General features: G+C 46.7%; 26 protein-coding genes, 3 long non-coding RNA genes and 2 other non-coding genes across 47 annotated transcripts; 13 read left to right on the forward strand and 18 right to left on the reverse strand.

The window, feature by feature from the left end:
- Positions 1–11,545: 11,545 nt before the first annotated feature.
- Positions 11,546–17,183, reverse strand: parietopsin. Its single transcript, XM_061823073.1, has 4 exons — positions 16,223–17,183; positions 14,594–14,922; positions 12,888–13,133; positions 11,546–12,122 (listed from the first exon to the last, which is right to left on the reverse strand). The coding sequence occupies exons 1-4, from the start codon at positions 16,545–16,547 to the stop codon at positions 11,967–11,969; spliced, it is 1,056 nt and encodes a 351-aa protein (XP_061679057.1). The 5' UTR covers positions 16,548–17,183; the 3' UTR covers positions 11,546–11,966.
- A 2,240-nt stretch (positions 17,184–19,423) lies between these two features.
- nt5dc3 (5'-nucleotidase domain containing 3) lies at positions 19,424–35,608 on the reverse strand. Its single transcript, XM_061823028.1, has 14 exons — positions 35,214–35,608; positions 34,451–34,635; positions 33,429–33,503; positions 33,300–33,355; positions 31,545–31,635; positions 31,352–31,489; positions 28,281–28,341; positions 28,057–28,159; positions 26,935–27,036; positions 26,769–26,850; positions 26,597–26,683; positions 22,671–22,811; positions 22,534–22,598; positions 19,424–21,704 (listed from the first exon to the last, which is right to left on the reverse strand). The coding sequence occupies exons 1-14, from the start codon at positions 35,440–35,442 to the stop codon at positions 21,458–21,460; spliced, it is 1,662 nt and encodes a 553-aa protein (XP_061679012.1). The 5' UTR covers positions 35,443–35,608; the 3' UTR covers positions 19,424–21,457.
- A 663-nt stretch (positions 35,609–36,271) lies between these two features.
- Positions 36,272–37,275, forward strand: LOC133502348 (signal peptidase complex subunit 3-like). The gene has a single exon (XM_061823034.1). It carries the CDS (start codon positions 36,414–36,416, stop codon positions 36,966–36,968), a length of 555 nt encoding a protein of 184 aa, XP_061679018.1. The 5' UTR covers positions 36,272–36,413; the 3' UTR covers positions 36,969–37,275.
- Positions 37,276–37,588: 313 nt separating this feature from the next.
- LOC133502347 (endoplasmin) lies at positions 37,589–57,342 on the forward strand. 2 transcript variants are annotated; one of them, XM_061823033.1, is made up of 28 exons: positions 37,589–37,765; positions 38,137–38,239; positions 39,076–39,217; positions 39,303–39,419; positions 39,499–39,830; positions 39,920–40,031; positions 40,418–40,552; positions 40,624–40,740; positions 41,192–41,329; positions 41,499–41,576; positions 41,660–41,725; positions 42,909–43,178; positions 43,244–43,489; positions 44,276–44,412; positions 44,486–44,564; positions 45,069–45,224; positions 45,317–45,427; positions 46,661–47,012; positions 49,416–49,451; positions 50,586–50,638; positions 51,117–51,206; positions 51,615–51,721; positions 53,040–53,193; positions 53,371–53,472; positions 53,545–53,619; positions 54,730–54,798; positions 55,625–55,760; positions 56,799–57,342. In XM_061823033.1, the coding sequence occupies exons 1-28, from the start codon at positions 37,717–37,719 to the stop codon at positions 56,930–56,932; spliced, it is 3,696 nt and encodes a 1,231-aa protein (XP_061679017.1). In that variant the 5' UTR covers positions 37,589–37,716; the 3' UTR covers positions 56,933–57,342. The 2 variants fall into 2 exon arrangements, with proteins under 2 accessions (XP_061679017.1, XP_061679016.1); XM_061823032.1 differs by lacking the exons at positions 37,589–37,765; positions 38,137–38,239; positions 39,076–39,217; ... (12 more) ...; positions 45,069–45,224; positions 45,317–45,427 and adding an exon at positions 46,186–46,553 and having other exon boundaries at positions 46,649–47,012.
- Positions 57,343–58,852: 1,510 nt separating this feature from the next.
- On the forward strand, positions 58,853–67,082 carry hbp1 (HMG-box transcription factor 1). 2 transcript variants are annotated; one of them, XM_061823029.1, is made up of 11 exons: positions 58,853–58,975; positions 60,389–60,536; positions 61,078–61,261; positions 61,408–61,528; positions 61,613–61,727; positions 63,257–63,384; positions 63,585–63,741; positions 63,820–63,964; positions 65,165–65,458; positions 65,525–65,666; positions 66,465–67,082. In XM_061823029.1, the coding sequence occupies exons 2-11, from the start codon at positions 60,464–60,466 to the stop codon at positions 66,480–66,482; spliced, it is 1,377 nt and encodes a 458-aa protein (XP_061679013.1). In that variant the 5' UTR covers positions 58,853–58,975; positions 60,389–60,463; the 3' UTR covers positions 66,483–67,082. The 2 variants fall into 2 exon arrangements, with proteins under 2 accessions (XP_061679013.1, XP_061679014.1); XM_061823030.1 differs by lacking the exon at positions 58,853–58,975 and adding an exon at positions 59,007–59,098.
- Positions 67,083–92,034: 24,952 nt separating this feature from the next.
- On the reverse strand, positions 92,035–132,906 carry LOC133502349 (uncharacterized). Its single transcript, XR_009795458.1, has 5 exons — positions 132,538–132,906; positions 125,107–125,207; positions 95,642–95,805; positions 93,335–95,569; positions 92,035–93,232 (listed from the first exon to the last, which is right to left on the reverse strand). It is a non-coding gene; the product is annotated as an uncharacterized LOC133502349 (long non-coding RNA).
- On the forward strand, positions 117,823–121,848 carry LOC133502301 (G-protein coupled receptor 22-like). Its single transcript, XM_061822951.1, has 2 exons — positions 117,823–118,298; positions 120,525–121,848. Exon 2 carries the CDS (start codon positions 120,529–120,531, stop codon positions 121,846–121,848), a length of 1,320 nt encoding a protein of 439 aa, XP_061678935.1. The 5' UTR covers positions 117,823–118,298; positions 120,525–120,528.
- trnad-guc (transfer RNA aspartic acid (anticodon GUC)) lies at positions 131,803–131,874 on the reverse strand. Its single transcript has one exon. It is a non-coding gene; the product is annotated as a tRNA-Asp (tRNA).
- Positions 132,907–133,597: 691 nt separating the features above from the next.
- ankrd34c (ankyrin repeat domain 34C) lies at positions 133,598–136,568 on the reverse strand. Its single transcript, XM_061822772.1, has 2 exons — positions 136,140–136,568; positions 133,598–135,690 (listed from the first exon to the last, which is right to left on the reverse strand). Exons 1-2 carry the CDS (start codon positions 136,288–136,290, stop codon positions 134,051–134,053), a joined length of 1,791 nt encoding a protein of 596 aa, XP_061678756.1. The 5' UTR covers positions 136,291–136,568; the 3' UTR covers positions 133,598–134,050.
- A 20,293-nt stretch (positions 136,569–156,861) lies between these two features.
- On the forward strand, positions 156,862–166,589 carry LOC133502324 (ubiquitin-conjugating enzyme E2 H-like). 3 transcript variants are annotated; one of them, XM_061822993.1, is made up of 8 exons: positions 156,862–157,293; positions 157,375–157,457; positions 161,046–161,122; positions 161,200–161,274; positions 161,348–161,387; positions 162,766–162,818; positions 162,893–163,021; positions 163,576–166,589. In XM_061822993.1, exons 2-8 carry the CDS (start codon positions 157,405–157,407, stop codon positions 163,698–163,700), a joined length of 552 nt encoding a protein of 183 aa, XP_061678977.1. In that variant the 5' UTR covers positions 156,862–157,293; positions 157,375–157,404; the 3' UTR covers positions 163,701–166,589. The 3 variants fall into 3 exon arrangements, 2 of the variants coding, with proteins under 2 accessions (XP_061678977.1, XP_061678976.1); XR_009795439.1 differs by having other exon boundaries at positions 156,863–157,457; positions 163,576–165,174; positions 165,268–166,589; XM_061822992.1 differs by having other exon boundaries at positions 156,863–157,457.
- A 3,762-nt stretch (positions 166,590–170,351) lies between these two features.
- On the reverse strand, positions 170,352–177,272 carry LOC133502219 (S-adenosylhomocysteine hydrolase-like protein 1). 3 transcript variants are annotated; one of them, XM_061822767.1, is made up of 15 exons: positions 176,230–177,272; positions 176,046–176,146; positions 175,015–175,117; positions 174,801–174,895; positions 173,553–173,659; positions 173,318–173,434; positions 173,189–173,252; positions 172,361–172,449; positions 172,198–172,268; positions 171,786–171,880; positions 171,281–171,379; positions 171,136–171,204; positions 170,686–170,764; positions 170,493–170,613; positions 170,352–170,431 (listed from the first exon to the last, which is right to left on the reverse strand). In XM_061822767.1, exons 1-15 carry the CDS (start codon positions 176,483–176,485, stop codon positions 170,425–170,427), a joined length of 1,473 nt encoding a protein of 490 aa, XP_061678751.1. In that variant the 5' UTR covers positions 176,486–177,272; the 3' UTR covers positions 170,352–170,424. The 3 variants fall into 3 exon arrangements, with proteins under 3 accessions (XP_061678751.1, XP_061678753.1, XP_061678752.1); XM_061822768.1 differs by lacking the exon at positions 170,352–170,431 and having other exon boundaries at positions 170,489–170,613; XM_061822769.1 differs by lacking the exons at positions 171,136–171,204; positions 171,281–171,379.
- trnal-cag (transfer RNA leucine (anticodon CAG)) lies at positions 174,144–174,226 on the forward strand. The gene has a single exon. It is a non-coding gene; the product is annotated as a tRNA-Leu (tRNA).
- On the forward strand, positions 176,262–178,695 carry LOC133502220 (uncharacterized). Its single transcript, XR_009795403.1, has 2 exons — positions 176,262–176,400; positions 177,803–178,695. It is a non-coding gene; the product is annotated as an uncharacterized LOC133502220 (long non-coding RNA).
- A 3,768-nt stretch (positions 178,696–182,463) lies between these two features.
- LOC133502646 (uncharacterized) lies at positions 182,464–193,225 on the forward strand. Its single transcript, XR_009795520.1, has 3 exons — positions 182,464–182,761; positions 182,876–182,918; positions 193,131–193,225. It is a non-coding gene; the product is annotated as an uncharacterized LOC133502646 (long non-coding RNA).
- Positions 183,667–196,616, reverse strand: LOC133502645 (muscarinic acetylcholine receptor M2-like). Of its 2 annotated transcripts, none has more exons than XM_061823674.1 (5): positions 196,574–196,616; positions 189,663–189,792; positions 187,558–187,754; positions 186,037–186,924; positions 183,667–185,550 (listed from the first exon to the last, which is right to left on the reverse strand). In XM_061823674.1, exons 3-5 carry the CDS (start codon positions 187,708–187,710, stop codon positions 185,239–185,241), a joined length of 1,353 nt encoding a protein of 450 aa, XP_061679658.1. In that variant the 5' UTR covers positions 187,711–187,754; positions 189,663–189,792; positions 196,574–196,616; the 3' UTR covers positions 183,667–185,238. The 2 variants fall into 2 exon arrangements, with proteins under 2 accessions (XP_061679658.1, XP_061679660.1); XM_061823676.1 differs by lacking the exon at positions 196,574–196,616 and adding an exon at positions 196,548–196,570 and having other exon boundaries at positions 189,632–189,792.
- A 10,156-nt stretch (positions 196,617–206,772) lies between these two features.
- On the forward strand, positions 206,773–221,127 carry LOC133502001 (guanine nucleotide-binding protein G(i) subunit alpha-1). The gene is made up of 9 exons (XM_061822242.1): positions 206,773–207,258; positions 214,166–214,208; positions 214,741–214,882; positions 216,619–216,776; positions 216,894–217,022; positions 217,458–217,587; positions 217,730–217,883; positions 219,250–219,442; positions 220,061–221,127. Exons 1-8 carry the CDS (start codon positions 207,141–207,143, stop codon positions 219,438–219,440), a joined length of 1,065 nt encoding a protein of 354 aa, XP_061678226.1. The 5' UTR covers positions 206,773–207,140; the 3' UTR covers positions 219,441–219,442; positions 220,061–221,127.
- Positions 221,128–225,948: 4,821 nt separating this feature from the next.
- On the forward strand, positions 225,949–314,136 carry LOC133502599 (membrane-associated guanylate kinase, WW and PDZ domain-containing protein 2-like). Of its 3 annotated transcripts, none has more exons than XM_061823588.1 (22): positions 225,949–227,003; positions 245,069–245,185; positions 264,140–264,259; positions 268,775–268,999; positions 271,954–272,182; positions 275,202–275,281; positions 287,098–287,155; positions 287,997–288,118; positions 289,552–289,734; positions 293,266–293,771; positions 295,018–295,186; positions 298,924–298,955; positions 299,618–299,810; positions 301,176–301,291; positions 302,216–302,408; positions 302,902–303,105; positions 303,726–303,911; positions 304,007–304,298; positions 306,328–306,547; positions 307,126–307,284; positions 308,058–308,196; positions 311,315–314,136. In XM_061823588.1, exons 1-22 carry the CDS (start codon positions 226,706–226,708, stop codon positions 311,947–311,949), a joined length of 4,476 nt encoding a protein of 1,491 aa, XP_061679572.1. In that variant the 5' UTR covers positions 225,949–226,705; the 3' UTR covers positions 311,950–314,136. The 3 variants fall into 3 exon arrangements, with proteins under 3 accessions (XP_061679572.1, XP_061679574.1, XP_061679573.1); XM_061823590.1 differs by having other exon boundaries at positions 306,394–306,547; XM_061823589.1 differs by having other exon boundaries at positions 225,950–227,003; positions 301,176–301,267.
- ergic2 (ERGIC and golgi 2) lies at positions 312,504–323,599 on the reverse strand. The gene is made up of 13 exons (XM_061823591.1): positions 323,165–323,599; positions 322,913–323,021; positions 322,760–322,806; positions 321,902–321,969; positions 321,371–321,411; positions 319,944–320,045; positions 319,089–319,181; positions 318,865–318,920; positions 318,684–318,782; positions 318,503–318,600; positions 318,249–318,411; positions 316,504–316,583; positions 312,504–316,428 (listed from the first exon to the last, which is right to left on the reverse strand). Exons 1-13 carry the CDS (start codon positions 323,268–323,270, stop codon positions 316,345–316,347), a joined length of 1,146 nt encoding a protein of 381 aa, XP_061679575.1. The 5' UTR covers positions 323,271–323,599; the 3' UTR covers positions 312,504–316,344.
- Positions 323,600–323,864: 265 nt separating this feature from the next.
- kxd1 (KxDL motif containing 1) lies at positions 323,865–327,945 on the reverse strand. Of its 2 annotated transcripts, none has more exons than XM_061823593.1 (5): positions 327,835–327,945; positions 327,092–327,257; positions 326,833–326,985; positions 326,575–326,621; positions 323,865–325,420 (listed from the first exon to the last, which is right to left on the reverse strand). In XM_061823593.1, the coding sequence occupies exons 2-5, from the start codon at positions 327,187–327,189 to the stop codon at positions 325,167–325,169; spliced, it is 552 nt and encodes a 183-aa protein (XP_061679577.1). In that variant the 5' UTR covers positions 327,190–327,257; positions 327,835–327,945; the 3' UTR covers positions 323,865–325,166. The 2 variants fall into 2 exon arrangements, with proteins under 2 accessions (XP_061679577.1, XP_061679576.1); XM_061823592.1 differs by having other exon boundaries at positions 327,799–327,924.
- A 1,044-nt stretch (positions 327,946–328,989) lies between these two features.
- Positions 328,990–340,426, reverse strand: sinhcaf (SIN3-HDAC complex associated factor). 2 transcript variants are annotated; one of them, XM_061822132.1, is made up of 6 exons: positions 340,292–340,426; positions 335,636–335,763; positions 335,440–335,539; positions 334,245–334,368; positions 333,980–334,130; positions 328,990–332,964 (listed from the first exon to the last, which is right to left on the reverse strand). In XM_061822132.1, the coding sequence occupies exons 2-6, from the start codon at positions 335,761–335,763 to the stop codon at positions 332,634–332,636; spliced, it is 834 nt and encodes a 277-aa protein (XP_061678116.1). In that variant the 5' UTR covers positions 340,292–340,426; the 3' UTR covers positions 328,990–332,633. The 2 variants fall into 2 exon arrangements, with proteins under 2 accessions (XP_061678116.1, XP_061678117.1); XM_061822133.1 differs by lacking the exon at positions 340,292–340,426 and adding an exon at positions 339,862–339,954.
- A 614-nt stretch (positions 340,427–341,040) lies between these two features.
- On the reverse strand, positions 341,041–369,901 carry LOC133501929 (DENN domain-containing protein 5B-like). Of its 2 annotated transcripts, none has more exons than XM_061822129.1 (21): positions 369,615–369,901; positions 361,689–361,798; positions 360,397–361,096; positions 359,627–359,814; positions 357,653–358,147; positions 355,994–356,225; positions 354,608–354,758; positions 353,288–353,381; positions 353,085–353,204; positions 351,616–351,768; positions 351,454–351,532; positions 351,283–351,349; positions 350,554–350,682; positions 350,353–350,474; positions 350,069–350,214; positions 348,266–348,384; positions 347,265–347,449; positions 347,094–347,176; positions 346,857–346,983; positions 345,682–345,856; positions 341,041–344,437 (listed from the first exon to the last, which is right to left on the reverse strand). In XM_061822129.1, the coding sequence occupies exons 1-21, from the start codon at positions 369,721–369,723 to the stop codon at positions 344,254–344,256; spliced, it is 3,768 nt and encodes a 1,255-aa protein (XP_061678113.1). In that variant the 5' UTR covers positions 369,724–369,901; the 3' UTR covers positions 341,041–344,253. The 2 variants fall into 2 exon arrangements, with proteins under 2 accessions (XP_061678113.1, XP_061678114.1); XM_061822130.1 differs by lacking the exon at positions 369,615–369,901 and adding an exon at positions 365,018–365,066.
- Positions 369,902–371,806: 1,905 nt separating this feature from the next.
- armc10 (armadillo repeat containing 10) lies at positions 371,807–376,627 on the reverse strand. The gene is made up of 7 exons (XM_061823646.1): positions 376,117–376,627; positions 375,280–375,425; positions 375,060–375,194; positions 373,882–374,058; positions 373,729–373,800; positions 372,918–373,148; positions 371,807–372,208 (listed from the first exon to the last, which is right to left on the reverse strand). The coding sequence occupies exons 1-7, from the start codon at positions 376,379–376,381 to the stop codon at positions 372,113–372,115; spliced, it is 1,122 nt and encodes a 373-aa protein (XP_061679630.1). The 5' UTR covers positions 376,382–376,627; the 3' UTR covers positions 371,807–372,112.
- A 4,347-nt stretch (positions 376,628–380,974) lies between these two features.
- fbxl13 (F-box and leucine-rich repeat protein 13) lies at positions 380,975–410,206 on the forward strand. Of its 3 annotated transcripts, XM_061823248.1 has the most exons (21): positions 380,975–381,473; positions 381,564–381,670; positions 382,377–382,467; positions 382,548–382,615; positions 387,493–387,647; positions 387,725–387,834; positions 389,099–389,194; positions 390,331–390,426; positions 391,225–391,360; positions 400,341–400,393; positions 401,512–401,612; positions 403,927–404,056; positions 404,410–404,508; positions 405,875–405,995; positions 407,693–407,855; positions 408,704–408,823; positions 408,897–409,020; positions 409,109–409,189; positions 409,384–409,518; positions 409,804–409,967; positions 410,070–410,206. In XM_061823248.1, the coding sequence occupies exons 1-21, from the start codon at positions 381,405–381,407 to the stop codon at positions 410,146–410,148; spliced, it is 2,298 nt and encodes a 765-aa protein (XP_061679232.1). In that variant the 5' UTR covers positions 380,975–381,404; the 3' UTR covers positions 410,149–410,206. The 3 variants fall into 3 exon arrangements, with proteins under 3 accessions (XP_061679232.1, XP_061679234.1, XP_061679233.1); XM_061823250.1 differs by lacking the exon at positions 404,410–404,508; XM_061823249.1 differs by lacking the exon at positions 389,099–389,194.
- LOC133502451 (uncharacterized) lies at positions 382,881–386,253 on the reverse strand. The gene is made up of 3 exons (XM_061823251.1): positions 386,120–386,253; positions 385,974–386,029; positions 382,881–384,739 (listed from the first exon to the last, which is right to left on the reverse strand). Exons 1-3 carry the CDS (start codon positions 386,134–386,136, stop codon positions 383,208–383,210), a joined length of 1,605 nt encoding a protein of 534 aa, XP_061679235.1. The 5' UTR covers positions 386,137–386,253; the 3' UTR covers positions 382,881–383,207.
- Positions 391,369–404,136, reverse strand: LOC133502452 (leucine-rich repeat-containing protein 17-like). Its single transcript, XM_061823253.1, has 7 exons — positions 403,997–404,136; positions 399,587–399,778; positions 398,201–398,671; positions 397,233–397,447; positions 396,291–396,446; positions 394,403–394,544; positions 391,369–393,023 (listed from the first exon to the last, which is right to left on the reverse strand). The coding sequence occupies exons 2-7, from the start codon at positions 399,706–399,708 to the stop codon at positions 392,741–392,743; spliced, it is 1,389 nt and encodes a 462-aa protein (XP_061679237.1). The 5' UTR covers positions 399,709–399,778; positions 403,997–404,136; the 3' UTR covers positions 391,369–392,740.
- A 416-nt stretch (positions 410,207–410,622) lies between the features above and the next one.
- fam185a (family with sequence similarity 185 member A) lies at positions 410,623–416,402 on the reverse strand. The gene is made up of 8 exons (XM_061823254.1): positions 415,855–416,402; positions 414,759–414,868; positions 414,535–414,624; positions 413,367–413,505; positions 411,651–411,692; positions 411,471–411,566; positions 410,856–410,990; positions 410,623–410,763 (listed from the first exon to the last, which is right to left on the reverse strand). Exons 1-8 carry the CDS (start codon positions 416,261–416,263, stop codon positions 410,651–410,653), a joined length of 1,134 nt encoding a protein of 377 aa, XP_061679238.1. The 5' UTR covers positions 416,264–416,402; the 3' UTR covers positions 410,623–410,650.
- Positions 416,403–417,637: 1,235 nt separating this feature from the next.
- Positions 417,638–438,975, reverse strand: LOC133502448 (uncharacterized). Its single transcript, XM_061823246.1, has 4 exons — positions 438,847–438,975; positions 433,396–433,564; positions 420,288–422,928; positions 417,638–419,025 (listed from the first exon to the last, which is right to left on the reverse strand). The coding sequence occupies exons 1-4, from the start codon at positions 438,858–438,860 to the stop codon at positions 418,301–418,303; spliced, it is 3,549 nt and encodes a 1,182-aa protein (XP_061679230.1). The 5' UTR covers positions 438,861–438,975; the 3' UTR covers positions 417,638–418,300.
- LOC133502449 (lysine-specific demethylase RSBN1L-like) lies at positions 428,682–442,831 on the forward strand. Its single transcript, XM_061823247.1, has 8 exons — positions 428,682–429,409; positions 429,673–429,804; positions 430,819–431,471; positions 438,817–438,954; positions 439,143–439,285; positions 439,469–439,636; positions 440,215–440,326; positions 440,605–442,831. The coding sequence occupies exons 1-8, from the start codon at positions 428,929–428,931 to the stop codon at positions 441,715–441,717; spliced, it is 2,940 nt and encodes a 979-aa protein (XP_061679231.1). The 5' UTR covers positions 428,682–428,928; the 3' UTR covers positions 441,718–442,831.
- A 2,070-nt stretch (positions 442,832–444,901) lies between these two features.
- On the reverse strand, positions 444,902–445,994 carry LOC133502454 (transmembrane protein 60-like). Its single transcript, XM_061823255.1, has 2 exons — positions 445,860–445,994; positions 444,902–445,409 (listed from the first exon to the last, which is right to left on the reverse strand). Exon 2 carries the CDS (start codon positions 445,407–445,409, stop codon positions 445,008–445,010), a length of 402 nt encoding a protein of 133 aa, XP_061679239.1. The 5' UTR covers positions 445,860–445,994; the 3' UTR covers positions 444,902–445,007.
- A 918-nt stretch (positions 445,995–446,912) lies between these two features.
- Positions 446,913–460,185, reverse strand: LOC133501820 (proline-rich protein 5-like). Of its 2 annotated transcripts, XM_061821853.1 has the most exons (12): positions 460,126–460,185; positions 458,815–459,139; positions 456,472–456,605; positions 455,486–455,611; positions 454,816–454,896; positions 454,123–454,171; positions 453,110–453,167; positions 452,543–452,634; positions 451,511–451,651; positions 451,227–451,362; positions 450,461–450,742; positions 446,913–449,460 (listed from the first exon to the last, which is right to left on the reverse strand). In XM_061821853.1, exons 2-12 carry the CDS (start codon positions 458,848–458,850, stop codon positions 449,159–449,161), a joined length of 1,437 nt encoding a protein of 478 aa, XP_061677837.1. In that variant the 5' UTR covers positions 458,851–459,139; positions 460,126–460,185; the 3' UTR covers positions 446,913–449,158. The 2 variants fall into 2 exon arrangements, with proteins under 2 accessions (XP_061677837.1, XP_061677839.1); XM_061821855.1 differs by lacking the exons at positions 456,472–456,605; positions 458,815–459,139; positions 460,126–460,185 and having other exon boundaries at positions 455,486–455,616.
- On the forward strand, positions 459,372–467,301 carry rad52 (RAD52 homolog, DNA repair protein). Of its 2 annotated transcripts, none has more exons than XM_061821858.1 (10): positions 459,372–459,570; positions 460,617–460,718; positions 461,160–461,253; positions 461,340–461,407; positions 462,244–462,362; positions 462,443–462,518; positions 462,603–462,802; positions 463,638–463,822; positions 465,293–465,481; positions 465,573–467,301. In XM_061821858.1, exons 3-10 carry the CDS (start codon positions 461,205–461,207, stop codon positions 465,632–465,634), a joined length of 948 nt encoding a protein of 315 aa, XP_061677842.1. In that variant the 5' UTR covers positions 459,372–459,570; positions 460,617–460,718; positions 461,160–461,204; the 3' UTR covers positions 465,635–467,301. The 2 variants fall into 2 exon arrangements, with proteins under 2 accessions (XP_061677842.1, XP_061677841.1); XM_061821857.1 differs by lacking the exon at positions 459,372–459,570 and adding an exon at positions 460,287–460,477.
- Positions 467,302–468,376: the final 1,075 nt, after the last annotated feature.

A 468,376-nucleotide genomic window follows, 5' to 3' on the forward strand; every position in this document is an offset into this window, starting at 1 on the left:
CTGCAGTGGTACTACTGTTTTCACAAGTGCCGCGTCCTACATCGCGGTCGGGTCCGGAACGCGTCCCCCGCGACCGGTGAGCCGAGGTACCGCCGCGTTCCATCTCGTCAGAGCCCTGAAATTCGCAGTGCCGTACGTTCGCGGCTCCCTGGAGCGGAAACTCGTCGTGACCGACACGATCTTGCAAATCCGCATCCCGACACCTTTCCGGGGCAAAATGCGCGAAACGTGAAACTCGCCCGAGCTGCCGCGATCCACTCGAGCGGGCCGCCTTTACTTTGTAAGCGCTCGGAAAGAGTTGGGGAAAGTTCCGTTTGGGAAATGTCCTGAATTTCTGAAGCGGCTCTGGATAGATTTCACTGTGTTTGAGACCCATTTTGTACATTTTTCATATTGTAAATATCTCCTGGAGTTGATGGATGGGGACGCTGCATTCTCTCATTTCTAGATTTCGTTCGGTTTGGACAGTGGTTGGCGTTCTGGTTCTGTCCGTGGACTGGTTGGATCAAGGATTTGCATGCTGTCATTTGCAAAATTCTGTTCTATTAAAGTTTGTCTCTGCTTCGTGCCGGCGGGCTGCCTCGTCTGTCAACGGCATCCGCGCGATGAGGCCGGCGGCCCCGTTCTGATGTCGGATTCCGCAACACTTTTTGCCTCTGATGAAATCCGAGACTCTCGCCATTGAGTCGCTACGTAGATCTCCCGCCCCCACAAAAAAAAAAAAAAAAAAGGACATCATTTGAAATGTGAATATAAATTAAATTAATCCATCCATCCATTATCTACCGATTTTCCAGGTCGGGTCGCGCGCAGGGGAAGTAGCTTCAGCAAGGATGCCCAGACTTCCCTTTCCCCAGCCACTTCTTCCAGCTCTTCCGGAGGGATCCTGAGGCGTTCCCAAGCCAGCTGAGAGACATAGTCTCTCCAGGGTGTCCTTGGGTCTCTTTCCGGTGGGACAGACCTGGAACACCTCACCAGGGAGGCGTCCGAATCAGATGCCCCAGCCACCTCATTTGGCGCCTGTCAATGCGGAGGAGCAGTGGCTTGACACCGAGGCCCTCCCAGATGACCGAGCTTCTCACCCTATCGCTAAGGGAGAGCCCGGACACCCTGCGGGTCGCGGGGGAAGTAGCTTCAGCAAGGATGCCCAGACTTCCCTTTCCCCAGCCACTTCTTCCAGCTCTTCCGGAGGGATCCCGAGGCATTCCCAAGCCAGCTGAGAGACGTAGTCTCTCCAGGGTGTCCTTGGGTCTCTTTCCGGTGGGACAGACCTGGAACACCTCACCAGGGAGTCGTCCGAATCAGATGCCCCAGCCACCTCATTTGGCGCCTCTCAATGCGGAGGAGCAGTGGCTTGACACCGAGGCCCTCCCAGATGACCGAGCTTCTCACCCTATCGCTAAGGGAGAGCCCGGACACCCTGCGGGTCGCGGGGGAAGTAGCTTCAGCAAGGATGCCCAGACTTCCCTTTCCCCAGCCACTTCTTCCAGCTCTTCCGGAGGGATCCTGAGGCGTTCCCAAGCCAGCTGAGAGACATAGTCTCTCCAGGGTGTCCTTGGGTCTCTTTCCGGTGGGACAGACCTGGAACACCTCACCAGGGAGTCGTCCGAATCAGATGCCCCAGCCACCTCATTTGCCGCCTCTCAATGCGGAGGAGCAGTGGCTTGACACCGAGGCCCTCCCAGATGACCGAGCTTCTCACCCTATCGCTCAGGGAGAGCCCGGACACCCTGCGGGTCGCGGGGGAAGTAGCTTCAGCAAGGATGCCCAGACTTCCCTTTCCCCAGCCACTTCTTCCAGCTCTTCCGGAGGGATCCTGAGGCGTTCCCAAGCCAGCTGAGAGACGTAGTCTCTCCAGGGTGTCCTTGGGTCTCTTTCCGGTGGGACAGACCTGGAACACCTCACCAGGGAGTCGTCCGAATCAGATGCCCCAGCCACCTCATTTGGCGCCTCTCAATGCGGAGGAGCAGTGGCTTGACACCGAGGCCCTCCCAGATGACCGAGCTTCTCACCCTATCGCTAAGGGAGAGCCCGGACACCCTGCGGGTCGCGGGGGAAGTAGCTTCAGCAAGGATGCCCAGACTTCCCTTTCCCCAGCCACTTCTTCCAGCTCTTCCGGAGGGATCCTGAGGCGTTCCCAAGCCAGCTGAGAGACATAGTCTCTCCAGGGTGTCCTTGGGTCTCTTTCCGGTGGGACAGACCTGGAACACCTCACCAGGGAGGCGTCCGAATCAGATGCCCCAGCCACCTCATTTGGCGCCTCTCAATGCGGAGGAGCAACGGCTCGACACCGAGCCCCTCCCTGATGACCGAGCTTCTCACCCGTTCTCTAAAGGAGAGCCCGGACACACTGCGGAGGAAACTCATTTGGGCAGCTTCCGTCCAGGATCTTGTCCTTTCGGTCACGCCCCACAGCTCATGCCCATAAGTGAGTGGAGGAACGTAGATCGACTGGTAAATTGAGAGATGGGCCTTCCGACTTAGCTCACACAATGCAGACGCCCCACCGACCCGTCTGTCGATGTCCCGCTCCATTCTTCCCTCGCTCGTGAACAAGACCCCCAAGATACTTGAACTCCTTCACTGAAAATTAATTGCACATCAAATTGAAATAAAAATAACCCGAGTACCAAAATAGAGTAAAAAAAAAAAAAAAAAAAAAAGAGCGTTTTAAAAGATTCACTGCAAATGATAAAAAAAAAAAAAAACAGATGAATCGATGCACTTAAAAATGAAATAAAATTGATTTCTTTTCTTTTCAAAACTTGGAAGACGCAATTCAGTCATTCTTTCAGGTACCGCTAGAGGGCGCCGCCGTGCCAAAGTCTGAGGGTGGCTGCCATAGGTTAACAAAACAATAAAACAATTTCCCAAAGCCTTTTAAAAGTGCGCGGTTACTTGGTTGGAGCGCCAATCGCGCACACGGTCCAGTCGGCGAGGCGGGCAGAATGAATCCTGCCCCCCCAAAGACGGTCGCGTCTTCCCCGTGGTCGGATCTTTTTTTGCAGTGAAACTTCCCATTTTGCTCTGATTTTTGTGGGACCGCATCAACGTTGACCCGGCTCCGCTCTCCACTTTCGGGTTTATTGTTGTTGTTGTTATAGACGGGATTGAATCATACGAGGAGGATAAAAATGGCCTTCGTGATGATATACGGCATCCATCAACATTTTTGGATTCCAACAACACAAGTGGAAACTTCCTCTCGTGTCTGGAGGAAGACGAGTCCAATTAGCAATCTTAATATTATACATAACAAGGTGAAATCAAACAAGGCCTGAGGATGAGCAGGTTAAATAAGGAAAAATAATGATGATGATGATAATAATTAGGTGGGACTAGAGGACATGTTTGGACGTGAGCGACCCAGCAGGAGTTGCCGGCCTCAACGTCTCGGCAGGTTTGTCGTCGTCGTCGTCGTCGTTTCGGCCTCGGCGCAAGCGGCGCCGCGTGTGAAATCGTATTAAACGAGCGCCTCGCTCCAAAACGGCGCAAGCGGGACCAACTTCCACGTCCGCTACGACAAACATCAGCGGCGGGGGCCGCGGGACGCCATCTTGTTTTTGAGCCGACGAAACTCGGCGGCGTACGTGAGGGGGTTGCTCAGTGACGTCGCGCAGGCGATGGACACCGACAGGATCTCCACTTCCTGCACGATGCCCGCACGCCAACTGCAACACAGAAAAGGGCCACGTCCCAGTCGATTGGTCGCCTGCCTCGGTTTCAGTTGCGTCTCTTGCGCCAACGCGGGCCAGAACTTGGAAGGCACGCGCGAGCGGAAGACCCACAACGGACAAAAGTCACGTTCAATATGTTTGCCTCCAAAATGAGGAGGGAAAACAAACTTAGCGTAGCTCGCGCGTGTCTTTGTATTTGTACACCAAGGAGGATGGATGGATGGATGGATGGATGGATGGATGGATGGATGGATGGATGGATGGATGGATGGAGGGGAAATGGCCACATGGACCCATGAAGGAAACAACAGAAGGGTGGATGGATGGATGAACAGAAGTGGAAAGAATGGACGGGTGGGGCGGGGCGCTGGATCAGCTGGTTAGAGTTTTGGCCTCACAGTCCTGAGGACCCGGGTTTGATCCCCGACCCGCCCTTTTGGAGTTTCCATGTTCTCCCCGAGCCTGCGTGGCTTTCGTGCGGGTGGGCACTCCGGTTGCCTCCCACATCCCAAAAACATGCAACATTAAGCGGACACTCTAAATTGCCCCTAGGTGTGATTGTGAGCGCGATTGGTCCTTTGTCTCCATGTGCCCTGCGATTGGGCTGGCTACCAGTTCAGGGTTTACCCCGCCTCCTGCCCGGTACGAGCTGGGATAGGCTCCGGCACTCCCCGCGACCCTCATGAGGATAAGCGGTGAAGAAAATGGATGGATGGATGGATGGATTCAACGGATAGACGGACAGATAGATGATTGGATGAATAGCAGGAGAGGACGAAATGGTGGATGGATAGAAAAAGGATGAGCTGCTGTACAAAGGGATGGATGGAACAGAAAAGGAAGGAAAGAAGGAAGGAAGGAAGGAAGGAAGGAAGGAGGACGGAAGGAAGGAAGGACTGAAGGAAGGAAGCGAGGAAGGAAAGAAGGACAGAAGGAAGGAAGGAAGGAAGGAAGGAAGGAAGGAAGGGAGGACAGAAGGAAGGAAGGGAGGAAGGAAAGAAGGAAGGAAGGAAGGAAGGACGGAAGGACAGAAGGAAGGAAGGGAGGAAGGAAGGAAGGAAGGAAGGAAGGGAGGAAGGAAAGAAGGAAGGAAGGATTGAAGGAAGGAAGGAAGGGAGGAAGGAGGAAGGAAGGAAGGAAGGAAGGAAGGACGGACGGAAGGAAGGAAGGAAGGAGGAAGGAAGGAAGGGAGGAAGGAAGGAAGGAAGGAAGACGGAAGGACGGAAGGACGGAAGGAAGGACAGAAGGAAGGAAGGAAGGAAGGAAGGAAGGAAGGAAGGACGGAAGGAAGGAAGGAAGGAAGGAAGGAAGGAAGGGCAAAAATGACGTGTTTGCTCCCGTCCCGCCGCGCAATCCAGTTGAGGACGAGGGTGGTGACGAGCAGGAAGGTGAGGATGACGCAAGCAGCCCGCTTGGCCATCTTGCTCTCCTGCCTCTCGCGGTTTCTCCACCCGGCGGCGGCGGCAGCACGCAGACCGCCGTCCGTGGACGTCGGGCGCCTCGGGAGGCCCGACGGGATCGGCCGAACGGACGTCGAGGCGCTTTGTCGCTTTGGGTCCGGGAGGCGCTCCGGCGAACGTCGGTGCGGCGGAGGTTCCGACGGCGGACGGATCGGTTGCGGCTTCCGAGTGTCCGCCGAGGGCTTTCTGGGCGTCGGCTTGAGGTCCAGCTTCAAGATGGCCCGCCTTTGACCCGTTCTCGTTTCTGATGGAAAATGCACACGTGCATAAATTCCTTTCTATCCATTCGTACGTCACCGTAATTCTCACATATGTGACTCGCTGAATTTCCCCGAAGTGATCCATTTGTACGGCCCGACGATGCCTGGTACCGTGTCGAGAACTCTGCGTTTTTGCACGAAATCCTACAGGAAGACGCGCCAGTCGTGCTTTGACTCGTCGACACGCAAGTCAAGCAAAGGTCAAAGGGCGCCGGGGAACTTTCAAAACGTTTGAACTACGCCAGCGCTCATAAACATCAGACGCGCGCTGAATAGGAAGAGGGGATGAAGATGAACAGACGAAGGCCGGGGGGAAGGAGGACAAGAGCGGCCCACCTGGAAGTCGCACCGGAGCGGGTCCGGCGAGCAGCGCCGGACAGCCGCAGACGCAGCGGAGGACGTCGGCGTGCGGGCGCCATCACCGGGACGAGGAGGACGTTGACAGGATCGCGCAGTCGGCCGCCAGGAAGGCGCTCCGGACGTGCGCGCTGCAGTTTCCGGAAGGCTCCATTTGGGACTCGGCCGCCGCTCGGCATTCGCCAAAGAAGAAGCGGGCGGGGACGCTCACCCGCCACGCCGACGTTTCCGCCCCCCTTTTTTCCGTTGTCGTCCCCGACGGCGCCGTCAGTCCGCCGCGCGCGTCAATTAAATCCACGGGAGGGGAAGGTGAGGGGGGGAAAAAAAAAAAAAAAAAAAAAAAGTCTGCCAATTGAAAAGCGCTCGCGTGGCTGTTTAATCTCAATTTCTTTTTTCTACTTCCTACACTGAAAAAAAAAAAAAAAAAATTGCCAAATATCATAAAAGGATGTGGTGGAGATACTGCGTGTACAAATCAAGTATACGGCTTCTACTTTAATGCCAAACCACCTGGACCGTATATTTGCCCTTCTGGTTGATTTGCAGTCGTCACTTCATTTTCCTCCATTTCGGCTCGTACACTTTTACAAGCAGTCTTGTAAACTAATAAGGAAGATGTGAAAGAGCGCGTCGATAATTCATACGCAAGCCAGTAAGTGTAGCGGTATTAACTTGCCATAAAAGTTGACTGAAGAGTTCAGTCATTCAGTGTGGCAAGGCAGGATGGACGGCCAGAGGGCGGGAGAAATTGGTGAAGGGCGGACAGACGAATGGATGGAGGGAAAACGGACAGATGGACAGAAAAAAAAAAAACAAAACCAAAAGATTGGAATCGAATTGTCACTGATGGAGACAAAACGGTTCACCTCCTTCCATCAATCGGCGGCGGACGGGAGTGATCACATCGCTGGTGAATACTTGGACGGGTTCTGTCCCGTCAGCTTCTCTCGTTTGCCATCCAGAATTTCTTCCAGACCAGATCCGATTCCGACTCCCTCGCTTAGCGAGCCGCTACAACGGGTTGGCGCCGATGCACTCGACGTGATCAACAGCAGAAGACGAGGGCCCGGTTGTCTTTACGTACGTGCGGGATTTTGGGCTCCACGGACCCCCGAGTGGGTGAAAAACGCCTTTCCAGGGGGGGGTCCGTGATGTGAAGATGACACAACAAAATCGTCTGGAAGCCAATCGTGAATCGGTGCTGAACCACGTTTTGACTTATTGTGCAAAAATAAAAAGCAAGAGCGCGTCGGCCACAAAAACGGAGCATTTCTTTGGAGCAGAACGGCACGGCTGGGTCCAGCGCAACATCATGATTGGCGAAAGTTGAGCTTTTGATGAAGGACTCACACTGGGGGTCCGGGCCCAGGTGGACTTTGGGAACCGGCGCACTAGATTGACCACCACGTCCTACCTCGTGCGGAGGTCGGAACGTGTCAATTATCATTTACGTGAAAGGGACTCGCTCCAAATCCTGTTTGGCGGATTACGCCCGGTTGGTATCAGTCGGTGTTGAGGTTCTCGCTCGGATCCGATTAGAAGTGAGCTCATTAGAGGGAGGGGCAGCCAAAGTTGGATGTTTTGGAGACAAGGTGAGCTCGAGAGAGCAGACTTGACTTGGATGGATGGTTTGGACGCGTCCGGGGGCGAGAGAGTCTGAGGGTGGAGTTGCGGGGGCGAAAGAGCGAGAGAGAGAGAGAGAGAGAGAGAGAAAGAGAGAGAGAAAGAGAGAGAGAGAGAGAGAGAGAGAGAGAGAGAGAGCAAAGAAAAGGTGGACGGATGTCGTGAGGGAGGACAGGAGAACGGTTGGGGTTGGAGAGGAGGATGCGCGAGACAGGCCGAGATGGGGGGAGGAGGAGGAGAAGAAGAAGAAGAAGGAGAAGGGGGAGAAAAAGGAGGAGGAGAAGGAGAAGGAAAAGGAGAAGAGGGGGGGAAGAGAAGAAGAAGGAGAAGGGGGAGAAAAAGGAGGAGGAGAAGGAGAAGGAGAGGAGAAGGAGAAGAAGGAGAAGAGAAGGAAAAGGAGAAGAGGGAGAAGGAGGAGAAGAAGAAGGAGAAGGAAGGAGAAGGAAAAGGAGAAGAGGAGAGGAGAAGAAGGAGAAGAGAAGAAGGAGAAGAGGGAGGAGAAGGAGAAGGAAAAGGAGAAGGAGAAGAGAAGGAAAAGGAGAAGAGGGAGGAGAAGAAGGAGAAGGAGAAGGAGAGGAGAAGAAGAAGAGGGAGCAGGAGAAGAAGGAGAAGGAGAAGGAAAAGGAGAAGAGGGAGAAGGAGGAGAAAAAGGAGAAGGTGAAGGAGAAGAAGGAGAGGGAGAAGGAGAAGAAGGAGAAGGAAAAGGAGAAGAGGGAGGAGAAGAAGGAGAAGGAGAAGGAAAAGGAGAAGAGGGAGGAGAAGGAAAAGGAGAAGAAGAAGAAGAGGAAGGGGAAGAAGAAGAAGAAGAGGGAGCAGGAGAAGAAGGAGACGGGGAAAGTCACGGTGTCCCACAGGGATCTATACTTGGACCAGTATTGTTCAGTCTGTGGATGATTTCCTTAAGCGGTATGATTAGAATGCGCAGTTCATTTCCAAGGTTGCCCAGAAGATAAGACACCTTTTTTTTTTTTAGAAGTGAAAACAAACGAAATCACGCAGCTTGGATAGATGGACGGATGATGAGAGAAAAAAAAAAAAAATGAATGAATGGGAAGATGGAAGGAAGAGTCCGTGGCTAGACTCGACAACTGTCCCAAAAAACCAGCCGGCGCTCATAAAGTCGGCTTTGAACGGCCCAACGGGAAGACGTCGAGGGCCCGTCGTCACGGCGGTCCCCTTTGGCCGTCCAAAGGTGAGAACCGCGGCCAGACGGGACTCGTACAACGGGGGCGTTACGCCATAACGTCGCGTAATCCCGTTTGCCGGGAAAAGGGTGAAATGCTCTTAGCTTCAAAACGCGGATCGTAACCACTCGACGGCAAATCTGGGATTACGTCGACACAATGCACTCTTTCCTCTTAGCCCTGCCCGGAATATTGCAAGAAACACGTTAGTCTCAAAAGTCCAAAGACCTGACAAAGCGGGCAACGATGCCATAGACCCGGCTCGCGTTCCGATCGGAAACGGGTCGGAAGCGCAGTCCGGAGAAAAAGGCTCCACGTAAACGCCGAACCCAAATCGAAGCGAATTCGGCTTTCACACGTGCGGAAGATTCTTTTCCTCCAAAGTGATCAAAAGTCGAGAAATTCCGTCGGAATCGTCAGCCTGCGTTCTGTCAAAACAAAGCGACGGACCGAGATCGGGGTTTTTTTTTTTAGGAATTTCAAAAAATAATAAAATAAAATAAATTTGCAACTGGCGTGCCAAACGCTCGACTGACCTCCATCTCCATGAATTTGGTGATCGATCGGCGCGTCACCGCCCGAATCCGTTCGATCGGCCGGACGCCGTCAAACACGGCCTAGCGGTTCCGTCGGCTGGGTCACGTGACGCAAATCTCCGAAAAGCGTCGGTTCAAACGCACGCAGCCTGCGGACGGAACCAGCCCATTTCATTGGCAAAAAATTCAATCTCATATTTCACCTGGGGCGGCACGGTTCGATCAGCTGGTACAGCCTCGGCCTCACAGTGCTGAGGACCCGGGTTCAATCTGTGTGGCGTTTACATGTTCTCCCTGCGCCTACGTGGGTTTTCTCCAGGCGCTCCAGTTTCCTCCCACATCCCCGAAACATTAATTGGACCCTCGAAATTGCCCATAGGCGGGATTGTGAGTGCGATTTTGTCGTCTGTCTCGATGTGTCCTGCGATTGGCTGCCAACCACTTCGGGGTGTACCCCGCCTCCTGCCCGTTGACAGCTGGGATTGGCTCCAGCACTTGCGTGACTCTTGTGAGGATAAGCGGCGAAGAAAATGCATGGATGGATATTCCCTCTGGCGAGAATACGTAGGTGCAAAATATGAGTATGAGAAATATGGTGAGATCCAGCAGTACAGCACGAGGAGGGGGAAATTATTATCGTGATTTTTTTCTAATCTACAGTATGTATCTATTTGAATTCAGTGTCATTTGTGCCTTCTCGTGTGCGGATTCGGGCGACATTTGCGCTCGATACGTCTGAAAGCGGCCCAGACACTTGACCGAGTCGGGATTATTGTCGGCGCGCTTCTCTCAAGTGTCTAATCCGCCGCCGCCGCCGCCGCCGCCGCGGAAACGTCAGCCCGGACGCTTCGATTTCAAGTCGGCGCCGCTTCCTCTTTCGGCGCTCTGCCTCGTTTTTTGATTTTCGGGAAAAAACCGGCAAGTCACGTCATAAACGAGCGCAAACACAGCACGACTGTATTTGACATTTACTTTGAAAGTCAAAGAGGATTTGGAAAATGGACGTCTACAAATACATATTTTATTCATGTACACATGGAGCAATACAAAACTGAGTTGCAATGGATTAAAAACTACACGGAAATCGTACTCAAAGGCCACAACATTAAGAACGCCTGCGCAATCGAATATACACGATACATATATTTCATAATGCTTATGCTACATGTTGACTGACACTGTCAGATTATTGATTAGGCCCGCTTAAAGTCACGATTTACTCCTACCATCCGTCAAATGAAATCAGTGGTACAGCATTTGGGTTTGGGACAGTGAGAGGAGAAATACATATTTTCCATCCATCTGTAAATCCTACATAGCTTGACGATTGACAATAAAGCGTAGCGTAGCAAAGACACCACCCCAAAGCCCAGTAGCGCCCCCTGGAAAGTTGGGGACGAGCATTTTTTCCAATCAACACGAAAAGGGGAGAACACAATCGATCAATCATATCGATGCGCCAATAAGGCTCCACGACCCACGTATGAAATTGAACAGGTAGTCGGCCATTTTGCTCCGGAGGGGCCATTTCTATTGGATGGAAACGTGAAGAAATGTAATGACCCCACGACGGTACCGAGACTCGCGAGTCGGTCGATTGTGTTTTGCGTTGTGTTGCGAGCAATATTTTAGTTATGAGGCGAACTTTGGATACGCCGGCGTTCTAGTAGAGTTAAAAAAAAAACAAAAAATGGAGTCACCGAGACGCAAGAAACGTTCCAAAACCCAAATACAAAACGAGAACACTTTCTAAAAGCTGCTGTTGTAGGCCACAACTCACGCCGGGACGCTCACACCAGGCTAACTTGCTGACCTGACTCCACTTCTGATGTCACTCACTAGGCCACGCCTCTTAAAGGCATACATCCAACGCACAGATACTACAGTATGTACGGTAACTACACATTATTAACCCATTCATGGGCAGGGTGGCCATTTTTTGCCATATTGAGACAAAAGTCTCCTAACAGGCCACGATCAAGGAAATAACTTTTATGGTTAAGTTATATGATAACTTTCCTAATTTATAATCTCGTCCTAAAAATCTACCTGCTAATTCAGATTGATGAGTTACTGTATCCTCTCCTGACACCAAATTATGGCTTCAGATTAAAACACTTAAATATTTTGATGTGTGAAAATCATGATGTCCCAAAAATGGTTATGTTATCATGTGGTATTTAGTTTTTAATTTTGACATTTTTAATCCAAATACAGACTGTATTAAAAACACCATCCAAGTGTTCTTTTGGGGGGGTCTGGGATTGAGTTCTTACTGGACTTTTGATTTTTTTTCCAGGAACTGCGTCTTGGGTATTTATTTTTATGATTACTTTCTATTTAAAAAAAAAAAAATATGTACTTTCTCTTCTCCTTTTTTGCCTTATTATACAAGTCTCTGGAATTCTACTTAAGAAAAGTGAGGGTACTTTTGCCACCGCGGCCCATAGGATATCTCTCGTATATATATATGTATTTGTATGTATTTATACTGTGTATATACATATAGATATATAAGTGAATTGGTAACTTGGAAGTCAAGGTCGCAGTGTGTTGCGACGATGGCGTCGGCCTACCTGGAGAGCGTTTTTTTGGGTTTTTTTTTTTTTTTTCCCCCCCCTCCGTGTCGTGATGGGCGAGGTGCGGGTGTACCTAATGAAGCGGCCCACACGGCGCCGATGACGACGGGCCAAACCAAGTGAGGAAAACGACACTCGGCCGGTCTTGGGAGCGCTCGAGCGCGGAGCAGGAGGACGACCCCTCGCTTCCTTTGTCGTCCTCCCGCTGGCCGGCTGTCAAGCCCCCCCCGTGCGGACCCCCGGTCTGTGGGTGAGTGTGTCGTGTCGGGAGGGGTCCGGTCGGGGGTCCATCACAGAGGCAGCACCTTCCCGTGCCTGTTGATCCTGCCGCAGGCGCCGCCCTTGCCCCTCCCGCCCAGGGGTCGCATGCCGACGCTGACGACGGCGGCCGTCCCGCGGGGGACGTAGCGGCCGCAGGACAGCATCTCCAGGGTGGCGTCTCGAAACTGAAATCATACGTGTACATATTTGCGCTCTCATTCAACGGAATTTTTCGTTTTCATTGGGAAAAAAAACGTTGAGCCAAAAACCGAAACAAAACAATGACGGAAAAATGCATCACGAAGTGCTTTCCATTACTTAAAATATTAAAAGAAATGATAGTCACCAATCGTTAACGAAAGACGTTTTCCGTTTATGAGTAAAATTGCATTCGCGGCTACGCCAACTTATGGAGCTACCGCTTCAGAACAATTTCCATATTTTTGAAATGTCGTCAAGAACGGCTGCTGCAGTCATTCTGTTTGTATCTCTCAAATCGCAATCATCGCAATTTAATTGTTCAAGATTTTTTGATTTATTTTTTTATTTTTATATATTTTCCGGGTCCGTTTTTGCTGCTGAAACGACCTGAGCAAATTTCCCCATTGTGTACTAACAAAGGTTGGAGCAGATTATAAAGATGATTCATAGTCATGAGTAATCTTAATCTTAATTTGATTTAAAATTTTAATTTCAATAAATTTTTTTCTTTCTTTCATTTCATTTTAATTATTTTGTTCTTTTTTTTTCTTGAATGTAATCTTAATTCATTTAAATTACAGGGTGATTTTCCCAAGCGACGTCGCAGCGTTTCGGCTTCCCGTGTAGCGTTCGCGTACATTGCAGTATTTTCCCCTATAAAACGCATCCAAAATATGAAAATGTGCGCCGGAAGGAATTGGACTCCGGACCCTACGGCGAGCCGGCCAGGGCGCAAGTGTCGCTCTTGCCTGCTTGTTGGACAGGAAGTAGATGATGGGGTTGTACACGGGGCTGGTCTTGGCGAAGTACATGGGCATGGTGGCCAGCAGGGGCGGGATGCGCAGGTCCGGGTCCAGCACCACCGCCGCGGACAGCGCCGTGTACGGCAGCCAGCAGGCGAAGAAGGCCGCCGTCATGGCCAGGACCATCGCCACGGCGCGGTCCGTCTCCTTCTGCAGGGAACGCCCCACCTGCTGCTCCACGCTCTTGTTCAACTGAGAAGGAAAATCAACAGGGGGAACCCTCAGGGGGCGCAGGCACCAAAAAAAAAACAAAAAACAAAAAGTGGTCAAAAGTACTTTTTGAGCCGAGAACCGAGTTGAATTCGTTCGGCCGCCACTCACTTTCATCGCCGATCATCCTTTCACGGCCAGGATAAAGAACGTATGCCCGAGGGTTGCTATATTGTCTGTCTCCGTGTGTTACGCAACTGTTTGTGTTCACGTATCCATCCATCCATCCATCCATTTTCTTAGCCGCTTATCCTCACCAGGGTCGCGGGGAGTGCCGGAGCCTATCCCAGCTGTCAGGGTACACCCTGAACTGGTCGCCAGCCAATCGCAGGCCACATCGAGACAAGCATCCGCACTCACGACCAATCGCACCTACGGGCAATTTAGAGTGTCCAATTAATGTTTTTGGGGATGTGGGAGGAAAGCGGAGTGCCCACCCGGAGAAAAGCCACGCAGGCACGGGGAGAACATGCAAACTCCACATAGGCGGGGCTGGGATTTGAACCCTTGTCCTCGGAGCCGTGCCGCTGTTCAAGTATTTGTCATTGTTTCGATTGTTTATGAGCATGAAACGAAGCAGACGTTCCTCAGGAAACGCTATGCGCTTGTAAAGCCCGGCCTCCTTACTTGTCGTAAGCCTCACCCAGCACATTTGTAAAGGAAATACCATTTGGTACATACATTGAAACATGAGATGTTTACAAAGAAAGAGGGTAGCGCCGTCGCGCTAAGGCTAGCGCCACTGCACTAACAAGGCCAGTTAAAACATAGCGGTCAAAATCACTCAGACACAGCAGTAACATGCTAGCGCAGCGCTAACACGGCAGAACCGGTAAAAGTCACTTCCTCGGCACATATATGCCACGGTCTCACTCTTGACTTATCCGCTCGAGTGCCCCTTTTGCGGCCGTTGGGAAAAAAAATGCACAAATAGGCCGCATCACCGCATAAACCGCAGGGTTGAAAGCGTCGGCTGCAAATGACGGTATCTTTGTTTGTTTTTGAAGTCAGGTCGCTCGTATCTCAAGGCACTAACGAATATTTAACTGAAAGCTTTTTTTCCCCCTCCTGCCTGTATTTCAGTTGATGTAAACCACTACTTCTTTTTCTTACTTGTTTGTTGCTTCCTCATCTGTTGTTGACTAAGATTGCCCACTCATGCGCTTGAGAAGTATCTGCACCATTTGCACAATTGACACTGTTCCACATTACTGTCCTACATTTTATACCGCATACATTTATTGACGTTGCTCTATTAGATGTTTCCAACTTCTAGAAATTGCTAGCAAACTAGCTAGCAACCAATGGCACATTACGAGGAACCTTTTGCTTTTATTTCTCGATGTCTCAAAAGTATTCGCTGTCGTCGTCGTACTGGTGTGTCTACCGCTCCCTGGTGAGGTTTTGGCATATTTTTGGAGAACAAGATGATTGCAAAGTACCTTCCGCATGGACGCCAGAACTTTGCAGTAGCAGTAGACGATGACGGCCACCGGGAAGACGAAGCACACGAGCGTGTAGAAGACGAGATAGGTGTAGTTGCTCCACGATCGCTCCTCCCAGGCCAGCGAGCAGGACGTCTGCACGCCCTCGGGCCGGTACCCGCTCCACCCCAACAGCGGCGCCACGGCCCAGAACAGGCAGAAGAGCCAGACGGCCAGGAGCCCCGTGACGCTGCGCCGCATGCTCAGCGCGTGGGCGGCGCGGGGCTCGCACACCACGTTGTAGCGCTCGTACGCCAGCAGGGTCAACGTGCACAGCGACACCAGGCCTCCGGGGGGGGGGGGGGGGTCAGATGGCATTATTTGGGCGAATCCAGTCCCATTTTTTCCATTTTTTTTTTTTTTATCCTTTTTACCCCCCCCTCCCTCCCTCCCCACTTCATTCAAATGTTCACGTATCTGAACTTTTGCCAGCGTTCATTTTTCCTCTTGTACATTTCACCAAAACATCTTTGTGACTATTAACAAAAACAAACCCCCCCCCAAAAAATACCACGAATCCATTGTTTTGTCTGGGAGGGGGCTGCATTTTTAATGAATGTTTTGGAAATCATACGACGTAGTCAAAGAGAAACGAAGCGGCTTTATGAAGCGTAACTATGGTTCCTGTCATTGGACGGCCGGCTGGTGACTTTGCGCGTGAGCGTCTGGCTGTGAGTAGTGGCCTCCAGCAACACCTAATGCATGGCTGTCAAACTCAATTTTTATCGCGGGCCACATCCTAGTTATGGTTTCTGTCAGAGGGCTATTATGACTGAAACCATGAAAATATTTCATTGAGTTTAGTTTTGGAATCAGAAATCAAGGGGAATGGAGTTTCTCAACTACTGTTGATTTTTGGCGACACAAAAACGCTGGCAATATCTCAACGTCATCATTTACGATATGACAATTTGAAATTTTGTTTCGGATTTTACCCCCCCCCCAAAAAAAAAAAAAAATCAAATCATGGAAGTTGATACACATGATTTGCCTTCGCGGGCCACAGAAAATCATGTGGCGGGCCGCTTCTGGCCCCCGGGCCTTCAGTTGGACACCCGTGACCTCACGCATCGTTTGCATGACGTAATATGAGCGTTCATCTGACATGTCACGCTGTGGCAAACCCTAACACGACAAGCTGAAAGAAACTAAATTTTTTTAAGCGTCCATACTTGGAATCTACCAAATTTAGATCATATTCATAAGCGATATGCCTCAAATTTATAAGCTGCATTCAAAATTCAATACAGTGCAACGTGAATGGACCATGTTGACATTTTTAACGTCCCCTAGATGGCTATTGTACCAATTTAAATAAAATGGTATGTCTTGATGTCTACATTTAATGTTCTATTGCAATTTAGGTCACTTTTCATATCTATACAGCAACAATGTATGCAGGTATATTAAATTTTTCACGTCCTCCTATGTAGAACGTTTGCATTTAACCCCTCAAATGTGCACAATCGACACGTTTTTTTTTTTTTAATGTTTAAGCATAAGCAACTGCGACGGAGCGCGTCTCGATCTCATTTGACGTCAAAAATAGATTTAATATTCAACGATACGCGAGGCTCAGTCACTCACCGAAGTAGTTGACGGCGAAGCCCTGGAAGACGCAGGCGGCGCGTCCCAAGAAGAAGGAGCCGTGGTAGTTGGTGACGGTGACCACCAGCGAGCCGCACAGGCCGATCATCAGGTCGGACACGGCCAGGCTCAGGATGAAGACGTTCATGGGGTGCAGCAGGCCGGGGTTCCTCAGGGACACGGCGATCACCGTGCCGTTGTTGAACACCGTCAGCACCGTGTTGACCAACATCAGGAAGGCCAGGACGCTGTAGCCCGCGCGGGGGAAGACGGTGGGCGCCTCCGCCTCCGCCTCCGTGCCGTTGCCGTCGCCGTCGCCGTCCATGGCCGCCGCACTGGCCCAAAGTGGCTCGGCCGCGCCGTCTTATCTTCCGCCCGACGTGACCGATTGGATCCTAAACGGGATTTGGACGGGGATTCCTCGCCGGAAAAGCTGCAGCGATAATGCTAATTGCAAACTCGAAAGGATTTCAACGATAAGAGCGCGGAAAAGCGGATTTGACATCCAGTGCGTCGCGGGAAGAAAAAAAAAATGCTTTCCGACCTGGGATTGGCGTCGGGACGGGCCGCGGAGTCTGATTTTGGACACCCTTTCCGCCGTGTCTTTGGCGCTCAATCGTCATCCGTTTTCTGAGCCCCTTATCCTCACGAGGGTCGCGGGACCGCTGGAGCCGGTCACCTTGAACTGGTCGCCAGCCGATCGCACGTGGAGACAAACGACCAATCGCGCTCGCAATTTAGGGCGGGAAGAAAAAAAAAATGCTTTCCGACCTGGGATTGGCGTCGGGACGGGCCGCGGAGTCTGATTTTGGACACCCTTTCCGCCGTGTCTTTGGCGCTCAATCGTCATCCGTTTTCTGAGCCCCTTATCCTCACGAGGGTCGCGGGACCGCTGGAGCCGGTCACCTTGAACTGGTCGCCAGCCGATCGCACGTGGAGACAAACGACCAATCGCGCTCGCAATTTAGGGCGGGAAGAAAAAAAAAATGCTTTCCGACCTGGGATTGGCGTCGGGACGGGCCGCAGAGTCTGATTTTGGACACCCTTTCCGCCGTGTCTTTGGCGCTCAATCGTCATCCGTTTTCTGAGCCCCTTATCCTCACGAGGGTCGCGGGACCGCTGGAGCCGGTCACCTTGAACTGGTCGCCAGCCGATCGCACGTGGAGACAAACGACCAATCGCGCTCGCAATTTAAGGCGGGAAGAAAAAAAAAAATGCTTTCCGACCTGGGATTGGCGTCGGGACGGGCCGCGGAGTCTGATTTTGGACACCCTTTCCGCCGTGTCTTTGGCGCTCAATCGTCATCCGTTTTCTGAGCCCCTTATCCTCATGAGGGTCGCGGGACCGCTGGAGCCGGTCACCTTGAACTGGTCGCCAGCCGATCGCACGTGGAGACAAACGACCAATCGCGCTCGCAATTTAGGGTGTCCAATTAACGTTGCGGGAGGAAAGCGGAGTGCCCACCCGGAGAAAAGCCGCACAGGCGGGGCCGGGCTCCAACCCGGGTCCGCAGAAATGTGAGCCCAATGCTTTGCAGCTCAGCCACCGTGCCGCCTCGTCACGAAAACGACACAAAATTGGCACGCGTAGCAGCACAACCTTTTGAAATGTTTTCCCTCCATTCCATAACTGGCGTCGATATGTGTGTCATAAGCGGTTAAATGATTTTCACTTTCACCACAGTTTGATTTTGTAGTTATTTTGGAGCAAAAGTATATTTCAAAAAATATATATACACATTCGGTCACGTTGTCATGAGTCACCGGGGCCGCACGTTGGCCCAAGCCGGGGACCCTGAAATGGCCCCCGAATCACACTTTGAACCACCCTCACGAGCCGGTTACAAATGATCCTGCTCAAAATGTAACTGTGGTGCAGCCTCCTGAAAGTAATAAGTTACATTTTAATGATTTGGAAGAAGGCATCAAAATGATCTTTAGAAGATGATTCCAACTCATTCCTTCATCTCCTAAAAAAAAAAAAAAAAAAAAAAAAACACATATTTGTCCACATGAGCAAAAATATGTCATGTTGAAGATGACCGCAGGGAAGTGATCATCAATAAATCTCTGCTTTTGAGACAATATTTCAAATGTAATCGTGTGAATTTCAACTAAAGTCGTTGAATTCCAGCAAAGGAATGCATTACAGTGACAGTTACATTTTCTAAATAAATGAAACTATTTTATTGACTTCAATTCAAGTTCCATTTAATGAGTTACACCGTTTATAAGACACTCATTAAATTTGAAGTAGCGAAAAAAAAATGTAAACCAAATTTCCAGATGGAGCAAAAATAACCTTGCCAGGGGAATTTCATTTGACCTTTGATCCAACTTCTGAAGTGCGAAAATTACAGTCCACGTTTTAGTACAGGGGTGCCCAGACTTTTTTTTTTTTTTTTTTACCCCAAGATCTACTTTTCAAGCAGCCAGCCTCTCTCGAGCTACTGACGAGGGTGATGACGATGCTCCCAAACCGTTTTAAGGTTACGTTGCCTCCAATATTTCAAATACACAATTAGCTTTTTGTGTGTACTGTATTGTGTGTGTGCTTTCATCCTGGATCAGGCTGTCCCATGCTGGAATTGGAAATTGACACACCATCTCATCCTGCACTTTCTACTTTGGCTTGAGACCAGACCTTTCCCACTCGGAAAAAGAGAAAATCTCGTCCGGTTCAACCACTTTTTCTCCGACTATTCACATACTCCGACAGTCACTGCATCTTAAAACTTTTTTTACTTTCTCCATTAATATCGAAAGTCAACATAAGCAGCATGTCTCGCTCGTCTTTGCTCTGCGTCGCCCAGACCGTGTTGCTAGCTAAAGCGGCGCATCGATGGACTGCGTAAGTACGGTAACGTTTTTAATTATGAGTGTACGTCTTTAAGAGCGGGGATGGGAGGCGGTTGTAAGGTAAACTACGAAAAGGGGAGTTTGGCGGAGCAGCGGTCGTTGTTAGCGAAAGTTCCGTGCGCCGCCTAAAAGAAACCAGCGGCTTCTTCTTTTCATTTTTGACAGTACGGATGTGAATTGTGCCATCGCTCATTCATTCCCATTACTAAATGTCACAAACTGAATAGAATAAATTTGCATTGGATTCGATTTGATTTTTTGGCGCGCAACGCAGAACATCTGCAAAGAGGCTGCACAGGCGGTGCACAATTGCGCACGCGTGTACTTTAGAGGGAACGTCGGCTGACTTTGTCTTTTTTATTCATTTCATTTTGTCATTGAGTACTTTGTGCACAACTTGCTGTTGTCAAACAAGGAGCGGCAACAAACCCAAGCGAGACATTTGGCGCTCCATTTATGAGGACACTTTTCAGCGACATATCTGGCGAAATGGAAGTTGATTTTCACACGTGAAACTGCAGTATTTCTACACAAACAATTAAAATGTCAGTTTTCCTTGACAAAAAAAAAAAGTCCCCTTTAAATACATTTATAGTCATCACAAAAAAAAAAATAACAGCTAACAACTTTAATCTACAACATGACAAATAAAAAAAAAAAAAAAAAGAAAGAGTCCCTTTTTTGTGTCCCCCAAGATATACTGAAAAATTCAAGCATATTGATGACATCTAATCAAATACTTTCGGCAAAAGTAAACGGCGGACTTCACAAGACCTCGTCGGGCCGCTTTGAAGACAATAAAAAAACCGAAATATGACGAAAGCGCTCAGCAACTCGGGACGGTCCAGTCACGACTCGTGGAAAGCGCGATTAACACCCGCAGCCGTTAGCAGAAAGTCATCACGTGATCGTTAAGGCGGCCTGCCATGTAAAATGCTGCGTGTGAATATTACGGCGATGACATAGCAATAAACGAGTACATCCACCACTAGGGGGCGTCGTTTGACACAGCCACGGTGTTGCCGTCGCAGCCTTGATTTCAAAATAAAACTGGCAGACAGAAATGTTTACAGGGGTGGCCAAAGTTTGGTGCTCGAGGGCCGCATTTGACCTTTTAAGACGGAAATATGAGCCCAATCGTTCGCGCATCGAGTCAAGTTGGCAAAAAGAAAGAAAGACAAAATGTCGGTGAAAAACAATAACAACAACGATATCGTTTCAAAGGTTCCATTGGATTTCAGTCGAATTTAGAAAGCAACAATCATAATAATATTAAATGCATCATTGTATCATTTTTAATTCATCTGCTGCGTGGGTGTGAAAGTCAAGGCCCTCGGGCCAAATCCAGCCAGTCGCATCATTTTATGTGGACCGCAAAAGCAAATTATTTGAACTTTCGACGTGTCAAATCGTAATATTTAAAAAAAAATAGAGATATTGCAAGGTCCAAACCCCCCCCCCCCCCATTTCCAAACCTGTCATTACACTAACTTGATGGGAGGGCGCAGCATGGGCGGGGGGGGCTTAACATAGTAACCTTGTTTATCGTTAAAGGGCGCTGAAATCCAACGCCTAACCTCAGAAATATCTTTCATATTTCATGCGGACCGACGGCGCATGTCAAACATTCAACAAAACGCAATGGAAAATATCAGTGCGCCCCAACTTTTGTCATAAAATCAGATAACCAAGAGATGAATAAATAAATGTATTTGTCTAATCAATAAGTGGACACAATTGATCCTACTGCTAGTCTAAAGACAGATATCATTTGTAATATTTTCATACTGTGATTTGACTTTTGTCCTTTTAAAGGTGACGCAGTCGTGCTGGGGCGGCGCCCGAGCGCCCCCTGTTGACCAGCCACCAGCGAACGCGGAAACGAGGCCATGAAATATTTCTATGGTTTACAAAAAAAAACTAAAAATCATAATAACGTTCTACGACATAACCGACAACTAATTACAGGATCAAGGATGAAAAAAGTTAATAAAAATATTTTAAAAATAATTTGGGGGAAACAATGCACCAAACTTATGACTGCATTTATTAAATAATTCGATTTTACATAATCAAGGCACGTAGGTTTTACTTTTTGAAAGTAAAATTCCAATTATTTTTAAAAACTTTTCTTCATTTGTATTTTTTCGTTAAGTCTGTAATCTTTGCTGGAGTAGATGGACGTGTTTTGGCCAAAAATGTAGGATTGTTTTTTTTTTTTGTTTTAAACGAATAAAGGAGGTAATAAATGATGAGTGGGCCAAAGACGGAGAGATGCGGGATCCCTCGCGGGCCGCACTTTGCCCACCCCCAGCCGGGCATCTGAACGCTTAAAAGGCGACAAAAACGGACTTGAAACGATTTGTTTTGCGACAGCTCAGAACACACCTTCGCCTCTCTTGAACGACTCAGCGTGGGGCTGCCCTTGCCCGAAGGGGGACTCGTGCTGCAGCGGCGTCCGCCGCGGGAAGAAAGTGTGCTGGAAGTCGTAGTTGAGCAGGCAGCTGACGGACGCCATGTAGACGTCGGCGAAGCGCGAGAGTCGGCGCGAGAAGTACGTCGGGTTGTGGTACGTGCGGAAAAGGCTGCCGAACTGGGGGTTGAACATCCGCTTGGTGTGCGGCCTGCGCACAAACACCACACGAGATCCACGTGAAGAACATTCCGCCAATGTTGACCCTTGTTTGCGTGGCGAAGGTCGCAGCGTGGCCTTTAACCTCTACGACTCGAGTTAAGATCAAAATAAAACGTCTTCAAGAGGGGGCGGGTGTGTTAACATTTCAAATTTTGCAGAGAAAAATTCTGATACTCTGGACTGAAAATTTGGCATTCTATTAAGCCTGTTGCAAATTTGCAAGCCCCTGCCCGGAAAGGGTTCAAAACAGTGAGGTTGCAAAAGTGCGCACACCCTCAAACCGGCTGGGTCCAGAATCAACCAATCACGCTGAAATGAGACATGTGATTAACACCACGTTGAGGAAATTCTTCAGTGCCCGAATCATGACAAAATTCAGCAGACGGTCCGGCGCTCGTGCGGTCCGACGTGACTACAAAAACGTCAGGAAAAGCCTACTAGAGCATTTCAAGTTCGTTTGGAGTTCATTGAGAGGTGTGCGTTTACTCCCTCTTAACACGAGTTTCAATGTGATTGTTGAATTCTTTTTTAAAATATCAAATATTATGTATCATTTTTGGGAACGTCTGTGGCAGTCCCAAAGGGCAGGAAAACGTTGTTGCTTCCCACTATCATCTGTTGTGACACTTGAGTAGTTACATTTTTTGTGAACAACACACGTGCCAATGCCGCAGTGTAGCGCCAACTACTGGCGAGGAGGACTTTAAACCAGTCCACATTTTTGGACTTTAGTATCTGTGGTGGGTACCTGGAGCCTTCACGAGTACCCGACACCTTGAAATAGTTCCAGTATCGATACAGGACGAAGCCCCCCTTACCTCATGGCTTCCCGTTCTCGTGTCCACTCCTCCACCACGGCCTGAGAGGCGGGATCCCGGTGAACCTGCGTGTTAGCGGGAGGTCACGACCTTGGCCGGCGCACCACGCGCGAGGAAGCCGAGCCGTTACCGCTGACCTGGTTCTGCTCAATCAGGCCCGTCAGCGCCTGCATCCAAGTCATGGTGTGCACGTACTCCTCCGTGTTCATGATCTTGATTTCCTTCCTCAGCTCGGGGATGATGGCGCCCGTCCTCCAGCCGTGCTTCAGGGTTAAATCCTGAATCGGGGGAGATCTCGGTGAGAACTGGCAACTTCAGAATCCTGTTCATTACGCGGGTGCCGAGGGGGGAGCGGTAGAAGGGTTTGCCCTCATTTTTTAGGTCAACTTCGGGGGTGCGCATTGTACATTGGTAGAAGGGTTTTCCTGATTTTTTTTTTAAGGTCAACTTTGGGGGTGTGCGTTGTACATTGGTAGGAGGGTTTTCCTGATTTTTCTTAGGTCAATTTTGGGGGTGCTCATTGTACATTTGTACAAGGGTTTTCCAGGTTTTTTTAGGTCAACTTTGGGGGTGCGCATTGTACATTGGTAGAAGGGTTTTCCTGATTTTTTTTAAGGTCAACTTCGGGGATGCGCGTTGTTCATTGGTAGAAGGGTTTTCCTGATTTTTTTTTAGGTCAACTTTGGGGGTGTGCGTTGTACATTGGCAGAAGGGTTTTCCTGATTTTGTTAGGTCAACTTTGGGGGTGCGCATTGTACATTGGTAGAAGGGTTTTCCTGATTTTTTTTTAAGGTCAACTTTGGGGGTGTGCGTTGTACATTGGTAGGAGGGTTTTCCTGATTTTTTTAGGTCAACTTTGGGGGTGGGCATTGTACATTGGTAGAAGGGTTTTCCTGATTTTTTTTTAAGGTCAACTTTGGGGGTGCGCGTTGTACATTGGTAGAAGGGTTTTCCTGATTTTGTTAGGTCAACTTTGGGGGTGCGGATTGTACATTGGTAGAAGGGTTTTCCTGATTTTTCTTAGGTCAATTTTGGGGGTGCTCATTGTACATTTGTACAAGGGTTTTCCAGTTTTTTTTAGGTCAACTTTGGGGGTGGGCATTGTACATTGGTAGAAGGGTTTTCCTGATTTTTTTTTTAAGGTCAACTTTGGGGGTGTGCGTTGTACATTGGCAGAAGGGTTTTCCTGATTTTGTTAGGTCAACTTTGGGGGTGCGCATTGTACATTGGTAGAAGGGTTTTCCTTATTTTTTTTAGGTCAATTTTGGGGGTGCTCATTGTACATTTGTACAAGGGTTTTCCAGGTTTTTTTAGGTCAACTTCGGGGGTGCGCATTGTACATTGGTAGAAGGGTTTTCCTGATTTTTTTTTTTTTTAGGTCAACTTCGTGGGTGCGCATTGTACATTGGTAGAAGGGTTTTCCTCATTTTTTTAGGTCAACTTTGGGGGTGCGCGTTATACTTCGGGACGCATTATACTCGAGAAATTACGGTACATAAATTTGGATTATAAACTCCTCCACGGGGCACAGTTGCATACAGTTACATTGCCTTTCTGGAAAATCTTGTTGTCTACGATTGAGCCGTGATAGTTGAAGATATTAAGAGGTGGTTTAAGTCCCTGCTGGAGTTCAGTGTAGCAAATGGAAGGCTCACCATCGCGCACAAGACGACGCTTTAACAAAATTACTCGAAGAGAGATCCTGCAGCCTCATGAAGCGCTTTCACGCAGATTGTTTCCATTTTGGTGAGCTGAAGTTTTTCCCCGCAGCGGAACTCGGAGATGCGCAGAAACTTGCAGCAACGCTAAAATATGTCCACCGAGGCGGGAGGCGTGTACTGTATATGCGCAGGCACGCACGGAGGACGCTCCATCTTCGGAAATAAGCAAGGCGACGCGGTTGACAGCTGGCCGCCAGCCACCGGCGGCGAGGCATTGTGCCAGAGATGTTAACTCGGCCTTTCATTAACATCACTTAGAGCTGATCACGCGCTCGTTCTCATATTAATAACGCCGTTGTGGCTGCAAAACTAATGACGGCCACTTTAGCTCAAAGACAGCCGCTGGCCGTGCGCCAGCACGAAGGTTTGGATAAACCGCAAAGGCGATCGCGGCTGCAGCCTGCGTGTGGCTTGGTGGACGGCGAGCCCCCGTTTAAGGCGGGGTCACGTTCCAGACCCGCCCATCGTGGAGGCCAACACGTTGGACAAAGCGTGTATCGTAGTTGTCTGCGCCTTTAAGGGGCGGGCCCCGGCAGGGCGGCGTGGGCCGTCAGCGAATCTGCACGTGAGCTGTGGCCGACGACAGCTTCGGCAAAGGCCTGCCCAATGTCTGTTCGCCCGGCACCTCACAACTACAAACAAGGCTACTACAGGAACAATGAGTGAATTGAGGCGCTTCATTCGGACGAAAGCAGAGCTCTTGTGGCATCCTTTGTACCAAAGGAACTATGTTGACAATGTCGCCTTGAGTAGCGCTTTTCTGCCATCTTATGGTATCTTTGTGCCAAGGAACTATGGCTGTGCGAATTGAGGAGCTTCATTTTTGCAAAATAAGTGCTTTGCCACAACTTAGTGGCATCTTTGCCCAAATGACTCTGAGGAAGAGAGTTGAAGAGCTTCGGTTTGGGGAAAAAGTACTGCTTTGAAACATTGAGTATTTTTGTGCTAAGGAACTATGTTGAGATAAGTTGATGAGTTTCATTTTGATAAATGCAGTCCAGTGGGCCAAAGTCTTGTGGCTTGTATTAACAATTGCAGAACTTTTTTTTTTTTTTTTTTTGGGGGGGGGGGCGTTATTTGCAGATTTTCACAATTCTATCGACCGTGAATGTGAAAACCGATAAAAATATGATCATATATATATATGAAAGAAGAGCACGAGTTAAATAGTAAGTATTTAAGTCGGAGTTTTGCCAGTTTGTTGCCTCGAGCTAGTGAGTTGCGTTCACTGCCAGCAGGAATCTCCACCACCGAGAGAAAGCGCAGTGTGATCCATCCTTGTCACAGCCCTTCTGTGCCACCATAGTCGAGTCTTAGTCTTAGTTCACGTTTCCAAGTTCGCCTCCAAGTCATCAGACATCGCTTGATGTTTTTGGACTAGCGTTGTTGTGTTTTCGCCTTCTCGGACCGCTTGCACCGTGTATGACCTCAGCTTTGAATAAAACTACCCCTAACATCATGCCCTCGTCTCGGGGTCCTGCACTTGGGTCCAGCCCCGCACATTTGCTTCATGACAGCGAGGGCGTGTGAATGATGAAGACGACACACACACACACACACACGGCAGGGAAAGTCGAATCACAGCGGCTGACGTGCAAGCCGATCCAGCACCAATTTAGCGGTGCAGGTTCTTTCTCCGTCAAAACCGCTCCGTACGGTTGTGTAAAAGCGAAGAGATGCTGTCTGTCTGTCATTTAGCCAAAATGTCAAATCGGCGCCACCTTCGGTATGGCTGATTGTTGCGTCAACGTGCCCTCTGGTGGCCGCAGGCAGCGTCACTTTATGTCACTTTCATGAGCAATCGTGACATATTTATCAAATCATCCCCTTGCGGAAGTAGGGAAATGTGTGTATTTATTTATTGAAAGCAGAAGTTTACTGTGCAAAAATAAATTTTTTCCCCCCCACACTAAAATCAAATCAAATCACACTAAACGTGTCCTGTTTCAGGTCAGTCGGGATCACTAAAATTCTTTAATTTTGTTAAATGCCACAATAATGAGAGAGGAGATTTCTTAGAGAAATCCACATTATTTCAGTTTATTTTTATATTATTTTCTTCATGTTCTGTATTATTGTCTTTTCTCCTCCACCCGGAATACGAAAAAATCTTGAACTATTTAACAGGAAGCCGGGATGCAATATAGCAATACTGACACACACATTTTCTTTACCCCTTTTTGAAAACCACAAATAGAACTGCATCTTACTGAGAACACGTGGATGCATATGTCTACTATGCTGCCCCCAAGCGGCCAAGAAGCAGCAGCTCAATGTCCGTTGAAATGAAGAACGAAGAACAAAAAAAGAAAAAAGAAAAAAAAGTGTCATTTGCTGCTTACTGCCAAGTCGCTGTAGATGTGATCGCCAAAGTAGAGCACTTTGGATCCTCTCCAGCCGGTCAGTCTCAGGAACTCGTACAGATTTCCCTTCGGGTGATGAAAAAGGCGATGGATTATTTCCCAAAGGCGTCCCGAGACGTCCGTTTCTTTTGAACGTCTCCGCCGCGAGCACCTGTTTGTAGATCTGCCCTTTGTCCAACTTGTGAATTCTGTCCCACAGCAGCGCGCCTTTGTCCGTCACGCGCCTGAAAGGCCTGCGGGCGCAAACAAAATCCCCCCCCCAAAAAAAAATCTGCGCACATTTATGCAAACAATCACGGGGACACGGACACGCTTACTTTCGCTTGTCGTTGAAGAAACCGGGTTTTTCGGCCTGCACGATGACCACGTCAAACAGGTCCCTCCAGTCCGTCCCCACGATGTAGTTCATGCCTCGGTCCCTAAGGAGGCCCACAAACCCCGAAGCGTTACCGCGGAAATTGAAAGCTCGGCATGTGCTGCTGCAAGTGTGACGGGGGCTTCGGGGGGTTATAAGAGTGAATTACAAACGTATCCGCCGCTATAAACTGCACTGTGCTGTAGATATGGATACACCGGGGGTGTCAAACATACGGCCCGTGGGCCGGAACCGGCCCGCACGGAGGTTCAATCGGGCCCACTGGATATTTTAAAAGAAAAAATATTTTTAATAAGATGCAATTCATCGATTATTTGCAGTCTGTCACTGAGAGAGACCCAACACAGCAGACGCGCCATCCGCTACTTGTTATGACTTTGTTTTAACCATTCAATTTCAACAATATTTTTGTGCTTCTTCACACCCAAACAAAGGGAAAGAGATGATATTTTGGTGATTTATAGCAGAGTATGGTTAACATTTTAATGGTCCGGCCCACGTGACATCTACCGAGGCCGTATGTGGCCCACAACGGGAAATGAGTTTGACCCCCCCTGGTGTACGCGCTTATAGGTAGCCTATTACATCCATCCATTTTCTTTGCCGCCCATCCTCACAAGGGTCGCGGGTAGCGCCGGAGCCTATCCCAGCTGTCGACAGGCAGGAGGCGGGGTGCACCCTGAACTGGTCGCCAGCCAATCCCAGGGCACCTGGAGACAAACAGCCGCACTCACAATCACACCTAGGGGCAATTTACGGTGTTCAATTAATGATAAATGCTTTTGGGATGTGGGAGGAAACCGGCGTGCCCACCCGGAGAAAAGCCACGCAGGCATCGGGGAGAGCATGCGAACTCCACACAGGCAGATCTGGGATCGAACCTGGGACCTCAGAACTCTTTACGTGCCGCCTTCGCCTAGTACAGTAATGTTCTATTACGTGTTCACGTTACCGTTTGGTTGTTATGTTTTAAAGGCCGGTAGATAACATTTGGTCAACACGTTACAGGTTAAGTTTTTAATATCGGGTTAGGTTAATTCCAGAAGTGTCCGACGCGTCTCACACAAAGTCGAAGGGGCTGTTGGTGATGAGGAACATTTTCTTCCCGTCCTCCGACAACTTCTTCAACACGGCTTGGCTCTGCTCGCCGTAGCAAATATATTTTCCTGCAAACACGAAAATATGAAAGATTCTAACAATGTTTGTTGGGCTCGCTGGGAAATGCAAGGTTCTGTTAAAAATAAATAAATAAATAATAATAATAATAATTTAGGTTGTTTTTTTTACCAATATCTGCCTCCACCGCTCGGTACATAATGCCCTTGACGTGAACGTCTCTGATGGCTTCCTGTCGGGGGGGAGTCAAAATTTTGAGAGTCTGAGTGCAGACGTTTTGTGTTAGCATTCAGCTGAGGGCGCAACACGCTTTGGTGCCGAAACACCAAAGAAAGTGCAAACGAGGAGGAGGAGGAGGAGGGGGAGGGGGAGGGGGAGGATGAAGAAAGGCGGGCGACTTCAAAGCTTTCGTGGCGTTGGCCAAAAAGCTTTTTGAAAGACGGCCGGCTCCTCTGGAAATGCCGCTCGGACGTCGGAGGGAAGAAAAAAAAAAAAAAAAAAAAAAAGAGAAGTAAATGCAAACGTTCCATTTTGGAGCTTGGAAAGGCAAAGTTCGGCACTGGTACCAAACACGACGGAAACTCATGACGTTCGCAAAACGGACGCCGGGGCGGTTAATATTTTACATTTTGGTCGACAGCAGAGGGCGACATTGCCCAATATGGCCGCCCCCTGCGATTGATGAATTTATCGGTTTAATTCTTATTTCACAAAAGCAATGTCAAAATACACGGACGACATTTTCTTGCAAAAAAAAAAATCAAAATCAAACATTTATTTCCCCTTTCAGTGCGATTTGATTTCCTCCTAATCAATCTGCTCTGAAAACAGGTGGGGCCGACAATCATAAATGTTCAATATTCACAATCTTCCTCTACTATTCATTTTTGTTCTTCTTTATTTTGCGCCGATCAGCCTCGCGACCGCGAAAGAAATTTGCTTCGGGGGGAGGAGACCGGCGATTGCGGGCGGGGGATTCATCCAAGCGTCCCCTCGAGTGCACCACGTGCAGTTTCACGGGGGGTCTCCCATGTTTTCAAAGATGTTTTTAAAAAAAAAAAAAAAAACGATATGTATTCGCAGCCTGCTTCGGTAGATGAATAGAAAGGCAGCTAGCTTTGCGCTAACACGTCGCCGCCATTTGCTTTTATGATTTTTGCACCATTTCACTAATGTATTTATAAAGACGGACGGATTTGTTGTGGTTGGGAAAGAGAAACAGTCAAGACGGCGTCCTTGAAAAGTCCTGACAGCTTTTAATGACAGCCATCCGTCAAAAGATGACGGCGCGTCACGCGCAATAATCGGGATGGCCGTGACAGCCAGCCCCCCCGCTTCGGAAGGACCAATGGCGACGGTCGGTGATCGCCGGCGCCGCAGCTGTCCGAAGGAACGAGAACGCGTTTAGAATTACACGGAACGGCTAAAATTAGGAAGCCGTCGGCTGCTCGGCGGGTCACGCGCACGACACTTGTGTGAATGTTTGGAACGTGCACAGGCGACCGATCGCAGCGGCACATTTATCCAGTGCAGAAACATGTTGAGCGCACGCGACCGCAAGAGCAATTCATATTCAGTGTCATGAATATTTTTTTTTATCAGCGGCGTGGAGAGGAACGTTAAAATCCTTGCAGCGAAATTTTAGAAGTAATCAACATCCACCACAAATCGCTTGTAATTGCACAGAGAAGCCACAAGATGGCAGCAAAGCGTATAAGTTTGTGGCCTGACTAAATGGAGCTCCTCTGCTCAGCTCAACTTAGTTGCCGGGCACCGGGATGCCACCAGAGGGCAGCAAAGCAATATTTTGGATGAGGCTTCGGCCTGACAACGACAAAAGTAAACTGGTGAGTTTTAAGGGAAGCCGCAAACGGTGGATATGGAGGCCTTCGCCTTAAAACGTTACGATGATGAACTCAATTTAGTTTTCAAAGCCCCAATTATTTGACTTCAAACTTGCCTTCCAAGTCATTTGTCTCAACTTTTCAGCTCCATTTTAATCGAATCAGGGATTCGTTATGACGTTCTGCATTAATTTAGGACTCTTGTACCGTCATTTCCGGCCTACAAGCCGCGACTTTTCCCCCCCACGCTTTCAACCCTGCAGTTTATGCGGTGATGCGGCTAATTTGTGCATTTTTTTTTGTAACGCCCGCAAGGGGGCACTCGAGCGGAAAAGGTAAGAGTGTGACCGCTGGAATATATGTGCAGAGGAAGTGACTTTTACAGGTCCGGACCTTTCAGCGCTGCACTCGCATGTTACTGTCATGTCTCAGTGATTTTTACCAGTATTTTTTGTTTAACCGCCCGTTAGCATTAGCGTGGCACTAGTGTTAGCGTTAGCGCGGCGGTGCTAGCGTTAAACTCTCTGTGTACCGTCTTTCTTTATAAATATCTCGTGTTTCAATGTGGGCACTTGCGGCGTATGTATGTGCCAAATGGTATTTCCTTTACAAATGTGCTGGGAGAGGCTTTCTGTTTGTTTTTTGTTTTTTTAAACCGGCCCTTTAAGCGCAACACTAACATTAGCATTAGCGTGGCGGCACTAGCATTCAACTCTCTGTGTTTTTACACTGCTGCGGCGTATGTATGTACCAAATGGTATTTCCTTTACAAATGTACTGGGTGAGGGGCGCTCTGTAGGCCGGGAATTACGGTACATTGTACAATTTTGCATCTGGTACATTTGAAATTCATTTACCGTATTTTCCGCATTGTAAGAAGCACCATCAATGAATGGCCCATTTCAAAACTTTTTTTTCATACATAAGGCGCACCGCATGATAAGGCGCATCGAACAGACGCTACAGCAGAGGCCGAGGTTACGTTTTGCATCCATTAGATGGCGCTGCACTACAGGCGCACCAATCAAAATGAAAGGCTTTTTGGTGCGCCTTAATACGGTATACACGGTATCTAAGAGACTCCATTTGTTCTTGCAGGTTACTGTCGTTCTCGCAATGATTTCTTGTACATGGCAGTCTTGTTTTCAAACCAAAAATAATACACCCGATGACAGTTAGCGTTAACGCGGCGTATTCATTTGCAGTTGCTGTTTCTACTTGCATTAGGCCTTAGTTGATATTCGGCATCCCACTTGGAGCTTTTGTATCTCGGAACGTTGTGAAATCTTTTTCAAATCCCTCAACGTGAACAACAAACGATCACTGATCGATATTACCGGCAGCAACGGAAGGCCCCGAAGTCGCATTTCTCTTCCGAGTGCGTAAGAGAAGTTTCACCTTGACGTCTTTGTACAAGTGCACAGGCTCGTAGTCGATATTGTGCTTCATGAAGAAGTCGTTGACGCACGACAAGAGGTTCATCTCCGGCAGCGAGAAAATGTCCATGAACTGCTTCATGGCGTGACCGTGAGAACTCTGCGGGAGAAAGAAGATAGCGTTTGCGGGCTTCGGCGGGACGGACCGCTTGTACCTTGCCGTAGAAGTCGCTCATGATCTCCAGCGGGACGTGGCAGCCGTCGTACATGGCGATGACTTCCTCGTCCGGGACTGGGTGAAGACCCCTGGAGACGTTTCAAAAAAAAAAAAAAGTGAATCCATTTCAAGGACAGTCACGGAAAAATAATAATTACACAAAGTAAAAAAATAGATACACAGAATAAATCCAATAAATCCAATGCTACAAAATAATAATTCAGGGCTCCGATTTCCCTATAACTTGTCCAGATTTTTTTTTTTTTTTTTTGGACAGTAAATCCATTTCAAATACAGTCACGTAAATACTACTTAGTTGAGATAATGTGGCATAATATTCCTAGAGTAAAAAAATAACAATTACACAAAGTAAAAAAATAGATAAACAGAATAAATCCAATGCTACAAAATAATAATTCAGGGCTCTGATTTCCCTATAACTTGTCCAGATTTTTTTTTTTTTTTGGACAGTAAATCCATTTCAAATACAGTCACGTAAATACTACTTAGTTGAGATAATGTGGCATAATATTTCTAGAGTAAAAAAATAACAATTACACAAAGTAAAAAAATAGATAAACAGAATAAATCCAATGCTACAAAATAATAATTCAGGGCTCTGATTTCCCTATAACTTGTCCAGATTTTTTTTTTTTTTTTGGACAGTAAATCCATTTCAAACACAGTCACGTAAATACTACTTAGTTGAGATAATGTGGCATAATATTTCTAGAGTAAAAAAATAATAATTACACAAAGTAAAAAAATAGATACACAGAATAAATCCAATAAATACAATGCTACAAAATAATAATTCAGGGCTCTGATTTCCCTATAACTTGTCCAGATTTTTTGTTTTTTTTTTGGACAGTAAATCCATTTCAAATACAGTCACGTAAATACTACTTAGTTGAGATAATGTGGCATAATATTTCTAGAGTAAAAAAATAACAATTACACAAAGTAAAAAAATAGATACACAGAATAAATCCAATAAATCCAATGCTACAAAATAATAATTCAGGGCTCTGGTTTCCCTATAATTTGTCCAGATTTTTTTTTTTTTTGGACAGAACCCAATAGAAACTGAAAATCGGTGCAATCACATCCCCAAACAAATAAAATTAAATCTCAATAATTATCTGGTTTTTATTAAACATTAAATTCATTGACTTATTAAATGCCATTTGTTATTTCTGGGGCTAATAGACCATTTCAATTTTTTTATTGTAAGATGTTAGTATGCTCAGAGGACCTGAAGTGGGAGACAGACATCAAGTCCATCCTCAAAAAAGCCCAGCAAAGGATGAACTTCCTGCGGCTTCTGAGGAAGCACGGCACGGCCTGCCGCGACAACTGCTGAGACAGTTCTGCACAGCGGTCATCCGATCAGTACTGCGTACCTCCACCACAAAACAGGACAACCAAACCGGCTGAAAGGACTGAACTGTACCCCCGCTTTTCCATTTTCCGTGCTCGACGATGCAGATTTACGAGTGCGATGGCCGGCGGGCGTCGAATCACATTGACAGCAAATCCAAAAACAAACACACAAAAAACTGCCCAATTTGAAGAGCCATAGTTTCAAACGGATTGTTCTGTGCTGAGGTGATATGACGGCGAAAGTCAAACAAACTACTTTTTACTTGAAGCACTTTATCCGTAATTCTGGCACATTAAAACCCACGAAAAATGACGCACTGGCATCCAAAACGGTCAACCGCCCCGACCTGAAACTGTGTCCTGCCCATACCTGTAAACGGTCCCCAGCTGGATGTAGTGGAAGGCGTCGATCTTCATCAGCAGCGCCTGTCACGACACATTCGCTATTCGGGCGTTCGTCTTCGGTAAGCGACGGCGGCGGAAAGTCGAGAGGCCAAACCTTCTGAACGTCATAGTGAAGGCCCCTGACGGCGAAATTGGGAATATACTCGTAATCCCGCAGGCCCTCTGGATACTGAAACAAAAAAACAAACAAAAAAAAATCAGCTTTTTACGACAAAAGAAATAAGAAAAAGTAGCACCCATAAATAATACCGGAAAAGTGAAAATGAACGCTTAACCTGCTCATAGCATCGCAGATTATTAGCATTAAGATGGCAAACTTTTGTTCGACAAATTGACATCTTTTGCTCGATGAATGGAGTGGTAAAAATATACCGTAAATTCCGGCCTATAAACCACGACTTTTTTCACATGCTGCGGTTAATGCTCTGACGTGCCTAATTTGTGCATTTTTAATAACGGCCGCAAGGGGGCACTCGAGCGGAAAAGGCAAGAGTGAAACCGGTGGAACGTATGTGCCGAGGAAGTGACTTTTACCGGTCTTAGCGCTGTGCTAGCGTGTTACTGTTATGTCGCACTGATTTTTATCAGTATTTTTTTTTTTTTTTTTTACCGGCCCTGTTAGCGTTAGCATAGCGCTAGCGTTAGCACGGCGGTGCTAACATTAAACTCTCTGTGTACAGTCTTTGTAAATATCTCAATCTGGGTTTCAATGTGGGCACTTGCGGCTTTTACACAGCTACCAAATGGTATTTCCTTTACAAATGTACCGGGTGAGGCTTTCAACCAGGTGCGCTCTGGAGGCCGGGAATTACGGTACATTTAATTCTCATTTGTAGTATGCGTCGCCGCTTTTGGTGCATGCTTAAGTTGCAGTCGTTTGAAGGTTTACAATTACCGTAAGATCGCCCGTCTATGGTGTTTCACGTTAGCTTCAAGCTTGTAGGGTTTAATTAGACACAATTATACGATTTGGTTCAACATTTAGGCGTTTCAAATAATAGAACATTTTTAAAATAAAGTTTGAACGTTGTCGTAAGGGTCGATTTTCAGGTGCTCCGCGCTGGGATTCGTGTCAAAGCGTCCCGTTTTTGGAGAGGACGGAGGACGCGGCCCCACCCTGTGCTTGCTGATGAGGATGTCTCGAGCGATGTCGAAGATGAGCGTGTGCAGCTGACGGGAGTAGAAGGCCAGCGTGTAGTCGTAGTCGAAGCCGTACACCTCCGTGTCCCGCAGGCTCATCTCGTTGTTGGCGAAGATGCTGTCGGGGTCCACGGAGGCGCTGGAGACGGACGGCATGACGTCTGACGGCAGACGCGTGACAACCATGTTAGCTTTAGATGAAAAGCGCTGCTCATGAAGTATAAACATTGGACCAAGGTGCTATAAGATGACAAAAAAACACTACTGTTAACAAATTTAAACGCATCAACTCACTTCAACATAGTTCCGTGCCACCAAGACGGTGCCTAAGCACTACTTTTGCGTAAATGAAGCTCTTCAACTCATTTCAATGTAGTCCCTTGACACCAAGATGGTACAGTATAGCACTACTTTTTTTTTTTTTTCAGTGGAGCTCCTCAACAGACTGCCATGAAGTTCCTTAGCACCAAGTGACAAAAAGGGGTGTATTACTGCATCCCGAGTACGCATGTGGTTGTTGTTTCATTTGCATTAAGAGAACTTTAAGAAAACCTTCTCCGCTGAAAGGTGTTCCTGTGCACAAAAGATTGAGGCTAAATTTTAAAAAAGTGTGATTACAAAAACAACCACATTGGTTTCAGCTTTGGCGCAGTCCTCTATTTCCTTGCACAACTGCTTTGTGCAAATATTAAAGGCTTCAATAAACATCATGAATGAGAGAAAATGAGAAACGTCCTACCTTGAGTGTGTTTTTTCGTGTGGTTGTAAAGAGACCACAAGCTCTCTGCAGAGCTGCTCCTGCTGCTGCTGCTGCTGCTGAGGGTCCGACTCCGACCCCAGGCACACTGACGGGAAAGCAGCTCGCCTCGCCCGCGGGACAACCAACCCAAACGGTGGCGAGCCTTCGAGACGTGACCGCAGAGCAAGTTGGCATTCCCCGGCGTCAGGAGACGCGACAGGGGCGCCATTGTTGTTGATGGGCAGCACAAATAGCTCCGCTGGAATTGAACTCGCAGTGGATGACAAGCCAGCACGCGAATGAACACCCCGACCGCTGTCAAGACGTCACTTCCGTATTTGGCTGCACCGCAGCCAGGTCACCGACGCGCTTCGAGCACGAGTACAAATGATAGTCGACAAAACTTTAGTCCTACTTTAATAACCGCCCCATACAAAAAAAAAATAGTATCTTTAATGCATAAATCAAAAATGAAAACAATATCTAATAATATAAAATGTCTAAAGGTCACCTAAAATGTCATGTGTACGTCACCTCCGTGCTTGACAACGCGCTCCGGGCACGAGCACAAATAAAAGTGAACAAAAATGTGATCGTCTTTTAATGAGCTCGCCCATTTTAAATGACAAAATGTATCATACAAAAATGAAAAGGATATCGATAAAATGTCTAAAAGTTACCCAATTCTCACGTGTTCGTCACTTCCGTGCTTGACGACGCGCTCCGGGCACGAGCACAAATCAAAGTGAACAAAAAAATTATCATCTTTTAATGAGCTCGCCCATAGATAAAAACTATTTTTCAAATGACAAATTGTATAATACAAAAATGAAAAGGATCTCGACAAAATGTCTAAAAGTCACCCAACTCTCATGTGTTCGTCACTTCCGTGCATGACGACGCGCTCCGAGCATGAGCACAAATCAAAGTGAACAAAAGTGTGATCATCTTTTAATGAGCTCACCCACAGAGGGAAAACTATTTTTAAATGGCAAAATGTGTAATACAAAAATGAAAAGGATATCGATGAGATGTCGAAAAGTGGCCTAAACGTCACGATTACGTCAGTTCCGTGTTTTGTCGAGCCCACAACCAATCAGTCATCCACTTCCGGGTGTGAGGATTCCGGTAACGCGCGATGCTCGTTTGTCTTATTTCTGGTGTTGCTTTTCCTCTTTTTGCGCCATTTTAACTCAAAACATGGAAAGCATTTGGTCAAGAGCTAGCGCCATTGTCCACTTCTTTTTGGTCGCCATGGCGGCCGTGACTTTGGGCTGTTTCCTCACGACGGCGTTTAAAGACGAAAGCGTCCCGGTGGACGTTCGCGTGTCCAAAGTTCTGCTGAGGCGCGTCGACGACCTGACGGAACCCGGACGGCGCCGCGACTTGGCCTCCGTCACTTTTGACCTGTCGGCTGATTTGCAGCCCATGTTTGACTGGAACGTCAAGCAGCTCTTTCTGTATCTGACAGCCGAGTACGCGACGAAGAGGAACGCTTTGAACCAGGTGGTCCTCTGGGACGACATCGTCCTGCGGGGCGAGGACGAGCGCGTGCAGCTCCGAGGCGCCAAGTCCAAGTATTTCTTCTTCGACGATGGCGACGGTCTCCTCGGCAACCACAACATCACGCTGACGCTGTCCTGGAACGTCGTCCCCAACGCCGGAGGACTGCCGCTCGTGGCCGGCGGCGGACGCGTCACGCTCCCCTTTCCCGAGCATTACGAGACCGCCCAAAAATATGAAATGCTTCTTTAGACTTTTGGCGTTGAAATAAAACCTTCGTGTCTCGTGTGGATTCATTCATTTGGAGAGAAGTACTTTTTTGACCTGATGAAAATTAAAACGAACTTTTGCAACAGGAAATAAGACACGAACATGCTTTGATTTGATTTCATCTTTTGCTTTTTTTTTGAGGCAATTTGAAACGTTTCCGGGCGTCTCGTGAAATTTGATCTGATGGAGATATGAAATTGATTCGCTAGCCTTCATTATGTACGCATTGGATGTTTGTTTATGATTTGAGTAGTTTGCCCCAGGAAAATGAAACGTGGGCGACCTGGAAGTCGATTTATTAGCTAGGTGTTTAGTGTTAAATTTAAATTTGATGGGTTATGGTTATTATCACCAAATTGACTTAAGTATCCGATATCGGATCCGCATACAATGAACCACGTGTTGCATAATAAGGGAATCAAAGCTAAACGTGTATTAATGTGTGATTTTCGGCCAATGGTGGCCGGCCACGATTTGAGGCCGTCGACTTATGTTGACGACGCCGATTGGCCGGCGTCGCGGCGTCGCCTGCGCCGCGATTGGTCCGAGGTGGTGCGTGGTGCGCCGCCATTGGTCGCTGGCGTGACATTTATGTGCGCTGCCTTTCCGAACGCGCTTCATTGTCAAGCCTGCGCGGTGCCGAGCGAGTCTTGCGTGTGTTGTTTCGCTTTTTTTTTTTTTTTACGTCCGTCCTGCAGCGGAACTTTTCCAATTAAGCTTTCCAGTCACAATGAAGCGGGCGTGGGCTTTAGGACTGCTCATCGGGCTGTTGGCCTTCGGTGAGTGCTCTCAAGGCAACTTAGCCGCTATGCTAGGCTACATTAGCACTTGGGTTATCTTCTCGCAACTGCAGTTGCGCCGTTTATTATACTTTATATAAATCTCTTTTATTTGGTGCGCTGCTATATAGATCGCATTTATTGTCGCCACTTTGCGTCCTCTGATTTGTAACCTGGCTTTACCTGCATGTAACTTGATTTTTACAAATTTGCCTCCCCCTTTGAATTTGACAGCGCAAATGTGATTTTTGGGCTCCTCGTAACTGGAACAATTTGAATGCAGTACTTCTTGCGCGTGATCCATCGTGAACCCTAAACAGTTCTCACAAAGTAGGGTTTGTACTCAATGGGCGACTCTCCATCGATTTCAGCTGCTGTGAAGGCCGACGACGAAGTGGACGTGGACGGCACCGTGGACGAGGATCTGGGCAAAAGCCGGGACGGGTCCAAGACCGACGACGAAGTCGTTCAGAGGTTTGTGTGCCTGGGAAGAGAACATGCTTGCTATGTTGCACGACTGAATATCGTCAACTCACCACCCATGTGTGTCTCAACCCGTGTCTATTTGAACTTTAAGTCTCTTAAAATCAGAATTTAGTATACGAATGTTTTGCTCTAGCTATGTCAGTGTTTAGAGCACTGGTTTGGTAAACCAGGGGTTGTGGCTTCATGTCCCACTGGGGCCTCCGCTCCCTGAGAAGGGTTGCGTCTGGGTCAGGAAGGGCATCCGGCGTAAAAATTGTGCCAAACATATACGTGCGTTCATCTGAGATGACACGATGTGGCGCCCCCCCCCCCCCCAAGGGACAAGCCGAAAGAAACTTACTATGTCAGTTGACTTACAATGACAATCTCAGCAGTTAAATGTCGCTCCACTAGATGGCAGAAGGGTCTTAATTAACCTTTGTCCTCGAGAATCATATTTCATAACCCTTCGGAACAGATTTTGGGAGGGGGGGGAAATGCACCAGAAGTGTGAGGATGCTGCCGCGTAGCTTGACTTGGTGATGGAAGGATTATGATTTTATTTTTTTTTAAATGCTCATGTTGAATGACACATGAGTTGGTCACTTTGTGTACCTTTTATTAATCGATTCAATTTCTGCTCTGGAATTTTGTGTCATGACGTTTGTCACGCTGCTTTCTGCCAATAAAAGGCAAATTGTTGACAATTTAAAAGATGGCCGGCTGGGCCTTTTGACCGAGGTCGACGTGACCACGCGTCGTCTCGAAGTTTTGGAGAAATCCGCCGATCGACGTGTGCGTCGTCGCGATTGTGACGTCTCACCTGCTCAGTTTTCCCGCTGCAGGGAGGAGGAAGCCATCCAGCTGGATGGACTCAACGCAGCCCAAATCAAGGAACTGCGGGAAAAGTCCGAGAAGCACGTCTTTCAGGCCGAGGTCAACCGCATGATGAAGCTGATCATCAATTCCCTGTACAAGAACAAGGAAGTGAGCGAGGGTTTTCATATTTGCGGGGGGGGGGGGCTACGCAGGGTTAAGGGTTGCGACTAAAGGTGGCAATTTTGTGTTTCAGATCTTCCTCAGGGAGCTGATCTCCAACGCGTCGGACGCCCTGGATAAGATCCGCTTGTTGTCGCTCACCGACGACTCCGCGCTGGCCTCCAACGAGGAGCTGACCATCAAAATCAAAGTGCGTAGCGGCCGTCGGCGCCACCGACGCCGACCAAGTGAATCTCGAGCGAAAGGCGTCTTGTTTTCTCGCGCTGCAGTCGGACAAGGAGAAGAACATGCTCCACATCACGGACACGGGCATCGGCATGACCAAGGAGGAGCTGGTGAAGAACCTGGGCACCATCGCCAAGTCGGGCACCAGCGAGTTCCTCAACAAGATGACGGAGATGCAGTCGGAAGACCAGTCCACCTCGGAGCTGATCGGCCAGTTCGGCGTCGGCTTCTACTCGGCCTTCCTGGTGGCCGACAAGGTCGTCGTCACCTCCAAGCACAACAACGGCACGCAGCACATCTGGGAGTCGGACTCCAACCGCTTCTCCGTCATCGAGGACCCCCGCGGGGACACGCTGGGCCGCGGGACCACCATCACGTAGGTTCCGGCGCTCAACCCCTCACGCGATAACCGTATCTCTCCCCCGCCCCCGTGCAGAAAATCCACTTTTAAAATCCATCCTGCAGGCTGGTGATGAAAGAGGAGGCGTCGGACTACTTGGAGCTGGAGACCATCAAGAACCTCGTCAGGAAGTACTCGCAGTTCATCAACTTCCCCATTTACGTTTGGGCCAGCAAGGTGACTCTTTCCGCGCGTTCGTCGTGCCGTACGCCATAAAACTGACGCATCCAAAGCACCGACGGCGGCTTTTGTCACACTGACTGACAGCAGTAACAAAATGTGGCAAAAATAACTTTTTTTTTTTTTTTTTTTTTAAACATGCTTTGAAATGTATGATCTCATTTACACTTGTATTCAATTCAAATGAGTATTTTATTATTATTTATTTAAACAATGAAGAGTTCCTCGGTGTTAATTTCGTCAAAGGAACAAGAAATGTTGCATTTTTTGGCCTGTATCAATGCACGTTTCCCTATCATGATCTTGTGGTCTTTTTTTTTTTTTTTTTTTTTTTGTCTCAACTTAAGAGTTGAAATTGACTTTGTTGTCGTTGTCCACGTCAGACCGAGACCGTGGAGGAGCCCGTCGACGAAGACGCCGAGCCGACCGAGGAGCCGGACAAAGAAACCTCAGAGGACGAGGCTGAGGTGGAAGAAGAAGAGGAGGAAGAGGACAAGGATAAGCCCAAAACCAAAAAGGTTACCAAAAACTATATTGGGCGAAAGCTGGACCCTTTATTCATTACAATTTTTGTTCCCTTCTAAACCAGGTCGAGAAGACCGTGTGGGACTGGGAGCTGATGAACGACATCAAGCCCATCTGGCAGAGGCCGGCCAAGGAGGTTGAGGCCGACGAGTACAACGCTTTCTACAAGACCTTCTCCAAGGTGAGGAAAGCGGCGAGGAGTCCGGGACCCGGTGTGACGGTCTGAGCGCTCCCCCCCGTGCTGAAAAGTCTCCTTGTGATGCATCACGTAGCAGACGCTTACTGGGAAATCCCCCGGTCTCGTAGTTCCCCTTCTTCGACATGGAAAGGACCTGACATACGTTATATTCAAACCTTAAAAACAATATTGCTAAAAAGATACACTCGTATATGTACGGTCACAGTGTTCGTCTTTCTGAGACGTCCATAGCGAACTTGGAACACTCGGTGACAAGTTGAAGCACGGATGGGGATGTTTACAAAATATACGCACGCACGCACGTGCGTATTAATCACAAGGAGACTTTTCAGCACTCGGACCGTCACCGCGGCGCATCTCTGAAGTCGGCCTTTGCCAGGAGACTGTTTAAAAAAAAAAAAAAAAAAACCCCCGTCCCCTGCGCTCCCCGCAGGACAGCGACGACCCTCTGGCTCACATCCACTTCACGGCGGAGGGCGAGGTCACCTTCAAGTCCATCCTGTTCGTTCCCACCGCCGCCCCCCGCGGCCTCTTCGACGAGTACGGATCCAAGAAGAACGACTACATCAAGGTGAGAAGAGGGAAGCCCGCAAATGTAATAAACTCCCATATCGCGCCTCCCCAAAACTCACCAGCTACATGCAGCTGTAGCATTTTAATAGCTTTTTTTTTTTTTTTTTCATTTTGAATACAAAAATTGAAATCAGCATCTTAATACGGGATAATAATTGTGGTCACAGCTTTTCGTCAGGAGGGTTTTCATCACTGACGACTTCAACGACATGATGCCCAAATATCTCAACTTTGTCAAGGGTGTGGTGAGTACAGTTTATTTATTTTTTTTAATTTTGCAATATGAATTGCATTGACCCCCCCCCCCCCCCCCTCCAATTATCATCAGGTTGATTCTGATGACCTGCCTCTGAACGTGTCCCGAGAGACTCTCCAGCAGCACAAACTGCTTAAGGTGTGTTCAGCTCATTATTTTCACCCCCCCCCCCCCAAAAAAAAGTTTTGAGATTAGTCCACTAATACTCTGATATATGTGGCATTTTTTTTTTTAAATCATACGTACCATTGTAAAACATGGTAATAAATTAGAATAAGGTAAAAAGCATTTTATTTCAAAGAATTAAGTGAAACTTTTTTTTTTAAAAGCTTGCTTTGAATGCCAAATTATAAACATTTTTTTTAAATTCAGGAATATTGTTTAATGGCTGAGTTTCACTGTTTGAATTGAACTACTAAAAAAATTTCTGCCAGTCCAATTTATGAAATGCACTAGTCTGTGACATAAAATGCCCCGTTTTAGTGATCTGAACTGTGCATATTTAATTTTTATAAATCGTGTCTCATATAAACATGTACTTGAAATAGGGGAGGGGTTATGTACACTAAAAATACAGTGAAGCCTCAGTTCTTGACCACAATCCATTCCAGAAAACGCTTCGATAAGTAATTTGTTCGAAAACCGAATCGATGTTTCTCATTACAATAAACGAAAAAAGAAATAATGCGTTGCAAGCCTAAAAAATGTGGCTTTTTAAAGCATTTTTTTTTTAGTTTTTCCTGATACTAAACTGCATAGTAGAAATGCATGTATAGTTTAAATACTTTATATAATAAAATAATTTAAGAAATATATATATTTTTTTGCTTAAAATGTACACTTTAGTAGTAGGATAGGCTGGGAGTGCATTGCTGTATCTGTAGCGACTCGACCCCTGGCCTTGTAAACATTTTTTTTTTATTGACAAAAGTACAAGAATAACTAAACAAGCAACTTGCCTTCTTTGGAGCCGTGATTGGGGGTCCATACGGTCGTCCTCCATCAGAAGAAAAACAGTCACTACCGGGACACGTCTGCGTGATACACGATAGCAAAAGTGCGGTGTTTTTTTTTTTTTTTGGGACAATAACAAAACACGTTGTGGGTGGGTCAGCTGCTTGCGCCGGGTTTTTTCGGCCGTGTTTGAGTACCGATTTTCGTTCGAAAACAGACGTGAAAAAATCTCAATTTTCGTTTGAAAACGTGGACGTTGGAGAACCGAGGCTGTACTGTAGTCCATTTTTCTTATGTGGATGTTTGAAAAGTCACAGAAAGACATAAGCTCGTTTATCCCCCCCCCCCCCCTCCTGAAAAAAATCAGGTGATCCGCAAGAAGCTGGTGCGCAAAACTCTGGACATGATCAAGAAGATCGCCGAGGAGGAGTACAACGACAAGTTCTGGAAGGAGTTCGGCACCAACATCAAGCTGGGCGTCATCGAGGACCACTCCAACCGCACCCGTCTGGCCAAGCTGCTGCGTTTCAACACGTCCAACAGCGACACGGTGCTGGCCAGCCTGGAGCAGTACGTGGAGCGCATGAAGGAAAAGCAGGACAAGATCTACTTCATGGCCGGCACCAACAGGAAGGAGGTAAGAAGAAGAAGAAGAAGGAAAGACACGAGATCACGGGAACCACTGCTAATGTTTGCGTCCAGGCCGAGGCGTCTCCCTTCGTGGAGCGGCTGCTGAAGAAGGGCTACGAGGTCATCTACCTGACGGAGCCCGTGGACGAGTACTGCATCCAGGCGCTGCCCGAGTTCGACGGCAAGCGCTTCCAGAACGTGGCCAAGGAGGGCGTCAAGTTCGACGAGAGCGACAAAGCCAAAGAGAAGCGCGAGGAGCAGGAGAAGGAGTACGAACCGCTCACCACCTGGCTCAAGGACAAGGCGCTCAAGGACAAGGTCAAAAGAAAAAAAAAAAAATGGTTTTCCTCATCGCTTTTGTACGGCGGCGCAGTACTGAGACTGACCTGTGAGGGGCAGCGCGCGCCAAAGCATTGGAAAAATTCTGGCAATTTTTCACACGCTGTAACAGGAGTGGACAGACGCACTGGGGCTACTGTATTAGTTAAAAAGAAAAAAAATAGTAATAATGTACAAATGGGGTATAGCGTTGGGCTCGCAGTTCTGAGTACCCGGGTTCGATCCCGGCCCCGCCTGTGTGAAGTTTGCGTGTTCTCCCCGTGCCTGCGTGGGTTTTTTTTCTGGCCGCTCCGGTTTCCCCGCCACATCCCAAAAACGTGCGACATTCATCGGAGACTCTAAATTGCCCCTCGGCGTGATTGGTCGTTTGTCTCCATGTGCCCTGCGATCGGCTGGCGACCAGTTCAGGGTGCCCGTTGACAGCTGGGATAGGCTCCAGCACTCCCTGCGACCCTTGTGAGGATAAGTGGCTAAGAAAATCCATGTGCAGATGGGTGGGGGTGGATTTCTTGGATTATTTGTAATTCATTTACAACAAATTAATGCAATTTAAAAACATACAGCATATGTAATTTTTTTTTTTTTTATGTAGTGCATGTCTTATTTTTCAGATGTCTGCAACAATGATAATACAATTATTTATCCTGTAAATGAGTTGGATTAAAGGGAGTGGCCCAAAATTGGTGAAATTTGGCTCATACGCATGCTGACGGCGGTGTTTTAATTTATTTAAATTTTTTTTTTTTCTTATATGTGCGCATGCAGATCGAGAAGGCGGTCCTGTCCCAGAGGTTGACCAACTCACCCTGCGCGCTGGTGGCCAGCCAGTACGGCTGGTCGGGGAACATGGAGAGGATCATGAAGGCGCAGGCGTACCAGACGGGAAAAGACATTTCCACAAAGTGAGTTTGCAAAAAAAAAAAAAAATCATAAAAACGAGCGTGCGTCACCAACGTCGCTGCCTTTTGTTTGCAGTTACTACGCCAGCCAGAAGAAAACGTTGGAAATCAACCCCAAGCATCCCCTCATCAAGCAGATGCTCAAGCGCGTCAATGTAAGTGCCGGTGACTCAAAACTTTTGAGGTCGCCCTGAACAGGAAAATTGCAATTGAAGTCGTAAATTCCGGTCGTCCTCGGCTGACTCGATTTTAGTTGGCGAAATTCCCGGCCTGCAGAGCGCACCTGGTTACGAGCCTCACAGAGTTCATTTGGTACATGCAGAAGTCGAGATTTACAAAGGACGAGAGGACAGAGTTTAATGCTAGCGCTAGCACCGCGCTAACCCTGACAGGGCGGATTAATAAAGTCAAACTTCCGTGACATGCCAGTAATGCAGCAGCAACACGCTAACGGGGCCGGTAAGAGTCACTTCCTCGGCACATGTATTCCACCGGTCTCATTCTTACCTTTTTTTTTTTTTTTTTTTTTTTTTCCACTTGAGTGCCCCCTTGCGGCTGCAGAGTTAAAAATCATGGCTTGTAGGGCGGAAATGACGGTAGTTGAAATTTTGGGAAAAGTTGCCACCTGAATGATATTCACCACGTTTCTGCGGGCGCAGGACGACGCGGAGGACCTGACCGCGTCCGACCTGGCCACCGTCCTCTTCGAGACGGCCACCCTGCGCTCGGGCTACCAGCTGGCCGACACGAAGGCGTACGGCGACAGGATAGAACGCATGCTGAGGCTCAGCATGAACATACCGCTGGAGGAGCAGGTCAGCCGCATAAAAAGAAAAAAAAAAAAAAAAAATATGCATCAGCAAAATGGCCTTTATTAACTGTATTGGCTCATCCTTTGCGACTTGAGGTGGAAGAGGATCCCGAGGAAGAACCCGAAGAGGCGGCTGACGCGGAGGAAGCCGACGATACGGAAGAAGACGACGATACCGAGGAGGCTGGCGACGACGACGAGGACGAGGTCGTGGACCCGAAACCAGAAGCGGTTGGGAGGCGCCGCATTTGAGCGACGGGCCCCGCGTTGGCGCTCTGCTTGATTGTTTTGTTTTTGCTCGTAGGAAAAAATGGCCACCAAAATCGAGCTGTGAGAGGCCAGTTGAAGAGCACTTGGAACAACAAACTGGGGAGCAGCGAACGGCGCCCCCGTGTGGTTCACGTTGAACGGTTTTTTTTTTTTTTTTTTTTTTTTTTTTTAAGGAGTGCTTGGGGTGGGGTGGGTCTTTTTTTTTTTTTTTTTTTTTTTTTTTTTTTTTACACATTCCTCATGCCTGTAAATTTGTTAATATTTAACTGTGTTGATGGAAAGATATTGTCTCTTGAATAAATGTTACCTGGGAAAAGGAAATGTTTTTTTTTTTTTTTTTTTTTTAATTTAAAAACAGGCTTGCACCAAACACTTGCAAATGAAAGCAAGATTTGTGTAATTTTAAATATCCTATTGTGGCTGTCTCAATGAAAGCGGGAAAAGCATAAATCCATTTTTTTTTAAATACTGATGTGCAAAATATATTCAATTTAAATTGACCTCTATGGCTTTCAAAGAAGGAAAAAGGACAAATCAGATTTTGTGACTTGGTTTTATACTGATATGCAAAATATCTACAATGGATTTAGTCTGCACACCTTTTGATGAAACGAGTTTCTGTCATACAAATTTTATGAATGTAAAAACTCCTTTTGGTTACCCATCAGTTGCATAAAAAATGAGTTTCAAAAGTGCCTTGATAACGTGACTTTGGAATTGACCAATCACATTGAAAGTCATGCTCCCTGTCAAAATTCTACAGATGATTTCATAAATGTGTTCCTTATTCGAGGCGAAATGTCGGACCGGACGGAAACACGACCACTATAACGACCGCACATAATTCTTCACTTTTTCGTTCCATGAAGAAGAGGAAGACTGTAATGTCGTTCCGCGTACGCAATCATTGGATGGGGGGTTGCCATGGAAACCTGGGTCACATGCGTGGGTTTCCTGTGCGGCCATCATCATCATCATCATGATCAGAGGAAGAGGATGGTGACGATGATGCTGGGAGCCAAGAGGCGTTTTCACCTGCAAAAGGCGCATCTTTGACATCCAGGTGTCATTTTTTTTTTTTCATTTTATTTTAAACCCCCCCCCCCAACGTTCGTTTGTTCTCCTTCCCCCCCCCCCCCCCCCCCCCCCCCCGAGCAGGCAGGCAGGCAGGCCGGCCGGGCAGGAATGAGTATCGAAATCCCCGCGGGCCTGACGGAGCTGTTGCAGCGCTTTACCGTGGAAGTGCTGCGGAACCAGCCGGGGGACCTGCTCGATTTCGCCCTGCAGTACTTCAGCCGCCTCCACGAGCGTCGCGACGGCCGCCGGGATCGGGATGAGGACGAGGACGACGGGGAGCAGCCGCCGCCGCCGCCGTCGCACGGACAACCGAGAGGCGGCGGGGGCGGCACCGGCACCGGCACCGGAAAGGCGGTCAATTTCCTCGACGAGGCCGTGCACATCGACTCCGAGAACGGAGAAGACGACGACGACGACGACGATGACGACGACGAAGATTTTCAAGGTACGCGCCGGAATGCTCGGAACGGTCGCTGCGCCAAGTGTGCGATCCATTTTGCGAAAACGCGTCAAGTGGAATCGTCCGAACGGAGCAAAATGTTGCATTTGTCCTTCCTGTGGGGTTAGTGTGGAGGGGGGGGGGGGTCATGTTGCAAAAAGAAAAGGAACAAGCAAAAAAAAAATGGGGGTGGGGGGGGGGTTGCCTGCACAATGATGCGGCACGCGACAGCTGACTTGTGCAAAAATGATGCGTCGATGTTGGGATTGTGCTCGTGTTTGCAGCTCATTGCGAATGCGACGAGGTGGCGGAAGTAGCATAGCATCCTTAGCTCGTTGGACAATCCTCATGGGCTGCTGCTGCTGCTGCTGCATTCGTTCCCCACTAAATGCGCTCCAACACATTAGAAGAATTATTATTTTGTGGGGCCAATATTAACATTTCGCTTTGGGGGTATTTTTTGTCGATATTGTTTGATTGTTTGGTTGCTATTTTACATTTGTCCTGTTGTGCTGCACGGCCTCGCAGAAGGTCGACAATCTGCATGCCTTTGTGCTTGGAACAGTTTTGCTCTGGAGTTTGAAATAGTCGCCCGTCTTATTTTGCAATCTTTGAATGATTATGACAAAAAATGGACACTGGGGACTCCGATGTGAAAACCGCAGCAGAACAATCGTGAGACAGTGTGGCCATTTGCACACAAGTAGCATTGCAGCAGAAAAGGGGCTGGACGGGATGATGTTGGGAAATGAGCAAGGCACTAGCGGTGCACTGGGATTCCCTTTTTAGTGTCTGAACAGCTGTCTGTGTTGTTGTTGTCGTCGGTGATCCCAGCACAAGCAGTCCAAGTCCACCTTGTGCGTCTGGAGCTCGTCGTGCTGGCGTACAGAGGAAGGGGGGGGGCCGGGGGGCAGCCCTGGGGGACGCCGCCCAAACCTATACGTTGTGTATATAGAGCTCGTGCACCTACGTCACCGAAGTCACGTGACTGGCCATATTGACAGTCAAACAAAGCATTGTTGCAAGTTAATTCCGTCGCGATGTCGTAGCACGACTTGTTCGATGCTGTTCAACATTTCGAAGGTGATAAACAAAAGTAGGCGGAAAAATGACAGACACTTGGCATAGAGGACCCATATTTAATGCCCAGGTCGAGGTTTTTCGCCGATAAGAAAGTGGACCGTTAACCCGCTTGCGCTTGTCTTAGCGAACTTGATCTGGTGAGGAAGTCACGGAAGAGTTTGAAAGCGTAGAAAAGTCTGGACGCGTACGAAGACTTCCTTGCTGGATCTGTTCTCAATCAGGAATAAAGCCCACATAGTGATGGAGCCACTCCCATTTTTTCAATACTAATACCAATATTTCAATAAATGAGCCCGCATTCATTACGTATGATTGAAAGTCGGCTCAACCGTCCACGAAGCGTGTTGCGGCCACACGTTAAACTTTGGTAAACTCCGTGACAGATGTTTTTTTTTTTTTCTTTTCTTTTTTTTTTTAAAAATATGCATTGTTCTCAAATGAGTCCAATGTGTATTTAAAAGTATGAAAATAAACCACTGGGACAGGCTTCAGCCACCGTACACAGAGGCGTGTTGCAGCCACACGTTTACCTACGTAAACCTCACTGTGACCGATGGTTTATTTTCTTTTTTTTTAAATACCCATTGGACTAATTTGAGAACAATGCATATTAGAGAAGAAAAAGTCTGCCGAAGTTTAACGTGCGGCCGCAACACGCTTCCGTGTACGTTGGAGCCGACTCCCTGTGTTTTTTTTTTTTAACGGGTTGTTCTCAAATGACCCAGTTTGGCGTTATAAATACTTCTTGGGAATTTGAGATTGAGAAAAATAATTCTTGCCCGAAGTGAAGTGATGGCTACACAGTCGTGTGTGTATTTTGGTCGGGCACCATCCGACGCTGGTGTTCCACAGAAGGAGCTCTTTGAATATGTGTCTCGTCTGTTGTGATAGGCAACGGCACAACAGGCCTCGGGCATTGTGAATATTCTGCTCCGGCTCTTTTTGACCTGCAATATGGCGGCGTGAAAACGGCAACGTCACGTGCACGAGCTCTACATATACTGTATAGCCATCCCACGGTATAAAAGCAGGTTTTTTTTCCAACGTTATTTTGGACTAAAGCTGAGCCACAGGCTCCGAATATTCAAAGCAGGTGTGAATATGATGCATTATCTGGTTCTCCAAGCGCGCATGAAAAATCACTTTGTCAATCGTCGTCGTCGTGCGCGTTTTTGTCATTCAAATGCGATCGCACGCTTGAAAGCGCGGCGGCCTCGTTGAGCTCCCGCTCGGCTGGCTGAGTAATGCAAATGAGGTCCGGCGTTGCTACCGACGTCATTTCGCCCCAGATTGACCTGAACGTGTCTTTTGTTTGTCTTTTTCCAGCGCCGATCATAAACAGATTCATCAGAAGAGCGTCAGGTGAGTTCAAGTCTGTGGGGATTTGTTCCCCGTTTCCAACACAACAAGTGCAAAACATGGCCGACTATTTCATTTACGCATCGCGAGTCTTCCATCCGAGGAATTTGGGTGTTGTCCGATTTTGAGCCGCAACCTCAGCGATCGATCAAGTTCGATCCGACATCGTCCGTCGCAACCTCAGCGAGGAAATTGAAAATTCCGGATACGAAATGCAAAAATAGGCGCTGGACTCGCAGCTCTCAAATTCCACCGAACGTAAACATCCCGCATCTTGGTTTGAAAGTGGCCCGATAAGAGCTGCTCTCCCATTGGAGCGTCTTCCCGGCATCCCATTGGCTAGGAGAGACGTCCATCTTTACCCATGATGCTTTTCGATTCCCTCGGACACTCAAGCGTCACCACATGCTAGCGCTTTCACAAACTGTCACACGCTAAGTCTAACTTTTTCCTTTGTTTTTTGCGACTTTATTCATCTTTCTTTACTAAAAGCCCCGGGAAACTTGAGTGGAATTAAGTTGTGAGCGCGAGCACGTTCGCTCGTATGTATGTTTTCTCTCGGCTGTCAAATGTTTACCTCCTCCTTTGTCCCCCACGATTCCTTTCGCATTGTCGCCCAATGTCAAAGGTCAATGAACATCATTTTTATTATTCTTTGTATTATGTACTAAGTTTATTTTTGGTGGGGAGGCTCTTGGAACAGATTGGCCTATTTACATGTAAAATGCGCTTCTACTTACAGAACAATCAGGTTACAAATCGACTTCCGGACCTTTGCGTCAATCAAATGGCCCTTGTGCTTCTCCTTTTGATGTGCCGGCCTTAGTTAACCGGCGGCAGTGTGAGACTGATGTTTCTTACAGTACCTTGGCTCATCAGTACGGCGCTAATATGAGTCTGATTTGACAGCAATTGCGTGACCACTTTAGAGCGCCTCGTTGTTGTGGTGCACAAAAGCCCTGCGATGACTTGACCTGAGCCATATTTATGATTACAAAAAGTCCAAATAAATTGCCCTTTGAACACTTTTGTCCACAATCAAGCTTGAATTTTGGCCCTCGAATGGTTTTGAGCTTTTTGTGTGGCGCTGCACTTTACCGACGCGTTGCTTCTTCTTTTAATGTTTGTGGTGTTCAGTGTGCGCCGAAGCCTTCAATCCGGATGAAGATGACGAGGATAAAGAGCCGAGGGTAATCATCATCATCATCATCGCTTCATAACATACCGTAATTCCCGGCCTACAGAGCGCACCTGGTTATAAACCTCACCGAGTACATTTGTAACGGAAATACCGTTTGGTACATACGTACGCCGCACCCGTGCGAAAGCTGCAAGTGCCCACGTTGAAACATGAGCTATTTACAAAGAGCTAAAGCTAAACAGGGCCGGTTAAAATAAAACTTACCGGTAAATTTCACTGAGACACGCCAGTAACGCAGAAGCAACACGCTAACGCTAGCGCAGCGCTAACAGGGCCGGTAAAAATCCCTTCCTCCGCACATATATTCCACCATTCTCATTTTTACCTTTTCCGCACGAGTGCCCCCTTGCGGCCGTTAGAAAAAAAATGCACAAAAAGTCGCGGCTTGTAGGCCAGAAATGACGGTAAATCCTTTTTCGCCGTTTTCGTTCTTCTTTTTGATTGTCACGTATGTCCCTAACGCGAAGGCACAGGTCGCCCACCCCAAAACGGACGAGCAGCGACAGCGATTGCAGCAAGCGTGTCGGGACATTCTCCTTTTCAAGAATTTGGATCCCGTGAGTACATTTTTACTCTATAAAAATGCAAACTAACAGTTGAGGCTGTCCCGCATCTGGAGAGGTTCACAGTCAAAACTGATCTGGTAACGTGACAAAGACTCGGCAAATCCTGGACCGAACACGACTGCCGAATTGGGCCGGGAACAAGTTTGGCCCGGGCCGACCGATCAGATGACGGCACGGCGTTCTGCCCCCCAGTGAGGATCAATTTGAAATGGCAGTAGTTGAAGTTGAGCTCACTGAGTGGAGAAGCCGGAATCTGATTGGGCCAAGCAAAAACACGTTCGACGATTCGACCGGTTCACCGAATTGAAATTTGGAATCGCAGCTTGGCAAACGTCTCCGTGCGCTTCTGAAAGTGATTCGGCCTCACCGCTAAATTAGAGTCGTCTGTCCCCCTCCCAGGAAGAGATGTCACAAGTGCTGGACGCCATGTTTGAGAAGTTCTGCACCCAAGGGGAACGCGTCATCGACCAGGATGACGACGGCGACAACTTTTACGTGATTGAGAGGTAAAAACGAAGCCTGCACTCCGTGCGCGGCTGGACATTTCCCAGAAATGGGAAACTGTGACGGCGACCTGTCCCGTTTATCCTTTGGGATGCGTTCCAGAATCACCCGCGTTAGCTGAAAGTCCGCGATAAGAGACCAGATAACCCCCCCCCCCACACCTTTTTTTTTTTTTCTTTTTTTTTTACAAAAATAAAAATTTTTTTTGCCTCTCCTGCAGGCTTTAAACACGATCTTTTTTAGGCCCCAATTTCCAGGTTATCATAAAACATCACTTTGAGGAAAAGACTCCAAATAAGAGCAAAGGCAGGATGCTTAAAAAAAAAAAAATGTTCAGCCAAATCGTTTAACGTCTTCAAAAGAAATTCCACTAACTTAATGCTAACACGACGGGAAATTAGCGTAGCTATCACTCTCATCCAAGACCTTCACACGACGACTACTTTACCACACATGGAGCAGCAACACAAACAAACAATACTAACAGGAGTATAAACATTTTCGTTCATAATTTTACCCATCTGACGTGCATTTAAAATTATTAATACATGTTTTTTTTTTTTTTGTGAGAGGCAAAGTGTATTTGCTTCAAGCTTTTTGTCACTCCCATGTGCTGTTTACCGTAAAATGAAGCTCAAGAAAATTCAATGTTGCACGATTAAATATCAAAATGCGGCCTTAATGTGCGAAACAACGTAGACAAACTTACGGAAATTAGCATCCATCCGCAATTGCCAACAGTTCAGTAGGGGACCTTCTCGGACTCTTCTTCTTGCTTTTAATTATGCTGCATCTCTTCCACGAGAGCTCAGTACTGCCCGGCATGTTGTGGCCCAACTTGGTACTACACAGGAGTGAAAAATATACTGTTAATAGACATCCATACGTTTTCTCAGCCGCTTATACTCACAAGGGTCGCCGTGGAGTGCTGGCAACGGGCGGGAGGCGGGGTACACCCTGAACTGGTCACCAGCCAATCGCAGGCCACATTGAGACAAACAGCCACACTCACAATCACACCTAGGGGCAATTTAGAGAGTCCAATTAACGTTGCGTGTTTTTGGGATGTGGGAGGAAACCGGAGTGCCCACCCGGAGGAAAACCACGCAGGGACGGGGAGAACATGCAAACTCCAAACAGGCCGGGCCGGGCCGGGATTTGAACCACGGTCCTCAGAACTGTGAGGCCGACGCTTTACCAGCTGATCCACCGTGCCGCCCTGCTGTTAATAAACATTCTCCCCCCAAAAAAAATGTTTAGGAGTCACTAACGATAAACCGCAATATTTTGTCCTCGTCTGATCTTTTTTTTCCTCTTCAGGGGGACCTACAACGTTTTCGTCCGGGCGGACGGTGCCGAGAAGCTGGTGGGTTGCTACGACGACCGCGGCAGCTTCGGCGAACTGGCGCTGATGTACAACACGCCCAGGGCGGCCACCATCGTCGCCACCTCGCCCGGAGCCCTCTGGTGCCTGGTGAGGTCGCTCCGCCCACCCGTTTCGTTTGTCCGTCGACTCGGCTCGGGACTTGTGAACCCGCAACCGGTCGCCAGCCGATCGCAGGGCACATCGAGACAAACGACCGCGGAGTGCCCCGGAGAAAAGGGATTTGAACCCTCGTCCTCAGAACTTCTTTGATCCCCCCCCCCCAAGGATCGTCTGACGTTCCGGAGGATCATCGTGAAGAACAACGCCAAGAAGAGGAAGCTGTACGAGGCCTTCATCGAAACGCTGCCGCTGCTCACGTCGCTGGAGGTCAGCGACGCCGTCTGCGGCGCCGGCACGCTCGCGGGCGCACCTCAAGGATCTGTTTTGTGCCATCCGCAGCTTTCCGAGAGGATGAAGGTGGTGGACGTCATATCGACGAAGACGTACCGCGACTCGCAGCAGATTATTGCGCAGGTGACATTCAGTGCGTCGGCGTACAAATATGTCTTGTGATTCATTTAGCATATCTTCAAATTGCTCCGTTAAAATGTATCCATTCCCATTTTTAATGTACTTTTAACCATTCATACGTGAGGAAAAATTGTGGTTTTATCTGCGATTGGCTGGCAACCGGTTCACGGTGTACCCCGCCGTCGGCAGCTTGGATAGGCTCCAGCACTCCCCGCGACCCTTGTGCGGATGAGCGGCTAAGAAGATGAATGTAGTTTATTGTAATAAAGAAAATCCATCCATTTTACATTAGCAGTTGACATTTTTTTTTTGTAATCGAATCAGTGATTAATTCACGATGAGAATGACTCGCTGACGGATCCTGGATGCGAAATTAGGGAGTAATAAAATGTTTTTAATTACTTTATTCATACGAGGGGTTGCGTCAGGAGTAAAAACTGTGAGATGTCACGCAGGGGCGACCCCTAACGGGACAAGCCGAAAGAAACTTGCTATTCATAGTTAAACTGCACATAAACCTCAAATTAAGATGCCTACAAAGTATAAAACACAGCAAAACCTTGACAATGAAATTGCATACAGAGGATATGATCTTAAAAAAAAAAAAAAAAAAGCACCAGAAGACACTCACGTATTATCTACTGACAACCCAGACTAAACTTGACTCCTCCCCAACATACAAAGCTTGTCTCTCGGTCGGGATGGATCACTTCAACAGATTTCCTTGGACCAACTACTGGAAAGTACCACTTGACTATTTAGACGGGGCTCTGGTGCCATCTTGTGGCCCATTTCGGAATGAGCATTAAAAAAAAAAACTACGGTTAGGTAATATGATAACGTGGTGGGAATCGGTTTCATTGGCTTTCACGTCGTATGTGAATAGTCAACTACAAAGACTGCATATTACTTTGGCGTTAAAATTGACATCTTCATCACTCACAACTTGAGGTATGAATGAGAAATATGACCAATGACAATTTATTTCAGGAAATGGCGACCGTTTTTTTTAAGATTCCGACTTTTTATTGTCATTGAATTGAATTGTTATTGAACATGAGGGAGGGGGTAAAAAAAAAAAAATGTATTACCATGACCTTGTTTTGTTGCCAGGGGGACTTGGCGGATTGTTTCTACATTGTGGAGTCGGGGCAAGTTCGCATCACCATCAAGAGAAGCCGGGTAAGGTCGACCGAGAGGGGGCGGGAATCACTACACCTCAAAGACACGTGCGCAAGCGTCGTATTATTACTGGAATATGTCAAAAACAACAACAACTTTATCAGAAGAATCAAATCACGTTTTTGTTTTTTTTTTAAACAACAGGTATATTGTTACACAAATAACGTCCTATTTTTTCCCTAGACATAAAGGGGATATATAAGGGGATATATATATATATATATTTTTTTTTTTTTTTAAACGTATGCATGCAGAAAAAAAGACAGAATATGACCCTGATCAAAATGCATTTTTCAAGTGTTTTCCCCTTTTAGCACATCATAATATCACACTTTTATTTCAGGAAATGGCGACCGTTTTTTTTAAGATTCCGACTTTTTATTGTGGCAGACTGTTTAAAATTCGACTCATTTTTGCAAAATTGTTTTTCGTATTCTTGTGACGCTTTTCTGGACGAAAGAGACGACTTTTCAGCTCTCGCTTACACGTCGTCGGCATCGTTGGCGAAGTCGCTTTTTGAAAATGTTTTTTTTTTAAAAAAAAAACAAGTCCAGGTGGCAGATTCTACACAGACATGAAAATGAAGCACAATTTTTTTATCGAGAACGCTGAGATGGCCGATGATGCGTCGATGCTAACGACACTAGTTGCCATTCTATTGGGGGGGTCCTCGGCTTCAAATTTCTCGCGTTTTCGACATCATTGGCCAACTAAAAAGGATTCCGATTGCGGGAAAAAGAGTCCCCCCCCCCCCCCCATGTCGTTCTCCGGTGCCGAAAGGTTTGCCAATGCTTCTGTTTGCCGCGTGTTCGTCGTCGTTTTCCAGACGAAAAAGGAGCCGGACGACGAGGAAGTGGAAATCGCCAGGTGCGCCCGGGGGCAATATTTCGGGGAGTTGGCGCTGGTCACGAACAAGCCCAGAGCCGCGTCCGCCTACGCCGTGGGGAGCGTCAAATGTTTGGGTAAAAAAACCTCACCCGGATCACTTCATTATTATTATTATTTTTATTTTTTTTTGCGCTCTTTAGAAGAGCATCAAGTTGTGAGCGTGAACGCTAACGAAATCATTTTGCGGGGTTTGAGCTCCGACGACGCACAGATGTGCGCTTCGCATAAATGTGATGATCAAATTTGAACTTGTTTTAATAACAAATACAAGACGTGCATTTTGTGTAGTCGTGTCTCCTTGTTGCATGTTGAGATTGACACAAAATTTCATCCGGGAGTGACAATAATAATAAGGACTTTTTTTTTCCCCCTTTTTTTTGAATAACGTGAACTACGATGCCCCTCGCAACGTAGTTCACGTCCATTTTCCAAGCTGCTTATCCTCACGAGGGTGGCGGGACCACTGGAACCTATCACAGCTAACGTTGGGCGTGTTTTTCTATTTCTATTTTGCAACTGAGTGCTATTTTGCTTTATTTAAAAAAAAAAAAAAAAAATCAATGGTGCATCTTTTTTGGGGAGAGGGGGCTGGAACAGATTAATGGTAATTTCATTCATTTCAATGGGGCACATTGATTTCATTTGGTCCGTGTCACGGAGCAAATTCAAACCAAAAATCGGCACATGAGGTTTTCAAAATAGAGCCCGGGGGCCATTTGCGGCTCGACGTCCAATTTTTGGTGGCCGGCGGCATATACAGATGTAATATTTCTGTGTGTGTGTGTGTGTGTGTGTGTAGGTTGGGTGGGGGAGGTTTTGACGCCGCCGACAATTTCTAGAAATCTGATTAGTAATAATTTGGTTTTATAACTGCTGTGACTGGCTTACGACAGATTCAAAATATTGTGGTGCCCTTGCGTGCCTTTCGCCCCACATTAGCCGGCCAGCGCTCCGGCAACCCTTTTGAGGATAAGCGGCGAGGAAAATGAATGGATGGATTTGTTCAGGGCAGGGGCAGAACTATTTGTCATGGGATGCAGGGAAGCGGGCCGCCCCAAAAATCCCAAAGCTTTGGTCGGCACTGAGCGTCTCCTTTTTGTCGTCCTGGTCAGTGATGGACGTCAAAGCCTTCGAGCGACTTCTGGGCCCCTGCATGGACATCATGAAAAGGAACATTGCCAATTATGAGGAGCAGCTCCTGGCGTTGTTCGGAAGCGGCGCCGAGATGGAGAAGCGCTGCGCCTGAGAGCCTCAGCCCGGACGGAAAACAGAAAAAAAAAACAAACAAAACCACGGAACAGCTTTTCTTACAGGACGATCGTGACCGCACTTTGGTGTTTTGCAGAGTTGCTTGGAGATCCTTTTTCCATTCAGTCGCCCTTGACGTGTACATTCGAGTACTGAAAAAACAAAAAACAAAAACGGGATGTACCTGATTGGCATTTTTACAGAATACTTCTTTTCTTTTGCAAAACGGCTTTTGAAGGCTTACCAAGGCAGCGTTGTGCCATTTCATAGCAAGTCCGATTCATCACTTAAGTTGCCCTAATATCGATAGTCATGCGCCGCCATCTTTCATGCATTTGTTGTTTTTTGGTGCAATAAAAGTAAAACTTTTTTTTTGTGGGTGTGTCAGTGAAGCTTTTTTTTTTTTTTTTTTAAAATAATTTTGCTTCTGTCTACCTCGACCAACAACAAAAATGTTTGTCAACATGACCGCCAACGAACAGAAAGTGAAAGTTTGAAGTCATCCGAACGTCGTCAGCTCAAAATAGGAAAAAGCAAATTTTGAAATCATTTTTTTTTTCCTGTCCCCGTGTGCAGGTGCAGTAAAACCGTTTTCTTGAACACAAACACGCTCCACTAAGCCCCGATGATGACTGTATGTTTCACTTCTCATGTCAATAAAAAAACCCAAACTTTTGTATTTCATTGTTTCGTGTGGTTTCCGAGCCCGTTCGAAGCTCAAAACAAAACTTTGGAAACTTTGTGATTTGGGGACAAAAATTGAATTTGTGTAAAGAGGTTTTTTTTTTTTTTTTTTGTCAAATATTGTCAACAACACACAATTGCAAAATATGGCACGTAAAACGGTGAGCCGACAATTGTCGCGATTGAGGAATATAAAGTCGACGAAAACCCTCGAAAAAAAAAAAGATAATTAGCGGGATTATTCTATTTAGGATGTTGCTGAAAAACAACGTTTCGAGGTTACTAATGGCAGCAACTGGAGAGAAAGGTAGAGAAATCGCTTGGGGGGGGGTGTATCAAAGTATTTTCAAGATAATCTACTTTTTAATATCTGACAAGAACTACAATAAAAAGGTGCAAAACCTGACCAAACAAATATCGCCAACAATATGAAAAAATATTGCAAAATTGTGCAGAAAAACACATTAAAAAATCACAAAAAAAAACCAAAAATGACCAACCTGAAAAAGAACTGACGGCAATCGTGTACATCTTGGACAAAATCTGATTAAATATGGGGGGAAAATATGACATCAATAAAAGAAAAAATTGAAAGGAATCAAGCAAAGAAAGAAAAAGGTCTGATGACAAATCAGGGAAAATAGCAACAAAAATGCACAAAACTTGGCCACAAAAATATGGAAAAAACCCAAAGACACCTAAAAAAAAATTTTTTTTTAATTGGAGAAAAATTTAATCAAAGGACAAAATCTGAGAAAAAAATGACAAATATCTGCACCCACCAACCCCCCCCCCCCCACCTCCCTAAAAAACATAATAAATTGGACAAACCTGCCAAAACTCAAAAGGTGGTGATGGTCACGTGACAGGAGCCCAGTTGCTCTTTTCGCTTCATACTCGCTACTTTTTCATTTTTAGATTGAAGGTCTTCTGCGTTCTTTCCTACAATCCGACCAAGAAGTTCATTCATACATATTTTTTTTGCGTTGAACTCGTACTTCTTGCAAGTCCGTATGTATTTGCATCTCTTAACCAGTGATTGGATACGCTCTAAAGTCGTGTACTGTACTTGCAAAATTGCTGATTAAAATTAAAAACAAGCGACTGGTTCTTGTTCGTGTTATTTCCAGTCAGCTGTTTGGGGGCGGTAACAGGCGTGGACTTCCATCCAATCACACGTCGGTCAACAAATCCCGACCCGCCCTTCACGTTTTTTTCTCCCCAACCGCAGCGGCCAATGGAATCGACCCGCGCGAGTGACTGACAGCGCGGCGATCCAATGGGACGCGCGTATTTTGAGCACCTCCCCGAGCAACCCGAGTGAACGCCACAGAGTTTGTCGATGGCGACAGCGCTGGTAAGTCAACGTTTCCCTACTTTTCCTCTCTTTCCCCGCGAACAAATAAAGCACGAAAGTGACCTGCGACGGGACAAACGCTCGGATTGCGCCTTTCTATCCCCGCCGAGATAAGTTATTGAGGTTGTCAAACGGTTGTTGAACGTCGAACGCTAACTCGACCGACGTTTTTTTTCTTCCCTCCCTATACTTCTCGGTTGTTGTTGTTGGTTTTTTTTTTTTTTTTATGTCGCTGACAGCGATCGTTCGGAACCGCTTGAAATGTCGCGTCCCGATGTCATTCATTCCGATCAAGTGGGCCAGCCTCAGAGGGCGACAAACGCCGAGGTTGCGTCATGCCTCAACTTGTTGACATTCTTTTGTTTACAGTGGAGGGGGGGGGGGAGAGACAAGGCAGACAAGGCAGACGTCAAAGAAGCACACTTTTGCTTTCGTACCGCGACGACAAAAATACTTGAGGTCCCGGGGGTGTTTTGGGTCACGTCTGCGTGTGTGGCAAAGTCGCGAGTGTTGAAAACGACACTTTGGCAGCCGTTTGTCGACGAGGCTGCGCAGTTAGGAATGAATGAGCCCTGGTGCGCATGCGCAACAGAACCTCGCCAACTTATAAACAAGGCCTTGCGCGCACGCGGTCACGTGGCAGCCCCCCCGCCGCAAAAAGACAAAAGAATTCTTACGGGGCATCATTTTTTTGTTTTTGTTTTGCAAACGAACGCACCCTCCAAAGTCCACTTCAAGGCTGCACAAATGTGCGATGGGCCCGAGATTTTTTTTTTTTTCTTGGGAGGGGGGGGGGGCGACACACCGGAAGACAACGAATGTCTAGAAAATATTCCGACTTCAAAGACATGCAACATGTGATCTCGCAAATATACATTCTCATAATCAGTCCCCGAAGCCTGAAGACTTTTCATTTAGAAAATAACTTTTTGTCCTGGAAAAAAATATGACTTTATTCTGAAAAAGTTTTGATTTAAAAATAAAAAAAAACAACTTTACCTGAGACATTACAAGTCATACTAAAATGAAAATGTTCTCAAAAGCAACTCTTTTCAAAAACGAATTCTCGCAATGGCATGAAATGATGTTGATCTTGAAATATATATATATTTTTTTGAATGGAGAATGTATGACTTATCACAAAAATCTGACTGACAACTTGTATTTTTTTTTTTTCCATGTGGCCCAAACAAAACAATGCTGAGCTCTTTTAAAGGGAACAGAAGTTATTTGTCATAGCAAAATATACAAACCAATATATTAGAAACACCCCATCCAAGCAGCTTATCCTCACAAGGGTCGCGGCTAACTTTGGGCTAAAAGCGGTGGCGGTCGACCCCAGGCTACTTTCACGGAAGTCCGGTGTGTTTGTTTACAATTTTGTCCACGTCTTTATTTTCTAACCGAATCCAGGTAATGTGACGATGATTAAGACGACGAAGTCGGCGGACTGAGTTCACGCGAATCCTGCGAGTTGAAAAGGCCAAAATGGACGAGCTGTACGACCCGCTCAAGTGCAACGAGGACGCGGCGTCCTCGCCCGGCTGCCACGCGGACTTCGGTAACCGAGCCGTCGCGTCGGGACGATATGATACGCGATTGACCACGTAAAGAGAATCAAACATTGGATAATGCAGCGAAACACAAAAAACTTTTGAGAAAAGTCTGGTAGCTTAATGCTAACATAAAAGATGAAATCAAACATTTAGCATTTTACACCAAAGCAAGCAAGTTTCTTTCGGCTTGTCCCTTTCGGGGTCGCCACAGCGTGTCATCTCAGATGAACGAACGCACATATCTGTTTGGCACAATTTTTACGCCGGATGCCCTTCCTGACGCAACCCTTCTCAGGGAATGGAGGCCCCAGTGGGATACGAACCCACACCAAACCATGTAATTCTTTTCCCCAAACAAACGTATACTAGTTTGACATTTCGCTATAAGGCTAACACGCCGTAGACAAGCACAGATGTCAATGGAAACCTCGCCGCAACTGCTACGTGACCACACACGGGGCAGCAACACATGCAAACCAGGCAGGCGTACGACGAGTGTAAACGTGAATGCTTTTTTTTTGTTTTGTTTTTTTGCCACGCCCGCAGATGACATGCCGGAGCTGCAGGCGGCGGAAGAGGACCGGCGGTCGCCGGGCCTGTTCCAGGTGGGGGCCGGCGTGTCGCACCAGGAGCCGAGCGGCCGGGCCGACACCAACTGGCTGGCCGAGCTGGCCAACATCGCCACCAGTCTCCAGAGTCCGCTGCTGCTCAAGGACGCGCCGCTCAAGAGGTTCACTTTACCTTTCTGGCAAAATTTTTGTCTTTTCTTCGTTTTAGTTTCCTTTTTGTCCAAATTTGGTATTTTGGAGGCTTAACTTTTTGTCGAAGGACGCTTTCAACTTGCGGTCTCTGTTGCGCTCTTTCCTCGAAGCGCAGATCGTCTCCGGTCCGGATCTTCGGCACCAGCAACAGTCTGCATTCGTACGCCCGCCCCCCCCTGGCCGGCAGCGCGCCCACCCCCTCCAGAGGTCACCTCCGGGAGCGCAGACGCGTCCGGGTAACGAGCGCGCCTCTCTGGGCCGGGCCGGGCCGGGCCGGCGGTTAAGCCGAGCAGTCGTTAACGGTGGCTTGTCTGGGGCAGGCCAGCAGCGAGTCCGAGTCCGGCGTCTTCTCCATGTCGTCGTCCTTTTCCGACGACGAAGACATGGCCTGGTCCCGCTCGTGGCCGTCCACGGCCTGGCACTGCTTCCTGAAAGGTGGGTGGCTCGTCTTCCTTTGCGGGGAACCCGATTCCGAAGTAGGCCCCGTCACCAAGATGGCGTCCGGTCACCAAAGTGCTCCTTTTCTTACTTGTCGGGGGGGTTTTTTTTTTGTGCCAGGCTTTTGACATTTTTTTTTTTTTTTGGGCCCTATTTTTGTAAATTTGTGTCATTTTGTTCTGTTATTCTGTTTTCTTCCCCATTTCCGTTTCTGCCAAATTTTGTCTATTGCCTTTCCCAATTTTGCCAGATTTTTTTTTTGGTCAGGATTTGGAAAGTCTGGTTAATTTCGGTTTTCTTCTTCTTCTTCTCCCGTTTTTTGGATGGTGTCAGGTATTTTTTTTTTATTTTTTTTTGTCAAGTTGATCCATTTTGTCCAAAGTAGTTGTGACCTGTTTGTCCAGTCCGAGACTTTAGTTGAAGATTTTGTCCGTTTTTTTCATGCTTTTCTTCATCTTTTTTGTCATATTTTTACCAGATCCCCACGGTTAGTCACTATTTCTCAAATTTCCTCTCCCTTTTTTTCCTCAATTGCAAAGTGTTTGTGACGTTTTTTTTTTTTTTTGGGCCCTATTTTTGTAAATTTGTGTCATTTTGTTCTGTTATTCTGTTTTCTTCCCCATTTCCGTTTCTGCCAAATTTTGTCTATTGCCTTTCCCAATTTTGCCAGATTTTTTTTTTGGTCAGGATTTGGAAAGTCTGGTTAATTTCGGTTTTCTTCTTCTTCTTCTCCCGTTTTTTGGATGGTGTCAGGTATTTTTTTTTTATTTTTTTTTTGTCAAGTTGATCCATTTTGTCCAAAGTAGTTGTGACCTGTTTGTCCAGTCCGAGACTTTAGTTGAAGATTTTGTCCGTTTTTTTCATGCTTTTCCTCATCTTTTTTGTCATATTTTTACCAGATCCCCACGGTTAGTCACTATTTCTCAAATTTCCTCTCCCTTTTTTTCCTCAATTGCAAAGTGTTTGTGACGTTTTTTTTTTTTTTGGGCCCTATTTTTGTAATTTTGTGTCATTTTGTTCTGTTATTCTGTTTTCTTCCCCATTTCCGTTTCTTCCCAATTTTGCCAGATTTTTTTTGGTCAGGATTTGGAAAGTCTGGTTAATTTCGGTTTTCTTCTTCTTCTTCTCCCGTTTTTTGGATGGTGTCAGGTATTTTTTTTTTGTCAAGTTGATCCATTTTGTCCAACGTAGTTGTGACCTGTTTGTCCAGTCCGAGACTTTAGTTGAAGATTTTGTCCGTTTTTTTTCATGCTTTTCTTCATCTTTTTTGTCATATTTTTACCAGATCCCCACGGTTAGTCACTATTTCTCAAATTTCCTCTCCCTTTTTTTCCTAAATTGCAAAGTGTTTGTGATGTTTTTTTTTTTTTTTTTTTTTTTTCTGGAACCGATATATCGTGAGGATCCCCGCCCCCCTCCCCCCACTGTATTTGAGACTCGGTGTATTTTGAAGTCCATCCCCCCCCCCATCACTTTAAACATGTGCGCCTTTCTCTCCGCAATGCAACGACGGCGACGTGTTGCAGGAACTCGTCTCCGCTTCCATCGCGGCCCAAACGTGGAGTGGCAGGAGGCCGACGAGCTCGGTGATTCTGATGAAGATTCTGACGATGACAGCGTGATGCCGCCGTCCTCTTCCTCTTCCTCTCTTAAGGTTGGCCCCCCTCCCGCTCAGATTCTGCCACAGTAGGGCTCTCGAGACCCGCTCCCTTTTTTTTGTGGTAGCTCGGAAGCGCCTTTTGCATTTTCATTTTTGTTCCTTCTTTGGGTCGTATTTGCGTCATTTCTCTTTTCAGTTTTGTGGTCTCCGAGTTGCGCAGTCGCGTTGATTTTGTCCTTTTCTCGCAATTTTAGAGATTTGGCCGCGAGGGGCTGAAGCTGATAAGCCACGAAGAGACGTTGTCTTACGGCCAGGCGGTCCTGAAACTCACCTTTGACCCCGGCTCCCCCGACGACGGCCTTTTAAGCGCCGAATGCCGACTGGACCATCCCTTTTTCGTCCGAAGTAAAGGTACTACAGGACCCCGCGGGCGGCCAGAAAAAGTCCGGAACGCGTTTTGGTAACTGATCGTCGCGTCTGCGCTGTCAGGGTGGGCCTCCTTTTACCCGAGCCTGACCGTGGTGCATCATGGGATTCCGTGCTACGAGATGCAGCTGGGCGACACGTGCCTGCCGCCAAACCACCCCGATGCCATTAAATGCGACGATTCCGTGGTTTTTGATACATTTCGAAGGTACGCACCTGCGCAATTTGCACGTTGCCGACACACGACGCCCCCGACGGCCCCCCACGTGTCGCCCGATCGACGTGTCTGTCGTGACGGGACACGCAAAAAAAGTCTTGAGGAGCCGTTTGTGAACGTGAACAGGAAAATTCCTGGGCAGCGGCAAAGGGGAATGAGCCAAAAGAAACCCACGTACGAGGTCGGTGGAGAGTCATGTGGGATTTGAATATTTAATATTTCATAACAATAGAAATGGGAGGTTTGAATAAAATGTCATAAATAGTATCATGTCTCATCCTGATTATGAGGTGGATAATTAATGTGAAAACCAATGGCACGGGGCTACTTCCCACTTCCTGTTTGCCAAATATGGACGCGATTGCACTGCGCAGTCTCCGTCGTCCTTACTGCCCGTTGCAGTCGCCTGAAGTTAGCTGGGATAGCGTTGCCGCGACCCTTGTGAGGATAAGCGGCTTGGAAAATGGAAACGCAGCGCACTAATTTGCGTATTTACGTGTTGCCATTCATACAGCAGAAGAAGTCGTGGCTTCCTGTGAGGAGGCCACTTACAGCATAGCAGACTTCCGGCTAAATCAAATCCACCTCGCTTCAACGTGCCACCAGATGGCGCCAAAGATAAGCTTGTTGCTTTGGCCTGGGGGCAAAAGGGAGGTTGCGCCAAGATATATATAATATATCAATACTGCACAGCAAATATTACGTGCATAGTTTTTGATATTTTTGTTATTAGTGCTGTCTCTTGAGAGTTTTCTCACGTAGGACACGTCATGGCTCGATAGTCCAAAGGTTGGGAAACAGCACTTGAGGGCACGATGGAAGCGCCGCTGCTAAGTGAGAAAAAAATGACGGCTGGAGCTCTTGAATATTTTTACCGCATCAATTAATAGGCTCAAAACAGATCGGACATTATCAAGGAACGCATGAGAGGTACTAGTTGTGTCCATTTAGGGCCGCTATCCCGATGTTCTACTGTAGTATCTGTGACTTTGAGCGTGTATGGCTTTAAAAGGCGACAGCTAGCCTGGACCGCGACAAGGGCCTCGGCGAACGAAAGTGCAGAAGTTTTTCAAATTCAAACTTGCATCTATCCGTTTTCTGCCGTCAGCGCCGCGCAAAAGTCCAAATCTGGCCCGATTAGGAAATGCCGCGATAGCTCACCAGTGTCAAATGTGAATTTGTGGCTGGCAGCTACGACTTCACCCCGCTGGACTCGTCCGCCGTGTACGTCCTGAGCAGCATGGCCCGCCAGCGCCGGACCTCCCTGTCCGGCTGCGGCGCCGCCAGTCCGGACTGCGACAAACTGGAGCGCTCCGACTCCCCGCTGTTGGCGGGCGGCAGGTCGGGCAGGGGGCAGCCCCCGGCAGGGGGCGGGGGCGGGGGCGCCTCGCCCGCCAAATGCAAGCGGCCCATGAACGCCTTCATGCTCTTCGCCAAGAAGTACCGAGTGGAGTACACGCAGATGTATCCGGGGAAGGACAACAGGTGAGCGGATTTGCTACCGATCGTGCGAGTAGCTCAAAGTCTTGAGCGTGGCGACTGCTTTTCCAGGGCCATTAGCGTCATCCTGGGCGACAAGTGGAAGAAAATGAAGAGCGAGGAACGGCGCCTGTACACCATGGAGGCCAAAGCGCTGGCCGAGGAGCAGAAGCGCCTCAATCCCGACTGCTGGAAGCGCAAAAGAACCAACTCGGTAAGTCCGGGTCACGGATTTAGCGGGGCCGGTCCAATCTGGGCAAGGAGGGAAAATCGCCACTCAATAACATTGGACCGCGTGGAAATGGACCTTGAAAGAAACCAAAATTCAATGGAGACTGTGTTGCTCCTTTTGCCCACCTGGGGGCAGCAAAATGGAGACGTCCATCCATCCATTCATTCATTCATTCATTCATTTTCCAAGACGCTTATATGAAAATTTAGTAAGTTGCAGGACCAGGAAGATTAAAAAATGGATCAATCGTCGCTTGCTTGCTGATTTCTTTTCAAAATGTTTCAAATTTGTGGGAAACACTTCCTGGTGGTTTATCGCCACTTAGTCAACATTTTCCCAAGTTAAAAAACAAAAATCAACCAAACGCAATTACAATGGCGATACAACTCTCTCCCTCTCTGCGTACTTTTGCGTTTCATGGCTCACAACCGAGACCCCGGGTTCAAATCCCGGCCCCGCCTGTGTGGAGTTTGCGCGTCGTCTCCGGGCTTCTTCGGGTTTCCTCCCACATCCCCGAAAACACTAAATTGTGACGTGCCCTGCGATGGGCCGGCGACCAGTTGAGGGCGTAACCCTCCCCAGGATAGACTCTGGCGCGCTGCTACCCTTGTGAGGATAAGCGTCTCAGAAAATGGATGGGTGGCAAATAAAGTAAAAAAAAAAAAAAAAAAAAAAAATCAAGCACGCGGTCAACTCGGGCCAGTTGACGTCTGTCGGCTTGTTTTGTGTCTCGGACTGGTGAATGTCTGACGCCGACTTCCTGTCACGTGATCTCAACAGGGTTCCCAGCAGCCTTAAAGACGTGCGCGGCCGCCTCGCCGGATTTGCTCTCCCGTGACCGTCACCAGCTTTTGTTACCTTTATACGGAAGGAGAAAAGCCCCCCCACTAAGGAAGTGCGTGTATTTTCTTCCTCTATCGCGAATGCAAAGGCCTTTGTATTCCTCTTTTGGTAGGAAACGAGCCTGTGGTGCTACGTATGCTTCAGTGCAGCAAAAAAAAAATCAAACACAACTATTTGGAATTGCATCGAAGGCGATTTTTGATGTTTTTCGTGTCTCGCACACAAATGCAGACTAACTTTTTCTTCCGACTTTTTTGCCGCGCGTCGATCCGTGATCAGTTTACACTCAAGCCACCGAGCACTTCGGGCCGTTTTGCTGCCAGTGTTCATTCCTATTGCACTTTATATCACGATATAAGTATGTAATCTTGAACTATACAGCCTTTGTATTCGAGTGCAGGAAAGTCATTTGTGTAGCGCAGCCGCACGGCCGCGTTCTCGCTTTCAGGTCGCAGCGATGTTCATAATGTACAGGTTTCACAGCCCGGAATTGCACAGAATATACACTTGTATCATACTATAAATAATGTTTTTGTTTTGTTTTTTTTAAACTTGGATGGTCTCTGCTGTGTGTTTTGTGCTTTTCTTCTCTTTTTGTTCTGTTTGCCAGTCGCCATTTGGCCCGTTAGATACGCCGCAGTGGGCAAAACCAAAAAAAGCTTCATGCCTCCAAGCGAATTATAATTTTAAAGTGTCCTTTTTGTTGTTGTTGTTGTGAAATTCAAAAGCGTCTGTGGCAACAAAGTGTGACCAGCAAGCGTACCTACAAGCATGGAGATGAACACGGGAAGAGTTCAGACGCAAAAGCAGATATATCCATTTTTGGTGTTTCCGTAGATTCTTTGATTTATATATGATATGAATTTAAATGCATCTAATTTTAATTTATATATTGTAGGAATTTAAATGTATATAATTTCAATTGTAATTATTGGGTATATAAATATATAGTTTGAATGTATACATTATATAACTAAATGTATATAATTTAAATTTATATATTATATAAATTTAAATGTATATAATTTTAATTTATATATTGTAGAAATTTAAATGTGTATAATTAACATTTTAATTATTGTTTGTGAATATATATAGAAATGTATATCATTTTAATTTATATATTATATTAATCAAAGATCGAGTGATGAGACTAAAATTTGAAATTGAGGGTGTTATGTACAATGTGGTTAGCGGCTATGCACCACAGGTAGGATGTGACCTAGAGTTGAAAGAGAAATTCTGGAAGGAACTAGATGAAGTAGTTCTGAGCATCCCAGACAGCGAGAGAGTTGTGATTGGTGCAGATTGTAATGGACATATTGGTAAAGGAAACAGGGGCGATGAAGAAGTGATGGGCAAGTACGGCATCCAGGAAAGGAACTTTGAAGGGCAGATGGTGGTGGACTTTGCAAAAAGGATGGAGATGGCTGTAGTGAACACTTATTTCCAGAAGAGGGAGGAGCACATAGTGACCTACAAGAGCGGAGGTAGAACCACGCAGGTAGATTATATTTTGTGCAGACGATGTAATCTGAAGGAGGTTACTGACTGTAAAGTAGTGGTAGGGGAGAGTGTAGCTCGACAGCATAGGATGGTAGTATGTAGGATGATTCTGGTGGTGGGTAGGAAGATGAAGAAGACAAAGGTAGAGCAGAGAACCATGTGGTGGAAGCTGAGAAAGGAAGAATGTCGTGCGGCCTTCCGGAAAGAGGTGAGACAGGCTCTCGATGGACAACCGAAGCTCCCGGAAGACTGGACGACGACAGCCAAGGTGATCAGAGAGACAGGCAGGAGAGTACTTGGTGTGTCATCTGGTAGGAAAGGGGAGAAGGAGACTTGGTGGTGGAACCCCAAAATACAGGGAGTCATACAAGGAAAGAGATTAGCGAAGAAGAAGTGGGATACTGAGAGGACTGAGGAGAGGCGAAAGGAGTACATCGAGATGCGACGTAGGGCAAAGGTAGAGGTGGCAAAGGCTAAACAAGAGGCACATGAAGACATGTACACCAGGTTGGACACGAAAGAAGGAGAAAAGGATCTCTACAGGTTGGCCAGACAGAGGGAAAGAGATGGGAAGGATGTGCAGCAGGTCAGGGTGATTAAGGACAGAGATGGAAATGTGTTGACTGGTGCCGGTAGTGTGCTAAATAGATGGAAAGAATACTTTGAGAAGTCGATGAATGAAGAAAATGAGAGAGAAGGAAGAGTTGAAGAGGCAAGAGTGAAGGACCAGGAAGTGGAAACGATTACTAAGGGGGAAGTCAGAAAGGCACTACAAAGGATGAAAAATGGAAAGGCAGTTGGTCCTGATGACATACCGGTAGAGGTATGGAAGCAATTTGGAGAGATGGCTGTGGAGTTTTTGACCAACTTATTCAACAGAATACTAGCGGGCGAAAAGATGCCTGAAGAATGGAGGAAAAGTGTTCTAGTTCCCATTTTTAAGAACAAAGGGGATGTTCAGAGCTGTGGGAACTATCGAGGAATAAAGTTGATGAGTCACACAATGAAGTTATGGGAAAGAGTAGTGGAGGCTAGACTCAGGACAGAAATAAGTATCTGCGAGCAACAGTACGGTTTCATGCCTAGAAAGAGTACCACAGATGCATTATTTGCCTTGAGGATGCGTGTGGAAAAGTACAGAGAAGGTCAGAAGGAGCTACATTGCGTCTTTGTGGATCTAGAGAAAGCCTATGACAGAGTACCAAGAGAGGAACTGTGGTACTGCATGCGTAAGTCTGGTGTGGCAGAGAAGTATGTTAAAATAGTACAGGACACGTGTGATGGCAGCAGAACAATGGTGAGGTGTGCCTTAGGTGTGACAGAGGAATTTAAGGTGGAGGTGGGACTGCATTAGGGATCAGCTCTGAGCCCCTTCCTGTTTGCAGTGGTAATGGATAGGCTGACACATGAGGTTAGACTGGAATCCCCTTGGACCATGATGTTCGCAGATGATATTGTCATATGCAGTGAAAGCAGGGAGCACGCAGAGGAACAATTGGAAAGATGGAGACATGCACTGGAAAGGAGAGGAATGAAGATTAGCCGAAGTAAAACAGAATATATGTGCGTGAATGAGAAAAGTGGAGGGGGAAGAGTGAGGCTACAGGGAGAAGAGATAGCGAGGGTGGACGACTTCAAATACTTGGGGTCAACAATACGGAGCAATGGAGAGTGTGGTCAGGAAGTGAAGAAACGGGTCCGAGCAGGTTGGAACAGCTGGCGAAAGGTGTCTGGTGTGTTATGTGACAGAAGAGTCTCCGCTAGGATGAAGGGCAAAGTTTACAAAACAGCGGTGAGGTCGGCCACGATGTGCGGATTAGAGACGGTGGCACTGAAGAAACAACAGGAAGCTGAACTGGAGGTGGCAGAAATGAAGATGTTGAGGTTCTCACTCGGAGTGAGCAGGTTGGATAGGATTAGAAATGAGCTCATTAGAGGGACAGCCAAAGCTGGATGTTTTGGAGACGAGGTTCGAGAGAGCAGACTTCGATGGTTTGGACATGTTCAGAGGCGAGAGAGTGAATGTATTGGTAGAAGGGTGCTGAGGATGGAGCTGTCAAGGAAGAGAGAGCGAGAGGAAGACCAAAGAGAAGGTTGATGGATGTGGTGAGGGAAGACATGAGGGCGGTTGGGGTGTTGAGAGAGGAAGACGCAGGAGAAGGTTCGGCTTAGATGGCAAAAGATGACGCGCTGTGGCGACCCCTAACGGGACAAGCCGAAAGGAAAAGAAGAAGAAGAAGAATCAAAGAATCCACACAAAACAAAAATGGATGTATCTGCTTTTGCGTCTGAACTCTTCACATGATCATATTCCACTGCTATTGTTTTTGTACATTATATACAATTACACATACAAAAATACGTCACACTCACGAAATGTACAAGATTGTGGTTACTGACATGTTACGTGACGTGTTAACGGCCATTCGGATGACGTAAAATGCTGATGAGACATCGTCCCAAAAAATGTAATTTTCATTATTGACACGTTTAGCAAATTGAAATCCGTTCTAACAGGTTTTGCTCCGATGGGCCCTTTGAAGGACCGAAAAAATGCTGTATTTATTGAAGTTATTGATATGTTTTGCCCGTTCAAGTTGGCCGTCAGAAACACAGATAGAAAAATCTGATTGAACTAAAAAAATACATTTTTTTTTTAAATCACCCAAATACTGGAACTGGAAGCTAAGCTGCCAAGAGAAAGACTACGAAATGACGCAGCACATCATCATCATAAGATCAATACCATCAATCATCACTCTGCACCCAATCGCAAGTTACCAATTTGCCAGCTTTCATTTCAGTTCCGAAAATAGCGACGGGCGAGAGGGCGAGAGTCATTGCTCCGCACGTCTTATGAAAATCGACAATCATCAATACCGCGTGCACAAATCTAATTATAGTCCATGTCGGAAACTCAGCGCTCCCGAATGAACCCGCTTGGATACCTGATGGACTATTTGAGGTGTTGCCCCGCTGGCCACCTCGTTGGGGGCGTCCATTTATTTGCCATGGAAGAGAAAAATGAAAACGAGGGTCGTGATTGCGCTGTTAAAATAAATCACAGGACACAAAAATGAGACAATGACTTCACGCAAACTTTCATTAGCTGCAATCTTGGGAGGGTCGATCTAGTCCTTTTTAAATATTCACATGGAACCACTTGGTATCGCTCTCTTCATGAAAGAAACCCCCAACAGTGGTCACAAAAACAACTGCAATCTGACCCAAAATAAAAAAAAAAAAAAAAACACAATCATACGTAAAAATATCCACGTTAACGTAGCAAGCTGAAGAAATCCCTTCAACTCAAAGTCATTTCTGTGCTACGGCGTTTCACATAATAAAGTCGAACGTTAGCATGAAGCTAACACACTGCTGGAATGGAATTGTTGCCATGAGAACAAATTTTAGTTTGAAAATACACGTTTTGGTGTTTTGTTTTCTGAATCGGTTTCAAAGTAAACTACTTTGCCTGACAAATGAAAAGCTTGATGCAAGCGCTAAGGAATACTTTCTAGATGTAATAAGTTTGAGTGTGCTTAAAAGCGTGCTGGAGGGTTTTGTGTTTAATTTTTTTTTTTTTTTTTTCTTCCCCCAAATGAATTTTTCATTCGCGCGCCAGATAAAACATTTTGAACCTACGACGCCAGTGAACGGTCACAATGTGCTGGTGAAAAATTCCAACTTTTTATTTCTTCTACGTCCACGCCAACGCTCGGTCATCCCGGTGGTGTTTTTCTTCATTTTCCGAGATGCCAACTATTCCCACCAATCGCGGACGTGGGGAAAAAAAAAATCCCCCGACGGGTCCGTGGAGTCCGAAAGCTTAACTAGGCCACGTTTTGCTACTGGCTCGCGTGTAAATATGCCGCAAACTATATTTAGCATCCGCGCTGGCCTTCTCATTAGCGATGCAGTAACGAGACTCTTTGCCCCCGCGACGACGGCACTGAATGACGTCGGCGTTTTGCAAATTCATTTATCGAAGCGTGCGCTCGTCGGTGGCGCCTGACTTGACCTTTGCAGTTGGTTAAGATCCCCGCGAGGGACGGGATCGCCGCCGCCGAGGGGGGGAAATTGGATGAGATGATGGGGCAATCTTGCGTTGACACGGAAAATAAGGCCTCCTTGTCTTTGTTTTTGGAATGAGACGAATTGAATTGTGGGAAATCCATCGGTGAAGCAGGGGCCCCTGAAATGGAGATTCGAACCCAGAATCTGTCAACGGTGCAGCTCCTGTTCACCCTGTTCACAAAGAGCGGCGGCAGTAGGACGGGCTAACGGTTAGTCCGTCTTGCTTCCCATTTCCGAGTTTCTGGATTGGAATCGGATCTCCGGCCTTCCCGTGTGGAGGTCGTCTGTTCTCCCCGGCGCTTACGTGGCGGTGAAGGATTTGGACCGGACGGTACGGTGGCGCAGCCGTCGAGCGTCGGCCTCACGCGACTGAATGTCTCACTGAAAGAAAAGGGAGGTCGTCTGCCGCCCGATGCCGACGGGACGCCTTCCTCCAAACGATGCCTGGCAAACGCTGATGCGGGCCGCGAAATGACTGCCGAGGAACGTGCGGGAGGCGGGCGACGTCGCCCGCTGCTGCGCCGCAGAGACGCAGCAAAGAGAACGACGCCGAAACATCCAGAAGTAAAAAGGAGTGAGTAGAATGAGAAGAAGAATCCGCCCGAGGACCAGCAAACCTCCTTCATGAAAGGAATTGAGTGAGGAATTTTCTGTGTCTCAGATCTGAGATGCAGCTGCAAGATTTGTCAGAATCCGAATCAACTTTCATGGCCAAGTGTGTAAAAACACTCGAGGAATTTTTCTCCGGCAGTCGGTGCTGTCCTGGTACGACGTTCAGAACAAACAATACGCGGACCATCTGCGGAGTTTGACAGCCGGACGCCAACGAGGTGCAGTCGTTCGTGTAGAGCGAGAAGAGTAGAGGGCAGAGGACACAACCTTGGGGTGCCCCCGCCCCGCGTTGCTCGTGCGGGTGGATGAGGTGGCGTCCCCCGGCCTCCCCCGAAGTTGTGCGGGCACTCGGATGTCCCCGCGACGCAGCAGTGTGAAATGCGGACACACACAAAACATGAAGTTTGGCGTGAGCCGAAGCCCGCAGGTCACGTGACGGGACGCCCCCTTCAAATCTTTCCCCCCGCTGTCGTCGGACGACCATTTCCCGCTCTCTGGCTTCTCTCCGATATTTCTCACGATAACGTTTGACTTGTGCTAAGCGTTTTCGTGGAGGAAGTCGGAAGAAATGAAATGTGTTTAGATCAAACTCCTTCACCACTGCACAAGAGAGATTCATAAGCAAGAATTGCACTCCATCCATCTGTGTCAGGACTATCTCCAAATATTGACTTGATTCATATTTAGTGAAAGATTTTTTTTTATAATCAGTCCACATCTTAAGCCGGTCGACTGTTTGCCGGTCTACAAAAACACTCGTGTCATCAGAAATATATATACAGTATACCGACGTTACTGTACCACGGTGAGAAAAATGGCCCACGCTGCAACGAAGCAACTGAGTGAACACCAATAGTACAGCAACCACCTGTAGACAGGCAACGTAACAGTACTCGCAGTCATATAGACTTTGCATAAACCCATGAATATTAGTGGTGTACTGACAGGTCCGGAGAGCCGTTAGACATTGTGAATCCCACTAAATGAACATCATCACTACACAATACAAGCAGCTCACTGATGGTGCAGTGGTACACACGGCTGACTTTGGTGCAGGCAGCGCAGGGTCAATTCCCGCTCAGCGAGGGTGTCGATTTATGACCGGCGACCAGTTCAGGGTATACTCCGCCTTGCGCCCAATTTTAGCTGGGCTATGCACCGGCTCTGCCGCAACACTTGTGAGGCTAAGCAGCTCGGGCAACACAACAAGAGGCAATCTCATCATTTGTTTTCAATCCACAGCAGAAATTCCAAACCGCAATTTTTTTGCCCCCCATAATGACGATAATGATGAGCACGACAGTATTTGTTATTATTCATATTATTATTTGTTTTGCGGTCTTCGAGGTCTCCTCTCAGGTTGGAGCAGATGGCAAAGCACGACTGAATAAACTCTCGCTAACAAAATTTGCACTTTGCCGTGACAGCTGGATCGCACAGAAACGAGAGCGTGATAAAAGCGTCGCGTTCCGACAGTAGCGGGCCCGGCCGGATCCGGGGGGGGGGGTTCTGACTCACTTCCCGGGCGGCTGATTTCGTATCAAAGCGCGAGACGTTTTTCATCAGCTGCTTAGCGAGGCGCTTGATGAAGAAGTCGAAGCGAGCGTATTTTATTCATCAGTCGGAGTCGTCGGAGATTTGCAAACATTAGGGAGCGTCGGAACCGGGAGCGGATTTGGGTTCGGAAACGCCGGAAGGACCGGAAGAACCTTGTGAGGAGGCTGTTGCGGATCCGCTCAAGGCAACATTCCTGTACAATCGTGTACTGCGATTGTGCCTTTACAGAGGAAACGATGAACAACTCGTTATGGTGGTTCTGACTGATGTTTTGGATTCCTTGAATTATAAACTTCATTCACCCCAGAATTAAACAAATATTTCTCAAATTGTCATTTCTCATAGAAAGGAAAGTAAATGAAATTCCATTCATTTGTTTGTTAAAGCCCCCTAGGAAAAAAATATATATGTATTTTTTAGGACCCCAAACGCAGCACGACATCCAGTAATATTCAACAGAATGTATCGTGCGTCATGATAGTTGGCCACACCTTCTGATGTGTGCACATTGGCCACCAGGGGCCAGTATATTACATGTCAAAATACTCCACAGATATTAATGATGAAACAAAGTCGGAGTAATATTAGTCGTTTGTCTTGCTCTTGTTTGTCTTTGGGTATAAATTGTTTAAATATACTGCGATGACGATGCTAGGACCCTTTTTGCAAACAAAATGTTGCATCTCGAGGAGTTCATATCACATAACAAATAATAATAGTAATAATAATAATGTCAGGATATTCAGGTAGTTCTGAAATGTTGCTGTTTAATGAGGTAAAGATGCTATATTGGGCTAAATCATTTGTGTTTCTGCTACAGTATATTGAATATATTGAATTGGTTCCCCCACCCGCAGTAAACAGGCAAGAGTTCTGCAACTTGGGTGTAGTACCACACCGTGCCACCGTATTGCAGGCAGCACTGAGCGCTACTGGAAGAGATGAAGAGGCAGAGAAGGTAGCGCCAGTAGTAATTGTTGTTCCCCCCAGGCAGAGAAAATGTACTCCTGCGAGTATTGTAAACAAGTTGCACTTGTGTGCTTAGCTGGTTCAGTTCGCCCATCTGTGGTGTTTCAGACTGGATGTTAGCGTTTAAGCTAGTATTATTTCTTAGTAGGAAAAGAATCCAAAAAAATCTTTGGAAAAATACGCTGCAGTAAGTTTGTGTTTTAAAAGCTATTCGACAAATATTTGAATCTTTTGCTTCCTCCAGATTGAAAGGCGCGAGCTGAGATCAAAAGCCGGTACAGAGTCAGCTCAGAATCGGGGCCGGATCCGCAGCCCGTCAAGTCGAAGGTGAAAGCAATTCTGGAAAATCTCTGTCGGGTCAGCGTGGCAAAGATGCGCAAACAAACGTCATTTCCTGCGTTTACGCCATCGCGCGCGTCCACAACACAATTAGCCATTCATTAGCCCGAAGCTGCCGGTTAATGAGACGTCCAGACGGGCACGCGACTTCAGTCATGCGTTAGATTCATATTTTACCCTCCACGTGGCCTCGCGCGTTCTCGACAAGAAAACCAGGAGCCGTTTCTGACAAGATCATTTGGTCCTCGTCGCTTTGTCATACGAGGACACGCACGAGCAACAAAGACGTGATGCGGCGGTCCAGTCTTCGTGGGACTCCATATAGCGGAAATGACGCGGGCGACGAACTGCGAAGGCCGTCGACATGATCCGATTGGACACAACATCGACCATCCACTTGAATGTCGAGGACGCGGTACAGTCAGGGGAGATCAAACTGTTGGGAATGAGTCAATGCAGTTTAGCGCGCGACTTGATGGCAAAATCTAAAAATGATCAGCAACTACTAGTGCAAAGGGTAAGTGTTGTAGTGGCAGTCAATAAACATATGTGTCAAAGAAAGTGGTCGGGTGGGGGAGGGGGCTTTCGTTTCGATCCCAAGGACGTACGTCACAAGCTCAGATTCGGATCGGAGCCGCTTATCTTTTAGTAACTCGAGGAGGCGTCGCTGAAAAGCTTCCGGCCCGCCGCCGCTTTAATCTGACCCGTGCGCAACGGACATCCGCCGCCGGTCGACGAGCTCTCGCCGCTTTAAGCCCGTCAAATCGCGGCCGAGTTCTTTGTCCCAATCGTTTATCTGTGGGCCACAGGACTACGCTACACTTTGCTATTATCGTTATTAGATGAAAAATTCTAACCAAAAAGGTTCCCACAAAAGACTTGTGCTCGCCGACAGTGACGTGCAAAGGGCAGGGGGCGCCCGCGTGGGGGTAGGTGGGATACACCGCTGCACATTGATCGCTGACGATTGTTTACTTCAAAATTGAAAAAATTCAATCCGATTGAAGTTTGCTGTCAAACTACACATGGACCACACGAGCACGCGGCTACGCCTTAATGAAGTCCACTTAGCTGAATGCCAACAACAACAGCAACGCAAAACACCAGAGACGGGCTAACAAATAGCCTCAGCGCTACAACGCTTATTTGAACACAAATGGTGGAGCAAGACACATAGACAATCAATCTGACAACACCAACCTGCATTTATCCTCTGCACAAAATGATTAATGTTACTGTATCTTAGTGGGGAGCTGTAAAAATCGACTCCGCCTCCACGTATGCATTAAACGAGGCGTGCCCACCAGAATAGGCACCACCGTCATCATATACATAAAATCTTGAATGCAGAAGTCATATTTAAAGACGTTCGGACTGAGGACTAGCTATGCATAAAATGAGGTGTGCTATAAAAAGGATCCATTTTCAAATTGCGGCCTGGGTGTCGCAATACTTTTGGCCGGACCGAATGCATCCATTGCAAGCGATGGAAATTGATTGATAAACGGGAGTCCACCGCGATGAACTCTGGCAGATGTCATCGTTCAAGCGTCGTCGCCCTCTTAAATTATTGCTCACCGTTTTGACGGTATCGGCCGTTTTTCTCCTTTCAAGCTCGAATATTGTGTGTCACGGTTATTAAATATCTTCCCGCGGGCAGTGATTTAATTTTACGGCAAGGAAACGCGAAGCGAGGACTCATCATCGATTGGGACAAATGCGGACGGGCCGGCCCCGGAAACCGTGACGTTAGAATTAATATTACAATACAAGACATAAGCGGATATTTTGAAATTCATTCTAGATAAAAATGTACTTTGCGTTTAAGCAATTTTGTACGCGAAGCGGCGTTATCCTCATCAAGGTTCGTGAAACCGAGCGACTGATTGATCAGCGCCTTTGAGGCCGCTTAAAGTTATAAAGGATATTCTTGAATGATTATTCGTTCCATAAATTCATGATGATTCAGTTCCCGTTTTGGTCTGTGACTAAAAAACGTTGATTATTGTTTCCCGAAGGAAAAGCGGATGATTTGGCAGTCCGCGTTCGTGGCGGCTGACAGGAATGCGACAACGGGCTGAAATCAGACTATTTGAATAAAATAATGAATGAATAACAAAAAAAAATGCAGACGTGCTCATTTTGGGCCGTATGATCAGGACAAATTCATTTTAAGCGATCATGTTATGAAACATAATTGAATCAGAATCAGCTTTAGTGGCCAAGTGTGTAAAGACACACAAGGAATTGTTCTGCGGCAGTCGGATGTTCAAAACAAAGAACAACGAACGAGAGACATTTTCTGCTTCCAGGAAGTCTTCAGATGTCAAATCTTCTTCATTTAAAGAGGGAAGACATACAGGAAGTGTGTCACAGTCCCACGGCGTGTTAAGTTCCCGTTCCAGACCGGTGCAATGATAAGCGTGCAAAGGGAGCAGTTGAAAGTGACCAATTGCGCGAAAGTCTACAAAATAAATGACGAAGACTAACATTGACTGGACCAGAAGGATGCACAAGGCAGAAAAAAAACAGTCGGTCCGCTGATCAAGAACTTGATGACTTCATCGCCAGAGGGGAAAAAACTGTTGGAACGCTTGAACTACTTTGGACTTTCATTGATCTGTAGCGCTTTCCCGACGGAAGGAGCAGGAAGAGCCGGTGGCCAGGATGTGAGGGGTCCGAAAGGATGCCGCCCGCTCTGGATCTAATTCGCATTGCGTGCCAGTCCTCGATAGTGGGTCGAGCGGTGCCGGCAATCCGGTCAGCGGTTTTGATTGCCCGTCGCAGTCTGAGTTTGTCCTTTATAGTGGCGGCCCCAAAAGCAGACTGTGATGGACGTACACAGTACTGATCGGATGACCGCCGTGTCGAACTGTCTCGGCGGCTCCCGTGATGCCTCAGAAGACGCAAGAAGTTCTTCCTTTGCTGGGATTTTTTCGAGGATGGAGTTGATGTTGGTCTCCCACTTCAGGTCCTCTGAGACTCTAATTCCCCAGAACTTGAAGCTGTCGACGGTTGACACACATAATTGTAGCCCAAATTGGTGGGGTGGAGGGAGCCCAAATTTCTTGAACCGTGGCTTTGGCTGCTCACAATAAAAGGCCACTTTCAAATGTGCACTTGCAGGTAGTTGAAAGGTACAAAAAAACAACAAGAATGAAAATTGATTTCCCCAAAAAGTCATCTTTCATTTTCCACCACTGCTGAGGAGAATGAAACCCAAGTTGGAGCGGATTGGCCCGAAAAATATCAGCAAAATCAGAGCGAGAGCGAGACAAGACCGCACAAATCCGCAGGGAGCAAAATGACAAAAACACTTGAAAATAGATACAGGCAGAAAATAAAAGTGAGGAAAAACGCCGCGCCAAGAGACGGCGAGCGCGACCAGGCTCGAAATATGACAAAAGAGTCGATAATTAGCAGGTGTGAAGCATGCGCCGCGCTCGTTATCACCTGCGGGTATTTGCGGACCGAGCCGGCGTGTGAGGGAAATACGTTAGCGAAAAAAAAAAACATGCGGCTTGCCGCCTCGGAAGCTGCGGGGCTGCTCGTGCTTTCCTAATTGATTCGATGTTGTTACTACGCAACACGATGGCGCGGGCTGCCTTTTTGGTCCAATTTAAGATGTGCCGTCTTCATTTGATCGTTAAAAAAAAAAAACTTTGGAAATTGTTGGTTAATCCGAGAGAAAAGGATGAAAAATTGGAATTGCAACTTTTGGGGTGTCAAACCGTTCACAAAGGGTGCCAGCGATACGCAGCAAACGAGGAAAATGTCAACATTTGGTGAAAGCGGGTTCCTTTCTAGTGACTTAACGTTTGAACAACCAGAACAACAACACATTTTTTTTTGATGATTGTCAGGGAAAGCCGACTAGAACATCTGAATGTCCTTTGGGGTTAATCAGAAGTACTTGAAATGGTGGCAGACGTGTTCTGACTCACTTTTAACGTGAATTTGAATGTGCTTGACTAATTCTAAAAGCAACCACACCCGAGGTTAGAAGAGGGTGTGTACACTTGTGCAAACAAGGTATTTCTAATCCCCGTCTCGAAATATAGTTTTTTGGTTTTTTTTTTTTTTAAATAAGTGAGTTGTAAAGATTATATGACACAATGGCGAAAAAAGTTTCGAAAGTGCTGATCTTGGTCTCATATTTGTATAATAACACAAGGGGTGTGTAGACTATTTATAGCCAGTTTTTTCGTTTTAAATTCACACATTTGATTGATAAAATCATGACTTCTCATTATTTCATTCCATTGTTGTTTTGTTTGTAATTAGTTTTATTCTAATGAAATCCAGTAAAACTTTATTTTTGTACTACGTCAACCAATTATTTGATGAGAACGACAAAAAAGTACGAAATTTATTATTAATGCATTTTAAGGGGAAAACGAGAAGTAATGCGAGAAGTGTGAATATTGATGAAGTTGTTTGTGTATCAAATTAAAGAAGAGTGGGCGTATCTTTTTCCCACCGCGACGAGTTTGGGATTGGCGTCACATCGCACATTTTGAGTGGAAACTCGTCAGTCGGCCACTAAAAGAGAGGAGTGGAAAAATGTTAAGGGGCCAGGACTGCAGCGGGAGAAGGACGCCGATCTGCGGCCCCCGCGGACCACGCGAGCGCGCTCGGGCCCGAGTTCATCTGGGGACGCAGAACCGGGAGGGATCCGGGACGGGTGAAAATCACCCGATAATTCATGCCCATTATAATTGTAAAAAAAAAAAAAACACACACCACACCACACCACACCAGCGCGGAGAGCAAATAAAATTGTGTCCATCCAGAAATTGTGAGCACAATTATCCTTCCAAAAGCTCTCCCTGTACTACAATACATTTGAGACTTACAGAGACAGACCAAAGTTGCGCCACCCGTCATCATTTTTCACAAAGGATTCAGCATTCACGCCGAATGCCACATTGTCTGTCTACGCGAGTTGCTCCACCATGTTTGTTGAAGGGCGAAAAGAGCGCCCCTCTCAATCAAGCCGATGAGACGTCAACCCCGCGGACTTGCCGCTCAGCACCTTTGCCCACTTCAACCGGTGAAATTTTAGATGGCCTCGATATTCCAAACTTTACACCCCTTTTTCGCTGCAATGATGTCGTCTCCGCTAGCACGAAGCGGACGAGCAGCGTGGGAACAAACGTCGGGATTCCCGAGAAGCGAGGAGTCCCGAGTCGGCCGGGCGGAAAAGAGAAACGGCCCCCGTTTTGTCTTGGGGGGTTTTGGAATATGAAGCGATAACAACCCTCCTTTTGTCTGCCGCACGCATTTTGTCGACGCAGCGGCGGATTGCGGCGTTGTCGCTGTCGCGTAGCAGCCGTGATTTCATCATTGCAAATTTAAACAGCGGCGACGGCACAAAGGAGGCCACAAAAGTTCTCCACAACAATCACAGAAGGACAAAGAAACTTAAATCCAGACGCCACACATTTCATTCGGTATCTTTTTGGGGAGAAAATACAAATAAAAAGGAACAAAATCATTTTGAATATGATTCATACGAGTTCATTCAAACAAAAGGTTCACCAGCAAAGGTATTGGAACAAACTGCCAGAGCACAAATAGCCATACGATTACTGTATAATCACTAGAAATGTAATAAATATATTACTTGAGCATGGCGACTTATTTGTGGAGCATTTATTACACTATTGTTTTTCATGACACACATTTTAATTGTACTGTATTATAGTCCATTACAAGTCCATTTTGCGAGCCGCTTATTCTCACGAGGGTGGTGACAGCGCCGCAGCCAATCGCAGGGCACGTGGAGACAAGCAAGTCTCCAATAAATGATGAGGGGTTAGGGTTAATTTAATGAGGCTTACCCTAATTAAAAAACGGACAGTGGTGAGCAGGGAGTGTAGCTAAGGCGGGGTTTTTGTCAGTGAGTGTTTTATATTTTGGGTGCACTTAATGAAGTGTGTATTGAGTGCATTACACAAATTACTACAAACCTTATCTTCATTAGACAAATAAGCACAATTTATTGTATTTTTTTTTTTTTTGTCAGCGGACACTCCAATGTGCTTTCACCTTTCTCCTCTCTCCATCATTGTTTCTATTTCCAGTTGCAGCAATTACAATCAAGAGATAATTATAATGAAGAAAGTCATTATCGCGTCCTCTTGACGTCCTCACTTTAAATATCATCATATGATACAATTTAAGGATTTGCATTGAGTCTAAAAATAAAGCAGAAACGACAGGGAAAAAAATGCTCGCTTTTAGCCTGGCATAATTACAACTATGACTGACAACAAACAATATAAAGTCAGATCTATCAACATTGATTTTTTTTTTTTTTAATGTATGAATATTGATGATACGGGTATCTTTATTATTAAAAAATTGGGTGGAGAAATTTACAATATACTTGTATACTTAACCCTTACGCAGGTCAGATGGTATCCAATAAAGATCGGATGACACGGTTTGAAATATTTACTAGTGCATCATCAAAGACTAATACTCGAGTTAGGACTTGAAAATTTGAATGATCAAGAAAAAAAATATGACCGCATCATCTATATATTTCAACCTTCCAAGTTTCAATCTATTTATCTGAAAAATTCCATCCGTGAGTGTCTGGTCGTGAGCTGTGGCCGAAAGCAGCTTCTGGTTTGGCGTGGGTTCGTGTTCCTTTTGTATTTTACCGTTTTCCAAACGTTCAGACAAGACGACGCCTACCCATGTGGTCGCCTCGATATGGGGCTCACTAGTATTGTCTATGTCTATGTTTTTGTTTTGTTTTTTTGGTCGCCTCTGGACTCAGATACACGAGGGAAAACTCGCTAACCATCAGGGAGTCTTCCCGGAACTTTTTTTTTTTTTTTCAAACAACTCTTGCACGTTCGCTGAGTTCCCCCCCCCCCCCCCCGACTTATTTTGAGATCAAAGTCGTAAATTGGGAGGAGACAAATTTGATTGTGTGAAGTGTTCAGTCATGCGAAAGGTGGTGGCGGCGGCGGCGGCTGCCGGGCCCCCGTCCGCCCCTCCAGGATGTGAATGCTTCGAAGGTTTCACCTCCGTCCTCGTCGCTCTCAAAGACACAACAAGGGCAACAACAGCGCATCAATCCCGTGCGCCCCCCCCCCCCCCATACATAACGCCTCCTGACCTCCTGTGCCCCCCCGTCACGCGCGACATAATTCAAAAGCCGCGTTTTAATTGGATCTGAACAGACGTGCTCGTTATGCAAGACCGCCGTTGAACTAACGATTGCCACTCGTTTGTTTAACGTGAAGACAAAAAGCTGCGCCCGACAAGTGTGAGTCGCACTGTGTGATAGGCAATATACCCCGTTCATTGTGGGGATAGGGAGAAATCCAGAATGCAAAGGAATATCCATCCATCCATTTTCTTAGCCACTTATCCTCACAAGGGTTGCGGGGAGTACTGAAGGCTAACCCGTTTATCACCAGGCAGAAGGAACGGTACACCCTGAATTGGTTGCCGGCTAATCGCAGGGCACCTACGGCCAATTCAGAGTATCCAATGAATGTTGCATGTTTTTGGGATGTGGGAGGAAACCGGAGTGCCCGCCCGGAGAAAAGCCGCGCAGGCACAGGGTGAACATGCAAACACCACACAGGCGGGGCCGGGATCGAACCCTGGACAATGCTTTACAGCTGCACCACCGTGCCGCCAAGAAGGAATATTATATGATGTATATTTTAAGCCTCCACCATGCTTGGACCACATGATTCAAAAACACTTGTTGACGTATTCTTTAGCTCTCGTTCTCAGCCGTTCACAATCAACAAATGGGAAACTATCATCTCGCATCACTGATGAGGAAACCGAAGACGACGACGACGACGACTCTCTTGCAAAGTTCTTTAAATTAGAGGCAAAGTGTGCTTGCTTGTGTTTTTTGCACTCGCAGCAGACATTTACTGTCAAAAAAAAAAAAAAAAAAGGGGGAAATACACCTCTGCGTACTGCATACTGAAACACCAAAATGGGATCATTGGCAAACAAAACTGTGCTAGCTCAATGCTAGCATAACGCAAAACCCCACGAGCTTAGGGCTAACGGAAATTTTCCTACACGTTAAAGTAATTCTGACAAACAGGCCAGCAAGGCATACTTAAATACAGCACTCAGTAATAGTCGCGGGCGTATTGTTCACCGTCTCTGCTGTGTGGAAAAAAACGATTGTTACTAGTTGGGGACCTTCTCTGCCTTTCGTGTTCTCCGTTACCGTTGCTGCATCCCTTCCAGTAGAGCTCAGGGCTCAACATGGTCACGCTCTCAAGACTCCCAAGTCTAAATTATAACAACGACTACGGCTTGAAAATGGGGACATTTTGCCACTTTAAATTTAGTTTTCATACTTTTGATGCACTCCTGCTTCCTCGATGGCGTAAATAGCTGCGTCCGCGTGTTCCTGCGCCGATTGAAAAAGCACAAACTGCATTCCCGTTTGCCCAAATTGCCCACAAAAGCAAGAAAAAAATAAATAAACGGTTTGAAAAGCAGCCGGTAATAAGCGAAGGACGGCCAGGATGTTCCGAATGGGAGGCTTCGTTTTCTGTAATTGGTCTTGGTCGTCATCGGGCCGACAGGATGTGTGCTAATCAGCGACCGGGACGTCGTGTTCCAACGTGGACCGCAGTGACGACGCCATCGCTTCTTCCATTCATTCGCTGGAGGAGACGAGAGCCAGTGGTGGCAAGCGCAAAGATTTTGCTACTGGACTGAAGTGCATTTTTCCACTCCGTGTATTTCACTCACGTACTTTTGCCACCTCCTGATTGTACGGCAGCAGCGACAGATTTGGAGAAGCTGGCTGAGATCTTTTCGGTGCTCTTCTCCTGAATTACCAAAACATTTTCTGAGCTGCTAATCCTCACAAAGGTCACGGGGAGTGCCGGAGCCTATCCCAGCTGTCAACGGGCAGGAGGCGGGGTACACCCCAAACTGGTCGCCAGCCAATCGCAGGCCACACGGAGACAGTCAACAGCCGCACTCACAATCACACCTATGGGCAATTTAGAGTCTACAATCAATGCAAGCCTGTTTTGGGGATGTGGGAGGAAAGCAAGAGTGGCCACCCGAAGAAAAGCCGCACAGGCAACGGGCAGTACATGCAAACTCCACAGCGGCGGGGCCGGGATTTGAACTCTGGTCCTCACAACTGAGAGGCCAACGCTCTGACCAGCTGCGCCACCGTAATGTAGCCAAATGACAGTCAAAAACTTTTGCACATTTCAGTGTCTTTCCCTGACTTAAGAACAGAAGTTGAATCTGTTTTCGTTTGCCAACTAATTGCTTCTTGTTATGTTGATCGCGTCTTTTTAATTTTTCATTTTGTTTTTTTTTTTCCCTGCAGTTCTTCTCAAACAAAAAGTGGGAGTACCCCGCCCACATCTGTTAAGTGATCATTTCATGTGCTGTGTCACGTTGTACCCAAACTGGGTCAAAGGACGACGTATCGATTCATGAATTGCTAACGAGGTGTTTGGCTCCGTCGCTACGGGAAGCGCGCTATTGAGCCACTAATGGTCGCCGGAGGTGTCGTCAAAGGCGTCACGTCAAATCGCAAGAGACGAGCAGAGAGGAGGCGGGTGTCAGGTGAGCGCCGTGATCAATAAGCTTTTATTGTTTCGTCAGGCTCCGAGCGAGAGGAACTAATACACGCCCAACGCCGATCAATACGCACAACAGCTGCAAAGCCGCTCGAGCTTTTGGTTGCCATCCAGCTCAAGGTCCGCGTACTCGTACCATCCTTGGGTGTGATCTACTAACCGGGCCCATGTATGTCAAACACGATAAATTGTGACGCAGAATCTTTCGGATTTCCGGGAGGTGTCGATGCAAAGAAATGAATTCAGCACCCGCGATGTGATTTGTGGAACCTGAGACGAAGTCCTCTGGCCGCTTTGGCATCTGTAAATAGCGCAGAGAAAACACGTGATGAGGCCGATTGAAACTTTTGGGAAGGAGATTGGGAATCCTCGCAATGTCTTTTTGCAAAAGGACGGCGCTGGTTTCCGCCTTGGAACGCTGCCTTAGCTGTTGAGTCACGAACGCCGACGTCACACCTGACACAAGTGCCTGGACTGCGACGCTTCCTGTGCGGTCGACCACACCGGCGTTCAAGCCCGGTCGTGTTTTCGGAGACGAGTGCTCGGACTGCTGAGTCAGCGGCAAGCAACCTCTCTTCAAGGATTGATTAACGTAGATCTGCACTGCCGAGCTCGCCTATCCTGTGATACCGGATTGATCAGTGGTAGGCTCTGGACTAAATCCCGACATTTGTCGTCCCATCGAGTCGTCTCCTTTGTCTAATCAGCAATGAGTCTTGTCTGCAAGCTTTTCCGGTCAGTTTTTCTTTTGCTCTTGTATTGAGTTACTTGTTTTTGCTCTCAGTTATTTCTTGTTGCTGTTGTGTTTGGGTTTTTTGGGCTGCTATGTTTTGCACTTCGGGGCCACCGTCAATGTCGACGACCAGGAATCTCGAAAAGAGTGTTTCGTTTCAGAAATCGAAATTGAAAGTCGCACAGGACCAAGTGAAACACAATGCGCCAACACAGACTGAAAGAAAGCAGGTGACTGAATACAAGACAACGAGGAATATCTGGACAAGGCGTGAGCTGAATGGTCGAGACAAGAAACGGGGCTGACGAGAACAGGTGAGAGTGAAAACTGAACGAGAAGAGAAAAATGCGACGTGACAGCAAACCAAAAACGAAATCCAATCACAACAAAGTCGACAGACGATCATAGTTCCTTCTCGTGGAGGTCATGCTAGTAGGCCAAAAGTGGCACGGGTACTGGCAGGGATGAGAATGCCAAATGAGAAAAAAGTCTGAAAAGCAGCTGGGGGTCTGGGGGCCGCAGAAGCCCCCCGAAGCTAAGCCATTTTAGCAATTTGTTAGCCCCAAAACCATTCATTTCAACACTGAATTTAACTGTATTTGTGGAAAAAATGCCCCTTGTTTGGTGCGCTACCAGTACAGCAAAAATTGTTTCTTTTCTTCAACGCTTGAATTATTGTACTTATTTAAAGCACATTACATATAAGAGTTTCACCATTTGCCAAACTTGAGAATGAATTTTCAATCTTTCACTGTTTAATATGGATACAGCATTATATTTTCTTTTTGATATGCAGTCAGTGATTCATTGAGATGAAGCACAAGTTTTTAGAACAATCTGAATAAAAATGACCTTACCACACGTGCTTTATCCATATTTCTCTTCAAGAATGTAATCAATTCAAAGTTTTTAGCATTTCAATGAATAGTTTATAGACAATTGAAGAATGGTCATTTTGGTCTGAAAAAGTCGGAAATCTGCCGATCGGCGGAAAATTCTCATCCCCGTATTGGGGGGAAAAAAGTCACCGGGAGCCTGAATTGTCTTAACAATCGGGACAACGAGCGTACCATCAGACGAGCAACGTCAACGTTCGAAGGGCCTCGCATCGGGCGTCTCTTTACTGACGTCTGCCCACTTTGTGAGCAAAGTCAACGCGAACAGTTCAACAAGAAGAAGAGCGAGTGATAATTGTCAAGGTGAGGCTTTTCCAGGGCCACTGTCGATAAGAGCTGGAGGGGGACACCCGGGCCAAGAAGAGGAGGCCGACTACGCTGACGGAATGATAATGCACCTCGGAGGAGGGATATCGGAAAGGAGATTGAAGCTGGCGAAGAGAGCGAGAGAATTGTGGGTGGATGCTGCGGAGGATTCAGAGCCTTGGAACAAAACAAAAAACAAAAAAAAAAAAAAAAAAAAACAGAAAGGCTTTTTTTCATGCCATTTTACTTTTTCACCAAAAAAAAAAACTAAAAGCTTTGATGCTATCCAGAAACCTTTTATCTTATCTTTACCTCCTTTAGTACAAATGAAAATAGTCCCACCTCTTCCCATCTACACTCACTCACGAACGAACGACACTGCATCCACACTTACGTACTTTTCAAATGTTGGGGATCAAAGTCAAAGTCATCAAAAACAAACCTTGAAGGCAAGTAAACACACCGGGAAATCGTATTCAAATACGCGGTGACTTCGCAGAGCATAAACAATATACACCGTATATGCATATTTTTCTGTTCTGTTTCTTGCGTCGTTCACTGCCACCACAGATCGCTCGTGTCTTCAAATTCTTGCTTGCACATTGCGCAAACGGCGCCGAGTTGGAGACGCCTCAACCGAGATGAGAACACCGCAGGACAAGGTTGCAAGGACAATGAGAAGCGACCGGGCTGAACATCAAAAAACACGTCACTTGTTGGAAGAAAAAAAAAAAAAAAAAGCCACCCGCTGCTCAAAAGATCAACAGCATGAATTAGTACGCCAAACACACGTTGTTTCCATTAACAGCCCAAAAAAAAAAAGAAAACAGGTACACTACCTGTGGAGACTCAATTCCAAAGCCATCAGTCACCAGCAGAAGCGAGGCCTAATTGCTTCCCTCCGGGGGATTCTTGGGACGACATCCGTCACGCTCGCATTTCTGCACCTCGCTGCTCGACTGCAGCCGCCGTTTGTACGACGTTTTCGTGCAATCGCGTGTCTGGGACGGAGCGTGATGAACGATTACAGCATTCCTAGTTATCGTGGATTTAAAAATCAGGCTGTCGCGTGATCTCTGATGCGCTTTAAACGGGTCGTATTGTGGAACGGCCTTGGCCTTGGCCTTGGCATTGTTTGTGTGACCGCGATAATAATTTCACTCTTATTTTTTGATTCTATTCCATACAAATGGAACGCACGGATGCAGCTCGGCGTGGCGACCAAACCGGCACCAGCGGCTCAGTTATTGAAGAAGAAGAAGCCGGCAACTCGCTCGCCACGACACGTTGACCATCGCCACTTCAAACGTACGCTGCGGTCATCTGCTTCAAATCGGCGCCGAGCCGCGCTGGGTCTTTTCCCGATGCGCCGTCAAGATAATCGTTAATGTGCAGAGCAAAAGTAAAACGTTGTCTGGAAATCAAATACAAACTGTAGATGAAGTGCAGAGAACTGAAATCTACTCGTGCGCAGTAATGAGAGTATCCGTACTTTGTTGCTTCCCACTCGATAAGCGCTCCCAAAAAATGGACGCTTCACCCCAGCACTTTTTTTTTAGGCCTTCAAAACTCGGCCGAGGATGAGAAAGCTTTAAAACATCAAACGTGGACGCCCCTCAATTCGCCGCGCTTTCTAGTCGAGTCTCGTCTAGACGCGAGCTGTCGGGCCTTTGAGACGATGACGTCAGCGAAATGAAAGTAATCTGCTCAAAGTGGGTCAGATTCACGTCGCGCCGCGGCTACAATAATATTAGGATTTTAATTCCCATAGATAATAGACGTTGCTCTTTTCTGTGGGGAAAAAAAAAAACCCAAAAACTCACCGCCGGACAGAATGAGATCCGTGCTCGAGCGTCGCAATTCATTAGTTTAAAGGCAAATTGAAATCTGATTGTGTTCGTAACACTTTCACGTTGTCTACGGTGTACTTGACAATGCAATATTTGGTCCGTCTATCCTTTTTCGATAGCGCTTGTCCTCGTTGGGCTCATTCATATATTTTGTTATTCTCACTCTTCAGCACAAGAAAAAAAGGTGACCTGAATAAAGCGCGCTATGAATATATTTGACGGACTTACCCTTGTGAGAAGAGCTGCTGCTCTCATAAAACACAACAAGTACAGTAGTTCACTGTGCCAAAGTTGAACTGCTTGAATTGTAAAACACTGCCAGCTGCCATTTTGTTCTTTCACGGATTGTTTCACGGATCTTCTGGGTCCGAAAGGCTTTGCAGCCAAAACCTGCCCAGTTCCACCTCGGCCAATCGCGTGTCCGGCCCGACAAGACACAACTGTTGTTTGATTAGCTAATTAGTACGAGTATTAGTTTGATCGTTATCGTGGATCGCGTTACTCCATTTGAATCACATTTGTGCGAGGTAGCAATCAACCAATCAAAACGCACTCGAGCTTTCATTCACTCAAATGAAAATGAAAATGTATGCTAGCCAAGGGCTACCACGCTAACCTCAGGCCATAAACATACACTATGTCAAGTTTCCCAACAGTACTTCACTAAAAGTATGATTCATAATGCGCCCGTGGATGCAAAAGCGAAGCTTGTGGCCAAAATGAGTGCCGAGCTGCGTTCGTTGAAATCAGTCGCAGCCAGCGAGCCTCTTTTAGAATATGATAGCTACGCTGTCGTTTTGACAGTTTTCTCAGCCGTGTCCACTCCCTTGAGCAACTCGCTTTGTTCGGCTTTAAAAATCAAACCGCACTCGTGCTCGTTAACGTAGCACACACAGGAAGTCAGCTGTTTCCGGGTTGTACATGTGCGATTTTCAATAGTTGCCTTCCATACGTGGAAAAACTCAAATCTTCCTACCTTTTTGAAATGAAAGGAAAAGCAGTTCATCCGTTGTGAAACTTGTGAGTCAAGGAAGGCGCTCGTATCTCAAGGCCCAAGCGGACAGAGCAAGATGCCTTGCGTTTATGCTTGCTAGCCACGCTAATTGAACTTGCCTTACCTGGTGAAGAACCAAACGCCGTTACCCAAGGACGCCAACAAAATAATTTGAGCCCGATTCCTCGTCGTCGAATCTCCTCATCTGTTAGATAAACGCAACACTGTTGTACTCATTAAATGTCTAAGAAATTTTTGGCAGTACAGTAGTGCTTTTTACTTTGTAAAACTGGCGAGCGTAGCCCTTTTGAAAACTGCAACACAACATTGAAGAGACAATAATAATAATTTGTCTGACTGAAATTTTATGCAGAAGCTCCACAGTTCGGAACTGGTACATCCTCAGTTATTGAGTTACTTCAGGAACAAGAAAAGCCACAAGAAAACTTGTTTTTCTTGAATTGTGTCTCAAAGAACGGCCACAATGTTCAGTCCACTACGTGAAAAGGCAAAAGGTCATTGCGCAGAAGGTCTCAATTGCTGCGAATAACTTGGAAATGGTGCATGAAAGTTTTGTTGTCGATGCTTTCAAAGTCAATCAAAACGAGAACAAAATGTGGGAGTCTTTTGTCAAAGTGTGTTGCTCTGCGAGGGTCCTTTGACACAAATTCCGATCAGACTTTTGGCTCTCGTGTGCCACAATTGGGAGACGCGTCATCAGATGTCTTCGTTGGGTCCATTTCCTTCTTTCTCTTTTGGGGTTTTAGCACGTCGATAAATCTTCTTGGGATTCGTGCTCACAATCTGGCAACGGCTAGCTTCTCTCTCACTAGCATCGAACACAAAGTCGAAAAGATGACAAGACCGTCAGCTTCTCTCCTCCGGTCCGGGTCACGAGACGCGAGCGCTGCATTGTGTTGCGGAGAGAAAAACAACGGTGACAAATGACAATACGACACGGGTGTAACCTGACCGTTGCGCTTCTGTTTCAGGCATGAAGTTGCTTCCCAACAATGAGGAACAAGAGGAGAGACGCTGATACAAATTCAATTCCATGGCCTTCGACCTTTCTTTTTTCATCAATTTTCTTGCCATTTGCCACCCTCCACAAATGACTTTTTTCTTTGTTTTCCTGGTTGTCGAATTCAGTTCCTTCGTAGATGAATTGTGTTGACGCTGGTGAACAGCTTCAAGACTAGAGAATTGCAATTTGGATGCGGAAGTCCTGTGGAACTTTTGGAATTCCTGGAATGCAGGATGTAGGACTTGAAAATGGAGTTTTGGAATCAGCGAGGAAATGTGGAAGGAGGAGGCAAAACATTTCGAGCGGGGACATTTTTGTAGATACTGCAGTATCTGTGACTTGACGCGGGAGTCGTAAGGTGGGGTTCACCATCCTGTGCGTTGAGTCCCTGGGCGTCCGCTATGGACTTCTCGGGACCGGTATCAATCGGACATTTATCTACGTATCGGCTTGGCTTCCATCAAGTCCTTGACCATTACAATCGGTCCTAACTTGCGGTGCTAGGCTATGCTATATTAGCTAACGATGGTTCCGATACTTTTTTGTCGACACGTTGCCGTCCGTCTGTTCGAAGTGTGGAATGACCCCAAATTTGGAACATTCTCGGTCGATTCAGTCGGAGTCAAAGCCGCCCACAAAAAAAGTGGAGGGAACAAAAATCCAAATGGACGTTAAGGTGCAGAAAGCGGCAGGTGTGATGAAGGAAGTCAAAATCTCAAGCGAGTGCTTTGGCTGCTCGTATTGTGATGGACATCTGACGTGCGACCACCAACTGCTCCACTTTTTCATCTTCTTCTCAGTTTCCTTCCCGTCCGCCCACATCGTCCTGGCGAGACGGCTTGATGGAGACATGCATTATTCATCCACGTGTCCTTTCTGTCATTGCGGATGCGTTCGCGGGGCGCGAAGAGCCCGACTACAATCGATCAATCGCGGTGGGACGTGCGACACAATGGGATATGTTAATTGGACGTCAGCAGATGCAAATGGAAAACGGGCCACGGTGCGTTTACTTTAAGTCCGGCTGGATCCGTTTGCAGGAGAGGCACAAAACCGGCCCTGTCGCGCACGACGACATTTGATTGCGATTTCTTGCTTCTCTCTATTCACGACGTGAGCTACCAGAGACAACCTATTAACCGTTTTATCTTTCAACCAGAACACTCTCATCCTCTCTAAGCATACCCCAAGAATTTCGAGCAATCACGACTAACAGAAATATTTAGAATTGTCAAAGTTAATAGAGAGGCGTCCGACGATGCTGACGATCCATTTTATCCGATAGCTCCGTTCTGTCAAAGACCCGCAGTTCACTTTCATGCCACGTTTGTTCGGTGGTTTGCCGAGACATCTTCCCGTGACGGGACTGCGATAGATTGTTTGAACCACAAACATTGAACCACTTGCTCAGTATTTTATTATGTAGACTCTTACATACATTCTTAGTAAGAAAGGGAAATGGCCCAATCTGAAGGGGAACCGTTGGTGAGAATGCATTTCTTTGTGTGAATTCTGGACTGTGTCTAGACACGAATCTCATTTTGGACTTTGGGAGATTTATGATACAATCATTTTTGTGGCATATTGATGTGTTATCATAGCCGTGTGTTCTTTTGACAAGATGGAAAGAGGTTTCCGAGCTGATGGTGGTCACACATTGAGGAGACGGTGTTGCTGTACAGCTGCTGGTACACAAATCTGGACCTGTCAAAGGCCCGCAAATGGACCCCCAACCTGTCAGCAAATGTTTACCCGCTGATGACCTTGCTTATCTTTCAACACCTTGAACTGGTCGCCAGTCAACCACAAGGCCCGTCCATAGAGGACTGTGCAGCTTGCATCTTCTCGAAGACGTTGAAGCCTGTTCAGCAGCAAGGAGCTGAACACCAAAATTGAGCCATGAATCGTCCTTTCTGTGACTCCTCCAGTCTCTCTGTATATTTGCTGCAGTCTCGTCATAACCCAACGTGACACTCTAAGCTGAGTGGCCACTTGTTGCTGGTCAGGTGTTCTTCAGGTCGTCCCGGTCTCACGATGTCAAAATGTCAACGGCATGATGAAGAGGACCGTTTAAACACCGACAGCAACCGAATCCGGCTTGGTCGATTTCTGGCTCAAAGACCCGTTGTGAATCTTGCGAATCGGACCTTATTCCGCAGAGTTCTTCCTTCGCTGGCGAGGCGACGCAGCAGCCTTCGCCGGTGAGCCCGACGCCGTCCGACGCGCACGCACGCCTGTCATACGTACGCAGATCTTTTGTTACGTTATGAGAGACTGATTACGCGGTCCGCCCCAAACTATTTTTTTTTTTTTTTTGTAGCCGTATACGCGCCTACCTGTCATTTGGAACCCACGAAGCTCTCGTCCTCTGCACCCGTGCAATCCATTTTTCGCGACGAAGCGGGTCTCTTGCAAACTTATGAAGGGTAAATCCATCCTCCGTTGTCCAGCAATGCAACGAGCCGGCATTCTGGCTAACGCGGAGGAACAACGAGCGACCTCCCTGGAGGTAAAAGTAATAGAAACAAACGAGTCCACTTGACCATGTATGTCACTTCCTGCTTCTTCTCGAAAACAAGTCCCTTGAGAGGATTTTCATGGTGGGAGTTACAAAAAGGCTCAGACGTCAAAATCATGTTTTGTGGTGAAAAAAACGCACCGGTCCATGTCGGCTGCCGTTGTTTCATCAATGACATACGAAAAAGTGGCCCTCTAACAGTTTCACACACGCATTGAAAAGTTACAAGGAGGTCAAAGCAAGTTCACCTGGAAAGAAACTGCACACCGACATCTTTGACACAGTTCGCTTGTTGGCTCTTGTTACAATTCCCCACCTCATGAAGTATCCAATGTAAATGTAAACAGAATTGATCATAATTATTGAAGCCTCTTGCTGGGGACATCGCTAATAAAAAGTCAGATATCGGCGCCGCGGGGTCCTAACGTTCCCCTCGCAGCCGCTGATTAACACACGACCGCGCTGCATTAAATATAAACATGCCATTATTTATTGAAGACCCTGTGAAAGCTATTAGGCAGCACTAAGGTTTTCAGCCAGAAAATTGCTTCGCTTCATATTCTGCCGCATACTAAAGACGGAACTTGATAGAAAACTGGATGATGGGGGGAGGGGGAGGGGGAGGGTGTCTGTGGCCAAATGTCATTATGAATTTCAAACAAAAGGACCACGGCTGCCAAATTGGGCCTTTTAAACCCCTCGTATGTTCCCTATTCATCCCAAAGTCAATTTTGTGGCTAATGGCTTCATTACTGCCGTCAAGCTTGAGAGGGCCGCCGCTGATAAAAGTCGCACAAGAGTTAAGCGCTTGAGCCACTCAAGCAGACGTTCCTTCTTCTTCTTCTTCTTCTTCTGTTTCGGGAATGTCACGGTCGAGCCTTTTTGTCCCGAAACGGGTTGACGCCGATGTCGACCGAGAAGGGGCAGTTTCGGAAAGGCCGCAGTGTTACCTTCGCTGCTCTTTTTGGCTCCGCGGAAAACGGTTTCGGCGAAAGGTCCGCGGCGGCGCGCTGGCTCGGTGCCGCATACTAACGGCCGCTGACTGTTTTTCCCTTCGCGGCCTTGTCGCTCTGCATTCCAGTTATGTTCTCATGCTGTCACGCCGCAAACGAGAGTGCAGCATCGCGACAGCAGAAGTCCCCGCTTGGTTTCATCGTTCTCCGGTGAAACATTTTCTCCAACCAAACAAACAACCGCGCTACTTGACTGTTTGACATCGTGGACGGAAGAAGAATATCAACCCAAAACTTTGGTTTTCTGCCTTTCTGACCTTCCGAGTGCTCGTATGTGGCACAAGGCTTTGTTCTTTTAGACTCTTGTTTGCAAAATCTGCGCAGGAGAGCACTTCTTTGCTGAGCCCATCGAGATGCAGATTAGAACGGGTATGCCTTGGGCTGCTCACAATAAAAGGCCACTCGACTACATTGGACACCTGCCAGGGAGACAGAAAACCAGCCTGACCGACTTGGCCTAACTCAGCGCAACGCATCTCCACCGCGTAGAGTTCACCTGGTCGTCGATCGTGGCACTCGGGGATGTTGGCCTGCTCCTCTTCAGCGGCTGTGCCAAGTTGCCCGATATTGGCATGTATACGCTGTCGTATCACGGGTGACGTTCTGCGTGCATGCTGGTCGTGCAAGAACTGGGACGTTTTCAACTGAGTACGGCTCCTCGCAATATGCAGCTACACGTTCATTATAATCCAAAGTGGTTATCATCGGCAAATGTGAATACCTGCCCACTCAAGTCGGTGACAACGAGGAACCGAACTCAGGTCGAGAACCCGTTGAGGACGATGAGCGTGCAAACGGATTTCACTGAGGTGAAAATGCTTTGCTTATCCAAGTGGTTTGTTGCAACCGCCGTCTGAGTGGCTGGTATCAGATGCTGGATGCGAAGGTTCTGAGGTGCTCTGGTGCCATGTGGTCTGTGGTTAGGGTTAGGAAGACTGGCTAGAACTGACGTTCTAGCAGATTCTCTGCAACTCCTTTGAAGATTCAGTCATTCAAGTCGCGAGCAGCAGCTTCAGTGACATTTGCGACGTCTGTGGGATCTGCAAAATAATCATCAGCGTCTTGACACGCCACACCTGAGAAAAAGTCCGAGATCTTGGAGTTCCTATTACCGTTCAACGCGTCTCCATGCAGCCTCTTGCTTTGCCCTCAACAAAACCACAATCAGGATGCAGGTCGGTACGTTGATTTCAGCCTGCCGATGTCCCTCGCATTTTGGAAATTGTCTGCGATTGGCCGGCGGCCAGTTGTTCCCCCGCCTCTCACCTAAAGCCAACTGAGAAAGGCTCCAGGTCAACTATGACCCGGTTGAGGACAAGCGCGCCGTAAAATGGATGGATGGATGGATGGATGGATGGATGGAAAATTGTGTGTACAGTTCCCCCGCTTTAGCAGCCTGCCAAAGACGGATCTATCATGTGCTGTGCGCCTTGGCAGTCTGGCTTTCATCTTGCGCTCATGTAATATTCACCACGAGGCTCACAGTTGATCCTAATGAAGTATGAGAGCTAAATAATCCTCTTTTGTTCCGTGTATGATTAATCTTTTTGTTTCTCCGCCCGCCTGTTCTCCTGCGTACGGTTAAATGGCAGACTACTAAGAATGAGTCCAAGTGGCGCTAAAGAGCACTTGAAATGGTCTGGACGAGCAAATGGCGGACAAGGCGGTTTTGGTGCGTTTGCAGACGATTTGTCACGGGGTGCTGTCGGGTCCAGTGTAAGTGAGCAGCCTCGCCGCTCCGTATTGATTTTCTACTAGATCCAAAGAAGAGAGATGGACTTAATATTGTCTGCTGCCAGCTGAGCTGAAGAGACGAACGCGTATTTATGTCGGCTGCAAACGCACAGAGAAATTTCAGCTTGAGAGGAGGTGAGAAGAGTTTCAATCAATAATGTTGACACTTATCTTTATCTACCTCTCTGGCAAAGTAAACTGTGCTTCCAGTAGAGGTTAAGTGCTTTTTAAGGAGGTCCATTTAAATGATTACTTTCTTATAAGTGAGCGCCGCTTTTTCCCAATTTGGCATAGCAACCATCATCTAGTACCGTCAATAGCAGAGGTGCTAAAAGTAGTCACACGCTACTCGCGTGGAAGTACAGACATTCTGGTCAAAGTCGTTCCGCTTCAACTCAAGTTCTGAAGTAGATGTGTGCAGACTCTTAAATGCATTTAAGGACCGATATAAAATGTAAAAATCAATTTTGACTGTCATTGGAGGTTGAAAAAAGTATAACGCGGAGTCGAGATTTTAGAGATCTGGTTTCAAATCTAGGAGTGATGTACAGACACCTAAATAAAAAAAAAACCCAATTTCCTGTAACTTGTAAGTTTGACAATCCAGAGAAGAATGCGCTGAGGCCACTCGTCTTCTCAACTCTCAACCTTCAATCAATTACCATTATGACCGTCAAACAACTGTATACAGTGTATCTTCTGTGCCAAAATATAGCTGCTTAAAGCCAATGGATCGCCACAGCGGTTTTCCACAGCGTGACAACAAGGCGCTCTAAAGCGTCCTCGCCAGCACAAAGCCTCTGTCTACACGCTGACCGTCACGTTGGGCGTTTGTCATGGGCAGGCAAATGCAGGACTCCCAGGCAAAGGCATGATGTTGAGGGTGGAGAAGTCATACACATGTAAGCGGTTTAAAAGATGCACAGGCACGAAAACGCGAGGCTAGAGGCAAGGTGCAAAAATGTGAAACGAGGTCCGATGACTATGAGGCAAAACTTGAAAGCATGAACAAAAACAAGGCTTGGCTATGATGGCACAGACACTACTAAACGCTTGCGTACTCACGCATTATACAGCGGTGTCCAACACACACTAACACAGTGCAAGGAACTGGCCAATACCGATGCCACATTCAATTAGCGTCCAATGCAAAGCAGCTGTGTGAGAGCTGTCGGAGGCGGTACCGCCCGGGGGCAGTGGTTGGGCCGAGCCCCCGACAACTTTGAAAACATGATTTTTTTTTTTACATTGCACTTGTGCTTTCTTTCATATGCGCACACCTGTGGCCAACAATGAGGCGCTCTATAGCAGCCACAGCAGCGCAGAATCCGAAGGGAAGATTCATTTTCAGGGTGTTGGCACAGCAGGGCGGACGGGATAACTCATGGTAAATCCTCAAGTGCATAACGGGTCACTGTTTTAGTCATGCATCCCAAAAATCTGGAAAACAGGAAATGCTGAAAAACAATTTGAATGTGTTTTCAGTAATTATCTTCACGCATAATGTATTTCAAAACAAATTGTGGAGTTCTTTCGTATAATTTGTTACTTACCACCACTGATAATTGGACCAATAATTTGTGAATAATATCAACATTGGAGCCAAACGCGAGGTAAACAGTTCAACGAGACATCACGCATACCTCTCGTTCCGTTGCGGCGGCAGCTGACATTTTGCCTGTTTATGAGGCAAAGAGTAGGCAGGCAAACGGAACGCGAGGTGTGCGCAAAGCCGTGCAAAACAAGAGAAAGCTGTCACTTTGAAGCCAACATAAAGGAGGAGAGGCACCCGAAATAACGGCAACGTTTGCGTCCGACGTCTTTTCAGGGTCGCGCGGGGAGGTCAGCTTATTTCCGTAAACGGAGCGGATCCGTCTGCGCTTCAGGTGCTGGAAATCAATGCACAAATAATCACGCGGATGGATCGTCGCGCCTCACCAAGAGCTTTTCGCCTTGTACAAATATGCTACGACGTCAAAATGCTTGAGCTGTAGGACTCCAATATAATGTTCGTGCTCCTTTGCTACGTTCGTGGATTTTTATCTAATTGTCGTCACATGTTTTTGTTTTGTCAAAATAAAGGCAACTCTGAATTTTGCGTAGTAGTACCACGTTATGCCACAGCAGGTCGCCTCATTAACAAAGAGAAGAAGAGGCAGGCAACTACACCACTCGTAATACTGTACTCGTTATTCCCACAGAGCACAGAATATAAAACCAAGACCGCGTATGAAAAATGCTAACTTTACTGCAGTGCTCAAATTCGCTGAAAGTGACCCGTATACTATCAACATCCATAAAAGGAGATTGAAGGTCTGTGGTCAGCATTTTCAGTGAAAGGCAAACACGTCCAAGATGATTAGAATGCAAGGCACACCTCTATTGGCTTCCTTTAATAATTCACTTGTTTCTTTTTAAGGGAGGCGTGTCCCCAGCCAGCCACTGCGGCACAAGCTTGGCACATCATTAAGCATCTCTCGACACCGGCGCTGGGTTTCGTGTAAATATCGGCTGTGAGGGCAGACCGCGCAGCCTTTGCCGCCCTCCTGGGGACGCCACATTTGCATCTGACAAAAATAAGCCCGCAATAGTGTTACCGTGTCGGTCCCGGCAGAATGGAAATGATGTTGATTTTGAATATCGAGCCGCGCGGTAACTTGGAACGGCGCGTTCCTTCGCGCTGATGATTGAGTGCACGCGTTGCAAGCGAACAGGACCTTCCGCCTTGTGCCACCGCGTCAACTAGACTTAACCAATAGGCCTTGTTCCACGTGAAAACTTGTAAGCTTGGCTTGCCCGCCCGATCTTTCAAATCATCTGCGTTAATTTAAGACAACGCTGAAGGTTAGCTGCGTCCAAAGGGTTCAATCAAGCCGCTGATTGCGGCCCGAAGACCGTGAATACGTGTCGACGCTCTAATCGTAACTGTTGGCTGAATAATCGCCATCATTTGCATAATATCTCGGTATCTGTATGAAGGTAGGGATCATCTCGGTGACTTTTTCCACTCGTGTCTTTTTTTAGAACGTTCAATCAGTCCTTCCATGAATCAGGGCAAAACCCCGAATTCTCCTTGACTTTTCTGGCTCATGACGATAACGCCGAGCCCGTGTTTCTTATCGCGGCGGATGTGTGTGGCATCGATGATTCCGGTGGACGCTCACGTGACTCGGAACGATTTCAAAGAGCGGCCGCCGCTGAACTCAAAGGGTGAAACGAAACCAATCGCTGAACTGGGTTTGACATTCCTAGAAAACATTTCATGGTTGGTTGGTTTTGTTTCTTTGTCCAGCACGCATCACGCCAGCGTCAGGTTTTAGGGAATTATTAGCCTTCCTGTTCGAACTAGCAGTTTCCACAGGGAAAGGAGTAGTAGTACCTTGAGATACAAGTGCCTTGACTTACAAGTTTATTGAGAAGCCAACCGTGCTTCAGACTTGCTCCGCTCGAGGCTGCCAGCAAACTTCCCTACATCCCACAACCATCGATTGACATTGATTTCCTGGCAGTGGAAGGACAATGTCACCGGGGTGGCTCTAGCGCACAATAAAGCTGTTTTGCTAAATGCCACAGAAGAACAAAGAAAGATAAAGCATTAGCTACAGTCGGGTTTTGCCCTCGCATTTTTCGTGTTTGCGGGTTATGCGGAGAGCAATTAGGCGTTTTCAAACCGCTCACAAAATTTGAATGTAGCCTCATTTCAGGACCCCACCCTGCCCGCAGGCCGCAGGCCGCCGCCGCCGCCTCAGAGAACACGGTTAGCCGCAAGCGTGCAACGTTACACGAAATGTCACCTGCTTGATGTATTTTTGGGAATGTGCAGTCAATTAAAAATATCGGAGAGGTGATCAACTTGGCTGATGACTCGGTAAGTACAATGACACAATGCGGTGGTTTTGTTAAAGCTTGGCCATGAGAGGACACGTAAACGACACAGACGACTGTTTGCGATCTTTAACCTGTGTCTGAAATAGAGAGTCAGTTCCTACTTTTGAAGTCAATGTACATAATCAGAATATTTGAGTACAGACAGGTACTGCTCTTCAGCTATTAAGAACTGCTACTACAGCAACCAAAATGAAATTAAGAAAATGTCTACATGCCAATTCTTGAGTGAGCGTGAGCAGCAGTGGCGGACTTTACCGAGTGCTGAGTTCTGGCACCAGTGCAGGATCTTTGCCAGCGATAACATTCAATTTATGCAAAGCACAATTTGGGATTTTTCTTCACAGAAATCTGCAATAAATCACTTGGAAAAAACAAAAAAGTTGCGTCGTCAATCTACTGCAGATTGTTTCACGTTTTGAATCGAACGACTGAAATGTGATATTCAAATTTATTGAGCTGCACCTGCAATTGTCTTTTGTCAAACAGTGTGCAGAGATAATAAATTGCTGTGCGCTCACATCCTGGCTGTTTTCACCAATATTATGTTGGGACGCTGCGAAAAGATGGGAGATGCCTCCGCTCGGCGTTTTATTATAAATGGAAAAATGTGCACCACCTGCTACAGCGCGGCCGGCGCCAACCGAGATTGGATGCCAACACGCGCGCGCACACACACAAGCCTGCTCTTTGGAGCGTGTAGGCACACAAATTCCCAAGCACTTGTAGAGTTTATAAAAACGTGCTGCATCTCAGCCCACTGCAGGATCACCAGAGGGGGCGATTGGAAAAAAAAAACAACAAAAAAAAAAAAAATAAGAGCGAGCATGTGGACAAGGTGCACCGTGAAAGATAGTTGCAGAACATCAGCGGCGGGCGACGAACAGACGGGCGTGACCAGAGCCTCGGCGGGGACTTAGTCCAACATTTGACAGCACCGCGGGAACGTCCCAATTACAGAAAACCGCAACATCCGTCACGTCGCGATGCGGGCGGTGTTCGACATCTCCTGCCTCCGCCGTATCGTGGCGCTCCACCGGTGGGACGACAAAACGGCTTACGTTTAACCTTGGAAGTGCTGCGGACTGGCCATGTCGTCAGAACGCCAATAAATTAGCCACACAAAATCGTACGGTGAACTCGAAGAAGGGAAGGTGGCCCGCACGAGCTGAAAACCTTCACTGAAGAAATGTGGAATTGCATCCGAGCAGCTGGAGACGGTCGCGAGCGACTGCCGAAAAGCGGCCCGGCGCACGTGAGGCAAACCGCGATACGCATGTACTGTAGCACTGCTGAGGAACGCAGAATCTGTCGACGCACTCCACCGCGTGGGCCCAGGCACCTTCCACGCTTAGGCGACGTCACTTTTCCGCACCTTTGCTCTCAAAAGCGGGTCCACCTCACAAATTGGTCTGTTGAGCCATCCGACAACTCACAAGTCCGAAAACCTGGAACGGGCTCAAAGTGCTTCTCACGAAGCGCCGCGGCGTGACTAACGGCGATGTTGAATAACTGTCACTCGAGCTTTAAACTTCATGACGGAGAAGCAAAGTCGAATCATCGACTACGCGAAATCAAAACAAAGTATTTCCTCACAGTTGTTGGAGTTAGTTGTATCCCCGTGAGCTCGCTGTACTGCTAATGTCGTGATGTTGGTCGGTGTATGCCGCGACATGAATAAAGCTCTCGTTAGCTCAGACTGGTTATCTGTGCTTTTTGCCAATCACAAATATTGAGTTCTACGTCCCGCTCTGGTTCTTTGCCGCCAGTCCTGTGGTCCCGCTGGTATAAATCTTCTAAAGACTAAACAGCCACAGCTAGCGAGGCTAAACAACTACGACCACCTCCGACTGCGTTTGCGGACATTTCGCTGCCCCGCAGAGCGGTACGGTCTGGCGGATGAACAAAGGTCGGACCATCGGAAATGAACGCAGGCACCGCGTGAAAAGAAAAGATTCTTCAGAGTAAAGGAATACAATTACATGGAACAAACGAGAACTTTGATCTCGCTGGCCCCGGCTGCTCACAACTAAACTGTAGGATTTGATTGCATTAACAATCGGAGGCAGCAAAAGCGCAGTTGTTGTTGAGCGTGATCGAGAAACTCGGAGAAAGAGTAGGCGTGACTTTCCCAGCCTCTTGAAAGTGACACCTTGTTGTTATGCAGACAGATGGCCTGATCTCACTCCTTTTTTTTTTTTTTTTTTTCTCCTCGACCAACTCAGAGTGCGCACGTAACGTTGTACCGACAGGACCGCGGCGCTCGCCATCTGCTCGTCGTCTTTGGTGCCCGAGCGTGCGTTTCCCGCTCGGAAATCGCAGGTAGTCTCTCGGCTTGACGTCATATTCTCGTCGATCCGCTGTGTTCATCTCCACGCAGTGTATCGGGGAAATCGGGCCGCTTTAGTCCTCATAATAAAATTGTTATTTTCATCCTCCTTCTGAAATCTTCACAGATTCTTGAGGAAAAAAAAAATGTCTTTAAATTGCAGGTTTGGGTTGCTAATTGCAGCCTGCGAATTTCCGAGCGAGGTCCTCGCAAGAAAATCCAATTTTTAACGATCACCCGAGCAAGCCCAAGAAATTACAGTCACTTTACGGAGTGGAACCAAAATGCAATCAGTTTGTTGAATGACGCGAGCCGCCGCTAAACAGCCCGTCGATGTGGTTCCAGAAGAATATCACTTCAGCATCTGTCGTCTGCACGCCCACGTTGGGAGAACATCCCCAATGTCGCCAGACGTCTGCGTGTAACAGGCGTGACGCCGTCGCTGAACGGCAACCGCGCATCACCGTCGGAGCGTCCTCGTACCCGTTTGAACTCAGATGCGTTCACGGCCTAATTGCGGTTCATTGTTGGCTCCCCCGCTGCGTTGTGTTTTTAACTTTGCCCGTTTTTGCATTTCACGCTTGCTTACGATAAAGCCGCAGCCGTCGATGGACTCTTCAGCCGATTACTGAATGCGGGAGAAGGGCGCAGCAAACACAATGAGCACACTCATCGCTAACCGCAAAGCGTGCGGGAGCGAGTCGCCGACCGTCATCCCTTGGGAATCGTCCAGCTCATTGCCGTTGCTCTGGGTGAAGGTTGAGTGTAACCGCGTCCACCTTTTGACAGCGGAGAGCAGTTTTCGCATTTCAGCGCGTCCACTTCCGCCAAATGACATTTTGTCGACGCGTAAGAGTGCCTGTGAGCATCATCCGTGCTAAAAGAGAGACTCATTACCAGCAGAGAAAATATCAATGTCATCGGAAACAATGGCCCCAAAAACTCCACTAAAAGATTGAATACGATCTGAATAATTAGGAGCTTGCTTCAAATGAGTGCTGCGTTCCTCGGCGTTCGACGGCAGGATGCAATCTGGGCACACGCGTCGGGATGTACGTGCAAACACCAAAACTGTGAGTCAGCCGCCGTGTCATCGGCGTCGATTGTACCGAACCACTTCGTAACAGTTCACTTTCAAGGTGACTCGGCGTACGCGGCCCGGAAAGTGCGAATGGCGTCGAAAAGTCAATCACCTCCGCCTGCCGCGGGATCTCACAGCGTGCGCCTCCAAATTGAAGAGAGGCCACGTCAATACTGGATCGGCTGCCTTTGGCATTGGGAGGTAGGAAAACTCGGAAGATCAGCCATCTGCAGTTCGATTAGCTTCCTTCAACATGCACAGCAGAGCAAGATTAAAAACGATAATAAGAGGTATAGAAAGCATATCAATCAAAAAAATAAAGGCAAATATTTGATAATGTGGGGGCGCAGTGGAACAACTGCTTAGAGCGTTGGCCACACAGTTGTGAGGACCGGGGTTGAAATGCCCGCGTGGCTTTTCTCCGGGCGGGCACTCCAATTTCCTCCCTCATCCCCAAAAACACGCAACATTCATTGAAGGCCCCAAAGTGAGATTGTGAGTCCGAATGGCCGTTTGTTCCTATGTGCCCAGCGATTGGCCAGCGAGCAGTCCGGCTTGTATCCTCGTGAGGATAAGCAGCTCGGCTAACGGATGGATGTATGATATAATGTGACCCAAATATTGCCACAATTCCACAATGTGTCTCCTTCAATGACGTGACTTTGAGCTTTGAATGGAAAAGTTGTTTGTTGTTCCTGGCTGCAGAACACATAGACGACGGCGAGCGCTATATTTAGCCGGCATATGATTGGCATCATCCCCCCCGTTCCGACTGCGACGCTGACATCAAAACACGCTGCTCACATTTTGAGGCTCCGCACGCTTCCATGACTGAAGTTGAAAGGGGAGGAGCCGCGTACTTTACGATTTTACTGCACTCGATTTTTTTCAGACTTCTGTACTTGAGTATTTCTTTTAGATGTGCAGCTAAAACCCACTTCCGTTTTGTGTTCCAAAATCTCCGTCTCCTCTCAATAAATACATAAAAGCTGGATTTTTGTTGTTGCTCAGATCAAAATTGGAAAAACAGACCGCAGGAAGTTTGATTTGAATATTTAATTGTTCCTGACGTTATCATAACGAGCAACAGTAATCACATAAACAAAATTAAACCTGGTCCTGTGCCCAATTTTTCTCTTCTTTTTCTTTTTAATTGTATTCTTTTGAGCCAAAAAATTGGAATATGAAAATCTGGCATTTTTCTTTACATTTAAAAACATTTTTTTGTTCTTCAATCGTGAATTGAAAATCGTTGATGCACCGATTTATTTTATGTGCGAAAATATTTTTTCCCCCTCAAAATGTTTTTCTTTTCCGCTGAACGTATAAATAATTTTTCTTTTGTACTTAAGTACATTTCAGTCCGTCCGTCAGTACTTTGTCAAATGATACTGAAACAATTTTATTTAGTCTTTTTTGCATTTTTTTTTTTTTTTTTTAGTCTTTGTCGTCGCCCTCATTACTGCGGCATTATTTTGGTGATCCTGACTGACCTGAAACAGGAGACGTTTATTTAGTCAGGTTTGACTTCAGATTGTGAGACAAAAAACACAAATTGTGTGTTTTTGCACTTTGGCTGTAAACGTCTGGCCTCAACGGTACCTATACATTTTTTTTTTAATCATTATTATATACCAGCGTGTGAGTACATTTCTTTTCTACTGCACGTCAGGGGCGCCGTGACGGCTCCCAGCTGGTGGCGCACACCAAGCAGACAAAGGTGTTGATCTTTGTGGCAACTTCCCTTAATAACGAAGCGCCGGGAGAGGAGGAGGACGGTCTCGCCCCAGCTGTCAGCGCGGCGGCGGCCGCTTCCCATTAGCGGCGGACCGCCGACGGGAGCGGCGAGGCAGGTAGCGCTGAATAATTGCACAATGTATGTTTGCTTGGATGCTACACAAGAAAGGAGGACAAAAAATGGGGAAAGGAGACGCAGCAGGTGGGAGAAACAAAAACGGTTTTCATCAGAGGCGCCCCCCCGCCCCCCCACAAACACACACATACGCACACATTTTTGAAGTGCCTCTATTTTAGGCAAAGTGCCCCCCCCCCCGTCGACCAAATGTTCTCAAGTTCATTCATGCTAATTTGAGGTGTGCATCCATTTTTGCTTCGTATACAATTGGCTGGGACATGATGATGAACTTGTTGCTGCCCTTTTGCCCAGGTCACAATTCCAAACGAGAACTTCGTTCTCATCTAGTCTTTCACCTGTTTAAATAAAGTCTGCTACCCCCCCCCCCCCCACTTATAAGTAAAACCACCACACTGGAAGCTGGAGAGGAGTTTTGAACCCTGCACCTCGTATACTATACAATGCACTACTGGACTGTGCTGCTTGGAGCGAGTTATCGAAAGAAATGTTTTTTTCAAAAAATTGTGAATGCTGGTTCAGGATCGAGATATATTAGTCAAGTTAGTGTCTTTTTTTTTTCCAGGTGTCAAGAAATGAAGCATTATGCTTGCACATGGCAAAGGAAGCACCCACGCACTTTGAAATGGTCCGAGTGGCACACGTGCTGCAGTGTCCCAATTAAAGGGCGTCGCACACATCATTGCCAGCTTTGTAGCCCCCCCCCCACGCCCCGTACTGTACTTGCCGTGCGACAGCACAAAAGGGCATTTTCATTTCAGTTTAAAGGTCACAAGACGTCTTTTTCTTGAGCCCATAAGTCTCATTACTTACGGATTCAAACGAGTATCATCCCCTTATATTTACAACATGGAATGCATTTTTTTCACAAATAATCTTTTGAACTACACGATGTAAATGCATTTTGGCCTTCGTCTTTACTTAAAGTAGACATCGAGATTTTTGGGGAAAAATTGAGAGAAACCCACACATGATGAGGGGGGGAAAAAAAAACGGATCATCTGTTATTGTGCGGCGTGCGGGGTGCACTCGAGATGATCAAATGCACGAGTGGCAAGATGGTCAACATTGAACAGGCGCAACGTTTATGATTGTCGGATCCGGAGGAAAAATTCACTCCCTACAAAACAGGATAATCGCTGAGTATCATCTGATAATCAGGCATTTGCTGACTTTGGGGGTGATCAAATTCAGCCCGATTGTTAGGACGAAGAGTAGATTTATGTCGCTCAATTTATCTGGACACAATTGTAAAGTTCAGCTTTACAGATGCCACATGGAAGAGGGACGTATTGTGGTAATGAAATGGTGCCGTCAGATGTCCCGGCAAACATAATTACGCACACCTCTTCGTTTCGCTCAAAGCAGTGGAGGAAACTTGACCTTAAGCATTTTGTCGACAAAATTCGCATTTACCGCAGCTTGACGGTGGATCTCTGCTTATTGTGAGGAAACGATCCAGACACGCACCATCGGTGACCGCGTAAAAACACTTTTTTGGAATAGTTTTGCCCCCTCCTACATTTTTAGAACACGTCGAAAAATTAAAACACGCTTCAAATGATTACAATATACTTATCAGCGTACGGTGATGCCTTGAAAAACACAAAGCACACAGAAAGGAAATTCCTTTTTAAACGTGTTTTAAAATATTTTTTGCCATTTGGTCCCACATGAACAGCAAAGGGGGAAAATGTGATGCTACCCTTCCGCTGGGAAGAAACCAATGTGAATTGATGATGGCTGCGTGTTGTGAAGTTTGCTGGCGCCATCGAGAAATGGGGCTAGTATTGCTAGTTGGGGCACCTTCCCCGCCTCTTTTCCCCGCTGTTAAGTATGCTCCACGCCCGGCATGCTGTGGCACAATCTGGTACTGCACGTAAGGTGAGCGACTCTCAAATGTAAAAATGGTCGTATCGTGGGGGCTTGAACGAAGAACCGCAATACACTAAGGGGAAAACTGTACAAGGGGAAGCAACAGGTCATCAAAGGCAATTAATTTGTTCTCATATGAACTGAGGTAGTTAATAATTAGCAGACTCTGTTCTCTGGGTTTGGACCCATGAAAGAGTTGGTGAAGGAGAGCAGCTGCACATTTTCCAGGAACGAGAATTCCCAACGGGGTCCAAAAGGAGACATCTAACGCTGATGGCCGAGCGCCCTGAGGGAGGCGCGTACTCCCCACGCCGTGACGAGCAGCGAACAAGTGTACTACTACTGCGTTGCGTTGCTTTGCGTGTGTGTGTTTGTGCGGTCGTTGTCGCCGTGCTACGTGAGTGTCGTGTCCCGAGCGTGCTGCCTTACGTTCCCACGCTTCGCTTGACACGGCTAACAAAAACAGATGTGGCGGCCGTGACAGGAAGTCGAGCACTTCTGAGATGCCTTTGGTCTCGGACGCCGCGGGGTCACTGCGGAGCAGTCAGCGACATACAGTACATTTATGATCTCAACTCTAATATTCCTTCCGTGCAACTAATTTTTTCTTTTTTCCCCTCCAAGTCTATGCTAACGATATGGTAGCGTTTCTCAATGGCGGTATTGGGGAGTAACTAAATACATGTAACTAGATTATGTCATTTCAATACAAAACTGTCTTCATTTTAATATGTAAATAGGGTTATGAACGTGTAAGGTATGTCGTCCTTGACAACCAAGGTACCGAATTGAACGCACGGGCCTCCACGACTGTGCAGCAGAAAAAAAATGGGAGGTGGAAATTATTCTCTCTTTGTTGATGGTGTGTGGGTGTGTTGAGATTTAAGGGTGGGGGTGGGGGTGGGGGTGTTACAGACACTAACCTTGGGTGTCAGGGTTAATAGATGACTTCACTCGGCCCTGCTTGATGTCGCTCACCTCACTGACATGCAATAGTGTTCAAACTATAACTCATAGCACAATCTCGAGCTCAAGCGACCAGATCATCAACCGAGACTGCGGCGTACGCTGGCAAATGTCAAGGACCGACTCCATTCTCTGATACCAATCCATTGGACTAACAAACCAGTCGTCCATTCACGATAAATCAAAGCGTGTGTGTTGGTTCATTCGGGATCTGTACAATTCATTCGGACATTTTTACCAGGATGCACAGGCAAAAAAAATGAAGGCGTGGCCCGAGGATGTGGAGCCCCCTCCTCCCAAAAGCCAATCAAGTCCTTGGAAGAAGAATAACAAACAGAGTTTTCCAAGAGGGCCTTGGCGGAGGCGAGTGAGAGGCCTTGGAAGTCAGGAGTCAAATGAGTTACAACGATGTCGGCAAAGAGAGGCCGGTTCATCGGACTTGCGGACCAACGAGGAGCGGGTGCAAGAGGAAGAGCAGGGGGTCGAAAGTTGAACCTTGGGGGACAACACCTCAGGGAAGCCAAGTAGCGTGAGGTGGCCAAATGAATTCATACTACTCCGGAAAGAAACATCATGTGTGAATCGAATCTAGTCATTAGCTATCATGATTAAAGGTGAACACTCAAAAGCGGTGATTTACTTCCTATTGGTAGTCCCCTTTTTTAATTGTATCTGAATTAGAAAATGTGTATGACTTAAAGTTATGAAGAAAATGTTTCCATCTCTGGGGAAGAGTAAGATTTAAAAAAAATAATAATAATAATAATAAATAAATCCTGGGCATCCATTTTAATCAACATGCGAGTAATGGCTCTGGGAATACAGTCATGACTAATGAAGTAAATTGCACAAGTGAGTCAAGTGCACTTGTGCAACTTCTGTGCGCAGTAATTCTCAAAAGATAAGATCTAGATTTGGATGCATTATCATTTTTTAAATGATATTCAAATGTGTGGGAAAATGTACTAATAAAATTCACCAATGCGGAGCTCGATGTTGGTTCTTGGAAGTCTCCGAGTGATGTAAAAATACACGGAAAACGGCATCACCAAATCAATAATCCAGTTATCTTGTGCCAAAGCAGTGTCCCAAATTTATGATACACGATTGCAGTGTAACTGCACAATAATTTCATCAGCGCAGTACTGGCAGCGTTGCGACGCCATCTGTCCCGTGTTTGTTCTTCGGTCCAAGACGAGAGAAGGCATTTTTATTTTCAAGATGGAAGACAAACGGACGTCATGAATGTTGGAATGTTCCAGACTCACCCGCAATCGGTGAATAGCTGCTCTAGAGATAGAGATCATAATCTTACGCCTCCCGCGTACTTTGAACACACTTAAAAGACACCTTCTAAAGTAGTTCTTAGTGCCTGTTCTCCAGCTATCTGTCGAGGGATGCATAACAGCACTCACTCGGATGAATGAAATGAAACAAACATTAATTTCCCCAAAATAAGAGGCGACGCAGACTCTGGAAAACTCTGGATCTGAACGATAACCAGCGACATAACGGATGAAAGCGTGGAATATTCGATGAGCAGCGCTCGTCGACGGGGACAACAAGACAAGACTCTCGTTTGTCGTTTGCGGCTCGCTGAGCGACAGCGAAAACTTGACCGGGCCGACACATTGCCGCTCGTTGTTTGCCGGTGCTCGCGTGAGCCAGGGCGGACGTTTCACTTGATGTGAGCGCGTCTTTGTTGCGGGCCAGCGGTGTCGGCGCCTCTCTGGAACGGATTTTCCTGGCCGAGAGCCCGTTTGTGCGACCGCCGAAAGCCGACTCGATGGGTTGTGGATGAGGCGGCGCCTCGGAGCCTTGGACTACTCGCGGCGGCAGCGTGATAAGACTCAAGGCCACGAAAGCTGTCGGCTGACACCTTTGAGGTCTCGATAGTTGATAGCTTTCAGCTCAATGTCAACGTATACAAGGTGGAAGTGACAAAGTACAAATACTTCACTTCAGTGGTGCACTTGAGAAGATTTTTGGACTTTGATGACTGTTGGCTTTTTACACTAACTTCCTCCATTTGAAGAGCGATACCTGCACTTTCTACTCCTTACTTTGTCAAAAAGGAACCGTGACTTCTTAACCTCAGCGGATGACAATCCCGCGGTGAAAAAAATAAAACGTGAACTTTAGGAGAGAGAAAAAAAATGTTGAAATCTTCCTGAATTGATGGAGCTTTCAGCTCGCTTTCTAACAAGCCCGTTTTTACGTTTCCGGCTCGGTCTTTTCCAGTGCGGAAAAAAATTTCGCGTTTACAGGACGAGACGTCCTTGAAGGCACCGAGCGGCAAATCGTGGAGGAATAATTTAAAGTGTGCTTCGTCTCGCCATCCCAGATGTAAAGTTGTAAGCTAATATTCTTCAGATTTGACAAACTTGACCCGATTGTGGCTCGCTTTTGGAGAATGTGATGAAAAATATTTCTTGTAGTGACCCATGCGCTCACCTTACCCCAAAACCTTTGTTAACTTCATGATAGTTGTGGGACATATTTTGATTTTCCTCACCAAAGTGATTTATGAATACAGCTTTGGATGCCCCATGGAAAAATAAGGACACGTACTGAAGGTTCTGCTCCATCTTGTTCAAAGTGAAGCCACTTGGGAATGACGGCGCTGTATGGCGGCGACATGAATGTTTCTTCTGTGATTTAGGATGCATTTCATCTTCGCACATCAATCCTTGCAGGAGCTGCGAACGCTTATTTTTTTTCCCCTTCTTTTCTTTAGTCTCAAACTGAAAATGAAACCCCCGCTCACAAAGCGTGAATCCAAAACAAAAATTAGAGCACAGCAAAAATGCGCTCGGCCACTATTTTTCACACCTCTAATGACATGTAAGTCGTGAGGTATTTACCAAGGGCGGCACGGTGACTCAACGGGAAAGCATTGGCCTTAGAGTTCGGAGGTTCCGGGTTCAAATCCCGGACCCGCTTGTGTGAAGTTTGCATGTTTTCCCCGTGCCTGCGTGGGTTTTCTCCGGGTGGGCACTCCGCTTTCCTCCCACATCCCAAAAACATGAATTGGACACTCTAAATTGGTGTGATTGTGAGTGCGACTGTTTGTCTCCATGTGCCCTGCGATTGGCTGGCGACCAGTTCAGGGTGTACACTGTCTTCTACCCGTTGACAGCTGGGATAGGCTCCAGCACTCCTCCGACCCTTGTGAGGATAAGCGACTAAGAAGATGGATGAATGGATGGTATTTCCCAAGTACACCAGTTGGGAGATCTTTGCTTGTGCATTCCTACATTCAATACCGGCGTGAGCCTCCACCCGTCTCATGATTCAATTTCATGATTTGTTCTCCTCGGGGGAAAAAAAAAAAACGCAGTCAAGTACTGACTTCCTTTTTATTTTGACCTTAAAATAAATTAAACTATGACAATAAAAATCATGTACGTATTAGCTCTTCTGTGAAGAATATGACCACAAATCATCGGCTATCAAGGTCGGGTGTTATTTTCTTTCTTTTCGCTAAGATTCTAAACATTCATCCATCCATTTTCTCACCCGCTTATCCTCACAAGGGTCGCGGGAGTGGCAGGAGGCGGGGCACACCCTCAATCGGTTGCCGGCCAATCTTTACAGCCATTGCAAAGAGACTCCCATCAATTCTTGGCTGCACTGGCCGTGCGTTTTCCAGGTTCACTGTTAGGACTTTAAAAAAAAAAAAACAACTTGACGATTTCTTACGTTTCCGACATTTGGAATGTTTGTGTGACAGAAATGAGTTTATGCTGCCATTCCTGTTTGTAAAATCCTAAATGTGTCCAGACGTCCGTTTTTTTTTTCAAGTCTGACATGCATTAAATCTGTGATTCCCAACCAGTGTGCTGTGAGAAATGATCAAATTTTATGTATCTTCGTTCATCTATATGTGACAGCGGTGTGGAAACAGAACAAATACACACCTTTTTATTAGACGGCAGAAAGTGCATAATAAACTTTTTGACATTATTGTTGGTTTGTGTGCGGCGAGATTTTTCAAATGTAAGATATGTGCCTTTTCTCGATGAAGGGTTATCGGTGAAACCAGAGGACGGACACCATAATTCTAATACCGTTAATGTGCCTGAGCGATCCGAATGACATCACAAAACAGGACAATTTATTTTTGAAGAAGCCACTTGATCAATCGTGGCCTCGTGCAGTTGCCGAGGCAATCCGGAGCCGAAATGCCGTTCCAGCGGAGGCCACGAGGCCCGCGCGGAGGGTTCCTCCGCGGACCACCCGCAGTACAAAAACGCTTGTCAGTTTGTTTTTAGTTTGCCCAGCCGGACTCGGAGCTCACGCGTATCCCCGGAGGGAGTCGCGCCACAAGCTCGCTCACAGCGGCCTAAAAGGTTTGCATCCACGTGATAGGCAACACAAATGCTCACACTTGGCAAGTGACAGCTACATGAAGCATTTCCATGTCTGCTGCTGCTGCTGAGTGGAAGAGAAGGAACAAAAAAACAAAAACTGCGGCTGGTGGATATCACTCAGTCAGTGGAGAAAAAGCTGAATTAAATATTAACGGCCATGCAATATTAACGGCATTCTTCTATTTCACGCTGACGCTTCTTGGGAATGTCGCGTTTCAGCACCAGTATTTAAAAGTCAAACGGGGTACACCCTTGCTGACGATCGGGCCCAATATGAGCATTTTTTTCCCCCTTTGCGATCAAAGTCAGCGAAGGTCCAATGTGAGCGGATTCATTCATGTCAACGTTTGAAATCTTGTAGAGAACAATGATCCGTAATAACCATAACAAAGGTGGTGTACTGACCCTGACCAAATGAACAACTACCACACCAATGTAATATTACCCGAATGAACATAAATCACTGTTACTCTCCCGTATGGAAGTAGTTCAATGTTTGAAATCTTATTTTACTGATCTTCCTTTTTTTCTTCAAGAAACATATTTTACTACCAATTCATTAAAAAGCAATGGTCAAAACAACCATCGTGATGCAGTAATAATAAGAACACGGCAGTCAGTTTTGCTCAAGGGTTCGTCAACCAATGCTGTTCAAACAACGTTGAAGCCGTCACAATCAGGTCATCATTGGCTGAGGGGATTGTGAACCGGGGGTCGCGGGTTCAAACCCCCCGGTAGACAGCCAGGGCCTCTGAAAGTGTGCTGTGTCCAATCCGGTACTACGCCAATACAACTTATGACCCAGAAATAAGTGAAAAGATCACAACTAATCACTCTGACATAGCGTTAGTTAGTGTGATGACGATTTGTTTTCCTCCTCATTTGTAGGTCTGTCACGTTATCAAAAAATCTTGACGTAGGTGCGGGCAATGTTTTAGCCTTTGGAAAAGAGCGTGTTTAAAACAAAAGCGGTCGCCTGACAGCGACAAGAAACTCAGTCAGGTCTTGAAATGAGTGGATGGCTTGACGGTTACTGTTTTGCAGTTGACTGGACAAAGTGCTGCACGTGCCACACGACAGCAGGGAACGCAAGGCCGAGGCTCTCCGTCCGTCCGTCTGTCTGTCATGACGTTCATCAATCTAAATCGAGTGTCAAGCTCCATTTTGTGCAAAGTCAAGGTCCGGCCATTTGCTTGTCTCAATGCCGCAAAAAGTCGGCGCCGGTGATTTGTGCAATCCTCGAGACCGCAGATCAAACATTTCTCGCATATTCTCAGAGCGAGCTTCCAGTATGAATAATCCGAAAGCAAACATTTTGCGTTGGCTGTAAAAGTCACGACGGAGAGGAGGTTGACTTTGTCAGTGCCTTAGAGCAACGTGATGGGGGTTTTTTTTTTTTTTTTTGTTTGTTTTCCCGCCCACTCCGTGTTTTGCTTGACAGGCGCAAGAAAATGGAGCCAGAAAGTCCCTCAACGTAAACAACCACATTTAAAACTCTCCGCAACAATGTTTGCTAGCATTTTCATCAAATGAAAGGTTGCTTTGCCATTACTAATCGCCGCCGATCTTAGATAAAACGTGACTTATAGTATGGAGGATGGCCACTGTGCTGTTGCTATGGCAACGCCCCCATCACCAACTTGTACGAGCAGCCTTAAAATATGACTGGACGATCCAGGCACCTAAACTCTGTCAGAGCAACGGTACATTCTAATAAAGGTTATTGTATCAATTTATTACCAGCTGTTCTCTTTGTTTTTTTTTTTGCATTGTTTCCAGTATAGGCGGCGTGGTGGGTGGCTGCCAACTTCCACAAGTAGTACTTGTCTGTAATGATTTGCGCTTATGAATACATGTAATAATTACTCTGCCTGAGGAATATGATGTCTTTTGCTTACATTTTCCTGTTTTTGACATATTGGACAAAAATATTGATCGTGAACTGCTTTGGATGATGTCACTTGCGCTCCAAATTGCAGTACTGTTTTTTTTTTTTTTTACGTTACGTCTCATTCGGGTCGCTGGTGATCTGGAGGCCATCCCGGTTGGCTTCAGGGCGACAGGTAGGCCACATCCAGGACTGCCTACCAGGCAGTCGCAGCTGGAGTTCCCACCGTATTGCAACTACGGGAGCCGCGGACACCTGATGCTTGTTGTTACAGTTTATCATGGCGGCCCTGTAGGCTGTCGTTCCATAATTGCATGCGACAAATGAGCCTGGACGACAGAATGGCGGGTGGTCAATTTAATTGAAAGCATCAATCTGAGCCTCAGTCTCCTATTTTGGGACTTTTGTCCATCTATCTATCTATCCATCTATGTTCTGCAGCTACGAGTGGGCTTAGTAATAATCCTTTATCGTTTTATCTTCCTCTCAAGGCAAGGATTTAGTTTGGACACCACCCCCCCCCCCCCCCAGCTTTTAAACCTGCAGTTTAAAAACAAATATGAAAACGATTGCTTTCACATTGTCCTCATTACAGCAGCGTCACGTAGTCGTCTCGTCTTTGCTTCATTTGAAGTCATCAAAATCATGTTTAACCTGCTGCCTGGCAGGAAGGTTTTTTTTTGCCAGACTGCAGTTAAGCGCCAGTATGAGAAGGAAGCTCCAGCGTGTAATACAGACATCAGGTTATTGTAACCTCCGAAATGAATAAGTGTAAAGCTTTACCATCCTCCAAAGGATCGTCTGAATCAAGCGTTAGTTCATCTTGCGTTCAAGCGCAGTCTTACGGAGACTTTCCCAGACTTTGCGCTAACACCCGCTATAGAAGTTTTACGATTTCATCAGCGGCCGTAGTGGAAGGCCGTCCGCTCCGGGAACAAGACGAGAACAGATCCTGTTTCGAGAAACTTGTTGTGGATCGTGTAACTTCAAGCGCCGTGATGACCAAAAAGCTTCCCGAGTTCGCACTGAAATGCAGCCGAGGTGAGAAAAAAAATGTACTTGCCAAGCGGCAATTTTGCAACGCTTGTTCCGACGTCAAACCCCGAGGAAATTATATTGACAAAAACTGCAAAGCCAAAGCTGTCAAATTCTAATGGCGTCCCATCTGTCTGGATACATAAAAAGCACACAAATAAACAACTGATGCCTGAAAAATGGACTTGAGTACTATAACAAAGTATTGTATTAAGTATCCAACATTGGATGCAGTCTTATTGTAGGTTCAGCCATCCCTCCAAGCATCCATTTTCTGAGCTGCTTATCCTCACAAGGGTCGCGGGAGTGCCGGCTATCATCGGGCAGGAGGCGAGGTTCACCCTGAACTGGTTGCCAGCCAATCGCAGGGCACATGGAGGCAGACAACATTTGTACTCACAATCACAGCTCGGGCCAATGTTAATGTCGCGTGTTTTTAGGATGTGGGAGGAAACCGGTGTGCCCGGAGGAAACCCAGGCAGGCATGTGGATAACAATCAAACTCCACATAGGCTGGGATTTGAACCCCGGTCCTCAGAACTGTGAACAGAAAACACAGAAACCTTTTTTTCCTTAAAAACGCGGGGGGCTCACTTGGCATGGTGCACTTCGCCAGATTGCGTGAGAACAAAAGGAAATACCTCTCGTGGGGAAAGCGCAAGGGGTTAAACCCATTACAGCAGACCAATCAGGAATGGGGGGAGCACTGCAAACCTCTGCAGTAAAAGAGAGAGGGAGGGATGGAGAGGGAGGCTGGGAGCATAGCGGAGATAGAGATACGAGTGCCATGGTTTGCTCTCCCATCCAGACAGCGGAGGGAGGACGAGGTGTATTCACGCACTCAGCTGCCTGAGTGGAAGAGAGAGCGGAAGACAAGAAGCACACCGCGGACTAAACTCCCTTGCGGTCTCCTGTCAGACTCAAGGAGGAAAAAGAACTGTTGGATTACAGCAAGCGACCAACCAAAATTGTCACCGGAGAGCCCAGGGTGGAGAACCGGGGGCAAGCCGGAGCGTCCGCGTTTACCCGGCACGGTGAGCTCGGCTGCGTTTGGACCGGGAACTCGCAACTCTTTCATTTACGGCCACAGGAGCAACACGACAACTGGACAAGAACAGTTGTGTCTTTCGCAGCATGTAACTTCTGCAGTCTTTCAATGTAATCTCAAGTACGAAAGGCTGTCGGCTTTTTTAAGAGCTTGTTTGCATGCTACATATATACCGAAAAGATTCAAAGCCCACTGGAAGAATCAACAATTGAACTAAAGAAAAATCAAAGGACTTCAAAATCAAGGGTAGGTAGATGTTTACAGAACCCTAACCCCCCCCCACCCATGGTAGGTGATTTGTTGCATAAAGTGATAACTTGGCAGTGGTCTCGTAATTTTTGCCAGGTCTGTACAGATTTTCGTGGCAATTCCATGGTGTAGTCTACCTTTCACCCCAAAGCCAGCTAAACAGGATCAGCTGATGAGATCATAGTCTGGTCTGTCACAACATTGGCAGAATATTGGACACGTTCCTTACGAGGGTGGGGGGGGGGGGGATTATATGGATCATATAGCGTGTCATGGGAGGAGCCGTCCACGACCGCTTGCCAAGTTTGCCGAGGAATCGCGCTCAGCCAGGCCGCCTGCCCTACATAATGACAAATTGCGCAAGCGTTTCATCACCGGCGCTGTAAAAGTGTCAAAGAATCATTTCACACCAGCGCTTTTCTGAGAGATGATTTGCGTGGCAAAATTTAGACGTAAATTGTCCTTGGTGATGTGAAGCACTGGGAGGATTTGCGTTGATGAAAATGTCAAGTGCACCAGGCATGACATGCAGGAACACGATAAGACACGCGAGGCTCACTGTGATGCACGTTAGACCTTCCTAGTTGCTCCTCTCCTGGAGGGATGGATTTATTTTCCACCGACACATCCCCCACTCGTATTGCTGCTCCTCCTCCTCCTCATTCTCCCACATTTACTCACTCTTTCTCCTTCCTCAGGTCGCCTCGAGACGCAGGATTGAAGGACAGGGAGAAAAATCCCCTTTCCGCTGAACTCCCGGGATGACCTTCCCCGTACCAATCCCTCCACCCTCAGAGAAATTCTGCTATCGCAAAAGTCACGGTGGTCACACGCCATGCCGATAGGACTCTCCGCTAATCTGCTCCACTCACGCAATCTCCCGTCATTGAAGGTTCAAGCATGTTGAGGGGCCGACGGGAGACCTGTGCCGGATATGCCAGTCCGACGCCTCTGGAATCCCGCGTGCCGATAGAAGAGGAGAACAGCAAAGGCCTCCGTTAGTGCTCCAGGGGGGAGGCGCGGAACAGGATGCGCTGGCTTCGTAAGCACCGATGACGGACACGGTGGAAGATGATCAACGCAACTGATTGACTGACACCCCCTTGGAATACGACCTTGTGGATATAACTTTGGATCTTGACATGAGCAGGTGGCGTACGCTTGTTTGTATGTCTCTCCTGGATGGGGATCTCATGCAGTTGGACCACAAAAGGAGGGGATTCTGACCGCCTAAACCCTCCTCCAGCCAGTCCGAGAGAAGTCAAAGGACTGTAGCTTGTTCTTCAGCCCCGCGCCCGGACAGATGCACCACTGCTAAGGAAAAGTCCGGCACGCCAGCTATGTTTGGACGCGATGCTCAAGCTGACGGATCCCGTACAGACTCACTGGCCTGATCTCACCACCCTGCTACTCGTGTAGTGCTGGAGGGAAGGGTAAATACAACCGGAACCGCATTTTAAGATACTTCCCTGGCACCTGAAGCCTCATTCACATTTATTTCTCCGGGGAAAATTATGGCCGATGATAGATCACAAGAGTATGAAATCAATCTTGACGACGAGTTTCCACAACCTCCCTACCTACCATTTTAGTTATGTTTATGATTAGCTCTCTTTTCGTGTTCATATCTTTTAAAAGTGTCAGTCACTTATGAAAGCATCTTGCGTGACTCTACGATGGCAGCCAGTCAAGTGTTGCAAATGGCAGAAACAAATTTGCCCATTTCGGTCCATTCGTGACCAAGTAGAGCTAAAGTGCGGTGACAGTGTTGTGTTTTTTGACCGATGCTGGGCAACGCGTACGACACCTCCACTCAACACTTACAGAGCGTGTAAAATACTGCATCTTGACACGTTTAAAATGCCATTGAATTTTCCGATGAATTGATAGCAGGGCAGCGTTGAGCTTGACGTTCATCCAGTTTGTTTGACTAACTAAATGTACCATAATGAAATTACCGCAATAAAATTAGACAACATCTTCATCCTCGAAATGATCAGCAAAATTTGACGTTATGCTCCACCTACAGTAGACAATGTAGACGAAAAAGCTTTGGAAATTAGCGTCAGCCATCGAGCTAGGACCGTCTTTGCCAAGCTTTGCCGATCCAAGGAACAAAATTCACATTAGAAAAAAAAAAATCTTATCCTCACTACCAAACAAAACCGTCTCAAAAAGTCGAAACAGTTTCACGATGTATCTCCAGCCATCTTTGTAGAAAGAGCATTCAATTTTTCTGATGATCTCTGTCATTGGTAGTTGAACAAAACTCCAATATTTGTAGTGAATACATCATTTGCAGCGTACGTAAGTGAAACAGGATCATTTCGGGTTTGGATTCACTGGTCTTGGATAGCTTACGGCTCATTTGGGTGAATTGCGTAGATGGAGTTCTCCCGATATGGTGGGCATGGGTCCGTATGACTTTTTCTTAGATCCTGTTCCATGTCCACCTAATTTTGTGTATTTTTTTTTATTTTTTTTTTTTACTTTCCCAAGTGTACTACTGAGTGAGAGGCTTTGACGCCACGCTCACCCAACATTAGGTGGCGTAGGCCAAAAGAACATTTTTGTTGTTTGTTCAGGACATCGGTGTGCTGTGAGAGATCGTTAAGCTAGTCAGCATTTTCGGTTTGAGCTCCAGTAATGTGGAGTGTTTGGAAATTAGAACAGCTACCTTGCTCTTGATTTAAGACTTATTTCTATTGTTGTTAAACGATAACCACGACTAATCTGCCACAAGTAGTCTCTTGGCCTACATAATATGAATGAAAATTTTGGCCTGTTTTACTGTCACTTCCCCTCCATTTTTGAGTGGTGGTGTGGCACGTGATTTTTCTACCGTAGCGCTACGTACCCACTGGATGCAAAAGATCCTGTCGCTTCACGTCAATCGCTCGAGTTTGATCGCGCGACACATTGGGAAGCATTGAGCGAGCAGGCTCTCCACCAGCGCTGCGAACTAATTGTACTCCTCTGCCGCAGTTTAAATGAAGTTAAACTCAATAAAACACACACACACACATCAAAACGGATTTTAAATATTCATTAGCACCCATTCTCACTCTCTTGGTATCAGGAAATGGGTGGCTGTTGTATAACATCACTTTGAGGAAAGGAAAAGAAGATTAGCTCGCTCACACAGTTCTCCCAAAAGGAGGCAAAGTGTTCTTCCTTCAAACTGCTTAAGTGGCACTCCTGCTTGACGTTTACAGAAAAACTGACAGAAGCGCATTACAGATTGTACTTTTATACAGCTAAATAATCAATCAAATGATTTCCTTTCATCAGTCAAACGTTGGCGAGCTAAATGCTAACATAATGTGAAATGACGAGAAATGAGCGACGACATTATGATCATTATGAACCTTCTGCTACCCAAACAAACATGGAGCAGCAGCACAAACAGAGCGCACAGCGATATTTCACAACATGTATTCTCTCTGCTCTGTGCGAAATGTGACCGTGACTCAAGTTTAGTTGGGGGCCTTCTTTGCGTCTATTTCTTATCGTTCGTTATTCTGCACCTCTTCCAGTAGACTGCAGTGCTGCCCAACGTGGTTCACAACTTTCAATTGTAGGATTAAAAATGTTGAGTTTGCTGAGAAGTGTTTATGATGCAGAAACACATCAAGGTTCTTTCTTTTCCTGGCACGCAGGATAATGCATATCATCCCCTGGCTGAAGGAAGAAGCCAGCATGAGCAACGTCACAGTCACCGACAACACCGAGCCCCTCACCCGCACCATGAACCCGGCGCCCCCCAGCCCTTACAGCTACCCCGTCAGCTTCCAGGTGTCCATCACGGGATTCCTCATGCTGGAGATCCTCCTGGGCCTGAGCTCCAACCTGACCGTGCTGGCCCTCTACTGTATGAAGTCCAACCTGATCAGCTCGGTCAGCAACATGGTGACCATGAACCTCCACGTTGTGGACGTGCTGGTGTGCCTCTGCTGCATCCCACTCACCATTGTGGTGGTCCTGCTCTCCCTAGAGGGGGACACGGCCCTGGTGTGCTGCTTCCACGAAGCGTGCGTGTCCTTCGCCAGCGTGGCCACGGCCGCCAACGTGCTCGCCATCACCCTGGACCGCTACGACATCTCGGTCAAGCCGGCCAACCGCGTGCTGACCATGCGCCGTGCCCTCTCGCTCATGGCGGGCATATGGGTGCTATCTTTGGTCAGCTTTCTGGTGCCCTTTTTCGAGGTTGGCTTCTTCGCGCAGGGCCACGCCGAACTCAACCAGACCCTCGTGGAGAATGTGGTCCATTCCAACCAGTACTACACGGAACTCGGGCTCTATTACCACCTGTTGGCTCAGATTCCCATTTTCTTCTTCACCGCCGTGGTAATGCTCATTACCTACTCCAAAATTCTCCAGGCCCTTAATATTCGTATCGGCACGCGCTTCCACGCCTCTCAGAAGAAGAAGGCCCGCAGAAAAAAGCGGACGTCCATGACAGCGATGACGCCGCAGCAGGAGGCCACAGACGCGTCCCAGAGCAGCGGCAGCCGCAACCCGACCACGCTGGGCATGCGGACGTCCGTGTCCGTCATCATCGCCTTGCGCAGGGCGGTGAAGCGCCACCGGGAGAGGCGGGAACGGCAGAAACGCGTCTTCAGGATGTCCCTCCTGATCGTGTCCACCTTCCTGCTGTGTTGGACGCCCATCACGGTGCTCAACACCGTCATCCTCACCCTGGGCCCCAGCGACCTGATGGTCAAGCTGAGACTGGGCTTCCTGGTCATGGCCTATGGGACCACCATCTTTCACCCGCTCCTGTACGCCTTCACCAGGCAGAAGTTCCAGAAAGTCCTGAAGAGCAAGATGAAGAAGAGGGTGGTGTCCATCGTCGAGGCCGATCCCACCCCCAACAACGCCATCATCCACAACTCCTGGATTGACCCAAAGAGGAACAAAAAGGTGACGTTTGAGGACAAGGACGCCCAGCAGAAATGTCTTTCTTCAGAGGACGTGGAGTGAAAATGACCTTGGTCACCAATTTAAAAGGGAAAATGTTTATCCAAGGACGTCGCGTAATTTGTAAATAACATGTACAACAGGAAAAAAAAAAAAAAATAGATAATTTATGACTATTTATTGACTACAACTGTAAGTTTCATAGATGGGACATACAGTATACTGTACTGTAGGTATTGCATGGCTTTTTGTAATTTACAGCACATTGTGTCCATACATGGTACGTGTACAACTTAGCCAAGGAAGTAGGAATTATGTATATGTGTATTTATAATAATAAATTTGCTCTCCACTCACCTAAGCTGGGGGAACATTTCCCGTTGTCGCCCAAACCTCCAAGTCAAGTGTTTGTGACTCACTAACAACTGTGAGATTATGAGCGTCATACTGCAGCATAAGGAAGGAAACGAAGGTGGGCCGTTGACATTCGGGTACCAAAAAAAATGTTTGACATTCACTTCATGGACCTCGGACTCCTCTGCGGAAAATCCTCAATCGCCTCATTTTGATGAGGCCACGACACGGAGACTAAACGCCACTTGAGTGACAGTACACTACAAACCCCGGGACACTGCGAGCAATTGCAGCGGAACCTCTAAGGTCGAATGCCGTAAGTTGTTACCTTGGGAACAATGGATCTAGACACCATCCTTCCCAGTGTCAAAAGGGCAACATCACCACTACTTTTTCCACAATTTCAACTGAGCTCAGGATTCGTCACCCTTTCGCTAACCACCTGACCAATCAGTATTGCACGTTGCAAAGGAAAATAATTGGTTTCATGTGTTACACGGGTCATCTAGTATGTAAATTGCCCGAGTGTCATGCAAAAGCGGGCGGAACTGTGGAACATCTCGCTGTTTATTTTTGAGAGGGATCCAACCAGGGTCAAGTATCTGCATACAAAATAGCCAAGAAAATGAATTTCCCATATGTGTCCCGAGAAAAGCAAAAGGCCCAATACTTTTGTCCACATTTGCGTTTCCGCAACTGGTAGTCTGCTTCCGAATACGGGACCGCTAATCAGTCCCTGGCGAAACGGACTCCCGGCTCCCATTCCGTCCCGGCAAACGTGGATAGAACAAACATTCTAGCTAATGAATGTTTACCCACTAACGACACAGAGAGGAACAATTCAAAGTGTTTGTGTTTTTACCAGAATACTATTCCAAGCAGCTCTACTCATTTCCTGGGCCTAATAAATGATTCCTTAAGAAGGCGACGCACACACCAGCAATCGGGGAGAATTTGAGCGTTTAACCTCTAAAACTCAGCAAAAGCACGATTATCGGTTGTCTCGGAGATTAGCCCCCGTGATAAAGTGCAAAAACGCAAAATCTTACCTTGGGGATTTGCCTTATTTTTAGTGAAGACATCTATCTTATTGTGCTTTTTGAACACAGTTTTGATTTTTGTCTATGTTTTCAGCTCGACAAACGTCCTTCATTTTATTTGAAGTTAAGTCATTTCATATTTGTTCCATTGGCAGATTTTTTTGACTAGCGTTGGTTGGTGAGAAGTCCTTTTCGCCTCCGTATACTTTTCGTTAAGAAACTTTGTTACGTACGTTACGTAGCCTAGCAAGCTAGTGCTAGCGCTCATGCTGGCGCTTGCATGTAAACATTCTTCCGTTCTATCGAGTCATGCTCTAAGGTTTCGTGAGGGGAAGTAATTTCATTTCAATAAAGTAAGTGTCATGTAATTATAGCACATGAGCATCCGTTATTTCTGTCTTGCTGAAATGTCCATTTGACCTGACGGATTAGAATAAATATATGAGCTAATATAAGCTAATATAGCTGAGGAAATGGATGGATCTGACTAAAGCAGAGATTTCCGACATTTATGGAGCCAACGTAGATATTTTACAGTTAAAAATCTCATAGCACACCAACAAACAAGAATGTCACAAAACATAGATACATGAATTTACTTCCAACCCTCTAATCATCACCGTCACGACAGATACATTATTTACTGAATTTTTGCGTACACGAGACTGGACAGTAAGTGAACAACTCATTTGAACAAACATGACTCCATCTTGTGACTGAATCGGTGACCGCTTGTCGTTTTTTTTTTTTTTTTTTTTTTTGTAAATTCGCTGATCGGCGATCAGCCCCCAAAATCCTGATGTTGTAAATCTTAACACCATTTGACCAAGCGTTAGGCAATGACGACACGGCGGCCGCGGCAGATCTCAGCGGTACGTGCAGAGTTGCGCTGCTTCATTTGCATGTTAGATTCCCTCTTCTGTGAGCCCTCGGGGGCTCGCTTCAATACAAGGACTAAAGATGACGCTCTCGAAGGGGACGACGTACACAATACATGCACACTGACGCCGCCATATCTATGTCAGTAATGAGCTTATTACATCTTTCCCGGGCTCCAGCTGCACAGACAAATTGGAGAGCTCTTTAGATCATCACAGCCATTACACGACCTCCTTCAGATATGCACGTCACGCGGATGTGTGATTTCAAGCAGCTTTATATTAACAACACAAATAACGCACTCACATATTTTCAACATAACGAATCACAAATACGCGATGAAAACGCCAAAGTTGCGGAAATGTTTCCAGCGCTCCAGTGGCTCTTCCAAAAATTCTAATTTTAAGCAGTCACGTTAGCACACACCGTGAAAGGATCTATAATAAAAGTTTCTCTTCCGACTAAAATATCCCGCCATCTTGGCTTGCCCTAAAATAAGGTTTCAAAGCCGCCAGTTGTCTTTTCTGTCGCCGCGTGCATTTAAAACCCCTCGTAAAAACATCACATTTTGTGTTGAAGGAAAGAAATAGTTTTATATTGCGAGCGCTACAACAAGCAAATGTCACTGCTTTCGACAGACAACCTTAGCAGTCACTTTGTATAAATTTAGCGCGTGGCTCTTAACCCGTTTTATGTTCTATTTGCATCTGTCAAGGTCAGCGAGGTTGTCCAAAATGGATCCAAACCGCACGTTTGTGCACGTGTCAATCATCGTGTACACGTGCCGCATAACATGGCAATCAACCTCACGTCAATCACTTGACCTTGCCGTGTGCCTTTCTTTTTTTTTTTATTCCCACGTCTGGACACTGACGGTGGCTTCCCGTCACATGTATTCTATCTTGCCTTGGCTCTCGGTCAAAGGCCCGATGACTCCGAGCAGAGATGCCATCTCTTCTCTCTCCGGTGCGGACACATCATAAAAGCCTGACAAAATCGCATTACTCTCCCCGTGCGCCGCAATCGAATTAACGCGGCCAACGCTCACCTGTAACTCTGCTGTCGGGAGAGGAGCACAAAGCCGATTGGACCTCCGCCGCCGACTCGGCGAGAGCTTTTCCGGCCCCGGAAGAATTACCAAACGTGAACCTGTAATCAAAACCAAAAGGAATCGCTGCTTCAGTACTCTTCAGCTGTACAAGTACGACCTCGGTTCTCGACCACAATCCGTTCCAGAAGGCGGTTCGAGAAGTGATGTGTTCGAAATCCGAATCGATAGTTCCCATTACAATTCATGGAAAGTGAAATAATGCGTTCCAAGCTTTAAAAAAAATTGGCTTTTTAAAGCATTTTAGCTTTCCCTGATAAAAAAAAAAAATGCATTGTAGAAATACATGTATAGTTTAAATACTTTATGAAATTAATGAAATAATTTAAGAAATTATTTATATTTTTCTTAAAATGTATGCTTTAGTTGCAGAGTAGGCTAGGCTACGAGTGCATTGCCGTATATGTAGCGACTCGGCCCCCGGCCTTTTTCTTTATTGACAAAAGTGCTGAATATCTTTTAAAAAAAAACAATAATGAGGGACGGGGGGAAGCAAAGAAAATCCGTTTTTTATTTTTACAAAAAGTAACATACACAAACATAAACTCGTAACTCAGATTAATGAAATCTTTGAAAAAAAGAAAAAAAAAATGCAGAAATGCTAATGCAACAGAGCATTATTAAAGTTCACACGAAAAAAAGTCCAACCATCAAATCTCTTCGGTGGGGGCGACTCTCCCCCCTGGAAGTTCTTTTCTTTTCCCAAAGAACTTTTCTAGTGTTATTTCGTTGGAGCCATGATTGGGGGGTTAATAGACCTCAATAGGAAGAAAAACAATGAGTCAATGTAGCTACTGGGACACGACTGCGTACAGAGGCTGCGTTATACACAATAACAAAGCGCGTCGTGGTTCGGATGGTCGGGTTATGTTATTTCCGGGGTTTGTCGGGGGTGTTCGAGTACCGATTTTCGTTCGAAATCTGAAGCAAAAAAAATCTCGAAATTTTCGTTCGAAAAGCGATTTGTTCGAGAACGGGGACGTTCGAGAACCGAGGACTCACTGTATTTCACTTTTTTTTTTTAATATGGAGTAATAATTGTGCATTTGAACTTTGAGAACTCTTTTGAAAGTTTTATCTAGTCGCAATTATTAGTTCACGTACATTGTAAACATTTGATTTGATGTTTATAGATAAACATACCTATAAAGGTCAAATTGAACAGAAAAATGTCTTGTAAATGGATGAACAGCAGGCAAAAACAAAGTAGACAAAAATCCTGTCACTATTAAAGCTCTGCGGGGTGAAACAATCGCGCGCTTGTGTCATGAAAACAAGCCACTGACAGAGAACGAAAAAGTCACAACAATTACGCAACATTTACTCGCTGTGTGCTGCATCCTGTCGGTATGCAAATATATTTTTATACCGTACAGCACAAGTAAACTCGATGTACTGTACATGATTGAAAGAAATTGCAAAAAACATTTGAAAACAAAGCAAAGAAAAATGGAAAAGCATGAGAAAAAGGAATAGGGGAAAAAAATTAAAGCAAGTTTGAGCATAACAATTTGAATTCCAATGGAGCATTCACTAATATTAAAGTGTCATAAACGTATTCCCATATTAGAGTTATGTGGTATAACAATCCTACATTTGTGTCACAAAAACAATCTGTTTTTTTTTTTTACACAGTTGAAAATTAACAATTCAACTTTTGTTTTCAGCCACGTGTCCCCAATTATTAAGGCTACAATATCTGTAAACATATTTTTTGGTCAAGTATGTGAACAACACACAAGGAATTTATTTTTCTGGTAGTTGGAGTCGTCCTGGTACAAAATACATGTTGAGTACGACAGCAGACGGACAAGTCTAGCATGTACAGTAATTGGAATGCCCGTGGACCCTTGTGAGGATAAGCGGCTTGGATAACGGACGGATGGATAAGAACGATTGCAGGGCAATGACCATTGCGCAAAGTGTGCCAAGACTTCAAGCTTAAAGCGACGAGTCGTGCGATGTGGTGCGTGAAATAAATGTCACAATCTCATCAGCATTCAAATCGGATTTGTTTTTCCCCAAATAAAATTTCATCGGGCTTAAGATGCCGAAAGGGAAGGTGCACTATCTTGAGACGCCATTGGACTGCTCTATTGTAGGGAAGAAAAAAAAAAAAAAAGGAAAAAAGCTAACAAAAGACAAAAGGGCAAGCACTCAATTTACAGCGGAAATGATTTTTCCAGCGGGTTTTAAACGAGAGCTAGGAAAACAAAATTGATGTCTCCGAGCTTCTATCGTACGTTTGATGGCCTCCGATTTTACATTAGGAAGGTGCACGCACGCGTGGCCGTGACGTACTTTGTGTAAAAATAGCTGCCGCTCCATTGGCACGTTCGAAGAACGAAGTCCTCCTCCGGGTGGACTTACGGGACGAATGACTCCCCTCCCCAGTGTCACCATTGGGAACTTTGGCCTTTCAGTCCAACGAACCGACTCATTTTTGCAAATCCACTTTTTCTACTACATATTTAGGATGGAATATTGGCTGTGTGGGGCCTCTGTAAACATCTGAAATAGGAATGAAAATCCTCCACATATTCCCGAGTCCCAGAATTTTTTCAGCCAGAAGTACCAAAATTAGGACATCCCAATTTGTCGATCTTACCGACGTCACTTGCGAAGATCTTTCTCGTCCGGAACTCGCGCCGTCAACGTAACGTGTTCTAGCGCGTTATACTTGAGCGCAATCCAAGAAATTCTCGGTTAACGTTTTTACTTTCCTTCATGTCACAAGGATACAAAGCAACGACCAGTAGTGACCGTGGGACAGCGTCTGCCGGAACAAATGGACCTCGATGATCAGATGATACCTTTGAGTGTGCTGCAAAATGGATTAGGAAGGCGGCAGCGTCGGTGCAACGTGGCGTCGGGAGGAACGACGAGTACGTCATCATGTGACTGAAACGGACCAATCACGATCCATCCAACCGTCCCCTTTTCCATGCCACTCGCCAGGCTGGCTGGCTGGCTGGCTGTCTTCCTCCGTCCAGCGAGTGGATGCGTAACATCGGGCTGCATCTCAGTAGCGAGTGGATGCGCATTCTGACCGGCATTTAGTTCAAACTTTTTCCGCGTTGCTCGGTAGGCTGGCTCTCATCATCTCGCCGGCTCCATCTCATCTCCTTCCTGAGCGCTGCTGTGGCTGGACATTCCCATGATGTTTACACTTGCGTATAATTGTTTGAGCAGATGAACGCGGCGCCTTCAAGCATCTGGAAATTGCACCCAAGGATGAGCCATACTTGTGGCAGTCTGCAATTTTTTTTGTCTAATTTCCACGTTGATTTTTTTTAGATGATTTCAAACAAGGGAGGAGAGTGTTTGAAGTGTGGCCTTAAATACACCCTCAGCTGTGCTCTCAATTAACTCACATGCTGTCAGTTAACCTATCAGGAGCTTCCCGAGCCATGACCTCATCATCCGGGCTTCCCCATGTTCTGTTTTTGTGAATGCAATCCTTTGACCTCAAAGAAAGTAAGAAAACTTTCTCTCTTGTGGCATTTAATAAGAGTAAATAATCTTGGTAAATCCTAACTCACCTGAAATAGGAGTGGTTTGATCAGATTTGAGTTCAGAGTGAGACAAAAAATGAAACGTGTGTTTTTTTGCACTGCGTACGTAAACTTCTGACTTCAACTGTAAGCAATCGTCCGGCGAGTGTCCACGTTCTGGCTCCTATCTTCTTGCCTGTGAGGTTGCGCTGCGGCTAGCTGCTAGCTTATACAGAGCCCAAATTGATGGGAGGGGGGGGGGGTTAAGCACTTGAAAACACAAAAGTATTTTCGCTGGAAATTGGCTTTATATCTTTTCCCGGCCTAGCTGATCATGTCGTGTCTCTTTGTCCGGCATGTGTGCTGCTACTGCAAAAGAACATGAAGACGGCGCCAGAAGGTTTGAAAATGATCCCACTTGCGATCTGGGCACACTTTTCACCGGCTCTGGTTTGCTAGCAATGTAATCGCTGGCAGGTTGCCAGGTCGTTGTCCCCCCCTCCCCCATCGCCACCCCCCCCCCCATCCCTCTCGTGTTTGCGGCGCAGTTGTTCATTAGTGCTCGCTTAGCTTGTTTGAAATTAATGGAAGTTTTATGACCTACTAATTATGTTTGGAAACACACACAGTACACCCTTGAGTACGATGGCCTCGGAGGTACAAAACGCTCTCCAGTGAGTGTCTTGTGAGAAGTGATAGCAAAAGAGCTCACACACACTGTACTTTCGTAGAAGTGAAAATACGTCAAAATGAGAAGATCTATTTACATAAAAACGCAAAGCAGAAGTACTGCTTGAAGTGCTTGAATGAAAAAAATAAAAATGAAATATACCATACCCAATACTTCATTTCTCCCTGGTACAACGTAAGGTAGGGAAGGGGGTCGGGGAGGTCTGCTCTGCTCTGCATTCATGATTTCTGAAATCAGGCCAAATGTGGATAAGCAAATTGCGGGATGTGTTACCTATTCCACTTTTACCTTTATTTCCTTTTTTGTTTTTTGTTTTTATGACATCGTGTTGTCATCGAATTTCTGTGAAGTTGAGAAATTATCTATCCATTCATTTTCTGAGCCAAGGGTAGCAGGAGTGCTGGAGCCAATGCCAGCTATCATCGGGCGGGAGGCACACCCGCAACTGGTCGCCGGCCACATGGAGACACACAACAGTCGCACTCACAATCACACCGACGGGGCTATGTGGAGTCTGCATGATTTTGGGATGGAGTGCGGGGAGAAAACCCGCACAGGCACGCGGAAAACAGTGTGGGATTTCAACCCAAGTCTGCAGAACTGTGAGGCCAACGCTCTACAGGTACTCCACCGTGCCGCATTTGAAACAACATAGCTGACAAAAGTGTTGGACACAGCAGTGAGGTTAAAACACAACACAAAAAAAATACTATACAGACACACAAAAATAAACATTTCATCCCAAAAACTATAACGATAAAATGATACAGCAACATGGCGAAAAAATACAACTCAACATCGCATACTTTTAAATGTCAAAAAGACAAAGTGCATTTGACAGTACAGAAGTGAGTTGAGGAGCTTCATGACGAGAAAAGTCACTGTTTGCTGCCATCTCGTGGCATCTAAAAGAGAGCGCAGTAGTGCGTTAACCTTTTGTGGGGCCTTCAATTGTAGATGTTCACTTTATCGCACGATAGCATGCTAGTTTTTGGACCCGCTGGAGCCCGGTTTGAGAAGCGCTGTCATCACCAACGTTTTGGCAGCCATTCGCCAGTGACGGCCGCACAACTTCTGCCACGCTTTTTCACTCCCGCCGCCGCAGGCGTGGCTGAAAAGCAATCGACGGCGGCCGTGAACAGTTTGCAGCGCCGCACTCTCGAGAGACCAAAAGCTATCTGCCTCTTTCAGGCGCGGATACAAACCAGGCAAAAATAGCATTTGATTGAAAAAGGACGAGCTCGTGAATTCCCGCCGTCCCTTCTGCCGGTACTGCTTGGCTTGAAGGACGAAGCGGTCCATTGGCGGGCCCGCCCGTCCATTTGGCGGCCGGGCCTTCGGTGCGGATTTTATCCGACTTAATCCACCTCTTAATACCGCCGCGATCACGACGTTGCACTTTTTGAAATCAATTCGGTACTACGCTAATACACAACTGCTGCACGCAGCTGCGCCACGTCTATCATCTAGAGTGGATCCAAATCAGTTTTCATATACTGTAGTGTATATTTCTGAGCAGCCTAAACTGGTTGTGTTGCACGTTTCACAATCATTTATTCTCAGCACGTTCATCAATTTACAAAATTTGGATTGAGGTGACATTTCCCTCTGGTGGTCACTAGGGCTTGTTACACATAAATATAAGGTGGGCCGCAAAAAATGTCATACACACTTTCAACAACTGTAAACTTGATGTTTGTTGTAATTCCAATAATTTTTAACATGTAAAAGAATTTACAAATATCATTATTTAAAGTGTGTATACATTTTTTGGGGACACCCTGCATTTCAATTAAATTGTGGGAGAAAGTCACAGTTAACATGTGAATTTTTGAAGATGCTTATCCTCACAAGCGTCGCGGGAGTGCTGGTGCATAGAATATTATCAATAATAATGTAAAATGTGTTGTCCAGTTCAGGGAGGGTGTACCCCGCCAACTGCCCGACGATAGCTGGGATAGGACCCTTTTGAGGATATGCAGACCGGAAAATGAATGAATAAATGCATGAATGTTGTCGGTGGTTAACACGCCTTTACAACATCGCACGGACATGGAGGTCAGGGCCTCTGGATCGGCAGATGAGGGTGGTGCCCCCCCACAAAGCGAAGCAAATGTATTTATATAGCGCATTTCATACACAAGGTAACTCAATGTGATTTACATGACTAAAAGGATTTGAATACAAAGAGATAAAAAAATTTAAAACGGGGGGGAAAAAAAACATAAGAGGAATGACAACAAAATATATATACAAAAAAATAAAAGTCAAATTAAAAACAGAGGGTGAATCGCGTTCCTCGGCGTCCATGGGAGTGCTGCAGAGGAGGGTCGAATCTCAGACTCGGGAGGAGCGATGTCAACCGCTGTGAGGATATGCGGCTAAGAAAATGGATGGATGGATTTATAAATATATATGTCGGTTTTTGTCACTCGGGAAAAAAAAAATGAACTCCCCGTCGGGGAATCGAACCCCGGTCTTCCGCGTGACAGGCGGAGATACTGTCCACTATACTAACGAGGAATGGGTACCGGCTTCCCGTGTTGCACACCCAATAATGTTTTCCTAGCGGTTAAAATGTTCACATTTGATCAATTTGGACCACAATAACTTTGATATTACGCAATGTAACGTAATTGTAGTAAACCATAAGCGAGTGAAACTGAAAAAAGCGCAAATATGAAACTCATGGTCACAGCGTAGTTTCGCCCACCAGATGTCACTAAATAATCATAAATATTACACTGCTGAAGTCATTAACTAGCGCTGCATCTCATGTAGATTTTCATGAATCGATTTATCGGCCGTTTACGTTTTTGATAAATCGGATTTAAGAAATACAATTCATGTCGCTTTTCTTAAAAGGATGGTTTTAAATTGACAGTGCGTAAACGAGTTGTTGTATGTACATCGCAGAGATATTAAAATAATACATTATGAACAATACTTGCTTGAGTAAGGTACCTTTCACGTACTTTAAATACTAAGCAGGCGACAAAATGTTATGTCGCCTAGCAAGCTGGCGCTAGCGCGTGTATATAACTGAATCGTGCTCTAAATGCATGCTGAAGTAATTTAATTACAATAAAGATACAAGGCACATATTTTACAATTAAAAATCGCACAACACACCAGCAAACGAAAATATCACAAAAAGTAGACACGTTAATTGCCGCGTGTACTTACTGCCATTTTGTTCCACACCCAAGAGTCACGCTTGAAGCTTTTTAGTTCAATTCCTCAAAACGAGTGCAACTTTTTCGACCTTGTAGTGCTTATTTAGACTCCGTTTGGAAGTTTTTGTAGAGCTAAACACAAAATAAGGAATTCCATACTTTGTGTATTTTAGTCAATCATTGACCGAGACTCCATACGCCAAACCAGCACCTGACAAAAGTTACCGTTTAAAATACACGGGACTTTCAAATAATGAATATCCAAACGTAAGCACGGTAGTAACATTAACTCAGTGTTTAAAGTAACATAATATTCGCGGGAACATAATTCATGCTACTCTGCCAAAAGCGAATAATTTTTTTAATATGGTTCGATCGCGGTTTTTTCTGGTCCAATTCAGTTGTGTTATCGACATGCGTGCACCACGCTGCCCCCCACAGGCCGCGGCGCGCACTGCAGGAACAGCTCACCAACACACGGCACACACATTTGAAGTACGAATTTATTAAGGCGGTGAAAATGTTGATTGGCATAAGCGTGAAATGACATCTGATCACAAAGTTATCACCCATTTGCCTTTAATGAAATTGAAATATTACATGTGCTGTGAAGAAGCGTGAGCGTTAACACTGCTACAACGGCAACAATCGATCTCGCTTTTTCTTCTCGTGAGGCGATGAAGTACCACAAAATACATCTTTCCATCTGCTTTTTTTTAAGCCCCATCATTCACTGCTGGTGACGCCAACAATATTGATTCAACGAAACACATTTTGGTTACAATTTTATTTGTTCGGAATTGTTTGGAATACATCAAATGTATCGCTCAACCGTTTCCACCGGAGTTTTTATCTTGAAGGCACTTTGCACAGTTTTGCTACAAACAGTCAAACTTTGTCATCGACGCTACATCTCGACTCATCACTAAATCCAAAGCGAGCCCGCCGTCAAGTGCTAATTACATATGCACAAAGTGCAACCAAGTGGCCTTTTGGCTACAAAGGGACCGAGAATGGTTCCTGCGAGTTCCGTCACCACGTGGGAGAGATCCTCTTTTACGTCACAACCCGTCGTTTACATTCAAAACGGTAAAACATTGAAAGCAGACATGGCGTCGAAAGAGACACGAGGGGGAAATCTAGCAGCGGTGGGAGCGAGTCATTGAGTAAGCCTCAAGTCTTTGCGCTCCAGTCCCGAGTCCCATCGCAAGCGCGAGACCTTGAAGGAGGAGTTGCGACTGGATTCTGGACTTGCCTGTCTTCACTCCGAGTTGCGGCCGAGTCACAAGTCCGTGGTTTGGAAAGTCAAAATGTAGGTGCTGGGACTGGACTGGGGACTTGCCTGACTCGACTTAGGACTTGACTCAGCTCTTGAGGGCAAAGACTCGGGACCGCATGAGTCCCGCCGCTGAAGCCTACCTATATTGCTCAGGTGTAAGTTCATTTTTCCAGCTGGTTATTCACCATCTACGCGCCTGAACCCACGGACGCACTCCAAATGCTGCATAAACTCCTCCGAGTCACTAATGAGCGAGCTCCTCAAAGTCAGACAGCTGCTTCATCTGCTCCACTTGCATAGAATGTCTCCTCACAAGTTTCTTCTTGCACTTCAAGCCGCCTCTCTTTGGTGTGTTGGGTGCTGCCGGCGCTAAGGATCGAATGCCGCTGGCCAAGGGCGAGGACGGCTTGCTACTGGCGCCGATGTCAGGGATGGGAGGGTTGGGGTTGACATTGAGAGGGGGCAGGTGGCCCGGCCTGGTGTGGGAGATGTGATCCAGGAGCAGGGTGCCCGAACCTCGCCTCTCCAGGAGGCCCGGCGGACGGCGGCGGATGGCGCCGGGCGAGGATGTGCTGGCGTTACTGTCGAGGGACTCTCTGGAACTGGTCAGCACGGCCAGAGGGGAAGTGTTCAATTTCCTTCGCTCCACCGGCACCTTCGGGGAGTCCAGCAGGACCGAGTCAGAGTAGAGCTGGGAGTCAGAGTCGTAGTGGTCGGTCCCGAGTCGCCTCTTGAACACGGCGTCTCTGAGACCGGGGTGCCCGCCGGCGCCGCCCTCTTGCTCGGCGGGCACGGTGCTGCGTCGGGCCAAAGGCTGGTGCTGCCCGAGAGATCTCTCGTAGGCCGCTTTGGAGGCGGGAGGGCCCGACAGCGAGCTCGTCATTTTGCAGCCCTGCTCCAGCACCGACGGGAAAACGCTCTCTTTGCCGTCCACGCTGTTCTGTCGGGACAACGCGGCCCTCTTGCTCAGGGTCAGGCCGTTCACACCCGCCGCCACGTCCTCGTCCGAGCTGGCCTTCTTGCCGTCGTCGTGGCCGCCGGCCCGCTCGGCCAGCACGGAGGGCGCGATCAGCCCCCACGGCTCCGACTGCAGACGCTTGAGCTGAGGCAAACGCGCTCGTTTGTGGCTGGCGGGGCGCCGCGTGGGCGAGGCGGGCCCGTTGGCCAGTTTGTTGGCCGAGCAGGACGTTTTCAGCTTCGTCTGGAAGCTGAAGACGGTGTTTTGTTTCTCTTGCTCGGTCGTGAGAGACGCAGCGAGGTGGATGTCAGAAGGTGAGGTGCAGTATGCTGGAGAGGACTTGTCCAGCACCTCTGACGGAGACGGCGGAACATTGAGGTACTGCTTGGTGGTTTTGGTGCCAGACGGCGACTTATCGGTGGTGATTATGATCACCTCTTTGCCTTTGGCTTTGCAAGCATCCAGGAGCAGCTTCAGGGTTTGCTTTTCATCCGCGTTGATGGCGTAAACCAGCGCGGAGGCCCCGCCCCTGTCCTCCAGGCTGGGATCGGCGCCGTTGCTCAGCAGGTGGCCCACCACCTCGTGTCCCGCCTGGTGGATGCAGGCGTGCATCAGGGCGGTCCGGCCTCCTTTGTCTTGTATGTTGGGGTCGGCCTGGTTGTCCAGCAAATATTTGACCAGTTTGGACTTGCTGACGCTCTGCTGGTCGCCGTGCGTCGACATGCAGGCCACCATGAGGGGCGTCTCGCCTCGTTCGTTGCTCTCGTTGATGTACGCGCCGCCCTCCAGGAGGAGTCTGGTCAGCCTCAAGCGTCGGAGCCACACCGCCTTCAGGAGGGAGTTCCCGTCCGTGCGCAGCTCCAGAATGTCCGCCATCACCTTGACAATCGCAGCTTTTCTCTGTGTAGATTTCACACCTTGCAGCACTTTAAGGAGAAAACAACAACATTCAAAGTACACGTTGCAAATGTTGTCCTGCTAAAGGACCAGCAGCAGGTGGCAGTCTTTCACAACGCTGCGATGATGAAAGCTTGTTGCCATAAATGATACAAAATAAAAAACTTCAGGCTTTGCATTGCGCTTTTCCTTGAAATGTTGGTCTCAGCGAGAATCATAAACGCAACCGGAGTCATAATGCAGATTCATCTGAAGCCATCAGTGGAATAGCAGTATAAATAATCATCAAGGTGAAATTAAACCAGTGAATGCTTCTTGGAGAAGTTGGCACCCAACGTCTATTTTTAGGGCCAATCTTGTTTTGTTAAGCAACCACTGAGCGTTTATTGCCTGGCGGACTATAAACACAGGAAGGAAACAAATTGATTTGGATGCTGCCGGGGCGCCGATTGCTTGGCTCGCAATAGGTTCGGCTTACCTGGTCCGAAGTCAGCCTTTCCATGCTCACAAGCTGCGTCTTTGCAGCCACGGCAGCAGCAGGATGGAGACCCGAGGAGATAATGGCTCCTCGGTTCCAAAGACAAACTTGACGCCTTTTCGGTGTTGCTGTTGTTGTTGTTTTTGCCCATTTGCGAGGCGTCCACGCCTCACCTGGGTTTCGCCGAACCTGCGCGATGGGAGAGCGGGACGCACGTGAGCGCACCGCAGCGCTGCTTTTTTTTTTTTTTTTTTTTTTTTGGTCCTCCAGTCGCGTGAGTCCGGACGACGAAGGACCCTTTGGATTGTTCTCGGCGCGCACTCAAGGAGCACAACCTGAAGACGCTGCGGGTTATAAATAACTTACTTTCTGAGCCTGCTGAATGAAACGTGTGCGCTGTTGACGTCAGAGCGCACCAAAAATAAACGTGCGTCCGACGAGAACCTCCGTGCGCGGCGCCGCGCGTCCGCGGCGCGCACGCGCACGCGCAGAGGCACTGTTGACATGGAAATGTTCAGTGCGGCTTTTATTCTAGACGTGAAAAGTGGGATTTGTAAATGCATCAAATGGACACGATGACCGGTAGTTTGTGCGTTCACGTGATGTGACAAATAAAAATGTACCGTTATTCTCCTGTGTGTGTGTGTGTGTGTGTGTGTGTGTGTGTTTTGTTGTAAATATTGCAGCATTCTGCCTCCACATCTTTTTATAACAACGCTCGAAAGCTCTTTATTGTCATTAGTGCAGTGGAATAATCAAACGCTTCAATTGCAGTATCACGGAACCCCTTAAAGGACGTGGGACTATTTTTAGCAGTGCCGGGCGAGTATACCAAATGGGGTACTCGCGAAGGCTGCCGATACCAGCCACAGAAAGAAAGAAACAAAACTACCGCTAGCACTACAATGCAGTAGTTTGAGACATCTTCATACCATCACGCGTGTCAGAAAAAAAAACTATATAAATAAAGGATGTTGTTCACATTTGTGTCAATCGAAATGTATATCAAAACCACCTGCGATATCTCTATTCGCCATTGGTGAGCGGTTCTTTGTACTGGTATCGATTTTGGGGGGGGGGGGGGGGAGTGGTTATAGAACACCTCTTCATTTTTAGAACTGCTGCGTTGAAGGTTGAGAGCGACGGTCAGCAGAAGAATCGCTCGCTTAAGGTTTCAATAAGAATGAGACATCTTAAATGTGCGTGTTGGATTGGATCGCAATTTCTTTCATTCCCTCCAAAATGCTCCTCTTGGATTTATTTTTACTTACTAAGGATGAAGAGTAGCGGAAAGGTGTGAAGATTTCTGCTGTGCAGCAGTATCTGCTGGTCGGTTTTGCTTATCGCTAATTTCAATACTGTGCACTTCCAAAACAGCGTCTTTTGAAACATTAACTCTTATTTTAATGCTCTTTTTATAAATCAAACTGTAGTCATTTCAAATATGAAAATGAAAAACCTAAAAGTTGTCGAATGTGGAGATTGAGTGAAATATTTCACAGGTGCACAATAGCAACAAACTACCGTTACATTTAGCATATGCAATTACTAAGTGTAATCGTAATGTACACTTTAGTACTGATGAAAAATACATTTTCGACAATTTGACATACAAGAAAACAAACGACTGGGGTTGAAAAGTATCCATAAACGGTATGCATAACAGCAATACAAAATATGCATGCGAGGCCTCGCCCAAAAGTCGGCCGGGACCGGCTCCGGCTCGCACGTGAAGCGCCATGGAAAAGTGGTTGGATTGACTTGGCCTGACGGCTGCTGGATTGCAGTTCGGGATCCTGGATGCTACCTTGACACCGACCAGGAACCGAATGTAGTTCCCATCAGTCATCTTTTACCGGCCTTTCAAAGGTGGGCGCAAATATTTCCCGCCGTGCATGTGTTTACCGCGCAATTAAAGAGGCCAAAAACTTGTAGCAGCCATCACAGCCGCGGCGCCTAATAGGGGCATTTCTATTTTTAGGTTGCTATGAGACAGCACAGACAGAGGCGGTTTCTAACGAGAACGGTGATGTTCTCAGCCCCTGCGAGGAACAGGTAAATCACACACATTCCACCGGGACTGCAAGGCTTTCGTGGCATTTGCTTTTTGCGTTTTGTTTTGTGTTGTCGCGTTTGTACGGGGGTGGGGGGTGAAGCCCCACCCACACCCGCCACCGCCATCTCCCCACATTGAATCATCAGTCCTCTGACCTCTGGCCTTCCTCTCCGAGACTGGAACTAATCACTTTATTAGCCGTCCAAACAAACGCTCGACGTCTTCGGTGGCGCGATCGCTAACGGCGGCAACGATTTCTCACCTGCGGTTGCCTTCTCGGTCCTCGGGGACGACCGCGTTTGTTCTTTCAAAAAAACGTGTCCTTTGCGTGCCGGGCGGTCACTGGAAACACCGTTGGAATGTTTCCGTGGGAACTTCGACCCGAAGCAAATGTAAAGGTGTCAATTGCGCAAATCTTAACCCAACTAGTTCCAAACACGCCAGAGTTGAAAATGTTGTGGTTTTTTTTGAAATTGCTGAACGTGTTTGTCAGTTTTCAAATACATTTTCGCTCAGCAGAGGCGTGAAAAGGCAAGGACGGCTCATCCAGATCTCAGTTGTTACAGACTAAGAATTTTCAATTGGCATCTTGTCCCGTCACAATTTTTAGCTGAAATCAAGATGGGGTGGGGACGTGTTTTTCAAAACATCCGTGATAGTGTGGATTTGGCCACCCAGCCCCCCCCCCCCCCAAAAAAAATGGTGGCACACTATTGTCTTATGACAATCCCAAATAATTTTGAGATTTCAACTGATGCATAACAAACAAAGAAGACGCGGTGCATCAGCAAGAATGCACGTTTGGTGACTTTTCTTTGAGGAATTTGTTTGATTTTTTTTCTTATCAGGTGTGAATTGCACTAATATCCATCCATCCATCCATCCATCCATCCATCCATCCATCCATTTTCTACCGGTTTTCCGGATCAGGTCACGGGGGAAGTAGCTTGAGCAGGGATACCCAGACTTCCCTTTCCCCAGCCACTTCTTCCGGAGGCGTTCCCGAGACAGCCGAGAAGACGTAGTCTCTCCGGCGTGTCCTGGGTCGTCCCCGGGGTCTCTTTCCGGTGGGACGCGCCCCGGAACACCTCACCGGGGAGGCCCCAGCAGCCACCTCATCTGGATCCTCTCAATGCGGAGGAGCAGCGGCTCGACACTTGAGCCCCCCCCCGGGTGACCGAGCTTCTCGCCCGTTCTCTAAGGGAGAGGCCGGCCGGACACCCTGTGGAGGAAACTCATTTGTATCCGGGATCTTGTTCTTTCGATCACGACCTGCAGCTCGTGCCCATAGGTAAGGGTGAGGAACGCAGATTTTGACTGGTAAATTGAAAGCTTCGCCTCAATTTTTCCCCAATGCACATCAGTACGACCCCGTCCCATTACGGACCGACACACAAAGACAAATGTCTTCCGCCGACGGTTTTGGCTAACTGAGCGAGAATTCTTGCGATGCACTGAAATCGCGGCCTTGTTATCGACGGATTACCGAGCAGGTCCCGGCGCAGCCGACACGTCGATCGAAGCGCGATCTTTGACCCACATACGCCCGCTTTAGTCTGCGGTATCCTAAAAGTGGCAAATAAATAATGAAAGCGGCAAAAAAAAAGCGACTTCCACACCCCCCCCACCCCCACCCCCCCGGGGAGCAGTTTCCATTTTCAGTTATCTTGCATCGCAGCTGCTGCTCCTCTCCCCATCATTTCTAAATATAACTCCCGTCTTCGCTCGGATTTGAGATATTCTCCGGCTCAACAGGCTACGAGAATATTTCAGGGGAGAAGAAGAAAGAGAAAGTTCCTGGCAGTGTTCCGACAATGATCGGGATTTCTTGTCCACCTTCCGAGAGAAGAGAAGAGCCGTGTCGAATGTGAGTGGCCGCCCATGCTAAATTCTCGCTTTGACATTAAGTGGGAGATGGGTGGTGGGGGGGGGGGGGGGGGTCGATCACAACAATGACACCCAACCTTTTCAGAAAGGCGGACTATTTATAGACCTTAACTCTTCCGTTTCCGCTCTACTTGCTCAAATCCAGCTGAGGAAGAATCAAGAGCAAAATCTCACTTCTTACTGGAAAGATTTGTGATGATTTCTTTGCAACCGATTTGAATTGAATAGACCACAAAGACAAGATATTTAATGTTGAAATGGATTGGTTTGTTTCGATTATGGGATGTCGTCAATCACAGCCAGCCGTGGGCGGGCCTGGGAAGCATTTTTGGACTCTTTGGTGATTACGGGCTATCCAAATAAACTCGATGACGGTGAAATATTCTCTCATTGTGGCGGCACGATGGACGACTGGTTAGCGCATCCGCCTCGCAGTTCTGACGTCTGGGTATATAAGGAACATCTCCGAAAGGTGACGTCGAGGTTCAGCGCTTTGCTCACAACTATTGACGTGGACTGTCGTGCTGTTGTGTTTTTGTTTAGATTATATTTGGTTTTGTCCCACGTTTGGTCTCATTTTTTTTCCTGTATCCCATGGCCCTATCTTTGTGTCCACCAATCAGCTCCCTCCAGCCACTCACGTCTGGTGTCTCGCAAGCTTGCTCGTACAGTTTTTTGTTCCCTGTTTTCTGTCCGTACATTGGTGGTGGTGTTCGCCGTGTTAGCTGTTAGCTTCGTCCTCTTGTGTTTCCTTTTGTGGTGAGTTTATTCCTTGGGTCTATCACTTATAACTTTGCTTTTTCTGGAGTTAGATTTTCTTCCTTTCTCATTTTGAGTCTTTTGTTCTGGCTCCCCTCTCCCTTGCACTCGGGTCCCCTCCATTCAGTCTCAACATCACAAAAACCTGCAGTCACTAATAAAACTGAAAGGCGCCATGTTTGACCAAACCGTTTTTTTTGCGAGTGTTTGGGATGCAATATTGGTTCTATGGTGCCTCAGTAAATTTTAATGGAACCCATCCACGCATTCCTTCATTCCAGACGTTTTTCGGCCTGAAATGAGAACATTCGAAAATCTCGATCTTATCGCCGCCTGCCCTCTCGGCTCCCGAGCCAGCTCTATCGATATAACAAACACGTGCGCTCCAATAAGAGGAAGGGGGCAGTCCTAGCCAAATATGGACAAAGCGGATACAAGACTGGGTCAAACACAAGTAACGGTCAAAAGGGCCTTTTTTGGACATGAGAAAACTAAAGTGTTTTTTTTAGGGTTAGGCTCTTTTATCCCAAGTGCGTGTTCAAGAGTCACACCATGGATGGTTCTGCATATGAAGGGTTAGAAGGGAAGGAAATGGTACTTGTGGTAGTGGCTGCTTCAGAGGGATAAAAGAAAAGTATTTATAGGAATCTGAAAAAAAAGACTCATCTCGCTCACTCTATTGGGGACCTGACATGAATGATTGGACCTAGACCGGTGTCATAAAACAGAACAGCAAGCTTTTTATATCGCATCCACTCCAGTGGAAAAAAAACATAGAGGAGGTGGATGCTCCACAGCTTTGGCAGCTTTTTTTGTGTCGCGGCGTTTGGTGTCTGCGCGATCGTATCAAGCCAACGTTTGGGCTGCGACGGCGCTGAACTGGCACGAACCTTCGCTGCAGCTTTCTTTCCTTCCCTTCTCAAATGTCGTTCAGTTCCTCATCGGCTCATGAGGAGAAAAAGTGACACACGACCTGATCGGTTTCTCACGCTTGTCAAGCGGGTCCGTTGTCCCCCCCCCCTTGCTTTTGTCGTTGTTGTCGTCACGCTCCAAGCAAACAGCGGCCAAGAGGCGAGCGTCGTTCAGAAGCATCATTCGCCCGAGCATTTTCCCTGGTGATCGTCGTGAGTGTCGGCTGTATCCAAGGAGATTTGCGCACATCCGCCGTGTCTTGGAGTTTCGTAGTCATTTTGCAGGGCGCTGTTTGTTTTCCGCTCCGAGGGAGACGGCACCGGTTCACTTGCAACTCGCAACAACTACAAGAATAAATAATAAATAAGTCAGGAAATTGGGAAATAGGATGTTTTTGTTTAGTTTTGTCCAAAAATGCAACATGTTACTAACAAGGGATGACATCTTTTTTACACATTGAGCGTAAGTACTGTTTGCCGATAATTGATAATGCCATTACGTCGAGGAAATTGGATGAAAATACCTGATTTGGAGTAAATATTCTTCAAAAACAAATTCTTATTCAACATGATACGTTTCAGTCAAACGTCGCACTTTTCTCGACACACGATCAAATATTGTTCGGCTTGGGTTTGAACTCGAACCCGAAAGTCCCAGCGTCAGGCTGCACCTTCGCACCTGTCACTGCGTCTGCATAACGACGCAACCGTCCTCGGAGAAGGCGATAAAAGTCCGCTTTAATTAAGACTGACATTTAGGCATTAATGTCATTACTATGTTGTTTGCGGTCTTGCGCGATGGCGCTGCCTCACACTGAGGGCCGTGTCCAAATTTGTCATTTTTTTCAATCACATGTGAGTACCTGAGCAAGCGTCCGCTGAGTGTCGGTGTGTATTCTGTAATGATGTGCAACGGCGATGCGAAAGCCTCCCCCGGCATCATGAGCAGCAGACACTTGGCCTTAAATAGGTGTGCGGTTATTCATCCCAAGGATGTTCAGAGGGCTAATGCCATTCACAGGCGGAAGCAACCTTTCCCGACGGGGGCGCCGCGAAAGTTCGGGCCTGCCGCGGCCTACGCGGCCGACGTTCTGCCAGCGAGTGAGAGAAGTTTGCCGCCCCTGCGACGCTGACGTCTTTGACGCCGTGAGACGAGCTGACCAAAATACGCCTCCTCTGCGGCACGAGGTGGGGGAGCCAGGGAGGCGGCGGAGCTATTTCTGTGCCCGTGTGTGTTTTGTCGGCGGCGCCGGCTGACGTCAAATCGCTCGTGTCCGTCCACGAGGATGTCGGCGCTCATCTGGAGAATCGGACGTGACGGGACCGAAGGGGGATGAGTCCGTCCTCGGCGCGGTGAGTCGTCATTGGGCGATAACAATAGACGTGCGGGTTCACATCTGTGGACACGAAGCAGGCAGGGGACCTGACACCTTTACGCTCGGGAATGTCAAACGTGCTTCCTCGGCTCCATCCATTATTGAACATCCCCGGAGTTTTCATGGGCCCTGCCTGCAACTTGTAAAATCCAATAGAAGAGTAGCATCCGAAATGACGGCAACGCAAGCAGACTAAGGCTCGGTTTTGAATTCATTTGGGCTCAGGAGCCATTTTGTCACAATATCAGCAAACCTACAAAACTTGTCGACAGAGGAACCAGGAAACGCAGAGCGCAAAGGAGTTTTGCCACACCGAAGACTCAAACTCAGCTCTGAGATCGTTCAGAAGCTCCAAAATTTCAATACTATGCAGAAGACGATATATGATGAAGAGTTTTGCCTCCGGCATTTCGGACAAACTTTCCTACTCACCTCATTCACCTCTCCGGACCATTTCAAATCTTCTCCTACCCTAACATACTGCAATTTCCGTCCTATAAGCCGCAACCTTTTTCACACGCGGTCAACCCTGCGGCTAACGCGGTGATGCGGCTAATTTGTGCATTTTTTTCTAACGTCCGCAAGGGGCCACTCGAGCGGAAAAGGTAAGAGTGAGACCTGTGGAATATATGTGCCGAGGATGTGACTTTTACCGGTATGTTCGGTTCACTCGCGTTACCGCTGAGCTAGCGTGTTGCTGCTGTGTTACTGCAGAGTCTAAGTGATTTTTACCGCGATGTTTTTTTTTTTTTAACCTGCTCTGTTCGTGTTACCATGTTGCTGCTATGCTAAGCTAAGCTAAGGTATTAAAACTTTGAAAACTCTTTCCGTGTACTGTCTTTCTTTGTAAATATCTCGTGTTTCAAAGTGGGCACTTGCAGCTTTTATACTGGTGCGGCTTGGTATTTTCTTGACAAATGTACTGGGTGAGGTTTAGAATCCGGTGAGCTCTGTAGGCCGGAAATTACTTTAACGTGGTAGAGTGCCACATTCCCCGCAGAAAACTCACACAAGCGCATGCAAACTCCACACACGAGTGACGATTTGAACCACCAACCTCAGAACTGTGAGGCGGACAAGCTCATCTCTAATGGACCGGGTTGCCTGCCATGGCAAATGCTAAAAGCAACCAAATGTGAGAATGTGCAGTACGAAAAAAAAATCTGCTTCTTATTTAGTCTTTCCGCTGCATTGAACTGTTCATCAAGGCTTTGCACCAACAACAACAACAACAAAAAAAAGCCTTGATTGCACTTCTCACATTTTGAGTCATGTTCTACTGGGCTGTCTGTCTTCGGGGGGGGTTGCCGCCACGCAGCAGCGAACAAACGCAAATCGGTATAAGAATTAGCAGCTGCTCCGCTACATGGAACGTACAAAAACGCCCGAGAGATCGGCTTTCCGTCTGCGTTGACTTGGAGCTTTTGGACTGAAACGCAGTTTTCAATCGAGTCGGGACACAAATGGACGATTTGTGCAAGTGTCACCAGCCACAAAGGAGCTACTAGAGGCTGCCGCTGCGCCAAAAGCAATCCGCAGTTCAGGAATAACAATTGTATTGATTTGCACGCATTTCTGTGTATTTTAGCAAAGTCATCATTTATCTCGGTGAAAGAATGACATTTAGGGTCTTTTTTAAAAATAGCTGCTTAATATCAAAAGGAGACAGATTTGACCTGAACATTTTGGAAACGTGAAGAGTTTTATGTCATTCAAGAATCAGATTTAGACCATGGTCAGACTTTTGTGGGGGGTCTTTTGAGTCACGTTCCCAAGTCGGCACCCTTTGATGCCACAAAATCATCACCGATGGTCGTGTCACTTGATTTCAACTGTGTTCAGGTTACATGAACTCAAAGAGAACCTCTTCCGTCGAGACTTCAGTAACGGCGGTCTCTCAACCGGTCCGGTTGGCGTAACACCGCTTGGCGGCAGATCTCTCCGCCACAACCTGCATTTTAATCTCGATTCCAGTCTCCATAGCGTTCCAGCTCGGGAACCTAGCCGCTAGCCTATTGGCTGACGGGAAGGGAGGTAAAGACTTAATTAAAAGGTACAGCGTTCGACTGCAGCGACGGAAATTTCATCCGAGGGGCTCGGGAGGCCACGTGCGGCGTTCCCCCGGGCCAGACAGGCGCGCTGCTACCTGACTGAGGACACGCTGATGAGAAGCCGAGCGCTGCGCGTCCCGCCGGGAGGACGCCTCCCCGAGAAGACGTGCCGGCCTGGGATTCCGTCTAACCGCAACGGCGCGTTCGCTTCCGACGTCCAGCTGGACTCGCTTGAAAAAGAAATAGCGCGAGTGCGCCCAAATGACGACGGCTGAGATTTTGCTGGTTTGTATTTGTACTCGACGGTCGTGAACACGTTAGTTAGAGCTCACGCCTGGCGACTGACCATCGCTGCGACGGAGAAGCCGACCACTCAAACGCTTTTGACGGGTCGCCGATTTTGTTGAACCGCAGACAACACGACGTTGTAGTCAAGGACAAAGCAGATTGCGATGGCCGCCGTCGCCATCGGCCATGAAAGCTGATTCTGATCATAATCATCCTGGTTTAAATCCTGGAAAAAAAAATACGCATACGACTCCGAGGGAGCGGCTAAGTCCTAAACTCGACGGGACACCGCTAGCTTTGTTTCGGGGTCCAAGCGGGTTCATTTCTTGTCATAATGTTGCGTTTGTGTAACTCACACCAGAGAACATGCGCGTTGACATCATCCAAAAATGCGCACCTTCATGAATTGATCCCCCTATTGATGATTATGTAGTTGGAATAATGCAGCTTGAATAATCAAGATGGTGGATCCACTGAAAATCAGAAAAGGCGGATAAGTCATTCAAAAATGTTGAAAGAAAACAAACGAGCACCCGGGTCAAGCGACACTTTTAGGCACGGTGAGTGATTTTGGGGGAATGACGGGAATCGGCTCACCTCGCCGGGCTCGCCGATCAATAAGCTCTTTACGCACGCAGCGGCCGGAGAAAAATCATTAGCATTCATCGGGCGTCGCTTTCTGCCGACTCGATCAATACGACGGGCAAGATCCGCTTTTGCTTTGGTCTCTTTCGGTTGCCCCCAAGTCCACCTTGGTGCGTTGGCTGAAAAATCGCGACTGCAACTGTTTCGTTTTTAACAGCAAAAGACGACAAAACTCGCAACATTCACTCGTCTGCACGAATTAGGCAGAAGTTGCCTCTGTCGCTGTTGGCTGTCTGTACGTGTTTATTACCGAGTTTGTGTAAAAAAAAAATAAATATCAGCGTTATGTGAAGCTAAAGCCCACTTGGAATCTAATGCTAATTCCGGCTAGCTTCTCAATTAGCTTTTCACCCGGCCGGCCATTTCTAAAACAATCATGGCTGTCTTGAATTAAATCATACAACGCATGCGATTCTTTTTTGTTTCTCCTTTAGTTAAACCGCAAACTCCATCCAGGGTGTCATTAAACACTTTAAATTGCACTCGGGGAGTGCGGAGACCGTCATTGTGCGTATGACTCACACTGTGCACGTCATTTTTAGTGACACATTATCATATCGGTAGTAAAAATATACCCCGGATTGTGAGAATTATGCCGTTCCGTTCAGCGGTTCTTTCGGATGATTTTGTCACTTTGTGACATTTAAAATGCCAGACAATGGAATAAAACTCTTGTTTTCACCCGATCTCGATCATCTGAAAATCCCGCGATCGGGTTTTCGATCGATTTGATCGGGGCCGCACGGTTGCGCGATGCTCGTGTTGTACCGTCCGTGTCGTTCCAATGACTTATGTTCCACTAATAAGAGTAACGCCCGATAGCGCTTCTTTCTGTCTTGACAAATTTGCTTGGAAATGTTGCCCCCAACTATGTCAAAGCATTGTTTATGTCTTAATTTGGTGCTTCTGCCTCCGTCAGAATCTCGAACATGAAAGGTGTCTTGCACTTTTGCCCAAGGAAATGCGGCAGGTTTTTAATGCAGCTCATTTCCTCCCGACGGGCTCTGTGCACTAGTACCGCAATTTCAAACAAACGCAACCGTCTACTCTCACGGGGGGTGAGTGGGTACACCTGCGTGCGTCTTGTTAAGGATGATTAATGCGACTCCCAATCCGGCACACCCATCCGAGAGAGCTCGAGACACGGCTGAAACGGAATAGGGTCGTTCCGATGTAGGAAATAGAAATAAAAACTACGACGCGCTCGCGGCAGAATCTGCAGCTCATTAAAATGTACGGGGAGCAAATGGCTAATATAACCAACGCGGGGCAGCAATGCAATCCGCAAATTAATATGTACAGTGGAACCTCTAAAGCCAAAAAGCACTTTGGAACTCTATGGTTGGGGGCGCGGGGTCCAGTGTTCAAATCGCCGTCATGTGACAGCGGCGGATCATGTGAAACTTAAAAAAAAAAAAAAAAAAAAAAAGTGTCACCATCGTGCTCAGTTTTTATCACTGTTAAGGTCATGTTATCTTTTTGTGGGCGTGGGGGGAGGGGGGGGGCAGCCATTCCACCCATGGAAACGATTAATATGGCCACACCCCAGGAAACATTCACCTAAGCCAGAAACTATGGAAGTAAATATGAGGTCAGAAAACAAACAGCCTGCCAATCGCAGTTACGCGTTCTTAGTATGCGACGTCACGTGACTAAGAAAGCGCAACTGCGACTGGCTGGCTGTTGGGTTCTGACCTGTAGTAACCCCACCTTCTTAACGCTGAATTTCGACGGGGAATTTCAGACAGCGAATTGTCGCCGATTGGATCTTAGGAGACTGAAAATATTGCCTTTGAATTCTAAAGGTTGAATTTTATTTATGTGGTGAATTTGTTAACATTGAAAAGTTAAACTGAAATACGGATATTGGAAATGTGATCACTTTGAAATAATGTGAATTTTACAACATAGAATTTTCAGTGGGATTTATAATTGAAATTCTAGAGTTGCATATTTACTTCCATAAGAAACCACCACAAAAAAAAAAAAAACAAAGCTGTACCTTGACTTACAAGTGCTCCAACTTACAACTTTTTCCTCTCACTTGTTTGATTTTTCCCTTTGTGTGGCCAAAATTTGACCAATGAATGATTCCACTGCTTGAATGCAGTAAAAAAAAAAAAAAAAGTCACAGCCATTGATGCACTTTCAACCGTTTATCGAATGGCACAACTCGGTCACCCGGAGCTAATTTAACGTGTAGGTCAGGGAGGCCATGCAGGAAGTGGAAATTTTTTTGCTATTCGCATCGGCTTTAGCGAGGGTTAACCGGAACACAATTGGGGGAAAAAAAAAAACACATAAGCCTGTGACTGACATTCTCGGACTGACTTTTTTTCTCCCATGTCAAAAACACGACACAACAAGATCTCAGCGTCACTTGGCAGCGAGGAGACATTTTAAGAAATTGGAGCCGAGGTGTCGAAAGCACGCCGCTCGTCCGGCGACTTTGCCTGGATCAATGCCATCGGCAGTGCGCCGCCAGGTGTGTGGACGCAAAATAAAGGATGCCGACCCCGAAGACGTGGCTTCAGAAGAGCTGGAACGGCAGACGTTTATCCCGAAAGAAAGTCATTAAGTGCTGTCGGTCCGCCGGGAGGCGAGTCAGCCCCGAGCGGCACCATAAGAGCGAGGCGGCACTCCGCCCGTGCCCGACCGACCGCCACGTGCGTGCGGCCGAGACAACCAGCAAGCGCAAGCGAAACTCGGCTTGCGCTTTGCGCCGCCATCTCATGGCGTGCTGCACTTCCGGGTGGCAAACTCTCCCGTTCTGCCACAAGAAAGGAAGCCCTTCCAATCCCTTCCGCCGAGCCCAAGCGGGAGTGAAAGCGGACTAAATGGCGTAAACGATGACCTTAGCCCGAAATGTGGTTCACGGGGAGTTGAAAGGCCGACTCTTATGCGAATATTTCAACAGGAAGTTGATTCAGAAATCGATGTGATGAATTCTTCGACATCGAGCCACTGGCCAGTTGACTTTCCTGCTGCTCAGATTGCTCGTTTGAAGATGAAATAAAGAGACGTTAGCTAGCAGGATAGCCTGCCAACACGCCAACAAGCATTTCCTACATACTTGTAGGCAGTCTTATGATCATCTAAGTACGCAACCATTGAATGTTCTCCCACCGGATGTCGGAATTTACAAATATTCTGTTGCAATTCAGGCGGCACGGTGGTGCAGCTGTAGAGAATTGGCCTCACAGTTCTGGAGACCAGAGTTCAAATCCTGGCCCCGCCTGCGAGGGTTTTCTCCGGGTGGGCACTCCGGTTTCCCCCCACATCCCAGAGACATGCAACATTAACTGGAGACTCTAAATTGCCCCAAGGTGTGATTGTGAGTGCAACTGTTGAGTCTCTGGGATTGGCTGGCGACCAGGTCAGGGTATACCCCGCCTCCTGCCCGATGACAGCTGGGATTGGCTCCAGCACTCCCGTGACCCTAGTGAGGATGAGCGGCTCAGAAAATGGATGAATGGATGTTGTCATTCACACAACAGATTCCACTGTATGACCCCAACTTGCTAAAATTGTGTTTTCTTTACGTGTGTTTCACACGACAGTCCAATACACGAATAGAATGTATTCATACAAATATGATTGAGCATCGTCACGGCAATGCATCCGTTACACGCGTGCAATCGTTTCATCACCGGGTCTTGCACTATGTGGGTGTGGTGAGGGACCTCCTTGGACATGCTGACGAGATTAGCACCATAAATTAGGACCCCGTTAAACAATACGCAGAGCAGCCTGGGGTGTTTTAATTTCTTGTTTTTTGCACGCCATATTTTAATAAAGATACCAGAAAGAAGTAACAAACAGATTAGTCACAGCATTGACGGGACACACAACATGTTTTGCTTAAACCAATGCAAATGTGCCCATCTGTGTAAAATAACAGATATGAATTAAAAACAATGGAAGCGTGCTAGGAATGCGCTCATGACTCTACGGCAGGGCTCGGCAACCTTTTTGAGGCTGAGGGCTACTTCGCGAGCACCGATCGTACCAAGGGCTACGTGGCCTGTTTGCGGCAAATTTCAGACTAGGTCAATTACACCTACGTCAAATGTTTTTGCTTTAATTTATTGTAGTAAATGACATTACAGGTATTTTCAAACTATATGGTCCTCGCGGGCTTCCATCCGCCCGCCGGCACCGCGTTGGTGACCCCTGCTCTGCGGTATAAGTGGGAATGAAAACAAATGATTTGACCTTCATGACGACAGTGAATTTAAGTCAGTAGCCTTCATACTTATTAGTGCCTGCTATACTTTTGTGCTACTCTACTTTTGAAAAATTGATTTTAATGTAAAGTGTTTGATTTTCTCGGGGCTGACGTGCATTTTGTTAAGAATGTGGGAGGAGGCCAAAGTACACGCAGAAAAGTCACACGAGTAGATCGTTGAGTTAGAATTTGTGAAAGACGTTTCTGTGACACAAAACGCGTTTCGGATAGCGTTAGCGCGCGGAGGCTTCCCTCACTGCGTGTCCTCGGCCTGACTTATTGTTATTGTTTACATTCGGCGGCTGCCGCAGACGCCCTGTTAGCTCTTTGCCGGAGTCGCTGTCACGGCCGAAGCCTCACCGCGTGAAGATGCCGCCGGCAGATTGTTCACCTTCCCGCCATTTGTCGGCAGGAAGCAGAGGAAAACAAATCAAAGCCGGCGTCGGGCGACCGCTCGGGACCACGCTCTCCCAAAAAACTCCATTTGTTACCGGGGAGCAAATTGACCGAGGCGGGAGGCGGAGATGGCTCGGCGGATATTGTCGTTCGCACGTGCGTCCTCCGTGCGAATTGCCCCGGAGGTGTCCCGGCCTGCCTCCCTTTCTTTGTCGCCGCAACTTCCTCCCGTGACGGAGATTGTGACGCGAGAGCTGCTGGCAATGAGCGTCAGCGGACGCTCTGCCGCACGTCAAGCCGTGGTAACCGCTGCGCTCGAGACCGACTCCGTGGATACGAACCGGCCTCAACGAGCGCGCCCGTCGGTCAGCCTGCCGCAGGGTCGGGTCAGTCGTGTGGAAGTCGATTAGCGGCACCAGGATTTGAATTTGAAATGTAAAGTGATCACATTTTCAATAGTTGCTACAATTCGCTGCCGAAAATTCACCGTCTTTCATCGAGCAAATCGCAGTTACGCTTTCTTGGTCACGTGACGTCACAGCGGGACTACGATTGGCCGGTTGTTCGCTTCTGACCTGAAGTAACCCTGCCTGGTGGCACAGACGTTGAATTTCAGACAGCGAATTGTGGCCGGTTGAATTTCGAACAGCGAATCGTAGCAACTATTGAAAATGTGATCACTGTTCATTTCAAATTCATATCCCGGTGGCACATATTTACTTCCATACCCACCGCACGTCTTTTGCGATTGGGAGGATCCTTTGCAAATTGCCAAAAATCTTCTTACTGCTCTTACAGTATGTGGGCCAAGTGGGTGCCAGTAAGTCACAAAAAAAAACTAGAATCCGGAAAACTAAGAAAAAAATCATTTCAGGAAGTGGAAGGAGGTGTGGTTGTTTTCGTCGTTAACCAATCACATTCGAAGCAAAACGTAAACATTTTGAAATCTCCCAAACACGTGGCAAAATGGTAAAAGTTAAAACAAAGGTTGAACTTTTCTGCCGTGATTCCAAACGGAGGGCGACTCGTTGGATCAGCTGGTAAACCGTTGGCCTCACATTTCTGCGGACCCGGGTTCGATCCCGGCCCCGCTTGTGTGGAGTTTGCATGGGTTTTCTCCGGTTTCCTCCCACATTTCAAAAACATGCAACATTAAGTGGACACTCCAAAATTGCCCCTGGGTGTGATTGTGAGTGTGATTGGTTGTTTGTCTCCGTGTGCCCTGCGATTGGCCGGCGACCAGTTCAGGGTGCAGCCCGCCTCCTTCCCGTTGACAGCCGGGATAGCCTCCAGCACTCCCTGTGACCCTCGTGAGGATAAGCGGCAAGGAAAATGGATCCATGGATTCCAAACGCTACATTTGGGCCGAGCGTTACCCACAGAAGGCCACACCCACACGGGCCCATCGTCTTTTGAGGAGGTTTTTCTGCAGCACAAACTGGGGTTTGATTAGGTTTTCATATTGTTTTTTTTTTTTCAAGTTTCATAAAGATTCGGGTTTCTGCTTGACCGTAAAACAAATGTCAGGAAAAATCAACTAGAACATCTCAATTTTATTTGGGTTAACCACAGGCGCTTTTTGATCGCAGCCACAATCCGCGCTCTAGGGTGTGCAAACTTGCGCAAGCACGTTCTCTCGGTTGTCTGTTTTGACTTGAGCTCAGTTTTGCTTTTTAAATAACTTGTCAAATATTACACTTCCTGACGTATCATTCAGTTTCTCCGCGTAACGGAGACTTTTTTTTTTTTTTTTTTTTTTTTTTTTTAGCTCAGATGTGATTACAAAAATCCCTTTTAACACATTTCACACCATTTAAAAAAAATGTCATGATAATCTCAAAAGTCATTTGATAATTGGATTTTTGAAGACGTGATGCCGCAAAGATTTTAGTGGCTGGTATACGTTTCAACATGTCAAGTTGTTTCATACAAAATATCAAACGCACAATGTACCGTGTCATAATTCACCAGCATCAAATGTCAATATCGTTGGCATTTGATGAAACGCAATATTTCTGTCAGCACTGCATAACGATCAATATAAATGCTCAGTCACGAGTGCGCATTTGCTTTGACTGCGGTTGTTTCCACCAAGGTCACACTGCACTTAGTTTGATGCATTTGGAAGGTGTCAATTATCGCTTTATTGACACACTTTACTGAGGAACTGTTTATTATTTTTATTTGGGAAAAAAATGAAACCCCACACACAGATGTTAGTAGTGCAAAATTGCAATCTATCAGCTATTATTCATAAAGAGCTCGCTAGTTGGTGCAGAAACTGATTTCTTTGCGATGATTCCACCCCCCCGGTCACGATTATAACGAATCTTACAAAAGTGAGTTCAGGATTCACATTTTTACAAATATTTTACATGTTTTCATTGGACAAAACTGAAGAAATGAGACTTTGGTACAACGTAAAGTAGTCGGTGAGCGGCTTGTATAAACGTGTGAAAACCTAATCGACAAAAACACCTGACATATCCCGATATCCATCCATTCGTCCATTTTCTTTGGCGCTTATCCTCACGAGGGTCGCGGGGATCGCTGGAACCTCTCTCAGCCGTCAACGGGCAGGAGGCGGGGTACACCCTGAATTGGTCGCCACCCAATCGCAGGGCACATCGAGACAAACAGCCACACCCGCAATCACACCTTGGGGCAATTTAAAGTGTCCAATTAATGTTGCATCTTTTTGGGGATGTGGGAGGAAAGCGGAGTGCCCACCGGGAGAAAACCCACCCAGGCACGGGGAGAACATGCAAACTCCACACAGGTTGGTCCGGGATCGAACCAGGGACCTCAGAACTGTGAGGCCTACGCCCCCCCCCCCAACACAATCAATCCATTTATTTATTTATTTCATTTGTTAATTTGGGAGGATGCTGCTAATTTGTTTATATTTGTAAGCAGGTTGGAACGCATAATTCGGCCAATTGACTACTCTAAATTCCAAAAGCATAGTTAAAATATGGATAATTAGAGAATGTTTACATTTCATTCGTAGATCGAGAGCGACGGACTCGACGTCATTTTGTGACACGACCGACGACATTTTGGCCTGACTTTATCGGGAGTAAGGGGCGCCTGAAGAAGACACCTTTGAGTCGAAACGTTGCGCCAGGGGCTTACTCTGGAGGGGATTCGACCATTACTTACAATTGAATATATCGAAATTTGGAGGTCGGTCGGAAACTAAAATGGAAGGAGGTAGGCACGCATAATTGGATATTCAAAATTGGAATATGTAGGGAAGTGAACAACAAAGGCAACCAAATGAAAGTGTATTGATCGGGTAACCTAATTTGGGGATTGCGTGGGACGTCGGACCGTGCATTTCTTCGACCGTCACTCTCGCCTAAACCTTTCCGCGATTTCGTCGTATCGTGCAGCTCCATTTTGGTACCTTTTTTGCATGAAATCCAGCCAAACTTCCTCGGAAAAGTGAAGAAGCGACGTGCGCTTCTCGCACGTGATGGCCTCACGCGAGAAGAGTCGCGCAGTAAACAACTCGTCTCGCGGCGGGGGAGCTCCGCAACGGTGACGGTGGGCGGGCCGCCGATGGCGCCGATCCGTCGCTCTTCTTTCTCCCTTCTCGTTCCTTCCTCGCAAAAGGCGAGCGGGCCGTTTTTCCCGCATTCTTAAACGGCGCACGTACGATCCGTCCCATCTTTATTTACAAACAGAGGAGCCGATCGTGCGTCGTGACGGGTGTCAAAATAAATTAGCGGAGGATATTAAAAGGAGCGGCTGAGCGACGCTATCGGCCGATAACGCGGCGCCCTTTCCGCTCCCGCGGGAGAAGCTCGCCAAGCCGCCTTCCTTCACCTCTGTCTTGATATTGTGTCGTCATGGTGATGGCTTTTCGTCTTTTGTGTCTAATTAAAGACGGAGCTTCGGATCTATTGACGATCCCGGATCACAGACCGACTCCCCGCCACGGCTCCGTCTGTGTCGTCATCAAACGGCCCGTCTTTAATTAGACGCGCGTGGGCGTGGGATTATTTGACCAAAAAAAAATGGCGAGTTTACCGTTCCAACTTTGAGGGGGACATTTGGAATATGACCTTCGTCGCAAGAGTTAACACCTTATTTTCTCGCCGCTTTGGACGTGTGAAAACTTGACGCGCCCCGCTGCGTGTCAGCAATCAAAAATCATGATCCAGATTAAAACACATAGTTTCCATAGTTACCGGGGGGGGGGGCGGATGGGAAAAGGATGCGGCGCAGCTTTCGAGCGGCTTGTCACGCCGTGAAAACTTCCAAGGCTCCTCTCGCCGTAGGAGCGACATTATGTAACCGTGACACGCCGCCTCATCCGCACGCTCGCAATTAACAGCAACTTTTAGCCTTTATTAGAAATTCTCATCATTCCGGGGTGTCCTTCAAAATAATAATAATAATAATAACCTCCTTCTGGTGTGTCGCTACACCGTCCCTTTCAAAATGCGATGCAAATGTAAACAGGGTCATAATTGGCTCCAAAGTCCAAATTATGCCATCACGATGGCAGCCCGGGCGAAAAGAAAGACTTCAAAGCGGCGTCATTGTTTTGTGTCGTCGCTTGATTATCCCCAAATAGGGCGAGCGAGTCGCATCCTCTCAAAGTGAAAAAAAAAAAAAAAAAAAAAAAGGAAGTTCATATCACGTATGATTACTCGCATCCAGCTCATTTTCCCACAAATAATTCCCTTGTAATTGTTTTTTTTTTTTTCCCCTTTCCAAGACGGATGGCGAATCCCAGCACCCTTCTGATGTTAAGTAGTATAACGAAGGCTATTCTTGGAAAATTGAACAAGCCATATCGTATCTCATCCGTTCTTCACCCCCCAAGCAAATCAAGCAGGATGAATCCAAAAGGTCCTCAAGTTGACGCGTGAGGATGCTCGACGCGCAGGTTGATGACCCCCCGCCCAGAAGGGTCGACTTTGGGTGACCTTGCGGGTTTGACGTGGTTTGATGGCGCCATAATCCTTTTATGATGATTTTTTTTAATGCCTAAAATCCTCAAAAGGAGCTTTGCGTGGCTCGCTGACGTGGACTTTGCTGTAATCCGCCGCTTCTGCTCAGCGAAGACCACAAGCAAGAAATCGTGGGGCAGGACAAAGTAGGAGGACAGCACCCTCTTGTGGCTAATCAGGCTGCTGCAGTCGTCACATCATGAGATTATGATAAAACATTCATGTATTTCTGTTTATCTCTGTATTTACCGACGAGTTATCATGCATCACTATATGTAAAAAAAAAAATGGTTTAAACGTTACTCTTTAAGTAAATGCTCTAATAATATCATTTCTGTACAGGTATCTGGACTTTGGGATTTATGGTTTGAGTAGTTATATCCATCAATTTTCTTCGCCGCTTATCCTCACAAGGTTCTGGAGCCTATCCCAGCTGTCATAGGGCAGGAGGCGGGGTAACACCCTGAACTGGTCGCCAGCCGATCGCAGGCCACACGGAGACAGGCAACAGTCGCACTCGCTATCACACCGACGGACAATTTAGTGTGTCCAATCAATGTTGTGGGTGGAAACCGGAGTGCCCACCTGGAAAAAAAACCCACGCAGGCTCGGCGAGAACATGCAATCTCCGCACATGCGGGGCCGGCATCGAACCTGGGACCTCGGAACTGTCAGGCCAAAGCTTTCAAGTTGCCGCCTACTTGAATCTCTCTCTCTCTCTCCTCTCTCTCTCTCTCTCTCTCTCTCTCTCTCTCTCTCTCTCTCTCTCTCCTCTCTCTCTCTCTCTCTCTCTCTCTCTCTCTCTCTCTCTCTCTCTCTCTCTCTCTCTCCTCTCTCTCTCTCTCATATATATATATGTATATATATTGTCCTGGTAGGGGTCGCCACAGCGTGTCATCTTTTTCCATCCAAGCCTATCTCGTTCATCTTATAAATTAAAATGAAAAAAAAAAAATATATATATATATATATATATAAAATTGGAGAAACTGGTGATCATTCATTCACTCAAATTGCTGTAAAAAAAAAAATCCAAAAGTTGTTTTGATTTGATTTTTCTTTCCCGTCCGTATCACGTGGTGTGGAAAAGTACGGTGGCCGAGGGGGGGAACACGAGCACCAAAGAGCCCGTGACCCCAAACGCGAAAATTGTGACACCGTACCTGGTCCACATTTAGGGCAAGGTAGAAACAAGAGCAACAGCGTGAACGTGTTCACTATTCGGCAGGACAGTGGCCAAACTCCAAAGCCAAACACTTTCGACAATAAAAACGTGATAATGGGTTGGCGTCATGGTGGTTGTAAATGACACGACTAGTTTTGAAAGGTCGCGTTAAACGAAGCGCTGCGACGCATTGCGTGTCCGTGTGTTGCATTTCTCGAGGCCGACTCCTCCCCCGACTGGATGGAGCTTGATGTGTTCGGACGACGACGACGACGACGAGCACGCAACTCGCAGTAGCGCTACAAATATTACTTGCACCCTCCCACCCCAAAAAAAAAAAAAAAAAAAAAAAGAGACAAAGTGGACGATGACAGAACCGGCCTTTTGTTTATGGAGCCCGTAGCAAGGCTGACGATTCAGTCCCGCAGGTTTTGTGGCTATTTCCACGGCGGAAAACCCAGCACCGCCGCAGTATTAATATTATTATTATTATTTTTTTTTTTTTTTAGCTCACTTGTGAAAGGAATACACATCCAAAAATGTCGTCCCCAAGTCCTGGCAAGAGGCGAATGGACACCGACGTGGTGAAACTGTATCCTTTCTCACAATGTTAATAAGATTTACGACTCATTGGATTTTAAAAAAAAAAAAAAAAAAAAAGTGAAATACTTTTTGTTTTTGCCAGGTGTTGTTTTGGATGCTTATTGTGCTCTTTGACAATAATGGGATGTTGGGAAAAGTAGCTCCGCACTTGTGTGTCAATGACACTGATGTAACACAAATGTACATTTTAATCACGAAGGTATAATTTTGTGAATTATCGTCATTTTTGTACACGTTCGTTGCTATTTCCTCCGGCTCGGCTAGCCACTTAGCATCGCTAACTGCTTACATACTGTACATTATCGGCTAAGTCCGAGTTAGCTTCGGGTTGTTGTCAAGCTAGAAAAACACGCAAACCAAAGAAACGTGTCGTCGTCTGGTTCTGTTTAACTACTGCTTGCTGCCCGGGGGTCGACTTTGAGGATGTTTTTGGGGCTATTTTCATGTCTTGCAAACACTTGCATTTTGTCACGGGTTCCGCGAACGCCCGCTAGCTCAAAGACAACAAATGGGGGGGCTATGCTAACAAATGTTCACGGTTGTGTGAGCCCGTCGATATCTTGGATGACGATTTAGTTGCCCCTCTTTTCTTCCATTGATTTGTAAACGATGAATATGTTTACGGAAAGAGGTCACAGCAGATTTTTACATTGTGACTTTTCATCCTGAATTTGATACGCCCCACAATGTTTCTGATGTTTACTTTATGGGTGGGGAGGGGTGTGACAAGAGATTTTTACACGACGTATGTGTCCATTTTTTTCCGCGCTAAGGTGAATTTATAAGTTGTGGTGGTTTTTTTTTAATTATTTTATTTTTTTGGTCAGGCAACGTGAGCTCAATTGTTTTGTTTTTGTCCTGCAGCGAGTCGCCCGCGCTCTGATTGGTCAGCCTGTTACCATCCGGAACATGGCAGAGGGCGGGGCTTCACGCACATCGAATTCACAGCTGACGAGAGGAACAACAACAACGTGTCGGAACGGCCCCCACTAAGATGGGGCTTTTTGGGGGGGTTTTTTTGCGTTTGGGCCTCCACAACTCAGTGGTTGCGGGTCAGGGTTTGCCAAGTCTTTATTCCCGCCTTCCGAAAACATCCACGTTCAGTTTATGGCAAACTAAATTGTCCATAAGTGTGATTGTGACTGAGTGTGTTTTTCTATGGAACTCGTGCACGTGACATCACAATTTTCACGCCTCCATATTGCAGGTCAAAAAGAGCCGCTCGACAGTGTGGGGGACGTTATATTCGCAATGCCCGAGACTCGTTGTGCTCTTGGTTGTTACAACAGATTCAAAGAGGTCATTCTATAGAATACCAGCTGAAAAGACCAGGAAAGTTCGATTGATTTCGGCAATTAAACACGACCAAATACACACGCCTATGTAGCAATCACTTCATTTCAAGTAGGAATTATTCTTCTCAATCTCAATTTACCAAGAAGTATTTCTAATGCCAAATTGGCTCATTTGAGAACAATGCAACAACAAAGAACAAAGAGAGGGACTCGTCTCCAACATACACGGAAGCGTGTTGCGGCCACACATTAAACTTCGGTAAACCCGCTCCCTGACAGGCGTTTTGTTTTTTTTAATATAGAAGATTGGTATTTGTATTGAAAAAAATCTGAATGGCTCCATCCCTATGTGGGATTTATTCTTGATTTGAGAACAGATTCGGGTACGGAGTATTTGTATGCGTCCAGATGTTTCTACGCTTTCAAAGTCTTGCGTGTAAATCTCGACGACTTGCTCACCAGTAGATCCAGTTGTCCAAGACAAGCGCAAGCAGGGTAATAGTCCACAAGAGAACATTAATGCCCATTTACAATATATCTCATACTATTCATTATTCTGGGCTCCCAAAAATATCAGTAATGCTGAAATATTCATACAGTTTTCTAGCTTGTGAAATCAAAAATGTTTCTATTTTTTCCCCACTCTTCAGTAGTTAAAGTAGTACTGAGCAGTCATCTTTGTTAAAAATATGATGTGTGTCCTGCCGGTGTGTATTTTGCCACGTCATTATGTATTGTTGAAATGGTGCAAAGTGGAGGTTTGAAGATAAGCGATTTTATTCGGCGCGGTGTGATCATGACACATGACGAAGCCGCCGCCTCCCGTTCACGTTCCGCCCCGCGTGCTGTACCAAAGATATTTTGCTCTCCGCGCGCCGGGCGACATTAACGCACGAGACGAATGCGGCTCGAATGATAACAGAGCAGATGCGCGCTCGTGACTGCGCTATCGCTCGTCACACTCAAAAGGGGGCCGTCCAACCGTTTTCTGTACCGCGTCGCAGGCGTGCTAGAGCCCGTCCCAGCTGAGTCCGGGCGAGAGCCGGGGGTGCACTCTGAACTGGTCGGCGGCCAGCCGGAGTCCGCATACAAACAAAACAACCATTCGCACGCACATCAGCACCTTTTGGCTATTTCGAGTCTTCGATCAACCTACCGCGTAGATGTGCTAACCAGTCCTGTCCTACCTGTGCTGCAAAGGGGACACAACCATGGGAAATGTCATTTTTACCAGGCCGGACAAAACCGTTTCATGTTGACCTGCCAAGTCCTGAAAACACGCACGAGATGTTCTACACTTTGACTTATTTCCATAATAACTGTCACAACAGGTTTTTCCACCCCTAATGGCGTTAGCTTAACTAGGCCACGATCAGAACCTGCAGGGTAAGCAGAGGTGCGGTGAGGTTTTTGGGACGCATAGATTAGCATCATGGCTGGGTTGCACGTGACGTCACGCTCGTTCATCCGGGTACTTGACCGCCATTGTTGCAGACAGTCAGTCAGCTGTCCATCGACTCCATGCCAGATTTTTGTCCCGTCCACGGAAGTGGAAATCGCGAAAACGGAGACACTGGGAAGCGATTTTTTCCGCGTTCCGAAGATTAGATTGCGTGAAGGAGAAGATACAATGGAGTTATCGAAAAAAACGGCACCAAAAGTGGCTTGCAAATATACGACGTGCGGATCTGAATGGCGCTCGAGTACACTTTTGAAAGTCTGTTGTGATCATTTTGTCAGCGGTAAGCGTGTGCATTTCTAGTGTCCGGATATTCTACTTCAGGGAAGTCTTTCAGTCTTTCCTTCGAAAGTCCGTCGTTGCGGAGAGTACACGGATCGATATCTTCACAGTTTGATCTTCTGTACATATCTAGCTCTCGGGACATCATCGAGTGTATTAAAGTAGGCAGAAAACTTGCTTACGCGTGGGTCTGTGGACGTTGCCGTGGTGATGTCGTCTGCGACGCCGAGCTTGTCTGTAGTAATGGCGGCCAGTATCACATGACTCCAAACCAAGAATGTTACTCCAACTGTACACCGAGCGATTGGGCTGGACCAGACTGGACCGTCGTGCGGTCTGCGGGGTTGGGCGACAGGTTTTCGTAGGCGGCTGACTGTCAGACACTAGTTTTGCTCCCGTTCAAGATTTTAAACATTCATCCGTAAAAACGAAATCACAAGCGAACGACACTCGAAGGTCACAGATGCATGCAGAAGGGAAACGGTTAGCTTCTGGCTCGCCGTCCCGTTTCTGCTGGCGCATTTCCTCAACCGGACGTCAGCATCGAGAGCAAGCACGAGGTCACCATCCTGAGTGGACTCAACGAGTTCGTGGTCAAGTTCCACGGACCCGCCGGATGTAAGATCCTCCGAAATCTCAACCTCGTGTTTTTGTGTGTTTTGGCTTGCGTTGGACTCCGTTTTGTGTCGTTCCAGCACCTTACGAAGGAGGCGTGTGGAAGGTCAGAGTGGATCTACCAGACAAGTACCCCTTCAAATCTCCGTCAATAGGTCTGGATTGTTTTGGCTGTAATTCTGACTCTCCACTATTTAAAAATCACACTTTTTTTTTTTTTTTTAACAGGTTTCATGAACAAAATATTTCATCCCAACATTGATGAAGCGTAAGTCATTTTTGATTGTCCTTTGACTGTTGACCCTTTGGTGGTCCTCACTTTACAAGCCGGTTGTAAAGTTCCGTTGGCTGTTTATGAAGTCTTAAGTGCAGTAAACGTTTCCACCCGCTACGTTGTGGCTTATCATTCGCACCCCCGTTCTAAACCTCAAAACTGCCAGGACAGTCGTAAAATGAGGTTCGTCTGTACTTTGTAACCTTTGTCAAGCGTTCTATGAGACTAATGAAAGTTTGTTGACGGCCTGTTACGAGACCTTTTTTCAGTTTTCACCTTAATTTGTACTTTTTCACCTTTTTAGTCATTTTTCTGTTCCTCGTCCGAACGCGTTTCGGACTGCTTCTGGCAATTTTGACTGTCATGTACTTTGGCCGAGAGTATCAGCATTTTTTTTTTGTTCCGCACACCTTCGCCGCCAGCCAGTTTCCCGACTGCTCCATCACCTTTGTCCTTATTTTACACTTTTCACGTCGTTTTGGGCCTTTGCCACTATTCACGCCTTCACGCTGTGGTATATTATTGAGCGCAGAATATCAGTAATGTTGGATGAAAAGCCGGAGCCGATTGACATCAATTCAGCGCAGAATGCATCCCTAGAGTTGACGCTCAGATAAAGTGAAGTGAGAGAGCTCGAATCAGTACACGCGAGAAATTTTGTGTGTATGTTATCTGTTGGCAAAACTGCAATTGCTCATACATTCAAACGCAGCTTGTGGCAAACGCCGGCGACGTCATTACGGGCCGCGATCGTGAAATGACGATTTTAGCATCTCGGCCACGTCGGAGACGTCAGTTCAGTGAACAACTGCACACAACACGCGCAACAAGAGGGAATTAAACTACCGTGACTTTTTTTCACGGCCGCAAGGGGGCACTCAAGTGGAAAAGGTAGTGAGGCCGGTGGAATATATGTGCCGAGGAAGTGACTTTTACAGGTCCAGCCCTGTTAGCGATGCGCTAGCGTGTTACTGCCATGATTTTTTGCCGGTATGTTGTTGTTGTTTTTTTTTTTTTTTTTTTTTTTACCAGCGTTGGCACGGTGGCGCTAGCTTTAGTGCACTGGCGCTAGCGTTAAACTCTCCGTTTCAATGTAGGTTTCAATATGGGGACTTGCGGCTTTTCCACAGCTGCGGCGTATGTACGTACCAAATGGTATTTCCTTGACAAATGTACTGGGTGAGGCTTCTAACCAGGTGCGCTCTGTAGGTCGGGAATTACGGTAAATGGCAATTGTAAAACGGGAGCCCTCGTCACTGAGAAAAGAGTCCAAAGTTATTTTAAAGTCGTAGCCGTGGCAGTTGCGGAAGTTCTCTGGAATTCCAGTTGATATTATTGCGACCGAGAATGTGATTGTGACTTGTCCTCGCAGGTCGGGAACAGTATGCTTGGATGTCATTAATCAGACGTGGACGGCGCTCTACGGTACGTCAGCGGCGCTCCGCTCGTGCGCTGTGTTACGCGTTAAAACGTCTCTCTCGTCTCCATTTTTGGTCCAGACCTGACCAACATCTTTGAGTCCTTCCTGCCCCAGCTCCTGGCCTACCCCAACCCCATCGATCCTCTGAACGGGGACGCCGCCGCGATGTACCTTCACCGGCCGGAGGATTACAAGCACAAGATCAAAGGTCTCACATGACAACAGATGCTTCGGTTTTCACGAGTTTCAATCTGTTGTCCAAAACTTCTTCTTTCCGTTTTTTTTTTTTTTTGGGACACACTGAGCGCTGCCACATTTCTCAACTGAACCGTACAAAAATAGCCACTTTTTCTTCCGCATTTTCATAAATATTCAAGCGAATGAGACGTTCAAAAACTGTTCCCGTTGCAAATTCAGACAAAAAATGTTACATTCCCCAAATCTTCACATTTTTCACGATTCCATTTTTTTCCAACGACCGGAGATATTTGACATGCGCTTGACTGATTCAGAGCGTTTTAACTTCAAGTTGTCCCTTCAGGAAAACCTTCCTACGTCCCCCGAATTAAAAGAGATTTTATATTTCCTCCCGGGAATGTTCGGGGTGTCCACGTCGCCCCTCGCTCGCTCACTCGCCGTTCGGTTTCAGTCAGCAACTTTCGTTTTGATGCGATGGTTTGAGAGCGGACCTAAGACTTTAAATGTGGCGCAGTTTCCATCTTGAATCCTACTCCCTAACGGCCACTTGTCTTTCTTCGTCAGAGTACATCCAGAAGTACGCCACAGAGGAGGCGCTAAAGGAGCAGGAGGAGGGCGGCGGGGACTCCTCCTCTGAGAGCTCCATGTCGGACTTTTCCGAGGACGAGGCTCAGGACATGGAGTTGTAGTTCTTATTTAAGACGGACTTATTTTTTTTACAGCAAGATTTTTATGGTTGCTCGCACCCGCCTCCTACCCCCCGGGCTCCAGGTTTTAGCGTCGGGAGTCCAGACTGAGAAGGCTGGAAGAAACCGTGGCGGATTTACCTTTTCCTCTTCAGGACCTGCAGACACAGTGAAAAAGTTCACCCCAAAAAGCTGCAGTCTGAGTGTTTGAATGTAATCTTGGCCATCGGCGGGAGTCCCAGGAGACGCTCTCCGTTCTCCCGACGTGCCGTTCCTCCTCTCCGTTTTAGGAAAGTCATTGTCATTCTCTTGAGTGTCTTTTTGTGTATTGGTGTGGCATGACGCAGAGTTCAAGTGGTGTGAGGTTTGTGGTGGGGGTGGGGAGGACACCCGGCCAGGCCTGGCCGCGCCGGGGACTTCGGGTCTCATGAGAATTTTGTTGGATTTTGTATTTATTGTTTTGTTTTGTTTTTTTTTTTTTTTTTATTTAAAAAAAGAAACATTTACGCAGTTAGCTAGCTAGTTGGCAAGCTCACTGGTTAATTTGATCACAAAACAGTCAAAGTTCACTAGTATGTCGTTATCAAACAAGCTTGCAACTTGGCTAGCAAGCTAGCTGGTTATTTTCGTGGCTGAAGTAAGATGGCTACCTTATTAGCGAGATAGTTGTTTGGTTGGGTTGCAAATTGACGCTGTATTTTGCCCGTCACCAAGCTAGCGATCAATTCATTTTGTTAGCAAGCTAGCTAACTGGTTGGGAAATTTATGTTCACCTTTTGTCAGAAAGCGAACCGCATTAGTTTGATTAGGTAGTTAGTTACTAGTTATCTAGCTAACTTGTTAGTTTGTCAGATAGCAAAGTAGATGAGCAAGCTTGTTGGTCAGTTCAGTATGTAGTCGTCAGCAAGCTAGCAGGTGGACAGCTAATCAGGTAGAACTCCAGCTCACTTATGGTTGGCAAACCTATCGCTGGTTGGTTAGCAAGCTAGTTAGTTTGAGCAGGATTTTCGCAAAGTTACCTTCCTTGTTTCCATTTTTAAAAATCCATCTCCCTTAAACCATTTTTTAAATTTGAAATTGTATTAACAAAATAGAGCCATAACTATTTCTTGAGTAATATGCTGAAAAACATTTGAAATGATATCAACATATTAGATTCATGTAGCAATTCTAGCATGTACTGGTTAGCTTGTCATCCATTTTGAGAATGCATTGAATGAGGCATTATTATTATTGGTTTTTTTTTTTTTGGGGGGGGGGGGGTACAGTTTCCATTTCAATTCTCATGAGAGCCGGCGGGGCCGAGGGGTTCCGTGGGTCCGTGTTTCGTCGTTGCCAATTGCTCGTACCCGACCGTGCTCGTTGTTTGACTTGCGTAGGGATAGCTTTTGTTTCTTTTCTTGCAGGTGGTGAATCCTAACGTCGGTTTTATATAACACACTTGTACATGTTTGGGTTCCCGTGAAGACGACGAGAAGTAGGACTTGACTCTTGTTTCAATCACATCTTATATGCAAATTGCAAAATGTTACGTTGTCCAACTGAAGTGCTCTTTTATTTCCCCCACCAGGCAGTCAACATTCCAACAATCCTTCTTTTGGTCACTTATTTTTATTTTTCTAAAGGCTCGTTGTTGCTGCAGGACCACAAGTCATGTAGAATCTCACTCGGAAAAAGTTACTTTACGCTAAAATTAATTTCAGCGCGTGACGTGCGAGTGTGTGGCGTACTCCAAACGACCAACGTGGTAACAACAACGATAGGGCCACCGATTATCGCCACGGTTGCCGTGTCTGTAGATCGGCCAAACTTGGTTTCTACCGCAAAAAATTTTTATTTCAATTTTTTTTTTAAATGGTAAATACTAATCAGCAACCTTTTTCCGAGCATAGGACTTTTTAACACACCCCACAAGATAATCTCTCAGGATAATCTTTTTTTTTTTTTTTTTTTTTTTGCAGCAACGTCCGATAATGCTGACTTTGATCAGAAGAGGTGAAAAATTTGGCCTAATTACCCGTATTTGTGTACCTATCAGTAGTTGAAGAATTGCTCTCAGTAAGACCTGACTCATCAGTGTATTTTTCTAAACACGTACATATTTTATACCTACTGTTTTTTTTTTCCTTTTTTTTAAAACTTCTTTGTTCCAGATACGTGATATTACATTTTTTTTGTTGTTGTTTGAAAAAAAATGGAGTTAAGTGTGCTTATGTTGTAACCTCCACGGAATAAACAAAAAAAAAAATAGATATATATAAATATATATATAATCATACCGTCTGTCGGTGTCATTTTCTCGATTTTTAGATTTGCAAACGAGTATTTTGACAACAAGGTGTCCTCGGTTTGCGGCGGTCCGGACATAAAATGTTGTGTTAAAGCCGTACCTAAGTTTGTCAAAAATTTGATTGGGAAAAAAAAAAAAAAACAAACGTTTTACGCAGTTAGTAGCTTGTCTGAAAGTTAGCTAACAAGTACCAATAGTTCACAAGAAAGCTACTTAGCTAAGCTAAAGTTTTAGCTATCAAGTATTTTATTGGACTGATGCAAATGTGTAGGATATGTAATTATGTGGTGGAGATACTTTAACTATTCATCCCGTGGGGGAAATTAAATTAAATAAAACGCGGTCGTAAGGTGAGCACCCCATGTAGTGTTTTTTAGACTGCTGAGCCTCGTGTGTCCGCTGGAGGGCGCCTCAGTTTGCCTTACAGAGCACAATCTTGAAATACACTCATGTTAAATCGTAGGTAGTGTTAAATCAATATTAAATCTCATCTTGTATGCCTGCAATGGTTATTTTTAAAGTGCCTTCACCAAGAAATGCATTTTTTTCATTTCGTGAGTTTTGAATTCATTTCATTCCAACCACTTTTCAAGCCACTCAATGTCACCATTAAACAAACGTGTTTTTAACAAATGTTGACATTCCAATAAAAGTGTGAAAACATCATCATCAAAATGGCAACTGATATGGACAATGTCGGTGAGGATGGATCAATGACTCCCATCGTACATTTCGACTGAAGTAAAAGCATGAAATGTTGGCGTGAGTCGTCGTGGAGAGCCAATTTCCGGGTGTCTGCACTTTCTCTCCTGTGTCGCGCATCCTGCAGACGGAAGCGCAAAAGACTCGACGATTTGCTTTTATTTCTTTTTTTTTTTTGGCAACTTTGGGAGCGTTCGGAACCCGAACCGAGTGGGAGGCCCACCACTTCTCTCTCTCTCTCTCTCTCTCTGTCTTTGTTTTTTTTAAGCCCCCCCACCCACCCCGCCCCGACTCTGCCCGCCAGTCGTCACCGACAGCAGGTGAGTGTGAGCCCCGGGGGAGGAAGCGCGACGAGCGACGAGCGACGAACGGGGAGGGTGCGGGTCCCTAACCCGGGAGGACGGAGCCCAGGAGCCGGGCTGCGGCGCTTCCGCCACAGCCGCCGATCTTGGTAAGCTTCCTTTTGCGCAACCAAGGTGGAGTAAAGATGAGATGAAGTGGCGCAACTCGTGATTCAATTCATAAAGTTAGACACGAGTGATGTGAATTGTGCCGGATTCAATATTTTCATCCACTTTCCTCTTTTATGCACAGTTGGATCATTTCTTTTTTTCGTCTTCACATCGCACTCGTTCACCGATCAAATTTTAGCGTTGGATTGACTCGTCTTGTGACATTTTTGTCTGTTGATGTGTTTTTCAAATGTAACCTTGGGAATCTCTGCACTAGTAGACCACGCCGATTGGAAAGCGTTAAACGTGGTAGTCCGCCGAAAGTCCATGCACGAGTACACTCTTTGCAGTCATAATTCAGCACACTAGTAGAGTGTACGAGTAAAATAAAAACATACTAATAATCTGCACACTACTTGGACTACTAGTGAAGTGCGAGCTATTAATCAGTTACTCGTTGTACTAGTAGCACACGGTTGTCAATGTTGCGCAGTTTTTTCCTCACCGTGTCATTGTCCTACTAGCACCCCAAAGTTGTTCTACTAGTCAGGACAAATAGCATACTAGTGCTACTCTTTGTCTTCACTATTAGCAGAACTCAACACATAAGTTGAATGACTTATTAGTACAGTATCGCGTTTCGTTTTGTTTTGTTCTTTCCCCCCACTACTAGTGATACTTTTGGTCAATAGTATGTAATTGAACATGACGAGCAAACCACTGCGTTGCACTAGTAACAGTGTTAGCCCCAACTAGTTGCCACGTTCCACGCACTAGTAACCTCCTTGAATCTACAAGCAACAGTTATAAATTACTAGTAATTTATAGTTGTACATAATACTAATCGAGACGTTTACTCTGTCAATGTAGTTGGTTACAGTTACAAGTTACTCTGTTCAACATGTAATAGGAGTGTAACTATTTTGATGACTTTCTTAAAATTCATGAAATGACTCATGACATTTAATTACATTTTGATGACTTTTCTTAATTTTAAATGAATGCTCTCTTTGATGTTTCCCCTAAAAAGTGAATTCAAACAGTTTGGCATCTACATCAACTAAAAACAAAACATGAAGAAATGTAAATACATCATAAACAATACATCAGGATGCGGAAAATATGATTCCGCGTTGACCGAATGACGAACGTGCACAACTTAGGCGACGGCGCTTCACACAACAAACCGGATGAGTTTGTTGCACGTTCAATCAAAGGTCCAAGATTTGACGACGAAATTATTCAAAAGTCATTTTTCTTTCGCGTTCAAAAATGGAACTTTTCCAAAATGTCAGACGCGAATATGTTCCGCCATCAGGTGGAGCTTCGAGCTTATATTTGGAGAACTCTGTCGCGCCGGAGACTGCGGCACGTGAGCAGAGAGGAGCAATGGCGAGCGTCGGCTCCGGTAGGGGGAAGTGATTCGAAAAAATGAAATCATAATTGGAATCATGTAACCTTTTTAAAAGCCATTGCACATTTTCCACTGTGCAGAAATGACAAGACACAAAGAGTGTACGAGTACCTTAAGGTACCGAGTATCCAAAATATCGAAAAAACGTTGAAAGGGTTGTCCACAGTCGTGGAAGGTGAAGGCAACGCGCGTTCGTTATCGAAATATGACGTGTAAAAGGTGCAGGACGAGTGCAGTAGCGCAAGGAAAAAGCGCCGGCGCGGATTACGGATCCTTGCGCTGGTCTAAAATGCCCAGCGGCTAATTGCTTCCCCACAGGAAAATCCTCAGATCACGATGAAGACTTTTGAGAAATCCGCTCATGGTGGTGTCGTATTTGTCCTCTTTTAAGATCACGTCAGATGTGAAGATGCGGCCAGTTCAAATTTGTTATTTTTTTTTTTTTAGGCTCACGTGGGACCGCTAGCCGATCCCAGCTGATTGGACGTCTTGCCGGCCAATCAGAGGGCACATCCAGACGCTCGTGTTTTACCATTCATTGTCATGTTACAGTCGGACTTTTTTGGACAATTTATTCTGCTGCGCAAATGTGAAGATGCCGATCCTTTTTAAAATAACGTGGTTTTTTTTTTTTTTGGTTAATGTTTCAAGATCCACTCTAACCCCGATTAGGAGGACTTGAGTCCGTTTGATTCCCCTCTCCGATGAAGAGTTACAAAGACGCCAGGACTCATCGTCGTCACGATTATCACTCAGCATAAATCGGCGGCGAGACGTCGTGGCCCCTCTCGAGCTTTTTCGCTTTATCGATCTGGCCCGGAAACGGCGAGACGAGACCGGGCTTTGGGAGCCATTTGGAGCGTCTCAAGAATCACTTAGCGCATCATTTCCCCGCAGACGCAATCAATGGGAGGCAGGAATGATCCTCGCGGCACAACAAACGCATGACTGATGTCGAATCCTCGCGTATTTCCGGGCGACGTTTTTTGGACCAACTCTCCTCGTCTTCTGTGTATGGCACCGGTATATTCACTGCGGCGGCAGGCGGTCAGTGAATTACCGAGCGGGCCGTCGACAGAGTCGAGGCAGCGCCTCCCGCCGTCTCCGCCGTCTGAGATCGAGCGGTGGCGACATCTGATCCGCTTTGCCCATTTTGGCACGAGCACATTTTTGCTTTGTGTCTCTCTTGGCTTGAGCAGTCATGTACGGTGCCAGAACAGGACAAGATGGACCTTCGTCGGCGCAGTCGTGTTCTTTTCACGAGAGGTGACGGCGATGACGAACTGCGAGGCCGATCCAGAGACCGGGGCCGGGTGTCTGAGGGGTCGCGACGGGCAACTGTGACTTTGCGCTGGGCCCGCGTGGTCCCGTGGCTCTCTTGCGGTCTTTGGCAATACTAGGACTCACTCTGGTGGGTTGGAACCATCCGGTGGTTCTAGACTTGCCCAAAAAAATCAACGGGGCGATCGCGACAGAGCTTCACGAAGTTTTGGCTTTGTGGACGATCCAAAGAATTGCAGTCAAGGCCAATGAGCGCGAGGATTTGACTACCGCAGGACGCTACTCGCACGTCTTTCTAAGGAACCGCTCGGTAAACCAGTCGGCGAGGGAGTCAATCGGCCGCTAAGTCAGTCGGTCAACAAATAAGTCACTTACTGAATTGTGTTAGGGGGGGACACGGAGAAACCAGATCGAGTTGAGACTTGCAACTTATTTATTGTTTATCTCTTCGTGGGTGCGTGGCGCTAAATGTACAGAGTGAAATAAATCTTCACGTGCCAGTCAGCAGTCAATAGGTTTGCAGTAGTAGCTTTTGATTCAATATTCAGAATCATAACAGAAAGAGGAAGTCCTCGGGGTCCGGCGGGGTCAATACCTGCAACAAAAGAGCTTTTAGTGTGTCGTAAAGACGTCACGTTTTTATGCGTGAATGTCACCTGTAATAATTGGGCTTGAAGGGTCCGTGCTTGCTGATGCCCAAATATTTGGTCTGCTCGTCCGTCAGCTCGCTGAGGTGAGCGCCGAAGGCGGGAAGGTGAAGACCGGCCACGTATTCGTCTGTCACCATAAATATTCACAGCTAGCGAATTTGCGTCAAAAATAACCATCAATAATCGTGCTGCGACTTGCCCATCTTCTTCGGCAGCAGGTACACGTCCTGTTGGTATCGTCCTTCCGGGGCGTTGTGCAGCTCGATGAGGGCCAGAGCCTGAACACGACCGAGCGACGGTCACAACGGCGCCGCCCGCCAACTTACCGACCAATCTTTGGCAAAGCTACTTCAGAATTGTCAACTTGCAAACAAACAAACAAAACCGGCTTGAATACTTCTGCAAATGCTAATTTTCATGAGCCCGTCTTTGGCACTCTGCGTTATATGTTAGCATTAAGCTAGCCGACGCGCGTTTTTTTTTTTTGGTTTTTTTTTTGGGTCCGTGCTTCGAGTGATGACACCTGGAAACTGTTTTAAAATATGAATAATTCATACTACGTCTCCTTTTATCAACCCGGAGTTCCAAAAGAAACTCTTGGACCGTCAGCACGAAGTTGATTTTGTCCAGACGAGAACGCAAACCAAACCTGAGTGGCGGCAGTGACGGAGAGGACGAGGGGGGGGACGGTGGAGCAGCTCAGATTCAGCAGACCCCCCTGGGTGGGAATCAAGACAACGGACGCCATTGGTCACTTGAAACGGGGACGGACGGCAGACTGATTAACGCGTCACCTCAGCCAGCAGAACGATCCTCCTCCCGTCGGGCCAGACGACGTGGTCCACCTGAGGCCTGACGCGTTCCCAGCGCAGCTCGGCGGTGCGGAGGCTCGCCTGACCGACGGCAACCGCAACGACGTCGGTCATAGTCGTCGATAAATAATAACCGCGCGGCCAATTAAAATTTGCTACACTATTCAATTTAAACTACATTCCATTAAATAAACTAAGGATTTAAAAACATGAAATAGAATTTTAATGAATTAAAATTGAATGAAAGAAAATTAAAAACCTCAATTCTCGTATTTAAATGTCATTCATTTGTTCTCAAGAGTCGATTGTCTACATTTTGTGGTATTTCTCTCGCCTAAAGCGCTACCAGTTTGTTGACGTTAAGATTACATTTTTTTCGTCCAATCAATTTCCGGCAGCGTAATCTGCCCTGGGCTCATAAATCGGCCCGATCGGACTTGAATCGCAATCGGCGACGGAAGCGGCGCCTCTCGGCCAAACATTTTACCAGGTCTATCTCTGTGTTGGCGTGTCCCATGTTGCAGACGATGCAGCCGTTCTTCATCGCGTCCAGATGTTGCCGACCCACCACGTGTTTATTACCTGCGTGGAAAAACAAGCAGCGCGCAATTTCTCACGTGGAGACGAAATGCCGAAGGTTTTGAGGAGAAGCGCTTCACAGAGCGGAAGGACGGCTACGCGCCATTCATGAAGTCTACGTGAAGTGTTCTGGAGGATGTGCTTGTGGTGCGAAGAGACCGGCAAAACAATCGCACACCTGCTTACGTGGACCCCCGAGTACACGTTCAGAGTCTGCCTACTTGTGCTTTTGCCAGAGTAACTTTTTCCACAAGTATCTGTACTCGTAATCAAGTTGAGAGAGTGAGTACTTTAGCCAGATCTGGCTGCGACGCGTGTACCTGTGCAGGTGATGACCACGTCAACCAGCCGGACCACCTCGCCGGTCTGGACCACTCTGAAGCCGTCCATGCTGTGGAAAAAAAAAAAAAAAAAAAAGGCGGCGGAGGCGTCCGATTCATTCGGGAATTGTAAGCGTGCCCCGCGTTCCGCAGTTTGGCGTACCAGGCCTGGAGGGCGCAGATGGGGTCCACTTCTGTCACGTACACGACGGCCCCCAACGCTTTGAGGGCGGCGCTGCAACCTTTGCCCACCTGGAGGGAGCCAGAACCCTTCTCAGTGCTAGCTGAGCGAGAGAACATCGGAGGTGCCGCGGAATCTTCTCCAGGATTTGGGTTTTTTTGTTTTTTGTTTTTTTTGCAAAAAGGGACTCATGAACGAGCTTCAGAATCTCCTCATCAATCCACTATCGATTCACATTGGCTTCATCGGAGTGAATGCGCATGACAATATTTGTTGGGTTTTGTGGTTTTTTTTTTTTTTTTCTATATTTATTTTGTGTAGGTCACAAAAAAGTGAATGCCGAGAAGTGGATCATGTCCATTGAATTTAAGTATAAAATCAGAGAAATATATTAGCCAGCAATGGGGGACAAATGTAAAAAAAATGAAAAAACGCTGGAAAAGTGAAGTGAAAAAAAATGTCTTCAAAATATTGCAAAAACTACAGTAATTCTTTACATTCAACTTTATTATGTCATTCTGTTTCTTCTCTGAAATACAATACTGTAAAATGCATTTTTTCTTAAAAAAAAAACAAATTTTTTCGCTGTCCGTTGGTGTGCGGGAACGAATGAGTGGCGTTTCCATTCATTTCAATGAGAATAGTTGATTTGAGATACAAATTATTTGCGTTCCAATTGCAGTCATGGAAAGAATTTAACTGGGAGTCAAATATTTCGGTTTTGTTTTGCAGCACAATTCAACGCTCATCCACATAACCGAGCCAACCCGCTTTTGGCGCAAAGGTTGGGAAACGCCGGCCGGTACTGACCTCGCCGTAGCCGCACACCAGAACCCGCTTGCCGCCAAACATGACGTCCGTGGTTCTCTTCAACCTGAAAAAGCAACACACTCGTCTGTGTCAGTGTGCATTTGTGCGTTTGTTTGTGCGAGCGCTCACCCATCCAATATGGACTCCTTGCAACAGTACAAATTGTCGAACTTCTGCTTGATCACCGAGTCGTTGACGTTAATGGCGGGAACGCACAAGTTGCCCGCCTTGGCCAGCTGGTACAAACTGCGGCAAACACGGGACGGCGCCAATGTCACAGCGCCGCCTTGTTTGAGGCAATTCTCAACAGTTCCAGAGGGGGCGTCGGCGAGCGGCCCTCGGAGAACAGCGCGGGTCGACTCACCGGTAAACCCCCGTGACGCTTTCTTCCACGATGCCTCGTATTTTTTTGAACAGGTTCGGGTACTTCCTGTAGATCCAGTGGGTCAGGTCGCCGCCGTCGTCCAGAATCTGAACACAGAGGCGAGACGGGGACTTTTCCCTTTAGCGTCAGCTAAGCTAGCGAAAGCGCTCAAATTCCAGCTAAAGTGATTAAAGCACATGGCGCTTCATCCTTCCTCTAAATGGCCGATTTTCACGCCAATGTTTTTGTACAGTCTGTATTTAGATTTGCAAAGTTTTATTTGTATTTTTTATTTACCCCCAAAACGTTCTGTCTATTGCTGCAGACTTTCAGCAAGGTACCGCAGAGTACCCGAATGGGATTCTTTGGCTTGTACGCGCCGGAGAAGCGCTTTTGGGTACTATTTAACAATCATCTGCAGCATTATCCAGCGGGACTAAATCCGCTCCGTTAAACCCCGTAAAACCCCAAACTCGAAATGATGTGAGATAAAATCGGGGGTAGAAATGTTGACCTTTCTGAAGAAGCCGAACCAGGACCTGTTGCCCACTACGAACCGTTTTGTTTCACAAACACACCACCCCTGCCCAAGTCAGGATGGCCGAGCGGTCTAAGGCGCTGCGTTCAGGTCGCAGTCTCCCCTGGAGGCGTGGGTTCGAATCCCACTTCTGACAAACACCTTTTGGCACGTGTACTTGACCGGGTGGAATTTTAGTGGCATTAATCTAATTTTTTTTTTTTTTTGCTATTTCACGAAACGTCTGCCTAAAATAAAAAAAATAAAAATAAAACGGCTTATCGAAATAAAGACGCAAAGTGTTGACATTCAGTGGTACAACATTTGGATATTCTGGTTAAATGAATATATTGTTGAGGAAAAAAAAGGTTCAACATTGCTGCGCAACGTCAACCGAGTGAATGCCACCGAAAGAACGTCCGTTATAAGAACGTCATGTTCGCGACGATGGCCACCAGGAGGCGGTAGAAAGCAGTGACTGAGTCACTCGGGATAGAAATACTGTACTTACTGTAGTGTATATGTGAAGTTAAATTACAATCTAAAAGCATTATTATGAGCATTTATTGTATAGTTATGAATTAATTACGATTAACCCCGCATTTTGCATTATAACACAAGGATATTTTCCAATACATATATATTGATATAGATAGTCCTCAGTACACAGTCCACAAGTACTTTGGAATTACAGAATAGCAGTTCCCAAACGTAAAGAGCGTGTCACGTACCAGATCGGGTTGCCAGATATCAGCGCCGACGCAACGGTCGATGCACCACCAGAAGTCGTCTTCCGACTCCCCGCGCCAAGCGAACACGGAGATCCCTGAGTGGGCATTCGCAGGAAATAGCAGTGTGAGGTAAACAGGAAGTGCTGGGAAACAGCACAAACAATAAAACAAAAGCAAACGGGGAAAAATGATTTCTCTCGGGTGGTGGTCGCACCTCCCTTGGCAAGCGCCGCGGCGACGGCATTCTGGGTGGAGAAGATGTTGCACGCGGCCCAGCGGCACTGAGCTCCCAGCGCCGACAAAGTCTCCACGAGAACCTGAAACACACACGAGGAGTTTTTGGAATGCAGGTGGAACGCTAAGTCCAGCTTTCTCTCTCCCTTCTTTGATTGTGTTTTTATTGTCTTCAGGTCCAGTTCGTGCAGTTTTTCCGATTTTTTTTTTTTTTTTAAATTTGTTCCCAGTGGCTAGGCTAGCACCCATAGCATTCGTCGCTAGTGGGATCGTGGACCGGCGTCGGGTCCTTGAAGTTCTCCCGGCCTAGATCCGCGCGGCTTGCGCAGATCCACGCAACACAGACGCTTAAGGGGAGTTAACTGTTGCCGACTTGCCAACTAACGAAGAGCTCGCTGGACCATCAAATTGGGTCAGCGCTTGCCTGGCTCTGATTTGTTCTGTAAACAGCAGCCCCCCCCCCCCCCCCACACACACACACACACACACAGAACAGAAACACGGCAAAGTTAATCGTGAAATGGACGTCGCCGCGGTCTTTTTGATCCACTTGAGCACACAAATGTATTTGATTGACAGCTGGAGGACTCGTCTTCATCGTGTTGAACGGATCAGGCAGGCCCAAAGGCTCGCAGCTCAAGGGTGGTCTTATTTTGTTGTCATTTCAGAGCTTACATATACGGTGATTATTGCATTCATTCAAATTAGGCAGGCTTCTTCTGTGGTTCTTCTCCGTTCCAAGACATTTTTGGGGGGGACTTTTTCGGGGCATTTATAATTCCAGTAAGAGCTATGTTAATTTCAATTATCCCACCTGTGGCGTTTCAGGTTACATGTTAGCATCAGGCACTTAGATAGATGAAGCGTTTCGTTGACATCATAGTTTAATTTGTTCCGTGTCCAAGATCATGAGTCACTTTGTTCTTACGGTAGTGCCTCCTATTTCGCTTTTTATTGTTTTTGTCATCTTTTCTTCCTACCGTGCGTCGGCTCAACAAGACTCCCGCTTACCGCCGTCTGCGCGGTGACGTGCGTGCAGCCGACCACTTTGGCCCCCGCCAGAGGTTTCTCCCCTCCCGCTTTCTTCCTCAGGACCATCAAAGCGGGCATCTCTGAGCGCAGAGCACCAACGTCGTCAAAGTGCAAAACGCCAATTGTGAGCGTGAGCGCGTTCGGGTCGGCGTCTTCTCCTCACCTCGCTCTGCGACGCAGATTTCCCGACGTCCGAAATCAGCCTGCTGGATGTTTTTAACACAAAATTCCAAGGCGGCCTCGGACGTCTTCTCGGCTTTGTTTCTCGGTGTGGTTTCGTCCTCGGAGCTGGTACTGCCCACTACACGACGCGGTACGGTAAAGTCCACAAAAAGTAAGTTCGCATTTGTACGCAACAGATGATGAGTGTGAATAATTACGTCAATATTCAAGAGCCATTTTCCTTTCGCTAGCTGCATTATATCGATTGCCGTACTGTAGATTTAAACGTTGGACTGAAATGTTGACTTTCTACAGCATCGTTTGCATTTTAAATAGTTCGCTAATTGAAAAGTTGGCCACCTCGTTCAAGCTAACCAAACAAACTAGGCAGTTGCACTTCGAGAATAAGCTACAACAACGGCAGATAGACAAAAAGGTGCTAGTATGCTAACTATTAGCATGTTCCTTTGATTCGTCTGTAGCATTATCATCCATTTTCTTAGCTGCTTATCCTTACAAGGGTCGCAGGATTTGTGGATCCTATCCCAGCTGTCTTTGGGCAATAAATGAAGGGCCCCTGAACTGGTCGCCAACCAATCGCAGGGGACATAGAAACAAACGACCGTTCGCACTCGTAATCACACCGACGGGCAATTTGGAGTCAAGAGTCAACCGAACGCCTGTATTGGAGATGTGGGAGGAAAGCGGAGCGCCTGGAGAAACTGATGGAGCTCACGGGAAGAACGTGCAAACTCCACACAGTCGGGTCTGGGATTTGAACCCCAGTTCTCAGAACTGTAAAGGAGTCGGCCAAATTCTACGGACAGTTGGGTAAGAAAGAAAGGAGAAAACGGCTTGTAGCACTACGTACGTCTTTGACTGTGCTTTGCACTAAGATCTGTAAGTCCGTGGTATTCAGAACAAGTTGCGGTTTTGATGATTTGGGCCCTACGGTATGTCTCGCTCAGGTTCATTCCCACAAGTTCTCTCCTGGAGCTGATTAGCTTTGTAAAATAATAATAATAATCATGACAGGGGCTTCACATTTGGGTTTTTACGTGGCCCTCAGCTGAAAAATGTTCCTCGCTCGAGGAAACGTGACGATGCTTGAAATGTTGCGTCCCGCACCTGAGCTGAAACCGTCGGCGGACGACTGCGAGATGGAGCGAGACGGCGAGTGCGGGACGGCCTTGGCGGAACGCTTGTTGAATTCTTGTTTCTGCTCCGTCAGCAGGATTTGCTGTGGGACCAAAAGACAACAACAGCATAACACTCTTTAACACAATAACACACCCGTTTTCTAAATCCGTAGTTGAAGTCGCGAGAACGTACATTTTTTTGACATTTCCGCAAATGTGTCACACGCACACAAAATGCGAGGATTAAATCACCGTGTACATGCGTGTGCCGCAAGATGGCGGCTAAGCAAAATTTCTATATTAGACAAGGTTTTGGCCTCGGCACAAAAGCAGAAACTACCAAGAGGAGTTTTCATTTCCTTCAAACAACAGTAGAGAGGTTGCATTCCCGTTCTGCAAAAAATAGCAAATGTAGAGGTGTTTATTTTTCTCCAGGCGTTCAAGACAGCACACCACCAACGCAACAAAATCTCTGCCGAGAATCCGCTAACAAATGAGATCTGTTGTAGTACCACAACTGACCTGCGAGAGGCAGCATGGTGATACAGAGCATCCAATCGTTAAGAAGACACAATGAAGAAGAACAACAACAAAATAGAAGAAGCTAAGCTAACCCTTTTTTTTTTTTTTAAATAAAGGTTGAGGTTATAGATTTTCTTTGTACAAGGTGGTGGAGTATTTGTTAGTGTGAATTTTATTTTATTTTATTTTGGAGGGATTTATATTTAAATGTGTTTTGTTAATTTGTGAAAAGAAATATGTTTGTCATTTTATTGTTGTAACCAGTCTTTGAGAAGGACAGGAAGGGATTAAGAGAGAAAGAGAGAGAAAGAAAAGCTGGAGAAGTGCGAAGTATGATTGGCGGTTTGAAGAAAAGAAAAGTTAAGGTCCGACATTTAGCAAAATTGATCAACGTGTTCGGCAAGGGCTTTGTCTTGTTCAATTACGGTAGGGTGTCGTTTGAGTGGACTACTCAAATCACGTCGTAACGTGGTGGAGTTAGCCGCTAATACGGAGGCGTGGACCTTTGCTAGCGACAAGCTAACGCCAGCTAGCGAGGCCTGCATTGGAGCGCCGGGAAAAAAATCTTCGCAACGGATCAGAATGTGAGGACTTGGATGATCTGGACCAGTGGACGCAACCCTCGACGTTGGTTGCAGGGACACAGTTTCTTTTGTTTTGCCGGCTATTTTCATATTTGTACAGGACCTTCAGTTCGCCTAGCTTAGCTTATACGTGCATTGTGTACCTGTTCAGAGTGTTTTGTATACATATTTCATTTCCATCCTTTATTCTGTTATTAAATGTTCAGACTTTTTGTTCCATAACCAGGTCTAATATTTGACTATCTGCAAGACAGTTAAAAAAAAAAAAAAAGTGGGGAGTTTATACGGTAGTGTGGTGATTTAAATTAGGATACCCTTAACTCAAAAGCGGAAATATTATTTCAGAGACCTTTTGAGAGGAAATAAGTGCACAAGAGTGAAGTTGCGATAAAAGTTTGGAGTAATTAGCATGAAGTTAATTGATTAGTTTTGATTTGAAGAAAGAACTCAGGTTAGTCACCTCTCGTCAAAGTATTAGATACATGAGAGGCGCGACAAGTACACTCACTTTTCAACAATTTTCTGTGATATTTTCTTTTGTTTGTTTATTATGGAAGGTTGACCAATTAACTTTTTTTCTTGTATGCGAGAATTATGCGACACTAATAATGTAACAAGACAGAAAGCTATTTTTTCATGCAAATTTGTCGTCCACTACACTGAACTCAAATCTCTTTTATAACTTTGATCAGAAGTAATTATCGATGAGATCGTAATTTATACTGTACATACATTCAGTCCAAACCCCAAAATCTTCAAAGGCAACACTTTTCCCGTTCGATCATCAGTGGCGAAGTTCATCCCCAGATTTAAACCCCACTGAGCACGCGTTTCACCACAGACCAAATTTTAAAACGTGATCGCTAGACTGCAAACGTAATGGAGAACAAAATAAGTCATCACGGCGCTTTCTACTGACTTTATCGTCACAAACGGTGTCAGATTGCTCTCAAAAAAAGACGGCATCGTAATCTGAGTAGTCGAAACCATTTTCACGAGTTCAACGCAATAAGACGAGGAACTGAATCGTGCAATCTCGTCACAAAAGAAGTCAAAATTTGGTTGAAAAGCAACCAACACCAGTGAAGGGTGGCCGGGGGCACTTTTTCCTTGGAAATGATTCCCACGGAATCCATTTGCCCCGACGCGGCTTCTGTTTTCTTTGTTTGGCAACACTTCAGTCGAGTGGATTAATATTCAACGCGCGCTGTCGGTCAATTTGATGATCGCATTTCAAAAGCCGACAAATCGCTTTTCAAGTTCAAGCCGACGAGGGGAAGAACTCAAAGACAAAAAGCGTGTCGCCATCTGGATTTCAGAAGCCTGGAAACAGAGACTCATCTGGAAAACGGGAAAAAGGATCATTTGGGTTGTTTCATTACAGCTTCCCAGGAGAAAAACGCACGCACGCACGCACAAAAAAACAAAAACAAAAAACGAGCTCTACCTTTATGCGGACGGACTGCACCGAATCTCGGTCCTTGGCTTTGGTCCCGTTCACCAGACTGTAAACTTTCTTCATGCCGACGCTGCCGTATGGACCGCTAAGCGCGAGGCGAGGGCGCAAAACTCACCGAGCGACTGGACACGCCTTACTAAACGCTCAAAGGTGTCTTTGTAGCCGGCCGGACTGCTGAGAACCAAATCTCAATGCTTGGTGTCGAGTTACTCACAATGGAAGATGGCGAAATTTCTAATCGGCGCTGGAAAGAGATCATGTCAAAAAAAAAAAAAAAACGTATCGTTTAACCCTTGAACACATGGAAACATAGGTAAGCAGAGCTGCACTGACTTTTGTTGGATGTACAAATTACTCCTGGCTATTGATAAGTGGCATATTTGAGTTGTTGATAGTGTTTGTGTGGTGGAGGGCAGTGGGGGGGCGGGGGGGGGGTATATATTGATATTTGATCATTCGGCCAGGCGCCACATACACACAGTGTAGTCGGTGAAGTGCCGCCTGCATGGACAAAAATGCTTCTTTCGCCCACGTATCGATGCCCGTCGAGTGGGGTGCATTTCAGCAAGAGTATCAATCATAATAAGAGCTTTAAAAAAAAAAAAAAAAAAAAGACTCACAAATCATAAGACCCATAAGAACTTTTTAAGAATATTAGAATGTGCAGGTGTACCTAATGAAGTGTCCCATCTATGTCGGCGACTCCTGCTGCCCGTGTACAAAAAACAACAATAACCAAAAAAAAAAAAAAAAAAGAATCATTGACAGCTTGACTAAATGCAGAGGCACGCGTCTCGCATACTTTCCAAGTTGTGTCCACCTGGAAGTTTAAGCGGCCGCACACGTTTTGGCTTACGCGCAGATTTTCAATTCTTTCACTCTTTACTGTATTGTGGATGATTATTTCTACCCGATGGCAGGATTTCTCATTAAGGACAAATCCGTATCTAAAACACACAAAAAAATGTTCTAATTAAACCACTCGGCTTCTCCTTTTTAATCTTGAAAACAGCTTTGCCGGGATTGGTTCCTGGCAGTATCGTTATGCCCTCACATGTGGCCAAGGAGCCTTTCAGAAGTTCGCTTGTACCTCAGATTTCGCCTCGCTGTACAAAAGTGAGAGCTCTTAACTCCAAAAATTCTTACATTGGGGCGCTCATAAATCCAAATAGTGTGTTTAATCTAAATGACTGATCACGTTTACCTGGAGTCGGACTGTCTGTAAATAGCGGATTTTGTATTTCGCAAAGGCTATCTCCGTTCAGTGACAGGGGGCCTGAGAATGAGCCCTGTGGGACACCTCAAGACAATCGGGGGCTCGAAACCCGGCCACACAAAAGCCAAACAAGTAAACCCAAAACCGTTGTGGTCTTTGTGTGTGTGTGTGTGTGCGTGTGGCCTCGCTCACCACGTCGGTCTTGAGAGCCTCGGCGACGACCTCCCCCGTCCCGGACTCTTGTCCGCCTCTGTCCCGACACTCGGGGGCGGCCCGCCGGCTCTCGGCCGCCTTCAGCATCCGCAGCAGATCGGGGCCGGTCTTGGCCGCCCGCTCCTCCGCGGCGCTTTCGTCCTCCGCTCGGTCGGGCGCGTCCGGGGGCGCCCCGGAGGGCCTCGTCCGCTGCTTTTCCTCTGCCATACGAGTTCCCTTCGCAACCCGCTCGGTTCTTGCTCGAGTGGACGTAACGCCTCGGAGCTGCCTGTACCCTGAGGGATGTTTGGACTCCAAACAGCAGCATTTGTCGAAATGTTAAGTAGCGGCTAATTAGTCCCAGCGGACGTGTGTACACGCTAAACACGCCTTGTTGCCACACAGAGAACTGAATACCACGTGCAACTCGGTGGGAAGTAACCGAGTAAAAGTACCCTTACTGTGATTACATCAATTGAATGATACTTGAGCGGATCTTTGACTTCGGAGCTTTCAAATCCGAGCCTGTCCTGAGTAGTTACGAGTACTCGATTGTGCGCGTGAAGATTGCAGCTTGCAGTCGTTTGGCAGATCATCAACAATTTGTCAAAAAACAGGATTTAAGCGTTTTGTTTAACATCAAAACTAAACGTAAACGCAAGAGAATGACACTTTTTGCATCGTAACATCCACAAACTTGAGTTCCGCTTGCTTAATGAGGACAAACAATCCAAAACGCCATAGACGGGCTGATGAAACGAGCGTTGACCAATAAGGTATTTTTCTCTTTTGTGCAGCTCATTTGTGATCATCTTGTTTCACGATCAAATCTGTGTAATATTTTTTTTTTTTTTACCACACACACCAGAAAGAGAGCGTTGAATGAATGCATGAAATCATGATGCACATGTGATAATTTCATTCCCTCCTATTAAATTGTGCCATTGCTGTTTGCTTAGTCACAGGGGCATGAGCAAGGCGTGGCCACTGCCATGAGGGGCGTGGCCAGGACGTTGCTCTGGGCGGGGACACCTGTCACCGCTCACAGCTGTTTCACATTCGGACTGTTATTAGACGGCCATTTAGGTTGGAGTTTTTGTCATTTGCCAGTTTGTTGCCTTGCGTTACTGAGTTGCATTCGCTGCCTGTGGGACTCTCCGCTTTTGCGCGTAAGCTAGAGTAACCCTCATCACAACGATTCTTTGCTCTTTTGTTTGAACCTGTCCTGTTGAGTTTGTTAGTTTGCCCCGTAGTCATCGTACCTTGCTGCACGCCTTTTGGATCCCGCCTAGCCTAGCGTTTCCGTGCCTCTGCCTTGTCGGACCGCTACACCGCGTACGACCCAATTTCCGGAATAAACCGCATTGAACATGATGCCTCTGCCTCGAAGTCCTGCATTTGGGTCTGACCCCGCACCGGAGGTTCGTGACACTCACAAAAAAATACTGTTGATTACGTTGTTTCTTTTTCTTATTCTTGTTTTCTGTTCTGTTTTTTTTTTTTTTTTTTTGGGGGGGGGGGGTCCTCTGGAACAGATTCCGATTCTGGTCCTGATTAAATGTGGAAAGATGTTTTGAGGTGAGATTATTATTTTTTTTAAATTACAATTTAAACATGGCCCTGAACAGATTTTCTCATAAATCAAGGTACTGCTGTACTTAATTAATACACTTAAGTGGATTTTTCTGGTATATTTAATGTACTTGTACGTATGCTTCAGATATCCGTGAAGGTGCTCGCGGGCATTTCGGCGGACTTTGTTGCGTTGTCAACCTCGCGCAGCACAAAAGGAGCAGCCATGTTGACTCTCATTATGTTACCGGAACTTTCTCCAAATATTCCTTTTCATCATTCTCCATGCACGACGGCACACCACTGAGATGTCAAAATGATCGATATTTTGACTTGAGAATCAATTTCAGGGCACAAAGATCTCGTGTCCGAGGTAGCAATAATTCATAATTGTTGTGCCTTGTATTAAGAATGAGCTTTTAGTTGAGAAATGAACCTGCAATTGTGAGGAACTTGTTTTTTTTTTCCCCCAGTAGAGGGCGAAATAGTCCCATAGTGTCACGAGGACTTTTGGTATATACTGAAGGCAATACATATTTTCCAGTAATTGTCACTTACTTTTTTTTTTTTTTTTAACCCTTTCCGGTCAGGGGTTGCAAATTTTGCAACATGTTTAATATCATTTTCTGAAAGTATCAGATTTTTTTTTTCTCTGCAAAATTTTATTTGGTCCAGAGATGCTTAAATTACATAAAATGCTGCATCTGTGCATTATTTCAGTAAACGCACCATAACATTTATTTTCATGCCAGGTTTTATTGTATATGTTTTACATGAGGAGGTAAAAGCGCTGTACAGACACGAATAAATATTCCATTTGGACTACTTTCACTACCGGCACTCAACATACAGTAAACTTGCACACGCACATAAACATGGTGTAAAAACATTTCATAAACACAATTTGTCCTAATCCATAGTTTCCGGTTATTTACATACACGTGACACAATGATGAGTACCACTTTGTGTGGTTGCCTTTTAAAGCAGACACACTTACACACATTTTTGTTTAAACAGCAATTTTCCTTTTTTTTTTAAATTTTGTATTTATTTTTTTTTACAGTATCCAAGCAAGTCTGAATCAAGAGTTGCACGACTTGAGTGTAGTAACACATTGAGACGCGACATAAGGGGCAGCGCTGACCTTTACTGGGGGAAAAAAATGACATGTAATGAAAAGCAGAGGAAGAAACGGGCCCCAATTTAGCTCCAGTAGTAGTTGTCGGTACCAAGGAGGCCCCATCGCTCACTGGTTCGAGGGGTTGTGAGTTCGGATCTCACCGGGGTCTCCGCTCCCCAAGAGGGGTTGCGTCAGGAAGGGCATCCGGCGTGACAACTCCGCTGAGATTTCACGCTGCGGCGACCCCGAACGGGACAAGCCGAAAGAGACTACCAGAGTTCAGAGAGTAACCAGTACCTTTGTGAGTATTGTTGTATGATGTGTCGTGTGCGTGGCTGGAAAGCGTTGGCCTCACCGTTCTGAGGACCCCGGCTTCCATGCCGGCCATCCCTGTGTGGAGTTTGCATGTTCTCCCCGTGCCTGTGTGGCTTTTCTCCGGGTGGGCACTCCCAAAATGAATCGGACACTAAAATTGCCCCGTCGGTGTGATTGTGAGCGCGGCTGTTTGTCTCCATGGCGACCAGTTCGGGGTGTAGCCCGCCTCCTGGCCGTTGACAGCTGGGATTGGCTCCAGCACTCCCGCGACCCTCGTCAGGATAAGCGGCTCAGAAGAAAGGATGGTGTTGCGCGATGAAGCCGCAGTTGTTTGGACGTTTTTAATGACCGTCCATCCATCCGTTTTCTGTGTGATGTCAGTCTTGAGTGTGTCTTGTCACTTGATAGTTGCTCACATGCGTGGGCATTACCGGTCCTTACCTGCTCCATTTTTTTATTTTTTATTTTTTTTTTTCGTGGTTCATTTCACCCCAAGCAGTAGCAACATTCAAAGCTTAGCAACGGCTCATAACTTGAAAAATTCCCAAATCGGGGCATGCGTAAGTCCAGCTACCGAAGTACTTGTATTTAATTGATGATTGCTCACTTTTAGTTGGATTGTCTGGAAATAGCAGCGCTTGTATTTACGATACATGCGTAGCAGATCTCCCAACGAAGAAAGGGGTCCTTGGTAGTGAGCCCTGCGGGACACCTAAAGAGATTGCACAGGGCTTGGCTCGGACTGGGAAATACTATGCAACTAGACCAGGCTCTAACCCGGGAAAACTCGTAGGGTGTATGTGACGCTGTCGTTGAACATCAAAAGAAATGTATGCAACATTCCAGCATGGCGTTGCCGTTTGGAGCACTCGGTCCGCACGGCAGAAGCTTCACCGCGTCGCTCGTATGTTCTTGTACTGGCAGAGCAGCAGATGCTTGAAGGTGTTCTTGAAGGTGGTGTTGCACAGGGCGTAGCAGGCCGGGTTGATGGTGCTGTTGATGTAGCACAGCCAGTAGCCGATGGTCCAAAGGGTGTTGGGGATGCAGACGGAGCAGAAGGTGTTGATCAGCACCATCACGTTGTACGGCGTCCACGTCACCACGAAGGCCACCAGGATGGCCATGATGGTGCGCGTCACCTTCTTCTCCCGCGACGACGTGCTCTTCTTGCGCCACTTGGCCACCGCGCTCTGCCTCGTCACCTGCGCCAAAGCAACTCTTAGACGGGAACACGAACTTTCGTGGCTGACCGCTTCCGTCTGCGAAACGACCCGTTCTCAACGAAACGGGGTTACTTCGATGGATCCAAACGCCACTTCCACTTGTATTCTCCCGCAGAGAAATGAAAGAGGGAGAATTTGACAACATTTCTCAGCATTCAAGAGGGTTAAAAGATTGGTTCTCGTGATATTTTCAATGCTTTGGTATTGAATAACTCGGAAAATGAACATTACCGATTGTGGGCACAGATCAGTTTATGTCCAGTGTTTGGACATAAAAGGTTTCCGCCCAGAAGCAAATAAAACCAAAGTATTCTTATTACTGATGTCATTTTTCGTAGAGCACATCGTCGGAGTACGCCGAGCCGCGCCCGACTGAAATATTTGCGATTAGTGGGAAACAAGGAAGTGAGAGTTGACCTCTCCCGACGGTGATCACGCCTTGTGCGGGACTTTGAGGTTGTTTACCTTGAGCATGGTCCTTGTGGCTTGACAGTCCGTCAAGGAACCTCCCCTGGACGACGGCTCTGTTTGGTTCATCCTTCTTACCGCGTTCAGTCCCCTCAGCACTGAAACGGGGAGCTCGTTCTCTGTCGACGTGGAGGGTTGGACGCTGTCCGCCTCCGCTTCCGGCTGCTCGGCTTTGTCTTCCTTGCAAGGCGTACTTCCGTTCTGCTGCTGCTGCTGCTGCTGCTGCAGCGCTTCCTTCTCCTTGCTCAGCACAGCCTCCCTGAGCTGCTCCCTCATCTTCTGAATGCAACTGTTCTGGATCTGGTTCTCACCCGCGTCCTCTTGACTGTGAGAGTGAGCTTCGCCGATACTGGTCCCGGACGGCTTCCGGCTGTCCCTCTGGACGCGGCTACGGCTGGCCCTGGAGATGCGCCAGTAGAGGTAGATCATGATGGCCACGGGCAGGTAGAACGCCGCCATGGCCGTGCCGAACGTGACCGCCGGGTTGGAGAAGAACTGGATGTAGCACTCCCCCGGCGGCACGGTTCTCCCGCCCACGATGAATTGCCAGAACAAAATGGCCGGCGCCCACAGGACGAAGGACAGCACCCAGGCGGCGGCGATCATCAGACCGGCCATCTTGGTGGTCCGGCGCGCCGGGTAGCTCAGCGGTTTGGTGACGCAGAAGTATCGGTCGAAGCTGATGATCAGGAGGTTCATGACCGAGGCGTTGCTGACCACGTAGTCCACCGCCAGCCACAGGTCGCACACCACCGCTCCCAAGGGCCAGTAGCCAATCACGATGTAGACGGTGTACAGGTTCATGGAGCCGACGCCGATAATCAGGTCCGCGCAGGCCAGGCTGAACAGGAAGTAGTTGTTGACAGTCTGCAGGTTCCTGTTTACCTTTGGAGAAACCGCATGGAGACGGCTGTCAGATGCTAATCTTTTTTTGCGTGATGTACGTTTACTCCCTCGGATTAGATTACGGAGCCGGACATTTGCTCTCTAATCGCTTCACCGATGTGCGAGACCTCGTGAAAGAAAGGCTATGGGTAGAAATGAAAACAAAATGTGAAATGGATTCCCGAAGTGATCATTTGATCGAGGGAGAACAATTGAGAAAACGAGGACAATGGAGTGAACGACGCTTTCGGCCTTCTTCTCGACTGCCGAAGTTTGAATGTCACTGGAAAGTGAGACTGGCCGGAATTTAAATTTCCACAGGTATATCGATTCAAAAATAGACAGCGGCCAAGGTTTGTCATCTGCACCTTGAATGCCGCGGCAGATTTTTTTTTTGGGGCGCATTTCAAAATCTGGCCAGGCATTCACGTTTTGTCATCCATCCTGTTCTTTCCAGGGTGGGAACATGAGCATCAAATCTTCGGGAATCCTGTTGGAACGTCTGACTGTATTATCATTAGCTGGCTTGTCAGTCATTAGTCGCATAGCCTTTTTTTTTTTGGGGGGGGGGGGGGGCGGCCCAAACAGTTTTTGAGTTTGCAAACCCATCGGCCACGTTCACATCAAACCAACCTTTATGGAGAGCATGACCAAAATGTTTCCCACGACGGTGATCAGACTGAGGGACCCCGCCACCAGAACGATGAGCACAATTTCCGCGGCGGCGTAAGGACTGGCCGAGAAGATGCCGGGCTCGCCCCCGCTGCTGGTATTCACCGTTTCCATAGTTTCCGCTCGCAGACACGTCAGGCTGCGGTCATACAGTATGACTGCACATACGGAAAAACGAGGGCAAAAGTAAAAAATAAAGGACTGATACCCGACCTGAAGATCAGCTTCAGTTCCTGTAACCAAGTGCAGTATATGCGCTTTATTACTTTGCACCACTGAAGGTCATCAATGCAAACCGATGTCTGACACTTAGCAGGTGGTTTTGTTTTTTTTTTTTTTTTTACAGTTTTAGCTTGCGCTGAGTACGTGTGAACAGTGACCAGGTGAGCAAATAAAGGCTTCGGCAGCTGTGTTTGAAAACGTAGAGCGCTCTCCTATCAGGAACGCACACGACCGCGCAGCGGTCAGTACAGTCCGTCATTTTCAAATCGGACTGCCAAGATGTAATTATTAAATGGCGATGTGCAGATGACTTATTCGCTGCATTAGGAGCCGCGTTTCCCAAAAGCCTCCATTTTGCGCCGAAATAACTCAATCTTGCCGTTTGCTCAAGGGCTTCCTCCCGAGGCTCGGACGCGACCGGCGAGACGCATTTAGGACATCTCGCAGGCTCATTTTCAAGACAGTCGGTCTTCATTTTGGGGTCTCGGAGGCATCACGTGAGCGGATTACTTCTCGGAAATGAAAATCACGGCAACAAGAGTGCATTTTTCAGATGTGAAACCACGATTAGGCCGAGGGAAGAACTTAATGTCTCATAACGGTGACGAATCGGGGCCGGGTCGTGTGACAGGACATCACCGCAAATCAAAGTTGTCCCCCCGGGAAGCGTCTCCGTTAAAGCGCCGTCGTTAACTGACCTGGAAAGCGGAGACCTGACTGGATAAGAGCTGACATCTCGGATGGCACCTCATAGCGGCGAGCCACCTCGCCTTTAAATTCCCTTCGCCTCCTGCTTCGGAAGTACAAAATACTCCGATGTGTTTTTCAAGGGCCACGTTACTGTATGGCTGCGGCTCGGACTTGAGTATCAACTGCACTTTCAAGCGCTTTTGGTCTTTCCGTGTCCCCGCAGTATATTGCGATGTTTTAATACTTGAACAGTTCGCACGTACAAACACTTCTGTGTTGAAAATTATAGCAACATCTATGCTAATTTCTCCGGGTCCATTTTTGCATTTTACTACAAGATGGCAGACGAAATCACACGAATAGGCTGAAAATAACGACACCAAACTATGCAATTTTTGTTTTAGTCTGCTCTACGGTAAACTTCAACCGGGAGTGACAAACATGCTAACGCATGGATGCTTTATTTTTGTGTGTACGATTTGTTGTACTCGTTACAGCAGGGCCGGCCAATTCATTTCCCAAGGCAAGCGGAGGAGAAACGCCGGCGTGCTGACGTGCGCTGCGATCGATGCTATCTTCTTACGCATCTGTGGATGATATGTCAAATAGATGCAAGATAAATTCTAAACAAGCGCTAAAATGACGCATTTTGTTACGTCATCATTTCGAATAAATCCCCTTGCTCAGACCAGCAAACTATAACAAAGCCGTTGTATTCCATCCATTTTCTTTGCCGCTTATCCTCACGAGGGTCACGGGGAGGGCTGTCAACGGGCAAGAGGCGGGGTACACCCTTAACTGGTCGCCAGCCAATCGCTGGGCACATCGAGACAAACGACCAATCGTGCTCGCAGTCACACCGACTTTCGAGGGTCCACTCAATGTTGCACGTTTTTGGGATGCGGGAGGAAACCGGAGTGCCCACCCGGAGAAAAGCCACGCAGGCAGGCACGGGGAGAACACGCAAACTCCGCGCAGGCGGGGCCGGGATCGAACCCGGCCGGGACCTCAGAACAGCGAAGCCGCCGTTTTCCAGCGTAGACACCGTTCACCGTTGTCATGCGTTTCAGACAATTTAATCACACACACAACAATAACTAACAGAAAATAGAAGTTCATAGACCGTGTAGTCCAGCCAAAAGATGCGTAGTCACCAAAGTCGAAGGAATGTTCGTTCCATCGAAAGTCCAAGTGAGGCGCACGTTCCGGAACGGTCCAAAACTACGTCGGGCGGAAGGCGGCGGCGGCGGTCGTACGAATCCCCAGTCGACCCTCCTCCTTGTCCTGAAATAGCACAAAAGGGCCGCATCATAATAATACCTCATTAAAGTCTGTAAGGAAAATAAAGAGAATAAAGAATAAAAATAGACACGCAACGTGTGTAACCCTCTCCCCCTTATGAAGAAACGCGGCAACACAGACAATGCAGAAAAAGATGACGCATCAAACGGCAAAACTTGACACTCTGGAAAGTGCATCGGCGCCAACATTTGTCTCAAGATTGAATTCTCGCGAGCGCCACCTCATAATTTTGTGAGGGGAAAAAGTCGAGGGATTCTGACGAGCAAAGACTTCAATGGGAAATGTTGTTCGTACCGAGTCCACTTGAAAATGCTGCAAAGCCAGTAAAAGACTCACAGTCTGCTTTTCAATGGTCGAATCATTTCTTTGGTGTTCATCAAACCTTTTGGAAAAGTAGCACACCGGATGATCGAGCACCTGAGTCCTCCTCTTGCATCAGGACCACAACTGGACCTGCACCGACATCGCTTGCATCGATTTGCAACTTCTCAAAGTTTGGTGCCCTCGCTTTGACTTTTCCCATCCCGCCGAAATCCAACTTTTCCCCGAAAAGGTCAGCTAGCGGAAACACGACGACAGAGAATAGCCTGCCGTGCCCGAGAATCTCGTGAGCTCTCTCTGACGCTGTGGAACTGGGGAAAGGTGCGATAGCCTCCACCTTTAGCACCAAAACCGGGTCGTGCTTGGGCCCTTCCAAAGATTGAGAGTCAGTTTCCCTGCCGAGGGCCTCTCGAAGAACTCCCGAATCCTAAACGATGACGTCATCCACGTAGGCTTGGACGCCTTCCGGACCCAAGGTCGCGTTGTTGCCGGGGGACCCTCCGAGCCGAACGGCATCACTTTGTACTGACGCGGTCCGTCGGATGTAGGCGATGTCTCAGTCTTCTTAGCGCGGTTGACAAAATCCTAATCGGAATTTTGCTCGACAGAAAGGGCCGAATACACGTCCCGGGCTTTTCCCTTTAAGACTGTTTTTGACAGCGTAGTCCAGGACTCTTTAGGCCACTTGAGGTTTTCAGCGACTTCCTCAAGTCGGAGGAAGTACTTGTCAAGTTCTTTCTCATCGAACGGAGCGACCATTTCGGCACGCCGTGTAATATCAAAAGACGAAGAACTAACGTAATCAGAGGATATTTCCAGTTTTTCAAGTTCAATCCCTTCTTTCCGTCATCTCTGAAGTTGTCATTCCAAAACGTCTGAAGGTTCCTCTTCTACCAAGGCCAAAACATCAGGAACCAAAATGTTCTCATCCATGTCATGACTCGGAACAATTTTCAAACTGTGGAATCTCCTCACGGCAGCTTTGGCATCAAGCAGGTTGCAAAAGATCGGACTCGCGCAAAGCACGGACTGATTCAAGGGCGAGGGGACCTCACATCAAGTTTAAACTCCGTTTTGCTGGCGTCACAGTGGAAGTTCCAAATATGCAAAAAAAAAAAAAAAATATATATATATATATATCTCAAGCTTTTAAAAAGATGTCAAATGAATTCAATCCCGGACGAGCCCCCACCTTTCGTTACGTGTGAATTTAGAATTTTTGTTTTAGTCTTCTCGACGGTAAACTTCAACTGGGAGTGACAAACATCGTCACGCATGGATGCTTTTTTTTTTTGGGGGGGGGGCAACGATTATTGCACACGTTGCAGCAGGGGCGGGAAATTCATTTTCCAAGGCAAGCAGGATGAGAAACGCCAGCATGCTGACCTGCGCTGCGATCGACGCTATTTTCCTTTGCATCTATGGATTCTATGTAAAATAGATGGCGAGATTATAAACGAGCACCAAAGTGGCACGTAGACACTTTCAAGGAGTGTCGCAGAGTCGGCAACGGGAGTTGTAGCTCTTGCAGCGTCGCTTTCAAAATACACGGGCTGAATATTTGATTTTGCCCACGTTTGCTCGACGGCTTTTTGTCCGACGGTTGCAATTTGTGAGTGACAGCCGATGTTAGATGTTCCCTCCCCAGGGCGGATTTCGAGCGCTCTCTATCTGTATCCCTCTGTGATAAATGAGCGTATGCTGTCATTTTCTCCACGGGCGGGAGTGGTTTTTTTTCTTTTCGTGTTTTTCAGCCTTGAAATGGTTCTGCTCAGTGAATTCAAATGTTTCCTGCTAATGCCACCCACGCCAAACAGCCAAACACTTGCAGCTTTGTATAAAAGCGTCCGCTCGGAGATCCCTAATACATTGTACATTTAAAATCCATCCATCCATCCATTTTCTACTGCTTTTCCGGGTTGGCGACCCAGACTTCCCTTTCCCCAGCCACTTCTTCCAGCTCTCCCGGAGGCATCCCGAGGCGTTCCCAAGCCAGCCGAGAAGACTTGGTCTCTCCAGCGTGTCCTGGGTCGGAGTCTCTTTCCGGTGGGACAAGCCCGGAACACCTCACCGGTGAGGCGTCCGGATCAGATGCCCCAGCCACCTCATTTGGCTCCTCTCAATGCGGAGGTGCAGTGGCTTGACACCGAGGCCCTCCCAGATGACCGAGCTTCTCACCCGATCGCTAAGGGAGAGCCCGGACACCCTGCGGGTCGCGGGGGAAGTAGCTTCAGCAGGGATACCCGGACTTCCCTTTCCCCAGCCACTTCTTCCAGCTCTTCCGGAGGCATCCCGAGGGGTTCCCGGGCCGGCTGAAAAGAGGTAGTCTCTCCAGCATGTCCTGGGTCGTCCTCGGTGTCTCTTTCCTGTGGGACATGCCCGGAACACTTCACCGGTGAGGCATCCGGATCAGATGCCCCAGCAGCCACCTCATCTGGCTCCTCTCAATGCGGAGGAGCAACGGCTCGACACTGACCGAGCTTCTCACTCTCGTTCTCTAAGGCAAAAACAACCCTTTCAATGCAAGAAGAATTGATGTGATAGCGTTTAAAAACCAATAAGTAGGCTGCCAAATATCTCCAACTTAACAATATGATGACGTGATTTACATAATGTGAATGATAAAATGATGGTAAAGACACCCAAGAATCATTGTGTGCTGGTCCGGTCCCGCAAGCGACTTCGCCAGGCCACGAGATAAGATCGCGGCGCACCTGGGAGATCTTTCCTTCCTGCTCTTCGAGGCCAGTGAAACCTCGTTACCGCATCGCTAACTCCATCGCGTCCTCGTCCCAGACCCTTTTCTGCGGCAAGACCGCTTCCAAGTGATCTGCATCCGCGCCCGATAACCTGCTCTCTGCTCCAGGTCGATGTACAGATACCACGTGAGCGGGTTTTTCAGTCCGAACGGGGCTGGTCCAATTTTTCAGCGTTATGGTGCCGTAACGGATCTGCTTGGAATGCTGGAATCATATCATCTCTTCTTTATTTTGTTACAGCGGAGCAAGGGGAATACGTTATGGACCCGCCCGCCCGCCCGCCCGCAATGGCTGAAAATCAGCAATCTGAAGGGACCGTAAAAAAAACACCTAACACACACATTGTAAATGTATCTGAACATGAAAATGATTGCAAGCTTAAAATGTATGGAAAATATTGGCTGCATTGTGGATCAGTATCTTTTGCCGAGTTGTGGGTCTGGTACGTGGCCCTTTAAGTGGAAACTTTCCTGATTACAGAATCACAGAAAACATCATCACGATACAAAAACGCAATATCGTGGCATGCAAATCTGCCACCAAATCGATTTTGATATAATAATGTGACAAAATCAAAAGAGAAGCAAGTTCTTCTGGGTCCAAGTTAGCCGGATCAAGTTTTGCTCGGACAACGGGAAAATGTTGACATGGTGGATGCCCGGTCTGAAATCTGATTGGTTAAAAAAAAAAAACTTCTAAGGAGAATTCTGAAGGCCGAGGCCAGATTTCATTTGCCTGGCAACACATCAAGACTGAAATCTGATTGGACAGAAAATTCTGACATACGGTACAAGTACCGGAAGCCGCGTTGCCAAGAGAAATGCGGAGAAAACGGCTCTCAAGCCATTTTTTTCTGAACTTCGAAAAGGTTTTGAAATCGTCTTTGATTTGCATTCGATGCAACACAAACAAGCGTGTCGACCTTTGCGAGCCTCGAATTGCTATTGAGGGCGATTTATCGGATGGGAACAGAAATATTGGAACTATTCGAACCAGCAGAGGAAACGGGCTAAAGCAGCGAGATGCTGCACACGCATTAGCGTATCCAGTACACGAAGAGTCCCAGATATGGAAAAAAATGCCAGGTCCGAGGTCAATGATTAGCGGGGGAGATAAAAAACAAACAAACCCAAAAGCAGCAGCTTGTTTACAGAGACCGGAGTGTGTGAGAGTGTGCACCTTACGGCAGACTACACAACTTCATCAAAAGACACGTTTAATGAGTGCGGGGATCGGATTTTTTTGATCGTACGCTCTTCAAATATGTATACACAAATGTTGCTCTCAATCTTTCCAAACAGGATCTTGTCTGTAAATGCGAGCAACAAATTAACCAAACGCCGACTTTAGATCAGGTGTTAAACTCAAGGCCCGGGGGACCTAATCTGGCCCGCCACATCGTCTTTTGTGGCCCACTTTGCGTTTTTTAGAGACTCGAGCAGCTTTCTTTTAAAGTTCCTCTCCAGAGCCGACTGAGCAGTGTTTTACTAACTTGGAGACAAACCCGTGGATTAGTAGGATATTGACTTCATGTGGCTGTTAAAATTCAGGTCTCTGTCCGGTATTGCCCGTGGTTTGATTTTTACATTTTAGGGTAAAGAGATTCTTTCTCGTTGTTTACAGTTTGTGCGCTAAAGATAATTGGATCAGTTTTGTCCGAGTTCAGCTGGGAAAAGTGAGTTTTTCATTCGTATATTGATTGAAGCATGTTCAGACTGAAACAAAAGAGGTCCCAAGATTGACCCCTGGGAAATCCCACGAGCCATAACCTCAATTTCAATGACCAATGTCAACAAAGTACGTATTGGAACTGTACATCGTACACGTTCTGTAATCAGTCATCTCAATTTTACTAATATACAAAATACATTTTGCATTGAAATACCCTTCATTTGTTCCAGTCCTCCCCTCCCCAAAAATGTAATTAATAAAGAAAAATAGCACTGTGTTTTATGAAACGTAAAAAAAAGATGAAGTTGAAGGGGTTTTGTCACAAGATGGCGAGGATGTCCTGGACCTTCAGAATCGGTCGCATTGGATGACATCATTTCAAGTATATTAACAATCAGATTCCATATTTACCCTCACGCGGTGAGAGTGCTGACCGTTGATGATGGCGTCGGCATTTTTCAGTCCTCTGATTCGTTGGTCAGAGCAAAACTTGTACTAGTCCAGCCGCCTACGATGGTGAGTGTGATGTACTTTGTTCAAATATTTTGTTTTTGTCACGTTTTTAGAACGGCGCCAGATGATCCTCCTCACATGTATTTGCCAAAGTGTATTTGAGCTCAGTTTGTCGCCGTTCTGACGAGTTGCAAATTTCACATCTGCCCGAGTTGGGACCACACGCGCGACGGCGCAAAATGGTGGAGGCCGTTGGCGGTCAAGCAAAAGCGGCAGAGCGAGAGGCAGCTTGCGGAGGAAAACCAGCAGCAGTCATTAAGAGACGTAACTTTATTTAAGTCCTCTAATTTCCTGCACGCCACTCGGGAGATTCCTCGGATGCGCAACGAGGGAAAGCCGCGGCCGGGAATCCTCCGGTGGCTCCGGCTCAGTACGCAAAAGAATCGAACAACAGCTTCGCTTCGTTGGAAATCATTCATTTGCAAGAGTCGATGGGGGGGGGGGGGGGGGAATCACCTCACTGTTCACTATCTTGTCACGTTGCTGCCAAGGAACTATGTTGAAGTGGAGGAGCTTCCTTTAGTCAGTCCATAGCCCTGTCTAATGGAAGAGTAGTGATTTTTTTCCACCAATTTCAGACCAACTTTTACATTTTAGGGTCAAGAGATTCAAGGTTTCTCTTTATTTACGTGTGCTATAGACAATTGTATCAGTTTTGTCTGAGTTCAGCCGGGAAAAGAAGTTTTTCATTCATGGATTGGTTAAAGTATGTCCAGACAGAAACGATAGAGGTCCCAAGATTGACCCCTGGGAAATCCCAGTGTGTGAATCAGTCGGTCCTGCCCTGGTACGACATTCGTGTCGTCCATCGGCAATTATAATTTAATTTTTTTCGAGGAGCGTCGACTACTCGCGGATTTTTGGTCTTCACGACACGCCTTCTTGGGCTCACTGTACCGCTTTCCTCGCGACTATCGATTGATCGACTGCTTTCCAAGATGGATTGTGGGGATTTGTGGAGCACACAATGTTTCCCCATCTTCATTGGCACCCTGTTGAACATTAGAAAAATCTGCCAGCATACCTAAAAAAAAATGTCCCAAAAAGTCGGAATGCTCAATTTACTCACTCAGTGAAAGTGGTTGTGAACGGCAACAGATGGATGCGCATTTATTGTACCTTCTGCCATCTGGCAGGAAGAACATCCATTTGTTCTGCCTGCCACTCAACTTGTCGCCGTTGATAAATGAACCAAGATGAAATTGAATAATTCCACACGCCCCCCCTGAAGATTTCTCACGTCAAACTAGAGCGCCACCGCACCCCACTTTGGAATGACTGATCAGTGCAAGCGAGGCATTAAAAATATCGCTCCGGAACATACGAAGACGGATTTCCGCCAGGTGACCAAACGCGGTCGGTGACTGAAGTGATTCGAATTGGATCGTCATTTGTCACAGAAAACATTCATCCGATAACGCATCATCCTGATCGTCGTATTATTTGTGTGTGGGGGTAAAGAGGTGCCCTTACCTGCAAGTTTTGTTGAGGAATCTCACCTGAAATGCACGCGGTGACGTGGACGAGCGCTCTTCGTGTGCAACCATCTTACGTGTCACCTTTGTGGACACGCTTGGATGCGAGCGCAAACTAACTGGACGTCGCTCCTCCTCTCAATGTGTGTGTGTGTGTGTGCCTGATAGACGGTGAAAAGGGAGGAGAGACCGGGGGGGGGGGGGGGGGGGATCTACAGGAGCTTTTAGTGACTGTCGCGTTGCAAGCCTGCGGCCACAGTGGCAAATTTGAATAAACAAGAAGCAAGACGGGCGGCGAGGGCCCCGGTCCGTCTTTTCCGCCGCACGGAATCAAATAGAAAATGCTCAGGGGCAATTAAAAGGCCGGACGGGAAATCAAACGTAAAAGAAAAGGAGCGTCCGCCCAGCTGTAGTGCGTCGCCGCGGGACGGTAACCTTTAAAACTCTGTTGTTTGACCTTTTCAGCGAAGCCGTGACGCGGCGCGGCTCCAGCTGCTGGATGACCTTCCTTTGATGGAATTATCACAAAGAAGAATGGCCGCGCTTTTCGCGCCGTGTCGGGTAAAGACGCCGTTTGATGGAAGAGCCGCCGCCTCCCTCCAATTGTCTGCAGCGACCCGTCGTGACCGAGGGCAAAGTCTGACCCCGGTCCCGAGTAGCGCGTTTGTCGTCAACGCCGATCGATGGGAATTTGCCGAAAGTTGATGAAACGCTCCCGTTAGGCGAAACTATCGTCACACGCGGCTTTATTAAATGCTCGGTTTCCTAGTCGCAGACTTTTCAATTACATTTTTATTGGCTTGATTAATTACCATACAGCGTTTCGTGTCGATTTGTGTCCCTTTGTGTAACTGGACGCAAAGGTACCACTGGACGGTTAGCGCTATTTTTATTTCAGCTACTAAAACAGAAGGCAGCAGCACCAACGATCATGTGTTGGAGACGGAGAAAAATGGGGAACAAAAAAAACCCTTTGACCAACAATTATGCCATGATAAAAGCGCAAAATGAAATGTATAATTCATGATCAAACATACGGTCTTGTTTGGATCCTGCAGGCCGTGAGCAGCAATTACGCCTGTTAGCGCTCGGGGCCGGTGAAGGTCATTGCCGGGCCAAGCGTTTGGGACCGGGGCCTTTAGTGGGGACGTAGCGACGTTATCCATCTCGTCGTGCTGCCGCTGTCGCGTGGCAATTATACAAATCATCAATACCAAGTATTGGATTTTTGGTGTCGATTCTTCCAAAAAAAAAAAGGCCTTCAAGCTGTTGAACGAAGTTGAGATAAAATGTCGCCTTTGGCTTGTGCAAAACTGAGACAAATCAGTCAAGCTAACGCACAACGCAAAACTAGCATTGAACAATGCAGCAGTCCAAGACAGAAGTTTTTATACACATTTGCTTTTTTTCTCTAAGTGACGTCAAATCAGACTAAAAGTCTCCTTTTCAGGTCAGGTTTTGTCTTCCTTTAGGAGTCACGGCTTCGTTCTCGACGAGTGGCCTTTCAGAGCGTGCCGCTGCAAGGTAATGACCCTTTCCTGGCAGTTTTAGTCAGCATCTTTACAAGGTCTTTAGTTCTGGAGTTGATTCGCACATTTCACACCAGAACACGTTCCTCTTTGGGACAGAGCCTGTCTCCTTCCTGAGCGGTGTGATGGCTGGACATTCCCATGATCTTTATACTTGCGTAGATGAATGTGGCATCTTCAGGCATCTGGAAATTGCACCCGAGGATGAGCCATACTTGTGGAGCTCCAGGATTCTTTCTCTGATTTCCTGGACGATTTCTTTTGGTTTTTAGCATGATTTCAAATGCGGGAAGCAGAGTGTTTGAGGTGTAGCCTTAAATAAGTGTGCCGTCAATTTTACTCACATGTTGTCAGTTAACCTATCAGGAGCTTTGAGCGCCATGACCTCATTATCGAGGCTTCTCCATGCTCTGTAAAGACATACTGTAGTCCTTTTTGTCTATGCAAAGTTTTGACCACGAAGAAAATAATGTGAAATTATTCAAGAAATTCTCTTTATTATGGCATTTAAAAAATTAAATAATTATGGTGATCCTGACTGACCTAAAACGGTTGAGGTTTATTTTTTTTTTTTACTTTAGACAGTGAGAAAAAAAAATTAAATGTGTTTTTGCAGAGTGTATCAAAATGTCTGGCTTCAACTATTTATATGTGGGAAAAATAACAACACCAATATGCATATATTATTCATCCTCTGCGAAAAAAAAATTGATATTTCTGCAGTTTACTGAGCACTTGTGACCATCCATGTTTATTTTTATACTGCCCTCTGGTGGCCAGTGGTGTACAACAGAAACCGATTCTGTAAATTCTATTTATTAATTTAATTAATGTTTGTTTTGAAAAAAGTACTTAAAGTGCAATTTTTCCCATTAAAACTTAAATGTTTTTGTTGGTTGAAACAGATTTTCCATTCATTTCAGAGAGTTGACAAGCGTGGTCACGGAATGAATTCAACGTCCACGTCTGTCTGGAACAAGTTTTGCTCAGACCAACGAATCAAATGACGGAAAAATGCTCACATCATTGAGGGAAGAATTTGCAATCTGACTTGGTTTCATAAACGGCCCCATTAAAAAATGTAGTTGAAGTTGCACAAGCCAGTTTTAGTGATTCAGGTGGACGGTCTCGCTCGCATGTTTTTTTTTTGGAATTATGTTTGCGTGGAGGAGCGCGGAAGTTGACCTCGCTCGGAAGGTCAACCCATATAGCGCGCCGGGATGAAAAGGAACTGTGAATAGAAGGACTGATAAAAGGATGCGACGCTTTAGGGCACCGAGATGTAGGATGGGACGGCGCCACGAGCGATAAAAGCCATCGCCGCTTAACACGCGCATGCCCATTCATTTCCTTATCTCCAAAGTTTCTTTCATTTTGTCACTCATAAATGTTTTTCTTTTTCCTTCCCCGTTGACGTCAGAGCAAGGGAAGAGTCCCGGGAAAACATCATTTCGTGCAAAACCCGGCAGGACGGGCGACATCCTCGTTTGCCCTCCGCCGCGCAAAAGTCAGCAAAGACTGGACGCTAACAATGACGAAAGCTCTCTCTTCTTTTCATTATTTCAAGCCATGCCCCGAGCTCCCTTTTTTTTTTTTTTTTTTTTTTTTCCATTCCTTTTTTTTTTTCATTTTTAGGGGGAACGAGGTCATTTAGCCGGGGCAGCTTTCTGAATGGAGCCAAGCACAATGGAAGCGGCGGCAGCGACGTTTTAGCTGACAAACTCGCTAGTGCGTGCAGAAATCCAAATAAGCTAACCCTGACGTCCCAGAAACGGAGAAAGAGAAACAACTTTCAGGTTTTACATGCTCTCTTTCTCATCTCAGGGCGAGTGTGAACGCAGAGAATTAATTATGTTCCAAACACGGATGTGGTTGGTCGCGGGTTTCAAACTCGCGGCCCAGGGCTATATCGGGACCGCCACATCATTTAATGTGGCCCACGAAAGCAAATAGCTGAAAGCAACTTGGTAGTTTTAAATACACAAAGTGCCATTCTATTAGTTTTACCTTGAATTTGTCGGTAAACTTCAACTGGGAGTGGCAGAAAACAGCTCGAAGCCTCCTTTTTCAGGGATTGCTCGCAAATTTGATCTGGCAAAATGCTGCTCGTTGGGACGAGCGCGCGTGCAGCGCTCATATTTCAAGGCTGTGCTCGCACATCAAACCTCCCCCCAAAAAATCGGTCAAATGACGACACGTATCCGGGAAAACTTGTAAATCGAGTCACTCGTATCAGTATTGTGTAACGCTTGCACTCGCTCTCTGCCTGTCAACAATTGGAAACGTCGCATTGCGTCACTTTGAGCGAGGGAAATTCGTCATCGTCGCTTGGGATTTGTCGTGAAGGGTTGAGATTTGGTCCAACTACTGGCACCATCTCGCAATAGCATCGATTATCGTGCCGATGATTTATTACACGTTAGCTTAGCATCACAAAATCTGTGCCAGTGACTAATGTTCATTTTATATAAACCCCTTCGTTGTCCGCCTGAACAGAGAACTTTGTTGCTGGACTCCCAAATTGTTATCAAATCTAAAGCAAGGAACGGATGGCAAGAGTCGGGATTAATTTGACCAACTTTCTAATGATCTAATTATTAATGCTCCAAGGGATTATCCTGTGCGATTATCCTCTGATGTGGTGTGCAGTACGGTACGAGTGATTTTTCATTCTCAATTTGCATTGGAAATGGAAAACCACATCCAAATGTTAAACCTGTTTAATATTTACAATCATGAAGCCTTTTGTGTGTGGTAGGACACAAATAAAGGTGATGTTTTCATAGAATATTTCTCAAAAGTCCTTCACCACAGTGATGATAAAAAAGAAGAAGAGTAGAAGGAAAATCTGGTGACCAGATGAGCTCAGAGTTAAGCTAACTTCTTGTTCTTCTCCGTGGGATTTTGCAGCAGTCTGGATGCCCTGCAGCATGGTGCTGCCACCCACTGGTCAGTATTGGTACAATGACATCATTTGCTCCTGATTGTCGGTGGAATTCCCCAAATATGATTTTTTTTTTTTTTTTTTCCCCCAGCAACCAAATGTGAGCCTCTCACTCTACTTTTCTCAGCACAACATCTGCTTCGCAAACGACGTCGCTAATTTTTTTCCACGCTTCGTTTCAAAACATCCACAGACTGAAAAGAATATCGAGATCGAGCATTCGCATTTTCTCAGTTTTTGGTGGCGCGGGAGATTCGGCCCAATTGCAACTTCCTTTCTGAAAATAAATGTGGAACTTTTGTTTGAAAATGTTGCGCAGTTAACCATCAAAGTATGCCTCCAACCTGGAAAAAAAAAAAAAAAAAAGTTCATCTTCCCTGAAATGATGTTTGGGCAATCGCGCACCCACCACGGCAGAATTATGTCTAAAAGTTTCCTGGGTTCTGTTTTTGCGGACACGCCAACTGACTCCAAGAGCAAAGAAACTGTAAAATTGTTCACCGTTTTCAACCCTGATGTCATATACTTTAGTCACCGGTGTTTTTTTTGTTTTGTTTTTTTTTAATTCAGTCAGTTTTGGCAGACTTGTTCTCACAAGCTTCTTCTCTGTGGTGAGTTACATTTATAAAAACTTCTTGTGGGGTCCATTTAGCTTCACAATTCCGAGGTAGGTCCCGGGTTCAATCCTGTGCCTGCGTGGGTTTCCTCCGGGCACTCCGCTTTCGTCCCACGTTCCAAAAACATGCAACATTAATTGGACACTGTAAATTGCCCCTAGGTGTGATTGTGAGTCAGGCTGTTTGTCTCTATGTGCCCTGCGATTGGCCGCCTCCTGCCCGTTTAGGGCTGGGATAGGCTCCAGCGTTCCCCGCGACCCTCGTGAGGATAAGCGGCGAAGAAAATTGATAGATGGAAGAACATCCCACTGGCCTCAAATCAACTGTTGCATATCACAATGATGTGGAGGACACACAAACTGTCCATTCGCATCATCAGATAATATTGCACTAATTCACTGACACACAAAATGTAAACACCCAGTTAACACATATTGCAACAATTTTCTTTACCCTTACATAAAATCAATTGTCGGCCTGTATGTGTGTGTGTGTGTGTGTGTGTATGATATATGTAAAGTAATTCAGGATAAAGTGATATAACCTTATTGACGAATAACTGAAGCCGAATCAATTATTTTTCGAAATTGTTTGAAATTTCAAGCTTCTAGCAGAATGAACATTCGCTTTTACAACTCTGCTGCCACCCAGAGGACTAATGCGTCACTACACGTCTTTGAGGAGTCTTTTCCTTGGAGGACCAAAAGTGGCCAAATGAAATCAATGGGGGGGGGGGGGGGGGGGGCGCACAGTGGAACAACTGGTTAGAGCGTTGGCCTCGCAGTTCCGAAGACCAGGGTTCAAATCCCGCCCCCGCCGTTTTGGAGTTTGCACGTTCTCCCCGTGCCTTTGTGGGTTTCCTCCCACATCCCAAAAACAAAACACCCATTCATTGGATGCTTTCAATTGCCCGTAGGTGTGATTGTGAGTGTGACTGTTTGTCTCCATGTGCCCTGCGATTGGCTGGCGACCGGTTCAGTGTGTAACCTGCCTCCTGCCCGATGATGGCTGGGATAGCCTCCGGCGCTCCCGCAAACCCTCGTGAGGATAAGCGGCTCAGAAAATGGATGGATGAAATTTAAAAAAAAAAATTCATAATCCAAACAACACTTGGTGTTATGGATTATTTATTTATTTATGTTCGGTTTGAAATATCTCAATAGATAATGAATTACTTAATAATTGCAACATTTTTCAAGATTATTTCAATATTACTTCCGTCACTACTTATTTTCTTAGTTCTTCCATATTTTTTTCCACTTGCTTTACTCATTTACTTGGTTTCGGAAGCGTGTGAAAAGGATAATGAACATAATGAATCAGTAATAACGAGATGTTATGCAGCAGTGCGTGACGCTCGGGGCAATTTAGAGTTTTAAATAATGAACACACGCACAAACGCCGGCCGCGCAGCGCCAGCGAGCATCAAAGTGCTCAAAGGATCCGACCTCCATTTCCACTCGGCGGGGTCTTGTGAGGCCGGAAGGATTCAAAACATTTCTGGTTGCCTGGAAGTGCCGTAACACGCTTTTGTCACGGCGACACGAGCACAACCGCATCCCTCCGCTGTAGGAAAGTGAATGTGTTCTTTGTGAGGACGACAAAAACGGGCCTTTTGAGTTCCCCTTTTGCCCTCCTGGCTCACTCGCGACAAAAAAGAATGCGGCGAAATGATGATACGTCTCCGTTTGCATGATACAGGAGACGCCTGCCATGGAAATTGCACGCAAAGCAAACAGGCGAATTCTGACCGCATTTCAAATCTTTGCCATCCCATTTAGAGCCCAAGAATATTACCGAGCCACCGTCCATCCATCCACTTTCTTTGCTGCTTATCCTCACGAGGGTCACGGGAGTGCCGGAGCCTATCCCCGCTGTCAACGGGCAGGAGGCGCGGTACACCCTGAACTGGTCGCCGGCCAGTCGCAGGGCACAGGAAGACAGGGTACAGTCGCACTTACAATCACACCTACGGGCAATTTAGAGTGTCCAATTGATGTTGCATGTTTTTGGGATGTGGGAGGAAAACGGAGATCCCGGAGAAAAGCCACGCAGGCACGGGGAGAACATGCAAACTCCACACAAGTGGGTCCGGGATTGAACCTGGGACCTCCGAACTGCGAGGCCAACGCTTTACCAGCTGACCCACTATACCACCTTGCTGGGCCACTTTAGGGCAAAACAGGACATTCAAACACATTGGACCAGTTATGTGATTTTGATTTGTTTTGTTTGATTGACATCTTTTTGTCGAGTCTATAGGCGGTGGCCTCACAGTTCTGAGGTCCCGGCTTCCATCCCGGATCCGCCCGTGTGGAGTTTGCATGTTCTCCCCGTGCTTGCGTGGCTTTTCTCTGGGTGGGCACTCCGATTTCCTCCCACATTCCCAAAAACATGCAACATTAATTGGACGTTAATGAATTTTATTCATTAATTTTACCCCGCCTCTTAGCCGTTGACAGCCGGGATAGGCTCGAGCACTCCCCGCGACCCTTGTGAGGATAAACGGCTGAGAAAATGGATGGCTAGTCTATTACATGTTTAAATGTACTTCAATCCAAACACAAACGCGCGCCAAAAAAAAAATGGAAATGTCTCTCTTCTTTGTCATAAAGCGTTTGCACGTGTTGTTCTTGTCATTTACACTTGACAACAGGATTGAAGTTTAGAATTCATTTTCAGTATAAATTACCCAGATTATGAGTTCATAGCATTGAAAATTTTGAGCGTATCTCACACTTTTTACAAGTTGATAAATATAAATAAATAAATATCTTGATTGATAAATAAGCTCTAATTACGACTTGAGGCATATTCATATTTACCCGTTAACAATGACATAATTTAAGGCAACTCCAAATGTAATTTTTATTTCATGCTAACTCAAAACATTTCAAAACTTAACTGAAATATTTTTGTGTCATTTATTACAAAATAATTTTGGGGTTGATTAGGGTTTACAGTGCACAACGCACCACACACCGCAGCTGAGCCACATTTAAAGGGAATGAGAGAAGCTCCTTTGATTGGCGGCGGTCGGAATCGGCCGTAAACGGCGCAGCTCGGCCACGCGCGGATCTGCGGTGAGCCACGAGATTACCACGCACTCGAGCGCACGGTTGCGCCGCCCGCCGCGTTAGATTTATGCCGTTAATGTCAACATCGGTCTATTCATTCAAACATTTAGTCATTCACAAAGAAACGCTTATCCACAATATATGTACACACACGATGTTCACTTCAATCTAGCCTTTCATAGATTCACTGAAAAAGCTCTTATGTGACTAAGTTGATTTTTGTGGTTTACCTTCTGACAATTGCACATTTGACACATGGTGTCATTTGCGCACACCCACTGCGGCGCTGTTGTGACGACGTCCGTCTTTGTTTACGAGTTGCTTTCGTTCATTTCAGGTGTTGTCACTTCCCAGGGATTGCATCACAGTCATCTGACACCCATTTGAATGGCTGGATGTGGTCACGCAGAAAACGCGACCGCAGGGCGGCGCCGCGATTGGCCGACATCAGCACATCCTTTCATCCGGGAAAAAAACAGGCCTTCGCTATTCATTCTGGGTTTTGCTTGACTTTACTTTTGAACAGTGGGGGGAAGTAACAATGTACAAACTTTTTTTTTCCCCTCACAGTACCGATTACATTTTTCAGGTATTTGTGCTTTGCTCGAGTTTCTTCTTTGCTCATTACTTTTTTTTTTTTTTTTTTACTTCCAGTTAATGGACTGCAGCTGTGATCTCGATAAATGAAGGTCTCGGGTTCTAATAAGAAGAGGGACAGTAGCGACTTGTAAGTCAATTAACAAGTTTTCAAAAAAGTAAATAGGTGAAAGTTTTTTTTTTCTACAAAAAACTTTGATTCTCTTGAGTATCTACAATTGTTCCCTTGAATACACAAGAATTGATTGATTGGTCACAGCTTCTCCATCTATTTGGTTGTTCTTTCTCAGCCGTGGTGGTTTCCTCAAAATCATATTAGAGGTTAAAGTTGAGGCCAGAGTGGTCAGATTTTTTTTTTTTTGTGCAGATCATTTTTCTCATGTTCGATACTGTGAGCTCTCACTGAAAGTTTTGACAACTCTTCAAAATTGATATAGTTTTAAAATTGCCAAGTGGGTAATATCAGCATCACTTTTACCAGTATTTTTTTGACACAAGTATCCGTATTGCTGGAGTCGAGAGTGTGAGTTATTTTACCCGTCATATTTTCACCTGTAAGACGTCCACGAGGATGTCTTCTCTGATTTCCTCCGCACTGAAAGCATGTCCATCCGTCTGTCTGTCGTGAGATGACATGCAAAGGCGCTAGTGAGCATTTGCAGCTCACGACAAAGGCCAACCATGCAAATGTGGCACCGGCGTCTTCACCCAACATTCCGGCTAAATTTGCTTAAACTATGGCGTGATTGTCATGAGTTCCTGAGTCATGTTTAGCAACTTGCTCGTAAAATCCTGCTTGGGTGAGCTTAAAAACAAAACATTCTTACTGTATTCTGAACAAATTTGTGATTGAAACATTAAAATTGGATTTTATTATATTGTACAAAACAATTTGTCAGCAGGGGGGTTCATTCTCTGTGAGTGCCCCTCCAGACGTCACACATGCCAATTTCCCCAATGCCCATGAGCATAACAAGGACATGAGTGTCAGAAAAAACTGATGGATGGATTGTAGCAACTACAACACACACACACACACACACAAAAGTTTCATAATGTATCATAATGGCCGCATGAGTGTGATTGAGTACATCCCTATATTTCTACAAACTACAATCACAATAAGCATGAATGAAATTTTGACAGTGCCACTTTAATACAAGCATTTTTATCTCAGCAAATGTAAAAAGGATTTTGCAAAATTCTTGTATGAGGTCTTACTTGACAGTGCAGATGTCCAAAAAGGAATTTCTAATTAGACAAAATTAAAAAAAAAAAACATGTAGGAATACAGATTTGTGTGTTTTGACATCATGTTCCCCTTCCCCTGCAATTATTTAAAGATTAAATGAAATCACAGCAGTTTCAACCAAATCTTGAACTTCACTACGCACGCATTTATTTTTTTTAAACGGAGCTTGGCGCATGCGCAAAACACCTCGAGTCGAGCCCAAACCCGGAAAAGAAGAATTTCCTCAGCAAATGAGGCAGACTTCCATTTTATATTCCATTTTTTTTTTTTTTAGAGGGACAAAACAGTCGTTCCGAATTCGATTCGTCAAGTAAACAATAAAACGTTTTTTTTTTTTACGTGTTTTCGCTGCGAAGTCAGCGGTCGGAAGAGGGGGGCGGGCTTCAACCCGCAACTGGAAACCCACCCTAACTCCTCCGCCCCATTATTGCTGGATGCTAGCTCGGTGGTAGCCGTTGCATGTCGTATTGCGCTCCCAATCCAAAGTTGTTTCGTCCGGTGTTACCCCAAAAAAAATATCCTACGCGGGGGGATATCCGACTGCGAAAAAATATTTTTTTTTTAAAAAAGAGAAAATGGGATGTACTCTGAGCACGGACGACAAGGCGGCGCAGGAGCGGAGCAAGATGATCGACCGGAATCTCCGGGACGACGGAGAGAAAGCTGCCCGGGAGGTGAAGCTGTTGCTGCTCGGTGAGAGAAAGATGGATGGATGGATGGATGGATGGGTGGGTGGGGGAGTCTCGGTACCGTCCCCAAGCCCCGCACGACAACACAACACACTTTCGGCCGTGTTCATCACACCAAATCACGCCACGTCTAAACGCCGCATCCACGCTTCGCTCGAACTTTTGGTGTCACAACAAGTGGAGACATTTTGTGGTCAATGCTGGGGCTTCGTCGCGCAGATAGCTCGAAAAGTTCGACTGTTGTGTCCCCCCTCAACTAACTCCCGTGTAACAGTCGGGAAAATGCTCCAACTTGATCTGCCTATGAGGATTATCGCCACTTTAGCCAGCTGCTGCCGCCCAACGCGTTAAGTCGCTAAGCTAATTTAGCAATTAGCTTCTTAACGTTAGCCACTCTACTAGCGTCGCTAGCACCGGATTTAGTTAGCGAACTGAGATTTTTTTTTTGTTTGTTTTGTTTTTTGTTTCATCGGGGAGGGCACAAAACCTTCCCAGCCCTCCTATTATTTTCAACTCCGGCGATTTAAACGCGTTATTAATTACCCTGGCATAACCACGGTCTCCAATCAATTGTAATCAGTTGACTTTAGCAATATTCCTGTTTGGTCGCAGACTCGTACGGAAATAAACCTTATCACACTTGTGGTGGCCTTTTGCTCAAATCGCGGAACTTTTTGGTGGTAAATTCCCCTTTATTACTGTTACATATCTGTTAGTTCTCACGTCTGAGTAATTCCATCGCCCGTAGGGAGCTGACGAGGTGAATGGGTTTCCAGAGTCAATTTGCCGCTGTGTTTGGTGTCCGTGGGAAATTCAGGACAAAATATGAATGGCTTCAGGGGAAATTTAGAAAATGTGATTTGAAGATGGGGATGCAGGCCCGCCTCACACACTTGAGGTGCTTTTGCTATTCTCGGTACTCCGGCTTGCTCCCACATTCCCCAAAACATTCATATTTGGAACGTTGAAGGCGCGAGTGATTTCCGTAGGTGTGAATGGGAAAATGAACACTCGTTTGTCTTGGTGTGCCCTGCGATTGACCGTCGACCAATCGAGGGTGTACCGACGTCGGATGGAGTCAGGCAACACGACGGCCGCAGACCGTGTGAGGGACGGACAGATGGATGGTGGATGGATTTAAAGACGTTTGCCGTGCAGCCATTATTTAAAACAACCCAACCACATGTATATCCAGCAGCCATGTGTACTGACAGTATTTGTAGACATTTATTTATCCATCCATCCAGATTAGGGTCTTTAGACCAGGTTCTCATTTGCAATCCCAAAATGGATGCTGGGAGCAAAATAAAATCCAGTTCAATTAAAGACATGGGCAACAAATCATACAACGTGATTAACTTTATACATAAAACTCTCAAAATGTTAATAAACTGTGGCTGCTTTCACCCAACGCTTAACAATTATGACATGTCTCCTTTGACCAGTATGATGGCGCCGGGATCTTTGACGTTATCCCGACCATCAAGTCCTATTTGAGTTACTATGTAGGTAAACTGGTTTGAAATGTTTGTTTATCTTTGTGTGTTGTTTGTCTCCAAAAGTATGTTGCGGTTTCACTTAATCACATTTGGGCTCATGCACATCCCACACGTTGCGCTAACAAGGAACAGTGTTACGATGACAATTGTAAGACAGCCGGTATCAAACTCGGGGTCCATGTATAAAGTGACGTGGATTTTTTTTATTTTTTTTTTGTCATTGCTAATCCAAATTAGTTGTCTCCCACCCTTTATTTTTATTTTATTTTTTTGTGGTGTAAATTTGAGCTTTTTGACCCAGCAAAGTCATTCTCAAGTCTCTTATCTCCTTAAAATTGTTTGTTCCAGAGTCTTAGAAATTTTAACACCAAATTGACTCACTGGTACTTGATTAATAACTTGCCAATATGAATTCATCCAGTGCATGAATTGCACAAAATTCTGCTTTACATGTAGTGATGCAACGTTTTCGTCATTAAACGTTGCTGTAAAATTCAAAGATTGAAGTAATTGTCAATTGGGATGTCGCGGTCTTGATTGACTGATTTTTCATTTTTATTTTCCCCTGGTCCTGGGCACCGCTTGATTATCAGCCGATACCGACCGAGTCCAATCCGATGCCTCTGCAAAAAGTTTGCATGTGCATTTCCGCCTCCCCTGACTGCCAGGGCTCGTACGCAAAAGCCCGTGTAACGATCTCCTTTCTCTGCATGCAAGCTTTCTGGGTAAAAGTTGTCGTTTATTGTGAATTTGACGTTCAGTTTTTGTCGCTGCTTCGGGTTGGTTCCCTTTCGCTTGCTTTCTGTGAGCATGTGAAGTTCCGGGAACCAGCATCACGTAACACGACAGCCGATAGCAAAATACTCCTTTCACTGGTATTTGCACCTAGAAGTGATATTTTACAACATGACTCTTTTCTTTTTTCTTTTTTTTTTTTTTTTTTAAAGATGAAAATGACATTTTTGGCCCAGATTTTTCAATCACTTTACTTAATGAGGGCACAGACTTTGCCAATCCTCCAAATAAAGGACATACAGAAGAGTAGAAATGCCAAATCAAATGAATGGAATATTACGAGATTTTTCTATAAATATATACATGGTATGAGTAATATGTAGACTTCAAAAGTTAAGTAATGAATATGTTATGCGGATTCCAATTACGGTACATTATTAGCAGCATGTTTACAATTGAATGTCAGCAGTGGATTCAAAATAAAATATATTTTAAACATCTCAGGAAGATACAGTGCAACCACTGTAATCCATAAAATTGTCATTTAGAACCGAGCATTATTTTTCTTTATTTTTATTTTATTTTGTCTTTATTATTTAATGCAGCTCTAATAATAATTCTTATTCATCCAGCTCATTGAATCCATATCAGCAGTGTTGTTTTTGGTCGTTTCAGAAGCCGTTTTGCCTCCCACCCGAGCGGGCTTCATCAATTTATGCAAAAAACAAAGAAAAAAAAAAACAAAGAAAAGACGAGCCGTCTTCAAATCCAAGCGGCTCAGTCCAGTTGTGATCGCGACGCTCTCAGAGTGTATTTGATGCGTGTCATATGATTGCTCCGGTCAACCTAACGTGACGCTTCATGATTTTTATCCACAATGTTTTGTTGCTCGATGCAGGCGGCCAACGCCTACCGTCTCGATCAGAAACGAATGTATACGACGTTGCGTAGCAACCCGTGCCGTAAGACTGACAGCGATGCGAATGTGCGGCAGTTGGGCTGCCGACAGAAAGCCGGCACACGCCCGCGACTGCGCGCTCGCTCGGGTCTTAAATTGACCACGTTTGTGTCCTGTAGGCCAACGCGCACCTCGATTTCCCCCGCGCTTGTACGTGTGTGTGTGGGTGGGCGAAGCGACATCGATTATGATGTTCTTTTGCCTGTTTTTTTAGGTAGTGTTCGGACACGTTGCGTACAATGCATCTCCAGTCTCTCCGAGAAGCCTTGACGGTAACAAACGGCTGACAAATTGCTACTCTTTGTGTTATTCAGAAAGAATGACGTAGCAGAAAACAAACATCATGTTCCTCCTCATTTATTGGACATGGATTATTAAAATTTGTAAAGGTTTTTAATAATCACTTATTCAATTAATTATTTAAAGGCCTTGTTTAACCAAAAATTGGATTTTCAGCCTCTATAGTTAAATAATGAAAAAGGACATTTGCAAAAGTCTTTTTTTTTTTTTTTTTAATTCTTTGGAAACCAAATCAGTCTTTGTCGATTTTCTGACATTACGAACCAAACCAGTAATTGAATAATAATTCTGTTCATCTCCACTGTCAATTTGAAATAATTTCCTTTTTTTAATAAAGGATGGAAATGAGGAAAAAAAAAACCCAAGATAATCAGATTAATAAATTTTAAAATACTCGTCAGTCGTGGCCCTCTTTCTGTCCTCGTATGTAGCATATTCGTCAACAATTGATGGATTTAGACCACGTCATGCATTCTGGACATATTTTCAAACTGCGCGTTAATGGCTCCACTTACATTGTCAGCCCATACGTATTAGATTTGTCTTTACATTTGGAAGAAGTCCATTTCCAATCCCTTTCCTCTTTCCTTTGATACGATGCATATCGCTGTTTTGCCACTTAAGTAAAAAAAAAGATCTCTCTCTCTCTCTCTCTCTCTCTCTCTCTCTCCTCTCTCTCTCTCTCTCTCTTTCTCTCTCTCTCTCTCTCTATATATATATATATTGTCGCTTAAACCATTAGTTTTACTTTACTTTACATTACAGCATTTGGAGACGATTAGCGACTGTTAAAAAAAACAATCATCAATTCGATCCCCAAAATGAGCAGCAATGACTATCCATATCTTTGGTCGCATAAAAGGGCTGCACATATTTAGCCATAAATGCTCTCATTGTCTGGGTTATTTATCTGAATTGCCGGGGTGGCTTTTTAAAGCATTCTCGACAAACGTTTGTCGTTTCACAGGCGTTCCCTTTTCAAATTGACCCCTCCGTACAGGGCACTTAACCACGCCTCCCGAAGTGACGTCACGCCGCGTGCGCTGACGTAAGACAAACAATTCGTAAAAAATGGCAAATACAATACAATACATTCTTAACTGAGACAGACGCCATGCTTCTGATTTCGTTCAATCGTTCACACGTAGCAATGTTATGCTAGCGGAGAACGTCTCATTCATTTATACGAGACGTGCATTGAAAATCAAATATAGGGCATATCTTCGTGCAAACGCAGTCTGGTTAAGCTTCGGCCGCGAGCCGGCAAGAAAGCGACACGTTTGTGTAGTCCGATCATCGCTAAATATCGCTCAACAAAGAATAAGTGTGGCAATCGTTCACACGTAGCAATGTTATGCTAGCGAAGAACGTCTCATTCATTTATACGAGACGTGTATTGAAAATCAAATATAGGGCATATCTTTGTGCACACAGTCTGGTTAAGCTTCGGCCGGGAGCCGGCAAGAATAAATATCTCTCACTAAATATCTCTCAACGAAGAATAAGTGTGTCAATCGTTCACACGCAGCAGTGTTATGCTAGCGAAGAACTTCAAATTCATTTATACGAGACGTGTATTGAAAATCAAATATAGGGCATACCTTGGTGCAATCATATGTGTTCCGGTTGATATTAGATGGATTGAGTTGACGATGCGGTCTTCCACAAAGTTTGATCCATCGAAGGCATTTTTCGTACCGGGTCTTCGCTTTTGGAAAGGGTACGAATCGAAGTCCCACCGACTCGGCTTTCAGGATACCCGTCGTCACTATTACAAAGACCGTGACTACACCTCTTGACCATATTTTTTGTTAAATAACCCAAATACGCGATAAAACGCCAACAGAAGCTATACAGGACCATGCAATGTTGTCAGAGAAAATGGCGGCAGCAAAAAGGGGCGTGGTTTATGCAGATCTCTGGCCTGTGATTGGTCAGTGACGCGGATTGCGCAATATCCACGGAGGGGTCAATTGCTCGACCGTAACATTGTTCCGTATCACGATGCTCACGCCGGCCATGCCGGGTCGTATTCCTTGCGTTTCCTTTCAAGTACGAGACTTTTCAAGCAACATTTGCAGAATGCCCGTCGTCGTCGTATTTAATTGTGAAACCTGAAATTAAATGACGCAGGCGATGTGAATGAAGGCAGCGACGCTTCTTATTGTCATCTCTCCGCTCCACAAGTGCTGGACGTGTTGTTGATTTTACGCCCAAAGTCAGCCGGGATTGGCCCCCCCCCCGGCTCCCTGCGACCCCAATGAGGGTAAGAGGTATAAGAAGATTGGATGGATGGATGGATGGATGGGAACATTTTTGCAGGCGTACGTCTGTCTGTTCACCGTGTGTGGCGCCCAACTAGCGAACGGGTCTCCTCACCTGGGACCCCGGGAGTCCCCACCGAGGGAAGGTAATTAAAATGTTGTCTTCTCAGCAGTAAACGCGTGCGGATCTCACCGGGAGTTGTCGATCCCTGTAGTTGTTGTTCCTCGCCGGATGGAACTGGCAGGCATGCGCTTCAAAAACTTGCATTTTTGTCTCTGTGGCATCTAAAGTTCAAAACGAGACCCCGCACGCGACAAAGGGGGAAAAATTGTCACATGCGCTCCGTGCTCTTAAAGTGTGGCGTACTTTTAGGGGACCAGTGGAGCACACCCAACGCATAACTGACAATCCGCAGTCTGCCAGAGTAGCAAGACTGCGTTTAACGTTAACGATTGATAGCTTGGCATGCGCTGCGGCACCCCTGCGACCCTTGTGAGGATGAGCAGCTCAGAAAATGGATGGATTGTCGGCCTTGACGTTTTCCAAAACGATTGGAAAGAAAAGTCACACTGTCGGGTCTCCGCTCAGGATCATCTTTCTGAAGTTTTCTCACAATCTGGCCTTCGCTTGCTTAATTTGACGGAAAGGGGTAAAAAAGTCCGAAAGCGCCATCTCAGCCTGATCATGTTCCTCACTTTACATGCAAGTCCGGCTCGTATTAAATTTTAACCCCAGGGACGCCTGAGCCGCGTGTAATCTCATTGACGCCGGGACGGACTTGATTAATCCAATTGCGCCGAGGACGGGCTCAACTGCCGACTGTTTTGCGGCTTCGACAAGATCCTGTCAGCGTGTGGCCCGACAAACGGCAGATTGAGAGGAACCGAGCTCCGTTTGCACGTTTGGCGTATGATGTGAGTGCGTTACCATTATAGCGCAGCGGGATAGAAAATGGAAAATAGGACGGCCATCTGAAGGCTCGCATTTAAAGATCCGACATGTTCTCTGAGGTGCCATCTGGGTAGTCCCACCCCCAGATAAAAAAATAAAATAAAATTGCCCACCAACCAAAAGAATTTCTCGCCCCACCAAATGTCAATTTGCCGTGTCTTTTTTCTGCCGTGATGTCATCGCCGTGTTTGTCTCTTTTTCAGGTGCTGGCGAGTCTGGGAAGAGTACGATTGTTAAACAGATGAAGTAAGTCAAAAACGCAACAAAACTTTGCAAAATGGACCATGATAGAATCATTTCAAAACTGTCTTACAAGCATTGTGTTTTTTTTTTCCTATTCAAAATTTTGACCCTGAGAAACAGATCATGATGTTTGGTTTATTTCAAAACTTGTTTAACGCTTAAAAAGAAGTCACCACAACTGATCTGTGTGGACGTCCTTTTGCTGGCGTCAAAACGCCAAATTGTTTTTTGGGGCGTGCGAAAGCTAATCACTTGCATCAACTTCTAATCGTCAACATAAATAATGAACTTAAAAAAAATCACTTTTTTTTTATTAGTCCCCCCCCCCTCCCTTTTTTCATTATCTTTGACGTTTAATTTCACAATCGATCCCCCATCATCGATTAACCAGCGGTTTGGTTTCACAGTCGTTCACGAGTGCAACTAACTAGAATGTGGCCGGCGGGGAAAGAAAATATGAATTTGGCACAGTGGCCTGTTAGAGCGGGGTCGGCACAACTAAGGTCCGCGCGCTAAGCCTCTCGTCATGTGGCAGGATCATCCACGAAGCGGGCTACTCAGAGGAGGAATGTAAGCAGTACAAGGCGGTCGTCTACAGCAACACCATCCAGTCCATCATTGCCATCATCAGAGCCATGGGACGCCTCAAGATCGACTTTGCCGACTCGGCCAGAGCGGTGAGTGTCGCACAAAGTTACCCTTCGATAAAATGAACTCATGTATACGGTGTGGCCCGTTTATATCAGGGGATACATTCCCCATCCACGCACAATCTTTTTGAGTCTCCTCTATTTGGCTATTTGGACCTCCGTCTCGCGACCGGCGGTCATTAGCCGACTCTTTCTGGCTCCGTTTCTATTTCTAAACTTGCCATTTAGCCCACGAGGAGCATCGCCTGTAGGTATGAGCACATAATGCTGCGTTAAGAAATCAAAGAGGGCGCGCGAGTCCTCGCTCTCATTTCCAAAACAAATTTCCTCACTGGACAAGTAGGGGGGATTAATTTGTTCAGCGCCCTCCTAAAAACCCGACGAGCTCCAGGCCATGTTTTAATTACACGTGTCATACCAGCAGGGATGGGAATCAAGAACTTCTCAGTAATTTGACTCACGATTCTGCTCAATGATCCGCTTATCCTCACAAGGGTCACGGGCGGGGTGCAGCCAATTCCAGCTGTTGTCGGGCAGGAGCTGCGTTACACCCCGAAACGGTCGCCAGCCAATCGCAGGGCACGCGGAGACAGATAAACAGTCAGATAAACTCGGAATCACACCATGTCCAATTAGTGTGGGAGGAAACCGGAGTGCCTCGCAGAACAAACAAACTCCACACAGGCGGGGCCAGGATTTGAACCCCGGTCCTCAGAACTGTGAGACCAATGCTCTAGCGCGGCACCACCGTGCCGCGCGCCACTACTTAACTGTAGTTAAGTAGGCCGCTTAAAGGTCCTCGTGCTGCGTTGTGAGAGCGCGAGAGAGACAGAAGAGCGAGGAGGAGAAGGCCTCGGCGGGGGGTTGGCGCACTCCCCCTCGACCCTCCCGAATGACTCTGCAGGTGGACATTTCTAAGAAAGTGGATTTCTATCATTGTGCGGGAGGTATCTTGCAGAATCGGCTCAAATCTCTTTTTATTTGCTGGACAATTCCTTGTTTTGCCTTTGAATTGGTTTTATATCAAGATGAGTACCAAAGGAGCTCTCTAAAGAGTCCCAAATGTTAGGAGGCGAAGTTAAAGGAAGAGTCGGTGTCCCGGGAGGAATGATCGAAATGAGCTCTGCTTTTGACCGCTCTCAGTCTCCTAGTTTAAAGTTGTCGTATCAGTTGTCCTCAAAATCCCAAATATTTCATTTTGTCTGGTCCGGTAGGGTAGACGTCAAAAACTTCCCAAGTCACTCTGATGTTCTGATAGGTCCACAAAAACAATAAGATTTTTCCTTTTGGTGGATTATGACAAATATAATCTTGGGTATCCAGAATTTTCAGTCCAAAGTTGAAGAAGAGTTGAAGGGAGAAAAATTTTTGGTACAGTTTTTTTTTTTTTTTTTTGCAAGAATCACGAAAGTTGCCACAATATTTTCCTTCGCGGGCCACATAAAAATCATGCGGTGGGCCGGACGTGGACCCCGGGCCTAGAGTTTGACACCTGTGGGTGTAGACCATTAATTATGGCCATTGGAAGTGTGTCCTAATTAATGAGCAAAATAATTTGTGTCTGTAGCCATTCGCGGCCTTTGGCCTGCGAAGTATGCAAGTGAGGCTGAGACTATTTTGACTCTTTTAACGTCCCCGTTGTGACGCGTGACGACCGGCAAGATTTTCCACCCTTTTGACTTTTTGGTGTTTATATGAAACGCGACGCCGGCTTGGCTCTCGGCCTCTCCGTAGCGACCTAAATGGGACTTTTGTTGACTCAGGACGACGCGCGGCAGCTGTTCGTGTTGGCCGGCTCGGCCGAGGAGGGCTTCATGACCGGCGAGCTGGCCGGGGTCATCCAGCGGCTGTGGAAGGACGGAGGAGTGCAGGCGTGCTTCGGCCGCTCCCGAGAGTACCAGCTCAACGACTCGGCGGCGTAGTGAGTAGTCCTGTCGCCATCCTCCAGAGGGAGGGTGTGACTCTTTTCAATTCGTTCACTCTTCCGCTTCTCTTCTGTCTCCCGTCCTCGTCCCCCCCCCCCAAAAAAAAAAAAAAGCTATCTGAATGACCTGGACAGGATATCACACGGGGCTTACGTGCCCACCCAGCAAGATGTGCTGAGGACCCGAGTGAAGACCACTGGCATCGTGGAGACGCACTTCACCTTCAAGGATCTGCATTTCAAGTCAGTTTGCCCTTTTCAGGTCTTCTCCTCCATTTAACGCGGTTCAACACATCAAGGAGACGTATCGTGCGGTCCCCCCCCGCGTTCTAGTCCCACCCACAATATCAAATGCGGGTGGGGGGAGCCAAACATTTTTATCCCTCCCACACACTTTAAACGTTTATAAACATATTAAAATAACCACATTGTAATTGAACACTTGTGAATATGTGAGAATGTGGATGTGAGCTGTGGCGCACAGCAGCAGATTATGCCCATTGTTTGCCTTTTACTATTCTTGCAGCAGTCAAAACTGCATTACAGTTGGTGAGCGTATGGCAGAAATTTCAATAGTGCAGGAGAACACGATGTATTGGTCACGGATTGAATTCAACTTGGAAGTCGAGGTACGGCTGTTCGTTTATTGAAACGCCCGGCCGGGTCTGATGCCTTCAGAATGTTTGACGTGGGTGGCCAGAGGTCGGAGAGGAAGAAGTGGATCCACTGCTTCGAGGGCGTCACAGCCATCATCTTCTGCGTGGCCCTCAGCGACTACGACCTCGTGCTGGCCGAGGACGAGGAGATGGTGAGAGCGCCGCAATTTCCAGATGACCTTCCAATTTGACCGTCTGTCAATTTTGAATGCACATTGTTGAATGCTTCTTGTCGTCATCAACATTTGAGGTTCATTTTTGTGATGACCGCTGCGCGTCGGTGCTCTTTGGCAGAACCGAATGCACGAGAGCATGAAGCTGTTTGACTCCATCTGCAACAACAAGTGGTTCACGGACACCTCCATCATCCTCTTCCTCAACAAGAAGGACCTGTTTGAGGAGAAGATCAAAAAGAGCCCCCTCACGATCTGCTACCCAGAATACGCAGGTGAATAAAATAATATTTGAGCAATCCTGTGCGAGGTACGCTCCGATCAGTACCGTAGCGTATGTTCCGGACGACAGCGTGCACTGGCTCATAAGCCGTGACCGTGTGTGTGTGTGTGTGTGTCCCCCCACGTAACTGGTACGTTGCGAAATTATTAGATATTCACACACAGACTTTGTGTTTATTTACACAGCTTGTTGACTGCAACGTGGCTGTGAAATGGCTCAAACAGAAAAGTCTGTTTTTATCCGCCGGTTCACTAAGACGTCGTCCTCGGTATTGGCGTCGAATAGCCTCGGAAAGTCTCCGTCTTACTCCATTTCGTTCTCTCCGTCGCTCTCAATGTCATTTTCGTCTCGAGTTAACGCTGAAGTTGTGCTGCTCTTCTCGCGTAGCCGTCCGGCCTTTCTAAATCTGCTGCCGATTGTTGATTCTTCCACACTGTTCCACACTTTGAAGAATGGGAAGACCTTCAGATGCGACCAATTTTTGTGAAAGATTTTTTTAAATTCATTGAATTAAAAAAAAAAAAAAAAAGAAGTTATATATCTAACCCTGACCCTTGTGCTGCGGCCTGCTTTGAGGGCACGGAAACTAGTCGCCGTCTTCTTCTACACACGCTAGCCAGCTTTGTCGTCTTCTACGTGCAGTTGAGGTTGATGATTCTTCTTTTTTTTTTTTACACACACTGAAGGTAAAGTCGTCTTCTCCACATTGGAGGCGTCGGCGCGTGCCCAAACCCGAATCCGAACCCGAGCGCATTATCGGGAACGGCCACGTTTTAACAGCTTCATTCCAACAAGTTTTTGTTTTAAAGTCGTATTCGCTAGTGACAAAAAATATATCTATTTTAGCCGTATTTTTAAGCCATCCATCTTCTACCGCTTTTCCGACTTGGGTCGCAGGGGAAGTAGCTTCAGCAGGGATAGCCGGACTTCCCTTTCCCCAGCCACTTCTTCCAGGCCTTCCGGAGGCGTTCCCGAGACAGCCGAGAAGACGTAGTCTCTCCGGCGTGTCCTGGGTCGTCCCCGGTGTCTCTTTCCGGTGGGACGCGCCCCGGAACACCTCACCGGGGAGGCCCCAGCAGCCGCCTCATCTGGATCCTCTCAATGCGGAGGAGCAACGGCTCGACACTGACCGAGCTTCTCGCCCGTTCTCTAAGGGAGAGGCCGGACACCCTGCGGAGGAAACTCATTTCAGAACGTAGATCGACTGGCCGTTGGTAGCTGCCCCAAAAACGTGGAAATGTGGACTGGAACCAGTCCGCGTATAGGAATACGAGATAACGAAATCGTATTTCTGCTCGAGATTTTGATACTGCAGCGGTCAAAAATGAATCCGCATCCGACGTTGTCGCCGCCCGCAGGCTCCAACACCTACGAGGAAGCGGCGGCCTACATCCAGTGTCAGTTTGAAGACCTGAACAAGAGGAAGGACACCAAGGAGATCTACACCCACTTCACCTGCGCCACCGACACCAAGAATGTCCAGTTCGTGTTTGACGCCGTCACCGACGTCATCATCAAAAACAACCTGAAGGACTGCGGCCTTTTCTGAAGGTGAACGTGTGCCGTTCGTGTCGCGCGTTAACGAGGGGGGCCGCGCTGAAAAAAAGTCAGCCAAGTCGGTGGGAAAAAGTATCAAATCATATTTTACAGCAAATAAAATGCACAGAAAGGGGGGAAAAAATAAAAGAGGACTTTTTTGTCGTCTTAAAAACATACGACAATTTCTCAAATATACACAATTTTATTCTCTTATTACTATAATCTGAAAATGTATAGTCTTTAAAATAGGTGGGTTTTTTTTTTTATTCAGAACTATTGTCCAAAAAAAGTAAAATAAGAATTTTTAATTCAGATATAAAACTTATCCCCCCCCCCCAAAAAAAAAAAATTACTTTGTCCTTGTCATATGAAATTCTCATCTTTTATATTCATCTTGCAACTCTGCTCCTTTTTCTCTTGAAAGAATAACGGCTTTTTGTTCCAGTAATAACTGAATATAAAAAAATTGTATATGATTTAATAATAGAGCATTCTAAAGATTCTGACTTTCGAATTTTGACACCTTCAAATGATGTTTAATGTGAAATGTGCTTTTTTCGGCGTGTCCCTCGTCCTCGTCGGCACCGCCTAACTCGGCGCGCGCGCTCATGTTGTCGTTATTGTGTGCAGGCGGCCCGGCCCGGCCCGGCCCAGGCGGTCCCTCCCGCCCGGTGACTTTATTCAACGAGCGTCTGGTCTTCACAGGCCCCCGGTGACAAATGTCACTTTTATCATCTTATTAACTTATGTTCATCTCTCAAAGGTTTTAATGGCGGCGTGTAGACGAGAAACATTTTGTGTAAAATATTTGTACAACTGTCAGTGGCAGTGTTTTTGTTTTTTTTTTTTTTTCAGCCTTTTTCAAAAATGTGCTCCTTTTCGCTTAGTGTGTGTGTGTGTGTGTGTGTGTGTATGTATACATATTTATACATATATATATATATACATACATATACACACATTCGATCTCCTGACTTTGTTTTGCTCACTTCTGAAAGAACGTGTTGATGTTGACTTTCAGCATGTCTTAGTTTCCTCGGCTGTTAGTTCGTTTCACGTGTTCGCCGTTGTCGCCACCCGAATTGTTTTCCGTTTGTTTTGTTACTTTTATTGTTTGTTTGTTTTTTTTTCCCCTCCTTGGACACACCAAGTACGACCAACTCGCTCCACAGGCCAAATCCCCCCCCCCCCCCTTTCTGAGATACTGTGAGAGCCATTCGAACCTTTTCAGCCGGTTTGCATGTGCGCTCGAGACCAAAAGCCTGTGAATGTGTTTTTCTTTGCGTGTGCGAGTGAGAAAGAGAGAAAATGCACAATATCAAAACAAAGGGACTTAATTCGTCTTGGTGTCACCCTCCTCTTTCAAAGTTGTATTTTTCTAAGCCACCAAAAAAGAAGCTAACCACGACGAGCAACATTCCCAGTGAAGGAAGGAAGGAAGCTTTGTAAGGAAGGATGTCGTCGTCGTCGGGCGCAACAAGCAGAAGCGCCCTGACGACGACGTGCGGCGTACACGGACCAGATATCGGCGACGGTTTCGCGTTACATATCCCCCGACCTCCCCCCGATCCCGACCCCGACCCCGCGGTTGTAGATTTGCCATCGGATGGGGACTCATCTGTGGACTAACCTCCCATGATTTTTTTGGGCTAATAAAAGAGCTGCTGTGTTGAAACCATGGCAACTTATGCAACAGAGCGCCGAGTTATTTTTGTGGTCAACAAAACATTGAGCTGTTGAGTAATATTTACAAGGGAGAACTGGAAAAAAGTCAAATCAGGTGACTCGTGCCGCATTCAGGACTGCTGGGAAGTCAGAAATGTCCCACTTTTAAAACGTTTCCCAAGTGTACTACAGAATGGTCTCGTCTTCATGGGGGGGGGGGGGGTCTGCAAGACTGAGCCAACAAGTTGTTTTTAACAAGATCAAATTCATGTACTGTATGTCAAACTCTCAGAATAGAAAATGTATTTGTAGCTTTTAAAAAGAGAACCCGAGTTTTTGGGGACAAGCGGATGGAAAAAATGCAGAAAAACATTTTACTGATGGCCACCCCAAAAAAAAAAAAAAAAAAAATTGCAAATGCTTCCGACATTCGAAAAGGTGCTAATTAAAAATCAACGTTGTACTTTTCAAATGTTACATTTTAATGGTTGCCTCATCGTTTTTAAACAGGTGCAAACTTTTTTCACTGTAAAGAATTTTGAGCGCAAGCAAAATAAGTTGGCAACCCGTCTTTAGAATTCGGACAAATTTCCGTATTTTCCGCACTATAAGACGCCCCTTCAACGAATGGCCTATTTTCAAACTTTTTCCACAAATAAGCCGCATAGAAAAGACCCTGCAGCAGAGGCTGTGGTCGTGTTATGCGTCCGTTAGATGGCGCTGCACTCAAGGCTCGATACTGTTCCATCTATAAGGCGCACCGTCTGCTTTTGAGACAATTAAAGGCTTTGAGGTGGGGCTTATAGTGTGGAAAATATGGATTTAAGTTCTGCACTCCACATCTTCATTAAGAAAGCAGAAAAAAAGTTAGCAAGTACTGCAAATATATTTGTGAAATGGTTAAGGGAGTTTTGTGGACGGTTTGGGGGGCTCTGCTCAGGATTCTGCACAAGTCTCCAAGAACACCTCAAGAAGTCACCCAAAATTTAAGTGCATATTGCGCCCCTGGTTGTCGTGGTAACGGGCACAATTTATCCCCCCTGAAAAATGAAATTCCGTTTTGACTGAAGAGTGCTTAAGCTCTTTTCTTAAGACACGTAGCAATGCTTTGAAATTGCTTGGGCGAATGTATTCTGTCTCGATCCGGCGTCCTGAGGAACTCCATTTCGTCATCCGAGTTCAATTATGATGACATATTTCTTCTTTTTTTTTTTTTTTTTAATAATGAAACCCCAAATGAGTTTGTCCTTAATTACGCACAAATGAGCTTTGATAACTAACCGACGCCCGTTGATTAAACGACCATTTTGTCATTCCGCTTCATGATCTTCACGGCGTTCTGCAGTCGATGAGAATTCATATTTCCGTTGCATTTCCCGATCCGCGCGTCGCAAGTTGTCCGACAGGGAAATGATGGGAAGGAACGTTTGGCGCGCTGAGGTTAAGTCCCCTCGTGTCGAAGCGCAGGGATCAGGCAAGAGAAGGGGCCTCTATTTTTAGGCCCCATTGTGTGATGTGTAAAGCGAAGTGCGCAGACGTTATGCAAATCCCTTCCTTCCTGCGAAAACGCGCACCTACGACGCCTCATCAAAGCCAGCGTGTGCACCCAAAGAGGAAGGAAAGAAGAAGAAAAAGATGCTCTTCAAGCGAGCTGAATACTTTTGCCATTTTGGGACCAAAAAAAACCCAAAACACTGCAAAAGCATTTTTTGAAAAAAAAAAAAGAGTCAAACGCACAAATACGAAATGAGCGCGCTGGCGAGAAGCTGCTGTAGGCCACGACTCACGCTCACGCACCAACTGAACCAGATTCCGACGGTCACTTGGCCACGCCCCTTAAAGTGCCACTGACACGTAAAGCATGATTTTTTTGTATGTTTTTAATGAAAAAAAAAAAAAAAAAGGGCAGCCGGAATGGACCCATCCGTTTTTTCACAACATGTCATGATGTCAAATATGGATTATTTTGTATTGTAGGATTCGTTTTGGAGAAGAAGCAGGAAGTGACGCTGGCGGCTTTGTGTGTTTCTACCAGTTTTACCGGCGGGAAAGTACCTTTTTTTTTCCTGCGTGTTAGCCAAAATGCCGGCTCGTTGTATTGCCGGATGTTGCTCGAACGCTCGGGAGGATGGATTCACTCTTCACGCGTTTCCAAAAGACCCGGTTCGTCGTGAAAAATGGATTGCACGGGTGCCACGGACGAGAGCTTTGTGGGTTCCAAATGACAGGTAGGTGTGTATAGAGTTACTAAAAAAAATAATAATGGTGGGTGGGGGTGGGGGGGGGGCAGCGGCAGCGTTGTTCATTTGTCGGCGTTGTTTATCACCGGCGCGGAGGTGGATCGGGCAGGGTCCTTGAGAGTACGCTACTTACTGTCATATATATATATATACACTGTCGGGGAGCCTGTTGTTAGTCAGAACTGATCCGCATATCATGTAAATACGGCTCGAAACGATAGGGTAATATTGCCCCGGTCACTTCACTCGATTGTGAGACGTTCTCTTCTTGGAAAAAGTCGCAAATCTCCGTCGTTCGTCTCCCACCGACTGCACCAGTGCGGTGCCTGCTGATGACGTTGCGTGCAATATGGCCGCAAGTTTGTGCATGAATCGCAACTCTCCAACCATTTTTTTGTCTTCGTATAGACATTGAAGTGAGTAATATTAGATGTAGTTTTCATAACATTTCTTGTAAAATGTATATAGGCATGTCGGCGGCACTTTAAGGGCACGCGATCGTGACTACTGCACTTTGTACGGTGACTAATCTTTTTCATAAAGCTTTTATACAATACAAAGGGTAGTAAGGAAGTACTCGTACTTCCGTTGGTCTCGCCGTTTAGTGCGCGTGTGCGTTACATCGCTAGTCCGCAACAAAGACTGCGAGCGGCTCCAAATTTAGACGCGCTCCGACAGCTGATTGCTTTTCATCTCCCTCCGTCGCTCGTGCGGCCGCCGCAAGAAAGCAGCCCGGTCGTGGTCTCCCGAGACTTCAGATCCGCGAGCCTCCGATTGCCACGCCGGCATTGTACTTTGTTTGCCCCTCGACGTTGCTTTTCAGCCTTCGATTTTCCAATATTTGTGTACACATTTGACTATTGTATTTGGGGGCACGGTGGATCCCCTGGAAAGCGTTGGCCTCGCAGTTCTCAGGTCCTGGGTTCGATCCTGGGCCTGCCTGCGTGGCTTTTCTCCGGGTGGGCACTCCAGTTTCCTGCCACATCCTAAAAACATGCAGCATTAATTGGACACTCTAAATTGCCCCGAGGTGGGATTGTGAGTATGTCCCGTGCGATTGTCTGGCGACCAGTTCAGGGTGTACCCCACCCGCCTCCTGCCCGTCGACAGCTGGGATAGCACTCCCCGCGACCCTCGTGAGGATAAGCGGCAAAAAAAAAAAAACAAAAAAACGGACTGACGGCTGTTATATTGCATCCCGCTCAAATGAATGGCGCAGCGTCGACATCCACCGGTACAGATTTTGATCGCATTTTCACTCGTGAGCGCAGCACTTCCTAACTTAAGTTGCGGACAATTCGACTTTGTTGATCCGTGTCGTGCTTTGGGGCAGATGACAGCCGCAAAACACAAATGCCGGCTGCACCCACGTCACCAAATTCAACGATGTGATCCAAAATGTGTCTTTTTTTTTTTAATGGCGCTGTCAGATATACATTGAAAAATGTTCTTTTTTTTTTTTACGCTTGCCGTGGTGCAATGCGCTCGCCTCGCGTGATGACATCACTGATTCTGTTTCAGTTGACTTTGATATATTAAATATCAGACACTCGGCAGATTTTCACGTCTTTCCTTCTTGCCTTCCGCTCGTTTGTCGGCGCCGGACCGGACCGGATCGCACGTTTACAGAATTGTCTCCGACTGTAAAGATTCTGCGGCGCCGGAGCAAACCGTTGACGTGTCCTTGGCGGCCTCGCGGAGGCGAAAGATTCTGACGGTTTTCCGCCGTTTGAACGTCGACCGAGTGGAATCGAAAATGTGACGCTGAGCGCGGATGACGCGTCAGCGTGTCTTTCTGTCACATTGAGGCCGCAAATCACTTTTAATGCACACGTGCCGCCTTTGGGGCTGCGGTTCTTTTGATTCGGGGTGACTTCTAAGCCTGGAACACACACCCACCACCACCACCACCGTCGTCGTCATCAACATTTCACGCAATACTGCGAGAGTGCATTGAAAGCGTGACTATTGTTACATATTTGGGCAATAAAGCCGATTCGGATTGTGATGACTTTCCCTTGAAACTCATCTCAAATCCACTGGACACTTGAAAATGTCCCGATAACCGTAGAAGCGGAAATGCAGCTTCGCAAGAAAGTGAGGTACAAAACTTTTGCCAGATTTAATTCAAGCATGCAGCGGATACTTCTTGAGGTACACTGAAACATGCGACGCAGGGAAAGCGGAATTTTCACCCCTTCTTGATACATTTTTCCCCTTCATTTCAAGGAAATTTGTGTCGTCAAAAAAACTAAACAAAAACATTTTTAATACATTCAGTGTTCAGTAATTAGGATTAAATGCAATTTTTTTCAAAACGAAACAAGATCCGTTCAGGGCGGAACAGTGGGTAAGGTGGGAAGGCATTGGCCTCACAGCTCTGAGGACCCGGGTTCGAACCCCCGGACCCACCTGTGTGGACTTTGCATGTACTCCCCGTGCCTGAGTGGGTTTTCTCCGGGTGGGCACCCCGGTTTCCTCCCACATCCCAAAATCATGCAACAACATTCATTGGACACTCTAAATTGGCCCAAGGTGTGGTTGTGAGCGATTGGCTGGCGACCAGTTCAGGGTGTACCCCGCCTCCTGCCTATTGACAGCTGGGATAGGCTCCGGTGCACCCCGCCACCCTTGTGAGGATAAGCGGCAAAAGAAAATGAACGAATGAAAAAGATCCGTTTGTGCACATTTGGCCCTTCAAGAATATATGATTTCATGTTTTTATTGATATATGTAAATGTTCCGGGTATCCCTTTGAATTGGTTTGCGCACTTTTCGACTTCAGATTATATTTAGGAGGGGGTCAGATTTGGGGTGATGATGATGGGATCGGAAGAATGACATTTTTCCAAAAATATTGATAAAAGCAGTCATTGAGAAGGACGACTACTCCAACTCTATCAGCGGCCATTACCGCTACATTTTTAATTGTTGTTTTGACGGCAGCCATTTTTGTTTTTTTTTTTTTTGGAAGAAAATCCCAAAGTGAAGGCCCCGTCGGCCGCGGTGCGTTCACGGGCTTGAGGAGGTGGGGGTGGGGAGGTTCCGCGACGCCCCCTCCCTTCCCGAAGCACAAGCATTCCCCCCCCCCCCCCCGCGCCTCCCCTTTCTTCGGCTTTCACATCCGGGTTAGGCGCCGCTGTTTGTCTGCTGCGTTCGTGCGTCTGGACGGCGGAACCGTTTTCGCTCCCCCACCCCGTCCAGAAGGACGCGCCGCGGCCTCTCTCGCCCCGACTCGGCGCCTCGCAGAGCGGCCGCAGCTCCCGGCGCGAGTCGGCGATGTCGCCCAGCTGCGGCGGGGCGGGCACGAGGCGCCGGCGGTGCTGAAAGCGGGCAGCGCGCGCGGCCTCTCGCGTCGCCCCTCGCGACCATGTCGAAAAGCCTCAAGAAGAAGAACCACTGGACCAACAAAGTCCACGAAGCCGTCGTCTGCCGCGGCAAGGACGGCGAGCTGGGCTTGGAGCTGAAGGGGGGCGCCGAGCTGGGCCAGTTCCCCTACTTGGGCGAGGTGAAGGCGGGCAAGGGGCTCGTGCAGAGCGGCAAACTGGCCGAGGATGAGCTGCTCCTGGAGGTCAACGACATGCCCGTGGCCGGCCTCACCGGCCGGGACGTGCTGGCCGTCATCAAGCACTGCAAGGACCCGGTCCGCTTCAAATGTGTCAAGCAAGGTGAGCCGGCTGCTTCCGTTTCCACATGATTCTTCCGACGATCTCAGTTTTTTTTTTGCCTTTTCTTTCCTGTTCCGACGCTGGGCCTGTTCGGCGTGGAGCTTTCAGAACCGGAACCAGCGGCGGTTGTAGCCCGGAGGGGGGCGTGTCCGCGTCCGGCGACTTCGGTGGCCCCGCTCGGGATGTTTTGGGTGGAGGACGCGGCGGGAGGGGGGCTGCTGCAAACGTCGAGCTGCCCCCCCCCCCCCCACTATAATTCTTAATCGGGGAGGGGGGGGGGGAGCCCAAATGTGACACCAGAACGGCAAAAAAAGTCGTTGGGGAGGGATGGACAGACGCAAGGATCCGTGAGGAAAAGGACAAATTGCGATGGATAAATTCAAACTGCACACAAAATTGCATGACGGGCTTTTTATGTGTTCAGTTGTCAACTTTCCAAAAAGCGAACAGCGTACGTGCGCATTTCCAAAAGTACGGAACAGGCAGAATTTTATGGACCCAACCAAATGTGGAACAGAATCAAAAACAAAAGGAGGAGAAGGAAGTTCTCACATTTGAGGAAATCACCCGGTTTTTATCCATCCATCCGTTTTCTTTTGCCGCTCATCCTCACGGGGAGAGCCGGAGCCTATCCCGGCTGTCAGCCGGCAGGAGGCGGGTGGGGTACACCCCGAACTGGTCGCCAGCCAATCGCAGGGCACATTCGAGACAAACTCACAAATCACACCAACGGGCAATTAATCTTGCAGTTTTTTGGGGAAGTGGGAGGAAACCCACGTAGGCGCGGGGAGAACATGCAATCGGGATCGAACCAGGGTCCTCAGAACTGTGAGGCCAACGTTTTACCAGCTGATGCACTGCGCCGCCTCCTATTTTTTTATCAATATCATAAATGTCGTAGGCCCAGGGGAGGTTTTCTTTGCACGGACGCCTGCTTGACAGAGAGATCAATAAATAGGTGTGACGATAGTTGGACAGATCAATGGATGGATGATTGATCGATAAATGGGTGGACAGAAAAACGGGAGGATGCGTCTCCCGAGATGTTCTGAATGAGTTTCAGGTCGGAACCGTTTGGAATGTTTTGCTCAACGTGGAAAGCAAAATTGAAAATCGTTAGAAGTTTGAATTTATGGTTTCGAAATGGCGAAAGTCAACAAATAATGAAATGGTTTTGGGGGCTGAGCATCATCGTCCTCGGTCTTGCCGCCATCCAAGCGGGACCCCGAGTCCGACGTGGCGGCGGCGGAGACGGGTCGTCTCGTGCGGCACGAAAGCGCCGCTCATCCCTGCGACGTCTTGTTTTGCGGGACGCGAGAAAAAGCCCAAATCGAAACGCTCGGGCCGGTTATTTTTGGATTTGCGTCCGCGAGCTGTTTGCGCCGCTCGCCTCCGTCTGATTGATGACGGAGCGAGCGAACCCCCGCGCACCCGAGGGGTGAAATGCTAATGGCCGTCTGTCTCGCACACGTCTATTTTCTCCTCCCTCCCTCCTTCTCTCGTTTATTTGGCGGACCTCCTGACGCTTTCTGCGGCGTGTTCTGGTTCTCGATGCTCTTTTTCAACGGCGCCACGACTCCGACATGGATGGCACCAACTCTCGTTTCATTAGGTACACCTGGCTGAGCTAAAACACGGTTGGGGGGGTCGTCGGTTTTGCAACGGTGTTTGTTCTCGTCCTAGAACATTCAGTACTTGTTTGAGCCCAAAACGTCCGCCATCATGTTTTGACTGTGAAAAGGCACAATCATGTCCTAACCTCAATTTGTACCCAAGTCAAAACGTGATCGTGACGCAGAATCATCGGTCGATACGGCCCAATAGCGGGCCGCAGCCCTTTGGGCCCGCTGCTAGCCGGCGGCCAGCTCGAGCTAGCCTGGGGGGTCTCGGCGTTGGGTTCCCGACTGTTCCAGTGTCAAAAGCGGTCAAATTGTTTTGGGGGGCCCGAGGCAGCAACCCGGGTCGCACCGTCCCGCTGCATCGTCTCCGGGCGAGGGTCAGTCGCCGTCCGTAATTCGGTTCCGGTTGCCCGGCTCCGTGGCTTTCATCCCCGCCGCTCGGTGTGGCTTAAACCTAAAAGCTGCAAGAAATTTTAGCCCTCGGGAGTTTTTAACTTCCAATCAGAGGCCGTCAACCCCCCAAAAAGGTTCCCGGACCTTTTGAAAGTACGAGCCCCTGAACGCCTCTTGCTATAAACGGCAAAAACCCATGAATAATTGACCCCCTCTTAAAAAAAGGGGGGGGGGTGTGAACTTGTCTGTAGATGCTACAAGATGGCAGCAAAGCGCTGCAAACCGAGAGCATCGTAAACGCGTCGACGCCGCGCGGAAAATCATGAACCGATTTCACGTAAACAGCTGTGTTCAACCGTTCAATTATTCAACACAAACGAAGCAACTTCAATGAGGTTCATCAATAACGCTCGCGGGCACGTTATCCTAAATAACCGCAGCGCAGACTCGACGGGCGATTAGTAGCGCCATCAGGAGAGAAGCAGGAACATACTTCTCCTTTTGACTGTCCACGGGGGGAGGGGGGTTCAAAGACCGCCAACAAAACAAGGACATCTCAGTTGCTGTCCAAAAACACCATCAGTGAATTCAAACTTGCAAGAAAAAAAAAACACCCAGATTCCGTTGAATGGTGGAAAATGCTTTTCTTTTGCCCGAACATAAATACTGTAATTTCCGGCCTACGGAGTGCACCTGGTTATAAGCCTCACCAAGTACATTTGTAAAGGAAATCCCGTTTGGTACATACAAAAGCCGCACCTGTGGAAAAGCCGCAAGTTCCCACATTGAAACGTAAAAGAAAGACGGTACACAGAAAAGTTTTCAAAGTTTTAATACCTTAGTTTAGCTTATCATAGCAACAACACGTTAGCACAAACAGGGGTGGTTAAAAAAAAAACAAACATACCGGTAAAAAACCTCAGCCACGGCAGCTACACAGTAGCAACGCGGTAGCACAGCACTAACTAAATAAAAACAGACCTAAATCGCTGAGACACGGCAGTAACACAGCAGTAACATGTAGCGTGATGCTAATGCTAGCGCAGAGCTAACAGGGCCGGTAAATAAAAAAAAAAAACATACCGGTAAAAATCACGGAGACATGGCAGTAACACTACTGTGATGCTAACAGGGCTGGTTGGGAAAAAAAACCCCATAATGTTAAAATCACGGCGACACTGCAGTAACACAGCAGCAACACGCTAGCATGGCGCTAACGCTAGTGCGGCACTAACAGGGCCGGTTAAAAAAAACATACCGGTAAAAATCACGGAGACATGGCAGTACCACAGCAGCAACACGCTAGTGTGGCACTAACGCTAGCGCAACGGTAACAGGGCCAGTTGAAAAAAAAAAAAAAAGAACATAATGGTAAAAATCGTGGAGACGCGGCAGTAACACAGCAGCAACAAGCAGGCACAGCGCTAATGCTAGCGCAGCACTAACAGGGCCAGACCGGTAAAAGTCACATCCTCGGCACATATATTCCACCGGTGTCACTCTTACCTTTTCCGCTCGAGTGCCCCCTTGCGGCCGTTATTAAAAATGCACAAATGAGCTGCGTTACCGCATAATCCGCAGGGTGGAAAGCGTGTGGAAAAAGTCGGAACTCTCAGGCCGGAAATTACCATATGTGAATAAACGAGTTTGTGTAACGCAGTATACATTAAACAAATGGCGAAGTGCGGATGTGCAGGCGCGTCGCAGGAGTTGCTGTGGTCCAAACGGTCCGCTCGAGGCTCCTTCAAAAGTTCAGAATCCCGGAGTGAAGGTTCTGTTGCGTACGATGCAGTCAAAAGTACAACGAGAATAACAAACATGCCGATGAAATAATACCTCAGGCAAAAAGATCTTATTGAGCCAAAACTTTGCCGTTTTGGCAGTTCCAGGATTTTAATATCACCCCCCTGCATAATTTTTTTTGTGTGTTGCCAGGACGATAGTGGAGGTGCCCTTGAGCAAGGCAATTAGCTCGCGCGTTTTTGTCGTGTCGTGCGTGTAACACAAGCTTATGCGGACGAGTGGAAACGAAGTTTTTCCCCTTCGGCGATTGAGATTAGGATGCTAAATATCAAACCAATCAAATTGAAGCTTAAGGGAGGGAAGCCACGTTTGCGGAACTTCTTTGGGACCGACACACGGATTGCACTTGCGCGCGCCCACCCGTAGGGCTGCAGATCGTCAAATAAAGACAATCAAATAAGAAAAAGTCAACGCACAAGGTACACAATTCACATACCACCGAGGCTAAGTTCAAGTAAGGGTCGGAGCCCCTGTGAAGATGGAAGAAAAAGAGATTCAAACCTGGCAGGAGTTGAAGTTGAGGGTTGTGTCCACTTGTCCAGCGTACTCTAAATCCTCAAGGTCCTCGTTTTTGTGGTCCTTTGTAGGCCTCGCTAGCGTTAGCACGTCGCTAGCTTTAGCTCGTTGCTAGCGTTAGCTCATCACTAGCATTAGCTTGTCACTATCGTTAGCTCGATAGTCGAGGTGAGGTTTGGATTTTGGGGATGTAAAAGTGGCTCAAGGGAGGTCCCGGATCCCCACCCTCCACCAGAGCCGTCAAAGCAAATGAATGGTACAACAAGTCTTTCAAATGTAGGCCTCGCTGTCGTTAGCTCGTCGCTATTGTTAGCTCGTTGCTAGCGTTAGCCCATCACTTGCATTAGCTTGTCAGTATCGTTAGCTCGATAGTCGAGGTGAGGTTTGTTGGATTTTGAGGATGTAAAAGCAGCTCAATGGAGCGCCCGCATCCACCCTGCACATCAAAAGACATCAAAACAAATGAATGGTACGAGTTTTTTCAATGGAGGGAAAAAAAAAACCAACAACCTGGCACGTGAACAGGGGTGTGTAGACTTTTTCTCTGCGCCGTACTAAGACAAGTTCGTTCGCCTCTCGGTTCTGCCGTCGATGATCACATTTGCATCTTTTTCTGTGTACGCCGATGGGGCAGCAAAGACTCTTTTGCGCCGTAATCATGTCCTTAATCATCCATCCATCTTCTTAGCCGCCTATCCTCACGAGGGTTGCGGGAGCGCTGGAGCCGACCCAGCTGTCGACGGACGGGAGGCAGGGCACACCCTGAACTGGTCACCAGTCACTCACTTAGCGGGAATCGATCCCACGCTGCCCGCACCAAAGTCAGGCATGTGCACCGCTACACCGTCAGCGACTTAGTCATTCATCAATCTTCAATCAATCAATCAATCAATCAATCTTAGTACATTGAGAAATTTTCGTACGCGCACAAGTGAGAAAAAAAAGAATACTGACAAGTATACATAAATGCACTTTCTATTTTTGCCTTTTTTTGGGGGGGGTGGGTGGGGGGGGGCGAGTTTGTACTTCACGTCATCATCCACAGTGGCCGAATATTTTGACAAGTACAGATGTGTTTTTCAAAAAGTAAAAAAAAAAAAAACATGATATATTCAAGTCAAGTACAGATTCGTGTCCTTATCAATTTGGAAGTGGGCGTGTGGGGGTTGGATAGCAGTGATTTATCTGATATGAATTTCTTGATATGAAGTCTTTTCATTTATCTGGAAAAAAAACCACCAAAAAAAAAAGACCCCCGACGGCCACCTGCGTCGCCTTCTTTGGTCACAAATAGCCTCAGCGGCCCAAATCACACGGCGCCTATTTTGGGGTTTTCGGAACGTCCCGCGTCGCCTTTGGTGCCGCTCGACCGTCGTGCAGTGAAGCGGCCTCGTCCGTCTGGCTTGCGCTTTTCAATACGTGCTGTAAAAACAAAAAACCAAAAACGAACGTTTGCACATCAAAGAGATGAAATGATTTCACACTGCCAGACGTTTTTCCCACTCTTTGTCCTCATTTTGGATTTCGTGATTATTTGGAGGCACCAAAACGGTTGCGTTCTTCTTCGTCTCGCGCCCCCGTTTTACTCAAAAGGGAAATTGCGGTGTATCCAATTGATCAGGTCTTATCTTGAAAACGGGATGTCAATCCTCTCCCATGTAATGGTGTTTTGAGAACAATTCCGAATTTTCACGGCCGCCGCCATTTTGGCGAGTCACATGACGTACGTGCGCGGATGTGACGTCACAGGCGCAGTAACAAAGGCGAGCTTATGTTTCAGAAAGAATCGGATTGATCCTCATCTGGTTGATGGGGAAAGATACATACAGAATCGAACCCGTGGCTGTAAACAATGTTGAATATTCGCATGGTTCTACGGACGGGAATGACGCGGAATCTGAGCTCTGATAAGCATAAATCCGATTGTTTGCCGACGCAAGCGAGCCTTTGTCGCCGCGCCTGTTACGTCGCGTCCGCCCACGTAGGTCATGTGACTCGCGCCCCTGAAAATTCCCAATTGTCGATGAAAAATCTTCTCAAAACACCATTAAATGAGAGAAGGTTAACGTCCCATTTTCAAGATGGAGTAGATATGACGTGATTTATTGGATACGTTGTTGATCCAAACAATTTCCCTTGAAATTTCAAATCGGCCCTTTTTTCAGACGAGCGCCACGCGAACCGATTTGCTCCTTTTTAGGGCTAATATTTCTTTTTAATGCGTATTTTCCCGCATCAAAAAAAGTCAAGTGTGATTTCCTCCAACAACGTTCGCCGTTGTCGACTTCTCGCCAAATTTTCGCGCGCTTTGGCTGAAAATCCACTGACGGAGAAGTGAGGCTCTCCTCCCTTTTTTTTTTCGAGCATATTGTCCATATTTCTTCACTGATTTTCAACACTTTTTTGGGGGGGAGCTCGCTGAAAATCCACCAAATCCATCAAGCCATTAATTCCGCAAAGTCTTCACGTCCATCTGAAGCGACTACGTCAAGCTTTTCTCCCGCTTTGGGAGTCTTCGTCGTTTCCCATTTGCGGTCAAAATCAGTGAAATTGAAGCGGATATTTCAAAAACGTGGAGCACATTTAGTTTTTTTCCAGCCTCACCAAAGCGCTTCCTTCCTTCCTTCCTTCCTTTCTTCCTTCCGTCTTTTCTTTTGCCCGCACGTCGCGCCTCCATTTTGTTTAGTGCGCATTTTGGTGTCAAAGTCGCCGTCCAGGGGACGCGATTGACGCACTTCAGGACGTCAAAAAGGGAAACGGAATCGCCAAGACGTTTTGCCGGCGGAGCGGACCCGGTCCCAAATATAGGAAATTAACAGGAAAAACAAAAGACGCATTTTCTTTCCCAGCGAGAGGCGCACAGACAACTGCTTGGGCCAAGTTTTTGCAAGTCATTGAGGTTCCGCGGGGACGGCGGCGCTCCACCGGGCGGGAGATGCTCGGCGACGCCGCGTCGAAAGCGGCACGTCACCCAAACAACGGTAGATTGCCGCAGCAGCCCTGCCAAATTTATCTCCCGAGTTGAGACATCAAGGGAGGGGCGGGAGACTTTTTATTGGCCGGCCGCTCCCAAAACAACACCCCCCCCCCCCCCCCGTTTTAATCGCCGAGTCCGGCCGGCCGCGGTCTCCTGTCGTCCTAACGGCTCGGCGGTCGTAAACGAGCGTCCGGTCTCGATTACGCCGCCGTCCGTCCGGAACGACGCGGACGAGCGTCATCGTGACGGTCGTCTGGTGGGCGAGGATCAATATTAAGACCGTCATTAACTATTAATAATGGACCCCGGCTACGTGCTGTAATAGCGCCATTAGGAGTACGGCCAGAATATTGTTCACCCGCGGCCGACGAACACAAAGCGTGCGCACATAATTTGAACGCACGCCCACATGCGGCGCCCACGCCGGCTTTCCAGGGCACGGAACGCAAATGCGACGCTGTCGAACGAGGACGCGGACAGAAGTAGGCGAGGTCAAGCGGGTTTGGGCCTAAATGTTCCACCTATTTACATCGCACAGCCTTTTGTCTCTCACGTCGGCAAAAGTATGGAAGTATTATTCTAAATTATAAACGGCTAGCGCCCCACGTCCACTTTGCGCGTTTGGTTTTCGCCCGGGGAAGCCGCCGAGTTGCGACTCTTCCCACCGCTGCGGACATTTCGGGTTGTCAACTGGAATTCAACCCTTTGCTGCCGCGACGTCTACGTTCGTCAAGTACCCTTTTGAACGAGTTGGTGTCGCTGCAGTGACTAACAGATCCCTGTAGAAGGCGCTGTTGGATCGCTTTAGATTTGAGAGCAAAGCTTTTGCTGCAAGACAAAGATCGTCAAAAGGCATCCTTGTTGTTTTGTTGTTGGAAGTGTCACAAAAGCGAATCAAAGTCACAAATCTTGTCCTTTGCCGTGTGTGTCGCGGTTCTGATGCGGCTCACGAAAGGACGACAAAAGTCAGAAGCTCAAAAAGGTGAAACTCGTTAGCTTGTGTGCTCACCGTCACGGAACAAAATATTGACGTTTTGGGCTTTGCAAGCTGCTACCAGGACCAAACCCTAACCCAAGACCTAACCCTAAACTCACACATTGCAAAAATATGCGCGTTAGATCCTTTGAAGACTTTGCGAGTGTGAATTCTCGTCGTTCCGATTTTGTGTCAGCCGGGATGGGCTTCAGCTCATCCGCCAGGCTAACGAGAAAATCGAATTCATCAGTTCGGCATTTAGTTTTTGCCTTTGGACGCGGGATCGTCTTGGTACGAGTGGCGTGCCGAGTTGTAACTCCTGTCCTCAACTTTGTTTTTGCTCCCCGTCGTCATCTTGCACTGCCGATTTCATCACGCGGGAACAAAACACCGTTGTGGCCAACACGACCGTTTAGTCGACCAGAAAAATGGATCGGTCCGGTCGGTCTGGATCAAAGCTCAGCGTCTTCAGCAGGTTTGCAACAGCGAGACTGGAAGAGTCACATCAACGCCGATGCACTTGGAGATTGTCAGGGAATCAACACTTGTAGGCGTATTTTGCTATCGTTGCACTTGTGCTCGGCCGCTTCCAAGACGACCGCCGACTTTCATTATTCCGCCACGTTTTCACGACGACGGCCAAATTCCGATGAGGACACCGGAGGCGCTTCCTAGTCGTAATGAACGTGATCATGTAGTAAAACGACAACGACGACTAGCGCCTCTCCACTTTTCAACCACAGACGGTACTGAAGGAGGTGTTTTGACGGAAAACGGTCCGGCCGACCTCAAACGTGCGTTTTATACGTGTGCGAGTGGCAAGTTTGCATGCGAGCGGATCCAAGTTAGCGACGGGCCGAAGTTGCGCGACCCACGACGGCGTCCCCAAGTGGGACAAAAGTCGGTTTGCGGATCGCTCTTCCTGATGAGCGTCTCCGCAGACAAAACGCGAGGTCGTCACGTGACCTCAAAGTAGCGGCTGCGAAAACCAAAAAAAAATCCCCAACCCGATGTCACGCTGCCTTAAATGGAGGAGTGGCATCTCTGCTGTTGCCACGGCAACTCTGGATTACCCCCGTCGGACCAGCCGGCGTACGTTTGTTTTGGTCTTGCGTTAGCATCAGCGCTCACGAGAAAGCTAAAGCTATCGGAACGCGAGGTGGCCCGACGCGGTACCAGTGGCACGCCGCTTTACGACGCGGCGGTTTTGTCCATTCAGTGACGTTATGGCCAAATTCGCATAGCAACTGTTAGCAAAACGGAACAAAAAGAAGGCGCTAGCGACTGTCGAGGAGGAGCGGCTGAGGTTTATAAAATAAGCCGGACTTCCTCCGAAAATGCAATTGAGGGGAAAAAAAAAAAAGTGACTGACTAAAATGCTCCGTGTTAAATGAGGAGAATATGCAAATCCTCTGGGAGGGGGGTCGGGTTCACGTCGGGTTCACCTGTGCCGTTTTGCGCTGCAGACGGAAGGTGGAAGACGCACCCTCGACGGCATCGAGAACGGTTGTGCCGCTCTTGAATCCGGCCGCGGCGTCGAACTTAAGCGCGCTCGCGTATTCATGTCATTGTCGCCGTTGAAGTTCACCAACGTGCACTACATCAGACTGAGCTGCTGTTTTTTTTTTTTTAATAGAGATCAAATCAAGATGAAATTAGCCTCCTCGAAATGCTGTATGAAAATCACTTCCCATTGCGGTCGATCATTGGAGTCAAACATACGGGCCGCGGGCCAGAACCGGCCCATCAGGGTGTCCGGTCTGACCCGTGGAGACGGAGAACACATTCACCACTTTTTTGTTTTTTTTTCCCATAAAAGTACCTTTTGTTTGCCAATTTTGCACACTGCGAACATTGAGATGACATCGATGGACTTGCGAAGTGAAGTTTCAGGAGCTCACAAGTCGAAAAACCGGGCGCCGTGTTGACACTGTGGGAATAAATTCCTCCTGGAAAAAAAGGTTTTTAAAACATTGAATATTGCAAAAGTTCGCCCAAAAGCTTCACTTCAAAAGTGTTGAGGTTCAAATCCCGGCCCTCCCCGTGTGGTTTGCGTGTTCTCCCCGTGCCTGCGTGGATTTTCTCCAGGTGGGCACTCCGCTTTCCTCCCACATCCCAAAATAATGCATTCATTCTAGATATTAAATTGCCCCAAGGTGTGATTGTGTGTGCGAACGGTTGTTTGTCGCTGTGTACCCTGCGATTGGCTGGCAACCGGTTGAGGGCGTGCTTTGATAGCTGCGGTAGGCTGCGGCACTCCCGCGACCCTCGTGAGGATGAGCGGCTCAGAAAAAGGATGGATTCGCAACAAAATTTGATAATAATGACTAAATGTGTATTTGTTCCGAGAGCCAAAAGTAGCTTGACTCCATTTCTAATATGGTTTTATCTCCGTCATCTCGCTAGCCAGCGTACGCTAACAGTACGACCGTCGCCATCTTTCTATCATTTGTTCTATTTTGTCTGCTCTACGATTTTTTCCCCCTCAGCTAGCTGCGTTCAGCGTACTTGGCAACGATGGTAGCCATCTCCCTTGTGTGGTTTCCATATTCAATCTGACTTTTGCTGTCGAAAGACGTCCACGAAGAGTTCAGCAAGTGTCCGCGTGGCCACTCGGCTTCCGTCAAGTGCCGAGTAAACAAATCAACTTGCTTTGTTGCTCGGCAACAGACGGGCGCAATGTTGACCTGTCGGCCAAACGCGGCCCCGTGATGTCACGTGAGGCTTTGGCTGCCGGTTGCTAACGGTTACACATTGGCTGCGCTTTTGTTTTGTTTAGTTTTTTCTTTGCTGTTCTGGCAACGACGCATTCGAACTACTGCCGTTAGCGCGTTAAGAAAAAAAACAAAACAAGCAAATGTGAGGCTGATGCAAGATGGAATCAATGGCAGACATTTAAAAGAAGCAGCACGGCGGGTAATGAGTTTAGCAGCGTGTGCCTCATGGGCAGGTTCAGGGTTTGAATCCCGCTCGGGGGCTCTCCTGCGTGGATCTTGGGGGGGGGTTCCGCTTGTGCCTGCGTTCGCCTGTTCTCTTTCTTCCACTTTCTAAAAACAATCTCAACTGTCTCCAAACATGAATGTGTGTGGGAATGCGGTTTTATTTTTTTGTGGGCTTGGTGTACTTTTCCTGGACTGTTCACAGGACAAAAACAATTTCAAATCACGTGATGTGAAATCTCATTTGCGGTTTGTCGATGGGCTTGCAACATAAGAAAAAAAAATACTTTTAAATAAACGGAATTTTTTTTTCAAGATTCTTCAAGTACAGCGCTAACAGGGCTGGTAAAAAAAACCAAAAAAAAAAACCGATACGATTGTTAGTGGGAGTGCATTTTTTATTTTTTTATTATTTTTTATTATTATTTTTTGATTTGTTTTGTGGGCTTGGTGAACTTTTCCTGGACTATTCACAGGACAAAAACAATTTCAAATCACGTGATGTGAAATCTCATTTGCGGTTTGTCGATGAGTTCGCAACCTAAGAAAAAAAATACTTTCAGATGAACTTAGAATGTTTAATTGCTTTCTTACATTTTTTTTCAAGATTCTTCAAGCCCAGTGCTAACAGGGCCGGTTAAAAAAATGTCTACAGATATGAATATTAAGTGGGAATGCGTTTTTTTATTTTGTATTAAATTTTATTATTATTATATTTAGTTTTTTTTTTTGTTTTGTTTTGTGAGGTTAGTGTACTTTTCCTGGACTATTCCAGACAAAAACAATTTCAAAGCACATGATGTGAAATATCATTTGCGGTTTGTTGATCAGCTCGCAACCCAAGAAAAAATATACTTTTAAATAAACTTAAAATGTTTAATTGCTTTATTACATTTTTTTTTCAAGATTCTTCAAGCAGAGCGCTAACAGGGCTGGTTAAAAAAAAAAAGATAACCGTAAAAATCACTGACACACGGCAGTAACACAACAGCAGCAACACGCTAGCACAGTGCTAAAACTAGCGCAGGGCTAGCAGGGCCAGTTAAAAAAAACAAAAACAAAAAACATAGCGGTAAAAATCACTTCCTCGGCACTTATATTCCACCGGTCTCACTCTTACCTTTTCTGCCCCCTTGAGGGAGTTAGGGAAAAAAAATACAGAAGTGAGCCGCATCACCGCATAAGCCGCTCGGTTGAAAGCGTGTGGAAAAAAAGTTGCGGCTTAAAGGCCGGAAATCACGGTAATCGGTTTCGATCGCAAAGCTGAGAGAAGAATAGTGTCAAATTGTATTGAACTTGCCGTTTTAAAAAATTATCATATTGAAGATCGCACCGGCGATTCGTTTTTGTCATTGTTGGGGAAAAAAAAAAAAAAAAAGTCGTGTTAGGGTTGTAGCGCACGTGCACGATGAAGGCAGGAAGTGAAAGTTGTGCCACGATGTCATCAAATCAGCCCTCGTTGACGTGAATGTGTCGACACGGCAGCGGACGATCGTCTGATCCGAAGCCCGACGCACGGTACCTCGTAGCCCAGTCTTGGGCCTTCCTCCTTCAGGCATCCATCGTGGTCTGGACTGAGGGTTGCGGATTATGTGCTGCGGGCATTTTGCACGTGAAGCCAGTGAGTTGCGTGCAGGACCTCGTCTTCCAGTTGCCGATCTGGTGGAATAAGATCGTCCTTCAATCATCACGTCAACTGTCTGTTTGAAATGAAAAAAATGAGCGGCCACGATTTCCATTTCGGGCCTCGAGCGGAGGCCCGCCTGCTTTTTTGTTTGTTTGCGTCCGTGCCACCGACGCGGTCTGGCCGGGCGCTCCGGCGAGCGAGCGACAGGAGAGCCCGCCGCCGTCCGCCTTGACGGACGACTTTGTGATGGATTGCGGCCGTCGTCTGTTCCGCGCCGTAAAACCGGCAACGTAACGCAACGCGGACGGAGGCGCCCCGAGTGCTCGTTCCGGCGTTTCCCTCGCTGGCGTTTGTTTATGTCTTTATTTTTCGAGCGCGTCGGCGCTGGAGGCGTCCTGGCCGGCGTCTGCAGCTGCGAGCTCGTCCTCACCGGCTGAAATGTTGTCTTTTTTTTTCGTGCTCCATTGGGTGACGTCTAACACGAGGTCGCGCGGGGGGAGCGTATGGCGGGCGCGACGCTGAGCATTTGAGGAACGTCTGGGCTCATTCGCACGCAGAGATAGAAAGTAGCTTTATGGCACACGCCAACATTTATGGCTTCCCGCTGGGAGACGTCTCATTGAAAGCACCTTTCCCCCCGCGCGGAACGCTCTTCGCACTTTGATGCTAAAGTAAAGTAGCGATTACGTTTGTGTATAGCAGCCCGAGTGTTTAGCATTTCTTCCTCACGGTTCTGATGTTCTGGGCTCGTATCTCAAGTGTGGACTTTGTGCGGCTTTTCTCTGGGAACGCTGGATTCCTTCCTACTACGTAGCCCGAAACACGCATTTTAGGTTGATTGGAGACTGAATTGTCCATAGATGTGCCCTTTGACAGGGTTTCTGGTTCCGCTTCTCCGCCAGTGTTTGATTTAACAAGCTACAGCCCGTTGTAAAAGACGGGATACGGCGGTAGCGGAATATGCGTCGTGTAGCGTTACCGCTGAGGGATGGCAAGATTCTACGCCAACAGTCCGACTTGGTGCAATGGGGAAAAAGACAGAACTTGCAGTCTGATCCAAGACGAACAGGATGGTGTCAATATCTTCACTTACGAGTGGCCAAACGTACGATGTTTTACAGTATTCGATGGTGGATGGATTTATTTAGTCGTTTATCCGTCTTTTGTGGTTTGTGTTATGCGCGAAACTAAGCTCCGCATATCTGCCTCATCCTTGGGTGCAATTTCCAGATGCTTGAAGGTGCCATGTTCGTCTGTTCAAAGTATTACACTGTACACAATTAAAAACGTCGTGGCAATGTCCAGCCACCACAGCGCTGAGGAAGAAGACTGACTCTGTGTCCCAGAGATGAACCTGTTTTGGTCCGAAATGTGCCAATCAAGCCCAGAACAAGAACTAAAGACGTTGTGAGGATGCTGGATGAAGCTGGTAAGAAAGTGCCCTTGTCCTGCACTGAGAATGACGACAGATTACAGTTTGCAAAAAGATGTGAAGACAAAGATCTCAACCTCTGGAGACATGTCCTGCAGTCTGATGAAATTCAAGTGGAACCGTTTGGCCATAATGACCAACGTTACATCTGGAGGATGAAGGAGGAAGATTGTAGGCATGAGAACACCAACATGGAGGTGGGAACATCATGCGGGGCTGTTTTGCTGCAGCGGGAACTGGACCTCGTCATGAACAAAGACAATTTCTCAGCCAGGAATCAAAAACTTGGGTGCAAACGGGTCTTCCAAATGAACAACGACCCGAAGCACGCGGCCGGGATGGTCCAAAAATGGCTCGAGGATCACAAAGTCGACGTCTTGGAGGACCTGATCTGAAAAGACGTGTGCGAGCAAGGCAACCGACAAACCCGAGTCAGTTCCAGCAGTCCGGTCAGGAGGACTGGGCCAGGATTCCAGCTGAGTACTGTCAGAATTTTGTGGACCCAAGTCATGCACTTCAAAGGAAATGTTACTCCGCACTCAGGAAATGCACGTCGTTATTTGACCTCGAAGAAAAGAAGATAAAATTCTGTCAGTCATGATTGTGACATTGAACAAAATGAAATCATTTCAGTGGTCCTGACTGAGCTGGAACAGGAGAGGCTTCGTCTGGTTTGACTTCAGACAGTGAGACGAAAATATAAAAATGTATCTTTTTGCACAGCGCTCACGCTAATTTGATCATTTTAATTTTTTTTTTTTTTTTTTTTTTTTGGAAAATTGTCCTACATTTAACTGCATTGTCCAAACTGATCATGAAATTGCGGTGCAGTACCAGCCCTGGCCGACAGGCGGTGCTGCCGCACCGCGGCATCCCTCCGAAGCGGTCCGGTTCGGCTCGCCGGCCTCCCGCGGGCGCATCTCCTTCTCTCTCTCTTCCGCTGCCTCCCCCGTCGCTCCTCTCCTCTCTCCGCATCCCCCGCCTTCCCCTTCCGTCGCCGGGATTGAATTTGGCTGCGGCCGGCTGCCGAGCGCTCCAACGGCGGGAGGAGGACAAAAAAGACGAAGAAGAAGAAGACGGAGAAGAGGATGTGCGGCCGGCGAGGGGAGAGGACGTCAGGGCTGCTTTGTGGATTGATGCCGGGAATCTTTTTGGATTGCAACATCTGGGCCGGATGCAGATGAGGTGCACGGACGGACTGCGCCGCCTTTCGTGTCTCGCGATGCCTTCGTCTGTCTGTGTCTGCGTGACGAGGTCGTTTTCGGGGTGTGCTGAGCAAGCCGTGCGACCGTCTTGAGGTTGATTTCAGCCTGCCCGCTTCTCCTTTTCTTCCCCTTTGCCAGCAAAACAAATATTTAGCCGGCTCAGTGGCGGAGTGGTTAACGCGCCCGCTCGCTCGCTGCCTCCCACCGGTCTCGTTCGGGGGTTGGAGTCTCGGCCTCCTTTGCGGACTTGTTGTGTTCCGCTTGGATTCCAAATCGTGCATGTTGGCGGAAGTGAGGACTGCCAATTGTCTGTAGGTGCGAACGCTTGCTTGTCTACGTGCCGTGCGATTGGCTGGCGACCAGTCCAGGGCAGTGGACCCCAAAACTCAGCTGGGATAGGCTCCGGTTCGTTTCTCAGTAAAATCCTCGTTTCTTGAACGTCCCCGTTTTCGAACAAAAATGTTTTGCTTCTGTTTTCGAATGAAAATCGGTACTCGAACGCCCCCGACAAAAACCCGGAAATAGCGTCGTGCGCGGCGCGAGCAGTTGACCCGCCCTTGATCCGTTTTGTTACTGTCAATTCAAACGCGGCCCCGGGGGGGGGGGGAAAAAAACAAAACAGGAAATGACATAACGCGTGAGGTGCAACAAGCGCACTTTTGTTAAGAAAAAAAGTTCGCTACACTCCCAGCATAGCGTACTCTAGTACAAAAGCATACATTTTAAGCCAAAAATGAATACATTATTATATAAAGTATTTAAACTATACATGTGTTTCTATACTATGCACTTTATTATAAGGAAAAGCTAAAAAATTTTTAGGCTTGAAACACATTGTTTCTTTTTCCATTCATTGTCATGGGAAACATCGATTCGGTTTTTGAACAAATCACTTCTCGAACCGTTTTCTGGAACGGATTGTGGTCGATCACTGTGTGTATATATTTCTATTTTTTCATTTTCGATTGCAATAGTGCTTTTTCAAAGTTGCCCCACTGTCGAGAGGTTCTGGGTTAGAATCTTTCTGCTGTGTGGAGTTTGCGTCCCTTGTTCCAAAAACACGCGTCAGCCTCACCAAAGACACTGAATTGTCCCAAAAACGTATGTGAATGATTGTCAATGTTTTGTGCCCGATTAAGAGTTGTGACGTTTGAGGTTCAAATCTCTTTCGTTTCTCCAATTGTTCTGCTTTCCCAAATGAAATTCCAAAACATGGATATTTGCTCCATGACAGACTTGGAATTGTCCGGAGGTGTGAAAATCTTAAGTCCCATGACAGATTTTCGTGAGGATAAGCCACTTAGAAAGCGGACGGTCGGACTGCAACGGCCACTTCAAAGTGAGGACAAGCCAGCAGGAATGAAAATTGGGAAAAAAAGCGGAAGACGGGTTCCAGAAAAGTTGCGCTTTTTTTGTCTTGGAAAAACAAAATATCCCCGATACGAAATCTGGTCGGGAAATTCAAATTTGAGCCAAAGTTGAGGAGTTGGAAACCGGAAAAAGATGGCGGCCACCCGTCCGAGAAGGTTTTTCGGTCCGGAAATCACAAACATTTCACTTGTTTGTGAGCCGAGACGAGAAACCCGAACCTGGTCGGGTGACGGCAATCGCGGTGTTTAAAGTCGGTGTGACGGAATGTCGTTTTCGGTGTTGTGCAAACACGTCCCGCCCCGCGTTCGTGTGGTGCTTCTGCGGGGAACGAAGGGGGCGGAGTTAGAAGACGTCCCGGCAAAACTCAACGCTCGATTGATCCGTCTGGGAAAAGGCGTGTCCCGAGACGACTCCCCCCCCACGCTGCCACCAACACGCCGTCGTCTTTTGCGGGACGTTCCGTCCTGGACGGCCGTGTTCTTTGTCATGGCAAGCGCTGACTTGGCGCTTCCGCGGGGGACGGCGACGCGTGGCAACCTTTGTTGTGGTGGAAGGCTTTTTGCTAGATTGTGCGCCTGAGCCCCCAGTCCAAGTGTGTACTTTTGTGCACCGCTTTTGGACACTACCAAAAAGTGTTTTTTTTTTTTTTGTTTTTTTTTTTCCATGCGTTTTATTCTCTACAGCAAAGTCTGAATTTTGAGTCTGCGGTGTAGTACCGCCTTCTGCCACAACATGTCAGGCAGAACTGAGGTCTACTTGAAGAGATGCAGCGTAATTCACAGCGAGAAGAAGCAGCAGCCTGCGATTGCTGCTTTTGGTGCGCTGATTTCCATTCGCCCGTCTCTGGCATGTCACACGATACACATTTTGTGTTTGAAATGTACGACGCCGATTTGTCTTTAGTTTTATCGGTTTATCTTTTTTTTTTTTCAGTCAGCGCCAAATGGGAACAACAAAGAAAAACCGCTTGAAGCAAGCGAGCTTAAGCGCAAAACTGTGCGAGGAGAGGTAGAACCTTCTTTTCCTGCGAGTGATGTCATACGCCACGTGTCACTTGTTGAGCGCGATAGAACGAGAACGGGCCGAGGGAATACGTCTTGCGACGTGCGGAAAGCATCCGGGACGCGTCGAAGCGCCGCCGCGAACGCGCGCGCCCCCGAGCCACGTGGCCACTTGTGAGCCTCGTCCGCTCGTCTTTGCTTTCCAGGGGGCGTCGTTGACAAGGACCTGCGGCACTACCTCAACCTGCGCTTCTCCAAAGGCTCCGTGGACCACGACCACCAGCAGATCATCCGAGACAACCTGTACCTGCGCACCGTCCCCTGTGAGTCCTCCCGGCATCCTCGCCGCCGTCTGTGCAATCGTCTCTTTTATGGGCTTTTTATCGCTCGCTTAGCCGGAGCGACCCCCCCCCCCCCCACCCCCACCTGCCCATTTCATTCCTTTTGCCTCTGTTTGAGTTTCCTGCTTGCCGCCCTCAGGATGTGTTGCGCCCCCCCCCCCCCCCCCACGTTACACACAGGCTCTTTCTCTCCGTCGCTCGCCGCCTCGCTCGCTTTCCTTCGCCGTCGTCCGGCTGCCGAGCTTTCAGCCCCAGGTTTCCACGGCAACCAGCCTCTTGTCTCGAGGCTTGTGTTGCGGTGACTTCCCACCCCCCACCCCTTTTTTTTTTTTTTTTTTTTTTTTTTTAGCACATCCACATCTACATCTCCACACATTGACACAAAAAAACATCACCGGGTTGGTTCCACGCTCCCAACGGCTCTTTTGCCATACACACAACCCCCCACCGACCCCCCCCCCGGTGGCCGCGTTGTAGACGTGCAGAATTTTGTGCGTGCGCGTCTGTTTTTTTTTTTTTTTAAAATGTCATCGGTGTCAGCGCGCAGCAGTTTGCGCATCAGCTCCGAGGCTGGAGCGGGTCCCCGGCATGACGCCGCAGAGCGCTAAACAAACGGCCTGGCGTGTGCCGACGTGCCCATGTGCAAGCGCTCTCGTGGGATTTTTGATCGGATTACGTATTGCGCGCGTTCCTTGTCTTTCTGTCACGTTCGCGTCGCGACGATCTGCGACTTGCTTGAGTCGAAAGACTCAAATTGGGTCGAAGGCAAGCTGAAGAGTTTGAAGTCGTCTCGGCAAAGCTCGGTGTCGTCTTTTGGCGTTACGCCGTCGGCGAGTTCATCATTTTGCAAAAAAAAACATCATTTTATAGGAAAGGTTTCATTTCACAACATATGTCTGGAATTTTGCAAGAAAAAAAAACATCTGGATTTTTTGTTGAATAAAATCCAGACTTTCACAAAAAAAAAATGGTAATATTACGAGCATAAAGTACAGGGCAATTATCTTAATGTCACAAGAAAAACTTATAATTACTATGGGCAAGAATCAAGTCAAAATTTTATTGGCAATAAATATATATTTTTAAGGAAAATAACGCAAACTTTGGTCAACGTCAGTTTTTTTTTCATCAACTCTTTTTTTTAAAAATTGTATGAAAAGAAATTTTACGGGCGTTGTAATTTTACAAAAATGGTCGTTGTTTTCGTTTTGAGTACTTTTATGATATCAAAATTTTACAAGAAGAAAATAAGTGTCATGAGAATTAAAGTCATGATTTAACAGTAGTTAAATAAGGCTCTTATGGGAAAATAATCCATCATTTTGGATTGGATAATATTGTAATAAAAAGAGTAGGAAGTCCTACTTTTGCAAAAATAAAATCTTTTTTTACAGCAATAGTAAAAAAGATAATAATTATAAAAAATATTATCAATTAAAACAAGAATTAGCAACAGTAAGTATGAGAATAACAAACAAACGGGTTGGTAATTTTTAAAATTAAAAATACACAACAATTGACAAAAATAAAATTAACTGCTGAATGTCAACATATACATATCATGTAAAATGAAATATACATTCGAAAAAAAAAAAAGTCACTGAATAATAAATATACTTGTAAAAATTGAAAATGACAAAGTTCAATGAGTTTTGTTTTTGTTGTTGTTGTTTACCGTCATCGTACGGCGGGAGCATCATTTGCGGTTTTTGGACTCGGTTTTGGTTGTCTTGACGATCGCCGTCCCTGCTGCGCTCGCCTCGGCCTCCGGGGGCAGCGTCGTGCACGCAATGACATTCAAATTTGCTGGAAGAAAGAAAGTAGAAGAAGTCATCATGACATTTGAATGTATGTATTACATTTTGTATTTGTATGTGGTCGTACTTTGTTTGTGTACCAAGGTTGATTATTTTGACAGCTATAAGTGTTCGGAATTTGTTGCAAATGTAAGTTTTGGTCAGTGGTGTTTTTCATTTTTGGTGCGTTCACTTTGAGTTGGTGCTTCTTGGGACGGAAACGAAGGCTCTGACGTCTTTGAACATTCAACAGGAGTAATTTTGTCTTTTTTCATACGAGTTCACTCTTTCCGTGAACTTCAACGGAACTGTCAATAAACGACTTCAAGTAGTATTTAGCCTTTTACCCCTTGCTAGCTACGATGTTAGCAGCTTAGCCCGTCCACAACGGATGTATGAGAGGGCCCGAATCCAATTTGAGATCCAGTCCGATCCCGTACTTATTTTTATTTTTATATCCCAACATCGCCACGTTTTTGACAACGTTTAAAGTGGCCGTGACTGGCGTCAAAGTGGTAATCGTGCGCTGATCGGCGGGAAGGAGAGCGCGACGGGGCCCCTTTGTCGCCGCTTGAATTCATATTTCTACTTTACGTGTGTTCGGCGGTGTAAGATTGATGCGGCCGGCCAATTTAAGAGACAATACCATCTGTTTGAAAATGCTACACCTGTTAATCCGACAGAGGGTGAGCGACACGTGGACACTTTAATGAGATGCGATACAAAAGCATCGGCGCAAAAAAAAAAAAACAAAAAAACAACCAACAGATGCCAAAGAATATGAGGTCGTTAACACGTTCAGCATGTGCCGCTGGGCCTTTTGAGGCATTTCGCAAGCGTCGCAATACAGTAAACTGAACCCCTGCTTATTATACCTTTCAGACCCTCCCCTGGGGGGAATCCCATGAAGTGGAGAGACAATATTTCAAAAATTAAAATCATTTTTCCCTCGCCACCTTTATTTTTTTTTTACTTTGTTGTAAAAAATGTCAATTAAAAGATTCTCTGTTTATTAAACTTGCTAAAGTTCATTTTAGTGTTTGAAGATAATTTTCGGAAAACATGCAAAGACTGAGATGTACTACCAAATAAAGCTTTAAATAGTTTTTGGGCAGGTGTGGCAAAAATGGCACCCAGTGCCGCACTTGGGGGTCTACCTTGGTAATCTAGTGCCATCCATTTTGCACCAACATGAACGGCACGCGCTCACATTTGACAAATGTACGGGTGTGGTCAGTCATGCCCGCGGATATAAAGTTGCCGGTGTGTGTGTGTTCTCTTTGTAATTATGAGTGTACCCCTTTAAGAGCGGAGGAGGGCGGTGTCAGGTAAACTAGGAAGTAGAAGTAGGCCGAGCAGCTGCCCGTTGTCGATCGTGTGCTTCCGTGTTTTTTTAAAAAAAAAAAAAAAAAGACGTTAGACTGTGGTTCACTGCGCTGGATCGGTTTTCATGTGCGCTGAGAGTGTGTGACAAGTGCGCAAGTGCGCAGTGGCGGAGCTTAGAGGGAACATTGGTCAAGACTACACCAAATAAGCAACGTCTTTCAATAACTATGTATTTCTACTCATAACAAATTTTACGTGTGTGATTTTTTTGTGAGTGACTGGAACGGCACGCACTCTATTTGATATCGTGAGCCGCAAAAAATAATGTCGGGCCCGTCGCTAGCACCCGGGGCTTAAGTTTGACACCCGTGACATAGAGATAGATAGAGAGCGAGGGAGGGAGAGAGAGAAAGCGAGAGATAGAGAGATAGATAGATAGAGAGCGAGGGGGAGAGAGAGAGAGAGAGAAAGCGATAGATAGATAGATAGATAGATAGATAGATAGATAGAGAGAGAGGGAGAGAGAGAGTGAGTGAGAGAGAAAGCGAGAGATAGATAGATAGATAGATAGATAGATAGAGCGAGGGGGAGAGAGAGAGAGAGAAAGCGATAGATAGATAGATAAATAGAGAGTGAGGGAGAGAGAGAGTGAGTGAGAGAGAGAAAGCGAGAGTTAGATAGAGAGAGAGATAGACAGAGTGAGTACGAGAAAGGAATAGAGAGAGAGAGAGAGAGAGAGCGAGGGAGAGAGAGAAAGCGAGAGATAGAGAGTGAGTGAGAGAGAGAAAGGGAGAGATAGAGAGAGAGATATAGATAGATAGAGAGTGAGGGGGAGAGAGAGAGAGAGAGAGAAAGCGATAGAGAAAGCGATAGATAGATAGATAGATAGATAGATAGATAGATAGATAGATAGATAGATAGATAGATAGATAGATAGATATAGATAGATAGATAGATAGATAGATAGATAGATAGAACAAGCATCTGATTCCTGAACTTGTGCGTTGGCCGTCCATTTTTGCGTTTTCCTTGTGACTTTATCGGCGACGACGAAGGGCAAATTTCAAGTCAGCCGACTTCAGTGCCACCGTGAAACCCGTTTTATTTTATTTTAGGTATTTATTTTTTGGGGGCGTCACTTTTCAATTTAAAACAAAACCAAAACATCTTGCAAGACAAGCTCGCGGGGGTCCAGCGATAAAGTCCAAAAGAAGATAAAAGATTAAATTAATTTCTCACATTAGACAATTGGTCTACCATTGTAATAATAATACAAATTTAAAAAAAGAACCATTGTCAGTGCTACCTTAACTTTAGGTTTATGTATTCATTTGTATGATCCAGCTCAAAACAAATCTCAACATCTGTAAAATGGAGGTAGAAAAAAAACAAAAAAAAAACATCTGCTTGTGTCAAAAGCTGAAAGTGACGCACAAACAGGAACCGGCAGGATGTCGGCCGCCGCTTGGCCGAAATGTGCCGGGATGGACGCCAGCTCGCTTGGCGCATCAATGGGGAAAACGCGCGAGAAAACATTTGCGGCGTGACGTCACGCATGCGTGGTGCCGTTGGCGCTGCCCGTCATGTGACGTCCCCCCCGGCGCCTTTTGTTGACAAACATCTGCTCGAAACCGGACGACCGCCTCCTTGGTGCCGTTTGTTGAACGTGCCGCTCAACCTTCACGTGCGAAGGGGCGGCGGCGAGGCCCTGCGGGCTCGCTTCGCCGTGATAGATGTGAGCAGTTTGCGAGAATCCGTTTGTTTTGTTTTGTCCCTCCCGCGTCCGCACTGCTCCGACCGGCGCGCCGTCACCGCGCGTCTGTCAGCTTGACGAGCAGACGCCATTCTGCATCACAACATGCTGTCGCGCCGAAGGACGTGGGAGGAATTGTGTGTCTGGGTGTGTACTTCAAATGCTGCGAGCCATCCAGTACTTCCTGTTACATCACACGACTCGGTTTCGGGACGTACCCGTACGTCATCCTTTTTTGTCCCCGCTCGACGCGTAGATGCGCGCGTTCCCGCCGACAGATCCGATTCACGGTTTTAATGGGGAAAGTTTACTTCCGGTCTGTTCGGCAAAAAGGAACATTCGGATATCACACTGAAATTGGATTTGAATTCAGCCTCTTCATTCCTGCCGGGGTGGTTTTGGGCCTCTAAACCGGTTCTAATTGCAATGCGAGACTCCACGTAAACCCGGTTAGGATTGCTGCATCTTAACGAGTCAACTTGCAGCGATAGTGACTCTCTTCTGACTTTGTCTGCGTAACTTAATCGTACTGCAAAAAGGCCAAGCCACGCACATATGCCACAAGAAACTGCACAAAAATCTACAATTATTTACTGTGTTTTTGTGAAGCACAACATACTGTAGAATGCTGTTTTGGCTGTTAAAAATATATTACATTTCTTTTTGTTGAGGTTTTTAGGGAGGCTGGAACGGATTAATGACATTTTCATTCATTTCGATGGGGAAGAATGATTTGAGATGTGAATTTTTTGGGTTGCATGATGAATTAAACTCCAGGCACTACTGCATGCGTTAGCTTATGCTCAATCGAGGTAGGAAAAAAGTGCTAGTCAAGAATGATTTTTTTTTTTTTTTTTTTTTTTTTAAGGGGTTTGAAGAAACGGCAATCAGGTGTTGAGCGTCCGGGGAGACGATCGTGCAGGAAAAAAGCAATGGCGGCACAGGTTGAGATGAAAGGATGAGTAAAGTGCAGATGTGTGGAAGAGCAAAGAAAATGCGAGGGAGCCTCGTACGGCGGTCCCCTGGAGAAGCAAACCCGCGTTTGGGAATCGGTAAAAGCTCTATAAATAGGCGCAATAGCGAGCTTCACGTTCCCCCTCCGTCGACAGCCGATAAATACACGGGGCCTTGTCGCTTCACATCTGGACGCAGCCCTCGCTGCCCGTCCCCACCCCACCCCCCACCGCCAACTGCCGTGGAGAAGTCGAAAGCCGGCTGCGGGGACGAAGTCGCGGCCTGGCCGCTGGCGCCGTCAAGTCAAAGCGACGATCGCGCGGCGAGGGCGAACGACACCTTGAACGCGCAACGCCGGCGGGGGGGTTATTTAGAAACCTGCCGGAAAGCGCTTTCCACTTGGTGTTTACCAAACGGCTCCCACGTGCGGCGTCGCTAAGCAGCTCAAATAGCTCTAAATAAACACAAAGTGTCAAAATGTTGTTTGGAACGTGTTGCTCTTCATGACTAAAACGCCGGTGGCTAGAATGCACATTGTATGAATAATTACTGTATGCGCAAATACCGTGACTCAACGGGGACACAAAGCACAGTGACGACTTCACTTACGGCTTGAATTCCTCCCGCGACCGAGCTACTAATGGCTGAATTCAATTGACAGCGATGGAAGAAGAGAGATTTTTGCGACACGGGCGACGCCAACGTTGACTTTTCCTCGTCCGTCTGTCCTCACCTTGCGTCCGGCGACATCCAAAATTGTTTGTCACCGTGAACGCGAAACCCGTTTCACTCCCAAAAATGGATTTCAGAACAGCAAAAACCCATTTGGAACAGTCTGCAGGAAAACCTTCCGGAGACACCCGATAATCGGCCCCATCCCGTCCTAAATATGATTAAGAGAGACGCAAAATGTTCTTCTGTTGTATGTTTGGGGGCACTAGTAAAACAAGGCGCTAGTGAATTTCTATGCTAATAAGAAGTCAATTTGCCATAACGTGTGAATGCCTCGATGCGTTTTTTTTTTTCCTGCGCTGATTATTTTTTTTTTGCGTGTTTACTTTTAATGGGCTGAGGTGCGAGAGACGATCTCGGGGGGGGGGGTGTTGGACTCCTTCATCGGCCGAGTCTCGTCCAAGATGGCCGACACGCATTGATGTGTCCGTGCGCTCCGAATGACGCTCGGTGTCGTCATTGGCGCTTTGTGCATGAAAGAAAATTGCCGTGGGAATTTTCTGGAATATTGAAGGTAACGGAATTTTTTTTTTTGCACGCTGTGGTAATTCGTCTTCGGCACCCCCAACTGCTGTCAATTGTTACTAGCGTGTAATAAAGTTGACAGATGACAAAATATGAAGATGTGAAATACGTTCCCAGTATTGTACAGCATTCATAAAAACAACTGTTTATGTATACTGGCCATGCTTCTGTTAATGATTCACAAGTCAGGTTGTGATTAAAATTTCATGTCCAACTAAGCTGAAAAATGTAAAATAAGTCAAATGTAATTATTGACAACGGTGAAAGAGTTCCAGTTACATAAATGTGTGGGGAAAAGTCTCCCCCCCCCCCCCCCCGTCCAGGTTATGAAATGAGTGGTTCCAACCTGGAACTCCCATGAAGTCACGACGCACTTTAGTGGACATCAAACCGAGCTAATTATTATGATTTTCAAATAGAAGCAAATGTCGGCTATATTTTAAAGCGAGTTATCGAGGAACTCTTCCCGCCTGGTTCCTTAATAATTTGCCCTGAAGTACAAATGCAGTAGCTCCATGTACGAAAAAATATAATAATAAATAAAGGATTGAAATTAAGTAGCAAAATAATGACGTAAATATACATCATATAAAATATTGTACTTGTTTTTTTTTTTTTTTTTGTAAATGCTTATAAAATAGCATTAAAACACAGTAAAAATTAACATTGATGCCAGTGGTAAATGATTGTTTGTTGTGGTCCTTCTGCACCACCGATGTCGCGGTATAGTCCAGTACCAATGTGTTGGGTAACGTGAGGGCGCTATAAAAAAAAAATGTAAATAGTATTTATTTCAGAGCCCCTGGTTAAGGCAGCTGCTCAACGGGTCGGGGGGGTGGGTGGGGGGGCGTTGATCCGTCCAGTTTCCATCGTCGTCAAATTCTTTGTTCGTCCGGCGGTGTCAGATGTTAAATAAGTTCCCATCGAGGCGGAAATACCGTGAAAAGTCTCGCCATGCTCCTTTGTGGACTGGTGCAAGTGAAGTTCGTCCGTCTGCAAAGGCTCACGAGGACACCCCCCCCCCCCCCTCAACCCCTTCACCGGGAATGAGGGCGACCCCTCTCCGCCTGCACCTCGTTGCGTGGCGCTTTGAGGACGCTGAGAAATTTAGAGGAAAACGCCAAATTTGTCGCCGATCCTCCAGAGGATGTCTTGGTGAACTGCGTCAAAGACTTTTGTGAGGTCTCGGAAGTCTCCTGTTTTGTTCCCTGCTTTTCTCTTTGATTTAACAGTCGAGGAAAAACTAATTTGCATCCTTCTTCGGTTCTTTTTGAAGCAAGGCTTTCCCTGGGATGGACGTCCTCGGTTAGAGGGGCAAGTCCAGCCGAGATAACCGCCAGAAACACTTTTTCACCGCGCTCTGGTGCCACCATCTTTACACCTTGGTGGCAATCTTTCACTTTGCCAAATGTTGTAGATCGGCGGTTCCCAAAGTGGGGTCCACGGCCCCCCAGGGGGTGAAAAACGTCTTTCCAGGGGGAGAGTAATCAGAAAATATTTTTCTGAAGAAAAGAACAACGTACAAGTGTGAGGCGGGGTTTTTAACTCTTATCAAATGTGAAGACGAAAAAAAACCAAATCGCCTGCAAGCGAATCGCGACGTGAGAATTGCCCTTTCCCGTGTTGAACCACGTTTTGATTCATTGTGCAAAAATGAAAAGCGAGAGCACGCGAGCCACTAGAATGGAGTCTTTCTTTGTACCAGAACGGCATAGCTGTGTCCAGCGCTACATTATTGGCGAAAGTTGAGGTTGGGGGTCCGACTTTGGGATGAAAAGAAATAGCTGGTGCGAGGCAGAAGGAGGCCGTGTCCCTTCTTGAAAATTCCGTCGGGGTCGGGGGTCGGGGGGGAGGTCTGGGAACGCAATCGGCGCTGATGGCTGCAAAGTGACTTTTGGGAGTTGAAACGCTCATTTTCTGTTTGTCCTTGAATAATTGAAGTCCATCTGCAAATCTTCCGGGTACGATTTTATCTTTTCTTGCCTAGTTGCAGGCGTTGTTGGTGTCTACGAAACTCGATCTTTTGGGCTTTTCGAGGTTCTTCTCTTCCTTTGGGCTTGTCCCGTACGGTCATGTTTTTCCATCTCAGCTTATCTCGTGCATCTTCCTCTCGAGTGATCCATTTGTGAACCTCTGGTCTGATGTTTTTTGTTTTTTTTTTTTTGTAACGGGAGAGAAGTTGGAAGGCAAGGCAGCATCCAGTACCGGCGCTTGATATCCAGCTGCTTCTTGTTAAACCGATCTTGATGTTGCGTCTGAGTAAAAACGATGGTTCGGGTGGCAGCTCGGTATCCAGTTGCCGACGCTTTTTATGCTGCGGTTGGTCGTTATACTTCAAGTTTATTGTCATTCAAGTATGTCGTTGTTTTACGGTAATGCCAAACACACTCACTGATTGCGGGTGAGACGCTTCTTGTGTGGCGGTTACATTTTCCTGCTTTATTTTGGGTCCGGTCGGTCCGGCTTTCAGCCCCGTGCAAGACCCTCGTTATGCAGACGTCCTTTTGGTCTTGCGGTCGTGTGGAAAAATATTCCACCGGTGCCGGCACTCGCAACCGAGATGTTTCGTATTCGTTCTTCATCTGAAAGACGGTGTCGGTGAAGTCTAGTCTCGAAAAAGAAGTTGAGTTGAGGAAAAAGTTCAAAGTGCAGAGAGATGAATCGCACGCCGTCGCCGTTTCCATTCCCAGTTCCGTGACTTCCGATTATCTCCGTCCTTAGATTGGGATCATTGCCGACTCGGGCATTGAAGTCACCCACGAGGGCTCGTTTGTCGGACTCGGTGACTCCGGCTGGGGCCGCATCAAAGGACTCATCCGAGGCATCTTTTGATGTTGCTCTCTGCATAAACACGCACACACACACACACACACACACCATACCGAGGTCTTTGTGCGTCTGTATCGGAAGACGTTTGAGCATTTCTTCAATAGAAGCCACTTGATAAGAAGTCAATTTTCAATAAATGCTCAAATGGCTTCCCGTGCGTCATCAGGACCGTCGTCCCGGCGCCGCCGCCGCCGACGTCCCCGCGCACCACTCACTCATCGCTGCCGACCGGTAAAGACGATTTTCACCTAATCAGTCTTGATTTCCGTCAACTCAGGAAACCCCAGAGAGGAGGGCTGGGGGGGGGGCCGTGATCAATGTCACCCTGAACCGGAGCTGGGAAGGTTCAAGTTTTGTTTGTGTGCTTTTAATCTGGATACAATTAAACGAAGCCCAAGGTTGTCTCATTGAACCAATAAATTCTGCATGCGCCGATTGGTCGGATCAAGTGGGACCACCTCAAGGGTTTGATTTTTATCATTTGATTACCTCAACCAAGGAGGGTTGTTCACTGTTCACTCTTTTTGTTTGGTACAACACTTGTCCGCCATTTGTCACCGTATTTACCCCAAAAAGTGACAAGATATGGAGAGCGCATTTCATTTTTCGGGAGTCTTTCAAGGTCCACCGCGCACAAAAAGCAAATCTCGTGCAAAATGTCATGTTTTTGTTCCTTTTCATTTCTAGGACCTGGATTCAAATCCATTTTTGTTGTTGTTGAGGAATCTCTTCTTGAACAATAGTATTTTGATTTAGCTGTCTCTATATTCCATGACAAATATTCCTCCCACACTCTTTAACAAATGGAACTTCTTCAAACTCACTTTTTTAACACATCGTTAAAGTATTTGAGCACAAAAACGTGCAATTATCAACGTCTAGAAAATGGGCAATAATCAAGAAATTAAATTAAAAAAAAAAAAAAAAAAAACATTTGTTTTCGATACGTTTAAGCCTTAAACTCTCCTTTTGTTGGAGGTGGAAGTCCGACCGCCATCCAAGCGAAACGTTGCATATTTTCCCGATTGCTGCATGCGCATTTGTCCCGTTTGATAAGCAAGAGCGCAACATGCCGCAGACTCTTTCCAAGCATCTTTAGATCCGAGATAAATGAAGACGACAAGGCCGTATACTGTATTGCTTCGCTCCCTCCTTTCGCGTAATGCGCGTTGACAGGAGGCGCTTCCCTTTTAGTGGCGAACGCGACGTCCCCATAAAAACTTTGATGAGTATCTGTGCTCTGCAAAGATGTTCCCGAGGCCCACTCGGTTGTTTTCCACCTGCGGCCCGTAAAACAAGAGACCGTCTTGTCCTTTTCAGCCTGCTCGCCGGTCGCCCTTGCGCGCGTGCCGATGTTCCAGCCCCGTTCGAGCGTTTTTCCTCCCTTCCGATCAAACTCGGCGAAGGGCCGATTGTCGACGCCTCAGAATGATTATTGTGTGGTGTGCGTCGTGCTAACAATTTCTTTTCTCCTCCCTGATTTGCTTGCAAAATGGTCAGCGCTGGCGATCGTAAATGTTAAACAGCTTCAGTAATTTGATATTTTCCGAGTTGCTCCATATTTTTTTCACTTCTCTAGCAATCAAAGCTTCTTCAGACCCCCCCAAAAAAAAAAGAACCCTAGTGGGATCGCTCACAAGTCGATGAGCTGCTCTAGTCCGTCGTCGTTGGGACCGTTTTCGCCATGTTATTTGGGGGAATTCAACTGTCGACCTGATGGTTAGCTTGGTGTTTTCTTTTCCTCTTTGTATTTTCTGTCAGTCCAGTCTGGAGTAATGATTGTTGGTCAAGTCACGATTGTTCGTAGAGATATTTCGTTTTGGCTCTTGTGGTGGGCTCTGTTGGTCATCTTGAGTTCGCTCCACAGTATGGGCCCGATTTACTGGTTATCAATTTTTCAAATTTAGTTTTTGTACCTGCAAAATCGGTGCAGAATTTGACCTGCTAATCGGCTGTCAAACCCGCTAATTTGGCTCACAGTTCATTTTGCGTGCGGAAGTTATGCAGATAAATGAATTTCGCATGCGAATGTGATCACTAAAGCTGAGGTGAATTCTCTTGACTGATTTTGCGTCTTTGAAACGCCGCACGATAAAGAGGATGCGCAAAGTGAGAGTTGAGCGATTAAACCCGATCTTTTACGCTTGTATGAACATTTTTTCAACTGCCGGAAACAAAATGTTGTTCATCCAGAAATGTAATTGAATGATGTGATCTTTCTCACCGGTGATTAGAAGGAATCGTGCCAGATCGCGTCTTAGAAAGCTCGTTGTCAACACAATTTCATTCTGTTTGAGTTTTTTCAGCGCACAATTGGTGCCGGCCTCTCCCGGAGCAGTTTTTAAGTGTGCCCAACCCAAATTTTGGCTGCAATGTTGCCCCGGAAGGGCGGATACTGTACATCCAACACTCTGGATGTGTTCAGTCAAAGAAAATGTGACTATTGTGCACTCGTGTTGCGCCATAAAAGTGATCCGAATGATGGCTTTGTCTTCAGCGCCTCATTTGGCTTTGTTTGGCAGACCCGCTCGCAATTCCGTGGCCTCAAGACTTCATTTTCATTCTTCGTCTTTACCAAACTTGTCAAAGTGGAAACCATTGAAGTCCTACTGTACCCAAAGCGCAAAACACACGACGGTCGGCCGTTTTTTTTTTTGGCTGTTATCCGAGATCTTGAGCAAGTCGGGCCTTAGGAGAGCCCAAAGAACGCAATTTTGCTCGTCACGCCTGTGGGGGGCCGCCACTTTTGAACAACCTAACTTGGTATGTATTCCGTTTTGCAGAGATGAAGTGATCACCGGTGCTCCATGTTGTCGACGACAACATGCTTTTAGCTCTTGGCTCCAAGCTGCGTATCGACCGGCCGGCTCTGGCTGACAGTACCCGCAGCGGTCGGCCGTTCCCCGACCCCGAGTGTCATCCATACCGGAGGGCCGACGCCCGGCAAGCCGCGGTTAACCGCCCCCCCCCCCCCCCTCCCTCCCCCACCGTCGACCTCTCAGCCGCCACCTGAGTGAACGCTGCCGACTCGAACGCGATAATGTGAATGACTCCGAGCTAACCGCTCCGCTGAAGGCGTCGGCGTAATTGATTGATGCAGGGAGCAGCGCCGAGAAAGAGACCTGCAGTGACTGAAAATATCACCGCTGGAGCCAGTTGTGACTTTATATGGATTCAATTACGATTATGAGAACAACAGCAGTCGCTGCTCTGACTCTCTGATTTAAAACCCTCCAGGAATAAAAATTGGAGCTGTATATTTTCAGTAAATTTAATCTTTTTTTTTTTTTTTTTTTTTTGTAATTAGTGAAACTGTTAATGAGACGCCGAGGACATTAAGAGGGACTATGACATGGGCTCTTATAGTCCCCCCTGCGGGACACCGGAAGACCATGTAGACGGATAGGCTTAACGCGAGCTTTGAATGCATGAATCTAGTTTCAAGACTGACGTTGGCTACCTCTTGGAACGCAGCTAAAGCTTCCACGCATGCCAACCGTCGGGCCAAATTTGGGCGTTCCTTCTCTTTTCTGATGAAAGTCAGCGAAGGCCTGATTGTTGGATGTCTCTCCAAGATTATCATGAGCGATTGTCCTATTCTCTAGGGTGTGTTATGAGTGCCCCCCCCCCCCCCTTTCGATCTGCTCGGGAAATGGTTGTGGCTGACAATGGCAAAATTAATCCGTTCAATTTCTATGATCAAAGTAAGCATCGAAATTAACCTCAGCTGTGAACCTACATTGTGGGAAGGGTTAATAGTGATACTTTTTTCCCCCGGTGTACTCGTACGCGCGTTCGGTAGTTGCGGTGGCAAATTCTCGTGCGCATGCTCAACACTCAGCTCCAAACCTCAAGATTGTGAAGTGAAATTGAACGAAAGCCAGTTATGAGGCCACATGCGTCGAATTTTTGTTGGCTCGGCAGAACGGGGGAAAAATTGGCATCCGGTCTGTGCGGTTGACAATGGTGCATTAGTTTTGCAAATTGAATGCCTGCCGTGCACTGTATTAAATATAAAACGGTGGCTGTCCTTGCCCACACACAAGAGCATTAGCGTAAGTAGCAGGACGAAAGTATGTCGTAAAAAGAAAATGCAGCTTTATCCTCTCAAGCTAGGCCGCCACCGTCTCGGACCCTTCGCAAGGCTGCGTGTCACAAATTCCGTTTTTGGATGCAGCTCGTGCATCTATCTCGTTGCTACGGAATTAGCGCGTTGCCAAGCAGTGGCGTGTTGTCGTGGCAGCAGACGCTCCTGTCGGACTGCCGCCGCGCCGCGCCGCAAATCCGCTTTGGAGTGCAAATGAGGAAGTGCGCGTGCTCGCGCAATCGATGATTTCCTTTTGCTGCGGACCTGCCGTCACGCGTCACATCTGCCGGCCCGGGGTGGACGGACAGCTTTTGTTTGGGTAGTTGGGCTCGTAATCGTATGGAGCCGTGAATTTCATACACGGTTTTCAGTGGGGGCTTACCCTAATCAATGCGCCTCCAAATGACGCAACTATCATGCTGCAGTTGAAGAGACATGAGGCAAAAACGGCAGAAAAACATCATCTGGGACGGGTCACGATCACTCTTTATTGAATAACTGGACAAGAATGTGTGCGGATCACACCTCGGCGAAGCAAAGTTGACCACTCGCGAGTTTTGCTCTGACCAACCACTTGATGGACAGAGAAATGGTCGACTGGATCACAGTTGCTCCGACAAATTCCTTTTGTGTTGTCACAACCTTGGCCGTTAAAGCTGATTCGATTGCAAAAAAACTTTTTCTGTCCCCGACTGCAGTTCAGTCGCGGTTCGAGAACCTTTGAATGGTCGTCGCGCAGCTCCAACGCCTGGAAACGACGAACACGATCCATGGCGATCGCCATCATGATCGCCTGCTTGAAACCTTTCAACGACTTCCCCGCAACAAAAACCAAAGTTTCCCCAAAACCTGGACTCGAACCAACTTTGCTGCTCACAATCAGATACACGCTGATACTTTGCCCGCAGCAGCTCCGAAAATGCCCAAACAACTGATATGTTTTGACCACCTTCCCCCTGCACCTTTTCTTATGCTAATCAGTCCATCGATCGTCTATTTTTAGAACACCCCCCCTTCCCGCGTCGCTCGCGGATTCCGCCGCTCGCCAGCTTCCTGTCTTAATTATACAAACATTCCTCATGCGTGAAGATTTCTCGGCGTGGAAGAAGCAGAGGCGCCGGGAGCCGAACCGACGGCGCTCTGGGTCTTCGGTCTTCAGCTGGCCCCCTCCATTATTCAGCAAAGGTCTTTGTCCTGCCCCAAATCTGCCGTTCCTGCAGCATGTCAGCTATTTTGGCTCCACTTCCAAATGGAATTTCCGTGTTCGGTTTCTGCGCGGCGTCTTCCTCCCACCAGTTTTCATTTGGTCCACGCAGCTTCGGGGCTTATTATGCGGCTCACCAGGCCTTAGCGTGCAGCCGCTCCAGCGGTGGGGAAGCAGCCAAGTGCAAATACTCGCCGGCCGGTGGATTACTTTGCAAATGTACTTGGTTACAATTCGATGGCTTTCTCAGAGAAATACGTTGGATTACATTTTCAAGACTTAATTAAGAATGAATGCATCAAAACGGGAGCCTTGGTTGCTCCAAGAACCAAACAAAATATGATGAAATGTAAATTCACAGTAAAATCTTTTTTTTTTTTTGCATAATCTGTGTACAGCATCTAGAAAACAAACATACCACACCATGCTGACCCAATGAAAAACGGGGAGAATTCCACTATATAATATGACAAACCAGGTAAGTAAATGTTCCATAGAAAAACCCAAATTATTGTTATTAAATTATTATGAAGATTTAATCATGCCTGTGCACAGCGTTACAATTCAAACTGCATCATATTGCAGTGGTTTACATGAATGTCATTACTTGGAAAAAGAAGTAAATGTGTAAATTTGTAGGTGGTACTTTGTGTCAAACAATTACGAGACTCCTTGCGTTAGCTTCAGTTAGTATTCCGGCACGTTCCGCATCCTGCGGTGCGGGCAGCAGAATAATCCGATCGTGATGGTCCAAAGCGACGGCCGTGCCCAGAAGCGCGTAACCCTCACGATACATTTTTCGGTTTACCTTCATGCGCTCGACTCCGTTGCGCCGATATTCCAGCCGCCGTCGAGACGGCAAAAGAATGAAACTGAGGCCTGGTTTGAATTTTTTTTTTTTTTTTTTTTTTTTTGTCGTTGACTGTAAATTTTCTGTAGCGAAAGTCGCACAAACATTGGTTAGAACTCAATAGAGATGCTAAACATGCTAACGGCTTCAGTGTGATCTGATTGGTCCAAATGAATTTCAACACGCAAAACATTCACACAATCCCTCTTGAATCTTGTGTTCTTCTGTTTTCCTTTTTTTGTACACATTTTATTCTTTTGTACATTTATTTGATGCTTGCCCTTTTGCCGTTTGTGCTTTCTCTTATGCATGTGAATTTGGTCCAATGCACAATCGTCGTTCATGGTGGATACGGACAAAAGTTTGAGATGATTGTAACCGGGCAACGTACGAGAATAACTTTGGCTCGATGACGTGACGTCCCGGTACTTTTGTCCCCACGAAAGTGAAAGACGCGCTCGCGTATTTTGTCGCCATACGTGCGGGTGAGAGTTGCCTGCTCGGTGGGCGGAAGAGTCGCGATGGAAGACGCACAGTTTGATCTTTCTCTCGCGTGCCTCAAGAAGGTACACATACTTCTTTTCAAACGGAGCCGCTTGAAGCAAAAGCGTGTCACAAAAAAATTAATCTTCCAGAAAAGTACAAGTACACTTCGAGCACGACCTACGAGTGACCCCCGACTGATGAGGATTTTGCGTTGTGAGACATCGCTCTATTCTGTTTTATTTTATTTGATTTGTCTGCCGGTGTTAGCACGCATTATGATCACAGTAAAATAATAATCAGTTTGGCAGGTTGCGAACAATTTTTCAAAAGGTATTTCCTTGGAGCTGCTTATTGCCACTCCTAGCTCTCTTTTACTTGAAACATGAGAATAACCGTTGTGTGTGTGTGTGTGTGTGTGTGTGCGTGTGTTTTAACCAAAGCACCTTAAAAACGAACCAAGCAAAAGCAAAACATTTGTTTGTAAAGTCGACTCATCCCAGAAGAGTTTTGCTAACCACCAGCATCCAATTCGTGATTGGATGAAAGCACTTGCAAAAATATTTGAAATTAGGTTTCAAAACGGTGACAAATCGAGACATTCTTTCATCTTGCGGACGCTGTGGGCGTGTCGCCGAACGCTCAGAAAAGCCCGCCTCCTGCAATTTTCCGCTGCCGATCCAAAACGTGCCTCCTTTCTTACGGCGCCGAAGTCGACGGAGGAAAATTCCAAGCCGCAGACGCTCCCGCGGGCTGCAAAGAGGCAGCCTGTGAGCCCCGGCGGGTTAGCTAGTTAGCATCTAGCATTGATATAGTTATACACCTTTAAACAATGTATGATCCTTTGAAAAAATAATGCCTGCATATTATTGCAGCCGAGCCGCAGCGCGTTTCATCAGTCGCGTATCGGACTAGCTAACCAAGGCGTGCTCACCAGGCCTGAGCTAGTACAACGACCAATCAATGATCATGATACACAATTCTTTACAATCTCTGAAGTTGAGTTATTTTTTTGAATAAAGTGCAATACTTTGCTATCTCTCTCGATCAAAAACGTGAGCTGACATATTTTTGGGGCGCTGAAACGACTTCATAGCTTTACCAATTATTTCAATGGGGGAGATTATTAGAAACGAGAATGTTTTGAGTTAAATTCAATTTGTAAGTCAAGGCAGCACCGTACCGGAAAACTGTCCAGTAAAAAAAAAAAAAAAAAAAGTCTTTATTTTGCTACTTTGTTGCTTTCCGCCAGTGACGGGCAGGACGACATCACGTTTACTCCCCTGACACGCGTACGCAAACATCAAGGATGTTACGCCGTCGGAATCGCTTTGCTTTGGCGGCGCGGGCCCCGGCTTCTGAAAATCCGGCCCGGGCGACTTCCCTTTTCTGCGCTTTCATGCGGACTTCACTGGGCTCAAAGTGGACTTGGCCGAAGCGCAAACACGAGCACCTCATGAAGCCCAAAGGTGCCATTAAGGCCCATCACAGAGCCCCGCCGATGGAGCTTTCCCCGGCGTTGGCAGCCTCTTAATTGCTCCAAGCCCGAATGCCTTCACATTACCGTTGTGTGCACAATATGTGCTGCGTCAGGAGCTTCCAGTTATGCCTGATTTAAAAAAAAAAAAAAAAAAAGGGGGGGGGGCCCTATTAATGGAGTCTTTACAGCGTTCCCTCGCTACACCGCAGATTTTGATTTGAGTTTTACCGTTAACGGGCAAGTGCAAAAATGTAGTTGCGCGGCTTCAGTGGATTATCATGTTGCGGCAAAACGTGCTGGGCGGCACTGAGGTCTACCGGACGAGATGCGGCGTAGCTAAGAGCAGGAATAGTGCTTGTCCGCGCAGACGAGAGACTACGTATGTGCCCGGTCCAGACGGAAAAGCTTCGAATTAGCCCAGCGTCCGTGTTTAGTTCAAAGACGTGCTCGTTAGCTTCACCGAAGGCTCTCGACGCTTCCCTGGTGTGATTGGTTGTTGTCCGAGGCGTACGCCGCCTCTCGATGTGATGGGCTCCAGCTCACGACTCAAATTTAAGGACAAGTGGTATAGAAAATGGGTGGAGTCTGCAAATTCTTTATTCGCCCAGCTGTGGCATTTGGTCTCGCATGTTAGCGTTGAGCTAACTTTTTGGGTTTTTTTTTTTTTTTTTTTTTGCGTTTACATGTTCATGAGTCCCCGTCTTCGATGCCGTGTATCTTCACTTGGGTCTTATTTGGAGAACCACTAAGCAATGCGTCAAAAAAGTGTTTTTTCCAACATTTCAATGGCGTTTGTCACCGGCAAGCGTGCGAACGCACGGGTTTGCCGTTAGCACGTGAATACTTGTGAGCGGTTCTTGTCGAGAGGCTCCCGTGACCCGCCCGTCCAATTTCTCCTCCTCTGTGTCGCCGGCCAGGTACGACCAGGCAGCCCAAGGAGGGCGAAGTGCCGGGGGTGGACTACAACTTCGTGACCGTGGAACGTTTTATGGAATTGGAGCAAAGCGGAGCCTTGCTCGAGAGCGGAACCTATGAAGGTGAGTCACTTTCCCCGTCATGCGCTTTTGTCTCTTTCAAGGTCGAGATAATGTTTTCCATTTTACGTTTTGTAATTTGCTTAAGTGAGTTAGTTTTTTTTTTTTTTCATGCCGCGATGTCAAATCTGGGCCGCATTGTTTTTTCTCACAGGGGCTGTGAAAGCATATAAATGTATAATCGCGTCATCAAATTGTCGCGACCGGGCGGAATCCTCCAAAAATCACTACATTTCAGGAAATTAAAAACAATCCATCATGCTTGAGTTGAAATTGGTGTGGAAGGACCGAATATTGCTGCCATATACGTATGTACTGTTGTGTAGTAACGTGATCGTAACACCACTCCAGAGGTTCAAAGGTCTTATGGCCATGAGCGATGGAATAAATGAATAAGAGTGATGACTAATCAATGTAATAAGCGCAAACGAATGCTTGTGGATTCTTTCTGCACCAAAGCCTTACATCTATTCATTTTTGACAAAACAGGCTGATTCAAATGTGTCTCGCTAAACTCTTTTCACTTGTTATTGTTTAAACAAATTGATCCCGACATAACCGCACAAAGGCTCCCGCGGTCAGAGAAAGAGGCGGAGTCTTACGACGCTTCTCAGACTGTCCAAAAGAGTTAAGAGAAATTTCCTCAATGTGTAAAACTGAGAGGACGTGGAGGAAAGGCAACGTTAGCCATTTGTGACATTTCCTGTGCAAATGTTTGCCACGTTGGCGTTTCTGCCATTTGTTTGTTTCAAGCTACTACTGTGACGCCATCTGACGGGGGGAAAAGACGCACATTTTTTAAATGTGGGGTTGTGTAAAAGCTAGCTTCAAAAGCTTTCCAGGTTGAAATTTCGTCCCACTTTTCTCCGGCCACGCCGTAAGAAATTCTCTGTGTGATTATTGAGTTTTTTTTTTTTTTTTTGTTTTTTTTAAATCATAGTATTATTATTGGTGTTGTTTTATGTTTTCATTTCCCCAATTTCGTCACGACAGTAACGGCCTTGACTGCAGGCTCTTTTATTTGTGTTCAATCTTTCTGTAGAGCGGTTAAGTGTCGATGCGGTTGTTTTTCAAAGCGCGCTCAATTTTACTCCACGCGAGTCGAAGTGTCGCCGCGCGTTTGCTCGCCGATCGGAACTCGGCCTCCTTGCCCCAAACGCGGAAGCGCTTGCGAGCACGGAGTCCGTTTTTTTGGGATAATTTGTTTGATGATAAAAACGATACTTTGTTCTTATCATTTGCTCCAAAAACAAAGCTTGGAATATGAATGCGAAGAGAGCTTTTCCATTTTTGGACCAGATTTTCCGCAAATACCATGAAGTCGATTTGCTCTGGCGCGCCACCTGAAAAATGGCCGCCACACTTTGAGAGCTGCTGTGGAGGGAGCGAGGGGGGGGGGGGGCGAGGCAGGGGGGGTTGGGATCCTTCAGCTGACTTCCATCAGATCAGTTCTCACTCAGCGAAAGTTGTCAGCGAATAAATGCGTGGACATGTTCGGCTTGTGCTGTCCTTCTGTGTCATTTCATTTGCTTTGCTGCGAGGTAGAAATGTACAAATGGGGGTGGCGCTTGCTGGTTCATTTGCCCAGTAGCTTTGTGGGCACGTGCGGGCGCCACTCGAGGGGCGTGTCCTCTGCAGGAACGTCAAAGGCCTTCAAGAAAAAAAATTCAACAAGCCCGCTTTCGTAATCAGAATGGAAAAGAAATCTGCATCCATTTGATCAAATACTGTGGTTACCGTGGCAACCATGGGCGGAACCCGTGCGTGGGGACGAGGGGGGCGGGGCTGTGGTTCTGAGTGGGGATGGGCTTGGAGGTGTTTGGGGGGGCATGAAGATGATTTAAAAAAAAAAAAAAAAAAAAAAAGCCTTTTCCTTGGTGAGGATCCGAATTGGTGTGTGGCGTGTGGACACATCGACACAAACAAATGAAACTTGTACATGAAGTGATCATTATGATATAATTTGACTAAGTTGTGGGGGGTTCCCAAGGAATACTAGAGCACAAGCTCCCCTGCAAAAATACAAGAGATTTTTGGTAGCATGTTGTTTTGCAACAAAATAGATTGTAATACAGAGACTGAAGTCATAGTTTTACAAAGGGGAAAGTCCAGAATTATATTTGTATGCATTGAAATTGGAAGTTAAAAACATGAATATAGTTTAAGTTGTACAGTATTTCCTCAAGAAAAATCATGTTTTATGGGGGGTTGTTATAGATCAGTGGTCATCAATCCATCCATGACGTGAGCTGCTCATCCTCACGAGTGTCACATTATCATCGGGCAAGAGGTGGGGTACGCCCTCAACTGGTCGCCAGCTAATTGCAGGGCACATGGAAGCAAACAACCATTCGCACCTACGGGCAGTTTAGAGTCTCCTATGAATGTTGCAAGTTTTTGGGATGCGGGAGGAAAGCGGAGTGCCCACCCGCAGAAAAGCCACGCACGGGGTGAACGTGCATACTCCACACAGGCGGGGCTGGGATTTGAACCCTGACCCTCAGAATGCTGAGGGGGATGCCTTAGCCAGTCAATCGTCGTGGGGCTGAGATCAATGATATTATAATTCATTTTAATTTTGATACTGGACATTAAGAGTAGACTGAGTTTTGATCTTGGTCATGTAACAAATTAATCAAAGTTAAAGTGACACTAATTTTATACATGCCATTTTCCCACAAATTTGTCAAATGCTTGAAGGACATTATGTGACATAGCATGAGGTACACCCGTGCAAGTATATTTACATAAAAAACTGCATATTTAAGGTAATGCCATCTTTTGATCGATAATCACAGAGCTCTTCTTCACTGGTAGGAAAACATTCTTCCCCTCACGCGACAATTTCTGTGTCAAACAAGAAGAGGCGGCGAAATGAGAAAATCTCCTTTGAAGCCGAGCGCAGGAACGGCGGCGAAGAATTGAACGATAACACACCTGACCCCCCACCCCGTCGCCATCTCGGCCTCAATCGGATAAACACGCTGAAAATCCAATTTGGCTCCGAGTGGAAGACAATGGGCGCGCTCCTTTGCTTCCTTGCATGCGAGCATCCAAACAAGGGCTGAGAAGTGGGCCAGAAATTCCAAAAGAGGGCCAAAGGAACACTTTGGATGATCAGCTGCGAAGTCCGCTTATCGCGGAGGATCAAGACCCAGCAGCAGTCGGTGAAAAACCACCATGGAGAAAACATTTCACGACCCTCACTCACACATTAAAAGCCAATTTTGAAAGTATTCCTTAGCACCTCTTCGGACTCCTCGAGATTACGACACCGCATACAATGTCAAAATGCCATAGACGGGCTAACAGAAAATAACGGTAATTATCAAAAAATAACCGCCACTTAAATCCAGACACATACTTACTTACGAGTGTGTCGACTTGACGTTCTTCGAGATACGAGCCATCGCTTCACCGCTTTCTTGCTTTGAGCTGTGAGCAAAAATTTGAGATGCAAGCTCACGCCCAGAAGGATTTTGTCGTTTGAATAGTTTTGGGGGAAAAAGGAAAAGTGGCTTATTGCGACTCCAAATTGAAGGTCATACTAAACATAAAGAGAATTATCCATCCATTTTTTTAGCTGCTTATCCTCACGAGTGTCGCGCTGGAGCATATCCCAGCTGTCAACAAGCAGGAGGTGGGGTACACCCAGCCAATTGCAGGCCACATAGAGATAAACAATTTAGAGTGTCCAATTAATGTTGCACATTTTTTGGATGTGGGAGGAAACCAGAGTACCCGGGGAAAACCCACACGGGCACAGGGAGAACATGCAAACTCCACACAGGCGGGGCCGGGATTGATCCCGGGTCCTCAGAACTGTGAGGCCGACGCTTTACCACCGTGCCGCCCAAAGAGAATTATACATTGTGTATTTGAATCTACTTAACAGCTTGGGAAATTCTGCAGCATCATGCTAACACACAATGGAAAATGCCATAAACGGGCGAGTGACAAGTGTGCAGTGCGATAAATCTTAAAGCAATGGATATTTGAACACAAATGGTGGTGCAACATACGTTCATCGAACATTTATCCACTTGAGTTGGACAGATCATAGGTCAGCTGTCACGATGATTTCTTCTTCTTCTTCTTCTTCTTTTGTAAATGAGTCTGTATATTGGCCTTTTTTTTCCATTTTACAAAAATCTGCGCTCCAGACAGGGGCGTGTTGAAATTTTCATACTCACTTTAGCCTTTACAGGTAAACTAAATTTGACCTGTGAACTTTGGAATGCACTTTGAACTGTTCACCGATTTAGAACGGTTTGAAAAGTCCAACAAAGACCCGAACGGCAAAATTCGCAACATTTTTTTTTTTTTTTTTTTGCTTTGCATTTTCCGAGCGGGTCCCATAAAGTCGTCGATCGCGACGGCAAAAATGGAATTTCGCTTTAGAGAAAGTGAAGTCTGCACAATGCTTGATAAGAAATGATATACATAAATTCAATTAAAAGAATGAATAAAAGCTGCTGGATTGGGCATAAACGGATGCGGTGTTGGTTTCCTCATCAGATAACTTCTACGGCACCCCCAAGCCGCCAGCAGAACCGTCCCCGGCGGCCCCCCCCCTTAATGTGAGCGAGGCCCTGCTGCCCGGAGCCCGGCCCAGCGCCCAGGGCAAGAGGAAGAGGAACCAGTCGGTCAGCAACATGGAGCAGCGAGCCAGCCTGGAGCCGCCCGAGGAGGAGGAGGAGGAGAGCCCCGTCGTCAATGGCAACGGAGTGGCCATCACGCCAGGTAGGCCGAGAAGCGAGTCGCACGTGACGACGGCGATGACGCGCGTACACTCACCAAAAGCCTTTAAACACCTTTGACTTTCTTCCCTTTGACGCCCTTTTAGCGGTTTTGTGCTGAAAATGCCCAGAATGCCCTTTTCACGCTCTTGCTCTAGCTGCTCTTTTATGGATGCCGTTTGGGATCACTTCAAATCAAATATGAATGAGATCTGAGATGTAAATAAGATTTGCTCGGGCTGTTGTGACGAATTCAGATACGGGGGGGGAAAAAAAACTTTGCTCCGATTGGTCCTCGGCGACAGCCGAGCGTTCGTAGCGACGTCGCGTTCGTATCCGTCCTCGTGGCGTTTTGCGATGGATCCTTGTGATTGTTGACCCACTGAAAATAAACGTGAGCTGAAGGGGGCTCTCGGGTGGAGATTTTGTTGAAATGATTTTCGGCTGGACTCAAACTCCGCTCCCGTTAGCTTGAAGCCTTGCTTGGTCCCCTCGCCTGTGGTCTTGAATATAATGCGACAAAATAAGAATTGACTTTCCCTCTTCAGCCCGTCCATAAATCTGCCCCTCACCCCCCGAGCGCTCCTCGCCTGCGTTAAAGCGCCGGCTCCATAAACGTATCTAAGGCCGGCGGCGTCAAAGGCACCTTGACGGCTTCTCCGTTATCGCCGTCGCGTCTTCTTCTCCTCTTTCGTTTGACCTCCTCGTGCCGAACTGGCTCAGTTTCGCCTCCTCGTGTGTTGCGCTATTTTTGATTCTGCGTCTGGCCTTTGACGGAACCCACCTCCAGTGATCCCTGTGCGCGACCCCCCCCCCCCCCCCCATGCCGAATGCATCCAGTACAGTATAGAATCGCATTTGGGGGGGTTGCGATGAAACAAAATAGCGCTTATGCAGCAGGAATTGATTTACTTGCGCCCAATTTCATGCATTCAATCAAAGGACCGTCGCGTCATCATGATCACGACTGACATCATTTCAAATTCATTTAAAAAAAAAAAAAAAAATTAATATTATCGTCTGTCGGATAACATCACTTTAAGAAAATGAAGAGAAGACTCGCACTTCTTTTTAAACTGGCTACTAAAACAAAGTGCGCATGAACCAAGACGTTCTCCGCTAGCTTAATGCTAACGTATCATGTGACGTTATCATCCGGGGTAAAATTTCCAAGAAGTGCCACAAGAACACGTGTGGCGCAGACGCAAGCAAATCATCTTTCTGCTCTGGGGGAAACGTGCCTGTTACTGCAGTTTAGTTGGGGATCTTCTCTTCTTCTTCTCTTCTTCTTCTTCTTCTTCTTCTGCTCCTTTTCCTTCTTTTTTTTTTTTTAACGTGTACTACTTTTTCTAGCTTTTTAACAGGAGTTGAACCGGTTGTCGTATTTTTACGGCGAAATATCGTTCGAGAAGCAGTCTCGACGTCGGGGGGGGGGGGGGGGGGGTCCTCGTGGCGTCTGTTGTCCCTCTCCAAAATCCTTCCCTTGTGTTTGTGACTCACTCCCCGACCCTTTGCCGCGCTGAGTGCTCCTCGTGTTGGCCGTCCTCAGAACCCCCCTCGCCCTCGCCCTCGCCACCCCCCCACCCCCCCGGCATTGACTCATCGTGCATGCCGCGTGTAGTGTGCAGGTTTGCGCCTCTCTCTGTGTGTGCGTACAACACAAATATATGATTTTGATTTACCGCAAATGAAAGAAATCCCATCTTGGCCATCTCTAGAAATGAGAATATTACATCAACAATGAAGAAGCAATCCAAATGATTTTTATCGTTGGCCTCTGAATGGATTTTTACCAAGTGTTAAATGAATCGAGTGAAAAAAATGGACCTTTCTACCATTTTGTAATGTATTACTTCTGTTTGATGTCACTTCAACTATATCTGATATCGTCTATTGTGCTATGATTTGGGCTGTGGGACTGTTCCTTTAACCCAGGGCTGCTCAATACATCCATCGCGATCGACCGGGCAGTCTTGGTGGATCGCGGGACGACGTGCCAAAAAAAAAAAAAAAAAAAAAAGACGTCTGCCAAAGTTCCCTCTAAACTGCGCAATTGTGCACCGCCGATGCAGTTTCTTCGCAGATATTCTGCGTTGCGCGCATAAAAAAAAAATAAAATCCACTGCAAATTCTGAAAGTATAACATCCAGCTATCCAGTTTGTGGCATTTTCTAATGTGAATGAATGAGTGATGGCACAATTCATATACGTACTAAAAATGAAAAGAAGAAGCCGCTGGTTTCTTTTAGGCAGCGCACGGAACTTTCGCTAACAACGACCGCTGCTCCGCCAAACTCTCTTTTTCGTAGTTTACCTGACAACCGCCTCCCATCCCCGCTCTCATACTTAGAAAGGTTACAGTACTTACGCAGCCCGTAAATATGTTTTTATAATGACAGCGTCCACCAGCGCTGCTTTATTTAGCGAGCCAGAGCAAAGACGAGCGAGACATGCTGCTTGAGCTTACTTTCGTATTTGAAATGTTGGAGGCAACATAACCTTAAAACGCTTTGGGAGCTTCATCATCATCATCACCCGTCGTTGGTAGCCTGCGAGAAGCTGACTGCTTGAAAAGTAGATCTTGGGGTAAACAAAAGTCTGGGCACCCCTACTTTAACCAACCAGTTTTCAAATTCTTCCTCGATGACGTCAGCGTTTTTCCATCCTCTGATCGGCTTTCTAGCCGATTTGAAGTCGGGAAAGTCAATCAGTACATTTTACAATCAGCTTCACGGGTTATGTAAATGTTTTGGGCATTATTAGATCAGCGGCGATTCTGAAATTGTGCCTCGTATTATTGCGAGGTGATGGCGGTGGTAAAAACGGGTCGTTTAGATCAGGTTGGGTCCACCTGAAGGTCAGAAATACTTGGCCAGCCATAAACGGACACGACTCCTCCTTTTTGCGTTCCGGGCCGCAGGGGCGACATCTAATCCCCGAAACGTTCTTCCCGTCCAGAGTCCAGCGAGCACGAGGACAAGAGCACGGACGCGTCCGGGGAGGTCGCCGTGGAAACCTGCAGCCAGGCGGCAGCCGCCAGCGAGGCCCCCGCCGAGGCGGAGGACGCGCCCAAATCCCCGGACGAGTCCCCCGACAAAGTCCCGGACGTGGACGAGGAGGAGCTGGGGCCCCTCCCCGACAACTGGGAGATGGCGTACACGGAGAAGGGCGAGGTCTACTTCATCGAGTAAGGAAAAACACGCGCTTTGCCTTTTCAGCCATCATTTGTCGAGGTACACTGCCTTACATTAAAATGACACAGAAATGGTCAAATACATTAAAAATAAAAAGAATGAACGGGGATGCATTCCAATCCATTGATGTGTTGAGGATGTTTTAAAAGTCCGGTCATCCTCGCCTCCACCCCTTTTTCGTTTTATTTATTGATTCTATTTTTACTTTCTAAACAGTTAGCATTCGGGATTAGCGTTAGCGTGTCAGCGATCACGATTTCAGGTAAAAAAAGAAAAAAAACGCTAACGAGCATCATGATGTATGCATATTGCACATCTAATAATATCTTGCAAAAAACTGTCGTTTTTGGCTTTTTTTTTTTTTTTTGCGTCTGTCCGTCACAAAATGGACACGGGCCAAACGGTTCCAGATGACGCAAATTGCTTCCTTGTGGCACAAATATGCATTTATTAATAGTTTTTATTGCCTCGAGGCAGAACATTTTGCATTGACCGATTTTTGCCGTCGGCTAATCCGAGTTAGTCGATTTTTAAAAAATTTTTATTTCTGTTTTTTTTTCCCCAGCCCCCAACCCAGTCCACAAAATATGCATTTGACACAATAATGCAGTCAAACCCGAAATGCGCACGTTTGGGGAGTTCGGGAGCTCGAAATCCACCAAAAGCGTTTTGGCAGGCGGAAGCTGAAATCATTTTCATTCAAGTCGCTGGAGGAGTAGAAGGAAAAAAAAAAACATACAATAAAAACATGCCGCAGGATTAAGTAGTCAAAGTGTCAAACTTTCTGTCCGAGAAGCTTAGCGAGTCTCACATGAGGAAATTGGTGAGGAAGAAGTCAAAAAAAAAAAAAAAACTTTACAGAGCCGAGCTGAGTTCGTCCCCCTGTGAGACGAATAAAAGAGGTGGTGCAAAAAAAGATGAGCGGCCGAAGCCGTCGAGCGTCTGCTGCCACCCCCCCATCCCACTCATAACAGTTGCCGTGGCAACCGGCAGTTTGAACTTTTGGATTGTCGCGATAAACACGAAGACGCTTTTCAAAGAAGAATCCGCAGTTGGCCGGACTTCGTGCAAATGTCGTGTGCGTATTTGCGTGGACGTTTCTCGGGTTTGTACGTGAAACCACCAACGTACGCTGACGCGCCAATCGCATGCAAATAACTTGACGAGCATCGACACGATTATAAGCCTCACCCAGTACATTTTATAAACGAATAAAGGAAATCCCGTTTGGTCCATTCATAAGCCGCACCTGTGCAAAAGCCGCAAGTGCCCACATTGAAACACGAGATATTTACAAAGAAACACAGATACACAGAAAGAGTTTTCAGAGTTTTATTACCTTAGCTTAGCTTGACATAGCAACAACACGGTCGCACGAACACAGGTGGGTTAAAAAAATAAAACCATACCGGTAAAAAAAAAACAAAAACAGCCGCGGCGGCTACACAGTAGCAGCACGGTAGCACAGCACTAACAGAGGCGGTTAAAAAAAAACAAAACTAACACAGCAGGAACACGCTAATGCAGCGCTAATGGTAGCGCAGCGCTAACATGGCCGGTTAAAAAAAAAACATACCGGTAAAAAAAAACAGCCACGGCAGCTACACAGTAGCAGCATGGTAGCACAGCACTAACAGAGCCAGTTAAAAAAAACATACCTAAAGTGGGAGAAACACGCTAGCACGGCGCTAATGCTAGCGCGGCGCTTAACAGGGTTAGGGTTAAAAAAAAAAACATACCGGTAAAAATCACTGAGACATGGCAGTAACACAGCAGGAACACGCTAGTGCAGCGCTAATGGTAGCGCAGCGCTAACATGGCCGGTTAAAAAAAAAACATACCGGTAAAAAAAAACAGCCACGGCAGCTACACAGTAGCAGCATGGTAGCACAGCACTAACAGAGCCAGTTAAAAAAAACATACCTAAAGTGGGAGAAACACGCTAGCACGGCTCTATTGCTAGCGCGGCGCTAACAGGGTTAGGGTTAAAAAAAAACATGCCGGTAAAAATCACTGAGACATGGCAGTAACACAGCAGCAACACGCTAGCACAGTGCTAACAGTGACAGTTAAAAAAAAACATACCGGTAAAAATCACTGTGACGCAGCAGTAACACAGGAGCAACACGCTAGTACAGCGCTAGTGCAGTGCTAACAGGGCCGGTTAAAAAAAAAAAAAACAAAAAAACATACCGGTAAAAGTGACTTCCTCAGCAAATATATTCCACTGGTCTCACGCTTACCATTTCCGCTCGAGTGCCCCCCTTGCACAAATGCACAAATTAGCCGCATCTCCACATAAGCCGCAGGGTTGAAAGCGTGTGGAAAAAAGTTGCGGTTTATGGCCAGCAATTACAATACATAAATGATACTCAAGGTTGCACAGCGTTTGGCCTGAGCAGCCAAATTGAAATGAGGTGAACCTCCACTTTGCTTATTTGGACTCTTGTCCCGGTTCTGGTTTGAGGACACGACAGAGCTGAGGCAAAACAGGAGGACAGCAGTCTCAACAAAATACGATTTCATTTTCAAAAAACGGCAAACAAGGCACCTGGAGAAAAGTAAAGTCAACAAAGTAACAAAGAAACACGCAGCTGAGCCCCAAAACCCGAAACAAAAGATTAGCGGCAGCACGAGGAACCAAAAATGACATCAACGCACCGACTAGAAACTCATTCGGAGCGCACGTGTTCAGAATCTGCTGTCGGCCACAGCTCACGCGCAGACTCTCACGCGGCAAGCTGCAAAAGTCACACAGATGCTGCACTACATATCATATTTGCGACGTATTTTGTGCTCGCAGTTACTTCAGTATTCAAATACAGTACTTTTATTTAACGAGTTTAAATGTGTCTGAACCGTGTGGGAGGGCTCAAATGTAATCTTGTACACCTTGACGTGTGAATACTTCTGCCGCCCGCGTTTGCCGTTTTTCCGCCACCTTGCCGCTTTATTGGACGTCGGGGTCGCTGATGGAACGATCGTCTCTCTCTCTGTTCGTCTCGTGCGCAGTCACAACACCAAGACCACGTCCTGGCTGGACCCTCGGCTGGCCAAGAAGGCGAAGCCGCCGGAAGAATGCAAGGAGGACGGTGAGTGGCGCCGTTACAACTTTGCAACTCTTCCGTTCGGACTTTTGTTGTTTTAGCAGAGTTGAGCTGCCGGTTTGTTGTTTTTTCCTTTCTTCCTTTCATCTCACTCACCGCTTCCTGCTTGTCGATTTAGCGCCGCGGTACGGAAAGGTTCCGTTTGTGCGGGAGCCTCCCGGCCGCGCTCGGAATCTCGCTTGTGATTCTTTTCTTTTTAGTAGTCGCAATGCAAACGCGGTTTGGAAACAGATTTTCGCGAGGGGAACAACTCTTCTCGCAGCAGTCCGATTTAAGTGTGCCGTCCTTGTGCTTTGCCGTTTTGTATTTTTTATTTGATTTGATTTTTTTCCCCCCGGCTTCCTCGCACGGTAAATACATAAAAACGGGGCTACCTTGACTGCCGATTGCCCCGAATAATGAGTTTTAAAATTTTAAGAGCTACAAGCCGGTCGCTCGGTGTGGTTTTTTTTTTTTTTCTTCCTGTTGTGAGGAAAAAAACTTAAGGTAAAAGCAAAACTGAGATACTTTGCCATTTGATTTGCAAGTGCAAAAATATGCAGCGATGAAGGTAACGTCGTCACATTCGGGGAAGGGAAGGTCGCATGCGCCGTGGCGCTTTCACGACAGTGAAGCACGCAAATTCTGAAGACGTTTGCACGGAGCTGCTGCAGGCCACGACTCTCGCCAACTCGCGAGGCCGCGCCCCTTCAGGGCACACGAATACTAGCGTACGTGCAGTAATTCTAATTCATTTAAAAAAGAAAAATGATGAAGATGATTTGATTTGTGGTCAAGCGTTGGCCTCACAGTTCTGAGGACCCAGGCTCGATCCCGCCCCCGCCTGTGCGGCGTTTGCATGTTCTCCCCGTCCCTGCGTAGGTTTCCTCCGGCTACACCGTTTTCCTCCCACATCCCAAAAACCTGCAACATTAATTGGAGACTCCAAATTGCCCGTAGGTGCGATTGTCAGTGCGGCTGTTTGTCTTCGTGTGGCCTGCGACCAGTTCAGGGTGTGCCCCGCCTCCTGCCCGCCGACGGCTGGGATAGGCTCCCCGCGACCCTTGTGAGGATCAGCGGCAAGGAAAATCGATGGATGGATGGATTTGACTTATTGCAATCATGTCCCAATATTATTTATAATACAAACATTAGTTTACTTTGTACTTTTGTATTTTACAGTACATGCGCATTTGAAGATTTGAACCTGGAACCATGTACGACCTGGCCAATCATCGTTTGATGATCATTAAAACAAACAAAAAAAAAAAGTGGCCCACCCTGACTTTTCAGCTTCAAACGCAACCTTGCGAATGTGTTTTGGGGAATTGAAAGCAACGCAGAAAGAGAAAAGGGAAAAGATCCACAACCCGCACAGCTGGCAGACAATTTGACATCGCCGATGATGTCGTAACCTCCACAGACTCAATCGATTCCTTTTTCCTGCAGCTCCCCGTCGCCTGTTTATTTTCCCGTCGTTCCGCCGAAATGTGCCCAGAATCCCAAGTACGGCCGGCGCTGGACCGCGCAGAACCGCAATCCTGCCGTACGGTTGTCACGGCCGACGTTCCTCCTCCATCGCCTCAACGGGAACCCAATTGGCGACGGCTTCTCTTTATTTTCCCGCCTCGCGCCGATGCTGACAAAGTTCCGCGCGTCTCCGTTAACGGCTTCTCAAATCGGCGCCGGCGTTGTCTTTGACCGACAAGGCCGCGCCGCTCGCCGCCGTTTCATTTGCGTCTGTCAGTCAGCGGGACCTCGCGAGCAAGGAGGAAGGGGAGAAGAAGAAAAAAAATCAAACGCACCCCCTGTAATCTAACATAAGTGAGTTAAATGAGAGCATGTTTAGAGGCTTAACCGCTCCATTTCCCAATGACGGCCGCCTCGTCAGTCTGAGGAAATCGATGGTGACGCTCGACCCGCTACAACCTTGGTGAGGAGACGGAATGTGTTACGGTAACCAGGAGAAGGGCCACGGATTTGGTGTCTTGGCCGGCCAATTTCATCCTCCCCGTCAGACCGCAACTATCGTGTCGTCGTTATAGAGCTCGTGCACGTGACGCCATATTGCAGGTCAAAAAGAGCTGCTGGACAGTGTCGGGGACATTGAACCGGAGCAGAATGTTCACAATGCCCGAGACTTGTTGTGCTGTTGGTTGTCACAACAGACGAGACAGATACTCAAAGAGATCATTCTATGGAATAGCAGACGAAAAGACCAGAAAATATGGATGGATTTCGGCAATTAAACGTGATGGATGGTGGCCGACCGAATCCACACGACTGTGTAGCGATTGCTTCATTTCAGGAAGGAAGTATTCTTCTCAATCTCAAATTCCCAAGAAGTATTTGTAATGCCAAGTTGGCTCATTTGAGAACAGTGCGTTTAAAAAAAAACAAACACACAGGGAGTCGTCTCCAACGTACACGGAAGCGTGTTGCGGCCACACGCTAATCTTCGGGAGACTTTTTTTTTTTTTTTTTCTAATATGCATTGTTCTCAAATGAGTCCAATGCATATTTAAAGAAAGAAAATATACCGTTGGTCGCAGTGACGTTTATGTCTATTAACGCGTGGCCGCAACACGCTTCCGTGTACAGTGGCTGAAGCCTATCCCAGCAGTTTATTTTCTTTTTTTAAATACGCGTTGGACTCATTTGAGAACAATGCATATTTAAAAAACACAGAGAAGTTTACCGAAGTTTAACGTGTGGCCGCAATGTGCTTCCGTGTATGGGGGAGCCGACTTTTTTTATAGTTAATTAATGCAAGTTTGTATAAAACCAATGGTCATTTATTGAAATATTGCTATTTGTATTGAAAAAATGTGAGTGGCTCCATCTCTATGTGGGATTTCTTCTTGATTGAGAACAGATCCAGGGATGAAGTATTCATTTGCGTCCAGACTTTTCTAGGCTTTCAAACTCTTCCGTGTAAATCTCGCCAACTTCCTCGCCAGATCCGTGTGTGGATCCGCTTGGACAAGGCAGTCCAATTTCTCGTCGGCGAAAACATCGACTCGGGCAGTAAATATGGGTCCTCTATGCCGAGTGTCTCATTTTTCCACGTAGCTTCGTTTATTATCATCTTCTAAATGTTTAACGGCATCAGACAAAACTCTGCTTTGCTAGACCGACACTTCCGGCCAGTCACATGACTTCGGTGACGTGGGTGCACGAGCTATAGAAGCCGTCAACGCGATACAGAAACCCAATATAACCCCAAGAAAAGCTTGCACCGAGATCATCTACAGCAGATCCAGATTAATAATGATCCAATGATGTAACCAAAAGACAATTAAAAAAAAAAGTGTTGCTTCGTGCTGGCGATGGCGTTTCGGCCAACGGAGAAGCCCCCCCCCTCGCCCCCGCCCGGCACCCGCCGCCGACTGGAACACTCGGTGTGCGCCTCGCCGGCCGTGCAAAGTCTGCCCGCCAGTGTACTCCTGAACTGTAGTCTGGCTCGGTGTCGTATCTGGGGAAGGGAGCGCCGCAACTGCCAAAAAAAGCAAACAAACATTTATGACGCTCCGGGATGAGAGAGCGAGAGAGAGAGAGAGAGAGAGGATCTTCCGGCGGGTGGGTGGGGTGGGGGGGGGGCCAGGAAACGTTCAAGCAGCCGCGAGAGGAATACGCGGCACGCGCGCTCCGGCCCGGCGTGGCCCGGCTCGTGTTGTTCCGTCACGGCTCTCTTTCGCCGCATGTTCAGCGGCGGTGTCATTAATAATGCACAGATTTGCCACAAACCGATGCATAATTAAACTTTTACAAGCAAAGGATGGTCGCAGGTAGCAGGTAGATGGATTCATCTTCTAGAAACCGGCCATTTTGAAATGGATTTGCCAAAAAATGTATGTTTTATTTGTTTATTTTAGGTGCTGCTCGTGACACGGGCGGGCTTATTATGCAAATGAGCCCCACTGCTACAGAAACATTTTCCCAAAATAGACAAAATACTTTTTCTTGAATTTCACGTTGGGTTCCAGAGGCCCAACTATTTGTAGACGAGCGAATGAAAAGTCAATTACCCGTCCGTCCCTTTGAATGTTTTTGCCAGGTGTTGAATAATTCATAACCGCGACGTCGGCGCGCCTCCGTTTGGGGAAAACCGCACGACATCGCTACCGAGCGGCGAGCCACGACGACGCAAAGTCAATCTCGTCCTTGTGTTGGCTCGCGTTATCGCGCGCGAAGTTTGGGCCGATAAAATATGGATGCGGACGAGGAGAGCGAATGAAACTGTGCACGAACATCTTGACGAGGCGCTTTGCGAACTCGCCTTTTGTCTTGAATTCCTCACCGGCGGCGAAGACACACACACGGGGGAAAAAAAAAAATCACTCTTGGAAGTTGCACTTTTGTCTCTTGTATCGCTGCTCCCTTTATGCCACAGATTTCTTTTTGTCTTTTTGTTTTTTTTTTGTGTCACTGTAACCTCGTTCCCGATTGTCTTTTCTCAGGCTTCCCGTGTCGCGTTCAGGGTGACTTGAGGAGACGCTCGTTTTGCAACCTGCACGCGTTTGAGCGAAAGCGTAGCCCACGCGCGTGTTGTGCGCCTGCCATTCGCACGTATACATACTGTATGTATTTATCCATCGTATATTTATACGCGTATACTTGTTGTGGCAGACTGTCGGCGTTCAAAGGCTCATCAAGCGTTTCCTTTTGACGGGCGACACAGGCTCATCTCCCCTCTCGGCGTTTGAAACGACAGCGCGCTCGTTGCCGCGAATTGCGCCTTTGATAAGGCCCCCAATCCCCGCGCAGACGTCAGCGCGACCTCACGTCCCGGATTAGCGACGCTGAGGCCGCCGCGTCAGCGTTCTGCGTGTGACCGAGTCAGGGGGAGGAGAGGAGGAAACTGATAAGTTCAACCCGGAGAGGGGGAAGAGGGGAAGGCCGACCTCGTCGACGGCGCCGCGGTCGCACTTGGGCTCCAAGCGACCAGTCGACGACGGTTATAGAGCTCGTGCACCTACGTCGTCAAATCGCGTCACTGGCCAGAAGTGCCGGTCAAACAAAGCCTTCTTCAAGGCTAAGTCGGTTGGAGACGACGCGAAAATACATCTTTTAGCGCGACGCCCAGAGTTTTGTCCGATACCGTTAAACATTTAGAAGGTGATAATAAACGAAGGTGCGTGGAAAAATGAGACGTGGCACTTGGCATAGAGGACCCATATTTAATGGCCAAGTCGATGTTTTCGCCGATAACAAATTGGACTGTTAGTCCGCTTGCGCTTGTTTTGGACAACTGGATCTACACGTGGATCTGGTGAGCCGAGATTTACACGGAAGGGTTTGAAAAGTCTGGACGCGTACAAATACTTGGTTGCTGGATCTGTTCTCAACGGGGACACGGCTGGTGAACGCGGAAAGCGTGTTCGGCTACACGTTAACCTTTGCCGAAATCCATCGATCTTTTCAGCTAGTATTCAATACAAACACCAATATTTTCATAAATGACCCCTGGTTTTACACAAATTCCCATTCATTAACTCTGATTGGGGAGGGTGGGGGAAAGAGGACAGGCGAGTCGGCTCGTCCATACCGTTTCCCGAGAAATATTTATAATGCCGAGTTGGCTCATTTGAGAACAATACGTTGAAAAAAAACCCAGCCAAATTTCTTGTCAATGAAAGCCGATTATCACAGTGAATTGGTGAACTCCCTAAATATGGCACTTTATGGTTCTGCGCCCATCTTATACAGATCGAAGCCAAAATCGAAGCAGAGCTGCAGTGTTTGCGCAGATTAGCGTTAGCATCGAGAAGTTTTACTCCTTAAGTGCATCGACAGAATTCAAAGGGAACAAAGACAAAAGGAGCAATTGAGCAATTTGGGGAAAAAGCAGATGAAGTGAGTGATGCAACTCGGAGGTAACATTATGACATAGTTAAGTCACTCATGATTGGACATACTATATTTATTCATCAAGAAGATTGAGCTGCAACTGGACTTGCGTAGGAAATTTGACGACATACCGTGGCCAAAGTATTCCAAATATCATCTACATACTGTCCGAGTTTCACTTCCCAATATGACACACTGCAGGAGGTGAAATATCATAACCGCCTCCGACTGTTCTCTGGAGAACACTACAATTATTTTCTCACACGCTCGTCGTTCTCCGCCCATCTTTTCGTCCCAAAACAGCGCCGAGTGTCTTCTGCTGATGGAAAAAATGGTTTGAAATAGTTTGGCGCATTATTGAGCCTCCGGGGAACGCGCCATTATACTTGACGTCAGCCCCGCTTTGATGGCAAACATGTCCTTGGTGTACCTTCAAGGGAAAATCAAGGTGACGCTCTTGGAAGGAAGGACACTAGTCGATATTCTCCTCGTTTACTTGCACCCTACTTGTTGTATTGGACTAAATATTGTGAAGTTTGAAGAGCTAAGTATTGTACCCGTGTATAGTACTGTACCTGGAGTTTAGCTAGCTAGCAAAGAGAGCGATCATACAGAATTTTCCCGCTGTCGAACGTGTTCCTGGTTGCTCGTCAGTGGCAAAAGATGTTGTTGTGCGGGAGACAAGATGAACAATCCCAATGACGCACTTAATTCAAGAGAGATACAAATGCGTAGCGTTAGCAACGCACCCGAGAGCAAACGTACGATGAGTGAGTGATTTCCTTTTCATAAACACAGACGTGGGAAAACGCGCACACGCGGGCACGTTGTGTATTTCTGCAGTAGGAAATAGACAAGACCGAGCGCAAAGCTTGGAGACTGGGGGTTGCCATGGAAACTGTCTCCTGCTCACTTTTTTTTTTTTTTTTTTGGGGGGGGGGGGGGAACGGGCTGATGTTAAGAGGCGGCTCGCGGACGAGGTGGGCGGGAATCCGAGGCGGGTCGGGCGTCGGAACGCCTGCGGGATGAGGGAGGTCGCCCGAGGTTGCCGCCGTGCGCACGTCATCGCGCGCACCACAAAAAAAAAAAAAAAGAGAGAAAAAATCGCCGTCGTTGTAATTACATTACAGCGTGAGGGGATGAAGCCGCAGTAATTGTCAAAATAATAGGCTTGGGGAATTGGGATGGTCCGGGCGTATGTGGGGGGGGGGGGGGGGTTCCTGCCTCCCTGCCTGCCTGCCGATTTGTGTGTCCTTGACTGTGCGTGTATTTGTTTGTCATTGTTTTTGTGTGTAGGTGTTGCCGTGTGTCCGAGTGTGCGTTTCCATGCGTGTGTTCTCATGTATCTATTTGTGTGGGTGTGTAATGTCCACATGTGTGTGTGTGTGTGGGGGGGGGGGGTGGCTGTTTGTGTGTCGACGTGTATGTGTGTTTTGTGTGTACGCTTATGTTGTTCTGTGTTTGTTTGTATGTCTGCGTGTGTATCTTTTATGCATTTTGTCGTGTGTTTTTTTTTGTGTGCAAGTATTGCCTTGTGTGCCTCCAGATGTGTGTGTGTGTGTGTGTGTGTGTGTGTGTAGTAGGGATGGTCATGCAGCAATACTAGGTATCGGTATCTGGCCAATACCGGCCATACTGTACACAGTATTTGGTAGTCGCGAAGACTTCCCTGATTCTTGAGGCCCAAAAAAATCCGACATCGCTTTGGACCTCCTCGCCAGTAGTTGGCGCTACATCGCGGCGCTTTGGCTCATCACTGAATTTTTACGGGCATCAGAAAGAATGGAAGGTGGTGTCACAATTATATCGCATTGAATTGTTATGTAGCAAAAAGTGCTAATGCTATCAGTACTCTGTATCAGTATCGGTGAGTACTCGAGTGAATACTTGTTGAACACGCAGAGTTCGGGAGTCTTGATGGTCTTTCAAGGCCGTTGCGTTCAGAAGCAAATGTTCCTTTAATCGCGGGAATTTGACTCGCTTGCATAATTTACATGTTCAATTATTTATCACTTGAGTCTTTAAACTTAGCAAATGGGTGAAATATGGAATGTTTTAATCATAAAGTTCAGACATGATGTCACAGAGTACTACATGATGCCTGCCCGTAGTGCAAATCTTTTTTTATTGTTTTGCTTCCTGTACGCGTGATATCTATTTATGTATTTATTTATTTGTCCAAACTCTGTACGTTGCCACGGCAATCAGCGTCTTCACAGTCCGTGATGCTGATCCATCTTACTTCATTTCTCTGACCAGTGGTCCACTTTCTTTAAGCAATTTGATGTCAAATTTGCGCCTGACTGATGAATTTTCTCTCCTCTGATTGGTCGGTCAGAGCAAAACTTTCTCAGCATCCGCATCATCTTTATGTCAGAAACATCCAAGGAATTTGTCTCGGGTGGATTTTGTGAATATGATTCTTTTGTAAAGGTTGCAGACACAATTTGGACGTATTCAATTTCACTAAGGTTCCCTTGGAATGTTTCGTCTTCTTCGTACAGATGAAATTTTCTTTGTGTGTGTGTGTGTGTGTGGGGGGGGGGGGGGCGTGGCTTCAAAATATCCCAACTCTGAATGTATTTTTTCATGTGTCTTGGAGGGCAAAAAAAAAAAAAACATTTGGTGAGTCAGTCCCAAACACAAGACTCTACAAACTCACTCTATAGCGCCTCCAGCTGCATATTTACTCGTAAACTTGAATACCTCCACAAATAAATAAGTAAAATAAAGCAAAATCCCATCGGCAGATTAATCTTATTGCAGATGCACATACAAAGTCCATTAAGAAATAAGTTAATAAGGAAAGAGTCAATTAAAGAATGTCCAAAGTTTTTTTCACATAAAAAAAGAAGAAGAAGTGTAAAGCAGAACTGTGTTGCACAACAGCACGTCGGCAGCCGACTCAACTTTCAATCGGTGGCGTCCTCGTCACTCCCCGCCCGAAAGAAGCCATCCACGCACTCGGTCATGTACAACATTGCGATGGCTGACACCAAATGAGCAAGAGCATCACCACGCACGGGCCTTTTGTTCGTTAATAATCCAAAATACATTTTTATACGCTTACTTGTCTAATCAACGGGATCATCTGGAGCATCATTTTCCCTTCTCGCTTTGTTTTCATCTCATTGATGCAGATTTGAGTGTCGCCCAAACGCCAAAGAATTTTTTTTTTTTTTTTTGCCTTTTCAAGGCACATTTTGGGGCCGGAGCGCAAGCGTTGTGGAAATTGACGGGTTCCGCTTTATTACGAGGGAGGAAAAGAAAGTGGAAAGAGAAATGTCTGACGGATGCTCATCACAAGTGCTGAATTGGTAGCGTATGCTTGTGCGGCGGCGGCGGCGAAGCTCGAGCAGATGGGCTGTGGGAGCGGATGGATATGTTAACTTGCGCGTAAAAGCGCAAGGTCAATTCCCTCGTTGTAGTCGTCAGCGCGCCGAGTGAGCGCCTGACCAAAAAAAACATTTGAAAAAAAAAAACCCCAAAACATCCAGAACGCTGCATACGGCCGCAGACCGCCGAGGAGGGATGGCTGAAGATCCGCAATGGAGCCAGCCCTCATACAGATATGATATTAGCAATAAAACCTAAATGTGGGACAGTTTGCGTTGGAGGACCTTTAAGAAAAAAACTCGTTGTTGTTGTTGATTTGTCGTCATTTAATGCTGGTAACTGACAAACGGTCCTTGCAGAAGTGACCATTCAACATTGTACAGTGCGACCTCTACTTACAAAATTAATCCGTTCCGGAAGTCGTTTTCTAACTTGGAATCTTTCGTGAGTAGAAACTAATTTTACGTGGGAATAGTCTCATCCGGGCCCACGGTGAAAAAAGATGAATAAATACGCAAACAAGTTCGACAGTACGTGTGCGTGCAAGCATATGACAATCAATTCGGTGACGTAGATACAGGATGTGCGTCACGGGTAACGTGTGACGTCCCCAAAAAAATTGAAAAGATTGACCTTGCTCCTCGCCAAATGGAGGGCTGTGGTACTACGTGCTAGCCAGTAGGGGGTGCTGCTCTATTGCGCCATATTTTGTTCCTTTTGTATCCTGAATTTGCTGCGTAACTGGAGCGAACATTTTGCCACCTGAATTTTCGTTAGTAGAGACGTTTGTATGTAGAGGTATGACTGTGTATTGAAGCCGCTCGCGACTTGAACTTTTGTCTTGCTTGTGTACTGTAAAAAGGTTAAAAATCTGCCATAACGCAGGTCGGCGCCCAACCGAACGCGTTAGGCGAGAGCGCTTCAGTCCTGTCTTGTTGGCGAGAAGAGAAAAGCAGGACAAACGCCGTTTTTAAGCATTTGCGCCGCACTTTGACCCGCTCGACCCAACGGCAGTAAAAATGGGGGGGAACGGCAGAAGGGGAAGGACGGCGGCCGGGACGAGAAGCGGCCGGAGGGCCCCAAACGAAACGACGCGCTCGCTACGTTTTTCTCTGGCCGAGGACGACTTGTGCGGCTTTAGAGTGAATTACTTAACGGCCTTAATTGAGTGTTAATTTTTCATACATTATTACACCGGGGGTCTGCGGATCCTCCAATTAAGGTTTTCCCCAAGCGAAGGCCTTTATTAGCTCGGAAAATTGCCCATCATCCTTCAGTCCGCAGTTCACGGGCCTCGGAAACTGTCGCCGTGGCGCTACCGGGATATGAATAAATGCAAATATTTCACAAAAGTACAATTCCGGGTTTGCATTTTTTACCCGAACGATGATTGGAGCGAGCACAACCGCCAGCGTCCATTAATGTGCGTGGGTGGATATTTTCCAAAACTTCTTCTTCTTTTCCTTTCGGCTTGTCCCGTTAGGGGTCGCCACAGCGTGTCATCTTTTGCCATCTAAGCCGAACCTTCTCCTGCGTCTTCCTCTCTCAACACCCCAACTGCCCTCATGTCTTCCCTCACCACATCCATAAACCTTCTCTTTGGTCTTCCTCTCGCGGGAAGTCTTCAATATTTGAAAATTTGGTTTTCTTGAATGTATTGCATGAAGTTATAGATGCACATGCACACAGGATTTTTTTTTTTGTGTGCGTGTCCATTAATATATGTCATCAATAAACGACATCCATCCATTCATTCATAAGGTGATTGTGATCAAAAAGCGAACTCGCATTGCAAACGAAAAGGTCTTCAAGACACAACGTGCAAAATGAAGGATTTATAAATAACTTGCGACAGAAAACAAAGGTGCCTTCATTTACGAGTTGAATTTGTTGTGTTGCCAAGGTTGACACTCAAGTCAATCAATAAAAAAAAAAAAAAAAATCAATAAAAGAGAAGGTAAAGAAGTAAACGGCTTTCGTAAATGGTGATTACTTTGTATGCTGTAGTATTCGTGTGCCTTTAAGGGGTGTGGCAAGTAAATGACGATGTGGGGCGCTGGCTGGGTTGCGCGTGAGCATCTGGGTGTGAGTTGTGACCAACAGCAGCTCCTTTACAAGTGGCCCAAGGTTTGTTTCTGTTTTGCTTTGTCTTGTCAGCAAAACGTTTACGGCGAGTTTCAGAAAAAAAAAAAAAAAAGCAATCAAGCTTTTGCAAGGGCCTCTTTCCGTTTCTATTTATGTACATCCTCTTCTCTTTCTGATTTATTATTTGTATACAACACAGCGCTTTGGATGGTGTTCTGGAGGTTGGAATGAACTCATGACATTTGAATTCATTTCAGTGGGGAGGAGGAGCATTTATTTAATATGCAGAAGTTGGCAGTTTATCAATTTGTCGTGAATAATCCTCATTTTCAGAAATTAGGTAAGAGCACAACGACTGTTTTTCGCCCAATCGCAGCTGAAGTAGCAAAGCGAAGTCGTTTTCTTGTCCAGAAAAAAATGATGGTGAGCGTTGTGGCCCGGTGACCTTGGATGCGTGTTGCCTCCCTGTCGTGGTTCCAATTTTTTTGTATTTATGTTTTTAATTCTGCTGACTCCTTTTCATTTCCCCGGCGTGTTTCCCCGCACATCAGAGCTGCCCTACGGCTGGGAGAAGATCGACGACCCCATCTACGGCAGCTACTACGTGGAGTAAGTCTCGCATCGACGAAAGTCACGAGTTTGAAGATCACATCAAGGGCAATTTATTTCACTTGCCTCCATTTAAACACTACTAGCGTGACGCTAGCTTTGTTGTCGGTGCGACTGAGCAAAATAGCTTTTTTGTTGGCCTCGCAGTTCTGAGGACCCGGGTTCGATCCCGATCCCCCACCTGTGTGGAGTTTGCATGCTCTCCCCGTGCCTGCGTGGGTTTCCTCCGGGTGGGCACTCCGGTTTCCTCCCACCTCCCCAAAACACGCAACGTTAATTGGACACTCTAAATTGCCCATAGGTGTGATTGTGAGTGCGGCTGTTTGTCTCAATGTGGCCTCCGATTGGCTGGCGACCAGTTGGGGGTGTACCCCGCCCGCCCCCTGCCTGTTGACAGCTTGGATAGGCTCCGGCACTCCCCGCGACCCTCGTGAGGATAAGCGGCTAAGAAAACGATGGATGTATGTTTTTTTTGTAGCGAATCGAGACTTATTGAGTCAAGCGGGGCCAATTCAGTCTGTTCACGTTCCCGCAGCCGTTAGCGTCGTCGTCGTTTTTTGTGGAAGGGTTGCGTCAGGAAGGGCATCCGGCGTAAAAATTGTGCCAAAACATATGTGCGTTCATCTGAGATGACACGCTGTGGCGACCCCGAAAGGGACAAGCCGAAAGAAACTTACTATACGATGCATAAAGCGAAATGTGATTCCTAAAACTGTAAAAGTTATGTTATTGTGAAGGCTACACATCTTTCCAGTTATTTCAAATCCAGAGGGGGAAAAAAAAAAAAAAAAAAAAATCTCTCTTTGGCTATTTTGTGCTAACGGTCCGTGTTCTTCCGCAGCCACATCAATCGCAGGACCCAGTTTGAGAATCCCGTCCTGGAAGCAAAGCGGCGGCTGGAGCAGCAGCGGCAGATCCAGAGTCAGGGCCTCTCCGCTCTCCCGCTGCCGACCATCTACAGAGGTACGCCGCGAGCTCGTCGGCGAGTGTTGCGCGCGCGCGCGAACCCGGCGGGAAGCCGATCGCAGGGCGGACGGAGAAAAACGAACAGTCGCACTCGCAACCACGCTTGGGGGCGATTTAGAGGCTGCGCGTTTTTGGGATGTGGGAGGAAAGCGGAGTGCCCGGGAGAACACGCAAAGTCCACACAGGCGAGGCTGGGATTTGAACACCGGTCCTCGGGACTGCGAGGCCAACGCTCTCAGCAGTCGCTCCGCCGTGCTGCCTATTGAAGATGTTTCACGCCGGCTGGCGAACTCATTCAGCGCCGTCTCCGTTCGAGTGGAAAACGCCTCCGTTTTCAGTCGCCCGGCTCGTCTCTGGTTGGTAAACCGCTCCCAGAGCCCTCTAGGTGGCGGCGTTGGTTCGCTTCAGATTGGAGATCAGCACACGTTTTGAGCAGAAGACAAAGATGAGGCGGTGGAGCTCGGCTTGCCGCGTCGATTGTGATGGAGAGAAAATCAGGTTTGGCCACTTGACACTGGAAGACGATGAAAAAAGATGAATCAGATTCTACGTGGAGTAAGTGCGTAACTGAGTTGGTCTTTCTCTCTTCTTCTGTAAATACTGAAACTGATTTTGTCATCCAAAGTTGTGTATTTTTATTGTTTTATAGTTGGATGTGTCACGAAGGCAACGAATACTTTCTTCACAGCTTTTTGTTATTTTTCAAGCAAGCCCACCCGACATTCCCCTGCTGATTACAAAAGCGTTTTGTGTGTGTACACGTTTGGTCCCTCAAAACGCTTTCAAACGCAATATGGGCAAGTCTGCTGGTTTACAAATCAATTATTAAATGAAAGCGCTTCTGCAGCACAGTTTTTATATATATATATTTTTTTTGGGGGGGGGGGCTACATTCTCCTTGCCTGGGGCCCCCAGGGGGGGACAAGAAGCGCTTCTGTCACCAGGCACACCTGGCCACAACAACAACAACAACAACCCCCAGGGGGCGCACCCATTGGAAAGATGAAGCGGGGGGGGTTGGGGTCCGATGAAACGCGGAACGTCCTCAACAACAAAGAAAAGTCCAGTTGCCCCCTTTCGACCCCAAGAAGTGCATCGAGCAGGTGCACGTCGATTTTTCACGCTTCCGCGTCCAGTCGGCTGAGACGGGGCGGAGAAAGTATTCGCCGGGCCAGATGCGCAATGTCGCGGTGGGGGTGGGGGGGGGGGGTGCGCTAGACGACTAAGAACACGATCACCCCGAAGGCCTTCGAGATAAGGACGTTCCAAAATGAGCCCCCGATGACTCACAAAATCTGCCGCAATTTTTCTTCTCACGCACGCGACCGGCACAAATTGCGCTGGTAGCTCTCGCGCGCAGCGACAATTACGGTGCCGTGAACCTTTTTTGGTGTGTGTCGTTCCCCCCCCCCCCCCCCCCCCCCCCGCAGAGAAGCCGCCGTTCACGAGGGACCCCACCCAGTTGAAGGGCACCTTTCTCTCCACGGGCCTGCAAAAGAGCAACATGGGATTCGGCTTCACGATAATCGGCGGCGACGAGCCCGACGAGTTCCTGCAAGTCAAGAGCGTCATTCCGGACGGGCCGGCCGCTCAGGACGGAAAGATGGACACGGGTAACTCCGAAATCTCACATGTCCCCAACCGAGGTGAAAATAAAGGTCTTACCTCGCCAAATTTAAAAAAAAAACGCTGAACGCAAAGATGGCCGCTGCTTCCTCTAGCGCCTTTCTTGTGGCTGCACGTTACGACCACACGTTTGCGCCAAGGAAAGACGACGTTACACTGTAATTACCGTCATTTCGACTTTTTTCCACGCGCTTCCAACCCTGCGGTTTATGCGGTGATGCGGCTAATTTGTGCATTTTTTCTAACAGCCGCAAGGGGGCACTGGAGCGGAAAAGGTAAGAGTGTGACCGGTGGAATATATGTGCAGAGGAAGTGACTTTTACCGGTCCGGCCCTGTTAGCGCCGCGCTAGCGTGTTACTGCCGTGTCTCAGGGATTTTTACCGGTATGTTTTTTTATAACCGTTCCTGTTAGTGCGGCGGTGCTAGCCTTCGCGTTAGCGCTGCGGCGCTTGCGTTAAACCGTCTTTCTTTGTAAATATCTCGTGTTTTAATGTGGGTGCAGCGGCGCTAGCGTTAGCACTGTGCTAGCGTGTTGCTGCTTTGTTACTGGCATGTTTACCAGTAAGTTTTTTGTTATTTTTTCGCTGCACTTGTGTTAGCATTAGGGCCGTGCCGGTGCTAGCGCTAAACCCTTTCTGTGTACCGTCTTTCTTTGTGAATATCTCATGTTTCAATGTGGGCACTCGCGCGTTTTACACAGGTGCTGCTTATGTATGTACCAAATGGTATTTCCTTTCCAAATGTACTGGGTGAGTTTTATGATCCGGTGCACTGCGTAGGCCGGGAATTGCAGTACAAATTCATTTTACGTCGCTCACCGGGTGCCTGCTTGTTCTGTTTGTTTGTTGTTGTTTGTTTTTTATGTTTATTGAGCTGTAATGTGCAACCTTCGTCTCCTTTTCACTCGGGTTGCGCACTTGCAGGGTTTGATCATTCCACAAACTCGGAATGGGCCCTTCCATTTCAATGTGGCTTTTTTTTTTTCCCCTTTTTACTACTTTATTCAACTAATGAAGCCCCCCCCCTCACCCCCTTCCTCTGTATCTGTTGCCAGCAGCTTGTTAACTTTTGAATCTTTTTTTTTTTTTTTTTAACGCTCCTGTGAGTCAAGTAGAGTTCATAAAGTGAAATGATCTCAAAAGCTGATATGATGGATGTAAAAGCCATTCTGGGCGACGGACGTCAGCGAGGTCACGGAGGGGTGAGAAATTTGTGTTTAAAAAAAAAAAAAAAAAGTTCTGCTTTTGCAAAGATAAGGTTCTGTCCTCGGGATCTGCACTTGTGTTCGTGAGCTCTACTAAGACGATCATAAAGCAGTCGATGTTTTTGTTGACTTCTCAAGTGAACGACGTCGTAGCAAGTCGCAGCTAAACTGTGACGTTAGCGTAGCTTAGCCGTCCGTCTTTGTGGGTTTTCTAATGGCGGCTGATGCGAGTTATGGCGGCAACTTCGACTTGCAAACGGAATAGTCTTCCTTGAGATATGCGAGATTCAAACCGTTGGTTTTATTTTTGTCATTTGATTTTTTTTTTGTCGGAGATACGAGTGCTGTAAAGTTACAGTGAACTCAACTCACTAAATAATAAATATTAGTTTATCATAGTTCTTTAAAAAAAGAGCTTGAAGCCGTTTATTGACGCACTCATTTAAAATTTGCAATCAAACTAAACACAACACAAAGACAATTTCCCATTGTGTATTAATGCTAACGCATCATGCGAAATGCCACAGACGGGCTAACGGACAGCATTGCTGTGGCGGTGTAGCGACGGTTGAAGTAGTTTGAAGTCAGCCGATACGATCATAGTCGCAGGCACAAGTTGTTTATCCTCTGCGAAGAATGATGACCGTTCCTGTGACTCACTGAGGAGTTGGAATTTTGTGTATTTTACTGCCCCCGGGTGGTCAGGGGGCGCACTGCAGAAAGAGCAGAGCAGTTCAATTCCATTGAATGAAAGCCCCGAAAATGTTCACCTTAAAGTCCTTTGAAATTTGGCCACCGTTTAATGTAATGGGATGCAAATCTTTTAGGCGACAAATGGTCGTCTTCACGTCACGTGACCCGGGCGCGCGGTGGGGGGGGGGGGTGGGCGATGATGACGACGTCGGCGGAGGTCTGAGCGCTCGTGGCTGTTTGCGCTTTGCACTCCCGTGAACTGGCGAGCTGGCCTCCCGCCCGGCCCCCCTCCCTCTTTCTACCTCCCTCTCTGCTCGTTTAAGCCTCCATCCTGCGTTCGTCTTTCACGTGCATGTCGTCGTCTCTTTTCTGGCCTCCGTCGGGCTCCTCCTCTGATTTTTTTCGGGGGTCTCGGTGACTCGCACTTGATTGTCTCGCAGCCTTTGCATGTCATCTGTCACTTTTCAGCCTCAGTGCGTTTTTTTTCCCCCTCTCTCTCTCTCTCTCTCTCTCTCCCTCTTTGCGCTTCTTGGCTTCATCCCTCCTTTTCCCCCTCCCCAACTCGCCCGCTCCCTCTTTCCCTCCGTTTTTTGTTTTCTTCCCTTCTCGGCAACTTTGCGCTTTTCCCCTCTGTGACATTGGCGGATTCGCTCGTGGACACAAAGCGACTCGCAGCATTCGCTGGCCTATTTGAGCCGAGCGCCGTTGCTCTCGGGGATCGCGCGTGATGATGCATGTGACGTGCGTGTTTGCGTTTTATCTGTAAACGTGCGCGACCGCGGCCTCCCGTGGATTGCAGCCGAGGATTGGAAGCGGGCGCGTTCGTCACGGGATTGCAACTCGAACGCAGAAATGCAGAAATGTGCGCACCTAAAACCGCTGCGGAGGCCATCAAGCGTTGCCTTGATGAAGTATTCCCCCCCCCCCCCACACACACACACACACACCCTGGACCTCAGCGCCATTTTTATTCCCCTTTTCAACCTCCGTAGGGACGAGCTCAATCAAGTTCGAGTCCCGAGACCGCGTTCGAGTCCCGAGACCGCGTGCGCCTCGTTCTTTGTGTAGCGATGCTATCCGTTAAGCGCTCGCTTTGGCCACGCTTGGCATTTTTATTTTTCCCCAACAGAATTCGTAAGATGGGTTCCAGTCTTGAGTGATGAAAAGGCAAAACACATTTATTTGATTTGGAGTGGGATTCAAATGAAGAGCACAAAACAACAAAAACGAAAATGATGATCCCTTTCGGTCCCCTTTGCCGTCCCATTTTCCCCCCAAAACATTTAACAAGTTGCGGCGAGTTGTGAGCACAATTTGGACAAGGAAGCAATTTCACGCCATATTTTTAGTTTCCGAGAGGGCGTTTGTTGACTTGCTGACGCCATTTGAGTTGAAAAAGTGAAAGCCGAAGCTGCTGACTGTGGGAAGATTGTCGACATTTTGGGAAATGCTATCGTTTTATTATCTTTTTATGAGATTGCAGTACATTATTGTCGTGTCGAGCGAGTGGTGCGCTGGTGTGCAGAAATTGGTCACAATAAGAACAAATGTGGATTTTTTTTTCTTTTTTTTTTTTTTTTTTGGGGTTCATCTCGTATCCCCCCCCCCCCCCACATTCAGGTGACGTGATCGTGTACGTGAACGACATCTGCGTGCTGGGCACGACGCACGCCGACGTCGTCAAGCTCTTCCAGTCGGTGCCCATCGGTCAAAGCGTCACCCTGGTGCTGTGCAGGGGCTACCCCCTGCCCTTCGACCCCGAGGACCCCAACGCGGCGGCAGGCAGCTCCGTGACGCCCATCGGGATGGAGCGGCGCCCCCTGGTGGTGAACGGCCGCGGGGGCTACGATCCTTACCTGGAGTATCTTTCCCTGAGCTCCCAGCTGCCCGGTCAGGCCCTGGCGCAGGCCCACCCGGGCGACACGCACCTGGACGGCTCCTCGCTCCCGCCCGCCACACCCGGCTCGGCGTCGGCGCTCTCGCCGCACGAGGACAACCCGCCCGCGGCGGGCGTCGCCGGGGCCGCGCCGCAAGCTGCCGAGCTGCTGACGGTTACCATGGTGAAAGGGGCGGAGGGCTTCGGCTTCACCATTGCCGACAGTCCCACCGGCCAGCGCGTCAAACAGGTCAAGTGCGACCCGATTTTATTTGGTGCTGGGGAGGAAGTTCGCTCAGTTGGGACCACCGTGTCACAGAAATCAGCAACGACGTCGGGGGTGGGGGTTCTGCTACGAAACGTATTCGTGAGCGCCGACCGCTAAAGATGCGTTTGGGCGGTCCGATCCGGTTTTTGAAATCTGATTCTCATCGTTCACGGTCTGAAGGCCGCGGGCGGATGACGGCCAGGGGAAAAGCGTAGCCTGTTGGGAATCAATTCCAACAACTTCACCAAGCAAATGTTTCATTTTCCGCCGAAGAGGACGACTTCCCGGGAAACGAAACGAAACGAAGCTCAAGCGTCGTCGTAAGAGCAGGTTATGCAAATTCAATTGGTTGCAAGATGAGTCAAAGCGAAGGAGCTTCGCCCGCTCCATGAATTTCTCGGCATTGAACTCGCCGCACTTTTCTCGCTTTTTCCGTCTGCGGATTGAAATCGTGTGGCAATGATGCTGCTTTTCACACCGCGGCGAATATCATTTGTCAATAAAATGAAAGCCTTTGAAATCAGAAACCGGAATTGGATCTTGCTTTGGAACGCCAATCCCTTCATTTTTGAGGGGCGGGTCGGTCCCGGGCGACCGATCGCAGGGCACGTCAAGACAAACGTTCATGTGAACAATTTTGTCCGCAATCGACCACACTCCAGGAATGTGTGCGCGCCTGACGAAAATCATTCACACTCCACACGGAAAGAGGTGAGATTCGAACCCGAAATGGCTCGACTGTGCTCACCGGCGGTCACGCCACCGCGCCCCCTCCATCCTAAATGTGTCGTCGTTTCACACCACGCGTCCGTTCTCGAGCGTGACTCAAAACCGCAGCGGTTTAGATTTTGAAAAGAAAAAAATCATGGGCAGCACGTTGCGCTAGTGGGAAACATTCGTGCCTCACAGCCAAGAGAAGTGGGTTCAAGTTTCTGTTGGAGTGTTGCCGTGCGATGTTTGCCGGTTTTCCGCAGGTTCCCTCCCAGAAACATCAGTAAAACGCCCTGTTGGGAACGGTTGGGGAAAAAAAAAAAAGCAATGGCTTTTTGTTTTTTGCATGAACATAAATGAAACAAAGTAAAATGCAAAGCAAAATTAGCCCGTGGTCAGCATTTAAAACAATAAAAAAAGCCAATTAAAGCTTGGTTGACAATGCAAATTTGGTTCCCCACCCAAAACGTGATCCAAAGTGTATATAACGGGCTTTCTTTCCTTTGGACTCTGGCAGGTTCTGGATCCGGGCTCGCAGGCGGCGTCGGGCCTGATCGAGGGCGACCTGATCCTGGAGGTGAACCAGCAGCCGGTGGCGGCGGCGGGCCACGGACGGGTGGTGGAGATGCTGAAAGAGTGTCCCGTCGGCGCCGAAGCCACGTTGCTCGTTCAGAGAGCGCCACCAGGTGGGCATTGTCCCACCATCCTCTTTTGTCGCCGCGGGACGAGATTCTCAAAATGTGACAAAAGCTGTCGAAACGTTTTCCAAAGTCGGATGACGGCTTCCGGAAAGATTCATCTTCTGCGATATGGCCTGTTGGAAATGTGCCCAAAAAAAAAAAAAAAAATACAAATTTTATCAAGCTACGACTCGGCTGGCGAGTTTCCGTTCAAAATATCCAGAAATCTATAAACTCAGTGGCCAAGTACTGCTCGGGTAAAAGTCCAGAAAGTAAAAGGTCAAGCCGGTACTTGAGGGGCCCGAGTCGTCGAGACCTCTGACTGAGGACTGTTGGACCCGCAGGCCCGTGTAGCATTCAAAGGTCAGAAATTTTGTCGCCACGAGGCCTTCGGTCGCATTTCGCTACCGACTGCGACTCGGCAAGGAGACCAGAACAGAACAGAAAAAGGACACAAGACGTTTTTTTTGCGCTTGGGTCGCGCGCCGATGAGCAAAAACTAATTTTGCGACCTGTCACGCCCGCTCTGACGGTTTTTCCCTTTTTCTGTGACAACGTTTCAAGTCGTACGGCGCCAAAACCTTTCCGATCGTTTCAGTCGTTTGCGCGCCATGAATTCCTTTTGGATCTCAGACGAGTGGATTTTGTTGATGCGAATCGTTTCACATCCGCCAGCGACTTTTGAGCGTTTTGAAGCTGCTTGTTTATTTTCATCCCCCCCGTGACAACGTACCAGTTCGTGTGCTTGTTCCCGATCTGCTAGCGCGGCAAAAAGGACGTTTGCGTTTATATTTAATTAGCGGCAAAGGCGCTATCGCTCTCTTTCTCTGTCGCTTTCTTGCAAGTTTAATGACATGAATTGAAGTGTCAAAGGAATCGAAAATGCACAAATGACAAAAGCGGCGCTGACGGGCGCTCGGCCCGCCATTTTTAGCGACCGGCGTCGTTGGCGAACGTGACTCGAGCTGTCGTCGCGATGTCGCGTGGCGAGCGCGTGGCGGCGGTGAAGCGTTCCCGCGACACTCACCGCGGCCCGCTTCCGGTGAAGCTGAGGAATCGAACCCACAGCCTGACAACTGTGAAGCGGATGCGCTAAACACGATGCAGCCGCGTTTTGTTGCCAACGCCGGCACAGCCTCTTTTTATTTTATTTTTTTTTTTTTCCCTCATTTGAGTAGCAAACGGTCTCGTGCGAAGTACCTGAAAGCAGCACTTCCATTAAAGTCAATTGCATCCAACACAAGGCCGCCAGGGAAAAATGTTCCGCTGGTTCTGATCCAAATTTGGAGGGTTTGGCTTCTGACGAGGGTCTGCGACGTCCTCACGAATGCGCGCAAACAGCACGAACGGAGGAGGCCGTGAACGTGCCCCCCCCCCCCCCCCATCGGCGTTATCGTCAAACAAGGGAAGAGAACGAGCCCACGGGGGCCATCAGTGTGACACGCCGGCAAGTGTCGCGACGCCATTGTTGCAATGAAAAGGAGGACAAGGTCCTTGAAAACGGGCTTCATGGGGGGGGGGGGGTCAATTCACAAATGCCAAATTATGTAAAGGCTAAAAAGCAACGATTTCATTGAAAGTGATTTTTTTTTTTTTTTTTTGTGGACGACGGAATCAAAATGTATCGAATTGCACTTCAATGAAAAACTTGAAAATATTTCTAGTCAGCTTTAAAAACTGCTCCAGTTCATGTGCGTTGTTTTGTTTTGTTTGCAAGCGCGAGATTCCCTTCAAGTGGTTTCTGTGTGGCGGCTGAAAAAGTGCATCAAATGTCGCTTGAAGACGAAAACTTGGATGTATTTTTCTTTTTTTTTTTTTTTACATACAAGCAAGGCCAGTGTTTTTGTTTTTTAATTTGTTGATTTTTTTTTTTTTTCAAATGAAATTGGCCTCCTTCAGTCCTGGTAGCAGCGTTTGTTTCGTCCCATTCCTCCATTTTGACGTCGGCGTCATCGATGTAGCAGAAAATGGTCCGCTGACACAAGATTGCGATGAGAGTGCGACTGAAAATGCCGTCGTTTCTGAAATGAATTCATGAATTCATTGCGATAAATGCGTTCAAGTCACACACGCAGTGACTAAAATTGATTTGGCTTCCCCTGTTGTGGAATTTTTCAGTTGCGCACCGAGCTGGTACATGGCGCGCAGAGCAGTTCTCGGACCTGCAACCGTGTGCGCGCGTTTTGGGGGGGATTACTTTGGCTTTCCCGTTCCGGGTCCGGACGTCGAAGCGGGCGGTGTCCGGGGTTCGGCGTGCTCGCCGCGCGGCGTTTTGGAGTTCTCCGCCGGGGCCTCGTTTAAAATTCAGCCGCGTGTCCGCCGCATATGCTGATGAATTGGATTTGAATTTCAATGGAGCCTAAATGGCTTCGTCGCTCCATCATAATGCCAGAAGACAATTCCCGCGTTGGGGCAACTCATTTCCTTTTCCCGTCACATTAGGGAAAATTCCTTTGGGGCCTTCTGCCTTCCCTGGGGTCGATAAAACTCCCCATTCATCACTTGCACTCAGTTGGTCAGTACATATTATGGTGCCTTAATTCACGGATTTTATTCGTGGTGATCATAAACTAAATTTGGAAAAACCTCAAAAATATTGTAATGAATGAAAATGCCACGGTAATCCCCCCCCCAGCGGCCTTTGCCTCTGACCACGGCTTCTCCCTGCGCACGTTTGTTTGCCTGTATGGGTTCCGCTTTGAATATCAGAAACTTTGAATTTTTCCCGCGTACGTGACTCGTTCGTCACACTGCCTGTTGATTACGGAGCATTGCACGCTTTGGCTCAGGATCGAATTGGCAATCTTCAAAGTCTCGCCATCTCCACGGTGGAGTTAACCGCTCACCAGTCGATATTGCAATACACGTGTTTGCGGTGACGGGGTTCCGAACCCGTTGATGATGGTCCGTTTGCCCGTCGCTCGCTTCAATTGAACGACGTCGCTTTGTCGTCGTGCCCCCACTCGCTCCCCCACGCACGCAAAATCTAATTCGCACTGATAACTGTTTGCGTGCGTTGTCTGTGCGCCTTCGCCCGCCGATAACGACGACCAATGCAAGAGCGCCGAGCATTTTGGAGCCTTCCGCAAACCGAGTCGAAAAACGGGAATGGCAAATTCTCCCCCCCCCCCCCCCCCCCTCCCCGCTCGCCGTTTTAAGCCGTCCCCTGCACAACTGGTGGAAATTACTAAAGAAGAAAATCTGGAACAGAAAATGACATGGTCTCACGATGCTGGAAGTGTCGTCTTGTCAAATTCAGATTTGTAAATGCCCCCCCCCTCCCCCAATTATGCAAACTATAATTATTTTCATCTGATTTTTTAGGTCTTTTTTTGTATGAAATCGTGAATTTATTTTTATTGAATAATTTTGTAGTAAAATGACAAAAAATCTTAATTAATTTTTGCAAGAGTTCTTTGACTGTTCAAGACCCCCCCGAATAATGTTCTGTGACCGTCTAAGGCAGCGCAGCCATTGAAAAAATTGACTCTCTTCGCATTTTCTTTCACCAAAAATGACCACCACCCGGAGAAAAAAAACCTGCTTTTTGTGAGAACGTGTCGGTTTTGGGGCTTCTGTCACACCTCAAATGACCAAACCGCAAAAAGGACGACGTGAAAATAATCCTCACTTTACAAACGAGCGTTCAGCGCTGCCATCTACTGGGACGTGTTTGTCTTGACCTCGCGGCGACGTTTGGGTTTAATTTGAGTCATCTTGTTTGTGTCTGTTTCCCTCCTTAGGCCACATCTCCCCGTGGAAGGCCGCAAAGCAGGTACGGCTCGACTTAACACTCCTTGCAACCCTTGTGAGGATAAGCGGCTAAGAAAACGGGTGGAATAGGGTCGGAATGCGCAGTTGTCCGTAATGAAGTGTTTGCAAAATTTCCGGCACGAGGGCTGGCTCGATATGACAAATTTCATCTTTTTCGTCTCGTCCGCTGCTTAAACAACCGCCGCGCCAATCAATTGGAATGAAACAATAAATCTTTACAATAATCATCAGGGGTGAAATGCGCCATCGATCGGGCGTCAACCGCCCGACGGTGACGATCAACAAACGGCAAAACGTCGATACGAAGATCATCGTTTGTCGCTCTCGGTGGAAATTCAGCAGCTCAAGTGATGAAAGCTTCCTTCTTTTCTTTTTCTTGTGCTTCCAGCCGATTCAAGCATTTATTTCGTTTAAAGAAAAATATTCAGGATACATATAGAGATAAAAAAATACAGGATGCAGTCGCCCAACACAGCTCGATTATGTTTAACAAAAAAAAAGTCGGTTTTATTCCCCACGATAACTCGCATGATTAGATGAGATAGTGTAAGAATCGACCGACGCGGCAAATAAATACTTTTACCGCCGGACTCCGAGATAACGCCGAGGCTCGGCGGTCCGGCCCGCCGCGGTTCTCTCCACTGGTCTCCATTTTGTCTGCAGCTAGCCGAGCAGTGGGACCCGCACGGCAGCCCCCGGGCCAACCCGTCGGGTCCCGTCCTGCCCCCGGGGACCCCCTTCCCCAACCAGCCCCAGCACCGCACGTCCGTGCCGGACTCCACCGAAGGCTTCGACCTGAACAAGCCGGATCCGTACGACCTTTACGAGAAGTCCAGGGCCATCTACGAGAGCCGACGTGAGTTCGCTCGGGTCGCTGGCGCCGGGCCCTTCCGCCGTTGGGCTATTTAGGCGCAATTTTTTGTTTCATTTTTAGTTACGTTTTGGGGAAATACGCCTTCCACTCCCCCACCCCAAAATAATATACCTTCAATGCTACACTTTTTTTATAGGATATATTTTGGACACGCATTTTGCCGTTCGGGCTCAGCCATGTTAAATACTCGGGCACCAAATTTCAAAAGTATAAATCCGGTTCAATTAAATGCGATAATTTCAATTTTATTTGAGTACCGTAATTCCCGGCCTACAGAGCGCACCGAATTATAAACCCAGTAAATTTATAAAGGAAATACCATTTGGTACATACATAAGCCACACCCGTGTAAAAGCCGCGAGTGCCCAGACTGCATACAGAAAGACTTTTCAAAGTTTTAATACTAATTAGCTTAGCTTAACGTAGCAACAACACGGTAGCACGAAGAGGGCTGGTTTAAAAAAAAAAAAAACATACCGGTAAAAAAAAAAAAAAAAAAAAAGCAGCCACGGCAGCTACACAGGAGCAACACGGTAGGACAGCACTAACAGAAAAAAAAAAGCATACCTAAATCACTTGAGACGCAGTAACAAAGCACGCTAACATGAGCACGGAGCTAACAGTGCTGGTTAAAAAAAAAAAAAACATACTGGTAAAAATCACTGAGCTGCAACAGTAACACAGCAACAACATGCTAGCACAGCGCTAACGCAAGCACAGCACTAAGAAGGCCGATTTAAAAAAAAAAAAAAAAAACACATACTGCTAAAAGTCACTTCCTCGTCACAAATATTCCACTGGTCTCACTCTTACCTTTTCCATTCGAGAGCCCCCTTGCGGCCGTTAGGAAAAAAATGAACAAATTAGCTGCATTACCGCATAAACCGCAGAAAAAAGTCACGGCTCACAGGCCAGAAATTACGGTACTAATTTTAGTTTGGGAATTTATTTAATTGTAGTTCCAGTTTTGCAATTAAATTAGTTCTTTTTACTGGAAAGTACATGCTAGCTGTGTTAGCTGTTATGCTAACAGGTCAAACGGAAACATTGATATCAATATGACATCATTTCGGCTGAGTCGTGTAGTTTTCTCTTTGGGTTGTCCTTGAGATGCCTGAAAAGGTTTTTAAAGATTACAATTTGAAAGTCTGTGGGGGAGGGGGCAAAGGTTAAAACGATTACAAGAAAAAGCTGACTGAAAACATATTTGATGGGTCAATTGCTCATCAAGAGGCGATCTGGTATTTTCCATAAGATGGCGGAGCCACTTTTACGATGGTCACGTTCGGATTGTTTGAGATTTGACGTTCGTCGCCGCCAGCTCTAACGCCGCCGTGTGTGCGTCAGGTCCGGAGTACGAAGAGGTGGAGGTGCACCTGCTGAGGGAGAAGACGGGCTTCGGCTTCCGCATCCTGGGGGGAGACGAGGCCGTGCAGGCTGTGAGTCCGGACGCCCGTGACAAGGCTCGTATGGGACGGGCTGGACCTCACGCTCGCGCTCGCGCGAAGCGTCGCACGCGCACTCGCCGGCCACCGCAGCCAACATCGTTTCGTTCGGTCGTCGTCCGCCTCAATTTCGTTCTGGCCGCCGATGAGAAGAACTACGGTCGGAAATGGGTGCCCCGCCTATTTCTCAAATTTGTTGTCAGTATAATTTGCATGAGAAATGATCAAAATGCAAACTTGGGAATATTTCTCTGACATCTTTTTGAAGGCGGACGTTTTGACGAGGGTGCCTAATAAAGTGGCCGGCGAGGAAGCTCAAATTACCACGCACACAAGTACTGATTTAGCTAAAATGAAAAATCCCATTATGGGCAATTGACGTTCCATGTTTTTGTATCCATCTTTTTTTCCCGTCGCGTCGTCAAACGAGCAGTTTGAAAATTGCGGCGAGCCCACTTTGACGGAGTAACGCGTCGAAAGTTCTCAAAAGTTTTCATTTGGTGATCTTCGAGCGCAACTCGCTCGTCTCGGTTTTCCGAGGACGTCCCCGTCTCGGCCTTTCTGTGGGCCTTCCGGTCTTTCGGTCCCTCTGCCCGCGACCCGCGGATGACCCCGTGACCCCCGTAAACGCCGTCGTTGCGACGTCGGCGAGCTTCTCCCGTTGCGACGGAGACGCAGAGAGACTGGAAGAGTCACGGAAAGCCCAAATCCTGAACGAGTCGTGTAAACCGTAAAACTCAAGTTTTGTCAGAAAAACGCTAAAAATAAAAAAAAATCGACTTCACTATCGTGACAATATTTGCACATTTGGTTACTTCCCACCCACCGCTGCCTCCCGTACTAAAAACGCGCCTTGCTAACAGGCACAGCGGCGGCGGCGCGCGGCGTGCCACGGACATGCGAAGCGCGCCGTCCCTAACGGCGCCTTTTGTCTCCAAACAGATCGTGATCGGCGCCATCATCGAGAACACCCCCGCCGAGCGCGACGGCCGACTGCGGCCGGGCGACGAGCTCATCTCGGTGGATAAAAACGTGGTCGCCGGCAAGCCGCACAAGTACGTCATCGACTTGATGCACGCCGCCGCGCGCAACGGCCAAGTCAGCTTGACCGTCAGGAGGAGGCTGCACATGCCCGGTGAGGATGGGGGGGGGGGGCTAGTAAGGTTCTCAAAGTAGGCTGCGGGGCCCCGTAGCGAACAGGTGTCAAACTCGAGGGCCGGGGGCCAGATCCGGCCCGCCACGTGAATATAAGTGGCCCTCACAGTGTCAATTTCCATGATTCTTTTAAAAATCTGGACTCAAATGTCCAATTGTCATATGTCATAAATGATAAAGTTGAGATATTACAAACATTTCTGCAAAACACATTACCCCTTCATTTGCAATTCCAAAACTAGTTCATAAATTGATGATGTGAATACGATGAGACAAGTAAATATTTGTATTGTCTCGCAGTCATAACGGCCCGTGAGAAAAATGAGTTTGGCACCCCTGGCGTAGCGGACAATAACCTTCGCTGTCCGCCATCCCAGCCGTTGAACTTCATCTTCGTCGTTCCGCCGTCACGTGTCTCGGTCAAGCTCCACGTATTTATTACCGCCTACGTCGTCGTCGCCCCCCCCCCCCAGGCGAAGGGTGCCCCGTAAACGGCCGCAGCCCCAGCTTGGTGTCCACTCAGCACAGCTCGCCGCGCAACGACGGCGCCGCCGCCGCCGCCTCGGAGGGCTCGACCCTGCACACCTGCGACGTGCTCATTCGCCGCAAGGAGAACGAAGGCTTCGGCTTCGTCATCATCAGCTCCCTCAACAGGCCGGAGAACGCCGCCGTCATCAGTGAGTTCTTCGGCCATCTGGCGACCCGTTGGCAGTCCGTTACGTGAACCAGGACAAAACACGGAGAGTTGTTGGAAAGTATCACTAAATGTTTTTTTTAAGGGTAAACAACCGCATTAGTGACAACCACGCCACGTTAGCATGAATGTAAGCTAGCAACAATCTTAGCAAACTTAACTTAACTTAGAAAATGACAAAGAGGCGTGAAAGTTAATATTAATAGTAATTTGGCAAACTTTGACGAGCACGAGTTGACGTGCTGGTTCCGATTCTGAACATGCAGTCGGCCAGCTCGGGCCCGGCGCTGGAACCTAACACCCCGTTTTGCTCTTCTCTTCTTGAAGTAACATAGATAAAAATAGATGCTACTGCAGCATCGAGAGTCAATGAGTCAAGATTTATGTGTTATCAATATTTTGAAATAATGTGGTGACCAGGATCTGTCGCGGGTCAGCGCCGCATCCTACTCACTTACCTTACCTTAACTTAACTTGACGACCTTCCCACGCAACCGATCCAACCTACGTGGCGACCTTCTAGACTCGATATCTGAAGTGTGTACGACGGGACTTTTTGAGTTTCCCCGTCCCAAAACCGTACTTGCTCGGTCTTCTGCTCAGCCGTGCCCCACAAAATCGGACGCATCATCGAGGGCAGCCCCGCCGACCGCTGCGGCAAACTGAAAGTGGGCGACCGGATCCTGGCGGTGAACGGCCAGTCCATCATCAGCATGCCGCACGCCGACATCGTCAAGCTCATCAAGGACGCCGGCCTCGCCGTCACCTTGCACATCATACCGGAGGAAGGCAAGCGCGCCGCTTCCGGAACTGCGGACGTAGTCCGGTCTCGTCGTCGGGGAGGGGGCGAGTGAGTGAACCGGTCCTACCTTCGCCCCCAACAGGCTCCCAGTCCGGGCCCGGCTCGGAAAAGCAGAGCCCCATGACCCAGAAACACGGCGGCCAGCCCGGCCCCGGAGCCCCGGCGAGCCAAGGCGGCGCTCAGGCGGCCCCGCAGCCGGGTCAGACGGGCCAGGCCTCCTCCGTCCAGCCCGCTCAGGCGCCGGCTCAGACCGGCCAAATCCTCGTTTGTCCTCCGGCGCCGGCGACGTCGCACCCGCCGCCGGCCGCGACGCAGCAGAGCCCCGTCGGCCATCCGTCTGGACTCCCGCCGCAAGTCTACCTGCACGACGGAAGGTAGGACGGCCAAACGGAACCGGCCAGGCTGGATGGATGGATGGATGGATGGATGGATGGATGGATACAGCAGGTGGACGATGGAAGCGTACTAGTGCAGGAGTCTCGAAGGATTTTCCGTTTCCATCCGAGCGGGCTTTGTAAAGCGACATCTGAAAGTGTGCCGGCGTGCCCCCCGTAGTAAGTTCCCGACTTTCTCTTTGCCGGCTTCCACCGCTCGGCTCATCCCGTCGGTGACGCTGAATAATTCACCCGGCGGCGTCGCTTGGATAATGCACGAATCCCAGCAGTCGGTGGCAGTTTTGTGTGTGTGTGTGTGTGTGTGTGTGTGGCGTCGCACTCCGACCCAGCTGTGACTTTCCACCCGTTTTACGAGCGAGAGCTTGATGAAACTGTGACCCACACTTCACTCGGCCTCCGTGTCAGAGAGGAGCACTGAAAACTCTGTTCCTCCACCTTTTTTCCATTCGAGTGATTATTATATCAAAACTCGAGTCGTTTTTAAAAACGTCCGCCGAGTTTACAGTAATAATAGAAATGTGGAGCGACGGGGCATGCAAACCATAAATAGCATTCCACAATGCTCACACCTTACATTTTTATGGAATCACATAAAGCTGTTGATTTCAGTCAAACATACTTGCAACATCAAAGAGGAGAATTTTGCTACGCTCTCTTGATATTCAGACTGGAATATCAAACTACCGTAATTTCCGGCCCACAGAGCGCACCTGGTTATAAAACTCACCCAGTACATTTGTGAAGGAAATACCTTTTGGTACATACATAAGCTGCAGCCGTGTAAAAGCCGCAAGTGCCCACATTGAAACACGAGATATTTACAAAGAAAGACGGTACACAGAGAATTTAACGCAAGCGCCGCCACGCTAACGCTAGCGCTCCCACGCTAACGCTAGTGCCACTGCACCCACATTGAAACACGAGATATTTACAAAGAAAGACGATACGCAGAGAATTTAACGCAAGCGCCGCCACGCTAACGCTAGCGCTCCCACGCTAACGCTAGTGCCACTGCACCCACATTGAAACACGAGATATTTTCAAAGAAAGACGATACGCAGAGAATTTAACGCAAGCGCCGACACGCTAACACTAACGCTAGGGCCGCTGCACCCACGTTGAAACACGAGATATTTACAAAGAAAGACGGTACACAGAGAATTTAACGCAAGCGCCGCCACGCTAACGCTAGCGCTCCCACGCTAACGCTAGTGCCACTGCACCCACATTGAAACACGAGATATTTTCAAAGAAAGACGATACGCAGAGAATTTAACGCAAGCGCCGCCACGCTAACACTAACGCTAGGGCCGCTGCACCCACGTTGAAACACGAGATATTTACAAAGAAAGACGGTACACAGAGAATTCAACGCAAGCGCCGCCACGCTAACACTAACACTAGCGCTCCCACGCTAACGCTAGTGCCACTGCACCCACATTGAAACGAGATATTTTCAAAGAAAGACGGTACGCGGAGAATTTAACGCAAGCGCCGCCACGCTAACACTAACGCTAGGGCCGCTGCACCCACGTTGAAACACGAGATATTTACAAAGAAAGACGGTACACAGAGAATTCAACGCAAGTGCCGCCACGCTAACGCTAGCACCGCCACAGCAACGGTAACGCTGGCGCCGCCACACTAACAGGTTCGGTTAAAAAAAAAAAAAAACTGAGACACGGCAGTAACACGCTAGCACAACGCTAACAGGGCCGAACCGGTAAAAGTCACTTCCTCGGCACATATATTCCACCGGTCACACTCTGCTCGAGTGCCCCCTTGCGGCCGTTAGAATAAATGCACAAATTAGCCGCATCACCGCATAAACTGCAGGGTGGAAAGCGTGGGGGGGAAAAGTCGCGGCTTATAGGCCGGAAACGACGGTAATAAAGTGAAGCCACGTCCGTAACGCTTCCACGGGATCGGTCGAGCAGGACGTCGCGGCGCCGGCCCGCCACGCAAACAAAACTTTCTCCGATTGTGTTGCTTTTTCCCCTCCTCACAGGTCAGAGGTTAAAGCCAGACAGGATGTGAAACCTGACTTCCGCCATCCTCCGTTCACTGATTACAGGCAACCCCCCGTAGACTACCGGCACCCGCCGGTGACCGATTACCGGCAGCCCCCGACGCTGGACTACCGGCACCCGCCCGGCCTGCTGGACTTCAGACAGCACACGGCGGCCGCGCAGTTCCCCCTGGGGCTCGCCGCGGAGTTTCGGGCGCAGGTACGCCGCCTCGCTTAGCAAAAGTCGACGCACCTTTTTGTCCTTTGACATCACCAACGTGAATTCGGCTGCGCTTTCTTTTAGCAATAACTGTGCCTTGATTGTACATATTTTTTTCTCGATTTGTGATTTTTACCTCATGTTCTTCTATTTTTTTTTTATTCTATTTTATTCACGCAAACACCTTGTGGAGAAGCGCTCGTTATTTTGTTGTATGCATATCTGTCGTGTAATGACGACAAAGGCTCACATCTCTTTTGTCTGGATCGCATGATACATTTCTGTTTTTTTTTTTTTTTTACCAAAAATTAAAAAAAATCTCCACAGCATCGGAACGCTGAACCTTAAGGGGAACCAGCGACTGTAATTTGCAATTCCCTCCACGTGACGATTGAGGTTTAAAAAAATGATTTATCGTGCCCTCCTTTCATCTATCGTGGCATTTGGACAAGGGTGTGTAGACTTTTACTATCCACAACTCGCGCACCGCTTTCCCCGCACGACGACCCTACGACGCGTTCCACTTGCTGTGCTGTCGGCGATGCGTTTTTTTGTTTTTTTTTTGTGTGTGTTTTTAGATTCCGCCTTTGCAGGACTTTGATTACTTCACAGTGGAACTGGAGAAAAGCTCCAAAGGTTTCGGTTTCAGCATCCGGGGGGGCCGAGAGTACAAGATGGACCTGTTTGTGCTGCGCCTCGCCGAGGACGGGCCCGCCGTACGCAACGGCAGGATGAGGGTGAGCTCAAATATGTCAGGTGGAACTCGCTTGCAGTACATTCACACGCAGTAAAGCGTCGGTTCTCGAACGTCCCCCCTTTTCGAACAAATCGGTTTTCGAAAGAAAATCTCGAGATTTTTTTGCTTCTGTTTTCGAACGAAAATCGGTACTCGAGCGCACGCGACAAAAACCCGGAAATAACATAATGCGCGCAGCCAGACCAGCTGACCCACGACACGTTTTGTTATTATCAATTCGATCTCCCCCGCGACCAGCGGACTTTTGTTCTTGTGTATAACGCAGACGCGTCCCGGTCGTGACTGTTGTTTTTCTTCTTACGGATTACGACCGCGTCAACCCCCAATCGTGGCTCCAAAGTAGGCAAGTTGCTTGTTTCAAGTTATTCTGCACGTTTGTTCGTAAAAAGAAGTTTACAAGGCCGGGGGGCCGAGTCGCGACAGATACGGCAGTGCGCTCCCAGCCTAGCGTACTCTACGACTAAAGCATACATTTTCAGCAAAAAATCAATCTATTCCTTAAATTATTTTAGTATATAAAGTATTTAACCTATGCGTACGTTTCTGCTATCTAGTTTAATGTCAGGAAAAACTTTTAAAAAAGCTTTTTTTAGGCTCGGAACGCATGACTTCTTTTTCCATTCATTGTAATGGGAAACATCGATTCGGTTTTCGAACAAATCACTTCTCGAAGCGTTTCCTGGAACGAGAACCGAGGCATCACTGTGCAGATACACGTAGTACGCATTGAGTCTGCGTGCGTGCGGTCTTCAGGTCGGGGACCAAATCATCGAGATCAACGGCGACAGCACCCGGGACATGACCCACGCGCGGGCCATCGAGCTGATCAAGGCGGGGGGCCGCAGGGTCCGACTGCTGCTGAAGAGGGGCACGGGCCAGGTGCCCGAATACGGTGGGCCTTCCTCCCGCTTCTCACCCTCTGGTGACTCTCGCTCACTTTTACACTACTCGCAAAATGCTTTGACTTTTGGGGTCTGGCGGGGGAAAGTTCAGCACTACGACGCGACCTTTGCAGGTGAACTTCATTTGACCTTAACTTTTGAATGTTTCAATACTTTTTGCATCGTTTGCGCTCCTCTAACACGAAACTGAACAGTAACATTTTGTTTTGATTTATGAACATTTCCAAGTCTTTCTGTGACTCCTCCAGTCTCTCTTTCTTTGTCGTAAAATATTCAACCAAACAACCGAATTGTGTCCAATGCTAGCTTAATGCTAACCTTTCGTGGGAAAAGCCTCGTATGAGCTGACGTATTTGCATCAATGGCGCAGCAATTAAAGTCGTAAATACCGTAATTCCCGGCCTACAGAGCGCACCTGGTTACAATTTGGAAAGGAAATACCATTTGGTACATACGTACGCCGCAAGTGCCGACATTGAAACACGAGATATTTGCAAAGAAAGACGGTACGCAGAGAGTTTAACGCTAGCGTGGTGCTAATGCTAGTGCTAACGCTAGCGCCGAGCTCAAGTGTTAACAGGGGCAGTTAAAATAAAACTCATCGGTAAATATCGCTGAGACACGCCAGTAACACAGGAGCAACACGCTAGCGCAGCGCTAACAGGGCCGGTAAAAGTCACTTCCACGGCACATATTCCACCGGTCTCATTCTTACCCTTTCCTCTCCTTGGGGCCGTTAGGAAAAAAATGCACAAATTAGCCGCATCACCGCATAAACCGCAGTTTTGAAAGCGTGTGAAAAAAGTCGCGGCTTGTAGGCCGGAAATGACGGCAAATTCAACGTTGAGTTCAGGAAATGGGAGGCGCAACCGTGAAAAGACGACGCTCGCGGAAGAAGTTCGCCAGACGGAAAAGAGCATTTCAACGGCAAAATGTCGATTGGTCCAACCAAACTCTTGCCGGTGAAATGCTAATAAAGAGTGCAAAATGTCATAGACGGGCTAACGGAATTCAGATTCAACGTTAGGACGAATAGAAACCTTTGGAAAATGGAAAAAAAAAAAAAAAAAACGCTGGCGAGGAGCGGCAACACGTACGTCCCGTTTGGGTTGGGAGAGACTGGAAGAGTCGCAGAAAGGTGCGGCGCCCTCCCCTGGAAATGTTCACGGGTCAAACAAAAGCGCAAGTTGCGCAAGAATGACAGAACCCTTCGAGTGTTTTTGGGCGCTGAGCAATCCTCCCTTTTTTGCGAGTAGCGTATCGACGCTTTGTAGTACTCCAGACACACATTAACAAGTGTATTAACCTCCGCGGGCTTCGACTGCCATTAATTGTCTGTGTGTGTGTAACATGTTTACGATTGGCGTATTCGGCTTTTACTTGCCTTCCCTCAGGAATGGTACCTTCCAACCTGTCCATGTGCATGAAAGGTGACACACTAAGCTCCCCCTATTTCTTCCTAATGGGCCACTCTAAAGACACGGTTTGTGCAAAACTGCATGTCTTCTCTTCTTCTTCTTCTTCTTCTTCTCTTCTTGTTGCCGTGCGTGTGCGTGTGTTAATGCACGGACAATCAGTTGTATGTGTGCGTTTTGTGTATGGTGAACGTGGCCGAAACGTTGTACGATATACGCGGAAAATCTCATACAGACAATCGTGTAGAGCTCGTCCAACGTGACGTCACCGAAGTCACGTGACTGGCCGGAAGTGACGGTCAAACAAGGCATTCTTAAAACGCACCGACCCCGCCCACAGTTTTGTCCGATACCGTTGAGCATTTAGAAGGTGATAATAGACGAAGGTAGGTGTAAATATGAGCGACTCTTGGCATAGAGGGCCCATATTTAATGCCCAAGTCGATGTTTTCGCCGATAAGAAAGTGGACCGTTAACCGCCTTGCGCTTGTCTTGGCCAACTGGATCTACGCACGGATCTGAAGAGGAAGTCATCCAGATTTACACAGAAAGGTTCAAAAGTGTAGAAATGTCTGGACGCGTACAAATACTTCCTTGCTGGATCTGTTCTCAATCAAGAATAAATCCCACGTAATGATGGAACCACTCACTTTTTTCAATACGAATACCAATATTACAATAAATAACCCCTGATTTTACACCAAGTTGTATTCATTACCTATGAGGGGAAAAAAAGAGAGGACGGAGACGGCTCCTCCGTGCACGGAAGCGCGTTGTGGCTACACATTAATCTACGTTAACATCTGTGTGACTGATGATTTATTTTCGTTTTGTAAATACACATTGGACTCATTTGAGAACAATGCTCATAAAAAAAAAAAGTCTGTCGGAGAGAGGTTTACCGAAGATTAATGTGTGGCCGCAACACGCTTCCGTGTACATTGCTGTCTTTTTTGTTGTTGTTGTTGTTGTTGTTTTTTACGCATTGTGAGACAAATGAGACAATTTGGCATTATAAATTCTTCTTGGTAATTTCAGATTGAGAATAATAATTCCTACCAGCATCCATCCCGTTTAATTGTCAAAATCCGTCGATATTTTCTGGTATTCCATACATAGAATGACCTCCTTGAAGATCTGTCTCGTCTGTTGTGACAACCAACAGCACAACAAGTCTCGGGTATTGTAAATATTCTGCTCCGGTTCAATGTCCCCCGCACCGTCGAGCGCCTCTTTTTGACCTGCAATATGGCGCCGTGAAAAATGGTGACGTCACGTGCGCGAGCTCTATAGCGTCGCTTTGAGAACAGGAACGCTTCCTTCGAGCTGTTTTTCACTTCCAGGTGACGTTGCGCGTCGTACCGGTACGCAAAATGAGAGAGAATTTGAAACCCAAACGTTGAAGCAAAGCACGCGCACTCATTTCACATCTTCTTGACGCCGTTGTTGGGCAAACAGAAATGAGCTTTGATTCTAAACGAGTTCTGCTATTACGCACATGCTGCAGCTTCACGTACGAGGCCAACATGGAGCATGTATTTTTTCATTTCTTTGCCGTTGTTTTGTTATTTGCGGCGCCTGGAATGCAGTGTGACTCAAACCCGATAAAAAAAACGATCGCTTGGAAATGCGCGACGTCGCGACTGAGCCGTCCGTAGCCGTCGCCTCACGCTCTCTCTCCGGTCTTCGACAGACTGTGTCGGCCCCTGGGATTCCCTTCCTACAATCCACGCTTCCCTGCCGGAAGTGACCCCGGAAGCCCAACAGAGTCCATCGCCCGCATCCCGTCCGGCCGCTTCCCTGGATTCCCCTCATTCGCTCCCTCTCGAGGCCGCGGCGGACAAAGCTCCACAGGCGACGACGGACCACAGCCCCTCGGCTCGAGGGGCCGCGGGCGGCAGGTCCACCCAGCAGAAGGCCGCGATCCGGGGGAAAGGGGGGGAGGCCGAGCGCGGGCCTCGGGTTTTGCCCGCCAAAGCCATCCTGGGGAGGCAGAGGGACGCTTGCTCCCCCCGCTTTGACAGAAAGGGGGCGGGCACCCAGGCGGTGGGCGCTCTCTGGCCGTGGGACCCCTACCTGAGCGTCACTCCTGACGGAGCCCCTCTGGCTGCTGGGGGCGGGGAAAGGCTGCTGAGCAGGGGGCTTTACCCCAGAGAGGAGGAGCGTCCCGGGGGCCACTCCAGCCTCTGCTGCCCCTATAAGAGCGCCGAGGAACCCCCCGCCAGGAGAGCCGCCTCCGCCGCCACCTCCCCGGGGCCCTGGAACATCCCCGGGCCGGATAATCTGCCTGCCACCCTGAGGTCCTGGACCTCCACTGTCAGCAGGTAGACGGGATCACTTTTCCCTCCTTCATCCGCCCCTCAACTCATTTGCGAGAGGATTATGACACCCGCCACCTTAAAAAAGATGATCAACGCTCACAAGTTGTTGTTGGAACGCAGCGTGAGGAGCCCCGAGATGCAGACAGAAGAACTTCTAGAACGCGTTTCCCAACCATTATGGGCTATTTGCAGTGGATAAGACCGCGCCCCTGACAATAATCCCCCCCCCCCCGCCTCTATAAATAGATTCAAGTGTAAAATATACAAGAAACCACTTTGGTATCATCCCAAACTGAAATGGCTCCAGTGGTTAGGAATCACGGTTCTACCGGTCCGTCCCGCGTTGCTCCTCACATGCCTAACAAAATATATCATATACTGTACTGTAAATGTAAAGATGTCAAAAAAAAATGTGTACATTTGTTGTTGTAAACAAGCAGATGACAAGAGGACCGGAAAAACATTAGATCCCGGACCGACTACATATCGAAGACACGGCCGCAAAATGGCCGCCCCTTGCATGGGATTTCCCGGAACGTGAACGAGGACAACTTGGTTCTCTTTTTCTTTTTTTTTTTTTTATAAACTAGCGACTGCAGATGAAGAAAAAGAAATCCCACTAGTACACCGAGTTCTGTACGCAGGCATCCGTCAACCGTTGTGCAGTGTCGTCATATTTATGGGAAGCCATTTCAGCTATTATACCCCACCACCATATCCTTGATATGCGACGCAAAGGATCTATGTACTAGTATGCTCTTTGTCCTCACTAGCATCTTAAAGGTGCCATTTTTTTTTTTTTTTACCCAAAAACTGTTTTCTATTATTGGGGACGTAAAATTGACTCCATGGTCCCACGGTGAGATTGTGACACATGAATTGCAATCAAAATAAAGTAAAAAAAAAATGCATTTTTCTTCCCATAATCGGCTCATCCGAACTTCTCAAGCTTATCTAGGTCACTAGCAAAGATCTACGCCTTCCTTTCCGCAACATCGCAAACGAGTACTCCGACCAATCAGAGTGTTTGCCAAATATGGTCAAAGCGGATACAAAACTGGGTCAAACAGAAGCAGCTGTCGGGGGGGGGGGGGGGGACTTTTCTGGACACTCGTAACAAAACAAGGTGTTTTGTTTTGTTTTGTTTTGGGTTTATTTTTCACATGAAACTGACACTTTTATACTCAGTCCACCAAAGTCCATGTTAGAGACTCTCGAAAATATGGGACCTTTTAGCCGCATATCAAGGACATGAAAATCCTCAAACGCCTTTCCAAACATCTTCATTAAGTGCTCTAAAAACAAGGTGGGGAAAAAAAGAAAAGAAAAACCGCTTCATCGCTCCAGTCCAGTCCTAAAAGCCTTTTAACTGTGCTACGTGTACCACATCACTGTGGGAGGGGGGCATCAGTATGAGGAAGACGAGGAGGAGGCCGAGTGCCTTGCTCAAAACCAACGCATGGGGGGCAGCAGGTGGCGCCCCTCAACGGTTGGTCTGTAGCATCGCTGCTGGTCATAATCATAATCGGAGATGCAAAAGTACGATAGGTAGCAGGTCAAAGTCTATGTCAGAATTCATAAAAAAATGATAAGCGTGCCAAAAAGTATTTGAAAAGGGTCCGAAGTAAATCATGACTGTCAACAAAGTAGTTTTTATAGTAATATTGTCATATTTATAGTCATTGGGCACACTATCAACTGAATATTAATGTTGCCATGATTAGCTAAAAATAACATTTAACCCCCCCCCCCCCTCCCCCTTCACAGTACCACAACACAAAGAGAGAAAGTGTTGCGCTAACAAGCAGGTTTTGCTTTTTTAAATTTATTGTTGTCACACAAAAGTGACAAGAATATGCCGGATCCGGTTCAAGTTCAACTGTGATATGAAAAAAAGAAAACTGGACTTAATGATTCAATTTGAAAAAATGCATTAGACAAAGTTAAGGAAAAAATACCTCAATTTTATATATAAAAAAAAAAAAAAAAAAAACGACAACTGTACTTAATTCTTTCATGTATTACACGATCCCAAGATTGAAACACTAACACTGGGCCAGTTCTCCTAATTATGCAAAATAATTCAAAATGCGCTGCAACATATTTTGGGGACATATTTCCAACCGCTTAACCTGGAAACCGACCGTTTCCATTTTTGAAATGGCAGCATAATTTTTTAATCGCCTTTGTTGAGTTTTTTTTCCTCAACATTTCGTCACAACCCAAAAGCAGAAAAAACCCAGCCGCGTTTTTTGCGTTTTTTTTTCCCTCAACAAGGTTGTTCGTTTACGTGTGGAGCAACTTCAAATGTCATTTTGGCAAAACGTAAAACATTCGTACGGTCACACCAGCGATGGCCTGACCCTACGGAGATACCAATTACGATTCCAGTTCCAGTTACAATTTTGACATGTTCTCTAGTTTATGAAACTTTTTTTTTTTAATTGGCTCCAAACCCCAAAATTATTTAACTTTGTGAGAGAGTATTAGAACCGCTCTAAGTTCTGTGTCGTCGCTGTCGTGCGTGAACTAATTAAATAAAAAAACATTTTTTGGGGGGGTATTAACTATATCTCAAATCATCTCTCCCCATTCAAATGAATGGAAATGCCATTACCCCCATAAAAAACTAAATATTTGTACAGTTTTTAATAACGAAAGTAGTGTAATATCATGCTTTATAAGAACGTACATAGAAAGTAAAGAATCAAAACGGATTGTGGATCCTGTTTTCTTCACGGGACTTCCTTGTTGTGGTCCAACTGTGCCATCAGGTGGCAGTGCAATACAGTCATGTAGACTTAAAAGAGTTTCACAACTACTGTAAGTCACTCAGTAAGCTCCAGGAACATTTTTAACCGATATATGCCCGTACGTTTTGTTACATCTGTCTGTCTACTTGTTGCACCACCGTTTGTTCAATATACATTTGTTAAAGCGTTACAACAACAGAACGTAAGATGCTATTGGTTAGCCTATCTATGGCGTTTTTGCTTTGTCAGCATTAACTTTTAAATGTTAACTGTTTTAAATGCACGTGTGATTAATTTTCTTTGATACTTCAACTCGGAGAGGCATCACACACCTTCCAGGAGGTGTCAAACTTGAGGCTCAGGGGCCAGATCCGGCTCACCGCCACATTTTACACGGCCCGTGAAAGAAAATCTCGTCAACGTCCGTGAGCCTTGCTAAAATCTGTAGCAAAATATTTCGATTATCATGCAGTAAATGTTGAGACATTGCAAAAGCATTTTTTTTTTGTTAGCAAAGCCCTTTTTACAGTAACTTGAACAATAACAACCTATTATCCTGACATCTGATCTGAAAACTATTTACCCATCAATTTGTGTAATAATAAAGCATTTTTTAACTACCCCTTGCGGGAAAAGCGTAACTACAGTGTGGCTTGTGACAAAAAGAAAAGTTTGACACTCCTGCGCGTAAAGTTTTGATATTATGACGAATTTTTCCTAAAATATTCTCGCAAGTCAAAGCCAAAAAGTCGCCAAAGACTGACACGTATGTTGTAAAAAAAAATATATATATATATATAATAATAATACAGACACACATGATGACTGATTTGTTTTGTGAAAAAAAAAAAAATGTGAAATTTGGACTTTTGGCTGACAGCGACTCTTAATATCAACGCAAGTCTCACACTGACTTCAAACTGATGGACATCTTGAGGAGTATTTTTAATTATGAAGGTTTGAAATGAAGTCCATAATCAGACGTTGTCCATCTTCGCTCACGCACCCGTCCTGCCTGCTGTGATTCATTTTGTATCCGGCATAAAAAATTAAAAAAAAAAAAAAAAAAAAGGTCCTAACTCTTTGTGAAGAACGACGACACATCCCCGTCATGTTTACTTGTGTAGTATTAACCGAGTACTCTTCACCTTGTACAGCTGTATTCCTACAAATATCGTTTACTGTATCCTTGATACTGTAGTTTCAAAGACATGAACAACTATTTTTATGAAATGCGACAGTACGGATAGATTACATTTTGCTAAGAAAAAAAACACCCCCTGAAAAAAAAAACTTGTTTACTGAAAGATATTGTGAAATATTGTCAAATGAACTCTGGACATGTTGTGTGGGACGCTAGGACTTGATCGTGTACGACGGAAAAGGCGAGGAGGAATTGAGTGGTGGGATTTTATTTAATAAACATTTACACATAGGCACCTTTTGTGTGGCTCTTTTTTTTATGGTTACAATTTAATGTTTGGCTTTAGTGTGATCTTTTTTTTTCTACCAGCTGCTCCATAAAATAGAGCAAAATATTGATTTTTTTTTTTTTTTTTTGCAAAGTCTTTCCTGGCCCGTGAGCATTTATTTGATATCCCAGTCGTGGGCTGAATTCTCACCGAAAAGTGCAAACGAGCGACGCGATGTCAGCCGACCGTCTGAGTGAAATCGGTGTCAGCAGGGGGCGCCACATGCTCCTTTGCCTGCTGCGGATTCGCCGGGTTTTCCTCCTGGGGTGACGACAACGGGGGCAAAAATGAAGATGACGAGGGAAAGAAAGCCAAAGTCGTGTTTGAGACGAGCACCTTGACGGTTTTGTAGATTCCCATTTGGAGGCGACAGCAGACCACGTCCACGAGGAAGCCCACCGCGCTGTGCACCATCCCTGCGGTACAAAGTACACACTACACTGCACAAGCGACCTCAGGAGTCGTACTTTCATACGCGCTTCGTTCACTCAATACGTTTTCTTTACGAGCGACTTTCAGCGCGGAGAAAAAGACATTTCAGAGTAGAGTCACCGATGGTGTAGCGGTACACACGCCTGCCTTTGGTGCGGGCAGCGTGGGATCGATTCCCGCTCAGTGATGGTGTCAATATCTGCCCTGCGACCGGTTCGGGGTCTCCAACTTTCCCCCCGAAGCTAGCTGGGATAGGCTCTGGCTCTCCCGTGACCCTTGTGAGCATAAGCGGCTTGGATGATGGATGGATGGATGGCATTTCATAGTATTATCATGTATTAAAGATTATCACTATCGTCATGATGCACTCAAGATTTTCAAGGATTTTGTTTCTGTATAGTTTCATCAACAATCACTTTTTTTTCATAAAATGAATGTTACATGGTTTGAAAAGATGAAAATGTTACAGTAAAGTTCCACATAATTACACATACTATAGATAGCGTTTGAAATATTAAATTGCAACTTGGTTAAATTCACAATATGGTTTGAAATTCATAAAATTTGTTACCAGATTTTCGAAAACACTGAAGTCACAATTTACTGCTGGACGACTGGTTACCACATCTGCCTTACAGTTCTAAGGATACGGGTTCAAATCCGATCCTACCTGCGTGGATTTGTATATATGAAATGAATTTAATACACAAACTACTAACATGCATTTTTTTAAAGAAAATCACTACGTAGTAAAATGAAATATTTTAAAATACTGTATTTACACCAATTAGTTACCAAACACTTTATCTGAAACAATTATATTCAAATTTAAAAATACCTACACATTGATTTTGATGACATTTTTTAAAATATATAAAATTTTGCTTCGCTTGCTTGCTTGCTGCCAGTCAAAGTGCCCTGGCGATGGTTGTTTCTAAAATTTATGAAATATATCGTAGAATGGACGGTATTTTGAAAGGTTTTTACTACTTTTGCACGCATTTGTCACACTTAAATCTTTCGCATCAAACAAATTTTAATATTGGTCACAGACAAAACGCAAAATGCAGTTTTTAAATGGAGCTTTTTATTAAGAGAGAACCAAAAATGTAAATCTACATGGCCCTGTGTGAAAAAGTGATTGCCCTGCCTTTCTGTGGTTTATCATACCAGAGTTTGACTTCTCGAGCCAAACGTGTTCTCAATTAAGAAATCACTTCAATAGAACAAAAGATGCTTTAAAAGATGGACGTTAGGCCAACGTGTAAAAGAAATTCTGGAACAAGCAAGTCAGCTGTAAGAATTTGGAATAGCTTGCAAAGCCATTCCTAAAGCTTTGGGACTCCAGCAAACCACAGTGAGAGCCAGCCAAATTACCCCTTAAGCGCAGCGACTGGCACAAACAGTTAGTAAATGGAAGTGGGGGGAATCACTTTTTCACACGAGACCAAGTAGATTTGGATTTTTTTTCTTCCTTAATAATAAAAAACTCCACTTACCATTTTGTATTTACTTATATTGCCTTTTATTCCATTTTAAATTGCTTTATGACAGGAAACGCGTGGGGGCGGGGGGAGATCAGGAAGCGTGCAAACACTTTCACTTCACCAAAGTAGAAACGTTTTGAAGTTGCGGCACGAGCGAGTGACCTGTGGTGGAGAAGATGCCTCCGACGATGCCACACAGACGCACCAGAAACTTCCATAGCGGCATGTGCTGCTCGCTCACTTTCACCATCAGAGAGCTGATGTCGTACTTCATGAAGATTCCCGAGATGCCGTGGCTGCCCGCCGCGTGGTTGATGGCGCGTTCCTACACGGGGGGGGGGGACAAAACACACACAGCTCGTGAGACCCTCCTGACTGGGCCGGCGAGCCTCCGAAAGGAAAACCGGGCCGCGTACCCGCTCGGTGACCGAGTACTGATGCGTGTCGGCCGCCACTTTGTACGTGTTCAGTTTGGTGGGGACGATGGTGATGAAGTACTGAAACATGTGATTGGCTGAGGAAAACATGCACAAAGGCGCGTCACGTGAGAGTCGGTCAAAGCACACGTTCAGAACAAGCGAGGAAAACGTCCGTTACAGTCGCCGGTGACTTTTTCTGTGCCGTCCAAGGTGCTGATGACGCCCGGGATGTCTTCTCCGAACGATAAGTGGTCGATGCGGTGGGAAAAGTTAAAACCTGCAAAACGCGCGCAATAATAAAAATCATCAAAGTGGATTTGATGAACAAAAAAAAAAAAAATGAAGGTTAATCAACTCACTGTCATGGCTGACAAGAGCTGCTAGGTGGGCGTGGCCTCGTGGATGAGGGATGGACCTGTGACCCAAAAAAAAAAACTATTCAATATGTTAATGTCGTCGTATATCAAATCAAATCGGTTCTCTGCATTATGATTATCGGGGTTGCCGGCAGTCTGTACAGCACGTGTTGAGTGTGCGCCTTTAAGGGGCGTGGCCCAGCAAGTTAGCGCGCACGCATACGTACTTTCCAACTGTGATGTGGAAGTTCCCGGCCACCTTGTTGACGTACAAATGTCCGTGAATGCGGCAGGCGGTTAGAGACGTGCTGCTGTCCGTGCTGAAGAAAAAAAACGAAAATAAAACAAAATACACTGGCAAACCTTCCAATGTATCAACACAGAGCAGTGATTCACTTATCAGGTTGTCAATAAAAAGGTGTATAAAACCAAAGACATTCATTTATAAAATGGCAATTACATTTTGAAATCAATGTATCAACTTGCCGATCGCAGTCAACCAAAACGCACGTAAAATTTCACACAGGCAAAAAACACCTTTTTGGCTTTTGAGGCTAGCATGTGTAAGCTTTTGTTTTGTTTTCTTCCTTTCCACACACGATTAAAAAGTGTCAGCTCCTCTTGCGTCTCGCTGTTTTTTCCAGTTTTTGATCTCTTTGCTATTTCCCGCCTTTGCAAGTGGGCGAGGGGGCGCCGCCGCACACACATCATCACTCACCACCATCAAGCAATCCATTTGTAGACTAAAATCAACATTCATGTTTGTCAAACGCAACTATTTGATTAAAATGCAAACAATTTTTGACGCCTCCCAGTATTTAGATTTGAGGGAGATAGCGGATTGTGGTTTTTCAACAACCCCCAGGGCCTGCACGCCTGTGAACTCTGCCTAGCAACAAGTGATGCATTAGTGTGACAAGCAAATTCTATTGGATTGATGCTCCGGCTAAATAGTTTATTATAAAAAGTTTGACCTTTACTTCTAATATGACAGACGGGACTGGAGCATCCCTAAATGTCCTGCTCAGGCGTATTCGGACTGATTTGCCGTGACCGAACAGATAAGTGCGTGCGTTGCGCACCTTCGGGACTGCGCAGGCGGAGATCCTTTCACGGCGGTCTTGAAGATCAAGTCCTGCAGCGAGTGCTCCACTCGCAGACGCTCCTGGATGTGAAGAAGAGTCCTGTGAAAGAAAACCGGATGGCCCCGCCGTTAAGTATGTCGTTGAGTTGAATTGGCTCTGTGACCATCCTGGCAACTCGATTCACGATTGTAATACACATTGTAGCACTGGATTGTTGGAAATTACATAAAAAAAAAAAAAAAGGAATAAAAAAATGAACTGTTGTATGTATTGCAGTGTTTGTGTGTGCCTTTAAGGGGCGAGGCCGAGTGTATGACATCAGGGGCAGAAAGTCTTTTGACCAGTTACGTTTCCGTGCGAGTGTGTGGACGTGAGCTGGGGCCTACAGCAGCTCCTTGCGAGTGTTCTCGGTTTGCATTTGTTGCGTTCAATAAATGGCTGAAAGCGCATCAGCAGGTCTTCTTGCCCACATGCGACGGCATCACGGTACCGTTTATGTCCACTTCCCTCACATTTTGACAAACAAACCAAAAGAAATCAAGCAAGCCACGGTTCTCAACTCAAACAACTCATAAAATGGTACACTTGTAAGTCAAGGTACTACTACCGTAATTTCTGGCCTATAAACCGCAACTTTTTTCCACACGCGTTCAACCCTGCGGTTTATGCGGTGATGCGGCTAATTTGTGCATTTTTTTTCTAACAGTTGCAAGGGGGCACCCGGCCGGTGGAATATATGCGCCGAGGAAGTGACTTTTACCGCCCTGCTAGCACTGCTGTGTCTCAGCGATCTTTACCGGTATTTTTTTTTTTTTTAAACTGACACTGTTAGCGCTGTGCTAGTGTGTTGCTGCTGTTACTTCCAAGTCTCAGTGATTTTTACCGGTATGTTGTTTTTTTTTTTTTTAACCGGCTCTGTTAGCGCCGTGCTTGCGATAGCAGCCGCGCTACTATGTTTTTGCTGCATCTCAGAGAATTAGATATCTTTTTTTTTTAACTGGCTCTGTTAGTGCTGTGCTACCATGTTGCTACTGTGTAGCTGCCGTGGGTGTTTTTTTCTTACCGGTATGTTTCGGGTTTTTTTAACCAGCCCTGTTTGTGCTACCGTGTTGTTGTAAACCCTATGTTAAGATAAGCTAAGGTATTAAAACTTTGAAAACTCTTTCTGTTTACCATCTTTCTTTGTAAATATCTTGTGTTTCAATGTGGGCACTTGCGGCTTTTCCACAGGTGCGGCTTATGTACCAAGTGGTATTTCCTTCACAAATGTACGAGGTGAGGCATATAATCCGGTGCGCTCTGTAAAACGGAAATTACGGTATTTTACTACTAAATCCAGAGTCCTGGGAAGTTTTGTCATCCATTTTTTTTTTCATGTTTATGCCACCAGTAGGATGCTGAATGACATCACGACGTCAACTTACATGTGCCATATTTTTTGCTGTGGCGACAGTTCAAAGTTGACCTAAAATATAGGAATGGACAAAAAAAAAAAATTTTTTTTAAAAAGATATATTACAGCATTCCATCGGTGACAATTTTTATTCATAAATATAAATGTGGGGATAATAGGTTCATTTCTTCAGGGATGAACTTGATCTTCACTGTTCACCTTGCAGCTAAAGTGCACGACAAACTCATTTCAATTCAAGAAGAAAAATGCAAAATTAAATTGGATTTTCTTTTTTAATGTGCAAATAGGTGAACCTGCACATGCTGAAAAGTGTACACTGTAGATGCCAAAAGTTGACAGCGAAAGGTTCCTAAAACATCAAGACCATGAACACAACGATGAACCCACGTCCCACAGATTCAGTACTTGTGTCATTTAACATCAACTACATTCACATGACACTCATCAATAATGTCAGGTATGGATCTACGCAAAATAAAAAGGAATTAAATTTACAGTGCCGTGATGCTGATCGAAAAAAATCCAACCTAAAGAAACTCACCGGCTGGTATTTTAGCCCATCGGAAGCAACCATGGTCTCTGCCAGATCCAGAACATCGGCGCCAATGTCTGCAATTTTAAAAACGTGACATATTCCATAAAGTGTACAAAAACACAGACAAAACATTAGGTAGACCGGAGTTCTAATAGGACAATTTACAATGGCGTCGCACGGTTTTACGGGTTCGGCAAGTCACCTCAATGAACATCACCACTTGTACTGACACTTCACTCGCTAAACTACAAGAAAATCATCAAGTGCATCACGGGAAATTATTGGATTTCACTCAATTGTTGTAAAAAAAACGATAAAAAAAATACAAATAGTGCATCATTGTTAAACTATGACCAAGATTTACATTTAAATGTTCTTTTACTAGATGGGAGAAGCTATACGAGTGATTAGCGTATCTTATGTTTATGAATCGGTTTTGTAGTGTACGTTGAGGTATTCTTCTCATGTAAATTATGACACAAAATTATGTACCTTGTCTCAATAAAGCTTGGGAAACCCTTTGACAAAATGGTCATTTATTGATCAACTGGAAAGTGTTGCCCTCCCAGTTCTGAGGACCTGGGTTCAATCCCAGCGTCGCCTGTGTGGAGTTTGCATGTTCTCCCCGTGCCTGCGTGACTTTTCTCCGGTTTCCTCCCACATCCCAAAAATCATGCAACATTTAATTGGACACTCTAAATTGCCCCGAGGTGCGACTGCTTGTTTGTCTCCATGTGCCCCGCGACTGGCTGACAACCAGTTCAGGCTGCCCGTTGACAGCTGGGATGGACTCCAAAACTCCCGCGACCCTTGTGAGGATAAGCAGCTAAGAAAATGGACGGACGATTGATTATGATGACTTACGCTGGCATCTCATGGCGACGGTGATGTCGATGTTTATCCTCAGTTTGCTGCAACAGAAATGACAGCAGCTTCGATACAATTTTTTTTTTTTTTGGGGGGGGGTGAATAAGAATAATAAGAATAAGAAATGTCACTAGTTCCTGTTGTCGCTACCTGCTGAAGTCTTTATCGACCTCGTACTCGTATTTCATCCACGTGTCCCTGTAGACAAAAAATTCCAAGAAGGCGAGCGCGGCCATGGCGCTGAACGCAATCAGGGACACTGGAAGGAGCGAGAAACGACAAAAAAAGGGTTTACATTAAAAATTAAAACAAAACAAAACCATATATACACACACACACCAAAGCGTGTTGAAGGTGGACGTGGCTTGATGCGCCCACCCCGCGACCCCCTCCCCGACTTACCTGTGCCGCCGCTGGCTGACGACTCCACGTAGCTCTCGGGGACTTTGGGGAAGGCGTCCAGTTCCTTGACCAGCGTCAACGCTTTCTTTTTGTTCAGTCTCCTCATCTTGGCGGAACTTCGGCACTGAATGAATGTCGTCAGATGACTTTTGCCTGTTTTTTTTTTTTTTTGTTGTTGTTTGGTCAAGTTGACGTGCTGACGTTTAGCAACATGACAGCTGCTAGCTTGCTAGGCTAGCCGGCTAAAGAGAATATAGACATGGTTTTGGTGGAAAATGGTCGACTGTTATAGGATTGAGGGCTTTCAGCGAGGTACACCATAAAAATCGAATTCAAAATGAATCGTAAAATTAAAAATGAGGAGCAGGAAATGGAGGAGAGCGTACCGGTAGTTGGGAATCCGGTTTTGAGACGAAAAAGGAAAACGTTTTGACGTGGCGCCCTCGGGTGGACACTAAAAGAACTACAAGTGGGGGAAAAGCATACGACGTTTCCGAGTTACGAACAGCGACAGAGGCGTAAGAATTTCGTCACGCGTCTCAAGGAAGCACGCTACTTATTAGTTTTAGATTTATGGCCAAGAAGTGTTTTAACACCGCCCCCCCCCTCCCGAAAAAAAAAAAATCCCATCATTATAATTAATTCCTGTATATTCCATTGCCATATTTTGTTATTTGAACCCGGAATTGGGGCCATCCAACATACTGCAAATATTTTTAATATTAATGTTCATCATCCGTTAAAAAGTGTGAGAAAAATCTTACTCCTCTAGTTTACTGTAAATAAAGTCCATAAAATCCTTCTCAATGATTACCAATCACTGTAAATCAGACCAATGTTGTAACTCTGAAAACAATAAACAATGAATAGTTTAGCATTTCTACGGTTTTGATGAGTATACAACATGCAGAAATTTAGTTTATTGTAGTTTGGAGATTGAAGCTCATTGTGATCAATGAAAATAATGGATCAATTCCCGTGTGTAGCCGTTGTACTGCAAAGTGTAACATATAATGGAGACACAATTACACACAGCTTCACAGCCTGCTCGGCTTACGATAATACTCCATAATTTTTGGCAATTCAATCTTGATTTATGTGAACGGTCCCTTCTGAAGTTCAAGTCAAGAGAAATGAAGAGGTTGGATGTGTCCTTCCCTTGTCTGCCTTGAGGTTCTGGGTTTGAATCTCACCTCCGCTCTTCCTTTGGGGGACTTTTTTTTTTTTTTTTTAAATGAAGATTGAATCATCTTTAGGTGTGAATTAATGTATTATAAGTGTAAATGTTTGCTTGTCTATATGTATATTCATGACTTGCAAATGACTCATGACCGGTCCAGGGTGCGTCCCCCAAAGTCAGCAGCAGCCCTTTTACATCCCTTTTGGGTGGAAAGCGGACATAGGTAAACATGCTGAAGACATAAGTGTTTTTTTACAGCCATCTATTAAATTATGTCAACAGCCAAGTGGTTAATGCGCTACAGTTGCTACTTGACTCACAAATTTAATTCATTGTGACCAAATTTTTGACTTCTCAAATCCAAAACCATTTATCATCCCGCCAGACCCTCCCCATAAAAACTCTGTAACGTCTTAAATAAAGTATAAAATCTATTCAAATCTTTTTTGCGGGGATGCCGTAAATCGTGGCGTTACATGAAAAATTTTGTAATTGCCTATTTGTGCCATGAGATGGCAGCAGAATCACTTGCATTAGAGAAGGCTATGGCCTGATAGCTGACAAAGCATCCCTCAATTCAACATCAAAGCGAGAAAAATGCAAGGGTTAGGTCTTATTCATGTGTGTGCCTTTAAGGGGTGTGGCCTATGAGTGACATCAGGGTTTGAAGTCGGGTAAAGACCTGTGTCAGCGTCTGAGCGTGAGACGTGGACCACAGCAACTCCTTGCAAATGTTGCCATTTTGTGTTTGCCTCGTTCAGCAAATGTCAAAAAAGTGCATCGGTGAGGGTGCCACGCCTTGTCCACATATGAGGGGCGGAGCTATTCGGCAGGCACCGAGTCCGGGCCCTCATCCTGCAGGCCGGCCGTGCGATGGACGTCGGAGCCGGGCGTGTCGGGCGGTTCTTGCGAGAGCTCCTCGGAGGATTTGCTTTGGGCGGGGGAGACCACGTCGGGACTGGAGTCGTAGCAGTCCGAGCTCTGTGCTGAGGCGGCGGCGGCGGCGGTAGCGACGCTCGGCGGCGCCGGGTCCAAGTCGTCGTCGTCGTCCTCCGGGATGTGTGACTCGTGGATGTCTGCGAAAGGAAGAAATAATTTTTTTTTTTTTTTTTAGAGAAAGGAAAGGCCCGACACAAGTCTGCCATGACAGACGGACAATCATGTTGTTGTCGACACAGTCAGATATGTCGGCCCATTTAAGGCCTTGTTGATAACAGAATCAGTACCAGAGCGTCAGACAATTATCCGCGCAAGAAGCGTCAACACGAACCAGCGAGAGTTTGGCTTTATCATCTGGGGAAGGAATGCGTGAGTTTCCTTGTTTCTCCCCTCCGTGAATGGTGGATTAAGACAAAAAAAAAAAAACAAATCCGAGCATTTCCTGATTTGCTAGCCGTGCGTTACGAAGCATTGCACCACTTCAGCCAAAGGAAGTTATCTTCAAAGCCTGACCCGCTCAACTGTGAACTGCACAGCAATTTATTCATAAAATGCTTTTTAACTTTTCCGGTGGATCCGTGTTTTGCACTTTACTTGCAAGCGAACAGGTGAGACATAAACACCGTATGGTGAAAGTAATTTTACTCACTTCACAACAATCAACAATTTGGCAGGTGGAATTAGCAAAATAATTTTTCAAAAAAAAAAAAAAAAAGAGGCTTCAAGCAGTTTAATGCCACTCGAAATTCCATTTACGGTAGAACTAAAGGTAAAAGAAAGACAATTACGCTTTGTATGTTTCAAACCACTGCAGACACTCTGGTCGCTTGAAGCTAATACATAATTGGAAACCCCATAGACGGGCTAACAGGATTAGCATCAATGCTGTGGTGTTAAAACCTTTAAACTACAGAGGGTTGAATAGAAACATTGAATCAACAGATGGAGACAGATAATATAACAATGAAGCATGTATTCCTTATCCTCTGCAAAGAAAAACTAATATTGCAGCAGGAATGAGGAGTCGAACCAGGTTTGTATCATACTGCCCCCGAATGGTCAGGGTGGACACAGCATGATGCCCACCGAATTGAAGCAAAAACATTTTATTTACAGTTTCAGTTCATTTTTTTAGACATTTATGGCCTACAAATTTATTTCATACAAATATTAATTGTGATTATTGACATTAGGTGGAGGTTAGCCATTTGGGATGTGTCACATCCATATTTGTAAACCAAGGACGCCCGATATTGATTTATGACGTAAAAACAAAAAAATGTTGACTTACTACTGAAAGCATCTGGGTACTGCTTGCCAATCTTTCCTTTTAGTGTCCTGAGGAGAGAAGATATTTTAATATCTCTAATGTTTAAATCGGGAATACACAAAGAGGCCACATACACAAAAAAATGGAAGAAAGAGGAAAAGCAAAGTGCATGATAAGGAATTATTTATTTATTTTTATTTTTTTTTTTACTTTTTCCTCTGAGGCCATGTTTATCTTATTAACTTTATGTCATATTAAAATTTGTGCCCAGCGGCCTACCTGATCCGTCGGAAGACGCTGTCTAAATCTTTCTTCATCTCGATGAGAGTGCGAGTGTGGAGCAAGAAGCGCTCGTTCATCTGCTGCAGTCGCACGTTGGAGAGCCCGTTGAAGTTGATCAGCATCTCGTTGGTCTTCTCAAAGCGGTCCAACCTGATAGCGGACGTATTTCGTTGAGGCGCGCACAAAATTACCACTTTTCAAAATGAATATTCAATAAAACATGAACGACAACAAAAATATTGTGATCGCGACGTACATGTGTCTCTGAGCCTGGATGATGGCGTTGACGTCCTCGGCGTTGACCATGCTCAGCATCCTGCTGCAGAACACGCCGGAGGCGGTGGGCTCCACCATGGTGAAGCGTCAGATGCCGAGCGGTTCCAAATAGCAATCAAATGTTAGCGCAAAACCTCACGCTTATGCTGGAAAGGCGTTAAAAATAAATAAATAAATAAAAATCTCAGGAAAATATCTTAATTTTATTTAGGATTAATCAGAGGCACTTGAAATGGTAGCGAGAGTGTGATGATTTTGTTGCTTATTTTCACTTCCGATGTAAAAAAAAAAAAAAAGTTACGTTTTTATTAATTGCATTGTACACTTTTATAGGTCACAGTAGTCATGATTGGAATAAAAGATTTGAAATGATTTAACTTATTGGTATTTTGTATGTCACAAAAACCTGGCAGAGTAAACATAGATCTGTATATAACTGCAGATGGATAGAACAGTAGGTTACATAGGAACGCATATTTATATTTATACACTTATTTAATAAGAAACGTAGTCCTGACAAAAGGCCATGATGTTAATTAATTCCGTCAACCTTTGTCGATTTATTTTCATTTGTTCCGCTGCTAAATTAAAGGAAAGCTAACTTAACTAACAATGTCAAAATAACAACCGAAGCATAAAAAAAAATATATATATATATATATATATATATATATCTACCGGGAGTACCTCGGAAGATGGATATGCATTAATAAATGTCCGTACTTGCAGCTCGACCGTTGCCCAGCTAGCCACCTGCTAAATCATAACAAAGTACTTCCCGGTTCAGCTACTTCCTTGTCACGAGCAGGGTATGTCCGGTGGTGTCTCTTTTTTATATCATCCCCTTTCTTTATTGGAAACCCGGTATAAAAGCAACATTCCGCCATTACGTAAAACTCAAATGTTGCGTAGTTGTAAAAAAAAATCGAAAGAAAATGTTGACATATATTTGATAACCATATTAAAACAAGACGATAGTAATCCGACACCAATACCTTAATAAAAGAGAAGTAGACATTTGAAAAATATGGCCCTATAGTCGATAGAGTTCCGTTTCCACGGCCGTGACGTAATTCGAATTTGGACGTAAATCTTTCACTCACCAACGCATTAAGTACGTAAACTATTTATTGTCATTATTGTACTTCTCAAATTACCCGTCCTTGTAAATACGTCACTGGAGCAGACTAAAATTATACGGGGTGATCGTTACTTGATCCCCTTGATGTATTTTCAATATTATAGTTTATTGATTAGGGTAACTGATTTTCAGTCAAAATTGTCAAAAAGAACACAAAAGTTCAACGTTGCGCATTTCATTGAGTGAAATTCAGTCATTGATTTTATCCCGTATACCTTTTCTGATCATTTAAACGGTGTTTTAATAAAAACTGAGATTCTTTGCGTTAATCTAATCTCAGCACTTGTTCAATTTTATTATTTTCTTTTTATTTTTGCTTAACATTGGTCCTCGTGGCGGCACGGTGATACAGCTGAAAAGCGTTGGCCTCACAGTTCTCAGGACTGTGGTTCAAATCCCGGCCCGGCCTGTTTGGAGTTTGCATGTTCTCCCCGTGCCTGCGTAGCTTTTCTCCGGGAGGGCACTCCGGTTTCCTCCCACATCCCAAAAACATCCATTAATCGGAGACTCGAAATTGCGACTGTTGTCTGTCTCCGTGTGCCCTGGGATTGGCCGGCGACCAGTTCAGGGTGAACCCCGCCTCCTGCGACACTTGTGAGGAAAGGCAGCTAACAAAATGGATGGATTGGTCCTCGTCAGTGCAAAATGTCAGGCCTCATATATCGCACATACCAGAAAATACCACGACATGCAAGATGGGTATTTGCGATTAAAAGACAAGACACACAACGTTCCCATAAAACTCACAAAATTACTTTTATTAAGGGACAAGTAAAAAAAGTACATGATGTATCAAAAAATACAAAAGCGCTTCATCTAACGTGTAAGCGAAATCAATGCATAGCAACAGTACATGCAAAGTCTAGCGTGGGGGATCCTACTGATCGTCGCCTAAGCTACGGGGCTCAAAAACGGAAGGCGTGAAACTCTACCAGCTGCTCAGTCTACGGCGACACACATCGAAAAGTCGTGACGGCGGGTAATAAATTAGGTCGCCCGCGATGCCAATGACGAGGAAATAAATAGAGAACACTTCACAAGTATGGACAACTGAGTCATTTGATGCCGCGCAAATCTCGCAGGAGAGTTTGCGTTAAAAACATAAACAAAAAAAAAAAAAAAGAGAAAAGCTGGAAAGAATTCATAGCAAGTATCACGACTCGAGAAGCAGGAAAATAAATATGAAATAAATAAATAACCAAACCCCCATCAGGGCCCACCGAGTCTGGCAATATTTACAGTACACAACCTGCCCGCTGCTTCCCAACTACAAGGTGAAATTTCATATTAGTGTTTATTATCTTTTTTTTTTTTTTTTAGAAGAATACCACGAACATACAAATGACCCCGAACAATCACGAATATCCATACAAAACCTGCATTGCTTTTGACGTGGGGGGTTGGGGGGGCAGTGCGAGGAATTTTAATGTGCTTTGGCTTCCGCTTGATGAATAAAGTCATCTCGTACGCTCACTTGTTTAGATATTAAGTAAAAAATAAGATTAGAAAAAAGAAAGAAAAAAAAAAGACAAATGCAAGGCAGCCTCGGATCATGCTGCTCAAAGGCATCTCTAATATTCCTGCACAATAATCGAATTATTACGCAAGTGAGCTGTGGGAAAAGTCGACAAAAGAAATACCCCCAAAATATGTTGTTTTTTTTTTTAAATAAAATACACCTCTCTCTCAAAGAGGTTTTACAAAATACAAATTGTCAAGGAAGTACCTAATAAGCACACAAGTGAGGATCGCGACATAAAGAAGAACATTGGCATAGAATTCCAGCTTACATATGAAAGTCATTTGCAACATTCATTCCATACGCTTCACCACTTGAAGGCCCGTCTACCAGTACACTCTTTTCGATCAACTAGTAAGACAAGCCATGGCACTGGTGGAACGGCAACAGATTTTCCGCTACTAGTGCCACTTTTGGCCCATGAGAATGATCTCAAACTGAAAGTCAGTGTACAACTGTCGACTCGCTTGGTAGTTCGCAGTGTTAGCTAGTAGTGCGCTGACGTCAACAACAAACGCGGTTTTGGCTCACTAGTAACACGCTGCGGTACTACTAGACTCCCAAAGTTGCCCTACAAGTGTTGCACAATAGCGGAAAAAACATCACTAGTCTTGTCTTACTAGTGACGACAAAGCATGTCCTAGTACACGGGAGCTTGAACTAGATATCATGGGCAAGGGATCAATGTTCCAACAGCTTTCCATAAGCTTCTAGAAAGTTACTTTCATATCATATACTGACCGGGAGTGACTGATATTGATAATATTGCTGAATGACTTTGAAGCTGGTTCGTTGTTTTCGCTGTCGGGTTTTGTGTTGTTGTTGTTGTTACGCAAAGACTTTTTTTTTTTTTTTTTCACCACTTTTCTCGGGTTTGTCTTTCTGTTTACATACAAAAATAAGATCAGAAAATTTGATCCAAAAAAAAAAAAAAAAAAAAAACAATTTCCCCCAAAAAGTTAAGATTTACATTTTCTATAAGGCCATGCAATTTATTCGACTCATGCAACAGATCGTCGGCGGGGGGGGGGGGTCTTTTGGATGAGTGGGCACGAAAATGCACAACGTGTTGTTGAGGCCACAATAAATAATTGCCACCGTCATTATTATTATTATTATTATTTTCTGTCTCCCTCTCCCTCGTTCCTCATATCCCATCCGGAAGGAAGACGGCAAGTGCGGGTAAGGCTGGTGCATTTGCTGTTGAAGCTGTGAATCGGCGCGCTGTCAAGAGTGGCGGCCCGGCGCTTGTGAGCGCGTTACGCGAATCCCGTCCGCAAAACGCAAGCAACCCCAAACTGGGGCGGGAACCAGCAGAGTTCGTCCGTCGGCCGGCGGTTTCGGACGAGCCCTTTGAGCATTTAAAACGTTAACTTCGATGTCCACTTTAAAGCCGTCCTACTACGGCACGCGCATTATCCGCACTAGTAATACGATCTGGGGCACTAGCAACTTTTTTCCCCACAACTAGTGAAGCAAACTGCACAAGTTGACAGTGACATATTGTGTATTACCAGTGTGCAAAATGGTGGTGGGGGCGAATTAATATTACCATTAAGACTCAGTCGTTCTACTAGTGCACTGAATTGTCCTACAAAGCGCGTACAACAGTATTTTAAACTAGCGATCAAAGATAATGAATAAATGCTCAAACGGTTTTCTATATCTGTCATCGTAAAACACTGAGTGGGGTGGAAAATAAAAGTATATGAAACAAAAACAAAACAAAAAAAAAAAAATCTCTCAACTGTCAATGATCCATGATTACAGAGGATATTGAATGCAAAAGAAAATAAAAATAATGGAAGCTTGATAAGAAGCGTGTCCGTCATCTCAATGCACGACCGTGAGGTCGACGCCCCAAATGTCGGTTGAAGAAACTTAAAAAGTAGCACCGGTGTGTGGCGGAAGAAAAACGGGGGGATGGGGGGGGGGGTCGTCTGTATTGCATCATGGAATCAAAAAGTCAAAGTCCAGCATGTACGGTAAGACAAAAAAAAAAAAAAAAACGAAAAGACGAGATGATGGTCCATTTGTCGGGAAGGGGAGAGGATGAAACGGGACAGGATGAAAAACGGGAGTCCGTACGGTGACCGTCTTAGTGCGGTGATTCCCAACCCGTTTGCAAAATTTCCAGATTTCCTTTCTGGCGGGGAGAAACTTTCCAAAGGAATTGACAGGCATTATACTGCCCCCCCCCCCCCCCGGTGGTCGAGTCTCTCTCTCTCTCTCTCTCACACACACACACACACACACACACACACACACACACACACACACACCAAAAGGTGCAGCAACGAATGCTTCATAATATGCAAACTGCTTAATTCTTTACTTTAATTGTATTGTTTGTGTCTTTTTGTAAAGTACGTGAAATAAAATGTCATTTTCACAGAACAAAAAAAGTCTCTTTTGAAGGAGGCTGGAACGAATTAATGGCATTTGCATTCATTTCAAAGGGGAAAGACGATTTGAGATCGTCCCTGAAGCGTGGTCCCGGAATGCCTAAAATTCACATCGCAAGGCATCCGTCGCCGGGTTTCCGATGGAAAGTTTCCCGCTTGGAATAGTTCTGAAATCCCAATGGATATTTAACGGAAATGTTCCGCCATTTTGCAATCGTGTAGAAATGATCCAATTTCGCTGAAACTGTAGCTTCATTATTTACGAGTTGCTCTCGCTCTGCCGGCAACAGACGACGACAGGCGCGAGAGTGACGGCAGAAGGTAGAAAATGAAACTTTTGGTTGGGAATCAGCGCTGGAACGTAACAAACAAAAAACTTCAGCGTGGTGACGGAAACATTTTCAGCTGCTTTTAAACGCAAGTGCTGGCAGGAGGACGACGGAGACTTTTTGCCACTTTACCAGCCTCCTTCTGACGTCGTCACCACGCTGACACGTATCTGCGCCGCCGTCTCCTTCGCCGGCTCTTCCTCCGGCGGGGACGCCACCCGACCGACGGGAGCGCCGCCCTCAACTTCCAACTCTTCCTCCTCCACCTCTTCGTCGTCGTCCTCCTCTTCGTCGTCCTCCTCCTCCTCCTCCTCCTCCTCGAGCTGCTGCTGCTGCTCCTGCTGCTGCTGCTGCTGCTGCTGCTGCTGCTTTTTGCGACAGCACGGTTTGAACAGGTGGGGGTCGATGAGCACCTCCCCGAAGCGACCCTTGTAGATGATTCCGCAGCACACCTTTTGTCTGGAACGAACATGGAAACGATCAATAAACACAATCTTTTGGGAAATCGATCAATCGAAAGTTGTACAGCGAAGCCCTGCGCGTTTGCAAATTCGCTGATTTTACTCTCTTTGGAACCTTTTCTCCGATATTCCCATACTTTTGGGTGAATTTGCCATTTTTGTGCCCAGGCCAAAGCGATAAAGTGGCGCCACCTTGTGGCATCACGCTGTCGTCATTCCCGGCGTTTTGAATCTGGGTTTGCGATGTCCTGTCCTCGTGAAAAAGGAAGATAACGAGCGAGTACCATTGATGAGCGTCACGCGAAGGCGAATTGTTCGCGTCCGTCCGTTTCATCTAGTGTGCAGGTGTCAAACCCAAGGCCCGGGGCCCAGATTTGGCCCACCACATGATTTTATGTGGCCTGCGAAGCCACATCTAGAGTGTCAATTTCCATGATTCTTGTAAAAATCTGTACCAAAATTGTCATATATCATAAATGATAATGCTGAGATATTACAAGCATTTTTGTGTTACCAAACATGAATAGTTGAAAAAAAAACACACTACCTTTGATTTCTGATTCCAAAACTAGTTCATAAATTGATGATGTGAATACGATGAGGTGATTAAATATTTTTGTTCCACAGTCATAACGGCCCTCTGAGGGAAACCGGAACAACAACGTGGCCTGTGAAAAAAAAAAAACGAGTTTGACACCCCTGAACTAGTGTGTAACGTCGCTTCCGTCACATGATTGTGTAGCTTCTAGATGCACGCGGTGATGATGCTTTGCGATTCGCTAAGTGCTTTGCCGCCACCTTGTGGCAATTACAAATCCCTTTCGGGCGCTCCACCGATACAACCTGAACCTGCCGCGGAGAGTGGAAATCTGCAAAATGGTTTATTGCCCATTTGGGGGGGGGGGGGGGGGGTCATTTTCGCATTTGAACGGGGAGGTCAATAAGGCAAAAATGTCTGTGCGCGTACCACCTGCTTTCACTAGCGCTAAGTACGTACGTACGTACGTACGTACCTCTTCCAGTAGGTGAGATCCAGGAAGGAGAAGACGGGCGAGGGGCCCGACCCTCGGCTGAGTTCCGTGTCGGAGCCGTCGTCGGACAAGTTGCTGTAGCTGGGAGACTGAGCCGGCGACGCGCTGGACGTGGTGCTGTGGGCGTCCGAATCTGATGTGGGGGGGAGACAGCGACAGGGCAACGCGTTACCGACAACAACTTGACCTTGACGTCCGCCCGTCCGTCCTTGAACGGCAAAATGCGACGAAAATGTCCAAACTTAACTGTTTCTTTTGAGCTCTTTCTGCAGCCTGTTGATCTGGCTCGGTCGGGCTTTCTTGGCGACGGACTTGATCTTCTTGGGCCGAGAGGTCAATTTTAGACTGGGGCCGCCTCGCGCATCGACCACCTGCAAGGACCACAAGTCGATCACATCTTTTTCAACCGTGTTCCTCTGCCCCCTACTAGTGATCTTTGTCAGCCATCGTTCTTGCGCACAAGTCTGAATTTAGAATTTGGCGTCGTCGTTGGTGTAGTACCGTGTTGTGCCACAACATGCTGGGCGTGCTGCGCTCTACTGGGAGAGTTGAAGGTCAATCATGAAGCACCAAAGAAGAGGCAGTAAGTGTTCCCTCCCACCCCGAGAGCAGAGAATAAATGCCAACGACTCACGTTGGATGCCGTTTTTATACAGTCCGTTGCTGCTCTGCGTGGAGTCGAGCAGCAGTTGTCCCAACATTCACGGCTATGCTCATTCCCCTTCGCCCCTCTTTGTCATTTTGCGTTGTGTTACGAGTTGAGCGTGCAGACTTTGATTAGATTCAATAATCCGATCTGGCTGAAATTTGTTTTCTGTCAACTTCAACTGGAGGCGACAAACAACTTGAAGCGAGCATTCTTTGGATCTTTTGTGGAGAATCATGGCAGTGACAATTTTTGTTTCATATTTGTAAAGTGATGTTATACAACATTCTCCGATTTCATGATAACGGGAGAGTGCGATCAGGCACTAAAAGTGTGTTTTAATGGGTTTAATTTTCTTTTAATAATGTCAAGTGTTTTTTAAGTGTGTGGAAAGGATAAAAATCCATCCATCCATCCATTTTCTCAGACGCTTATCCTCACGAGGAGTGTTGGCGCCTATCCCAGCTGTCGACGGGCAGGAGGCGGGGTACACCCTGAACTGGTCGCCAGCCAATCGCAGGGCACATGGAGACAAACAGTCACACTCGCAATCACACCTAGTGGCAATTTGAGAGTGTCCAATTAATGTTGCACGTTTTTGGGATGCGGGAGGAAAGCGGAGTGCCCACCCGAAGAAAAGCCACACAGGCGGGGCCGGGATTGAACCCAGGACCTGCGAGGCCAACGCTTTCCAGCAGACCCACCGTGCCGCCAAAGGACATACATTTTTTTTTTTTCCCCCATATTGACAGCCCTTCACGTGCGTGTAACATGATAAACAATCATTCGGACTCACATGATTCCAGTTCTTCTTGGTTCCCACAGGCAGCTTTTTCCATCGCTTCACCAGGAGGACACAAGCGTTGCAGATCTCCCCGGATCGAGTTTCGCTCAATCTGAAAGACGAGTTCTCGTTAGGCGTGGGGGGGGGAGGGAGGGGGGGGGCCACCCTGCGGTCATCTTTCACGCCGGTCCCGCCGCTCTGCGCTTACCCAAAGCAGCTCCTGAAGTCTTTCTCGTAGCGCTTGCTGTCGGTGAAGCGCGAGCTGGACGACTTTGCGCGGCAGATGCAGCAGCCTTCCAAACTCCGGTACATTTTCGGCTTGTGAAAGCCAAACATCTGCGAGCCCAGAAAAACCCAATCAGAACGCTTTGCGGCCCGTCAATGCCGGCCGCCATTGAAATACACACGCTTGTGACACGTACACAGCTGGGTCTGCCTTAAAAAAAAAAACATCCACTGCAGCTGTCAACTACAGGACAGTGCAGCGCGCTAAAATGCAAGATAGAAAAAGTTAATTGATTTCAGCAGTAAATAATAAATGATACACCCATTACTATTGGAAAACACTTTGCAGTTTTTCACCTATAGGTGACTTTTGGTAATGTTCAAATTCCTTGAGATGTCGGATTTTGTACGCTGTTTTCCCATAACGCACCATAATTATGGGAAAATCTGTGTTCATTGCTATTAGTTCTTTTATGGCATTTTGTCAAAATTAGCGGAGTGATCACAAACAATTTTGAGCTGCCTTTTTTTTTTTTTAGATGAGAGTGTGATGAGACAAGTTCCTCTGGGAGTGACAAATAACTTGAAGCAAGCACACTTGACCTCTTTTTTTGGAGAACTGCAAGTCTTTTTTGTTTCCTCAAAGACACTTATACTTGTGCTGAGCAATACTTGAAAAAAAAATGATCATTAAGTTTAAATGTAGGCGGCACGGTGGATCAGCTGGTAAACTGTTGGCCTCACTGTTCTGAGGACCCGGTTTGGACCCTGGCCCCACCTGTGTGGAGTTTGCATGTTCTCTGTGCGCCTACGTGGGTTTTCTCCGGGCGGTTTCCTCCCAGATCAAAAAAAAAAAAAAAAAAAAAAAAAAAACATGATGCAACATTAAGTGGACACTCCAAATTGCCCCTAGGTGTGATCGTGAGTGCGTACCCCCAATAAACCAGAGGTTTATCATATTAACATGAAATTGCAATTGGGCACTTGGATCCATTCGTTGACAGAATCAGCGCACAGTTTTGTACAGTATTGCATTTATTTCACGTGTGAATTAATCCCAAAACGGGATGCTTAGTCACGAACGGAGGAGCCCTGAATCCATTTTTTCTTGCGTCGCTCACTGTGACCCACATGGGCCGCCGGTGCTGTTGGGCGTGTGTATGGCGGGCAGGGTGGGGGGCGGGAAGTAGGTCAACAGTCAGACAGCGTGTCAGACAGATCATGTCACCATGCTGCGCTCTCGGCATGCACGCTACGGGTTTGGCAAGTCCAAAACATTATCGAGCACGCACACCCGGGTCGCGGGGAGGGGACGCAGACGCCCACCGAAAGTCCGACGACCAAAATGAAGGCGACGAGCGCGCCCGCTGTAGAGGGACGCCTCGATGTTGCTGGGCAAAACTGGAGTCTCCCAAGCACATGGCGAGCACAACTGCGGCAAAACCTGCAAAGCCGCCCCCCCCCCCTTACGGTTTTTTTTTTTTTTTACTCTTTGCCATCAATCCTGGGGGGGTCTTCTGACAGTAGAAAGCCACAGAGATGGCACAAGACACGGAGCGCACACTCGGATGAGTATATCAGCCACCGTTTCAAGTCGGGAATACGCGCGGAATGGAAGAAAATACTCTTGCTACATCAAAGTAGTATTAATTCCTTCAGAACACACTTAATATTTTAAGGACATTTTTCACTCCCCAAAAAAATAGCAATGCATTATTTACTTAACAATTACAAATACTGTAAATTTGTTCACCTATCAAAGTAGGTGATGTAAAATGACAAGCACAACAATTATCATCTCTTCCACTAGACGGCAGAAAGGACGTCATCATATCCGCACGTCCACTTTTTTGTGACATTTTTGTTTGGTACCAGGCATCAATCAAAAGTAAGGTGTTTGCTAGAGAAGAGAAAAAAAATGGTATATTTTACACACCAAAAGGATAGAAGCAGTAGGAAGTGATTGTTGAATGACATGCGGCAATAACCACAGCCCCAAATATGAATTGCGGCACAAGTTCTATTAAACGCACAATTTGGATCGAGGAAGGATCTGAACAGCATTTGAAACTCTGACTACTTAATCTTGTTGTGTTATTTACAGAAAAAAAAATTAAGTTTTTTTTTTCTCCAGACAGACCAAGATATCAGAAGGCGGAAAATAGCAACGCAATACTATAGCAACAAATTACATTTTTTTGGTCAGGGGATTGAATTATTTTTACAGTGATGACATCTTGGAGCTCAACGTTTACTCCATGCAAAGTCCTGTAATCTTCATCATCTACACACCAAAAAAAAATGAAATACTAACTTCTTGTTCCCGCGTTTGAAAGTGACTTTAAGGATTAATTCCATTTTAAAGGTTAATTATTATATTTTTTTTGCAGTTCCCCGACACCCTGCGTAAATGTCACAAAAAGCCCATTCGTGTGTCGCCCGCGATGAAGTCAAATCTAAATTTGAAGGTCAAATGATTGTGACGAACGCCATTGTGACCTTGAGCAATAACGTAAATATGTCACATGCGTGTACTGCCGTGGGAAGCGATGACCTTTACTGCTTTGTCGTCCTGACAGGGAGCAATCACATGATAATCATCACGCTTCTGCAGATGGTTGAAAAATGTAAAGTTGATTTGGAAAAAAATAAGAATAATTATGTATTGTCACCGTCTATTGTCCTAGTTAAAGCTGCTGTCTGTAAATACTGTCGCCCCCTAGGATGCAATGCAGTACTACAATAACACAAACTCCTCCATTGATGACTTGTTCATGATTGGTTGACATTTTTTTTGAAGGACAGCCAGTGAAAGGGAGGAAAACGATGGATTCTTTGGAAGAGGCAGTTGTTATGAATTCAGCATTACTGAATCATTTGGGGGCATCCATTGTTCAGACGGTGCTGTTGATTTTACGTCAGCTAAAAAAAAAAAAAAACATTTTTCCTTGCAGTTCAAAGGGCCAGGCTTGAATTTATGGCAATTATCATGGGAAAAGGATGATCACGCATCACGTATACAGCAGATCTAAAAAAAATAGGTAAGTCAATGAAGCAAAATCTTGACTACTGCAAAAGGTCATTTAGTAGCTCCGATGTCAATTTTTTTTTTTAAATTGCATCCTGGTGCCATTTTGTTAAAATGTCAGCCTGCTAGTATTTGTTGCTAAATGCTTTGTCTGAGATGAAAGTCATCAAAGTCAGCAAAAAGACAAACTTGTACATATGATGGAGGAGGTTTCAGCTTGCCTCCTTCGACTTGAATTAGTTTTCCTTGCATTCCTATCGCGTCTTTTATTTGGTTTGTCTTTCAACTCCTGCTGAGAGTTCTTCTGTTTGTGCATACTTGTAAATATTGCTGCCGTCAGTTGTTTTTGAGCCCCGCGCGATGAATAAAGCGCCGATCCACAGAGCGCCGCATCCTCACGGGCGGAGACGATCTCCGCAGCGGACTCCGGGGGCTGTGACGTAACTCAACATGGCAACGCGCACGCACACTTGAAAGGCGGCGGAAGGAGCGCGCGGCGGAAGGAGACGTGATACGATTATTTTTTTTTTTTTTAAAGTCCCATTTAAACCTTCTTAAAAGTGCAACAAATCACCGTCAAAACCGGCTCCACCGGTTCCTCGTCGCTCCCCCGACTTGTTTCTCTCGAAATGAAACGTGCAAGTGGTCGTTTTGTTTCCCACCGCCCACTCTTCGGCCGAGGCAGCATGGCACGCCACACGACCTGCTTCATGCGCGCCCATCTTTTTTTTTAAATAACGCCACTACTACAAGCTCAGAATACTCGACGAAGCCTGCTTCTTTTCACGACGCCAAGCCAACAAATTGGCGTGAAGTTTTAACACATTTCCCACTCTTGACCTAAACAAAAGTGTAATGTGATATTCGCTCGCTTTCGCTGCAGTTTTCCCACTTCAAAGCGCGGAGAAACGCGCGAAGCCGTCGGTTAAGCGTGTGTTTGTTTTTTTAAGGCGCTCGTCGACAAAATGGAGGCGAAATGTTGCTGTTTTAAAAGAGTGTTTTGTTGACAGCGTGCGGCCGCGTGCTCTCGCACACGGGTGGGCGTGAGGGCTGCTCCCGAACTTGGCCGGGACACACGCCCCACTAGCGCCACGCTAAGCGTCGCTAAACACATCGATTCAACTATTTATCGCCACATAAAAAAACAAACAAACAAACAAAAAATAATAATCAACACTCACAGGAAAAAAAGCTCGACTTGATTCGACATTTTGGAGCGGTTTGATACCGTTGCCGCCGCCCCCCACCGGCCCGCGGCCGCATTGCCCGACAAACAGCAGCCATTGCACGCGCAACGCAGCTCGTTCAATTTCCCCGACGCATTTTCGACATTTTATTTCTCCCCCCCCCTTCCTCCTCCTCCACTTTTGAACTGCCAGGCCGCCTTCCCGGCGGCTCGCGCGGATTTTTTTGGGCGACTTCCGAAGACCGATAACGGCCGCGGACGTGTTTATAACTTCGCGCTGTCGTGCGGCCGTTAAAACGGAAAAAGAAAGCACGCCAAGTCCCGAGGAGTCTTGGAACAGTCCGAATCGTCCCAGAACCGCCGGCTCGCGTATACGTCCGAAACATAGTGTGGAAGCGAAAAAACCACACAAGCAAGCTGCTCACCTTGCAAAGTTGCGTAAAGTTGTGCGAAACACGAGTCGTATTCCGTCCGGGGTGTCGTGGTTGAAAACCGGACGGCGTCTCTTGTTGATGTCTGCCCTGTGGGCCGGACCGGAGAGTTGTGGACGCGACTGCGCATGCGCCGCCCGTACACGCCTCCGTTTCGGAGTCTTCAATCGCGCTCATTTGCATAAAGGACGCCGTGACGTCAGCGTGCGTCTGCGGTCTGGTGCCCATATATGGACGGGAAGGTTGCGCGGGAACCGGTTGCTAGGCAGCCTGGGAAAAGGGGGCGGGGCCGCCTGCTTTTTAATTACGCGGCCGCAAGATGGCGCGAGGCGGACCGCTCGCTTCACTCTCGGAAAAGAAAAACCAAAACATTGAATTTTAAAAGCAACACATTACTACCACTTGTTTTTTTTTTTTTTTTTAACCAATTCCGAGTCTGAAAAGAAGCTCGTTTTTTTTTTTTTTTTTCCACAAATACCAAGTCCATAACCCTTGACCCCCGTGCTTCCTTTATCCACTTTCTGTGCAATGTCCAATGTGTTTATTGGCAGTTATGGATTCATGCAATGCATGCTGACGGCATTGCAGCTTTGGCAAGCGTTCACTAGGCCACACCCCTTAAAGGCACACATCCGTCACAAGAATAGTTCACTTCGTAATCCCAAAATGAAGGTGAGTAAATGAGAGAGAAAAAAAAAACCAAACACATTCCACTTTTTAAAATTTGTAGCTTTAATTTGTGACTCTACATTTTCATAAATAACCATCATTTATTGCACTTTCTAATCTGTATTTGAATGACAACAGAGGCTCGGTTGAACGGTGTTTGCGGGACAGCGCAGGGAAAAAAGACGTCGTTTCGCAACTGGTAAAATGAATCGCAGTACACGCGGCGAATATCGCGATTTCATCGTTCTCGCAATACATCGTCCTTTGAAGTGCGCACAAAGCAAGTCTGAATTCAGGGCGCAGTACCGGGTTGTGCCACAACGTGCCGGGCAGCACTGAGCGCTACCGGAAGACAGGCAGCACATTTAAGAGGGAGAAGAAGTTGCAGAGAAGGGCCCACCACGCTAATATCCAGTTATGTCATTACGATATTCCCACCGAACAAAGAATACTGTTCGCCGGACAACATGTGAAATTGCCTCACCATATCAATAATCTGGCACAAAACATTTTTGTTTTTAATTTCCATGTAACTTCCCAGTCATCCCGATCATGGCTTTACTTATCAAATTTCTCATTTTCCACAAACCATAATGAATTACTTTCGCACTTATGTTATTTGAATGTGAGCATTGTTGAACATGCGCCACGTCTTCAAGGAGTTGCAATGACCGCGTACATTTACTGTTCATTTACGTTAGCCCGTCTATGGTGTTTCACATTACATGCTAGCATTTGGCTAGCGGCAGACGAAAATATATGAAGAATCAAATGTACAATCTATGCTTCTTATTTGGAGAACTGTGCTAGCAAGAGGCTTTTTAAATTTTTGTTGACTTAAAGGGATATTTTACTGCACCAAAGGAATATATTTATAGTTGTGTTTAAATATATGAGATATGAACGCAGATCTGGAACGTTTGCCCCACAATAAACGGGGGCTGACGCTATCATATGTTGTACTTTTTACAATTTAGCGCTTTGAACAGTTCCATGTAAGACAAACGTCAGGACCACCGTCCACAGGATCAGAACCTGTAAATTTGACACAAACGTGATGCCTTTTAAATTCAAAATATGTCACAACACTGAGAGATTATTAGATGAGGCAAACATGTTCACGACAAGAAGAAGAGGAAGAGTTGACCTGAACAGTTTTGATTCCGATCAACGCAAACAACGTGACGTAAACCGACACGGGGGGACGCGCCGTCCCTTCGGCGCCGAAAGGACCAAATGAGGCCCAAGTCCGGACCGTCGGGACCGCGATGCACTGGAGACAAAACAAACACGTGCGGGCATTTCGTTTTAAAGTCCGCAGAGTGCGAGCGGCGACGGCGAGAGGAGGCTTGGTGACCGCCGTCGCGATAGAGTACACGCGAGGGAAAAAAAAAACATATTTTTAAAAAAATTGCACATTACTGTACTGTCCCACATTACTGGTGGACACCAGCGGACGCTCGGAAACTTCAGTGAGCTCAGTTGCTCAATTTAAAACGTGAAACCAATACTACATCAGGCCAGTGGTGCCACTTAACCTCTTACACCAAATAGCATCCATCTATTGTCATAGCCGCTTATCCTCACAAGGGGCACGGGGAGTGCTGGAGCCTATCCCGGCTGTCAACGGGCAGGAGGCGGGGTACTCCCTGAACTGGTTTCCATGGAGACAAACAGCCAAAATGTTTTTGGGATGTAGGAGGAAAGCGGAGTGCCCACCCGGAGAAAACCCACGCAGACACGGGGGGAGAACATGCAAACTCCATGAAGGAGGGGCCGGGATCGAATCCAGGTCCTCAGAACTGTGAGGCCAATGCTTTACCAGGTGATCCACCGTGCCACCCCAAATACAAAAACAGGGAAGAGTTTACGCCTACAAAGTATACTTCATAATACTGTACGCACAATTTGGACATGAACAATTTGGGAAGATATTAAATTTGATTTGAATCACTAACATGACACAAAAGGTTTTGACTTTTTGGATTTGCGCTGCTGAAGTTTTCCAGCATGTTGTTTGGCACTGGGGTGACACCCACAAAATGCTTTTGTACGCTTGACACCCGCATTTGACGGAACCTTTTTTTTTTTTTTTTTTGCTCGCTACAGGAACAAATTTGTCCCGCAGAAAATGGCGGCGCCGTAGCGACCATCGTCGATGCACTTTCACGCCGTTTTACAAATACAAAATGAGAACGGCAGCTGCTGTAGGCCACAACGCTCACACGCATTGTTACGGAAATATCTGACACTGATATGATACATTGATTCTATTACTGTATTTAGGATTAAGGGTGTGTAATAAGTGATCAATAACGGTAAATACTTCATTTTAAATACATCATGGTAAAGACAATTTGGCATTAAATGTTTGACATATATTACTTCATGTGTTTATTCTATTTCACATTTCTTGCAACCTTTTGATTTCTAACAGCTGACAGTAATTCAAATATTCATAAGTAAAATGAATTAAATTTCAAGAGGAAATTCAGTGGGCCATGTCCCATGACTGTTGTTGAAATAACCACAATATGATTTATCACATCGACTGGATTGACGGACCGGTCGCAGTTGCGGGTCTAGTCGGCCTCTCGCACGAAGGTACCCGGGACGGGCTCCGGCACTCCTGCGACCCCTGTGAGGATAAGCGGCCCGGAAAAGGAACGGATGTTCAGAAAAGCATTTGTACTGTTTTGAACACGCAATTCGATCTGTACTTATCCATATTTGTTGCTTTGATTTCCGCTGTTCACACTTGAAATTAAGAATCAATACGAGCGTATGTGCAGTATTGAGACCCGGTAAAAAGCTATTAAGAATTTTGTGTTGCTGTTTTTTCCATTAATGACATTTCAGTAAATTTCAAAGGGGAAAATCGATCGAGCGTGCACGTAAAAGTAGTTACGAGCTCGGCGCCGCCGAGGCTTCCAGCGTAAAAGCCAAGCGTACAAAAGCAGTACTTTTAAGCGTCGCAGTCACGTGACAAGCTAAAGGAACAGCAACGGACTGGGGGGGGGGGGGACGCTGCCCGTGTGAAAGCTTCTGTCTCAGGATTCTGCCCCCCCCCCCACACACACACACAGTGTAATGACACGAAGGAGGATCCGACTACTTCACGAAGCAAGTACAGTGTGTAAAGACATCTACAAGGCAAAAGGTTTTTTCGAGCTCACACGGCGTCGCTTCTGTCCACGGGCGCCGTTTTCTTTTTCGTTTTTTCTTGAAATACAGCGAAAGAGCAGTTCGGGAAGCCAACGTGGCGGCGGCGCGCGGGCGAGGCCCCGTCAGAGCGCCACGCCTTTGACCAGCGACGTCTCCAGCGTGACGGCGAACTCGTTGAGCGTGCGCAGGATGCGCGAGAGCGAGCGCACGGCGGCGCGGTCGCGCATCAGGGCGCCGTCCTCGTAGGTCCGCGGCGTGAGGGGACACTCGGCCAGAAGGGGGAGCCACTGGGAGAGGAGGCGGTCCCTAAAGAGGAGCGCAGGTCGGCAGCCGGTTAGACGGTCGACGGCTACTGCGCGTAGCTTTTGCCATGCTAATTCCCGTTCTCCCGTCTGTGGCGTTTCCTAAATATGTCTTTCGTTAGATGACATTTTATGGCTTGCTGGAAATTTTTAATGTCAAGATGCTATGTTTAATGTCAATTTTGCTGTAAACTTCAACTGAGGGTGACAAAGCAAAACATGAAGCAAGCACGCTTGGCTCCTAATTAGGAAAATTGACGGACTGAGCGCTTGAAAAAGTCTCGTTTGAGTGTTTAAAGTGGGGGAAAGGCGTGCATTTATATTTTTAAAAAATGTTAAACTTGCCATTTACCATGGTAAATGTGGGTGAACGTTAATCATGTTCATTCGACAGGCCACTTCCTGTGGGAGGCCGTCAATGGGAAATTGCGTTGTTTACACAAAATAAGACCGAATACGCCGTTGGACTGTCAAAATTCCTCAAGGTTTCGCTGTAATAGGACCAGACATTGATAAATAAAATCAATCAAAGTAAATGATGCATAGCGAATCCTACTCCAGATAACATCTGCAAAGTATTGCTAGCCTAATCGCATAATTGTTTTTTGTTTTTTTTTTAAAAAGTTTGAAATTAATTTTTAACTTACTGTTACAATATCCCAAAACAGCAATGTATGAGCTAAAAATGACGTTTTTTTGTTTTTTTTTTTTGTCTTACATCTGCAGATTCTCAGTTATGTAGGTCATGGTAATCCACAAAAATTGGACTCTTTTCACAGACTCTTTTCCAGAATATTAAAATTAACTAACAATGAGGCAATTGGGTGAATAATAATTTATACATTATGTCATATATTTGGTGTATATGTTTTCAATGTAAAGTACAGAATGTCAACTTTTTTTGTTTTATTTTTGAAGAAAAAACGAGATTTTTTTTTTTATACTACCCATCAAGGGAATATTTCAAGTCAGATTAGCAAAGTGGACACAATAATAATAATAATAATAATAGTATCAGAACAATAATGAAAATATCTCTTGTCCGTACAACACACTTGAATTTATCTGTGTTTTAACAGACACAGGTCAAATCTAAAAAAAAATGTGCTGTGACATTCCTAAAGATTTTCTTTTTGTGTGTATTTTGGGCCCCCTCAAATTTCAGGGTGACGGAATGAAGTTTTCGGGTGTTTGGCATTGCTGTCAAACGGGACGCCGTTTGAGGGGCGAGGACGCGGCGCCACTCACCTGACGCCCAAGCAGACCAGCAGCTGGAACTTGCCCTCTTTGCCGATGTTCCGCGGCGACGCGCTGATGGAGTTGACGTAGTGGCACAGCAGGTCGCACGACGGCTCCTTGATCAGCAGGGAGCCCGGCGGGTTGCCCGGCTGCTCCGCCGTCTCCATGGAAACCACCGCTTTTTCTGAGACAGAGACAGTCGCTTTAGATGCACACTGCGGGTCCGAGTCCTTGCGTTTATGCCCAATTGCCCTTTTTGTTCCACTCACATGTACGTTTCAAGTGAAAGCACCCAAAAAACTCATGTGCCGCGAAAAAATAAAAAAACAAAGAAAAACTTCATACACAAAAAATGAATGTCACATGCAAAAAAAAAAACCTGTCAGATATAACAAAATAAAGCTCTCACACTCAACAAAGAAACTTTCACATATGCAAAAAAACTCGCATGCCCACCCCCCCAAAAAAAAAAACCTCATTCACCCCAAAATTAAATAAAACCTTGGACACACACGTACACAAAAAAAACCACTCAAATATGCTTCTCACATGCAGCAAAAACCTTACACACAGACATCCAAAATTTCAAAAATCTGACATAAAATAAATAAATAAAATCGACTCTCACCAAAAATAAAAAAAAACAAAAACTCACATCTACCTTCTCACATGGACCGAAAAACCTCTAAGATGCAAAGAAATTCTCACAGGAAAACTACAAAAAAATTCTCACGCACACCAAAAACACTCACCCTAAAAAGAAAATAATACATACACAAATAATACAAATACAAATACACCACAAAAGTTTACATAAAGCCTGCCAAAAAAAAAAAAAAAAAAGACATCCCAAAAAAACCTTCACTCACAGGAAAAACTCAGACAACACCTTTCACGTTCAGCAAAAAATTCTAAAAAACATCTGACACTCCTTCTTCTTCTTCGCCTTTCGGCTTGTCCTGATTAGGGGTCGCTACAGCGTGTCATTTTTTTTCCAACACCAAGAAAAAAAAACCACTTGCTCTCTCACACATACAGACAAGAAAGTAATATTCAGCAAAAAAAAAAAAAAAAAAAAGTCTTCTCCGGACACACACACAAATATCAATCAAACAAACAAAAAAAAAAAAAAAAACAACAAAGTGGACCAGAAGTGAATTCATTTGACGGGCGGCCGTTCTCACCCACAAAATCCCAAACAAAGACGTTTCTCTGGAAGAGGCGACTGCACTTGAAGCCGTGCAGGAGGAACTTCTCCAGAGACGGAACCAGACCTCCCTCGCCGCACAGCAACGCCGTCAAGTTGCCTCTCTGACGCAAAACACAAACAAAGCGCTTCACTGCACTGGCAAGTCGAACATGACGTCGGTCCAAAAGTTGCACATCGATTGATCGGGAAGCATCTGACGCAAAAGGCACACCTCTTGTTCGGGTTTGTGGAAGTGCTTGACCAGGTTGTTCGCCGCCTCTCTCATGTCTTCGTGGACTTCAACAGACAGCACTCCTGTCGGGGCGTACCGAGACCGGGACCGGGTCAGAAACGCCAGCGCGCCCGAGCGAGCTCAAGAAGAGCAGTGTTTTGCGGTACGTACGGGTCCGGTTCCCGAGAGATCCCAGCACGGCGCGAACACCCTGGGAAGGCGAGGCCAGCTCCGGCGGCGTCGCCGTCCACCTTCCGGAATCCTCCTCCGCGCCGGGTGACACCAACTGGCCGATGAGGACTCGCTCCAGGCTGCCGTCGCCCACGCCTTTGCCCAACCAGCGGCCGCACGGGAACCTGGCGGTGGGGGTGAGAGGAGACCGTCCGCGTTTGACGACCCACGTCGCAAAACCGGAAAAATCCTCGAGCTTGATTAGACGCACAAAACAATCACGAAGATTCACAGCGAGAGCTGTGCGCAAAACTTTGGACGGGTCTTCGTTTTGAAAAGTGATGCCAATTTCATAACCCGACGGCTGCGCTGGAAAGAACCAAAAAAAAAGTGTTTTGAAATGCAGAAATTGAGTTGTAATCATATGAGGGTGAACGACGTCGGCATTTTAACAGGATTTTTCAAAATAGTCGACTGGTTAGTTAGACTCAAAAACATAACAGAATAGAATCAATTATTAAGAAAACAATGAGAAAATATTCAAGTAGAAAAAAATCATTTGTTTTAAACCATCAAATCAAGACATGAAAAGGCTAAATGTCACTCTTCAGATGCCAGATTTTTGTGAAATAGTTCATAAAAAAACGTTTGCCTAAGTGTGCACACCCCTCTAAATGGGGATGTGAAATGGGAGTCAGCCATTTAAAGGATCTCTGATTAAGACCACATGCATTTCACTTGTTTTAGCAGCTTCTTTCAGTTTTTTTTTTTTTTGTTTGATTAAAAATGAGCAATAATTTGTGTAAAAACTGCTCCTGTCGTCTGCATCTCTCTGGCTTGTGCAGGCGTACTCAATGTTGTGGCTGTTGGGTGCACCCAAACAAGAAGTGCAAATGTGGTCCAAATCCCTTGAGAATTGAGGTGATGACAGTAAATGACCCAAAGATGAGGATTTATCTTATTCTGCTTAAGCGAGACACGTGCAGGAGTTTTCTTCTTACTTGTACGTGTGTCCCGTGACCTCATTGTAGACCATCACGCAGTCGACGAGACACTTGGCCAGCAGGCCCGAGTTCTCCTGTCCCAGCTGCAAAGTGCTGAGTCGGCCCAGGTTCTTACACTGCGGGCAGCAAGAGGAACGAGATGTGAGGCCGGGGGTCCCTCCGCGACGCTTCCAGCTGCTTTCTCGCGACGCAAACGCGTCGAATGACGGCGGCCCGTCCGTCCACCGGCTCACAATTAGCTTCTGTAGCATCCCGATTGTCCTAATTGTGGAGGCGGTTGAGCAGGAGCCAATCACAGCTGACGCTGGGCGACACGTATGGGCGCGTCGACACATTTGATCATTATACATGTCGTGCCTTGACATATGAATCTAATTGATCGCGTGACCAAGCTCCTGGCTCAAGTTACTCCACTATCAAATCAATTTTGCCCTTTGATATTCATTGTCAATCATCCAAGCTTAGCCAATATTTTCCTTAAAAGTCAAATAAACTATTTATAAAGTGTAATTACTTTGCATACTGTAGTATCTGTGTGTTGGATGTGTCCCTTTAAGGGGCGGGGCCTCGTAAGTGCCGTACTGGAGATGGAGTTGGGTTGGTCAGTTCCGATTCACTTGGGTGACAACCACTCATCCAGTAAAAAAAAAAAAAACCCCCCCCAAAAAAAAACTGGATGGCTCAATGGCCACCAAAACCGGAGTCGCCATCCGTCATCTTGATACTCCCCAAACAAGCATATCAACCTGTGCAGCGACAGCGATTAAAGGCTTTAATTGTCAGTTTTGTGGCTGTTAGAAAACATTCCACAGGTAAGTTTGAAAGATTTACTTTGACACCGTTAAAGTTTGTTTGTAAAAGGTTTGATTTTATTTTCTGATGAGCTTCATTCACTTGAACAAAGTTTTGTTTACGGGTGTTGTTCACTCTCTGCTTCACCTTTATCGCAAAAAACAAAATATTTTGCCAAACTTCATCAGTGGATAAGCAAGAACATACATTTTCTGTGAATTTTTTGATGAATTTGATAATACAGAACTCTGCAAATGGAATTTGATTTTCAAATTTGCGAGGAAACAGTTGAAATTTTACCCCTGAAATCGGACGTCGCAGAGACAGCAAATGAACGCTGCGTTTAGCATGCATTATTTCCAAAAATACATGGAATTGATTAACTCAAAATGCAATGTTTTTATGACGCTTAGTTTTTTGCTGTGTTATGATGATAGTTCTTCACAGCGTATTTTGGGAAAGGTTAACAGGCTACGGAAATTGGGCCCTAGGTAATATGCAAGGTTTCTTGCTAGTCACGGTGTTCTATGTCTTACCTTTGCACTTCGACTTTTTTGGCTTACCAAATCGAATTAAAAATCCTTCATGTTGTCAGAACTGAAAAAAATGTCAAGCTCACACGACCAGTTTTAATTCTACGTGCCAAACTTTGAGGAAAACCCCCGCCATAATCCAATCTGTAAAACATATCCTCCACACGTTTTGGGAGTACCAAGATGGCGGCCAACTAGCTTCAACCAATCGACATACTGCTTTGTTTTTTTTTTTTTTTTTTAGATCAGTGGTGATCACGCATCTGAAGCTTCCCCGTACCTCCAATTTTAGCTCGCAACTCAAAGCGAGAACTTGACAAACGCGTAAGTTAAGGTGCTCGTAAGTCAAGGCGGCCCCGTATTAGGAAATGGGCCCCCCTATGATGTCATGCAACTGTGAAAGAAATTCTGTAGCTGTATCCCTCTTATTGATTTCATTTTTAGTTCTTATTGTGCGTCGTTTGCGGATAGAGACCTGGAAAAATATCTCCTGCGTATTCTTGGGTATCTGTCTGACTCCCGAATCTCCCATTTCACCAGACAAGCACACCCACGGGTTGACGGTCGCCATGGCGATGCTCAGCTTCTTCATGGGGATGATGGCCACGCGATAGGAAACGTCTGCAGAGAAGACGGATATTTTGGCCCGGCTTGTGTAAATCGTTGCAAATTTCCCACGTTTATGAACGACGTTACACAAACGGCGCTTTTGTCACAGGAGGCGAGAAGGAACGGGAGCCGAGCCGCGTGCGGACTCACCGATGGAGGCGAAGGCGTGCGTGAAGCAGAGGTAGTCCACCGTGTTGAGAGAAAGGAGGTGGAAGAGAAACTGCTCTCGTTCTTCCTCGCACAGGAGGAAGGCGTGAGGTTTATATAACTGCCTGCGCGGACCGGACGAGGTCAAAACGGGCACGAGTGACAAATGAAAAAAAACATTGAAAAATGAAATTCAACGTTCACCGAAGCAACTCCTGGTTTGTGAGCAGCTCTTTGAGGTGTTGCGACAGCATCTTCTTCTCCAGGGCCAAGCTGATCCAAGCCCGGGCTTGTCCCACCTCGGACAGACCCTCGCTCATCCCCTGGATAAACCTGAAAGGAAAAAAATAACCATCAGAATCACGCCACGTGTGGTTATTAATCGTCACGTCACTGTTGATCACGGCAACACTGAGAAACAATCAAGCAGGTCGTGAAGCGCTAATAATTTTTGTCGATAAGGCCCTCTTATCTTCATTCAACCATCCGTCCATTTTCTGAGCCACTTATCCTCATGAGGGTCACACTTGCGCGTCGCATTTTTGGGAATTTTTCTACATCCGCCCCGGTCTGAAACTTCCCCGTCCATGCCTCTTCCGCGTGTTCATTTTCGTCCATAGCGAAATGCACGGGGAGCAAAAATGAACACGCGCGGATGTGGAAAAAGTAGAAAAATTCCAGCCCGAGGGGACTTTTCAGCACGGGGGAAGCGCTCAAACCGTCACATCGCAGGGCACGTAGAATCGAACAACCATTCACGATCTCACATTCGGGCAAGGGAAGACGCAGACGCCACACGGGCGGGGCCGGGATTGAACCGCGGACCTCAGAACCACGAGGCCGACGCGCTAACCATTTGCGCCGCCGTGCTGCCGCACATTCATTCGTGCTTCGCTTTTCAGTCGGCTTCTGATCGATTCTTTTGTCAGTCACCTCATATCCTGCCCCAAGGATCCTCTGAGAAGGGCGACGCCGTCGTCACATGTTCTCTGCTCTGTGCCTGGACACGCCGGAGAGGAAGCAAAAAGAGCGTGACATTTACGGACACAGATTATACTAGATGACGTAGAGCGGATCCGAGCGCGTCGTGCCATCCCTCCCCACCTGGAGACTCGGCGGCCACCTCCGTTTTCTGCAAGGCCGCCTGATAATGAAGCAGGTGCGACCACAGCGCCGACTTCCCCTGCGAACACACGCGAAGACATTTATTTATTCACGGGAGCGTGTCGGCGTCATTTTCACGAGGTCGGCGTGAGGATGAGCCACCTGTTTCATGTGCAGACCGTGGCCCCAGGTTCTCTCCAGGAGGTCGCAGAGACCGTGGATCAGCGTGTTCTCCTGCAGGCCGCCGATGTTGGCCTCGCCCTGCCCCGTTTCCGCACTCTCCTTCCCCATCCTCTCCATCAACATACGTTTGGTCTACGGCGGCGGGAAGGATCCGTTTGTGAGCCCGCTGCGGCAATTCTCACGTCTGATTCTGAATGCTTAGCGACGTCACGAGCGACTAAACGAGTTCCAAACGTGAGAAACGAGAGGTTCGATTCCCAGTGTGCCCCTTTCGACGTGGCTACTCCGCCGATCTGCAGCCTTGTGATCGTCTTAACCCAACTCGATTTGTCCTCAGATTCCCGGGATTCATTTTTGCGGCAAACGCTATCACTTTTTTTTCAGCGCAGGTACAAGTACAAGTGCTGACATCCCATTCGAGTACTCGGCAATAGATAGATAATAGATCCCAATACTACTCGATGATGCCGATATCCTACCAAATGTGAGGATGTCGACCAACAGCAGCTTTTCTTGAACACGAACAGTATGCACACATCCATTCATCCATTTTCTTTGCCGCTTATCCTCACAAGGGTCGCGGGGCGCGCCGGAGCCTATCCCAGCTGTCAATGGGCAGGAGGCAAACTGGTTGCCAGCCAATCGCAGGGAACATGGAGACAAACAACCAATCGCACCCATAATCACACCTCGCGGCAATTTAGAGTGTCCAATTAATGTTGCATGTGGGAGGAAAGCGGAGTGCCCACCCGGAGAAAATCCACGCAGGCACGGGGAGAACATGCAAACTCCACGCAGGAGGGGCCGGGATTGAACCCGGGTCCTCAGACTGTGAGGCCAACAGTAAGCACCCTTCAAATATAATACAGGGAGTCCTCGGCCTACGACTGAGATCCGTTCCTACAGTGCCGACTTAACTCGAAATTTCGACTGAAGTCGGATTCCACCGTTAAAGTCAGAATTGACACCAAAATACTTTGTATAAAAAAACCAAATAGATTGAAATAAACAAGATGATGTAGGTGGATGGAGAAGAAGAAGAAGAAGAAGAAGAAGAAGGCGAAGCTGTGCTTGGCTATTGCGTATCCGACGTAGGAACGGAACCCTTCATCGCATGCGCTAAAATGGGGGCAACGTCTTTAATAACTGTCACCACGCCCGACCGACTGAAGCCTCGGTGGTGTTGTTGTCTCTCCTTCCTCCAATCGTTTGATGATCTTGAGCTTTGTTTCCATGGTAATGGACTTTCTTTTAGCCGGAGAAGCGTTGCTAAAAGACTCCTTTGGGGCCATAATGTCGAAAAAGGAAGGCGATAAATGCGGGCAAACATTAGCCAGAGAAAACGGCGGACGGCGGACGCATCCTTCGTAAAGTCGAAATGTCTTAAATGGAGGACTCCCTACCGGAAGAGGTAAAAATGACTTTTGCGGACGATCGCGACCTCTCACCTTCAGTCGGCACTCGGCCAGCAGCCCTTGCACGAACTCCCTGTGCGTCTGAGCGATGACTTGAGGCGACGAGTCCAGAAACTTGAGCTGGTTCAGGTGCTTCCTTGCCGGGGTGTGCTTCTGTGCAACAAAACGAGCCGACAATGACATAAAGGAAGGAGCCTTTATGGACAATCTTGCGTCTGATCATGCCAACAAAGCACCTGTCTTTGTTGGCCGTCCGTTCCCGAGAGCTCCGCCCCCGCCGCCGTCCTCCAGGGTTCGGGTCTGCGTGAAGCTGTGACGCGACTGGACCGCCTGCTCGGATGTAAACAATCGCACACTCACCGCCGCAATCGAATGACTTTGAATTGTATTCAAAAGCTAGCTTTTACGGGGGGGGGGGGCGGGGAATAAAGGTAGCTACAAGTTTGTACCAGAAATTTCATTTTATACCTTGTACCTTGACTTATGTGTTTAATTCATTTCATGAGCAGCCATAACTCAAATGGCAGTAATGTAAGCGGTTTTTCGCAGAGGACAAAGAATATATCCCTGACAGTTTTGTTGTGTTGGGTCTCTGCGTGTATTGCTACATTTTTTTTTTTTTGCGTTCAAATATCTGCTGTCTAAAGTAGCACAACATCGATGCTGGTTTTGTTAGCCCATCTGTGGCGTTTTGAATCGTGAGTTAGCATTAGGGTAGCTGACCTTTGTATAAGGCAAGCTTATGTGCTCGTCTCAAATACACAGAGCGTAATCGTTTTTTGTTTTTTGTTTGACAGTAAACCTCTTTTATGAAGGACCTTTGTGGGGATAAGTGGCTGAGATAATGGATGGATGGAATTCAGCATTAAGACAGCTGATTTTTGTGACACTAAATTACTGGAAATGCTTTCTTTAAACATTTTGGTCTGGAAATACACTCAGTACAAATACTGTGAGTACTGTTACAGTACTTGAATAGAATTTTTCACTGATCTGTACTTAGTTATTTATATTTCTGGCTATTTTCACTTTGCCTAAAATCTTTACTGCCCCATATCCCCTTAGCCATTTTTTGATAGTAATAAATCTAAAGAAAATGTTTGTTGACAGAATGAATCGTCGAATTCTCTTTTTGCTGTAGGCGCTGTTTAGACATTTTGCTGCTCCGTTTTGGTTAAAGCAGCAGTTGTTAGAAGATTTACGCTAATTTCCGTTCACCCGTCTTACGGATTCGGTTTTCTGGAGTACGTCAACTTGGAGTGATAAGTAAACATCTTGAAGCAAGCACTCTGTGCCTCTTATTTGAGGAATCGTGCAAGCGAGAATGGGAACTATGTTGCGATGCAATACTTTAGACTGTTTTTCTTTAATACGTGAAAATGCGTTTATAAAGCGTGTGAGATGCAACTACTGCTGTGCATCATAGAATTTGACCAATTGCGGGTTGGTTTGGAACATACCAGAACCCTGCGCTAAATAGACTTTCACAGAATATCTTTTTTTTTTTTTTTTTTTTTTTTTGGACTGATTCTACGTCCTACCGATAAAAGACTCACTTGTTGGTGCTTTGCGAGTGCACGAGGACGTCGGCCTGCAGCTTGGGGAAGTAGCCCGGCTGGTGGCGACCCTGGCCGATCCTCATGTCCAGGAGGTGCGGGTGGATGGCGGTGTGGTCGGCCTTCAGCAGCCGCCGCTCGACCGCCTGAGCTGCAAGCGGGCGCCGCGAAAACACAAGAAAACACAAATCACGCTCGGCACTCGTTTTTGGTTTAGGTTTTTTTTTTTTTTTTTTTTTACAGAAAATGGATCGTCTGTGCGGCACTTGAACACTCATTTAGGGTCAAATTCATATTCAATGGAAGTATAAAAACTTTCTGGCACAGCATGTAGAGGACAGCATCACGTCCACAGCCAAAGATTTCATTTATAGGTTTGATAATCTGTTACTTAAAATAAACTGTGTTCACTTTCTGCGCCGATACCGAAGGCAAAAGAGGCGAAAAGAGAGAAATGCATTGAAGAAGCGAGACAAAACCGGCCCATCCCCCACCGCATTCTTAAGGAGCCCCCCCATCCTTAATGCCCTTCTATCCGCACCCCACCCCCTTTCAGACTGACAAAATCCCCCCCACGTCCCCCACCCCTGTTTTGCCTTCCATGTTCTTCGGAGAAATGTTTTATTCACTTTGATGTGCTCAAGCACAATAAAGCAATCCAATCAGCGGATGAACACAAACGGGCGACGGTGATGAAATATGTATTTCTTTCCCCCAACATTTTTCTTGCTTGCTTGATTGATTCCTCACAGACTAATCAGTCGATCTTGATGCCAAATTGGATGTGAATGCAAGACGTAAGTAATTTGGTACAGTCGTAGCGTCGGCTTTAGCGAGGAGACCGGCGTGGCGGCCAAACCTCCGACGGTGTTCCCAGTCGAATTTTTTTACAGGTTTCCCTCGTGGACACGCGTCCCGTATTGGACACTGTGGTCGTCCCGCAGATGGGCAAAAAGACCGAGACTACGAGCGGGCTCACCTGCCCGGAGGAGCACAACTTTTGAGCAGACGACAAAGATTGGGCTGCGCATCTCGGTTTGTCTAACCCATTTCGAAGAAGAGTCACGTTGGACTACGTAGAATATGAAAAGAGTATGTGTCGCGGCAGATTAGTGGAAAGTTGCGGATCGTGACCGTCAGAAAAGATGACTTAGTTGGTGGAAGTGAATGAAGAACAGCATGCTAAAAAGGCGACCCGCATAGTTCAATACCGGATCTGCAAAGAAGTGTTTGACGGTTCTCCCGGCGTTCCGACAACAGCTGAAAAATGCATCGCTGTGACGTGAACGGTGAACTACGATATGGGGGCGATGGGCGGAAGACAACCCGGGGGGGGAAAATGGTGAGAATGATGCACGAGGTTACAGTTAGACATTTCCTGTGTACCTGACTCAACAGGCGCGGAGCATTTCCTGTAGCGACTCCCGGGAGAGTCGGCTCGGTCCGTGTCGTAGAGTCGCTCCCTCTCCAGGCGGCCGTCGAAGAGCTGCTGCAGCGGCTCGCGGTCGGCCCAGCGGGAGATCACCTTGCCGTCGGCAAAAGATGAAAACATGGACGTCTCCAAGAAGCGGGACAGGAAGTGCAAGTGGGCCACGGGTTGAGCCGAGAGGAACGCGCCCTGGAATGCAAGGAGGACACAAAGAATTGACTTGTGCGCATATTGACAATATTCCTGACGAAAGCGCCCACGCAGAAGGATTTGCCGTCTGAAATATTGGACAAAACCACGGCACTTTTCCCGCGGCGCCGTCACGCGTGCACTCGTGTCGGTCATATCCGGTACATCACACAAGACGAGAGCAAAAAGGGCTCCCAAAAGGTTTGAAATGTTCAGCACACTTGATTTGCCCCGCAGGTGAGTGCAGTGAGCCTTGTCGAACTTTCGTGCGTTCCGCCGACCGCCGCACTCGATGACCCTGCATCCAATTAGTCCAAATAGGAGCACATAAGGACGAGCGGCGCTTCGGCATTTAGGTGAGTGCCAAAACCTCAGAGGTATTTTTGAACACTTAATCCAAAGCTCTCTGATAGCCTGGCAGATCCGCTCGTTTCCCGAACTTTCATGTGGAACAGGAAGCCACCGTTTGTGCTTCATCCCAGACAATAAAAGCGGAATATTTCGTTGCCAGCGGGCCAAAATGGCTCCGAGTGGTGTTCCCTTGTTGCATCGCACTTGATCCATTGCGGCTCCCGCTTCCCGGCCACCTTTTAGAGGTTAGAGGTTGAATACTGCGACCAAACGTCCGTGGTGTGAGTTAATATTCTCACAAATCTTCCCGCGCGGTACGACGCTGTGCCGCAACATGGCGGGCGGCACCCTGGCGGGTTCAGCGTAAGGGCGCCAATTTACTTGTCATCAGTCACACGCAGCAATGAGATTGCACAAAACCACGAGTACTGTCGTAGAGAGCGTGCGTCTGTGTTATTTGAAGGTTTATGATGACCGGAATATTTGTGCTCATTTCTGTTCACCCGCCTCTGGCCTTCCACATCATCTGTCAGGTTTTTTTTTTTGGAGGACTTTGGTGTTTGACTACACAACGTTTATGTCTTGTTGTTGTGTCACATTTACATTAAACACTACACGGTAGGGATGTGTCAAACTTTTGTCAGAAAATATGTGGGAAAATTGCAATTCTCCCTCACTTTTTTTACAGATGTTTACTAACATTTGAATTATTCAGGCGGCACGGTGGATCAGCTGGAAAGCATTGGCCTCACAAGTTCTGAGGACCAAGGTCTGATCGCGGCCCCGCCTGTGTGGAGTTTCCTCCGGGTACTCCGATTTCCTCCCACATCCCCAAAACATGCAATTGGACACACTAAATTGCCCCTGGGTGTGATTGCGAGTGCGGCTGTTTGTCTCGATGTGCGCCCTGGCGACCAGTTCAGGGTGCACCCCGCCTCCTCCCCCTGACCCCGGTGAGGATAAGCAGCTGAGAAAATGCACGGATGGCTGGATTATCCATGGGTTAGGCCAAATTCATAATGACCTTCCACCTCCCACGGGTGGGTGTTGCGCGCAGTAACGGGGATTCGCCATACCTTATCAAAGCTGAGCGTTCCTTCCCGGTTGCTCATCCAGGAGTCCAAATCTCCGGCGCCGTGGATGACAAAGTCCTCGTAGCGGCTGAACACGGCGGCCAGGCGCCCGGCGACCGCCTCCCTCAGGTGAATGTTCATCTTTGCAACTCTGAGCGCGTCCTCCTCCTCCCACACGCGGCCCAGCGTCTTCCCTCGGCCCGAATCCTTTTCCCTGCCGCAGGTCCAAGCCAGAGCCTGCAGCCTCTCCAGCACCTCCAGCTCTTCGCCGCCGAGGTTCCCGTTCCTTCTGTCCTCCATCAGGTCCTCCAGGACCAGGCTGCTGAGCTCGGGGGAGGCCGGCGTGGGCGTCGCGGGGGCGCCTCCCTGCAGGGGCACCCCGAAATGACGCAGGACGTCGCTTAGTTCCCGGACCAGGTCTTCTCGGTCAGGGAAGGAGGGCAGACCCTCCGGAGAGTCCACACAGTGGTTGTCGATGTCCACGAAGCAGAGGTTGGCCTTTTGCACGAATGAGAAAGAAAAAGACTTTTTGACCATCGCTCCCATCAGATGATTCAAATTTGGCGCAGTGGCAAACCGGGAAAGTGGGAACTATCCAGTTAAGATCCCAGATAAGGGTTTCCATCCGCTCAATCCATTTTTGCCATTTTGCCGAGAGGACAGCCCAGGATGATCTGGGCTGACTGAAAAGGACTGGCCGATATAGTTTCGATTTTCAATTTTAAATCGGATGTTATTATCGTTAACAATCTAAAAAAAATGAACTCATGCTTCTTCCCTTCTTGCTGCGTTTTGTCCCCATCAACTTGTGTAGCTCGCGCCCTGGTCCTTATTCCTATCACAAGGTAGCCAGCGCGAAAACACGCCGAGCGCAGACGACAGCGAAACGTTTGACCAAAAGAAAGGAATCGTAGACGATGCTCAGCTGTTGGGTTTTGCGGTGACAGAAGTGGGACAAGACAGGCTGCGCCGCAAAGTCCGTTGAAAGCACGTCACGGCACAAAGATGTAAAACGTTGGACGGCGGACAGTCGAGTAGGCGACCTTTTGGGCTATTTCGAGTTTTCTGGGTGCCAAGCAATCGTGGGGTTTTTTTTTTGCAATGTGGGAGGAAGCTGGAGTTGCCGGGCAAAAGACGGGCAGCAGCGAGGATGACGTCAAGATTCAAACGCTCCACGGCCGCTGCGCTGGCCGAACGTCGCTTTGAATCCGAGCAGTCAGATTACCGAAGCCTTACTCAGCGTCATCCTCTTACTCTCTTCACTTCCTGCTTTGTTTTGAAGGTTGTTTCCCGGCCCGTGTCATCAAAATGCACCGCAGAAAATAAGCGCGATGATTAATTCGCATGAATTATTCACAATCTCGTGCTTCGCGGCTTTCATCCAGCCACCCCCCCCCCCGAGCGACTCCGCTGCCGTCTTTCTAGGGCAACGTTCAAAGAGGCTCGGGCGAACGTGTCGTGATGCTGCACAGTTGATTGGATTAGTGAGCAAAGTGGGGAAGGAAAATACGCAAAGATCATATATTACGCAAGGAGAACATCAATGAGGCTTAAAGGGGAAGTATGATTTTAAAAAGTGACTTTTTCCATAGCTCCTATAATAATCAAACGTCAACTTGAACAAGCAAGCAAATCTTTTGTAAGCCGTTTTTTTTTTTTTTTTGTTTTTTTTTTAAATGTGTCTGTGAGCGAGCCCTTGCTGCATTTTGGTTACATAACAGTAAGGTTGATTAACATAATAACCGCCCCAACGCTGAGTGACTCCGCCCACGACCTGGCAGCTGGGCTAGGGGAATATCCGCTTGGATGATTTTTATTTTATTTTTTTTAAATCTTTGTGTTTCGTGCAAGCAAAAATGTGGGTTATGAGCGAGCTTCAGGCGCAATAAATTGAGCAATTAAAGTTCTGTTATTCCCTAAGAGAACAATCACAGTCAACGAAATGTAACAACAGAGAATTCCAAACGAGCTCCTCACCTCGTGCGGCAGGTGAAGGGAGGCTCGCTGAGCGCCGTCCCTGCGCTGGATGCCCATCAGGAAGGGCACGGGAGCATCCAGGAGGTGGTGCAGAGGCGCCGAGATGATGGGCAGGTAGATGTGCTGCCACTGGAACGGGAACAGCAGCGCGGTGATGCCCTCGGCCACCGTCATCAAGCGCTGGTAGTCTGGGGACAAAGAGGAGCGACGCGTCACAGCAGAGCTTCTCCAAAATGTGCTCCCGACGGACGAAAATAATTCAACGAAAACTGGACGCCAAAACAGATTGCACATCAAGATACATAAAAATCGGATCTGGATAAATGTTACAAAGGTTGTGAGGCAAACGTGTCGTACTAAAAGTTGAATACAACTAAACAGTGCTGAACAAATGTACGCCTGTTCTGGATTCAAAGAATTTTTGAACCTTTGACAATTAAGTGATACTTTTTCATACCACTAGAGGTAGCCCATTTTCCCATGCCTTTGATTAAAATTCTGATTTATGTCCCAAATAGCTGCAATAGACCTTACGTGCGTCTATCCCCCTCTGCATTTTGTTGCTGTGTCGCAACTGGAGCGAAAGTGGCCCCGACTCATGTGTGGGAGTGGGTGGATGCTGGAGAGCACCTTTATTGAAGCTTCAACGTCGTCGAAACAAAACATTAGGGTGCCCCTCAGTGTTAAGGAGAAAGCAAATTTTATATTTTACATTTATGCAGTGGCAATTATGTGGATGAGATGAGGGAGCCAAGGAAGGCCCTGCGCACCTTGAGAGTAGAGAAGGATTTGCGTCTCCAGCAGCGAGCAAGTCAGCAGCTGGACCAAGTTTTCCACCCCGAGCAGGGAGAAGGCTTCCCCCAGGGGGTACTCCCCCAGCGGAAGCTCGCCGGGGCCGGGCCGCTGGCACAGGATGGGCCCCCGCACGCCGTGAAAGCGCAGCGAGCGGCCCGGCGGAGGCAGCGGCACCTCGTAGAGGATGTTGTGGATGTAGCTTTCCAGCGGCAGGGGCGGCGCCGTTTGCGAGGCCACGGCCTGGTGCAGCTGAGACAGGAAGTGGCGAGAAGCTCCCAGGAAGGGGAGCGGCGTGAGCAGGCAGAGGGCTTTGGACACGTACAGCGTGTCGTGGGACGGGTCGAAGGAGCCGGCGCAGCCCAGGCAGGCGGCGGCGGCCAGAGAATCGGCGTCCGACTCGTCCAGGCTGCTCACCAGCGAGTCCATGCTGGAGGTGGACGGCGAGGAGGCCGACGAGGAGGCCGACGAGGAAGAAGCCGAGTGGTGCTCCACGTGATGCATGCGGTGGAGGGTCTGCATGGCCGCGATGATCCGGGGGCCCGTCACCTCCTCGTAGAAGGTGTGGACGAAGCCGTAGGAGCGAGAACCGTCCTCCGAGCCCACCGTGAACGAGTGGAAGTGCGACTCCAGCCGGTCGGCCTGCGTGCGGAAGGAAAGACCCCTCGGCATGCAGAGCTGAGGACCGAGAGGGACAATTACATCAATGACAAAAGTCCAAACGGCGAGGCAGTGTTTTAGTGGCCCGACGCATCCATTTTACATTAGACGCCCGCCCGCACACACACACTCGTGCAAACGAAAAAAAGTCTTCGGGCACACAACCTTGTAGTGACCTCACGTCACTTCACATGGCTGGCATGGAAAGTTGTGTTTTGTGTGTGCTTTAAATTCAGAGATGGAACGGCAGAGGGCGCGACGTAGATTTATGAATGCAGATACGGGCCTGAATAGCTTTACGCTTTGAAATTACGGGCCGGGCAATGAATCAAATTTTCGTCGGGATTTCAAATTTGGCTTCTCCCCATTTGAAAAGGGAGAGGCAAAAGAAAATACTTACGGTACGTCGCTCATCATTTATGGACGCACTTTTGTGATTTTCGGATTCCTTATGCTTTTTTTCTCCCTCCCTGGTGAGTGTAAAAAGAGGAGTCGCCAAAAGATCTCCGGACTTCACTTACAAGTCTCCAGCAGACTGTGATCCCTTTCCCATTTGTAGTAATATCCACGTTTCCCCTCTTTATGTGTTGAACTTAATCCACAATCTCACCATGTTGACGGCATCCTGATTGAAGGGGTTCCTGTCCGTGCTCTCGGGGTAGTGGACCAGAATCCTGGATTTGAACGACCGGTGAATGGGACTCTGCTCAAAGCTCTCTCCTGAAAAGGGGGAGGAGAAAAGTTCATTCATTCGAAGCATAATAGATCCAAAAGAGCAAATCGCACATTCACAACAGCTACCAGTATTTAGAATAATAAAAATGAGCCACACGCACTGCCTGACCTCCAAGGAACACACTTGATAATAACGGAAAGGGTCACGCTGCAGAAAATCTTTGGACGAAGAAAAAGAAAAAAAAAAAAATCAATGCACTTGTAGTCATTGTTTTATTGCAGCTTTATTATTTCTGAGTTATTTGAAAATGCAGTGTTATGAATTCTATCCAAATAGAACATTTAGAAAAGGCTAACAGCTCCAAGTGTCAAATGTTTTGAAATCCAGGTTGTTGTTTTTTTTTCCCCTCGAGCTTTTTAGAATATTTTCACTTTTTGATCATATTACTTGCACTGTACGCGCTTTGAATTACCTTTTTATTTCCTCAACATTTTGTTGGTCATTTTTATTGTTTCTATCCCGTTTTAATTGTTTTCTCTCTTTGTTTTCAAATGCCTTTGATCATGTAAAGCACATCGAGTTACCTCGTGTCTTAAATGCGCTATACAAATACATTTGCTTTGCGTTGCTTTGCTTTAACAAACAGCGACCCACAAAATATAGCGCAGTTTACTCTCCGCGTGTGTTTTTGCAGTATATAGTAGAGGGAAGTCTCCATTTAGAGTTGCGTATGTGGAGTTTGTCATTGTACTGCAACATGCCAAGCAGTACTGCGCTCTGCTACGAAACTTACACTTTTATTAACAAGAACAGGCAGAAGCGATGGGCACCAAGAGAGTGCCAGTAAATACATATTTATCCACCCATTTTCTTAGCCGGTTATCCTCACGAGGGTCGCGGGAGTGCTGGAGCCCATCCCAGCTGTTGACGGGCAATTTAGAGTTTCCAATGAATGTTGCATGTTTTTGAGATGTGGGAGGAAACCCGATTGCCCGCCCGGAGAAAAGTCACGCAGGAACGGGGAGAACATGCAAACTCCACACAGGCAGGTCCGGGATCCAACCCAGGACCAATACATATATATATATATATATATATATATATATATATATATATATATATTATTTGTAATTAGAAGGTCTCCATATTGCAGATTTTCATCTATTGTGGTTGCGTTTGAAATGCATCCCGTGATGAGCACAGGTAGCAGTTTGTCCCCGACTTGCTCCACTTTTATCCATCACAATTCGGGTGCTTAATCAGGGAGACACTTTCGTGTCAGCGCCCAAACGGGGAAACAAGAGACCGAGACCGAGACCGACAAGGGACAAGGGGCACCACGTTGCCATGGCAGACATTTCCCTTTTCTCAGCATCCCACCTGACACACGTAGCCAGCCAGCTCGTTGGCATGCAGATGAGGAAAAAGTGCATTTAAAGAGCAGAAGGAGAGAAAGAGCAGAGAGAGAGAGAGAGAGAGAGAGAGAAAGGAAATGAGGGAGGGAGGAGGTGGAGCAGGGGGGGGGGAGGTTTGTTTCAGCATTCTAATGAAGGCTTAATTAAATGGCTGAATTCGGCTTCCTCATCTTCACATGCTAATAAGCAGCCGAATGCAAGCCAACTGATATACTCGAATCATCATCATTATCGAATCAGTATTTTGGTATTGTATAGTCTTTAAGAAACACACTTTCAAATCATAAGAACAGGGCTTAACGGCTCCCAGAGGAAGAAAACATTTTTGGACGTTGTTGTTTTTACAGTTGCTCCGCGAGTTAAGCCTTTGGTTAATTGCAAAAGGGTTGTTATGAATTTTAGGGTTTGCTTTTACAGGCCACTTGCATTTAAAGACCAGGATCCTTCGCACACGCAAAGTTTCAAAGCGTTTGCTTAATCTAATCAGTGTCGCAAAGATTAAAATGTTTGAAGGAATCAAAAATTCTAGGGCCTTAAATAACGTGGCATGAACGACAAACAATTAAAAATACGGGTCAGTGGTCAGTCAAAGCAAAAATGAGCAAACAAAAAAAAAAAGTCTGGAAAAGCCTGCTAAAACAGCAGAACTTTATTTGAGGTTGATTCGAGGCGCCGGCAGCTACTACCCATTAAACACAAGTTGGAATGTGATTGGCTTATTCTTAACAGAGCCACATTTCGGTGAGGAGGGTGTGCACACTTGTGCAACAACGCTATCACAGCTGATTTCATTTTCCCGGACAAAAAAAAAAAAAAAAGAATTGTGACGGTTAAAAGTCACTTTAATACTGTAAATAGTTTATCTTGGTCCCATTTTTTTTTTATATCAGAAAAAAATGAAATTCGAACAAGGGTGTGTGGACTTTTCATAAAACACCGTATTGTAAAAAAAAAATTATAATTCTCATGCCAATTTACTTGAAATCTGAGTTTGAACACAAAAACCATTTAGGAATTGGGGGGGGGGGGGGGGGGGAATCATAGTGACCTTTAATAAAACATTTCTGACCAATGACTTGGCTAGAGAGTTTTTAAATATTCCAGAGATTTACTTGCGTTTAAGCGCTTGGAGTGTGGCTTCGTGTGGCACGAGCGAACACCAGGTGCACTCGAGCGACGAAGCCGCGCGTCAACACTTGAGCGGATGAGGGAGGACACGTATCGGGTGAAGGAGATTAAAAATGGCAGCCAAACTTATGGCCGACCGTGCCAAGTACTCTCGTGTACTTACGAAGACTTTTCAGCTACTGTGTCTCGATTTTCATGCAGCATTTTTCTCTGACCGTTTTTTAACGGTTATGGTTCTTTTTTAGTTTTTTTTTTTTTTTTTTTATAAAAAGTCTCAACCTGACAAAGCAGTTTCTGTTTTTTTCCCGTGGGCTGCTTACAATGATTTTGTCAAAATTGATTGTAAAACGTTGTTTTGACTCCTCAGACAATCTGCAGGCCGACTTTCACGTTGCCTTCAGGGACACGTAGACGTGAGTGTCACGTGCGTGGTTGTGCTGGGACTGTTCAAAGCCGCAAATTGAGCCACCGGCACTGTACGGACTGAACGGCGAGAGTCCCAGGATGGACCCCTGGGAGACACCTCGGGGTCGTAGACATTTGCTCTGAGAAACCGTTTGCAATTTCACAAATACTTGAGAGTCAAAATGATTTCTACTTTTACCTAAGCAAGAGAACCAAATGAGTATTTCGATTTTTACACACGCAGGAGGGGTGAAAACGAATAATCTCGCTCAGCCGCTTCAGCAAAGTGCGAAAATATATTTAGCTTTGACTTACTTAAGCAAACGTGCGGTCAGGGAGTCCTCGCTGTCCGCTGATGTCAGCCGTGCCCCCCCCCCCCCCCCCCCCGGGTCCCGTCCCCCGCGCCCCCCCGCCACGACCGTCATCTGGCGTGAAGCCGAAGCCTCGGCCCGGCCGGCATTCCGATGGGCAGCGTCATGTGAAATTTGATTAGGCTGCACAACACACTGCGGCGCATTGAGGAGCCAACAACGGCAGATTGTTCCAGGCTGCTTGGGAATTCTCAAATCGGACGGCCCGTCGTTCGCGCGTCTCAAAGCGGAACACTTTCGCAAAAGTCTTGGGTGTGCCACATATTTCCACGTTACCATTTCCATCCGACTACACTGCGTGATGACGAAGCAAAAGCTGATTACAGTACTTGACATTTTTATCCATTTCTTTCTTTTAAAAACTGAACCACAATTTGGTAAATGCGGTTTACTTTTGACTGTTCATAAACAAGATAACGACAATAAACGAAGAGTTTTGAAATGGTTTCAGCGTACAGTAAGACCCCGCTTGTCAGGGGGCTTAAATTCCAGACCAACCTCTAATAGGTTAAAGAAAAAAAAATGCAATGTAGAGAAGACCTATATCAAAAAATTAGACACACATATATATATATATATATATATATATATATATATACATATATATATTTGAACTCTGCCACAAGCTTTAAACCAGTCACATACGGTTGAAAAATGTACATAAATTTGCGGGTGTGTGTTCTGTTTGTTTATGAGTATACCCCTTTAAGAGCGGAGCGGGGCGGTGTCAAGTAAACTCGGAGGTAGAAGCAGCAGCAGCTCTTTGTTATTATCGACAGTGTGCTTCCGCGTTTATAAAAGAAGAAGAAAAAAAGACGTCAGGATGTGGTTCACTGCGCTGCATCGGATTTCATGTGCGCGACAGGTGCGCATTTGCGCAGTGGCGCAGCTTCGAGGGAACAGTGGTCAAGACTACACAAAATAAGCGGCGTCTTTCGGTATCTATGTATTTCTACTCGTAACAAATTTTAGGCGGGTGATTTTTCGTGCTCGATTGTGCAGATAAGCGCAGGCGCATACGCGCCCATCTAATCAAAGTGACTTTTTGACCTTTGACTTTTTCAAATGCACTTTTAACTTGCAGGATATTTGAAATAAGAGGCAAGTAATGCTTGCTTCAAGCCGTTTGTCGCTCCCAGTTGAGGTTGACTGGGAAACCGACAAAACAGCACAGAGGAAAACTGATGTAATGGTATGTTGCAGAAATATTTGGTACTACATACACAGCAGTCACATGACTAATCAAATCAAATGTACTTATATTGTCTTTTCATTCGTTAAAATACAACACAAAAATGCCTTACAGAGATAAAAAAACAATTAAAATAGCAAGAAATATAGAAAAACTCACCCCTCCCAAGTGTTTTCATAGCCAAAATGTTTGTACATGAATGTTCCTACAGTAAGTAGTATCTGTATCATAAATATCGGCAAGATAGCAGCGCCGCAAATCATCAACCACAATATCGAGTGAGAACACTGTACTGAGTCGTCAGTGTTAAATCATTTAAAATAAAAATACTGTACGACCAAAACAACAATAAAACACAAACAGTAGTTATGCTAATTTATGATTTTATTTGTTCCATCTGTACAAGCGCTTCGAGTACACTTGAACGGCGGTGAGATGAATGGATTCCCCCCCCTCCCCCCCCAAAAAAAAAAAAATCTTATCGGTTAAATTTAACATCACGCTTAAGGTGGACAAACATCTCGGCAATGATGAAAAGAAATCAGATGAGTTGCATTTTTCTTCTGGATTTACCTTCATGACGGTTTTGAATCGTCTCATCATATTGACATCATCAATTTATGAACTAGTTTTGGAATCGGAAATCAGGGGTAATGTTTTTTTTGTTTCAACTATGAATGATTGGTTACACAAAAATGCTTGTAGTATCTCAACCTTACCATTTATGATGCGCGACAATTTGAAATTTTAGTCCAGATTTTTCCAAGAATCCTGGAAATTGACGCTGTAGATTTGGCTTTGCGGGCCACATCAAACCGTGCGGCGGGCCGGATCTGGCCCCTGGGCCCTGAGTTTGGCACCGGTCAATTTTAGTAAGTAGCTATCAAACTGGATGTCATTTCTGTGTCTGTGAACACAGAGGATCAGCATATCTGCGTTTGCTGTATATTTTCTCTTTGCTGCGCTGTATAACCCCGAATGGGACAAGCCGAAAGGAAAAGAAGTATATAATAATGTAATTTCCGGCCTACAAGCCGCCACTTTTTTCACCCGCTTTCAACCCTGCTGTTTATGCAGTGATGCGGCGCTAGCGTTAGCGCGGCGGTGGCATTAGCGCGGCGCTGGTGTTAGCGCACCTGGTTATAAGCCTCGGCTTGTACACAGAAAGAGTTTCACGCTAGTGCGGCGCAACCTCGCTCTCTTCAAAATGCAACACAATGTATCGCGCACACCCGCTGCGAGGTTAAAGTACCGTGAGCGGCACAGACCACAAGATATGACGTCAACATGCCACTGAACCAAAATATGAAAATAACAGCCGGCGGAGAACTGCTTAAATGACGGGAATCCGAGGCGACTGCACTGCGTGTAACTACTGCATTCGAGGGGGGAAATAACTGCACCGGTTTTTAAAAAACACACTAAGCCGACGACATAAAAGGACAAGGAGTGTTCGGATGCACTGCGTCTCCTAAAAGTGAGCACACCCCCCTGGCGTGTTTCTTTTTCATGGGTCAAGAGAGTGAACGCAGACGAAATACCTCCCAGCTGGTAGAACCTCGCCCATTTACAGTTGCTTCAAAGTAACTCGACACTCGGCCGTGAACGTCGACACGGCTGCCACCAAAGTACAAGGCAGAGCGTGACCCCCTCCCTTTGGAAAGTGGGCCAACGGGGCAGTACGCAAGGTGAAAAGGGACCACAAACCCGCTTCCGGGACGACCAGCGCACCAGAACCCGACTGACCGTTTGTCAGGGATCTTCAAATAGGAGGTGGAGGGCACAAAGTATGGGACAGGACAAAAACATTTCAGCACAATCTGGACATTTTCACTTTGGGGTGTCAGTTATTGTGATTTGACAGGCGCGTGTGCGCCCGCGCACCGTCGCACTCGCAAATCTGCACAGTCGAGCACGAAAAATCACGCGCGTTTCGATAAGAAATACGCCGCTTATTTTGTGTCGTCTTGACCAGTATTCCCTCTAAGCTGCGCCACTGCGCAATTGCGCACTTGTCGCACACTCTCGGCTGACATGAAAAGCGATCCGGCGCAGTGAACCGCAGCCGGAAATCTTTTTTTGAACATAAAAGCTCTCAACAACGAGCTGCTGCTTCCTCAGCCTACTTCTACTTCCTCGTTTACCTGCCACCGCCCCCCCCCCCTGCGTTCTTAAAGGGGTACACACATAATTACAAACAGAACATACACCCGCAACTTTATATCTGCGGGCACGACCGACCACACCCGTACATTTTTCAAATGTGAGTGACCTTTGTTGCCTGAGATTTCCTCATTAATGGTTGCATGTGGAGGTATTTTTCGCAGTCAGGGGTGCACTCCATTTCGGGAGATGCTATATATACACGACATTAAGGCTGTCATTCTCCTCCTGCACGGCGCAACGTTCCCGTGCAGGCAGGAAATCCCTCGAAGGAGCACATCCCGCTGCCGCTTCTGCTGCAGTGGCGAGGAGATGGCCCGCCGCCGCCGCCGTTACGTAAGCAGATCGGCAGCGCTGCCCAACGCCCGAGCGGCGGCGCCGTCGCCCTCTCGGCGGGGAGCCGCGGCTTAAAGGCCAGTTAGAAGACCAAATCGGCGGCGGCTTAAAGCGCAGCAGTTCTTGAGAGCATAACGATGTGAGGGTTGATATCACGGAAAAGATTTTTTTTTTTTTTTTTAGAATTCCAATTTCCAACCCGGAAGTGACGTTAGATGATCCAGACAGCACTTTTTTTTTTCTCGCAGAATTCATCCCCGCAATCAGGAACAAAAACAACTGCCATCTCCCATTTTTCTCTTTCCTCCGTCAGTAAATAAAAGCCAAGCGAGCCCCCCAAGGTGGGAAGCATCACCATCGACTGGTATTGCCATGGCAACCCGGTGGTACGTCACCCACAAACACCTTCTCTCTATTCTCTGGATTTTGGAGGACAAAACGGGGGGGGGGGCAGCTGGAAGCAGGGAGGTGGCGAACGACAAATAAGCTATTGAGGATATTTTGTTTTTATGATTGTGGGGTGAAAAAGGTGACAGAGAGTAAAAGATATGTATATGCAGGATTGTGTCGTCATAATGGTAAAAAAAAAAAAACAAAACAAAATGTACCTTTCAAGTCGAATGTTATATTTTTTTTCCCCCATTTGTGCCTGCTTTTAAAATAGCTTTGTTTCATAACGGCAATTTTGTTGATGAGATAAGCCTTCTGAATACTGATTTGACACGCACACAAAAAAATGACGGATGACAAAATGGGGGCTATCATCCTGAAAATAACGCCATTTACAGTCGCACTAAACCGCTCATATTCTGGTCCCGAAACACGCATCTGGTTGTTGTCATGTTTCTACCTGTTCCATCGTCCGGCTCCAGGCCCGTCTCCGGGTCCAGTCCACACACGACGAAGTAGTGGGCGAAGCGGCAAGAAGCCGAACCGGCGGACGGCGCGGAGGTGCTCATCTTCGGTCGCACGGAAGAGAGAAGCCCGCCTGGAAGTCTGACTAATCGTCCCGCGGCCGGCTCTCGGTGGGGGGCGGCGGGGGGACGTCGCCTGCCTCCGGTCCTCCGGGTGGGTGCCGCTGAAGTGGGAGAGGAGCACCGGATGGTACCGCCGTCATCTCGTGTGGGCTGGCGGGGGGAGGAGCGGGTAAGGGTGGGGGCGGCGTGCTGGAGGACAAGAAAAGGGCGGGGGGGGGGGGGGTCAAAGACGTCAAAACATTCATATTCAATATTCATTCGGTGGGGGCATTTATTCCATACGCTTGCGACCCATTTCAAGGTTCGAACACAAGGACGCGATTGATTGGTTCCCTCAGGGGTCTGCAACCCGCGGCTCCGGAGCCCCACGTGGCCCCCGTCATCCTTCTGGCGCGGCTCTCTGGTGACTATGAAAAATATCATCCATCCATCCATCCAGCTTCTTTGCCGCTCATCCTCACAAGGGTCGCGGGGAGTGCTGGAGCCTCGGGATTCATTTTTTTTACAGCGCAGGTACAAGTACAAGTGTCGACATCGCATTTGAGTACTCTGCAATATCCAGTCGCAATACTACTTGATGACGCCGTTATTCTATCAAATGTGACGATGTCAACCAACAGCAACTTTTCTTGAACACAAACAGTAAGTACCCATTCGTTCATCCATTTTCTTTGCCGCTTATCCTCACGAGGGTCGCGGGGAGTGCTGGAGCCCATCCCAGCTGTCAACGGGTACACCCCGAACTGGTCGCCAGCCAATCCCAGGGCACATCGAGACAAAACAGCCCCACTCACAATCACACCTTGGGGCAATTTGGTGTGTCCAATTAATGTTGCGTTTTTTGGGTTGTGGGAGGAAAGCAAAGTGCCCACCCGGAGGAAAGCCACGCAGGCCCGGGGGAGAACATGCAAACTCCACACAGGCGGGGCCGGAATTGAACCTGGGACCTCAGAATTGTGAGGCCGGCGCTTTACCGTGCCGGCCACTATGGAAAAATATTTAAATTAAAAACATATATTTAGTCTGCCTGTTTTATTCAAAGTTTGAAAATTAGGGTGCGCTTGTAAAAATCTACACTGTATTTTTTTTTTCCGTCACTCGAAATATGCATCGCAAATGCTAATGTGTGACACCTGGCAGCAAGATTTTTTTTTAAGATAGAAAAGTTTATGAAGAAAACTGTATCTTTAATACTGTATACGTTCTACCTGAACGAGAGTGAAAAACGAACATTCTTCGGAGCTCACGATTGATGATGGCTTACAATCGTGTGAAGATGAAGCCCTGATGCGCCTACGCTCTGTTCTGAGGTATAGGAAATTTAAAAAAAAAAAAAAAAAAAAAAAACAAGAAAAAGAAAATCACGTGAACCAAATATTTTAAGTTTTCAGTTTTGTAAATATTTAGGCGCAGAACCAGGCGTGCCACACCCAGCACTAGATGGTAGCTAATAGAAATTTAAAATGTCACCGAGCGCAGTTTTGCCTTGTTTGTGTACCATTCAACCATTTTCTGAGCTGCATATCCTCACAAGGATCCTTACAACTCATTCACTGCCAGGCCTCGACGTTAACATGGATATTTGAATTCAACAGCCATCAAGGGCAACGAATGAGTTTGAAGACATTTCCGAACAGTAGTCGGCGTTAGCATAAATGTTTCATTTTTTTTTTTTCCTAGAAAGCAACAAATAATAATAATCATCCTTGGAAAAGCCTACTAGAACATCTGACATCAAGGCACTTTAAATGGTTCCAGGTACGTGTTGACTTCCATTTTAAAAATTGCAATATGATCAGCTCATTCGGCCTGTTATAAAAGGGTGCGCACACTTCCGACATTGTTTCAAAAATCAATTTTTACAGATCACACCTCAACGGTGGAAAAACACTTTTGAAATCATTTATCTGGGTCTCGTTATTATTTGTGCCCCAAAGCCCTTTTGAACAAGGGTGTGTAGACTTTTGCATGTGAATCGCTACATACAAGGTGTTAGCGTGCTTTTAAGGCAATAATATCAACTTACCACAAGGTAAGGAGGCAATAATTCTCATTCAAACATACATGTTGTTCATATGTAGCGCATTTATTGAAATATTTACGCATAAAAATATTTCATTCAACACAGCACTGCTGCCTACATCAATCAATAAATAAGCGAAAAGTCTCCCGCTAGATCAGTTCCCGAGAGACGGAAGTCAACAGCGTCAACGTATACATATTTCGCCACAAGTCGTGACACTTTCCGGATCCTGCAGGCCTTCGGCTAAACCGCCCGGCGCGTTCCACCAAGTACTTAACGAGACTTGCGGGTAACGTCCACTCTCGGCTGTAATCCGACAAACGTGATTGGAATCCCGTCAAAAATCGCTCATCGCAGTTCCAACGCCCGCATTTGTTTCAAACTGGATTCCTGCGAAGGCTCTTCGGTGCCTTCAAGCGTGAGGCCTTCGCATCCCAGGCGGCACTGCCGGGATTTAAAAAAAACAAAAAAAAAGTTTTTTTTTATGGCTGATAGAAATACGTTATCGGCGGCTTTGATGGATAAAACTGAATAATCTGGAAACGGAATCGATCTATTGACTGGGACGACCGCACATTGCACTGTCCTCAAGATATGAAGCCCCCCCCCACTCCCAAAAAAATAAATATTTCCAATTCGATGAGAACAATGTCATAGAATTACGATACAATTGCAAAAAATAATGTGCAAATCAAATTATTGTGACAATAAGGCAATTTTGCAACTGAATAATTTCAGAATTTTCCAAGAATAAATACATAATTTTAACAAGAATAAACTTGAAAAATATATATATATTTTACAGAAATTAAGTTCCGTTTGAAGAAAAAAAGCAATTTCACAAAATTGGAATATTGTGACTTTTTTTCTTTTCGATGCGTCAAATCGTTTTTCTTATTCGTTTTGAAAATGTTGAATTAAGGCAACGTCTCAAGACATCAGGCAGGAATCTCAAAGGTGGGCGCAGATGCGTCTTCCAAATCACCAACAAACACGAGCATAATGCCAAAATGGCGTGAGGACCACAGAGTCCCGTCGTCACAAAGACCTGATGTATGCATTTATGACATCATGACGAAAAGGTCTCGAGTGCAGATATTGCCGTAGGGTGGGGGCGGGGTTTATTGGTGGTCTATGTCAAAATGCGGGCCACCTGCACTTGAATCTCCCTGTCGGGGTGGGAGAGCAGCTTGACCAGTCGCCCGTGCAGCTCCGACTCGTCGTCCAGCATGACCCGGAAGAGGCAGTCGCGCTTGCGCCTCAGTTCGTCGGCCGCCTGCGCCGAAGGTCTCCACGCCTTCAGGTTGCCCGCGAACGTCAGCAGCCGCAGGAGCACCGCCGGCGCCGTTTGCGCGTCGAACAGCAGCACGACGGAAGCCGGGGCCTGGGGGGGGTGGAGGGGGTACCGAGGTACCGTGACTTTAAATTCATTTTTCCATTTTGTTATGTTTAAATCAAGGAAAATAGCAGTGTACAGCGACGCCGGTCATCCTTCACGCCCCCGCTATATTGTGAGGTGTGGAGGAATATGGAGGAAACATTGAACAAAGAACAACGTTTGAATATGGGAAAAAAAAAAAAAAAAAATCGTAATCAAGGACAGTCTAGATATTTCAAAAATTCTATATAAAAATATTCCATACAAAAGAAAAAAAAAAACACGCCTGTTTTGTTTTTAAATCCTATGCTATACGACTATGTGATGGCTTTATTGCTGCTGCCTGCTCTGTCCCTCTCCTGCCCCCTAGCGGAGGCCATTAAAAGGAGTCATTTATGTATTTCTCGAAGCTATCCATTCAAGTGTGACTTAAACAACGCAGTAAAGCTGTTGTTCGCTGCCCATCTCTGAAAATGCCTGTCGCGATTGAGTCTTTCGAATGCGACTGTGATCCCAAACGCAGCATTTAAACTTCCTCCTGTGGCCACCAGAGGTCGCCATTTCGCTTTTCAAGCGGACTTCTTACCTGAGCCTGAACAATATCGTCCATGATGTCGGGATTAGATGACAAATTCACAAGAACCTTCAAGGTCTGAACCTGAAAAAAAATGATATATAGCTTATAGCGTACTCATTCATCTATATCAAATGTATTTTATTTATCTATCTCCACGCTAACCTGCAACGCTGCATCACCCACCACCACGAGAGAGAGTAAAAGCGTCACAGAACCCTTGAGCAAGTGTTGGTGTTTGTCCGTCACCGAAAGGTTGGTCAGCAGCCTCAGAGCACCCGACTGGAGGTCGGAGTTCACCGGGGACATCTCGATCAACTCCAGCACTTGTGGCACGTAAACCTGAAAGACCAGAAATGTTTTTTTGGAGACGGCGGTAACCCCAAGAATTTACAACACCCCCCCTGTTGTATCGCAGATTTTTTAAAAGTTTGTGTATTTTTTTTTTTTTTTTAAATTCATGACAAAAAAATTGAATAAAAATTGCAGCTCACTCAACTGGGAAAAAAAAGCCATCGCCATCTTTCATAATTTTACAACTATTTTTTTTCTTGTTCATTGTTTTTGCTTTTCTGTAATGGCCAAATCAAGATTAACCCTTTCCGGGCAGGGGTTGAAAATTTGCGACAGGTTTAATGTCATCGAAAAATTTTAAGGCCAGATTATCATTTTCTGAAAGTATCAGATTTTTCTCTCTGCAAAATTTTATCTGGTCTAGAGTAAAGTTTAAATAGAACAGAATTTGTGGTTTATGTCTTTCAGCTGTATTTGGATGTTTTTGTTGTTGTTTTTTTGCCTTGTTTTTAAAGGTCTTCCGTGGATTAACAAACGTGAACTGAAATCAATGATCCTATAAATACGCATCTTTTGGTTTAGGCCCTCCCTTTTTTGAGAACTATTCAAGTTAAAGACGTTTTATTTCCTTAAGGTGATGTTTTACGACTCTCCAATTTCTTGATAGTGAGGAATACTTTAAAGTCTTTGATACGGTTATGTTTAATAGGGCTAAAACCGTATAGAAAAAGTTGAGAAAATGAATGAGAAGAGGCACACCTACCATAAATCTATAAATGCTGGTTACAGTACATACATTGTAGAGAGATTCACGTTTAAAATCAGCGGAATAGTGTTAAATCTTTGACGAAAATGTGTTAAAATGAATTTAGGTTCAACTGTAAGACTTGATTTTGTATAAGAAAAACATCCCGTTTAACTTTAAAACTTATCGTGAATGAAGTTTTTTTTCCAATGGTGTCTGTTAATTACAGATTTTGGCCAGTGGTGGGTGCGTCTGACACGGATTCCCTGCGACAAACGCGGGTTCAGCGCGTGCGGCCGCGTACCTTCAGCTGCTCCTGGTTTTGGATGTTCATGCAGAGATTATTTAAAGCGTTCAGCGTCTGCACTTTAACCTCTGACGCAGGGTCAGAGAGGAAGCCACCAACGATGGGGATCCCTTCGCATTCGCGGATAACGTTCTGTGGGAGGGAAGATGCGTATGTTTGCAGAGGCATATAAAATGCATTTGGATTATGTTTTTTTTTTTTTTTTAAAGGCCTGTACCTGGTTGACGGTAAAAGCAGCAGCGTTTCCTAAAGTGAGCAAGAGTCGACACCGTTCTGGCGCGTTAGCGCTCGTCTGCAGACGCGTCAGCAGCGCTTTCAGGTGCCTCGGCTCAAGGTTTCCGGCAGAATTGGCGACGATGTCATCTGTGAAGTCAGTGGCAGCCATAATCAGCGGACGCAAATTTGTGTGTGGGCCAATTAGACTTATGGTTTCCTTGACCACATAATGTGCAATCACTAGGAATGCAAAAGTATGCCCCGAAAAAATCTCAATTCGACATCTTTTAAGGAAACTGCAACATCTCTTTTTTGCCTTTATGTTAGAATATTGCAAGTCATGACGTGTGTGAACCAGAACCTGTATTGATTTCTGGACTCGGCATCGGGTTAGAGAGCAATCGGCAGTTACACTTCTTGTTCTTGCCCCACTTTCAGCTGGGTGAGAAACCCTCCATAGATGTGTCGTCAGATTTCAGCCTGTATGTGCTGCCGTGTCAATTGAATCTGCAGCGTAAGTTAAATTATGGGAGCATTATATAGGAGTGTTTCTTTGAATAATCAGATTTCAAACTCACTTCACGGGCAATTTTCAATTCTACGAGACCTGACTTCAACTACTGTATATGACTTTATGTGTCTTGCCTGTGTCTGTTGCTAATAAAATGGAGGAAAAGTAGAATGGCGATGCGCAAGAAGTGCAGCTCAAAGAGTTATCAAAACTGATTACAGCCGAGCCAAGTTACACGTCTGTCGTGATCTGCACGTTCTGCTCCTTTTCGTGTCGCTATGGCGAGTACAATGATCGAGATTTGAAAAATAGAACGATAAAACTGACCTGAAGCATGCTCAGTTCTCTCAGTTGGAGGACAAACAAGGTCCAGTCTAGACACTTTGGCAAGCAGGCTTTCCGGCCGAGGGTTCCCTTGACCGCCCCTTGAAGCACAGCCTTCACTATTGTCGCCGCTTCTCTTGTATCTCCTCCAGCTCCCCCCGCTTATGAGTTTATAAATCCCATAAGAGGCCCCAGCACCGGCGACGATCCCGAGCAAAGTCTTCATGCTGCCGATTCTCGGCGTCATACTCGAGCCGCCGTCGCTCATCCTCGCCGCTGTCTCTTGAGCTAATCTCGGCTGGGGAGGTTTCACCGGATGCCGGAAACTCTGGCCTGTATGCGCATGTACTGAAATATCATCTAATAACACGGCTCGTTTATTAACTGGAAACTAACTTCACAGCACAAAACTAACTTGCAAGGACTCATCGTGCTGGAGTTTGTTTTTATATGTGTTACATCGTTTCTCTACCGGGTAGAAAATAGTCCGACGTTAAAATCTTCCTCAGAGTGACACTAATATATAACTAAAATGTTGGACTTTTTTACCCCATTTTTAACAATTTAGAATATAGTTAAGCCTTATAACTTTTTTTATGATCATACAAAAATATCTTAACATTATTGGAAAATGTCAACCAAAAAGTAATCGCGTCGGAAGGATTTTAGAGGCCCACGCAAAATTGTTTTTTTTCCCCACAATGCAGTCTGTTATTTCGTGGGGGGTGCTGGAAAATAAGTTTTTTTTTTTTTGTCACTTTAAGGTGTCCCACGTTTTCCCTTATTTATAGGTTACTGTATGATTGTATTTATTATGCATTATTTCTTCCACTATTTCTAATGAATGCACGGGGGAATTTAGAAACGACATTTGTTAATTTTTTTATTGTGATCATGAAAATGAAAAGAATAATGCAACAACAGTTCCTGTATTGGTGGGATACCGTTTTTACACAATGTATCCTTGTATAGCATACTAATGAAGAAAATCTATGTGCCCATTTCCAGTATAAGAGACAGTTAAGACGAGAATACCAACCTAATCACTTGAATTACAATTATTTTGAGGCAAGTTCCTACCTTCCTGCATGTCAGACGATCAATTCTGAAATTGATTATCTACAGTGGATCAAACTCTCCGTCCTTTTTTAAATATATATTTTTTTTAAATGCACCACAGGTAGCATCGCCAAGGCATCACAGCAGAGGCGGGAACTGCTTTTTTTTTTTTTTTTTTTTATCTGGGTGCAAAATCCTTTGAGCAGAATCTAAAAATAAAATAAATCAACCTTGCCTTCTCCTTTTTCCCCCTACCCTACTTGCAATTCTCATTCATTTTCCTCAGAAGCACACCAATCTTTTTTTCCACCTACTGTCTAGGAGAAGTCCATTGCACGAGGAGTTGAAACAATCATGATAGATGAAACATTTTGGATTTTGATTTCAAAACAAACTTTATTCTGTTTCATGACAAGTTCAGGGCCCATGGAAATTTCAAGCCCCCAGGCTATTGCCTGCGATTGCATACTTGTAAGATCACCCTTGCAGTAAATCTGTTTGCAATTTTTAAATGTTTATATTAATTGTTTTTTTGTTCCGTTTTTATGTATGTCACAGTTTTAATCGGATTGTTTTTGAAAGTGCTTTATAGAGCTGTTTAATATTTAAATGTATAAATATTGAGTATCCGGTTTATAATGTATGTGGCGTAAAATGCAGCCCTATGGGGGCACAAACCAGTGCAATCTGTAGGCCGGTCCCAAGCCCGGATAAATGCAGAGGGTTGCGTCAGAAAGGGCATCCGGCGTAAAAACTGTGCCAAACAAATATGAGCGTTCATCTAAAGAATCCCATACCGGATCGGTCGTGGCCCGGGTTAACAACGCCCGCCCCCGGCACTGCTAACCTGCAGGGCGTCGGTGGAAATTCAGCTACTGTTGGTCGAAGACAAAGAAGAGGAGGAAACCGGATCCAGCGTCAGAAGAAAAAAAGGAATGCACAGAGCCTACAACTGAGTGTAGGGACTTTGAATGTTGGGACTATGACAGGAAAAGCTCAGGAGTTGGTTGACATGATGATTAGGAGAAAGGTTGATATTCTGTGCATCCAAGAGAGCAGGTGGAAAGGTAGTAAGGCTAGAAGTTTGGGAGCAGGGTTTAAATTATTCTACCACGGAGTAGATGGGAAGAGAAATGGAGTAGGGGTTATTTTAAAGGAAGAGCTGGCTAAGAATGTCTTGGAGGTAAAAAGAGTATCAGATCGAGTGATGAGACTAAAATTTGAAATTGAGGGTGTTATGTATAATGTGGTTAGCGGCTATGCACCACAGGTAGGATGTGACCTAGAGTTGAAAGAGAAATTCTGGAAGGAACTAGATGAAGTAGTTCTGAGCATCCCAGACAGCGAGAGAGTTGTGATTGGTGCAGATTGTAATGGACATATTGGTAAAGGAAACAGGGGCGATGAAGAAGTGATGGTAAGTACGGCATCCAGGAAAGGAACTTTGAAGGGCAGATGGTGGTGGACTTTGCAAAAAGGATGGAGATGGCTGTAGTGAACACTTATTTCCAGAAGAGGGAGGAGCACATAGTGACCTACAAGAGCGGAGGTAGAACCACGCAGGTAGATTATATTTTGTGCAGACGATGTAATCTGAAGGAGGTTACTGACTGTAAAGTAGTGGTAGGGGAGAGTGTAGCTCGACAGCATAGGATGGTAGTATGTAGGATGATTCTGGTGGTGGGTAGGAAGATGAAGAAGACAAAGGTAGAGCAGAGAACCATGTGGTGGAAGCTGAGAAAGGAAGAATGTCGTGCGGCCTTCCGGAAAGAGGTGAGACAGGCTCTCGATGGACAACCGAAGCTCCCGGAAGACTGGACGACGACAGCCAAGGTGATCAGAGAGACAGGCAGGAGAGTACTTGGTGTGTCATCTGGTAGGAAAGGGGAGAAGGAGACTTGGTGGTGGAACCCCAAAATACAGGGAGTCATACAAGGAAAGAGATTAGCGAAGAAGAAGTGGGATACTGAGAGGACTGAGGAGAGGCGAAAGGAGTACATCGAGATGCGACGTAGGGCAAAGGTAGAGGTGGCAAAGGCTAAACAAGAGGCACATGAAGACATGTACACCAGGTTGGACACGAAAGAAGGAGAAAAGGATCTCTACAGGTTGGCCAGACAGAGGGATAGAGATGGGAAGGATGTGCAGCAGGTAAGGGTGATTAAGGATAGAGATGGAAATGTGTTGACTGGTGCCGGTAGTGTACTAAGTAGATGGAAAGAATACTTTGAGAAGTTGTTGAATGAAGAAAATGAGAGAGAAGGAAGAGTTGAAGAGGCAAGAGTGAAGGACCAGGAAGTGGAAATGATTACTAAGGGGGAAGTCAGAAAGGCACTACAAAGGATGAAAAATGGAAAGGCAGTTGGTCCTGATGACATACCGGTAGAGGTATGGAAGCAATTTGGAGAGATGGCTGTGGAGTTTTTGACCAACTTATTCAACAGAATACTAGCGGGCGAAAAGATGCCTGAAGAATGGAGGAAAAGTGTTCTAGTTCCCATTTTTAAGAACAAAGGGGATGTTCAGAGGTGTGGGAACTATAGAGGAATAAAGTTGATGAGCCACACAATGAAGTTATGGGAAAGAGTAGTGGAGGCTAGACTCAGGACAGAAGTAAGTATCTGCGAGCAACAGTACGGTTTCATGCCTAGAAAGAGTACCACAGATGCATTATTTGCCTTGAGGATGCGTGTGGAAAAGTACAGAGAAGGTCAGAAGGAGCTACATTGTGTCTTTGTGGATCTAGAGAAAGCCTATGACAGAGTACCAAGAGAGGAACTGTGGTACTGCATGCGTAAGTCTGGTGTGGCAGAGAAGTATGTTAAAATAGTACAGGACATGTATGATGGCAGCAGAACAATGGTGAGGTGTGCCTTAGGTGTGACAGAGGAATTTAAGGTGGAGGTGGGACTGCATCAGGGATCAGCTCTGAGCCCCTTCCTGTTTGCAGTGGTAATGGATAGGCTGACAGATGAGGTTAGACTGGAATCCCCTTGGACCATGATGTTCGCAGATGATATTGTCATATGCAGTGAAAGCAGGGAGCACGCAGAGGAACAATTGGAAAGATGGAGACATGCACTGGAAAGGAGAGGAATGAAGATTAGCCGAAGTAAAACAGAATATATGTGCGTGAATGAGAAAAGTGGAGGGGGAAGAGTGAGGCTACGGGGAGAAGAGATAGCGAGGGTGGACGACTTCAAATACTTGGGGTCAACAATACAGAGCAATGGAGAGTGTGGTCAGGAAGTGAAGAAACGGGTCCGAGCAGGTTGGAACAGCTGGCGAAAGGTGTCTGGTGTGTTATGTGACAGAAGAGTCTCCGCTAGGACGAAGGGCAAAGTTTACAAAACAGCGGTGAGGCCGGCCATGATGTACGGATTAGAGACGGTGGCACTGAAGAAACAACAGGAAGCTGAACTGGAGGTGGCAGAAATGAAGATGTTGAGGTTCTCGCTCGGAGTGAGCAGGTTGGATAGGATTAGAAATGAGCTCATTCGAGGGACAGCCAAAGCTGAATGTTTTGGAGACAAGATTCGAGAGAGCAGACTTCGATGGTTTGGACATGTTCAGAGGCGAGAGAGTGAATGTATTGGTAGAAGGATGCTGAGGATGGAGCTGTCAAGGAAGAGAGAGCGAGAGGAAGACCAAAGAGAAGGTTTATGGATGTGGTGAGGGAAGACATGAGGGCAGTTGGGGTGTTGAGAGGAAGATGCAGGAGATAGGCTAAGATGGCAAAAGATGACACGCTGTGGCGACCCCTAACGGGACAAGCCGAAAGGAAAAGAAGAAGAAGAATGTATGTGGCGTAAAGGCGTTGTACACGTTCGAGATTAATTTGATTCCACTCAAAAGAAAGCAAAAATTTGGACATTGTGATTATTTATGGTTAGATGTCATATTTTAGTAATGTCTACGTGAAATTACATCGAAGAGGAAACGTCGCATTTCCCCAAACATTTCGCTTATATCGTCGCGTAGACTGACGTCACGCATAAATGACGATTGGTGATGACGTAAACTTGTCGCAGTCACTCCACAGTTAGGATGAATAATTTTTTTTTCAAAGACTGAAGATGACGCTCCAAAACGAGTGGTAAAAAAAATGAAAAGTTAAGTCAACTTTCAATTTCATGAGTCCTTTTTTTTTTTGTCATCGTTTGTGTTCCATTTACATTTCTGTAGCTCATGCTAGCGAAGCGTGGCTTTTAAAAGAATGACTAGATTCGCAAATGACGGGAAAACAGTCAAAAATCGAAGTGGGTGCTCTGACAGAGTATGAGCTTCAACAGTTATACAAGGTAAAAAAAAAAAAAATCATTTTTTTTTACAAGTTAACATGGTGTATTATTACTTGAACTGATTGTTTTGTTATTGTTCCTTGACAACAGGCTTTGTTGATTGCCTCATGCCGGTTGGATCCCAGAGACCCAATCCAGTTTTTGAAAAACACCCTGATCACCTTCCAGGGACACGACAATCTGCAGAATGTGGACTGGTAGGTCCCACTCGGATTTGACCTTTTTTTTTTTTTTTTTGCACTATAGCTGAGGCATCCCACCCTAACCCCCAAAAAAAATCTTCCTGCACATCAAAAACAAAAGTCACACTAAATGGATGGTTATGCAATAGAATGAAAGCATATTCAGTAGTTGTGCCTGTCACAATACATTGCTGGTGTACGTAGATGAACGAAGATCCATTGTTTGTAAATAATTTTTGGACCAATTAAGGGAAATTGATTAATTGTGCACAATCCAATCAATTACTGTCAGTACCTTTTTAACGAATTTTCAGGTAATTATTGAACAATATAATTGTAGTTGTCGGTTGAGCAGTGAATACTTGTTCACCGCTTCCAAAAACGCACGTTAGGTCATCAAAGACTTGAAATTGTCCATAGGTCGGGGTGTCTACTGTTTGCGGGTCCTCTGTCTCGCTTGCAATCCTTCCTAATGCTGCTTTTTGTCTCCAGTCCATATTTTCATACAGCAAAGTGTATGTGTGAATATTGCTCCTGTGATAATGTCATTTTGCCCTCATGGGATGAATCAACCATTTTGCTCTAAACTAACTTGTATGACCTCTTTGCGTTGTGCAAGTGTTGGTTGACATGAACAGAAGAATCTTGCGAGGAGGAAGTATAAAATCAAAATATCAAAAGCATTTGTCTAGGTCTGGACACCAACTTTATTGTCTTTCAGGAACAAGTTTCTCAGCGATAGCGCGCAGCGGTCAGTGCTCGCCTCTCTGCAATTGGATGACGCGGAATATATGGACTCCGATGAACTCAAGGTGACGCGCGTCAGTCAGAAGTCCCGCCTGGTGGGATGTTGTGGTTTCTCCAATTGACGTGATTCCCCCCCCCCCCCAAGGCGATTTTCCGCAAATATGAGATGGCCTACTCCTGTTACAGGAGCAAACTGACAAGTTCCTGTTTCAGGTAAGGGCTGTCGTTTTGAAGCATCACAACGCTTGTATGGATTTTGGCCCTCACAAAAGTGTAACATTTTGGGTTTTTATTGTATATACATTTTACAGTATTGATTTTCACTTGTATGGACAGCGGGGGGCGCATTTGCCATAACGACATGAACCTAGAATGGAAAAATATGTATTTTATGAAAAAGCAAGTATGACGTATTAACTAATTTAGTGATTATTGTCAGTTCACACATTATTTTTACAATATTTTGGTAGCATGTATAGTCTCTCCCCCCCCCCACCTTTTATATTTTTAGGAACAATACGCATCTTAAAGTGAAACTATTGCGTGCAGAGAAGTTCTTTTCCCCGCTGTTGTGACTTCATTGAATGAAATATTTGTTACCGTTACACTTAAAGTACATTTTAGAGTATCCCGTTGACATTTTTTGAGCATCTATACTTAGTAAGTAAGCACTGAGTCATTTTTCCAGATTTGTCAGTCACTAGCCACACCCGTGTCCTGTTTAGATTTTTCTTTTTAAGCACGATAGTTATTAACAGTAAAACCTGCACATCACGCGAATGTGAAGCATTTTGTAGCCGAGGCGTCACGTGGAGTTTGGGGCTTCTCGTGCATTGCGGGACACGAGGGTGCTGCGTTCAAGTCTCCACGGCTCTTGGGCGTCCTGGCCTCTGGTAAACACTCGTTTGCGTGGAGTGTACTGGCTCTTGGAGAAAACTACGTTGCTTCGAACGTAGCTGCTTCTGGACTGGAAGCCAAGTTTCTTCCCACGTGACATTGGCCATTTGGGGACTCTGTGAACAGGAAGCGCTCGGTGGAACGTGTGCGTAGGGCGCTGTGGGGTAGGGAGTCTGGAGATCCCGTTTGCCTGCGGGATTTTCGGTTGCGTGGCGTGCAACCAGGAGGCTTTCGTATTGGGCTTGGGATATTTCCTGGATGCAACTCTATGCTGGACTGAATGTAACCTTTGAGAAATGGAATTGGGGTCACGTTGATGCCATCCTCGTGATTGTTGATTTTGAGCGTCGAGCTTCTGCGGAGAGGGACGTGGTTTGCGGATCTCGAGTGTCGGTCGATCGTGTCGGACAAGTCTGTCACGAGGAGAGAAAAAGTTGACTGGCTCACGCAGGAGCTGACGTTGGCCGAGAACTCCGGAACTGTGGGATGACTGGTCTGTAGGTTTCTGAGCTCTGGAACTGATGTCTTTTGCTGCGGCGGTCTGAAGCTTTTGCTTGGACCGTCCATTTGGCATGTGTACCCGCGACGCAATAGGGCTTCTTGGCACTTTGACGTAGACACTTTCAGCATAGGAACCTTGTTGAGACGGTGCCATTTTGCTTTGAATCGGTGGCTTCTTTAGCCTCTTGATAGAACTTCGTTTGGCCATTGGGCTAGCTACACGGCGGACGTGGAGTGGATTCGTACCACGGGGACTTAAGGGAGCATTCTCTTCACGTAAAGAGTTAGCTGGAAGTTGGGGGTTTTCAGGACGTTGGTTGTTTATCCACCAATCACCTCCAGTTTTGATATTGGAAGGACCTGTTTGGTAAGCACTCTGACCAGATCTGCCACGGCTCTCGGACCTGTTGTGCATCTCGGGAAAGCGTCCACTCACGGAGTTGTCGGAATCAAGCAGGGAGACACCTGGACTCGAGACAAGATAGCCTACGTCATTTTCACTTTGTCCATCCACCGAACTCAAAGGTTGATTCCAGACCTCGTCGTCGTCATTGTCTTCTTTGGAGGAGCGTCTTTCAGCTATTTCATTCAGCATCACACCCCTTGCGGTTTGAAAATGGGACAAGTCCTGACCAGGAATCAAAAAGGAGCTTTTTAAGGTTTCTGTAAACTGCTTGAGATTTCCTATGTCTGTAAAACTGATTCCTTCCACAGCTGTGCCTTTCATATGCTCCTGTACTAGAAGGTTAAACGGGTGCTGGAATCTAGAATCTTGATGCTGAGGCGGACTTTCATCTGACTCGTTGTGGGCTTGGGGGAGTAAGTTCCGGTGTTGTCCGTCTTCGGTGCCAAGGTTTGGAGCAACAGAGTCCTGATCTTGGGTGAAGGCTTGTGGATCCAGTACCCCGGGGTACCTACTTGAAGCATCTTCTCTGAAACCTAACAAACGAAAGAAACCACATTCAGATGAAGATAAACCGTTCATCCATTTTCCGTTGAGTTACGGGTGAGCTGAAGCCGAGGCCTGCTGAACTCGTGCAAGACAATGCGTGCTGACTAACAGCCGTTTATCCCTACGGACAATTTAAAAAGTTTTCAAATGAACCAAATGGCTGGGCCGAGAGAGACTGAAGTGGACCTTTCCAAAAAAAAAAAAAAAGACCAACACCAACCAATTCAGCACCGCACATTGACTGACCGGCTGCAAAGGAAAAACTTCAATCAGGTTTTGAGGCTCCACATACAGTGTTTTTTTTTTGATGAACTGCCATCCCTTGATTTAGATTAACCAGTGGAAGCTCCTCGAGGCATGTTTAAGACGATTGAGACTTTCCTGAATACGGCCATGTAAGAAGAACTTTGGGATCGCTTCCGATGTTTCAAGGGTGCTAGGAATTATGCAATTCAGATCGGTCTCTGTGTAGGAACGACTCGGGATCCTACCAGAAGACTTGCACGAAGTGGCCGGCGCGGGGGAACGACGGGCTTCCCTGGTCGAGCTGCTGTCCCCGTGACGTGACGCAAAAGGATCCGTGGATGGCTTCAGATCCACATTCAACTTTGTTTGACTTTACTGCCTCACGGTTCAGAGGTTTAAGGGTTCAAATCTGGGCACCGACATTCATTTGTGGAGTGTGCATGTTCTCCTCGTGCCCGCATGGGTTTCCTCCCACATTCCAAAGACATGGATGGTCAGTTACTTGATGACTCTAAATTGCCCAGAGGTGTGAATGGTTGTTTATATGTGCTCTGTGATTGGGTGGCCCACAATTTGCTACGATAGCAGATAACACGGTGAATCTTTTGCTCGGTCGAGCCGACCGCTTACTGACCGTTTGGATGGTGTTTGAATCTGCAATTAGCTGGCAACCAGTTCAGGGTGCACCCCGCCTCCTGCCGAAAAACAACTTCCGATAGATACACCCCTGACCCTCGTGAGGATAAGCAGTACAATTCATGGATTGGTGGACTCATTCCGACTTATGAACCACCCTATGAAAAATCTGTTTTTGGCATTCATTTGACAAAACAAAATAGTTATCTTTTGTTCTAAAATCAAAGCCAGCGTTTGAATCCGGAACCTCAGAAGCCCGAGGCAGATGTGCTAACCACTTGGCAACGGTGCTGCCCCCCAGAATGAACACAAAAAGAGTACAACAGAAGAGGTTCTTACCACTTTGAGAAGAAAGACACTGGCAGGCCAACAACAGGAAGGACACCCAAATAAGCCTACAAATTATTTTTTAAAATGTTAGCCACACGTGGTGTTGGGCGTTAAACTCAGCCAAAGCAAGAATCGCGCACGCCACGCGTTTTTACCCAAAGAGAGCGGCCATGACAGGAAGTTCCACCCCGGCTCCAACAGCGGCAGTAAAGCGTCCGTGGAAAGTCGCAGGGCCTCAAAACGCGAGCTGGAAAACTGCAGCGGCGACCAAAACCACGGCGGCCACCGGCTGCAATTAGTTAATTGCAAGCAGCCGGTGAGCAGGTGGGAGCGGAGTCGAGCTCAAGGAAACCATGCACCAAAAACATCAAAATAAAATCAAATCAAATAAAATGCAATTTCCTTGTGGACAAGAAGTCTCCAAGTTTATTTTTTTTACATTTTGTACATACCATGTATAGATATTGTTTGTCATTTTGAAATCAATTACTATAATAATCATTTGGAGTAGTTTTATTAGTTGTAAAACTTTTTTTTTTTTTTTTCCGGTTTCCTGCCACATCCCAAAAACATGCAACATTAATTGGAGACTCTAAATTGCCCCAAGGTGGGATTGTGAGTGCAGCTGTTTGTCTCTATGTCCCCTGCGATTGGCTGGCAACCAGTTCAAGTTGCCCATTGTCAGCTGGGATAGGCTCCAGCACTCCCGCGACCCTTGTGAGGATAAGCAGCTAAGAAAATTGATGGATGGACGGACGATTGATAGTGATGACTTACGCTGGCATCTCATGGCGACGTTGATGGCAACCAGTTCGGGGGGTGTACCCCCCCTCCTGCCCGTTGACAGCCGGGATAGGCTCCAGCGCTCGCCGCAACCCTCGTGAGGATAAGCGGCAAAAGAAAATGGATGGATGTCGTAAAAATTGTTCAGCAAACAATTTTGGGATATTTACAGCAGACCCCGTTCATCACTAGGAATGATTCAGGCCAAAAATGTTTGCTACAGAGAGCCCTCTTTTTTTTATTATTATTATTTTTTTTTTTTTACCTCTCCCACATGCTTTAAACATTTAAAAAAAAAAAAAAAAGTTACTTAAACTTATAAAAAAAAATGAATCGTGAGAATGCGACGTCATTTTGAGCAAACAAAGAAGACAGTTCTCAAAGTGAGAAACAAACTCTCAGTTGAAGTTTAATGTGAAGCAGACAGCATGCATCCATCCATTTTCTTAGCCGCTCATCCTCACCAGGGTCACAGGAGTGCCTTGGCCTCTCCCAGCTATCATCGGGTAGGAGGCGGGGAAGATTTGAACCCCGGTCTTCAGAACCGTGAGGCCAACGCTTTAACCACTTGTTGAATAAATATGACTCAAGTATGAATCAAAATATCAAGTGAGGGTCTTTTCTTTAATCCTGTACATAAATGTGATCCAGCGAAAACGACAGAATGAGTTATTGATGAGTTGTGTTTGTTTTCCGACGAGTTTTTGATGAGCTGTGTTTGTGGGCGGCGGCGCCGGCGGCACAGGAGCTGGAAGAATTTCACAATTGCCAGCGTGACGGATGCCACCGAACTGTCTCAAAAGATGGAAACTGCGATGATGCACTACGACCGGCGGAAGCAGGAAGTGCCGTTCCTTGCGTGGATGCGCTGGGTCAAGTTCAAGAAGGAGTCGCGAGTTGGCACGTGGCTGCGAAGTCTTCCCCGCCGTGACTCATTCTGTCCTAACCCTCACCCGCGTTTTGATCTCTTTAACCAGAGGCCGTGCGTAAACTGGTGGGGGTTCTGAAGACCTGCGTCCTCAAACGCATCATAACCGCATGGAAGAATGTTGTGAAGGAGGCGCAGAGGACCAAAGATTACTTTAAGGTAGCAACTGACACTGGATTGAGGTTTTTGGCTGTATAGAGAGAATGAAAAGTAATATTTTATGCATAGTTTCACACTTCCCACATGCTTTAAACACATGAAAACACTTTTTAAAACTATACCATAGAACCCGTCGCAGTCACTGTGATTTGAGGGCCACGTACGCGCCCGCGCCCCATCGCACTCGCAAATCTGCACAGTCGAGTACGAAAAATCACTCGCGTAAAATTAGTTACGAGTAGAAATACATAGATGTCGAAAGATGTCGCTTATTTTGTGTAGTCTTGACCAATGTTCCCTCTCAGCTGCGCAATTGAACAACTGTGCACTTGTCGCACACTCTCAGCGCACATGAAAACCGATCCAGCGCAGCGAACCACAGGCTGACGTCTTTTTGTTTTTATTTTGAACACGGAACCACTTGGTCTCTATCAGCGAGCTGCTCCTCATCCTACCTCGACTTCCTAGTTTACCTGACACCGCCCCCCTCCGCTCTTAAGGGGGTACACTCATAATTACAAACAGAACACGCACCCGCAAGGTTTTATCTGCGGGCGTGACTGGTGGACCACACCCGCACATTTTTCAAATGTGAGTGACTGCCGTTGGCTGTCTCTCGCCTTCAGGAATTGGGGACATCGCTTGCAGAGAGCAAGAAGACTCGCCAGAACACATTTCTCAAATTAGAGGCCGAGTGATCGTGTATCAAACTTTCTTTTTCGCTTTTTGTTCAAGTTTACTTTAAAACTGCCACGTAACAAGAAACAAGAAAACGAAGCATCCATTTTCTGAGCTCCTTATCCTCACAAGGTGCGCTGTCGCCCATCCCAGCTGTCAATGGGCAGGAGGCGGGGTATACCCTGAACTGGTTGCCAGCCAATCACAGGGCACAGACATCAATTATTGTCGATACAAACCCCGACACCGTCAAAATCAGTCAGTCAGCGTTCGGATCGACGGTGGCAATTGCGGGCGAGGGGCGGGGTACACCCCAAAGTGATGGCCAGCCAATCGCGGAGCACGTATAAAGAAAGATTCACACCTACGGGCAATTTAGCGTCTCGAATCGACCGACTGTGCATGTTGAAACTGGAGTACCCGTAGAAAAGCCGTGCAGGCACCAGGAGAACATGCCAACTACACACCAGCGACCCAGGTCCTGAGAAGTCGTGCGAAAACGAAGTACCTCGTGAATCCAAAAAGCAACAAGATGGAGAAGAACAACAAGTGAAATGTCCCCAATGTGCTCGCTTTGTTGTTCCAGAAGCTGCAGAACGACCTGGAGATGGAACGCCAACAAAGCCAAGTTGGGGAGGGATGTGATTGGCTCTCAGCTCTGCCCAACCACATCTCACTTAAGGTCGATGGCTCCTCCCTCTTCCCCACAATTTCATCAAAACGTGCCAAGGCTCAACCATTGGAACTTTCTCACACAACTTTTTTGTATTGTTTGTATCTTTGGCGCACCGATTATCGCGCACATATTTTGAAAGCCATTGTTTTTATGATTCTTTTACAACCCCAAGAGGTGCCTGGACTTATGAGTTGAATTCTTTCCACGAGCATCCTTGCAACTTAAAACACTCCCATCTCAAATCATCATTCCCCAGTCAAATGATTTGAGATGGCATTAATCTGTTCCAGCGTCAGCGTGCTCCTCATGATATGCATACTTTGGCCACCGGGGAGCAGTATGACGTAGATATACAGCCTCAAACGAAGGAGATTTTCAGAACTGACTCAGTAGGTTGGAGTAATCTTGATGGTTTTTCATGGAGGCAAAAGAGTGTATATATATATATATATGCCAGTGAGTGCCCTTTCCGGGCAGAGGCTGCAACTTTGCAACAGGTTTAATATAATCGAACATTTTAAGTCCAGAGTATCAGATTTTTCTCTCTGCAAGATTTTATTTGGTCCAGAGAGGGTTCACGTCTGTCTACATGTGCTGCAGCGTCCTTTTTGTTCAAATATCTGTCGCTTGCAATGTTATTTCTTGACGCCTGTATGGCATTTTGTGTTCTGTTAGTGTTAAGCTAGCAGACCCTTCTAAAGAATGAAACAATCACTCACCAGCCGCCAAACCGCTGCTTGTTCTGAAGTACGTCGACTTCAGAGAACCAACTATTTGTGTACAAAGAAATAACATTTCAAAATTCTAGAATACACACACAGTGTGAGGTCTTAACTACCAGGTGCCCCCAGGTTTATTGGTTTGTTTATGAGTATGTTATTTTTTTTTTTCTATTCCCAAAGTAGTAACAAAGAAAGCCTTGTTTGTTTTCGGCCTCGCATTTTCTGGCAAAAGGTGAGCAGCATTTTATCCTTTGTGTACTTCATAATGGATAGTTATTGGAAAAATCAGGCAGATGGCGCGAGCTTTTAATGTGTAATGTGTAACGCGTAATTTGAGTTACAAGCTCGGTCACAGAACAGATTAAAATCGTTGGAAAATGTACTTTTGTTTGTTTTTTTTTTTTTTTTTTTTGCATGCAGATCTTCCAGTATATGGAACTGCGAGACTTGCTGAGCTGTTCGGAAGTCTGCTGCAGTTGGAGAAGCCTCATCCATTCGGGCACTTTGTGGAGTAAGGTTTGTACAATGTGCGCGGAATAGCGTTAGAGTAACGACTCCAGGGGTCACCAACGGGGTGGCCGCGGGCGAATGGTTTGTTGTAAAAATACCATCGGCCACAAATTGTTACTATTATTTGTGCTTTAAATTGTGAATCTGGCTTGCTTGCGTGAATTCAAATTTTTAAATGACCTGTAATGTCATTAACTACAATAAATATTTGATGTACGTGTAATGAACTGAGTCTGAAATTTGCCGCAAACAAGTCACGTAGCCCTTCATACGATCGGTGCTCACAAAGTAGCCCTCAGCCTCAAAAAGGTTGCTGAGCCCTGAACGACTCTTGGCATGTTAGCATTGAAGATATCCTCTTTCAAATTGTACCTGACCAGTGTGACACAGTATAAAGTAGGCTATTAGCATGCTATGTGTTAGCATAACAACTGCTAGCATTGTATCAATACTTAATTGGAGATAGTTGGCAACCAATTTTTCCCCTGAGGTTGCTAGCTTCATATCTAATATATTAGCATAAAAATCCTTAACATGTCAACATTTAAGCTGTGCTCTTATATAATTGTATCTGAGTTACATTTGTTTTTTTTTTTCCTGTACTGTATATGTTAGCACAGCAACTTTTAGCATTTCTGTTGATTCACAATTGGGCCATTGTTACACTTTCCAATTCGTTGAGACCGCAACGCCTTAAAAATGTCGGTCTCCGACGTGCGACGGGTAGCAGATTGAAATTTCATCTGGAATTTTGCACAAGACTCGCAGTAGTGATATTCTGTACATTTCTTCCTACCTGCTAAGATCAACGTCTCAGTGGATAAGCGCTGGATAACAAACGAGACCATGAGGGAGGTCCTGCTGAATTTCCGTCCGTTCGTCATCCACCTGAATCTGCGCGCCTGCACCTCCTTGGACTGGTCCAGCTTGAAACACATTGGTGAGTTTTCCACGTGTGCGCCATCAATAATCGAGGATGCGCCACTTATCAGACGCTAACCGTTCGCTAATGCTTCTCTGTGCAGTCAACAAAACTCATTGCAGAGTTTTTGTGTCTGATTAAAATTCAATAACAATAAATAAGTTTGAGTGGGGCTAATTTAAATAGGTTAACGTGCGCAATACAGCAGATTTTGGGAAACCTGCAAATCACAAAAGTTTGACTTTGTCTAATGTCACACTGAATGGCTGGGAGGTTCTCCAGAAGTCCAACGATTTATAGACAAGCCATTAAAAAGCAAATTTGATATTATATCTTCCCTTTCATAAAATGTTACCGTAATTCCCGGCCTACACGGCGCACCTGGTTACAAGCCTCACCGCGGGAAATACCAATTGGTACATACGTACGCCGCAGCTGTGTAAAAGCCGCAAGTGCTCATATTGAAACATGAGATATTTACAAAGAAAGTCGGTACACAGAAAGAGTTTAACGCTAGTGCGGCGCTAAAGCTAGCACTGATGCTAGCGCTAACACTAACAGGGCCGGTTAAAATAAAACTTACCGGTAAATATCACTGAGACATGCCAGTAACACAGCAGCAACACGCTAGCACAGCGCTAACGCTAGCGCAGCGCTAATAGGGCCAGTAAAAGTCACTTCCTCGGCACATATATTCCACCGGTCTCATTCCTACTTTTTTCGCTCGAGTGCCCAATTGCAGCTGTTGGAAAAAAATGCACAAATTGGCCGCATCACCGCATAAACCGCAGGGTTGAAAGCGTGTAACAGAAAGTCGCGGCTTGTAGGCTGAGCGTTGCGGTTAAACATTGACTTGAATGAACATTTTCTTTTTAGCTGGTTTCAAACAATTAAGTGAGGCTAAATTCAAGTTCAAATTTAAAACTGCAAACTTTAATGTGGGGTAACATAAATATCAAGTGAATGTGGGGTAGCATTAATATCAACCAGATTTTCCCAATAAATCAATATTTCTTTTTTTTAATGCAACATTGGAGTGTACGAAGCTACAATATTGTGACATTTGTAAGTATTGTGCATGAGCGGTCCCTGACCGCTGGCCCGCAGACCCGGTACCGTCGGCAAAGGCGCCCCGGTCCCGGTCCCGGTCCCGGTCCCAGTCCCAGTCCTTCGCCCCTCCGACTGTGTACTAGCATCACTGGAAAATGAACAGATCCCTATTAAACCTGCGAAGTGGCGTATCAAACTGTTTTGCTTTTTTTTTTTTTTTTTTTTTTTGGTAAGATTCGAGGTCATTCGCGTATTTTGGAAGGATTGCACACCACAAAAGTCGATTCTTCATCTGATACAGACTATTTGACAATATGTAAAAGTAAGCAGAAGCGGAGGCTTTGTGGCTCAAGACAGTCTGATGATCTGGTACTTCTGAGGCTGTCTCAAGTGGCTGGGCTCCACTTCCTCCTCCGGCTCGCCCTGCACCTCTTCCAGGGAGTTCCAGAGCAGCTCGTCCGCCTCGGTTTGGTCCCGCTGGCTCGGCTGCCTGTCTCTGGGACACCCTCGGTTGTAGGCGCGCACGTAGTCCTCCACGCGCTCGCCCGTGTACTCGGGAGGCGAGCGACACATCAGGCCCGAGTGTCTCACCGCCGGGTGCAGCCGAAGCCAGTACACCATGTAGTGGATGCTGCAAATTGCACATTACTCTTATCCTTTTCTTTTCTTTTCTTTTCTTTTCTTTTGGTTTGTTTTGTTTTGTTTTGTTTTGTTTTGTTTTGGTTTGTTTTGGTTTGTTTTGGTTTGTTTTGTTTTGTTTTGTTTTGTTTTGTTTTGTTTTGGTTTGGTTTGGTTTGGTTTGGTTTGTTTTGGTTTGGTTTTTGCGTTTGAACATCAAGAATGACTTTGAGACAAGGGGTTGAACTGAGAGAAATCTCCGGTTTTCCTGCCCATTACCCCTCTTGCTAAATTGGAATACTGGTTCCATGAAATTGTACCAATTTATCCCCAACATTCTCTTATCTCATTTGCATTTTGATAAATTTCCAAAGTGTATGGGGACGTTCGATTTTATTTCCTTTTTTTGTCCAATCAAATTTCAGCTTCTGTGTTGCCGTGTCTGTCCAGTGTGCCCTCGGGCCATGCAAACGAGTTTCGGCTTTAAAATTTGTCCTCGCGGTGCCGAAGCGCCCGCCGTCGTCGCCGTCAGCAATTTACTCTTTTCTGATTTCTGGTCAGAGCAAAAACTTTTTACGTCCAACTTTGACTAGTGCTAAGTTTTAATTAGTAAAATCTCATAACGTTTACTCGTGTTTGACCTCACTAGTAACATCCTACTAGTACAGCAAGGTTTCCTTACTGGTGTATTTTCAATGTCCGTAATTTATCAAAGGCCTTCAAAATGAATCGCGCTGGTTGGCGTAAGCATCATGAGCAAGGCCGGACCACGGCCATGAGGGGCGTGGCCTGACCTCCGCCCTGGGCGATGTCACCGCTGACACCTGTTGCCGGTCACAGTTTTTCACATGAGTATTTAAGTTGGAGTTTTGTCACTGGCATTTGCCAGTTCGTTGCCTTGCGTGAGTGAGTTGCATTCACTGCCTGTGGGACTCTCCTCCACTTCTACGCGTAAGTTGGAGTAACGCTAGTCACAGCGATTCTGTGCCCTTTTGTTTGATCGTGTCCTGTTGAGTTTTTTAGTTTGCCCCATAGTCTTTTGGATCCCGCCTGGCGTAGCGTTTCTCTCTCTCTGCCTTGTCGGACTGCTACACCGCGTATGACCCAGTTTCTGGAATAAACCACATTGAACATTATGCCTCTACCTCGAAGTCCTGCATTTGGGTTGTGCCCCCGCACCCTTTTTTCTTGACAGTAAGAACTGGGCGCCACAATCACGTCATCTTATTTCCGTCCTCCGGTTGATGAGACCAAGCCAAGTTTGACGTGCAAAACACGTCAAGCTCTTTGCAAAAATGGATTCTAAAGTGCTCCAAAGTGTGTGGTGCAATTGCATGCCGGTATTTTGTGTTTTTACGCTTGTGAAGGGTGTAACTAGCGGTCAAGCCTCACCTGTAGTCACACACCCAGGGGTTTCCCCCCAGCTTCAGCTTGGACAGAAAGTAGAGGTCTTCAAGAACCCCGTACTGGACAAAATGCAGGCTGTTTTCCGACAGGTCCAACTCGCGGAGGTGCAGGAGCCCAAACAACGAAGCTGGAAAATTGCACAAAAGCGCGTTTGTTTACCCGTCACAAGCAGTTACCGCGACCGGTAAGCACCCGTGCAGTCGAACGGAGCCTGGTAGAGGGGAAGCTTGCGCGCATTTTTTTTTTTCTTTCTCAGCTTCTTCATAGTTTTAGAGGTAGCTAATGGTTTCTAAAAGGGGAAAATGAGAAACAGAGGTTCTCGGCAGAAGAAAAAAAAAATGTTCCCCCTGAACTCTTGGCTGCTCCAGGAAAAACACACAAAAAGCCTTTTTTTTTCCTGTATCAAGTACCGGTATATGCTGAGAAATTGGCTGCTTTTACTCTGTAGTTAAAACACTCACTTGTCAAAAAAAATATTGAGATATTGGGCTTTCAAAATTTAGTAACACGATGAAAATGTCCTCTTGAGGTCATTCCACCAAACACAACATCCTGCCAAAGTTAAGAAAAAAAAAAATCACAAGCTAAGCTATTCACACATTCTAATACGATAGCAGAAGTAAGCAATGACCATTCATGTCATGAACTTTTTCAAAAATGTTATTTTAGCAGGTTAATGTTGCAGGTGTTCTTCCATAGCTTGGAGAACATCAATGTAGAGCGAGCGCGACATTTAAGGAACTTACGGTGCTAGCCCATTTTTCACAAACCTCAGTCACTCACATTTGAAAAACGTACAGGTGTGGTCAGTCATGCCCGCGCATACGAAGTTGCCGGTGTGTGTTCTGTTTGTAATTATGAGTGTACCCCTTTAAGAGCGGAGGGGGGCGGTGTCAGGTAAACGAGGAAGTAGAAGGAGGGTGAGCGGCAGAGATCGTGTGCTTCCGTGTTTATATAAAAATAAAAAAAAAATAAAAAAAAAGGGACTTCAGGCTGTGGTGCTCTGAGAGTGCGCGACAAGTGCGCAATTGCGCAGTGGCGCAGCTTAGAGGGAACATTGTTCAAGACTGCACAAAATAAGCGACGCCTTTCAATATCTATGTATTTGTACTCGTAACAAATTTTACGCACGTGATTTTTCGTGCTCGACTGTGCAGATTTGCGAGTGCGATGGCGCACAAGCGCGTACGCGCCCGTCAGATCACAGTGACTGCGTACCCGTATTACCGGAGTGTGTGTGTCCACCGTGTGTACAATATTTTAATTGCCAAAATGAAATCTGTTTCTTAGGTCCCTGTTATGTGCTAAGTTAGCATTCTGTGTTGAGGTTGTGGCTATGTTAGCTTAGTGAGTGCTATGATTTGTGTCCATAAGTAGGGCTCATATTTTTGTTCTTGTGTCTACCTTGAAGTTGTATCTGGTATCCATTAATGCTTCTTGGTAGGCGTTATATACCGGATTTTCCGCACTATTAGGCGCAGCTAAAAGCCTTTCATTTTGTCAAAAGCCGACGCTGCGGCTTATCATCCGGTGCGCCTTATATATGGACCAGTATTGAGCCTTGAGTGCAGCTCCATCTAATGGATGGATAACGAAACCCCAGCCTGTACTGTAGCGTCTATTCTATGCGCCTTATAACGCGGCGCGCCTTATATTTGAAAATATTTTAGAAATATGTGCGGAAAACACGGTCGTTTACTGAATGCAACACTAACTTGGTCACTTTTGAAATCAAGTAATGAGTCAAGTAACTCTTTCGAGGACTACTGCGATCCGTAATCGGATCAGAATGTCCGATTAATTTCACCTGTAAACTTGAAAATACATTTTAGGTTGATGGTGAAAATTTGCGGCGTGCGCGTATACTGCATACCTGTGTCAATGCGCTCCATGTTGTTGTGGCTGAGGTTCAACGTTTTCAGACTTTTTGCTCCTTGGAAACTCTTGGCCTTGAGATGTCGGATGGAATTGTGGGAGAGATCGATTTGGACGGCGTCCTCGGGAATAGCGGCGGGCACCTCCGTTAGACCTGCAAGGCGAGAGCAGCGGACGCGCGTCAGGAACATTGCCGCGTTTGTCGGCTCAAGAATTCATTTGTCCCGTAGCCAGTGGAACTTGCGCCTTTACAATGGATTTTTCCCATAGGAAGTCACGGGAATCGAATTCAAGTGCTGCTGGTTTTCCGAGCGATCCGTCGCTTAGCTGATTTATGTAATTTTTCACTTTGCGTCCCAAGCCAAAGTTGGATTTACCGTACAGGCAAACCTCAGATCCATCTGTCCCAGGAAACTACCCGATTTCCCTTAACTGGCCCAAACTTTGTTCAAGCGAGAGTCACACAACAATGAAATGCACCAGATGCATAATTAAGATTTTTTTCAGCCTATTTCCACTGACACAACAAGATACGCACCCAACCACAAAGTCAATTTGTGAGTAAATTGAGACGAAAGCATCATCACTGCACGAAACTCGAAATGCCGCACTCGTGACATTTTTGTTCGGTGGTGTGCCGGGAGCTTCTTCTAACATGATACAAGATATGTACCTTGGCTCAATAAATGTTGGGAAATGGGGATTTATTGGATGAAAAGTGCTCAAACTGGGTCCCAGTTGTTGGTAGTCGTCTACCCCACTTCGGATCGACTATGTGGTCTACGTTCTGTGGCAATTCTTTCGTTCCAGTCACGCATCCGTATCCAATCCCAGAACGCGTCGGTGATAAAAGGCCCAGGATTCGTTTTTCATGACGTAAGAAACTGTGCGAGGTGCCCCTTCGTCACGACGACGGACGCAAATCCACTAAAAGACTCGCCTCGGTTACTGCAGTCCACGCGTACGTGAGGGAAGTAATACGTGTGGCAGGATGTGATGGCATCCGGTTTGTTTTGGAAGGGACTCGGCTCCATGGGATCTTTGGGGTCGGTCTGGTCGCCCTGCGGCTTTTCATCCGGGTCGGGCTTCTTGCAGAGCAGCTCGGGGTCGATCCGTTTCAGCTTCTTGCCTTTCAGCCTGAGGGGTTCTGCGCACCTTCAAAGGCAAGCACGGCAAAAGTCAGAATTCACACTTTAAAAACCTAAAAATAGAACTTGGGTACTACTTGTACTTAGAAGGGGGAGAAGTCAGCTAGCTTTGGCTCGGACCTCTCTGGTATCAAAACATCATCTACCCGTAGCTTTTACTGAACTACAACTGAAAAAAAATCCATCCTTACAGCGCATATTAAAACTCTACATGACAGCTGATCAAATGCCAAATTTACGTAATATAAAAAAAACAGACCAAAAGAAACTGTTCTCACGTGGCCTACAGCCTTTAAAACCCAATTGGATTATAAAAAAAAAAATCCTTTTAGAAGAAATTAAAAATAAAAACTGAAAAAAAATGTGATTGCACAAGTGTGCACACCCTCTTCCAACTTAAACGCGCCCTCCTTAACCAGACAAACTCCTGTTAAATGGGAGTAAGCACACATCTGCCACCACTTGATGTGCTCGTGACTAACCCCGAATACATTTTTGATCTCCTAGCAAGGTTTTTTTCCCACCAGACTTTTTTTTTTTTTTTTTTTTTCCTCACAGAAGCCAAAGTTTTTTTGCTATTGTCCTGCTATGCTGCTATTTGAAACGGTATAATAACTTTTTAATTCACTCCATCTTTCCCAAGGCCCCACAGTTCCAACAGTCAAGCAAAGTACTGAACTGATACCCGAATAATCCACCCGAGTACAGTAACAATGTAATATTTTTGTCGGTTGCATCCCACCGGCGTTTTTGTCATCACCTGGCATGATTTCCCAGATTGCGGTTACTCGGGACCTGAAGGGTTTGCACGAGGCTGTCCATGTCGCAGTGACAATTCAACGGATTGTCGTAGAGGCGCAGGTAGCGGAGGTTGGGCAGGGGGATGAGGGCTTCCTCGCTCAGCGAAGTCACGCGGTTGTGCTGGAGCAGAAGCGTCGTGAGTCGAGTCAAACCCTCGAAGGCCCCGTCCTCCACCAGAGAGATGTGGTTTTGCTGCAGGTCCAGACTGGTTAGACTCTCGTAACCGGCGAAGGCTTCGTCACGGAGGACCTTGATTCTGTTGCGCGCTAAGAGGAGGTACTTGGGTGCCCTGGACCAGGTCTGCGGCCTGGGAACGGCGACGAGGCGGCGGTCTTGACAATCCGCAAAGACGCGCCCGGACTCTAACCATTCAGAGCAGTTGGCCGGTTTCGGGGGGTCGGATCTGCTGCGGCGGCCGACGCCCCTCGCCCTGAGGGGTCCAAACGCAAAAGGGAAAGCGGATTGATCACATTGCGAGCGGCGAGGATTTGCATTTTCAACACTTTGCACTTTGGCATCGGGTTGAGCCCGTCGAGACAGTTTTGGACAAATGAGCTGCTCGGCTTTCGGCTGTCTTTGTTGGTGCTAATTTTTTTCTTTTTTTTTTTTTTTTTTTCCGTGTGAGACGAATGGTGCCACACTGTGGAACAAAGTCAGCAAATGTTGCTCTTTATCAGTCTCAAAATATGCTTGAGATCCAAACAACTGGGCGGCAACCGTCCTCGACTGCTCGGTCACTGACTGCAAGTTGAGCCGCTAACCGCGTGGACGCTAGCTGACGTTAGCAAAGAGAAGCCCGAGACGCGCGACGGCCCTTTGGATTGGAAATCATTCCAAAACTTGGCCGTATTGTACTCAAACAGGAAATATCACCTGTAAAAAAAATTATTTACTTCAAAATCTAACGTGAAATATTTAAAAAAATCAAGCCAAAATGCGCTTGTTGAGATATTTCTCCTAATCTGGCAATTAATGTCTGAGAGCGTTTCAATTTTTTCAAGCATTTTGCCCCCCTTAAAAACTTTAATAGGGTATTAAAACGACGTATTGAGAATTTTTTCTTGCCTAATCAAAATGTCATTTTGCTCCAACGAAGTAATATTTCTGTTTTTCTTGATTATTTTAAGCACAATTTTGCATATCGATAGCGTGGTTACGACAAACCAAAGAATTTTCTACGACCTCAAATTGGCCTTGCGCCGTTAAAACGCAGTAGGAGGATTTCAGACTAGCGTGAAATTTGGTCAGCAAGGTCCTCGTGTCGGTTTGCGGGTCGACCGACTTTGCCACTCGCGTTCCCGCTCACGTCGGACCTGAAGATATTTGGGCGGCGCCCCGTGCCCACCTGTCGGGGGCGCCCTTGCGTCTTCCCCCTCTTCCTTTGCCCCGATGTTTCATCTCGGCGAGCGGCAGCAGCAGCGGGAACAGGAGCAGGGAGACCAGGACCAAGGAGGAGGTCACGCGCATGCTGGAACCTGCACTTTGCCCGTCGTCGTGTTTTGTTTTCCTCTTTCTCTTCGCTCTTCTCTCGGGAGGGCTGCGGAGTCGAGCAGAATTGTTTCAGTTCCGGTAACTGGTGAGGATTTGAAAGAGGTCAGAGGTCAGCTCTCGGAACTGTTGACGGACCGCAGCTGTGGAAGGAGTGTAACGCCGCAGCGTGTTGCGTAACACACAGCCGACATCCCAAAAGCGTAGTCACAGCAGTATCGGATCAGTATTTCCACACTTTGATGGAGTACGACTTCAACGGTGCACGTTGAACATGCGTGGCAGCATTAGTTATTAGTTATTAGTTATTAGTGGCGGTCTTGGCATTTATACGCACCAGCGGTTCACAATCGATCACAGGAGAAAAAGTACATGAAATACGTCACATCGCAGATGTTTTGCCAGTCGAGCTGAGTTGCGACAAGATTTGCTCGGACCGACTCATCTGCGAGGACAAATTTGAAATCCGATTCCTTTAAAACAAACCTCAAATCTGATTGGACAAAACAGATGAAACCTTTGTTTACATGTCGTGGAAGGGAATAAATGCGTACAATTTGACTCAAGTATTGGAAGACGTTGCCTTTTGTTGACTAATCTTTCTATTTTAGGCGAATGCAGAAATCTGCAAGAGCTCAACGTGTCCGAGTGTTTTAATATCACGGTGAGTAAAATATGCCTCGTCCTCCTCCGGCTTTTGTGAGTTATAGCCGGGCCGTGGAACGTGTTGTCATTTTTGGTCACATTATGATTCGGGTTTTTCCCACCGGGCGATTTATAATAGGGGAAACCGCAGAGATGTGTAATATGTAAGGGTAGCAGAAAAATCACAATTTTGGTACGTGCGGTACCTCGCTTCTACGTTTGCAGTTCACTCCAGGAAGTGAACAAATCGGCGATTTCTACGACATTATACTTGATAGAAACATTCTGTAATGACATCGTTTAATAGAATTGGGACGGCACGGTGGGTCAGCTGGTAAAAGGGTTGGCCTCACAGTTCTGAGGTCCCGGGTTCAATCCCCGACCCGCCCGTGTGGAGTTTGCATGTTCTCCCCGTGCCCTCGTGGCACTCCGGTTTCCTCCCACATCCCCAAAAAGATGTAACATTAATCGGACACTCTAAATTGCCCCGTTGGTGTGATTGTGAGCGCGATTGGTCGTTTGTCTCCACGTGCCCTGCGATTGGCTGGCGACCGGTTCAGGGTGCACCCCGCCTCCTGCCTGTTGACAGCTGGGATAGGCTCCGGCGCTCCCCGCGACCCTTGTGAGGATAAGCGGCTAAGAAAATGGATGGATGGATTAAAGGATTAGACAGTTTGCGTACCAATTTCTCCGATTTTGCTGCTGATTCTTATATGTGCGCTGTGGCCACTAGGGGGCAGTATGATACAGAAAGTTACGCGTGTCTCAAAAAAAACTCGCGTATCCCGACGTAGCGCCGCATTCGGGATACTTTCCTTCTCCGGGTCGCCGCACAGTAGCTGGAAATCAGTCTTAGCGAAGATGTTCCGTGCTGGACGATTTATAACTTCCCCGTCAGTTACGTAACTGACGCTGCATTTGGTTCCCATCATTTTTATGGCTCCTCTCAAAAAAAAAAAAAAAAAAAAAACACAAGTCAAGAAACTATTGAGGAGATCTTTGGCAGGCCACGTAGAAACGACACGGAGGACTAGATTTGACCCACGGGCCTCGGGTTTGACGGTTGCGCTCGGAAAATCCTGACAGAACCGCTCGCATGTGACGTTCTGGTGCTGTGTGCTGTGTGCGCTTCGACAGGATGCCATGATCGAGTCGATTGTGGAGGGCTGCAACTCCTTGCTGTACCTGAACCTTTCCGGCACCCTGCTGACAGACGCCACCCTCAGAGAGCTGGCCAGGTAAACGCCCACTCGTCCTTTTTTTTTTTTTTTTTTTTTTTTTTTGTCGCTGGAAAGCCGCCCTCCGCTTTTCCCAGCGTGACTCACGCCTTCGCGTGCTCGTTTTCCGACGTGGAGCCCGAGCGGCGCTTTTCGCTTCGCCTTTTCCCGTGTGAGAACAGCGCGCCCGCTGCCAGTGTCAACTTTGAGAAGGAGAGGAACAGATGTGACGCTCGTGACGTAAACAAAAAAAATTGCCATTGTGGATGGATTTATGCGATGCGAATAATCTTGCTGTAAATCAGTCGGGCTGGAACGGAATCGGGGCCTTTCCCAAACTTGCTACCACAAAGTTGGACGCGTACAATTGTCCAAAATGTCTCAGGAAGACAAAGTATTGCGGCGTCTGGGAGCCAAAGGCCCGATTGAGTCGTCAATCCGCTGATTCCCAACTGCTGTATTGCGTATTAATTTAGTGATCATTTTCAAGCAGAATTGTTCACCTTGCAAGCATCAGTGAATGCGTACTGTGTTCTGCGACAATAGAAGCGGCCCAAAAAGAAAGAGTAGAACCTTCTTTGAGCAGGAAAACGGTTTACAGCTGTTTGCATTTTTTTACTAAACAGCAGTAGAATATGAGATTGTTTGGGTTCGTCAAAAAAAAAGACTTTTTGACGACTCTAAGTAACCTTATTTGTTGATCTCTGTCTGTGACATGTCGTGGAGGACAAAACAAATAAATGCTCTTTCACTCAATGGCAGAAGGGAGCCACCTTTTGCCATTCATGCAACAGAATATTAGCTTTCAGGCTCATATTTCACAGTAGCTAAGTACATTTTTTAAAATGGTCGATTTACATGCGTGTAGGGAAAGGCACATTTCATCCATTTACTGGTTGATCATAAAACATACATTTAGCCTGAAAGCATAATTGCTCAATTAACTTTTTATTTACATTAACAATATTGATATTGGGCAGCTTGGATAGCGTTGGCCTCGCAGTTCTGAGGTCCCGGGTTCAATCCCGGACCCGCCTGTGTAGAGTTTGCATGTTTCCTCCAGGTGGGCACTCCGATTTCCTCCCACATCCCCAAAACGTGCAACATTAATTGGAGACTCTAAATTGCCCCTAGGTGCGATTGGTCGTTTGTCTCCATGTGCCCTGCGATTGGCTGGCGACCAGTTCAGGGTGGACCCCGCCTCCTGCCCGTTGACGGCCGGGATAGGCTCCGGCACTCCCCGCGACCCTCTTGAGGATTAGCGGCAAAGAAAATGGATGGATGGATGGATGGATGAGCCATTTTGTGGCCCGGTTTCTCCGTTGGTGCTGCTCATTCTTATATGTGCGCTTTGGCCACTAGGGGGCAGTGTGAGACAGAAGCAGGTGAAGTTACGCAGCACCACACAGCGCTCATGTCTCCAAAAAAACTCGCAAGTCGGGTCACTCGTATCCCAAGGTAGCGCCGCATTTGGGATACTTTCCTCCTCCACATCACTGCACAGGAGCTGGAAATCACTCTTAGCTAAGATGTTCTGTGTTGAAAGGTTTCGAACCTTCGGTGCGGGCAGCGTGGGATCGATTCCCACTCAGTGATGGTGTCGATATCTGCCCCGCGACTGACTGGCGACCGGTTCAGGGTGGAGTCCGACTGTGGCCCGAAGCTAGCTGGGATCGGCTCCGGCTTTCCCGCAACTCTTGTGAGGATAAGCGGCTCAGATAATGAAATGACAATATTGATGTTGGAAGAATAGACTAAATTGTGTTCTTTTTTCCGAAAAATGTTCAAATACAACTCGGCCTGTTATGCTCTTAGGCTAAGCTGCTGTTGACCACAGCTCACGCCCTGAAAGTCACACGCAAACTCGCCGATGTCGCACAGCCACACAACACGTCCCGCTTCTACAATACGTTATCTATATCTCGTTTCATGCTTGTAATAATGTTTGTTGTTGTGATTCAATATGTTAACAAAGAGTTTACAACGTTCCTTTGAATGCATTTTTAAAGGTGTGGGAGGAGTAAAACTACAGAATTTAAAAAGATACAAAAGCGTCGATGTCTCTGTCTCACAAATCTTCACTAATTGTGGACGGAAATGGAATGTGTTGTAATATTTGTACGGAGCAGAAACAGCCAAATTTTGGGAAAAGAATTTTGGAGTTTGTAAAAAGTACAATACACAAAAAGCAAAGTCAACCTTTCACAGTCACATTCTGCTTTGCGGATTATTTGAAGTGTAAGAAAAGCAGCGTGGCTTTGCCGACTTATTTCATTGGCACCTGGTTTTGATTCGAGACGGCGACGGTCGCGTCATTTTGTCCGTCCTCCCGCAGCCACTGCATCAACCTCCAGTACCTGAGCTTGGCCTACTGCCACAAAATGACGGACGAAGGATTTGAGTACCTGAGCTCGGGTCAAGGCTGCCACAATCTGCTGCACCTCGACCTGTCCGGCTGTTCCCAGGTCAGTCGATCGGCCTCCGCTTGCACCCGAAAAGGGGTGGCGAGAATCCGGGTCGCTCCTCTGGTCCTCGTTTGCACGTGTCTCCTCTCGTTCCTCGCACAAAAGGAGCTAAGGAGGGAGGAGGGAGGAGGGAGGAGGGAGGAGGGAGGACGGGGTCGGGCCTGTCGGATCAGCCCACCCGCTCGCCACGCGCTCACGCGCATGCATGACAACACGCTTCCAGATGTACGGTTTCTTTTTTTTTTTTTTGTTTTGTTTTGTTTCACGGGGCCCGCAAAGTGTGAGGAGCGAGGATCGGCGGGGATGATTCACATTCCAGTGAAGACACGTTTTGTTCTGCGTCTCTCTCGTAGGTGACGGCGACGGGCTTCGCTTACATCTCCGAAGCGTGTCCTTATCTCAGGGAGGTTTTGCTCAACGACGTGCACGACCTGTCAGACAACGCCATCTCTGTACGTTTGCTGGATTTCGAGGTCACTCCTCGACCAGGGCTGTCCGAACCTTTTCCTGTCAGGGCCGCGGACTGAAACATTTTAAGACATTTTTCAAACTTCAATTGGGTTGCACGCGAGGAATCGCACATTCCTTTTCTACGTTTTCTTTTGAAGACGTGAAAAACTGTACCACTAGACTAGACCCCCACCCCCCAGCAAGGAGCAGATTCCGCATTCCGACGCTAATCAAGAGCAGTGTCGTGGCCTGACAATTTTGTCTCCAGGATCGTGAATGTGCTATGTTCCCAAATTGGAAGGTGGCACAGACTTTTCCCCTTCAGAACTCAGCTCTCAAGAGAAATGTCGGGACTATTTTTGCTGAAAATCATGTTATTATGTAAATCAAAACTCCCGCTATAGATATGCAACAGTCTTGGGACACGTAACAGCAAGTCACACTTAAATTCCATCCGACCATCCAATCGGTGCCGCTTATCCTGTTCGGAGTCAAGCTGGAAAGCTGGCGCTTATCTGAGCTTTCTAATTCCAAGCGCCATAGATGGGCTAACAGATTTTACACCTTCAACACACGGAAATAAGTGGAGCATGCCACTACACTTGCCGGCATTTATTCTGTCTCCTTGGTGTAAAAGAACTTGAATCCCCTGGAAGTGAAAGTGTCCCAATACTATCGTCGGGTTGCAAAATTCTCGGAATCTTTACATGGGAATTGATGGGGACTTTATCGGGATTTACACGATTGGAAAAATGTACAGTGTAACTTTCAAAGGTTCCACTTGGGAATTTTGGGAGTTGAAATTTCAATTGCATTATTTTGCATGGATGTCTGCTCAAGACAAACCGAAATGTTGATATTTATGCTTGAATATGATGGCTTTCCGCTCAATGACCATCAATTTGAAATACATACCGTAATTCCCGGCCTGCACAGCGCACCTGGTTATAAGCCTCACCCGGGAAATACCATTTGGTACATACACACGCCGCAGCTGTGTAAAAGCTCCAAGTGCCCATATTGAAACACGAGATATTTACAAAGACGTACACAGAGAGTTTAATGCTAACGCTAGCGTTGCCGCACTAACGCTGATGCTAGCGCCGCGCTAACACGGCCAGTTAAAAAAAAAACATACCGGTAAAAGTCACTTCCTCGGCACATGTATTCCACGTCTTACCTTTTCCCCTCGAGTGCCCCCTTGCGGCCGTTAGAAAAAAAAAAATGCACAAATTAGCCGCATCACCCCATAAACGGCAAGGTTGAAAGCGTGCGAAAAAAGCCGCCGGAAATGACGGTATTTCCCAAATTCCCCCACTTGGACTTTGGATGGAAATTAGCCACCGTAGCGCTTTGTGCCCCGTGCAGGCGCTGATGGCCCGATGCCACTGTTTGGCCTCCATCTCTCTGCTGGAGGCGTGGCAACTGTCCGACGCCGCCGTCAAAGCCATCGCCGAAGTGGCCAAACTCAAGAGTTTCAGCTTGGAGGGTGAGGTCCTCCGCCGAAAGCCGTTGGAGCATTTAGCCCATTTTCTCAAGATCCGGCACGCGGTCCGTCCACTCGTACGTTCACTATTTTGAGAATGTCAAATCAAAGGTTGCGCGACTTTATGGCAAGCTATTTGGTACGGAAGCATCGAGGAGCTTTTGACCCGGTCGGTCAAGGGAACTCTCGTGGGTGAGGAATGGAGGAAAAGTCTGGCTAAAGATCCGTGCACTAGTGCACACTCTGTCCTCACCGGTAAGGCAATTTAACAAACTGGTAGAACAATTGTCACGCTACAAGAACGACTTTGCCTTCCTGATACTTCTTTTTCACGACTGGGCGACATTTCTGTACGCTAGTAGGACAACTTTGGCATGCTAGTAGTGCAACTACATGTTACTTGTCAGGCAAAATTGTGCACTACTAGACATTTGCGTGTGCTACTAGTGCTAGTACAATTTTAAAATATCACATAGTCGTTCTGGTAGCAGGCAGTTGCCAACAGTTTTGCCTCCCTAGGAAAAAGTACTTGTCCTACCCGTACTCCAAAGTTGTCCTATATTGAGCCTATGGAGGATACTAGTTCACGGACCTTAAAGTGGATAACAAGGATATAGAATAAATGCTGGAACGACTTTCCGTGAAAGCCTTTTGAGTGTTTATTTGGGATCCTTCATGACGTTTTCCCACTCCTAGTGCCGCACTTACCCGAGTAGTCTGCAATTAAACCCTACCAGTAAATTATTCTGCAATAGTAACACTAATAGGCCCAACTAGTAGGCATGTGTCACATGCTCGTATCCTCCTGAAATCTATGAGCAACAAGGACAAGTGTCAAACACAAGGCCCGGGTGCCCCATCTGGTCCGCCACATCGTTTTATGGGACCCGAGAAAGCAAATCGTTTGTGAATTTGCTTGATTCTTGCCGAAATTTAAAGCCAAAGCCCTTTTTGCAGAATAGTTGAGTAAGCTGTTGTCCATCTATCCATCCATTTTCTTATCCTCACAAGGTTCGCGGGGAGTGCTGGAGCCTATTCCAGCTGTCAACGGGCAGGAGGCGAGCGGGGTACACCCTGAACTGCTTGCTAGCCAATCGCAGGGCACGTCAAGACAAGCAACCGCACTCACATTCACACCTAGGGTCAATTCAGAGTGTCCAATTAATGGTGCGTGTTTTTTTTTGGGGATGTGGGAGGAAAGCGGAGTGCCCGCCCGGAGAAAAGCCACGCAGGCACGGGGAGAACATGCAAACCCAACACAGACCGGTCCGGGATTGAACCCGGGACCTCAGAAGTGTGAGGCCAGCCCATTCCAGCCGACCCACCATGCCCCGACTTCTGATTTCAAAACCAGTTCCCCAGGAATTTGTTGTGTATTTGTCATACCACGGTGAGGCGGCCCTCTGAAGGGATACCGTGACTACGATGTGGCCCGTGGCAAAAACAACTCGGCGCTCTTGACTATTGCTACGTGTTAGCGAGGCAAAACCACGAATGGGTATTTTGGTGGCAAGACATGGCTCATAATACTAACTACTAGTAGGAAAAACTTTTGTAGTTATCCATTGTACGATTATCTACTGAGGACAAAGTGTACTAGCGCATGAACCTTAAGCCGTACATCAAGAATATGGACTAAATGCTCAAAGGGGTTTTCCATACTGTCGTCGTGAAAGAAAAGCGAGTCGTTGCATGTCCAGGTAACAACCACGTGAGCCACGTGAGCTGGAAGGCGCTGTGCAGCGGCTCGCGAGGCCTTCGCCGGCTGCACGTCGTCCACTGCCACAAGATGGGCGACACCGCCCTCAAGTCTGTGGCCACCCTCCGGAACTTGCAGTATCTGGACATCTCGCTTTGTAGCAGGTGCGTGCGTCGCCCCGCCTGCCCTCCGACTGTATATCGGAGGGTTGGCGGATGTTTTGGGCCCGGGAAAAGCTGCGTGCGTCTAAAGCAAAGGATTCAAATACAAAAGTACAATTAAAACAGTTTTCAGTGCAAGAAGCATCACTGAAAAGTGCAAGTATGACTTTCAGATTAATCACTCCCACTTGTGGTTGACGTCACTTCTGTTGGCAACTTTTTCCATTTTTCTGTTTATCATAATCGCTAAATGCCGCTTCGCCATGTTTGCTTGGGACTCTGCGCTCCACTATTTGACCCGACCGACTCAGTCGATCTCAGAGCTCTGCTGGGTTTGTGTTCCGTTAGGATTTCTGTCATGTATTCAGGAGCTAAAAATCATTTAGTGATTTATCGACCAGTAGCAGAAGCTTCAAATCTACTCGAAAACTGACTGGAATTTAGATGCTCTGACCGCTTTGTTCTGGTCACGACCCGAGCTGCAACTGTTTAATGCTCCTTTTGGGGAGCGCAGTCAGAAGACCGTTACAATAGTCAAGTCCACTTGAGATGAAAGCACGGATGAGCTTCTCCCGGTCTTCTTGGCACATGCAAGGCTTCACTCGGGACGTGTTCTTCAGATGGTAAAAGGCGGTTTTAGTGATATTAACCGTTGAAGGTCAGTGCGGAATCTATCAGAACACCGAGGTTTCGGACTTGGTCTTTGCTTTTTAAAGATAGCGGCAGCGGTGCTTTTTTCTTTATCGCCAAAATCCAAGCCTTTTATTTTGGTGGCGTCGCGAGTTCTGGCTCACGGGAGCTCACTTTTCGAAGCACTCGAGTTCACAATGTAACCGCGCGTCTCGTTCCAGGGTGACGGATAAGGGCCTCCTTACCTTGGCCGAGAGCCCCTCGGCCAACAAACTGCGAGAGCTCAACGTGAGTTACTGCTGTCAGATCACCGACGCGGCCATCGGCGTCATCGGTCACAGGTACGCTTGGCTCACAATCTCAAGTCCTCAGATTTACTCTCCCAGGCGCTCATCAGAGTCATTTCCTCCCCAGGTTTACCAAACTGTCCCACCTGAACCTGAGCTACTGCGAGCAGATTACCGACGCCGCCCTGGAGTGTCTGATGGGCAGCTCCATCAGCTCTCTGGACATCAGCGGCTGCAACATTCAAGACGATGTAAAGTATTTGTTTTGCGCGCTGTTTACGGGCCCCCGAAGGGGTCGCGGGATTCGTGCGCGATTGCGTTGTGTTCTTCAATTCTCAGGGCCTGGCTGCTCTCGAGGAGGTTCCTTTGAAAAAGTTGATTCTTGCCGAATGCATCAACATCACGGACGTCGGTATGGAGGTACAAACCTTGACTCTTATCGGCTAAAATACATGACATAGTACTGTACCTCAATTGGGTCTACGTAGTGTATCCACGTCCCTTCGTACTCTTGTTACACTTTCCATCAGTACATAAGAAATAATGTTGGCACGCTGAAATCGTTTCAATAGCCCGTAATTTACTGCCCCCGTTGTTTGTTTTCTCTGGAGTAGAATTTGTGCAAGTATGTGACCGATCTGGAGTACGTGGACGTGTCGGGCTGCTCGGAACTGTCCGACCAGGCCATCAAAGCTTTTTCCTTTTACTGCAGAGGTTTGTTAACGCTGCGGATGGCAGATTGTCCAAAGGTAAGCGGTGGACACCCCTCAACGTCTCATGACATCCAGTTAACAACACGCCTATCAAACGATCGTCAGAGTTGAACAATATTACGATGTACGAGTCCAGAAAGTCGTCCAAAATGGCGGGAATGGGTTCTTGAGCCTTTTTTTTTTTTTTCCGCACATCCTGTCAAAATAGAAATGTTGGTGTCGATCGGTCTCGGGTTTTTCCATCTTTTTTTTCCAGCGGATTTTCAAACTTTGCAGGTGGCGCAACGTGACGAGTTTTGTTTTTTTTTTTTCCCCCCCCAGATAACCGACATGGGAATGCAGTGCCTTTCACACGGGGCGGCCCAGTACCTGCGGGAGCTGGACGTGAGCAGATGCGCGCTGACCGATCGCGCCGTCAGATACATCGAGAGGCTCTGCCCGCCGCTCTCGTCCATCACCATGCACGGCTGCAACCGCGTCTCGGAGTAAGAGCGGCGAAAATAAAACGTAGCGCGTCGTCCTGCCACGCGGATGTCTTACGAGGATTCTCCAACGCGGCTTTTTGCGTGTGTCTGCGTTCGTGTCAGGGATGCCGCCATGAGGCTGCAGCCGTACGTGCAGCACTGGGAGTACAGCAACGAGCAAACCAAATTGTGGCTTCGATAAAGCGAGCCACGTGCACGGAGGAATCGGATCCGGACGCTTGACAATCCCACCAGTGAAGCTTGAATGGATTTCAGTAACGTGCACGCTTCCGCCGAGGCCCAAAATAGCAGCAAATTAGGCTCATCGTCGAAAACCGCCCGACGAGTACCTCCAGTAATTCTTCCAACAAAAAAAAAAAAACCCAACACTTTGCACAGAACCACCTCGGCACAGGTCGTTATTTTTACTTCAAATTGTTTGCGTGTATTCAAATCATGTTCGGTTACCTCAAATTAAATTGCACTCCAATCCCGTTTTTGGGAAACGTTTGGCATCTTTTGTTGATGCACTTTTAACTATGCAAGGACTTATGAAGGCGATATTTCATGTCGACTGTAAAAGAATGTTACAATGTAAAATGTAATAATTATAGGCATGTTTTGATTAAATACAAATTTGACAGCACACAAGCGTCATTTTCTTCACAGTTGTAACATGACAGTATGTGTGAGCGGCGCTCTTTTCAGCCTCCCAACTTCAGGGACTGGAGCCAGCTTTGCGTCCCCAGAGTTACCGGACCTCTTTCCGTCTTGACTCGGATCCGCTGCCCCACTGGACCATCGGAGTTCATGTGGCCTGAAAGTCGTGTTAAAAAAAAAAAGAGATCATTTCAAGGTCGGCAAATTGTATTGTATGAAGTGCTGCCTCCGTGACGGAAAATGCTTCACCGGTGATTCTGGTTTGGTTTTCAGTGGTGTTCCGCTGGACCCGGCGCAGCGTCACATCACGGCTGACGTCAACCGAGGCGCCGCAGAGGTCCACCTCAGCTCGTAGCGAAGAGGGGGCGCGGATGCACACCGCTCCTGTGGTAACAAAGAAGGGATGAGCTGGGCGAAAAGGAAATGATGTGGTTTGGGGATAATACTGAAAGTAAGTACCGTAATTCCCGGCCTGCGGAGCGCACCTGGTTAAAAAGCCCCACCCGGTACATTTGTAAAGGAAATACCATTTGGTACATAGATAGGCCGCAGCCGTGTAAAAGCCGCAGGTCCCGCATTGAAACACGACATATTCACAAAGAAAAACGGTACACAAGAGTGTTTAACGCTAGCGCCGCCGCGCTAAAAGGCCCGGTTAAAAAAAAAAAAAAAAAAAAATTACTGATAAAAATCACTGAAAAACGGCAGTAATAAGTTAGCAGAGCACTAACAGTGCCGGGCCGGTAAAAGTCACTTCCTCGGCACATATATTCCACCGGTCTCATTCCTTTCTGCTCCAGTGCCCCTTTGCGGCCATTAAGCCGCATCAGACGAGATCCAATTTTACTCTTTGCGAGTTCTTACCTTCCTGGCTGAGCACCTCCGAGCTGGCGCCGTCACCCACGTACACGTCGATGGCGCCGCTTTGAGAGGAAACCTTCAAGAGGCCGTTGGAGCCATCTGACGAAAGCAACAAAAACATTTTACATTTTTATCCAAAAATACGAAACATTCCGTTGTAGGCTGCGATCAGAGAACGTTTACCTATGAGTGTGTGGCCTGATATGTTCTCCACAGTGGCGTCACCTTCGGACAAAGCGGAAGGAAAAGTCAGTGCGGCGACAAAAGTGCAGCAAAGAAGATAACTGGCAACGCTTCCCGACATGTGGCCCGCAGGAAGAGAATTCCACATTCTGGTCGGGTGACGTATCGTTTTTTGTTTTTGTTTTTTGTGTGTGTCTCTCCCCCCCCCCCCCCCCCCCAACTCTGAATTCCTAACCTCCAACAAATACACTGAGGAAAATGCAAAAATTCTGCCATGACAAAAATCATTTAGTTTTGACTGGCACCTCGAGTGAGGTTGGGGGCAGTCTTCATTATTCCCCATTGGAAAGTTAGAGGAAATAATAATAATAATTCAGTCCCTGACACCGATTTCACTAATCGACACGAAATTGAGTGGACACCGGGATTCATTTTTTAGGATTCTCTCACGGTTTCTCGACAGGACACGCTTTGCTCCAATATGATTGGCTGCAAGCCACACGCCGCCGCACTATGATTGGCTGTAGTAGATGCCGAGGGGAGGGGTCAAAGCCATTTTTTTGTCACGGGCATCGTCGTAGTTATGATTTCACTTGGGTGCGAACCCACGTGAACGGACCATCGATTGCCTCATATTATGATTAAATACGTACAAATTGATGGCTTTAAATCAGAAAGCCAATAAAATCTGTTCAACTACAGAATTATTCAAATTGTTTCAAAAAGAGGAATCGGAAACAAAAGAATGTTCGTCATCGCTTCATAGTTTTGAAAATGAAGACAATTTGTCGTGATTTATTGAACTTTTTGACCCTTAAAGCAGCGATTTCCAACCTTTATAGAGCCAAGGCACATATTTTACAATTGAAAAATCCCACCAAACAAAAGTAAACGTCACCAAAAATGGATCGATTAATTACTGAATGTACTTCCTGCCATCTAATAGAAGAGGATTTTTTTGTTCTGTCTGTCATTGTGCATCACTGGCATAAATAGATGCATAAATATACATTATTTCCCGGAAATAAATCTTTTTTTTTTTTTTTGCAATTACATAAAATTGGATAACTTCCCCCGGCACATTGTTTGGGAATCACTGCCTTAAGGTAACCCTTAAAGGTAAAAGAAACATTTCTGAAGATATTTGAACATTTCACGCTACGTGCGCAGATTCTTTTGCTTTCGACGCTGATGAAACTGGTTAACCAGTCTGCTTAATATCCGGTGAAAAAAATTGGCAAAGAGTTAAATGTTGCAAGACACTTCCCGAACATAATATCCCGAGGGAGAGGAGCAAAAAAAAAAAAAAAATCAGTTTCCGAGCCAACAGGCAAGCGAGAACCACTTCAAGAAGTGGATTATGTCTGCAAACTCATCTCAATGCGCCTTTTTGGCAGCGGGCATGGGAAGCAATTTACAGTTGGAGAGTCCACGCGATGGAACGCAGAAGCAGACGGCGCGTTTTCATTTGCATTGTTGTGGCAGAATACCGCAAAATCATAGGAGTCCATTTTTTTCTCAATCAACCGACAGCTCAAAAACGGGAAAAAAAGCACACGTGGGTTAAGGCATCACTCCATGTTTTTTTTTTTTTTTTTTTTGGGGGGGGGGGGGGGGGAAGGTGGAGGGAAGCGAAAACTCCCAACAGAAACGGGTCTAACGTCCCCGAAGCGGACCCGATCACAGAGCACGAGCGTGTTGTTGTTTTCGGATCACCGTGCACGAGACCCAGTTCCAGCTTCCCGGTGCAGGAGGAGACGCGGCTGGATTCGGCGTAGACGGCCTTCACCGTCAGGCCGCCGTGCTCGGTGGAGACCTTCATCTCGGTGCCCTGCAGCTTCTTGACGCGTACCGCCTGCGCGACACATGCACAGCGGCACACAGTCAACTTTTCGGTACAAGTGGCGCGTTTGAAAACTGCTGCTGCCCCCTTGTGTTCAGTCACGTCCAGCGGTGGGCTGCGCGTTTGCTACGTGGGCCTTCACGTTTTCATTTTTTACGCCACCACTATTACATCTTTATTAATCAAAACTATCAATACGAGACAAAAATGCAATAGAACAGAATGCAAATGTGCCAAATGCGTCAAAACGAGGAGTTCAGAACAGTTTTGGCAGAAATGAAAAGAAAAACAAGTGACCGCCGATGTTGATTCATATTAATCGGTCCATTTGTGACGCCAATCAAAAGTTTTGCTCTGACCGACCGACCAGAGGAGGGAAAAATGCTAACGTTAGCTGTGAGGATGAAATGGTCCCATTGCCAAACCACTTGAAGTCAGTGATTGTCAAACAAAGAGTCTTCAAGCGGGCCACGAGAAATGAGCCCATTTCACCGGGTTGGCCCAAAAACTATTCACTGTAATTGCTATATATTACATATCAGTCACTCACATTTGAAAAATGTACGGCTGTGGTCGGTCATGCCCGCAGATATAAAATTACGGGTGTGGTCCACCCGTCATGCCCGCAGGTATAAAGTTACCGGTGTGTGTTCTGTTTGTAATTATGAGTGTAGCCCTTTAAGAGCGGAGGGGGCCGGTGTCAGGTAAACTAGGAAGTAGAAGTAGAGTGAGCAGCAGTTCTTGTTAGAGACCGTGTGCTTCCGTGCTTTCCGCGTTGGGAAGGGCAGGAAAAGTGAAATGCTCTTCCACAAAATGGTCAAGTGACCTTTTGGCTAGCTGACGTGCTGTGAGAAGTTCCAGAACTCCTGATTCTGAAGACCTTGAGCAGATTAGATTGGAGTGGCAAAACAGACGCGCTGCATTCTGATTGGACAAAGATCTGCTTATTAGAATTTACGTTGTCAGCCATTCTTTGCGATGGCGTTCATTTCCCGTTCCAGGTTATTAAAACATATCTGTGGTGTGCCGTGTTGGACTTACACCTTTTCCAAAAGCGCTGATGTCCACGTTGCCGTGTATCGTACCCTCGCCTGTGACGTCCCCACCTGAGCGCACCTCCACCCGATGGCCCTGAAGTACAACGTACGAGATCGAGCGGGTTTCTGTGCAATGGCTTTAAGTTTTAGATCTACCGACACGGCTGTTTTTATTTCTGTTAGCCCGTCTATGGCATTGCCCATCGGACGTCGTATTGCCCGACTGACCTTGACCGAACGCAGCGAGCAGTTTCCTTCCTCTGTGCGCACCTTGCAGACGTCACTCTCCATGTTCTTCACCTGCACGTTTCCTCTGCCGCGGGTGCTGATGAAAAGATCTGAGACGCACGTACAAAAGAAGCGGAAGTTGCAGATCGCAGATCAGAACGTGTCACGGTGGATGATCAATCGACACCAACACAGACGTAAACTCGTAATTAGCATTTGTCATACTATACTGCATAAGCACTAAAGCTCACGTTGCATCGTGGACTGCATATTTATGACGAAATCTCTTCGAGTTGACATTTGCAGTTGTGCCTTGACTTACAAGTGCCACAACTAACAAGTTTCTGGCTCAGTTTGATTTTTTTTTTTTTTTTTGCTTTGTGTTGCCAGCAAAAATTGGATCCAGCCATGTTCAATTTGTCTTGCAGTGACAGTACATGCATCCAATTTTTCTGCTCGGATATATATATATATATATATATATATATTTTTTTTTTTTTTACACCATCGCATCTCATACGCCATCTTACAACCAAAATTCAGCACTACAGGACAAACCTGTGGATTCCCTCGCCCAAAACAACATTCACATTTGAATTAAATCCATTATTTGGTTTTACAAAATATTTTGTTAGTTTCACGAGCACTAGCATTTAAATTGTATCATGGAGTACATGTTTTTATTTTCTTATATTTAAGCACAGTTGAATTATGTTCAAACTTAATATTACAGCGGCTTCAACTTTTCTTTATCCAAAAGGCTTGGAGTACTTTTTTTTTTTTTTTACAGTACACTTTTACCTTCCAAGTAGGCCTAGAGTACTTTTTTTTTTAAATGCGGTTCAGTTGCATTCTACGGAAGTGTATTACTGCCATACCAATAATATAATAATAATAATGTGAAATTATGTAAAATCTTTCACATAATTATGAGAAACTTTTCACATTATGTGAAACACGACTTCTTTTTTTTGTGTGTGTGTGTAGTAGTAGTAATACGCTTCCCGAGCATTCAACTTTTTTTGTTTTTTGTTTTTTCATTTAATATTTCAGCACGGTTGTTTATACGAAGGATCGAGTTGCAGTGTGAACGCACTGCTCTTGACCGGTACTGAGAGGTCCACAGACAAGTCGCCTTCAGCCCTCTCGGCCGTGATGAGGAGCTCCTCGGCCCGGTCGTCATAGCGGACGCTGACGTCCTCCGCGTCCGTCGCCTCGCGGCCTCCGTGGACCGCCACGAAGGCTCGGTTCGCTTCGGGGAAGGCGTGCGGGTCCAGGGACCGGACGGAGACGCTGCAAGGTAGGCGCGCCCGGACCGTGCTGAAGGGGCTAACCTCCAGGCTCCACTCCCGCAGCGGCGGCCGGCGGCTCGCCTCGTCTTCGCGGTCCTGGCTGGCGAACCTCGGCGAAGACGTGAAGACGGACCGGCAGCGACGGAGGAGCCCGCGGCGGCTGGCCGTCCGACACCAGGAGTGGACGAGTCCGACGCCGCTCCACAACAACATGGTCAATAATGAACAATTTTACGGTGTCGACGTCGGGATGTTGCTGCAAACTTGTTTACTTAAACCGAGGTTTCCATTGTCACGTTGCGACAGACGCTGTCAACTTACGTCCGCGTACGTCGCGACAACGTAAAACGCAGACTTCCGCTTGGAGGGGCCGGACAAGATGGCGACCAGGGTGACGTCACGTCAACGTAAAACGCAGACTTCCGCTTGGAGGGGCCGGACAAGATGGCGACCGGGGTGAATGCGTTTTATCTTTGTGCCCGTTTATTATAAAAAGAGTACCGGAATTTTTAAGATTGATAATACGGACTCGGAGGCTGTATATAACAGTGACAAGATACCCGAAAGTACGTTTTGAGGGGCCGTTTTCAGAATCAACTTTATTGGCCAAGCATGTAAACAACACACAAAGAATTTGTCTCTGGTATAGTTTTAGTAATAATGTAATATATAATAATCACAGGAAGTAATTTTTCTTCATTTTGTGTCTGAGGCAGTTAACTGCTTAGCCGAGAAACGGGAGAACATGCAAACTCCACACAGGCGCAGGGCCGGGATCGAACCCGGGTCCTCAGAACTGTCAAGCCAACACTTTACAGCTCAACTGCCACCCATCCATTTTCTTTGCCGCTTATCCTCACCCTCACGAGGGTCGCGGAGAGTGCCCGAACCTATCCCAGCTGTCAACGGGCAGGAGGCGGGGTACACCCCGAACTGGTCCCCAGCCAATGGCAGGGGACATGGAGACCAACAGCCGCACTCATAATCTCACCTAGGGGCAATTCAGAGTGTCCAATTAATGCTGCATATTTTTGGCATGTGGGAGGAAACCGCGGTGCCCACCCGGAGAAAAGCCACGCAGCCACGGGGAGAACATGCAAACTCCACACAGGTGAGGCCGGGATCGAACCCTGGGGCCAGCACTTTACCGTTGAGGCACTGCGCCGCCTAAGGTGATCTAAATATCCAAAAATTACTAAGAAAGTGACTAAGTACTATAAAAAATATTTCTGTTTAGTATTAAAAGTTAGATTAATACCCAAGAGAGAAGTAGTAATAGTTTAACAAAACATTTCAAAAGGTGGAAATTAATTTTGAGTAGTCCAAATCTATATTTTACTTTGCAAATGAGGAAAGTGTCGTTGAACTCCACATGAAATTGACAAGTTGTTGTTGTTTTTTTTAATTTCCTGATCAATATTTCCTTGACTTGTGGCTCTCGGTGCAAGTACTTTGCTTTTGTTATCGTATACCTGAGTAGGCGAGTTCATGAAAAATGGCACAAAATACATGTTGAGCGTGAGTGGTTCACATTTTAAAAATGAAATTCATTGCCTTTAAGAAGGGATAATATTCAAAAAAACCAAACCAGACTTTGTTCATTTCTCATTTTCCGCTTTAATTTGCAGTATGTTTCTTCTTTGGTATAAAGTCAAAAGTTGCAAAAACTCAAATAATCTTTCGTACACTTTCGAGCAACATCTGATCACTCATCAATATAAGTAAAATAGTCAATTACAAGAAATTGCACACTGGTTTGAAACGTAATATATGTCACTTTTGTAAAAAAAAAAGAAAAATGAAAAGAACACTATGTACATCCTCAATTATCACATTACAGGGGTTCTCCATTACCACCGGACTTGGTTTTTGTTTTGCTTTCTTTTGTTTTATATTCAGAACCGATCACTTTTTCCTACCAATATTTAATATTCCAAAACAAGGACCCTGTTTTATCAGCACTCAATTTAGTGCAGCGTGAAAACCTTCCGCTAGGAGGCGCTCTTGCTCCGCGGAGTCAATGAGGTGTGTCTTGAGTACCGTCTCGTTAATGAGTTCTTATTGAGCGGTGCAAGCTGACTTGCTGTTGATATGAAGATACGCAACTAGTAAAAGATCAGGTATTTGGCTTCGGAGTAACATTTCTGGATGACCCGAAAATCCACTTAAACCTTCAAAAAGGTGAAGTCACTTTAGGCCAAACAGTATTTTTGGGGGGGTTGTGAGTGGTGTATGATCACGACAACGCGTTCATGAAAACAATCCCTTCGGTCTGATCATCATCCGAACTGTTTTAAAGGACTGCCTTTCATTTGTGGGGTAGAACTCGGTGGAAATATTGTGCCAGGCCCCCCAGTAGATCCCGTCCCGGACCCCCTTGTACTTCCCGACGTAGTACCTTCCGTTGAGGTTGGCAGCCATGCAGGCGTCGAACCACCAGCCGGAGCTGTAGTAGGCCCCGCAGTTCCCAGATGGGTATCGGTCATTGTCCCGGTCTGGGGTGGTGAAGGCCCGGTTGTTGTGGTCGTAACTGGAACCGAATCGGAGCGCGTTCCCCGCCGTGCCCGAATAGCCCCCCACCGTCAGCCTGTAGCGCATCCTCTCACTCGCAACCCTGAAGTGCTCGTACTCTGCGTACCCGGCCACCCCGGAGAAGTCCTCCAGCTCCACCCGCAGGGTCATGTCCCTGTCCCGGGTCAGGAGGTGCATGTTTTGGTTCCCCAGCCAGAACTCCCCTCCGTTCAGCAGCTCCCCGAAGCCCGATCGGTACTCGACCCAGGTGCGGTTGAAGCCGACGCCGCCGTCTTGCCGCAGCTGCAGGAGGGTCCATCCGCCGCCTTGCACCTCCATGTCACACAAGACCAGAAAACTGCCGCCTGTGTGGGGATCTGGAGTCACTCGGTAGATGCCGCTCTTCATCACCCTGCCTGTGATTAAATGGTCTGAGCAATCCCTCTTCACCACGGAAACTGCACCTGAAGAGTATCAGATGGAATCTTAAATTCCGGGCTTGTCTTTTATTGGCAAGGGTCCCTGCTTTCAAGCACAGGTGTCCCAAGTCCAGTTCCTAAAAAAACATTTCTATTTATCGTGCCCCGATGAACAAAATAACTCACCCAGCAGCTGTTGTTAGAGCGAGGTCACAAGTGGAACACGACTTTCTGACCATAAAAGAAGTCCAAATCTTACAACCCGAGGGTGGACCTACGTGACGGATCCATTCGGTCTGAGTCGTTTAATAGAAAATGGCTCGCTTTTAAATGGATGGATGAGACATAAACACTATTTCATGGTTTACACTACTACTAGATCCAAGCAAATTGAAGGGTTTTGTTTTTTTGAAAGCAAGAAACTTAAGAGGTCTGATTCAAATAGTGAATAAACTACAGGAGTTGTACGGTTTTCAAAGGTCCTGACATAAAACCTTTAGAGTTCACGAATGATGTGGAGTATAAGAATTACGAGGTCAAAGGGCATAAAACAACAAAAGGATCACCTCACCAGAAGAAATCAAGGCTTAAATGGCCCAGACCTGAGCCTAGACCTAAACCCGACGAAGAATCCCAAGGGGCGACCTGGAGAGGACTTTGGACCGAAGAGGCCCTCACAATCTGACATGTTTGGGAGTACTTTTAATGTACGTTTAGTGTACAATACATGGTACACGCAGCAAACGGCTTATTGCGTGGGGTTGTCAGTTTTTGACATTCCTGACTCATGACACTAATGCTGTCCAATGAACTAATTTGCGTACCTGTAAGAATACCTTGTCGTACAGTTACCACCGTGGTTGCTGGTTTTCATTTAATTGTTGTACATTTATGGCCTGGAAATGTCTTTCATACAAAATATGTACTGTACTTAGGACTTCACTACTGTGTTAGTGATTGGAATTGTTCCCGTTAACTGAATGTTTCTTGTTCTTTGTTCTTGGTAGTTTGTTTGTTCCAGGGCGGCACCGACAAACTCCTGGTGTGTTGTCACAATAAAGCTGATAATGTTTCTGATTCTCACAACGTGACGGGGTGATGTATAATTTCAGGTTCCATGGCTGCCAAGGAACAGAACTTTTGTCATGAACCAAGCACCCCCGTAGGTAATTTGGCTCCGAGGCGAGGGAGTCCCCGATACATGACTTAACTAAAGTTGCCAATGTTAGGACTTCACCAATATTGGTTTGACGCTAAGACCCGCAAAGCGGATTCAACTTTGGAATGTGAAAAACGGAGTCTCTTACGTTCAGATGGTCTCAGCTTCAGTCTTCCACCGGGTTGCCGGCTTTCACCGTCATTAGCCTCTGGTAGACCTTCGGGCCGCCTGCCCACTGGCGGTCTTCTGCTCGGACCGACTTGGCTGCCGTTAAAGAACGCAGCAGCCACCTGCTTGATTTTGACGCGCAGTTCGCGGGCACTTGACGTCGTCGATTTGGCGGCCGGTCGGGCCTCGGCGTCAGTGGTGGTCGTTGAACCGAAGTCATAGCTGGAGGTGGTCTGGGCACCGGAAGAAAGGGGTCGAATGGTCTTTTGGGGGGGTGCTGTTTCATCTCTAGCATGCAAATTCGGCTCAGTGGGGGCTGGATTGGTGCTCGGAATAACACTGTAAACTCGGATCGGTCTTGTTGATCTTGGATCCAGCGGTGGGTGGTTGGTTGTTTGTGGCGTCAGATCAGACACCACGCCACTGTTTGGACCCACTGTTTGGTTCTCGGAGGTCATTGGCGTGAAGGTTTTCATCGTGCTGGCCTGGAACTCTGTGTCCACTCGGGAATGAGTCACATCAGTTGTCCGTGGAACAGGACTGGGAGCAGGTGGGAGGTGAGCATTGTAGAAACTGCCTTTCGTCTGACTAAAATGATGTGGTTGGTTGATGGTGGTGTTCTGTTTTGGTTCAGCTGGTGTTGCACCTGGCTCCAGCGTCTTGCCGGTTGGTGGTCTTGACGGAGCCCAGGCCTCAGATCCTTTGTTGGAGTTCTCACCAGGATTTTGATGAGACACAGATTGGTGGTCAGTATCAGGAAGTACTTGGCTGGCTTTCGGGTTTTCGTTAGCTTTCGTGTTTTGGTCCCTCGCAGGTTTGGGCTGCTTTTGGTTAGGTTTGGGCAACTGACCAGTTTTGGGCTTTGTGTTAATATTGGGAATTTTCCGGCTGGATGTCAGCCTTTGACCGGGATTAGCTGTAAATGTGTTATGTGACTCAGAGTTTCCAGAAGAATTAGAATGAAGCGATTCCGTCGGTTTTTGTGTTTTTTCGGAGTCTGTCTGTAGTTCTTGTGTGAAATGTTGCTTTTCTTTGTTTTGATCCACTTTTTGTTTTGTGTCAGTTTTGACCTTTTTGTCATTTTTTTTCTTTTGGTCAATCTTGCTGGTTTTAAATGGACGAACGGGTCTTTTGTTAGGCTTCGAGTTTTTGTTCGACATCGGCTTTTGGCTTGATTCGGGTTCTTCGTTGGCCGCGGGTCTTGCTTGTTGGTCACTTGCTACCTGCTGTTGATGAGTTGTCTTGTCTTGACCATGTTTTGGTTTTTGGATTTTGAGGTGGGGATCAGTTCCCCAGTTATCATCTTTTTGAATTTGCAGCCTTTTTGTTTCATTCCCAGGTTTCAGTTTCATCTCTGCTTTGTTTTTCAGGTGAGACATTTTTTGTTCTGTCTGAACGTTCGGTTTATTGTCGCGCTCGGGGTCCTTTGGCTCGTTTGCGTCACGGTTCGTTCCAGGCTCCCGCTTTGCCTCCGACTCGGCTTTCAGGCCCCGCGGGCCCTTCAAGCCGGCGTCGACGCTCGTCCACCTGCGAGGTTCTGCGGCCTCGGGGGAAAGAGTGGTGTGAAGGTCGTTCCAGGGAATGATCCCGCCTGGACTTGAGCTTGGGTAACTCGTTAAATCCGAGAGACTGCTTTCGGGGCTTGATTCAGTCGTAGTTGTTTGAGTTCTTTCTGGACTAATAACTGGGAAGGATTGGGAAGTGGATTTGGAGAAGGGAGGAGATGGAAGAGATGAGGTGATACTCTCAGCCTGATCCAAGTCCGCCAGCTGGGGGCTTTGAGTCGAGCTATACGTCAAGGCAGGAGCCCAGCTGATTGAAACAAAGTCTGTCGTCTGAGTCGCTCTTCTGGGCGCTGAGCCTCCGTCGCCGTCGCTCTGCACGTCCTCCGCTTGTTTCCCTCTCTCGGTTTCTCCGTCCACCTCCCCGTCTTTTTGGTTCGACCCGCTTTTGTCCTGGAGTCCTCTGCTTGCAATCTGTTTTGGCTTCTCATGAATCTTCCCCGCTTTTCTCCCCTTTTCCATTTCCTTTTTCTTCTCCTCGCAAATCTTCCCTTGATCCTGCCTCCCGTGGTTCTGCAGCATCTTTATTTGTGTCTTTTTCTCCTCGGCGCTTTTGTCGTCCGGCCGCACTTGACGCTCTCGGTGATTTCCCGTCTCTTTTCCTCCGCTATCCCGCTTGGCTTGTTGATTTTCTCCCTTCGCCTCTTTCGCGGCTGCTTCTTTCCCGCCCGTTTCTAGAGCGCACACGGAACCTGCCGCCGTCTTTCCCGGCCTGTCCCTCGCGTCTAAATCTCGTGTCTGAGAGTGTCCCTCCACGTCGTACCTGATGTCCGGGCGTACCCCGCCGTCGCCGCACATCTCCCTCAACTGGTCCACGTCGTCCTTCAGCGTCTGCAGGTCCTTCAGCAGCTTCTCCAGATCCCCGAGCTGTTTCGGCAGGTGCACGGTCATCGGCGGCAGGCTCAAGACGTAAGGGCAGCCGGCCCGCCCCGGTCCGCACGCCGCCCCAGCCCGCAGGGTGGCGACGCACGACCCGGACCCCTCGTTCCCCTCCCGGGAGAGGCCGGAGGAGGCCAGCGAGATCAAAAACGTGCACAGCGCCGTGAACTCCATCTGGGGCTGCGAGAGTGAGAGGATGAGAGGCGGCGGAGTTAAAATAGAGCCAACTTATTTAGTCAGTGAGGAGGAGGCGAGGTGGGCGGGAGAAGATAAGCCAAAGGGGGCGGGGGCGGGGGCGGTGATGGAGCACTCGACTGGACCGGGAGGGAAGCGGAGAGCCAAACGTTTTGATTGAGAAGCTCGGAGGAACAGGAGGCTGCCGTATGTGCTCACGTCATTATGGCAGATTCCGTCCCAAAAAAAAAAAAAAGGAAACGATTTTCGCGATAGGACGGGACGCTCGACCGCGAGCCGACGTTCCACACCTGCCCGCGAAAGGTGAAATTTGGAGTCCGCGTGCAGTTCTGGAAAATTAAACACAAGTAAGCTTGGTTTACAAACGAGAGGAAGTTAAGAAAACGACTGAGATCGTGCGGATGCACAAGTGTGCACACCCTTTTCTAACTTCGATTTGGCCATGTTGAGAATGGGAGCCAGCGCACGATGTTCTAGTAGGCTTTTTTGCTCTTTTTGTGTGTGTCAGGCAAAAACCACATGAACAGCTGAACTTTATTTGAGGTGGCAAGTGTGTGCTGACTCCTGTTTAACCTGAGTTACATTTGATTGGTTCATTATGAATACAGCTACATGGCCAGTTCAAAGAGGGTGTGTACACTTGTGCAACTTTATTTCTTTGTTTATTTTCACTCTCAATTTTTTTAAATCGATCGAGTCGTAGGGTTCGTAGGTTGGAAAAAGTTTGGATTCATCTTGTTCTGAACGGCATTGTGCGGCTTTAGCTTTTGCGGTAACTCCGGTCAAATGTCCTCGTACTACTTCCTCTTCGCCGTACGTCCAAATGAGCGCCGTCGGTGGCCTTTTCCACGTTCCCGTGTGTCCGTGCAATGTCACCTGATCATATTCCCGCTCGCCATAATTAGGGTCACGTTGTCCAATGGAGACCCGCTCAGGAAACATTCCCGCGACGTGATGTCATGCAAATATAATCGGAGGCCGTCATAAAGTACGTTGTACGCGTTTCTCAGATTTTGCAGATGTGACACGCAAGACAAAATTTCGTGCAATCATTTTTCATGACAGTTTCTTGGTTGTATTCAACCTTTTTTTTCCCCCCCTGGTAGCGCAGTGGAAACGATGAGTTCAATAAAGATGATGCATGTTTTAAATCCTATGTAGTTGTATGAATTTTTTTCATTACTGTAGTAGAAAATCAACACGGTGGATCAGCTGGTAAAACGTTGGCCTCACAGCGCTGAGGATCTGGGTTTGATCTCGGCCCCCGCCTGTGTGAAGTTTGCATGTTCTCCCTCTGCCTGCGTGGCTTTTCTCTGGGTGGGTGGGCACGCCGGTTTCCTCCCTCATCCCAAAAACATGCAGCATTAATCGGACGCTCTAAATTGCCCGTAGGTGTGATTGTGAGTGCGGCTGTTGTCTGTCTCCATGTGCCCTCCCGCCTGATGACAGCTAAGATAGGCTCCATTTCTCCCGCGACCCTTATGAGGATAAGCGGTTCAGAAAATTGAAGGATAGTTTTTCAGTTTACCTTGTATTTTATTTACTCATTCTCTGGTTGCCAAGCTCACCGTTTTCATTTAGTTGTGTTCAGTTTTAATTCATTTAGTTTGTTTTTAAATGGGTTTTATTGCATCTTATCAATGTACAAATAATTAATAATAAGTTTTACTGTAATACATTTTGTTTGAATTTATTTTACTGTATCAATATATGAATAAAAATAACGCAGAGGGAAGGGAAAGAACAAAGAAGAGGCAAAGCGTGCTTGCTTCAAGCTGCTCGTTCGTTTGAGGGTCTTTATTTACAATATGCATCCCTTTGTGTGCTATTGCTGTTTAATGAAATTATATTACCGGTAGTGCATAAATGACTCATTTAATTTGCTCTGCTAATATTTGAGACAAGTCAATCTCTCTCGCTGGTTATTAATCTTCGTGTGTACTGGGGTGTTTTTTTTTTTTTTGTGGGTAGAATTGATTTTATTTCTGTGTATTTTTTTGTTCCGGCAGCACGGTGGCTCAGCTTGGAAAAGCGTTGGCCTCACAGTTCTGAGGTCCTGGGTTCAATCCCAGCCCTCCCTGTGTGGAGTTTGTTTTCTCCGGGCGGGCACCCCGGTTTCCTCCCACATCCCCAAAAAAAAACATGCAACATTAATAAGACACCCTAAATTGCCCCGAGGTGTGATTGTGAGTGCGGCTGTTTGTCTCCACGTGCCCTGCGATTGACTGGCGACCAGTTCAGGGTCTACCCGCCTCCTTCCCGTTGACAGCTGGGATAGGCTCCAGCACTCCCCGCGACCTTGTGAGGATGGGCGGCAAAGAAAATGGATTGATGGATTACTTGCCCCGAGGTGTGATTGTGAGTGCGACCGTTGTCTGTCTCCATGTGGCCTGCGATTGGCCGGCGACCAGTTCAGGGTTTCCCTTACCTCCCGCCTGATGACACTCTTCGCGACCCTTGTGAGGATAAGCGGCTCAGAAAATGGATGGATGCATGGAAGGATTTTTTGTTGCATTGGATTTCGTTTTAACTTATGCGAATGTATTTCTTTTTTTACTTTTAGAATGTATTGTTTTTAATGTAGAGATGAGATCAGCGAGTCGCGAGTCTCGGGGGGGGGGGGGGGGGGCTCCACAATTCACGCCGTATTGGCGTTTAATTTAATTTAATTTCGCCGGAATTGGATTTTTATTTTGTTTTCGCCTCGCGATTAGACGAGTGAGCCTCCGGTGGCTTCGTGAGTGAGCTCGCTGCGTATTCGCGTTGCCGTGTTTGTTGAAGTATTTTAACGGTCTGCTCGCCTCCGCCCAGCAACGTTATGTTTTTATCACCCACTTATTGATGTGTTTGCGATGGGGGGGGGGGGGGGAGTCGCCCCGGCCAAGAGGAGCCCATAAAATTTTGGTGCGGCTCCGGCAGATGGTGCAGATCCAGGGAATGTGTTTTTCCACTTGCGTGAACATTGCGACATCGCGCCTTTTGCTTGTTTTCATTCATTTCCACTTGTATAACGCGTGAGCTTCCAGGCAAAGAATGCGGGAGGTGGGTACGCCATCCGTGAGGATGAGCACTTCGCGAGGACGGATGAGCCTTGGCGGCGGTCTCCCGCTTCAAGCCCGCCTGCGGTGACCTTTCAAATTGTTGTTTTCCGCCTCCCGCCCGGCTCGCCGGTCGTTATGACGACGCGAGGCCGGAGACGTTTCTCAGCTGTCTTTCTAATAATGACAAAGGAAACCGTTTGGCCCCAAGTGTGGGAAGCCAAAAGAGATCAACTGGGAAGGAGATTGGAGCTCGTAGGCCTCCGCGAAACGAGTGGTCGCTCCACTCCCGGCGAGCCTGACTTGTGACTTTTTGAGATATGAGCGGTCGCTCGAGTTGCGAACAAAAATGCCATCCACGAGTGCAGCAACACTTTCGGCAGGAGTTTGGCAGATGGCTGACACGTCTTCCAAAAAATGTTTATTGCCACTCCCAGTTGAATTTTCCTGTAAAATCAATCATACAACAAATACGATCGCGTCTGTATTTAACCGGAACTGCGCCTCGCGAAAGTCCGCGAGCTTCATGCTCACGCGTGATACGAAACGCCATAAACGAGCAACTCACAAACCTCGCAGCGATGTTTGTCGAGCAACTGATATTTGAACACAAACAGTGCAGCAACACGAGTAGACGGACAATATACCAATAATACGAGCGCATGTATTCTTTATCCTCTACAAAAACAAACAATCAATCAATCAAATCAAAACCAATCAAAAGCCTTTAATGTCATTATATGCATACAACGAAATGATGAGTGCTTCTCCATAAGGTGCATGTGTGGGGAAAAAAATGAAATAAAAACAAGTGATTAAAAAAAAAAAACTTACAAATGCAGCTTACTGAGCTGTTAGGTAATATTGCACTTTATAGAAATATACAATATCGACATATGTCAATAGCAGGTAAAGGAATGTTTGGCTGCATTTATATTACATCCAATGGGCATTGTGCTGCTGCCGGTGGTGTGCATGACTTGACCACCAGTGGGCAGTATAATCAGTCCTAGCTCTTCAGTATTCTCGTAATATTATTCAGTATTTGGAGAGGATAGATATATATGTCTATGACTATGTGTTGTTTTATTATTTTGTCTACATGTGTTGCTCCACTGTTTGTGTTCCAATATCCATTTTTTTTTTTTTAAATCCGTTCAACCATCTACGGCGCTGGCATTGACCTAGTGGACTTTAAGGCAAAGTTATTTGGGATACACAATATGGATGGAATGCAATAATATACTTTGTGCACTTAAGTGGAATGGGAGGGGGGGGGGCAACGGCCGAGTGCGGCTGCGGTTAATTGCCACTAATAACCACTCTGCAGGCTTTTACCCATTTAAGGACGTTCGGGTCGTCGTCGTCAAGGTGCCCTTCTGGTGAACACTGTTTTGAATTCCCCCCAGTGAGACGTCTTGGCCCACTCTCCGTCCTGGAGGTATAAACACTGCCCCCCCCCCACCCACCCCCCCACAATGATAAAACAAACATCTGACCATTCGTTCCACTTGCAGGCATTGCAGGCCACTTCATCTCCATCAAAGTGATATTGTTGGGGGGGGGGACAAGGACTCATATCTGTCTTCATCCCGCGGATCATAAAAGTATCCCACCTCATCTTTTGTCTTTTGTCACACAATCTCGCGGGCTCGATGCTTCATAAGACGAGACATTCTTTCACCGTGTGTCAGGACGACTCTGACCGGTCGCTTGAAAACGACGGGACGCGTCCCGTCCCATCTGGGACGGATTTACTGTGCCGAGCCGACACCAGATAAAGCCTGATCGGACCCGGCGTTCGCTAACCTCAATACCTGCACTGCATTAGGAGATTGTTTGACATGAAAGGAAGAAGTGGAGGGAAAAGATGTGGAGATGCCTCGAGGCCTACTAGTAATCGGCCCTCCATCCATTTGCTATGATTGTCCTCATTGGGGTCAGGGGTCAGCTGGAGCCTATGCAAAGTTAAGAGGTCAGGTAAACCTCGGACCGGTCTCCAGCCAGCTCCCCTTCCGCGCTCACACCTGGGGACAATTTCGACCACCCGGAGAAAGTAAGGAGAGAACTCAGCGGAAGCCCAAAGGCTGAGATTCGAACCCAGAACTACCTGTGGTTGGACAATACCAAAACTTGAAAGTGAACGTCTCGTCACTGCTGGACATTTCAGGGAGGACTCGGGACCAACGACAGCTTTTCATCAACAAATCCGCTTTCGGCTTTTCACGTTACTTTACTGCCTCCTCGTGACAGTAAGAGGAATTGCATGTGTTGTCAACGTGACTCAACATACGAATTTCCCTGGTTACGAACGGTTCATTTCCACTGGTGACAATAAACAGATAGATAGATAGATAGATAGATAGATAGATAGATAGATAGATAGATAGATAGATAGATAGATAGATAGATAGATAGATAGATAGATAGATAGATAGATAGATAGATCCCAAAACACTTGTGTTAATAAAGAATAATTGATAAAATGTTTACTCTTAACATGTTTTTAGTGTGTATATTTTTATTTGTGGTCACGATAGGAAGCACTATATTTCTACATTTGATTAAAATTGAATGTTTTATTCATGCCTTATTATTTTTGTCTATTTTGTTATAATTCTTTAAAAGGAATGCGTTATGTGATATTATTTTTTAGGTTCAGTTTTTTTTTTTTTTTTAACAATAATTTGTCTCAGCGGAAGTCATTTATTAGAAGTGACCGATGAATACGGCTGAGTCTGAAGGGAAAAAAAATAGGGATAAGCGGCTTGGAAAATGGATGAAATGACTTTTTTTGTGTTGTTGTTGTTGTTGTTGTTTTCGTCTAACGTTGGACTTCCGGGTTGTTCCTGCGCCTCTCGACGTGCTGACGTCGCATCTAAGCCCCTCCCCCGATCGGCTTTGACGCACCAGTCACGTCTGGTCGTAAAAAATAGAAACTTCCAAGATGGCCGAGGCCGTGGACTCCATGCATTTCGCAGCGAACAGCCAAACAAATTCCCCCCAAGCGCTGTTAGCTAAACGGCCGCCGGAGAGCCGACCGCAGTCTTCCAGCGACGTTTCCCCGCCGCCAAAGAAGGTTCGCGTGGAGGAGAAGCGGCCCAAGCACCGGAAAGTCAACGGAGAGGTGTGCGCAGGGGAAAAACACAACGGGAAACCGAGTTGTGGGAGCCCAGCGAAATGGAGTTTCGGGCCGGCCAAGGCGAGCCACTCCGCGGCGGTGCCAGGAGCCGCGACTCCCGCCCGGAAAATCTTCAAAATAAGCAACTTCCTCGCCTCGCCGTCCAAAGAGAAACGCGCGAAGGACAAGCGACACAGGGAGAAAAGCGGCGAAGCGCAGCGCGGTTCGGCCGCGGCTGTGGAGAAAGTCAGCCCCGCTAGCTGCCATACAAAGCCCGAGAACGGCGAGGTGAAGACGCCGCACGGAGGTACGACCGAGCCCCGCCGCTCTCCGCGCTCTTTCCCCGCCTAATTGCCCGACAGACTCCCGGCGTGTTTTCCGATGAGAACATCTGTTGAAATAGGACACAATCGTGGGGGCTTGCGCCGAAGGCCACCGTGTTGTGGAGATATGCGGGGGCTGCGTCAGCCCCCCCCGATGTAAATGCATGTGGGACCACTCACACGTGGAAATGTTTCTCTCTTTATGTCTTAAGAACGAGCGTCACTTCTCACGCCTTTCTCGCCACAGATCACGGCGGCAAGGACAAGGAGCGGGACGGCAAGAAGGACCGGAGCGGCAAAGAGTGGAAAAACCACAAAGTGCCGCCGGAACGGGACGTTTCAAAGGAAAACGGACAAGTGGGCTTCCCTCCTCACAGAGGTACGCAAAAAGCACCGCTGACACCCATCAAAGCTTTGGAAAAAAAAAAAAAAAATAATGTCTACAGTCAACCCCCATTTATGGGAAAATCCATATATATATAGTTGTACCCTCACATGGGTCTTAGCAATGTTTCGTTAATTTAAAACGCACTTTGAATGTATTAAAACACTTTTAATTATTCCTTAGCATCTGTTTTCACTCTCGCTTTAAAGAATTCCGGGACTTATATAACATCGCAGAGGGAAGGGAAAGAACAAAGAAGAGGCAAAGCGTGCTTGCTTCAAGCTGCTCGTTCGTTTGAGGGTCACTTTAAAACGGACGCAAAACAAGAGAAGAAATCGTTGGACATTTTAACAGCCAAATCAAATATTTTCCTCAAAGGCCCTCCCGACGGCGAAATTTTTGTGCAAGGTTCTGCGATAACCTTTCATGAGGATTGAGTCGAAATTTGGATTGCTAGTGGACGATCTTGCAATGTTGGGGATTTAACAGCAAATTAAAAATGGAAATGACCTTTAACACACACACACACACAAAAATAAGTGGGTAGAACTTGAGCGGGACCCGGCCGGCTGGGGCTGCTGTACCAATGCAGCATATGCAATATTGTGTTTTGCGACAAAACTTACGTATGTCCATGTCCTCAAATGTTTTTATGGTTAGAAAGCAAAGTGTAGAGAGTCTCTGTCACCTCAATGGACATTTGCGTACGGTCAATGAACAGGGCGATCGAAATATCCTCGCTGTCTCCGCATTTTGGCGGGTTCTGCTTCTTTGGGCCATCCGGTTATTTCCTGATAGTCACAGCATGTTTTTGTGGTTCCGTAACAAAAAAAAGTTTAGTATTTTTTATGTGGAGATTCCAAATTCATCCGGCACCTCACATGGACATTATCACGGTAAAATCATTTTTTATTGTCTTGACTCTTTGGCTAATCGGTAGAATACTGCGTGGTAAAAATATTCAATACCAGCGGCAGCAATTTTTTCCCGTCTTGTCTTCCTTCCCAGAGCCCACAGAGAAGCCCAAAGTCTGTTCCCAAGAAGACCTCTTGCTCAAAAAGCTCAAGAAAAAGAAGAAAAAGAAGCACAAAGACGGCGAGCGAGCCAAAGAGCGGCACGGCCGGCCCAAAATGTACCATCGCTCGTGCCAGACTGTTTATTCCGGAGTCTCTCTGGGATTGGCCGAGTTCCTCAGCCGAATTAACGGCAACAGCGGCGGCGGCGGCGGGGGGCTGCATCGCGTCGCGCACCACCAGGACCCTCTTTCCGTCCCCGCCATGGTCAGGGACAGACTGGGCTACAGCTCGCCGCTCCACTGCACGCCCACGCCCAGTCTTCCCGGTCTGGAGTTCGGTCACCTGATCCACGTGGAAACGCAGGCCAACGGCGGCGCGTCGGTGGCGCACGCCTACAGCGAGCAGCTCTCGGCCCTGTCGCCGGCCGAGATGCAGCGCTTCGCCCAGGAGTTCGTCACCCTGTCGTTCAGCGAGGACGACGCCCAGGCGGCGCGTTTCGTCATGGGCATCATCCACGGAGCGGCGTCCTACCTCCCGGACTTCCTGGACTACTTCTCCTACAAGTTCCCCAACGCCCCGGTCAAGATGGAGGTGCTCGGCAAGAAGGACATCGAGACAACCACCATGGCCAACTTTCACACTCAGGTGAGGTTTATCGTGCGTTGGCATCTCGGGTTGCGAACGGGTGGAACATTATAGCGACATTTGGAACGCGTCCATATTGGAAATCTTCCAATACAGTTCATGAGAATTGACTGGGAAATGAGCGTCGGGCAATAGTGTGAACATTTTCTTGGGTCAAAAGCTGTTCCGGCGTATACCTTCGTTTAACAAGGTCCCGCCCAGCTCGTCTGTGAATTTCGCGTTTGGAAATCTGTGTGAAGACATCCCTAACACCCCCCCCCCCCCTGTCGATAGTGGCGGCCGATCGCTTTGGAATTTCTCACTGGTACATAAATATTAGGCGGTGAATCTTGGCCTGTCTCATGGATCACGGAGGGGGGGGAGAAATAGCAACGCGTTGGAAGTCAGACATGTTTAGGCACCTCACCCTCGAACAGAGTTATGAATATGTAGACTATAAAGGAGCGTGTGCGTTGTGACCGTGAGAAAAGATCGAGGCGTGAATGACGCCACAAAAAGGAGGCGCTGCCGATCGATTTGAGCCAATCGGGGAAGGGTGGAGCCAGTTCCACATTTCACATCGGACGCACCAATTAAGTGTTCGTGGTTGTGAATCGTGCTGTGATGGATTGCATTCAGAAGTGTGGAATGAAGATTAGCCAAAGTAAAACAGAATATATGTGCGTGATGGGGAAGAGATTGCGAGGGTGGATGACTTCAAATTCTTGAGCAATGGCGAGTGTGGTAAGGAAGTGAAGAAACGGGTCCAACCGGGGTGGAACAGTTGGCGGGAGGGGAGTCTCCGCTAGGATGAAGGGCAAAGTCTCTCGATGGACGGATTAGAGACGGTGGCACTGAAGAGTCAGCAGGAAGCGGAACTGGAGGATGTTGAGGTTCTCGCTCGGAGTGAGCAGCTCGGGTAGGATCGGAAACGAGCTCATTAGAGGGACGGCCAAAGTTGGATGTTTTGGAGACAAGGTTGGATCGAGAGAGCAGACTTCGATGGTTTGGACATGTCCAGAGGCGAGAGAGTGAGGAAATCGGTAGGAGGATGGTAAGGATGGAGCTACCAGGGAAGAGAGCGAGAGGAAGACCAAAGAAAAGGTTGATGGATGTGGTGAGGGTGGACATCAGGACAGTGGAAGATGCGCGAGATAGGATGTGGCGACCCCGTACGGGACAAGCCGAAAGGAAAAGAAGAAGCTTCAGAAGGGTGTCGCGTCCTTTCGAGGTGCTTCTGCTCCCCTCCTAGAGATCTTGCAGCTGAGCGCAGTTTTCGTTGTCAACACCAGATGGACAAACACAATATTAGAATTCGCTTTCCGTGTGATGCAGTCCACTTCTAAACAAGCGCAGACTAGCGAGCAAAAGCGTTGTTGGGCGAATTCCTCTCCGACGGTCAATCAAAAGTTCGGATCTTACTGTAGCTTGTCCCAAACGCCGAGTTGTTGAATCGCCATTCAAAGGTTTAGTGCAGTGCGACAGTAGTTCGGGTTGAAATAGTTTTGAGTTCACTACAATCAAATCTTTACACGCATCTTCATATTCAGCCCCCGTTTATCGGCGGTGACGGGATCCAGACCCAAATGGCGATAGCCTGTTAAAAAAAAAAAAAAAAAAAAAAAACGACCCATGAATTGTAATTTTAGCCATCGTGCCCGTCTATAGCGCCACTTTGAGAAAATTGCTTAAAATTCGAGAGGCAAAGCGTGTCTGCTTCCTGCTCCTTCGCTGGATGTTTGTGTACTGCAAAGCGCGTCCATAAAACAAGCGAATTAAAAGCACGTCGTTTCCTTTGCCACGAGTCAAATGATAACAAAACACTTAAAGGTGGGCTAATGGAAAGCCGCATCGCTATTTGGGTCGTTGTAAACTTGCTACAGTACCACACGGCGCTGGAACACATACAACTAGACCATGCAGTAATACTGACGGGTGTACGTACAGTACTGCATTCAGTCTGCCCTGTGGGGAGAATGCCGACGACGGGATTTGCGTCGGTAAACTTCTTTTTGCCTCTTCTCGCTGTGAATTCTGCCGCATCTCCTCTGGTGGACCTCGGTGCTGCCTGCCACGACGTGGCACGACGCTGCTTTGGGCTTGCCTGCTGTATACTGGAAAAGAAATTTGAAACGGCGCTTCGCTGTAAATGACATTTTCACAATGTCGAGACATAAACCAATTACGGTGCTGCCTCAGTTCTCGACCACAATCCGTTCCAGAAAACGGTTCGAAAACCGAGTCGATATTTCCCATTACAATGAATGGAAAAATAAATTATGCGTTCCAAGCCTAAAAAAATTGGGCTTTTTAAAGCATTTTTTTTTTCTTTTTTTAGCTTTTCCTGATGATAAACTGCATAATAGAAACACATGTATAGTTCAAATACCTGGTATAATAAAAAAAAAAATTAAGAAATATGTTTATTTTTTGCTTAAAATGTATGCTTTAATAGTAGCGTACGCTAGGCTGGGAGTGCATTTCTGTATTTGTAGCGACTCGGCCCCCGGCCTTGTAAATGTGTTTTTTTTTTTTTTTTTTTATTAATTTATTAACAAAAGTGCAGAATGACTTTAAACGAGCAACTTGCCTTCTTTGTAGCCATGATTTGGGGTTATTACGGTCGTCCTCCATAAGAAGAAAAACAACAGTCACTACCGGAACACGTCTTTGGACACAGGCTGCGAATTCACAACAAAGTGGGTCAGCTGGTCTGACCGCGCGCAATATGTTATTTCCAAGTTTTGTCGGGGTGTTCAAGTACCAATTTTCGTTCGAAAACAAGCAAAAAAATGTCGAAATTTTGTTCAAAAACAGATTTGTTTGAAAATGGGGACGTTCAAGAATGGAGGCTTTACTGTAGTTTCTGAAACATGTAAACAGGATGAAGTGTGAACTATTTAGGAAGAAAATGCTGCCAATGTAGTCAATATTTGAGTATGTGCAGTGATGCTCAAAAGTGTACGTACGTGGCAAAGTTGTACTGCTCAATGAATGGAATGCGTGAAATCAAACTTAATCGTGCGGCCAAATGAATGCCACAATTTGATTGAATTTATGTTCAGTCCGTACAGAGGGTCGTAGTGGCTTCTTGTTTTTGGGGAAATTACTCATTAGTTATTAAAACTTTAACTACTGTTGAAGCCAGAAGTTTAAACACACTGTGGAAAAATACACATTTCATTATTTGTCTGAAGTTTTAAACCTCTCCTGTTTCTTCTCAGTCAGGATCACCGAAATTATTTCTTTTTTTTTTTTTTAAATGCCACAATAATGAGAGAGCGAATTTGTGAGAATGACGTTTTTTTTCTTTGAGGTTAAAAGTTTACATACATCTACTTTGTATGGAGTAGCATTTCATTCACAGTGCATGACTTGGGTCAAAGGTTACGTGTATCCTTCCACAAGCTTCTAACAGTACTCTGCTGGAATCCCGGACAATGGGACTTTATTACCCGCTTCGTTCAGCGTCTTCACAAGGTCTTGATTCCCACATTTCAGATAAAAATCTGTTCGTCTCCTTCCTGAGCGCGTATGATGGGTGGACATTTCCATGATGTTGACACTTGCGTATAATTGTTTGAACAGATGAACACGGCACCTTCAGACATCTGGAAATTGCACCCAAGGATGAGGCAGACTTGTGGAGCTCCACGATTTTTTTTCTCAGATTTCCTGGTTGATTTCTTTTGCTTTTTCCCATGATTTCAAACAAGGAAGCAGAGTGTTTTGAGGTGCGGCCTTAAATGCATCCCCAGGTGGGCCGTCAATCAACTCACATGTTGTCAGTTGACCTATGGGGAGCTTCCAGGGCCATGACCTCATCATCTGGGCTTCCACGTCTTCTTTAAAGACATAGTACGTTTTGTGTATGTCAGCTTTTGACCGCGAAGAAAATAATATCAACTTCTCTCTCATTATTGTGGGATTTAACAAAATTAAATCATTTTGATGAGCCTGACGTAGCTGAAATGGGGGAGTTTTAGTCTGATGGGACTTCAGACAGTGAGACAAAAATATGAAATGTGTGTTTTTGCACGGCGTTTGTCAACTTCTGGCTTCAACAATAATTTTTTTAGGTGCTAGTTTGTGATTGTCTTGGTTGAGAATCAGTGGTTAGTTTTTTTTTGCTAATGTTGCTGTCATGTGTGAAATGTTTGCAAAGAGCTGTGTCAGAACCTAACACTCATTTTCAATCTTTTTGTTTTACATTTCCAAGAAAGAGGTCCTGCAAATTTTTTTTATTTTTTTTAACGATGTGCAAAAGGTTCAAAGAAGCAAGAATGTAAATTACACATCAGCACTTTCTCCATCCGTTACGAAGCGTCTAATTATATCCACGACGGCGCGCTGCTTTCGTGGGGCTGGATGCGACTGCACTGAAATTATATTTTGGTTTGTGCCTCCCGTGCAGTCGCTCACTGAGAGGGATCCATTTGGGTCACACAAGCCTAAAATTATTCCATCCAGGGGCCCCGTTTTGCCGCCGAGGTCTCCCTCGTAGAGTTTTGTAATCAGATTACCTCACCGCTTCCCCGCACCAACACGACAACGCGCGTCGGCTCTCCGGTGACGCTAAACTATGAGCACATTTTCTTACTTGAGCTGCTCCGGGATTCACGTATGCCCTGACGATTATTTTTTTATTTTTATTTTTTGGCAAAGCCAGCTGCAAGTGTGTGTGTGTGTGTGGGGGGGGGGGGGGGTATTTGGCTGCCGTCCTCACGACGGGCCGCAAAAGCGTTTGGATCCACTTTGACGGCGAGTCCCGGCCTCAACGCACTGAAAACGGCTAATACGAGACTTGCATCTAAAGCTCTTGTTCTCGTTGTATTAGAACCCGCTCGCAGTCTGATGGAGCGCAAACTAAAACCAGAAATCTAACAAAGGCTGAATTCACACTGCATGCTTCAAGTGGCGCACTTTTGTTTTCTGGTTTTTTTTTTTTTTTTTTTTTTTTTTTTTTTTGCTCTCGAGTGGCACAATCGCGAGTGTGTGTTCTGGCGGCGTACGTAATAAAGCACGCATGGAGTCTGGTGTCTTCACATTGAGTGGGCTGAGAAATACTCAGTTTTTTTTTTTGTTGCAATTGGCGGTAATGTGATGAAAAGTTAAGTTTGCGTCGACTCATCAATTACATTTTACCGTAATTTCCAGACAATAAGCCGCAACGTTTGTCACACGCTCCGGTTTATGCAATGATGCGGCTGATTTACGGATTATTTTCTAACGGCCGCCAGGGGCGCTCGAGCAGAAAAGCTAAGATTGAGACAGGTGGAATGTTATGTGTCGAGGAAGACGCAAGTTTAATGCAACTTTGCGCATGAATAAAATGAGTATGAACACAGCTTCGTCACGGAAAATGCAAGAAGAAACGCATATGACGCAGCTTTCAAGTTTCTGTGTCCCGTATTTCTTGTTACATATCTCATGTTTCAATGTGGGGACATGTGGCTTATAGACAGGTGCGGCTTATGTATGTACAAATACAATTTTTTTCCTTTAAAAATGTATCCGGTGAGGTTTAAAATCAGGTGCGGCTTATAGTCCAGAAATTTCGGTATTATTTCAGCAGTGTACAGTCGTCTTCAAATGTTTTTGCACCATTGACGGGTTCCGTATGAAGGTATATTCGACGGATTAGCATAGAAACAAAAAAGTTCACGTCACCGTTGAATGAAGTTGTTGTAAAGTAGTACTGCACATGTTTTTCTATTCAACAAGCCGGTTTCATCGTGTATTCCACAGCGTAACGTGTCGCAAGACGGGACGTCGTAGTCGGGCTCCAAATAATTCTGCCTTTCTCTGAACCGCTGCTTATGTTTTGCTTGTGCTTTTATGAAATTGGAGGACGGACTTGAATTATGTGCTTCAGATTCTCTGTCATGTTAATCCTCAACACTTGAGTGGAGGCAACTAGAACTGTTCGCTTGTTGAAGACATTTCACCTTTTAACCCAAAAGGCCTCTTCAGAACGGAGTATGCTTTTGTTATGATTAATATTTTCTGCATTTTTGTGTGTTTACCGTATACATGTTGTTTTGGGCAGAAGTGCATATGACGCGTCACCAATTTGATGACGTCAAATGTGTTGGATTTTTTTTGTCCGCAATTGAGTCCAATCGAAAAATGATTTTTCTGTCTCTACGCTGCAATGAGGCCTATCCCAATTATGGCACTTGAGCAAAAAAAAAAAAAGTCTATCCCAGGGAGAGTAAATACAAAGAGAAAAGCAGGGGCCCTAAAGTTGAACCCTGTGGAACCCCCTATGATAGCTGGTTTGTTGCTGTAGTTTTTATTATTATAAACATTAATATTTCTATCCCAGGGACAGTAAATACAAAGAGAAAAGCAGGGGCCCTAAAGTTGAACCCTGTGGAACCCCCTATGATAGCTGGTTTGTTGCTGTAGTTTTTATTATTATAAACATTATTGAAGCAAATTTGTTAAATCAAAATTTAGTGTAGCTTTATGCTAACTACTGCCATGGATGTCATCGTTTGTTTATGACACATTATGGTGATGTAATCCATTCATTCATTTACCCATTTATTTATCGATTTATTTATTTATTGGGTTATCTATCTGTCTGTCTGTCTCTGTCTATCTCTAATAGATGGAGTGACAATAGCATGAACTTGCACAATGTTCTTGTGGGCTTTTCATTGAACAAATCATTTGCGTGCAGATTTTTAGGCCATCATTTGCTTTTAAAGTGGACTTACGCGCCGAAAACCTGCCGGGCAGCGCATTTGAGTTCTGCTGGAAGAGACAAAAACTATGGAAGTAAAGATGTGCCACCAGGATTTGAATTTGAAATGTAAAGCCATCACATTTTCAATAGTTGTATTTCAGTGTAACTTTTCAACGTTAACAATTCAACCGGCTACAATTTGCTGTGTAAAATTCACTGTCTAAATTCAATGTTAAGAAGGCAGGGTTACTTCAGGTCAGAAGCCAACAGCCAGCCAATCCAGTTCCGCTTTCTTAGTATGTGACGTCACGTGACTAAGAAAGCGTAACTGCGATTGGCTGGCTGTTTGGTTGTGACCTGAAGTAACCCTGCCTGGTGGCACAGACGGTGAATTTCAGACAGCAAATTGTAGCAACTATTGAAAATGTCATCACTTTAAATTCAAATTCAAATCCTGGTGGCACATATTTACTTCCATTTAAAAAAAAAAAAAAACAACACTTTTTGTAGGTGCTACAGTGTTTTAAAGCTTGTAAGAGCAGTTAAATTTAAAAAAAAAAAAAAAAAATTTCTCAATTATTAATAGGTGGGTAGAGTAGAATCAATTGATTTCCCGTCATGTTCTGACATGTAACTAAAGTGAATATAATAATAATGTCTGCGTCTCCTCAGGTGAAGCGGACTTACTCCCAGGGAACGTACCGGGCCGGGGCCATGCGGCAAGTCAGCCTGGTGGGCGCCGTGGACGAGGAGGTCGGGGACTACTTCCCCGAGTTCATCCGCATGTTGGAGGATTCTCCCTTTTTGGCGGTAGTCATTGATTCGGTCGTTCTGTTGCAAAAATCGACAGCAAATGGAGAATTTAGGGCAATAATGAGCAAAAATACCTTTTTGATCTTGCAAAGTGACCAGGTCTGAACGTTGCTGAAATGTTGCAAGCTTCAGTAAGCTCCGGTTTGCGTGACACGTCGGCTGGTCGTTTATCTCTCCCCCCACAGCGGACTCTGCCTTGGGGAAGCTTCTCCAGCCTTCGGTTGCAGAGCCCCACAGAGAGCGACGACGGCCCCATCATGTGGGTCCGACCCGGGGAGCAGATGATCCCCATGGCCGACATGCCCAAGTCTCCCTTCAAAAGGAAAAGGTGCGTCCAGGTTTTGGGAACGTCTCCGGCATTCTATTCAAGTGGCGGTTTTCCGTCATTGGCGTGCATCCGTTCAAAACGGTCGGCTCGGGTCGCCCAAGTGTACCTACAACTCCGCCGATGCTCTCATAAAATGAAGAACCCGTCCGTGCCCGGTTAACATCGCGCACGTTTGCGTCACAGGTCCACCAACGAGATCAAAAACCTGCAGTACCTCCCCAGAGCCAGCGAGCCCCGCGAGATGCTGTTCGAGGACCGCACGCGGGCCCACGCCGACCACATCGGTCAGGGCTTCGAGAGACAGACGACCGCCGCCGTCGGCGTGCTGAAGGCCGTCCGCTGCGGGGAGGAGTGAGTGCGGGCGCTTTTCTCGCCAATCGCCCATCCATCTCTTGGCCCGTTTACGGCGCAGCATTTTTTGTCGGTTATCGCATCCTATAAAGGTGCCCTTACATCATTTTTTTTTTCTCTTTATGAATCTTGCATGTTCATTTACCCGGCTTGCAAAAGAGAATTTGGGTCGAAAATGCTTCTCCTTTTTGTGACATTTTTGTTTGTTTAAAATGTAAAGCATTTGCCTCGGCTCCAAAAAGGTTGGAATTCGCTGCTTTGGTCAGATCTTCTGTTCAGTAGAACGGCGGGTGCTAGCACTAGCTTGCTAGGCTACGTAACATTTTATGAATGGCTCGCAAGGCGTATCGTGTTAAAAGGACGTGAACATACCTCAAGCGAGTTTCCGCAAACATCCTTTCCCGACCACCGACACACGTTTTGTTTTTATAATACCGTCGGCGCAATCCACTTGTGTCGTCATCCCCGCGGTAACGAACGTATCCTGTCGCGACTGCGTTTGAGCGGATGGATCGCCAGCGCTGTGCCGCCGGCTTTTGTTTTTGCGTCGGTATGCTGAGCGCGTGTTTGTCTTGCAGGCGCGACACCCCCGCGCGCATCACCAAAGACGTGGTGTGCTTCCACGCCGCCGACTTTCCCGACGTGGTCATGCGGCTGCAGCTGGACCTCCACGAGCCGCCGCTGTCTCAGGTGCGTCCACGGATCGGCGGCCGCTAATAACGTCTACATGTACTCGTTGATTTGATAATGGACTTTTTTGCTGTGACATCATCACAAGTACCTCTGCCCAACAAATGATCATGTTTCATGTGGTTATTTGGCGTCAATAATTTAGCCACCTCCGAGTTGAAATACGCGCATCTATCAACTACTCAACTCGGTTGATGCAAATTCTCTGCATGGTTTTTCCAGACAGACTTCGCGTTTTGCCATTTTAATACGACTTGGTCCCTCTCGTGCGTCCGCAGTGCGTCCAGTGGATCGACGACGCCAAGCTGAACCAGCTGCGGCGGGAGGGCATCCGCTACGCCCGCATCCAGCTCTACCACGACGACATCTACTTCATCCCCAGGGGCGTCATCCACCAGTTCAAGACGGTGTCGGCCGTCTGCAGCCTGGCGTGGCACATCCGGCTCAAGCAGTACCACCAGCGCGACGCCGCCGAGGAGGAAGCGGAGAGGCGCGCGCCCGGCGACGTCGCGCCGCGGATCAAAGAGGAGGAGGAGCTCGAGGAAAAGGCGACGAAACTGGAGGAGGAGGCCGAGGAGGAGCTCCCGTCGCCGCCGTCGTCCCGCAAGGAGGAAAACGAGTCGGGGGCACTGATGGGGGAGCCGGGGTCAGAGGTTAAAAAGGAGCAGGAGGAACATGGTCCCGGCGAAGTCCAGGCGGAAGCCGGCGCCGACGTAAAGCCTCCGCCGGTCAGGAAGGAGAACCACAGCGAGGAGGGGAGAGACCTGAAGAACCCCAAGAAGGAGAGAGGGCGATGGGAGAAGGAGGACAGGAGTAAAGAGGAGAAGAAGGACAAGAATAAAGAGCGGGAGAGGAAGCATAGAGTAAAAGAGAAGGTCAAGACAGAGGTCATGGCGGCGAGGAAGAACAAGGACAAGGACCCCGGCGGAGGCGGAGGAATCGGAGTCTCGGTTTTGGCTCTCAACTCCCGGCCCGAGGAGACGCGAGACGGCTGCAAACACAAACCTTGGCAAGGCAAGAAGGAGAAAAGCGGGCACCGGTCGGACGCCCCGGCGCCCAAGCCCGACGCCAAGGCCTCGCCCGACAAGCCGGCGGCTCAGCTCAGGCGGGACGGCAAGAGAGCCGAGCCCAAGAAGCCCCCCAGGACGCTCATCACGTTCGATCTGTTCAAGCCGATGGACGCCCGCCAGACGGTGGCGCTCTCTTTTAAAACGCACCACCACCTCCACCATCACGCCAACGCCAAGCCCGCCGACACGCGGACGCTGGTTCCCTTCAAAGGGAACAAAGTGAAAAGCGGGCCGGCGCTTCCGGACCCTCAAATGCAGCAGCAGCAGCAGCAGCAGCAGCAGCAGCAGGCCCTCAAAACTCACAAAGACTTCCTTGTATGAATGTCACGTCCCCCCCCCCCCCCCAAACTGTCCACAACCAGTTTGGGATTTTCGGCTTTCGAGTAACATTTCAGGATGAGCCGAAACCGCACTTAGAACCTTTCGCCCGTCCGGTTCAAGGTTTCAATAGTTTCCGCGCCGCTTGCTGAAAGTGAACACTTTCACGTTTTGCGCCTTTCTGTGACTCCTCCAGTCTTTGTCGGAACCTGTTGCTGACCCGATGAGAGACTGGAGGAGTCACAGAAAGGCCTAAAAGTGGACGTCGTGCAAGAAGTACTGACAAATTTGGACACTTTTCAAATCAAGTTCAGCCGTCAAGGTTTTGACGTGCGTTTTTGTCCTGAAAAGTTCTTTTTCCGGGCGACGACTTGCGCAAACGGAACGGAAACGTCAAACCGGTTTTGCGGTCAAGGTCGACGTGCGTTTCGTCCTGAAATTTCAATTTGAACGCAGAACATCGGAACCTTTTTCTGACTGGTGTTGCGAGCAGGATGCACTCCCGCATATTCAAACGGAGGAAGACGAATGTCGGCTCAGTAGCTCGCCTGGCAATCTTTTTGGTTCCCCGAATGTACCGCCGGCGTGTGCGCCACGTGGCGTATTATTATTATTATTATTGTTAATTTTTTTTTTTTTTTTAAATAACATCTCCCGAAGGTACGAAACCCTCTTTCGTTTTAGAACAACCACAAAGTGAAATGGCTACACAATAACGAGCTTCTCCTGATTCACGTTTTCATTTTTTGTTTTTTTTAAGATTTGGGTTTCAAACACTCCAGAAATGCATTTTTTTTTTTTTTTTTTTGTCCCGACGTGACTTCCAAGCCAACACCGATCTGTAAATGATACTGTATGTACCAAAAACTGTACAGCATAAATAGATATTAGCGCCCACCTGAGGAAATCTATACAGAAATTGCATATATTTTTTTGTAAGATGAGTTTTATTTTCCATAGAACTTATTTATATCATTTAAACTGTCTTGTTTTTATTTGAGGCCAACATACACAGATGTTTTTTTTAAAAGTGTAAATACATTTTATTTCCTAAGCTAAGACTTGGTAGTGTGATTTATACTCTGATCAGAACCTCAATAAATGGTTCAAAAATATAGATTTGGCTCATCGATATTTGTTGTCATGGCTTACCGTGAAAATGATCCATTCTGCCGTTTTGAACGGCTAATAATGTGCAGAAGTTACATGAAAATTGGGTGGAAAATGTTTGAAAATACCGCAATTTCCGGCCTACAGAGCGCACCTGATTATAAGCCTCACCCAGTACGTGTAAAGGAAATCCCATTTGGTACATACATAAGCCACAAGTGCCCACATTGAAACACGAGATATTTACAAAGAAAGACACAGAAAAGAGTTTTCAAAGTTCTGTAATTCCTTAGTTTAACATAGCAATAACACGGTAGCATGAACAGGGCTGATTTAAAAAAAACGGAAAAAACATACGGTAAAAGTCACTTCCTCGGCACATATATTCCACCGGTGTCACCGTGACCTTTTCCGCTCGAGTGGACCCCACGCGGCCATTAGAAAAATACAATGCACAAATTAGCCGCATCACCGCATAAAACGCAGGGTTGAAAGCGTGTGAAAATATTCGCGGCTTGTAGGCCGGAAATTACGGTAGCTCTAAAAGATTGATTGGAAAAGTTCCCTCTTGTGTTGAATTCAACTGAACTGCATTAAAAAAAAAAGTTGAAGATATTGTAAAATGTAGTTTGAAACCAAACTGGAATGATTGCACCAGACGTAATATTAAGTTTCTTTCAGGGTCGCTCACATTTGTTTGGCTGGCACAGGTTTTACGCCAGATGCCCTTCCTGACAGAAACGCTTCTTGGGTAGCAGAGGCCCCAGATCGGATCCGAACTCGCAACCCCTGGTTTACCAAACCAATGCTCTGACCACTGAGCTATGGGGCCATACGTAGGTAAACAAAAAATTCTCCGGTTTAACGAGATATATGAAGCAAACGCAACCAAAAAATACACCTGAACGGTTGTACACAGTGCAATTGACCTTCAGGCAGGCGCGAACAAAAAAAGTGTGTCGTCGCGCGTGTGGCGGCAGGTGTGCGACGATGACGACCGTGTTGCGTTTGTTTACACAATCGCTCGTTATCGAGAGTCGGAAAAGTCGACGCCGGCGGCCAGATGTCCTTTCCCACTGTGGTCCTGGGGGGGGGGGGGGGGAGACAAAGCCAGACCCCCCCAGAAAATAAAAAAATCTAACTTTTTTTTTTCTCTCCACATGTCAGACTTCATTTAAAAAAATCGTAATTTCACAACAATAAATTAGTTTTTGGGGGGATGGGGTGGGGCAGGGACACAAGATAAATAAAGTTGTATTGTGAAGGAAAAATGTCATTATTCAAAAACTACTAAAAGTCCAATTTTAGGAAAAAGTAGCATTTTTGGTCGGAAGCAGTCTTAATCCATTCATTTTCCGAGCCGCTTATCCTCACAAGGGTTGGTACCAACGCGTGGGAGGCGGGGTAAAGTGAACCCTGAACTGGTCGCCAGCCAATCGCAGGGCAGCTAGAGACAACCCGGGCCTCGGAACAGTGAGGTCAGCGCTCTTAAACCACTCGTCCAATGTGTTGCCATGTCATTATCCAAGCTGCTTATCCTCACAAGGGTTGGGGGAAAGCCAGAGCCTATCCCCCGCTAGCTTTGGGTGAAATGCGGACTTCACCCTGAGCTGGTCGCCAATCAGTCACAGGGTAGATAGACAACATCACTGAGCGGGAATCGATCCCACGCTGCCCGCACCAGAGGCAGGCGTGTGAACCACTACGCCATCAGTGACTCTTTTGTGGATATCCATAAAAGGAAATAATTTAGTCATATTTAATATTAAGTATGACAATTTTTTGGTGGGAAAGTTGTCTCACTAAAAGATGTAGAAAAATCACATTTTTAAAAACCTTTTTTTTTTAAATATGAGGAAGGAGATAAAAAAAAAAAAAATTGACTTCGACATTTTCACCATAAATTGTTGAGTTTTGGGACATATCGAGAACACCCAGGACGCGACTCATCTGTTGGAATATGGAATAATTCAAGCCGCAGACCAAGTGGGCCACGTCCCTGTCCAATTTCAGGGGGTGCTATTGAATCCGTTTTGTGTGTTGGGGGGGGGCTTTGGACTCTCCCCCCCCCCCAAAAAAAAAAAAAAAAAAAAAACTGGAGGTCAAAATTCCTAAAAATGGTCCTAGAAATCAGTCCATTGAGTTTCCCCGCGGTATGAAGAGCAAGGAAGAACCGGCCACGTTCAGCGCCGGCGGGGGCCGAAGACCCCTCGCCCGAGCCCCACCAGGGCGCCGCCCAGCAGGACCCAGAGGGGCACGCAGACCACGCTGAGCCACACGTCGGTCAGCCTCTCCAAGCGCGAGCACAGGCTGAGGCAGAAGGCCGCCTTCAGCCCCACGGCCGCCACGTAGCACAGGCGGCGGGCCGGGCCCGGCTCGCCGTCCCGGGCCTCGGCCTCGGCCTCGCACCGGCCCGCCAGCTTGACCAGCAGCAGCAGGACCAGGACGGCGTCCAGCGTCCACACGGGCAGGAAGATGAGGAACCAGTTCCAGGGCACCTTGGCGTCCAGCTTGAGCACCAGCATGATCAGGAAGATCAGGCCGAAGATCCACGACAGGAACACTCGCTGGACCAGGGACATCATCTTGCGCGGGTACGACGACGCATACAAAACAAACAAAATGTAGCAAATCGTACAAAACTACCTTCAAGTGCAGTGTTTCCATTTTCTTTGCTCCCAAAATGTCCTTTTTTTTTTTCATTAATACTTAATACTTGTGAAGTGCGATTGGCCAGCGACCAGTTCAGGGTGTAACCCGCCTCCTGCCCGATGATAACTAGGTTTGGCTCCAGCACTACCCGCGAGCTTTGTGAGGATAAGCAGCGGCTATTCCTTCTTTTTCATGTTTTAAGTCCCAAACATGTTTCACTCGAAACCTACATATTTCTATAATCTCTTGGCATTGATAACGGAAGAAAAGTAACACGCCTATTTTGACGAATTATGTATTAGAAAGTAAAGAAGAAGCGTGAACGGTTGTCAAGGGTAAAAAAAAAAATCAAAATCAAAATCGCTAAAGAAGGGTACACCTACCTGGAAAATGTACTTGAAGCAGAGAAGGGAAGTATTTGTATTTGGTAACTTCCCAGCCGGATGGTTGAAGCCAAAGCAGGGGTCCGGTCCGGGTTCCCCTCTCTGGTCGCCACCTTCAAAAAGTCCCCTTAAAATAGGATGTGGAAGTAAAAATGCGACTTTTGTCAAGCTGATTTCGGTGTAGCTAAAAACAAATGTTGGCACAAGTTCAGCTTGAAAACGTCTTTAGCGAGCTCAGCGGAAGTTTGACAGCCGCTTGGCTCTCGACATCCTAACGGAACGTTGATCCAACTCCAAACGAGCACTTTCCATTGTTTTAGGGAAGAAAAAAAATGTTTATTTTCAAGAAATTGTTTGTGTTGAGCAGCAAAGGACAAGAATTGAGCTTGCTTACAGACTTCCGCCAACAGGACAGGAAGTAGAAACGAGACAAAACGACGGTGCATTTCACGACAAAAGCGTTTTCAATCACATTTTCTGGAAAAAAAATCTTTTCTATCCATTTTTGGTATGCACCATACCGGCATCTTTTTGTCTTCCAAAATCCCATTCCTTTCAATTAAAAAAAAAAAAATCTAGTTTTCTTCTCATTTTTTGAAACATTCGTTGGAAACCATTTTCCCAACATATGTATCTCTTAATAATCTATCTCTAGTTGTTTTTCTATATTCTATTTTTATTTTATAATGTATGAACACATTTTTTTGTACATTTTTATAAAGTAGAGATCTCCAACATTTTTTTAAACAAACCCTTGGCTCTATTTTTTTTATTTGAAAAAAAGAATTCTTAAAAGCATGTATTTCCGGTTTTCTTTTGGAATTTTTCCTTTAAAAAAATCCTCTCATTTTCTTTTAGAAAATATGGTTGTCAAACATTTCATAAAGCGTGTATCTAAAATTGTTCATTTTTTATAAAGCAAGTACGTATAATTCTCGTTGTGAATTGGCTTTCATTTTGTTGAGAAATCTGAATTTAAAAAGCCACAAAATTATTTGATAATTTTATCCATTAAGATAAAAACATGAGACTGAAGACAAAAACGTGATGACCCACATTTGAAGATTTTATTCAAATCAATTTTTATAATTACCAGGCAAGTATAACAAATGAATACAAAGTACAACTCCATAGATTGTCCCCAAAAAAGTAAAGTACAAAAAGCTTGAGGTAAAACATTTTTCTTGTTGTTGTTGAAAAAGATCCTTTTTAAAAAAGCCCTTATTATTACAATTTTTATCGTGACCGCTTAACTTTTTTTTGTGTGTGTTCCAATCTGATAAACGCACTTGTTTTTTTTTTTTTTGCCAAAGTGCAAAATACAGTGTGTGAGACAACATTCAGTACAATCGTCTTTTAAAATGTAAACAATTCAAAAAGCTCAACGTCTGTTTGTACAGAGCAGGAAAAACAAGGGCAGCACCTAAAAAGCCATTATTACCATGATTTGAATTTTTATTTCCCTTTGGACCTCTACAAGCAGCGACAACATTAAAACAGCCCGTTAGCCACATTAGCAGAAGCAGCAAACAAAACAGCACGTGTGACACATTCAAAAATGGTTGGAAATGTCCAAGAGAGCGAAAACGTGCGACAGCGTCGAGACAAAATGTTTTTTTTGTGTTTTTGTTTTGTACATTCAGAAAAAGGAAGAAGCGATCTCCACTGGAACTTAAGTTGGTTTAGTCCATCCGCCAAAAGATTCAAAATGGCTGCCATCACGGGCCCGAATGGCCGACGCGAATCTTACTCGGCGCACGATTTCATTAGCCTGAGCGGCGAATGTACCGAACCTCCGCCAAGGAACGCACGCGTGTGCGCTCGCCGAAACATCCGTCAAAGTTTGCGTAGACGCCGGTCATGGAGCGCCATTTTGATTTTTTTTTTTCTTGTATATTTTTAAAGATATACCTCCAGATTCTGTAATTCTTTTGCCCTTTCTCCAATTTTCCGTCATTTTTCTAAAGTATGCCTCTCCACTTTCCCCTTTTTGAATGGCAGTTATCAGTAAACTCATTTTCATCTTTTTAAAAATGCATCTTCATTCACATTGTGATCCCCCCGCCCCCTCCTTTCAAAAGCATGTACCTAAATTTTATTCCTAAAACTTTTAATTTAATTTTTTTTAAGATGCAGATGTCCATTCAGTTTTTCCGACTTCATGGAGCCGCTACTGTATTTATTTATCGCCACATTTTAACCGGTGACTTTTATCTCGATTTGGGGCAAAATGTCATTTTTCGTCGCCCCCTCCAATTATTATTATTATTATTATTGCGTCAATTGATGACAAACTGTTGTTGTTGTTCTTGCATTCACACACACACATAAATAAACAATCGTAGCATTTTGGTCACTTTTTAAACGTTTAACATCGGCAAAGATCTGAGCGTCCTCGCACTGAAAATACGGTAAACCCGAACCAACATATTACGTTTTGTCGTTTACGATACTTTTTTATTGCAGATTTTCAAGCAATTGTTCTATTTTGGCTGAATTTAGCTGTAGTACCACGTTGTGCCACAACACGCCGGGGCAGCACTGAGCTTGATTTTCTTCATCGGACATGTTGCTGCTCTACTTGCGTCGTCGTTAGCGTAATTCCCGGCCTACGGAGCGCACCTAGTTATAAGCCTCGGTACACAGAAAGAGTTTAACGCTAGCGTAAGCGCGGCGCTAGTGTTAAACTCTTTCTGTGTACCGAGGCTTATTAACCAGATGCCTAAATGCTAGCACCGCGCTAACGCTGGCGCTGCACTAAGGCTAGTACAGCATCACCGCATAAACCGCAGGGTTAAAAGTGTGCGAAAAAAGTCGTGGCATATAGGCTGGAAATTACAGTAACTTGACTACGGTTGTTACCGTGACGTCTTGCTATGCTAACATCATTTAGCGCATCTGTGTAGTTCTCCATTTTTATATTAGCATTAAGATAGTAGATTTACAGGAGGTAAAGTGACATGGTTGAACATTTTGGTCATTTCAAAAGAGCCTGGAGGCCATTTTAGGTAAACGAGTAGGTTTTGTGTACCTTGAAGCACACATGCTAATAAATATTTTTAAAGTGTTTGAAGAAGTTGAAATTTGTTTATAGTGGGTGAGGGCCTTCTTTATAAGCTCAAGTTTAAAAAATAATGCGCTTGGTTGTCGAATAAATGAGGGTTCATCGTACTGTCCCCGTTTTGAAGCATTCACCTCCGCCGAGGACATCATGACAGCGGCACGAATGGATGAAAAGGGGATGGATTCAAATCCGTGAAAAGTACTTTTACCAAAGTTGTCGTCACAGGCGTCGCTAGCTAAACGGTGCTCTGCCTGCTCTCGCGAGCGTAGCCGAGAGCCTCGGGCGAATGGGAACGCGAGAAGTCGATGAATATCCCGTCCGAGTCGGAGTCGGCGGACCGCAGCACCTGGCCGACAATGGTCTCGGGGCTGGACGAGTCGCTGGGCGGCGAGCAAGCGCCCGCCCCCGCCGCCTTGCCGAGATGGCTGGCGCCGGCGGCCGCTGCCCCCTCCGTGCCGTGGAGACCCCCCGACGAGTGCAGGATGGACGGGGATGACAGCGGCAGGTCCGAGGCGGCGGCTCCGGTCTGCATCATACCTGTCAAGTGCCCACAGTGAAACTCACATTGAAACACGAAATATTTACAAAGACGGGAAACAGAAGAGAGTTCAACGCTAGTGCCTTGCTAACGCTAGCGCCGCGCTGACGCTAACAGGGCCGGTTCAAATAAAACTTAGCGGTAAATATCACTGAGACACGCCAGTAACACGCTAGCACAGCGCTAACACTAGCGCAGCGCTAACAAGGCCGGTAAAAGTCACTTCCTCGGCACATGTATTCCACCGGTCTCATTTTACCTTTTCCGCACGAGTGCGCCCCTGCGGCCGTTAGAAAAAAAATGCATCACCGCATAAATCGCAGCGTGTGGAATAAAAATGTCGCGGCTTGTAGGCCGGAAATTACGGTAGTATTTTTTTTTTCCGGTCTAAAGTATCGGCAGCCTTCACGAGTACCCTGCCGGTTCTCCAAACTAGGAATTCTGGTCCCAGAGGTGCGTACGTACGTCGTGAGTGGCGACTGAGGGAAATTTGTCTGTGAATTATTTCATAACACAAAAGTCAGGTGACCTTTGTCAGAAAAGTTCCAGGACTGAGATCACAAAACTTTTATTTCTCAGATCAAACTACCATTTTTTTTCAAAGTACAAGTGAAAGTACTTTGAGTACTCACCAATATCAAGAAGCAAATCTTTTATTTTAATCGCACATTGTTCAAAAAGTATTTTATGAAAGTATATTTCCTATTTTGTCATTGAAATTCTTCTCTGACCCAATACTTTTTTTTTATTTTATTTTGCTTTCAAATAAAATTCAAAAATACCATTTCATTCTATCCTGAAAATATCAAACTTATTTTCTCCATTTTTCTTCTGGACTTGAAAACCTTTCTAGAAAATATACTAAAATTTCTCCGATGAATATGGTATATGGATTTTTTTTTTTTACACAAATTATTGAACTTCTTCCTCTAAAATATGAATTACAAGGCATTTTTCCCAGTATTTCCCGCGCGCGGCATTAAAAAAAAAAAAATTCACCTTTGAAATGCGAGCCGACGCGCAGCCGCTCGGAGGAGGCGGAGCCCGAGACTTCGGACCCGCCCGCCAGCTCGGCGAAGTTCGACTTCTGCTCCTCGGGGCAGGAGATCATCTCGCAGGCCGAGTGGCGGCGGATCCCGCCGCTGCCCAGCGAGCCGCAGTCGGCGTCGTACTCGGCCACGGGCGTCAGCAGCAGCGGGATGTTGTAGCTTTTGGACCGGACCACCGGGTTCTTGGACAAGTGCTCGGCGGACTTGGACCAGCCCCATTGGAAACGTTTCTCTGCGGGAGGGACAACAGAAACGCATCAGCAACGCCCTTCTCGAGCCGTCCGTTACCCGAGCCGCTTATCCTCACAAGGGACCAATCCCAGCTATCTTCGGGCAGGATTCGGGCCACGCCCCGGACTGGTTGCCGGCACAATGAAAAACCAACAGCCAGCGAGCAATTTAGAGACCCTTCTTTATTGTTATTAGTATGATAAAAAAAAAAAATGTAGTTCTCTCAGAACCACTGACGGCGTAGCGGTACACATGCCAGCTTTTGGTGGGATCGATTCCCGCTTTGCGATGGTGTAGATAAAGGCCGTGTGACCGACTGGCGACCACTTCAGGGTGTAGGCCGCCTTTCGCCCGAAGCCAACTGGGATAGGCTCCAGCAACCCTTGTGAGGATAAGCGGCTTAGATAATGACATGACTCCCCCAACTTGAGTCTTACGATATGGTGACATTTCCATTCCCAAGAATGTTTTGACAGCGGTCTCACCGAGAACGCAGCAGTGGTCGTCGGTGTGGTCTCCGGACTGAAGACCGTGAGTGCCCAAGTAGGGCGAGACCACCTTCTGGACCAGAGACTCCAGCCTCAGGTAGTCCTCGTTGACCCCACGCGACTCGTGGACGCCCTGCAGCGACACAAGCGCCGTGGAGGCCTCAGACAATTTTTTTTTCCCTTTACGGACGCAAACTCGAAGTTTTCGGTTGCGCGAGCGCTGCGAAGCCAACGCGCGCGCCCCCCCCCCCCCCCCCCGCCCGGGCGTACGGTGGCGCCACCTGCAGGACGAGCAGCATCTGCGTAACGGAGGGCGGCACCCGCGCCCGCGGCCGCGACAGGGCGTCCTCCATCTTGACGCTCAGGACGATGGCGCTCCTGAAGTGCAGCAGAGCCAGCTGGCGGACCGACGGCTCCTTACCCTGTGGCCGACAATCACAAAATTAATAGAAATATGAAAAAACAGGGCACAGAGGATCAGGGGGTAAAGCGTCAGCCACACGGTTCAATCCCGGCCTCGCCTGTGTGGAGTTTGCGTGTTCTCCCCGTGCCGGCGTGGGTTTTCTCCGGGCACTCTTGTTTCCTCCCATATCCCAAAAATATGCAACATTAATTGGACCCTCTAAATTGCCCGTAGGTGTGATTGTGAGTGCCACTGTCTCAATCTGCCCTGCGATTGGCTGGCAACCGCTTCAAGGTGTACCCCGCCCACCTCCTGCCTGGTGACAGCTGGGATATAATCCAGCACTCCCTGTGACCCTCGTGAGGATAAGCAGCAAAGAAAATGGGTGGATGGATGAAAAAAACAGTATTCAGGCAATTCTGATCATTTTCTAGTTTCTCTTGGCCTTTTTTTTGTCCAATCAGATTTCAGCCACTATGTGTTGCCGTGCCAAAATAATCTGCCTCACAAACAAATACTCAGTCGTCCTCAAAGTATTGTAGTACAACCTAGAAAATACTTTGCGCCCACAATGGTGGTGTTGTGTCCCCCCCCCCCCCCTCCAAATGATGTTAGCATTTGTGTGTCAAGTGAGAAAAATACAACTGTGGGAACTGCACACGTTCATACATTTAATAATCAGCCTCTCTTGTGAGTATAATATTTACGTTTAACGGTTTTGTCATAATAATCCATAATTACTGCTCCCAATGACGCACGCGGTTATATTGCCTCAGTGATCGTTTCTGTCATTGTGCCGTGACAGAATTTAGCGGGCGGAAGGAAGGAAGGAAGGAAGGAAGGCGTGGTGTCCAAATATGACAAACCGACTCGGCGCCGACTTTTCCGATCTCGGGAGACGACGGCCCACCTGCACCGGGTGGAAGATGGCCTGCAGGGTGGGCAGCACGTCGCAGAAGAAGAAGTCCCACGTCTCCGCCAGAGAGTCCAGCAACTTCTGACCTGCGCGCAAAAGACACAAAATTCTGAAGCGCTGTCGCTTTAAAGACGACAGGTAAGCAGAGCTGCGGCGTTAGCGCGGGTTAGCAGGCGCTGTCAGTCGCGATCGGCGGCACAATTCGCGAATGTTCGGCGGAATGATTGAAGGGGACTGGCGGGAATCCTTTTCGCCAGGTAAGCAGAGCTGTATTGAGTTTTGCCGGCTCTGCGGATTAGCATCGGCTAACAGCATTAGCTTGTGATAAGAGGGAGATCCAGAGCCGCTTTTGACGCCATCTGCAGGAACACGATCACGCAGTAATGCTGACCCTGACACCGTGCCAAAGCCGCCAGGTAAGCAGAGCTGCAGTGAGGTGTTTGCTTCTGATGTTCTTGTCGTTTTGTTTTCTCGCTACACGCTGGGGCGAGTGACCGCCCGGCTGGTCGCCAAGGCAACACGGTTTTGGGTGCATTTGTCTTCGGAATGAATCCGTCATACCTTCGTAGAACCTTATTTTGTCCCTCAGGATGACCATGCCCTTCGTCAGCAACTGGTTCTGGAACAAACAAATGAAAGAAAATCAAGAGCAGCGAACACCAACGTGGAAAATGTACTCTGACGGCCCATCTGTGCCATTGACGGACGGGCCCGACTATTACATGTTTGTCCGCTAGGTGGCAGAGGGTGCGACCGACTTGCGTGTCCATTTGTTTACGTTCCTAAAAACACACTTTTGTGTTTGGCTGAACAGATTTGAACCCGGGGGGGGGGGTTGATTGGTGAGAACGGTGGGATGCAATCGATAACTTCAGCGTGCAGTGATCCCCGTTTGCCGTGGGGGCTTCTTTCCAGAAGGGTGAAAACCACTGAACGGAATGTTCCACATTTTTTCTAGCTAATTTAAACCGTGGCGGATCAGCTGCTACGGCATTGGCCGCACAGTTCTGAGGTCCCGGGTTTGATCCCGTAACTGCCTGTGTGGAGTTTACATGTTCTCCCAGTGCCTGTGTGGGTCTTCTCTGCGTGGGCACTCCGGTTTCCGCCCACATTCCAAAAATTCCTGCCCGTTGACAGCTGAGATAGCCTCCAGCATTCCCTGTGACCCTCGTGAGGATAAGCAGCTCAGAAAATGGATGGATGGATAATTTAAACCTATTGTTGCATTCACTTTCTGCTTTAAGTAGGAATCACTAGGTCAATTTGGTTAGCCCGTCTATGCGTTCAGCATTATATGTTAGCATTAAGCTATTTGACTTTTGACAAAATTTTATGGTTTTGTTGGAACATTTTCATCTTTTTATGTACAATTCTGAATCTCTTGTGTTATGTGTCAGTTTTTCTGTAAACGTCAACTGCAAGTTACAAATACACAGCTTGAAGCAAGCACACTTTGCCTCTTATTTGGAGAGTCGTCAGGGGGGGAAAAAAAACGCAAAAAGTATTTCCTTCCCGTGAAAAGTGTGGAAACGCCGGTCCCAAAAGTGTCACTGGAACGGTTGCACTGGGATTACCTGAAGGTATTCCGTGAAGAAGGACCCCAGCTCCGTCTTCAGCAGGTGTCTGGTGGAGGGGGGATGGGGGGGGGAGACGACAACTTTCTTGTGACTCAAAGATAAGCAGTCGGAAAACAAATGTTTACTTGTCTGCGCTTCGTCGTGTTTTATTTTTATTCACGTGCGTTTGTGTGCACCAGGGGCGCTGCTGGATTTTTTTTTTTTTTTTTTTGGGGGGGGGGGGCTGAATGTTGCCTTTAAGGGGGGCGAACACAGTTAATCTAAAATTACACATTAAAATTTACTAACAAGTATTTTTGGAATGGTGCTGAGATTATTGAATTATTACTTATTATTACTACTTAATTACCTTACTTAATTATTACTATTATTATTGAAATAAGAATTTGTGAACTTTCCTGCTTTGCGATGCATTTGGCGTTCGGCGGCCCTAACGCAACGCGCTCAGTCGGCACGTTTTCAAGTTGAATTCTAACAACAACAAACTGGAATTCCTCTTTTGGTGAAGTAACTTTAGGTGATAACACATGTTGTAATTACAATGTAATTAAATAACGGTGTCATCATGAAATTACAATATATTCCCTTTAATTATGTCATTGAGCGTTAAAACGTCCTGGGAATTTTAATGGGTCATGTTCACACTTGAACTTTCCAAGATTAGAAGTCGAAGCGGACGTCTGCACCTACCGGACGCCCTCGTTGAGAAGGTAAAGCTCGTTGTCGGCCAACGCTTTCCTCTGGAAGACGGCGATGACGGCGTTGTGGATGCTGTCGAGGCACACAAACCCAACTTCGGATCACATTTTGACGATTTCACTCTTTCTTTGGCTAATCGCGCAGCGCCAAAGCTTGCACGTTAGACTCGTGGATCAGGGGTGTCCAATCTACAGTCCTGGGGGGCATTTTTGGCCCGCCGTTCCTTACTTGGTGCCCAGGTACATAGCAAAAAAAAAAAAAATAAAATCTCTGACTCACGGGTCCAGTATAAGTAAGTAAATTGTCGTGAATACAGAGATTTTCTTTGACCTGCAAGGAAGCTAACTACAAGTATTACAGCACAAAGTTTTCTACTCAAACAGACTTAAGAGATGTGTTTGGGAGCAAAACAAGAGAATCGCAAATGACGTCAAGTTCCTTCTCCGTGTCGGGTCCAGTTTGTGAAACGTCTGATACGCTATTGATCCTGATGCGGTAAACAAGATTGTTAGCTGTGATGGAGCAATAGAAGTAAAAAAACAGACAAGACAGTAGATCGACAGTAAATGCTCCGCTCGTTTTGTACATTTCGTTCATGTGGCTGATTTTTGCGTAGGCAGGGAAAAATGTAGTGACTTGTGCGATCCGGGGCGGGACGTACCTGTTCCAGGTGGCGTTGGCGCCGGCCCTCTTCTGCTTCTCGCCTCTGTCTTCGGGTGAGCCCTTGTCGCTCTTGGCCAGTTCGCTGAGGCTGGGCGAGCTCATCAGCTTGAGCCGGTGCAGAGTCCTCATGGGAGGTCACAGAGGACGGGGGCACAAAAGGGGGCGAAAGGTCAAACCGGGAAGGTCGAGAGACGCGCACGCAAGGACGTCGCCGAAGAAAAAGGACCGAGCGACGCGAGATGAGAGCGTAGGATCGGGCCTCGCCCCGAGACCCGAGAGCGGAGGCGAGAACGCGGGCGCCGATGGGATTTCCCAAACAATAACGCCATTGATGCCAACAAATATTTATGCAGCGCAGACGCCAGCGGCGAGCGTCCGTGGCTGTACAGTCGGGAGGAGGATGAGGACGACGAGGAAGGAGGAGAGGAGGGGAGGGGTTGGTTCACATGGCAGAGTGACACGAAAAGCAAAAAGCAGGAGAAACAACGCCGGCGCCGCGATTGCTCGTCTTATCATTGATTTTTTTTTTTGGGGGGGGGGAGGGGCTTTGAGAAGGGAGCGACAGAAAAGAATGAGAGAAGATAGAGAGAAAAAAGAAAGACCTAAAGACAGGACGGTAGCGGTAAGAAAAACAAACAAATGCGACAACGCGGTCGAGTTTTGATGCGGGACGACAAAACGAGGAAGGACGCGAGGGGCTATAAGACAGATCGGGGACGCTGACCAGCAACTGCAGTGTGTGGTAAACGTTCAAGACGGGGGCAAAGGGCACGAGCGCCCCAGGGACACTTGCCTATTGATGACAAATTGACATTTAATTATGACGTTGAGGTATTGAACTCAAGTCGCGTTACCAAGTGCAAAATTGTGTGCACGCGGTCGATTAATTGGCCGATAATAATGTGAAGATCGGAGCTCGACGGAAACACGAGAGACGGCACGCGGACAGCTCGATTACCCGCGACGCTGCTCTTCGGCGCTCACCTCCTGATGGGATGCTCACTGGCGCCGTCCAAGTCCGGGCTGGGGGGCGGCGGCGCCGAGAAGGTGCTGAAGTTGAGGGAGAGGGGCCGCGGCGACGAGCGCGAGGCGTGCCGCCGTCGGAGTCCGTCCAGCATCTCCAAACGCGCAGGCGCAAAAAAAAAACAAAACGGTACAACATTAATTCTTCACTGGGAGATTAAAAAAAAAATGGACTTCATTGTCTACGTCAGAAAGAGACTTTTTGTTGTTGTTACAAAGATCTTATGTTACAAAGTTGAAGCACTAAATGTTCCAGTGGGCTGCTAAGTACTCCCAAAAATAAAAAGATTCCACAGCACGAGAACATTTGCTTGTGCGACACATTCAAAAATAGCAATATGGAACTCACATTGCATAAAATAACTGAAAATCATCAACATGATCAAAAAAACAAATAAAACACTGTTAGCCCACAAGTCTGTGAGCCAGAAGCCAGTCACACTTTCCATCCATCCAACTATTTTCTTTGCCGCTCATCCTCACAAGGGTCGGGGGAGTGCTGGAGCCTATCCTAGCTGTCAACGGCCAGGAAGCAGGGTACACCCTGAACTGGTCGACAGCCAATCGCGGGGCACAAACAGCCGCACTCACAATCACACCTACGGGCAATTTAGAGCGTCCCATTAATGTTACATGTTTTTGGGATGCGGGAGGAAACCGGAGTGCCCACCCGGAGAAAAGCCACGGACGGAGGTATGGGGGGGGGGACATGCAAACTTTACACAGGCGGGGCCGGGATCAAACCCGGGACCTCAGAACTGTGAGGCCAACGTGAGCTACCGTGCCGCCTACACTTTTCATCTCTCGACCAATTATGGATATCCATCCAACCATTTTCTTCGCTGCTCATCCTCACGTGGGTCAACGGCCAGAAGGCGGGCTACACCCTGAACTGGTCGCCAGCCAATCGCAGGGCACATGGAGACAGACAACAGCCGCACTCACAATCACACCTTGGGGCAATTTAGAGTGTCCAATTAATGTTGCACGTTTTTGGGACGTGAGAGGAAATCGGAGTGCCCGGAGAAAAGCCACGCAGGCACGGGGAGAACACGTAAACTCCACACAGGCGGGACCGGGATTGAACCCGGGACCTCAGAACTGTGAGGCCAACGCTTTTACCAGCTGATCCACCGTGCCACCCAATTATGGATATATATATGATTTTAATAAATAATAATAAGTAATAACCAACCATTGTAACACATAATATCCCCTGCATTTAAGATTTTTGGGGCCGTCCGTTTTAAACAGAAAAAAAATGTGTATTTCTTGTATGGGGTGGGGGGGGGGCATAAAATGACACCGAGGGCCAGATGTGGCCCACGAGCCACGAGCTGGACACCCGCGTTTCATAACGTGCGCAGTCTTGAGTTCCAATATTGCGTCTTGTTTTTTTCCACAGCGTTTTGCAATATTTGCACAACTTGCACATGCACACACAAGCCAAGAGCAAAAGCATGTCTGTGCACGTGCGGCAGCACTACTAGCTTTGACGTCTCGTAGCTCACACGTTTGCCTCCCTTTTAACGTAGTTTTCCCACTAGTATGCAAAAACTGAGACTAGTGTGCTGAATTGTCTCAATACTGCGAGCGTACTAGTACAAGGGCCTCAATGTGTAAGGACGCTAGTAGTGTGCGAGCGACACTTGCCTAGTACAAAAACAGTTTACTAGTGAAGTTGAACTGTGTAATAGTCGGCCAAAAGTGATGCTCATATGTAAAAAAAAAAAAAATGGGATGAAGACACATTTGTGTGTGCTGAATTTTCTTAGCAGAGTGCGCGAGAGGCCTTCTGGAATTCCTTGAAGGGTGTAAAGCATTGGAAAAACCCGCCACCTATCGAGCACGAGGGTGAACTACAGTCTGGGTTGTTTTTTTTTTTTTTTTTCTTCTTCTTCTTTCGTGCAACAGAAACAGCGACGCACGTTTTCCTTTCACGCCTAACGACAACTAACCGAGCGTGGAAGCGTTTTAATGTGTTTGAGGCGAGCCCGGTGGGAGGAGCGCGGGTGGGGGTCGGACGTGGGGGGTGCAGTTTTTCTCCCCCTTCGCCTCTTTGTCTTTTTTTTTTTTTTTTTGGTGACAAGATTTTGACGAGCAGCTCGCAGCATCGCCTTCCCGGCCTACAAAATGTCCGCAACCGGGACTGTCCACACACATAAAAAAAAAACAACAACAACAAAAAAAAAACACGAAGTCCACGAGAGAGAGAGAAAGAAATCAAATAAAAATGTTTCAAAAAAAAAAAAAAAAAGGAAGACGAGCATCCATCCCAGCGGGACGTGAAGTTGCCACGCTCACCGTTCCGCGTCCCGTCGCCTGCTTCCAGGCTCGCATGCAGCTCCGATGTCACGTCGGGGCTCGATCCGCCGGAGGGGGGCCCCGACCGGGCGCTGCGGCCGTGGCGGTGGTCCCGGCGGCGGCGCGAGCGGACCGCGAAGGACTCATTCATGAAGCGTGCGCCTCCGCTCGCTCCCGCGGGCGCGCCCCCGCTTTGTTTTGACCAGATGCACGCGATCCCGCAGCGCCGCCGTCACGTGCACGCGCGGCGGCGTCTATTTGATCGGCGCGAGGAGGCGTCGCGTTGGAGCGGCACCGTCGGGGTCCCTGAACGTCGCAAACCCACCTAAAGCGAAACAAGGTCGCGATGAACCCTTTTCATAGTAGCTGCCGTTTGTAAGCGCACGCGCATTGAGTCATGCGATTTACTAGATGTCCCTGAACGATGCAAACACCCAGAAAACAAAGAAGGTGCTCCCGAACGCGCGCGCGTACGTGCACGCGCAACCACGATCCAAAATATGACAGCCATGTTTTGATTCGTCACAAAAAAAAATAAATAAATAAAAAACTTCTGTGATTACGATTGCCCTCAAGGGCAACGGCTAGCCGCCGCGCGCATTTGTGACACACACGTTTGCGTGTCGTGTGACATTTAATCTGCTTTTATTGGATCACAGAGGCGCACATAACGGACTTTAAAGCTCAGGAAACAAAGCCGGGTCGTTGGTCCCGGAGCTGCCCATTTTCCCAGTTGGACGAGCGGCCAGAGAACACGTGAGGATGGCAGCCCTGCGCGATCAACTACTCCAAACGATTAATCGATTACCAAATCATAATCGCCGGCTGACTGTTGCATCTCATGAACGCACCACATCATCTTTCAGACAGGCCTCGACATTTAGTGTTGAGTTTTCCAATGTTCATGGAGCCACGACATCAGTCACAACGCTATAATGGAGTCATAGAATTGAGAAATTTGATTAAAATGTTCTCTTAAAAATAACTGAACGCATGCAAAAGTTGTTGCGATTGGCAAGATTGCCGGGAATTGTCCAGACTTCAGAAGCACAGCGAATTTCGAAATAGTCACGCCCTGGCGATAGTCTCAGTTTTCCGATAATCATGAACACACCACCACCACCACCAACCCTTTTGGGTTGTCTGAGCGGGAAGTTGCAATGTCGAACTAAAATTGAACAAAAACGAACTTTTTAAATGAACAAGGCACTGAATAGTCTATAATGGTACATTCGTACGTTTTGGAGGACTCCATTTCATACGCGGGAATGTTATTCAAATGTTCTACAGGAAGTTTGAAATGGTACAAACGTCAAACGGTTGCGTCGCTTCTTCGCAGACTTTTTGTTAGTAATCGTTGGCTCATTGTCGCCACCTGTAGCCGTCGAGGGGACTTTTATTCCTTTCCGCCTTTTGTACCACATAAGGCGTGCATTTCACCTGCTCACCGCAGAGGGCGCCATTGAGCTGTACACTGCGTATAAAGACGAAGCCACGACAAACCGAAGAAGACGTCGCGCCGCTCTTAAATTTGAATTTTTTTTTTTTTTTTTAATCATTTTGACGTGTAGCTTCCCTTTTTCTAATTCCCTTTTTAGTCTCCACTTTTAAAATGTTCAACGTTTCCCAGGAGAGAAACGCCTCTCCCAAGCGTTTCGGACAGGTACAGATAACGAAACGAAACAAGTCGAAATAGTTTGTCCCGACCAAACTAGCTTGTAAACAAACCGTAATGCTGCATATGCCGCCTTGTTTGTCATATGTTGTTATTATTATTATTATTATTATTTTTTTGCACCCAGTGTGCTTACACAGCCGAAGAGCAGCAGGCCGTTCACAATGCGCTGCGACAGAAACTCGGGCCGGAATTTATCAGCAGCAGACTGGCTGGCGGAGGACAGAAGGCAAGTTTTGCATCTTCAACACAACTTTTCACCTTTGGTTATTTCTTTTGCCATTTAAAACCGAGATTTCCCTCACAATACATCAGTCACGCACTCGAAGTGCTCCAAAGACCAAGAATCAAATGCCATTGATTGATTGATTGATGGATTGATTGGTTGGTTGGTTTAGCCATACTCGCGTTGCCAGAGAGACTGGATTGCATTTTACCTCGGATAGGCATAAGCTGCTGATCAAACTCATCAAAACTATGCGGCGCATGATATCATATTGTGTCACAAAATACTCTCCAGCAACCAGACTTGGACAGTGTAACCCAAAAAATTGAGGATAAATAGACAAGACAGACAGTTTATTCATCCCAAAAAGGAAATGAAATAATTTTGGTGTGGCTGTTTTGCGGAATATGTCCCGGCAAACATTTCCCAATTTCATCCTTGCAGGTGTGCTACATCGAGGGCCACCGCGTGATCAGCTTGGCCAACGAGATGTTCGGGTACAACGGCTGGTCTCACTCCATCTCGCAGCAGAACGTCGGTACTGTACGCCTCGGCTGTCTGTTGCCGCGGTAACGCATTTCCGTGACGACCGACCCGACCCGGCCCCGCGTCTGCTCTCCCTAGACTTCGTGGACCTGGTCAACGGGCGGTTTTATGTCGGCGTCAGCGCTTTTGTCAAAGTGCAGCTGAAGGTTGGGAACAAAACGCAGAGAGTTGTGTTGGGAATCGCGCCGTGTTCACCTTTTGGTAACACGTTTTTTAAAAAAATAAATATGGTGCCATACAGTATTGTACACCTTAAAAGCATGCAGGCGGTTATGGACTCCTTCTGGATAGTGGATACTATAAAAGTACTGCTACAGTCAACTATATGCACACCTCATTCGTCTTTTTCTCATCTTTTCGCTCCTTCTTCTTCTTCTTCTTCTGAGGACTCGCTTTCCCAGCGCAAGTTGTCAACAAAATTTATTAAAATTGATGGAATGCAAAAAGCGCAAGCACGAAATATTTCGTCTCACTGCGAGGTCACCACGAGACTTGACGGTTGCCGGATGTTGCGGAGCTCGCTGCTGTCGTGTAGTTCCGGTTTTTGCGCAGATTACGCACAGAAATCAATCCCGTGGCAGCTCCAAAAACTGTAAATCGGGTGACTTGGAATCCAGTGCAAATTCAGAGCTGAAAAGTGATTTTATTTGTTCAGTATTTACGCCGAAACTCGACTTTGTGTAGAGTAGAAGAGGAGCCGCAGCTGAGAGAGCTTTCGAGATTTCAAATAATTGTCCAAATTTTGAAAGGCATCGGAGGCCAGGAGCAGCACCTGGAGTCCAAAATAAAGCGCGTTCCAGTAATCTGGTGCGGACGTGATATTGGCGCCGGTCGATGGTTCCAAAACCGTTTTTGGGTCAGCCGTACCACTCGCTGTCCTAAAAACCGGACGGGTCAGCGATTCCCAGCGCGGCCGATCCTCTCGGGACGCTCGGCGTGAATGAGTGCGAGTACGCCCGCGTGTTGTTCTGTGGCATGGCAGGACGGCGCGTACCACGAGGACGTGGGCTACGGCGTGAGCGAGGGGCTGAAGTCCAAGGCTCTGTCCCTGGAGAAAGCCAGAAAGGAGGCCGTCACCGACGGCATGAAGCGAGCGCTCAAGTAGCCCAAGACCACCGTCGCCGTCGCGGTTCCTGGTCGTCCTTGCAGATGTCACTCCTGTTTTTTTTTTCCCCGCTCAGGTGCTTTGGGAACGCCCTCGGAAATTGCATCCTAGACAAAACTTACCTTCAGGCCATTAACAAGATCCCCAAGCAGGTCAAAACGGAACCACAGCAACCAGCCAAAAGTCCAGGATTGCACGGACGGAATCCAATTCGATCTTTTTTTCCGCACGCGCAGACGCTCCCGGCTTTGGACCTGGCCCAGACCAAGCGCTCGGAGACCGAGCCCTCCCTGGAGAAGGTCCGTTTCGACAGTCTGCTCCGAGAGGCCCAATCGGGGCCCGCCGTCACGCCGTTGGAGCCCCGAATCCAAAACCTGACGGAGCAAACGCAGACGCCTCACGCCGGCGACCTTCCAGGCGGGGGCGCCGTCTCAAGGTAAACAAAGGCCCTCTTAATAGCGCCACAATCGGATCGGTACGCAATTTGACAGCCGCGTGCGTCATCGACGGAGCTTTCGAATCACACAGTTTGAATGTTTATGTACCAGGAAAAGAAGTTTGAACTTCACACTTTCGGATTAAAGATACAGTTGAGCCTCGGTTCTCACAACGTCCCCATTTTTTTTTGCTACTCAAACGTTCCCGAAAAAAAAAAAAAAAACCCCAAAAGCGGAAATGACGTAACGCGCGCGGTGCAACCAGCGCACTTTTGTTATTGTGTACAACGCAGACGTGTCCCGGTAGTGACTGTTGTTTTTCTTCTCATGGAGGACGACCGAATTAACCCCCAATCATGGCTCCGAAGAAGGCAAGTTGCTTGTTTCAAGTCATTCTGCACTTTTGGTCATAAAAAAAGTTTACAAGGCCGGGGGCCGAGTCGCTACAGATACGGCAATGCGCTCCCAGCCTAGTGGGCTACTACTAAAGTAGATATTTGAAGCAAAAAATTTATATATTTCTTAAATTAGTTTATCATATGAAGTATTTAATCTATACATGTATTTCTACTATGCAATTTATTATCAGGAAAAGCTAAGGAAAAAAAACATCCTTTAAAAAGCCAAATTTTTCAGGCTTGGAACGCATTATTTCTTTTTCCATTCATTGTCATGGGAAACATTGATTTGGTTTTCGAACAAATCACTTCTCTAACCGTCTTCTGGAACGGATTGTGGTCGAGAACCGAGGCATCGCTGTATTTTGCAAGCAGTACGTCCGTCGGCAATTTTCCTGAAACAAACCGAGGTTGCGCTTTTGCCTTTTTCTCGCAGGCAGACGACGGCGGCGGCGCCGGCGGACGCGTCGTCCGAGTCGCACGCGGACCCCAAGCAGCTGCGCAAGCTGCGGCAACAGCAGCTGCAGGAGAAGTTCCGCAAGGAAATGGAGGCCAAGAGGCTGCAGCAGAAGCAGGAGGACGACGGGGAGGAGAACGCGGTTGTCGACGCCGGAGAAGGAGGTGACGGGACCGACTGAGCTCACTTTTGTTGATTGAGTTTGCTTTAAGGTGCCATAAAAACCGGGCTCATTGGCCAGTAGCAATTTGGTAACATCTGGACTAACTAACTTTAGCCAGGGTTGTTAGTGGAAAGTTTCGAGTCTTTTGCTAAAGTCTCATGTGTCGGACTTTTTTTTTTTTATGGTTAATGTTTGAAGTTAAAGTGTTTAAAGATGATGTTTGTACATGTTTAAACATTCAAAATAGGGAGTTTGAAATATTTTCCGGGAGGGTTTAAATTACCATAATTTTTCGATTTTGAAATGTCTCAGCTGAGGTTCTTTTTAAAAAAAGTGCGGAAGGCAGTATCGTGACTTTCTATCCGGCGTCTTTTATCCTGCCGAATATGCGACAACATGGGAGAAAAGTTCATTTAATTCAATTGCAACGTCAAGTGAGCGGCTTACGGTCACTCCGCACTTGAAGAAATTTTTCAGGACACTCTCTTATTGTTAAATAATATGATTTGATATTTGTATCTTATTCGCCTGATGAAGAAATTACAGTACGGGAATGATTTTCAATTCAAACGTTTGGTTGGACTTGTCGGCTTTGCACCCTTGAAACGGAATCTTTCCACTTCTGTACTTGATTGTGGGGATGTTTGGTTTTTTTTTTTTGGTTTTTTTTTTTGGGTCCCAATCGTTTTGTTTTTGTTTTTTTTTTAAATCCTCCAAACACGGCCGGCCGGTGTGACGGTCTGAGCGCTCCCCCCGTGCTGAAAATTCTCCTTGTGATGGATGCACATGCGTTACGAACAGGGGAACTCTGGGCACGTAGCAGACGCTTCCCGGGAAATCCCCCGGTCTCAGAGTTCCCCTTCTTCTACATCGAGGGAGCTAACATACGTTATAACCTAGCCTTAAAGCAAAAGTCGATATAAAAAGATCCACACGTCTTTCTGAGACGAACACAGCGAACACCAACACGCGGCGAGAAGTTGTCGAATGACACACGCTGAAGAAACACGGATGGGGATGATTCAGACTGGCCGGAAGTTTCCAAAACATACGCGCATGCGCGTTACTCGCACGGAGACTTTTCAGACCGTCACGCCGGCGAGTCCCCACCCGGGGGCCACGTGCAGTCAGACGAAAGGAACACACTTCAGTTTGGGTTTCGCGAACTTGCGAGAACCAAAACATCTGAGGAGCAGTTGAAAATTCACAAAGAAATAAAATTAGTATGAGAAGAATATTGCATTATATTATAATAAAAAAGGAGTCATCTTGGACTATTGAAATGCGTTTGAAATCAAACATTTTTGTATCTCCCGCACAGCTGTGACCCTAGTGAGGACGAGCAGAACGGAAAGCGCACTTTCAGTAAAAACTCGTAACATTTGAAATTCACGTTGCCGTCTCGACATTCGAACTCAACGCGGCTCGTCGAAACCGTTGAGCTGAGTTTTCAGTCTCGGTTGCTCCGCAGACGATCCGGAACTCTGGAACTTCTCCCTGAACTTCGAGGAGTCGGACGCCCCCGAAAGGGGTCTCGGGCCGAGCACGCCCAACAGTCACAAGATGCGGACCCGCAGCAAGACCCCGCAAAGGAGCGCCGCCGCCGCACCTGAGCAGCAGCGAGACAGACGGGATGCGTGGATGCATCAAGCCGGACCAGGTCTGAGGTTCCGATCCGTGACAAACGCTCCCGTTTCATTTAAGCGGCTCAGTGTGGAAGTTCCAACATTTTTTTGCTGTCCTCTTTCCAGTCGGAACGTCGAGTCCGTACCGAGCCGGGCAGACGCTGAAGAGACGCAGACTGGATGCATGATGTCGACCTATATTTCTATTTATTTTTGTGGTTCATCTCAATTGTTTTCATGTGTTGCTGCTACTTGCATAAATTGTCAGCTTATTGCCTTATACATATTTATAATGTCACAGTTGTTTAATTCTCCACTTTTTTTTTTTTAATACATGTACAGTTGAAGCCAGAAGTTTAAACACTGCGCAAAAACATTTTTTTGCGTGTCTGAAGTCAAATCTGATCAAATCTGTCCCGTTTCAGGTCAGTCAGGATCACCAAAATTATTATTATTTTTTTTTATCCCACAATGATGGATATTTCTCAATAAATAATTTTCCTCAAGATCCAAAGTTTACATACACTTCCGAGTATGGAGCAGTTCCACCTGTACTGTCAGGAGGAACGGGCCAAGATTCCAGCAGAGTACTGTCAGAAACTCGTGACCCAATTTATGAAATTCAAAGGAAAATGTAAACATTGGACCTTGAGGAAAATAATATAAAATGTGGCATTTAACAAAATTATTTTGGTGATCCTGACTGACAGGAAAAAGGAGAGCTTTTGTCTGATTTGACTTCACTCAGAATAAAAATGTATTTTCGCAGTGTGTCAACTGGATTTCTATTTTTATAATTGTAAATACAGCCACATCCCCGGTTATGGGTGTGCACATTTGTGCAACTCTAACTTCTCAACTCAAATAGTTTACTTCCAATCAAGTTTTAAAGACAACTTTCAATTTGATTGTACAGGTAAACCCCCCCCCCCAAAAAAAAAGTTAAAAACCTGGCATTTGAAGATGGGTGTGCAGACTTATCCAAATTGAACGGCGACTCACCCGATTGACAAAAGGTTTCAAATACAACAATATTTGACAATATGGGCAATTTAATATTTTTAATTTGTTTTTACATTTTTTACAATGTGAAAAACATACACAAAACCAGACATCAAATCACAGAATACGGAAAGAGTAGAATTGTGTCAGTAGCCTCGCGTGTCGCTTGGAGCTCCTTTGCGGATCTTTTTTTTCGTTTGTTTTTGAGAACTTGTGCTGTACAGCGGCTGTCAAATCGAACACCAGTGAAGGCGGCATGCACAAAACACGGTTACGTACGCCGCTCCGCTATTCAACTTGCGCCCGCGAACGAAGGGAAACGACCCGGCGATGACCCCGAAAGGCAAAACAATCCGAAATCGCGTCCCCCTTATCAAAAAAAAAAAAAAAAAAAAAAACCTCGAGTCCGAGACCCTCGACCTCAGGCAAATGTCTCCACGAACCCTGCGTCCCTAGAAAAGTTTGCATATTCTGCATTGCAGGAACTTATTTTTTTCTCTAGAGAAGTTTTAACTAGTCCAAAAACTACGAGCGGGCCACCGGAGCGCATCTGTCAAAACGGTTTCCGTGAGAAATCCACCAAAAAAAAAAAAAAAAAAAGCCAGGCAAAAGCACAAGAACGAGCCAAGTCAAAGCGGCAAATTAACCACGAGGAGAACATTTCCACATTTGCGTCCTGGACGTTGTTCGCGGTGCGTTCACATTGCGTGCTGGGGAAGCCGCTTCAGCGTTTATTCCAAATTTTTCATTTCCAGCTTAAGGTCCGTAAACTGTTCGATTTCAACGACTGGACCACCAGTAACAGTTTTGTCCCTCGTCCTTACGAGTACAACAATTGCAGGCCCAGCGAAGTTGATCAATCTTCTTCCCCTTTATTAGTAGTACAACTAGTGAGGCAAACGTGTGCACTAGTTGACAACTGGATGCTACTTGTTCTACTAGTGACATGATCACATTTGACAACATCTGGCCCATCACTCGTAGTACTAGTAGCACACATAGATGACGTAGTTTTGCCACACTAGTAAAAAAAAAAAAAAAAAAAGTGGTAATTCTCAGTTGCAGTGGAAACAGTTACTAGCGTGAATTAGAAGACAACCAACGTACTAGTGCTTGAACGTTAAGACGGGATTTAAAATACTGTTTGGCAAGAAGCCATTTAAATATGTATTTGACGTGCAGTCGTACTCGTAGTGCTCAGGTGTCAACGAATGGACAGTTTTGTCCTCCTAATATCTACTAGTGAAGACAAAAAGCTTGTACTAGTACCGGACCTGAAGCTGGTTATCAAGGGTGTCCGTTTTCAGCATCTATCCGATACCAACTTAAGGTCATACTAGTCGTCCAAAAGTGGCACAAGTAGTAGAAACTTATTACACGTACATGTGTACCCTTTTGGAATAAAGGGCGAAGCGGCTTTTTCCGTAAATCTTGTCAACAAGTGAGGCTCCAAGGCACTAGCGTCTTCCTCACGTTTTGCAGGCTGAGCGCGTGCGTGTGCGTTCTCCAACTACGCTGCATCACGTGTAAAAAAAAAAAAGAAAAAAAAACAAGCCGCATCTGGCCGCATATTAAACTACAGTATTTACAGTAAAATAGAACGCAAGAAGCTAAAAGGGTTGTTGGTTGGGCAGTCCGAGAAAGAAGAGTTTCATATTTTCATATACAGCAAGATGAAGAAGAGTACATTGAGATCATAAACCCTGCAATTGCACTTTATATTCCTTTAACTACATGTTGTTTAACAACCTTTTAATAATTACAGTGAGACAACATCAAAATCTGATGGCTGAATACAGGTCCATAGCGAACATTTTGTTTTGTTTATTAAATAGGTGTGTACAAAAAAAATAAAATAAAAAATAAAGCGGGAACCCCACGAAAAGAATGAACTGGCTATTTCGTTTCCAAAGTTGTCTGAAAACTAC

Source organism: Syngnathoides biaculeatus, chromosome 6 (assembly GCF_019802595.1).
Source record: "Syngnathoides biaculeatus isolate LvHL_M chromosome 6, ASM1980259v1, whole genome shotgun sequence".
In the NCBI taxonomy this organism is placed as follows: domain Eukaryota; kingdom Metazoa; phylum Chordata; class Actinopteri; order Syngnathiformes; family Syngnathidae; genus Syngnathoides; species Syngnathoides biaculeatus.

Excerpts from the sequence above, each read along its gene's own strand:
- parietopsin (XM_061823073.1), bottom strand. The coding sequence starts at position 16,547 with ATGGACGGCGACGGCGACGGCAACGGCACGGAGGCGGAGGCGGAGGCG. Across the intron at positions 14,923-16,222 it reads CTTCGCCGTCAACTACTTCG|GCCTGGTGTCGCTGTGCACG; the intron begins GTGAGTGACTGA and ends CCCCCCCCGGAG. Across the intron at positions 13,134-14,593 it reads TTCTGGCGTCCATGCGGAAG|TTGAACAAGAGCGTGGAGCA; the intron begins GTACTTTGCAAT and ends TTTCCTTCTCAG.
- nt5dc3 (XM_061823028.1), bottom strand. The coding sequence starts at position 35,442 with ATGGCGCCCCTGTCGCGTCTCCTGACGCCGGGGAATGCCAACTTGCTC. Across the intron at positions 31,636-33,299 it reads CAGCTGGGGACCGTTTACAG|GGGTCTTCACCCAGTCCCGG; the intron begins GTATGGGCAGGA and ends AAACGTCTCCAG. Across the intron at positions 28,342-31,351 it reads ACTTGTACAAAGACGTCAAG|GAAGCCATCAGAGACGTTCA; the intron begins GTGAAACTTCTC and ends CCCCCCCGACAG.
- LOC133502348 (XM_061823034.1), top strand. The coding sequence starts at position 36,414 with ATGGAAAGCATTTGGTCAAGAGCTAGCGCCATTGTCCACTTCTTTTTG.
- LOC133502347 (XM_061823033.1), top strand. The coding sequence starts at position 37,717 with ATGAAGCGGGCGTGGGCTTTAGGACTGCTCATCGGGCTGTTGGCCTTC. Across the intron at positions 51,207-51,614 it reads TTTTCAAGAATTTGGATCCC|GAAGAGATGTCACAAGTGCT; the intron begins GTGAGTACATTT and ends TCCCCCTCCCAG. Across the intron at positions 51,722-53,039 it reads AACTTTTACGTGATTGAGAG|GGGGACCTACAACGTTTTCG; the intron begins GTAAAAACGAAG and ends TTTCCTCTTCAG.
- hbp1 (XM_061823029.1), top strand. The coding sequence starts at position 60,464 with ATGGACGAGCTGTACGACCCGCTCAAGTGCAACGAGGACGCGGCGTCC. Across the intron at positions 60,537-61,077 it reads CGGCTGCCACGCGGACTTCG|ATGACATGCCGGAGCTGCAG; the intron begins GTAACCGAGCCG and ends CCACGCCCGCAG. Across the intron at positions 61,728-63,256 it reads CTGGCACTGCTTCCTGAAAG|GAACTCGTCTCCGCTTCCAT; the intron begins GTGGGTGGCTCG and ends GACGTGTTGCAG.
- LOC133502301 (XM_061822951.1), top strand. The coding sequence starts at position 120,529 with ATGCATATCATCCCCTGGCTGAAGGAAGAAGCCAGCATGAGCAACGTC.
- ankrd34c (XM_061822772.1), bottom strand. The coding sequence starts at position 136,290 with ATGGGCAAAAACAACAACAACAGCAACACCGAAAAGGCGTCAAGTTTG. Across the intron at positions 135,691-136,139 it reads AAAGGCTGACTTCGGACCAG|TGCTGCAAGGTGTGAAATCT; the intron begins GTAAGCCGAACC and ends TTCTCCTTAAAG.
- LOC133502324 (XM_061822993.1), top strand. The coding sequence starts at position 157,405 with ATGTCGTCCCCAAGTCCTGGCAAGAGGCGAATGGACACCGACGTGGTG. Across the intron at positions 157,458-161,045 it reads GACACCGACGTGGTGAAACT|CATCGAGAGCAAGCACGAGG; the intron begins GTATCCTTTCTC and ends ACCGGACGTCAG. Across the intron at positions 161,388-162,765 it reads CATCCCAACATTGATGAAGC|GTCGGGAACAGTATGCTTGG; the intron begins GTAAGTCATTTT and ends TTGTCCTCGCAG.
- LOC133502219 (XM_061822767.1), bottom strand. The coding sequence starts at position 176,485 with ATGCAGCTAGCGAAAGGAAAATGGCTCTTGAATATTGACGTAATTATT. Across the intron at positions 176,147-176,229 it reads AATCTGCGTCGCAGAGCGAG|AGATGCCCGCTTTGATGGTC; the intron begins GTGAGGAGAAGA and ends CTCTGCGCTCAG. Across the intron at positions 171,380-171,785 it reads CCAACACAGAGATAGACCTG|GCGAGCCTCCGCACCGCCGA; the intron begins GTAAAATGTTTG and ends GCCGTCGGTCAG.
- LOC133502645 (XM_061823674.1), bottom strand. The coding sequence starts at position 187,710 with ATGGAAACGGTGAATACCAGCAGCGGGGGCGAGCCCGGCATCTTCTCG. Across the intron at positions 186,925-187,557 it reads TGGTCATGCTCTCCATAAAG|GTAAACAGGAACCTGCAGAC; the intron begins GTTGGTTTGATG and ends GTTTCTCCAAAG. Across the intron at positions 185,551-186,036 it reads CCACAAGGACCATGCTCAAG|GTGACGAGGCAGAGCGCGGT; the intron begins GTAAACAACCTC and ends GCTTTGGCGCAG.
- LOC133502001 (XM_061822242.1), top strand. The coding sequence starts at position 207,141 with ATGGGATGTACTCTGAGCACGGACGACAAGGCGGCGCAGGAGCGGAGC. Across the intron at positions 207,259-214,165 it reads GGTGAAGCTGTTGCTGCTCG|GTGCTGGCGAGTCTGGGAAG; the intron begins GTGAGAGAAAGA and ends TCTCTTTTTCAG. Across the intron at positions 214,883-216,618 it reads TTGCCGACTCGGCCAGAGCG|GACGACGCGCGGCAGCTGTT; the intron begins GTGAGTGTCGCA and ends TTGTTGACTCAG.
- LOC133502599 (XM_061823588.1), top strand. The coding sequence starts at position 226,706 with ATGTCGAAAAGCCTCAAGAAGAAGAACCACTGGACCAACAAAGTCCAC. Across the intron at positions 275,282-287,097 it reads GGAAGAATGCAAGGAGGACG|AGCTGCCCTACGGCTGGGAG; the intron begins GTGAGTGGCGCC and ends CCCGCACATCAG. Across the intron at positions 306,548-307,125 it reads CCGCGGAGTTTCGGGCGCAG|ATTCCGCCTTTGCAGGACTT; the intron begins GTACGCCGCCTC and ends GTGTGTTTTTAG.
- ergic2 (XM_061823591.1), bottom strand. The coding sequence starts at position 323,270 with ATGAGGAGACTGAACAAAAAGAAAGCGTTGACGCTGGTCAAGGAACTG. Across the intron at positions 321,412-321,901 it reads ATGGGCTAAAATACCAGCCG|GTCAACTTTGAACTGTCGCC; the intron begins GTGAGTTTCTTT and ends CCTATATTTTAG. Across the intron at positions 318,921-319,088 it reads TTCCACATCACAGTTGGAAA|GTCCATCCCTCATCCACGAG; the intron begins GTACGTATGCGT and ends TTTGGGTCACAG.
- kxd1 (XM_061823593.1), bottom strand. The coding sequence starts at position 327,189 with ATGGTGGAGCCCACCGCCTCCGGCGTGTTCTGCAGCAGGATGCTGAGC. Across the intron at positions 326,622-326,832 it reads AGCGTCTTCCGACGGATCAG|GACACTAAAAGGAAAGATTG; the intron begins GTAGGCCGCTGG and ends TTCTCTCCTCAG. Across the intron at positions 325,421-326,574 it reads GTACCCAGATGCTTTCAGTA|ACATCCACGAGTCACACATC; the intron begins GTAAGTCAACAT and ends TTCCTTTCGCAG.
- sinhcaf (XM_061822132.1), bottom strand. The coding sequence starts at position 335,763 with ATGTTTGGCTTTCACAAGCCGAAAATGTACCGGAGTTTGGAAGGCTGC. Across the intron at positions 334,369-335,439 it reads CCAAGAAGAACTGGAATCAT|GTGGTCGATGCGCGAGGCGG; the intron begins GTGAGTCCGAAT and ends TGGTCCTTGCAG. Across the intron at positions 332,965-333,979 it reads GATCTCACCTACTGGAAGAG|ACAAAAGGTGTGCTGCGGAA; the intron begins GTACGTACGTAC and ends TGTTCGTTCCAG.
- LOC133501929 (XM_061822129.1), bottom strand. The coding sequence starts at position 369,723 with ATGAGCACCTCCGCGCCGTCCGCCGGTTCGGCTTCTTGCCGCTTCGCC. Across the intron at positions 354,759-355,993 it reads CTCCGCGCCTGTTGAGTCAG|CTCAGGCGGTCGAGCGGCGG; the intron begins GTACACAGGAAA and ends GCCCGCTTGCAG. Across the intron at positions 351,350-351,453 it reads GGTGGCCGCCGAGTCTCCAG|GCACAGAGCAGAGAACATGT; the intron begins GTGGGGAGGGAT and ends CGGCGTGTCCAG.
- armc10 (XM_061823646.1), bottom strand. The coding sequence starts at position 376,381 with ATGAGCGACGGCGGCTCGAGTATGACGCCGAGAATCGGCAGCATGAAG. Across the intron at positions 375,195-375,279 it reads CTGCTTTTACCGTCAACCAG|AACGTTATCCGCGAATGCGA; the intron begins GTACAGGCCTTT and ends TCCCTCCCACAG. Across the intron at positions 374,059-375,059 it reads AAAACCAGGAGCAGCTGAAG|GTTTACGTGCCACAAGTGCT; the intron begins GTACGCGGCCGC and ends CTGGTCTTTCAG.
- fbxl13 (XM_061823248.1), top strand. The coding sequence starts at position 381,405 with ATGACGGGAAAACAGTCAAAAATCGAAGTGGGTGCTCTGACAGAGTAT. Across the intron at positions 391,361-400,340 it reads GTCCAGCTTGAAACACATTG|GCGAATGCAGAAATCTGCAA; the intron begins GTGAGTTTTCCA and ends TTTCTATTTTAG. Across the intron at positions 409,190-409,383 it reads TCACGGACGTCGGTATGGAG|AATTTGTGCAAGTATGTGAC; the intron begins GTACAAACCTTG and ends TCTCTGGAGTAG.
- LOC133502451 (XM_061823251.1), bottom strand. Across the intron at positions 384,740-385,973 it reads GTGTCTTTCTTCTCAAAGTG|GTTTCAGAGAAGATGCTTCA; the intron begins GTAAGAACCTCT and ends TTCGTTTGTTAG.
- LOC133502452 (XM_061823253.1), bottom strand. The coding sequence starts at position 399,708 with ATGCGCGTGACCTCCTCCTTGGTCCTGGTCTCCCTGCTCCTGTTCCCG. Across the intron at positions 397,448-398,200 it reads AATCTGGGAAATCATGCCAG|GTGCGCAGAACCCCTCAGGC; the intron begins GTGATGACAAAA and ends TTGCCTTTGAAG. Across the intron at positions 394,545-396,290 it reads CATGGAGCGCATTGACACAG|CTTCGTTGTTTGGGCTCCTG; the intron begins GTATGCAGTATA and ends GCAATTTTCCAG.
- fam185a (XM_061823254.1), bottom strand. The coding sequence starts at position 416,263 with ATGTTGTTGTGGAGCGGCGTCGGACTCGTCCACTCCTGGTGTCGGACG. Across the intron at positions 414,869-415,854 it reads CTCAGTACCGGTCAAGAGCA|ATCTTTTCATCAGCACCCGC; the intron begins GTGCGTTCACAC and ends CGTGCGTCTCAG. Across the intron at positions 414,625-414,758 it reads GCTCGCTGCGTTCGGTCAAG|GGCCATCGGGTGGAGGTGCG; the intron begins GTCAGTCGGGCA and ends GTTGTACTTCAG.
- LOC133502449 (XM_061823247.1), top strand. The coding sequence starts at position 428,929 with ATGGCCGAGGCCGTGGACTCCATGCATTTCGCAGCGAACAGCCAAACA. Across the intron at positions 429,410-429,672 it reads GGTGAAGACGCCGCACGGAG|ATCACGGCGGCAAGGACAAG; the intron begins GTACGACCGAGC and ends TTCTCGCCACAG. Across the intron at positions 431,472-438,816 it reads TGGCCAACTTTCACACTCAG|GTGAAGCGGACTTACTCCCA; the intron begins GTGAGGTTTATC and ends GCGTCTCCTCAG.
- LOC133502448 (XM_061823246.1), bottom strand. Across the intron at positions 422,929-433,395 it reads GGCAGACTGAATGCAGTACT|CCCCAGATGGAGTTCACGGC; the intron begins GTACGTACACCC and ends TCACTCTCGCAG. Across the intron at positions 419,026-420,287 it reads GAAGCTGAGACCATCTGAAC|GTGCAGTTTCCGTGGTGAAG; the intron begins GTAAGAGACTCC and ends GATACTCTTCAG.
- LOC133502454 (XM_061823255.1), bottom strand. The coding sequence starts at position 445,409 with ATGATGTCCCTGGTCCAGCGAGTGTTCCTGTCGTGGATCTTCGGCCTG.
- LOC133501820 (XM_061821853.1), bottom strand. The coding sequence starts at position 458,850 with ATGCGAGCCTGGAAGCAGGCGACGGGACGCGGAACG. Across the intron at positions 455,612-456,471 it reads AGTGAGCATCCCATCAGGAG|GACTCTGCACCGGCTCAAGC; the intron begins GTGAGCGCCGAA and ends ACCTCCCATGAG. Across the intron at positions 451,652-452,542 it reads CCATCTTCCACCCGGTGCAG|GGTAAGGAGCCGTCGGTCCG; the intron begins GTGGGCCGTCGT and ends TGTCGGCCACAG.
- rad52 (XM_061821857.1), top strand. The coding sequence starts at position 460,427 with ATGTTCAACGTTTCCCAGGAGAGAAACGCCTCTCCCAAGCGTTTCGGA. Across the intron at positions 460,719-461,159 it reads TGGCTGGCGGAGGACAGAAG|GTGTGCTACATCGAGGGCCA; the intron begins GCAAGTTTTGCA and ends TCATCCTTGCAG. Across the intron at positions 462,363-462,442 it reads GGCATGAAGCGAGCGCTCAA|GTGCTTTGGGAACGCCCTCG; the intron begins GTAGCCCAAGAC and ends TTCCCCGCTCAG.